The sequence below is a fragment of the Candida dubliniensis genome, chromosome 7, assembly GCF_000026945.1.
Source record: "Candida dubliniensis CD36 chromosome 7, complete sequence".
In the NCBI taxonomy this organism is placed as follows: domain Eukaryota; kingdom Fungi; phylum Ascomycota; class Pichiomycetes; order Serinales; family Debaryomycetaceae; genus Candida; species Candida dubliniensis.
Window position 1 is genome coordinate 589645 of NC_012866.1, and position 432791 is coordinate 1022435.

The window sequence follows — 432791 nt, forward strand, 5'->3', positions numbered from 1 at the left end:
CAATATAGATGCTAGACTTGTGGAAGTCGGGTCACATTAAAGGCGCATTTTGTAAGCAACTGCCAAATCCAGTACTGTTGAAGTAGCTCTAATATTGGTGGAGATATTGCCCAAAAACCAATATTTCGGAGTTGCATCATTTCCGCAATAGTTAAGGATGGAAATTGAAGTGTGGGCGGTAGAGGAGTGCTACAAGAGCCAATCAGGTGCCGATTTGTAGGCTACAGTTGTGGTTGTTGAAACCGAGAGTATGTTTAGTAGCGGCATTTAGTTGGGAGCTGTATGAGCAAAAAGGCCGTTTTGCCCATAGTTAAGAGCATGCTCGTAAACTCCGTTTGTAATGGTACAACCAGTTGGAGCAGTAAAACTGCCCAATGGGTGCCGATTTGTAGCCAAACATGAACATTGTTAAAGCCGTCATAACCGATCCAAAGATCAGTTGTGGCATGTTCTCTGGGACAAAAAAGGCCGTTTTTGCCATAGTTAAGAGCACCCCCTTTCTGTAGGTCAACGAATTGAAGTCGGAACTTGGGGGCTCTGGTGCCGATTTGTAGAGGAAGGTTATGGAGTTTGGAACCGAGAGTATTGATTTGATCAATGGTGTTTTCATTGTTGGAGGGCAAAAAGTGCGAGATGGCCAGAAAAGTCGTGCGCAGGGCATTTTGGAAAAACAGCGATTACTGGTGAACAAGGACGTCTTCAAAGACCAGACTAGGGCCGATTTGAACCGACATCAATCTAGATTATTGGGTATAACTTTGGTTTAAATCGGCTAAAAATTGGAGGAGTTATTAAAGAAAATATTTTGGTGGTCAATCTCCGTGTTTTGGTTGGAGAAGAATGGATCAACGAGTATTGATGCTACAAAGGTGAAACTAGTGCCGATTTGTAGCCACAGGATGTAACTACCTATCACTGAAAGAACCGTTAAAAAAGGTGTTGAAACAGGACCTGTAGAGCAAAAAAGGCCGTTTTCGCCATAGTTAAGAAAAAACTATTTTGATCCGCGAGCCACCAAATTACCAGTTTCTGCGCTACAAAGATCAAACTGGTGCCGATTTGTAGCCACAGGATGTAACTACTAACACCGAGAGAGCCATTGGAAAAGGTCTTTAAACAGGACCTGTAGAACAAAAAAGGCCGTTTTTGCCATAGTTAAGGAAATCGCAGTTATGTCCAGTCAAAACAATGCGACGAATAGAAGCGCTACAAAAGTCAAACTAGTGCCGATTTGTAGCCACGTGTTATGACTACGAACCCCATGAGAACTGTTAGAAACGGTATCCAACTGCATACTGGGGGACAAAAAAGGCCGTTTTGGCCATAGTTAAGGGTCAAAATAGTGGTTTATTGTTGACAGAAGATCGAGTATAGACGAGTAAATGGTAAGGCTAGTGCCGATTTGGAACCACAAAATGTGAGTACCAAAGCCGTTAGATACTGTTTGAAAACCTATTTAGATGAAAGCTGTGGGACAAAAAAGGCCGTTTTGGCCATAGTTAAGAAACACACCGATTTTAGTTTTGGTTACTGCTCCACCAATAGATGCGCTACAACGACCAAACCAACACCATTTTGAAGCCAAGACAAATCTCTATTATGCACACAAACAGTGACTGAGGTAGGCGAATTATTAGAGATGCTACAATAAAAAAGGCCGTTTTTTTATGCCTTTTTTCTTAACAAATTTCTGGTAAAAAATAGCAGGGAGCCCTGCCAGTTAATTCCGTTGGACATGGAAACATCAATTTTAATGCTACCATACTCTTTCAAAGACCTATTTGTAGCTAACAATTTGGATAAACTACCGTTAGAGTTTTGTAGGAATACATGTTATATTCGAAGCTCCATTACCAATAATGTGGTCTTTTACATAGTGAAAATTGGGGGTAGTCTGTACAGCTATTTTTTGTTAGGCCAACCCTGGCTTTTTTGGTATCAATCTGTAGCCAGCATTTTTTGGGTATAAACCCGACGATTTGGTAAACGTAGCTAATGTATTGAATGCACACGCTGTGTTTTTAGTTTTGGTCAATCGTTTTTAAAAAAACGCTACCAGATGGGCCAAAAACGCTAATTAAACTCTAAAATCGTCAATAACTCCACCAATATAGATGCTAGACTTGTGGAAGTCGGGTCACATTAAAGGCGCATTTTGTAAGCAACTGCCAAATCCAGTACTGTTGAAGTAGCTCTAATATTGGTGGAGATATTGCCCAAAAACCAATATTTCGGAGTTGCATCATTTCCGCAATAGTTAAGGATGGAAATTGAAGTGTGGGCGGTAGAGGAGTGCTACAAGAGCCAATCAGGTGCCGATTTGTAGGCTACAGTTGTGGTTGTTGAAACCGAGAGTATGTTTAGTAGCGGCATTTAGTTGGGAGCTGTATGAGCAAAAAGGCCGTTTTGCCCATAGTTAAGAGCATGCTCGTAAACTCCGTTTGTAATGGTACAACCAGTTGGAGCAGTAAAACTGCCCAATGGGTGCCGATTTGTAGCCAAACATGAACATTGTTAAAGCCGTCATAACCGATCCAAAGATCAGTTGTGGCATGTTCTCTGGGACAAAAAAGGCCGTTTTTGCCATAGTTAAGAGCACCCCCTTTCTGTAGGTCAACGAATTGAAGTCGGAACTTGGGGGCTCTGGTGCCGATTTGTAGAGGAAGGTTATGGAGTTTGGAACCGAGAGTATTGATTTGATCAATGGTGTTTTCATTGTTGGAGGGCAAAAAGTGCGAGATGGCCAGAAAAGTCGTGCGCAGGGCATTTTGGAAAAACAGCGATTACTGGTGAACAAGGACGTCTTCAAAGACCAGACTAGGGCCGATTTGAACCGACATCAATCTAGATTATTGGGTATAACTTTGGTTTAAATCGGCTAAAAATTGGAGGAGTTATTAAAGAAAATATTTTGGTGGTCAATCTCCGTGTTTTGGTTGGAGAAGAATGGATCAACGAGTATTGATGCTACAAAGGTGAAACTAGTGCCGATTTGTAGCCACAGGATGTAACTACCTATCACTGAAAGAACCGTTAAAAAAGGTGTTGAAACAGGACCTGTAGAGCAAAAAAGGCCGTTTTCGCCATAGTTAAGAAAAAACTATTTTGATCCGCGAGCCACCAAATTACCAGTTTCTGCGCTACAAAGATCAAACTGGTGCCGATTTGTAGCCACAGGATGTAACTACTAACACCGAGAGAGCCATTGGAAAAGGTCTTTAAACAGGACCTGTAGAACAAAAAAGGCCGTTTTTGCCATAGTTAAGGAAATCGCAGTTATGTCCAGTCAAAACAATGCGACGAATAGAAGCGCTACAAAAGTCAAACTAGTGCCGATTTGTAGCCACGTGTTATGACTACGAACCCCATGAGAACTGTTAGAAACGGTATCCAACTGCATACTGGGGGACAAAAAAGGCCGTTTTGGCCATAGTTAAGGGTCAAAATAGTGGTTTATTGTTGACAGAAGATCGAGTATAGACGAGTAAATGGTAAGGCTAGTGCCGATTTGGAACCACAAAATGTGAGTACCAAAGCCGTTAGATACTGTTTGAAAACCTATTTAGATGAAAGCTGTGGGACAAAAAAGGCCGTTTTGGCCATAGTTAAGAAACACACCGATTTTAGTTTTGGTTACTGCTCCACCAATAGATGCGCTACAACGACCAAACCAACACCATTTTGAAGCCAAGACAAATCTCTATTATGCACACAAACAGTGACTGAGGTAGGCGAATTATTAGAGATGCTACAATAAAAAAGGCCGTTTTTTTATGCCTTTTTTCTTAACAAATTTCTGGTAAAAAATAGCAGGGAGCCCTGCCAGTTAATTCCGTTGGACATGGAAACATCAATTTTAATGCTACCATACTCTTTCAAAGACCTATTTGTAGCTAACAATTTGGATAAACTACCGTTAGAGTTTTGTAGGAATACATGTTATATTCGAAGCTCCATTACCAATAATGTGGTCTTTTACATAGTGAAAATTGGGGGTAGTCTGTACAGCTATTTTTTGTTAGGCCAACCCTGGCTTTTTTGGTATCAATCTGTAGCCAGCATTTTTTGGGTATAAACCCGACGATTTGGTAAACGTAGCTAATGTATTGAATGCACACGCTGTGTTTTTAGTTTTGGTCAATCGTTTTTAAAAAAACGCTACCAGATGGGCCAAAAACGCTAATTAAACTCTAAAATCGTCAATAACTCCACCAATATAGATGCTAGACTTGTGGAAGTCGGGTCACATTAAAGGCGCATTTTGTAAGCAACTGCCAAATCCAGTACTGTTGAAGTAGCTCTAATATTGGTGGAGATATTGCCCAAAAACCAATATTTCGGAGTTGCATCATTTCCGCAATAGTTAAGGATGGAAATTGAAGTGTGGGCGGTAGAGGAGTGCTACAAGAGCCAATCAGGTGCCGATTTGTAGGCTACAGTTGTGGTTGTTGAAACCGAGAGTATGTTTAGTAGCGGCATTTAGTTGGGAGCTGTATGAGCAAAAAGGCCGTTTTGCCCATAGTTAAGAGCATGCTCGTAAACTCCGTTTGTAATGGTACAACCAGTTGGAGCAGTAAAACTGCCCAATGGGTGCCGATTTGTAGCCAAACATGAACATTGTTAAAGCCGTCATAACCGATCCAAAGATCAGTTGTGGCATGTTCTCTGGGACAAAAAAGGCCGTTTTTGCCATAGTTAAGAGCACCCCCTTTCTGTAGGTCAACGAATTGAAGTCGGAACTTGGGGGCTCTGGTGCCGATTTGTAGAGGAAGGTTATGGAGTTTGGAACCGAGAGTATTGATTTGATCAATGGTGTTTTCATTGTTGGAGGGCAAAAAGTGCGAGATGGCCAGAAAAGTCGTGCGCAGGGCATTTTGGAAAAACAGCGATTACTGGTGAACAAGGACGTCTTCAAAGACCAGACTAGGGCCGATTTGAACCGACATCAATCTAGATTATTGGGTATAACTTTGGTTTAAATCGGCTAAAAATTGGAGGAGTTATTAAAGAAAATATTTTGGTGGTCAATCTCCGTGTTTTGGTTGGAGAAGAATGGATCAACGAGTATTGATGCTACAAAGGTGAAACTAGTGCCGATTTGTAGCCACAGGATGTAACTACCTATCACTGAAAGAACCGTTAAAAAAGGTGTTGAAACAGGACCTGTAGAGCAAAAAAGGCCGTTTTCGCCATAGTTAAGAAAAAACTATTTTGATCCGCGAGCCACCAAATTACCAGTTTCTGCGCTACAAAGATCAAACTGGTGCCGATTTGTAGCCACAGGATGTAACTACTAACACCGAGAGAGCCATTGGAAAAGGTCTTTAAACAGGACCTGTAGAACAAAAAAGGCCGTTTTTGCCATAGTTAAGGAAATCGCAGTTATGTCCAGTCAAAACAATGCGACGAATAGAAGCGCTACAAAAGTCAAACTAGTGCCGATTTGTAGCCACGTGTTATGACTACGAACCCCATGAGAACTGTTAGAAACGGTATCCAACTGCATACTGGGGGACAAAAAAGGCCGTTTTGGCCATAGTTAAGGGTCAAAATAGTGGTTTATTGTTGACAGAAGATCGAGTATAGACGAGTAAATGGTAAGGCTAGTGCCGATTTGGAACCACAAAATGTGAGTACCAAAGCCGTTAGATACTGTTTGAAAACCTATTTAGATGAAAGCTGTGGGACAAAAAAGGCCGTTTTGGCCATAGTTAAGAAACACACCGATTTTAGTTTTGGTTACTGCTCCACCAATAGATGCGCTACAACGACCAAACCAACACCATTTTGAAGCCAAGACAAATCTCTATTATGCACACAAACAGTGACTGAGGTAGGCGAATTATTAGAGATGCTACAATAAAAAAGGCCGTTTTTTTATGCCTTTTTTCTTAACAAATTTCTGGTAAAAAATAGCAGGGAGCCCTGCCAGTTAATTCCGTTGGACATGGAAACATCAATTTTAATGCTACCATACTCTTTCAAAGACCTATTTGTAGCTAACAATTTGGATAAACTACCGTTAGAGTTTTGTAGGAATACATGTTATATTCGAAGCTCCATTACCAATAATGTGGTCTTTTACATAGTGAAAATTGGGGGTAGTCTGTACAGCTATTTTTTGTTAGGCCAACCCTGGCTTTTTTGGTATCAATCTGTAGCCAGCATTTTTTGGGTATAAACCCGACGATTTGGTAAACGTAGCTAATGTATTGAATGCACACGCTGTGTTTTTAGTTTTGGTCAATCGTTTTTAAAAAAACGCTACCAGATGGGCCAAAAACGCTAATTAAACTCTAAAATCGTCAATAACTCCACCAATATAGATGCTAGACTTGTGGAAGTCGGGTCACATTAAAGGCGCATTTTGTAAGCAACTGCCAAATCCAGTACTGTTGAAGTAGCTCTAATATTGGTGGAGATATTGCCCAAAAACCAATATTTCGGAGTTGCATCATTTCCGCAATAGTTAAGGATGGAAATTGAAGTGTGGGCGGTAGAGGAGTGCTACAAGAGCCAATCAGGTGCCGATTTGTAGGCTACAGTTGTGGTTGTTGAAACCGAGAGTATGTTTAGTAGCGGCATTTAGTTGGGAGCTGTATGAGCAAAAAGGCCGTTTTGCCCATAGTTAAGAGCATGCTCGTAAACTCCGTTTGTAATGGTACAACCAGTTGGAGCAGTAAAACTGCCCAATGGGTGCCGATTTGTAGCCAAACATGAACATTGTTAAAGCCGTCATAACCGATCCAAAGATCAGTTGTGGCATGTTCTCTGGGACAAAAAAGGCCGTTTTTGCCATAGTTAAGAGCACCCCCTTTCTGTAGGTCAACGAATTGAAGTCGGAACTTGGGGGCTCTGGTGCCGATTTGTAGAGGAAGGTTATGGAGTTTGGAACCGAGAGTATTGATTTGATCAATGGTGTTTTCATTGTTGGAGGGCAAAAAGTGCGAGATGGCCAGAAAAGTCGTGCGCAGGGCATTTTGGAAAAACAGCGATTACTGGTGAACAAGGACGTCTTCAAAGACCAGACTAGGGCCGATTTGAACCGACATCAATCTAGATTATTGGGTATAACTTTGGTTTAAATCGGCTAAAAATTGGAGGAGTTATTAAAGAAAATATTTTGGTGGTCAATCTCCGTGTTTTGGTTGGAGAAGAATGGATCAACGAGTATTGATGCTACAAAGGTGAAACTAGTGCCGATTTGTAGCCACAGGATGTAACTACCTATCACTGAAAGAACCGTTAAAAAAGGTGTTGAAACAGGACCTGTAGAGCAAAAAAGGCCGTTTTCGCCATAGTTAAGAAAAAACTATTTTGATCCGCGAGCCACCAAATTACCAGTTTCTGCGCTACAAAGATCAAACTGGTGCCGATTTGTAGCCACAGGATGTAACTACTAACACCGAGAGAGCCATTGGAAAAGGTCTTTAAACAGGACCTGTAGAACAAAAAAGGCCGTTTTTGCCATAGTTAAGGAAATCGCAGTTATGTCCAGTCAAAACAATGCGACGAATAGAAGCGCTACAAAAGTCAAACTAGTGCCGATTTGTAGCCACGTGTTATGACTACGAACCCCATGAGAACTGTTAGAAACGGTATCCAACTGCATACTGGGGGACAAAAAAGGCCGTTTTGGCCATAGTTAAGGGTCAAAATAGTGGTTTATTGTTGACAGAAGATCGAGTATAGACGAGTAAATGGTAAGGCTAGTGCCGATTTGGAACCACAAAATGTGAGTACCAAAGCCGTTAGATACTGTTTGAAAACCTATTTAGATGAAAGCTGTGGGACAAAAAAGGCCGTTTTGGCCATAGTTAAGAAACACACCGATTTTAGTTTTGGTTACTGCTCCACCAATAGATGCGCTACAACGACCAAACCAACACCATTTTGAAGCCAAGACAAATCTCTATTATGCACACAAACAGTGACTGAGGTAGGCGAATTATTAGAGATGCTACAATAAAAAAGGCCGTTTTTTTATGCCTTTTTTCTTAACAAATTTCTGGTAAAAAATAGCAGGGAGCCCTGCCAGTTAATTCCGTTGGACATGGAAACATCAATTTTAATGCTACCATACTCTTTCAAAGACCTATTTGTAGCTAACAATTTGGATAAACTACCGTTAGAGTTTTGTAGGAATACATGTTATATTCGAAGCTCCATTACCAATAATGTGGTCTTTTACATAGTGAAAATTGGGGGTAGTCTGTACAGCTATTTTTTGTTAGGCCAACCCTGGCTTTTTTGGTATCAATCTGTAGCCAGCATTTTTTGGGTATAAACCCGACGATTTGGTAAACGTAGCTAATGTATTGAATGCACACGCTGTGTTTTTAGTTTTGGTCAATCGTTTTTAAAAAAACGCTACCAGATGGGCCAAAAACGCTAATTAAACTCTAAAATCGTCAATAACTCCACCAATATAGATGCTAGACTTGTGGAAGTCGGGTCACATTAAAGGCGCATTTTGTAAGCAACTGCCAAATCCAGTACTGTTGAAGTAGCTCTAATATTGGTGGAGATATTGCCCAAAAACCAATATTTCGGAGTTGCATCATTTCCGCAATAGTTAAGGATGGAAATTGAAGTGTGGGCGGTAGAGGAGTGCTACAAGAGCCAATCAGGTGCCGATTTGTAGGCTACAGTTGTGGTTGTTGAAACCGAGAGTATGTTTAGTAGCGGCATTTAGTTGGGAGCTGTATGAGCAAAAAGGCCGTTTTGCCCATAGTTAAGAGCATGCTCGTAAACTCCGTTTGTAATGGTACAACCAGTTGGAGCAGTAAAACTGCCCAATGGGTGCCGATTTGTAGCCAAACATGAACATTGTTAAAGCCGTCATAACCGATCCAAAGATCAGTTGTGGCATGTTCTCTGGGACAAAAAAGGCCGTTTTTGCCATAGTTAAGAGCACCCCCTTTCTGTAGGTCAACGAATTGAAGTCGGAACTTGGGGGCTCTGGTGCCGATTTGTAGAGGAAGGTTATGGAGTTTGGAACCGAGAGTATTGATTTGATCAATGGTGTTTTCATTGTTGGAGGGCAAAAAGTGCGAGATGGCCAGAAAAGTCGTGCGCAGGGCATTTTGGAAAAACAGCGATTACTGGTGAACAAGGACGTCTTCAAAGACCAGACTAGGGCCGATTTGAACCGACATCAATCTAGATTATTGGGTATAACTTTGGTTTAAATCGGCTAAAAATTGGAGGAGTTATTAAAGAAAATATTTTGGTGGTCAATCTCCGTGTTTTGGTTGGAGAAGAATGGATCAACGAGTATTGATGCTACAAAGGTGAAACTAGTGCCGATTTGTAGCCACAGGATGTAACTACCTATCACTGAAAGAACCGTTAAAAAAGGTGTTGAAACAGGACCTGTAGAGCAAAAAAGGCCGTTTTCGCCATAGTTAAGAAAAAACTATTTTGATCCGCGAGCCACCAAATTACCAGTTTCTGCGCTACAAAGATCAAACTGGTGCCGATTTGTAGCCACAGGATGTAACTACTAACACCGAGAGAGCCATTGGAAAAGGTCTTTAAACAGGACCTGTAGAACAAAAAAGGCCGTTTTTGCCATAGTTAAGGAAATCGCAGTTATGTCCAGTCAAAACAATGCGACGAATAGAAGCGCTACAAAAGTCAAACTAGTGCCGATTTGTAGCCACGTGTTATGACTACGAACCCCATGAGAACTGTTAGAAACGGTATCCAACTGCATACTGGGGGACAAAAAAGGCCGTTTTGGCCATAGTTAAGGGTCAAAATAGTGGTTTATTGTTGACAGAAGATCGAGTATAGACGAGTAAATGGTAAGGCTAGTGCCGATTTGGAACCACAAAATGTGAGTACCAAAGCCGTTAGATACTGTTTGAAAACCTATTTAGATGAAAGCTGTGGGACAAAAAAGGCCGTTTTGGCCATAGTTAAGAAACACACCGATTTTAGTTTTGGTTACTGCTCCACCAATAGATGCGCTACAACGACCAAACCAACACCATTTTGAAGCCAAGACAAATCTCTATTATGCACACAAACAGTGACTGAGGTAGGCGAATTATTAGAGATGCTACAATAAAAAAGGCCGTTTTTTTATGCCTTTTTTCTTAACAAATTTCTGGTAAAAAATAGCAGGGAGCCCTGCCAGTTAATTCCGTTGGACATGGAAACATCAATTTTAATGCTACCATACTCTTTCAAAGACCTATTTGTAGCTAACAATTTGGATAAACTACCGTTAGAGTTTTGTAGGAATACATGTTATATTCGAAGCTCCATTACCAATAATGTGGTCTTTTACATAGTGAAAATTGGGGGTAGTCTGTACAGCTATTTTTTGTTAGGCCAACCCTGGCTTTTTTGGTATCAATCTGTAGCCAGCATTTTTTGGGTATAAACCCGACGATTTGGTAAACGTAGCTAATGTATTGAATGCACACGCTGTGTTTTTAGTTTTGGTCAATCGTTTTTAAAAAAACGCTACCAGATGGGCCAAAAACGCTAATTAAACTCTAAAATCGTCAATAACTCCACCAATATAGATGCTAGACTTGTGGAAGTCGGGTCACATTAAAGGCGCATTTTGTAAGCAACTGCCAAATCCAGTACTGTTGAAGTAGCTCTAATATTGGTGGAGATATTGCCCAAAAACCAATATTTCGGAGTTGCATCATTTCCGCAATAGTTAAGGATGGAAATTGAAGTGTGGGCGGTAGAGGAGTGCTACAAGAGCCAATCAGGTGCCGATTTGTAGGCTACAGTTGTGGTTGTTGAAACCGAGAGTATGTTTAGTAGCGGCATTTAGTTGGGAGCTGTATGAGCAAAAAGGCCGTTTTGCCCATAGTTAAGAGCATGCTCGTAAACTCCGTTTGTAATGGTACAACCAGTTGGAGCAGTAAAACTGCCCAATGGGTGCCGATTTGTAGCCAAACATGAACATTGTTAAAGCCGTCATAACCGATCCAAAGATCAGTTGTGGCATGTTCTCTGGGACAAAAAAGGCCGTTTTTGCCATAGTTAAGAGCACCCCCTTTCTGTAGGTCAACGAATTGAAGTCGGAACTTGGGGGCTCTGGTGCCGATTTGTAGAGGAAGGTTATGGAGTTTGGAACCGAGAGTATTGATTTGATCAATGGTGTTTTCATTGTTGGAGGGCAAAAAGTGCGAGATGGCCAGAAAAGTCGTGCGCAGGGCATTTTGGAAAAACAGCGATTACTGGTGAACAAGGACGTCTTCAAAGACCAGACTAGGGCCGATTTGAACCGACATCAATCTAGATTATTGGGTATAACTTTGGTTTAAATCGGCTAAAAATTGGAGGAGTTATTAAAGAAAATATTTTGGTGGTCAATCTCCGTGTTTTGGTTGGAGAAGAATGGATCAACGAGTATTGATGCTACAAAGGTGAAACTAGTGCCGATTTGTAGCCACAGGATGTAACTACCTATCACTGAAAGAACCGTTAAAAAAGGTGTTGAAACAGGACCTGTAGAGCAAAAAAGGCCGTTTTCGCCATAGTTAAGAAAAAACTATTTTGATCCGCGAGCCACCAAATTACCAGTTTCTGCGCTACAAAGATCAAACTGGTGCCGATTTGTAGCCACAGGATGTAACTACTAACACCGAGAGAGCCATTGGAAAAGGTCTTTAAACAGGACCTGTAGAACAAAAAAGGCCGTTTTTGCCATAGTTAAGGAAATCGCAGTTATGTCCAGTCAAAACAATGCGACGAATAGAAGCGCTACAAAAGTCAAACTAGTGCCGATTTGTAGCCACGTGTTATGACTACGAACCCCATGAGAACTGTTAGAAACGGTATCCAACTGCATACTGGGGGACAAAAAAGGCCGTTTTGGCCATAGTTAAGGGTCAAAATAGTGGTTTATTGTTGACAGAAGATCGAGTATAGACGAGTAAATGGTAAGGCTAGTGCCGATTTGGAACCACAAAATGTGAGTACCAAAGCCGTTAGATACTGTTTGAAAACCTATTTAGATGAAAGCTGTGGGACAAAAAAGGCCGTTTTGGCCATAGTTAAGAAACACACCGATTTTAGTTTTGGTTACTGCTCCACCAATAGATGCGCTACAACGACCAAACCAACACCATTTTGAAGCCAAGACAAATCTCTATTATGCACACAAACAGTGACTGAGGTAGGCGAATTATTAGAGATGCTACAATAAAAAAGGCCGTTTTTTTATGCCTTTTTTCTTAACAAATTTCTGGTAAAAAATAGCAGGGAGCCCTGCCAGTTAATTCCGTTGGACATGGAAACATCAATTTTAATGCTACCATACTCTTTCAAAGACCTATTTGTAGCTAACAATTTGGATAAACTACCGTTAGAGTTTTGTAGGAATACATGTTATATTCGAAGCTCCATTACCAATAATGTGGTCTTTTACATAGTGAAAATTGGGGGTAGTCTGTACAGCTATTTTTTGTTAGGCCAACCCTGGCTTTTTTGGTATCAATCTGTAGCCAGCATTTTTTGGGTATAAACCCGACGATTTGGTAAACGTAGCTAATGTATTGAATGCACACGCTGTGTTTTTAGTTTTGGTCAATCGTTTTTAAAAAAACGCTACCAGATGGGCCAAAAACGCTAATTAAACTCTAAAATCGTCAATAACTCCACCAATATAGATGCTAGACTTGTGGAAGTCGGGTCACATTAAAGGCGCATTTTGTAAGCAACTGCCAAATCCAGTACTGTTGAAGTAGCTCTAATATTGGTGGAGATATTGCCCAAAAACCAATATTTCGGAGTTGCATCATTTCCGCAATAGTTAAGGATGGAAATTGAAGTGTGGGCGGTAGAGGAGTGCTACAAGAGCCAATCAGGTGCCGATTTGTAGGCTACAGTTGTGGTTGTTGAAACCGAGAGTATGTTTAGTAGCGGCATTTAGTTGGGAGCTGTATGAGCAAAAAGGCCGTTTTGCCCATAGTTAAGAGCATGCTCGTAAACTCCGTTTGTAATGGTACAACCAGTTGGAGCAGTAAAACTGCCCAATGGGTGCCGATTTGTAGCCAAACATGAACATTGTTAAAGCCGTCATAACCGATCCAAAGATCAGTTGTGGCATGTTCTCTGGGACAAAAAAGGCCGTTTTTGCCATAGTTAAGAGCACCCCCTTTCTGTAGGTCAACGAATTGAAGTCGGAACTTGGGGGCTCTGGTGCCGATTTGTAGAGGAAGGTTATGGAGTTTGGAACCGAGAGTATTGATTTGATCAATGGTGTTTTCATTGTTGGAGGGCAAAAAGTGCGAGATGGCCAGAAAAGTCGTGCGCAGGGCATTTTGGAAAAACAGCGATTACTGGTGAACAAGGACGTCTTCAAAGACCAGACTAGGGCCGATTTGAACCGACATCAATCTAGATTATTGGGTATAACTTTGGTTTAAATCGGCTAAAAATTGGAGGAGTTATTAAAGAAAATATTTTGGTGGTCAATCTCCGTGTTTTGGTTGGAGAAGAATGGATCAACGAGTATTGATGCTACAAAGGTGAAACTAGTGCCGATTTGTAGCCACAGGATGTAACTACCTATCACTGAAAGAACCGTTAAAAAAGGTGTTGAAACAGGACCTGTAGAGCAAAAAAGGCCGTTTTCGCCATAGTTAAGAAAAAACTATTTTGATCCGCGAGCCACCAAATTACCAGTTTCTGCGCTACAAAGATCAAACTGGTGCCGATTTGTAGCCACAGGATGTAACTACTAACACCGAGAGAGCCATTGGAAAAGGTCTTTAAACAGGACCTGTAGAACAAAAAAGGCCGTTTTTGCCATAGTTAAGGAAATCGCAGTTATGTCCAGTCAAAACAATGCGACGAATAGAAGCGCTACAAAAGTCAAACTAGTGCCGATTTGTAGCCACGTGTTATGACTACGAACCCCATGAGAACTGTTAGAAACGGTATCCAACTGCATACTGGGGGACAAAAAAGGCCGTTTTGGCCATAGTTAAGGGTCAAAATAGTGGTTTATTGTTGACAGAAGATCGAGTATAGACGAGTAAATGGTAAGGCTAGTGCCGATTTGGAACCACAAAATGTGAGTACCAAAGCCGTTAGATACTGTTTGAAAACCTATTTAGATGAAAGCTGTGGGACAAAAAAGGCCGTTTTGGCCATAGTTAAGAAACACACCGATTTTAGTTTTGGTTACTGCTCCACCAATAGATGCGCTACAACGACCAAACCAACACCATTTTGAAGCCAAGACAAATCTCTATTATGCACACAAACAGTGACTGAGGTAGGCGAATTATTAGAGATGCTACAATAAAAAAGGCCGTTTTTTTATGCCTTTTTTCTTAACAAATTTCTGGTAAAAAATAGCAGGGAGCCCTGCCAGTTAATTCCGTTGGACATGGAAACATCAATTTTAATGCTACCATACTCTTTCAAAGACCTATTTGTAGCTAACAATTTGGATAAACTACCGTTAGAGTTTTGTAGGAATACATGTTATATTCGAAGCTCCATTACCAATAATGTGGTCTTTTACATAGTGAAAATTGGGGGTAGTCTGTACAGCTATTTTTTGTTAGGCCAACCCTGGCTTTTTTGGTATCAATCTGTAGCCAGCATTTTTTGGGTATAAACCCGACGATTTGGTAAACGTAGCTAATGTATTGAATGCACACGCTGTGTTTTTAGTTTTGGTCAATCGTTTTTAAAAAAACGCTACCAGATGGGCCAAAAACGCTAATTAAACTCTAAAATCGTCAATAACTCCACCAATATAGATGCTAGACTTGTGGAAGTCGGGTCACATTAAAGGCGCATTTTGTAAGCAACTGCCAAATCCAGTACTGTTGAAGTAGCTCTAATATTGGTGGAGATATTGCCCAAAAACCAATATTTCGGAGTTGCATCATTTCCGCAATAGTTAAGGATGGAAATTGAAGTGTGGGCGGTAGAGGAGTGCTACAAGAGCCAATCAGGTGCCGATTTGTAGGCTACAGTTGTGGTTGTTGAAACCGAGAGTATGTTTAGTAGCGGCATTTAGTTGGGAGCTGTATGAGCAAAAAGGCCGTTTTGCCCATAGTTAAGAGCATGCTCGTAAACTCCGTTTGTAATGGTACAACCAGTTGGAGCAGTAAAACTGCCCAATGGGTGCCGATTTGTAGCCAAACATGAACATTGTTAAAGCCGTCATAACCGATCCAAAGATCAGTTGTGGCATGTTCTCTGGGACAAAAAAGGCCGTTTTTGCCATAGTTAAGAGCACCCCCTTTCTGTAGGTCAACGAATTGAAGTCGGAACTTGGGGGCTCTGGTGCCGATTTGTAGAGGAAGGTTATGGAGTTTGGAACCGAGAGTATTGATTTGATCAATGGTGTTTTCATTGTTGGAGGGCAAAAAGTGCGAGATGGCCAGAAAAGTCGTGCGCAGGGCATTTTGGAAAAACAGCGATTACTGGTGAACAAGGACGTCTTCAAAGACCAGACTAGGGCCGATTTGAACCGACATCAATCTAGATTATTGGGTATAACTTTGGTTTAAATCGGCTAAAAATTGGAGGAGTTATTAAAGAAAATATTTTGGTGGTCAATCTCCGTGTTTTGGTTGGAGAAGAATGGATCAACGAGTATTGATGCTACAAAGGTGAAACTAGTGCCGATTTGTAGCCACAGGATGTAACTACCTATCACTGAAAGAACCGTTAAAAAAGGTGTTGAAACAGGACCTGTAGAGCAAAAAAGGCCGTTTTCGCCATAGTTAAGAAAAAACTATTTTGATCCGCGAGCCACCAAATTACCAGTTTCTGCGCTACAAAGATCAAACTGGTGCCGATTTGTAGCCACAGGATGTAACTACTAACACCGAGAGAGCCATTGGAAAAGGTCTTTAAACAGGACCTGTAGAACAAAAAAGGCCGTTTTTGCCATAGTTAAGGAAATCGCAGTTATGTCCAGTCAAAACAATGCGACGAATAGAAGCGCTACAAAAGTCAAACTAGTGCCGATTTGTAGCCACGTGTTATGACTACGAACCCCATGAGAACTGTTAGAAACGGTATCCAACTGCATACTGGGGGACAAAAAAGGCCGTTTTGGCCATAGTTAAGGGTCAAAATAGTGGTTTATTGTTGACAGAAGATCGAGTATAGACGAGTAAATGGTAAGGCTAGTGCCGATTTGGAACCACAAAATGTGAGTACCAAAGCCGTTAGATACTGTTTGAAAACCTATTTAGATGAAAGCTGTGGGACAAAAAAGGCCGTTTTGGCCATAGTTAAGAAACACACCGATTTTAGTTTTGGTTACTGCTCCACCAATAGATGCGCTACAACGACCAAACCAACACCATTTTGAAGCCAAGACAAATCTCTATTATGCACACAAACAGTGACTGAGGTAGGCGAATTATTAGAGATGCTACAATAAAAAAGGCCGTTTTTTTATGCCTTTTTTCTTAACAAATTTCTGGTAAAAAATAGCAGGGAGCCCTGCCAGTTAATTCCGTTGGACATGGAAACATCAATTTTAATGCTACCATACTCTTTCAAAGACCTATTTGTAGCTAACAATTTGGATAAACTACCGTTAGAGTTTTGTAGGAATACATGTTATATTCGAAGCTCCATTACCAATAATGTGGTCTTTTACATAGTGAAAATTGGGGGTAGTCTGTACAGCTATTTTTTGTTAGGCCAACCCTGGCTTTTTTGGTATCAATCTGTAGCCAGCATTTTTTGGGTATAAACCCGACGATTTGGTAAACGTAGCTAATGTATTGAATGCACACGCTGTGTTTTTAGTTTTGGTCAATCGTTTTTAAAAAAACGCTACCAGATGGGCCAAAAACGCTAATTAAACTCTAAAATCGTCAATAACTCCACCAATATAGATGCTAGACTTGTGGAAGTCGGGTCACATTAAAGGCGCATTTTGTAAGCAACTGCCAAATCCAGTACTGTTGAAGTAGCTCTAATATTGGTGGAGATATTGCCCAAAAACCAATATTTCGGAGTTGCATCATTTCCGCAATAGTTAAGGATGGAAATTGAAGTGTGGGCGGTAGAGGAGTGCTACAAGAGCCAATCAGGTGCCGATTTGTAGGCTACAGTTGTGGTTGTTGAAACCGAGAGTATGTTTAGTAGCGGCATTTAGTTGGGAGCTGTATGAGCAAAAAGGCCGTTTTGCCCATAGTTAAGAGCATGCTCGTAAACTCCGTTTGTAATGGTACAACCAGTTGGAGCAGTAAAACTGCCCAATGGGTGCCGATTTGTAGCCAAACATGAACATTGTTAAAGCCGTCATAACCGATCCAAAGATCAGTTGTGGCATGTTCTCTGGGACAAAAAAGGCCGTTTTTGCCATAGTTAAGAGCACCCCCTTTCTGTAGGTCAACGAATTGAAGTCGGAACTTGGGGGCTCTGGTGCCGATTTGTAGAGGAAGGTTATGGAGTTTGGAACCGAGAGTATTGATTTGATCAATGGTGTTTTCATTGTTGGAGGGCAAAAAGTGCGAGATGGCCAGAAAAGTCGTGCGCAGGGCATTTTGGAAAAACAGCGATTACTGGTGAACAAGGACGTCTTCAAAGACCAGACTAGGGCCGATTTGAACCGACATCAATCTAGATTATTGGGTATAACTTTGGTTTAAATCGGCTAAAAATTGGAGGAGTTATTAAAGAAAATATTTTGGTGGTCAATCTCCGTGTTTTGGTTGGAGAAGAATGGATCAACGAGTATTGATGCTACAAAGGTGAAACTAGTGCCGATTTGTAGCCACAGGATGTAACTACCTATCACTGAAAGAACCGTTAAAAAAGGTGTTGAAACAGGACCTGTAGAGCAAAAAAGGCCGTTTTCGCCATAGTTAAGAAAAAACTATTTTGATCCGCGAGCCACCAAATTACCAGTTTCTGCGCTACAAAGATCAAACTGGTGCCGATTTGTAGCCACAGGATGTAACTACTAACACCGAGAGAGCCATTGGAAAAGGTCTTTAAACAGGACCTGTAGAACAAAAAAGGCCGTTTTTGCCATAGTTAAGGAAATCGCAGTTATGTCCAGTCAAAACAATGCGACGAATAGAAGCGCTACAAAAGTCAAACTAGTGCCGATTTGTAGCCACGTGTTATGACTACGAACCCCATGAGAACTGTTAGAAACGGTATCCAACTGCATACTGGGGGACAAAAAAGGCCGTTTTGGCCATAGTTAAGGGTCAAAATAGTGGTTTATTGTTGACAGAAGATCGAGTATAGACGAGTAAATGGTAAGGCTAGTGCCGATTTGGAACCACAAAATGTGAGTACCAAAGCCGTTAGATACTGTTTGAAAACCTATTTAGATGAAAGCTGTGGGACAAAAAAGGCCGTTTTGGCCATAGTTAAGAAACACACCGATTTTAGTTTTGGTTACTGCTCCACCAATAGATGCGCTACAACGACCAAACCAACACCATTTTGAAGCCAAGACAAATCTCTATTATGCACACAAACAGTGACTGAGGTAGGCGAATTATTAGAGATGCTACAATAAAAAAGGCCGTTTTTTTATGCCTTTTTTCTTAACAAATTTCTGGTAAAAAATAGCAGGGAGCCCTGCCAGTTAATTCCGTTGGACATGGAAACATCAATTTTAATGCTACCATACTCTTTCAAAGACCTATTTGTAGCTAACAATTTGGATAAACTACCGTTAGAGTTTTGTAGGAATACATGTTATATTCGAAGCTCCATTACCAATAATGTGGTCTTTTACATAGTGAAAATTGGGGGTAGTCTGTACAGCTATTTTTTGTTAGGCCAACCCTGGCTTTTTTGGTATCAATCTGTAGCCAGCATTTTTTGGGTATAAACCCGACGATTTGGTAAACGTAGCTAATGTATTGAATGCACACGCTGTGTTTTTAGTTTTGGTCAATCGTTTTTAAAAAAACGCTACCAGATGGGCCAAAAACGCTAATTAAACTCTAAAATCGTCAATAACTCCACCAATATAGATGCTAGACTTGTGGAAGTCGGGTCACATTAAAGGCGCATTTTGTAAGCAACTGCCAAATCCAGTACTGTTGAAGTAGCTCTAATATTGGTGGAGATATTGCCCAAAAACCAATATTTCGGAGTTGCATCATTTCCGCAATAGTTAAGGATGGAAATTGAAGTGTGGGCGGTAGAGGAGTGCTACAAGAGCCAATCAGGTGCCGATTTGTAGGCTACAGTTGTGGTTGTTGAAACCGAGAGTATGTTTAGTAGCGGCATTTAGTTGGGAGCTGTATGAGCAAAAAGGCCGTTTTGCCCATAGTTAAGAGCATGCTCGTAAACTCCGTTTGTAATGGTACAACCAGTTGGAGCAGTAAAACTGCCCAATGGGTGCCGATTTGTAGCCAAACATGAACATTGTTAAAGCCGTCATAACCGATCCAAAGATCAGTTGTGGCATGTTCTCTGGGACAAAAAAGGCCGTTTTTGCCATAGTTAAGAGCACCCCCTTTCTGTAGGTCAACGAATTGAAGTCGGAACTTGGGGGCTCTGGTGCCGATTTGTAGAGGAAGGTTATGGAGTTTGGAACCGAGAGTATTGATTTGATCAATGGTGTTTTCATTGTTGGAGGGCAAAAAGTGCGAGATGGCCAGAAAAGTCGTGCGCAGGGCATTTTGGAAAAACAGCGATTACTGGTGAACAAGGACGTCTTCAAAGACCAGACTAGGGCCGATTTGAACCGACATCAATCTAGATTATTGGGTATAACTTTGGTTTAAATCGGCTAAAAATTGGAGGAGTTATTAAAGAAAATATTTTGGTGGTCAATCTCCGTGTTTTGGTTGGAGAAGAATGGATCAACGAGTATTGATGCTACAAAGGTGAAACTAGTGCCGATTTGTAGCCACAGGATGTAACTACCTATCACTGAAAGAACCGTTAAAAAAGGTGTTGAAACAGGACCTGTAGAGCAAAAAAGGCCGTTTTCGCCATAGTTAAGAAAAAACTATTTTGATCCGCGAGCCACCAAATTACCAGTTTCTGCGCTACAAAGATCAAACTGGTGCCGATTTGTAGCCACAGGATGTAACTACTAACACCGAGAGAGCCATTGGAAAAGGTCTTTAAACAGGACCTGTAGAACAAAAAAGGCCGTTTTTGCCATAGTTAAGGAAATCGCAGTTATGTCCAGTCAAAACAATGCGACGAATAGAAGCGCTACAAAAGTCAAACTAGTGCCGATTTGTAGCCACGTGTTATGACTACGAACCCCATGAGAACTGTTAGAAACGGTATCCAACTGCATACTGGGGGACAAAAAAGGCCGTTTTGGCCATAGTTAAGGGTCAAAATAGTGGTTTATTGTTGACAGAAGATCGAGTATAGACGAGTAAATGGTAAGGCTAGTGCCGATTTGGAACCACAAAATGTGAGTACCAAAGCCGTTAGATACTGTTTGAAAACCTATTTAGATGAAAGCTGTGGGACAAAAAAGGCCGTTTTGGCCATAGTTAAGAAACACACCGATTTTAGTTTTGGTTACTGCTCCACCAATAGATGCGCTACAACGACCAAACCAACACCATTTTGAAGCCAAGACAAATCTCTATTATGCACACAAACAGTGACTGAGGTAGGCGAATTATTAGAGATGCTACAATAAAAAAGGCCGTTTTTTTATGCCTTTTTTCTTAACAAATTTCTGGTAAAAAATAGCAGGGAGCCCTGCCAGTTAATTCCGTTGGACATGGAAACATCAATTTTAATGCTACCATACTCTTTCAAAGACCTATTTGTAGCTAACAATTTGGATAAACTACCGTTAGAGTTTTGTAGGAATACATGTTATATTCGAAGCTCCATTACCAATAATGTGGTCTTTTACATAGTGAAAATTGGGGGTAGTCTGTACAGCTATTTTTTGTTAGGCCAACCCTGGCTTTTTTGGTATCAATCTGTAGCCAGCATTTTTTGGGTATAAACCCGACGATTTGGTAAACGTAGCTAATGTATTGAATGCACACGCTGTGTTTTTAGTTTTGGTCAATCGTTTTTAAAAAAACGCTACCAGATGGGCCAAAAACGCTAATTAAACTCTAAAATCGTCAATAACTCCACCAATATAGATGCTAGACTTGTGGAAGTCGGGTCACATTAAAGGCGCATTTTGTAAGCAACTGCCAAATCCAGTACTGTTGAAGTAGCTCTAATATTGGTGGAGATATTGCCCAAAAACCAATATTTCGGAGTTGCATCATTTCCGCAATAGTTAAGGATGGAAATTGAAGTGTGGGCGGTAGAGGAGTGCTACAAGAGCCAATCAGGTGCCGATTTGTAGGCTACAGTTGTGGTTGTTGAAACCGAGAGTATGTTTAGTAGCGGCATTTAGTTGGGAGCTGTATGAGCAAAAAGGCCGTTTTGCCCATAGTTAAGAGCATGCTCGTAAACTCCGTTTGTAATGGTACAACCAGTTGGAGCAGTAAAACTGCCCAATGGGTGCCGATTTGTAGCCAAACATGAACATTGTTAAAGCCGTCATAACCGATCCAAAGATCAGTTGTGGCATGTTCTCTGGGACAAAAAAGGCCGTTTTTGCCATAGTTAAGAGCACCCCCTTTCTGTAGGTCAACGAATTGAAGTCGGAACTTGGGGGCTCTGGTGCCGATTTGTAGAGGAAGGTTATGGAGTTTGGAACCGAGAGTATTGATTTGATCAATGGTGTTTTCATTGTTGGAGGGCAAAAAGTGCGAGATGGCCAGAAAAGTCGTGCGCAGGGCATTTTGGAAAAACAGCGATTACTGGTGAACAAGGACGTCTTCAAAGACCAGACTAGGGCCGATTTGAACCGACATCAATCTAGATTATTGGGTATAACTTTGGTTTAAATCGGCTAAAAATTGGAGGAGTTATTAAAGAAAATATTTTGGTGGTCAATCTCCGTGTTTTGGTTGGAGAAGAATGGATCAACGAGTATTGATGCTACAAAGGTGAAACTAGTGCCGATTTGTAGCCACAGGATGTAACTACCTATCACTGAAAGAACCGTTAAAAAAGGTGTTGAAACAGGACCTGTAGAGCAAAAAAGGCCGTTTTCGCCATAGTTAAGAAAAAACTATTTTGATCCGCGAGCCACCAAATTACCAGTTTCTGCGCTACAAAGATCAAACTGGTGCCGATTTGTAGCCACAGGATGTAACTACTAACACCGAGAGAGCCATTGGAAAAGGTCTTTAAACAGGACCTGTAGAACAAAAAAGGCCGTTTTTGCCATAGTTAAGGAAATCGCAGTTATGTCCAGTCAAAACAATGCGACGAATAGAAGCGCTACAAAAGTCAAACTAGTGCCGATTTGTAGCCACGTGTTATGACTACGAACCCCATGAGAACTGTTAGAAACGGTATCCAACTGCATACTGGGGGACAAAAAAGGCCGTTTTGGCCATAGTTAAGGGTCAAAATAGTGGTTTATTGTTGACAGAAGATCGAGTATAGACGAGTAAATGGTAAGGCTAGTGCCGATTTGGAACCACAAAATGTGAGTACCAAAGCCGTTAGATACTGTTTGAAAACCTATTTAGATGAAAGCTGTGGGACAAAAAAGGCCGTTTTGGCCATAGTTAAGAAACACACCGATTTTAGTTTTGGTTACTGCTCCACCAATAGATGCGCTACAACGACCAAACCAACACCATTTTGAAGCCAAGACAAATCTCTATTATGCACACAAACAGTGACTGAGGTAGGCGAATTATTAGAGATGCTACAATAAAAAAGGCCGTTTTTTTATGCCTTTTTTCTTAACAAATTTCTGGTAAAAAATAGCAGGGAGCCCTGCCAGTTAATTCCGTTGGACATGGAAACATCAATTTTAATGCTACCATACTCTTTCAAAGACCTATTTGTAGCTAACAATTTGGATAAACTACCGTTAGAGTTTTGTAGGAATACATGTTATATTCGAAGCTCCATTACCAATAATGTGGTCTTTTACATAGTGAAAATTGGGGGTAGTCTGTACAGCTATTTTTTGTTAGGCCAACCCTGGCTTTTTTGGTATCAATCTGTAGCCAGCATTTTTTGGGTATAAACCCGACGATTTGGTAAACGTAGCTAATGTATTGAATGCACACGCTGTGTTTTTAGTTTTGGTCAATCGTTTTTAAAAAAACGCTACCAGATGGGCCAAAAACGCTAATTAAACTCTAAAATCGTCAATAACTCCACCAATATAGATGCTAGACTTGTGGAAGTCGGGTCACATTAAAGGCGCATTTTGTAAGCAACTGCCAAATCCAGTACTGTTGAAGTAGCTCTAATATTGGTGGAGATATTGCCCAAAAACCAATATTTCGGAGTTGCATCATTTCCGCAATAGTTAAGGATGGAAATTGAAGTGTGGGCGGTAGAGGAGTGCTACAAGAGCCAATCAGGTGCCGATTTGTAGGCTACAGTTGTGGTTGTTGAAACCGAGAGTATGTTTAGTAGCGGCATTTAGTTGGGAGCTGTATGAGCAAAAAGGCCGTTTTGCCCATAGTTAAGAGCATGCTCGTAAACTCCGTTTGTAATGGTACAACCAGTTGGAGCAGTAAAACTGCCCAATGGGTGCCGATTTGTAGCCAAACATGAACATTGTTAAAGCCGTCATAACCGATCCAAAGATCAGTTGTGGCATGTTCTCTGGGACAAAAAAGGCCGTTTTTGCCATAGTTAAGAGCACCCCCTTTCTGTAGGTCAACGAATTGAAGTCGGAACTTGGGGGCTCTGGTGCCGATTTGTAGAGGAAGGTTATGGAGTTTGGAACCGAGAGTATTGATTTGATCAATGGTGTTTTCATTGTTGGAGGGCAAAAAGTGCGAGATGGCCAGAAAAGTCGTGCGCAGGGCATTTTGGAAAAACAGCGATTACTGGTGAACAAGGACGTCTTCAAAGACCAGACTAGGGCCGATTTGAACCGACATCAATCTAGATTATTGGGTATAACTTTGGTTTAAATCGGCTAAAAATTGGAGGAGTTATTAAAGAAAATATTTTGGTGGTCAATCTCCGTGTTTTGGTTGGAGAAGAATGGATCAACGAGTATTGATGCTACAAAGGTGAAACTAGTGCCGATTTGTAGCCACAGGATGTAACTACCTATCACTGAAAGAACCGTTAAAAAAGGTGTTGAAACAGGACCTGTAGAGCAAAAAAGGCCGTTTTCGCCATAGTTAAGAAAAAACTATTTTGATCCGCGAGCCACCAAATTACCAGTTTCTGCGCTACAAAGATCAAACTGGTGCCGATTTGTAGCCACAGGATGTAACTACTAACACCGAGAGAGCCATTGGAAAAGGTCTTTAAACAGGACCTGTAGAACAAAAAAGGCCGTTTTTGCCATAGTTAAGGAAATCGCAGTTATGTCCAGTCAAAACAATGCGACGAATAGAAGCGCTACAAAAGTCAAACTAGTGCCGATTTGTAGCCACGTGTTATGACTACGAACCCCATGAGAACTGTTAGAAACGGTATCCAACTGCATACTGGGGGACAAAAAAGGCCGTTTTGGCCATAGTTAAGGGTCAAAATAGTGGTTTATTGTTGACAGAAGATCGAGTATAGACGAGTAAATGGTAAGGCTAGTGCCGATTTGGAACCACAAAATGTGAGTACCAAAGCCGTTAGATACTGTTTGAAAACCTATTTAGATGAAAGCTGTGGGACAAAAAAGGCCGTTTTGGCCATAGTTAAGAAACACACCGATTTTAGTTTTGGTTACTGCTCCACCAATAGATGCGCTACAACGACCAAACCAACACCATTTTGAAGCCAAGACAAATCTCTATTATGCACACAAACAGTGACTGAGGTAGGCGAATTATTAGAGATGCTACAATAAAAAAGGCCGTTTTTTTATGCCTTTTTTCTTAACAAATTTCTGGTAAAAAATAGCAGGGAGCCCTGCCAGTTAATTCCGTTGGACATGGAAACATCAATTTTAATGCTACCATACTCTTTCAAAGACCTATTTGTAGCTAACAATTTGGATAAACTACCGTTAGAGTTTTGTAGGAATACATGTTATATTCGAAGCTCCATTACCAATAATGTGGTCTTTTACATAGTGAAAATTGGGGGTAGTCTGTACAGCTATTTTTTGTTAGGCCAACCCTGGCTTTTTTGGTATCAATCTGTAGCCAGCATTTTTTGGGTATAAACCCGACGATTTGGTAAACGTAGCTAATGTATTGAATGCACACGCTGTGTTTTTAGTTTTGGTCAATCGTTTTTAAAAAAACGCTACCAGATGGGCCAAAAACGCTAATTAAACTCTAAAATCGTCAATAACTCCACCAATATAGATGCTAGACTTGTGGAAGTCGGGTCACATTAAAGGCGCATTTTGTAAGCAACTGCCAAATCCAGTACTGTTGAAGTAGCTCTAATATTGGTGGAGATATTGCCCAAAAACCAATATTTCGGAGTTGCATCATTTCCGCAATAGTTAAGGATGGAAATTGAAGTGTGGGCGGTAGAGGAGTGCTACAAGAGCCAATCAGGTGCCGATTTGTAGGCTACAGTTGTGGTTGTTGAAACCGAGAGTATGTTTAGTAGCGGCATTTAGTTGGGAGCTGTATGAGCAAAAAGGCCGTTTTGCCCATAGTTAAGAGCATGCTCGTAAACTCCGTTTGTAATGGTACAACCAGTTGGAGCAGTAAAACTGCCCAATGGGTGCCGATTTGTAGCCAAACATGAACATTGTTAAAGCCGTCATAACCGATCCAAAGATCAGTTGTGGCATGTTCTCTGGGACAAAAAAGGCCGTTTTTGCCATAGTTAAGAGCACCCCCTTTCTGTAGGTCAACGAATTGAAGTCGGAACTTGGGGGCTCTGGTGCCGATTTGTAGAGGAAGGTTATGGAGTTTGGAACCGAGAGTATTGATTTGATCAATGGTGTTTTCATTGTTGGAGGGCAAAAAGTGCGAGATGGCCAGAAAAGTCGTGCGCAGGGCATTTTGGAAAAACAGCGATTACTGGTGAACAAGGACGTCTTCAAAGACCAGACTAGGGCCGATTTGAACCGACATCAATCTAGATTATTGGGTATAACTTTGGTTTAAATCGGCTAAAAATTGGAGGAGTTATTAAAGAAAATATTTTGGTGGTCAATCTCCGTGTTTTGGTTGGAGAAGAATGGATCAACGAGTATTGATGCTACAAAGGTGAAACTAGTGCCGATTTGTAGCCACAGGATGTAACTACCTATCACTGAAAGAACCGTTAAAAAAGGTGTTGAAACAGGACCTGTAGAGCAAAAAAGGCCGTTTTCGCCATAGTTAAGAAAAAACTATTTTGATCCGCGAGCCACCAAATTACCAGTTTCTGCGCTACAAAGATCAAACTGGTGCCGATTTGTAGCCACAGGATGTAACTACTAACACCGAGAGAGCCATTGGAAAAGGTCTTTAAACAGGACCTGTAGAACAAAAAAGGCCGTTTTTGCCATAGTTAAGGAAATCGCAGTTATGTCCAGTCAAAACAATGCGACGAATAGAAGCGCTACAAAAGTCAAACTAGTGCCGATTTGTAGCCACGTGTTATGACTACGAACCCCATGAGAACTGTTAGAAACGGTATCCAACTGCATACTGGGGGACAAAAAAGGCCGTTTTGGCCATAGTTAAGGGTCAAAATAGTGGTTTATTGTTGACAGAAGATCGAGTATAGACGAGTAAATGGTAAGGCTAGTGCCGATTTGGAACCACAAAATGTGAGTACCAAAGCCGTTAGATACTGTTTGAAAACCTATTTAGATGAAAGCTGTGGGACAAAAAAGGCCGTTTTGGCCATAGTTAAGAAACACACCGATTTTAGTTTTGGTTACTGCTCCACCAATAGATGCGCTACAACGACCAAACCAACACCATTTTGAAGCCAAGACAAATCTCTATTATGCACACAAACAGTGACTGAGGTAGGCGAATTATTAGAGATGCTACAATAAAAAAGGCCGTTTTTTTATGCCTTTTTTCTTAACAAATTTCTGGTAAAAAATAGCAGGGAGCCCTGCCAGTTAATTCCGTTGGACATGGAAACATCAATTTTAATGCTACCATACTCTTTCAAAGACCTATTTGTAGCTAACAATTTGGATAAACTACCGTTAGAGTTTTGTAGGAATACATGTTATATTCGAAGCTCCATTACCAATAATGTGGTCTTTTACATAGTGAAAATTGGGGGTAGTCTGTACAGCTATTTTTTGTTAGGCCAACCCTGGCTTTTTTGGTATCAATCTGTAGCCAGCATTTTTTGGGTATAAACCCGACGATTTGGTAAACGTAGCTAATGTATTGAATGCACACGCTGTGTTTTTAGTTTTGGTCAATCGTTTTTAAAAAAACGCTACCAGATGGGCCAAAAACGCTAATTAAACTCTAAAATCGTCAATAACTCCACCAATATAGATGCTAGACTTGTGGAAGTCGGGTCACATTAAAGGCGCATTTTGTAAGCAACTGCCAAATCCAGTACTGTTGAAGTAGCTCTAATATTGGTGGAGATATTGCCCAAAAACCAATATTTCGGAGTTGCATCATTTCCGCAATAGTTAAGGATGGAAATTGAAGTGTGGGCGGTAGAGGAGTGCTACAAGAGCCAATCAGGTGCCGATTTGTAGGCTACAGTTGTGGTTGTTGAAACCGAGAGTATGTTTAGTAGCGGCATTTAGTTGGGAGCTGTATGAGCAAAAAGGCCGTTTTGCCCATAGTTAAGAGCATGCTCGTAAACTCCGTTTGTAATGGTACAACCAGTTGGAGCAGTAAAACTGCCCAATGGGTGCCGATTTGTAGCCAAACATGAACATTGTTAAAGCCGTCATAACCGATCCAAAGATCAGTTGTGGCATGTTCTCTGGGACAAAAAAGGCCGTTTTTGCCATAGTTAAGAGCACCCCCTTTCTGTAGGTCAACGAATTGAAGTCGGAACTTGGGGGCTCTGGTGCCGATTTGTAGAGGAAGGTTATGGAGTTTGGAACCGAGAGTATTGATTTGATCAATGGTGTTTTCATTGTTGGAGGGCAAAAAGTGCGAGATGGCCAGAAAAGTCGTGCGCAGGGCATTTTGGAAAAACAGCGATTACTGGTGAACAAGGACGTCTTCAAAGACCAGACTAGGGCCGATTTGAACCGACATCAATCTAGATTATTGGGTATAACTTTGGTTTAAATCGGCTAAAAATTGGAGGAGTTATTAAAGAAAATATTTTGGTGGTCAATCTCCGTGTTTTGGTTGGAGAAGAATGGATCAACGAGTATTGATGCTACAAAGGTGAAACTAGTGCCGATTTGTAGCCACAGGATGTAACTACCTATCACTGAAAGAACCGTTAAAAAAGGTGTTGAAACAGGACCTGTAGAGCAAAAAAGGCCGTTTTCGCCATAGTTAAGAAAAAACTATTTTGATCCGCGAGCCACCAAATTACCAGTTTCTGCGCTACAAAGATCAAACTGGTGCCGATTTGTAGCCACAGGATGTAACTACTAACACCGAGAGAGCCATTGGAAAAGGTCTTTAAACAGGACCTGTAGAACAAAAAAGGCCGTTTTTGCCATAGTTAAGGAAATCGCAGTTATGTCCAGTCAAAACAATGCGACGAATAGAAGCGCTACAAAAGTCAAACTAGTGCCGATTTGTAGCCACGTGTTATGACTACGAACCCCATGAGAACTGTTAGAAACGGTATCCAACTGCATACTGGGGGACAAAAAAGGCCGTTTTGGCCATAGTTAAGGGTCAAAATAGTGGTTTATTGTTGACAGAAGATCGAGTATAGACGAGTAAATGGTAAGGCTAGTGCCGATTTGGAACCACAAAATGTGAGTACCAAAGCCGTTAGATACTGTTTGAAAACCTATTTAGATGAAAGCTGTGGGACAAAAAAGGCCGTTTTGGCCATAGTTAAGAAACACACCGATTTTAGTTTTGGTTACTGCTCCACCAATAGATGCGCTACAACGACCAAACCAACACCATTTTGAAGCCAAGACAAATCTCTATTATGCACACAAACAGTGACTGAGGTAGGCGAATTATTAGAGATGCTACAATAAAAAAGGCCGTTTTTTTATGCCTTTTTTCTTAACAAATTTCTGGTAAAAAATAGCAGGGAGCCCTGCCAGTTAATTCCGTTGGACATGGAAACATCAATTTTAATGCTACCATACTCTTTCAAAGACCTATTTGTAGCTAACAATTTGGATAAACTACCGTTAGAGTTTTGTAGGAATACATGTTATATTCGAAGCTCCATTACCAATAATGTGGTCTTTTACATAGTGAAAATTGGGGGTAGTCTGTACAGCTATTTTTTGTTAGGCCAACCCTGGCTTTTTTGGTATCAATCTGTAGCCAGCATTTTTTGGGTATAAACCCGACGATTTGGTAAACGTAGCTAATGTATTGAATGCACACGCTGTGTTTTTAGTTTTGGTCAATCGTTTTTAAAAAAACGCTACCAGATGGGCCAAAAACGCTAATTAAACTCTAAAATCGTCAATAACTCCACCAATATAGATGCTAGACTTGTGGAAGTCGGGTCACATTAAAGGCGCATTTTGTAAGCAACTGCCAAATCCAGTACTGTTGAAGTAGCTCTAATATTGGTGGAGATATTGCCCAAAAACCAATATTTCGGAGTTGCATCATTTCCGCAATAGTTAAGGATGGAAATTGAAGTGTGGGCGGTAGAGGAGTGCTACAAGAGCCAATCAGGTGCCGATTTGTAGGCTACAGTTGTGGTTGTTGAAACCGAGAGTATGTTTAGTAGCGGCATTTAGTTGGGAGCTGTATGAGCAAAAAGGCCGTTTTGCCCATAGTTAAGAGCATGCTCGTAAACTCCGTTTGTAATGGTACAACCAGTTGGAGCAGTAAAACTGCCCAATGGGTGCCGATTTGTAGCCAAACATGAACATTGTTAAAGCCGTCATAACCGATCCAAAGATCAGTTGTGGCATGTTCTCTGGGACAAAAAAGGCCGTTTTTGCCATAGTTAAGAGCACCCCCTTTCTGTAGGTCAACGAATTGAAGTCGGAACTTGGGGGCTCTGGTGCCGATTTGTAGAGGAAGGTTATGGAGTTTGGAACCGAGAGTATTGATTTGATCAATGGTGTTTTCATTGTTGGAGGGCAAAAAGTGCGAGATGGCCAGAAAAGTCGTGCGCAGGGCATTTTGGAAAAACAGCGATTACTGGTGAACAAGGACGTCTTCAAAGACCAGACTAGGGCCGATTTGAACCGACATCAATCTAGATTATTGGGTATAACTTTGGTTTAAATCGGCTAAAAATTGGAGGAGTTATTAAAGAAAATATTTTGGTGGTCAATCTCCGTGTTTTGGTTGGAGAAGAATGGATCAACGAGTATTGATGCTACAAAGGTGAAACTAGTGCCGATTTGTAGCCACAGGATGTAACTACCTATCACTGAAAGAACCGTTAAAAAAGGTGTTGAAACAGGACCTGTAGAGCAAAAAAGGCCGTTTTCGCCATAGTTAAGAAAAAACTATTTTGATCCGCGAGCCACCAAATTACCAGTTTCTGCGCTACAAAGATCAAACTGGTGCCGATTTGTAGCCACAGGATGTAACTACTAACACCGAGAGAGCCATTGGAAAAGGTCTTTAAACAGGACCTGTAGAACAAAAAAGGCCGTTTTTGCCATAGTTAAGGAAATCGCAGTTATGTCCAGTCAAAACAATGCGACGAATAGAAGCGCTACAAAAGTCAAACTAGTGCCGATTTGTAGCCACGTGTTATGACTACGAACCCCATGAGAACTGTTAGAAACGGTATCCAACTGCATACTGGGGGACAAAAAAGGCCGTTTTGGCCATAGTTAAGGGTCAAAATAGTGGTTTATTGTTGACAGAAGATCGAGTATAGACGAGTAAATGGTAAGGCTAGTGCCGATTTGGAACCACAAAATGTGAGTACCAAAGCCGTTAGATACTGTTTGAAAACCTATTTAGATGAAAGCTGTGGGACAAAAAAGGCCGTTTTGGCCATAGTTAAGAAACACACCGATTTTAGTTTTGGTTACTGCTCCACCAATAGATGCGCTACAACGACCAAACCAACACCATTTTGAAGCCAAGACAAATCTCTATTATGCACACAAACAGTGACTGAGGTAGGCGAATTATTAGAGATGCTACAATAAAAAAGGCCGTTTTTTTATGCCTTTTTTCTTAACAAATTTCTGGTAAAAAATAGCAGGGAGCCCTGCCAGTTAATTCCGTTGGACATGGAAACATCAATTTTAATGCTACCATACTCTTTCAAAGACCTATTTGTAGCTAACAATTTGGATAAACTACCGTTAGAGTTTTGTAGGAATACATGTTATATTCGAAGCTCCATTACCAATAATGTGGTCTTTTACATAGTGAAAATTGGGGGTAGTCTGTACAGCTATTTTTTGTTAGGCCAACCCTGGCTTTTTTGGTATCAATCTGTAGCCAGCATTTTTTGGGTATAAACCCGACGATTTGGTAAACGTAGCTAATGTATTGAATGCACACGCTGTGTTTTTAGTTTTGGTCAATCGTTTTTAAAAAAACGCTACCAGATGGGCCAAAAACGCTAATTAAACTCTAAAATCGTCAATAACTCCACCAATATAGATGCTAGACTTGTGGAAGTCGGGTCACATTAAAGGCGCATTTTGTAAGCAACTGCCAAATCCAGTACTGTTGAAGTAGCTCTAATATTGGTGGAGATATTGCCCAAAAACCAATATTTCGGAGTTGCATCATTTCCGCAATAGTTAAGGATGGAAATTGAAGTGTGGGCGGTAGAGGAGTGCTACAAGAGCCAATCAGGTGCCGATTTGTAGGCTACAGTTGTGGTTGTTGAAACCGAGAGTATGTTTAGTAGCGGCATTTAGTTGGGAGCTGTATGAGCAAAAAGGCCGTTTTGCCCATAGTTAAGAGCATGCTCGTAAACTCCGTTTGTAATGGTACAACCAGTTGGAGCAGTAAAACTGCCCAATGGGTGCCGATTTGTAGCCAAACATGAACATTGTTAAAGCCGTCATAACCGATCCAAAGATCAGTTGTGGCATGTTCTCTGGGACAAAAAAGGCCGTTTTTGCCATAGTTAAGAGCACCCCCTTTCTGTAGGTCAACGAATTGAAGTCGGAACTTGGGGGCTCTGGTGCCGATTTGTAGAGGAAGGTTATGGAGTTTGGAACCGAGAGTATTGATTTGATCAATGGTGTTTTCATTGTTGGAGGGCAAAAAGTGCGAGATGGCCAGAAAAGTCGTGCGCAGGGCATTTTGGAAAAACAGCGATTACTGGTGAACAAGGACGTCTTCAAAGACCAGACTAGGGCCGATTTGAACCGACATCAATCTAGATTATTGGGTATAACTTTGGTTTAAATCGGCTAAAAATTGGAGGAGTTATTAAAGAAAATATTTTGGTGGTCAATCTCCGTGTTTTGGTTGGAGAAGAATGGATCAACGAGTATTGATGCTACAAAGGTGAAACTAGTGCCGATTTGTAGCCACAGGATGTAACTACCTATCACTGAAAGAACCGTTAAAAAAGGTGTTGAAACAGGACCTGTAGAGCAAAAAAGGCCGTTTTCGCCATAGTTAAGAAAAAACTATTTTGATCCGCGAGCCACCAAATTACCAGTTTCTGCGCTACAAAGATCAAACTGGTGCCGATTTGTAGCCACAGGATGTAACTACTAACACCGAGAGAGCCATTGGAAAAGGTCTTTAAACAGGACCTGTAGAACAAAAAAGGCCGTTTTTGCCATAGTTAAGGAAATCGCAGTTATGTCCAGTCAAAACAATGCGACGAATAGAAGCGCTACAAAAGTCAAACTAGTGCCGATTTGTAGCCACGTGTTATGACTACGAACCCCATGAGAACTGTTAGAAACGGTATCCAACTGCATACTGGGGGACAAAAAAGGCCGTTTTGGCCATAGTTAAGGGTCAAAATAGTGGTTTATTGTTGACAGAAGATCGAGTATAGACGAGTAAATGGTAAGGCTAGTGCCGATTTGGAACCACAAAATGTGAGTACCAAAGCCGTTAGATACTGTTTGAAAACCTATTTAGATGAAAGCTGTGGGACAAAAAAGGCCGTTTTGGCCATAGTTAAGAAACACACCGATTTTAGTTTTGGTTACTGCTCCACCAATAGATGCGCTACAACGACCAAACCAACACCATTTTGAAGCCAAGACAAATCTCTATTATGCACACAAACAGTGACTGAGGTAGGCGAATTATTAGAGATGCTACAATAAAAAAGGCCGTTTTTATAAGGGAATTAACAGGTGTGCTTACATAATTTACATGTTGTGAAATTGGTTCAATTTAACGACTAAGTTGTCTATTTATGATTCTGTGATATCCAGCATGAGTTTTAAATTTAACTGTAATTAGTTTGAATAGAAGTATGTATAAAAAATGCCGTCCTGTAGCCATAATGACATCTAATTAAACCAAAATATATGCCCCGTCTCCAAACCATTGGACCCATTGAAATACCTTGAAGAGTTTTAACTAGAAATAAAGTACTAGCAATTGGTTCCTGAAAGTAGTGAGTAGTTTCTTGTGTGTGAATTAACTTGAAATTGTCATTAATAGGAAAGCATCGTAAATGTTTCAGGAGTTTTTAGTGTGTGTATCTAGGTGGAAATAAACCAAGTTGATTTCTTTCTATATGTGGATCATCTCAAAGGTGTTGTCTCTCAATGGGAGTGCTATGTGTGTCAGTGGTTTTCATTACGCTAATTTATATGAATGTCCAATAAATAGGAACCTCCTTGGATACAAGGTATGTGGTAATAGTTTCTAATCCAGAAATGACCAAAATATTTCGGTAGAATAAACTATTCTAATTCATTTGGAAAGAACTTGCTGGTACTTTATATCTGAAAACAGTTAGTACTTCTGAGTATGTGAGTCACTTGGTAATTATATACACACTGATTGCCTGAAACTGGTTAGCAGGGTTAGCTATTATAAATTATAAGAAAGTGAAATACTACCATTTTGTTGGTTTCAGTAGTTTGGACTATTTGGAAGAGAAATGTGATGGGTCAAAAGGGATGAATGTTTGTCGTGATGATATATTTCTGCGCGTTTCATAAGAGGAAGAGGAAATGTAAACAAACACGTAATTAGGAAATGAAAAGTACACGTATTCATCGTGTGATGGCCACAGGTAGTGCATAACATTAGTAGTGTTTTAACCATTTAGGCATGGATGACTCTTAATCATCTCGTGACAATGACTCAAATTGTATGACTATCTCACGTGTACAAGTATTTGATGGCCATATTTGAATATCAAAATGAACCTTTGTGGACTCAAAATATTGATGGTAATGTTATTTAATAGCCAAACAGTTGAATGGTTCTTTTTAGGAGGTGTTATAGAGGAAATAGACACAACGAGTTAGAAATTCAACTATTGTAGAAAGTTTGAAGTAAAGTTTGGCTCAATATTTTTGCAAAATATAAAAAAATGTAGAATTAAAAATATGTGACACAAAATTGGTAGTTGCAAATAATTAATCCAAACTAGTCACCAAGATAGCCAGACTCTACACTTATCTTACACAGCTGAGTATCTCCAATAGCTTCCAATATCATTGGAACCACACCAGATAACTTTGATTAAGACTTATAGCTCAAATTGTCTAACTTCTGGTGTATTCTTCATTGATCGTGCAAGATACAATTTTATAAAACACCATTGGTGATTATCAAGAAAAACGCGCCATACAAATTATTTTTGTGTAATCTACGTTACGAATATCTCACCTGAGTAAACACGAAAACTCTTAGCATAACTACTACTATTGAGAAAGATACACGCCAACCAGGGAATGTTGTACAGAAATAAGCTTACTCTGAATAAAATAGGAGTGGTGGTTTCTCACTTTGACGAGGGAATTTGAGAAATATACACAACTCAAAAATTCTTGGAATTGCCTTAAATTCAATAATGCTTGGAACTGTATTATTTTGTACATTTACACTCAACACTTAAGTTGATCATCAAGACTGATCGTAGCTATGACACGAATGGGTATTCCTACACATAACCCAACATTCTTTCTCCTCAACTAAATGTATAAGGGAGGTTGCAAGTAGAAAAAGCATGAGCAATCAAATAACTGTAACTTTAGACGGTTAACATGGACGGGAATACACAATAAAGACATATAAATCTTATTACTCCAAAATGCATTAATACACTCATTGTAAAGCTTCATTCTTGCACAGTTTTGAATGGATATGCACTTCAAATAAGAACCATGTAGAAAGTACTGACAATGGTATTGTGTCATCCACGACAACTGGTTTCGCGTATAACAGCCAAATAGAAAAGAGACTCGTCAAAACTTGAGTTCAACTTTGAAGATGAGCTTTTTGTTGGCAACATTTCATAATAGGCATGTACCACTACTAATTCAGCTATCCCTTGCGTGAATCTTTGTTAGAATTCCATAATTTGAATCATTTATAAGGAGAAAACAAGGCTTGGCAGTCACCACACTACTTTATTCAAACACTCTTAAAATCGTGAAACTTGTGTAGTATTACACAATGTCTGAAGTTCCTAATCAAGAATCTCCGAGTTCATCGATATTTAAACAATCGAATGCCTCATCATCAACAAAAATTCATGGTCCTCCATCTAGTTCACAAATTGCTAATGTCGATTTCAACACCTTGAGAAAACTAAATACGAACACCTCGTTTTCATCAAACTTAACTAACTCAACCACTAAAACTAGCAATGCTTTATCCAGGCTATTCACTAGAAATAAGTCGTCATCTAACATTTCAATTTATCATTCTCCAAGCGATGATGATAGCTCCCCAAAGACACTTCGAGAATCTGCGTCTCCATCTGAATCAAGCAAGAGTGGCAATAGGTTGAAGATTGCCCAGAAGTTAAAGTTTTCCAAGAATCAAAGCAGTCGTAAACCAGAATTGTTTTTGGATACCAGTAGCTCAATAAGTGAAGATAACTCTTCGTTTCGGAAAATAGTAACTGGTAATCTGCTGAATGAGGTGAATAAGTCAAGAAAGAACTCAATGAGCTCGCCAATGAGTACCACATTTCATAGTTTGTTTCATCGATCTCATCACAATGGCAGCAGTTTTCAGCAAGATACCAATCTGGTTGCGACTGGCACGACACCTTTGTCCAGCAAGTTCGATGACTTGTCAAAAGTATCCAAGACAACTTTATGTCTTTCCTCAAACAGCTCAAATTCAATAATCAGCAATCCTGAACTAGCTCAGATTTATAATTTCACCAACCCAAATATTTCAATTGAAGATGGAGAGACTAATATGGACCATACAAACAGTTCTTTTTTGGATATTCATAAGAAAATGCTTGTGCCAGCAGATCTGTTTATCCAGAATAAGTTAAACAAGTATCACCAAACAGAAGTTGGATTGGGCATATACGAGAGTGAATTAGATCACGAAAAAGATAGTAAGATATATTCGAACCTTCATCATTACTTGAAACCACTATTCACCCCATCTTTTTCCGTATCCGACTCTGGTCGAAAGGTAAGCATGCGTCCAATATTGAATGCAAATGTGGAAGAAATTGCAACTTTTGTAAAAGAGAGCTTTTGTTTACACCAGCCCAATGAAAGAGCATCATTAGATCACGATAAAAGTTTTAGACTGAAAACAAGATCAAGTGTATCAAGTTTGGGCCGTGGTAAGGTGGACGACTTTGATTACAGACAGTTATCAGATTTGTTCGAAAAATTGATGACAGTATTGAGTCACAACTTGCAAACTGCCGAGCCATCGGAAGTATCTTTACAAACTTTGATATTGAACGCATGGAGATATTATAATAATTATATCAGGTTTTACGTGCTAAGTGTATTTCAACCATTGCAAACGCACTTGAATGAACTATATATAAAAAATCAGAGTGGAACCAAAATTACTAGAATAGATGACCTTTTACTAGTGTCTTTTCGCAAGGTTTTTATTACTGAACAGGGAATTGGAAGTGGGAATAGAGAGCCATCTCAATTTTTGGGGAATGCTGAGAGTGATGAGTTAACTAGTAATGAATTGTTTACTTCAACTTTGGCTGTGTTGTCGAGTATATCATAGAAGTGACTGTTTTATAATGAAGAGATTAATGACTAATATTATTGCATTATTTACTTCACTAAACAAACATGATTGACTACTCCAGTTGTCAAATAACGGGCATGAGACAAACTAATGAATGCTTTATTATCATCACCAGTATTTGGAAATATGCACTTACAAGAATAAGAATGGACATCTTTTGTGGTGAATTATTGTATAGCAAGAGGTAGTTGTTTGCTGTTTTGTCAGTACAGTATCTTTCACATCTATGGACCGATGCTTGTTTGTTTCAAATGGTTGCAGATACCCTTGACCTTCCTTGGATTCTTCAATTGTGGCTGATATTGCGATACACCATACATTAAAAGACATGCATATTTTTGTATGTCTTATTTGTGGGTGATATGAAATTCATTGACGCTTTGGCGGTAATTTATACACTAAAGAGAATAAGTGTTGTTCATATAACCATGTTAGTTCAACAGCCGGTCTGAAATGTTCAAGGGCTCATTGTTTCTATTCAGACGACATGACTCTAGTGTTATAGAATCACTAGATACCTGTCATATTTCTGAATACTACTACTGCTGACTTTCACTTTTCTAAATCTTGTATGATCAATTCATTTCGTTTTATTGTGCTTTCTAAACAAGAAAAGCATTGTAATCTGCTTCAAATACTGTTCTAATGAATACAAATAGGCTTATTAATTGTATTCTACCTTACTTGAAATTTGCCGCTGTTAGTTATTTTCAACTTTACACAGAAAGGTTTTGCAACAAACTTTGATTTGCCACACTAAATAATTCTTTATATTTGCGACAAAATTTACAAAACTATATAAATTCCCTTCGGCGCCAGTTTTTTTTTGCAACTTTCCACCACTTTTTTTTTTCTTCTTTTCATTTACAATCAACTTTCAAAATCCATTTCATTCATTATGGAACCAGGAATCTCATCTCTTATATGGAAGCTTGTTGGAGCATCATTATGCGATTAAAAATACAAATCAAAAATATAAAAATATAAATAATACATTAAAAAAATACAAAAAAAGAACGCATAATAGGGTTATTGTTATATAAAATAAGACTCCTCAAGCGGTTAACAAAATCGACATCATCAGGTAACAATATGGATAACCATGGCGCTATTCACTGCTGCTGTTTGGATTGTTATTGGAGAATCATTATGTGGAAAAGAAACAAATCAATAATATAAAAATATAAATTAAAATGAAAAGAATACTAAAAAAAAACACATAATAGAAGTATTGTCATATTAAACGAGTTTCCTGGAACCGCTATTGAAACTACATCCATTCATGGCAGATCCAAAGCATGCAGGGAGAAACTATCGTTTGGATATTTATTGGAGCATCATTATGAGGAAAAGAAACCAAATAAATAATAAAAAAATGAAACAAAAACAAAAAAAAAAAAAGCATAAAAAACCTCATAATAAAGTTGTTGTTATGAATTAAAAGACTCCTAAAGCGTGTTACCAAATCCATGTCTATTCAGAAAGTAGCTGAATAACCAAGGCTCTTTCCACTGTTACTTGAATTTTTATTGGAGCACAATATGCGGTTAAAAACACAAATACAAATATAAAATGCAAATCAAAATCAAAAAAATACAAATTAAAAAGACGCATAGTATAACTAATGGTATATCGGATAAGTCTCCTCATGTTGATTTTAAAGCCAATTCCATAAACTGATTCTTTTAACTTGCCTGGAACCTATTGTTTGAATACTTGTGGGAGCACATTATGCAAAAAAATACAAAATCAAAACTAAAAAAAGTATAATCAAATATAAAAAATCAAAAACAAAATGCATAATAGATTTGTTATATTATTAGACTCCTGAAGTAGATTTGGAAATTGATATATTACTTTTCCCTAGTCATAAATTCACGTCAAGAAGAAATTAAAACTGACTGTCCAATCACGTATAAAACTGTCCAATTAATATTAAATACAAACCTCCCTAGAAATTGAAGTTCCCTGCTGAAGCTGCTATTATAATTAAAACCTATCCTTACATTCACTATTGAATCAATATATTACCAAGGTATTGCTTAATAATTTATAAAAGATGCTATATTGTCAAACTGTCAAATGAAAATGAACAAAAAAAGATGCAAAAACGCAAAACAAAATAAAAAATATGCAAAAATGCAAAACAAATATAAAAAAGACATAAAAGTATAAAACAAATTATAAAAAGGTATAATATAAGACATAAAAAATAGAAAAGAGATCAAAAACGATCAGAAAAAAAGATAAAAGAACATAAAAAAGACTTAAAAAAGATAAAAACAAATAATAAGTTGCTGCTGTATTATATTGGTCTTCAAAAGCTGATTATAAAACCTTGTGTGCTAGCTTAAAAGGTCTTGATATATATTACTTGTATATTATGTATAGGATACGATATTCTGGGGGATAGGAGATACGATGTTATGAATGGTGCTATTTGGGAGGAAGAAGTAGGTCCGAGGAAGACGTAGTTGGTGATCCACGGATTCGAAACTCTTCCCATAGTGCAGCGCATCTCTCATAAGCAGGGCGTTAGGTACAAAGTGGGGGTACGAGAGCCACCGCTGGGACGGTTTGATCCTATCCTGGGGTACGGTTGTGCCGGTTACCAACACTTGTACCATCTCTAGCGCCAACACACATAATGGGACGGGTCTACCCTTGGCCAGAAAGGCTGGGCTGGTGGGGACAACAAGTTCAAAGTCAGTGCCACCAAGGGCTGGGGTTGGGGTTAGGGTTGGGGTTAGGGCCAGAGCCAGAGCCAGAGCTAGAGCCAGGGCCAGAGCCAGAGCCAGAGCCAGAGCCAGAGCCAGAGCCAGAGCCAGAGCCAGAGCCAGAGCCAGAGCCAGGGTCAAAGGCCGGTGTCCCTAAGCTCAAGGGAAATGGCCAATCCCAGAGCATGGGTCTAAAGCCAGAGCCCATAATATGGCTAACCTGGTAACAATACTGGGAGCCAGGGCTAGTACTCTGGCCCGCCTTACAAGCCAAGGTTGATGGGTACCAGTCAGTTGTAATGACTGCGTCCAGATTCACCACTGGCAACATAGTTGGCCCTACTGCCTAGTCCAGTTCCGAGGTTATCGTCTGGAAAACAAACCAGAGTATGTTACAGGCCAGTTTACAAGTTGGTACTAAGACTGGTTGAATTGTTGCTGCCAGTGCTCTGCCTCAGCCAAAGGTACGATCAAGGAGAAGGTGTAAAATTGACATTGTTTCCAAGTCCAGTTCAACTGTTTTGTTGTATTGAGGTGTGGGATTTGTCTATATACAACTAGAGGCGACTGGGCAGACAGGTTTCAGTCGCTATGAATGCCGCAACATCTGGCTCAAAGTAGACACGAGTACAAGACTCCAACTAGTTGGATGGCATACTATCCAGTGCACTTGTTGTATGGTTGGGAACACAACAAGCAAGGGCAATGGAAACTTGTTCAAAAATGTAATGCACGGAAAGCAAAAGGATAAAACAAAACACACATTGTATTCCCATCTAAAATATATAAACAAAACTTATACCATTATAGATAAATTTTGAAACATCTGTACAAACTTCAAAAAGATGTACCATAATAACACTTTTGGGTTCTGTTCGGACAGAAAGGAGGATTAGTTCAAATGTTGTAGTTCTAACCAATGACTAACAAGGTCTTAAGATATAATCATGCCCATTTGCAAGTGCTTGCAAAATCTGTTTTAAATTGTCAAACAAGGTCTATTTTCAGTTTATAGTATCGGAAGAGCATCACTCTGTTGATTGTCTTATTTTACGATCTGCAACTCAGGACTTGTCATGAACCTATGTCAAACCTCATATCCAAGTATCTTCTAGTAATTATTGTAACACTCAAAAGTTTCCTTAATTAAGTATTTGGAAGATCTCCTATGGTTGTGACTATGTCTATTAACCAAATTGAGAAGTACGTATTTGAAAATGGATGTGGGGGACTTTATTTATACAACTCCAAGGATCAGTAACCTATTTTTTTTTTTTGCTTTGTTTCAAAAACTTGCACCACTAAATGAATCGTAAAGTGCAGCCAGATCAAGTCATTTTGTAATTTGATGAGTTGTCTAATGGGTTTGAACAGCTGAAGATTTCCCAAAGTTGAACCAAGAAGATGTTTTACGTTTTTAACGATAATTTGGCATTTCCTCTACTTACATTGGTAGCACTAAAACACAAAATACATCCGTTTTCCTAATTGGGACCAATTCAAAATAAAAACAACTTTGATGAGAAGAACTTCAAGACAATCACTACTTTAGCTATTTTATCAAACTGGAATGAGCTCAACGAGTTTTTCTTGATGAAATTAACTTAAAGCCTTTTCTTCGTCTTCTTCCGTCTTCTTTCTTTCTTTTTCACTTTTTCTTTAATTCTTTGTCATTATTTATTTAAAGCTCCTGAATACCTTTAAATTACATAATATCATGAAAAATCCATTTGACAGTGGCAGTGACGATGAAGATCCATTTCTTAGTAATCCCCAATCTGCACCATCAATGCCCTACGCAGCTTATACAAGTGACAGAACATCTCCCCGTAAAACATACCAACCATTGAATTTTGACAGTGACGACGATGATGCTAAGGAGAGCGAATTCATGGCGTTCCCACTGTCCACTAGTGGATCTCCGTTTCACCAACAGCAATCACCAAGACAATCACCAAATATTTTTTCCAGAAGTACTGCAAGAGCAGCAACTTCGAAGCTGAATATGAGCATATACGATAATACCCCAAACTTACAATTCAACAAAAGTAGTGCAGCCACGCCAAGAGCACAATTTACATCAAAAGAATCTCCGAAAAGACAAAAAACTACTGAAGTAACCATCGACTTTGACAATGATGATAATGACAATAATCACACTTTAGAATTTGAAAATGGGTCACCTCGTCGTTCATTTCGTAGTAGTGCCATTAGCAGTGAAAGGATTTTGCCTCCTCCGCAGCCAATTTTCTCTCCAGAAACATTCGCCGAAGCCAATGCTCGTGATGAAGAAAAATCGGCCGATCAGGAGACATTAGATGAAAAATACGATTATGATTCTTACCAAAAGGAGTACGATGAAATAGAAACTTTGCATTCGGAAAGCACAGCTTATAGTGGTTCGTCTTATTTGTCGGATGGTGCCAGCCCTGAAACTGCTGATTACTTTGGAGCTTCAATTGATGGTAATATTATGCACAACATTAATAATGGATACGTACCAAATAGAGAAAAAACTATTACCAAAAGAAAAGTTAGATTAGTTGGTGGTAAAGCAGGTAACTTGGTCTTGGAGAATCCAGTGCCAACGGAGTTGAGAAAAGTGTTAACTAGAACCGAGTCTCCATTTGGTGAGTTTACCAACATGACATACACAGCGTGCACTTCGCAGCCAGATAATTTCTCCGCTGAGGGGTTCACCTTAAGAGCTGCCAAATATGGCAGAGAAACCGAGATTGTTGTCTGTATAACCATGTATAACGAGGACGAAGTTGCCTTTGCAAGAACTATGCATGGTGTGATGAAAAATATTGCTCATTTGTGTTCACGCCATAAATCCAAAATATGGGGGAAAGATAGCTGGAAAAAAGTTCAAGTGATAATAGTTGCAGATGGTAGAAATAAAGTTCAGCAATCCGTTCTTGAATTGCTCACGGCGACAGGCTGCTATCAAGAAAATTTAGCCAGACCTTATGTCAACAATAACAAAGTAAATGCCCATTTATTTGAATATACCACTCAAATATCTATCGATGAGAATTTGAAGTTCAAAGGAGATGAAAAAAACCTTGCTCCAGTTCAAGTCTTGTTCTGTTTAAAAGAGCTGAACCAAAAGAAAATCAATTCTCACAGATGGCTCTTCAATGCCTTTTGTCCTGTCTTGGATCCCAATGTTATTGTTCTTTTAGATGTGGGTACCAAACCCGATAACCATGCCATTTATAACCTATGGAAAGCATTTGATAGAGATTCCAACGTAGCTGGTGCTGCCGGTGAAATCAAAGCTATGAAAGGTAAGGGTTGGATTAATCTTACAAATCCATTAGTGGCATCACAGAACTTTGAGTATAAATTGTCCAATATTCTTGATAAACCGTTGGAATCACTTTTCGGATATATTTCAGTGTTACCAGGTGCATTGTCTGCATATAGATACATTGCTTTGAAAAATCACGATGATGGCACAGGGCCATTGGCATCTTATTTCAAAGGTGAAGACTTACTCTGTTCACACGACAAAGACAAAGAGAATACCAAAGCTAATTTTTTTGAGGCAAATATGTATTTGGCTGAAGACAGAATTCTTTGCTGGGAATTGGTGTCCAAAAGAAATGACAATTGGGTACTTAAATTTGTTAAGCTGGCAACCGGTGAAACTGATGTCCCAGAAACAATTGCAGAATTTCTTTCACAGAGACGAAGATGGATTAATGGTGCATTTTTTGCTGCTTTGTATTCCTTGTATCACTTCAGAAAAGTATGGACGACCGATCACTCGTACGTGAGAAAATTTTGGTTACATGTTGAATTTATTTATCAATTGGCATCATTATTGTTTTCATTTTTTTCTTTGAGTAATTTCTATTTAACGTTTTATTTTTTGACAGGTTCATTGGTATCTTACAAAAGTCTCGGAAAAAAGGGTGGATTTTGGATTTTTACTTTATTCAATTATCTTTGCATTGGTGTTTTGACATCTTTGTTCATTGTTTCCATTGGAAATAGACCACATGCATCAAAGAATATCTTCAAAACATTAATCATATTGTTAACCATATGTGCATTATACGCATTGGTGGTTGGGTTTGTGTTTGTTGTAAATACCATTGCTACTTTTGGAACCGGTGGAACATCTACTTATGTTCTTGTTAGTATCGTGGTTTCATTGTTGTCCACCTATGGTCTTTATACATTGATGTCCATTTTGTACTTGGATCCATGGCACATGTTGACTTGTTCTGTACAATACTTCTTGATGATTCCATCGTACACTTGTACATTACAAATATTTGCATTTTGTAATACTCACGATGTTTCGTGGGGTACAAAAGGTGACAACAACCCCAAAGAAGATTTGACTAATCAATACATCATTGAGAAAAATGCTAGTGGAGAGTTTGAGGCTGTTATTGTTGATACAAATATAGATGAGGATTACCTTGAGACATTATATAATATTAGGTCAAAGAGATCAAACAAAAAAGTGGCTTTGGGCCATGCTGAAAAGGCACCTCTTGATGGGGATGATTATGCAAAAGACGTCCGGACCAGAGTTGTGTTGTTTTGGATGATTGCAAATTTGGTATTTATAATGACCATGGTACAAGTTTACGAACCAGGTGATACCGGAAGAAACATTTACTTGGCCTTTATTTTGTGGGCAGTAGCAGTGTTGGCTCTTGTCAGAGCCATAGGTTCTCTTGGATACTTGATACAAACATATGCACGGTTCTTTGTGGAATCAAAAAGCAAATGGATGAAACGTGGCTATACTGCACCAAGTCATAATCCATTGAATTAACCCAATCGAAAGACTTCTGTTTAGTGTTTATAGGCAAAGTAAATTGTCTCGTATTAATAATTATCTAAAAAGTGGAAGGAAAGTAGTGTAATTTGTACAAAACATTTTGTCAAAATCCGATGTTGTTGCTTTTGGTAGATGCTCTCTTTTTTTTTTTCAACTCTTGTTTTTTGTTTTTTTTTTTTTTTTTTTTTTCCTTTTTTTCAAGAAACAGCAACAACCACAACAGAAATATCACATCAAACTCTGACAATGGTGGCATTGAAAAGAGAGGCAGAGCCTCGTGAGAATGGAAAATCCAAGAAACTGAAAACATCGTTGGCAACGTCTTCGTTTGTTTTACATTCATACTCCAAATTACCCAACATTAATGAATACCCAAAGGCTAAATCAACTCCGTTAGACATTTTTGTTTGGGGTACTGGGTCCATGTGTGAATTAGGGCTAGGGCCGTCTGCAAAGAATAAAGAGGTTAAAAGACCAAGGTTAAATCCTTATTTAACGGAAGATAAATTAGGAGGTACAAAAATAGTCGATTTTGCCGTTGGTGGTATGCACACTTTAGCGTTGGATGGGAAGAATAGAATTTGGTCTTGGGGAGGAAACGACAGTGGAGTTTTAGGTAGAGATACATCACAAGCTAAAGAAGTGTTGAAAGACATTGATGGGAAAAATGGTGATGACGACGATGACGATGATGAAGATGGTGATCTAAACGAAGCTGAATCGACACCTGCATTAGTAGAGAATCTTCCTGAAGGTGAAATTGTACAATTGGCAGCCACTGACAATTTGAGTGCGGCATTATTTGCAAATGGTGATGTATATGCATGGGGGTGTTTCCGTTGTAATGAAGGGTTATTGGGATTTTTAAGAGACGAAATAAAACTCCAAAAAACCCCACTAAAGATTAATGAATTGAAAAATATTGTCCAATTAGCAGCTGGAAAAGATCATTTACTTGCTCTCGACTCAAAGGGAATTGTGTATGCCTGGGGTAATGGACAGCAATATCAACTTGGTCGTAGAATTTTAGAAAGACATCGTTATCGAAGTTTAGAACCACAACAATTTGGGTTATACAATATCAAATACATTGCTAGTGGAGACTTTCATTGTTTTGCAATCGATCATTCAGACAATGTTTATGCTTGGGGATTGAACCAATATGGTCAATGTGCATTAACAGGTGATAACGGTGAGTTGGAGGATGGATCAGTTTTGATGAAACCCACTTTGATTCCTGAATTATCCCGCAAGGGTATCAAAGAAATTGCTGCTGGCGAGCATCATACATTGGCACTTACAGAGGATGGACAAGTTTATGCGTGGGGTCGGTATGACATGAAAGAAATTGGGATTCCAAAGGACAAGTTACCGAAATCAACTTTTAAAGATCAACACGGGAAACCACGATCCGTGCCTGTTCCTACAAAACTCGACTTTGCTGTGAAAATCAAAACAATTGGAGTTGGATCCCATCATTCTTTTGCTGTAACAGTAGACGGTGTTGTTTATGCATGGGGATTTTCCGAAACTTACGGTCCTGGTTTAGGTCCGTCTATCGATGATGTTGAAAAACCAACAAGAATTGTAAATACAGCCACAAAGAACGAAGATATACTTCTTATTGGTGCCGGTGGACAATTTTCAGTAAGTGGTGGTGTCAAAATCGAAGACGAAGAGAAAGCAGAAGATAGGCTTGATAAATACGAAGATTTAGATTGAGAAAAAAAAAAAAAAAATGTGTATATTTAGTGTTTCCCGTGATTTTTCTTTCTTTTTATCAAAAATAACTAGCAAATTTGTCTTGCACTTTCCTCTTTAACTTACCAAATAGTATTATCCCACTTGACCAATTCCAATGCTTGTTGATGAACGTCTTTTTGTGCCTTTGTACGCATGTAAAAAATAGGACAGTCCTTATTTGAACACAAAACTTCTTGATGCAAAGACCCTTGACAGCGTTGGCACTCTGTCCAAAGTCTTGAAAATTTATTTTCCAAATAATTCATTTGTGAAAGTGCATTTCCATAAAGATCTGGACCTTTCCCATCCTTAATACAATTTGGGCATAAGGCTCCAAGATTGTCTTTTTTCAATGGTGTTCTACAGCTAACACATACCTCGGACTTTTTGGCAAACTTCAAAAGCCCACCTGTTTTTGGTGCAGCAACCTTTATAGTTCTAGTGTGAGATCCAGTCAATAATTCTTTGGTCTTTGTTTCACCTAATATTGGAATGAAAATTCTTTCCAATGGTTTTGTCAATTGTTGGTCCAAGTAATACTTTACATCAATTGGTAAAGAATTTTCCAACACATACAAAGGGTCTTCCGATTTTTCGTAATTTTTATCACCACCTGTTTTGATAATTACATATGCCACTCTATCTCCCAATGTTGGTGCCGACCCGGGGTCTCTTTTTCTCATTCGCTCGGCTAACTCGACATGCGCTTGTTTAGCCGAGTAATCGTGTTTGGAGTACGCCTTTGTGATAACCAACTGTGACAAATCAATTCTATTCTGCAACAAATCAGCTATAGTTTGCTTTACAAATCTTTGCGCCTTGGGGACATCTCGTTCTTCAAGAATAAACTCCAATACTTTTGTGATCACATTTTGTACCAATCGGCAATTATCTCTTCTCACAGTTTCAATACCTTTAGTGTCCATTTTGTCAAATTTCTCGGGTCTTGTCCAGTATAAACCAGCATATCTTTTCTTATTAATCAACAAATATGGAAAATACACTTTTTCAAACTCCAACTTGATTGGATTTTTAAATTTGGTGGAAACATAGTTGGCAGCCTCTTCTCCTAATTTCATACAAGTTTCCAAATCTTGGTACCCAAATTTAACCATAACAGAATCAGTATCACCATAAATCACTTTGGCGTCATATGGGTGTCCATTTTTCCGAGAATAATATTCTTGAACTTCATTTTTTGTCTTTTCAATCATTTCACGTCCAAATGCCGTAACGGACGAAGAGATCGCCAAACAAGGCAATTTCCCGACAGTGGCACCAGTGAACCCATACACCGAGTTTGCCGAAATCTTCAATGCCAATTGTCTACCATTAAGAACATCTTTTTTGAAAGGATCAGTTTCCTTTTTTAAATCGGCTTTAGCCTTCTTTCTGGCAGTTAACAACTCGTCTAAAATTGTTGGCAAGATGCCTTTTCTCAATTTAGAATTTACAAAATAGTCGCCGTTGGGTGTTTTTGTGTAGTCATCTTCGGTTAAGCCAAATGCCTTGATGGAATTTTTGTTGAGCAATGTAGTATAACACAAGTTATGTGCCATCATGATTGACGGGTATAACGAGCTAAAATCCAAAGTTGCAATTGGCACATCGTAATAACCACGTTCTGGTTCAATGACTGTTGCACCTTCATACTCTTCGTTTGTCCCCTCACTTTTCAAATTGGGGATAACAATATTCTCTTGCAAACATTTTCTAAACAATTGAGAAATGACCTTTATTTGTTGACCCCTAGATAACAAATATGAAAACGGCACCCCGGTGACTCTTGCCATCTCAGTGTAGTTGACCAAACACATAAGTTTGTCTAGTAATCTTAACGGTAAAAAGGCATCTTTCAAACAATAGACGGCCAACCTTCTTCTTGTTTCTTTTGTTCCATTTTGCAAATCAGTGATAATGGAGTGTTGGACATCTTCCTTTTGTTCACCCAAAAAGTGTGCAGAAACAGAATTCAATGTGTAAGATCTCAACTTATATTCTCTTTGGATAAACTGGAGCAAATCCAATTGCATTCTTCCGTCAATATTCACAACTTTGTTTTCCCTGGTACCATATGCTCTTGAACTGAAAACAGCATCTTTAATTTCTTGCTTGACCCGTTTCAATCTCCCAAAAAATGGGAAATCGTTCAATCCTAAAGCTTTGGCCCTGTTTAAAACATATGGTATGTCGAAGTTTGCTGTATTATAACCAATTATGACATCGGGATCCACTTTGATTATGAATTCCTTCCAATGCATTAACATATCCTCCTCTCGTTTGTGTTCAAAAATCTGAGAACCAATGATCGAGGAACACGTATTGACAGTGAAAACATTTCTCACAAAAGGCTTTGATTCACCGGATTTCTGCACCACATTGGCAATTTGAATAACAGGGTCGTGTTCAGCTTCTGGGAACACACCTTTTCTTCCAGCACATTCAATATCAAATGATAAAATACGAAGTGGGGCCATTTTCAACCATTCCCCTTCTGGCGGGTGTGATATTAAATCTCGATAATCTATCGAACATTCAATTTGGCATGTGGAAATTTTATTACTCACTATTTTATATTTATCCTGTGGCAATGTGATCCAGGACATACCTGTGATTTTGCAATCAATCATCAATCTCAATAAATAGTTGATGTTGTCATAAGTGACACAGGGATCAATATTTTTCACCTCTCCATTCTGAAAAGCAGATCTTATTTTGGCTATGTTGTTGTTGACATATATCTTGAAAAAGGGAGTTTTGATATTATTACTAAACCCCCAAATTGATTCTTTGGATGTTATCTCAACCTTTTCAATACCATCAAAAGTAACTCTCAAATAGTTTGTGAATTCTGTCAAGTTTTCTTGGAACCCTTTGGGGACAGGACAGTAAAAGTAATGAATAAACCCCGTTACATTACACAAGACAGAGTGCCCTTCCTGCGTGATACCAAAAAACCTTGCGTAGGTATTTTCCCGATCACGGTATTCTTCTGCATCCAACTGTTGAAAAGATATGTCGTCTTGCAAGTCTGATGGCAATGGTGGCCTTTCCCATGCTTGATCTGTAGTAGATTCGTGGGCAGCTTGCGTCATATCGAGCAACTCCCTTTCGAACTCAGATGGTTCTTCCGATCCATTTGGGAGCTTCAACTTTTTAAGTGCTGGAGGTGGCAGGGACGTGACTGGTAAGGAATGTGACATGATTGATGTGTTTGTAAAATTGGAGATGGGGAAGGAAAGAAAAAAAGTGTCTTGTGGGAATGTTTTATTAGTAGAAGGGAAAGCTTTTATGGTTGTACACGCGTTTTTTCACTTTTTTTTTTTTTTTTTGTTTTGGAAAGTCGCGCACTGTCCACAATTACTAATTAAATTATGTTCGCCTGCGTAGGTATGCGAAACAGTGTTGGGAAGTCGCAGGATCCGCAATAGCAATATATCTAACAATAGATGTAGGTATTAATGCACGTAGTACAAAGATACAATACAAAATATTATAAATATAAAAAGAAAGTTTATTAAACAGAATAAAACTACTCAGTAATTAAATATAGACACTGATAATATGTTCTAATCCTATCAGCTGCAATCTTTAACGTAGAATGTTCCAAACTGACCTCTTAAACCTCCAATTTCTAAAAAGAAAAAGTATCAAAGAAAAGTTTTCTGGTGAAAATTTTTCACTGCTCGTCGTTGACAACGTCAGAAGATTTCTGCTAGAATTGTCGTGTAAAATGCTCACTATTTTACTCCACAGCGAACACTCCCCTGATTTAGCAAACAATTAAAATTCCATGTGGTGGTTAGTTTCATTATTTTGCTTAATCTCTTTTATCTTCCTGACATCGACAATCAGCGTTGTCTCACCATCATAATCTTCCCTTTTAATGATCCTTCTCGTGTGTTCATTTAGTTTCCTCATCCCTAATGGTTTTGTGAATGAATCTGCCAAATTGTCTTTAGATTCCACATATGAAATTGAGAAGTAACCATCGTTTAACTTTTGCCTAAGAAATTTATAACAAATATCGATTGGTCGGTGGGGGTGGAAATTATCATTCTGCAAGATTGTGATAACAGCTTTATTATCTTCATGGATATGGATGTTCTTCACTTTCAATCCGATATCCCGAATAGTGTTTCTTAAATCAAATGCCTTTAATACTGAATAATTTAATGCAAGCATTTCACATGCTGCTGAACTATGTGTTATAATTTTTTGACGTTTCGTTGCCCAGTTTACCAAATTTCCATTAACATAGATAGCCATACCTGTGATAGACCGTCTATCTAACTCTGGTGCAAACGAAGCATCTGAAAATACCTCAATGATAAAATCATTTTCCAGTTTCAGTAATCTGCCCTTTTTGTATTCCAATTTGAAATCTAGATGATTCTTTACATATCTCAAACAATATATTAATTTTTTCCAATCATTCGTATCTGGATTTGAACATTTCGATCCCAATACATTAGCAGTGAACGACAAGTCAGGTCTGGTGTTCATGGTTGCCCAAAGCAACAGACCGACTGCAGATTGATATAATTTTATCCCTTTGGCGTCCAATAATTCTGCTTCTGGTGAACTTTCAAAATCCGGAATCCTTTTTTCATCATCATCAGGTTCAATGTATGTTGTTTTTGTGATGGCATTAATTAAGTGGTGTGGTCTTTCAATTTTTATAAAATCATTAATTTCGTCAGATTTCCTTAATTTTCTAACCACGTTAATATCATTCGGAATGACAGGAATATTCTTTCCATAACTGTCTAATATATTGAAATTGTCAACTAGTTTCTCCAAGAAAGGTTTTTGATCCAATGTGAATGTATCTCCATTTCGGTTAAAGTTAATTCCTAGATATTCAGTTGTCTCTCCAAAATAGGTGAGTTCAAAATGGTTTTCCAACATTGTAACAAAATCTTCAATTACCTTAGCAGTGTTACCAATAATAAATACATCATCGACATAGATTGTTAAATATAATACATCACCATTTTCGAATTGTTTAGCAAAAATACCATCATTATGTAATGTTTGGGTCATTCCATTGTTTATTAAAATTCTGCGGAAGTGGTTGTACCAATTGTATCCGCTTTGACGCATCCCATAAAGAGATTTGTTAAGCTTCCAACAATGGTTTTTACCAACTTCATAGCATTTTGGTGGGTATATAAATATTTCCCTGTTGTCTTCTAAGTCCGCGTTCAAATAAGCAGAACTTATATCCAACAGGTGCATACTTAAACCCTTTTCAACAGCAATTATAGTTAGCAACCTTATAGACACCAAATCAACCACTGGACTACTAATTTTATATGGATTATAATGAGTATCCTCAACCATTTTTTGTCCGTGCACAACGCAACGCGACTTGAATGATTTATTTTTTAAATCTTTTTCTTTATACGTATGGACCCACCGGGTAGTGATGGGTTTTACTCCTGGTGGAATCTTGACTACCTCAAATACATTTTTCAGCTTGAATTTTTCAATTTCTTCATCCATACTACGTCTCCAATTTGGATCATTATAATCAATTTTATTAATGATTGCATTTAAATATCTAGCTGGTGCTTGAACTTTTCTACCGGACCTTGTCACATAAGGTGGTTTGAAACCTTTTTTACTACGTTTACTCTTAAATGGAGCATTACTGTATTTATCTTTGGGTGGTTTTAATTCATCTAAAATCTGGGCTTGAGATTTATTCTGACTCACTATTATTCCTGGGGTTTTATCATTATTCTTAATATATTTATTTGCTGGAAGCAGATGGTTATCCCGTTTTCTTTTGTTTACCAAATCTTCAACATAATCAATCTTATTATTACTTATGACTAATTCTTTATGCAAAGATTCTATGCCATCATCCAAATTCTGGTCATCCATTATTGATTTGTCAAACTCATCAAGATTTTCTTCATTAATATGATTCATTGATTCATTGATGTCTTCTAATGTTTGATTAAAATCGGGTGACAATTCTTTATTAATTTTGGGTTCAATGCTCTCACTTCTATTGTGATAGTTCTCAAAAGTTTTATTTGATTCCACTGATTCAACAGCAATTTGTGATGGACCATTTGTGTTAAATTCATCTGGTGGTAGATTTTCTTCATGTTCAGATTCAGATTCAGTATCAGTATCAGTTATATAGTTATTTTCAATTGCTGTTTGATATTCGTCATCGTCTGGTATAGATGATTCATTTTCAACAACTATATGTGAATTCATTTGTTGTGCTTCTACCAAAGCATCATTTACTTCTTCTTCATTTATTTCTTTCTCCCCTGAAGAAGTGATTTGTGGTTGTGGTGGGTTTGAAAGATTTGTATGGAGGTCAAGAATGCTACCTACAAAGGTGATGGTTTTGAATATTTGAACATGATTTCAAGTAAGCCTGATGATTTCGAGGAAATTGTTTACAAATTTATTGACAGTTGTTAACGATATCACACTATTATCGGAAGTTAAGGACTCAAATATTGAAGTGACAACCGCAGAAGGTGAAACTTCATATGCACAAGCTGAAGGAACTTTATTGATTACAGTTAATGGCTTAGATATAAAGTTAAAGGAAGTGTTATATATCCCCGAAATCAAATTAAATTTGATATCCATTAAACAGTTCGAGGATTTGGGTTTCTCAATATTGATTTCCGATTATCACATGTTCGTATTACACAATGCCCATGCACCAATAGTTGTTGCAAAGTACTGCAAAAAAGATGACTTATACTCTGGACCAGTTTCCGGAAAATACTTGATGAATAAAGATTCAAAGCAAAGCAAGATTTTGACAGAAGCAATGGCAAAACTTGATATATCAAATACAACACCAGCCTAACCATCAATGGAGAAAAAACTAGTCGGAGAAGACTTAGTTACCTCATTGAAGGGGAGAGAAAGTAAATTGAAATTAAATTATATTGGTATCCACAATATTCCCCAGGAAGTTGCTGACAAATACATGGTTCAAGATTTATATTATTACCACCTTCTTATTAATCACCTTTCATTAGAAAAATTGGAATTATTAAAGAAAACGGGAAAAATTAACCCAGTTGGTTCAAAGACAGCTGAATCTGCCATTTTAAATTGTCCATTATGTGCTGCTGCCCACGGAAAATTGGCCAGTCGTAACAAACACCCACAAACCAGTGTCGTGCCTAGTCTCCAAAGGCTACATATCGACACAGTGGGACCGTTTTGTACGACTGTGCTAAAAAAATATATAAGTACTGTTATAGATCAGTTCAGTAGCTATACTGAAATAATCGTCTCAGATGTCAAAGGAATCAAAACAAGAATTATGGAGAAATTGAAAATTTGGAACAACAGATTTAATCACCGCATAACTAGTGTTAGAAGTGACAATGCAGCTGAGCTACCAAATAAAGATGATCTTGAACCAATGGGTATTGAACATCATGTTATTCCCAATGGGACCCCAGCCCTCAATGGTGTTGCCGAAAGTACAAATAGGCCAATCATTTCAAACATTTATAAAACGGTATTGAATTTTGATGCTAATATATTGTTTTTATTTGATTATATAGCTGAATATCTGGTTCACATTAGAAATCACACGGTTGCTAAGAATCAGACTCAAACTCCATTTGAACGTTATTACAATTTATCTAGTTATAAGATTACTTATGTGCAATTTGGTGTCGATGTTGCTATCAAGCTAACCTCATACCAAGAGGCAGCTACATTGAAATTGCCGTTTGCAAAAGAAAAATCTTTTCCCATGGTAGTATATGGTGCATTTATTGGTTATACTCAAGATTCAACCACTTTCAAAGTTTTAGTGTCAACCAAGGGTTATCCAGTAATCATTACAGGCAATATTAAAATACTCGCCTCCATGAGTGTTATCAATGATTATATACAATACATGAAACAAAATTCCAAAATTAAATTTACCGACACCTACCTTAGTCCATTGATCAACTTTCCACTTGATCAGCCCCGCCAAGAAAATACAGATTTAGATGAAATTAATGATATGACATCAACAACATCATTTGATAACATTAATGACGCTTTTCTTGATGAACCTCCTCACGATAGTCGACCAGTAGAATTAATCGTACCTGACAACACGGATCTAGGACATTCAAATTTAGGGATTAATAAAATTGATCAGCCACCTAGTAGTGAAGTGGTAAAAAGCACTACCAGAACCCTACACCAACCTTTAATTTCTGGAGAGGGTAATCCTCCAGAGTCCCTATTAAGCAATGATGTTCGTGGAAAAACACTTAGCGATGACTATGATTCCGTACCACAAACAACGATTTTAGGTGTAGCTGACGACCAACGTGATATGGTTACAACCAACGCGATTACTGATTCTATAGTCGGCGTTGACCTCCATACAAATCTTCCAAACTGACCTCTTAAACCTCCAATTTCTAAAAAGAAAAAGTATCAAAGAAAAGTTTTCTGGTGAAAATTTTTCACTGCTCGTCGTTGACAACGTCAGAAGATTTCTGCTAGAATTGTCGTGTAAAATGCTCACTATTTTACTCCACAGCGAACAAATTATTATGTCGATTACTGGTTGGGTAACAATTTTTTGGGCATATTAAAGCCTACATTTGTAACAGTTCTTATGTTCTTCTTTTGTCATTGCCCGGTATTATTATTAACATAAATGTCATCTCAATTTGAGGCAATATTTTGATCCACAGAAGACCATGTGTGTTTTGACTTTTTTCTTCTACAGAGTGTACGTCTATTGGACTAATTAAGAACAATCATTCTATATAACACAAGGTTCAAATAAATCTTTCTTGTATTGGATTGGTGAGCACACATATTAGAAAAAAGATGGAGACATACTGTAATTCCCATACTAAACGGAAGCTTCATGTAGTGACTGGCAAAGCATTTTTATTTAATCTATCCCAGATGTTGTCTCTTGAGGGTTAGTGTTTTGCAATTTTTAGCTTATTGATGGCCATATATACAATATCTAGAGGATACTACTAAAACACGGTAAATGACAGCGGCCGTTCACCCATTCTCGAGTGTAGAGGTAACACTTTAAGACTAGTGGGGAAGCATGGAAATAGCCATAATATATGACTAGGATAAAGCCGATCTTTCAAGAATCACAACAAGATCCCAAACACGGCAATACTAATGAGGCAACCATTGGGTTTCGCCCTTCTTTTTTTTTGGTAAACTTCCAGAGTGACATGAACAAGACATTGGTTTCCTTCTTCTTTTTCAGCTGGTCGTGTGTGTGTCCACAAAATGACAAAGCCACCCCTTACATCAACAAACAACCCACAACAGGAAAAAAAAAAAAAAAAAAAATAAAAATTTTTTTTCCCTTCAAAATCTTTATCTCGAGCTAATCTTTCTCTCTCTAATGAACCCCACTAAAAAACCACGCTTATCACCAATGCAGCCGCTGCTCCTTGAAATACTAAACGACCCTGAGCTTTATAGTCAACACTGCCACAGTCTCCGTGAATCACTTGTTGATCATTTCAACCACCAAGCCACCCTCATCGACACCTACGAACATGAACTAGAAAAATCCAAAAATGCTAACAAAGCTTTCCAACAAGCACTTAGTGAAATAGGTACGGTTGTTATATCTGTTGCGATGGGAGATTTGTCGAAGAAAGTTGAGATTCACACAGTAGAGAATGATCCTGAGATTTTAAAAGTTAAGATCACTATCAACACAATGATGGATCAATTACAAACATTTGCTAATGAGGTCACAAAAGTCGCCACCGAAGTCGCAAATGGAGAATTAGGTGGACAGGCGAAAAATGATGGATCCGTTGGTATTTGGAGATCGCTTACAGACAACGTTAACATTATGGCTCTTAATTTAACCAACCAAGTGCGAGAAATCGCCGATGTTACACGTGCTGTTGCCAAGGGTGACTTGTCACGTAAAATCAATGTACATGCACAGGGGGAAATCCTTCAACTTCAACGTACAATAAATACTATGGTGGATCAGTTGCGGACGTTTGCATTTGAGGTATCTAAAGTTGCCAGAGATGTTGGTGTGCTTGGTATCTTGGGTGGACAGGCGTTGATTGAAAATGTCGAAGGTATTTGGGAAGAGTTGACTGATAATGTCAATGCCATGGCTCTTAATTTGACCACACAGGTGAGAAATATTGCCAATGTCACCACTGCAGTTGCCAAGGGAGATTTGTCGAAAAAAGTCACTGCTGACTGTAAGGGGGAAATTCTTGACTTGAAACTTACTATTAATCAAATGGTGGATCGATTACAAAACTTTGCTCTTGCTGTGACTACCCTATCAAGAGAGGTGGGTACTTTGGGTATATTGGGTGGACAAGCAAATGTTCAAGATGTCGAAGGAGCTTGGAAACAAGTCACAGAGAATGTTAACCTAATGGCCACCAATTTAACCAACCAAGTGAGATCTATTGCTACTGTTACTACAGCAGTTGCTCATGGAGACTTGTCGCAAAAGATTGATGTCCATGCCCAGGGGGAAATATTACAATTGAAAAATACAATCAATAAGATGGTGGACTCTTTACAGTTGTTTGCCTCAGAAGTATCAAAAGTGGCTCAAGATGTTGGTATCAATGGTAAATTGGGTATTCAAGCACAAGTTAGTGATGTTGATGGATTGTGGAAGGAGATTACGTCTAATGTAAACACAATGGCTTCAAATTTGACTTCACAAGTGAGAGCTTTTGCACAAATCACAGCTGCGGCAACTGATGGGGATTTCACTAGGTTTATCACTGTTGAAGCGCTGGGAGAAATGGATGCTTTAAAGACAAAGATTAATCAAATGGTGTTCAATTTGCGTGAATCGCTTCAAAGAAATACGGCAGCCAGAGAGGCGGCCGAGTTAGCCAACAGTGCCAAGTCTGAATTTTTGGCAAACATGTCGCATGAGATTAGAACACCTTTGAATGGTATTATTGGTATGACACAGTTGTCACTCGACACAGAGCTTACGCAATACCAGCGAGAAATGTTATCGATTGTACACAATTTAGCCAACTCATTGTTAACAATTATAGATGATATTTTGGATATTTCCAAAATCGAGGCAAACCGAATGACTGTAGAACAAATTGATTTCTCATTGAGAGGAACAGTTTTTGGGGCATTAAAGACGCTTGCAGTAAAGGCAATTGAAAAAAACTTGGACTTGACGTATCAGTGTGACTCTTCATTTCCGGATAATCTTATTGGCGACTCCTTCAGACTTCGACAAGTTATATTGAATTTAGCAGGCAATGCCATTAAATTTACCAAAGAGGGTAAAGTTAGTGTTAGTGTAAAGAAATCCGACAAGTTGGTGTTGGATAGCAACTCTGATAAATTGCTACTTGAAGTATGTGTTAGTGATACTGGTATTGGAATTGAAAAGGACAAGTTGGGATTAATTTTTGATACGTTTTGTCAAGCAGATGGTTCTACTACAAGAAAATTTGGTGGTACCGGTTTGGGGTTATCGATTTCCAAGCAGTTGATTCATTTGATGGGAGGAGAGATTTGGGTGACCTCAGAATATGGATCAGGGTCGAACTTTTATTTTACCGTTTGTGTTTCTCCGTCAAATATTAGGTATACTAGACAGACAGAACAATTGTTGCCATTTAGCTCACATTATGTACTTTTCGTTTCAACGGAACATACGCAAGAAGAACTTGATGTCTTGAGAGATGGAATCATAGAACTTGGATTGAATCCAATTATAGTGAGGAACATTGAGGATGCAAACTTGACTGAACCTGTCAAATACGACATAATTATGATTGACTCGATAGAAACTGCGAAAAAATTACGGTTGCTTTCGGAAGTGAAATATATCCCATTAGTGCTCGTCCACCATTCGATACCACAGTTGAATATGCGAGTTTGTATTGATTTGGGTATTTCGTCTTATGCAAACACTCCATGTTCTATAACAGATTTGGCCAGTGCCATTATCCCTGCCTTGGAATCAAGATCGATCTCACAAAACTCTGATGAGTCGGTGAGGTACAAAATATTACTAGCAGAGGACAACCTCGTCAATCAGAAACTTGCAGTTAGGATATTGGAAAAACAAGGCCACCAGGTTGAAGTTGTGGAAAATGGGTTGGAAGCGTTTGAGGCAATAAAGAAGAACAAGTACGATGTGGTGTTGATGGATGTACAGATGCCCGTTATGGGAGGGTTTGAGGCTACTGAAAAGATTAGACAATGGGAAAAGAAATCAAACCCGATTGACTCGTTGACGTTTAGGACTCCAATTATTGCTCTTACTGCGCATGCAATGTTAGGTGATAGAGAAAAGTCGTTGGCAAAAGGTATGGACGATTATGTGAGCAAACCATTGAAACCGAAATTGTTGATGCAGACCATAAACAAGTGTATTCATAATATTAACCAGTTGAAAGAGTTGTCAAAGCAGAATAATAACAACAGGACGACATCTGATTTTGCGAAGAACTTGAAAAAAGGTGTGAGTAGGAACGCGGAGATGTCGAGTCCTACAAGGCAAGATGGTGGTCGGCCTAGTCAGAGACGGTCAGCCACTGAAAGTTCAATAACTACGATTAACGAGCACTCGGGCGTAAGCTAACGACTTAAGCGTCAACTTGAGTCAAAGCTACAAATATTTAGCCAATTGTATACTTAGATAAATAAAATACAAGTAAACCATTGTTGTGTTTAGATCAATAATTGAAAAATAAACAAGATTACTAAAAATATCAAGCCAAATTGTTGTGTAGGAGCTGGGTTTTTTTTTTTTTGGGGTAAACTTTTTTACCAAAAAATGGATAAAAAAGGGGATGTGGTTCAAGTAGTAGGTTACTTGAGCTATCCAAGTAGAATGTCAGCCCCCCCCCGCAGTAAGTTTGGTCTTATTGTTTACGGAAAAATAAGAACCCTAGCCCTGAACTAGCCCCTACCTAGTTTTGATGTGAAAATTTTTTTTTTTTTTTTTGTTGACGTTCTCCCCCCTAGACCAATCGAAAGCCGTGGTATTATTCCGGGCTTTGAAGAAAAGTCTTTCTTTTGTATGGGCGCCACAGTTTATGTAACATCACGTGACCTGCATCCAACAATATATAATATATAGTGGTCCCGCGATGTGTTCCCACAAAACAAAAACAAAAAAAAAAATCTTTTTTTGGTAACTACACGACCATGTCGCAACAACCTCATTTACGTCTCGGATCAACTGCCCCAGATTTCAAAGCTGATACAACTAATGGACCTATCCTGTTTCACGAATACATCGGTGATAGCTGGGCTATCTTGTTCTCACATTCAGGCAGTTTTACAAGTGTGTGTAGCAGCGAGCTTTCTGCGTTCGCTAAATTAGAGCCAGAGTTCACGAAACGTGGAGTGAAATTGCTTGCAATTTCACCTGACCCTGTTGAAGAAAATTCTGGCTGGATCGATGATATGGAAGATTTTAGTGGCTCCAGAGTCAAATTTCCAATCATTGCTGATCCAGATAGAAGAATCTCCGTATTATATGACATGATCGATTATCAAGACGCTACAAATGTTGATGACAAGGGTCTCAACATGACTATTAGAGCTGTTTTCATTATTGATCCGAAAAAAACAATCAGATTAATTATGACATATCCAGCTTCTACAGGAAGAAATACTGCTGAAGTATTAAGAGTTGTTGACTCATTACAGCTTGTTGATAGACAAAAGGTTATCACTCCGATTAATTGGGTTCCAGGTGATGATGTTTTTGTCCATATGAGTGTCCCAGATGATGAGGCAAGAGTTTTGTTTCCTAAATATAGAGCTATAAAGCCATATATTAGATTGACTCCGTTGGAGAAGGAAGACAAGTAGTGATTAAGGGTGTGTACTTTTTTTTTTTTCCAGCTACACCCTTTTTATGTTTTAGTCCTATTATTTTACATCAATATATTTAAAAGCCAAAAAAAAAAATTAGAAATAACCACAAAACTAAAAAAATAAAAAAAAAAACACAAAACCAAAAAAAAAACCTATATAGTTGCAAAATATACATTTGTTTCTGTATAGAAAAAAAAAAGTTTATTTACGCAGTCAAAAACTAAAAATGTCCCAAATCTCACAACCAGTTACATTTGCGATCGGCAGAGATTTAGATGAAAAATTTTTTCAGATTATAAATAATGTAGAGTATTTCCCACCTTTATAGTTTTTCGAAATGTATAACCAAAGATGTACTTGCCAACTTTCATTTACTCTGCTCACGGAGAGTTTTGGGAAAAGTTCAAAGTTACGTCCCGAAATATCAACCGTTTGACTGATTTTAAAAAATTAGCAGATCTTTTTAAAGGAAGTGATGTTATTTGTTTGCAAGAGTTAACAGATTCGGGTGCCATGCGTATTAATCGGTTTTCAGATTTCAAATTGTATTCAATTCCCAAAGGAGAAGCTGGAATTGTTGTCAAGAAAAAATGGGAACCCTTTGTTAGTCATCCAATGGTTTTAGCTAACATTTTGGGAACCAGAAACATTGCAGATTTGGTATTGAGCATTGATGGTGTTAAAATTAGGTTCATTTGTTTTTATGGACCTTCTGACCAACAGGAGAATATTCTCAAATTGTTGAAGAATCTTAATGGTGTCTTAGGTCGATCAGAAACAAATCATGATGAAATAATTATGCTTGGTGATTTCAACCATGTAATGGATGTCAAGTATGACACTTTGCGTATTCCAATAGTGGAGCATGAAAAATATCTCCAAGAGGAAATGAAAACATTTGAGAATGCATTTAATTTGGTAGATGTAATGAGGAGCATAGATCCAGTTATCTATGCTCCAACCAACCGGTATTACACAAATCTCAGGAGGATTGACCGTGTTTATGTTACATCAAATTTGAGATCTAAGGTAATTGGATATGGACAGACTAATAAAACTAAAATTGGCACACATGCCCAATTGCATTTGGAAATTCTGTTGAATATTGATAGTCAACCAGAATTGATCCCACATGATATCAATTCCGAACAATTTGGTGAATTTGAAAATTTGAAAATGGAAATAGAAAATGCTTATCAAAAAATGTTGAAACAAAAAATTGGCTTCAAAGTTGAATATGTTAACAAAGAAAGACAAAAAATCATGAATATATTGACCAACCAACAACCAATTGAAACAACTCCAGTTAAAACAAAGCAATCACAAACATTGATTACTGAATTCTTCAAGTCGAATAAACCCAATGCTATTACTATGGCAACTATTGATGATATTGAAAATGTTAAAATTGAGTCATCAAATGATGATTCATATAGTCAAAATGAAGAATATACTATACTTGACGATGATAAAATGTTGTTAATAAATAAGTTGCTGACTGCAACCTATGATGCAGAAAACTTTTCTTATAACTCAAGCTCCTGGAGTTGGGAGGAAGAAACTATGGTGATCCAATTATACGAAATATTAGGTCCAAAATGGTCATTAATGTCATGTTTAATGATGACACGGTCCTTGAATCAGATACGCATGAAATATACGGAGGACCTTGATCACAAGATCATAACAGGTCCATTTTGATCTGAAGAATTAGAAACTATCAAAGTTTTATGTGGTGCGATATCGCTGAAAAATTCAACAAAATTTATTATCCCAGTGGCGAGAAAAAAAAAACAGGGGTGCGTGGTTAAGTTTTAAGTTTGATTTATTCAAAGTCTGTCAGCTTAGATTGCGCCTTTATGAACCCCAGATAATTTTGAAAACGCACTATTTGGACAACAACGCTATCACTTGGATCTATTGTTTAGGATCTGTCACTCCAATCATTGAAAAAATTCTCATGCTCTACTTCCATTCTCAATTGATTATTATGCTGAGATATGGTAGTGTTCAGTTGGTAAAAACACATAGAAATGGGAGCTACTAACAGATTATAAATATCGGATTAACTTTCTAGAAGTTGGTATTAGTCAAGGGATTCAGATTTGCATCATTTTTTACAGAAAAATGACCCCAAAAAAAAAAAAAGTTTGTCTACCCCCAATAAAAGCTGAGCCATTGTGTGATCCTCTAAGAAGTACAACTACAGGGGCATCCATAAACCTAAAATACCATCGTCAATCCAAAGGAGCATTCAAACCAAATCAGTATTCAAGAAAATAGCAAATGAGAATTCCACGGTAATAAAGGTTGTTTCGGTAACAATTATACGACAAGCGTCTGCTCAGGTCGGGCCGAATCTTATTAAACGGGACTAATTATACCAGAATAAAATCTGTACAAGAACAAAAAGAATAGAACTTCTTTCGTCCAAGTGGGGCAACACCTAACCCGCACGCCGACGAACCTTGTCTTCCGTACCTCTTCGCAACAACACTTGCCCTTTTTTTTTTTTTTTATTGTTTAAAATTAGTAATTCACGTGATTTATACGCACCCACACTTTCTTTCTACAGATCACGTGCCCGGTTTTATTGAAGTGTTTTTTTTTTTTTTATGTTTGAAAATTTTTCCGGTCGTTCCCCCACCACCCTTCCTGTTTCTCCCAATAAACGATCGTACAAATCCAACCAACAAAGAAGAAAAAGAAAAACGACTCAATACATCGACTGATAAAAAAAAAAAAAAACTAATAATGTTTGCGCAGAACGAAAAAAAAAAAAAAAACAAAAAAACAATAACATTCACTTTATATATTGATTAGGAAAATTTTTTTTTTTTATCTTTCCTTCCTTCTTTTTCTCTTTCTTTCTTCTTACAAAACCACAAAACATTCACTTAAATGAATTCAACAGAGGTCGATAACTTACCTTTACACGAACAACTCACTTCGTTTGTTGAATTGGCCATAGCCAAAGCAACTGGCTCGCCAATCACCACCTTATTTACTATCATCTTTCTTATTCTTCTGTACGATCAACTTTCCTATCAAATTAATAAAGGTTCAATTGCTGGTCCTCGTTTCAAATTCTATCCTATCATTGGACCATTCTTAGAATCCTTAGACCCCAAATTTGAGGAATATAAGGCAAAATGGGATTCTGGTGAATTAAGTTGTGTATCTATTTTCCACAAATTTGTTGTTATTGCTTCATCTCGTGATTTGGCCAGAAAAATATTATCCTCCCCAAAATATGTGAAACCATGTGTTGTTGATGTTGCTGTTAAAATCCTTAGACCAAGCAACTGGGTTTTCCTCGATGGTAAACAACACACTGATTATCGTCGTTCTTTAAACGGGTTGTTCTCCTCGAAAGCTTTGGAAATTTACATTCCAGTACAAGAAAAATACATGGACATTTATTTAGAGAAGTTTTGCAACTACGATGGTCCTCGTGAATTTTTCCCGGAATTCAGAGAATTATTGTGCGCATTGTCATTAAGAACCTTCTGTGGTGACTATATTACCGATGATCAAATTGCAGTTGTTGCTGATAATTACTATAGAGTTACCGCTGCCTTGGAGTTGGTCAATTTCCCAATCATTATTCCATATACTAAAACTTGGTACGGTAAGAAAATTGCGGATGATAGCATGAAAGTGTTTGAGAATTGTGCTGCTATGGCTAAAAAACATATCAACGAAAACAATGGCACACCCACATGTGTTATGGATGAATGGATTCATTTGATGAAGGAAGCCAGAGAAAAGCATTCTGAAGATCCAGACTCTAAATTATTGGTTAGAGAATTCTCCAATCGTGAAATTTCTGAAGTTATTTTCACATTCTTGTTTGCTTCCCAAGATGCCTCCTCGTCTTTAGCTTGCTGGTTGTTCCAAATTGTTGCTGACAGACCTGATGTTGTTGCGAAAATTAGAGAAGAGCAATTGCGTGTGAGAAACAACAACCCAGATCTTAGATTATCTTTGGACTTGATTAATCAAATGACATATACCAACAATGTTGTTAAAGAAACTTTGAGATACCGTCCACCAGTCTTGATGGTTCCATACGTTGTCAAGAAATCCTTCCCAGTTACTGAATCGTACACTGCCCCCAAAGGTGCCATGATTATTCCAACATTGTATCCTGCATTGCATGACCCTGAAGTTTATGATGAACCAGACTCTTTTATTCCTGAAAGATGGGAGAATGCTAGTGGTGATATGTATAAACGTAACTGGTTGGTTTTTGGAACTGGCCCTCATGTATGCTTGGGTAAGAATTATGTCTTGATGTTGTTCACCGGTATGTTGGGCAAATTTGTTATGAACTCGGACATGATTCACCACAAGACAGATTTGTCAGAAGAAATCAAAGTTTTTGCTACTATTTTCCCTAAAGATGATTTGATTTTAGAATGGAAGAAAAGAGACCCATTAAAGAGTTTATAGAGAGGGGTGGGGGCAAATGTAAATAGGGACTTTGAATATGTAACAGAAAGAATGTCAATTGCGGTAACTATTTGTATAAATAGTATAAAAGAAGACTGGCCTGGTAGCGATTGATCAGTCTAAGTCAAGTAGTTCTCAAATAAGTTGATATAGTTAAATGATAACTGTACTTAACTATTCAATAATTGATAGTCAATTAGTTCGTTGTTGGTAAAAGTTGTTTCTAGAGTTAATATTTTTTCTCTTAGTAAAATTTTTCTTAGACTTCTCTCAGCAACTACCAAACACAACCCACCTCCCTTACATCCTGTTATGGAGTGGAACTATCTCCGTGCATTGGCAGTAGTACACAACTAACAATAATGTAAGTTTCTCTTATACAGTCTCTCAGTCCACTTGAGTGTCCTGACCGACTTATACCAGCATTGCCTAATTGGGACATGTATAGCTTTGTGGAACTCGAGACTTTCTTGTCAATATATTAAAGCAAACAGTACAAACAATAAACCAAACCAACAATGAAACTATTCTTGGACTTTGTGTATTTGTTGTAGAGTACTAGGATCCAGCAAGTAATATGATCGCTATCATATATACATTCAACCCACTTTGCAGGCTTACGTGAATTCTCGACAAAAGTGAATGAATGCTGTCCTATTATTATTTTTTCAGTTGAGTAAACAAGGTCCAAATGACCTTATTGATCCTGTGATTTTGATATTACAATGAGAAAGCGCAAATGGCATCCTCTTTGTTGGTACTATATTATTTTTTTCAGATGTTGTTGAGTAAGCTGTTATTATAATTGAATTGGCTTCGGGACTTGTTAGGATGCATGCAAAATAGGCTATTTCTCAGGTCAAAATCTATTTCAAAACTCATGTCAAAATCCATCTTAATTTGAGTAGGTTCTGTGCACAAGAGCTTTTTGTAGAAATGATAATTTGTAATAACTCAATAATGATTCACGAAATTTAAAGAGTACGGTAAAAGTATTCTAGTTTCTTTAAAAAACGTTTTACCCACTTACTACTTCAGTTCGTGTGGGTGTGGGGTCGTCAGCGGATTAAAAAGATTGACGGATTAACATCAGGCGTGTAAAAAAAAAAAAAAAAAACAACAACTATTTGATTAAAAGAAATTCAAACAGAGAGAATGTGAAATAAAAAATTTCCCAATTGATAATGAAATTACTAAATTTCAACAACGTTTTCGTAACTGGTGAAAAATAGAATAAAACAGATTTTTTTTTTTTTTTTTTTCGTGTTTGGATCCTGTAAGTTCTTGAAAAGTTATGTACGGTTTACAAGTTTGTGCATTATTCTCCGAAGTTACGACGCTAAGAATTTATGCCAAGAAAGATTTCTTTTAGTTGGGTTTAATTTCTTTCTTTTTTTTACGTTCTCATTTAGTTGTGGACACAATTATAAGCATGTAGGTTTAAGACAAGGTTTTAAGACTGGTTAGAAATTTATGTCAAAATGTCCCTTTTCCACTTCCCCCTTATTTCAATTAAGGGGAAAATAAGTTCACAGAGGGGTACAAGAAAAAAAAAAAACAAATATATATATATAGAACATTTTTCAAAACCAAATTAAAACACCAAAACTTCCTTTTGTGTATGCTCTATATCGTCCCGTCTCTGGAAAGAAATCATTCAATTCAGGTCATCACATTTTTTTTTTTTACAAGACCAACAAAACAATAATTTCAGTTAGACCGGTCTAAATTATTTCAATCCATACCAATTAACAATGCAATGAAATTTGTTGTTGGATCAGTTTCGTGTAATTTGGCTTTGTTTTTGTTTTTAGTGCAAAAGACACTAATGTGTTTGAAACCTACAATTAGTTTGTTTTGTTGTTTATTATGAAAATCCTCTCATTGTTCTTCATACCTATTGTTGCCAGTTTATCAATGGTTTAACCAGATGACAAGTATTTTGTGAACCTGAAATAATGAAAACTATCACAAGCAGTTCGACTAAAGTATTCTCTTTTTTTAACCAATTATAGACCTCAAGTCTGAACATCAATGAAGAATTGGGTGATTTCGTTTTTTTGCACCAAGGAGATGTCTTGATTGTAGAACTTTTTTTTCACCATTTTTTGAAAATTTATAAATACATGCTAGATTTCCTTGATAATTTGCAACATGTATATTCATTTCTATCTATATCGACAAGAAAATGTTGTTTTTGCTATTCTTATTAGCTGCCCCCATCTACGCCGGTCTCATCTTTCCAACCAAACCATCAAAAGATCCCTTTTACAATGCCCCAGAAGGTTTTGAAAAAGCTGCTGTTGGTGATATTTTACAATCCAGAGTGACCCCCAAATCCATCACTGGTGGGTTTATTCCCCTCAAGATTCAAAATTCATGGCAACTTTTAGTTAGATCTGAAGATTCATTCGGTAACCCAAATGTCATCGTCACCACTGTTATGGAACCATTCAATGCTGACCCTTCCAAGGTTGCTTCTTATCAAGTTTTTGAAGACGCTGCTAAAGCTGACTGTGCCCCCTCTTATGCTCTTCAATTTGGTTCCGACTGGAGTACTTTGGCTACACAAGCAGAGATGTATTTGATGGCACCATTGTTAGACCAAGGATATTATGTTGTGTCTCCAGATTATGAAGGTCCCAAGCTGACATTCACTATTGGTAAACAATCTGGTCAAGCTGTTTTAAACTCTATTCGTGCAACTTTAAAATCTGGTAAAATCACCAATGTTAAAGAAGATGCTAAAGTTGTTATGTGGGGATACTCTGGTGGATCATTAGCCTCTGGTTGGGCAGCTGCTTTACAACCAGACTATGCACCCGAATTGAGCGGGAACTTGTTGGGTGCTGCATTAGGTGGATTTGTTACCAACATCACCGCTACAGCAGAAGCAACCGATGACGGTATTTTTGCAGGAATTGTGGCTAATGCTTTAGGTGGTGTTGCAAATGAATATTCTGAATTCAAAGAAATCTTGCAAAACGACACCGACAAACAGTCCGTGTTCGATCAATTTGACAGTCATTGTTTGGCCGATGGTGTGATCAACTATATTGGTACTTCGTTTTTATCTGGTGATCACAAGATCTTCAAATCAGGTTGGGATATTTTAAAAAACCCAACAATTTCCAAAGTCGTCGAAGATAATGGGTTGGTATATCAAAAACAATTAGTTCCAAAAATCCCCATCTTGATTTATCACGGTTCAATTGATCAAATTGTCCCTATTGTCAATACTAAGAAAACTTATCAAAATTGGTGTGATGCTGGTATTGCTTCATTGGAATTTTCAGAAGATGCTACCAATGGACATCTTACTGAAGCTATCATTGGTGCTCCTGCTGCTTTGACTTGGATTATTGATAGATTTGCTGGTAAGCAAACTGTTTCTGGTTGTCAACATGTTCAAAGATTAAGCAACCTTGAGTACCCAAATATCCCTTCTTCAATGGTTGACTATTTCAAAGCAGCATTGGATGTCGTTCTCCATCTTGGTCTTGGCCCAGATATCCAAAAGGATCAAGTCAGCGCTGAAGGAATTAAAAAACTTGGAACAATTGCTATTTAAGTTCTTAAGATACTGGAAAACTAGATCCCAGATTATACTGTTTACCTCTTTCTATTATAAACATTTTTATAGTTATATTTATCTAAAATTATCATCCATAGATTGATTATTTTAATAGGAAGCACTCATAATCATTTTCAAAAGATATAAACGTTTTTTTTTTTTTTTTTGACCAATGATAAAGAAATGGATTGTGTTGAACAACAGAATCAACCGACAATAAAAGTACCGAGGCAAAGCTCGCATCTTGTGTTCATTTCCAGTTAAGAAAACCGTTGTACGGCATGGTTATTAATAGAATGTATCGAGAACTATCCAACCACAAATGGGTCAGTGAAGAAACAATCTTGTTATCACCACATAATAGACAAAAACAGTTACTAATGAGAAAGATGCTTGGGTTTATTTAGGCTCTAATTGAATGAATAAATCCCAAAACCAAACCAGAATTTAAGATTCAAGATTGTAAGATATGCACGTTCCATATGCGGTTATATTTAGGCAAGATTTGATATTCCAAATACTTGGCTGCGGACATTTGGCGCGTATCGTCGTGTGCATACCAGAAAAACAAAAAGAAGAGGTTGGAAGTTTTCTTTTTTTTTTTTTTTCGCAGCCAGAGATGAAGAGAGACAAGATATTGTATAACATGTACACGCTCTAAACAAACTGAATGTAACACCTAAATAATCTAGTAAACCAAGCTTAATTTATATAATTTACAGCAGATTTGTCGAGATAAACAATTTAAGAATACATTGTTTTGTAAAAATATAATAGAAGGTGAAAAGATAGTATACCTATAGAAATAAGGGGAAAAAACCGAATGTGTCAAATTAATATTGTGATATGATTAACGTTTAAATAGATTACGAATCACTAACGCGTTTATTAATACTCGGTACTTGACGCTAAAGACTGGCATTAATTAATATGTGAAGAGTGTATTAAAAAGAGATACAGAAGAAGTTGCTGAACTTAGGCAACTGATTAACCAATATTGTACACACTACTATTAATTACTACTTATTGAACCATATCTACAACTGATTCTACTGAGAGGAATAACGGGGCTACACAAATAATCAATACACAGTGAAAGTTGCAATCTTAATAGATGAGTACTTTTTGTAGTTTCTGAATACCTATTTACTTTTCATTAGATGATTTAATTGCATTTATATTGTTGTAATTTATTTGTCGTGTCGTCAGGTGACTCATTGCAGTTATATGTATAGTAACAACAGTAGACACAGGTGAAGCAAAGCAATTTCCTTTGATAGGTTAATAATTGTTACTCCTCAAGGGATGGTGTATTTGTCAATGTTATATGAATAGTTGCAAAAGACAAAGAATCTAGTTAGTTAGACTAACGCGTAAATTTCATAAAACAACAACAACACGTAAAAACTAGAAAAAAAAAAGATAAAGACATAGTGGAAACTTTTCCAACACACGACCCTTTTCTGTTTCTCTTTTTTTCTTTCTATAAAAAAAAGAATTGATCGGTTGATAATTCTTAGACAGAAAGAAAGAGAGAGAGAAAAACCAGAACAAGAAAAAATAAAAAAGGACAACTCATTCTCATTCTCATTCCTATTCTATTGTTGGTTTGTTCTAATTGTATTATATTATTTCTATTTTATAATTTTTCGATTTTTTCGAATTTTTTTTTTTTTTTTTTTTTTCATTCAAGATTCTTTTTCTAGATTTTTTCATCTAACAACAACGACATCAACAACTATAAACAATTGATATAATATATCTTATTGTGTACGAATAAAGTTCAATTTATAGTACCTCCCGTCTTTCTTATACCCAAACTAAAACAAATTTTTGCATATTGATTTTTAGTTTCCTCCCCATTCAATATGGCAAAGAAACCGGTCTCACCCGCTTCTAAAGTTGCAGCAAAACAGGCTGCTGTCAGAAACAGACAACAAGAAGATGTATTTACACTTGATCCATTGATAGACCCAATATTTCAAAAGGGAGAATTGCGTTCGTATTTGGTGACTGAACCTTCCCCTAGTGTTCTTAAAAAAAGACAGATTCACACCAAGGAATACTGGATGCTTTCTAGTTTATTGATAATTGCTTTTTACGTTAGAATGTATAACTTGTCCAATCCAAATTCCGTTGTTTTCGATGAAGTCCATTTCGGTGGTTTTGCTAGAAAATATATTTTGGGTACTTTTTTCATGGATGTACATCCTCCATTGGCTAAAATGCTTTTTGGAGCTATTGGTGCCATTGGTGGATTCAAAGGTGATTTTGAATTCAAATCAATTGGTGACAAGTTCCCTGATTCCACACCTTATATATTTATGAGACAATTCCCGGCATTATTGGGTGTGGGAACGGTTATTTTGTGCTACTTGACTTTGAGACAATCAGGTGTTAGACCAATTATTGCTTATATAACTACCTTTTTATTGATCATTGAAAACTCAAATGTTACTATTTCAAGATATATTTTGTTAGATTCTCCTTTGATCTTCTTTATTGCTGCTGCTATTTATGCTTGGAAGAAATTTGAAATTCAAATTCCATTTACCTTTGGCTGGTATAGAAGTTTGTTGGCAACAGGGATTGCTCTTGGTTTAGCTTTGAGTTCCAAATGGGTCGGTTTGTTCACTGTGGCCTGGGTTGGTCTCTTGTGTGTCTACCAATTGTGGTTCCTCATTGGTGATTTATCAGTTAGTACCAAGAAAATCTGGGGTCATTTCTTTGCAAGAGGAATCATCTTGTTGGGTGTGCCAATTGCCTTATATCTTGGATTTTTTGCTATTCATTTCCATTTGTTAAGCAAAGAAGGTGATGGTGGTGCCTTTATGAGCAGTGCCTTTAGAGCCGGATTGCAAGGTAATAAAATTCCAAGAGATATTACCGAACAGGTTGGGTTAGGGTCTATTGTCACTATTCGTCATGTTGATACTCAAGGTGGATACTTGCATTCACATGAACATTTCTATCAGACAGGTTCAAAGCAACAACAAATTACTTTGTATCCTCATTTGGACTCTAACAACAAGTGGTTGATTGAACCTTACAATGGCACCATTCATAATGAAACTTTTGTTCCTTTAATCAACGGTATGAAAATTAGATTGAAGCATATTAACACTGGTAGAAGATTGCATTCACATGATGAAAAACCTCCAGTTAGTGAACGTGACTGGCAGAAGGAATGTTCATGTTATGGGTACGATGGATTTGCCGGTGATGCAAATGATGATTGGGTGGTTGAAATTGTCAATTATAGATCACAAAAGGGTGAAGCTCAAACATTTGTCAAGGCCATCAACACTATTTTCAGATTAAGACATGCCATGACTGGACACTATTTATTTTCTAGTGAAGTGAAATTGCCAGAATGGGGATTTGGTCAACAAGAAGTCACCAGTGCTTCACAAGGTAAACGTTCTTTGACACATTGGTATATTGAAACCAATGAAAATAATATATTGCCTCCATCAGAAGCCAAGATTATTAATTATCCTAAATTATCACTTTGGCAAAAAGTTGTTGAATCACACAAGAGAATGTGGAAGATTAATCAAGGATTAACTTCACATCATCATTGGCAATCTAGTCCTTCTGAATGGCCATTATTGTTGAGAGGTATCAATTATTGGAACAAAGAACACAAACAAGTATATTTGTTGGGTAATGCTGTTACCTGGTGGGCTGCCACTTTGTCAATTATCACTTTTGGAACCTATGTCTTGATTGCTGTTTTTAGATGGCATCTTGGTACACCTTTGTCATCAAATAAACATGTTTTCAATTTCAATGTTCAAACTTTCTCATATGTTTTAGGATGGGCATTACATTACCTTCCATTTTTCATTATGGGTAGACAATTGTTTTTACATCATTATTTGCCAGCATTATATTTTGGTATTTTGGCTTTGGGACACTTTTTCGAAATTTTCACTGGTTATTTGACTTCCCGTTCCAAATATTTCCAACAAGTGGCATTTGTATTGGTGGGATTGTTTTCCATTTTGAGTTTAGTGTTTTACGTCAATTATTCATCATTAATCTACGGTACTCCTTGGACCAAAGGAAGCTGTGAATTGACCAAACCATTTAGTGGTTGGGATTATAACTGTGGCACTTTTTTCGAAACTTTAGGTGAATATGACATTCAAGATAAATCATTGGCTTCAGAATCTGAAATACCAACAGAAACAGTAGTTGTTGAAGCTAAACAAACTCCTAAAGCTGAACCAAGATTGGCTAAACAAGATGATCATATTGAATCTCCTCCTGCTGCTGCTGCAGAACCTGTTGAAGTCAAAGAAGTCAAAGAAGAAATTGAACAATTGGCACCACCATTAGCTGTTGATTTTGAAGAAGAAACTCCGAAAGTGGAAGATCCGCAGGTGGTTGACGTAGATGCTTCTAGTAACGATGAAAAATCTGTTGAAGAAAAGCAACAAGAACAACCACAAGAAGATGAAGATGAATCAGTGCAACAGCGCCAACAATAGTTGAAGATGGAAAGTTGGTAGGAGAAATAATCTGTTGCGGAAACAGAGATATGAATGATTTTAAAAATACATCACACATCACATTTTACATCTTGTATAACACTAGTTAGTTAAATACATTCTTTATACTAAATAAATACAGAAAAAAAAAAAAAAAAGATTTGACTTGATTTAATAATAACAAAAAAATAAACATTGAAAAACTATAGACTTTCTATATATATATATTAGTATTGATTTGATCATTCATCATCTTCAACATTTTCAATAGCTCTACCCTTAACATATTTTTCTTGTTTTACTTGGTCATTGATATTTGTATATAATTTTGCACCTTCCGTAATCAATTTAACCAAAGCAAAGCATGTAAATAAAACGGGCCAAATATAGAAACTAATGGAAATGTTTGTCTTATCCAATAATTTAAGACTATAAAGAACAATGAATGCTGGAATATGAACCATACTGAAATTAAGTAAACATGGAGTTATTCCACATCTTTTCAAAGTTTGCCAAGCAGTATGACCTTCCACGGGGATTCTTCGAGTTATATAAATTAATGCTGGTAAAATAGTCCAAAAGGAAACGAAAAAATGAATCAATAAAGTTTTAAAATTCAATAAAAATTCAATTTGCAAATTCCCTGTCATATACCGTATTGGTTGATCGACACATAATTTATGAATAGTAAGTATCCATATAATCCATAACATCAGACTAGGTAAAGTATATAGTACTGGAGCAGGTAATCTATTGAAAGCTTGATTTAATAAGTTACCTTGCAATAACATGCCTTGTACGGGATTTGCTGCTTGTTGGATTTCATTTCCACCTTCATGGTTTGGTGCATCGGCTGCTAAATTCTTGTCATAATAAATCAATGCTTGTAATTCAATAGCCAATCCTATTACAATTGAACCTATGTCTGTTAATCTCCAATCCATGTTAGTCAACTCATCAATATTGATATGTGGTAATTGATCAATAATAATCAGATTAGCTCTTAATACTGGACGTCCAAGAACAACCGCAAATAAAAGCACGGGTAAAATTATAATTATGGAAAATACCCAAAGCATGAGAATTAATGCAAAACATCTTAATTTGAAATTAGGTGGTCTATAAACAATTGTGTAAGCATCATCAGTGGTTGTAGTCGTGGTATCTTCATCTTCATCCGAAGTAGGTGTTTCATAACCACTGCGTTTGGGCGCTTCTTTGACTTCCTGTAATAATCTATCATCTTTGGATACTGCAACAAATAATTTTTTCACAAACTTTCTGGAAATCGTATCATTGGCAGGAGCCCTAACATAATTCCCATCAGGGACAAAAAATGCAACAGCATTAGGGTCCTGTTTAAATTTTGCCAAAGCTTCCTTGCGGGTTACTGGTTGAGTATAATCAGGTTGCACATTCAGACCAAATAACTGTAACCAAATGTTTCTATAAATAACATATCCTCTTTCACTTGAAATGGGTTTCCCCACTATAAAATGAGACAATCTCAATTTATGTGCCGAAATTTCAAATGCTCGTTCCCAATATTGTCTAACATATTTGGTGACTGTTGCTTGAGAATCAACTAATGTTGGAACAATTATTGCCAATAATAGATATGTAAAGTATGATGGAGTTTGGATAGGTAAAAACACATTATAATCCTTGTCTTTGGGAGTTACAAGGTACCGTAATCCCCATGTTACCCCACCAATTCCGAAAATTATAAACGCACTATAGACCTTGGCTGTTAAATAAATGCGTGAAAGTTGCAATGACAATGGTTTCACCAAGGCATCGTGTATTAATCTAGTGTTTGGATCATCTGGACATCTTATGAAAAACAAAACCCCTGGACGCAATATTGTGCTCCTAACCATACCGATATACAATGCGAAAAATAACATATAAAGCGTCCCGCTTGCCCAATATAACAAAACTCTCAAGTAAGGTAGTTGCATCATTTCAAAGTATGAACTAACTAAAAATGTGAAAACTTTATCTCCGTTGTCAGCAATTTGGATAAACTGAGGAACAAACAAAGGTGCAGCACAAAAGTCCAATAACCAGCCACAATATACCGGGAAAAAGAATATCTCAATGGCAAATATCAAAAACACTTTAGCAGTTGAACTGATTTCAAACAATACTTTAAATGCCTTTCTCGGAGTGCCAGATATTGGTTTCGGCCCTGATACTAAAAACTTCATCAACCTGTAAATAGTTGTACAGATTAAACCATAACCAAGACCTAATATAAATATTCTTTCAATCAAGGTAACACCTTTATTTGCGTTGAATGTGCCCAAGGAAGAAACATACAGGGAAGTAAACTCATAAATATAATTGGGGAGTGGGATGCGTTTAGAAATATATGACACTAAGGTTATATTGATGAGTTTAAACAAAAAGGTAGTTATGGAAACAATAGTGTTTCCCAACATGTGAGGAATCAAGTAAATAAGAAACAAGTAAACAGCAACAACGCAATTACAAAGAAACATGAGATAAATTGGTGTACTCAAGGTTAGAGTAACCCCAAAAGCTTCCAAAAATTCACCCACAACACCACCATCGGCACCTGCTGCTGCTACTGCTGCTGCTGCCGCTGCCACGTCTGCAGCTTCCTCGTCTTCATCTTCATCTTCTTGTTCTTGTTCTTGTTCTTGTTCTTGTTCTCGTTCCTCTTCGTCCTCACTACCAATGTCATTTCTTCCATTGAAAACATTATGCATTATATTATCTGGTGCATCGAAATTGTGCGTTGGAAAAGCGTCTTGCTCATCAGTCCCATTATCAAATTGGTTTAAAAGCGGTTGTTGTTGTTGTTGTTGTTGTTGTTCCTCATTGCCAAAAAGTTGATTTTGATCAATAGCTCTTCGTAAAGCCGCTTCTCCACGAGCAGCAACATTCATATCCCGATCTTCATTTTGCAAATCATTTATAGCTGTCGCCAACGTTTCTAACCGCTGTAAATTTGCTGCTGCTTCTTCTTCACCGTTGTTCCCATCTGTTCTTAAATCTTGTAATGCATTCTGTAGCATATCCACAAGCTTGGCTCTATGCTCTTTACCTATTTTTTTGTGCAACATCTTCAAATATCCTTCGTCTCTAACCACCCATTCACGTTCAATAAATAAAGCTATATTAGCCACTATCGCAACAAATAAATATCTCACTCCACTGAAATAGGTGTATCCAAAAAACTTCTTCAACTTCATTAAGGAAAATTGTATTGGTGTTTGCAGTTTGTCGGCTAGATACGTGTTAATATCAAATTCACCAAATAACAAGGCATCGACAAACTTCTGGTTCACCAATGGTAATGTTCCATCTATGGCCCATGTATACACTCTTCCGGAGAATTTCCAAAAGAGTGGCACTTGAATAACAATGCATAGTATGTATAATGATATTGAAATCGATTTGAATACAGTTGAAGATGTGATTTGTAGGAATTTTTTCCAAATCAAATCAAGTGGGATATACTGTGGCATTGCTGGGTCATAAATAATCTTAAACTTATAAGGGGAGTTACAAATGTCACATTTCTCAGTGGATTTGTTTGAATGTTTCAACCATTCCATCAAACAATCTTGATGAATATATTTGATTGACCCTCGACATTTGCATGGATGATATAGAGGTTGTGATGAAGTTGCTTCACCACGACATATACGACATGTGTGATCTGTTGATGACATGAAGAAACCTAATCAAAAAGAACAAGTTAGTCAAAATGGAATTATCGAATGGCAAAAAAAAATTTTTTTTTTTTCTTTTTTTTTCTTTTTTTTGGAGTTTGAATTAAAAGTGTGTTTTAAAGAATTGATTATATTTGAGTGTGAGATTACGTAAATGTATATTTTGGGAGAAAAACAAGAAACACAACGATTGTGTGATTACAGAATAGAAAAACCTCAACTAATTAATATATTAAACGAGTATTACACATAATCATCGTAACATGTCCTGATTTAAGTATGGCTTTTCTTCTTTTTCTTTTTCAGTTGTTTTGAATCATTCCTAGTATTTGAATTATCTTTCAGGTTCTGCCCATTTTCACGTTCTTCGTGCTCTTCATCAACCTCTTCCTCGTCCTCGTCCTCGTCATCTTCATCATCATTGTTTTTATTATCATATTTATCATCATCAAACATCTTTTTCGCTTTCTCTATTTTATAACTTTGCTCTAGAATGTATCGGAAACGAGCTAATTTCATAGGATCATTTCTTAAAGTAAATGCCAAATCATTCAACTTGACTCGTGTTCGATTTTGACTCTTTGCAAAGTTTACCATCGAATACGATATTTGTGAAATGTATTCGACCAACACATCCTCTAATGCATTGACAGTGGCCTCGGTACTCACGGGTCGATCACCCATCGCATATAGCAAATTCTCTATATCTTTTGCAAATAACCGTTGACGCTTTCTCTTCTTTTTCTGATTAGTGACTGATGGCAATTGCGGATGTTTGGTGAAAGACATGTTGTGCAGATATGTATATACATGTACTGTTATGATTATTTGTTGTTAAAGTAGGTGTTGTCAGAAGTTGTGTGTGTGTTTTTTTTTGGCTCTTTTTTTTTTTTTTTAGAGAGAGAGAATTGTTTATCCCGCAGACACAATGAATCCAATCTTTTGCAATTAAGATATCATCCTAAACACATTATACTAGAATTAAAGTAAGAAAGAAAACATAATTATTCTTTAAACATATATTTTGAACAAATTTGAGCTATATATATATATAAAAAGGAGAAGAAGCTGACCAGCAAATTATAAATTACTCTTAATTTCAACTTGGTCCTTTTGAACATCAGGACCAAGCCCTTGTTGTGCAACAACATCCATTGCTGCTTTGAAATAGTCAAGCATTGAAGTAGAAATATTTGGGTATTCATAGTTGGTTGTTCTTTCAACATGTTGACAACCAGCAACAGGTGGCTTGTTAGAGAATCTATCAATAATCCAAGTCAAAGCGGCTGGGGCACCAACAATGGATTCAGTAATGTGACCGTTTGTCAAATCTTCAGCAAATTCCAATGAAGCAATACCAGCATCACACCAATTTTGATAAGTTTTCTTAGTATTGACAATAGGAACAATTTGATCAATAGCACCATGGTAAATCAAGATGGGGATTTTTGGAACTAATTTTTTTTGATAAACCAAACCGTTATCTCTAACAATCTTACAAACTGCTCGGTTTTTGAAGATACCCCAACCTGATTTGAACACCTTATTGCCACCGGTTAAAAATCTAGTTCCCACATACTTTATCAAGCTATCTGTCAAACAATGGTTGTCAATTTTATTGAAGATTGATTGTTTATTAGTATCATTTTGTAATATTTCTTTAAACTCTGGATATTCATTTGCAACACCACCTAAAACATTGGCTGCAATTCCTGCAAAAACAGTATTATCGGTGGCTTCTACTGTAGCGGTTATGTTGGTAACAAATCCACCTAATGCAGCACCCAACAAGTTCCCGCTCAATTCAGGTGCATATTCTGGTTGTAAAGCAGCTGCCCAACCAGAGGCTAATGATCCACCAGAGTATCCCCACATAACAACTTTGGCATCTTCTTTAATATTGGTAGTATTACCGGACTTTAAGGCTGCACGAATGGAGTTTAACACAGCTTGACCAGATTGTTTACCAACAGTGAATGCCAGTTTGGGACCTTCATAATCTGGAGATACGACATAATATCCTTGTTCCAACAATGGTGCCAATAAAAATGTTTCAGCTTGGGTAGCCAAAGTACTCATATCAGAGCCAAATTGAAGAGCATAAGAGGGGGCACAGTCAGCTTTAGCAGCGTTTTCAAAAACTTGATAAGAAGCAACCTTGGAAGGGTCAGCATTGAATGGTTCCATAACAGTGGTGACGATGACATTTGGGTTACCGAAGGAATCTTCAGATCTAACTAAAAGTTGCCAGGAGTTTTGGATCTTGAGGGGAACAAACTCACCAGTGATGGATTTTGGGATTTTTCTAAAGTGTAAGATATCACCAACAGCAGCTTTTTCAAAACCTTCAGGAGCATTGTAAAAGGGATCAATTGATGGTTTTGTTGGAAGTAAAATACCAGCATAGATTGGAGCAATAAGGAAAAGTATTAAGTATAACATTTTCTTGTTTGGATAAGTAAAAACTTAAAAAAAACGAATTGTTAAAAAAGAAGGATGCCATTTATGTTGAATTTATACTTTTCCAAGACTGAGTAATGCTAAGGCACTCTCTGCTTTTATTTTTGAATTGATTTCATCAACAGTACGCTTAAATTACTGTTGATTGTTTTACAATTGCATCATCTGATTGTTACACTATTGTTAAGTTAAAGTTGTGACACTTCATGATTCATGATTATATTTGAAAAACATACACTTCTATACGAAGTATTGGGTAACTGATGTGTAAATATTAGGATTGTTATTGACCAGAAGTGGACCATCTCTTTGTTAATACAAACAAAAACAAAAACAAAAACAAGAATTCAAGCAATGATGTCAAATTGCAGTTGTTTTTGTACTCTTGGAAATTGACAGGTCTCTCCATTTTTAAACAGTTTTTGATTTGGGTGCAATATTCTTGCAGTATTCTTGCAATTCTTTTGCATTAAGAGAAATATTCTTGCAATTGTTGTTTTGGTTACTGCATTATCTCAGTATTGTTCACCACTCATGTTTGGCTTTGTGTGATTGTTTTGATTTCCCGTAAAACAATAGTGTTTATTACGAGAGCACAGTTCCAGAATAAACAATAAATGTACCTCGCATTGTTTAGCTATAACTTTAGAAATGCCGTGCAATATCTTCGTTTCCAAAAGCAATTGCGCTAGATTGTTTGTTTATGATCTTGGTGTATCATATCAAGTCACAACAAATCGAATACGGAATGGGTTGTGGCAACAACAATACAGATTCCCACTAACCAATCGATTATTGTAGCCTATTGCCAATTTGTCATTTACCATTCTCTGATTCCTCTGTTTAAACCTCGTTAAGTTAACTCTACTCTTCTTCCATCGCTTGTGTCTATATACGAAGTATACAATATAAAATATAATTTTCTTCTTCCCACTGTTTATATTGTCAACCTATCTAGAAATGTGGAAGTAGATTAGATGTGTAAACATAATTCTAGGTTTACTAAATTCCTTTTGCCCAATTCATTTGTCCAATTCAATATTGTAGCTGGTTATCCCTCTCAGTAAAACCAATTGCGGATATAGTTCAATAAGCAGTAATAGAGTACAACATTAGATTGTAATCAGTATTAGTGAATTAGTTGCTTAACTATTTATTATAAATTTTCATCAAAATCTGGTGAAAATTCTAAGAAAAAAAAACTCAAACTCTTTACCTTTCTAATAACCATAAATAATTCGTAAATACATATAACATAACTCCAAGAAGAGCTTTAAAGGTATAAAGTATAAAATTGAGAAAGCAGTTATATTGGGTTTTCATTGCAACATCTTACTAACAAGTTAGATAGTTTAACCAAAGTCTTAGGATAATTGACTTGGCAAAATCCGACCAAACCGTGGTAGAACAAAAGCCAAGATTAAATCATCAAACTTTATCTTTACTGGTTTATCACCGTATACCATCACTATATCTGTTATTGACTATGACCAGACAAGGCTTATACCAAGAAGTAAGTGGAATAAGCACTCAAAAGAAAGTAGATGATTCGGGAATACATAATATGCAGCAATAAATTCAGATGACCATGACTTGGAACAATAGCAAAATGTAACATTGTGTATAGCCTTGTAATTGAGCTTTGTACTACATTCCAACTTTGTCACAACTGGACCATTTTCACTTACCATCTAGCTCCAGTTAAACTCCTCGATGGGTAGTGGTGGATGATGATTAATGTCTATATCCATGTATATGATTTTTCTGGGCAAATCCCAATGACTAAGGAAATACAAATTCTTGGCTTAATTAACCGTTTTGCCAATTGGGTTTGTCTAATTACACACGTGGGAGAAGAGAAAGGAAACGCAGTTGATGAATTCTTTCTAAACAGCCAATATTTGTATTTAATATATATACATATATTTCATAAACAATCCAATCAAAAGTCAAATCTGAATAGTCGTGTGTGTTTATATGTTGTGTGGATGGATAAATTATCATCTGCTTCCTTCCAACAACAACAGTAGAAACAATGATTAGATTTTAGTGCAATTTAAAGTTTTGTTAGTAAGGGAAAAAAAGAAAACCAATTTTGTGTAATCTCAATCCTTAATTAATTAATTAAAAACCGGCAATAATTGCCTAATGGCTAAGCAAAATTAGCTTTTTTTTTTTTTAAAATCTTAAATCAGTATATATTACTATTCATCCATAAGTAACATCGCTAATATCATAACCATAATCATATTAAGATACTTTGACTGTTAAAATTTCTGCCTTCCAAAGTATAAATTGATGACTATTTTCCTCCCTCCCTCCTTTCCCTTTTCAATCATTAGTATTCTTTTTCACTTTTGGAGAGAAAAAAAAAAAAAAAAGTTTGCAACAAAACCCATCAATTGCTTGAGAGATTAACATTTCCAATCAATCTACCACACACACACAAACTTTTTTATTTGAGTTCTATAACACTAGTCTACTTCCTTGTGTTTATTATTGTTTTTGTTTTAGAATTTGAAAATAAACGGCGCTACTAAAATTAACGAGAAAAATGGCTCTTCTGTTAGTGAGAGCTATGAAAATGAAAGCAGTAAGAAATCGATATATGACAATGTTCAAAGTATAGAAGCTTATAGATTAACAGTGGAAAATGTTGCTCAAGAATTTGCTACCAATATAATCAAGGGGTTATCAACTCAAGATGCAGCAAAACGCTTGCAATCTTATGGACCTAACAATTTAGGTAAAGAAGAATCAATTTCATATGTTAAAATTCTTGCTCATCAAGTTTTCAATGCCATGATTTTGGTATTGATTATTAGTATGATCATTGCTCTTGCCATTAAAGATTGGATTTCCGGTGGAGTCATTGCTGGGGTGATTTTAATTAATGTTATTATTGGGTTTGTCCAAGAGTTAAAGGCTGAAAAAACTATGGGATCATTAAGAAATTTATCTTCCCCCACGGCAAGAGCAACTAGAAATGGTGATGATCTTACTATCCCAGCCGAAGATGTTGTTCCTGGTGATATTGTTCATGTCAAAGTTGGCGACACTGTTCCGGCCGATATTCGATTGTTTGATTGTATGAACTTAGAAACTGATGAAGCCTTGTTGACTGGTGAATCATTGCCAGTAGCAAAAAATTATCAAATAGTTTATGATGATTATTCTGTGCCAATCCCAGTTGGTGATCGTTTGAATTTGATATATTCTTCATCAATAGTCTCAAAGGGAAGAGGTTCCGGTATAGCTATTGGAACAGGATTGAATACGGAAATTGGTTCCATTGCAAAATCATTGCAAAGTGACAATGGGTTGATTAGAAAAGTCGATAAATCAAATGGACGTCAACCACAAAAAAGAGAATATTTCCATGCCGGGTTGGGAAGTATTTATGATATTGTTGGTAACATTTTAGGTGTCACTACTGGAACTCCTTTACAAAAAAGATTATCCTGGTTGGCAATTTTGTTGTTTTGGGTGGCAGTGGTATTTGCTATTGTTGTTATGGCATCTCAGAAGTTCCATGTCAATAAAGAAGTGGCCATCTATGCCATTTGTGTTGCATTATCAATGATTCCTTCTTCACTCATTGTTGTTTTAACAATAACTATGGCGGTTGGCGCCCAAGTAATGGTTACTAAAAATGTTATTGTTAGAAAATTAGATGCATTAGAAGCATTGGGAGGAATTGATAATATTTGTTCAGATAAAACCGGTACTTTAACTCAAGGTAAAATGATTGCCAAAAAAGTTTGGTTACCAAATGTTGGTACATTGGACGTACAAAATTCCAATGAACCATACAATCCAACTATTGGAGACATCAAATACTCTCCATTTTCACCAAAGTTTATTAAAGATACCGACGAAGAAATTGATTTCAATAAACCATATCCTGATCCAATGCCTGAATCTATGCACAACTGGTTGGTGACTGCCACTTTGGCCAATATTGCTACAGTGAATCAAATAAAAGATGAAGAAACAGGAGAATTATTTTGGAAAGCTCATGGAGATGCTACAGAAATTGCCATTCAAGTCTTTACTACAAGATTAAATTTTGGTCGTGAATCAGTTGCCCAAGGCTATGAACATTTAGCTGAATTCCCATTTGATTCTTCGATCAAAAGAATGTCTGCCATCTATAAAAAAGGTAATGACGCTAGAGTTTATACCAAAGGTGCTGTTGAGAGAGTTTTAGGGTTGTGTGATTACTGGTATGGTGAAAGGACTGAAGACAATTACGATTCTCAAACTTTGATCAAATTAACTGAAGATGACATCAACTTAATTGAAGAAAATATGGTTGCTTTATCATCACAAGGTTTACGTGTATTGGCATTTGCAACTAGAGAACTTGGTGACGCTGATATAAATGATCGTGAACAAGTTGAATCACATTTGATTTTCCAAGGTTTAATTGGTATTTATGACCCACCAAGAGAGGAAACTGCCCCATCTGTGAAATTATGTCACAGAGCCGGTATCAATGTTCATATGCTTACTGGTGATCATCCAGGTACAGCCAAGGCTATTGCTCAAGAGGTTGGTATTTTGCCACGTAATTTATATCATTATAGTGAAGATGTGGTTAAGGCAATGACAATGACTGCTAATGAATTTGATGCTTTAAGCGATGAGGAAATTGACAAATTACCTGTTTTACCTTTAGTCATTGCTCGATGTGCACCAAAGACTAAAGTTCGTATGATTGATGCCTTACATAGAAGAAAGAAGTTTGCTGCTATGACTGGTGATGGTGTCAATGATTCTCCATCTTTGAAGAAAGCCGACGTTGGTATTGCCATGGGATTGAATGGGTCAGATGTTGCTAAAGATGCTTCTGACATTGTATTAACTGACGATAATTTTGCTTCAATTTTGAATGCCATTGAAGAAGGTAGAAGAATGTCATCAAATATTCAAAAATTTGTATTACAATTGTTGGCGGAAAATGTGGCACAGGCTTTATATTTGATGATCGGTTTAGCATTTATTGATGCTTCCGGGTATTCAGTTTTCCCATTGAGTCCGGTCGAAGTTTTATTTGTTATTGTTATCACAAGCACATTTCCTGCTATTGGGTTAGGATTCTGTGGTGCCGATGATGATATTCTTGAAAAGCCACCAAGTAGTACCATTTTCACATGGGAAGTCATTATAGATATGTTTGGATATGGGTTTATAATGGCAGTTTCTTGTTTATTATGCTTTGTGATTATTGTTTATGGAGCCGGTGATGGTGATTTAGGAGTCAATTGTAATTCTATTGATGCAAACACCAATACTTGCTCTTTAGTTTTTAAGGGGAGATCTGCTGCTTTTAGTGTAATGACATGGTGTGCCTTGGTGTTATCTTTAGAATGTCTTCACCCAAGATCATCGGTTTTCCATTTCCCAACTCGAGATCTTTGGGCCAATCAATTTTTACTTTGGTCGATTCTTGGTGGGATTGTTTCTGTTTTCCCCGTTATTTATATCCCTGTTATCAACACTAAAGTATTTTTACATAAATCTATTACTTGGGAATGGGGTGTTGCAATTGGTTGTACCTTATTGTTTTTATTAGGAGCTGAGGTTTGGAAATGGGGTAAACGTATAATTTCAAGAACAGCAAAGGCTAGCAATCCTGAATATGAATTGGAGAGAAATGATCCATTTCAAAAGTACGCATCATTTAGTAAATCCAATACGATGGTGGTAGTATAGAAGTTCATAGTGATCTTTTTCCATTATAAAGAGTTGAAGTTGTAGTTTAGTTTAGTTTATTTTATTTTATTTTATTTGATTAAACCACTGGTATAGTTAATATGTGCTCTTTTTCTTTGGCTTTTAATAAATAAACTGATTTCTTTCATCTAAATTAGGAAGTGGCCATTGCGCTGCGCTTTAATTAAGAAATAATTGTGGTGTCGATGAATAATTAGTGTATTTTTCCACTTGCCCCACCACCACCATCACTACCTAAATTTTATTACCGATATGGAAGAGTGGGGGTAGGCACTAAAATTGACAAAAGGAGCTCAACAAATATCGGACAGAAAATCAATTACTGTGGGTCCCAAACTTTTTAAATTCCGCGTCCCTGCCTAATCAATCAATCTTATCAGTAAATAGCACCTCTCTAAACGCGCTTGGTTTCCCAAAATGGAGCATTGGCGATAGTTTTCATATCAGGAAATATGTTGGTTAAATAAATCAAACTCCACCTACAAACCTTACTCGACATAAATCTAATTTTTGTATAATATATAAATAGAGTTTAGATAGCTCTCTAGATACTTTTCTAATACATATTATTTATTCCCTTCTTTATAGATTCCAATTATACTCTCTTTTTTTTTTTTTTTTTTATTTCAAAGCATTATTCCCAATATAACTTCACCAATTACAAAATACAAATCCAATGTCAGAATCAGTATCTTATGAAACTTTTTTAATTACGGATCCACTTGATAAGTATGAGGATTCGGAAGTTTATACCAAGGAATGGTTACCAAAAGTTGAAAAATATAGACAAGACTTGGAGGATGCTATTCCCAAAAACTATACTACTGAATTACCAAAACCAATTGATGATTTAATAAAAGATCAATTCAATGCTATTGATTACTTGTACTCTCAAAAGTTATTGACACCGGAAGAATTTGCTATTACCGATTTATCAGCCACTGAATTAGCCAAAAAAATCGCTGCTGGTGAATTGAGTTCCGTCGAAGTATTTAAAGCGTTTGCCCATCGTGCAACATTGGCACACCAATTCACTAATTGTGCCATGGAACTTTTCATTGATGAAGGGTTAAAGCAAGCAGAAGAAAGAGACAAATATTTTAAAGAACATGGGAAACCCATTGGTCCTTTACACGGAATTCCAATTTCTTTGAAAGAACAAATGAATTACAAAGACAAGATTACTCATGGTGGATATGTTTCTAAAATTATCAACATTCCTAATTCTCATGGTGTAACAATATCAACCTTAGAAAAATTAGGTGCAGTTTTCTATGTTAGAACTTCTCAACCACAGACTTTAATGCATCTTGATTCAGCTAATAATTTCACTGGGCTTACCAAGAACCCATTCAATTTGTTGTTATCGAGTGGTGGTTCTTCTTCTGGAGAAGGTGCTATTGTAGGATATGGCGGTTCTGCAATTGGGGTTGGGAGTGACATTGGTGGTTCAATTAGAGCCCCGGCTGCTTATTCTGGTTGTCATGGGTTGCGTCCAACAACTAAACGTATCTCAGTTAAAGGCGGTGTTAGTAGCGGAGCTGGCCAAGAATCAGTACCAGCAGTTGCTGGACCAATGGCAAGAAGTATAGATGATTTGGAATTGTGGATGAAAGCTTACATCAATGAAGGTAAGCCATGGGAATCTGATTCGACATCTTTACCAATGCCTTGGCGTGACGTATCAACCCCGAAAATTAGCGATTTAACCATTGCAGTCATTAGAGACGATGGTTTAGTAAGGGTCTCACCTCCAATTAGACGTGCCTTGAATACTGTAGTTGAAAAATTACAGGGTGCAGGTGCTAAAATAATTGAATTTGATCCACCAAACACCAAGTTAGCATATGAAACTGTTCACAAAATGTACAATTGTGATGGGAACTATATGCAGCATAAACTTTTGTCAGATTCCGGTGAACCTTTGACAAAATTAACCAAATGGAATTTGAACTATGGAGAAGGTGCTAAACATTACGATGTTGCTTCAAACCGTGAGTTGAATGTTACAAGAGATCAATTGAGAGATGAATACAACGATTTTATGGTTCAAAACAAGGTTGACTTTATCTTGAGTCCAACATACAATAATGTTGCTCCCCACAGTGAAGAAGTTTACAACTGGTCCTACACTTCTTTGTGGAACATTTTGGATTTCCCAACCTTGTCCTTCCAAACCGGCATTTTCCAAGATCCGACAAAAGATAAATGGACAGAAGAAGACTTAAAATACAAATATCGATCTAAATTGGAACAATTGGAAAACGAAAATTACGACCCTGCTAAATTTCTAGGAGCCCCAGTGGGTTTGCAATTGTCTGGGAAAAGATACTTTGATGAAGAAGTTTTGGCTGCTGGTAAGGCCATTGTTGATCTTTTAGGTGTTGATTTGTATAAACACTAAACTAGAAAAACAATCAGAGCTACAAATTAAATATATGTCTAATATATAGTAAGTTATTTTGTTCCTGATAGATGCAAAAACAAAATGGAAAGCACTTTATAGTAATTTTACACACTTTCTTCCCATTGAACTCCACACCATTCTTCTATATATCCAACTTGATTGGCATCGAAATTTTCCTCTGGTATGAAATCTTCTTCATCAGTGCATACTATAATGGTTCCCCAAGACATTCCGTTGAGTATATCATTAATTTCCACATTTTTATTGTTCCCAAGATCTTCCAAATCCATTATTGCCTTGGGCATCAATTGTAATTCAAATCTCCGTTTACTAGACGGATTGAAACTTGGTCTGGGAATATTCGCTGGTTGTGCCAAAAATTTCTTTGCAACATCATCTTTACCACTATATAATAATGGCTTACCTCCAAGATCGTATCGTAAGACTTGTCCAGGATTGTGTTTGACTGTATTGGAAAACATCTCAAAATACTTGTCGTTTAACATATTTGAAATCTGATTAGCTTGAGGGTTATCTAATCCTGAAGCTGATGCAGATGAACTCAGTTTCTCTAGAATATCCAGCTCATCGTACTCTTCTTTCTCTATCAAGTGTTTATATTTTTCCAATTCAGGGTCACCCAGTATTTTTTTAAATTTTTCATTATCAACGTATACAAATGACCCACGATATTCCGGGAGGTCGTCTTGTAACTTTTTCACAGGTCTAGGTTTGGGAGCGTTTTGAGAGGCAACATCTGCATACGATTTGGATTTTCCGGCTTCTTTTTGCTCTTCCTTTTCTTCTTCAGGTTTCTTAGAAAATGGATTCTGACCAAATGGATTTGAAAAGGGATTACTGTTCCCACAAAATGGATTTGATGCTTGTGTCGTATCTTTTTTTTTGAACAAGTCTTTTGTCAATTCGTCATTAAACTTCTTTTGTTTCTCCAACTTCAACTTAGCATCCATATCCCTTTGCAATGCTTCCTGATTTTCCATTTTGATTCTATTAACAGTTTCAGAATCTTTAATAATTCCTCTAATCACTTTAATGCTCCCCTTTTTACCTGAGCAACTCTTTGTATTTTTACATCCAAATAAATAAATCACCCTATCATATAATTTGCCATCTATTGGTGCAAATGCCTGTAAGTACAAAGCCAATTTTCCATTACACACATCACACGTTAACGATTTTTCTGCAGGTTTGGAATCTGGATGCAACCACACTGGTTGTCCACCTATGAAGGTATCTTCAATGGTTGGAAGATCGTTATCTTCAGGGTTGCTGGCATCACTTATTATAGGAGCATCAACAAAACCCAAAAGTACCTTGGATTTTGTAGATTCATCAAAAGATTCTTCATCAGAAGAATATTCATCATTGGCAGACATATTTGTTAGAGTATTCCTTGTTGAACCAGAGATGAGATTTAACAAGAGAAATTTTTTTTTTTTTTTTTTTTTTTTTTTTTTTTTTTTTTTTGGTTTTATTTTTACCAATAGTATTTCCAAAATCTTGCTGCACTGCTTGATTCCCTATATTGACCAACTATTATGTACAAAAATAAATCCTCTATCTATTTACAAGTATCTTTTATGTAGGATTTCTTCATAAACCTGTATCTTATCCCCTGCTTCAAAATCTTGCCATTTCTCAAATGCTATACCACAATCTTTGCCCTTTGTAGCTTCAGTGATGTCATCCTTAACATGTTTCAAAGACGATAATTTGCCGCAGTAAACCTCTACACCATTACGTAATACCTTCACTTGCGATGAACTTTCTATGGATCCTGTTGCAACTTTGCAACCAGCAATCTTGACTTTCTGCTTTTTAACAGTTACCACAAACACATCTTTTATATCCACTTCACCCAAGGTTTTGATTTCTACCCTTGGTTTCAAATGAGAACTTAATTCATCCGTAACGTCTTCAATCAACCTATAAATAATATTATGCTCTTTAACTTTAACTTTTTCTTTGTCAGCACGAACAGCAATAGGCTTTGGTACTTTCATATTAAAACAGAAAATAGTAGCACCAAAAGTTTTAGCAAGTTCAATATCACTGTCTGTTGGAGGGCCGGCTTCATGAGATATAACAACAGACTCAACTTCTTCGTTGCCCAATCCATCAATGCTCTCTTTAATTGCCTCTGCTGATCCAAACACGTCAGACCTCACAATATAATTACATTTTATAGACTTTTTGTCCTGTTCAGCTTTTTCCAATGTACTGGTATCCAAACCGGCTTTCTTCAATTCGGCAATTTTCTCCAATCGCTCAGCCTCTTTTATTTCCTCTAATCGTTTCACATTAATATCTTCAATGTCTCTGGTTGCCTGGATCTCTTGTGATCTGGTAATACGATGATCAATTACTTTCTTTGCGATCTGTTCGGAATTTGCCTGTAAAATCTGATCCCCACTGTCAGGTAAATCTTTCCAGCCCCAAATCCTCACCGGTGTTGATGGTCCTGCTAATTTAACCATTTTTCCATTTTCGTCTTTCATTCCTCTTATTTTACAAAATGTTTTACCAGCCACAATAATATCACCATTTTTCAAAGAGCCTCTTCGAACTAATACTGTTGCAACATTACCCATTCCCTTGACCACCTCTGATTCGATAATCCACCCTTCTGCATGGATTCCCTTCGGTTCAGCTTTAAAATCATACATTTCACTCAAAGTTATGACTGCTTCTTCCAATTTATCCATATTTAAGCCAGTTTTTCCCGAAACTTGTACTGTTTGTGTTTCACCGCCATAGTCTTCTATATCCACATTGTGCAGTGAAAGGTCACTCAAAACTTTCTCAATTTTGACTCCTGGTTTATCACATTTGTTTATTGCTACAATCATTGGCACACCAGACTTTTTAGCGTGTTTGATGGCTTCAATGGTTTGAGGCATAACAGAATCATCTGCTGCAACCACCAAGATAACAATATCAGTAATTATGGCACCTCTTTCTCTCATTTTCAAAAACGCAGCATGTCCAGGTGTATCCAAAAAAGTGATTCTCTTTTTCGACTTTGGAGTTGTCACAGAGAAAGCACCTATATGCTGAGTAATACCACCAAACTCTTGTGATACTATAGACGATTTTCTCAAGTAGTCAAGGATAGTAGTCTTCCCATGATCAACATGTCCCATGATGGTGACAACTGGTGGCCTTTCCTCTAGTAAATCTGGTTTAACTGGCGCGGGAAATAAATCGTCACCACTCTCATCCTTGACATCAACCTCAATACCATATTCATCTGCCACCATTGCAGCATTCTCCCTATCCAAAATATAGTTATGTCTGATATCTTCAAACCCCAAACCCTCCAATTTTCTAAAAACATCGTTAAGGGGTACATGCATAATTGTAGCTAGGTTGGAAGCAGTGATAAAAGGGGGAAGCTGTATCTTAACCAATTTCTTAACTGTTTTTCTGAGTTTCTTTGGCTGTATCCGCTTACGAGGTACAGATGGCAGCACAGAAGTCCGTGCTTGTGAAGTAGCACGCGAACCCAAATTGGCTGAGCTAGGTTTTGAAACCTTTTCCTGTCCAGAATGTACTTGCTGAGAACGATTTTGCTTTAATTTCTCTAAATCCTGTTTTACCGAAGTTTGTTTATTGTAGTTTCTGCTGTTTTTACTAGAGGCTTCATTGAATGCATTTGGATTTCTTTGAGTCTGACGATTCGTTTCTTTTTGTAACTGATTTCGAGTTTGACCTTGCTTGGCGTATTGTTTGGCAAACCTGTTGATTTTGGGCTCCACTTCTGGTGTAGATTCAGAAGATCTCACGTTATTTGAAGAATTTGCATATAATCTTCTCCATACCGGACGAGCACAAGCTACCTTTGATACAGTTCTTGATAGCATGGACACTTGAGCTAGATATAATAGGGTGATGCCTGATTCAATATGGTGTAGCATAGTACAAAGAATATTTAGCAGAGTTTTTTTTTTTTTTTTTTTTTTTTTTCCGGTATACTTTTTTTTGGTCTGTCTTCTCCCATCACTTGCATTTAATTACGTATTACATGCGCATTGGTCACTAAACTTATATTAGACAACAGGAACCATTCTATACATAATCTCCGTTTGAGATGATATTTCCCAAACCTTTTCTTTCCCTCAAACTAGCAATTAACTCATCTATATCTTGAAAATTGCTGTCATCACAAGCAAAATTGCGATGCCTGTTAGTCATAATATGTTCATCAAAATTAGTATACTTAACACGACAGTTCTCACAATAACCCGAAGCATGCTCCTTTTCTTTCTTTTCAGTTGTGTTTGTCGTTTTCTTTTTCATCAAAATCCTCCTCTTCAAGTTATTCAACTGTTTGGAAGGAACCTGTGATAATGCTGGACCTAACCCGTTCCCACCGGCCATTGCAGCGGCACTGTTCAAGTTGGAATCCATTGAGGGCTGAACTGCATTAGAAGCCCCATTATACCCAGAAGCCATTGCCTCAAATGCTTTCGACTGAATGCAAGAAGAGTTTCTGTTTAGTGGTTGACGAAATCTGGGGTCTTCACTAGGTTCCTTGACAGTGGAATCGTCTTCTTCATCAACTTTGTCTGTGCTGGTGCTCGTGGCAGTGAAGCCATGCACACTCATTGAAATACCATTGATCATTTTATATGTGGCCAATCTCAAGGCCTGACGATGTGCTTGATTAGCTTCAAATTTTCTTAACCGTTTGAGCCGTTTTCTCTCCAGATTCTGGTCTGTGGGATCTTCTATAAATGGACACTTGCCGTCCAATGATAACCGCATAATCGGATACTGATCACTCCATTCACGAATCGCAATAGGCCGCACTGTCTGGGTCAAGTCATAGACATACAAATAGTTCTTGCCCAAATAATGTAAATCATCACGTTTTGCATTTGGATCCCTATCTGTTGAACCATATATTTTTTCTTCTTTCAACAAATTGTACAAATCGGGTTTCTCATTATTGTTGGTCAATGACGGAGGAAGAAGTGTATGTGTATTAACCGCAAGCTCATCGACCCCAGTCTGGATATTGATGCCAAGATGTTTTAAAAAACGAAACACTTTTTCATAGTTCCAAACCTTTATACTGGCTTTGCTTACGTTGCTGAAGATGTCATGGGGAGAATACTCGGCCTTGCTATCGTATGGACGTTTGGAAATAATTATAGTTACATTGTTGTCATAAAAAGGAGTCACTTTGCACCCAACTAGTCTCAATAGTTTATGTGCTTTTCTATACTCTAGCAGTTGCTGGTCTCCTTCAAAGTAAACAATTGAACTCTTCATGATTCTTCTCCAGGACTGTTGCCATTCATGCATTTCATCTCCAACAAGCTTATCATTATTTTTCAGCTGATGAGATGATTTTTTTGGTTTATGAACAACCTTTTCTTGTTGTGGTTGTGGTTGTGGTTGTTGCGTAGGTTGTTGTTTACCTGGGGACTCTATTTTAGCACGCTTATGAGGTGATGGGATGTTAGAATTCGTCTCTTTCAATGGCTGCCTAGGTTTTGCCAAGGAAGGGAATTTCCTCTTTAGGTTATTCACACTCTCATGTTCTTCCACTCTCGACATTCCTATTTGATGGTGATTCGTCAATCAACTTTATTGTACCTGGGTTCTATTTCAAGAACTAGATGGAGGAAAAAAAAAAAATATAGTTGAAGAATAACGCCAATAAAATATAGTGGACAGGAATGTGAGAGAGAGAAAGAGAAAAAAAAGTTCATTACGCGAATGGCACAAAAAAAAAAGCAACTTGGTACATATAAAGGTAAACACTGAAACAGACTTCCGTATCTGGTAGTAAATGATAAAGAACAATAGGAAGAGGTTCAAGAATGCTAATTTATCTTTCACAGCTGGATCATATTGAGAAAGCAGTGTCCATTTTATGTAAAACTGGTAGCAAAACATTTCCTAAAGTTGTTGCAAGATAATAGTTGTGAAACAGGTAGATTAGTCTAGCATAGAGCCATAAAGAAAACTTTATACAAAACTGTGACAAATCCAAATATATATATAGCTGACAAACAAACCGTACCATTCCCACTATAATAATACAAGTAGCCTAACCTATCTAATTTTCTAGTTAATTAGATTCATAAAAATCTATTTAGCTCGTCTAGTAAATCCAGACGATTCAAATTTTTACCAATAAAGACCAATTTATTCTCCTTGACTTCTTCCAACAACTTACCATTTTCTATAATTTCATATGTGTCTCGTACGCCCTGTACCACTCTTACATCATCCCCATGAACTAAAAGACCTTTCAAACGATGAACTTCTACAGTTTTGCCATTGACCAGATTGTCCCAAAGAACATGCTGCAAGAAGTTTTCGATTTTGGAAAACCCTTGTTCAGTTTCCAAAAATGGAAAAGCTATGGTAACTGTACTGATTCTATCATCGTGAAATGATGATTCAGAAATGGTCAATTTTGAGTCAACGTCAAATGCATGAAGATCCAAAATTTTAGAAATTTCAATATCTCCAAAGCTAGTTGTATGTATGGGAGAAGTTTGGTTGATCTGCCTAATTCTTTCAGTGATAGGTTCGGTGTCTGATACTTTATCAATTTTGTTCAATAATATAACATCTGCCAAGGCAAGTTGCAAGTGCGCTGTAGTAATCCCATCTTCAAACTTAACGTCCTCCCCCAAACTCTCCTTATGCCAGTGTCCTCCACTATCATCCAAGCATTTGATTATATGTTCAGCATCAACCACAGTAACAACTCCATCTATGTATATGTTTGATGCCAACCCATCATCCAACCAAAACATTTTGGCAATCGGGGCAGGATCTGCTACACCCGTGGTCTCCAATAAAATATAATCTATTTTATCCTTTGAATTTTCAATCAAATTTTCAATCGCAGTAACCCCGTTATCTTTAACAGTGCAACAAAGGCATCCATTGCCAATATCCAACCACTCCTGAACACTGCTACCTTGATCCTGAATTGTCACCGATTTTTCTATAACTGACGAGTCTCCAAACTCATTGAGAATAATTGCTAGTCGCTTGTTTGCAGTTTTTCCAATCTTTTGCAACAATGTCGACTTTCCTGAACCCAAATAACCAGTGACAATAGTAATTGGTATTTTTTTGGCCATTGCAGTAGGTGTCAGAGATGAAGGAACAAAAGGGACAACAGGGACCTGTTCAGTTTTAATAACGCCATTTTCGGGGAGTTCTGTGACTAACTCAGGAATCTCATCCATTATAAGATTATCAAGAGAATAGTAATTTTAAAAAAAATACCAAACGAACTATTCGCCTATAAGTTATTGGTTGAAAATATTCAAATTTTTTTTTTTTTTTTTTTTTTTTTTTGGCCTTTTTACCTCTCGTTGCAAACTCGAGCCGTATTAAATTCCAATTTTTTTTCAAAATATATTTCCAACTTCTATCTACTCTTTTGCTTGTCATTGCATTAAAGAGCTCATAATGTATCGCTTTAACAAAGTTCTAGATGCATCACTCATTGCATTAGTCTCCTTTCATTTATTTATATCCCCATTCACCAAAGTGGAAGAGTCATTCAATATCCAAGCAATTCATGATATCTTAAGATTTGGCGTTTTCCCGCTTGAGACAATCGACAATTATGACCACAAACAATTTCCCGGAGTCGTTCCAAGAACATTTCTTGGGAGCCTTGTCGTGGCGGGACTCACTAAACCAATATTGTTGTTAAGTTCTGCATTGGGATTTGAAATTGAGGGTTATGAGTTACAAAAATTGGTACGTGCTGTTTTAGGACTTATCAATGTACTCATGTTGATTCAATTAAGAGATAGCATAAATAAAATAACATTAAGAGACAAGAAGAGTAAGAGAAAGGGAGTGATTGGGTTTTGGTATATGATTCTTTTATTATCCCAATTCCATTTGCTTTATTATTCATCGCGTACTTTGCCCAACTTTATTGCGTTACCCTTGGTCAATTTTTCCCTTAGTAAAATCATTCAAGGAGATTTGTCGGGTCTTACCTGGCTAGCATTTACAGGTATTGTGTTTCGATTGGAAGTAGGGTTATTTGGGTTAATAATTGCAATTGTGTCATCGTTGGTATTTGGCCAATCTAACATTTTTGGTAATATAATTTACTTGGCCATGGGCACTTTACTAGGTGGATTCACCAGTTTTTGTATCGACTCCTATTTTTGGGGTAGACCTTTGATCCCTGAAGTGGATTCTTTTATTTTTAATATTATTCAAGGAAAGTCCAGTGAATGGGGAACAGAGCCATGGGATACATACTTTAAAAAGTATTTATTTCAATTATTTAGACCACCGGTTATATTGATGTTGGCGATTCCTGGATTGGTGAATGATCCAGCCAATGATGGCACCAAATTTGGAGATAAAAAGTCGGTTCCTCACCCTGCAAGGTATTCGTTGCGTATTTTGTTTGTTTCCTGTATTTTGCTTATCGTTGCAATGTCATTCCAACCACATAAAGAATGGAGATTCATTGTTTATACTATTCCAATTTTCACGTTGCAGGCAGCTAATGGGGTAACAAACATTTGTCAAAAATGGGGGTTGAGCGTACTCAACAAGGTGTTGGTTTTTATTATTGCCGCAAATGTTATTATTAGCTGCATATTGTCGTTGCAGATGGGCTACATTTCTAGTTTCAATTACCCAGGTGGTGACGCTTTGCAATTCACAAACAACTATATTTTGGAAAATTACAAAAATGAAACCGTGTCTGTGCACATGGACGTCCCGGCTTGTATGACTGGAATTACTAGGTTTGGAGAGTTGGATAGTAAACTTGCTATTTATGATAAGAGTGAACAAGATTTTGATATCACTAATTACGATATTATAATTACCCATAACGAGGTCCCAAACTGGGAGTTATTACATTCATCAAGAGCGTTTGACGGAATTTCTCTCAGAATGTTTGTGCAAATACTTATGGCTCAAAGAAAAGACAAGATGACTATCTTCAATATTACAAAATTAATATTAAGCGAATTCGTGCAAGGAGAGTTTGGAACAGTTCATGACATGTTGAGGTCAACAATCACGACCGTTGAATATTTGAACGTTTACAAAAATCTGAATAGAAACCCGCATGTCATACTGGGTGTTCCCGAAACAGAAATAGTCGACCAAGAGATTGATCCCGAGGAAATTCGACAAGATGTAAACGAACAGATAGATAAGTTTGAAAGTGCTGTATTATAAATACTACGTAGCATTTCTAGATTGTAATTTTGTTTTATCCATAGGTGAAAAAGTTGGTTGATCGTCTATTGGGAATACCATTGGTCTAATACGACCCAAACTCTTGGCAGTAGCAATATCTGAATCATTAAACTTTGGTGGCAGCGGCGGCCTAAGATTCGAAGTAATATTAGTGTATGATAGCCGTACAGGAGATAGTTTCTTAGGTGTAGATGACGCTCGCGCTCTTCCAAAATGCTCCCTCAAAGCACTAATATTCTGATTTCGCATTCGCTGGGTAGTTTCTTGAAGTTTAGTTGGACTCGGATCTTTGGAAGTGGTGGGAGTAAATACTCTAATAGGAGAATTTTTCTTTTGGGGAGTCCAACCCATCTCTCGTTGATACTGAAATCTCTTGGAAAGTGGCGATGGATTGCTTATGATGGTGGTATTAGCTTCGATCTCTTTGGTTTTGTAAAACCACAAATCAAAAATAGATCTGACCTTAGCAGTTTCTTTTCTTGTTATAAAATCCTCACACAATTGCTGATGTCGCTTGATGTTCTTATTGTAGAGCATGGACCACTTATGAATAATATTACGTAGTAGATTGAAATTGGTTTGTGCCAATAAGTCTTCTGCCTGATCTTCCAACTGGCTGATTTCTTGAAGACGCTGAAACCAAATGAGAAGAAAACGAGATAAATTTATCTCCTCAAACTGTAAGGCGCTTTCCAATAACTCTTGCTTTTGCTGACTCTTGGCGTGCCAGTTTTCAAAATGTATGGCAACACTAGGTGCTACAGATGTAGAAACACGTTCTTCAATTTGCTTAACAGCCTGCAACTTGGTACGCCAAATATCAAAATATCGTGAATAACGTACAACGTTTGCTGCACTAATATCCATTGTTTCAAGCATTTTATTTAATTTCTCCTCATATTTTTCAAAATATTTCTGCTTCCATACTCTGTAAGCTAATTTTGTGGCAATTGTATCTCCTAAGTGATAAACAGTAATATCCTCATATTTTGTCAATTTTGATTGCCATTTGTGAAAGAAGAATCTTCGAATGAAAAACCGATCTGCTCGTTTCTCTAATAGTTCAATATTACTGTTTTCAACATTCCATTTTTGCACTACCAAACGTTTCATATTTGACTCATAAAATGCCTGAGACTTCACATCAAGCTTTGCTAGTTCAAGTTGTTTACTCCTCCATTTTTGAAAACAATTGGTCATTAAACGAGTATCTTGTTCTTGCTGAAGCTCTCGAAGCTTTATTTCCATTGACCAAGTGTGAAAGCAACGTTGTACCAAAACATGATCAAACAAACTTCTGTTACTTATCAAAATCCGCTTCAATTTCCAATCATGAAATACATTCTCTAGGAGATGTTTCTCGTGGAATTCTTTTGCCTTGACTTCAAGTTGGACAGCCTCCTTCCATCTATCAAAGGTTTTCCTTTTCAAATCAGCACCAAGCTCATATTCAATTTTGAATGCTTTTTTGTATAACAAGAACTTTTTTAGCCATGTATTGAGAAAAGTTTTCCCCAACAACTGGGAATCTTTGACAGAAACAAAATTATTAGACTTTTTAATGAGTTTATGTTTATAATACCATGTTTCAAAATAATTTCCTAAAACAAACTTATCCTTCACTTGGTAGAACTTTTCTAACTTAATAGTCAAATCCTGTACTCTATCAGATATTCGCAGATGCCAATTTTGAAAGTACTTTAACTTGATACGACTATCGTGATTTTCCTCAAATGATTGATATAAAGACGTCGCGAGTATACCACTGTTCTTGGACAAGTTGTAATACCCTTTTAATATCCTAAAACTCTTATCCAATAAATGGAAACGATCAAATTCAACAGCTATAGTAAGATTAGCCTTCATATCTTTTTCTTTCTTCCGCCATTTAATATAGTACTGATTTAGGAGACGTTTATCAGCAATATGTATTTTGAGATTATACATATTTTGATATGTTTTCCAACAATGCCAAGTTTTCCGACAAAGTTCTCTGTCATAGAATTTATCTACTCGATGGCATAGTTCATTCAACTTCATACTCTTGGAGTACCACAATTTCAAATACTTTGACAGTGTCTTGTTCCTCAGTAAATTGTTGCTTTTCAAATTCAGTACTCTCTTTGAATTTTCATTCCATCCATCAAAAGTTATTTTAATAATCTGTAGATTTTTATAGTAATCATGGGTACTTGCACGCATCAATAATGTAGACGGTGAAAGGTAGTTATCTTTAAGTAGCAAACTTTGTAAGGAAACGAATTCAGAGACCACCTGATTGATATCACAAGATTTTTCATCGTCTTTAAACTCCAATACTTGGGCAATCAAACTATTAATCCTCGCAACAAAATCGCGGTCCGCATCCTCAACAACAGTGGGAAAAACTTCGTTCATACATTCTATATAATGTCTGAACAAAGCCGGAAAATCCAAATCAACTCCTTCAATTCCAACAGCAATAAAGTCATCAACAATTCCATCAAGATGATCTAGCACGTCCGATGGCGGGTCATCTACCTCTTTGTAGAATTCGCGGAAAACTTTATTGGTCACACTTTGGAACAGTTGTGGCAATATATTTCTGAAAAACCTTTCCAAAATCTCATCTGAATCCAAATTTTCAAAATGATCTATCTTCTGGTGTCGTTTGTACACACCAACAACAGCAGAAGCAACCTCCTTGATATCAAATCTCTTGGTGCCGATAACCCCCAAAAAAATTCTATATATCTTTTCGAGGGATTCATTATTAATATTTAACTCTAGAGGATAGTCTATATCCTTGTAACTGAACATGGAGTCCTCTTCAGATAGTCGTGTCCCCAAAAAACTAGCCAATTTTTCAGTATCATCCGTAGTTAAAACATTATCAACAATTCCCTGGTAAAATTGGGTCTCATACGTCAAGCATTGCAATATATATTCCTCTAAACTGGTCTCTGCCTCATATCTTTCCTTTAGTAGTTTTTCAAATAAATGAGAAACGTCTTTGAAAATGGCAGAATAAGATTCTTTGATTCTATATGAACGCGCATTAATAATTTCAACCACTGCCTGTAATATCGATACATGTTTCGATTCAAGATACTGCAACATGTTATGACCGTTGATTGACTTGTTTAATGCATTTCCATAAAATTTTAATTTTAAATCACCTATACTTTCATTGTTGGTGGTGAGATGGAGATAATTTGCATGATTGTTTATGCCCAAAACTTCAATCAAAGTAGTCAATACTGATCGTAGTAAAGTCTCATACAAAACACTACTATCCCAAGGTTTAAATTCTTTGAGTGAATGAAACTCTTTTATTATTTTATGTAGTAGATCTTGGTAATCCATCTAGGTGCATACAGTGTTATTGGGCATTAGTTTAGTTTTGTTGTTTTTCAATTGTTTTCAACTTCTTCAACAAACTAGAGCTCTTTGTATTTGTTTCTATTTTTGTTTACATGAATATTTTTTTTTATTTTTTTTGTTGGTTCACTATTGTTTCTAATCAGATTCTATTGCTATCCAAAGACGAACCGTTTATCTGGAATCTTTCACATCCTCTCCATTTTTCCAGTATTGATCAAAGAAAACGTAAAGTCAAATTGCTGCATCCATATAATCATTTTAACCCTTCGAAAGAAGGTATTGACAATGTCAATAACAGGAGGTCTGTTAGCTATGATACCCAGCGAATCAAACTACCATTTCAAGCGATGAAGCTGCAAAGTACAGACACATTACAGCCACGAATATCGTCAGACAGTTTAGTTTATTCTTCATCCTCAACCTTATATCTGCAGCCAAAATTACCCTTTGCAAGATCATATTCAAGTATACCTGAACAAGTTCATGATCCGGGTTCTAGACAGTCCCTGAAAAACAGCAATACAAACTTTAGTTTCTCTGAACATGATGACTCCATTCAAGAATTCCTAATATCGCCAATCCAATCTGATATTTTCCCTTATTCGAAGAAACCGGTCATAAGTCCAGTTTTGGAGTCACCAGAAGCTGGTGGAGATTCTACTATAGTGGAAACTTCTTCGCCATCACCCACAAAGTCTGGAACAGTCAGTCTAAATTCAAATGCCATTGGGTCAATTATTGGAAGCTATGACTATAGCAAAAGCTCCTTGGAACTTGAAAAGCCAAAGCCCGTGGAAGAGCCTGTTTTCAATAAGGATCATGTTAGACAGGGATCAGATGCATCCACCATATCGAATGGGTCAGAACAGGTAAGCAAGGATAAGAGGTTTGTGAGATACGCCATGAATACTCAATCACCCTTGGTCAATGCTTCTAATAAATGGCAGATGTCGAATGTAATCAAGTGGTTGGATAAGAATCAATTTAACAACTCTTGGAAAGAAACTTTTAGAAAGAATGAAATATCTGGCAATCGGTTTTTAGAATTGGAGAATTTTGACAAAGAGTCTATGATTTGGAAACAGTTTTCAAAGTTTTTACTACTTGATGATGATTTGAACTCAGTCGACAGATTTATTGAGTTATTACGCAAAGAATCGTCACATGAGTTCCAGCCACGGAAGTCGCTAGGCAGCGGCGGCGGCGGTGGCGGCGAAATGTCACCTATAAATTTAAAGCACGAGAATAGAAAGTCCACCCCTATATATACCAAGCATATGTCCACATCTTCAGTCTCATCGTCAAACTCATCGTCATCAATCCCAAGACCTTTATCATATGTTGATTCCAAACCAAAAGAACAGTTGTCATCACCTTCACATCATCTGTTTTTCCGTATGCATAGCCGCAGCACATCAAATGAAAGCAAAGATGCCAAAAAGAGATACAGCTCTTTTGATGATAATCGTCTTAAAAGCGTCCCTAAAAATGATAAAAAAAGCAACGGTATTCTAAGCACATTAAGAAAATATGGTGGTGATAAAATCGCAAAAAATACAAAGCAAAGGAGCTCATCGTATTTCCCGTCTTTGGATTTACCTCCACCATTGGAATCAGACCCTCCCGCATTTAATGAAAGGAAAATTTCTGTCGACAGTGAGCGGTCACCAAAATCTATTAAATCGTTTTCAGACGATTTAAGTATCGATCCAAAATATTTCCCCACTCAACGTCAGGGATTAGAGCTGCGAAAATTTCAAGACAATGAATCGATAACGATTTTAGCCAGTAAAGATAACATTCTGTTTGTCCCCATTGTCATAACAGAATTTACAAACGCTAAATCTCATATCGTTAAAGCTCTTGGATTGATTGATATAGGATCAATTACACTACACTTGACCGATTTTTTCCATAAAGAAGGTGAACCTATTCCTGATTATTTAATACCAAAGGTTTTGAAACTTGATGGCTTGCACAAGTTTTACGTTCGACAAGAGTTAAAATCTCCTGAAGGAACAACCACTACTTTCTCAACAACATCATCAGACTCAAAGTCATATATTGCTGACGGGAATAAAACCTACCCTGAAACGCCACAGTACTTACTACAGGAAGAGCGAGATAATCTAGTGGACTATTGGAACTTTAAAGATTTAACAAGCATATCAGAAGATCCGTCAAAATCTCTAACTGCGACTAAACAAAAAGCTGAATCAAAACGTACTGACACAAAGCAAAAACCAAAGGAATTTCCATTAAAGTTTCCATTTGCAAACGCACCCAAGAAGGGAAATAAAGTTCCACAGCTTCAGATTGATACTTCTGGGGTCAACAATATTTCAACATCACCAACACTGACAGGTCAGTCATTTAGAGTTCTCCGTAAGGAAGGTAATGAGATTGATTTTGATAAAAGGCGGAAATCTCCGTATGAAAGTAAAGCTCCAAAAATTATTGCCAACATCTATTCTTCTTCAGTGGCAAATACGAAGAAATCACCCATATCTACATCAACGGTCATGGCATTAAAAGATGACGTGGTGGTCCAGAGACCGGAGACAATTAGTAGAAGCAATTCAATTATAGCTAAAAGAGCTGCTCCACCGCCACCAGGTGATCGGAGAGTGCAAATTCAGAGACAAAACTCTATTCTTAAAACCAGATCTGGATCGACATCTACCAAGAGCGTTACTTCCGGTAGTAGTATTGGAAGCCGGAAGGATAATTCAGATTTTATTGATGACAATGATAGTGAGGATGCATTTTTTGTAAAGCCATTGAAGAAAAAACAAAGAGAACTCAGTAATAATAATAGTAATAATAATGATGATGCTGATTCTGAAGATGATTTTTTTGTCAAGCCCATAAAAAAAGAAGCTGCAGATGTTTCTGCCGGAAAAGTAGAATTGGATGATCCTGAAGAGGATTTCTTTGTCAAACCAATTCACAAAAAGCCTTCCCATATGAATGTAAGACCGCCTGTTGAGGAAGTTTATAATAATTTGGAAAAGTACTTCCCGTACACAAATTTGGACAAACCCATTATTGATGACTCACCGGTATCACCATCGCCTCAACGAAGACCCACCATTTCCAGGACTTTTTCAAGTGCTAATAAGTCGCCAGTAGCTCCCACATTAGCAGATTCGAGAAATGCCAAAGACGAGCAACCATCACTCAGGGTGCGTCGTATGAAAACAATTAGAGGTGTTGCCAATGAGGCTCGTCGCAAAGTTCTCCAAATGAAACAAGCTTCGCCGCCTAATACTTTTGCTAATATTACCCGGGAAAACAGTGCCAAGTTAACTAGATCTAATACCAAAATGTGGGGTCAAAAAGTTGTGGAAGTGACATCACAAGAGATAGAGCAGGGGTTTGTGAGTAAGCTTCGTAATAAAAACGGATTATACCAAGAGTATGCGTGGATCAAAGGTGAGTTGATTGGAAGAGGCTCATTTGGAGATGTTTATCTAGGATTAAATGTTACCACTGGTGAAATGCTTGCTGTAAAGCAGGTTGTGTGCGGACGCAATAATAAGGAGGGTATCGAGGCGTTGCATAAAGAGGTTGAAACTATGAAGGATTTGAATCATATGAATATTGTTCAGTACTTGGGCTACGATCAACAGAAAAACATATACAGTTTGTTTCTCGAGTACGTGGCAGGTGGGTCCATTGCTCTATGTTTAAAGTCATATGGGAAATTTGAGGAGACTTTAATACGATTTATCACGAAACAGATTCTTCTTGGTTTAGAGTATCTACACTCAAATAATATTATTCATCGGGATTTGAAAGCAGACAACCTTTTGTTAGAAGTGGATGGGACTTGTAAAATATCCGATTTTGGCATATCTAAGAGATCAAACGATATATACGCTAACAATGCGAACATGTCCATGCAGGGTACAATTTTCTGGATGGCACCTGAAGTTATTGATAGCATGGTTGAGGGTTATAGTGCCAAGATTGATATTTGGTCGTTAGGTTGTGTGGTACTTGAAATGTTTGCTGGGAAACGTCCTTGGTCTAATGAAGCTGCCATTAGTGTTATTTATAAAACTGGTAAGGAGAAGCTTGCTCCACCGATCCCAGACGATATTGCACACTTGGTGTCTCCAGTAGCTGAATCTTTCATCAATCGATGCTTCACTATTGACCCGAAAGATCGTCCCACAGCCGGAGAGTTGCTCAATGATCCATTTGTTAATACCTTGGATCATGACTTCAATTTTGCAAACACTAAACTTGCTGAAATGATAAGATATAATAGTAAAAGATTATTTACATGAATTATAATATATATATACATATAGGTATATGTGGGAAAAGAAAAAACTAGATGACTGAATTTATTTTAATTTCAATTCATTGATCATTAAAACAGTCTGAAAAGGCTCCACTTGGCTAGTTTTTGTCGTTCTGCATCTTTGTTTCTTTCTGACAACCTGATATCTTGGTTCCTTGGTGATTTCAACAACACTAGCTTTCAAATCAAATAACTCTGATGATATGCCTTCTTTCATGTTCAATGTGTACTGTGGAGATCCTAAAGTGACCACATCGTTTAAATTTAACACGTCACCAACAGATGCATTTTTTAGTTTGTATGGTAAATAGACTTTATCACCTTTAGTTACTAAATATGGCAAATTGTGTAATCTGAAAATAGCATACAAGTCTCTAGAACCATTTGATGACAACTTTAATGTTGACAATGCTGAGGCAGTGGTAGTGGCGGTATTGCTATTCGCTATTGAATATAACCTGGTAGCATTAAACCAGTTAACAGGTTTGATAGTCCTTGACACGGATCTGAACATAGTTAGTTGAAGGAATATTATTGGGCTATTGATTGTAACCTCTGACACCCATAGTTTAGTTTTCTTTACACTTTTTTTTTTCCCAACCAACAATCATCAAGTGTGTGTGAAGAAAAAAAATTTGAGTAACAATATTTATATACAGGCAAACAAAGATTTTTTTTTTCTCTCTTTCTCTTTTCATTCAATCTCAACAACAACAACAACAATTTTTTTTTTTTTTTCTTCTCATTCTGTCTCCATTTTGGTTGGTTTGCAAAAGTAACAAACAACCTCAACCCAAAAAGTTTTTTACAATCAACTTGTGAGGATACCAGATTTAACTTATTTCTTCTTTGCTTTAATAGTTCCCTATCCCCCATCACTACAGCTATCAATAGCTATTATTATTATTATTAACATTGTAACTAAAAGTTTATAGCAGTTGGTCTTCTTTTTTTATTATCACTCATCCTACTGTTATTACACTTTTAATTATTTAATTGCTATTAATATTTAGTTGGACATATTTGAAATTGGAGGAAAGGAAGATATAAATTACACACTTCACACATCCATTGTATTTATACATACATATACAGCAGATATTGTGGAACCTCCCTATTCCAACTATTACACACAATTCAAACATAGCCAGGTTTCTTTTTTTGGAACTATTTGTTTGATTGAAGTTGGACTCGAGAGATATATCCAAGATACACTGATATACCCAACTTTTGCATTGAGTTTGACATAGGTATTTCTACATACTTAATATCTGGTTCAAAAAAAAAACTCTCTCCCTAAATATTTGGCTCCACCTTTTCAGCCTATTTATTTATTCCTGTTTTCCCCTTTTTTTTATTTTATTTTTTGGTTTTGAAGCATTATTATCATCATAGTGTATTTTGTTTTATTGTGTATTAATAGCATTGATTATTTATAATGTCAGGGTCATTTTGGAAATTCAGTAATGGGTTTACGTCACTTTCAAACATTTCCACTTTATTGGAAAATTATAATAGAGACCTGGAATCTGGTAAAATTGAAGAAGAAGGACAACTTGAAGTTTTAAAGAAATTATTGGATGAAAATGATTTGCTACAAGAGTTATTATCAAACAATCCAATGCTAATGAGTTTTTTGCGAGAGGATAAGATATTAGGAATGCTTGTGAATTTAGTGATTCTCGAAGGTGCCGTGGATGATGAAAATCCCTCTGTAAATGAGTCTAAAAGTAAAGTGGACGCAAAAGAGTCTACTAGTGATGGCAAAACTGTGGAAAAAACGAGTTCAAAACTGGATTCCAAAGATTCTAAAGAGGACAACAAAATGGACAAAACAGTAGATAAGAATAAAGAAAATGGCGACGATGACGCTGACGACGACGAAGAAGAAGAAGAAGAAGATGATGAAAAGAATGACGAAACTGATGAACAAGATCTTGAGGAGTCAGAAGAACAAAAGGCCACTAGAAGAGCTACTATTGCTGCTGAAATATTAAGCGCTGATGTGTGGTCTTTAACAGATGCAGTGATGGCATCAACAGAAAATTTAAACAGACTATGGGAAATTCTCGATGATAAGGAACCACTCAGTATTAGCTTGTCGACTTATTTTATGAAAATTATGGAGCATTTGTTGGATATGAAATGTGAAGATATGATAACATACCTTATTGAGAATCAACCCAATTTAGTTGAAAAGTTTGTGAATCATCTATCCAACCCACCGTTGATGGATTTTTTATTAAAGTTAATTTCTACTGATAAACCAGACAATTCTACTGGGATAATAGACTTTTTACAGAACCAGGATTTGATCACACATTTGGTTGAAGCATTGGACATTTCAGGTGGTAAGGAAGAAGATTACGAAATGCTTTTAGTGAGACAAAGCTCCACAGCAGATTTTTTAAAGGCATTGATAACCATTTCAGCCAATTCGACTACAGATAATTCTACAATTGGTCCTAATGAATTGACTAGAGAATTGGTTTCCCATGAGCAAATGAAACGTTTATGTAATATTATGTTGAAAGGAGGATATGCGTTAGCTAATGGTGTTGGCATAATAATAGAAATCATTAGAAAGAATAATTCAGATTATGACGTTATACCAATTTTACACATCCGATTAGAGAATCATCCACCAACAGGTAGAGATCCAATCTATTTGGGACATTTATTGCGAGTGTTTGCGGAAAAGATAGAGGAATTCAATAAATTGTTAATTAAGGAAGATCCTGATTGCAAGTTAAGGACACCCTTTGGTGATATTGAGCCTTTAGGGTTTGAAAGATTCAAAATATGCGAATTGATTGCGGAATTATTGCATTGTTCAAATATGGCTTTGCTAAATGAGAATCGAGGATTTGATATTGTTAAAGAAAGAGATGAATTGAGAATAAAAATGAAAGACTTTGATCCCATTAGTTTCAAATACAATGAAACCATTGTTCTCCCAGATGATAACAACAATGCTGGAAGTAATGCCAATGACACTATTGACGACTTTAATGCTGATGACAGTATTGATGAAGAAGAAACTCATGCAAATGCAAATTTGACAGAAGAACAACTTAGGAGTAGTCCTGTAGTTGGTGATTTTTTGAAAATTGCTTTGTTTGATACTCAAATTATATCCAACATCTTGTCCATGTTTTTCCGTTTCCCATGGAACAATTTTTTGCATAATGTGGTGTTTGATATTGTGCAGCAAGTTTTGAATGGGTCAATGGAAATTGGTTTCAACAAGTTTTTGGCCATTGATTTATTTGCTCTGGGTGATATAACGAACAAAATCATTGAAGGTCAAAAGTTGTGTGCCGATTATGAATCAACTCACAATGGATTGAGATTGGGGTTTATGGGTCATTTGACCTTGATTGCTGAAGAAGTGGTGAAATTTGTTCAATTATATCCATCAAATACTTTGAGTGAGTTAATTGATATTAAAGTGGAAAGCAATGTGTGGGAAGAATATGTTAACAATGTATTGTATGATACTAGAGAAAAATATAATGCCATTTTAGGGGGTGGTGATGAAGATGATGAAGAAGATGATGATGATGATGAAAATACCACTTTTGAAGAAGGTCTTGGGGAAATAATAGAAGAGGTGAAAACAGGATTAGTATTTGAAGAACCACAGAAGAAGAAAGACTTTTTAGATGGAGATGAATCAGGATCGGACGACGATGACCATTTTTCCAATTATATGTCACAACAATTGACCAACCCATCGACGACTCCAAACCATGAACACGAAGATGAGCTTGAAACATCGAGTGAGGATGATGAAGATGAAGAAGATTATATAGATCCTAATGATGATGGAAGATCATACAAAAAATCAAACTCCCTATATGATGCAAAAGGTTCGTTGAAGAAACTTGAAAATGAGGACGATAAAAGTGACGAATCAGACAGCTCTGACGAAGAGGAGAAACAAGACACGAAACTTACAAGATCAGCAAGTAAAGGTTAGACATTGATATACTTCTTTTATTAATTATGTATAGTATCTCTTGATATATATATATACTTCTGTGTGTGTGTGTGTGTGTATACCTATTACCGGTGGTTTCCTAACCTATTTGTTGGTTGGTGGATAATTCTCTTCTACTCACGAATCATGAAATAAATATATAAACACTAATTATACATTGACAGCAACTCTACCCTCTCTATCCAATGGAGGCACTTCAGCAAGTGTTGAATCAACTTCAACATCTTTCATAGGAACGCCACCAATAAGGCCCTTGCTCATGGCTAATCCAGAAGATCTTTGAACTTCTCCATCATAGAACTCGTCTTCTATAGGGTGCATCAACACGGTGTTTCTATTAGTTATTGTCAAAATTGTGTTAGTGGGCACACATAACCAATCACCTCGTTCAAATGTTAATGGTTCACTAGAAACAAATATGACATCTTGAGATCGGTTTAATCTTTCCATTTTAAACAATCCTGGCTGATATTCGAAAAACTTTGATCCAGTGCTAAAATGTAAAGAAGCAGCTTCATCAGTTTTGGAAGTAATATATCTACTTACCACAATAGATTCCCCATCAGTTGCGGCAAAATTCAACAAGGATGGCTCATTGGTGACTTGACATTGCCATGTTTTAATCAAATCGATAGTAGTTAATAATGCCTTGCGGAGAATTGAATGGGAAAATTTAACTGACAAATCTTCTGGATCATAACCCATTTTATATAACGTATCAACAAACAATGCAAAACAGCATTCTGAATCTGTTGATCCTTGAATATGTAGGAAAAATTTATCTTCCAAATGATTGATCAATTTCTTTTTAATCAAATTAAATGCCGATACACCCCCATTATGCATAAACATTATTTTCCCATATGAAAAAGGGTGACAATTAGTTTCTGCCAAAACCCCTTGAGTAGATGCTCTAACATGAGCAAATACAAGACTAGACTCAGTACACTCTGCTAAATTGTTCAAATTGACATTATTCCATGCTGGTGTTATTGCCTTAAATATACAAGGATGACGGTTTTCTGAATAATAACCAACGCCAAATCCATCACCATTGACGGGGTTTCGCATATCTAATCGTAATCTTGAATCAAATGACTGGTTGATTATGGAATGAGCTGGTTTTGTGAGTAAGTCAGAAAGTACCATTTCTTCTCTACCTTTATATATCATAAATCGACACATTGTTGATGAGGTAATGAAAAGGAAAGGAAATTAGTCGAAAGAAAGAAAGTGATAAGAAACTGTGGATTTGTGACTACTATCATTAGAAAAAAAAAATAAATGACTGAATAAACAGATCACGTGAGATAGAACAGAACGAAAAATACAGGTAATAAAGTCGCAACAATTAAGATAAAGTCGCGGAGGTGATGGCAAATGACACAATACAGAATGCTCTGCGACATAATATGTAGATTGAGTTAATTGTTTATTATGGAAGGTGGTGGAGAGCAGGAGGAGGGAGGAAGATCAATAGAAGGAGAAAGAAGGTTTATATTGAATTAGTAACAGAATTAGTATTTGGTGGGGGTTTATCGCTTTATATTAATATTTTTTTTTTTGTTGTTTGATTGCTGAATTATTTAAACTTCCCTTTCAAATGATATAAAGACATTGATTATTCCAATTGTTTAATATTTTCAATTATCCTCCTTTTTTTTTCTATCTATTTTATTTTTTGAATTCATTTTAATACACATTCCTATCCTGTTTTGCTATCTTATTACAAAGCAATTGCATAATGTCCCTTTTCAGAAGTTTACAAAACTCCCCATCAACTATTTCAATCTTTCACAATTCAACCATCCCTCTTTCTAATAAATTATATGACATTTTAGAAAAAGCATACGATACTCAACCTGAAAAACCAAAACATGAGTTTCAAATCGATTTGATGAAGAATAAGATGCCAACTTATGATCAATATAAGTTGATTGTTAGTAAGTACTTGAAGGACAGCACTTCTAAAACTATTTTGCACAATTGCTTCCCATTTTTACACGATAGCAAAACTGAACTTTACAACAGTAAAGGTAATGTTGTCACTGTCAAAGGTGTAGAATGGGCTAACAAGACTTTTTCACCAGCTGAATATCAAATGATTTATGATACTTTTAACAAATTACAAGAATCAACTGATCAATCGATAAATACCATTGCATCCAATGTTTTCCAAGCTCCATTGGTGGTTGATTGGGATAATGATGTAATTGCCGGAGATGAAGAAACATTGAAAGCCGTTTTGGCAAAATACAATTAAAATTAGGTAGATTTATAAATAGTCTAATTATTCTAAGAAAAAAAAAAATGCTGCTACTATTACATCAATTTCACATGGATTTTGTAGAATGTTTGAATGTAAATTTGCTAATTCTTACCAACAACAGTTTATCATTTTCCTAAATCATATATTTAACAACATATTATTTCTTCTTTTTCTTTTACCTCTATTTGTTGTTTACTCGTTTCAAATAATGAAGGGGTACCTTATCTTGTATAATAGTGTATCAGCAGTTCTCTGGGGGTATATTTTATTTCAGTGTTTCCACAACTGGAGTATTGGTCATTATGAAGTTGAAGAAATCCCACATCAATTCATGGTCTACACCCAAATATTCAATTCTTCAATTGAGATTTTCCATTCTATAATTGGCTTAGTGCCTACACCGATCCCAACTTTATTGCTACAATCGTTCGCTAGATTGATTATCATGGTTGGTATATGTGTCGTCATACCCGAAAGCTTGGCCAATTACGATATAACCGTATTTTCAGGATTGACATTAGCATGGTCGATAACAGAGATTATTCGATATGGATTTTACGTTATCAAAATTTGCGGCATAAAGACACCGTATTGGTTGGTATGGTTAAGATACAGTGCATTCTTGGTATTATATCCACTTGGCTTAGTATGTGAAAGCACAACCGTGTTTAATTCTTACGATTATGTAAAAAGTAGATTACCTGCTTACTATTACTTTTTGAAATATGCAATTGTATTGTATATCCCCGGATTCTTGTACCTTTACACTTATATGATTGGTCAACGAACAAAAGTGTTGAAAAAAATCAAAGCCCAGTGAAAGAGAGAGATTCGGTTTGTGTTTTTTTTTTTCTGATGAGAAATAGTGATTAGTTTAGTTAAGAAGAAAAAGTGTATGGAAAATTAATTCTATTATATATGTACATTCGTTGTCCCGGTCCTCCCACGAAATACTTTTCATTACAGAATGTCACAGCCAAATAAGTGGTTAATTGCCTATAATTCAATTTCTGCATCATTATGGTCCATTGTTTTATTTAACACTGTTTTCTTGTCGCTTACACTCGGTCAACCATATGTGTTTGAAAAAACAAACAAAACCACTACTGTTATACAAACTTTGGCTGTGGTTGAGATTGTCAATTCATTATTAGGATTGGTCAAGTCTCCATTGTTTACTACTGTCACCCAAGTGTTTTCTCGTTTGTTAATTGTTTGGGGGATTCACCAGTATTTGCCAGATTCTCCTGCAAACTACCATTGGTGCTACATCACTTTATGTTTAAGCTGGTCCATCACTGAAATTATAAGGTATTCGTACTATGCCAGCAACTTAACTGGTCAAGTCCCATTCTGGTTAACGTGGTTAAGATACACAACATTTTACGTTTTATACCCAACCGGGGTTTTCTCAGAAGTATGTCTGGTTATCTTGTCCTTAGATGACGCGGGATTTTATTACGGTTGGATTTTGAAAATAATTTTGGTTGTCTATATACCTGGTTTTTACATGCTTTACACCTATATGATTAAACAAAGAAAGAAGGTCTTGAACAAAAAAACCCAGTAAAATCAGTATATACTATCGATCCAGTTGACAAGATAATCCATATAGTCATATATAGTGTCACCTTCGACGAATTCATAGGGTCCCTCTTTCTTCTTTTTCCCAAATAAGGATTTAGTAGTTTTCTGCTTCTTGTTCTGTTCAAATATGATTCTGATGGTGGTCATAATGTAAACCAGATCATATTTCGCAATCAATTTCTGTAAAATACTCATTACAAGATAATCAGGAACATATTGATACCATCGCACATTCCAACTAACCAACTTCATTATTGCAAGAAGTACAAAATCAAGTTTGAAATATTCTTTTTCCAATGATTTTACCAAGCTGTCACACATTTGTTTACTAGAAACCCTTAAGATCAATTTATTGCTTAAAAACTTGCCATTATAACTGTCCATATATCCAGGGCTGTCAAGAATAAACTCGTCATATATTTCCAATAGTTGCACGGTACCAAAGTAATCAAACTCACCTTGAACATTCTTGCCAATAACACTGGTAACCAACAGGCTGATGGAATCTCGTAAATTGTGTTTCACCAGCCACCCTAACAAACCTATCATTTCCCATTCTAAGGCACTTCGTTCTTGATTTGTGTTGTTGGCAATAGTAATCATTAGTGTCCGGAGATCTTCATAAATCGTAATAAACAACTGTTCTAACCAAGCTTCACATGTCACTAACCGTTCCTTGGCCCCATGATTTACAACGTAATTGTTGTTTCCAGCAGTGGTAGATTCGACATTCAGCTTAAACAATCTTTCTTTAATCGAAATCACGTGTTCCCATCCGACAAGTGCTACCATAAATGACAAGAGATCATATGTTCGTCCCCAAGTTGATTTTCGAGCATAATTCAAAATCGAAGATGCACTTGAACCAGCTGATTGAGATGCAAATGCATTTTTAGTGGAGCTTGGTGCACATGTTTTGACAAGAATGGTATCCACAGACGCGATTTCAATAGCAGAGCTGTTGACCAATGGCGATTGGGAAAAGTGTTGTCCCACAATAGGATGCCTAGACAAAGGATTAAATAAGAATAAATCATTCCACATTTTCCGAATAGAAGCAATATGCTCACCATTGGTATTTTTAGGATTAGGGAAGTATTCGTAAAACAGTTTTTCGGAAATGACTTCTTCCAACTCGAGTCGTTCAATAAACGTCGACACAAACAAATCCGGTGGATCATGTGCACCTTTGTTTTTATTTATAATAATAGGCAACGAATTGATAACAAGTAAGGCATTTTCAATGTCTTTAACTAAAATATATGACAATGCCAAATAAAACCAACAATCATAATCTAATGGCAATATCAATATCGTTTTTTTCGCAATCTCCAAAGCTAACTTATATTGCTCTTTTGATATGAGAAATTTCACTTGCTCAACTAATATCAATGCCAGATGTGTAGAATACAAGTTATCCTTTATAGAATCATTAATCAATTGTATATATTCAAGTTCATCTTTGATTAATTTAAGAATCACATAATTGAACTCGTCTCCATAAGACAGTTTGATCAGTTGACTAATGTTATAATCCCCCAACTTTTCCAATCTTATTATGGCATCAACCAATCGATTACGATAGTAGTTTGTCTTTTTGTCATTACCACATGAAGTTGGAGCTCCATACGCAGATGATGTTCCTGTCATAAATCCTTTACGAAGATGTTTTGCCAATATATCAAGTGATGTAGCTATCGCCTCTTTATCTTTAACAAAGTCAGGGAAGTTAACTAATCCAACAAATTGGTCGTCTAGGTTATCCAAATAATATATGAATCGTACTATTTGTGAGGCATCAAGTTCCTGTAAATAATTTACTGGGATATCTGTCACTGTTCGACCTGCAATTTGGTATGTCCGATCAACCAGTAAATCTTTATGATGTATTATATATTTTACTCGAAAATCAGATTTGCTGAATATGTTATATGTGCAATAAGTAACTATAACGTCTCGTTTATAAGGAGCTCCATATTTCACAATATCCATAATATAATTTTCGCTACTTTGTGGCCTCAATCCATTAACAAAATGATAATATCCAACATAACCATCATCATCTTTTTTCTGCTTATCTTTAACAAAATCGTTTTGGTTATATAATGCCGATTTTGATCCAGCATAAATGGAACGATGGATCAAATCAGGAGGACCAATATCTTGATGTTGAAGGTTGGCCCTGATCCCTAAAGTTTCCCCAAAATTATCTTCTCTTATCGTTGGTGTTGCTTCAGCCGAAGGTGAAAATGAGAAGGAAGTTGTCATTGAAGTCTAAAAAACCGAGGACAAGAAAATGTACTTTTCAATTGTGTTATATTGTTTTGTTTGGTTTATATGTTTGTAAATTTTCAGTCGAGTATTTTTTTTTTTTTTTTTTTTTTTTTTTTTCAACCTGTAGTTGTTGTTGTTGTGGTGGTGGTTTAAGAATATTTACATGGACCGACCAACCTCGTAAATTTGTCCATAGAGGAGGAAAAAAAAAAAACACCACTATCAACCAAATAAAACAAACTGAAAGATCAAATGCAACTTGTTCTTTGTTAATATACATTATTTATTTTTTTTGTTATTTTTTTGTGAACTAGAAAAGAAACCACAACTATATATGTATCTATTTAAGTTCATTAACTGTTTTCATGATGTCTGCTATTTCATCCATGATAACATCCAAAGATGGAGAGTTGGTAGTCTCTATCAACCCCATATCTCCCTTGACTTGACTTAATTGTTGACGCAAAAACAATGTTGAGGTACAACTTTCAATTCTAGTTGTAACATGATTGAGCAAAGAGATCAAATCCAGATCTTTAAACGATGAATTCATCTTTTGTGAGATAACCCCTGATGATGATTCAAATCCTTCACTACAATAATTACCACCATTATTGATCGAGGAACAAATATTCTCCAACCGTAGCGACACTGTTCTTAATCCGTATATAATCTCAACCGGTAAAGTCCCGGCCACTCGGGTACTGTGATTAGCATCAAGTCTCTTTTGAAATATGTCATATCTCAATTTCAATCTATTTGTAAACACCAAAGTAATCGGTTCTGGCGTTTCCAACCCCTTCAATTTACGCTCACCGATTTTATAATAGTTACATCCAAGGTCTTCCAATGCATTCAATTCTCTTTCAATTGTCATTCCTGCATTTTCATTGCCCTGATAAGCATCAATCAAAGATTCAACGTTATTTTTAATATTATTATGTTTCACAGTTAAACTGTTCAACACATCCAAGAAATCTGAACTGACAGCAATTTGTCCCCCATCAGCAATAGCACTGATACGTGAGGCTCGATTGACCATTGGCCCAAAATAATCCATTCTACCAGTTATAACATCTGGTTCACATACAGGAGAGCCCCAATGTATACCCATACGAACCGATAACCCTCTGAAAATGGTATTATTTTCTGAATCCGATACTACACAGCACTGATCAGTTTCAAGTATTTCCGATGGCCAATCTGCTGTCACCAAATTCTGTTGTACTTGGAAACACCACAACAACGCCGCAGTTGGTGATGGGAATGCCACCATAAATGCATCACCTTCTGTCTTCACTTCGTACCCACCAGTAATCCGCAACTGACGACGCATTATCGTGTTATGAATTTTGATTGCTGATCTCATGGGAGCCGGGTACGAATCCCATAATAAAGTGGAATTTTTGATATCAGTGAAAACTAATGCCAATGGTCCTATTGGTGGCTCAATCTCTTGTTCCAATTTACGGAGATTAGAGTCTCCTCCAACAACTTGTTGTTTATCTCGACGTCTTCTATCAACACCATAATTGGAATACATGTTGGCAGCTTGTTTCTGCCTATTACCAAAAGTTAAAACAATAACGCAGATTTTATCGGTTGCACCATAACATATAGCAAAATCTCGCAACTTTTGTGCCGCCACCATAGGATCATTTTTATCTTTACGAATTATGTCAACGGCCGATTCATAAGATATAAAATCCCACAACTGTTTGCTTCCCAAAACAATCATATCATCATCATTAGTGATTTTAAACCGACGAACAGTAGGTCCACAATGTGTATGTGGTAAAAAGTTGAAAAATCCTACCCCTCTGGACACCGATAGATGACCATCTAGTTCCCCACCACCTGATACGTATCCACCGGAGGCTCTAATTCTTTCAAACTCTTCTCGATTGGTAGGATCATGTTTTTCGGTAAGTAAAAACTGATCACCATTGTTCCTGCAAAGTAACGCCTCAATATCACCAATGTTTGCCGAATAAAGTTTCTTATCTTTAATATAAATCACAGTTACAGTACAACCGGCGTTACCATCGTCGACCAAATTCAATTCAAGAGCTTCTTTTGACATGTTAGGCATGGGGGTAAATGACTTGTTCTTTTTAGCAGTCAAGATACCATTGATTTCTTTGTTGAAATTCAAAAAAGCTTTTCTTAAAGCGTTTTCTATTTCATCATCGCTCTTTATCTCATGCAATTCTTTTGTTAAATTTCTCACAAACATGTTTTTCGCAACCAAGGAGATCCTGTGACCTTGGTTGGTTGCCCCATGTTTACCATCAAATGCACAAAGCAACATTTCGTTTTCTTTGCCTCTAAATTTCTGAACAAATAAATCACGAGCGGAAACATGGTCCCTCATACCTAATGAATCACTTACTCCATACCCATAATTGTCAAATTCAGAAGCAGTGGTTCTCAATCTCAAATCAACAGCTTGTTCCGGAACATTTGTTGTCGTTAATGTAACATCAATCAATCCCAACACTTTCAATTGTTTCAACACTAGTAAACTATCGAAATCTTCTCCTGTTTCAGGGTTTTTAATATGACTTTGTTTTATTTCAAACCGTTTATTACCAGAAAAATTCAAGTATTTTAAATTTTTATTCCAGTGCCAACTCCAATCGTAAGGCCAATTAGAAATATTGTATTTCAATTGATTCGAGCTCACATCTAAATGTTGCAAATTGGCAATTCGGCTCAACTCTGCCGGGAGTGAGACAAGTTTGTTATTATTCATATATAACAATTTTAATGACTTTAGCACTTCCAAGTCATCTGCTGGTAAAGTTGTCAATTCATTACCCGATAAATACAACTCATTGAGTCTAGTTAAACGACTCAATGCCCCCTGGGGGATCTCAATTAAATCATTATATGATACATTTAATGACTTCAAGGCTACCAAAAATGATATCTCATCAAAGCAATCGTCACTTAATCGATTATCAGATAATATCAAAATCAACAAACTATCAGCTAAAGATAAAGTTTGCGAAGACTCGAGACGTACGTCAACAAGAGACGAAGACAACCTTTTCACCACAGAATAAGGTGCCTTGGGAAATGAAGTCAAGTTATTGGATGCAACATTCAACAGTGTCAAATGACAAAGATCCCAAATTTGATCTGGTAATGATTTCAAATTGTTACTGTGCAAATCTAAATACTTCAAAAACCTTAAATCTCCAATGTTTGTTGGTAAAGACTGCAAATTGTTCGCATGGACAGATAATGATACTAATTTTGACAATTGACAAAGTTCATTGGGAAGAGACACTAAATGATTTTTATCAAGTACCAACTTTTCAATATTTGGGATCTTTTCAATAAATTCTCCTGGGAATGCTGTAATCTTGGCCCTGGACAAATCCAAAACCGACAACATTTGCATCTGACTATTAAACTTGAGTTCTGTTATTGGGTTCCTATCAAAATGCAATAGTCTCAAAGTCTTTATTTGATCACTAAATGTCGAGATGGCATTTTTGGTTGCATATGCAACCTCCAAATTTGGTATTATGCCCAACACGTCGACATTGGAAATATTATTATATCGGATATCCAAACGCTTTAAAGATTTAAGTTGGGATAAATAACCAGGTAATGTTCCTGATAATTTATTGGTACATAAATTCAATTTTTGCAAGTTAATCAAGTTTGCAATAGATTCAGGAATTAACGACAAATCATTATACGAAAAATTTAATTCGACCAAATTGATCAATTTGTTGACTGTTTCAGGGTAGGTATCAAAGTAATTGGACGACAAATCAAGTAGTTTCAAATTAGTTAATGTACCAAAGGAATGCGGAAGTGAGTAAAGCTGATTCGAACTCAATTTCAAGTTTGTTAAATTTGATAAACAGCTAATTCTTTGGGGTATTTCATCCAAAAAGTTCATTTCCAAGTTCAAATGAGTCAATTGGGTTGCTTCTAATAAGTTGTTAGGAAATTTAGAGCACCCATTGTGGGAAAAGTCCACATAGGCCAAAGTCGTACACCCTTGAATAAAATCTAATGGCAAATATATAGAGGGGTTGTTGGCCACATTTAATTTCTCAATTTCATAAGTGTGCTGGTGGAATATAATAGGGATATTTTTCAAATTTAGAGACGAGATATTGACATCAACGTAATTCCGAGACAATAACACTTCTTCATCATGAGTCAAACTTCGCAAAAATATGTTTTCAACAACAAATTTGCATACAAATGACAAGTCTTCTCTCCCTAGCATTCTCAACTTGTCCTCCTCGGTATAACCACTAAGTAAGAGTAACCCCATTTGAATCTTGAGAGGTTTTTCAAAATCTTCTAATACCTTAACACAGTTCCCAATACACACTGATAGTTGGAAATTGGTTGTTGACTCAAGAAAGAATTTCTTTTGCACAATAGCCAAAAGCTCACTGGTTGTTGTTTCCAATGGACACAAGATTGTCGTGAATGTGTTATCTTCTTTGAATACTCGAATAATGTGACTTGACTTTATGTCCTTCGAATTTGTGACATGCGGCACTTGATGAGTACCATATAATACTGGTAATCGTTTCTTTTCCAACACATTATCTATTGCTTCATCGTCTTGGGCAATTTCTTCGATCTTGGGTGGATGAGGTTCTTCCTTTTTAGTGGGGGCCTTTACGTCCCAACTTTCAGGAGCTTGCCAATTTTTGATGGCTGTAGGTGAAGCCTTTTTCTCTACTTTCTGAGTTGGCATACCAGCTATCGGGGTAGGGGTTTCTGGAGACTTGACAATGTCGTGCATCTCATCAAGATTAAGATCAATCGATATTGTTGGCATATTTGATATGGGTGCGGTAACGGTTGATGAATCAGACACAGTATCAGAAATCAGTGCCTTTTTATCCTTAGGAGGAGAAGTGGACGATGAAGACAAATTACTATCAAATGAAGAAAATCTAAATTTCTGTCTTGAGCTACCGGACGATGCCAGGCTTGCACTTTTCCGTTTTTCGTCCGATACAATGGAGCTTGCTCGAGATTCTTTCCCGGTTATGGCTGTTTCATCGTCTTCTTTCTTTGTAGAATATATTAGTTTGTTCAATAATGAATTGCTCTTCTTTTTAAATCGTGGTTTAATGGGTTGGGCTAACGGCGGGACATTGGCAATACCTTTTGGTCGTTTGTTGGCATGGAACCCGCGATAATTCTCTTTTAAATGGTGAGTAGCAGAGTTATGGATGAGTTGCGGTAATGATACAACAGAGGATCTGGGGGAGTCTGGATCATGATAATGTTCTCCATGGTTGCCTTCAACTGGAGGTGGAGGGTTGGGTGAAAAATGAGTAGTGGGGGAAACTGGTTCCTCTAATCCAGCAGTAGAACCATCTCTAAAGTTGGCTTTAGATTTATCTCTCCTTAAAAAACTCATTTAGAATGAGAATGGGAATGGATTGAATTGAATTGATAAACAATAACAATAATGCAAAAAATAAAAGTATATTCAAGAATGAATAATTGAATTGAAAATTGTTTAGAAAAGGGGGATGGTAAAAATAGATTGAGGGTTGAACGTGAGTGAGATTTTTTTTTTTTTCTCTGTCTGTATAATAAGTCGGCACTAGATTAAAAAAAAAAAATGTTGATCATAATAATAAATAATATTAATAATTAATTATTTAAGGTTGTTGTCGGTGAAAATTGACTTTTTTACACGTACCGCCGAAAGGCAAAGAACAAGAGCAAAAGCAAAGCAAAGAAGGTTTTCGCTCTCTCAACGTTTGTTATACAATTTTTTTTTTTACTTTTAAAGTTCCTCTTTTTACCCTTCCTCCACTCCCCTTTCACTAATCTTCGGTTCTATCTAATTCATTGATTCTTCTATAGTTTGTTTAATTTAAACAATATATAAAGTTTAAAATAACGATTCTATTTGTTATTTTGACTGTAGTGAGAATACTAATTTTTAATACTGAAGTTGGTCCGCCACACCCCTTAAAAAAACAAATGCCATTTAAATAAAGATACAACTGTAGAAATCTTGGAATACTGGTTCAAACTCTCCCTTATTTAGATAGAGTATTCATGAACAGTCGATAAGCCATTCTTGTAACTCGATTTTGGAAAAAGAATGAATATCAGTTGATGCCATTCCATTTATTAATAGACTTGATAAATGCTAAATTCCCCCCAGTAAAATATGGTGTTTTCAATCAAATATGTCGAAGCGATGATGCAGGTTTTAGTGTTGCACATTTTTTAAGACATTTGACATCAACCACCCCCACTTTAAACTTGAAATTTATTTTTTTTTACATTTCCTTGACTATTTAGTTTACTCTTGAAGCAAATACATACTGAAATAATTTGTGTTCCCAGTATTGCTGACTCCTAACCTAAGCTTGCACCAAATGTATTGCTATACTCAATATTAATAAAGCAACAAGTAAAAGAGAAATGAGGAAAACTAACCAATCAAATTAGACAAATACAATTAGTCTAGTCTTTGAAAAAATATCTATTGTTATCAATTAATCGTACAATTAATGAAATGGTTAAATGACTAGAATACAATAAATATTTCACCCAGAACATTACACAAATCCAAACTGAGAGAACAAAAAACCCTTTAACTGAAATGCGAAGAATAATAGTAGGTTGAGCTAGTGGTGGCAGTCTTTGGAATTCTCCCTCATTCAATTTAGTATTATTAGTATATTATAGCTAGTTTGGTCTCTATTGATATACATAAATACCATGTTGTTCCAAGACATTTGAATTTTCAAGATGGGAGATTTTAATGCACAATTTTGATAGGTAGTCTTTTGCTTATTGTTAACAATGGACAAAGCAAATGAAATTCTGCAATCATCTTTTTCTTATATCAAATTAAACAATATGTATTAAAGAATCTAGTATTTAAACCGCCTCAAAAATTTGCATAAATACAGGTTGACCAACTAAAGAAAAAGAAGAAGAAGAAGAATGTTAAATGTAAGGCATATAAAAAAATAAAACGAGAAATTTTTAGCGACACAACTTTTGCGTGCGAAAAAAAAAAAAAAAAAAAAAAAACAATTAAAGAAAAAGGATTCAAGAATCAATTACTTTTATCATCAACCACACTATTTCGTGTTCTTTTCCTTTACACTCTTTCTTTTTTTTTTTTTTTTTTGACGTTTTTGACGTTTTTTGACAACCAAAAAAGCTATTTATCTTACTAGCATACCTTTATCATGTCAGAATCATCAAGAAGTATCAACCATAAGTTGAATGAGCTTTTGAGCAAAAGTATGTGTCACATTAAAAACCTCCATTCTTTGCTTAGGTGTTGTTTTTTTTTTTTTTTTGCAAATAACTAACATTTAATTTCTCGTTTTAGATAATATCAGTAAAGCAAAACTAGATGAAGCTACAGCATTATCCTATGCAACGATTCTAAAGACCAATATATTGGGTAAAGATAAACAAGAGAAAGTGAATTCAATAGTGGTATTGGCAAAATTATTAGACTGTATTATTGGCAGTGATGCGATATCCGACGAATTTGTTCATATTTTGGATCACACCTTATTTCAAACATTGTTTTCCATAGTCAGTGCCAATATGTCGTCAGAAACTTATAAGGCTATTTTAAAAATCCTGGTAATTGATATTTCTGGGACGATTTTCCGCGATAAAGACGATTCTATTGAGAAATACTTGCCTTTGTATGAATCTTTGATTGAATATCTCGATGTCATTGATATAATAACCAGCAAATTGTTTTTGCAGGATAATAAAATAACTTTCAACTCGATTAAATTGGTCACTGATTTGATCACCAAAAGTTTGAAATTTGAATACAGTGGCATCATTACTTTAACTGGGAGATTGAAACACGTAACTTTCTTCAGTACGGTAGGAAATTTATTAGAAACGGACGACAAAGCCACTATAGAAGCCATTGAGAATCTAAAAGTTGCATACCATAAGTTGAATCAACATTTAGGGGCCACTAGATTTGATATGTCAATCAAACCTCATCAAACTATGTTAAATAATTTGTTTATATTTTTAGAAACCTCATTGAATGAGTATGGTACCCCAGCCACTACCGAAGAATACGTCAAGGCGGGCTTTACCGATAATCCTCGTCAATTTGTTGTTGAGAATTTTTCAATCTTGTTGGCTATGAACTTGAAGGTTTTCTTAAAAGATCCAAATTTCACATTTAAGAAAAGATTCCATGAAGAATTAATGATGAGTGATCATGCAAGAACTTTCCCATTGTATCAATTTATTTCTAAATGTACTGAATTATGGACGGATATTTTTGAGAAAGAGAATGAATTCCCCAAAATTAACTCGGCGATCTTGAGTTGGGATTTAATGATTTATTACACCATGAATCATGGATTGGTTTTGTGGCAAGAAACTAGGGCTCAATTGGATAACAAAGTTGATATTGCCAAGATTTTCCAACTTTTGTATTCTAACATTGAGGAAATTGAAAAGAGTGGACAAAGTATTGATGAGGCATTGGCATCGGAAGGAGGTGCCATTGGTGATGTAAGACATTTTCAAATTAATAAAATTGAACAGTCATTAAAAGAAAAATGGGCTGGTAAATTATTTGATTTCTACAAGGAATTAGACAGAGAAGTTCATGAATTTGTTAGAGAACAACGTATTTTGAAGTTAATGGAAGGAAATATGATTACTCTTAACAGCAACACAGGCAGCAACCAAATTTTACTTCGCTTGACACCGAACCGTCAATATCTTGAATCGGAAGATAATTCAATTAAAGTTCCAGTGGTTGAAATTGTTGACATTAAAATCGTCAATGTTGGTGGTGCTACTGGAGTTGACAAAAAAAGTTTGGTTTCCATCAAGTCAAACCTTTACAGAATAACCCTTATGGGTAAGGAAAATAAGCATTTATTATCATTTTTCTCTGATACACAATCAGCATTTGATGGGTTGACCATGATGCTTGGGAAAGGGTCGGTTTCAGAAGAAACAACAAAACAAATTGATACATTAATTGAAATTAGATCAAAGACCCAGTTATTAGATTTGAATGAGATTGATAATAGTGATGACGAAGAGGATGAAGCAGATGAAGATGCTGATGAGGTTCTTGATGATTTGTTAGAAGTGATAAGTGAAGATTTCTACTACAAGTAGTGTAGAGAACTTTTACTTTTTTTTTTTTTTTTGTTTTTATCATCTATATATGGATATTATACAATGTATATATATATGCGTTTTATGCAAATGTGTGTAATTATTATTTTTCTTTTTCTTTTTTTATTATTATTTTGGAGATCGATCAAGGATTGTCTAACCAATATTGTCTTCTTCGTAAGTGTCCTCTATAAAATGCTTCTTCCCAAGTAGGATTCCATGGTGGTAATGCGCCGGAAGAGGCCTCTCTTAATGTTTCATAATATTGTTCAAAATCGGGGTGAATCGTTGGATCATTTCTGATTGTTGACGGGACATTACCTTTGCCTGCGAAAACTCGAGCAACAAGTATTGCTTGCCATTGGAAAAGTTTAAATGTCAACCCTGGGGTATTATGACCAACAAATGCAAGTGAAGGGTCATTTGCGTCAAATATTAATTCTTTGAGTTGGGGAAATTTTGGTAAAAATGGATAATGATACAAAAACCCTGTACCTAAAATAATAGCATCAGCAAATGTTGATGTTCCATCGTGGAAATAAATTGTATGATCTTCAATTTTAACTATTTGTCCTCGTTTTTCAATACCATCATGATCAAATGCTTCAGTACCAAAATAAACATGAGGTTCAGTTGTTGGTTTTTGTGACGTGATAGCCCGTTTGGCCACGGGGAGAATGTCTCGGATCGAATCCATGGCGGAAACCGATGCTCCAACAACGACAACTTGTTTATCTTTGAAATCATCTCGAGATCTAAATTGTTTGGAATGAATCACAATGGTATCGTCAAGTTCAGAGAATTGTTGTAATCCAGGAATTTCTGGGATAAATGGAACATCGAAATGGCCACTGGCAACAACAACATTATCGAAAAATTCTTCATAAATATAATCTTGGTTTTGTCCAAATTTTCGAAGTACTAATCGCCATTGTTCATTTTTTTTCTCAATCAATTCTACTGAAGTGTCAAATGTGACATAATTCAAATCTGCAAGATCATGCAAGTACTGACTTATTTCTGTGAAATGTCTAAATGGCGAATTTTTACCATGCTTGGAAATAGTCTCTTTAGGGAAAGGTTTATCAAACTCCATGGCTATATCTTCAACGTTAGTTTCTAAATAGGGATATGTAGCCGTGTCCATGAATCTTTGCACAGTACTATGAGGCACAGTTGTTGGGATTGTTTCAGGTATAGGATCAATATTCCATTGTTTTTTCGATAATTGTTCGAAATTAATCAGTTCTGGTGGGGTTAAATTCCAACAACCACCTAATTTATTCTTTCGTTCAAATAATGTGATTGAAGTGAATCCTTCATCTAAGAGAGAACGTAATGTTATTATCCCAGATGGCCCACCTCCAACTATGGCAATTCTTTTCTCCACCATTATTGGTTTGTCTTTTCAGTATAAAACTGTTTATTTGAAGGTAGTAACAACAAGTTACTATAACTAAACAGTCAAGAAATGAAGAAAACAACCAAAAAAAAAAAAAAAGAAAAAGAAAAAGAAGGCATTGGTTGAATGGAATATAAATTTTCAGTTGTAGTCGGGATCATTAGTCGAGTTGACGGTATTCTAGAAAAAATAAAAGGCTACTGTGGCTTCATTACACAAATTGCTGTCCGCACTGATCCTATTGGTGATATAAGAGGTTATAGTAAATCAACCCAATACATTCATGTACACAACGTTCGATGGAAGTCCATTCAAGAATGTCATAGATAGATAAGATGCATTCACCAATGGTAAGTTGGTTGCTCGGAAAAGTGGAATTTCCAACTTAAAAGTTTATCTCACTCTTAGGATTTATTTAATATGCCTTTGTTTCGTTGTCACATGCCAATTGTCAATTTGCTAAATAAATCGATGCAATCCAACATAAAGCTTGCTTTGAAAAGACTCACTGCCTATGAACTAGGAATGTGTTCTGGATATGAATTGTCCGGTTCCTATAACACGTTGGGTTTCGAATAATGAAATTGATACAAAAAAAACATGCGACATAAGACATTCTTATGTATCTATCTCTTCGTCCTAGTTTCATCAAACTCTTTGGTAGCGTACCCTATACCATAAGGACTAATTTTAGGTAACCTCGAAGTTAACAACTTCTCCAACCTGACCCCCACCAAAGAAGATTATTTATTACATTAGTCATTGGTAGCGCTGTTGTTTATTTTTGGTAACAACTTTAATTTTGTTTACGAAGTTAAACAATTATCTATAATACCGAAATCTTATTACCAAGTCCTATAAAATCTAAAAAACTAACATCTTCTTGAATTTGGAATTAGTGTAATTAATTCAATTATACATTATACTAAAATAGAATAAACTTTGAGGTGAAATTTTTGATTTAACTTTTTTGGTCTTATTTAATTGTTTAAGTAAAAAAAAATATAGAAAAACAATTTTCAATTTGAAAATGGAGAAATGGTAGACCTCGATTCAGATGAAATTATCGTAAATGAAAAAGTAATTGTTATTGTTGTACCGATGCCATATAAACAATATATCGTCTTATTGACAACACAGAATACCTTGCTTCAATAGTATAATTGTTAAGTAGATAGTAAGTTAATCTTACAATCAGATTTCAGTATGGGAGTATCTTCATGATCATGCACGTTTTTTATAAGTTTGAGGGGGGTCCTTCTCGGATTGCACTTACAAACTTTCTACATGAGATTATCTTATAATTTAAAATTAAATAATATCTTACACACACGCGTAAATGGGGGAGAGGGTTAGTAGTAGTAAGCACCGCCTTGCATGTGTAATTCAGTTGTGACATTGTACGTGTTTCTTGATTAGACTTTTTGAGAATTCTTGGCCCCCTAACAGAAAAGAACCAGAAACATCTACATTCGTAAACCAAATGAAATATTGTCTCCAAAAATCAGAACATCCTATAGTGGTGAAGTTAATTACAATTAAACATACCGCCTTGATCTTTTTTTTTTAGATTTTTTATTTTCTTTGAATGAGGGGACTAATATGAACAATCAATCAACCAATCTTGTAATAATTTCTCCAATTCCAAATACTATAACACTAAAATATTCAAGGTTTAATAGCATCACTATACCTAGTCATGCATATGTGTTAGGTATTACTACATTGGTAAATAAAAAACAAAAACTAAAACTAAAACAAAAAAAAACACACGGGCATGGTCAAATACTGAGATTTGGTTGCAACTAGCAATATTTTCCAGAACCAAGAACAAATACTCCAAAAAAGAACGAAACCCTTATAACAATCAATGATGATTTGAATAATATAAAATCCAATTCATTTCTTTAATTTTTACTCTTTTTTCTTTTTTCTTTTTTTCAATAAAATATTGCCAAATTCTTTAGATTTGTTCAGAACACTATTTTTTTCATTCCAATTTCCCACAATGAAACTTTTTGCTTATTTTGCAGTTATTACTTTATCGTCGGCCAGTTTAATTGACCTACTCAAAAGAGCCACTACCAATGAATGTTCTATAGACTCTTGCTACAAGGCTTCTCAAACATTATGGAATAAGTGTGGTGATGGTATCTCCAACTTTAAATGTCTTTGTGACTTGCCACAATCCTATTTTCAAGATTTGTATGATTGTTCCAATACGTGTGGTACTTTACAAGAATCTGATATCCATAGCCCATCAGATATAAAACAGCTTTATTGCGATGCTGCCTCAAATAATTTATACACTTTCTCCATTCCTTCCATCTCCTTGGATATGATTAACTATACTGATTTTGAAACAGATACTGAATCTACAACTGAAATTGACACAAGATCCAAAACAGAAACAGGAACTACAACTTCAGGTAGTGTTGATGTTGCTAAAACTCAGCAAACTGGTGGTGCAAGTAGCACTGCTAACTCCGAAACAAAGTCCGGAAGCGGTACTACCAGCAAAGCAAGCAGTACTTCTGTGAGCGAAGCTAAAACGGCGAGTGGGTCTTCTAGTAGTGGAAAATCAAGTTCAGCCACTAGTGCATCTTCAACTCAACAGACTACTAGTCTTGCTGGTGCAGCATCAGGTACCTTTGTTTCTTTATTGGGTTTATTTGCTGCTTTATTGATTTAAAAGCATCTAGTTGTAGTGTGACTAGTGTGCGGTACGCAATAGGAAGTTAGTCTCAATGGTTTTAGTTCTTCTTGTATACGGTGTAGTGATGTTATTGAAACGCGTCTTCAGTAATGTTACGTTTAAGACTCTACTAAAGGAATAAAAATTTTCAATGTGATTACTATATTGCAACTGTTTACATTATCAGAGTAATAAGTTATACACTCAGCATACAATGAATAGAGCTCTAAAATGAGTGGCCATTTTAACATTTAGATTGTACATCTATTCATTATATGATAGCTGCGTGAAAGTAGTTTAGTGGTAAATACCGTTCACTCATCAATGAAACCAGGAAAATAGCCACCCCAACACTCCTCCCTATGTATAGTTAAGACTGCTGTTGCTATTGGATTTGTTGGGTCCTCCTAACATAAAACAAAAACAACCAACACAAGAAGATGGTATAAACACTCTTTACTGGTACTGAATTATACACAGATCTAAAAATTTATAGCTCAAGGCAATATGATCTACTAAACACTATGTTCACCATTCTTTTGCAGCCTTAATACCATGTTGAAAAAAAAAAATGGAGATTCCACACTACTATAACCCTCATCAATACAACTTTTTTTTTCCTGGTTCTTGTTGAAGAAATCAAATTTTTTTTTTTTTTTTTTTCAACTGATATCCCCAGAATAAAGCACATACAAATACCGCAACGACTATGCCAGATGCAAATGAGGTCAAGCCTAAAAAGGGCTGGTCTAATCCTGCTTTGCGAATGATGGGAATACCAAGAATATCTTTACCTTCGAGAAACTGGATGATTTTTTGGACAGTATTGACAACTATTGGTGGAGGAATACTCTATGATAGGTATGAACAAAAACAAATGAGGAAGAAATGGATGGATGCTGTTAAACATTTTGGTGAAGTGAGTTATGCTGCTGATGAGATACCTCGTAAACTAACCATTTTCATTGCCCCTCCACCAAATGATTTTTTGGATGAATCATTAAAATTGTTCAGAAAGTTCATTAAACCGGTATTGAACGCAGGTGTTGTTGATTTTGAGATTTTCAGTGAATCCAGACAGGGTGATATTAGATCATCTGTTGCAGAAAGGATCAGAGACTTGAGGCGTAAACAGTTGGTTGACGAGACCCCCCAAAAAAACGAATCAAGTGAAAAGCAAGTTAACGACGAGGAAGAATTGAAGAGCCGATCGGATTTATACAAAGCAAAAGACGTACTTGGGTTATATAAAGTGTTTCCTGCAGATATCAACATCAAATCAGAAGACTCAATTGATGCTTCCTCTGCTGGTGGTATTATATGTGTTGGTAGAGGTGCCTACAAGGAGTACTTATCTGGTGTTCATGAAGGATTATTAGGTCCACTTGAAAAGCCACAAAGTGTGATTGATGAAGAAATCAAATTAGCTGAGGAAAAGAAAAAGGAAAAGGAGGAAAATCCAGATAATGATGGTGATGATGATAATGAGCAAAGCAATTTGAAGCCAGTGCCATTGAGATTTATCAAACCTGAAGAATATGCTAATGCACAACTAGCCCCAGAACTCGATTTGTCAACTGTTGTAAAGGATGATAAAGGGGTGCCTGTGTTCTTTGAACAACCAGTGTACACATTCCCATTACCGAACCTCGTTGGGTTCAGTAATATTCCACGTAAAATCTATCGATACTTTACCAAAAGATTTCTTGTTCACGACTTTGGAGAGAGGACAGCTACTATTGTGAATAATAAATCAAGACCATTTGTATATAAGGACGTTTTAATGGCTAAAGAAGAGGAAATGGATTGGCCTAAAAAGTGGGTAGAAAAGGGTAAAGAACGTAATTCTGAATGGGTGCAGGAGTTGGAACACGATGAAAGAGTAACATCACGAATGAAGGTGTTTGAATAAGTTATTCAATGACCCGCTTTCCTTTTTTTTTTTTTTGTTTTGTGTATTTTGAACTTTCACTGTGTATTTTATTAGAGATAGATTATTTTCTTGTCCATAGCGTATAATTATAGGTGAAATCACCTTCCGTGATATTGTCTTCTAATAAAGTATCTCCGACAAATTTTTGCAACTCCGATTTTGGTTGCTTGGTCCAACTTTCTAATGGGAATTTCAAAAATGTATCCATTTCGATAGACTCTGGATCTGGGTGTTCAATTTCTGTGATTAATAGATGAGTCACTAAAGAATTATTTATCAATTCATTGTAAATTTCTGCCCCTCCAATTATGAAAACTCTTTCAACATCAGATACGAGATTAAGTGACGATTCGATTGAGCTAGCATGAACGATGTTGTCATCAATAATTTCATTTTTATATGATCTGGATAATATTATATTTAATCTATCTGGAAGAGGTCTAAACTTTTGTGGTATAGACTCCCAAGTTTTTCTACCCATAATAACAGCATTACGAGTACCTGGCCTCGTTGTTTTCGTAGTGACGTCCTTGAAATATCTTATTTCCTTACGAAGTCTCCAAGGCATTTTACCTTGGTATCCAATTCCCAAAGCAGGCTTTAGTGCCGCAACAATAATTGCAACGTTTGGTTTCAGCATCGTTGTCTATTCGTGTAGTTCTATGTTCATGGTGGCAGTTTTTTTTTCAATCAAAAAAAAAAAAAAAAAAAAATGTCTTGTTTGTTGTTGATCGTTTTTGTATTAGAATTGAGTAGACAACGATAACGATTCTTTGTTTCATAATCCAGTATTATAATTCCAAACATGCAACACTGCATAACCCGCCAAAAAACCACCTGTTGAATTAAGTCCTAAGTTCATACTCATCAATAGTGACAGTCTATGAAATACAGTGGTAAATGGACACACGTCCTCTGAGGAAAAGTATATAAGAAGCTGGATATTCCCCACGATTTCGACTAACCATATATGCAACATAATTCCACATTAATATTAGTACTGAAAGTATACAGTTAGTTCATGAATTTTAAAAACTTGATAACGCATCTTATTTATCCTCAATTATGACGAGCTTCTACAACCACTTTTCGTATTATGTCATCTACAGATATCGAAATAACTCTTTTTGTTAGGTTAGTAGACAATCAATCGGACATTGTTCCAATAATTGTCAAATAATTACCAAAATGTATGCTTCCAGAATTGTTATCTATATCTCCTATCAGAAAAGCAAGCAGCTACTACTATCTTATCCAACGTAAATATCACTGATTCAGTTTCTAGACACCAAATCAATTATGAAGGTAATAATGATTACGCCAAATGCAAGTGCGTCCAATTTGATATTGAAATGGCTAACCTAAAACAGGGTGTGGATCAATAGGGCATTTACCCTACAAAAATACACTTTGATGGTATGGAACAATTTCAAGCTGTCCTGAAAGATTTTCCAGAGGTTTTGCAAAATGTCAAGAGCCTCACCGGCTCATTTTATAGTTTACATGGTGAAGAATCAAGAAGGATCTTACGTGAGGTGGTGTCTTCCGGAGTTAAATTTGAACTTCTAAAACTATTTGAATTTGGGGATATGGGTTCTGTGCCCCTTTTTTTGAAGGATCTTGATCTTGTCAATACCAATTTAGAGACAAACAGTATTTCTGGATTGCAGCGGTTGAATTCTGATACTAGAAATATGAATACAACACCCTTGGATTATTCCTTTATTTCACGTTTGCTTTGACGAGAGTTTTAGAATTTTTAAAGTGGCAACAGAGTTTATAATCATGGTTGATTTCCTAAGTTTTGAAAATTCTGATTTTATGTACCATTTACCAAGTGGCCTTAAAAGCTTACATTCAAATGGTTCCAACGAAAGTACAATGAAGCCTCTCGATCCAAAAATCAAGTGGCCCTCTACATTGAAAGTATTTGTTATGAGATTCTTTGATATTGATGGTAAAGCATTGGAAATGCTGAACTTCTAAGAGTCAGAACTTCAGGAACTATACATGTACAGAAGCGATATCAAAAAATTGGATGCCGACGCTCTCTTTGTTAGTATTGAGGCTTTAACTTTAAATGAAATGGGTATTGAAGAGTTATCAGACTCTTTTGAGATATTCAAGAAGTTGAAACATTTGGCTTTGGATAAAAGTCCTTTTTAAGAAATTGTCACCAGTCAGATTACCAATACTTTCATTGCAGAAATTAAAACTTACTAAACGCAATATTAAATTGGTGTCATTGTTAGATGAAAAGTATACTCATTTGAGATTTCAAGTTATAGCTATTGGAAATTGGGATTTAGGCGCTCTTGATGTGAAAAAGATGTTGGCAGCGACAGAAGGGTTAACTATTATTGTTAGTACTTCCCGTGATGGTCGGTTTTATGTATCAGAATTGACATCTTGTCCCCATTTTAAAGAGACGGGTATTGCTAGTAAATGGGGTGATTGGGACTTTATGGGACCGCATGAGGTTTGTCCATGTGAGGAACTTTATAACGAAAGTGAGTTCTCATTGGACGATGATGATTACGGTGATTCCATGGATGATTATTATTAGGAGAATAACCAAAAAGGGAATAAGAAATTAAGCTGAAGTATAAAACAAAATGCAGGCAAATAAAGGATTTTGGTCTGAGGAACTGGAGGATGTATTAGGTACAGAGTAAGTTTCATTAGTAATATTCTTGGTTGCTTCAGTTTCTGGCATATGTAGGGATCAATATATGTAATTCAAAAAAATATCTTGTTTAGAAGGGTTACAGTTAGGCTTATGTATCGAGAATAGCTTTTTCAAAAGAAATAGCCGATTAATACTAATGAACAAGTTTTAGTCAAGAACCCTTCGTTGTTATGACTATAGTTTGTTTATGACCCATATTTATGTAGTAAACGCTTCAGATCTTGATTATGCTATATCGTTCTAATTAGTGGACCCTATAAGTTCTTTGTTTGCTAGTTTAATAATTTTTGAGGATGTAAATTTCAAATCTAGAAACAAAGTTCTGGAAAACTTGCACAATGATTGGTATAGTTTGTTTCCTTGTCGTGTATTCACAATGTTTAACGAATTATAGTCGACCACCCTTTCGTGTGATGAAAAAAGAATAATTAGAGGCTTACGCGTTAAATTAAAACGTTTATAAATAAAAATCCAGCAGAACTAAAATTATCGTTCAATTCTTCTCCTCTTCTTCCCTTCTTTTTTTTTTTTTTCAGATATAATTCAGAATTTCGTCTTTCCTTGCTTTTGGAAGCACATTTATTTTCTTCAGAAATTAACCTTGTTACCGTCATTTCAAATATGTCATCAAAAAGAATTGATGTTGAATTATTCACTAGACTAGCAAAGTTGCCAGAAGATGTCATCTACATAATCATTGACTATGTTCCTCGGTCCGTACAAAGACAGTTGTTGCAATTCGTAGAAATCAGAAAGGTGGTAGTCTCATGTTATATATCAAATGTGGAGATTTCTGGTCATGATTATAGGCTGTTTGATTTCGATGAGTACCCCTTTGTGCCTAATCCATTTGAAGAGTTTGCTTTTGAAAATAGTCCACTTCAAGAGCGTCCTGTGAAGATGAAACTCGAGAACCTTAAAAAGGCTATAAAGCAATGGAAAATTTATCCCAAAAAGGTTCATTTTACTTCTTTGCAGGATTTAGTTGCTGTTCATAATAGTTTTCCCGAACTTTTATTGAAGGCTCATGATATTAATGGTGTATTCGATAAACATGTTAATGATACTAAAACAGATAACGCATCTGCTCTCACACGTAGAAATTTAAGTTATGGTAGCTTGGAATTGAGGAATTTTGGCACTGATTTTCTCACTGGTAAAAAGAAGTTGCCCGAAAAAATTTCGTCACTTACTTTACTGGAAACTCATGTTAATGAGTTCAATTTTGAAGGCTTGAAACTATTACGAGCTGAAATCCATTCTGAATTTAATAATAGAAGAGAAGTTGTTTTCCCACCAGATTTGAAAGTGTTGGAGGTTAAGTTGTTTGGCGAGAAACGACTAAATATTCCCTCAAACTTAGTATGTTTGAATATCACTGGTGATAATAGTAAATTGGATTTGGTTGGTGGTCTCATGAACAAGTTGATCTTTTTGTTTATTTCGTCGCACACGATCCGATCCTTTAGTGAAACTGGGATAAATGCGCCAAATTTGACTTCGTTAACATTGCTCGAATGTTATCGTCTCACTAATTTTGGAATTGTGAAAACATTTAAACATTTAAAGTATTTGTCGATGGTGGGTGCGAGATTTCCAGTTGAATTGTTTGATGGAATTAGCTTGCCTAATCTTCTGAATTTTCTTTGCAATGGGAATGGTGCCCAGAATCACGTAAGTGAATGGGATGATTTCAATGAGATTACTCGCAAAATCAATAATCTGACTATAAAATTTCCTCCAAAATTGGAAGATTTGGCATTGGCAGATTTGGTAGTTCCGAGAAACGTTGTGTACACTTTTGACCTACCTTCATCGTTGAAAAAGTTGCATTTTGAAAAAGTTCCGATTAACTACTCTCGCTTCCAGTTTACTAAAAATTTGGAAGAGATAAGTTTGGAGCTTCCAGAAGTTAAATTTGATAAAAATTGGGTGATCCCGCCTACTGCTAGATATGTTGGTATTGTTGCAGAACGTGTTGAGTTTAAAAGTTTGGATATGCTTTATCGTTTGCCTGAAGGCCTTGAGGAACTTCAAATCAAAGCTATTTCTCAAGGCAAAATTTTGCCCTTGCAAAAGAAAATTAAATGGCCATCATCCATGAAAGGTTTCACTTTGATACGTTTTGATGTTGATTATAAAACATTTGAAATGTTCAACTTTAAAGAATCCAAGCTTGAGCATATCAGTCTTTATAGAGGAAAACTTGGAAAACTAAACGTTGATGCGCTTCCAGTTACACTCAAGTTTTTGAGCTTGGTTAGAATGGGTATTACAAAGTTGCCGGATTCTATGGTGAAATTGAAGAACCTTCACAGTATGTGTTTGAGAAGAAATCATTTGAGAGGGATGACACCAGTCAAATTGCCTATAGGATCGTTACACTTTTTGGATGTGTGTCGTTGTGATCTTACTTCCATATCACCATTTTTAAGTTCGATGCTAGAGAAAGGAAAGGAGAATAGTCCCCTTAATGTTTCTGCTGTCAATAATTGGTATTTAAATGTTCGTGATGTAAGGAGAATGTTAAATAAATTAAAGAATTTTACCATTACTGTTAGCACATTTGATGAAGACTTGATAGAAACATGTCGATATTCGGCTCGTTTATCGTGTGAGGAAACCCACTACAACGAAAACCCAGAGGAAACAGACTATAGTGACGACGATGGGAATAGTGAAGACGAACTTTATTATGGAAGCCAGGATCTGGATGACGGATTTGATTTGCATAACGGTCTTGATGAGAATGACAATTTTTTTGGAGGTTATGGATATGAGAATCCGGATAACGTTTTTCATGAGATGTTTAGAGCCATGATGAGGAATGGAGATATTGATTAGTAAAATTCAAAGAATTAGGTAGAATAAGTGTTTGATTTATCATAATATCTACACATATATGTGGGAAAAAAAAAAAAAAAAAAAAAAATAAGAGACATGAAGAGTTTAGTTCAAACAAAGTGTGTAGATTCATTTACTAAAACCAAGTTGAATGTGTTTATCAGTTGCTATATCTGTGAACCTGTAGATGAGGTAGTGAATTGTTCTAGAATGAAGGTTCTGTTAATTGCAAGTTTGTTAAACACGACCACCGCGTTGAAAACCAGAAAATAAAAAAATAAGAATTTGCCATGCAGTTTAAGGATTAACAGTTTCTTAATAGTACGACTTTCACTGACTCTCTATGTTTATTGGAAATGGTGTGTAGTATCAACCCACACTCACTATGACTCTCATTTGTCTTCACTTTTTTCAGTGTACTAAGTATTGGTTCTATACATCTGAGAACAAATTTGTAAAGTCCTCAAGAATGAATTAAAACAAGGTTGTGATGAAACACATGTGTTGTTGGCAACCAATTCTTTGTTTCTTTTTCTGTCCAGGGGATACCCCTACACAAAAACGTCAGGGCATGGTATACGCGTCACCTGTAATACTATAATTTTAACCGTTAGCTGAACCCGAGAATCCTCTTCTTCTTCTTCAATACATTTTTATTCCTTACGTGTTAATATCTATCAACTTCAAATATTAGTATTGTTTAGGTCATTGTAATTATGGCATCAGAAGACACTGATATCACGCTTTTCACTAGGCTAGCATAACTACCAGAAAATGTTTATTACCTTGATCATTAGTTATGTCCCCAAATGCCAATTACAACCATTATTAGGTTTCCGTTCAACTAAAAGGGCGGTAGTTATATCCTATTTTTCCAACGTAAAAATCACTGAGTGTCAAGATCTTATTTTTTCAGGAACCTGTAATCAGTTTGAACATCGTGATTGTCATGACAAGTCTGTTGCTGTATCTTTGAAAAACCTTCGCTTACTTGTGAAGCAATGGAATTTTTATCCTCAAAACTTTGATTTTCCAGTTTCAAAGAATTTGGAACTATTCTTGACGTTTTTCTAGAGGCTTTAATTAATTAATGCTCAAGGTATTAACGTGGTATTTGAAAAGGGTGTCGCTGGAAATCAAGTACAAAATATTAAGTAACTCACACGGTATTACCTTAAGTATGATCGTGTGGAATTGAAAGATTTTGGGGATGCATTCTTTGATACTAAGAACAAATTACCTTGTAATATCAAGAAGCTTATTATAACTAATACCCGACTTGAGGTTTTTCCTGTAACTGGGTTGAAGAAATTGAAAGCGGAAATTTCGGCTGCTTCCAGGTCCACTAAAGACGTTACTTTCCCATCAGGGTTGGAACTGTTAATCTTGACCATGTTAGGGGAGCGCCACTTGAACATACCTTCAAATTTGGTTTGTTTGCAACTTAACGTGGGTAAGACAAAATTAAGTTTGTCAAGTGGTACCATGAACAACTTGAAGGATCTTCTGATTTCATGGAATAAATCACGATCTTTTGTTGAAACTGGGATAATTGCACCCAATTTGAAATCATTGAGTATAGTTGATTGTTACTACTTGACTGATTACAAAGCATTAGAAGCTTCACAGAAATTACAATCTTTGACAATATCAAACACTCCATATCCAATTGGCTTGTTTGATGAGAATAGTTTCCCTTATCTTGTGGATTTTTCTTATACAGAAGAAAAAGTTGAATAGTTTTATAATGCATGGAGTGTTTCATTTAACACAATTTATCAACATTGTTATCTGAAATTATATTTTCCTCCAAACTTGAAAAATTTGACTTTATATGGTGGAGAGTTTACTAGATCTGTTGGATTTGTGTTTATGTTGCCTCCTTTGTTGGAAAAGTTACATATTTGTGATTTTCGATTAGGGCTGCCACTTGCTGAATTTCCTCAACATTTGCAAGAAATTACTTTGAAAGTTTCATTAGTTTATATTTTCGGTCAATTGAGAATTCCTCCACCAGCCAAAACTGTAGTTATTGAATCCAAGAAAATAGTTTTCAGAGGTATGGATTTCCTTTATCATTTGCCAGAAGGTCTTGAGAAACATACTTTACATGCTATCGTTCAAGGTAAAATGTTGCCCTTCCAAAGAAGAATCAAATGGCCGTCCTCATTGAAATCATTGACATTGAAACGTTTTAATATTGATTACAAAAGGTTTAAAAAGTTGAATTTACAAGAATCTAGCCTTGGGTTTATTAATATTTATAAAGGCAGAATTTGTGAATTAAAAGCAGATTCACTCCCTGTTAGTGTTGTCGATTTGAAATTGATTAGAATGGGGATTGAAAAATTGCCTGAGTCATTAGAAAGACTTGAGAATTTGAAATGGTTAAATTTAACAAGAAATTCTTTTAAGGGGTTAAAATCAGTTAGATTGCCCTTACCATCATTCAAACAGCTAATTGTTAGTCGATGTGATCTTCGTTTGATATCGCCATTCCTAACTTCAATGTTAGAGAAAGACAATCGAAAAGCCGAATTTAATATCATTGCCACAAATAATTGGTATTTGAATACTTATGATGTATTGAAAATGATGAAAAAATTGAAAACTTTCACTATTTCCCTTAGTACATTTAATGAAGAATTTGCGGAGCTGTACAAGTATTCTAGACGTATTGTTTTTGAAGATCAACATAGGGCTGAAGATTCAGAAAAGACGGAGTTTTCTGGTTCTGGAGAGTATGCTGATGAAGAGCTTTATTGGGGGGATGTTGGGGATGATTACAGTAGTGGTGATGATGATAAGGGGGCTACGGTAATGAAGGAATTGAATGACTTTTGGAAGGGCAACAACATGGACGATGAAATAACTCATCTGGACGATACTGACAACTGGTTCGGTATGGAGGATAAGAAAGATGATGACAATGATGAAGACGAAGATATGGAGTACGTGAATGGTTGGTAGGTGAGTTTACAAATAAAAAAATGTGTTTGTAAATTCAGTGGATGTAAATCATTATTCATTAGCTATGAAGTTGATCTAAATATAAAGATTGTTGACTCATGTAAATAAAACATATCCTTCGTGCTTGTTTTTTTCATAGGTTTAGTGTATTGAATTTAGAAAACGGATCTTGCTCTCAACAGACAAATCACTTTGATTCGCGGGGGTGATTTGAATAATAAGAAAAAAAAGGAGAATGCTTCTTGGGGGGTGAAATTACACTAAACGCACTATTTCCAAAACTTCTTATCTTGTTTTTTTCTCTTGGTGAGAACAACAAAATTGAACTAGTTACCACAACAACAACAACAGCTCTTTTTTTTTTTCTAATTAATTCAATTAAATTCCATATAGGGGACTATTTTTGTATAAATTGAATTAGTCAAGTGATTAATTCCGTTGATTTAGCTCAAGCTTAGTACAATATGTCAGTATATCAAGAATGGTTATCTAACAATTTAAATGACTGCAAAAAGTTGCTTCTTTTTTTTTGTTCGTTGTTGTTGATTTGTGTGGAGGAGGAAGATGGGGCAAGGTAAAAAGAAAAATGTTAGTGTCGTAAATACAACATATAATAAAGCACTTTCAAAAAAAAAAAATAATAATGGAACAACAACAACAATATAAAAAATGGAGTGACTATTCTTTCCTTGTTGTTGGAAAGTCATGTTGGTAAGTTGTAGTATTTGTAATGGTGGGAGAGTTTTAAACTAATTTGATTTGTTCAATATTTTATTTCCTTAGACAATGTTTGCTTCCAAATTCCAGTAAAATCTCAACAAAAATATAGATTACAAACGTTTTTCAAACACAATATTCTTTCTATTATAATTTAGATATATATAAGTAAGTACATATTGAAAACAAAACAACTAGTTCTTAGTAACATACAAGAGTTAATAAACACATGGATAAAAAAATAAAAAGTAAAAAATTAAATTTAACCGTCAATAAAAACAAGTAGTAATATACAAATCGATAAAAAAAAAACAAAGAACAACATAAAAACAAAGTCTCCATAGTAATGGGATAGTATTCAGACAACTGACATTGGAAAGAATTAAAACCAAAAAAAAAAGGAATAAAAAGATAATCAAAATAGAACAAATAAAAATACAAAACCATCCATCAAATGTAAGAATTTAATCAGTTTCTAATAATTATTTAGTTGATTTCTTGGTTACTTTTTTAGGAGCAGCGGCCTTTTTCTTTGGAGCAGCAGCAGCCTTCTTTTTGGGGGCAGCCTTGGTTTCTTTGGTAGAAGCTTCAGCTTTAGCTTTAGTGGCTTTCTTTGCTGGTTTAGTGACTTTCTTTGGAGCGGCAGCAGCCTTTTTGGTAGCAGCTTTCTTTGGAGCAGCAGCTTTTTTAGTTGTAGTTTTCTTAGTGACTTTTGCAGAAGTAGCAGATGAAGCTGGTTTTTCCTTCTTGGCCAATTTAACTGGACCAGATGGACCTTTTGGTTGTAAGAAATCACCAGTTTCAACACCTTTTCTCAAAGCAGTGTTAAACAAAGAATCAAAGTTGGCAGCTTTAATATCATTGTTTGATTGAACGTATTTTTTAAGAGCTTGACGACTAGAAAGAAGAAAACAATAATTTTTAGTTAGTAATTGAATCAACCAATTAAAATTGATTGCTTTTAGATTTGGCCCCACCAAACATTGATAAAAGTTGTTGGACAACAACAAAAAAAAAACAACAACAACAAGAAACAAATTTGGTATGGTTTAACCCAAAACAAAACAAGACAAAACATACGAAGAACCATTTCTTTCCTTTAAGGTAAGGATAGCAGATTTGATCATATCTATATCATAAACCATTAGTTAGTATTTTTAACTTCATTGAACAAATTCTGGGAAAGGAAACACCAATTGAATCTCTTCTATTCTGCCCCTTCCTTTCGCCCCCTATTTTTTCTTTTTTAGAAAAAGCAAAATCAAACGATTATAACACACCTTTGTAAGTAACTTTAGAAGCTGTTGAAGCAGAAGCAGCTTTAGTTGATTTAGCAGTTGCAGCAGTAGCCATTGTAGATAGTAAGTTTAGTATGTGTGAATAATTGAATAGTAATCTTAAGAAAAGAAAGAAAAAGATATAATAAAATGTAAATAAAAAAAATTGATGATGTTTTTTTTTTTTTGGATTGGAGGGAGGAGGAGGAGGAGGAGGGAAATAAAATTGCAAACTTTTTACAGAACAAGAAGCCATTCTAAGAAATTGTGTAATATTTGTTTATTTGTTTGTTTGTTTGGTTAAATTCTCGCGTTCTCCATTTTGCTCTTATTCTTCTCTCTTTTTTTAATCTCAATCTCTTCTCTCCTCCTTTCTCTTCCTCTCCCTCTTTTTTTTTTCTTCTTAAATTTGTTCTTCTCTCTTTCTCTCTTTCTATTCGTTGTCCTCCTGTCTCCCCATATAACTAACAATCTCCCCCCCCCCCCCCCTCGAAAAATAACCACCACTATCAATAACTACTACTACTACTACTAGACCAATCCCTGTCGAGTCCCCACAAAGTGCAACGGCTAAACTCTTATCTTTTTCAGCTACTCTTTACAAACATTCGTCTAACTAACTCCCTTTACATAGTTCTTAATACAGCCTAACTTTTGTTCATTTTCTTTATGGTGTTTACTTCTGTTTTTAAACCAAAGTGATTATGAATACTCTGGATGTTTACAGTGACGGAGTGACAAACTAATTGGGTTTCTTAGATGCAGCAGTCTTTATTGAAAGACCTCCACCAGTCGTTATGAGATCATAACAAGGACTCTCCAGGTAAAATTATAAGTGGTAACAAATTGTTCCACTCAGATTTACAAACTAAGAATCACGTGACAAAGATCATGTAGCAATCGACACGACCTAACGAAAAAGAAAGAAAACTTAGTTGGTCTCGGAGTCTCGGAATATTGCGAGACGGAAAACCCATACATTTTTAATTACTAGATTATTTTAACTTAACATTACCATTAAACTCATGACAAATAAATTGATAATTCAATCTATTCTATACCTATACATGATTAAAGATGCCCATGCACACACCTACCAAAGTAACAAAACATCCCCCCAAGAAAAACACGAAATCATTACTCTTCCTAAATTTGTTTTTTTTTTGTTTCATTTAAAGCTTATACTTTTAGGGACAAACTTCTTGTTCAAACCATTGATGATTTTCATCTAATTGGTAAATATACCTCTTATCTTTTTCTAAATCGTAATAATCAACATAATCAATAAATAACCCCACCAAAGCAAAATTTTTCAATCCATAATCGATATTTTTCCCATCAACTCCACGATGAATTGAGCTTATTAATTTTGCATTTTCATCACTCATTATCAGTTTTGGAGTTGGTTTCTTAAAAGATTTCTTGAGTGACTTCGATAGATTTGACCATTGCCGATTCAATTCTTGAGTGATATCAGTAGATATCTGATGCTCTGTTTCCTCTTCTTGATTAAGAACATTAATCAAATCAAGAGGAGGATTTTGTTCATCAATTATCCTTGCTCTACCACGAAGTCGAAATTGCTTTTTTATCCGACTGAAATAAAACACAGCTTCACATTTGTCATTATGTAATAATTCTTTATATTTACTCATTCGCTTATCTGTAGTGAACGTTATAACACTTGATTCCTTATTGTCAAATAACCATCCACGATACACCATAGTTCGGTTTTGGGGATATCCCGTCTCGGAGTCGATAGTGGCGAGCTGGAAACTGGTGAATGGGGGATCATTTTTGGTAACAGATAGTTCTGCTTTAACACTTTCATCAAATGGAGCTACCCACGGCGGTTGGAAATGTTGGTGAATCATCTTGAAGTTGATATGGTGGTAGTGATGGCCGTAGTGGTAACACAAGGGTCTGGAGTGTATTAAATTTACGCGAAATGACAAGGTGTGAGCAGTGAGTTGGGAAAAAAAAAGAATGAAAAAAAGAAAGAAAATTTTTCAAACTGTTCAATGGTGTTAAGTTGAATTTAAATTATTGAAACAGTTGATAATAACTAACAAATCAAATAGTTGGATAGATGTTGTTATAAAGAGTTGGGAAAGTAAGGGTAAAAAAAAAATTGAGAAAAAAATAGTGTGGAAAAATACGGACAGCTTGTTGGATTTAAGTATTTTAATGTTATATTAGTTTGTGAATCACTTGATTCAAAATTTTACTCATGGCGGCCATCATCATCATCACCAACCGGAAAAAAAGAGAATTTTTTTTTTTCTTTCATGTTTCCATGCAGAAGACTAATTTCCAAATTTGGTTGCGCCCAACACCACCACAGGGATTAACAACAACAACAAACAATAAACAACAATTACCGATACTCTACACCAAAGGGATATATACCAAGACAAGATAGACGAGAAAAAAAAACGAGAACATATTTGAGTTCCGTAACTGAATGGGCAACCTACTAATTAATAAGTTGGTATATTTTTTTTAATGCCGTACTTCGACTTGAATTGCCCACGTGTGCGTATCGTGATATGGTCTTCGCTTTGTATTTGTGTTAATCTTGCACTTTAATTAAACTAGTTAAATAACTATGAAAAAGGAGATGGATACAGCGCGAGGTCAGAATTCAACTTCTAAGTAGTTACTTTTACTTGCACCACACGATAAATTAACATTTTTGGAATTTTGACTTTGCAACTGTGCCCAGAATCAGATCACCATGTCGTAATCATGGTTGTTGCCTCTCCAGCTCATTCGTCTGCCCCACTTTTCTCTCTAGTTACTACTTCCCTCCTCTCCCCTTTCCTCTCTTATTCTTATCTGAATTTACAACCACCGATTGCAATTCCTTTGATCATTCGTATTTCATTACTCGCTAAAGGAATGCAATTTAGATTACACTCTTAACTTTGTCTTGCACCCAACAACAATGGCAGCAACAGATACTCTACTTTATCTATCTCTTCTCCACACACCTTAAACTGAACTGTGTTCGTTACATAATGATCTAGACCAAGACTGTCGTAACAATGTACTATGCTCGCGACATCCCCAATCACGGCACAATCAGCTTATGTCTGCTTTTTTTTTTCTAAATCAAACAATAATCGTCAACTCAACTATTCTCCCCTTGCGTTCATGAATTTACAATATAAAAATAGTCACTACAACGGATTCTTAGTAATGGAATTGTTGAAATTCGCCGGGAAATTTGTACACAGCGGAAAGAAAAAATGGAACCCCAAAACCAACACATTCTACCATCACGGATGAAAACATTTTTAGGGATGCTTTTTAAGTCTTAAATAAATCGAATGGTCTAGTTTATTGGTGAAGATTCTTTTTTGGGTGCACTTCTTTCAATTATCAACCTTGTCAACTCTGTTTTGCTGATCACTTGCTAGCCAATTGGGCTATCTCGTTAGAAGATCCAAACTGCGTCAACAAAATATCTACAAGGCCAGCCAATAAACAGATTAAAATCATGGCTAAATTGTCCAAAGCTACTGAGGATTTAGAAGACTGATGAGAACGAGGATAAACCAAAACCAAAACCTCACACTCAACAAACCCACAAAAATAATCAACAACGTTCAAATGAACAACTCTGTCAACGAGAACCCCAACAACCAATCTTCTCAAATCAAAATCAATATGCTTTTATTTAACTCCCTATATTCTTCTATTTCTTTTGGGGTTAAATGCACCCAACACGTTTTCTTATAACACACGGCTATTCTGCACCTTTCTCCTTTCTTTGTCAATTTTCCACACTGCTTCTCCAAGGGAGTAAAAGGTGGTTTTCTTTTGGGTTTATTTAGCACACTTTCTATCCTTTCGATAGTGTCTTTCTCTATATCTAATTCCTTAATTTTATCAATTAAATTGTCGTATATACACTTTTGAAGTAACTTGAGTTTTTTGTTTATAGTTGATTTAGTCTTTTTTTTTTTTTCTATACAAATACTTCCTTAAAGAAAGTGTTCATATTTCTCTTTAGTTGAATTAAAGTAGTAAGTTTTATAGTTGAATTCTGATTTATGGTAAAACTTCTTTCCAAATATCCATTTACTTTTCATTAGAGATTTTTAGTTGTATTTATAAGATGGGTTGCTGTTATTTTGTCTATTTTGAGTATCGTAACGACATTAAGCTTTCTGACAACCGCTTCACGTTTTCCCTAGGCCAATTTTCATCAGAGACACTGGTAATGATGCGCGAGAATCATTCAGCTATTTGGCAGCTGTTGATATTTTCTTCTTAGATCCTCTATTCCAAAAAAAAGAAAGGGTTAAATAGAGTTCTATTTTCAGGGGGGGATTATTTTCTATAACACCTTGTCAGCTAGCTCATACATAGCCACCTGAAACAATAGGTCGTGCATGTCCTGCCAACTCCCCAGTAGAATAATCCTTTATCATAACATTTGCTCGGAAGGAAGCAAAGACTATTTGTAGCGTTGCGTTGTACACATAGATTGTGCTTACAATCCTTAATTAAACGAGTGCGGCAAAACTCACTTAATGTACTACTAATATTTTTGTTAATTGGTTTACACGTTACAGTATTTCCAGAAAAAAAAAAAAGGAGCAGTCTTTTGTGATCACCCAATTCTTTTTTTTTTTTTATCAACAGCCATGTCAGCTAACTTACAAACAAGACTAGAGAACTCACTCAACGATATATTAAAGGCCTCAGGGTACATCTTCGAAATAATCAACCATAACAAAAAGCAAAGCAATTTGATAACTGGCCCCAACAATGAACTAATCCAACAATCGATCATACAACAACTAAGCGACCACATTCAAGGGTTTAATGATATCTTAGACCAAACAGTTTCCAAATTTAATGATGCAAAGTGGTGTGTCGCCGTTATGATTGAGAACAAACAAAAGCTCGAAGAGGAAACGGAAAGGCAAAAACGGGAGGCAGAAGCTAGGCGGTTGAAAGAAGAAATGGAAGCGAAAAAGAAGGCCGAAGAAGAAGCAGCAGCAAAAGCAGCAGCAGAGGCACGAGCTAAAGAAGAAGAAGCAAGAGCAGCTGCGCGTGCCAAAGAAGAGGAAGCAAGAGCAGCTGCAATGGCAAAAATGGAAGAAGTAGCAGCAAAAGCAAAAGCGGCAATGGAACAAGAAAAGAAAGAGAAGGAAGCATTGAGAAAGAAGCAAGAAGAAGAAGAAGAAGCACAGAGGAAAAAGCTAGAACAACAAAAAAGAGAGAACCAGGCCCCAAAGTTTGACAATTTTGATGAATTCATTGGATTCGACATAAACGATATGCCCAATGGTGACGAGACCATCGATGAAGATATGTTGTCAAATATCAACTACGAGGATCTCGGCTTGGATGACCCCATGCAGGGATCTTCTAGCACCTTGCAAGCACAATCCATGAGCGACACCCCAATCGGAAAGACAAGCGATAAGGTCGCCAATATGGACTTAGACATGAACAATTTATTGGAGAACGATGAACTGATATTGGACGGCTTGAATATGACCTTGCTTGATGGAGGCTTGGATGGGGACAATAGCAACAACGACAATCAAGTCAATGAAGAGTTTGATGTAGATAGCTTCTTGAACCAATTTGGTAATTGATGTGTAGGGTAGTGGGTAAAAGCGTTTCTTTACCATCAACCATTTGTATTTCAAGTATAAGCAACATTATATTCAATTTAGTACAACTCCATGTAACATGTACATTTACCTTGTTTGTTATTCCGATCGTATTTGAGACTACTACAGAGAATATATCCCACCAGATTTTTTAGAGTCTAGTATTGTCTGAGGAAGAGATACGGACAACATCATTTGTTAGACTTACTCTTGGTTGTGGTCATCTGTGGGCTTTTATGAGGGTGAACAATCAGTTCAATTTTCTGTCCAAATTAATCTTTTACAAATCTCACTCCAAGTCTTGGTCGGGTCCCTCTTTTGACATCTTTGCAAAACTTGTTACCGGAGTCAACGCCAGCTACTCCATCATCCAGCACAAGAAGAACTAAAGATTGGTGCAGACTCACCTGTTTTCAAGAATTCGTAGACTTAGAAGCTCACCTCCCCTTCGATCTACTATTCCTATCCATCAATTGTCGGTCCAAAATATATAGAATGGCCATAAGTCATCACCAATGAAAACAGCGACACAAAAAGCGATGTATAGATTATATAGAGAATAAAAAAAAAATCACCACCAAAGAATAATGACCTAGCCGAAAATCGAACTCCAGACCTTTTCCGTGTGAAGAAAACGTGATACATATGTGAAGAAAAAAAAAAGAGAATTAAGCTGAGCTTGCGATACACGCAATTTGAGATGCCCAGTGCATTATTAGTCCAACAGTTATTGTTGTTTTTCAATTAACCTTGATTATGGGGAAAAGTACAAACAAACCAGTAGTAACAAAGCTACTGTTAGATAGATCCCTATCTATAATCAACAAGAAGATTAGCACGGTTCCATTTTATGATGCAGTTCATATCATTAAACCAGTATCTCAGAATAACAACAAGAACAGTGGTGATGAAGATAGGATACCTTTTGATTGTTTAAATACTAGTACAACCTTGATTTCCAATTGCACTAACTTATACCAAATCATTTTAAACGAATACACCCAAAAGTTCAAGCATAATAACGAAGAGAGCAAAAATAACAGTTACAGAAGTCATATCGTGGCCATACCGATGGAAAATATCCCCAATGGAGAATATCATGGGAATAAATTGATATTCAATGGCAATAGTAGAATAATTGAATTATGGATTAATAATGATTCTTTTATGAAAATCCCCAATTTGAAAAATAAATATGATAATAATAAGAAGAAGACAAAATGTGGAAAAGAAGGACAATTTATTAAATTATCGAAAATTACATCAAATTTGAGACATGACGAGTTTATGATGAAATATAAAATCAATTTGACCGTAAATCCTTCGATCCAATTGATTGAATCAGAATTGAAATACATTATTGAGTTGTTATTTAATGATGTTCAATGTCTCATATATAATGATCAACAACCACCACAACTGCCAGAAGATGAAAATAAGATGGATATAGATAATCATGTTAATGGGAATTCCACCAGTGAAAACATTTTCAAGATTATTAAATATCCTGAACTACTACCAATGATAAATCTTGAACATTATGACCACTACCTACAAACACAACAAGGATTTGGTTTAGATGAATTTGAAGAATATGAATTATTAACATTATTCACTAATTTTAACTATAATCAGAATATTCTCAAAGATCAATATTATAATGATTTACCAAATTTCAACAATAATCATAATAATCATCAGGAAGACGTCAATGAACTTTACGTTTGTTCAAAACATAGTTTATTTAATGTTTTGTCACAGGTTTTATCATTAGAAACCTTTATTGATTGGCAAATAATTAGTTTCCATTATCGTGATAAATATCATTTGTTAATTTATAAAAGCTTATCGAACAATAATGATATCCATATCTATGAAGTTGATAAAAGAAACCAATAAATAATGGTTCATTATTTAAAAATACTGGCACCTGTCAAATAGATACATTTATTATTATATACACATGATAGGGATATTTTGACATACATATTTTTAATATATACAAGATTAAACAAATAAATAACAATAAAACACACCATCGTCATCATAAACTTCGTAGGAACATAAATACAAAAAAAAAAAAGAAAAAACAACCGGACATAATCAAATTGAGCACAGCACAATTCAAACTCAACAAACAAACCAGTTACGAGAAATCTTTAAATAATTCATCGAGTGGAACATTCTCAAATAAATTATTCACATCAATCAACGTATTTGGAAGATTGGGTATAGGATTGAATAAACCATTTGTACCAGCTCCACTGGCATTATTAGTGTAATTAACATTACCCATGTCATTACCTCCACTAGTTAACTCAGATCCTTGTCCAAGTGACGCATTTGCAACATTCACACCAGGAGTATTTGATACTTGAGAAGCCGCCATATTTGATTGATCAAATTGGAAACTTGTTGTCCAATTACCACTACCACCAAACTGGGTATTTCCTGGTGTCCCAATAGCATCTTGATTCTTTAAATTCATCATTTGCAACCAAATACTATCAATCTCATCATTGGTTTTGTAATCATTGATGTCAACATCAGAACTGGTATTTGATGCCATTGAAGTTTGGTCATTTGAAAGGTTTGTATCGCCAAACAGACTTTGATCGTTGTATGAATACTGAGTGTTAGCTCCAGTGTCATTCCATGAATGACTTTGGAATTGAGCTTGAGCTTGAATTTGAATTTGAGTTTGAGTTTGTTGCTGCTGCTGCTGCTGCTGCTGTTGTTGTTGTTGTTGTTGTTGTTGTTGTTGTTGCGATGTATGCTGGTACAGCAGATGACTATACAGCTTTTGGAGCACTTTCTTATTATGAGACTTATTTTCCATCAGTTTTTGATGCAATTTCCTTAATCTTTTCAGTTCTCTCACTCTTTTCAATGAACTTTCTAATATATATATCAATTCAGTAACCATTTCTGTTGAATATCCATTGTGCACAGATTTCGGCTTATAACTCTCAAAAAACTTCTCTGTTATCATTGAACCAATAAAGTTTTGCGCTTTCGTCACTCTCCAGGCATAATAATAACGATTGGACAATTTCGCTAAGCCACATCTAAATATTTCACGGCATTCAATCAACAAATCACTACATTTGACTAGCTTATTAAAATATAACTTATACTCCTCATCTTCGTTCGCATCAGAGTTCATCCGAGTGTTATGATCATATCGAATTTTCAACATTCTAATACGGTACATGAGACGAAGATAAACGGCTGCAATAACAATTAATGACTTATGAGCCACTGACTCGTATCCTGGAATGGCAATAATATCAGAACCTGAGTTGAACACATCATTTGTATTGGTCACATACTCGGTAAAGTATGGCATGGTTTGAAAAATGGTAGTGACAAACATCTTTTTCAAATAAAAAAACGACAATTCAACATTTTGCTTGGTTTCATAATAATTGAAAATATGCATATATATGGACACCATAAAGAGGTTAGCGGAAAAAAATATCTTTTTCTTTAATGTTGCAGGCATTGAGTTTTTAGAATCTTCTGATTGGGACTTCAAGTTTCTATATCTATCCTTAAAATGATTTTCCATCAATTCCATTTTCTTACTCAAATCAATCATCTTAACCTCGCCTTTAACTCGAAGAATCATATTCAAAAGTTCACATAAAGGGTTATATGTGCTTTCAAGATTCGGGAAACAACTACTAGCCACTTTCTCAACTTCAACATCAATCACGTTTTCGTTACCAGGAACATAGAAAGGTATTTTAGTATCAAAGGAATCAACATTAACACAAAGCATGCTGCCACTACCCATCGCATTGCCAAAATCTTGAACAAGAACCATGTACCAAATTTTCCTTCCCAAATTGTTCAATTTTTGATCTTTAGAGGAATCAGGAACAATATCTGGGTCTCTGTGCAATCCTAAAGAATAAGCCATTTGCACCAACATACCAGTGAAAATTTGGGAATCACCCCCATCAATACCGTCACCATCTTCTGGAGAAACCTGGTGATAAATTCTTGTAAGTAATGCTAATTGCATCAATGTCATGTTGCAGTTCCTCATAATGTTAAATTGGTTGAAGCATTCTTGGGCAATATTAACGACATCAAGATTAATTGGGTTATTCAATAAAAATTTGACTTGTTGGGCTTTAGGCGATGGATCTTCAGTAGTGAAATAATTCTCATTAATAGACAAATCATACGAGAATAACGAAATATAACTTAAGCGAAGAACAAGTAGTAAAATCCCCAAATAAGCAAAATCCAACTTTTTCTCAATTTTAACACTCACTTGAGATGCAGAATAATCTTCAGGACCAATCAACTTTTGCAATTCTTCTTTCAACACAACTTCATCAAGAATAGGCATCGCAGGGTACAAATGGGTAAAAAATCTCTTAAATAATAACCAAATGATTTCCTGCTTTGGTAATACCAATCTGATTTTTTCAACAAGCTCCAATTCCTGATCTAATCCTCCTCGATAAAACAGTAAGCCGAGGCACAACGCCTTTTGATTCAATGACTTCTGTGATTGTGAATTGGTCTTCAAATGGGTTATACTGGCAGGGGTTGGAGGCTTTTTGGGATCCTTTTCCACAGTATCTCTAAATGGTCGCAAATTGTCTTGCCCTTCGTCATATATAGCCTTTTCAATAAAGTCTTTATCCACTTGAGGGGCATTATCGGAAATAGCTAACATCCTTGTGCGGATCTGTTCTTTTACAATATGAATATGAGCCCAAAGAGTACTCATGGCATTATCTGCTTTTGTTAAAGCTACCCAACTCAATGGTCCATGATTTCGTTTCTGAAGAGGCTCTTTATCCGTCGTTCCATTATAACCTCGATAAAAATTGATTGTTTCGGTATCAGAAGCCACAGGATTTATACCCAATAATGAAGTCAGCTCAATAGGAGTGTTTGTAAGCGAAGGAATATAATACGGTTTCTGACTATGTACTGAATCGTTTGGGCTACAACTTGAACTGCTGACAACATTATTGTTAGTCTGTGCCGTATCTTTTTTCAGTAGTAGTGTATCCTCCAATGACTTGAGTTTCTCCTTTAAGAATGATAATTCGTTATGCACAATAGCAGAACCTCCACCAACAGTTGTGGAAGTCTGGAATAACGTGGGACAAATTTCATTATTATTTACGTTGACACCAGTGCTGTCGTTATTTTTGGAAATGTTTGGTTCAAATACGTAAGGGTTTGCATATGTCATGCTACTGGGGATTGATGTTGCGGCTGATGCAAAACTAATTGAACTGCCATTACTACCCACACTACCGTTTGTATCATTCGTATTAGTAACCTCCGATTTAATTGAACTTAGCTTTTTCTTTTTGGGTTTGGGTACCTCTGTATTATGTTCCGAATAAACACAGGGGAACTTTTTATATTTAACACACATAGAACATGGATTACCAAGATCACATTTGACTTTTCTACGCTTGCAAAAATCACAAACTTTTGAGGATCTGCGTCTTTTTTGACCCATGGTGGAAAACTAATTCAGGATTCACGTCTTATTCGAGCTGCTAATAAATTCTGTGATTAGTAATAAGGGAATGACAAGCGTTGCTAACCTTTTTGAGGCCTATTAAGGGATGCTTCTGGTGTACGCTTCTTTTATTATTTTCCTTAACTTTATTATCTTCCCTATGGTTATTATTATAAGTTTAATTTCACTCTAGTTATTTCTTGGATTGGTTACTTGTTGTTTATTTTTTTTTTTTAAGAAAAATATATGACCCTTGGAAGCCGTAACTAACGACAAATTGAGAACGTGACTCTGTTTGAGGGATGAAATAAAATAAGCAACTGAAGTTTTCAACGGAAGTGAGCAGAGGTATAAGCTTCAATATGATGCAATTGATGCTGTATTAGCAAAAATATCGGACAACAATTGATGAATGAAACAAAAAGAAAAATTATAATAACAAGTATAAAAAAGAAATTGATAAACTCTTGGTGAAGTGGCGATACTCTAAAAGAACAAAGCTTAAAAATGCAAGAAGCAAAAGGAAGAGACAGAAGGAAAGAAAAAAGAAAAATAAAATCTTCTGTAACTCTTAATGGAAAATTGAGAGTTCGGAGGTGGTGAAACTTCCAAGTATTTATATGTATGCAATAGATAAAATCTTACGTCAGCAACAACTTGTAGTACCATGATTTTATCTGTAAGTTTAGCTTAAACGTTAAAAAAAAGAAAGATCGATTATTATGATAATGGTGACACTAAACAAAGCCTCCTTGTAGACTATTATTTAGTTAGTATAAAAAACAATAACTACAAAAGTTGAAGTTTCAATACACACACCACGACGAACAACTGTATACGAACTATTATTGTCCTTTGCTTTTAAACTTTTCAAACAGTTTCTCCGATTTCAAACTCTCAATTCTGGAGAATAGACGAAACCATCTAAAAGCGGCTGAGTCATTCACAAATTAATAGTGGGAGTAATAAAATACCTCCGCCCTCCACCCCCCTGGTCCTCAAGTTGTTCGAGGCTAGACCTTTCCACAAGTGTAAATTGTGTTTAATAGACTATTTTAATTGAATAAGAGAATTACTAATCAATCATTATTAATCGTTGTTATATTTAGCTTAAACTACCTAGAAGAAAAACAATACTAAAATTAAACTTCCTTCCAAGTCATCAATACTAGAAATTAAGTCCATATACATGTATTTTCCCACAATTCATTGACTCACAGTGGTGGTAAATTGTGAATATGAATAGCTCCGATTTATCCCTTTCCTTTGCTTTATATTAAGCAGTGGAACTTAAACAACTGTTTATTTTTTTTACTTATAGCTCGATTAGTAATCGCTTGGAAATCGGTTTAATTTAGTGTTATCAGTGACGTGCATAAATCAATAAGAGTTTTGCTATCTAAATTTTTAGTTTTTCATAGCTGAAATGTTCACTGGCCTCGATATTTCAATAGGCTTTTAATAGAACTGAAACAGAGGGGTTTCTAAACTAATGCAAATGATATAGGAAGAGTGTTACAACATTACCGACAGAAACATCAACTATCGACTTAGTAGTAGTAGTGCCTAAATCTTCAAACAAGAAAATATGAACGCAACTATAATCACAAAACACCGAACATTGGCAGTAATAACCGAACCTTAGTGTTTGTTCTCTAGCCCAAACAGGAAGCATGGAATTAGTCATTGAAGATTTAAATTCTTTTCTTTTTGGTTTGTATGTCATTGCCGTTTAACTGTAGTGCGGCCAATACTATAAACAAGTGCTAGTTAATCAAGAGTCATTCATTTGCTCTATTTTTCGTCGCCGTGTGCAAATTCCACTTAGGCTTGTTTTGTTAGCTTAACAAAATTCCGATTTATCACAAATCTTAAGAATAAACGTGAAAAAAAAAAAGAAAAATGCAAGATGCATTCTCTATTTGACTTTGACGATGCTAGTGAATATTATGTGACATAGCGGTAGCAGGTGGCTGATTTGTTAATTACTAATAAAAAAGACCGTTGATGCAGCCAAGAATTGAAAAACATGGAGAACCATGCACGAAATGAATTCTGCCAACTCTCCTCAAAATATCGGTTGATTCCGCCCACCCTAGTTTACGTCAACATTTTTCTTGAGAAACAACAACAAATTTCAATTTCAGTTTTAAATGGACAGTGAGCCTCTTTTTCTCTTCCTTTTTAATTCAATTTATTTAACAATCACTGTATTAGCATTGTTATAAATAGACAATGTATAGTACATTTCGGACATACATGTCCCAAAGAGTCATGTAATGATAAATGTATTCCGTTTTTCTAAACTCCGTTTCTCTTTTTCGGCGAAATTACTAATTCTGGAAAACTCGCTTCTAGTTTTGAGAACAGAAAATGTTGCAATAAACAAAGTCCACTATCACCAATTCAACAAGTACACTCATGCTACACTCTTCTCTTGCCTCCAGCATTGTAAAGAATGAGTGGCTACCATAAATTATTATTGAAGAGACACGGACACACTTCAAAAATGCCAGGTAGTGTGTGGAATCAATGTATATACAGAAGTTCAGAAGCTGCCAAAAACATGGAAAGCGCCACCAGGTTGACTGTTATTTTGTTTTATGGAAATATAAAAGATTAATAATTGTATAGACTTGCCCATATATTGGCATTTGAAATAAAACATAGAGTTACAACGTAAAAATTCGTCTTATAATTCTTCATTCTATTATGTCAACCATACCTTCATTTTCACTCACTCCCTTTATCCAACAATACACTACCTTTATCGCACCACTGAGACAAAGCGCCAACTAAAGAGAACGAGAAAAATGGAGAATAAGCTGATAAAGAGAAATAGTAATAATTGATTGGTTATCAATTGGTTTTCCCTGATACATTATTGTTTTAGCTTGTATTTACACTCCTAATCGCCATCTATAGTTACAAGGAAATAATTATTGGCCATGACACTTGATGAATTGAAGTTACAATTAATTGTTAAATCTCTACATGAATTAGGTTGTGACCAACTAGCAACTGAATTAATATCTCAACTCAAAAAGAATAATTCATTGAATGAACAACCTGGAGATGAATTGCACAATTGGATTTTAGAACAACTACGAATAAGAAATTATACTGAATTGGATAATTACTTTCGTAGTTTAATAAATGATAAGAATGGGTTAAATCAAGTCGCCAAAACTATCAACTATCAAGGAGATAATATGGGTTCAATTTTATCAATATTGTTATATTTAATTAGAAGAGCAAATTATCTTGATGTAATTAAACTGCTGGATGGTTTAACTGAAAATGAGAAATTGAATTATGTCACCAAGGAATTGTTACCATTATTAGATTGTGTTGGCATCGACGATAGCAAGATGGAAGATATTGGTAGTGTTATAGATGTACGAATCTTGCAACTATTATCTAAAGAAAAGGAATCGAAATTGTTATTAGACAATACTTGTACGATTGACGAGTATTTTTTCGAATTACCAATGGATACTATTTATTCATTGAATCAATTTATATTTCATAAATTGTTTAATGGTACCATTTTCAATCTTCTAACTACAGATTCATTAGCCAACACCCCTGACCTAGCAACCATAATTCAACAGGCGGCCAAATATCAACAATCTCAATCACCATTTTATTTGCCACCAAGAACGAAACAAGAACGGAAAAAAGCTTCCTTACCACTTCCTCTGAAACGATTTCATGATAATTTTAATGGTAATACTACCACTTTATTGCATACTCTTACTTATCATAAAGATGAAGTTTGGTTTGTTAAGTTCTCCCCTTCAGGAAAATTTTTGGTAACTGGTTCATTAGATGGAAGATTGGTGTTGTATGATGTATTGAATAATTTCCAGTTGATTAAAATTTTGGAACCAACTATGGCGGCAGACAATTCTGCGTTTAGTCCAATATCAACTAGACCAACTCTGAGCAAGAATAATAAGGCAGTTATCTATTGCTGTTGGGATCCTAAGGAACAGTATATTGTCAGCTGTTGTTTAGATACGGTGATTCGTGTTTGGTCAGTTGGGGATATTCATAAAAGAAGAATCACTAGAAGTGAAACCAATACTATAACTGATTACAAATTAATCACTTGCTTTACTTTGGCCCCTGATATTAAAACTTGGACTTGTGAATTTTTGCCAGAAAATAGAAAATTATCCAGCGATTTAAGTAGACAGTCAGATTCTCCTCAATTTATTGTGGGATCGCCTGACAAAGTTTTAAAAATATTTGATTGTAATGGTATTGAATTATTTGATTTTTATGGCAATATAGAAGATGAAGATGAACGTGAAAATGAACAAAGTTCCCAGAACCAAGCTGCTGACACTTCATTGAAGCCGAGCTTGCAACAACAACTGCTGCTGCTTGCATCCTCAACAACTTCACAAACACATGATGAGAGTACCACTGCTACTGAAGAAGCAAATAAACGTGATGACATTTCAATGAAAGATACAGATGAATCGTCATCGCCCAAAGTCCGAACATATAAAACCAGTCTCGAAAGCAATTTCAATCGAATCAATGATTTAGTAATCACCAATAATGGAAAGATTTTAATAACTTTGAATGATCATCAATTACATTTTTATACCATTCCTGATACTTTAGGTGAAGAAGCGACTACCCGTCGTATCTGTAATATTCATTTCAAAGGACGTCTTACATCTTGTTCAATATCTCATAATGGGAAATATTTATTAATAAGTTCAGCTCCAGAAGAATTGCAAGTATGGGACTTATCACCATTACTAGCTAATGAAAGTAATCGACCAATCTTGTATCGTAAATATCTTGGCCATACTCAAAGTTCTTATATTGTTCGATCAACATTAGGATATTTGAATGAAGACAATGATCAAGAAGAATTGGTGTTAACAGGAAGTGATCATGGATATATTTATTTTTGGAAGTTTACTACTGGCCAATTGATTACGAGAATTAAAGGCCATGTGGGGTTATGCAATGGAGTGGATTGGAATAGAAATGGAATGGTTATTAAAGGAAAAGATTATGGGAAAATTTGGGCTAGTGTTGGCGATGATAAATTAGTGAAAATTTGGGGTTCCAAATAATCAAAGAGTATTACTGTTACCTAATAAGATGAATATAAGTATTTTTATATGCATAATTTTTTTTTTTTCCCTTTTAACTATATATAGAAAAGAAGAAACCTAGTATAATAATATTTGTTTTGTTTTTTATTTAAAGCTGTTTTCTCTTTAGTAAACTACAATTCATCGTGTTCAACATTTTCCTTTTCTTCAGCTGGAGCAGAGGAAGCAGCAGATACGTCTTCCTCTTCTTCCACTTCTTCTTCTTCCTTGGTAGCTTTTTCTTCATCCAATTTAGCCTTCAATTCAACGCCATCAACATTCAATGCACCTTTTTCTTTGATGAATTCAATCAAAGTATCCAATTCTCTTTGTCCTTCAAAAACAATTGGTTCTCTGATTCCGGTTTTTTTATCGATCTTACCATTGGCTGGGAACATCAATAAAGTTGGGTAACCTTCAATGTTATATGGAACATCAACATCATTATTAGTATGGTCAATATCAGCAACAATAACTTTAGCATCATCTTTATTAGAACCAAAGATTTCTGCCAATTCTTCCCAAGTTGGTGCCAATTTCTTACAGTGACCACACCAAGGAGCATAGTATTTGACGAAAACATCTTTATCAGTTTGATCCAAAATATCTTTATAGTTATGGGCTACTAACTTAACCACTGGGTTGGCTGATTTTTCTTCCTCTGTAGGTAATGGTTCTGATTTAATAATTGGGGTCAATTTATCAGCGAAATAATCAGCAACAAATTTTTCAATAACTTTAAATGATGGACCTTCAGGATATTCGGTTTGATTAACTCCAAATTTCTTATTATCAGAAATATGGTGAATGGCAAACAATGGGACAACTTCTGGATCCATGTTAATAACTTCAGCATGTCTACCAAACAAGCTTGCATCTAAACCAACAATATTGAGCTTACCTCTGTATTTCTTACCCAATTTGGTAAGATCATCAGCAATAGCCTCTCTTTGTTCAGCGTTGTTATAAAAGTAGTAAGCAATTGGTAATGGAGAAGTCATGTAAGTCATATAAGTATCTTGATTAATTTCACCAAAATATGGAACTGCTTCAACACCAATGAATTCAGTCAAGGATTCAACATCAATTTTCTTACCATCAAATTTGGCAACTTCATCAAATTGTTTTGGTTGAACTACCAAATAGCTTGGTTTCTTACCTGTGATATCAACATTCTTAAATTTCTTATTCAAATCTTTGATGACTTGTTTATCTTCAACATTAATAAAGACATAATCTTTTCTCTTTTGATTAGCAACCTTATTGAAAGTTGAGTTACCATCTTCAGTAGGATTGATTTGTAAAACAAATGGTTTAGTTTGAGCATCAATCAAAGTGTCTAATTCTTCAAAAGTTTCAGGGAATTGAACAGCTGGTAAAGATTGTTTGATCATGTAATCGGCAATACCTGCAGCTTCTCTTGGACCTTGATAATCTTCAGCAGATTTGCTGTCACCATCTCTAATGATCTTCAAAGTTGGGTAACCTCTAATTCCGTGTTCCAAACACAAGGCTTCATCTTCAGTACAGTCGATTTGGGCCAATTTGATTTTTGGGTGGGATTCATTTAAGGAATCAGCAGCTTTGGAATACTCTGGTCCTAACATTTTACAATAACCACACCATGGGGCAAAGAACTCGGCCAAAATCAATAGATTTTCTTCGATGAAGGAGGCAAAGTTTTCTGAAGTTAATTTAACGACAGCACTGTTTGGATCAGCAACGGCGTCACCATCGGTTGGACCACTGGCTTGAGTAAGAGAAACAACAGCTAATAAAGTAGCTAACACTTTAGTTGAATAAGTCCAAAATTTCATATTTGAATGTGATGAATCAATGGGATTGATTGGAAATGATATATTTGATTCGGAATTAAAATTGGGAATCAATTAAGAAAAAAGATCAGTACAGAAAAAAAAAAAAAATAAAAATATATCCACGTATATATATATATATAACAAATGGTGTTGAAAAATTCTTCGTAGGTAGGTAAAGGATATTGTAGACACACACGCGCACTTTTACAACAAACAAGACATATAATATATTGCCACCACCACCATTACTGGCGGCGGCGTCGCGCACCAGAAAAAAGAAAAGAAGAATAATTAGTAACACTGTAATTAACAGCGTGTTCGCAATTTAATTTAATTGAATGGCCAAAAAAAAAAAAAAAATGGCAACGCACACGCACCCACACACAGGACACACACATATATATATTGGGCCGAATATGGATAACTTAACCTTAATAATCTTACTAATACAGATCGGGAAAACTACCACCTAAACAATTTATCATAACCACTCAAGCACTAAACAAACAAACGAAAACAAAATTAAACAATGGCTTAATGAGTATTGTTTGTTGTTGTTGGTGTCTTTATAATCGTTAAACTGCCACGGCAATAACGAAGACGACAACTACACAGATAAAAACGATCCAAAACTAATCTCATTTGTTATTGTCATTATACTTTATGTTTATTCAATTGATGATCTAGAATTGCAAAAAAACAAAAGAAGAAGAAAAAAAAAAAAAAAACTAATTGAAACCACCTAGCGGTTGATTATTTAGTGTTATACTTAAACGTGGATAAAGATTATGATACTTGTTGCAATAAATTAATTAAATAATTAATCAGTTTAGCAACCAGCAGACAAACCCAAAAAAACAAAGACAAAGAAATACAAACCTCCTTCAACCTAATCCAACTCAAGTTGAACTTAGTGGGAAAGGTTTGTTTTTTGTGTATCTCTCATAGCATAGAGAGATAAACACCTCTGTCCCCACATATACAACGCATATAGAAACGTCTATTGTTTCTCCAGCACCAAAGAATAGATTCCACTGTGAAGCCCATTTCTTCTTCTTCTTCTTCTTCTATTTATACTAACAATGTGTTTTTGTCATCTCTAAATCCCCAAGAATTCTCGCCAATTGGACCAAGTATCCATTTCAACATCATAAATGTAAGCCATACTGTGACGTAAAGAGCTTTGCAAGTACTGTGGTTGATAATCATATATAAACATCACTAACCCCCATGTCAATACGGCAAAATATTTCCACAGTTTATTATAAACAATATTTTTCAATTTTTTTTGTTGCTGGTTGTTTAAATCTTTATAATGGATCAATTCACCTTGATAATTTCTGAATCCAGGTTGGAAACAATTTAAATATTTATCTAAAAGGATTTTACTCAATGCTAAAACCACTCTACTAAAACAATACAATGTGATTTGATGAGTTATACCACCATGGAAAAAATTGAAATGTTGAGAATAAACAATCCATGATCCAAAACTCCCCGCAATAAATTTAATTAATCCAAGGTTCTTATCACCCAAGAATGCATCCTGTTTCAATATCATCACACATGCTTTGTATATAATGGCAAATGCAGCTAACACTTGTGCATGATCTTTGGTGGCTTCCAATACTGACTTTAAACGAGGCACTATAGGACCGGATCGATATAATAAGTTTATCACTAATGCATGCAGAAATCTTAATTTACCCCCATAAACAATACCATTCCTGGCAGATTTAAGAACTTCAAAAAGTGGACGATATAATGGATTGGTGATAATTGACATTGTTAGACAGATTTATATAGATATATGTAATGAAAAAGTTTGGTAACAATAACCAAACACTCATAGAAATGTATTTTTTTTCCTTACTCTCCAAATTTTTATATATGTAAAATGGAAAGTGTGTGGTTCAACAACAAACAAAACAACAATATTATTTGTTTCCTGTATGGGGTAAATGGATATCGCGATGTACTGACCTATGTGCAATTTGGATAAAACTCGACTCACTACAATTTATACAGATTTATCCGCAATTCCAGTAAAATGATTAATTCGTACCTATTAGCAATGAGTTACTACTTGTACAAAATGTACTTAGACTGACTATTCTCAGGCCAAGATGAATAGTTTCTAAAGATGTGTAGTAAGATTGTTACTAGAGGAGATGTATTGCTTTGTCAATTGCGTACAACACACAATGTATCATCTCATAGTAATGACGATTCAAGCGATTATACAGAATATTTCAGAGATCTCTTCAAGATATATGACCATTTCTGTAGCAATAGCCTGGGCAAACTTCATTACGGGGCAAATCGAAAACTTTTCAACCAATCTGTAGCATCTACCTTATGGAAACAAAATGGAATAGTACTGTCCGTACATCCAAACTAAAATATCATATAATCATACAATACTACCATAGAAGAAGATAAAGTCAAAAATGCGAAATTCTAATTGGTTGATATTGAAAAACATGTTGGTCAGAAATATTGGGTTGTCAAAGTCACGTGACAGAAAACAGCCTTAGTAAAGAAAGTACTTTCTAAACTCTTGAGCAGTTCGATTTATAAATGTGCTCTTTTAATCAACAATAGTAATAACAATTCACCCAATTATGAAATGAGACTAAATTTTTTGAATAAGTAGTCGTTTAAGAGAAAGGAAGACTGTTGGGTTAGTATATGAACTGAAAAAATATTGAGAGAAGAAAATGAAAGTAAAAATAAAAAAAAAAATACTCTCAAGCACATGCTTATATACAGTATCTAGTATGTAAAATTTAATTTCACGAGGATTAAAACAATCAAGTGAGAGAATTAATTAAGAAGGAAGAACATGAAGAAGATGCAGAACTAATTAATAAATAAAGAGTGAGAGAAGTTATTAAAAAAAAAAGGGAACAGAACTAAGGCCAAAGAAAAAAAAAATACTCACTTACACACGCACACGCACACACAGACAACATTGGAAACCAAAAAAAAAAAAATTTTTTCTTAGTGAAAAATTTTCTCTTACAAAAAATTTTTTTTTCCCTTTTCTATTCCAACTTTTACAACAATCAACAACAAAAACTTATAACCAAGACTTAATTATTCTCCCATTTTATTTTGGTTAATCTTTTTGTTTTATTTTGTTTTGTTCCTGTTACTGATCCTAGTCTTTTTCTTTTTTTTGTTATTTATCTAAAGTACTTGTTTATTATTCAATTGAATTTGATATCATTCGGACCTTCTTTCCCTCGTTTCCCTCCCTTTCCTCACAATTGCATTATACATAACATCAATTAAATTATCAAGATTTTCAAATGACTTCTCCAGTTTCATATGCTAATGTAGCTGCCAATGGAACTTCACCAACTCCTTCTGTTCCTTCAACTACTTCCGAATCAAAACCAAAATCAAAATCAAAATCTACACCTGTATCTGGTGAAGCTGTTGAAAATGAAACTCCCAAGGAACCAACAAGTGAAGAGGATTCAACTAAGGAATCAAGCAAAGTTTCTTCGTCGACTGCATCCTCACCTTCGCCATCTAAACCAATAAAGAAAACTTTAGCTCCAGCCCCTGTACCTTCAAAGTCAGTTTGGGGTGATGTGACTGCTGGTGTCAAAGAATTATCTGTTGATGATAAAAAATGGCCTACGCCTGACAAGGCTCCATTGTTAGGGGAACAACCAAATAGTAAACCACAATCACAAAAATTCATTAAGCCAATCACTAATAAATGGGTTCCAATTAATGCTAAAGTGACATTACCAAGTTCAAGAAATAGTAGTGGTAGTGGTGGCAACCATAATCAAAAACACAACAGAAATAGAAAAAAGAATACCAATAATAATCAACATCATCACCAAAAATCCGGGTCAAAGAAAAGAGATGATAAAGTAGAGGAAAATGCTAATAAAGAATCGATCAAATCTTCTGAGGCAAACGCAACTTCTGTCAACGGTTCTGCTACGACGGATAAGAAAGATAGTCATTCCAAAGACCAAACCCAACCATCAGCTACATCTTCTGATACCGCTTCCGTTGCGTCTGCTGAACAGCAGCAACAGGAAGAAGAATCCTTTGAACAATCAACTCCTCAACAATCCCAACCACAAACCCAACCACCACAACAACAGACACCACAGCATCAACAACAACAACAACAACAACGTTTTAGCTCCAACGGGCAACCAAAGAAACGTTTCAACTCCAACCAACAGAATGGTAACTATAACGGACAATATCAAAAAAGATACAATAACAACAATCAACCACAACCACAACATCAACATCAACAAGCATTTAATCCGCAAAATGTTGGATTTTTCCAACCTCAACCATACCCACCTAATTTCCAATATAACGTGAATAACAATAATAATAATGGTAATGGCGGTAACCGTCCGTATAGAAACAATAATGGTGGACAATACAGAAATAACCGAAATAATAACAACCACAATAGTAATGGCAATTATCGTAATGGTGGATATCGTCACAACAACAATAATAACAACAACAACAGTAGCAACCCAATGATGGCCCCAATTCCGTTTATGCCATTCCCACCTCACACACTTTCTGGAGTTCCAGGAATACCAGCACAACCATTTCCAATACCTCATCAACACCTTCTTCATCAGCAATATCCACAGCAACAAATCCCTCCACCAATTTCACCTAAACAAGATCCTCAACAAGCATTAATTCAACAAATTGATTATTATTTTTCATTAGAAAATTTGATTAAAGATTTGTATCTTAGAAAAAATATGGATGATGAAGGTTGGGTCAATTTGAAATTAATTTTAGATTTTAAACGAGTCAAGATAATAGTTAATGGATTATTGAATGGATTAGAAAAGAAGAAACAAGAAGGTGAAGAAGAAAATATTGATATTAAAGATAGTACTACAACCAACTATAATAATATTATTTTGGAAAGTATTAAATCATGTCAGAATTTAGAAATTAATTATGGTAAAGAAAAAGACGATGCTGTTGAGATTAAATTAGATGATGTTAAATTGAGAGTTAAAGATAATTATCAACAATGGTTAATACCTGAGAATTAAGTGTTACAAGTTTTACGAATTGAATAATTATTAGCATCGTCGTCTTTTGTTGTTGTAGTTGTTGTTGTTGTTTAACTCAAAATAATTTTTATTTTAAAAAGAGCATTATAATGAATAATAAGAAACCAATATTATAAATAAAGAAAACCCATAAAAAAAAAGTACTCATGTATATTTAATTGGAAAGATAAATGAACCTTATATATATATATTAAAAATCGAAAAAAAAAGTCCCCCTCCCCCCTCCCCAAAAAAAAAAAGGCTGATAGAAAAGCAAAAAAAAAAAAAAAAAAAAGAATTCAATAACTCAAAAACTCAACTTTTCAAATCCAACTTTCAAATAAAATAAACAAACTGAGAATAGTAGCAAATGTATTGTTTATTGAAGTTGTGATATTAACTATTATTACTTATCTTTTTGTTAGTAGTAGTGATATATGTATGTATAGTTCGTGTGTTATTTTATGTATATAATTTTTTTTTTTTATAAAAAAAAAAAAAAAAAACAGATTTCTCTTCGCTGAGGCCCACCAATCTACCTTTGACTCTCCAATAAGTATTACCTAGTAAATTAAATGATAATTGTCGGTCTTATTGAAACGGCAAGAGGTAAGACATGGTTGAAATGGTATAAATATTTTCTTAGGTTACGAATTCTGGTGCATGAAGATTTTGATTAGAAATGAAATATTTGCAACCACAACATAACACACCACACAATTTTATTTGTTCGATTAAATTGCTTGCAAAAATTTATAGAGTATTACCATACATTTCCAATATGAAAACATTCATTATATACTTTGCATTAAAATTAAAAAATCATTACTTACTTACTTACTTACTTGGTTATTTTTTTGAGTTTTTTTTTTTTACTTTGGTGATCCTTCCCACTTAGACAAAATCACAACTGCCGATACTTCTTCTGGCTATAGTATTAACATCCCATACCAACATTCCTGAATCTTGGCAACCAATCAAAATTTTGGAATCATCAGTAAATTCAATCCCCAGTAATTCCAATTCACCATGAAGATGACGACTTGATTGTTGATACAGATCTTCACAACGTGAAGTTGGTGAATAACTAATATTAACCATTGCTGATGTAGTTGAAGAAAAACTAGACGATGATGATGTCGACAACATTAATGATGATGAATGTTGTGATGTGTTGAAAAGTTTGTTGTTTTTGGCATATAAATAATCATAAACTAATGGTTTATTAAATTCCAGTTGTTCTCTTTGTTTATCAGCTTCAGTTTCATCATTATCAATATATTCATTTAATGCTGCTGGTAAAACAATAACTTGATGATCATCAACATTATTCAATTTTCTTAAATCAATGATATGAACTCTACCGACATGTTCAGAAATTATCAATAAATCATTCAAGTCATTAGAAAATTTCGCAGCTCTAAATGCTCCTGATTGATGACCTGGTCTGGTTGAATGGATTTGTACAACATCTTTCATCATTCGAAGATCATAAATTAATGAAACCCCATTTTGATGTACTGTATTAAATATCATCCCTGAAGAATGATAAGCACAAGTAAATCCTGAATCTTGTTTCGAATCAATCGTCTTAACCACTTTCCCCATTGTGGGATCAATTAAAAAAATCAGACTGGAATCACCAGTAGCAGTTAAAATCTTTTCTGATTGAGGGTTTTTAACCACATTATTTAAACTGGTGTTTGGTTCACAATTAATCTTATTTAAACATTTGAAACCTGATTGATTTATATCAAGACAATATAGATAAGTATCATTATTACAAATGTACGATTGGAAATGATTGTTTGATGATTTATAAAGTGTCACATCATTATTGATCATTTCACCAACTTTAACCGTATTCAATTGTTTTAATTCAGGATTATAAAATGAAAACAACCCTTTAGAAATTCTTCTGATAGAAGATGATGACAAACTATTAATATTATTATTATTGTAGTAATTAGTACTGCTATTAATAGTATTAGGAATATCATAAGTTAAATTTTGTAAATTTAAGGAAAACATTTTCGATGAAGTTGTTAATAATCCTCCTGTGACAATATAATCATCAACATGATCAAAACAACGAGAATAATAATTGAATTTAATATATTCATTAACATTAAAACTGTCGAGATCACAGCTATAAATGGCATCGTCTTTAGTATAATACACTTGATTGTTTAATTGGTTGAACTTGAGTAAATCACGTAATTGCCAATGATTAACTGATGGTTTAACATTAGTGACATATTGACAATTTGGTTTTAAATATTGATAGCAATGATAATAATTTTGGAAACATTTATTATATTGATGATAAACAGTGTTGAAGTGTTCAGCAGAAGCTTTACTTTTCCTTCTTTTGTTGTAATAAGATGTATGATTATTGTTATTGCCGTTGCTATTATTACTACTGTTGGAAATAGTTGAAGTTAAAGCACAACCTTCTTGATTTAGGGTTGATTCATCAATGGAATCCAGTCTACCATGTTTAATTGTATCTTCACCTGAGGATGACGATGATAAAGCAGTGGATCCACGACCACCACCAACTGATTTTGTAGTAGTTATATCTATAGTCATGATTTGATTTGATTAAAGGATGTTTAAGATATCAGAGATTAAAAAGAAGGTTATAAAGTAATTTGCTGTTAAAAAACAAAAAAAAAAGAAAAAGTGGAGAGAGTGTGATTAAGGGAGGGAGAGAAAGAGATAAAGAAAATTAGAGAAAAAGAATCAGTGCCAAAAATAATCAAGGCGGGGTGGAGAGAGAGAGAGAGAAAGAAAGCCAGGGAAATCAGTTTTCCTCGACAATCTACAACAACAACCCATCTAACGTATCAACTAAAAAAAAAAAAAAAAGAAAATAAAGTTACATTAAACTTCTTATACCCTTGATATTCCCATTATTGACTTTATCTAGGTTGAATTTTCTAACGATAATGAGAATAGTAAGAACTACCCAACTTGTTTATTCAAGAGGAGGAGTTTCCAAATGGGCCTCCTCCACCCAACTACCATATATATCAACCCTCGACCACAACAACTTCTAATACAAAATTCTTAGTTAAACAAACATAACAATCAAACGTATGTAAGAAAAAGAAAAAAGCAATGATCTTAAAAAGCATCTTATATACAGGAATGAAATCACCTAGAGGAGTTTTATAATGAATATAATACTAAACTTGTTATCATCATAAATCACATATACCAGTCAGATACTATCTAAAAATTATAACAATAGTTCAAATGAGTGGATTGTTAGTTAAGCAAAACTATTGTTGGTTGTTAACACAGTATTTGTTGTTGTTGTTGCTATCGATATTGGCTGTGCTTTTTTATATGCAGAAATGATCAGAAGATTATTAATGTTCCGTATTCGGTAAATGAGACACTAATTTTTTTTTCTTATTTTTCTGGGGTAATAAGTAGTAGTAGAGAAGAAGGAGGAGAGTTTAGTTGCTACCAACTGACACACAACCCAAGAAAAAAAAAAAACAAGAATTCTCCTTCAAACTTGATTGAATTTATTTAGGCTGATTTCGCATTAATTTTGATCTAAACATTCATTCACTCTTCTTTCTTTATTGTTGACTTGAATACACCTTATTTGAAATAAACTCAAAAAACGTACTACTACTTAAATAATTTAAAACAATTTATATTAACACATACTATTTAATAACAATAAAAACAGAAAAATTTATAATTCTTCACCGAAAACATAGAAAAAACAAAAGTACTAACACTAGTTCGAAAAAAAAAATAAACGTCAAGAAAGGATAAAAACATAAACCCCCCCCAAAAAATAATACAATTTGTTAAACAAAAAAGGGTATAGGTATATGTATGAATGAGAGCGATAACAACTAGAATTGTCTCTTGGTCTCTTCTAATAATAATAAAAATTTGGGAAAAATGTAAACCATAAGGTAATCAAAATAATCAAGTATTACCCCAAAAATGCCCACCGACAATAATAAAACAACAATCAAATGTTGCTTTGATACCATTTACTTTAAAATTAAATAAATCCAATGAAAATTGTTAAAATTGCAGCAATTAACACAGATGTACCCACTGAAAATTTAGATCCACTATTTTCTGTAGTAATAGGAATCGTTACTCCTGTAGAACTGGACCTAGCTCCGGTTTGACTTGAGACTAATGAAACCGAAAGACTGTTGCTAACATATGAAGGAGAACCACTAGCACCAGTCACTTTACTTGGATTACTATTGCCTCCATTTATAGTTGGTGTTTGATTAGAACCAACATTGTTTGCACCCAGAGGCAGTACATTCTTTCCAGAAGTAGTAGAAGAATTTGACCCTGATGGTCTGGTAGAAGTAGCCGCAATAGTAGCACCAGAAATACCAGTAGATACAACAGTACTAGTAACACCAGTCACATCTGCAACACCTCGACTACTGGAAACACCAGAAGAAACCTTGGGATTAATAACACCAACAATATTAGGACCCGAGCCTGAACCAGAACCAGAACCAGAACTGGAACCAGAACCCGAACCGGAACTTGTAGCAATAGAACTTACAACATTTGGATAATGAGTGGAGCTTCGAACAGCAACAGGACTAGTTACTGTACCAGTAGCAGTTGTGACAATGGTAGCAATTGTGATTGTATTACCAGCACCAGTAGAACCAGTAGAACCTAAACCATTAATACTATTAGAAACAGAAGCAGCCCTGGTAGTGGCGTCTATACTAGCAACGGGTACTGCATGGCCATTATCTTTAGATGTAAATGCTGCTGAACCTTGAATCAGACGAGGAACTGAACTTATTAAAGTTGTGGTACTCTCAAAACACTTATTCTTGATGCAAAGAGTAACTATAGAAGTCACTGTTTCCTCAGTATACACAGTGGATGGAATGGCTGAAGTAACAGTTTGCTCAATACCTTTAGAATCAGTACCAACAACAACTACACCCGTGGCAGTGGACAATTCTCCATTAGGGCAAGTGGTAACATATTCTGTGGTGAATAAAGTGGTCACAGGATATACTGTACCAGATATTTCTGGGGAAGTTGCCAATGTAGTCAACAATGTACCTGATAGACTGATAATACCAAACTTAGTGGACTCTGATCCATCTGAGTTAGTGGCCACCCATGTTGAAGTATACTTAGTTTCAGCTCCACCAGATGAAATAGTTGGGGTAAATGTTGTTATTGTGGTCATAGATGTACCAGACTGGCTAACAACACCAGACTCCGTGGAAACCGATCCACCAGAATTCGTAACTCCCCATGTTGAAGTATACTCAGTTTCAATAGAATCAGAAGAAGTTGGAGCAAATGTTGTTAACGTGGTGAATGATGTCCCCAATTTACTAACGATACCAGACTCAGTAGCAACTGAACCATCTGAGTTTGAGGCAACCCATGTTGACGTAAACCCAGCTTGAGTAACAGCAGAAGAAAAGCTTGGGGAAAACGTTGTTACCGTTGTCAAAGATGTACCCGATTGACTAATAATACCAGATTCAGTGGAAACGGAACCATCTGATTTTGAGGCAACCCATGTAGTCGTAAACTCAGTTTGAGTGGCGGTGGTGACACTTGTTGCCATTATTGACGAGATGTCCCAATTCTCTGATGATGTTGGGCGTGCGCACATAATGTCGTCTCTCTTACAAACAATAGGAGGTTCAAAAGTAGTAATAGTAGTGAACGAAGTTCCAGATTCGCTGACAATACCAGATTCAGTGGACACTGATCCATCACTGTTGGTGACTTCCCAGGTGGTAGTGAATTCAGTAGTGATATCAGATGAGGTAGATGGAGGCGGGAACGTAGTAATAGTGGTGAATGAAGTTCCGGATTCGCTGACAATACCAGATTCAGTGGAAACTGATCCATCACTGTTGATGACTTCCCAGGTGGTAGTGAATTCAGTAGTGATATCAGATGAGGTAGATGGAGGCGGGAACGTAGTAATAGTGGTGAATGAAGTTCCAGATTCACTGACAATACCAGATTCAGTGGACACTGATCCATCACTGTTGGTGACTTCCCAGGTGGTAGTGAATTCAGTAGTGATATCAGATGAGGTAGATGGAGGCGGGAACGTAGTAATAGTAGTGAATGAAGTTCCGGATTCGCTGACAATACCAGATTCAGTGGAAACTGATCCATCACTGTTGATGACTTCCCAGGTGGTAGTGAATTCAGTAGTGATATCAGATGAGGTAGATGGAGGCGGGAACGTAGTAATAGTGGTGAATGAAGTTCCAGATTCACTGACAATACCAGATTCAGTGGAAACTGATCCATCACTGTTGGTGACTTCCCAGGTGGTAGTGAATTCAGTAGTGATATCAGATGAGGTAGAAGGAGGCGGGAACGTAGTAAGAGTGGTGAATGAAGTTCCAGATTCGCTGACAATACCAGATTCAGTGGAAACTGATCCATCACTGTTGGTGACTTCCCAGGTGGTAGTGAATTCACTAGTAGCATCTGCAGCAACACTAGATGAGGTTGGAGGCGGGAACGTAGTAAGAGTGGTGAATGAAGTTCCAGATTCGCTGACAATACCAGATTCAGTGGAAACTGATCCATCACTGTTGGTGACTTCCCAGGTGGTAGTGAATTCACTAGTAGCATCTGCAGCAACACTAGATGAGGTTGGAGGTGGGAACGTAGTAATAGTGGTGAACGAAGTTCCAGATTCGCTGACAATACCAGATTCAGTGGAAACTGATCCATCACTGTTGGTGACTTCCCAGGTGGTAGTGAATTCAGTAGTGATATCAGATGAGGTAGATGGAGGCGGGAACGTAGTAATAGTGGTGAATGAAGTTCCAGATTCGCTGACAATACCAGATTCAGTGGAAACTGATCCATCACTGTTGGTGACTTCCCAGGTGGTAGTGAATTCACTAGTAGCATCTGCAGCAACACTAGATGAGGTTGGAGGTGGGAACGTAGTAATAGTGGTGAACGAAGTTCCAGATTCGCTGACAATACCAGATTCAGTGGAAACTGATCCATCACTGTTGGTGACTTCCCAGGTGGTAGTGAATTCAGTAGTGATATCAGATGAGGTAGAAGGAGGCGGGAACGTAGTAAGAGTGGTGAATGAAGTTCCAGATTCGCTGACAATACCAGATTCAGTGGAAACTGATCCATCACTGTTGGTGACTTCCCAGGTGGTAGTGAATTCAGTAGTGATATCAGATGAGGTAGATGGAGGCGGGAACGTAGTAATAGTAGTGAATGAAGTTCCGGATTCGCTGACAATACCAGATTCAGTGGAAACTGATCCATCACTGTTGATGACTTCCCAGGTGGTAGTGAATTCAGTAGTGATATCAGATGAGGTAGATGGAGGTGGGAACGTAGTAATAGTGGTGAATGAAGTTCCAGATTCGCTGACAATACCAGATTCAGTGGAAACTGATCCATCACTGTTGGTGACTTCCCAGGTGGTAGTGAATTCAGTAGTGATATCAGATGAGGTAGAAGGAGGCGGGAACGTAGTAATAGTGGTGAATGAAGTTCCAGATTCGCTGACAATACCAGATTCAGTGGAAACTGATCCATCACTGTTGGTGACTTCCCAGGTGGTAGTGAATTCACTAGTAGCATCTGCAGCAACACTAGATGAGGTTGGAGGTGGGAACGTAGTAATAGTGGTGAACGAAGTTCCAGATTCGCTGACAATACCAGATTCAGTGGAAACTGATCCATCACTGTTGGTGACTTCCCAGGTGGTAGTGAATTCAGTAGTGATATCAGATGAGGTAGATGGAGGCGGGAACGTAGTAATAGTGGTGAATGAAGTTCCAGATTCGCTGACAATACCAGATTCAGTGGAAACTGATCCATCACTGTTGGTGACTTCCCAGGTGGTAGTGAATGCAGTAGTAGCATCTGCAGCAGCACTGGATGAGGTTGGAGGTGGGAAAGTAGTAATAGTGGTGAATGAAGTTCCAGATTCGCTGACAATACCAGATTCAGTGGAAACTGATCCATCACTGTTGGTGACTTCCCAGGTGGTAGTGAATTCACTAGTGATATCAGATGTGGTACTAGAAATTGTTGAATCGGTTGTTGTTGATGATGATTCAATAGTAGATACAGAATTGTCAGTAGACGATGTAATACTAATGGAGGGAACATATGAGGAAGTGTCTGAACTACTGAGCGATAATGATGCAGTTGAAACAGTTAAGGAATCATCATTACTTGTTGGTGGTACAAATGAAGAATCTTGACTACTGGATGATAAATCAGCCAAAGATGTCAGACTGCTAGTTGGATTCTGAGAGACCGAAGACTCTTGACTACTTGTTAACTGATAAGTTGAGGACTGTTGTTCACTTGAGCTCGTAGCAAATGATGATGCCGAGCTACTTGAGCTAGTAGCCGCAGAAGTAGTAGATGATGATTGACTACTTGGAGGTGAATTTGATGAGGAGAAATCGCTACTGGAACTTTCAACACTGGACAATGAGTCATTAATTGAAGTCGGAACACTTGTAAAAGATTGGCCGCTAGAACTTGCAAATGTAGATGAAGTCTGTGCACCTGAACTTGGAATAGTTGATGATGATTGATTATTGGTGCTTGGAACAGTAGATGAAGACTGGCTATCTGAAGGTGGAAAACTTGACGAAGACTGAGTATTTGAATTTGTAATAGTTGAAGAAAATTGACTACTAGAACTAGGGACAGTAGACGAAGACTGGCTACTTGAAGATGGAACCGTAGATGAAGTTTGGTTACTAGAACTTGGAGTAGTGGACGAAAATTGGGCGCTTGCCGACTGGGAAGACGAAGACCGAGTACTGGAAGATGGACCAATCGAAGATGATGGAGCTGCAGATGAAGACTGCTTACTTGAGCTAGACGAAGTCTGATTACTAGAACTTGGACTAGTAGATGAAGACTGACTACTAGTTGATTGGGAAGACGAAGATCCAGTACTGGAAGATGGGACAGTTAAAGAAGACTGATTACTGTTACTTGGTACAGTTGAGGAAAGTTGACTGCTTGAGCTTCGAGTAGTGGAAGAAGATTGGCCATTGGAACTTGGAATAGTTGATGATGATCTACTACTTGAAGATGGTGGTGGAGTGGAGGATGGTTGGCTGCTTGATGAAGGTTTGGTACTTGAGGATGATGGAGTGGTTGATGATACAGTACTGCTGCTTTTGGTACTGCTACTACTACTTGACGATGAAGTTGGAAAAATAGTAGTGCTTGAAAACCATGATCCGTTACTATCAGTCAGAATATCAACCACACCAGTTTCTGTTAACAGTTTACCAGCGGAATTTGTTGTTGTTATGGTGGTCGTGTACTCGGTTGGTTTTGTTCCTGGCGCCGTAGGCACAGGTTTACAAGCAATCTTACAAGATGCGGGTAAAGCTCGTGCTGGAACAGGACCACTATAAGAAACCGAACCGAACAATGTTGAAGGAAGACCAGCACCATCATCAGTAACAATCAGAAATAAGTTGGGATTGTAGCCGGGACCAATATTGAAATCTTGATATACCAAGATGTTTCTTAATCTTAAGATACCTGTGAATGGATTATAACTATACGCTGGATTCAATATATTTCCGAGTAATGGAAGGGTAACCCCAACTTTGTTATTATTACCAAACCCATAAACATTAAATACTTGGGGAGTTGAAATGGCTTGGACAATGATGGAAGATTGGCTGTCTGCCAAATAAAAATTTTGCGACGTGGAAACTGGCAACAATACGTTGGCGATATATATTGTCGAATCGACATTGGCAGTGAAACAACCAGACCCATCGATACTTGTTGTTTGTTGGTAAACTTCGTTATTCAAACAGATTTGACCGTTATTGGTGATGGATCCTAAAGGTGTCCCAAGACTGACAATCCCAGTGCTTCTTTGATTTTGATAAAATGCCATCAATCCACTGTTTGACCAAGATGCAGCAGTAAGATCCATAACACTAGGTAAAATACCAGAAGCAGAAAAATACATCTCACCAGTATTGACAAGGGACAAACCAACTAAATTATATGTCGATGAAGTTAAGGAAGGCAGGGAATCAAATACAATAATACCATTGTTTTGAATTGTGCTAAGCAAAGAAGTTAACGCAACTTGAAGTGATAAAAGGGGTGAAGTCAGGGTAATGTAGAGACCAGCATTGGGTTGAACAGTTAAACTTCCAATAAAGGTTGAGATAGCGTTGTTGATAATTGACCAAGAAGCTCCAGAATTGATGGTGATATCTCCAACGCTAAGGTCAATTGTACCCCGATCAACTCTGTTTTGAGTGATAACAAGAGCTAAGACAGAATTAAGCAAAAGCCAAAAGGAGAAGAAAGATTTCCGAAAAATTATCATTTTCGTTTTTGGATACAGCTGTTGTTATTGATGTTGATATTACAATTGGGAATTTTTACTGAATGTTTTGAAAGAGCATTACTAGGCTATATTTATATATTCAAAATAAGCTTTAGTGATATTTGTTGTTTTGTAATAGCCCCAAACATATTCTGCTTTAGTTCCATGCGTTTCATCTAAAAGGGAAATTGCTGATTGCAAAAATGGCAAGTGAAAATTAAGTTCCTTTTTTCTTTTTTTGAATTTTAGAAGGAAATTTGGACATTACGAAGAGGCAACATTGAAAGAATATTTGAAATTTCCATAATGTTGTTGAAAAATAAAATTTAAGATATTTGGGATTGTGGTTTTAGTTTAAAGTTGAGGAATGTTCTGTTGAATATTTTACTCAATATACCTAAATTTAGCCCAAATATTTAGAGTTGGCTTCTATAACCCTTGATACCGATGAATATATTTTATTTTTTATTTTTAATTTCTTTTCGGAATTATGGCATCCAGTATCTTAAACTTAAAACCCAAGTATCTGTTGTAATATCTAAGTTTGTGTATTGGATTTATACATAAACGAAATTTTGAAAATAATAATCAATACAAACTTACAATGCATCTGAAAGAAGTCTATCAATCCATTAAGGGGCTATTTGATAAAGCAATCGAAATATCGAAGAGAAATAACTACATTCGTTAAAATGATGGCTTTATGTTTTACATATTATTGGTTTATTGCTTTTGTTGTTCAAATGGAGAATATATGAGATACATTATTTTCATTAAATTAGAAAAATAAAATAAAAAAAAAAATGCCGTGGAGTCTATTATGTTTTGGAGTTCTAGGGAAAGAGACCTGACAAATGAATGGGTTTTAGAATGATTTCTACTATAAATAAGTGAATTCCATTTACCGGAAAAGTTTTCTTGTTGATCCTAACTTTTTCACTTCTAGAGGAAAGAAACTACCGTAGTCAGTAACAATAAGATACATTAGTTTGTGTAAACAATGATGAACAGGGAGGTGAATAGATGGGTTATGAAACTGAATAATTGACCAAACATATTTGATAGTATTTTATTTTTTTTTTTTTTTTCAAACATTTAGCATTGGAAACATATTTTACAGGGAATAGAAGGGAAATTACACAAAACCAAAATAAAAAATAAACTAGTACTACTAAATTATCATCATTATCAACAATTTGGGTGTACATGAAATTTTTATACTTCTACAACATGCTTTTCTTTTTGGATTAGCTTTTTCTATTTTTTGTTTGTTTGTTTGTTGTTGCAATTTGTGAAATAAGAGTTACGTGTTTTTAATGATTGAAGGTGGTAGTAGTTGTGGACTCAGATTTGAATTAACATTTGATCCGTTTCCGTTGAAACTTGGGTGCAATGACAAAAGTTTATTCTGAAACCTTAGTTTGTATATTTACGTGAATAATAATTGTTAAACAAATAGAAAGGCACTTTGAAAGAAGTATCTTTTAGGCGACAAGCTGCAGAAGGAAAGCGTCAACAGTATGGAAAGCTAACTTGAATTACTTTAATACTTTTTTGATAGTCTATATTTTCCTTTGAAAAAGTACTTTTAGTTTGTGACATTTTTCCTTGCCTACAATATACAGCCCAAATGGTTCTTTTTCTTTTTTAGTCCAACTTTCGTTAGTGTGTGGATAGAATTGTCACCACCATTATCATACACATTACTTCCACTTGTCTTAAACCCACAACACTTTTAGTTCTTTGCATCATACTGTATGCTTTCTTTTATTCTTTATTTTGTGTCAGTACAAAATGAAGTGAAAGATTTACTATTGATGATAAATGCAACAACGATGATCGCCCGGCAATTGCGTAAATAAGCCACAAACAAGGCGCATGAATACATTAAACAGAAAATGAGGCAACAATAATACATTTTATGATAAAATTTAGTATGATTTTGATGTGCGTGGAGGAGGGATCTTGCATTAAAAATCGCCATTTTGAAAAGCAAATCTTGAATGCTCATCCTAATTTCTATTCAGTTCTCGAAAGTTGTATGACTTTGTAATTGGTAAGAACACCATTACTAAACATTGCACTATTGTGGATTGCTAAACAGATTAAAATATTTGTTAATAGAAAATAATTTAGTTAGCTTGAATTTCAACAGGTCGTCGCTATAAAGGTAATAATGCAGATCATGTTAATCAGTCATGCTGCTGACGTTATAAAAAGTCATATTGAGACAGTTACTATTGCCAGTCTACTAATCAAAATTATTGAAGCATTAATTTGTGCCATACGTATTGCCAATAAACACTACCAAGTGCTAGGATTGGTGGTAGCTACTTTCAGCATAACTATTTCACCAACCAACATCAAACCCTTAGTCAGTATTTCAAGGTTTTTTCTATTTCGTTTTCCTTGTTTTAGTAATTTTCGTTATTTTTAGTTTCTCGGATTTGGTTTTGAGTGTAATTTGAAGGTTTGAAATTTCACTTCCCCCAATTATTTTGAGAATCAGTATATGTATGGTGGTCTAATTAATTAATGATTGTTGAAAAGTTGAAAAAAAAAAAAAAAAAATATCGTAAGTTTTCAAGAATAGTAAGGCCATTGAAAAAATTCCCGAATACAGTAATTAATGGTTTTTGGGAATCATTTATTTGGTTTATAATTAAGTATGGCTTTTGGTTTTTATATTGATTCGGTTATTGGACTGTGAAAAATGTAGATGCTAAGTTTATGTTTATTCAATTTTACCTTGAAAAAGGATACAACCCCAAATTTATGAGACATCTAAGAAGAGTATATAAAATCTCAAAAATGCCTTATTAGTAATTTATTGCTTTTAATATTTTAAACGTCGTTTTTGAATATTCCGCCGGAGCCACGGTGAGGTGATTGCGTTTATTTTTGTTGCATTTTTATTTTTTCGTTTTTAATGCGACATTGCTTAATGGGGGATTGTTTAGTATTTCAAGCGATGGTGATGATTCATAAATCAGCCCAAACGCAAAAGTTTTGGTTCATTTTTGTTGATGGTTGCATTTCTTTATGTGCTCAAAGTTTAATATACATCGTAATTATTGTAGCTATGATTGCTTTTTGTTAGTGGAAGAATTGTAGCCAATTTCATTAGGGAAGCGCATTCAGAATAATTAACAGATTGAAAAATGAAAAATATAAGTAAGTTTGTTAGTAGCCCTGGTAAATAATATTTGAGACAATTAATTGTTACTGGATTGGGCTAACCTTCTCCCTAAAACTCACGAGCAAAGATGTCTTTAGGCGAATATTTTAAGTGAAATTGCTGAATGAAATTTAATGAAATTTGCTACTACTATTTAGAACAAGAATCAAAGGTAGTAAACAATATTTATTGACATATTTCCATACATTATACATCGCCTTCCACCAATTCAATTTTTATCTTTCGTATAGGTAAACTGTTTAATTTATAAATGGTAATAGTTAGGCTTCTTTTTTTTTTATTTTTTGGTTTCGTAATCTTAATTAGTCGATTGATATAGCCAACATCTTTTGTGTCATCTTTACTTCTAACCCTCAACAAGTTAAGAATATTAATGAGTTCAACAGAATTGACAAGCCATTAATCTGTCTAAAATAGTTGGATAAATAGGGGTTTTTGTTTGATGGGGTATCTTTGTTTTAACTAATTGATTTAGGGTTGTCTGGTCTTTATAACTCTTGAGAGCATTTTACTATTTACAATAGTCTTTGTGTTTCTCTTGCAGCCTTTCGTAAATTCCAGAACAGTTGTTATATACGACAGAAAAATCTAATTTTGTGAACGTTTTTCCTTTGGTCACTTTAATTAACTAACCCTATAGAATTTCAAAAGCAATAGCAAATAAATCGATTGAAATAGTTATCATATAAATTTAAACAACAAATACCATCTTTTTTCCTATTTTGTACTCTTTGGTTGTGAATCTTTGTATAGTCCTGATAATATTATTTCCTTTTCTTTTTAGAATGTGCAATTGTTAATCTAGCAATCCGTTACAATAATGCTACAGGTAACAATATTCTTCTTGATGAATGAATTATACATCCAGGACAGAGCCATGTAATGCACGAAGAAAGGAACAGGTGAGAAAAATAGTAGTAACAAAATCAAAAAAAAAAAAAAAAAACAATTAATTATTAAGTTGATTAGTAATCGTGGAGAAATATGGTTAGATATCGGATTGTTCGTTTAAAATGGGGTCATGTATCCCTTGTTCAAAACCAGAGGTTTGTAGTTGTCCTATTTCTTATAAAAATTTCAATGTGAGGTATTGGTAGCATTGGTGATTATTTCCATATTGCGTAAAAGAATCAAATAACTGAAGGACTGAACTAAATTACAAAATATATGATGCCCTGCAAAACATTAATTGAGTATCAACAAAAACAGAACTATCTTAATAAATTAGTCTTAATGTTTAGGGTGTTAAAAGGAATATAGCAAAATGCAGTCTTTTTCAAAACTTCATTCGTTTAAATTATACCATGGCTGTGGTTCTAAACAAATAGAAACCAACTAAACCTATACAGATTTGATTTTGAACAACATTTTTATTTTAATGAAAGACACTCTTCAAAATTTGTAGTCACTTGCTTAACTAGAAGTGGCAGCAACAGTAGTTTAACAAATTCTAACCTTGATATTGTACTGTAGATTACTGGATTTCTATTCTTCCACAAATAATTTATTCTGTGACTAGTGTCGCATTAAAATTAGAAAGTTGTAATACTGCTTATTTGGAACTGTTATTTAGGTTTGTTTAGAGAAAATTGATAATTTTCATTACTTGTAATGGCTAGGTTGTATACTTTTTTGAAAAAATTGGAAGTGATTTTGAACAAAAAAAAAAAAAAAAGAAGGGGCACTCGTATAAACTCAATTTCAAATGTAATTGGAATTTGAACGAACAAGATTTCCACAAAATTAAATTGCAAAACCCGTTACTTGGGGTCGATACATATATTTTTCAGATAGTTAGAGAAGAATGGATTGCAAATATTAGTTCTAACTGTGTCTCGTGCAACAGTATCAAACTTGGAAGGATTAAAGATTTGGAAAAATTAACAGCTTAATTTCATGACAATGTTAATAAACGTAGAAGCAAAGATATCAATAATACGATATGGATATGTAAGATTACACATGTATTCTGATTCGGATTAAATTTACTTGTAGTGAAAGAACCATCGATAGATAACGGAAAAATTATTGCTCATCGGAAATATGCTATTCCATAGATAAGAAATTGAAGGACAACTGACAAGAAAGAAGCCAAAAATTTCCATCTCTCTTTTGACTCAATACTTTACAATTGAACATTATTTGTATTCAAAGTCCTTGTTCTCTTTTCCCCTCTTCATATTTTTCCGATAAATCCTCAACACAACAATTATACCCAACATTTTTCTTAACACCTAAATATAACGCCATATTCAAGTGTAACTTTTATTCTACCAAAAAATTTAAAACTACATTCAATGCAATAATCATAAAGCCATAAGTAGTTTATATAATTTGCAGAAATACTAACCATAAAAATGATGTATTTACTAGATAAAAACTTGGAATCATATTTCGAATGTTGCTGCGTATTAAAATCAAGGAACAAAAAAAAGAAAACACAAAGAAAAGCAACAACAATAGTAACAGTATCAACCGCTTAATTGCCTCCCAATAAAATCTTTTTAAGATCATCAACCATAATATTATCTTTTTGATCATCAGAACCAAGACCATGCAGCTTTATGATATCCAATGCTGCTTTGAAATAGTCAATCATTGAAGAAGAAATATTTGGGTATTCAAAGTTGTTTGATCTTTTGGTGTGTTGACAACCAGAAACAGTTTGTTTACCGTTAAATCTGTTAATAATCCAAGTCAAAGCAGCGGGGGCCCCAACAACAGTTTCAGTGACGTGGCCATTACTACCATCTTCAGCAAATTCCAAAGAAGAAATACCAGCATCACACCAATTTTGATAAGTTTTTTGAACATTGACGATAGGGACAATTTTATCAATTGTACCATGATAAATAAATATAGGGATTTTTGGTACTAATTGTTTTTGGTAAACCAACCCATTATTTTCGACGATTTTGGCCACTGTTGGGTTTTTTAAAATATCCCAACCAGATTTGAAGATTCTGTTAGAACCGGACAAAAAGTGAGTACCAACATAGGCAATCACACCATCAGCCAAGCAATGACTGTCAAATTGATCAAACACAGACTGTTTGTCAGTATCACTTTGTAAGATTTGTTTGAATTCTGGATATTCATTTGCAATACCACCCAAGGCATTTGCTACAATTCCTGCTTTTGCAGTACCATCAGTTGCTTCTGCTGTAGCGGTGATGTTGGTAACAAATCCACCCAATGCAGCACCCAACAAGTTTCCGCTCAATTCAGGTGCATAGTTTGGTTGCAAAGCAGCTGCCCAACCTGAAGCCAATGAACCACCAGAGTATCCCCACATAACAACTTTAGCATCTTCTTTAATATTGGTGATTTTACCAGATTTCAAAGTTGCACGAATAGAGTTTAAAACAGCTTGACCAGATTTTTTACCAACAGTGAATGCCAGTTTGGGACCTTCATAATCTGGAGACACAACATAGTAGCCTTGTTCCAACAATGGTGCCAACAAGAGTGTTTCAGCTTTGGTGGCTACAGTGCTCACGGCTGAGCCAGTTTGGAAAGCATAGGAAGGAGCACAATCAAGTTTAGCGGAATCTTCATATACCTGATACGAAGCAAGCTTCGAAGGGTCAGCATTGAATGGTTCCATAACAGTAGTGACAATGACATTTGGATTACCGAATGAATCTTCAGATCTAACTAAGAGTTGCCACGAATTTTGGATTTTGAGGTGAGCAAATTTGCTTGTAAATGATTTTGGCATTGTTCTAGATTGTAAAATATCACCGACAGCAGCTTTTTCAAAACCTGCTGGAGCATTATAGAAGGAATCTTTTGATGGTTTGGTTGGAAAAATAAGACCAGCATAGATCGGAGCAGCTAACAAGAATAACAAAAACAACATTTTCATATTGATGTGGGTAGAAATGAATACAGTAAAGTGATTTTGGAAGAAACTTACAGTGTATTTATAGTTTTTGAAGTTGGTAAAGATAAGTATTTGATAGAAAACTTCAAGAATTAGAGAATACAGTTTGAAGTGTTACAACAACAACATCCCATTATCCCCCATTTGAAATCAAAATCTTACGATAATTCTTCAATCCTATTATTACTATATAAATGTGTGATGGTATTAACCTGTTACAATTTACAAATGAAAATGAATACTAGCTAGTACGTGGAGGAAGGGGGATGATAAATAAAATATGTTCTTTTAAATTAAAAAAAGCCAATGTTCATATTGCAAAAAAAAAAAAAAAAAAAAATAGAATTGATGTAAATTCCATTGTTATTGTTGGTATTTCATACAATTATAATTGTTATTTCTAGAACAAAGAAATGGAGCAACACTTTGATCAGACTAAAATTAGATGGAATTCTTTTAAACGATCATTTAAAATTAGCTGATATAGATTTTGTTATTCTCCAGAAACTATTGTTTGAAGTTGAATCAAACTGAATGGATACCATTACTTTATATTAGCATTCAAGAAATAATCCGATGTACCTGATGAATATCTTTTGCGCTTATTCTCTATCAGTGGAAGAGGTTTTCCACTTCCTCCACTTGCAAAAGGCTGCTCCCAAAATCAATAACAATGGTGTATTTTTCCAAGTATCAAATTGCTATTGTTCCTGTTTTTCTTGGACATTATTTGGCGTTAACATTGGCTATATCGTTCCAACTGGCTTTTCCAAAACCCACACCCCAGTCAAATCAAAGTAAATGCTATTTTCATAGACCATTGTAGACGCCTTTGAACACTATCCATATTTCTTTGCCAGATACTTTAACACAATAGCTTGGATATTGACATGGACATACACTACAACGACATCCCAGTGATTGCACATGATGCATTTGAACTTCCCAATTTGTCTTATTATTGACAATTCAGGAGTTTAAATTTATCCCGAAAAATTGGAGAATATCAACTAAAACAATGAATAGGGATATATGATTTGTTTGAAAATAGAATAATCTGTTGACTGTTCTTGCAATTGTTTTCCTTTTTGCATCAATGCACAGTTCTCACGCCACTAAGTTCTCGGAACCAACAGTTGATTATAATTACAAAAATGCCTTGTCATGACCTGCTTGATCTGGTATTGATATTCTGAAACAAGAAAAAGGAGTTTGACAATGAGTATAGTGTTGTAAATTACTTTCTAATTGTCCATAATAAAAGTGTTACAAAAAAGCTGTAATGCCATAATGGTGCCCAAAAAGTTGTAGTAAAATAGTTTCAATCAATCTTAAATTACTGGAAAGCAATTATTTTGATAGTTCCAGCTAGAGCGAACAAGTGTAGACAAAGTAGGTGAGTTTAATCCATTGATACCAACACAGTACGGAAAGAATTCTAACAAACCATTGTAATTGAAAATTAACACTTTCATCTAAAGGACCAAAAAAACAAAAAAAAAAAAAAAAATTGGGCATTTCCTGCAGATGGCGTAATTGTTGTGGATGCAATATAAAAACAGTTCTCGAAGGCAAGAATGGAATAGGAGAAGGGGGAATGCGAGGATGTAGAGTAAAACAATAGCAACAATAGCAATTAGCAAAATGGAATGGAATGGTGTATAACTTGTTTACTTTGTTTATAACAATTAATAAGTGCAATAGTTGAAGAGAAAGTAATGTTAGCAATAATAATTTTTCAATTGCAACAACCAGAATTAACGAAAAGAACAACAAACCGGAACGATGGGTTAAAAATAGAGAGGACGTGAAAAATTACTAAATTTGTTCAAAGTTTTTTTTATTTTTTTTCTTTTGGTTGCAAAGTTTCAATCCATTCGATTTCCCCTCTCTTTACTTTTTGTTTGACGCATTCCTTTTTGCTTAGAAAATTGATGCTCTCTCCCTCCCTCCCCTTTTTTTTTATGTTTGTAGGACAGACTGACTGGAGGTAGTATTCTTTATCCTCATTCCTCCAGTTATCTCCTCCCCCCTTTTTTGACTTTAAGCCTACAAAGGGATAGAGTTTCATGATTGTTTCAATACTCTTCTATACGACAGTCATCCCAATTCAGCACAATATTTTCTTGCAGATTGTCTACAGTTTCCCCTTTTCCATTCATCCATCGTTCTGGCGATTTTTATTTTTGTTTTGACACATTGGCCATTTTTTTTGCCACACCATCTTAACACTAATCCTGTTATTAATTCAAGTGTAACCGTAGCCGTTTTAAAAGAGAGGTAAAAAAAAAAGGGGGGGGAGAGAAAGGAGGGGAGGCGTAGTAGAATGTTGGTTGCTCAACAGTTTCAATTTAAATGAGTGTACAGTTTAACAGTGTGGCTATGTTCAATGGGTGCAATAAAGAAGGAGTAGTCGCAATGCTTGGAGGGGGGGGAGGGACGACACTTCTCCCTCCAGCTCATCTCTAAATTCCCCTCTCTTTTCCGACTAATTGGCTCGAAGGAAGCAAAAAAATAACAAAACGAAGTCAAAAAAAATAGAGGCCAGTGAAAATATTTAAAAGGGAGGGGAGGGAAAGAAAAAAGGAGGAGGAGATTCTTAGTACTAAACAAAAGAAAAGAGGAGAAAATGAACCACAAGGGAGGGGAAGATTTTAGGATTCTTGAATAGATAAAGAAACCAAAAAAAAAAAATACACGCACATAATATAAAATCTAATTTTTCACATACATGCACGACGCATCTTAAATATATAAATAAACCTTATCAAGATTGCAAAAAGAGATTTTTTTTTTTATTTTTCGATTTCATTCCATTGATTTTAATCAATTCTTTCATAATTCATATAACTATTCCTTCTTTCTTTAATCCTTAATTTCTTTTCCAAGTTTTCAATTTTTAATTTCTTTAATACACCCCCCCCCAATCATTATGTTGAGATCTTTAATCAAATCATTCAAACCATCTACATCTTTTTCTTCAATTATTTCCCCTAATTCTACTACTTCTTTAAGTACCAGTGCATTGAAACCATTGACAGTATATCATAATTCAAACTTGTTAGTATCACACCATTTAGTGGCTAAATTGAATAATTTCAACTCAACCACTGATTCCCCAACTAATAATAAAATAACCTTCAATTTGAAAACTAATGAACAATTATCGGAATCAGATTATAAATTTATAATTGATGAATGTTTATATATTCATCCTGACAATAAATCAATCTTATTACAAATTTTCCATAATAAATATCATACAGATAAAAAAAAATTGATTAAAGATTTTGCCTTACATGATTCAATCTTTGAATATAACAATTTAATTAGTAATAATAAAAGTTATCCATTGATTATTGATTATAATCATTGTTTGATTGCTAATGACGATGCCTCATTTGATAGAATAATGATGAATTATTTAACTTGTGGCATACAAAATACTACCAGTAGTAGTTCTACAACTGCAAGTCATGGTTTTACAGCCAATGGTAATGGCAGTGGTAGTGGTGGTAGTAGTGGCGGTAATAACAGTACTGGTACTGTTAAATATAATGATTTGGTTCACCCTCATATGGCTGAATTTGCTGATTTGTTTTAAAATACATAATGTGGTGGCTTAATTGTTTTGCTTAGTTTGATTTTCACTTTAATAATTTGATAGAATTCCTATATACATAACTTTAATTAATAAATCTCGCTTTTAACTAATTCTTTACATATACTTAATCATCAATTCTCAAGAAGTGACATTATATATACATATATATGGTTACAAATTATTAGTTGGTTATACATTTACCCAGGGATTACCACACATACAAGTACGTTGAAATACCATAGTCCATAACCCTGTGACATCGCCCACAAGTGAAACTGCTCGGCATCGAGTACACACTCGTAACTTTTCTCCCTTTGGTAAACAACCACTTGCAGGACTGTCAGAAATTATCAATTTCCGTAATGCATCAACAGTGTATGGCGGCACGTCCTTTTTATTAATACCAATATTCAACCAATCAGTATCATAAAACATCAATTCAGATAATTTTGTTTCTCGAGAAATACTAATAGAATATCGATCAAGTATCATATTCGATAATTCTTCAATAATGGTATTACTGATTTTAGTAGTGCCATCATTATTGTCACTTTCATCTATTCCTTTTATCAATAATTTTTGTTCAAATTTCAATGCTGAGTAAGGTTTATTGGTTGTAGTGGTGGAATTACCATTGACATTCCCATTGATGGATTTATTTGCTGCTAATATCTTTTGTGGAACTTCTTTATTCAATAATGCATCACACTCACGTAAATAATTTTCAAATAAATTGACAGTTATTGGTGAATTATTTGATATGGAAAAATACCGATTTAATGATTCTTTCATTGGTGCAAATAATTTATTAGCATCAGTTAAATCTTTATGCAATTTTTTCAAAATTTCATGAGTTCTACCCATAGCAGAAATTGCATACATTAAAAAAAGTCTCGATACTTTATTTAAAATCAACGGTAACACAATTGAATTGGATAAAGTGAGTTTACTAGTAGTAGCATTACCATTATTCAAAAATTTATTTTTAACATAGATCAACTGTAATAATTCTTGATTCAAATACACCAATAAATCAATTAACCATTTGAAATTACCAATTATCGACATGATACATTCCCCTCGAGTAATTGAATCTTGTAATGTATCTTCACTAGGTTTTTTCTTCGATACTTGTCGATATATACTTGATAAAGTAAACATGATTCCCAAACTGGCACTTCGAAGATTCAATACTATCCAAGCAATATCTGAAACAATATAATTATTGGGCAAATGCGGCAGTTGTTGAAATTCACCAAGAATTAATTGTAATGATAATAATTTTTGTAATGATGCATTGTTGGATAGTAATTTATCAAGTGATTCTTTAGTAATGGTATCTAAATGGAAATTAATTGCCTTGTGACATTCAATAATCACCAAATCACATAATTGTTTACCAATTCTATGTTTAGTGGTGGTATCTCCGTCGACCACTTTTTTAATTCGACTGATTTCTGATTGGATCAATACTAATAAATCATCAGAACACGTACTTGTATACAACGCAAATGCATAACGATGGGCAATTTCCACCGAGGTATAATATAAATCTTGAGGATCAGTACCAAAATGATCAATTCTTTCCATTGGTTTCAATTGTAAATTGACAGTGTCACCATAAATTTCAGTGTAGACAACTGAAGACATCGTTGGAGAAATCGCCAACACTAATCGGTTTCTATGAGATATTGTCGGAAATTCAAATCCTTGATCGAAAATATTTGATATTAATTTTGGCGGATAATCATTGTTGTCTATCACCATCTCATCACCAGTTGCATTGTTGCTATTGTTCTTGTTGTTAACAATTTTCCAAGAAGTCGTATCTATGACATCAACAGTACCATCTTTATAAATAATTGAAAAGCTTAAATCTAAAAACCCACTAATGACCGATTCAATATGTCCCCTTCTTGTTAATTTGTCTTTATACACTAATCTGACCGACGATTCATCACCTTTCCAATCGATTTTCTTCTCTACACCTAAATTATAGAATGCTTGTGATATAGGATTTTTCGATGTTTCACCACCATTAGTAGCACTAGACAAATTGGATTTTTCTAATGCATATCGATAAATGACAGACGACCCATAGGTGATCAAAATGCTCAAATTTGATTTCGGATCAGGGTTACTTGATATAATGTCAATTGAAGAAAGCTCTTCAACTGTTAATTTCTGAGTCCCAGATACTACCAGTGGTGATTGTGATTCCTCGAATTCTTCCTTGAAACATTGATTTGGCTTCATTTGGTGTAATTTCTTTACAGTCAATCGAGGTGGTTTTTGTGCTTCCTTTGGAGTATGATAATGCTGATCTAATTTTTGTCTCTTGGCTGATTCAACAAGAAACCCCCAATTAATTTCAATAGAATAAACATTGATATCATTACTTAACGAATCCCATGCAGTAACTATAATTTGCTTAGAATTATTGAATCCAATACTTGCCTTTTCAATAATCGAAATATTATCAGTTAAATTACAAGATATTTTATGATATTCCACTTTATGTTCACCTTGGTAAAATAATATAAATTGACCATTCTTTCTTAGTGCCACACACGCTTGCTTTGTTGGAATTGGATGACATACTCCATATGGTTGATACTGATTGATTCCGTAGCCATAAATAGACGAAGAAGAAGAATTTGATGAAATGGTTGTAGGATTTTCAACAAGTCGAGTTGCCGCTTTATTAAGAATTTGAGGCTTTTCAATATTTAACCATTTAAAAGCTACTATTGATGCCCCTGGATTAACTATTGAATTAATATCTGGATTTATAATATCTCTATAAATCATCTCCATATGATTATAAGATGTCAATTCAAAGCTTGGTGTGTTGATCAGGGAATCTGCATGACCATTAGTCCCAGTTCCGTTGCCAATTTGTTTTGTATCTTTATTTTGTTCAGTAGTGCCATCAGTTTTAGTAATTGAAGTTGTGGCACTGGTGGTAGTTGAGGGAATATGATTAGGATCTAATAACCCTACCCCAGCCAATAATATATAAAAATTCCCATAAATATCAGAAACAGCTAAATCGGTGTTTAACGACCCCCAGGAAACCAAAGACAATTGAGGTAAAAAATTATTCTCAAGTTTGATATTTATAGGTTCTGGTGATGCCAATTGCCAATTTTTCCCATCGGAATTCTTAATATAAGTTAATAATAGATTACTATTGTTATTGTTTGTTGTGGATGTGGTTGTGGTAATAGTTGGAGGAATATATGCAATGAATCCGTTACGGGACCACGAGATCAAATTAGACGCTTTTGGAACTTGTTCAAGATATCTACCAATAGTTTGCTTGTCAATTTGGGCTGCCATGGTATGACTTGGTTGTGTTGATTGACTTGGTGGGTTGCATGAAAAAAAGAGAGAATTGAAACAGAGCATTTTTTTTTTTTTTTTTGTTCTCAACTCATTTACTTTTCCAACTGAGAACTTGGTGGTGCTGGTAGCCAAATTTATAAACCCACCTATTCCCATTCCCATCTACATTCACAAAACAAATCATAACAACTCATATTATACAGAGTTTCCAGTATTTAAGTTCTTGTTTTTTTTTTTTTTTTTCTATATTATTTAAATACTATTCTACTATGCTTATAATTCACCAGGGACAGGGTATTTACTGACCCAACTGACAACTTCTTTATCTAATTGTTTAACTTTATTACTTTCATCAGCCAATTGTTTAAATGACGCTAACAATTCCTTTGGTACTTTACCTTGTTCTTGAGCTTTTAATTCAATGGCAATGTTGACAGCTTGATCAATGAATTCAGCAACTTTATCAAATTCTTCTGGTCCAAATCCTCTAGTGGTCATAGCTGGGGTACCAACTCTTAAACCTGATGGGAAAAGAGCAGATACATCACCAGGAACAGTGTTTTTGTTGGCAGCAATGTTCGCTCTTTCCAAAACAGCTTCAACTCGAGCACCATCGATGTTTCTTGATCTTAAATCAACCAATATCAAATGGGTGTCAGTACCATCAGAAACCAATTTGAATCCCTTGGAGACCAATGCATCAGCAAAATGTTTAGCATTGGAAACAACTTCTTGTTGGTATTTAACGTATTCTGGTTCTGTACATTGTTTTAAAGCAACTGCCAAAGCAGAAATGGTGTGATTATGTGGACCACCTTGATGTCCTGGGAAAACTGAGAAATTGATTTTTCTTTCCAATTCGTATGGAATTTCTTTTCCCTTTTTGGTTACCTTTCTAATTCCTTTTCTAAAGAAAATCATGGCTCCTCTTGGTCCTCTTAATGATTTATGAGTGGTGGTGGTGACAATATCAGAATATGGGAATGGTGCATCAGTAACTCCAGCAGAAACCAATCCTGAGATATGAGCCATATCAGATAATAAGTAAGCTCCAACCTTATCGGCAATTTGTCTCATTCTTTTATAGTCAATGACACGAGAATAAGCTGACGCACCAGCAACAATTACTTTAGGTCTAAACAATTGAGCATTTTTTTCTAAAGTGTCGTAATCAATTATACCAGTTTCTTCATTCAATCTGTATGGCATGGTTTGGAAATATTTGGAAATATATGAAATCTTGGTAGTGTTGGTTTGATATCCATGAGATAAATGACCACCATGAGGTAAATCTAATCCCATGATTCTGTCACCGACTTCCAAAATGGCACTATAAGCATACAAATTAGCTGGAGCACCAGATAACGGTTGAACATTGACCCCCCATTGAGATGGATCCAACCCGAAGGCTTCTAAAGCTCTTTTTTGACATAATGCTTCAGCCTTATCGATTATTTCATTTCCCCCATAGTATCTTTCTCCAGGGTATCCTTCAGAATATTTGTTTTGCATTTCTGAACCCAACAAATCCATAACTGCTTTAGAGGTAAAATTCTCTGATGGGATCAAAGTAATTGAGTTCTTTTGTCTGATTCTTTCTTGATTCAAAATATCAGCCATCTCTGGGTCAACCTCCTGGACAGATTTTGAAATCAATGCTTGAGCAGAAGGAGAAATGGCATAAGATCTTCTTGCAAAGACTGGCAAGTTCTTGGATGGAGCTCTCACAGAACGACGCAATGTTGATGAAAGCATAATGTGTAGAATAGTTTGGTTCGGAATGGGGGGTTTGATGGAAAAATTTTCCAGAGAGTTTTGAAGTTTTTTTTTTTTTTTTTTTTTAGTGAGCCTAACAAGTTTTTATAACAATGCGCAAGGGCTCAACAACAACAACAACAACAGCAAGTAGAAAAAAAAAAAGTTCGATGAATCATCTCCGAAGGCACGTGACAATGGGGTAAACAAAGAAGTCAAAAGTTTAAAAGTGGAGTCCAAAAGGAATAGCTGTCACACACTCAGCCAATATTACCGCGAATACAGGCTGATAGGATCAAGTGCGACATCTAGATAATTACTCAACATCTTACAAATGATGGACAATGACTATAAGTAATTATCTACGACATTTTAGGGTAACAGAAATTTAGTGTAAGTGTAATACTAATTGGTGGACACACATCCGTTCTATATTGCACATAAACTACATTATTTAAGAAAAATATTTAGAAATAGTAAAAGAATTATTTTATATTATATAGGTTTAATTAGAGAAATGAAAGTACCATGTACTTGAGTACATTTTAGATGAATATCATCGCTGGTAAAAGGGGTTAAATGTGTAACCATTCATTGAAAATGGTTCAACCGTAGTTACAGGAATTGAACACTAATGGAAATCCCTATAAAAATTACTATGTTATAAATTAGTTTAAGTTAACTGCTGACCGTATGCGCTGAGAAGTGCTACGTCAGGACAATAGTCAGTGCACCCAGTTTCACCCCTTATCAGGGGCTAGGTTTTGACTCTGAAAGACCTTCCATGATCAATGCCACAAGTTATGTTTTCTATCCCACCATCACTACCACAATATTGTATAAGACTAAACCATTTGTCATTAAAGAAGTCATTAATTTTAATTCGCCTCAAGGGATCTTGCTCAAGGATTTGACTCGTTAACAACAATGACTCAACTGGGAAGTCAACAAAATGTGGTTCTTGCAGAAATTTTGTTTGATTAACAAACAACTGAAAATCCGAATTATTCCACATAGCCAGCTCCCATGGTTGCTTTTTGTTAATCAAATAACATAAAATTATACCCAAAGACCATACATCACTTGATTTCCCATCATACTGTATTGATGAATATGTTTCTGGGGCTGTGTAACTTGCTGATCCTACTAACCCACGAGACAATTCGTTATGGTTGAGTTTTTGAGCAGTTGCGAAATCAATCAACTTAATCAATTTAAAATTTACATCAAATACCACATTCTCTAATTTAAGATCTCGGTGACATATATCCAATTCATGCAAGTAATTGACGGCATTGGTAATTTGTTTCCAAATGCACAACATTTCACTTATGTTGAAAATGTTTGTTTGCTTGATTATCAATTGATTTAAATTGGCAGTACCCAACTCCAAGTACAATTTTATGGTTGATCCGGAAATCGATACATCATAGTCGTAAATTTTAATAATATTACAGTGTGATAGTTTTGAAAGTATCAAATATTCATACAACACCCGAGTTTTATAATCCTTTTTGGATTCCCAAGTATCTTTGGTATGGTATGTTTTCACTGCATATTGGAAATGTGGTAATGTTTTAGATTGATACAAGTCGACTGATCCGGTAATCCCTTTCCCTAGTTGGCTTGACTTTATATCTTTTCTAGAAAATTTATACTCCGAGTTTTTGCTCTCATTTTTGAATACTTTTGTTAAGCCCATTATATGAAATGGGTTTTTTCAAATTCTTTATTTACATCTGTGAAGTTTTTTAATATTTCTTTTGTTGCCGTTCCAAATTTTATGTCCGTGCGCAAGATATATTTTCTGCGATCTTTAATTTGATAGCCCAAATGTGCTACAACTCACCTTGAGTTTCTACAATATATATATATATATTACTGTCTAGACTCTCTATAAATCTTTAAATGCTTCATGGAAAAAGACACGATGAGGGTTGGCATTACCAATTTCGGTTATCTTGTCAAATTCCTCCTTGGTCAATTCAAAATCAAACACGTCTAATGACTCTTTGATTCTGCTTTCTTTGGCCGATGTGGTAATTGGTAAAATACCTCTTTGTAAAGTGTATCTCAATAATAATTGGCCAGGGGTCTTGTTATACTTTTTCACCAATTCCTCCAAGTAATCAGTCAATGGGTTGGCATCGAGTCTTGATGCTGGGGTCAATGGGGAAAATGCTTCCACCAAAATACCATTCTCTTGCGAGTACTTGGTGATGTTCTTCGATTGATCCTGCAAAAATGGATGACTTTCAATTTGATTGACCACTGGGTAATATTCCGGTTCAGAGACCTTTTTCAATGCCTCCAAGTGTTTAATAGCAAAATTTGAAACCCCAATTTCTCTTATTTTCCCTTGCTTTTTGGCTTCAATCAAAATTTTCCATGTATCAATTAAAGAATATCCATGAGTGTTTTCTTCAGTGAAAAAAGGTTGATGAATTAAGTATAAATCAATATAATCGGTTCCTAATTGTTTCAATGCCTTGTCAATTGATTCTTGTGGACTGGCACTACTTGCTTTGATATCGCCCCATCCTGGGTTGTATTTGGTGGTGATCCAAAGTTGTTCTCTTGGAATACCCGATTTTTTAATTGCCTCCCCAACTTCTGCTTGAGTATTGTAAACTTCAGCAGTATCAATGTGTCTGTACCCCAATTTTATGGCTAGCAAAATTTGATCAACCAATTCTTGATTGATTTCGTCCAATTTTGAATCTTTTTTCCATTTGGTACCAGTACCAGTTCCAATTGAAAGCTCGTCACCAGCTTTTGTCTTGAATGTTCTGCTTAATTTGACAGGGTGGGTATGTGAAGTCATACTTTATAGATCGGCAAATTACCAAATATTATTTTTAGAGTAATTGTGTTATAACAAAGAAAGATAAAACTGAAATAATGAAATTCCGATCCAAGGCAGTATTTATAGCATTTATATGTGGTGACGCGGAAATATGATCCACATTAATTTTAGTGTTACAATGAAGCCACATAATTGATGATGACTAATCATAAACTCAAAATTGTAAATCCAAACACTCACAAATATTACCTTAAACCTACTCTAGAGCTTTGATCAATACTTTTTCGAGACAAAGATAACTCCGCATCTGCAAATTATGACAAAAATCCTTGATCCTTGAAAGTACTTTATTAAAGAAGGTCCTGCTACACCATACAATAGCTATTCTCCAATAGACCCTACTGCGACTCAAAGTCATCCGTTGCGAACAACACTGTCACCTCTCTAATCATATTTCACGTTATCATGCACATTGTTTATTGGTGCTATCAATACAGTATGTCTTTTTTGGATATTACGGCACGACTTTAACGGCTCCGATAGTGATGATATCATTAGTCGTGTGTGCTGATCATATAGCTGGCTCAATTGAGCAAATAAATTGCCGAATTCCGACATGGTTAGACTCGGCACGACAATGTCTTTTCTGTTTTTTTTTTTTTTCTTATCAATATATAACCCCGACATAATTCTTAACTATTGCTGTTTGCGCTAAACTTCGCCCTCAATAACCTTTTAACTCTTCCCTATCTTTCCATTCTGATTAACCCACAAGAAAAACCAACCAAAAGTGTAACTAAAAAAAATAAAATTCCCACCCACTTTCTTTCTTTCTTTCTTTCTTTTCTCTTCAATTAGCTTCAGAGACAATTAAAAACATCATGAAGTTATCAAAATCTACTTTAATTGCCACTTTGGCATTGACTGCTACTTCCACCAATGCTTTGGTTGTTCAAAACCCTTTTAACAACATTCAACAAGCATTGAAATTGGACTTATCTTATGATAAATTAACATCGAAATTGACTGATGCTTTTGAACAAGGTAAAGCCAATATTATTAGCACCATTGCCAAAGTTATGAATGAACCATTGGATGGGTTAACCCCGGAAATTAAAAGCATTTGGCTGGAAATGTTGATGAAATTCCCTAATTCCGTCACCGAGTTAAATTTCAAAGCACCACCAAAGAAGGGCAAAATTACTACTCAACAATTTGATTTCCATGTTACTGATGCCCTGGTTCCAAACCACAAATTAAGAATTAAATCAACACCAAAGGATTTAGGTATTGACACTGTTAAACAGTATTCGGGTTATTTGGATGTTGTTGATGAAGATAAACACTTTTTTTACTATTTCTTTGAGAGTAGAAATGACCCAAAGAATGACCCAGTTATTTTGTGGTTGAATGGTGGTCCAGGTTGCTCTTCATTGACTGGCTTGTTTTTTGAATTGGGTCCAAGTTCAATTGATAAGAATTTGAAACCGGTGTATAATCCTCATTCATGGAACGCCAATGCCTCGGTTATCTTCTTGGATCAACCAATCAATGTTGGTTATTCATATTCCTCTCAATCTGTTTCTAACACCATTGCTGCTGGTAAGGATGTGTATGCCTTCTTACAATTATTCTTCAAGAACTTCCCAGAATATGCCAGTTTGGATTTCCATATTGCTGGTGAATCTTATGCTGGACATTATATACCAGCATTTGCCAGTGAAATTTTAACTCACCCAGAACGTAACTTCAACTTGACTTCAGTTTTGATTGGTAACGGATTAACTGATCCATTGGTCCAATACGAATATTATGAGCCAATGGCATGTGGGGAAGGTGGCGAACCAAGTGTTTTGGAACCAGAAGAATGTGACGGTATGCTTAATCTGTTACCAAGGTGTCTTTCTTTGATTGAATCTTGTTATGAAAGTGGCTCAGTTTGGTCATGTGTCCCAGCCACCATCTACTGTAACAATGGTCAAATGGGACCATACCAAAGAACCGGTAGAAACGTTTATGACATTAGAACCATGTGTGAAGGTTCCAGTTTGTGCTACAGCCAATTGGAATACATTGATCAATATTTGAATTTACCTGAAGTGAAAAAGGCATTAGGTGCTGAAGTTGATGAATACCAATCATGTAACTTTGATATCAACAGAAACTTTATGTTTGCTGGTGATTGGATGAAACCTTACCAAAAGAACGTTATTGATTTGTTAGAAAAGGAATTGCCAGTTTTGATTTATGCCGGTGACAAGGATTTCATTTGTAATTGGTTGGGTAATCAAGCTTGGACTAACAGATTGGAATGGAGTGGATCTAATGGATTCAGTAAGGCTCCTGTCAAGACTTGGAAAGTGGGTAAGAATGCTGCTGGTGAAGTTAAAAACTACAAACACTTTACATTTTTGAGAGTGTTTGGTGGTGGCCATATGGTTCCTTATGACCAACCTGAAAACGCTTTAGATATGGTCAATAGATGGATTAGTGGTGATTACAAATTTTAAATCATCCTAGATATATAATTTTTTCTGTGTTTATTTTATGATATTTAGAAACACAACAACAACAAAAAAAAATAAAACGATTAACTGATTGATATACGATTTGAGAAATGTATTACATGTAGAAATTAAACCAAGCTTATGGTTCAGCCTTGACTCATCTGTTACAAATACTATGTCATAATAAACAAAAACATTAAAACTATATGAATATATCCAAAAACAAACAAACAAATACTAAGTACCACACATAGAATTTTACAAAATTCAGACACCCATTCTGTTAATAATATATTGTTGGACCAGTATCCCAACACTCAAATCCAAACCATTATTGATCCAGGTTTTCACCCATTCTTTAGGATCAATAGATTCATCCAATGCCAATTTCTCTCCTTGGATCCATTTCCACCACTGTAATGGTAATGATTGGCTCTTGTTAGTGATAGTAATACCATTAGTAATGTCTTTCAAAGTTACTTCAAAATAGACAAGTTTGCTCTCTTCATCTTGTTTAGTATTACAAGTAATAACAATATTTGATTGTTCTTGGTGGTGCTCAACTTGATCCTCTTGATTCTTTTTGATTTGCTCTTCTTGACCTTGATTGAATTCATTTAGTCTAACATGGATTCTACCTTCTACTTGATTAACAACTTTTAAGAAATTATCCAAAACCAAGTTATTCACGTTAATTGTATCATAATTAATTTCATTGATAATAGATACATTCAAAATCTCATCGGCTTCTTCAATTAATCCTTGTTTCAATGTATTGGAGACATTCTGAAACAAATTATTCAACTGACCTGTGATTTGGTCGGTATCTAAGTTTCTGGCTCGAGTATTTAACTGGTTAGTTGCATCATTGGCTAATTGATAGGTTTGTTCTGATAATTTTTCAGCATTATCAGTGATTTTCCCCCAAAGTGAATTGACTTTATTAGAGCCTTCCAGATTCCACCAACTTGTAATTGAGGAAATTGGATTAGGTATGTCTTGAGTTTCACTTTCTTCCTCGGCTTTTTCTTGGGGCTGTTGTGGATCAATATCTTCATTGGTAGTATCTGACTTATCCGTAGTAGTTCCAGTAGTTGGTTCATCATCGGCATCACTACCAGTTGGTTTACTTGCTGTCTTAGGTGCCAATTTGGATGGTTTTTTGGTTTTTTTGGTCCTTTCGTGTTGTTCCAATTCATCCAAAAAATCTAATAAATCCTCCTTATTCTCCGTCGAATCCTTGCCTACTCCTCCTGGATTTGAACTTAAAGCTTTCGATGGTTTCGGAGTACCTGGTTTGGAATCAGGTAATGAATTGATAAAATCTAATACATCATCATTGTTATCTTTCGTGGGTTTTGTCATGATTGCGTTTATTGGTAATAGTAATCTTTTGTGTTGATTGGTTTTAATGTGGTTCTTGATTTTTTTTTCCCTTGTTTGTAGGCTTGATTTTTGCGGGTTTTTTGGGAATCCTCTAGTGTGTTGTTCTTCTACTAACTTACTACCGTAAAAACCAATCACAAACCATACTTTTACTAATCAAAGTGGATTAACAATATGCATGGAAGTTTGTGGAAAGCTCGTCAAAAAGAATGACTGAATATGTTGTCAACAAACTATCAAAGATATCCCTCTGATAAAGTCACGTGATGTCCACACCATTTTACATAAGCCTTGCATTTAACTAGATTTTATGGAGATTATTACCTCAATCTACTACTCTATCACAATATATCCATGTATTACTACAACCGAGTATGGCTTCATGTTAGATATTTGGTTCTACTCTTCTTGCGTTTTAATTGAATAGCTACTTATCAATACTTGCATAATAACAACTGGTTGGGATGGTAGTACGATTGATTTGACTGGTAAATTTGTAATAGACGTAGTCACTTATATAGTTTCACATCAAACCTCTAAACATAGGTCTGCAAAAAAAGTAGACTGATAATTTGCACTAAAGCGGAATTTAAGAGAAAAAAAAAAAAAAACATCACCAAAAAAAAATCGATTGGTATATTTTCAAATCCCATTTTGTTATTTCCACACGTCATTTATACGACAACTAATATACCCTATTATTAAACACAGGTGACAGGTACACATTTAAACATGCATCCACAGTTAGATAAAAATAGATTCAACACTTGTGATAAATTAATGGATGCCTTGGAAGAATGCCATCGACAAGAATTTCTTAAACAATGTTTAGGAATGTGTAATTTTGAAAAAGAACAGTTGATTCAATGTTTACATTATCAAAGAGTTGAAGATTCTAAATTGAGAATATTAGAAACTAGAGAAAAGAGGAAAAACTGGGAGTTGAAGAAGAAACAAGCCGAAGAGGAAGCATATGGTAAGAATGGATACTTGAAAAAAGTATTGGAAATGGAAGCTGCCTCGAAGAAATAAGTTGAAACATATCAGCTTGATGTTTATTAGATATTATGATTTTGCTTTGCTTTGTTTTATTGGAGATTAATGTTTTAGCATGAGAAATGTTTTAAGCTTTACCACTAAACCAGTATCGGAAACACTTGTATATAGATGAATATAATGATAACACGTTACCGATCGATGCATTTAATATACGAATCAATGTCTCCACGGTATTACAAACTACTTTCTAATACGATAACTCAGATGAATCGATCCGTGTATTACGGTTTACACATATAAATCAATCTTGTCTAGTCTTTAACACCCTTTTAATCACTTTATCTTTAGTCACTATGTATACAACAGCACCCCATCCACTCAAGGCATCTCTATCAACAGCATTCAACAAGGCTTGACTAATAGTTTCAAACAAATCTTCTGGTTCCAAGTTTGGTTCATATAAACTTTCACACATCCCATATAATTGATCACTAGCAGTACCACTAACAATAAAATCATGACTAAAATCAATACATCCAATAGAATCAAATCCACAAATAAATGGTTTATTATCTTTACTGCTTAATCCAGCAACAATGGGACTAACAAACCAAGGTCCAAATCTTCTTTCATATAATGATGAACTAACCAAATTTGCTAATGTTGATGGTTCAATATTACGTTCTTCTCGTAATTTATATAAATTGGTTTTAAATCTAAATAATTCTTTTAAAGTAATAACATCAGTGGCTAATCCAGTTAATCCCAAAAAAGTTTTATCACCAACACTGAAAATTTTTTCGAAATTATTACTCACACCAAGTGATTGTTGTCCTAATCTCAAATCACTGGCTATAGCTATACAGTCTTTACCAATCATGGCTACTGCTGCACCACCGTTAATTGAAAATGGATCCGACATGATGTGTTGGTTTCTTGAAATTATTTATAGTCTATGGAGTTATTCTATTTCAATTGAGTCACTGAATTGAATTATTTCTAGTGAGTGAAATATAAGTATATGTCAATTGTTGATGGCAAAACAAGTTAACTCTTACGCTGGAGGATTTTTTTTTTTTTTTTTCTTCCCTCTTTTCGCTTTTCTCGCCTTCCAAGATATTTTGCTACTTCTACTTACCAATCCAAATTCCACTTGGTCTGAAAAGTCGTGTGTTTACTATTACTAGTACATATATATTATGAATATTATTATTACATATACAATGAAGATACTTGTACAAAATCTCTATTTATCAATTCAATACATTTTTCAAATTTATCAACCAATTCTTGATTACCAATGATTTTTGATGCATCTACCAATTGTTTAATCAATTCGATTTCTCTTCTTAATGCACGAATTATACTACCTTCATAAATATCAGTCATCTTACAAATTGAACTGAATGAGGCACCATTAGACCAAACAAATACAACTTCAACTAAGGCAAGATTGAATTGTTCAATATAATCTTTTTCGACAATTTCCAATCCACTTTGTTTTGAAATTTTAGCAATCTTATTGGCGGTTTCATGAATTACTTTGGCTGGTTCAGCAAGTTCTGGTTTTAATTTAGGTAATTCTTTAGCTCTTTCTTGGAAAATAAATGCTGATAATAATCCACAAATCTGTTGTGGGGTTAGCTCATTGAAAAACCCAGAGAATAACAATTCCGTGATCATTAATTCATCACCAGTAGATAATTCAGCAGCTACTCTACCTTTCAATTCAACAACTTCCTCTGAACCTGTAAATTCCAATTTCTTCAAAACTCGTTTCATATTCGCCAATTGGTCTAATTGAATAATCGATTTAGCTTGGAATATCTGATCCTCCAATTTTTTAATTTGTTTGTTTAAATCAACTTTGGCAGTGTATTTGGCATATAGGTCATCCAATCTGGCACTGTTGTTCAATGGATTAGAAACTATTTTCGAATCTAAAATATCAATTTTTTGAAGAAGCTTTTTGAAATCATCATCAGTAATTTTCATACTTTGCACTGGATCAATTAATGGGATTCCATCAGGTAATCTTTTTGGCAAATCTTTTAAAGTTTTAACCAATGTTCTCTTGGCAGTCGAACTTTTATAATCATCAGGAACTCTTAATCTCACAGTACTAATCTTTTCAATTGAGCTTAATGTGATAGATATAAATTCTGCTCTAGTTTGTTCTCCTGCTTTAGCTGGTCTAATACCTTCTGGTAACAAAGGATTAAACTTCTTAATTAAATTAACTGGTGAATCAATAAACATGGTTGTTACAAATACTTCAACAACGTATGCTTCATGTGGAGTAAATTCCTCTTGGTGTCTACGGTTTCTTTTGGTAAAAGTTGTAACCATACCCCATCCATAATCATGATCACCAATCTTAACTTTGATAACTCTACCGTCTTGTAAAAATGCTAAAATATTACCTGGGTGAGTAATGACTTTCCTCACATCTTCATTATATTTCAACAATTGTTGTTTCAAATCATAATAATCCTTTATAATTGGTTCATCTTCAATAGTGATATCAGCAAATTCTTGTTTACATTGAGCTAATTTCCCTTCTAATACAGGAACACTCGATGCCTTTTGGAATTGGAAAAATGAATTCTCCAACATGAATTCGGGTGAAATACCTTCTACTCTCATTAAATTAAGAATCATATTGTATCCTAAATGGAATGCAGAATCTAATCTATCAGCTTGACCCTTTACCATACCTTTAGCTACTTGTGGTTCCATTTTCTCATCAATCATCATTATAACAATACCACGGTCATCTAATCCACGTCTACCGGCACGTCCAGACATTTGGATATATTCACCACCGGAAACCCATCTGAATCCAACCCCATCCCATTTACGTACTGATGTGAAAACAACTGTTTTAGCCGGCATATTTAATCCAATGGAGAAAGTTTCAGTGGCAAATAACACTTTTAAAAATCCTTCTTGGAATAAAATCTCAATAATTTCTTTCAAAATTGGTAATAACCCAGAATGATGGATACCAATTCCTCTTTTCAATAAAGGTAAAATGTTTTTAATTTGAGGTAATTCACGATCCGCTTCGGGTAGTAATTCAATGGCATTATAAAAGATTTGGGTTAATGAATTACGTTCTTCATCAGTATTGAAATCTAATTTTGACATTTTTAAAGCTAAGGATTCACAATCACGTTTAGAAAATGAAAATACAATGACTGGATTATACTTTTTCATATAAATCATTTTCACAATTTTATAAATATCACCTTTACCATCGTGATTACGACCTTTATTGGTTTTACCCTTTTTATTACCTCTACCACTATCATTAGCAGCAGGATCGTCACCACTATTGTCACTAATAGTTGCCATTGCCTTTTGGAAATTTTCTTCTCTAAAAGTTCCTTTTTCATCAACAACTAAATGGATACCATCGCCACCAGCAGGGAACAAATAATGTTGTAAAGGAGTTGGTCTAAAATCAGTATAAACAACATGACATGGTTGATTATGGATTTTCACAATCCATTCAGCAAATTCCATAGCATTGGGGATAGTAGCTGATAAAAACACATAATGAACCTTATCAGGTAACAAAATAATAGTTTCTTCCCAAACAACCCCACGAGATTTATCTCTCATATAATGGACTTCATCAAACACTACCCAAGCGACTTCACGCATCACTTCGGACCCTCTGTAAAGCATACTTCTTAAAATCTCTGTTGTCATGACTAAACACCCAGCATCAGGATTGATGGTGACATCACCAGTCATTAACCCAACATCCCCAAAAATTGCTTGTAACTCACGGAATTTTTGATTTGATAAAGCTTTAATGGGTGAAGTATAAATGACTCTTTGTTTATCTCTTAAAGATTGGGCAATGGCATATTCTGCCACCACGGTTTTACCAGCAGAAGTATGGGCTGAGACTAAAACACTTTCGTTTCTATCTATACATGAAATGGCAGTATCTTGGAACGGATCTAATGTGAATGGATAAGTTCTAGCTTCATGTTTACGTTTATGTTCACCAATAGGTACATAAGGATATGAGGGCGGGATAGCCACTTGATGTCTAATTTGATGTTTTAATTTTAATTTGTTATCTGGGTCCGTAGTGGCAGAATTACTCAATCCTTCACTTGGTTTGACTTCTCTTGAGGTTTCAATTTCAACTGAGTCAAAAACAACGGGTTTAATATCTTCAGCTTGTTTCTGTTTTTTCTTGTTACTACTGTTGCTGTTAGTTTTATTGTTTGAAGATTGAGCTGTGTTTTTGTTGTTGTTGTTGTTGTTCTCTAATTGACGTTTTTTCGTAGTACGAGTGTTATTATCTTTGGTATCTGATTTCACCTCATCCTTGATTTCTTCTATTTTAGGTGGAGCTGCTTGAGGAGCTTCATCAAAGACATCAAACAAATCATCCATCGTATATATATGGTGGGTTATAAACTTTAATGATTATAGACTGGAATTTTGCTGTGAATTTTTTTTTTTTCTCTAGTAGTGGCAGTAGTGTTTCATATACAGACCATCTCATCACTGAAGCTTCATGTATGTATAGGTTTTTCCAATATATATGTTCAGAAAAAAAAAAAGAGAAAAAAAATCACACACTAAAGAAAAAGTGACACAAAATCCAATGATACTATTTACAAGTGAATACAAGAATGTTTTATTTGGTATCAATTTATTATGACATCTAATATATGTAGTCTATTAACTAGAATGAATATCTATACAACTACTGTATGGGAATTTTCATTTCCCAATGTTTTCAATGTATCCCATTTTTCTTTATCATATTCACCAAATACTTGACTAGGTAAGCTACTTATTCTGGACTCTTGATTTGTCTTATGATGATCATCTTCGTCTTCATCTTCATCTTCATCTTCGTTGTTTATTTCTTTTGTTTTACCACCTTTTACTTTTGGTTGCGATGATGATGATGATACAATTGCTGGTGGCTGTGCTAGTGATACTGGTTGTATTTCATATACATCATTAATATCAAAATTTGTTGTTTGAATATCCCATAGATCAATAGGTTCAGTAATCACTTTCAGAGGATGACTTGAATGGAAACTATATTTATCAAAATACCATGAATGTTGTGGCTGATGTGGGTGTGAATGACTCCAAGAATGGTCATGGAATTGGAAATTAGGCACACTGGTGCTATGTTTATGTAATTTGAGTATTGATTTCAATTTTTTCGGTGACGTTGACCTAGAAGATGAAAATGAAGATTTTAAAGACATTGTGTTGGAAATCGTTGAGTTTGAATGTTTATGGAAACTTGGAACAACTACTGATCTAGATTTGAAAACTCGTTTAGGACTACTGTCGTGTAGGAATTTCCTTATAGGTGATGTTCTTGTTGATTGCTGTCTAGATCTAGATTGTTGTTGTTGTTGTTGTTGAGGTGGTGGTGTCTTTGGTTCAGGTGCAAGTTTGGTTTGAAGTTCCTCTTCAAGGTTTGTAGATACTGGAGTAATGTTAGCTTTAGGACTACTTAATTTCCTGAAAGTGTATAGTGAGGGTGCCCCATTTTCATATAGTGAAGGTTCACTGAAACTCCGATTCAGAATTGAAGGTCTCTTAGAAGTAATATCACTTAATTGGTCAATATTTTCAACAACTTCTTTTGGAGGCAACAAATATTCTGCTTGATAAACTTCATTGTTGCTGACGGTCTTCTTATCAAATAATCGTGATCCATCAACTAAATTGGAACTCCCATCAACAATATTGTAACCTGATATTTGTTGCAAATTGTTGAGTTCTTCCATATTGATTTCGGGTATATTTGTTGGTGTGCCGTCATTTTTTACTAGTGCGTTAGTTATATTCGTGCTAGAAGGTATATTTTCTAACCCAGTTAAAGTGTTGTTGTAATCATCAGGAATATTTTGTTTAAGAACACCAGGCAATAAATTTTGATTTAAATTGGCAATCATAATCTTCTCATCATGGATAGATTTCCATCGTTGTCGTCTCAAATGTTGATTGGCCTTGGTATCTTGATCCTCTAAATTGACCATAAGTATACTTCTTTCATTATCTAATTCTCCCTGTATTGAATTGGCATTACTTCCCAAATAATAACTGAAATCACAATTTATTGGTGTTGCATTTGGAGGTAAAGCAAGGGTTATTTTATCTTTGGAATTGATCCAATCATTTTCCATAGAATATTCTGAAGATGGTTTGATATTGTTGATAGCAGCAGGGTTAGTATTGTATAAAGTTGCTTCAGAAGTCTTTTTGGAAATCAAATCATTCAGATAAATTTCTGATTCTTCGAGTGAATTAGTTAACCCTGTTTTCAGTATTATCACCCACAGTAGTAACATTATAAATGAGGCTATAAGAAACACCAAATTGACAATAAATATAATTGTGATTGGAATATAATAAAGTTGCTTATGAGGAACATTGATTATGAATAATATACCAGATATTATATTGAAAATCGAAAATATTAGTTGTATGGATATAGTTATAACATTAGAATAAATGATGGGAATAATTGAATATAATGGAATAATGAATGAACTGATTGTTAATATTAAATGATAAACATTGCTTTGGTTAGATATTATCGTTAGTGTTCCAAGTGCAATGCTTAATGATATGGTCGCTACAGTAGTTCCCAATTGTAAATATTCAATCATGATGTATCAATGCAAGTAATAAATAAATGCTGGAATTAAAGTGAGATAAAAAAATTTCCAGGATATTTGGCTTTCCAATGTGTTTTTATATGAGAATAACCTATCAAAGTGTGCTTCTGGCTATGTTGTTGTTGTTGTTGTTGTTATTTGTTACAGAAACAATGATTGGATAGCTTTACTATAGGAAAACGTTAATGAATTTATGCCTTGTTTTGAAAAATATGCAAATTGTGAAAATTGAATCCACACAACCCTAACCAATAACAAAAGCTTAAATAAATCAGTAAATTGAAACAAAAAATAAAACTTGAAACTGAAAGCAAAGAAAATGGACGATAATTTAAATGCCAAATTTCTGGGGAAAGGTGTGTAAGTTAAAATTGTTAATTGTTGACAATTAATGGAAATATTGGGAAAACAATAATGATTTGAAATGAATCGTTAATAATAGAAGGGGAAAAAAAAAAAGGGAGAAGTGGAAAGTTTGAAAATTTTGCTTGTTGATAGTTGTTGTAGATGTGACTTTTCTATAAAATGGAATTAACTCTAAAGTTATATGACAATAAATATAATGAATAATAACAATGTTGGTAACTAATGAAAAGTGGAATGAAATTCTTTATGAAAAAAAGTATGAAATGAAATTAGGATTAACTCGTCGTTTCTCTATTGTGATTCTTCAAATGATGCGCTTCTTTCTTCTATTGCTGTTAAATTAATTAATTGACCGTGGTAGATATATATATATATATGTGAATGATGTTGTGGTTTGTCAATGGACTTGCATAATCAGTGGACAAGGCCAAATGGAATGAAATAAAGAAAATAAAACAAAGGGGCAATTTAGTTTTTATCTCATCACAAACAGAACAAAATAAACTGATCCAAAAAAATTGAGAAGTCAGCTATTCGTTAGGATCAAAGCAAATGGGAATTAGAGAGTAGTTTAGACTCAAGAGGGAAGCAAAACTTATAAGCTAAATTAAAAAAAAAAAAAAATTCATTATGAATGGAATCAATTCAAGAGAGTAAAGAAAGGCAAAATAAATTTTTTGTGATTGAATGTTATGTATTTGTCCCAATTAGGAAATTGGTTGCTAATTTGAAACTACATGCAGGATTCGGTTTTTTTTTTCTTTGGTTGTGGGTGTGCGTGTGTATGCGAATATCGTGATTACTCCCCCTTATAGAAAAAGAAATTTCGTCAGTCAAAAGTGTTCAAACCAAACCAACACCCCATATCTATCTTACTTGTCGGCTTTCTGATGCATAAAACTGAAACATTTCTTAAACAATAGATAAAAACAAGATTTAACCAAATAATTACAAGCTTTTTGACGTTTTTATTGTTCGTACTCTGTGATTTATTTTTTTTTTCCGACTTGATAAACTCTTTTCGTGAAAAGTTTGTTTGATTTTTCATACAAAAAAATTACTTTCTCCTTTTCTTCCACTGTCAATGCTAAACTTCATTGGTGTTTCGTTATCGTGAATCATCCCTTTCATGTGTATATCACCCAGTTTACTCGATAAATTTTAAAATATCTTGAGAGAATTTGCTTGTTGGAATGTTATTGTTGTTGAGTTGTGTCACGTTACTTGACAATCATCACATAATTGAGAATTTGCACCAAAAAAAAAAATATAGAAATTCCATCAAGTGATGAATACAATGATGTATGTATGGCGGGGATGATCGTGGTGGTTACATCGTGATAAGCTTAACATAATAGTGCTTGTAACCCTCTTGTCCCGCCTTGCCCTCCGCCTTAATTGTCATTTTCCATTTTTCCATATGGTTAAGTAGACCCGATTGTTTTACAATTTTTTGGAACACTCTTATTTGTATTCCCTTTCGTCGTCTCCTTTTTGCCACCTTTTGTAAGATTCCTGGTATACACAGGGAACAGGGGCAAGTTTAACAGTAACTTCCGCTAGTCCCGCCTTTTACCCAAGGATGGAGTAACTTAAAATATTTGCATTTACGATTTCCATACACCAGAATAAACTTAAAGTAGAGAATGTACTGTATATACTGATGGTGCTTATTGTGTATAAATTAAACTTGTATGTTACATTCTTTTCCAACAATAAAGGGTTCTTTTCTTCTTTGTGTCAGGATTGTTTGATGTTCTAGATGACGATGACGATAAACTGCTAATCAGTATTATTAAATATCGTCAATAATTAACCATCGGTGAAGACAATAATACTCAAACAATTAATGACAAAGTTCACAAGAGATCCGAAAGAAAGTAGACGTAAGACTATGATTAACTGTTGTTACGGTACAACCACCTCCTCCAACAAACTATTGCAGAATTTTAGAGTTTTGTTCTGGAACAAAAAACCACCAAATAGTCGATAACTTTATAAGAAATGTAACAACCACCCTTATTGTCCTGTGAAGTTTTCTTTTTGACGATAATACTACATACATACTGCTCTTCTATTACGATTATACTTACACTTTTCCCTTTTTCGTTTTGTTTCATTTCAATTAATCGTCAAATTATCTATAAACTTATACTATTTCTTTTCTGTTACTAGATTAGCTTTATTATCCTGTGATTCTTCCAACTTAGCTTGTTGTTCTGCTTCTTTGGCCTTCTTGTCTGCTAACCATTTCATCACAAATGGCAAAGCGGCATTACTCACAACCATCCAAGCAAACAAAACACCAATATTTCTTCCCATATGACCTTTCCAGGCATTAAAATAAGCCACTTGTAAAAGATCATAAAAATTTTTCAACGGCATAGCATAACCATAACGATAGAAATTAGGACATAAAGCAATAGGTGAAATTGTGGGTGCAAGATTGAAAACCACCGTGAATAACAAAACAAATCCAATCATGGGTGGTTTCAAAGCGAAAACAATCAATACAAAAAATTCAATAACACTCCCAATAGCTGACATTAACAAGTATGAAAAAACCCAAATTACTAAAAACCCCGAATGACCAAAAGTTTCATTGAATGGCAACCCAAATGCCGTGTTCAAAACAACAAATGCTAACGAAATAATAAAATAGGCAACCTGATTAGATATCATTCTAAATATCACATATTTAATGCCCTTGACTTTAGATGCAATATACATTTGTATTTGAATAGAAAATACAAATGCGAAAAAGGTGAGCACAATAAGATAGACACCAGCCAATTGCATAGTAGCAGAAAATACTGGATTAGGAACTGGATGTAAATCCTGGATGGCAAATGTAGGAATGGTAGAAATCAATTGAGGCGCATTATTGATGACGTTATTTGCTTGAGTTGAATTCAACGTTTTCAACATATTGGCAACTAATCCACTTTGAGGAGCAAACTTATAATATCCACGTAAGATTTGTCCAACAATGGTGACAATATAATTGTTGACAGCATTATAATCTCTTCCTGTTTCGTATACAACTTCCATCAACGAATTTGTAGGATTAAAAGTTCTTGAACCACTGGCTAATGCTTGATACCAATTTAATGTGGCATTTTCATAGACATAAAAAGCCGCCCAATATTTTTGGTGATGAATTTGTCGATACACTTCTTCAGTCAATGTGTTGTTATGAGATGTAGCTAAATTGGACAATCTATCATAATCCCATATATCAAAATTCCCTAATGCTTGAAGTGCTGGAACTTTGGTGAAATAACCTTCGATCGTTTGTCCCACAATGTTAGGCAATTGAGTGGAATTTCTATCACCAATCATGATTGCCATTTTCAAATTTTTAAATCGAGAATTTCTATTATAATAAGATCCGGTATAAATACATAACACAGCAGCAAACCCAAGCACTAAATATACATAATTCTCCAAAACTTGCAACCCAATCTTAATTCTTTCTGATTTGAACTCTTTATCCCAGAAACTATATTTCTTATTGGTGAAAACACTTGCAATTGAACTTTTCCTTCTTTGAACAGCTTGTTGTTGGGTAGGAGTTGGAGTGGTACTATCACCAGTCAAGTCTACTTTTGATTCGTGGGTCCCATTAGAACTTTCTTGTTGTCCTGTATAAAGCTGCGGGGTTTGTTCTTCTTCATCACTAGTTTTTGAGGTCATGGCATGGCTTAATTGTTTGGCTCCAAACATTTCTTCAACATAATTTGAATTTCCTATGTCTAATATATCGTCTTCTATTCCTTCTACCAAACTTTCTTCTGTTCTATTACTTGAATTGAAAAAACTTGATGCTGAGTTTGATAATCTTCGTATCATTGATGGTTTGCGTGAAGTTGGTGCATTGGCCTCTGTTGGTTGATATTGGACAGGATCGTGTTGAGATTGAGTTTCTGACTGTGAGGATGACGTTGCACTGGAAACAACGTCAGGGTCAGGTCGGGACATTGCTATTGGTTGGTTAGGTATTATTGTAAATTCAAACTTCTTGATGTGTAGAAAACAAGGGTGTATATGTAATTGAAGAAGAAAAGTAGAGAACCAGAGTGTAATAATTAAATAATAATGAATTGGAGGAGGAAGAACTCCCAGTATTTACATGAGATGGAACAAAATACTAAAAGAAAACACGGGACGGCAGGAAAATGAAACCAAAATAATACAAATTAGGGGGGGTGAGAAGAGCCTTTCACAAAAATAAAAAATTCTACACTATTGCACGAAAAAGGACAATTCTGGTAATTACCCACAACATACCTGCCAGCCGTTTCTATGTTTAAAATGTAAGAACAGTAAGAATCCGCCTGGTTCAACAACAACTTCGACACAAAACACGAATATTTGTATTTACATTATGGAATGATAAATAAAAAGAATTATCGTACGAGTTGCTCAGAAGCAGAAATGAGAAACTATAGACGAAAGTGCTAAGTAAAAGGAATACTTTGAATATTTTGTGAAAAAAAAAGGGTACAAACCAACGTATATATAGAGGCAAGGTTAATGACTGAGGACGCCTCTGTATTAGTTTGAACATTATAGTATCCTTCTTCTTCCTACTTTGTTTTTCTTTCTTCAACAATAGTAAAAGGTTTTCCCCCATTGTTATCATTTCTGTGACATTTTTGACAGTATTATTTTTCTATTCCAGCTCATTATTTTTTAGTATTGTGATTCATCGAACACCCTTTAACAACAACAACAACAGCCACAACAACCCTGTCTTGGTATTCTTTTACCTATTAATTTCACCATCTCACATCTGTCTTTCCATTGCTTTAAATATCGCTTGAAAGATTGGTTTGCTTTAAAAATTGAGACCCAATCCACTCTAATGACAGAAGCTACAGAGATTTCGGAAACAACACCAAGAACAACCCCAAGGGAAAGAAGTTCAGATTCTGACTCGATAGACCCATTGGACTCTGATAGTGTCCAATTTTACGATGCTCAAGATGGATTAGAAACTGATGGAGTGTATGCAACCGCTATTCAAAACGTTCAATCTCAAAGGTCAAAAACAGAACATCGACATGATAATATACCAAAAATAACAACTCCTGAAAGTGATGAAAATGGAGAAAAACACGAAGATCAACACGACACACAATCATTGACCGTTAAACAAAGATATCAGGAATATTTCAAAGTGATCCCCAAATTCTTTTTTGTCTATCTTCAAGTTTTCTGTATATTTTTAGGGTTTTTATCGATGTATTGGGGGTCAATATATCATCGTGACCAACGTTACCGGAATGTTGGTTATTTGGTGGTCAATGAAGATTCACAATTTACAGTGCCCAATGGGTCAGGTACATCGACATCATCGTCAACAATCCAACCGTATTTGGGTAATGCCATCATCAATATGTTGTCGCATAACAAAACCATTGAAAATCTTGGAGATTTTGATATTGTAAACTTGACCGATTTTACCCAATTAGCTGAGAAGCACAATAACACCCTATTAGAAGAAGCTGAACGACAAGTGCATCATCAAAAATACTGGGGTGCCATATATATTGCTCCAAATAGTACCCGAAACATTTATCAAGGGTTTCTGACAGGTAATGGGTCATATATGAGTAATGTGAATCAATCAATATCTGTTATTTATGAAACAGGACGTCATTTTTCAGCTTTAAGTCAATATCTTATTCGGAATTTGAATCTTGTTAGTGAAGCATGGATTCGTGATTATGCTTCATCTCAAGTGTATCAACCAATTTTAAGTCAATTGAATTCCACACAACGGCAATTTTTATTAACTAATAATCAAACAATTGCCATTTTCACAACATTACCAACATTTAATTTTATTGATCAAAGACCATCACCCAGCCCTGCAGTTTTAGGACCTTCTGAAATCCAATTGATCTATTGTTTAATCATATCCTTCTACAGTTACAATTTTTCCAAAGACATTTATGCCTATATGAGAAAGAAGATTAAGTATCGATCTTATTTATTCTATAAATTTTTGATATCTCAGTTGCATGCATTTGTATTAGCATTGGTTTATTCCTTAATGGCGATTGCTTTCCAAGTACCCACAAACGTAGCCTTTGGGAAATCAGGTTTTTTAGTGCTTTGGATGTTTGTTTTCTTATATATGAGTGCTACAGGAGTGATTAATGAAGTTGTAGTGCTGATCATATTAACATTTGGGAAACAACAATTAATTGCTCCTTGGATGGTGTTTAATATTGTCGCCAATGTTTCAACAACCTTTGCCCCATTCGTTTTAACACCAGGATTTTTCCGATTTGGATATGCCATGCCAATGTATAATGCTTATGAAGCAGTGAAAATTGTATTTTTTGATACTTGGAAAGGCCATTTAGGACGAAACCTTGGAGTTTTGATAATTTGGATAGTCGTTGGAAACGTGTCGCTATTATTTGTCAGTGATTGGTCCACCCAAAGGGCTAAAAAAATAGCTTTGGCAGAGAAGCAAAAGAAGAAGGAAGAAGAACAAGTAGACAACTAGATTTTTTTTTTTTTTTTAAAAAAAAAAACCAATAGTACTCATATATATATATATATATATATATATATATATATATATAACCCTAATACTGGTCATACTATATTCTATTTTACTTATTCTAAGCAGTTTCATCAATAACATCAACTCTTGGGGCGGCGTTGCGGAAAACTCTACCAAATGCCATCAATTCGTAATTTCTTGTCAATTCTTGATGCCAAAATTCAAATCCTGGTACCGAATCATCATTTAACAAGTTTTGTAAAATCTCCAATTTTAGATTCCATAATTCATTATTTCGAAGATCCTCAGTTTCTAATAAATTCGTAGCCATAATAGTAGGCAAGTTATTAAACAAATGTTCCTTACTATGATTATGGGTCGACATTTCCAACAATAATTTAAACAATTTATCCATTGGTAATTGTGACAATTTCTCATTGTTTAAATGTAATTTCAATTGGTAAAAAATTGTGGTGGATCCCATGAAATTTAACAAAATGGGGAAATATAAATTATTGGTGAATAAATTCAAATGAGCCAAAACATCAGGATAAATTGCGTTATTCAATTCATAAATGACTTGAGGATTAGCTTTACTGAGTAATCGAGTATCTGAATTCTCAGTTTTTTCAAATACTTCAAGTAGATTATGAGTTTTAAAAATTTGACTCTTAAAAAGGACATCGGTATACGATTGAGTAAATGTCATTTGTGCCACAAGTTCAACTACTTCATTCTTAACCAAGAAGTCAAATTTATCATATAAAGATAATATATCACTCAACGGAAGACTCAAATCAACTGGTGCTTCCAATTTAACCAATTTCACATAAAATTGAATCAATAAGATTAAAAATAATGGATCATCCAGATATTTTAAAAATTCTTGTTTGGTGAAACTGTACAACTGAGGTGAAAAGTCAGGCAAATACCGTAATAACAAACTCACCAAATCCAAATAACGTGACAATAATACAGTATTATCCAGTTCACGGATTTCCTTCAAGATAGGAATACACAGCTCAAGTAATTTGATTTCTTCAACGCCATTTACCACAGTAATTAAACGTTCAATTTTATTTAATACTGAAATCGGGGTTTCCTTTTTAAAGTATATCTCACGTAATAGTCTATAAATCATGTTGTTGTCACGCAAAAAGTGCAATGTTTCGGGTTCCGGGAGATTCAATAAAATGACTTCAAGACATAATACACTGACGTTTTCTATTTTGTCCTCAAATAAAAAGTGTAATATAAAGTCATTGGGATAATACATCAAAATTTGTTCAAAACTTAAATGACTTAAAATTTCTGGTAATAATCGAATTAACACATTATCAGGATCAATTCTATAAGCTTCTGAATCCATCAATATTCGATTGATGGCAGGAATAATTTGTTCAAAATACGAATGTTGGGTAACAGTTGATTGATCAATGGTTAAAGCATACCTGTCAATCAATTTTGACCCAACTGGTTGCTTTCTTTCGTAACTTGTTTCTAGATTAGTTAAAACCTTGTACGATAATTCGTCCAACATGATAACACAAATAACAAAATTACTTGTAGTATAAATCGAAACTGACAAGAAATGGATGAATAAGGTGGAGTTGGAGTTGGAAATTTCAGAAGGTTTTCGCCCCTAAGAACATTTCATCCCTTAAAAACAATGTTCCGCACTCGCCGTAACTTGAAACAAATCTCGCCAATTCTTAGAAAACTCACAACAACACTATAGTTTCCGAAGTAGGGTATAAAGAACTCAATATGATAAAACGTTATGTTAAGCAATTGTTACCATAGATATAATTACATGCACGTATTGTTTTCTGAAAGTTTCTTAAATGCAAATAACCGAATCAATCGATGTAAAGATCAACGAGTCAGGCATTTATCAGTGATATATAATCTCTAAAACAACTTGTTTTCTTTGTCAGGGCGCATCTGTTGAAATCACTCTTGGAGTCTGAGCATACTACCAGGGATAAACCATTTGTAATATACATGCTCCTAAATTGAAGCCGAGTTGGAAAAATTACCGCGTTGGGGTTTTGTCCATCTTTGCTATGAACTCCAAAACAAGTCTTCATTAGATTCACACAATTACTCTTTAACCCTACTCATTGATTTATCTAGTTGTAAGCAGGGTAAATTCTTGAACCATAATTATAGACGCCAAAACTAGTAAATACAGAAAAAAACTACCACAAATATGATGGCGGCTAGTAATTCTTTGTATAATTTGACGCTGACCACAATTATAGTTCTGTGATATATATGGGGTTATATTTTCTCTTCACTATATAAATAACTTAAAATCCTCTTTTGCATCCAAAATTTTTTTCTTTCTTTTATCACTTTTTTCTTTTTCTTTTATCTGTCAATCAATATATCTTTACTAATTATCCAAACCAGTCCTGTATTTATGTTCCTTAGGTGTTAGCTGGTATAATAAGCTCATAAGTCCAAGTCAAGCTGTTAAAAGAATGACGCGCTTTGACTGGTATTCAATAAATTCCTTGATGGTCAAACTGCTAATAAATACCCTGATTCATTAACATAATAACAGAATTCCATAACTTATTACACATCCCGCTTTTCTATTGTTTGTTTTAAATCAATTTAAATCAGATTTTTATTGTCCCTTTCCATGTTTGCCGTTTAGGTTAGTGAAATCATCTTGCCGCCAAAAGAATAACGTACTCAAATATGAGGCCAACAATTGGGTCTATAACTTTACAATACCTTATTGGTGATACGTTCCCACTCTGACTTGGTCACATTTGGTTAAGAATATGGGGAGCACATCACAACCTTTGTTGGAGCAAAAAAACATATTTGTATATAAGCTTTTGTTGCATGTATATGGTACATATGATTTATAGGATATGATACTTTGGGGATAGGAGATACGATGATTATGAGGGTGCTATTAGGAGAGAAATAGGTCCGAGGAAGATGTAGTTGGTGTCCACGGATTCGAAACTCTTGTGGTAGTGCAGCGCATCTCTTCTGAGCAGGGCGTTAGGCGCAAGTGGACGTACGAGAGCCACCGCTGGGGCAGTTGATTCTGTCTTAGGGTACGGTTGTGCCGGTTGCTGAAACTTGTACCATCTCTAGCGCTACCACTGGATCTTGGCCTGGCCAGCAGACCACTGCTGCCAGTGAAATTAACGTGCCAGCAGCGAAAGCCCAAGGTCAAAGTTAAACCGGTTAGCCGCAAACCAAATACGGGCCGGGTAAATTACCAAGATTTACCGTTTCAATTTATCTCATAAACCACAGGGTTTACAAGAAAACAACATAGCCAATACCAAGTAATTAAAAAAGATGTTTAAACTTGGTTCAAGAATGAAATTAACTTAATAAGTATCCAAATGCTCTAACCTAATAGCCACACCATTGACTCATTTTCTAATGATGACTTAGTACTTAATTCTTTGTCTAGTTAGTAGCACGTGTATTTCTCTAATCAACCGTATTTATTCTTCTAAAATTGGTTTTTTGAAAGGAATCCGAATCACAGTTTATAGAGGGCATAACAGAAAAAGGAGAGAAATTAAATATTGCAAGTGATGATGGTTGTGATTATGTTCTATCTGTTTACACTTTGAACTGCTATCATGTGTGTCCTGTATTGTTCAAAATCTAGTACAAATATTTGGTTCTGAACACCTTAACACTGTAAATGTACCAGTATTTATTAGAGAAGTATAAGGATTCTTGTACATACGGTATTTTCAACATTGGAGTTATTTATTCAGTTTGGATTATTGAATTAGTCTTATAATAAATACTTTGATTAACCAATAATTACCTTTGTAACATACGTAACAATCAATTCTTTACCGTCAATGACGAACTATAGATAGGCGTGGATAATTAAACTGATTAATGAAAAAGGTACAGATAACTAAGGCGATTGTAAACAAAAACACTTTATTTCTTTTACTTAAATTTGAAGTGTGGATATAGAAAGATCGTAGACTATTCCAACCAGAAATCAACTGTAAACAAAGTAAAACTAATATTATAAAAAAATAAAACAATTCTCATTTGCTATTAACAAACAAACAAGGACTACTTGTTTTAATCAGAATTGTATTTAGACCCTTCTTCATATTTAGTGCAATCAATCGGCTTATTTTCGTGATCCATTACATTCACCAATACGGCCACACGGGTTCCTTCTTTAATAGCTACTGTTTCTCTTTTCTTCTCACCATTAGGAATGTACTCACTGTAATCAGTTCCAACGCAATTACCTTCTATTATCATTCCAGGAAACACTCTATTGTTTTTTTCATTAACAAAAACCCCTTCTTTGATCTCTCTTGGGTGGTTTCTGACACATTGTTTCTTATTTTTAGATTTTTCGGAAGACTTGGTGCCATCGTAAAATCTTTTGAGTTGACAACCATCTAATTGATTATCATAAAAGGGAACACATGTAACACTAATGTTTTTAGCGTCTGTGACAATTTGATTCATTGAAGAAGGTGGAAATTCGTCTTTTTCCCAGCGCATGCCCACTGTGTTGTACTTTTCAGCCATTTTATCATTGTCAGTATTCCCACAACTATATTTTGCAATTACTTTGTTTCTTTTCAAATACGTTCCTTTGGACATTGTAAGAATGTTTAGCCTAATCTCAGTCTTCTCAGAACCTTCGATACTAGTTGTTCCATTGAAATACTTTGTGCTCTGGAAATTATTGGCAATAAATTTAAGTGCGTTACATGCAACACCAGGAGAACGTCCCTGTTGGTTCACAATATAAACTGGAAGTCTTTCCCCATTAGTATCTTTATAATATATGTCAGGTGTATATTCGTGAAAGTCATCCTTTTTGATATCGTTGAAGGTTCCAAATTCTGTTTTACCATAAACCTTATTGTTCTTTGTGTTCACCCAAACTGTGTGTGCACTCAATGTTTTCATACATGTTTCATAATCACTATCACTATCTTTGGTACCACACATTTGACTGATTTTTCTTCCGTCCTTAACAGTGTCATCCCTTTTAGTATTTTGTAAGTACTCATCATTCTCATCGTCATCTTGTTTACTGATACTTCCGTCACTGGCTAAATTTGGATATGCTTCGTCAGTCTCCAAAAAATAATCAGTACATGTTGATGATGACGAGGAGGAAGATGATGTTGTTGATGACAGGTGTTTAGTTGTAGCAGAGCTTTGGGTGTGTGTCTTTGGATTTGACTTGGAAACTTCTTCCACTAAATCATCAAAGCTTGTACTTGCCAACGAAGCCGCATTATTTGACACCAAGCCAAATACACTCCAAATGCTAGCACCTGCTAATGCACTGATTCCCAATATCTTTCCGGAATCCAATAAATCTTGAGTATCATTGTCAATTTTGTCAATGTTAATATCTGTTCTGGCTCCACCCCATCCCCATACAATCCGCTTATCGTTATTTGGTGGTTCACCATATAAATCTGAATAAGCTTTGTAAAGATTCAAAAAATATGATACATGATTTTCCAACGCAGTTGTATCTTCTAATAGATTGTCCATCCATTCTCTTTCATCGTCTTTGATACACGTGTAATCATAAATCGAGTCTTGGTTTTCTTTAAGATAGTTCAATGCATCCAGGTAAACATTACTAAACACATAATGAGGAATTGGCATTGCAACAATATACATGTATGCAATTGCCCTAGTGATTGGCTGAATATCCTGTCCATCACTAGGACTAGCACATGCCCAATTTTTATGACTTTTCCTGTGTTTGTCATACTTTTTGTGGTTATTTGCTTTCCAAAAAGTGGTCCAAGCATCTCTAAAAATATTATCGAACCTAATTAACTCAATCCGAACATGTTCAGAATCCCTATCAAAAGCGGCATGGTAAATGCTCATGTAAGTTGACAATCCACCAACAAATTTATTATCTGATAATAACTTCTTGATATCATCGCCTAAAGTCGATTTAAATTCATTCTGAACTTTTTTGGCTTCAGACTTTGAGTTTTCTGAATTCACATCTCCTGCTAGCTCAGGTTCCCCTTCTCTCTTTACCGTGTTGTTCCAACTTGTGTTGTTCCAACCTATGATAGAACCATTACCACAAACCTGTTTGGTGAAATCATAAAATGGGTATTCGTTATCCATGGAGCAGTTGACAAAATAGTTAACATAAAAATTGTCATCAGCATTCTCAAAGGAAACATTGTAAAGAACGTCACCTTCATCGTGTATATAAGTTGGAACAGACGAGTATGTGGGCCAATATCCAGTAGACAGAGCAATTGTGGTAGCACTATCCTGAATATCAATCGAAGAAGCAGCCGATTCCGAATCTGGTTCATAACTGTGTTGTTGCTGAGTAGGTGTAGGACAATAAGTTGTAAACATTGTATGAATACGAGTAGTGTAAACTATTTCCTGAGCAGAAGAGCCAATGATAGCGTAAAAGAATAGCAATAATAAATAACTAATCAACATGATTGCAAGAATTGAAAATTATTGTTAATGTCGAAACTTAATTGGTAATTTTAATCCAAAAATTAAAAAGCAGAGGGTTTTGGAGGAAAGACACCCCATTTTTATATTGATCAATTCATGTTTTGAAATTAGTCTTGGAGTAAGTAATGTAGTTGAAGTTTTTGATCATTTGCAGTCATTTCTGAAATGTAAAGAACAAAACAAAAAGTTCAGGCTTTTTTTTGCATCTAGATTCCAATTTCCAAAACGCGTTTCTTGTTGCATTTTGTATTTCTGAAACATTTGATTCAAAATATATCCAATTATTATTATTATTATTATTAACACTTGTACATTTCTCCATACTATAGTTTTAATTAGTTTGTTATCCCCAAACTCAAGTAGATTTTAATTAATTGCTTTAACAACCAAACATGTTTGGAAAGTTATTTTTAATAATAGCAGTTGTCACAACAAAGTGAGTTGGTTCTGCTTTGGTTTACTTAAGAACAACTGAATAAATATAAAGTCAAACCGTACTACATTTTTTGAGCAAATATGTAGGTGACTTCCCCTTGTATCTACAATCTTGCTTGATTTGTCAAATATAGTACTCGGGTCTAATCACCTCTACAGTATTGTTTACTCCAAAGGTATTTAGAATATCGGGAATTTTTATTTGGTTTCAATGTTTACCAAAGTTTTTAAGAATTACTGCCTTGTTGATTTTAATTGACAAGGCTAGATTCGCAAGCTATATAAAGAAGTATTCAAATTACAAACGCCAATCATCGTCAAGTTTGTCAAATACGAGACAACTGGTCTACCGATGTACATATCTCGCGGGAACAGCTAGTATATCAAATAATCAAAAGTATCTTGGTCTCAACACAAAAGAAATCTAGCCTAAAATCTATCAGTACAACTATTTTTGGGGTTGACAGAATGTGTCAAATGCGTATTCAAGCCTAGAATCATCCACAGGAATGTTTGGCGTCAAGTTTCTTGAATAGAAGCTCCCAATTTTTTTAAGCACTTCCTCTGTAAGGTACGTGAATTTAAATTAGAATTTATAGATTTATAATCAGGAGTAATAAACTAGAAGACTAAGTATTACAACCAATTCTCAATCCCTGGAAGAGGCGATCATTGGACAAACCCTTCACTAGTGTAGCCATTTCAAAAATAATTCTACCTCTTTGGTTTAATTTTCACATGAACTCTTGATAACGTCTATTTCCAAATGAAAAGAGTAACCCTGGATTTCATATCTTATAGAGCATTCATAGTGAGTAAAACTTCTTCTCAATTTGATCGAGTAAAAGAAAAATCAATGCCGAAATACGTCAATTGATTTTGCGAGGCGGGTATTAAATTGCTCCATAAATCAATAACTGAACTAGTTCAAAGAAAAAAAACGCTTCTTCGTGGATCCGTCTAAAAAGAGATACGTGACCAAAAAGGATAATTATTCTGTTGTCGAAATTGGTATTGTTTGACTTCTTGTAAATTGGAATGTCAAAATTCGCGATTGCTCATGTGGGGGATGATGATTATTATGGCATCTGTTGCTGTAAATTCTTTTTCTGTTTCACTTGATAATGTCAATTCTTCTCAATGCTGATATCTATGATAAAATGAAATCAGTATATTCACAAAATCTTGAAGATTTAATATTTCTCCACTGAATCGCCATTTTAAACCAATCTCAAAAGACACGTTGAAAGTACATCAAACGATACCAGAAGTTTTGAGAGCAATCCATATATTTCAGAATCGCCCAAGGTATTTAATTGCAAATTCAACGACACACAAACAACTACTCCACTGGCATCAACACCCAGAATCTCATATTAGTTTATCAAACCTCCTATATCCATTCCCATCATTGTCATGACAATAATTACTACTGACGTTAATCTTTTCCAGGAAGTAGCCAAACTTCCCTCCGAAATCACTACTATAATACTTGGTTATTTACCAAAATGTATATTACCCAAGTTATTGTTCTTCCCACCGATTCAAAGGGAAGTGGCATCTACAATTTTGTCAGATGTTAATATTACCGAGTACATTCATAGACACAAGGGCAGTGATCTGCCAGGTGTTGGCTACTCCGAATGTGACTGTGACCGGTTTAAAATCGAACTTGCTGATTTGAAGAAGGGAATTGCTCAATGGAATGTATACCCAAGAGCAGTCCATATACACGGAAAATTTGTAAGTAGGGATGTTTTGAATACTTTCCCCAGGCTTTTAAAGGAAGCTCTGAGTATTAATGGTACTCTTTCTCAGGGTGAAGGTATAAAAGCAGAAGAATTGTTAAATAAATTCTTGGATTCTTCTATTACGTTTGATTCTTTAAGATTGTCAAGTTTTTGGGATCCAGTTACGTTTCCACCAATTGCCAGATCCATTCGGGTATTTGACACCACATTGAATAGCTATGCGATTCCAGGTGCAAAACAGATGGATATACATTTTGATGATAATGAACCCCAAACATACACTTTTTCACCCGATTTAAAAGATTTGTGTATTCGCTTTAACTCCACGATTCAAGTGACTTTACCTTCAAATTTACAGAAACTATGTATGACAACATCTTTGGATTCAGCAAATTTCGTTTCTGAAGAATTGGTACATTTAGAGCATTTACAACTCGAGTTACCGAACATTAAATCATTTGCTGAAACTGGAATAATTGCTCCAAATCTAAAAATACTAAAATTAGAAAATTGTGGTAATTTAGTCAACCTTGATACCTTGAAACAGTTTGAACTGTTAAAGCATCTAGTTTTAAAGTACTGTGTCTATCCAGTTAACTTATTTGAGAGAAGTTCTTTTACTGAGCTAGAAAGTTTTGAGTACACTGGAAAAGGCTTGCCAGTTTCAGGTAACTCCGGTAGTGCAATTTTGACTTTTCCTTCCAATTTGACACTGTTACTGATCAATAATATTGGAGAAACAGATGTTAATTTGAGTACTCTAGTGTTTCCTGCCAAATTGATGCGTTTAGAACTTTTGAATTTAACATTTAATGATGGATACTTTCATTTAGGTGACAATTTGCAATATATTCACATTGAGACATCAAGACTTGCATTTGAGAGTAGTTTCAGAATTCCAAATTTTGCTGGGGAGTTGTTATTACAGGCTGATTATCTCACATTTGAAAGCCTGGATTTTATGTTTCATTTGCCGAATAATCTTGTACGATTGCACTTGATTGCAAACAAGCAGGGGAAAATGTCTCGTCTAATCCAAGAAATTAAATGGCCCTTAGTATTAGGTGATTTTGTTTTTAAAAATTTTAATATTGATTACCGGACATTAGAATTATTGAACTTGAAAGAATCCGGACTTGAAGTGATCAATATTCGTGGAGGTGACATCAAGACGTTTGATATTGATCTATTTCCAGTTAGCGTTAAAAATCTAACTTTGATGGAAATGGGAATACAAAAGCTACCTGCATCGTTTGAAAGATTGAAGAGCCTACGTAAATTGACACTAATGAGAAATCGTTTGAAAAGAGTAGACCTGGTTAAGTTACCAGTATCATCATTGGAGGTATTAGACATAAGTCAGTGTGACCTTCGTTTGATATCACCATTTGTGGTTTCAATGTACGAAGAAAAGAATAAGAATGCAAGGCTAAGGGTAGACGCTAGAGGTAATTTAAATGTGAGTGTTATTGATGTGAGGAAGGTAATGAAAGCAGTCAAAGGGCTCTCTTTAAATCTCAACGAATTTAGTGATACATTGAAAGAAATATCCCAGCACTCGTATCGTTTGTCTTGTGTGTACTTGGCCCGTGATCCCTATTTTGAAAAATCTGAACCCTCTGAAACAGAAGAGGTAGTTGCTGAATATAATTCAGATGATCTTTACAATGGAAGTGTGTTTACCCTGGATGAAGAATATACTGACGATGATGATTATGGTGGCCGTAACGTTATTGTGGAAGCATTGGGCTTAGATAGTGACGATGAATCAGATTCTTGAGGTATCAGTATATTATGTACTATTTGATTTATGTAGCAGACATTTTAACGGTAATTCTCGTTCAGGTAGTGATTTTCATTTAAATACTATTTAAACTGCTGGTAGATCAATTCTAACTATACAACCATGATTATACTCTAGTGCCGCCCTCGAAAGCATTTTATTGATATAATAAGTTTTGATCGAATTGAGTCAAACTGTGTAGTCTAAATAGTATGATCATCCTATACTTTTATGGAATTCTTTCAGCAGGACTAATAACTTCTTCACATTGGTCATGACAATTATCTAGAAATCTTTTTTTTTTTTTTTGAGGCCAATTTTAAGCGAAATTTGGTAGTATTAAACGATTTCAAGCTTCTGGTGATTTTATAGTTTTAAACGAGTATATCTCGGTACTTTCTCTAAAATAATCTTATATCTACTTCTAACAACATTTAATAAATAGTTTCAGGAAATGTTGAATAGCCGTCTTTTCTAATAAAAAGGATAATCTCAGAGTTATCTTAACAATTACGTTATAAACTAATCCATTCATTCTATCCTGATAAAGACACTCAAGTTGTTGTTTTACCGACCACAATATACAACCAATTTCTATCCAATAGTAAAAGTCAGTTCCGCCTTTTATAATATTTTAGTTTTATCGAGTTTAAGAATATTAGGTGAATGCCTCCCATACCATCTACAAACAATAATGTGAATCTTTTTATTAGGTTAGCAGAGCTTCCATTGGATACTGTTAATTACTTGGCAAATTGTGTTTTACCATAACTTTTATATTTCCCACCTATTAGGAGGATTGTCGCTTTTGCAATTTTGTCAGATGTGTGTATCACCACTAAGTGTATTGACAGACATCCTAGTAAGGATGAAAGTAGTACTGGACATTCCGATTGTGATTGTTCTCAGGTACAAATGACGCCAAAAAGTTTGAAACAAGGTATGGAGCAATGGAAGATATTCCCCAAGGTTATTCACCTTGACGACATTTTTTCTTTTTCATTTGCCCATGAAAATTTTCCAGAGGTTTTACATAATGCTGTGAAAGTTAACGGTACTTTTATTTTGGATATGACACTTGTGATTCAGAAACAGACTTAGACGATATTAGAGATTGCGGAGTTATATTTGATTCATTAACTTTAAATGCTTATAACCATGTAAGAGAATTATTCACTGTTGTCACGAATCTTCAATTAACTGGAACTACATTGGATAGCTACAAGATTGATAGGCTTAAAAAATTGTCATTGGAACTGAATGGTGAGGATAACACGACAACCGAATATTCTTTGCCCACATCTTTAGAAGATTTAACCATCATGGACTTCAAAATAACTAAATTGAATTTACCTCAACGTTTGTGCAGTTTCTAAATTGCTAAAATGGCGGAAAAGCTTGAATTGTTGCCAGACTATTTGGCTTTTGAGGATCGGGGGTTTTGGTACCACTTGCCAAGCAGACTTAAAACTTTTCGTTTAGGTGCCCATAAGGAAGGTAAGATAACGTCTTTAACTCAAAAAATAAAATGGCGATTATCACTAAAAAGTTTCATTTTGGATAGCTTTATTATTGACAGTGACACTTTAAAGATGTTGAACTTCAAGGATTCAAAACTTGAGAAAATTGAAATTCGTGGAGGCGACATGAAGAGATAGTATACTGATCAATTACCAGTTGCAGTTAAGAAACTTATTTTGGAGAATATGGGGATTCAAGAGCTAGTTGGCCCTTTCGATAACTTAGAGAATTTACAAGAGTTATCACTTGCATATAATCATCTTACAAAAGTGAATCCCATAAAGTTGTCGGTGTTTTCACTAAACACTTTAAATGTAAGTGGTTGTGACCTCTGCTTGATATCACCTTGTTTGGTATCTATGCTATATGATGAGAATAAAAACATCAAGCTAGGAGTAATTGCAAGTGGTAATTGGGATATGAGCGTCATTGATGTGAGAAAAATTTTGAAAGTAATAAAAGGGCTTACCATAAAAGTTAGTTAGTTGGATGAAACTTTAATGGATATATCTAAGCGTTACTCGCGTCTAGAATGTCGCTTTGGTACAAAATCCGACTCAGAAAAATCCGAATCCTCTGAAATGGAAGAGGTTATCCCCGATTATGATTCAGAAGATCTTTATAATAGAAGTGAATCTGATCTGGATGAGGACGATAATGGATCTAGCAATAAGATAATAAAGAAATGGTGATGCAATTTGTTTAGGATTTTAGTATATTATTTAAGGCTTGATTATATATACATTCACATTAAGTCTCTTATTATCAAAAGCCTAAAAGAATCCTGCCTCACTAAGCTTTTAATGAATTAGCGATAATTTGCTGTTTTTTTTTTTGCAGTCAAACCTTTTCTTCATAGTCAAAGGTGTCTGTTCAGGTGAGAATAAGATGTGGTTCCACAATTTGCTATTGCTGATGCAAACTTTCTTGACCTCCATCGGAAGTACACTTGATTTACTATATGATCTATGATGTCTATACATTTATCAATTTCTAGAAGTTCCTTTGAAAGCACTTGACTTGACCAGTATATATCATTCGCAAGATTCCATTTTTTTTTATAGTATTTCTCCTCCTCTTCTTCTATGCATAGAAAGAGATAGAACTGAGTATTTCTTTTTTTTTTTTTTTTTTTTGTTCGAAAACCACCAAATTCACAACTCGCACAAAAGTTAACGGTATAATAATAATGTAATTATACATGAAACTATCAGCAGTTGCCTGCCCAATATGTTGTAATATTACACAAGGCGAATAAAATTGTCCGTAACATTTTTGTCTAGAATTCTTATTATTCATCGCACAAAAAGGTTTCTTTAAAATTCAAGTAAGCGAGACCAGACAAAAGCTACCTGGTAACATAAATTGGTAACAACTTGATAATTCGGCTCCCAATTGCCATAATAATGTAGTTATTAATCCAAATCAATACTATAACGCCATCTCAACCATGACAATAGAAAAACAATAGGATAGAACCAGACAAAGATACTACTGACCTTTGAAAATTCAAATTCCTCTCAGCCATTATCAATAACAAAAAAAGATGATTTAGATAAAAAGATAATCAATTTGATAAAGGTAAATCAGAAAAATCCATCCGTCAAGCAGTCAATATATCTCAGAAATGGTGTGGAGATATTTCTATTTTTAAATAACTCAGAATCTGAACAGGGAGGAGTTGTCTGTACTTTCCGCCTTCTTATGCGACGCGTACTGGTATCAAAGATGGCGAACAACAACTCCAATTTGTTGCAAACTCCATTTCTTGATGCAAAAGAGTTTGCGGCATCTGGGGATAGTGGTCATGACAACAGTATCCATATAAACAGGTATCCTTACCTGACAGAGATGCAATTTCCAAGCTATTATAGGGCAATACAAACGGTTTGAAAACGACTACAATGAAGGAAACCAATGTAACTCACTATCAAATGGTGTGTATTTTTTGATTGACATTATATAAACGCCAATCTTATTATTTCATGTTTTGTGGTGATTGCGAGATTTATCATCATGTTGACGTTTTATCTAAATGCTAACATTATGTTTCAAATTGGAATTTGCTAACAAGAATCTGAAACAATTTGACGCGTGAGATTGATTGTATCGGCACCCTTGCCGCCATTGTAGTGAGAATAATGGTGGTAGCTGGATGATTCACCGAACTCGTCGATTCCCTTGTACCTTAATTATTGAACCCCTCCCTTTTTGGCTTCTTGTTGTTAGACGAGAAAGAGGTACCTCAAAGAAACCAGCGAGAATTTCTTGATATTACTAAAGCAAACTTAATACAATAATAAGTCTATTATTATCTGTTTTGTGCTTAATAGTTTAATTATGAATTCATTTGAGGTAACTCCAAACGTCGATTGCAACGCATCGACAGAACAACAACGAGGTATGTAGAATGACAGGATACTTTAGAAAGTCAGTTGTTGGAGTATGAATAATAATAATAATAATTTATTATTTTATTAGACGTGTTCTTAAGTTTATCTATAATTGGATGAACTCAGATAATTACTCGGCTAAATTATTCTAGACAACTAAATAAATATCATTTTTCCTGTTTTTGGATGTCAAATGGACTAATTATCTGCAAGAATGCCAAAGGGAATTTGATTATTATCTTTGTGGTTCAAATTAATTGATATTTAGTACGAGAATTACTAAATCACAGGTGGTAACTTAAAACCAAACAATAACCATCATCATACTACTACAATTACAATATTTAATGAAAGGGATAAATAAACACAACCTTAAAGGTTCTTTGATTTGTGATACAGTTTATTGTTATAAGGTAACAATAATGTTGTGGAAAAGAACATCCGTTCCATCACCTTTTTTTCAATCGTTAACAGTCATCAAATTTAACAACTGAAATGGACAACAGTGAATGTTAACTATGAATTGTATGGCTATTTTAACAAGTTCGGTTTTTCTTACTTTGCATTTGTTTGACCGTCAAAAATCTCTTAAAGTTCTCACAGCAAAAAAAAAAAAAAAAAAACTTATTATCCGTATATGTATATGCAGGGTGGTTGTAAAACATACTTTACATTTCTTTTTTTTTATTTGCCTTTATCGTACAAACCTCTACCCACATGTTAACTGACGACAACTTAGAAATGCACATTATCATCATTCCTTCTTCCAATATCACAACCACTGGTATCGTCAATTTATTGGTGAATGCTAACTAGCACCAGTTTAGATGAAAATGTATACCGCACAGAATACTTTTGACGCAACACATTCTGCCAAGATAGAACCATAGAATTGATCAAGGATAGTAAAGAGTTAACAAATTACGAGGTGAAAGTTTGCAGCAGCATATTCTGATAAAACTAATATTGCAATAGTTGCTTTTATATTTCACCATAGCTGATTCTTAAAATTAGAAGTGAAACAAGGACATTCTTGTTGTTTGATGTTAGTGTTGCAATAAATCGTTTGAACAATCTTGTGACCAGTAGACTAAAATAATAATTCTTAATGGTCTTCTAACTAGTAATACCAATAATGACAGGTGGACTTGCTTTTGTTTTTGGTAGCCTTTGTTTATGACTGTACTATTGTTGCTTGGAATTGCAAAACATCTAACCTAAGCCCGACAATGGTTATTTCTTAAAATACCACCGACATACACCTTCCTTGGGCAATAACCAAGAATGTGGTTGAGCCAAAATCAGTCTACTACACGCCTTCTTCAATGCAAGTTCAATCCTTGTCCTTTTTGTTGTGATATTTTCTTAGAACCCGTTTGGAAAAGGCGATATATGTTTTCACAACCTTATAATTAACTCATTCTACATAAAAGTTACACAAGAACAATTAATCATTAAGCATCAAGCCACCCTTTATTCCGAAAAGAAAATAATTTTCCAATTAATGTATGAATGAGGTCGTTGTTTGCATCTTAGAATATCATAAAAAAAAAAAGAAATTAGAAAAGTCACACAATTTTTACAATACTAATTTTTGTCTTAATAAAGGGAATTTGACAAACAAACGAGAATGTAAACTAAAAATTTTCCTTTTTTTTTTTCATTTTTGTGAGTTTTCAAAGCTCTGTGGATTGGAATAATAGCTTCCAACCTGTCTTTATTTTTTATTGGTTTATGGGTCTGAAATTTGGATTTAATATTGTGGTTATTTTGGCTATATCCTTGTTAATAAATTAGTTTAACAAAAAGAATTTTTTAAATTTATTAATCTAGTTTTAGCCCTGACAAAGAAAGTAATGCAGGAAATAATTATGTGAAGGACATTGAATGAAAAAAAAAAAAAAAAACAACAACAACAATTTATTGGTCTTGTGTTTTATTTGTTTTTGTTCTATTTTGTTGATATTGTTTTAATATCATATTTGAATTTTTTTTTTTTTTTAAATTCTTAATTTTCAAATTCACACGCAAGTTATTTAATCATATTTATTGAAATAGAGATATAAACATATTAGGTTTCCCTATTTCCACTGTTTTCCTTAAAAAAAAGACAGTTTCTTCTAATTTTTTTATATCTTTTTGAAAGAGGTTTTTCTTCAATTCAATTTGGATACCAATTTTAATACAATTATCTATATAATCAGTTCTTGATAACACGTATATCAGAGTTTTAGAACAAAATTCGAATCATTTATAATCAAAAATATCATAGTTCACCCTACAAATTTTGAAAGTCAAATAACCAATAGAACGAACTACGAAAGTTCCAACACGATCAAAAAAAAAAATTATTACATATAAATCAAAGTTGTTAAACTGGATCAAGAAAAAATAAAATATAATAAAACAGGGAAAATTTTTTTACTTGTTTGTTTATTTATTGAAAAAGTTTAATCCCAATTTTGACGATAGTCTTCAAGATATCATACCCTCCCCTCAAATTTATTTTCCCTAAAGTCAACTTTAAAAGAAAAAGCTAGACAACATTGTAACGTATTATTCAGAATAGTTTACGTGTTGAATAATTAATTAAAGGAAAAAAAAAAGAAAAGCGATAATAAATATCATTCAGTGGAAACATTTCTTGAAAACTTAAAAAGTGACAAAAAACATTTTCCTTTTTTTTATATCTTGTACTGTGTTGTCGATAATTTTCCAGCTCCTTATCATAACAGTTTCAAGTTAATAATTAATAAATAATCAGTCAAGTTGCTGTTCGCTTCAGAATTATTTTTCAATAGTACCGATTCGGTTGATTCAATGGTTTCTGCAGTAAGCAATATAACAGAATCATCTGTTACCAGCTCCACCACCCCCGATTCTTCAATAAATATGACTAAGCCTCCACCAATTAGCACTTCCAATAAAATAAAACACCACCCTCCTAAAGATGATAAACCTTTGCCAATAACACCAAACCGCGATGGACACAAGAGCGAAGACAAAGAGACTACCACTTCATCAAAGGATGAGCCATCATCTTCAACGAATTCAGATTCTCAAAAATCAGAGTCTACAGATAAAGAAGATAAGAGCAGCAGTGAAACATCAAACAAGGATGATGATACTGAATACAGATTAATTGCAAAGAGATTGTTTGATGAAGAATTTGTTTCTATCATGCCTCAAGAGTACACTCAATTTTTAGCAGCCGGTGATCGTGACTCGACCAAAATTAGAAACTACTATATGGATTTATTCAAATGGCCTCCAAACCTTTTAAAGTCAACCAGGATGCTTTGTTCAAAATTATACTTGAAAGGAGAGTCTCAAGAAATTGACCGTATATTATCATCATTCACCAAATCATATTTGAAACAACACCCTAAGAATGTGTTTTGCACCAAGAATTTTGAACAGATTTATATTATCATATATTCCTTAATATTGTTAAATACGGCATTGCACAATCTGGAATTAAACAAGAAATCTCGTATCAGTCAATCTGATTTCATCAGAAATACTTTTACGACATTTGTGCAACAAAATGAAAAGTTACTGAAGTCGTTGACTGTAAAGCAAAAGATTGCCATTGAGAATGAATTGTCAAGTTTTTATGAGGATTTATCTAAAAATGAATTGCACTTGAAAACTGCTGATGAAGCTGGCTCTTCATCAATTAGTAAATCCCAACATCACCATCACCACCACCACCAAAGCCACCACCATCATAGCGACCACGGCCATCAACACACCAACGTCCTCAGTAATAGATTATCCAAAGCTAGTCAAGACTCGACAACTACAGAAACCACCAATGCTAGCACAAATAGTCCAATCACACCAGCTAATGAGCCAACTAACGAAGATGGAGCAGTCTTGACTCGTCAACAGTCTGCTTCCTCAATATGGTCTACTGATACCACCAACCGTAGATCATCTTTGGCAATGAAAAGATACACCACCACCACATCTGAGATATCGAATTTCAATGCTACTGCCCAAAATCCGAACCGCCTGCCGGTGCAAAGAGTTGGTATGGCCAGGGCTTTGGTTGGACACCAACGTCAGCAACAATTTCAATCGGAAAAATCATCAATGTATAAAAATGGCAATCCTTCATTGTATTCTCAAGCTTCTGGTGTACCACAATTGAAGAATCGTCCTTCCTACGATCAAATGAAGAGTTTGAATAAACGTTCTTCGCGACAATCTGTTATATCAAAAGATTCTGGTAATAATGGTGATGACGTGATTTCGATTTTATCATTCGACACCATGAATTTGCCAATGCATGATGAATCAGATGCCCAACATTTCAATCAACAAATGGAAGATTTCAATGTTGATGATTATCAAGATAAATATGATTTGACATTAGAATTACAAGGATCACCATATTTGAAGGAAGGGTTATTGAAATTGAAAATTTTAAACAATGACTCAGTTGATGAAATAGAAGGTAACTCCAATTCATCATCATCATCATCATCATCTGCATCTGCTAATCACGGCAAGTTTTTATCATTTTTCAGTAGACCAGCAAATTCCAGTTCTTCAACTTCTAACATGAACAATCACAAATTTACTGAAAATTTTGTGGTTATAAGTAAAGGAGAGTTATCCTTGTATTCATTTGATCCAAAAGTCATCAAGAAATACAAAAAGAGAAATGGCCACCAACAGCAACAAACTGAACCAGATGATGATGACATTGTTGGTGATGGTAATTGGTTGAAAAATGCTGCCAAGATTGGTACCTACAATTTATGCTCCACCTATGCAGATTTAGAAAAGACAACTTCTCAAGGTAAAGTCATGTGGTCATTAACATTCCCCAAGACTTCGAAACGACAACCTAAAAAGTTTATATTTGAGGCTGGTACCAAAGAAGTTGCATTGGAGTTCATAAATACCTGTAATTTCTGGGCTGCCAAAATAACTGCGATTCCCACATTGGAAGAAAGTGTAAGTTCATTGGAATATGGATGGACCAATTTGGATTATATTATTGCTCATCGCGAGTCATTTAAAAAGTCCAGAAATATAATGAAATATGAACCCGTTGTCAAGGGAGTATATTTGTCCAACTATATTGTTAATAGTGAAGAAACCAATCATTTGGGCATGATGAGACAATTTGTTAAAACCTCAAATTATTATAACCAATTGAAGAAATTGTATAACGAATTCACTGAAATGAAGCAGAAGTTTTTGATCAATTTACCTAAATGTCATTTCAACTGTTCAAACCATAGTCGAATCTTGACTAATTATGACACCAAAATCAATGACTATAATTTAGAGATGAAAAAGTATAAGAATTATTTGATTATTCTTGGGTTTGGATTACAATTGAGATTCGATTTAGAAGATCAAGATAGGCAACAACAATATGATACATCATTAGAGAATGAAGATGTTGATGATGATGAAGAAGGAGAAGAGGATTATGAAACTATTGGTGAAACATTAGCAACCACTGATAGAGCAAGTAGTGCTGGTGCTAGAAGTAATACTACATCTTATCATGATGACGAGTTGACGAAATTGGTTAAATTTGAGATTAAGAAATTATTTTTCAATATGAAAGATATCTCAAAAGTGATTCCAACTTTCCGATCACTGAAATCAATTAAAAACTTGGCTGATTTGGCTCAAGATATCGATAACAAATTGGTCAAGTCACCAAAGACATTTACTTTAGCTAATTATAATGAAAATGAGAGTCCAATCAATCAATTACTTGCTACCACTAATGCCAATCCTACAGTGAAATCTAGTTCGATGATAATGGAACTGTCAATTGCTGAAGAACCAGAGGATACCGAAGACAGTGAAATTACCAGAAGAAGTAGTAAAGTTAATAATTCTAAAGATCATTCACCTGCTACAAGTATAAGTAGTAGTATTAAAAAACCAAATTTAAAAATTGCCAATTCAGAAGTATCAGCAGTGGTGATTTAGGAGATAATAAAGAGATGAATAGAAAAGTTTAGATGTAGTTTTAGATGTTTGTTGTGTTGGACATATTGGTTTTAAGGCTTTTTATTTCTTTCAGTACTTTATATTATATTGTTTGTTTTTGTTATTTAATTTTATTCTTATTATTTTAGATTATATGATTGTGAGTTTTAATATTGTTTATTTGTCTGCTTCTGCTTCTGATTGTGCTTCTGTTTTTTTTTTTTTCATTATTTGTTACCTTTTATAAATATATATGTAAATTCTATTTAGATGTGATTTCTATACTTACTGAAGTTTTAATGATAAATGTATATAAATGTTGGGATATTTGCCCATTGATTGACAAAGTTGCGTGTGAAGTTCACCAAATAAGTCTAATTTGTCAGTTGGTGGTTAGATACGAATCTATCCTTGATTACATAAGCAGGTCATGACCACAATTAATTCACCACAGCCCACAAAATATACGCTAATAAGTGGCAACTACACTTGATCTTTAGTGGGAGCAACAACCTTGTTTTGTATATCATAGATCTTAATTTTCATCTATACAAATATATTTTTGATTTCATTTCTTCTATTTTTGTTATTGAAATTTAACTTTTAAAGGAAAACAATCAATATTAGTAACGCAGATGCCTACCAAAAGAACTTTGCTTCTGAATGAAGTAGAATTGTTGTATGTCAAATCAAAAGTATACTTGCACCCATCACCATCTAAAAAAGATAATATTGCTGGGTTTTTGACACTTTCAAGACCACCAAGAGCAACCAATTTAGAAATACTATTATCGTATGTTCCAGAATCACAATTGTCAACTGAAGAATTAAAAATTTATCAACAAGTTGATGTTGAAGATTTAGACTTGAATTTAAATTCAGTAAATAACATCAATCATGATCATCATAAACAAAACAAGGTTTCGACGTCAAGAATTGTGTCTAAACCTAGTCAATCAGTGTTAATTGGATATGCATTTAATGTTCAATTGTCATTTATTTATTCAATTCAATTTAGAACTCCATCACATGGATATTGGTATGGATCAATCGTATTGAATCTTCATGATGGGGAAAAATTACCAATTTTGTTCTTCCATGATGATGAAAGTCCACTGAGTGTAAAATCACAAAAACTACAAAATCAACGGTTTGATCCATTTGGTAATGATGGAGAATTATATTGGGGTGGTTTAGATTTTTTGAAAGTTTTACAACAATTGATTAATGTGCAACGCTCAACTATTGAACCATCAGTTTATTTGATCAATCCCGAATCAAATGATTTAAGGAATTTTGCCCCCTTTAAGGAAAAACCAGCATTACCAGAACCATCGCAGGAACCATTTAAATTACCTGATGTGGCCAAGTTTTTCAATACTGCTAAATGGAAGGTTTTGTCAACAGTGGCCACATTATCTGCTAAAACCAAAAATCAAGTATTGGATATAATTGAAGATAATGCGCCTAAACCAATAAAAGATCTAGTGTTACAACAACCGGAAGTGATTAAGATTGGTGATGAGTTTGATTCTGCAAGAATATATTTGGCCAAATGGGCACAGCAAGTGAAGGAAGAAGCAGAACAGAGTCAAGGTGCATATATGTTGGATGATAAATTGTTTAATAAAATCAACCGAGAATTAAATTCAACAGAAATGTTGACCCAAGAAGAAATCAATAAAACCACCAGAAGAAATGAAATCACTTTACAAGAATGGCAAGGATTTTTTGATTATAGTGGGAGATTATTGATCACTGTTGACGAAGTGAAAAGCCGGATATTCCATGGTGGGTTGAATCAAGATGTACGTAAAGAAGCTTGGTTATTTTTATTGGGGGTTTTCCCATGGGATTCAAGTGAAGAAGAACGTAAAACTTTACGTGAATCATATGAAACTCGATATGAAGAACTCAAATTGAAATGGGTAAATGATGATGTGAAAAGAAATACTGATTTTTGGAAAGATCAGAAGTTCCGTATTGAAAAAGATATTAATCGAACTGATCGGAATTTAGAAATTTTCAAGAATCCTAAAAAGAGAAAGGAGAGCAGAGATAGTTCCACTGCTGAAAGTGAGACAAATAATGACAATAATACTCAAACAAGGGAATCCACACCAGAGACTCCAGATGAAGAAGACATTGATGACGAATTTGATATTTCCAATATTAGAAATCCACATTTATATGCTATGAGAGAAATTTTGTTAACATTTAATGAGTATAACGAGAACCTAGGATACGTACAAGGCATGACTGATTTGTTATCACCGTTATACGTAATTATTCAAGATGAAGTGTTGGTGTTTTGGGCATTTGCCAATTTCATGGAACGTATGGAACGTAATTTTATTCGAGATCAAACTGGTATGAAAAAGCAAATGAATACTTTAAACAAATTATTACAATTTATGTTACCTAAATTATATAAACATTTAGAAATGTGTCAATCAAATGATTTATTTTTCTTTTTCAGAATGTTATTAGTTTGGTTCAAACGAGAATTACATTGGGATCAGGTTTTAACTTTATGGGAAATCTTATGGACAGATTATTATTCTTCACAATTCCATTTATTTTTCGCCTTGAGTATATTAAGCGATAATGAAAGAATAATAATTCAAAATTTGACACAATTTGATGAAGTGTTGAAATATATGAATGATTTGAGTATGAAATTGCATTTGAACCCTCTCTTGATTAGAAGTGAATTATTGTTTTTGAAATTTAAACGAATGTTGGATATAATTGATCGTGATAATAGTTTAAATGTTTTACATCATGAGGATCCATATAATAATGGAAATGCTACTGGATGTGGTAGTGAAAACTCTAATGCGGGTGAAATTATTGGAGATGAATTGAGAGAGTTGTTACGGAAAGATTTAGTTATTCAAAAAGAAGTTGAAAGACCCGAAGGTGTTGGCGGAGGTTAAATAGGTTTGATATAAGTATTTGTTACATTTGTTAGTTAGTTCTAAAAAAAATTGTAAAACATGAAGAAAGTGTAATTGTTTACTTTTCTGAGATCTTATAAAGAAATGCAACCATCTTTAATACCAGCCATTTCTGGATATTTTCTTGGAACTGAAACCATAATATAGTATCGAGAGTTGAACCAGCCAATTAACTTCAACCTATTTAATTCCGTCTATAATATTGTTTACTTCTTTCATCATCTTCAGGTTATTGAGTCTTTTTTTTTTTTTTTTTTTAACTGCAAACATTCCACGTTGTTCAACAAGTTCCGTTTAAATATTTTTGTGTTTGTTGTGAAAAAAAAAAAAAAAAAAATAACAACACTTGCATCTTTTCAAGAATATATATAAAGAACGAAAACACGTTTTTGCTTCCTTCAACTAGTCAACACTAACACCGGCATTGATGAGGGAGACTACACCATTGAAGAAGAGCTACAGAAAGTATAAGAGCTCTACTAGGGAAGATAATAACGAGAGACCAGATTACGATGAAGAACAACAATATGAAGAATACGAAGATTCATTTTCAATGAGTAACACTACCAAATATACTTTATTTACTATAATTGGGTTGATAACTTTATTAGCCTTGTATTTTTTCACGGTTTTCCTACCGGGTTATTTTATTCCCGAAGCAGTTGCATTAAAACCTATTGAGAATATATCCGATATACCTGTTACATTAGTATCATCGTCGAATAAGGAAAACAACGAGGCCACTGATAAGAGAGAAGTGGATAGAATAATCTTAATTGGTGATATTCATGGTCATTATATCGAATTTAGAAAATTGTTAACAAAAATACATTATAACAAACATAAAGATCATTTGATTGTTTTAGGTGATTTTATAAGTAAAGGTCCAGATTCATTTAAAACATTAAATTATTTGATTAATAATAATATTGATTGTGTATTGGGTAATCATGAGTATTATATTTTACAGAATTATGCCACTTTCCATGGATTAGACCAGCCGAATTTTTCATCATCTAAAGGTCAATCAATTACCATAAAGGATTCATTCAATGATGATCCAGAATTTTTATTAGCTAAAAAACTCGAACCTCATCAGGTTAAATATATTAATAATTGTTCCATAATTAAAAAATTGGGATATGTCCCAAATCCTAAGGGAAAGAGCAAGAATTCAATTGGTGGTGATAATAAATATAGTCAAGGAATAGCTGTACATGCTGGTATTAGACCAGATTTACCATTAGATCAACAAGATCCAATTGATAATCTTGAAATGAGATCATTAGTTGGACCATTTTATAATGAGACTACATCTGATCCAACTATGCCTAATAGTAAAAGTTGGTCAAAAATTTATAATTCAAAAAATGGTGAATATCCTGCTGATTATATTGTTTATTATGGCCATGATGCTGGAAGAGGATTGAAAATTAAAAAATTCACTAAAGGGTTAGATTCTCGTTGTGATAGAAATGGGAAATTATCAGCCATGGTTATATCTAAACAGGAGGTGGGTGACGTAGAAACGAATGATGACAATAAGAAGAAATCTTTTGAGTTGGTTGAAGAAGTTTTTCAAGTTAATTGTTAGGTCTTGGGAGACAAATAATATTAGATTAGATTAATTAGAATTAGATTCTAGACTCGTTTTGTTTTGTATTGATAGTTGTTCTTTTTGTCCAAGTGTGTTTGTAAGTAACAGTACCGATTTATCCGTAGAGTAGGGAGTAATCCCTCGAGACAAGTAATTAGCTATAGAGTCATGAGAATGATATTCTGCATTGTTCCACTGGGTAATGAATCTATTTACGGGAGGTTCTTAACGGGGGAGTCACCGGAACAACACAAAAAAAAAGTAACAAAGATCAGAAAATATATAAAAACCTTCCACTCCTAACCATATAGCATTAGTTGCTAACAATTCCTTATATCAGCAAAGAATCAAATATGAAGAAAACAGCATTGATAATAGTTGATTTGCAAGAGGATTTCTTACCACCAAATGGATCATTAGCCATTAAAAATGGGCGATCAGTGATACCCAAAATCAACCAATTATTACCATCACCCGATAAACAAAATAGCATTGATTGGTCATTGATTGTTGCAACTAAAGATTGGCATCCACCCAATCATACTTCATTTGCCTCTCAACATGACAATGTTTCACCATTTACTGAAATTGAATTCATTCATCCAGAAAAGAAATTAGACCCCAAAACTAATCAACCTATTGTTATGAATCAAATTGTTTGGCCAGATCATTGTGTACAAGGTACCAAAGGAGCACAATTGGAACCTCTGTTTGCTAATCAATTCGAAAAACTTTCCGAACAAAATAGTAACGCTGTTCCACATAAAATTGTGGAGAAGGGATATCTACCTGATCGTGAATATTATTCCTGTTTCCAAGATTGTTGGGGGTTACATCATACTGAATTAATTGATCTTTTACATGAGTATGATATTGAAAATGTCGTTTTCGTGGGGTTAGCTTATGATTTCTGTGTTTTGAGATCAGCTATTGATAGTGTAAAAAATGGATTCAAAACATTTGTATTGAAAAATTATTGTGAATCAGTTTATCCAGAGAAAATTAATGACACAGATAAGCTATATACTGATAATGGTGTTATCATAGTTGGTAGTGATGAAAAAGTTGATCGTTTATTTAACTAAAAAAAAAAAGAAAAAAATGAAGACTCAATAGCAAGACTATGCTATTTAACGAAATTTGTTTAATAATTGTTCACGTCGTTTGTTTACTAACCATTTAGTCACAATTTCATTTGTAGGAATATCAATAAAACTCATTTGTATTTGTTGCAGTTTTTCAAGCTCTTCTTGTTGTATTTCAGTATCGTTCAATTCCTTGCATCTCTTCTCTTCATAGGATACTAATGGATTGACTAGTTGAACCGTATCTTCATCTGAATATTTTTCCTCTTCTTCATCATAAAACCCATAATAGTTCATCTCTATCAAATTGTCAGAACTCTTAGATTGACCTACTTTCCTTCGTCTTTTACCTCGATCCATGTCATCATTATCATTATGTTTATGGGTTTTCCGATTCTTCTTATTCTCTTCAATCAACGATTTCACTTCTGATAATTCTTTAGCTCGACCAAAATATCGATAATATTTCCCTTTATCCAGATTATTCACTCGAATACCAGTATTAATCAAATCATTACCTGTCTTACCAGTATGTCGAATATAATCATTCCCATGTAATTTATCTCGTATGTGGTATTCCCATCGTCTTTTTTCATTAAATAATTCATTCAATTGATCATTTATTTCCCGGATTTTATCATCTAGTATTTCAAAATCATTGATTTCTGTCAATTTATTAGAAATTTCTCCAATTATTGATCGTCGCCAACCTTCAGCTTGTGATAATTGGGTGACTGAATGGATGTTTTTCGGTCGTTGATGATAATGATAATTGATTGATACTGATGATGATTGTGATTGATAAAATCTATTTAAACTCGATTGAGCTTTTTCTTTATTTCGTGACATAATCACAGATGTGGTTGTTTATTATTAGATATGTATACTTCAAGGTGTTTAATGACAATTTGAGATGTGCATCCAAAAAATTGAGTTTACTATTGCCATTATTGGCGTGAAATACACGACCAACACCAAATCATTGATATGGTTAAATGAAAGATATCACTTTTAATTACTTCTTGAATGATATATGACTAAACATATTGTTTGCATCCAATAGTAACCTACAGTTACTGGTTCACTATTTTTAATGCAGCTACATGTGTCTATTATCTTACATACCTCTAAACTTATTCTTTGATGCCATTCTACGACCTTCGTATCTTTGTTTAGTTCTACCACCATCTTTACTCTTCCAACTATCCAGATTTTCATCATCACTATGACCGTTATTGTTGAATTTCTGTTTCGTGGATTTCGATTTGGATTTTTGTGGTACAAATGTTAATTCAGCTTCACCACGAGCATGACGACGTAATCTAGCATCTTTAGCATTACTAATACCATTGTTGTGTTTGTTTTGTTTAGAAATTTTGTTTAATTTATTTACTTGAGAACCAAATGATACTGATGCTTTATCAGTATTTGTCAAAGATGTTGATGACGATTGTTCAGATAAGATTTTCATTTCATTTTGGAATTTCTTTGAATCTTGCTGTTGTTGTTGTTTGGATTTACGTATTTTGTTCAATTCTTTACCAACTCTTTCTCTGGTTTCTGCTGCTTTAGTTTCATCTTCAGATTGGTCCTCTGAGTCAGAGTCTGATTCCTCATCTTCATCTTCTGAGTCTAATCCTATATGGTGTGAATGTTTCATGTTTAATCTTTCTTCGTCTGATTCTTCAGCTGCCGTTAATCCTCTTCCTCTTGAATTAGTAGTGCCGTTGTTGTTGCTGATGCTGGTAGTGGTGATATCTTTGGTTGATTTAACTGGATTCAATTGTTTATATTCATGAGATTCTTCGTCAATTTGGAAATCAGGGTTTTCAAACATTTCTCTAAAACGATCATCATTAACAATTGATTCGACGTAATCAGTGGCACCACCAGCATTACTGTCACCAGTACCATTTTCAGCAAATTTAGTTTGTAATTTATTGACCAATTCTTTATTGACCTTAATTTTCGTTGGTAAGTCATTACCATTTGAACTAGTAAGAATTCTTGATTTTCTTTCTTCATTGATTTTATTGGCAATTTCACGTTTACGTTGATCATAAATTGAATTTGGATTACTAATCAAATTGACTTTATCATATAATTCAGTATTAATGAAAAACCCATGCATATATGACCGTAACACTTTGGATCCAATCAAATGAGTCAAATTCAATTTCACCACTTCATCACGAGTAATAAATTTATAATTGGAATAGATTGAATCAGATGGTTTTTCTTCCAATTCTTCCGTAACATTATCCAAAAAGGAACACCAATTAGGAGCAGGACCCAAATTAGGGATATAGTAAGTATGCATGGGCATTCCTTCATTGGCCATGAAAAACATCCCTGATTGAGGTATATGACAAATATCATTAATATCAACTGTAGGTTCCATAGAAGCAAATGATTTACCATTAGTATGATCCCATATTTTCACAATTCTTTTATCACTAGTTAAAATCATTTCTGGTTTTAATGAATCTTGACACCAAATGATTTTTTTAATATCATAACCATATCCTTGATCTTTGACTTGATAAGGTTGTGATGCACGTAAATCATATAATAATGTTTGTCCAGTGCTTGTCCCACAAGCAAAATTTAATGCATCTTGAGGTCGGAATGCAAGTGATGTAATACCACAAGAACTTTGTTCAGTACCAATACTATTTATTAATTGATCACTAACAAACATTTTCCCAGCTCTTTGTTTTGATCTTGGATCCCAAAATTCAACAGTACCATCATCTAAACCAGCACTTATTAATCCATGTACAGAATTAATATCAACAGCATTACACCCATTATCAACACTATCATCAATCATATCCAATTTCAAAGGAGATAAAAATCGACCTTGATCTAAATTCAATCGATATAATTCATCACTTGAACTACCAACAATCAAATCACAATTAATTGGATTATATGTCAAACATCGACCAAATTTAGGTATTCTAGTACGATAATGTAATCCACCAGCAGTTTGAAATTCAATACTTCTATCACATTGTAAATGAACACTTTTAGTCCAATCATTACTTAAAATTAAAAAATCAATATTTTCAACATTAGTATGACGATCAAATTTTAATGATAAATTGGCAAATTCATAAACATGAATTTGTGGTTTATAAGTCCCTGTAGCCATACAATATTGTCCATCATTAGTCACTTTAATTTTATTTGATGCTTCACTAAATTCAAAATCTTGAATTAATTCTATTCTATTTTGATATTCTAAATCTTGTTTAAGGGCTCGTCTACGTTTCTTGTCTATCCAATCAGGTAATGATCGAGAAACATTGGTACCAGAAACTTGATATACTGATACGTTCCCTGCAGTTGTTGATTTTAATACCATATTCAATGGAAATGTGTCTAATTAAAAATAAATAACTTGGTATAATTGATATATAAAAAACTGTAGGTTGACAGGTATGAAATTGGTTAATAGAGTAGTTAAAGAATATGATGATGATTAAGTTGTAAATTTTTTTTTTTTTTTCCTTACTTACTTCAAGTCTAAAGAGATGAGCATTAGAAGTTTCGAATTTTATTTTACCAGAACCAGAACATTTCTTTTTTGTGTCAAAAGTAGAATATTGTACGCTCTTGTATTCAATGATTCAACAATATACATGTTCTGATTCTACGAATCAAAATTCCCAGTATCCATAACTATAAATATCAGTAACATTGTTTTGACTCACGTACATTTTTGTACCTTGTGTATGTTTGATTACTTTATTTCCTATTTACTTGCCTCGCATGGTGTTTGAACTAGTATTGGTGAAATTATTGTGAATAGGAAAAACATTCGACATGTTAAACTTATTATAATTATCTCCAGAATAAAGAAATTTATAATCATCAAGGTGTATCTGGAATAATGGTGTGTTTTCAACATCTACTTGCCCATGCTGTTGATATTGATTTGAATTACTATCTTGACGTTTTGAATTATTTTTATTACTATTATCATTCCATTGATGATTTGGTTTGAAAGTTTCAATGAAAAATTTTAAACCGCTATTGATTAAATCATCTTTTAAATAATCGGGTTTTTCTTTATCGCATTTATTTTGCTTATTGTTTTGCGTAATACTGTGATGAGATAATTGATATTCAAATAACTCAATAAACAATTCAATATAACGTAAATCCGTATAACAAATGTCATTGATTATATTAATTAAACAAATCCAAATTTTATTCTTGGGTAATGATTTATAATTTAAATTTAGAATTTTATTAAAGATCTGGAAAATCAAATCTGATTGGTATTGTTTTGCTAATTGAGTTTCACCATTGGCTGTTGAAGAAGTTTTCGTTTTTTTGTTGAAATTATTAATCAACAATAATGGGGCGATCAAACTAACCATAAATAATTCAAGATATGATAAAATTATTTTCTCCTGCAATAGATACGATAAGGATTTTTGATCAATATCTTCAGTCTTATCAGCGATAATAACGAGTTGTTGATTATTAATATATTCAATTGATTTGCATTCATCAAGCATTAATTTATCAATCAAAGTTAATATCTGGAATTGAATCATAATCAAACTTTGAGAACAATCATTCTGTTCAATCATTGTGAATATTCTATCTAATGAGGCTGATGACGGTGACTTATTACTGTCATTAAATTCACTCTTGATAACAAAATCATTTGATTTAGACAATGGTGGTAATTGAAACGATTTAAAATGTTGAACAACACAATCAGGCAACCTATCATTAAACTTATTTTGTAATATTTGTTGGGAAATTATAAAATTTAAATAATTTAAACTCATAATAAATGATACTTTGCAATTCAATAAGTTAAATTCAGTTATAATGTCAAATTTGCTAGAAGTTTGAATAACACCAATACATGATTGTAATTTGTTAATAAATTTATAATTAAATAACCAGGGCGTAACAACATTGTTAGGAGTCATTGGATAATGATCTAATATTTGCAAAATAAATTTGAGAAAATTGTCAAGATTCCATTCTTGTAAATCATTAGAGTTGGGTAAATTTTTCTGAAAATAATAGGAAATCAAAGTTGAATCTGTCAGTTTTAAGTATTCCATTATTTTGATAGTGTTGGTGGGTTGATTAAGTGTATTTTTCCAATTTTTAAACAATAAACTAACCCAAATTTTACCATCTGGGTAGTCATTCATTAACAGCAACACTTTGTTGACATTTTTCATATCATTACTATACCAATTTTCAATAATAGATTGAAATTGGAAGATGACCCTATTAATAAACACAACAAAACTTGTGTAAAATTTCAAGTATTCATTAGTTTTATTATTGATGTCGGTGTCAAAATTGAATATCATAAAATAATCAGTATAATTCAAAACAACTTCAGATTGATGAATATGATTCATTTGGCAAAACTGATTATATGGCAACGAAGCAAATACTGTCAATAAAACATCCAAATTTAACAACGAACGGTGATGGAGATAATACCATATCAATCGTGCTAGGATGTATATTAACTCAGTGGCGTCTTTCTGTCCGTAATTAGAATTTATATTTATAAACTTTAACAATGGAGTTATCAAATCGATTGGTGATTCATTATTATTGATCGCATTTTCATCCTCAGCAACTTTAATAGTACTACCATGGTTCGATAATGTTGTTAACATTTTGTAATACAATTTAACAAATTCATCATACGATGTTTTATCAAGAGTATCAATTGAAGATAAATGTTCAGATAATTGAAGTAATAACTTTTTTGGTGATAAATGTGTTGTCATTATAAGTTCATATATAGTCTGATCCCCAGTCTGATACTGTTAACCTATGTTGAATGTTGTTGAGAGGGACGAAACTAAAAACAGGGAATCAAAGAGAAGGATAGATGAAAATTTTGAGTTAATCTTGTTTGAATATTTATAAGGATAGTTTTATGTGTGTATATGTGTTGTCTGTGTGTATTTCTTCAACTCCTTTTGCAACCAACCACATCATCATCAATTTTTGATAATTATCGTGTATTAGTGTCGATAAAATGTCTCCCATTAATATTACGCTTTAACATATTGCAATACTCTAAAGAAACCGATAACGTCTGGTTTATATTTAACGAGGTTCATTTAAATGGTTCATTGTATAGGTTGAATGAATCCCAGTAATTACTTTCCTCTTGCAATGCAGCTAGTTAAGTATATGTAACTTGTTATTCTATCAAGCATAAAGTCTTACAATGCTGAGCCCAATTTATAGTATATCCTGAGCATTACCCCATAACAGGTAAATCCTCGGTCCCACCTTCTTCAATAATTAGTAGCGGTTCTTATTTCTATGATGATATCGATTGTATGTAATATTATGTACATATTGCAGGATTTGAACAAAACAAAGATGTTTCAAGACAATAAGAACAATGAGTTGTGTTATTGTTTCTAGCCCTGTGGTTATTATGAGATACATTGAAGAAACCTTTTACATTTGACACCAACGCAAATCAGCAATATTAGAGTGTGGTAAACAATAATAGCATTTCCTCGTTACAATAAAACAATACATGCAAACAATTACAAACTATTGAAGATAACAGATTACAAAAGAAATCATTGATCAGGACAGCAACAACAATCCTAAGCCGAATTTAATGTTTAAACCCACTGTTTGTTAATGGAGCAATATACGCCACAGTATATAAACTTTCTGTGTGTATGTGTATGTGTATTGGTCATGCTTTATCAAGAGTGGTAACGGTAACCATAATACATACATACACAATAGGAAACCCACATTTAATCTATAGTACAAAAAAAAACAGAGATGAAAAGTCGGGGTGAGAAAGTTGATTAAACTTCTCGTAAAGGATTCTTAAACAATTGATTTTTTTTTTTGATTTTAGTGTGTTTCATTAAACTTGTATTCATGTTAAGAGTGTTAAAGACTAAATCTATAACCCCACTACCACCACAACATTTGCCACCACCTTCACCACCCACAAATCACTAAAGTTCATAGATTAACAGTTTAAAACAAAGAATGCAGAAAATGATTATGCATAAACTAAACAATAATAGTGGAGGAGTAATTTGTTAAACAATAAGTTTTTAAAAATCTAATTAAAGTCAAAAACGCTTACATGATCATTTTCAGTATTTAGTACTAAGGTTATTTAAGCCGTAACCGTGTGATTGTATGTACTAATATGAGCCCATATTTACAGTTAGTCATGGTTTCTTGATGCAAGCACAGTCGTATGTTGCTGTTACAAAAACGTGTGGTGGGATACAAAAAGGTTGATAACGCCAAACAAGAACGATTAAACAAACGCAAATGTGTCTCGCAAAGAAGGGAAGAATGTTACCAAGAAGTTAAATACCTCATAATTAAACCAGTCGACATTACGAAACAAACCAAGGTTTCCGTAATATTGTGTTATATTTGTCCGTCCTTTCTTGTAAAATAATAATACCAATATAGTGGCAGTAATGAAATGAAGTGGGACCCCCATTAATTATTTATTGCCTTCAATGTAATTCCCAATTATTTAAGAAAATAATGGATCAACTGGATCTGAAAATGAAATAGGGGTTATAACATGAATAATATCTGATAGCAAGATATTATGTGGGACGATTATAATAATATTACTTACTAACCACTTCTAGAATATCGATCAATTAATTATTTAGTGTAGGTATTTTTTTTTTTTTACTCGGTTTTTACCCAACAAATAAAGGCACATTATACGCATCACGATGCATACATTATCATGCATCAATAAAGGTTAATATTATATTTAATTTTATAGTTTCTTCTTTTTTAGTCAAATTCCATCTTCTCAGTGTAACTTAAATATCAGGAAAATATTGTTTTCAAATTGAGTATTATTATTATTCACTATGATTTGATGTTCTTGATAATTTTTTATTATTGTGGCTGTGAATATAAGAACACTAACGGTCACAGTATTAGCAGAATCAAAAATTGTTTGAAGTTGTAAAATGTTTGAACCCAAAGGAGAAGCAGGAAGATTGGATAGGTATAAGGCAGTCATGTACTTGATATTTTGGAAACTTTAATTAAGAAATCTAGAAGTATATTAATTCCTCTTTCCTTTTTTCTTTTTTTTTTTTATTCCCTTTGGGCTACTACCAAATTGTTGCATATATGTATGTATGCGTTATTCAATACCAAATGTGTGTATCTTTATTGTTCTACTTAATAATACTCTCTTCCTCCTTTTTTCTTCTTTTCTTTTTCCTGTTAAACTGTTGTGGTCTTTTCTTTTTCATCCCGTATTTCTGTTGATGTGGTTGGTTTTTATTAGATTTGTCGTTGTTATTGTCTATTGAGAGCAAGTAATTTATGTGGAACCACAACACTTCTTTCATAAATACTTGCCCTCCCCCCCCCTATATATTATATAGAGTTTAATTTAACTGTTGATTACTAATATTGACGGTAATTGTACATCCATCCTACTTTGAACAATTCTGTTCTTTGTTGTTTTAAAGTTCAACTATTAGTTGTAAATTGACTATTGTGTCTGCATCTTTTGTTTGTTTTTTTTTGCATCTTTTGCGTCTTTAGCTTTTGTGTGATGTTATTTTCTTTTTTCTTCTTTCTAGATTTCCTTACTTAACAACAATAAGACTTTTTTTATTATATGAGGTTAGAATTCCGCTGCCGCCGTGCCGCACCATCCTCGCCCCCTCCTTCCCCTTGCCGCACTTCCTCTTACTTCATTTTACTTATTCTGTCATTCATTCATAGTAGGATTGACAAACTTAGTACATTTACTACATAATATAGAATGATCTTTTAAAGCTATATAATCTAATAGATTTGTCGATCAATTTTCTCATTAGTTTTTTTTTTCTTTTTGGGAGGCTTTTATTTATTTACTCTTTATTCTATTCTGGAAACTTATCTATCAACAACAACGACAACTATTCAATACTGATATTTATACTCAGTATCTTGTTTTTACAATCCTTTTTGATTAATCAACTTCCTAATATCATAAAGTCACTCCTTTAGTATTGCAATAATGAGTATCCTTATTAATAACGGTAACCATTACTCGTTAAACTCATCAGAAACTTGCAATTCCCTAAAATCTTCTAAATCTTCATCTTCATCCTTGTCATCGTTATCTTCATCTTCATCTTCATCTTCATGCCATAAACGATCAAAAGCAGTTGATCTTAATCGGAATAATAGTAATAGTCAAAACTCATCAATATCAACTGCACCAACCACGGCCACAGCAGGCACCACAACACCGAGAAAACCTTCAATCATCATACCTTCCAAACTTGCAAATCTGTCGATCCCATTGGTAAATGGTAACATCAATTATGCTCATTACTATGATACAAAACAACAAAATGGTAATCACAACCAACAACTCAAAGAAGGGGAGCCACCATTATCTGCTCCTACTGCAAATAATGCTACAAAAACAACTACAGCGACAAATAACAACAGTATACAAGAATCTTTTGAAACCATACCATGTTTCAATTCAACAACCAACACCACAATTACCACTTCTCGTTCCAATCCAACTAATTCAAGCCCAATTAGCAATGATAATACTTTTCCTAAACAAATGATACACTGGAATCAATTTTTACAAGAGGAAAAAGACCTTAACGATAACATGTCCACCATTGATGATGACGATAAAACATTTTACATGGAACAGTTGAATTTAAATGTTGGTCATACTCCTAATAATCATAGAGTTCCTGATACTGATAATGATTTATTACCAGGTACATCAAAATCACTAATAGCCAAATATCATTATCAATTAAATTATAATGATGAGGTTGAGAATATTGGTGGGAAAGAATATGATTATAGTGGAGAAAGTAGAAAAAGAAAAGGTAGTACTAGCAGTAATGATAGAAGACCAAGAAGAGGAGGAAGAACTAGTCAAGTGTTTCGAAACACATTGAATAAGTTTACTTTTAAACCAAAAATAAAGTAAAAATAAAGTAAAAAATTTACACTAAATTTCACTTTGTTGGCTTTTTTTGTTTTGTTTTGTTTTATTAAAGAGTTACATACTGGTATGTTTGTTGTATAGTATGCTGTTGTTGTTGTTGTTGTTGTTATAGTAGTAATAAAATATTTAATTCTTTAAATCGACGAAAATGAAAGATCAATAATATATGTAAACTAATTTGAGTGGATACGGGTTCTTGAAAAGTTTGATTTACACATGGTCGTAGAATTCCAAATCAAATTGAAGGATTGACTTCTTTTCTTTTCTTTTCTTTTTTTTTCTTTTCTTTTCTTTTCTTTTCTTTTCTTTCACTTTTCCTGTTTATAATTTTTCTAGAGTATTGAATAGTTTGTTCTAGACGTCTAGTTGATTAATTCTTAACGCCTCATATTTCTGGATTGGCGCTGCCTTATATTATATGTTTTATTTCCGCCTCATGTTCCTTACTTATTAAATAATCTAGATTTCAGTTTTGCCTAACTTGGCAGTTATATTAGTACGATTCCTCTTTTCTTTTTCTATGTTTATTCTGATTCGTTAGATTTGTCTTGATGGCTTTTGTTTTCAGAATTGAAAAATTTAAAACAATCAAAGAACATTTCTGTACCGCAAATGTATCGACTTTTTCGATGGTGTGTTATTGTTGTTTTGTTGCGAAATATAATAGCTTCTGCTTTATATCCTTTGTGTTGATCCTTCCCCTCCTTTCATACTTGTAAAATTACAATTGGTATTTTCAACCAATATTACCACACGTCATGCACTAACTCAAATGGGCAAAAAAAAGAGAGATAGGAATTACGTCATTTTATTATGTTTTTACGTGGACTAGAAGGTTAAGATAATTTCTGGTTATTTTGTTGATAATTGAGTTTTGTTCGACCTCCACCAATCTTTAAACTCTCGTTGAGTATTCATTTTAATGATTTTTTGAAATCAGAAGGGGTGTTTCTAACCCAGGATTGTTTTATTGAGAGGTTGAAACATCAATGTGTTAGTTTATTGATTTGGGTTGGTTTAATAGAAAAATATCAGTAGGTGTTCAATAATTGTAGTTTATTTTCTTGGCTAAAATTGTTGCGAAAAATTGACAAAATAATAACAAAAAGTATTTTAGATGCTAAAACATAATAGTAGGAATATCTACCTGAACCATTTACATTCAACAACTGGCAAGAACCTTCCTAATAATTTGCAAGAGTAATCACAATTAAACCAAAATCAAAGTTTACCGTGTATATAGTTGGACAGAAAGCTGTCACATTGGTTTAATACATAGTTGAATATGTATGCATGAAACAACAACAATACAATTACAGCTCATGATCCTTCAATTAATTTCAACATTCAAACAACATAACACCTTGTGTAAATGAGGTTATGAGTACATGTGAACAACAAATCTTATGACTAAACTCGGGTCGTGTACTTTTGACGATTGAGTCATTTTTACCAATTAGGCAATTAATTTTTGCTAAATTTTCATTAACCGCGCTGGCCATCCCAACAAACAATATAAAAGCTGACAACGAAAAAAAAAAAAAAAAAAAAAAAACTCCAATTCTGAAAAATTTTTCTTCTTCTTCATACTAAACAAAACAACTATAAAGATAATCAATTAATAATGTCACAACAACCTAGTGAAAATAAATTATGGGGTGGTCGATTCACTGGCGCCACTGATCCATTAATGGATTTATACAATGCTTCATTACCTTATGATAAAGTTATGTATGATGCAGATTTAACTGGTACTAAAGTATATACTCAAGGATTGAACAAATTAGGATTAATTACCACTGAAGAATTGAATCTGATTCATCAAGGTTTAGAACAAATTAGACAAGAATGGCATGATAATAAATTTATTATTAAAGCTGGTGATGAAGATATTCATACTGCTAATGAACGTAGATTAGGAGAAATCATTGGGAAAAACATTTCTGGTAAAGTTCATACTGGTAGATCCAGAAATGATCAAGTTGCTACTGATATGAGAATTTTTGTTCGTGAATCATTACTTAATTTAAGTAAGATTTTACATCAATTCATTACAGCAATTCTTGAACGAGCTCATAAAGAAATTGATGTATTAATGCCTGGTTATACTCATTTACAAAAAGCTCAACCTATTAGATGGGCTCATTGGTTAAGTTCATATGCAACTTATTTCACTGAAGATTATAAACGTTTACAAGAAATCATTACTCGTGTTAATCAATCTCCATTAGGATCTGGTGCTTTAGCTGGTCATCCCTACGGTATTGATCGTGAATTTTTAGCTAAAGGATTAGGATTTGATGGTGTTATTGGGAATTCTTTAACTGCAGTTTCTGATCGTGATTTTGTTGTTGAAAGTTTATTTTGGAGTACATTATTTATGAATCATATTTCTCGATTTTCAGAAGATTTAATTATTTATTCTAGTGGTGAATTTGGATTTATAAAGTTAGCTGATGCTTACTCTACTGGTTCATCATTAATGCCACAAAAGAAAAATCCTGATTCATTAGAATTATTACGTGGGAAAAGTGGCAGAGTGTTTGGTCAGTTATCTGGGTTTTTAATGTCAATTAAATCCATTCCATCAACCTATAATAAAGATATGCAAGAAGATAAAGAACCATTATTTGATGCATTGACTACCGTAGAACATTCAATTTTAATTGCTACTGGTGTGATTTCTACTTTACTGATTGATAAACAAAATATGGAAAAAGCTTTAACTATGGATATGTTAGCTACTGATTTAGCAGATTATTTAGTTAGAAAAGGTGTTCCATTTAGAGAAACTCATCATATTTCTGGTGAATGTGTTAGAAAAGCTGAAGAAGAAAAATTGTCGGGAATTGACCAATTATCATTTGAACAATTTCAACAAATTGATTCACGTTTTGAAAAAGATGTTATGGAAACTTTTGATTTTGAAGCTAGTGTGGAAAGAAGAGATGCTATTGGTGGTACTGCTAAGAGCGCTGTTTTAAAACAGTTAGAAAATTTGAAATCAATTTTAAATTAATTTATAAATAATCATATAGTATTCAATGTTTTGTTTTGTTTTTTTTTTTTTTTTTATGGAAATGTACAAACAGTATATAATCAATTAATAGAAAGATACCCTGTATTCCATTGTATCGCCTTTGGGATGTCTATAATACCAACTTTCAAGAATGAGAAATTAAACAACAATTTCTTTCACCAATCAACTCGTCTATATTCAATAAACTCATTCTGGTCTTTTCAAATATTTAATGTTATCCTGATCAAACTTACAAATCAAAAATGTATCAAAATCATTCATTAGTTCTTCTTCTTTTGTTATCTTTGTCACTATATTTCTCTCCATCCAGACCAAAAATACTTCCATTGTGAAGATCGTCTGAATCATAATCAGCAACTACCTCTTCCATTTCAGAGAATTCAGATTTTTCAAAATAGGTATCACGGGCCAAGTACACACAAGACAAACGATACGAGTGCTGGGATATTTCTTTCAATGTATCACTAAATTCGTTGAGATTTAAAGAGAGCCCTTTGACTGCTTTCATTACTTTCCTCACATCATGAGCATCCACATTCAAATTTCCTGTAGCCCTTTATTCTTAGTTTTCTTTTCTTATTCTTTTCTTCGTACATTGAAATCACAAATGGTGATATCAAACGAAGGTCACACTGACTTATGTCTAATACCTCCAATGATGATACTGGTAACTTAACCAGGTCTACTCTTTTCAAACGATTTCTCATTAGTGTCAATTTACGTAGGTTCTTCAACCTTTCAAACGATGCAAATAGCTTTTGTATTCCCATTTCCATTAATATTAGATATTCAACACTAACTGGGAAATAGATCAACATCTAACCTTTTTATGTCACCCCCACTGATTCTAATTTCTCGAAGTCTAGATTCTTGTAAATTCAATAGCTCCAATGTTTCCTGATCAATATTAAAACCCTTTAGTGCAAAACTACCCAACACCATGGGCCATGGAAAACTATTACAATCATTTTTTAAATAAAAATGTTGAATTACATATACCAGACACAGATGACTATGATTTCATGAAAGAAGGAATATATGGAGGTAGAGTAATAGCAAATAACGGAATTTATGAAGAAGATATATTATATGCAGATGTAGTATCTTTATATCCAAGTAGTATGAAACTATTAAAACATGGATATGGAAAGCCAAAAAAGGTAACTGAAATAAATTGAAATCTTCATGGTATATATAAAGTTAAACTTACACATAAATGTGATGAAGAACCAGAAGATTACATGAAATTTGTACCAAGAAGAATAGATGAAAGATCACATTGGGAGTGGTTTAAAGAACATGAAGGAACATACCATACTTATGATTTATTAATTGCAAAAAGTGAGGGATTCAATATCGAAATTATAACTGGAATTGAGTATGAATATATAGGATATATATTTTCAGATTTTATAGATGCATTATATTCGCTAAAAGAAAATCATAGTAATTGTAGTTGTGAACAACAACCATGCTCAATAAGACATATTGCAAAAATAGCGTTAAATGGTGGTGGATATGGAAAATTTGTTCAAAAACCAATTGAAATAGATATATACATAGTTAAAAGAGATATAGTAGCTGGTGAATTTGATAAATTAGAAACAGATGAAAATGGTTTCATAAATTTAAATGGATATAAAATAAAGAAACCTGAATTTTACAACTTAGATGGAGAAGAGTATGATAAAATGGTTATAGAAAAAATTCAAAAACCAATATATGCAACGCAAAATGGTATTTCTATATTAAGTGGTTCAAGATATAGACTTTATAATTTATGTAAATCATTTAATGGAATTGATGTATTATATAGTGATACTGATAGTATATTTATAAGAAAAGCAAGTATAGACTATGATAACTTTAAGAAAACATGTGGAACAGATATAGGAATGTTAGACGAAACAATTAAAAATAGTAAAGATAATACAATAGAAAAATTAGTAATATGTGGACCTAAAATGTATGGATATACATATGTTAATAGAAACAATGAAAAGAAAACAAATATATACTGAAAAGGTGTTCCAAAAGACATGATACGATTAGAGCATTTAGAAAAAATAGTAAAAGAAGAAAAAGAAGTACAGTACATATTTACAATTCTAAGAAAGAAACTAACAACTATAGACGAAAGAGAAATAGAAAAGAATGTTGGTGCAACAATGCTAGGAAAACGTATATTATAGCATAAATAAGTTTAACAAAATGAGTAAGTCAAACATTAATAAGAAATTGAAACTCTTAGAGAAATCAATTTATGATGATCTAATCAACAAAATAAAAGGATTAGATTTAGACAATGCAATTATTGAAAAAATTGAAGGTACAATATCAAAACCTAAAAGAAAAGCACCTGTCACTCCGATAGAAAAACAATGCGGAAAGTTGACAAAGAAAGGTGAAAAATGTAAAATTGCTATGTGTTATAAAAGAACATGTTGGGCCCACTTAACAAAAGAACAAAAAGAAGAATATAGAAAATTAAAAAAAATAAGGTGTGGGGTGGCACATATGAAATCGTTTTAGATCTGGGGTGAGCAATGAATAATAAACAATATCATAAATGGGAGTGGGGAGATGGAGGGGAAAGCAAATGCAAAGGAATATGCCAAAACGAAGGTGAAAACGAAGGGGGAAGTAAGTGTGAAAATGAAAGTGAAAACGAAGGGGGAAGTAAATGTAAAAACGAAGGTGAAAGCGAAGGGTGAAGTAAATGTAAAAACGAAGGTGAAGATGAGTGTGAGTGTGAAAACTGTAGGACTTTTGTTTATAGAGCGCCTAGAATGTATATATTCTTAGATAGTTCCTCAATTCCTCTTCTGCGACTCGACGTCGAGAGGGGGAATTGTCCAGCTATATATACCTATATAAGTCGTGTACGCATGCCCATGCACTTAACCGAGGTTCTCCTCATAACGCCAACAAAAACGAATGCGAAGATGAGTGTGAGTGTGAAAACGAACGTGGGCCAGGGGTAGGTCAAGGTTTTTGTTTAACACAGTGTGTCCTAAATGGAAAAAACGTGCCTCCATGTTTCGAAAACAACGGAAAAACGTATTCACTATGGAAGAAAATTTCTAGAAACTCATGAATTTCCCATTAAAATGGAAGATGTCTATAAACCCAGGCTCCAACCATTCCAATCCTCTAACCAAAACTTAGTGTCTTCATACTTTTCCTCTTGAACAAGTTGGACAAATGGTGATTTCGTATCAAGTTTACAGTACGTTAAATCTATGATATTCAATGATGATACTGGAAGTTCCACAGGGGGTTGATATTGGAGGTTATTATGTGTGAGAAGCAACTTTTTTAAGTTCTTTAAAAGTCTGAAATATCCACATAATTCTCGAATTCCCATTTTCTTTAAAATTAAAACTCTAACACTAGTTGGAAGTGCATCTGCATTTAATCTTTTAAAGTGACCACCACGAATGTCAATCTCTTGAAGATTAGATTCATTCAAGTTCATGAATTCCAACGAGCAAGGATTAAAACCAAAGTAGTGTAAACGAAGAATTCTTAATGATTTTGGCCATTTAATTTCTCTATCCAATTGTCCCATCTCTCCATGTTTACGAGCAACTAATTGAAAGTGTTCTAAACTATCTGGTAAATGGTACATAAAATCTGGTGTATCAAAAGCCAAATGGTTAGCTGTTACTTGGAGGTATTTAACCTTTTGAGGAATTCTGAAACTATCATCAAACTGTAATTCCCGACTACGCATACGTACATATTCTAAATTTTCAGAAAGGTGCAAGTATCCATAAGTGAAGTTTAACCCCCAAAGTTCTAAATGTTTTAATGTAGGAGGAAAAACAAGAGTGTTCAAATCAACCGTCATAAAATTAGCAAACTTTATTGATAAATATTTTAAATTTGGTGGAAAGTCCAATGTGACATCAAACAAATCACCAGGTATAAATTCTGGGATTGAAAAGTCATAATCTGTCCCCACGTATTCAAATTTTTCTAACTCGGGAAATAAATTACCTTTAAATACGCCAATTGGATAGGTGCAAAACTTTATGGATAATTCTTTTAAATGCTGAAACTTTCTTAAGCCATCATAGTTAGTTAGTCTGCCACAATATCTCAAATCAAGCTTTTTCAAGTTCGGAGCAACAAGTCCGATCTCATCAAAGAATACAACGCCTGGTAAGGCAAGGAGTAAATATTCCAACTTGGTCATTTCTCCACTGACCGATTCAATTGACGCTGGCTCTGTTGCAAGGCTCAATTTCCGTAAGTTTGGTGGCAAAATCACTTTAGGTGACCGCGGACCTTCGATTCCTAAAACCTCTAAAGATGAAGGAAAAGAATAACTAGTCACTCTTTCTTGAACAAACACTCGTCTCATGTTCAACCTCTTTAGTCCATCGATATTATAACTAGCTAGTGTCGTATCTCCTAGGGTAAGTTCTACTAGAACAGTAGGTAAGGTCGTTATGTGTCCAAAATTCATTAATACCAAATAATGGAATTTGATATTAGAACTCACAAGTATCTCCGAACTCTTTTGTTGATCGGCATCATTCGTTACAAAAAAAGCACCATAAAGATTTAAGGCATTATGCAAAACTTGAGGACAGATATCCAACACCTTCTTAAATACATCCAAATCCTGAATGACAACAAATTTGGGAAATATATTCCATTGATCAATGCCCCGCTTCAAACTTCTCGGCCTAATACCTAGAAGTTCACAATTACAATCACTATAATCAGTGTTTCTTTTTACAATGTTACTGATTGACATCTTTGACAAAATTGCACTAGCAACAACTTCTCTAATAGGTGGGAAGTATAATAGCTCTGGTAACATACATCTAGGCAAGTAATCGACAATTGTTGCAACAATATCTGAGGGAAGTTTTCCTAGACCAACAAAGACGTCTGTATCGGTATTAGAAATGGATGTCATGAGATTGATTGATTGTGGTGATTGGCAATGGTAAATTTAAAAATGCAGGTACTCAAAAAGGAAAAGAAAAGAAAGAAAGAAAGCAAAGAAATCAAACTAAAGACTCCTTGTGTTTTCAACCAATTATGGTGTGATATAAATAAGATATCACACCGAGAGGTATTTAGAATGCCAGTCAACACAGAATTCATTCAGCAGAATAATTTTTTTATTTTTTCAAGCATTCATATATAGTTCTGGGCGAGACTCAATTCTCCTGTGGTACGGGTCCGTTCTTTTCTGTGGAGTGTTTTAGTTGGTCGATAAAAGCAATTGATAGTTTCATTATAATCCACAATTAACGAACCAACAATGTCTCTTACCTTTTCTAGCTAACGGATTCACCAGCAAAAATCAACATTCTGGTACTTGGAACTATCCACCAAGATTGCTCAATTCCTGTTTCTTCCTCACTACACGATACTTTGAATTCTGTTTCTCCTCATTCTAGTATATATGAATATATGTACATAATATAAACACAAAGCCATATAAACTTAACTTATGGTTTACATCTTCCAGTAAAACGTGGGTATAATGAACAGTCACGCACAGTGTATCTGTTCAACATGTAGGCAAGTTGTCTTTCTAATCCAATACCGTAACCACCATGAGGAGCACTACCGTATTTACGCACATCAGTAAACCAGTAGTAGCTATCCAAGTTCAAGTTTTCTCTCTTAAGAGCAGCCATTAATTCATCGTAGTTATCAATTCTCATTGAACCACCAGTAATTTCACCAACGTTTGGCATCAACACATCCACGGATTCGGTGACTCTTGGATCATCTTTACATCTTTGCATATAGAAAGATTTGATTTCTGCTGGGAAACGAGTCAACAAAATTGGTTCGTTAATGGTATCGGTCATTTTTCTTTCAGCAGCTTCAGCAATATCATCACCGAATTTGAATTTTTCTCCATCTTCATTTGGAATACCATGTTCGTTTAACCAATCCAAGGCTTCAATATATTCCATTCTCTTGAATGGGGCCTTTGGTGCTTTGAAATCTGGGTTCAATTGTTTGACAATTGGTCCAGCAACTGGATCTTCTAAAACATATTGAATGGTCTTGGAAAGTAATTTTTCTAAATGAGTCAACAAGTCTTCAAATGTTATAAATACCAATTCAGCTTCAATATGAGTATATTCACTCAAATGTCTTCTAGTGTGAGATTTTTCAGCTCTGAATGATTCTTGGATACAATAAACGTCACCCAATGATGCCAAACAGGTTTCCAAGTACAATTGAGATGATTGGGTCAAGTAAGCCTCTTCACCATAGTAATCTAACTTGAATAAAGTGGACCCTCCTTCAACTTGGTTTTGTACCATACATGGTGGAGTGACTTCTGTTAAGCCTTCTTCAGCAAAGAATCTTCTAATAGCAGCCAGGTAAGCAGCTCTGACTTTCATGACAGCAGATAACGATTCACCTCTTAAAGCCAAATGACGTTGGTCCAATAATAAGTTTGGATCGGCGTTTTCTTGAACTTTGTTAGTGAAGGATTCGTCACCACTTGGGGCCAAAGCAATGATTTGATAATGGTCAGCTTTCAATTCAACCCCACCTGGAGCAGTTTTACCTTCTGGTAATTTAGAAATAACACCTTTGATGGAAACAGTGGATTCAATGGTTAATTCTTGGGTTTGTTTGGCTTTGGCCAAGTCACCAGTTAAAACACATTGGAGATAACCAGTACCATCTCTTAAAGTGATAAAAGCCAAACCTTTTTGAACTCTCAAACGATGAACCCAACCTTGCACAAGTACTCTTGTATCCAAATGATCTTTTAATTGTCTGATTTTGATTTTTTGAGCTGATGGTAATGATTTGTCTTCTTCAATTGATGATAAATCCAATTCAGCCAATTTGGCAGTGGCTTGTTGTTGCTTTTTTTGTTCTTCTAATTTAGCTTGCTTTTCAGCTTTCTTTTTCAATCCTTCAACTCCCTTTTTGGCTTTCTTTAATGCAGAAGCAGAGATCTCAACATATTCGAATTTTTCAGCATCTTCTTCAGATTGTTTGTAAACAAAGACTTTGGCATCAGGATGAGTATACAATGCAAAAGCTGGAGTGGCATAAGGTTGTTCTTGTGTTCCCTTAGCTTCAATGGTATCTACACCAGTTTTTTCGTTAACATATATGGATTGTGACATAGTGTTTGTTGCTTTTGTAAAGTCTTGGGGTAAAGAAAGATTAATAGGAAAAAGACTAATAACAATATATATAAATACAAAATGTCGATTGACTCACGAAAATTTTTTTTTGATGACTGCATATAGGGTACATTTGGTAGTGATATGGATGATTAGTTTAGGGCTTGGTAGCACTGTATTTTTGTTTCCGCTTTGCGTTTCTTCGCCTATTCATACATACACCAGATTTTTTGCTGAAAAGATAAGACGACATACGACATTCTGAAAAAATTGTGTGAGACATTTGTCAATGAAAAATTAGGACGAGAAAACTTTTTTTTTTTTTTTCAATGTGTTCTTTTCCTCAATTCCCAAAGGTTTTAGTGACAGATAATCAAATATCAATTCATACCACATAGTACGGAATGGCTTTAGAACAATCATTGGCCCAATTATCGTTGGCTACTGTTGCGTCACCAGAAAATGACAAGGCTTTACCCACCAAATCTTTGATTTTCAAACCAAAGACTGCCAAAACAGCTACCCCAATTCCCCTCTTTGTTTTTGCATTACAAGATACCACCACTCCATCAAATTTGATTGCCAAATCCGCAGGTGTAAAAGAACCAAGATTGGCCAAGGATGATTTAGTAGAAGAATTTTTCAAAACCACCACAAAAGAAGTTTCCATTGCCAATTTATCCAAAGAATTAGCCGGTAAAATTAAAATTATCATTGACGATAATGTTTTGAAAGCTGCCAAGAATGAAGAATTGTTGAAATTATCTACTCAAAGTTCCGCAGCTGTGTTACCTGCTAAAACTGTGGTTGAATTTTTACAATCTACTGGTATTGAGATTATTGAAGTTGATTTTTCAGCTGAACCAACTCAAACTCCAGTAACACCAGCATCTGCTGCTGCTGCTACCTCTAAAAAGGAAAAGAAAGATGATGCCAAATTAGAAGATGCTAAATTGATTGGTATCACTGTTGATAAAGAAAAAGATTTTTCTTCATGGTACACCCAAGTTGTCACCAAAGGTGAAATGCTTGATTATTACGATGTTTCTGGTTGTTACATCCTTAGACCAAATTCATATTTTGTTTGGGAAACCATTCAAGATTGGTTTAATGCCAGAATTAAGAAGATGGGTGTACAAAACACTTATTTCCCAATGTTTGTTTCTCAGAGAGTTTTGGAAAAGGAAAAGGACCATATTGAAGGGTTTGCTCCTGAAGTTGCTTGGGTCACTAGAGCTGGTAATTCGGAATTAGATGAACATATTGCTATTAGACCAACTTCTGAAACTGTCATGTACCCATACTATGCCAAATGGATTAGATCCCATCGTGATTTACCATTGAAATTGAACCAATGGAATTCAGTTGTTCGTTGGGAATTTAAACATCCACAACCATTTTTAAGAACCAGAGAGTTCTTGTGGCAAGAAGGTCATACTGCTCATTTGACCAAAGATGCCGCTGCTGAAGAAGTTTTGCAAATCTTAGACTACTATGCTGGTGTTTATGAAGAATTATTAGCTGTTCCAGTTGTTAAAGGTAAAAAAACCGAAAATGAAAAATTTGCTGGTGGTGATTACACCACCACTGTTGAAGGTTTTGTTGCTGCTACTGGTAGAGGTATTCAAGGTGGTACATCTCATCATTTGGGTACTAATTTCTCGAAAATGTTCAATATTTCTGTGGAAAACCCTGAAGGTTCAGAAAAACCTAGAATTTTTGCTTACCAAAACTCTTGGGGGTTGTCAACTAGAGTTATTGGTGTTATGATCATGACCCATTCTGATAACAAAGGTTTAGTCTTACCACCAAGAATCGCACAATACCAAGCTGTTGTTATCCCAGTTGGTCTCACATCCAAATCCACTGATGCTCAAAGAAAAGAAATCAACGAAGGTGCAGAAAAGATTGAACAATCTTTAAGAGCCAATGGCATAAGGGTTACTGGTGATTACAGAGAAATTTATAACCCAGGTTGGAAATTTGCTGATTGGGAATTGAAAGGGGTCCCATTACGTTTTGAATTTGGTCCTAAAGATTTGGCTGGTAATCAAGTTACCATTGTTAGAAGAAATGATGGGAAAAAATACACTGTTAAATTAGACGAATTAGACACACAAGTTCCAAAATTGTTGGATCAAATGCATGATGATTTATTGGCTAAAGCTAAACAAGAATTTGATGAGCATCGTGTTAAAGTTGATGAATGGAAAGATTTTGTTCCAACTTTGAACAAAAAGAATGTTATTTTGGCTCCATGGTGTGGTGATGCCGATTGTGAAGATGACATTAAGGATTCTTCCGCTAAGAAGGATGATGGTGAAGAAGAAGAAGTTGATGAAAAGGCTCCATCAATGGGTGCTAAATCATTGTGTATTCCATTTGAACAACCAGAATTGAAAGAAGGTCAAAAATGTGTTAAATGTGATAGAAAAGCCGTTACCTACTGTATGTTTGGTAGATCTTATTAGACGAGATATAGTCTTGTGTGAGTGCTTCTATACTATTGTATAACTAATAATAATTAAAGATTTTAATGACTTAAAATAGTTTATTGAATAAAGTAGATAAAATCGGATCTAACCTCTATCCAAACAAAAAACGGGTGTGTGAGGAGGAGAAGAAAAAAAAAATCAACCTAAAAAATCCAACGAATCAGATATCGTTGATTAGCAATCTATAATAGATGATTTGTCCTGGTAAAGTGATTCTGGTGCTGATCCAATTGATACTATTCATTGTTGCTGGTATCAATTGTTTTGAATTGGGGAAAGAGTTTATGGCAAACTATCCACAAGGTGATATTTATCAAATTGTGTTTCCCGGTTTAATATTTGTTACATTTTTGCTTAAACTAGTTGTTTTACCAATCAGGTCGATGTTGACTACTCCATAGAGAGAAGTGAAAAAGTTTTTAAATGTCTATAAAATATATACGTCTACGTTTCTATTTCCAGAATGAAGAGTTGTCGAGCTCTTTTACACTTTTAGATTTTATCACTATTTTCTCATGATCATCTAAATCCAAATGATAAATACTTTCTAGGCCCAATGACTTCACATAATCCCAAGCTTTGGAATAAAATATACCAATTTGTGATAATGAATGGGCATCATCAGATAAGCAAAACCTGGAATCACCATATTTAATAATTGCATTAGCAATATCTCGTTTCGGATAAGGAGTATTCCAACCTTTCCTTAAAGCAGAAGAATTAAGTTCAAACAACCCGCCATACAGTTTAACAAATTTTATATTTCGAATAATTAATTGCCAAATATCAGGCCAATCAGTTTCTAAATTCACATCTTTTGTTGGTTTACCAGTAGTTGGATCAACTTCATCCTCTGGTTGTAATAAGCGAATTAAATCGAAATGGCCGACAACAGTAGGTTTCAACTGAGTTATAACTTTATATTGCAATTCAAAATAATCATTATATAATTCTCGAGTTGTATTACTTTTAGTGGATTCTCTTGCCTTGAGCCATAATTCCTTATTGAAATCAATGGGGATTTCATTAACAAAATGAACTGATCCAACACTCATTTGTACTTTATTCAATAATTCCTTTGAATAATTTATATGATCAGTGTTTATTCCCTCAACTTCAAATCCAATAATTATTTTCATATTTCTACTATTATTATTGGCATATCTCAATTGTAAATCACGAGCATGATTTAAATATCTTGTAAAATCACCATTTAAGTTGTCGATAGTGTAGGATTTATCAATTTCTTCAGGATATAAAAATCTGTTGTCTAATCGAGGCATATGTTCAGTTAAACATACTATTTGGAACCCCTTTTTATAGTAGAGTTCTACCATATCATCTAAAGTGTCCACTGCATGAGACACATAATCTCCACTATGAGAATGATGTGTGTGCATTTATAACAGATTGCAAAAGACTTGAAAAAAATGGCGAAAGTATTTGATCCCAAATATTGTAATGTGTCAAATGGGATGAAGGTAACCTTCTAAAGGCTATTCGCAGATCAAAGAAAGCTGTGGTTTATATTGGATGGGGCACACTTTGTACATCTTCATTTGTTATCGACCGAATTGTGCGAACTGTGAAGTCGAAGAAAACAAAAATCTGCCGTAATACTACAAACGTAACCCATTTAACCACATCAATGCTTGTACAGTTAAAGTTCCCACTCAAAACACTACAGCAAATACTGCTGAAACGCTTTAACAGTAGCAGTCTAAACCCTACTATTAAAAACCAATTATCAAATCCTCCTCCAATAGGTTCAATAATAGAAGCTAGAGGGTTTGTGAAAAGTATTAGATCATCTAAAAAAGTTGGGTTTGTCGATATAACTGATGGTTCCATTAGTAATAACCTCAACATTGTCCTTCAAGGATCTGATCAACCAAAATTTAAAGTTGGACAAAGCATAGTAGTTAAAGGAGATTGGTGTGCTGGGAAGGGGAAACAACCATTTGAATTGAAATATAATCCTGAAAATCCGCAACATACTTTTACTATATTAGGTGATGTAACTGATGATTATCCATTACAGAAGAAAGCCACTTCAATGTCATTTTTAAGAAATTTCCCTGAGATCAAGCATAGAACTAGTACATTAGGATCATTTTTACGATTACGATCACATTTGGAATTTAAATTGATGGAATTTTTCCAATCACAAGATTTTATTAAAGTCACACCTCCATTGATTACCAGTTCTGATTGTGAAGGTGCCGGAGAAGTGTTTAAAATAGAGCCATTGAATGATAATGACCCTAAAGAGCCATTTTTCGGTAAAAATGCATATTTGACTGTGTCTACGCAATTACATCTTGAATGTTTGGCATTAGCGTTGAATCGTGCTTGGACATTAACTCCATGTTTCCGGGCAGAGAATTCCAAAACAACAAGACATTTGAGTGAATTCTGGATGTTGGAAGCAGAAATTTCTCATGTTGTTGATGTGGATCAAGTTACAACTTTTACTGAAAATATGATAAGATTTGTTACCAAATCGTTAGTTGAAAGCAGTAATGATACTGACCTTAATAATCTTGGTGCTGGTAATGGTAATGATTACTTGATTGGAACTTATATTGAAAAAGATGTTGTTCAATCGAGGTGGTCAAATATATTGAGTGCAGAAAGATGGCCACGCATGACATACACTGAAGCAATTGGCTATTTGAACAAAATATTGCCTCAAGACGAAAAACTTACATGGGGGGATTCATTGCAATTAAAACATGAAAGGCTTTTGGCAGAAAAAAGTCCAATATTTATAACTGATTATCCTGAAACTCAAAAACCATTTTATATGTTAAAATCAGCAAATTATAACCTTGAAAAACCAACAGTGGCCTGTTTTGATTTATTAGTTCCTGAATTTGGAGAATTAGCAGGAGGATCTATGAGAGAACATGATTATGAGGTATTGTTAGCAAACATGAAACAAGATAATATGAATATTGAAGATATCGAATGGTATTTAAACTTACGTAAGCAAGGAACGATCCCACATGGTGGTTTTGGATTAGGATTTGAGAGATTAATAACTTATTTGGCTGGTTATGATAATGTAAGAGATATTTCTGCTTTCCCAAGAGCACCTGAGTTGTGCAACTGTTAAACAAATAGACAATGTAATACCAAAATAGAGACTTGTAAATAGATTCCAGATAATATAGAAACAACTAGGTAAGGAGAAGTGAAATGAGATTGTTATATAGTTATGGTATGGAACACTGATTTGTTTGAACAGAGTGCACGACTAAATTGTTAGTAAAACGAAAATTTTTCAGAATTCTCTTTTGTTTGCCATTCGAGCGGTTGAATTTTTAAACCTTTCAACAAATAGCAACCCTTTTCACATACTCCCTTCTTTAATTAGAATAATATCATCACATAACTCAATATGGATCAATTAAACGTTAAAGAACAACAAGAATTTCAACAAATAGTTGAACAAAAACAAATGAAAGATTTCATGAATTTATATTCCAATTTGGTTTCAAGATGTTTTGATGATTGTGTTAATGATTTCACTTCTAATAGTTTAACTTCAAAAGAATCTTCATGTATTGCTAAATGTTCTGAAAAATTCTTGAAACATAGTGAACGTGTTGGTCAAAGATTCCAAGAACAAAAGTATGTTGATTTACTAATAGAAATAGCAGACTATATGTTGTCGTTGATGATGATGATAGTTAATATTTATTATCAGAATATACTAACTTATTATAGTGCTTTATTGATGCAACAAGGTCCAAAATAGAGTTTGGTGATGAATCCTTAAAGACAAAAAGAATGAATTGAAACTAAAACTATGAATAAGAATATGAGTAAGAATAGAAGCATTTTGGTTGAGATTAGTTAATTCAGAGATCACCTTTTTCATGACTTTTTATTCATTATGATTATTATTTATTTATTTATTTATTTTTGGTTATTCAAAATATCTGTACATAAACATATATTATTTATCATAGCGTTTTTATAAATGTAAACAAATTTATATTTAGAAGATTCACTTGTAGTGTAGTTGTTCTTTATTGATGTGAAGAGTCTTGCCCCATATTTCAATTGTCTTTGAAATTCTCTCCTCTGTTGAGGATTGGAAAAAAAAAAAAAAAAAAATAACAAAACAATCAACAGACACATAAAACATTCACAACCCATCAACAGTTTCATTTCCTTAATGTCGGAACAAGTAAAGATTAATCCGGATTTGCTGATTATATTAGTTGGCTCAGTGATAAACAAATGTATCAGTGAATACAAAGGTGATTATAAGGATTGTAAGGCATCATTCCCAGTGAACAAATTCATTCAAGATTTAAATAATGTCACTCAAGAATATACCACAAAATTTCCTAATATCGATATTCATTTCCCTCAAATCGATATTAAGTTACTTTCATTCATAATCACCAAGACCTTATATCATAAATTCGTCACTGTGACTCCGGATCATGTGATTATTGATGTGCTACCTCATGTTTATGAGAATTTTTTGAAAAATATTGTTGCTACTTCGACATTAAGGTATGCCAAATATTTATTGAAAAGTGCTAAAGATTTATATGAATTAGAACAAAAGAATTTAAATAAAGAGAAAGCTGGGGTGCCAGTAGAGGGAAATGCACCTAAAGAAACGATTCGAGCATCACAACAACAACAGACATTAGCCACATCAAATGAAAAAGGGCAGGTACAAGTACAAGTTGAAACACAACCAAAGAGAATTCTGGAGGCGAAAAGTGCAGATGATAAGCTTGATATGACAAAAGAAGCTCAAGTTACTTCAAAAGTACCTGAACCTACACAAGTCCAACCAAAAGCTCAAACTAATAATCGCAAAGATTCTACCGTATCTGAGAAACCTAACAAAGATGCATCAACTTCTCAAGTATCGACTAAGGAAAATGGAAACAAAGAAAAAGTTGTTGATGAAGATCAAACAATGGAAATTGCTAAACATCAAAAGAATGAGGAACCAGAACAAGAAGAATCTAAAGTGCAGTCTAATGCAGATCCTGACACGATGGACATTGATGAACCTCAGGAATCAGTACAAGACAAAATATTAGAGAAAACTGAAAGGGAAACTGATCGAGAAGAGCATGATCAAGAAATGTCAGACAAGAATGAGGAGGAAAATGCAGATGTGGAAGAGCCATCAAAAACAGTGGGATCTAAGATTGAACAGCTGGAAGCAAGCAAAGTTGAAGAAAATGGAAATGAAGTGGAAGTACAATCCGAAGAAAGTAAACAAGATGAAACTGTTTCAGAGGAAAAGCAAGATGAGAAAACTGAAAAGCTGGTAGAAAATATTGAAGAGAATGATGAGAAAGCTATAGCAACCACAGAAGACGTGGAAGAGGAAAGTCTGATCACCAAGGAACCAGAACCAGAAGGCAAAGATGAAGATAAGGAAATTGAAATATCTGAACAAGGTGAATCAGATAAAGAAGTAGAACGGCCTGAGAAGATAGAAGAAGATAATGAGAAAGAGGATGCTCAAAAACCACCATCTTCACCTGAAGAAGAATCACCTTCAATAGAAGAAATACCTTTGAAGAATGAACTGGAGGCTGAGGTTGAAGTTGTACTGGCAAGTAACAGTTCGAAAGAAACAACACCAGAAGTCAAACAACCATCAAAAAGTAATGATGACGAAAATCCACAAGAATCAACGAAGAAACCTCATCACGAGGAGGCATCACCACCACCATCTTCATCATCATCTCGTAAACGTGCTCGCTCTCGTTCTCCATTACCTGCATCAACTCAACAATACAAACGATTCCAAAACATTGCTATTAATTTGCTTAATTCTATTCAAGAGCATCGATTTTCCTCACCATTTCTTCAACCAGTGAATGTTAAAGATGCTCCAGATTATTATAATGTGGTTAGTGAACCTAGAGATTTGAAAAATATTATGAAAGCAGTCAAATCCAAAAATGAACCACCATTATATCAATCAGTGAAAGAATTAGAACGAGATATTATGTTGATGTTTGCTAATTGTATAATGTATAATCAATCTGGTGATGATTTAGTGGAATTGACCAAGACCATGAAACAAGATATTAGTGAATTATTTAAAATGTTTGAAGAAGCCGAAGAAGATATTAAGTAGAAAAGAATATTGTGATAGAAGATTATAGTTTTAAGCAATATAAGCATAAACAGTGAACAATAGAATAGAATAGGCTTTACAGTCTCTTTCTTTTTTTTTTTTTTTTTTTTGTCTCTATTTGGTTGAATAATTTAGACGAAGGAAATTAGAGTAGAGAATTTGACAATGATTTACGGTCTTGTACATTTCGTAAATAACATCAAAACGGTATTTAAATTTATTGAATATTTTCTTGTTTAGAATTAACTCTCGTCGTCATTGTTTATTAACTATTGTTCATCAACAACATCGTCTGTTGCTTGAGAATGTTCAATGAAGAATTCGTTCGTTAGTTAGTTAGGCCACAAAAGAATTTAAGCACAACTTTTTTTTTTTTTTTTTTTTCTTTGACTGGGAAAAATTTTACAACACAAATAAAGATAGAGAACCATTTCCCATATCTCAATCACTACTACTATCATCACCACCACTGTCCACCGCCCATAATTTCATTGTTCAATCGTTTAATAGGCAAAAATTTATTGAATGGAGTTACTCATATTACCATGACGAAATTTAATTCCCCATTTATTAAACAAACTTCATTTGAAGTTGATTATGCTCCCACTCATATTACCAAATGGAAATCTCAAAGAACTGGATTACAATTAACTTATATTAATCAACCTTCACCCATAGTTAATGGATATTTTGCTGTTGCTACAGAAATTTCTGATAATTCTGGTGCTCCACATACTTTAGAACATTTAATATTTATGGGATCGAAAAAATTCCCTTATAAAGGATTATTAGATAATTTAGGTAATAGATTGTATTCATCAACTAATGCATGGACATCAGTAGATCAAACTGTGTATACATTGAGAACTGCTGGTTGGGAAGGATTTAAAACATTATTACCTATATATCTTGATCATTTAATTAATCCTACATTAACTGATGAAGCATGTTTAACTGAAGTTTATCATATTGATGGTAAAGGAGAAGAAAAAGGGGTTGTATTTAGTGAAATGCAAGGAATTGAAAATCAATCATGGTTTATTGTTTTCCAAAAAATGCAAGAAACTTTATATGATAAGAATTCTGGGTATTCTTCAGAAACTGGAGGGTTAATGTCAGAATTACGTCATTTAACTAATGAAAAGATTCGTGAATTTCATAAATTAATGTATAGACCAGATAATTTATGTGTTATAATTACTGGATCAATTGATCAAGATGAATTATTAGAGATTATGACGGAATTTGATAATGAATTGCCCGCTGCATCAACTGGCCAAGGAATTTGTAAACGACCATTTGTTGATTCCAAACATGATGAACCACTTACCGAAGTGATTGTTCAAGAAGTTGAATTTCCTGAAAAAGATGAAACTATGGGTGAATTATTAATTTCATGGATTGGACCAATGGGGAATGATACTTTGACGAATGTTGCTCTTGATATGGTAGGGGCATATTTCACTGATAGTCCGATATCAATTTTTAATAAACATTTAATTGAGATTGAAAATCCATTAGCCACAGAAGTTTTATATAATACTGATGATTATTATCGTACAGCATTAAATTTCAATTTTAGTGGTGTCCCTACAGAAAATTTACCAGAATTAGATAATAAAATTAAACAATTACTTAAAGAACAAACCAACCCTGACAAAATTGAATTAGAATATATGAAACAAATAATTGAACAACAAAAATTGAAATTTATTGCTAGTGCAGAAAATTCTGCTTCAATTTTTTCCAATGTGGCTACATTAGAATTTATTTATGGTGATCCTGATGGATCAGATTTATATAAATGGACTAAAGATTTAAAAGAATTTGAAATTTTAATGGATTGGACCCGCCAGCAATGGAGTCAATTGATTGATACTTATTTTGTTCAGAATAAATCAGCAACTATTTTGGGTAAACCATCAGCAGAATTAAATGAATCAATGAAATTACAAAATAAGCAAATTTTAAAAGATATTAAAAATAAATATGGTGGTGATAAACAATTGGCAAATTTACAATTGAAATTAGAAGCGGCACAAAAATTCAATGATACACCAATTCCTGACGAATTAGTTACACAATTTCCTGCACCTGATCCACTGAAAATATCATTTATTCATACAAAATCGTATAAGGCGGGAAATACTAAAAATGGAATAGTTGATAATTCAACTAATCAATATATTGAAAATGATGATATTAGTAGATTATTAGCAAAAGATACCCCATCATCAAATGATTTCCCATTATTTATTCATTTTGAACATTTTAAGTCACAATTTGTTACTATTCAATTAGTTATGTCATCGAAAACCGTTGACCCCAACTTATTAAGTTATATGTCAATAATGGAAGAAATTTTTTCCATGTCAATAGAAATACCTAAAGAGGATGGTGGGGTTGAATATATTCCTTATGAAAAAGTTATTAGTGATATTAATCGAGATTTAATTGAACATGAATTAGATAATGGATTTGATGAACAATTTTTCGAATTAATTACTATTAAAATTAAATTTGAAATTAAAAATTATCAAAAAGCTATTCAATGGTTATATAATATAACCAATCATGTTAAATTTGAAATGAATCGTATTAAAATAATTATTGAAAAAATAATTAATTCATTACCAGAGAAAAAACGTAATGAAGAATTAATGATGTATTCATCACAATATCGTCATTTATTTAATGAAAATTCATTAAGAAAAGCTCAAGATTCAATATTTACTGAATCATTTTATAAAAATTTACTAGAAAAGTTAGATACCCAAGATAATGGATTTAAAGAAATTGAAGAAGATTTAAATAAATTTAAACAACAATTATTTCAATTAGATAATATTAAAGTGATTATTTTAGGTGATGTTACTAAATTACAAAATCCAGTGAGTAGTTGGAATCGATTTATAACCCCACCACAACTGTGTCACACTAATGGTGGAATTGTTGTCCCATTTCGAGATTTACCAAGATCATATCAATATCGATCATTATTAGGTGAAACATGTCATGGAGAAGCATTTATTGTTAATATTCCTAGTGCTGATTCCACACATTTAACCAGTATAACGAAAATTCCTCATGGGAATTATCTTGATGAAGATATTTTCCGAATTGCCCTTGCCACGGAATTTTTAACTGCTGTTGAAGGACCATTTTGGAGAGGTATTAGAGGTACTGGATTAGCTTATGGAGTTCATATTACTCGTAATATTGAAACTGGTTATTTAAATTTCAATATTTATCGAGGTTCAGATTGTATTCAAACTTGGATTAAAGCTAAAACCATAATTGAACAATTTATTAACCGAGAATTAATTATTGATGAAATCAGTATAGATAATGCTATTAATGGATTAATTAATGAATTAATTAATAATCATAATAATAATCATTATAATACTGCTATAAGTAAAATTGGAGATAATATTTTTAAAAATCGTGGACCTAATTATATTGAATTTTTCATTAAAAAATTAAATCAATTAAAACAAACAAGTAATTATCAAGATGAAATTATTTATATATTGAAAAAATATTTTATTAAATTATTTGATGCTTCAAATTCAACAATTTTTACAAGTTTACCATCAGATAAAATTGAATCTGTAGCAGGGTTTTTCAATAAACAAGGATATAATATAAATGTTGAAGATATTGGATCAGAAGATTATTCTGAAGAAGAAGAGTATAGTGGGTCTGAAGAAGATGATGAATGTGAATCAGATTAGATAGATTTTGTATAATATAATGTATGATAGATGATTAGAGGTTAAGTTAATTTCTAAGAGAATTGTAATGTTTTCTATAATATTTTATAATTGATGTTGTCATTGTTGTTGTTATTATTACTTCTATTTATAATCTATCAAAAACGTAACAATAACCAACTAAAGATTCCTCTATCTATACATATATATATATATATATATAAGCATCAATCATAAACTCTTTATTGTTTGAAAAAAAAAAAAAAAAAAAAAAAAAATCTACCTTTAGCCTCCCCGCCGCCCCCACTTATGATGCAGCACCTTCTTTCTTATTATCATTACCACTTTCTTGTTGTTGTGGCTTCTGTTGTTGATTTAAAATTGTTAACTTTGTTGCTTCATTATCAAAAGTATCTTTTTTCAAAAATTCAATATATTTACCAACTGATGCACAAACTTGTTGTTGAGATTTCCCAGCAATTTTATCCCAATATATTGAAGATTTACTAATAGCTTTACAAGCTACCCATTGAGATATTGTATGAAATCTTAATTCCCAATCTTTACCTTCAAATAATTTTTCCACTTTATCAGGTAAACCCATATTTCTTCTTGAATATGTTCCAAATTCATCATTAGCTTCTTTGGAATTCTTAAGAGGGTCAATTTTGGGATGATTACAATGTAAAAATAATATTTCTGGTAATTTATAATTAATCATTCGATGAACTGTTGCTTCATCTTCATATTGTTTATCTTGATAAATTTGTCGTTTATAATCATGAAATTGTTTCATTAAATCTGATGTATAACCTCCTGATTGAAATGGATTTAATCTTGTATCTAATTTCCTACTGATTAAAAATTTTTTCCAATCTTGATAAAATTGATAATTATCTCTTGGATCAGTTTGTCCTAATGTAGTTTCAGATGATTTCCCATTAAGAGCTTCATATCCTAAAATATGAACTTTTTGATTAGTTAAAGTGTATCGTTCATTCATTACATGTAATGCTGGAACAATAGTTTCTCTATCACCTTCACCATAAGCCCCTTGATAAAGTAAATCAATATAAAAATCTTTACCATTGATATTATAATATAATGCTAATAATAAACTTTTCAAATGTTCCCGTTTAGAGAAAACCATTTGTCCAGTTTCCACTGAAATTGTACTAGGTAAATTATCAAGATCATGATAATGAACTTCCAGTTGTTTATCTTTAGTGATATATTCAGCAAATGATCCATCATTAGGGATACCAAATCGATCAATAATTTCTCCGGGTTCAATTCTTGCAATTCTATAATATAATGGACTAGTTAATTTAACCCATAAATCCGGCCATAAAATCATTTTCGTCGAAAGATAAGGTTCAGTAAATAATAAATTATCAACATTTTTAATAGCAAGATTATCAGCATCCATAGCAATAATATGATCAAAACTACTAACTAATAATCCCATGATTTTCCTCGAGAATTTTTCATTAATAATATCAAATACTTCTTTTCCAACTTGTTCTTCAACAATAATACATTTCCCATTTAATTTTTGTGGTAATAATTCTTCACAAATTTGTTTATCATATTCTTGTTTAGTATCAAGGATTAATTCAACTGGTAATTGAGATCCTCGTTCTCTCATATTGGCAATGGCAGTCAAAGCTGATCCTATCATATTACCACCACCATTAACAACAATCCCATGACCAGAAATGAATTGTGATGGAGGGTCAGGTAATGATTTCAATTGTTTAACAACTTGATCATGAGCATCACGAAGAGCTCTAAATTTATCACCAGGTATAGTTAATTTACTTCCTAATAAATATTTTTCTGATATAATTCTGGCATCCCATTGATAAGTTGGATTTAATTTTTCACCTTTTTCTTCTTTAGTTAATGGTTGACATTTAGGTTTATTATTTAATAAAATATCCTTCAATAAATATTGGAAATATTTTTGACGATTGAAATATTTATCATTAGCTTTAGTTAAATATTTATCTAAATCAGGAATCAGTTTTGTATCTTCTTGCCCCAAAATTGCTAAACATGAAGCTGGTTCTAATGAACTTTCGTGTTGTAAAGCATATTCATCAACTTTTTTCGAATAAATATCAAATGAAAATGCATATTGTTTGAAAATTTCATTACTATATTGTTCAGTTATTTCTTGTTGTAAATGGTTTTTAATATCTTCTAAATATTTCATTCTTAATTCAGTTTTCAATTTTTGAATTACTCCCGGCTTTTCTTGAATTTCAAGTTTTTTACGAATTTCACCAATTAATTCTTCTTTTTTAGCATCTTCTAACTCAGAAGTTAATCTATTGACATATTCTTCACTATCATAATTACTTATATGTGATTGTATTTTCGTGTTGTCACTAGTATAATAAGTTTGACCTTTAGTTTTTTTAATATCTTCATGAGTAGAAGTCAAGACATAAAGATTGAAAATTATTACTCCCAATACAAGAGTACCCAATATAAGATGCAGTGGTGATAGTCTTCTTAAACTCATTATATACTGGAGATAAAGTACAAGATTGGAATGAAAATTACCTAGATGGAGATGTGAAATGAATGTTGCTGTTTCCTGAAATCTAAATCAAAAAAAGAACCTCCCAAAAATAAAATTATATATATAATAATAATATCTTATAAGATATATTTGGAATGATTCTTAAAAAGAAGAAGAAGAAGAAGAAGGATAATAAATTGGAATTATAATATTTAAGAAAGAGAAAGAAATGAAATAAAATGAAATAAAATGAAAGATTATTTTTATATAATCAATTCAAGTATTAATAAGGAGCAACAAATCAACAAATCAAATCAGCATACAAAATTAAAATCAAAACAAAACAGAAAGAAGAAGAAGAAAAAAATTTTTTTTTTTTTCTTTTTTTTTTTTTTTGCGTGCAAAAAGCTCAAGTTTTGTGTAGTACACGCATACATATACCTACTAATCTAATCTAATCTTCTTCTATAATAAGATCTTTAAACCATCACACATAAATTAATGGTTATTGCATGAAATTTTTAGTAAGAATAACAGCAGCAAGTAACTAATTCTAGTTTAGTATTGGTGATTGTGTATATTTCATACATTATTAGAATTGTTGTTTTTTACAAAGTTATTTTTAGGAAATAGTTCGTAGACACCACAACAACAACTAACTTAAATGTCAAAATTCAACACTAACTGCTATTTTGTAATGTTAAACAGTTGGTCTATAGGATAGATCTTGGATGCGGATATACCGGAGAGGGGGGGCTGACAGGAACGGGAGGAACTAATTTTGTGTTTAAAAGCAATTCAACACAAACAATCAAATTATTATTATCGATGAAAGGGAAGCATTAGTCTCATGATCCTTTGTTCGTTTGTTTGTCCGAATTTCATAGGGCTGAAAATCTCTGAAAATTTCCTTTGTTTCATCTCCCGCCATCATCATTATCTTCACCTTCACACCAAAGGATAAAGAAAATGAAAATATTGCACAAACACGACTCAAAATTGGTAGCTCCATTCAATTGATATCAGACCCTATTAATCATTGACTAACAAAAACCAAATCATTATGTTATTATATTGATTAAAATGATTTATGGCAAACATAGAAGAAAGTATGTAATACCTTGATGATGTAGATAAACTAGAGAGAGTGAGAAAATTCTTGGTGTTTATCTTATTAACAAAGGCAACAAGAAAAAAAATAGAATTGGGCAAATATTTCAAACCTAAAATTTTGCAATCTTTTTATACCAATAGGAAGGGGGAGTTCTAGTAACTTAGTCATATACACAGTTGTTACTGAAATTAAACTAATTCTGTATTGTTGGAAACTTTTACTTAGTAGTAATGTAATTTTTCAATTCCACAATCGATTATAATGTTCCTGCATATAAGCAAGAAGAGTACTTTATTTTTTTTTTTTTTTTGAATTTCTTTTTTTTTTTTCTTTTGTAACTGTTCTCCTCCTCTTCATCTTCGTCTTATTCATTTCTTAATAAAACACCACATCATCATCATCAGCCCTATTATATCATCAACAAACTTTTTACCTTTCTTTCTTTTCACTGGTTTCCCTCAATTAACACATTTACTTTTAATACTACCACCACCACCACCACCACCACCACCACTTCAATTAAACTATTAGACTAATTAAACTTTTCAACTTCTTTCTTCTTTCTTTTTCTAAACCCGTATAATTTTTCATTCATTGGATATATTTCACACATTTTTCATCTATCATCATGTCATCACATCCAGATAGAACTCATCAATTCACTCATTCTAATACTAAAAGAAGAGCATCAATTGTTTATGGTTCAGTAGGTAAAGGAGGATTATATTTACCTTCAGATTTCATCGCCAACAAGGATGATACTAATAACACTTTTGATATTGAAGAAGACGATAATAGTAATGAAACTCAACCTTTATTGCCTGAAAATTTTGGTAATTCTTCTTCGTCTTCAACATTATTATATAATAAGAAGAAATTTAGAAGGAAACTGAGTGTTATTAATCATGAATTGATTGAAGAAGAACGTGAATTATTAAAAGATAATCATATCCCTATTCCTGAACCTAATGGTCCTACTAATTCAATTCAAGATCAAGCAGTTATTGGAGATGATAATGATAACGCTGAAGAAGAAGAAGAAGATGACATCATCAGGGATACATTTGAAAATGCTATTATTAATAAAGAAATTCAATCAACTACATCAACCATTGAATTAAAAAATTTAATTAAATCATCAATTCCATTAGTTTTAACATTTCTTTTACAAAATTCTTTATCTACAGTATCAGTTTTCAGTGTTGGTCATTTAGGTGCTACTGAATTAGCAGCAGTTTCAATGGGAGCCATGACAGCTAATATTACTGGATATGCTACTATTCAAGGTATTGCTACTGCTTTAGATACTCTTTGTCCTCAAGCATTTGGAGCTAAAAAATATAAATTAGTGGGATCATATCTTCAAAAATGTACTGCATTAATATTTGTCATTATGATACCAATTTTCATTATTTGGATATTTTTCGGTTATGATTTAATTTGTTTAATTCTTCCTGATAAAGAAACAGCTAAATTATCAGCAGTTTATTTAAAATATCTTACATTTGGTATGCCAGCTTATATATTATTTGAATGTGGTAAAAGATTTTTACAAGCTCAAGGAATTTATCATATTTCTACTTATGTATTATTAATTGCTGCTCCATCAAATTTAATTATGAATTTATTATTTGTTAAACATATTGGTTATTTAGGAGCTCCCATTGCTGTGGCAATAAATTATTGGATTATGTTTTCTGGATTGATTATATTAACGGTATTTTTTATTAAACCTGAAGATACTCCTCAGGGTTTACATCCAATGGAATGTTGGGGTGGATTTAGTATTAAAGATGCTTTCCATGATTGGAAAAAATTGATTGTTTTAGCTATACCAGGTTTAATCATGTTGGAAGCAGAATTTTTGGCATTTGAAATTTTAACATTAATGGCATCTTATTTAGGTACTATTGCACTTGCTGCTCAATCTGTTGGTACAACAATGGCAGCTTTAACTTATCAAGTACCATTTGCTATTGGAATTGCTTCATCAACTAGAATTGCTAATTTCTTGGGTGCCGGTTTAGGTGATGCTGCTAAAATTACTACTAAAGTGGCCCTTTTATTTGGACTCTTCATTTCCATATTCAATTTCTTGGTATTATTTATATTTCAAACACAAATTGCTAAAGCATTCACTAATGATGAAAAAGTCATTAGTGCCGTGACTAATGTTATGTGGTTAATTGCTCTTATGCAAATATCTGATGCTATGAATGCTAATTCAGCTGGATGTTTAAGAGGTCAAGGTCAAACAAAAATTGGTGGTATTATCAATTTATTCTCTTATTATGTGGTTGGTTTACCATTATCAGTATATCTTTCATTTTATTCACCTTGGAAAGGTTCTTTACATGGCCTTTGGATCGGTAGTACCGTGGCATTAACAATTATTGGATCAGTACAAAGTTATTATGCATTAACCGTTGATTTTAATAAACTTTGTGATGATGCAAGAAAAAGAACTAGTGAAAGTCATCATAATCATGTATAAGTGAATAAAGCTCTTTCGTCCTTTTTTTTTTTTTGGCATACTTTTATTTATTCTTACAAAAGATTCAAAAAAGTATATATGTATATATATATGCATTAATAGACATTATTATTTATAACCAATACGCTTTTCCTGTTTGTAAAAGAAGTTTCTTATCTACAAAGTCCTAGTTGATCTATTTTCTGTTTTTATTTTTAAGAAGGGATACAACTTTAAGAAATGTATTATTAACGATTGATCAAAACTTGACAATGAAAACATTCTTATAATTTAAGTGATTACCAATAGGACTTAAATACTTTTATTGCTTTTTTTTTTTTTTTTTTGGACAACTACTACTTGATGGATTGGTTAAATTAGTTTTATCATTGTGATAGCAACTAGTGATTGTGTTGACAACATATCCAAGCTATATTAGTGAACCCGGACATCATTCACCCTGATTCAATCTCCCAAGAATACTCTTTGTGGTGGAAATCATATTTGTATGTAGTTTAGTTAATTTCTATATAAGATTCTATAGAGTAGAGAAGTGGGGACATTCTCAACACATGAAAATACATTAATTGGTCACAAAACCATAACATCGTACAATGTTATGGACACATAATGTTAGTATTAAAACACACCCTGTCGAAGGAAAGTTAAAGATAAGATCGTATATTGAACAAAAAAAAGTAAGCAAGATAATAAAATAGAGGAATAAAAGACAAATTTATAGTAAAAGAATTTAGTAAAAGAGTAGTAAGAGAACAAGATGAGTCATAATAGGATGAGTCATAGAATAGGATGAGTCATAGAGATCGGTTCATGACACACCCTCCCCAATATTCGTATCTAATTTTCTCTAAATAGTATAAATTTCCCATTGGTTTTCTCTTTCCTCTTCTTCATTATTTTAGTCTATTTACAGTATAGTATCTATGGATGTTTATTGGGTGTGATTTTTTTGAGAGATTATGCGACCAACCCAGGAAACTGATGAAGTGATTGCGAGTTTAGCTAACGGAATACATGTTTTGAGTGAGCTCAATGTTTCCGGTGTATAAGCATGTCGTCCATATATGCATTTGATGATTGGTACTTTTATCAAGAGCCTATTAACCGTTGTTAAATCAACAAAATCTCCTAGGATAAGTATATGAAAGGAAGATTTAATTCAACTTTTCGTATACCATACATTTATAATTATATTTTAATATACACATATATTTATTTATTTATTTATTTTTGTTATATCAACTTGTTAATGTGTCCGTGTAACGACCACGAGTAGTTATTACACAACTGTATTATCCCGGGGGTAATACTAGGCAGGGGTATAATATCTATCAGTGGTAGTTATTATATATAATGACCTTTAGTCCCCCCTTTTACTTTGTTTTTATATTTATATTTAGTCTAGATATGATTCTTCTATAGTAATTTATAATCTTATTTCCCTTAAATAAAATCAACAATTATCTAGTAGTCCTTAATTTTGGGACCACTTTTATGCGAAATTTGGTGGTATTAAACTATTTTTAATTTTTGTAGATTTTGTCGTTTCAAATGAATATGCCAATATATTATGTCTGGCTAATCTTACATCTACTTCGAACAATATTTTAATAAGTGGTTACAGAAAATGTTAAGTATTCATTTTTTTTTTTAATGAAAAGATAATCCCATAGTTATCTTAACAATTGTGTTACAAACTTGGTGTTCAAAACTATCCATTCATTCTATCATCATCGAGACATCAAAATACTGTTTCCACTGACAACAACATACCGCTAATTAGTAGATATTATCACAAAGAAATCACATTTTTAAGAGTTTCTTAACTTCTTAAATTGTTGATTATTAGCAGGATTGTTACCATGACAATAATTACTACTGACGTTAATCTTTTCCAGGAAGTAGCCAAACTTCCATCCGAAATCACTGCTATAATAATTGGTTATTTACCAAAATGTATATTACCCAAGTTATTGTACTTCCCGCTGATTAAGAAAGAAGTGGCATCTGCAATTTTGTCAGATGTTAATATTACAAGGAGCATTTATGTACACAAGGGCAGTGATCTACCAGGTGTTGGCTACTCCGAATGTGACTGTGACCGGTTTAAAATCGAACTTACTGATTTGAAGAAGGGAATTGCTCAATGGAATGTATACCCAAGAGCAATCCATATAGACGGAAATTTTGTATTTGAGAACATTTTAGATACTTTTCCTAGACTTTTGAAGGAAGCTCTGAGTATTAATACTACTTTGAGTGGGCATTACGGACTAGATTCAGAAACCTACTTGGGCCCCTTTTTCAATTCCAATATTAAGTTTGATTCTTTGAGATTGGTTGGTGTTTGGGATGCAGTCACATTACCGTGCATTTCTACAAACGTTCAGGTACGTAACTCCATATTGAACAGTTATCTGATATCTGGTGTTAAAAAGTTGGACATCGATATGGATTCTAATGATAGGGAAATCCAGACTTACGCATTCTCATCTGAGTTGGAAGATTTGCAAATTAAATCTAGGTTCGGGATTCAGGTGAGTCTACCACCAAATTTACGAAAACTATCAATCACGGCATATTTGGCTTCGGCAAGTTTTATATCCGAAGAATTGTCTCATTTAAAGTATTTACAGCTCAAGTTGCCAGAAAATCAGTCATTTGAAGAAACCGGTATAATGGCACCAAATTTAAAGACGTTAGCTTTGATTGATTGTATAAAGTTTTCTAATCTTGATAATTTAAAACAGTTTCAACATTTGAAGCACTTGGTGTTAAAAAATTGTGCTTACCCGATTGGTTTGTTGAATGAAAGTTCTTTTCCTGAGCTAGAAAGCTTTGAGTATGATGGATATGGTTTTGAAGATCCAGAAAATTTTACCGACCCGTTATTAATCTTTCCTACAAATTTAAAACAATTATCAATTGAAGGCCGTAATCTTGTTAGTATTGATTTCAATGCTTTAGTGCTTCCTCATACGTTAATACGATTACATCTTGTGGACTTATCTTTTAATGATGGATACTTTCATTTATGTGAGAATTTGCAATCTGTTCACATCAAGACATCAAGGCTTAGGTTTGAGAGTAGTTTCAAGATTCCTCCTATGGCCGAAGAATTGATATTAGAGGCTGATTATCTAGTTTTTGAAAGCCTGGATTTTATGTATCATTTGCCGAATAGTCTCACACGATTGAGCTTGATCGCTGAAAAACAAGGGAGGATGAGTCCTATTATACAAAAGATTAAATGGCCCTTGGCATTGGGTAGTTTTGAACTAGAGGGTTTTAATATTGATCAGGAAACATTGGAGCTATTGAATTTACAAGAATCTAGACTTCGAGAAATTAGAATCAGTGGGGGTGACATAAAAAGGTTAGATGTTGATCTATTTCCAGTTAGTGTTGAATATCTAACTTTAATAGAAATGGAAATCAAAGAGCTACCTGCATCATTTGAAAGGTTGAAGAACCTACGTAAATTGACACTAATGAGAAATCGGTTGAAAAGAGTAAACCTGGTTAATCTACCAGTATCATCATTGGAAGTTTTAGACATAAGTCAGTGTGACCTTCGTTTGATATCACCATTTGTGGTTTCAATGTTTGAAAAAAAGAATAAGAAAGGAAAACTAAGAATAAGGGCTACAGGAAATTTGAATGTCGATGCTAATGATGTGAGGAAAGTAATCAAAGCAATTAAAGGACTTTATTTAGAACTCAATGAATCTTATGAATGTTTGGGGAGAATTACCCGACCTTATTCCCGTTTGCGTTGTATATTTCGGACTTTTGATCCATATTTTGAAAAATCCGAATCCTCTGAAACGGAAGAGATTGTCTTCGGTCAAGATTCAAACAATCTTCTCCATGGGGATGAATCTGTCCTGGATAAAAAAGATAATGGAACTGGCAACAAAAGAAGAAAAAAACGGTAATTACGAAGATGAATATTGACAGTGCAACCTTATATGAAAGGTTATTCCACTGTTAAACATAGATTATAGCAAACGATGTTTCATTGAAAGAAATGTGGTTTCAAGTTTGTAAAAAGAATATTCCCAAATATGTTTCTGAGATTTTATGATACACCAATATATTATATTACACGATATATATATATATATATATATCAATAATTGATTAATATAAGAATTGCCTTTTTTTTTTTAACTTATAGGCAGAATTCTTTCTTGGTAGGTTAATCTTGTTAGAGAATTTCTTATTGGGAAATGGTTATGAATCTTAAGTTTTTGAAAACAGTGCAATGAGTACATAGATGTAAGAGAATTAACAAGCAGAAGGTAATGGAGCATGCTATTTTGCTTATGACTTTTTCAATAAATGTAAGCTCAATTACTACCAAAAAAGTTAAGAGTCAACTTAATGAGGTTTAAACAGACAGAATTAGAGAATCCATAAAGGTTTGCCGTGCGGCTGTACATGACTACAACAGGTTTGTACAAATGCAATAAACGTGACACCAAAACCGAGTTTATAGAGAATTGATCAAGTAAATTACATCACAGAATGCCCAAGGATCAGACATTTGTTAGTTTAAATGGACTAAAAGATTGGATAGATTGGAAAAAGAATAAGTTGTTTGAATTGGTGATAAGAACTTTTGTTGTAAGATTGAATCAAAAATCCCCTTAAAATGAATTGACGAAAGTGTTGGTTTATGCGACGTTTGTGTCAGGGAAATAGCACCTTGATATAGTCGTGCGTATTAGATCAACAATAGTGAAAAATTTTCACTCATCGAGAGCCAGGAATTAGTATAAAAGAAAGAGAAAAGAAAGATATTTAGGATATTTTCTATATAGAGAGGGAGCTTCAATAGAGACATTTAGTGGGCGTATAACTTCATTTACTCTGTTTCTTGTTTATTACAAATATAACCGATCGTGTACTAGGACTAATTCTCACGAATAATCCGTGTATACTAACAGAAAGTTAAAAATAAAATTATACAATAAATGAAAAAAAAAAAAAAAAAAAAAAAAAAAAAAAAAAAAAAAAAAAAAATTATTCAATTTTGTTATTCATTCTTTTCTTTTTATTTTTTTCATTTCTACAGGTTATTGATTTGGGGTGGTTGTATCATGATGTTGACAGGTATCACAATTTTTAATATATTGTTTTGAAAGTGACCTAAATTGAATCTATGAAACTGATCTATTAATTTAGGGGATGTTGTCTTGCCTTATTTATAATTTTTTCCAGAAATAGTTTCCATTGTTGTTGAGATATTTTTAATATTTTGACCATCCTGTCTGGTTTGACTAAAGGTTTCTTTCAACCAACCCTATATTCTTGTTTTTATCAGGTTTTATATCTGAATAGAAACCTACTAACAATATATATAGTTCTAGCACCAGAATATAATTAATATAATAGAATTGATATTTAATATTGTTATACCAGCTTCAACGTAGACTGTGTTTAAAACATGGTGGCTCCTATTTTTACTCTAAATCTTGACCAACCTTGATCGTATAGAAACAGATTATCGCAAACTAGATTAACTTCACAAGGGGTGGTGGAAAGTCAAATGAAGAAAGATTGCCAGACATCAAATGTATAAATACATTGTCTAGTAGTTTGTATTGTTACTGAATTGACAAGTAGGAATATATGTGTCTTGTATTAGAAAGTTCCCCACCCACCCCCCGCCTGTTTTATAAATGATTATGAATAGTAAGTATCGGTTCATCAAATGTAAAATTACAAAAAAAAAAAAATAGAACCCCATTTGAATTTGATTAGCTATTAATGTAGTTCGAAGTGTCCGTTATTTTGATAGGTTGTTACCCCCCCCCTTGGAAATATTATGGTTTATGGTTTATGGTTTACTTTGTACTGGAGTTTTAGTCTTGGGTAGAGGTTAAACTAATGGATAGTATTTATGTATACCAATAAAATGTATTGTTTAGTAAATTAATATTTCTACAGATTCACGTATCTATACATGCCTACTTCAAAGACTTCAATAGATTTATATCTGAATAAGTTCGATATGACCAATTGGAGAGCAAATTACAAGTTTGCAAACAAATTTAATTCAAAAAGTAGTTTGTCAATGCAACTGTAATTGTACTTTTGTCAATTTAGTTTGATTGCCAGTTAATCTTGAAATTCTCTAACTCTCTGTAACATTTTCAAAGTCTGATTTTCTACAGATGATATTTGATAAGAACACAATAAACTCTTTGATACAATCCTATATTATATGTCTATTTAACTTAGTAATTCTCTACGAATTTCTGGACCAATTAGAGGATGAAATCTTTGTCTTACTGTTTCCAATAAGAAATCTTTTTGATCATCGGTAAGATCATTTTTATAACGAGTAGCAAATGATAAAAATGCTTTATGCCATACGACTGGTAATTGAGGTCCATTATTAGTACTAGTACTAGTACTTGCATTAGCATTAGCATTAGCATTAGCATTAGCTTTTTGGTCTTGATCAATATCCATATTTTCATCTTGACTAATAGTAGCATTTCTAAATCTCATGAAATAAAATACTAATTCATCTAAAGTTTGATAAGGTAAAGCATATTTTTTTTCAATTAAAACTCTAATGAAAACTGTTGTAGCAGGATTAAAATCTCTAGTTAATAATTGAGTTAATGCAACTGATGAATGTAATACTGGAACAGAAACTTTCGTTAATACTGAAGCAGCAATAGTAGCTTCACGTACAGTACAATAACCATCGACTAAAGGTAATAAAAATCCTTTGAAAAAAGCTCCTGGTTTATATAATGATTTTTTTAAGGCTCGATAAATATGATAATTTAATGAATGATCATCAGAATTTTCAATAGAATCACGGAATCGAGGTAATAATATTGTTTCAATGAAAATTGTTGCTTCATTACTAGATAAATTCGAAACAAATAATTTTGTTGCTTCATAAGTGGCATGAGGAGTCCAATTATTTGGATTTGTAACGTATAATACATCTTGCCAATTTTTTAAACTTGGTAAAATTTTAAATAATTTAGGTAATTTACCATGAGTATAAGTTGATAATATTTGACCAATTTTTTCATAAGCTAAAATGACTTTTGGTGGTAATAACACTGCATCTTCATGATTGTTGTCTCCTGTGATGGTTTGTTGTTGTTGTTGTTGTTGAGATTCTTTTTCTTGAATTTTGGCTAAAATTTTATCAGCTAAATTTATTGTTGGTTGAAATTGATTATCATCATTATTTTCACCATTAGATTGGAAATATTTATTAAATAATTCTGCATCTTTTGCATCAACTTCAGCATCTTCTTCATCATATACTATTTCTTCAACTTCTTCTTCTTCTTCTTCTTCTTCAAGATCAGAATACTCTTCTTCGTCTTCGTCTTCATCTTCGCTGTCTATTTGTTGATTTTTAAATGATTGAACAAATGAAGGTTTATTTTGTGTTTCATCTTCTTGTTCAAGTTCATCTTGTTGTTCTTTTGCCAATTGTAAAATCTTTCTTGAACTAGAAGCATCTAAAAATCCTTCACCATCTTCTTCTTTTTCATCATCATCATCATTGTTACGTTTTTGTTTTTTTGATGATTTATTCTTCTTTTGTGATGATGATGATCTTGGGATTGTTCTTAAATTCCCACCTTGGGATGAAATATCTTTTAATAATGGGTTATGACGTTGTTTTGTTTTAGTTTCACTAGTTGTTATCTTCCCCATGATATTTGGTTATATATGTATATATGTATATATGTATATAAGTTGGTACTTAATCAATTAATGATTGATGGTTGATTGATGGTTGATTGATGAAATGAATACAAAAAAAAAAAAAAATTTTATTAAAGTTCCCGCATCGCATCGAATTTGAATTATTCTTTCTTTCTTTCTTTCTTTCTTTTTTTTTGGAGCTCCTTTACCCATAATCATCATCATCATCAATAACTATAATTTGAATACGGATATGCTCTTACAATCCAGATTCTATCTAATTATATATATTGTTTAACTAGCATATATATATATATATATATATATCATCTTACTCTTTCTAGCTTAATTCATTTAATAAATCTTCATCATATTCAATTTTTATAAAAATTGAAGAATAAACCAATTGTTCACCTAATAAATCATTTAAATAAATATATCTATACCCTTGTTTTAAATAATTTAATTTTGTTACTAATATACCTATAGGGAAAATTTCTCCTGAATCAGGATAATTTAATGAAGTTGATGCATAAACAATAAATTTTATAAATATTAAATCATTTAATGTTATAATTGATCCACTAAATTTACTATTAAAATTTGGATTAAATCCATTTTCACCAATTATTTTCGTTGTCCTAATAGTATCACTATTAGTAATACTTGTTGTTGTTGTTGTTGTTGTTGATGATGATATGGATTCATTGGTATTATTATTATCCCATTGAATATTTTGAGCACCAATAATTTCAAATGATATATATGGATTAATTGCTTGATCTTTATAATCATCTTTAGGAAATTTTGGTAATTGATGACCACTAATAATTTCAAAATTAAATCGAATTACTTTACAATTATTATTATTATTATTATTAATTATTGAAGATTTATTAAAATCATTAGTTGATTTTAAAATTGGTTTCCTTAATAATTTTGGTTTTAATACATATCCTTGGAAAATTTTATTTTCAAATAATGATTCATTTAATTGTTGACCTAAATCATAAGTTTGCCAATTTGTTGCCACCATTTGTACTCCATGAGACCAATAAGGTAATGGATTAAAATTTGATGATTTTAATCTTGTTCCTGAAGGATAAACTCTCATTAAATAACGACGATTATGTTTATTTAAAGAAATTTTTTTATCATCATCTTTAATCATTCGATTAATAGATTTTTCTCCTAATGAAAAACAATGATTAAAAGTTTTAGATTCTGGTAATGAAAAATTACGAAATTTTATTCCTTGAGTATATATACCAAGATCACTTAATTCATTTATTATTTTAGGTGATTTATTTCCTTTTCTTCGTCTCATAATAAATGATGATGATGATGATGATGATGTATTACTATTATTATTGGATTTATTAATTTCATTATCTTCACTTAATGAAGTTGCAGTGGTGGTGGTGGTGGTGGTGGTTGTGGTTGTGGTGGTGAAATTGCCATTTTCAGTTTCTACTAAATTTTGAAATGATGTTGTTTTTTTCACTTTAATAATAAATTTATGTTTCAATTGAGTTGGTGATGGTAATACCATTGAATCAATATCAATTGGAGCAATAATCATATTTTCACCAAGAATATCTTTTAAAATATTAACAACTTTAATTTGACATTCTGGTGAACAATGAATTTCTAAACTAAGTATTAATGGCCAAGGTGATACAATAAAAGCAAATTTTTTAATTGCTTTAATAACATTAATAAAACTTATTGGTTTAGTAAAAGTTCTTCCATGATTAACTATTGGTTCTGATTCATTCTTAACATCTGAACCAGTATCATTACTATCGCCATTCCAAATATCAATTTCAACACATCGACATCCACGTTGTAATGTTCTAATATATCCTTCTACTGATGAATCACCAGCAACTTGTCGACCAGTTAAATAAGTATTATGAGATGATGAAATGAAATATTCATTTAATGGATAATCATAATAATTGTTGTTACTATTATGAGTGATTTCACGATATGGAGTTGAATAACTTGATAATAAATATTCATTTAAACTTTCTTTATTCCATCCATTATCAATATTACAATATTTTTGGAAAATTAAATTAATGGTATTATCATCAAAATTATCTTTTTGAATATTAATAATAAAATTTTTAATATCATTAAAATTTAATACATTTTTATTTTTTGCTAATGAATCCCAAATTTCTTGTAAATCTTTCCGATCTTTAAGTATTGAAACAAATTGTTTAAATTGTTCAAAATTTAATCCTTTTTCAAATGAGGGACTATTGATAAGTTTATCTGTTGTTGATGATGTTGATAGTAATATTACTTGATCAAAAATTTGTTGTAAATGATTGGTATTGACATTAATATTTAATCTTTTGGCATATTTTAAAATATCATTAAAACTAAGAAATTCTCTAACATGTTTATGAGATTTCTGACCATCACCATAACCATCACCATTATCATCACCATCATCATCATTAGTTGGTAATTCTTTATTTAATAACATTTTAATATAATTTTCATCTAATTCATTTATATCAATTAAAAATTCTTTGGCCAATTGTGAACGTAATTGTTTTAAATTATAAATTGCCAGAATCAATTTTTTAAAATCATGATTATTATCAGTAATTAAATGTAATGATTTTAAATTATTTTTTTTTTGATTAAAATAAATTATTGTAATCCAATTATTTTCAAGTTTTTGAGATATATTTAATTCTTCACGATATCCACTACCTTCATTTTGAATATATATTGATTTAATATCATCAAGAAAAAATTCATGAGTAGTTCGATTAGATATTGATAATCGATGAAGAGTTGAAGTTGTTATTGTTGATGTAGTAATAATTGTTGAATTAGATAATAATGGAGTATTATTAATGATACTTTGAGGTAATAAACCTGAAGTTGTATTGGTAATTGAATTGGCCATTCTCCAAGAAAATTTAAAACATGAAGGATCAATCCAAAATAATATTCTTTTCTTTGATTTATGAGATATTTTTAATAATGGCATTCCATCATTAGTAAATATATTACCAATTTTAATATTACCAATTGATTTAGATATTTCTGGACGTAATTCAATTTGATTTTCTAAATATAAAGAATCAGAATCGGTGTGATGTAGAATTTGACTTCGTTGAATAGATTTCCCTCGTTTAGGAATGCTATTATTAGATGAACTTGATGTCATTGTGGTGGCGGTGGCGGTGGTGGTGGTGGTGGTATTCTCATTAATAGGAGACCCACCATTGGTCAGTACAATTGATCTTGAATCATTAATATTATCTGATGATTTATTAAATCGTAATAATTTTTTAAAAATATTCTTTGCTGTTGAAGATTTAGTATTTGATGATGATGATGATGAAGGTTGTGGTGGTTGTGGTGGTGGTGGTGGTGACTGTGGCAGTAGTGGATCAATATTATTATCATTAGATCGTAAATGACTATAAATATTAGGTAAATCAGATTTAATTGGAGAATATGATGAAGGTGAAGATGATTTTTGAAGTAATAATTGTGATTTAGGAGGCAGTCCTGTTGGAGAATAATATAATTCTGAAGGACTTAATTCATCATTACTTTGATTGTCATTATCGTTATCACCTTGATTACTATCAATTGAATTTCGAGAATTTGATAATTCAAACATTATTTTCTGTTCTTTTCCAATTTGTGAATAAATAATAAGATTAAACTAGATAGAATTAAACAGTTAAGAAAGAACTACTACTAGTAGTAGAAATGTGGTATGAGTAATGATTGAAAGTAGTCAATTCAAATTTACTTTCATTTGCTTTCTGTTCCTTTTTGACAAGTCGATTTAAAATTAACAAAAAAAAACAAAAAAACAATTATTACACAAAACTGATTAAAAAAAAAAAATTGGGAATCTTCTTTTTACTCCTCATTGATTATAATAATAATAATCAATATCCATTCAATATCAATCAAGAATTGATTCATTTATTTCTTCTCTTTTGAATATATACCTTCTATAAAACATTTCCTTTTGCAGGGTAGGGTTGGATAGGGTAGAGTAGAGTAGGGGGTAAACCCCCTACCCCCCTACCCCCCCCTTACACCTTTACAACTCTAAATCATCATCTAATCTAACATCCATTTTTGCTTCTTGTTGTAAATATTTCTTTACTTCATTAACGGTATATTCACCACGATGAAATATACCGGCACCTAAAGCAGCATCAATTCCACAATCCATTTCAAAAACTTGTTGAAAATGTTGAGGATTTCCTGCACCACTACTAGCAATAACTGGGATTGATACATGAGATTTAATTTGTTGTAATAATTGTAAATTAAATCCTTTATTTGAACCATCATTATCGATTGAATTTAATAAAATTTCTCCAGCACCTAATTTTTCACAAGCTAAACATAATTCTAATGCACCTAATTCATGTAATTTTCTTCCCCCTTGAGATGTTACTTGATAATAACAATATTGTTCACCATTTGGACCATATTGTAATGGATCAATGATTTTTATAGTTTCCATTGTAGTATCCAATTGAGGATTTTTAATATATTTACGTTTTGGATCAACTGATATAACTACAGCTTGATTACCAAATTTAGAAGAAATAGTTTCAATTGATGATGTTCCTAAAGGAATTTGATTATTGGCATAATAATTTTCAGCAATAATTACTGCATCTGATCCAATACTAATTTTATCAGCTCCTGATTGGAAATATAAATGAGCAATATCAACAGCAGGAATAATTTTTTTAGTTTCAGAATCATATAAATCTTTAATACCTCCACCAACAGTTAATGGAACAAATATTGTTTCAGCAGATTTACGTAAAACTTGTAACATGGGTAAATCTTTTAAAGGAGAATTACGAAATGAAGTAATATTTAAAAATGTAATTTCATCAGCTCCTTGATTATAATATTTTGTAGCTAATTCCACTGGTTTACCTAAATTACGAACTTGATTAGAATTTTCTGAAATTTTTGATGATGATGATTGTTGTTCTCGAACATTATATTGATCACCTTTAGTAACTACTAAATCACCATCATCATTAGTTCTAACATCAAGACAAGCAATAATTCTTCTTGTTAAACCTGTCAATGTTGTTTCAATATTCAAATCAGTATTACTTCTAGAGTTCTTATTGCCGTTGTTGTTGTTGTTGTTGTTGTTGTTGATTGGGGGATATTTTTCACCATTTAAGAAATGTTTAATAATTTTTAATCCAACAATACCAGATTTTTCAGGATGAAATTGAGTAGCAAATAAATTATTTTTCGATATAGCCGCAATAAATTTTTCTGATCCATATTGACTAATAGCAAAATCCCAACCATTTAAACTTAATTGTGGAATAATTTTATTTTCAATATCATTATTTTTAATAATTGCTCCATAAGAATGAACAAAATAATATTTATCAATTGTATTTAATCCATATAATGATAAATCTTCAAATTCATTATTACTATTACTATTATTATTGTTGTTGTTGTTGTTGTGGTGGATTATATTATGAATTTTATTCCAACCAATATGAGGAACAGATTTTTTAATCCCCTTTGATTTAAATATTGGATCATTATTATTAAATTTATATAATTTTAAATCATTATTATTATCTAATAAACCTAATCCATTAATTTCGGGATTTTCTTCAGATTCAATGAAAAATGATTGTAATCCAACACAAATCCCCATTAATGGACGATCTTGATTAATATAAGATTTAATATGATTAATTAAACCTCTTTTATAAAGTTGTTGAATAAAATAACCATAATTACCAACACCAGGGAAAATCAATTTTTCAATTTCAAATTGATAATTAATAAAATCTTGTTCATTATGAATGAATTTAATAATATAATTTGGATTAATACGTTTAATGGCATTAGAAAGTGATTGTAAATTACCACTTTCAACATCAATAATATGAATTATTTTTGTCATTAGTTTAAACTTGGGAAATAAATAAATAAATGAATGAATGGATGAATGAATAAATAAATAAAACTAGTTAGTTTAAGATGATTTGGTGGTGGGATGGGATGGAAGGGGTGGGTGGGTGTTGATCTTCTTTTATAATTGAATTAAATTGAATTGAATTGAATAAAAGAGTGTGTTGAAATTTTTTTTTTTTTTTTTCTATTCTTCTTCTTCTTCTTCTCCCATCAATTCTCAAATTATGACTCAGAGAAAAACAACAAGAAGAAGAAGAAGAAATCTTTGACTTAATATTCAACCTATTAATTCCATCAAATTATCAATCTTTCTTGTGTTTCTTTCAATAAATAAATAAATAAATAAGTATATAAATAAATAAATAAATAAATAATTAAGCATTTTCTTATTAACTATTTTCCAGTGAATTTTTCCCTCCTTGTCCTTCTCCTCCTCCTCCTCCTCCTCCTCCTTTGGTAGCTCTAATTTGTACACCAAAATGAATACTTTCATCATCAAGAGCTTTAATATTATCACCAGCATCCAGAAAATAATCACAATATAAATCAAATTTTCCTAATACTTCAAGTAATCTCATTGAAACAAATTTTGTAGCAAAACTATGTAAATCCAGTTTTGAACTTAATAAAGAAATACCAAATTTAACTGATCCACCATCATTATCATTGCCATTGTTTTTGAAAACTTTATTTAATTCTTTTAAAATAATTTCAAGAAAATTAGTAATACTATTAAAATGTTTACTAATACCATAATCTTCATTATTTAAAATTTCTGGGAATTGATTTTTGGAAAAATATTTTAAATTAAATTCATGAAAATTTTCACCACCAAAATTTATACAATCTAAATTTAATATACCTCCAGGTTTTAAAATTCTATAAAATTCCGAAATTAAAGTTTTATAATTATTTAAATTAATTTGAATAATTAAATCTGATGAATGAATCATATCAAAATTATTTGAATTAATTTTAATTATTGATTGATTAAAATATTCAAAATTCATTGGTTTTGTTGAAAAATTTTTAGAAGGATTAGGAATTTCATTTCGATTAATTTTTAAAAATTTATTTGATTGATTATCAATTATTCTAATTAATTTAATTAATTTTTCCATTGATAATAAATTATAATCATTAAATGATTTAAATAATAATTTTTTAATATGATTATCAAATAATTCTTTATCACTAAATTGAAAATTTATTTTTTGATTTAATTTATTGATGATTTTTTTTTCAAATTGATAATATTTTTCATAATTTTTAATAAGATTTAAATCTTCATTATAAATATTTGATTCAATAACTCTTACAAATGGAATTGTAATAGCAAAATACCAACCAAATTGAATCAGATTAGATATATTATAAAGAAATACTTTCACAGTTTCAGGATTTTTCAATTTCATATTATTATTATATTTATCAAATAATTCTTTTAATATATCTTTATCAATTAAATGATTATTATGAAATTTAGATATAATATCTAATCGATATTTTTCTAATAAAATATATTCATAACAAATTTTCGTAATGGTTTCTACTAATAATTTCATTTGACCTTGAGAATCTTGTTGTTCTTTATCATCTTTAGTTTCATTAATTGTTGTTGTTGTTGTTGTTGGTGTTGTTGGTAATTTATCTTTTTTCAAAATATATAATGCTTTAGCAGTATTTTGAAAAATTTCTTTAAATTCATAAATTTTTTTTTCAGTTTCATTAAGAATTATTTTTGAATCTTTAATTTCAGGTAATTGCATAATATATCTAATAAAATTAATAAAATTCATTTGTATTAATTCTTCATGATTATAAAATTGTTCATCATCATTATCATCATTATTATTATTATTATCATCATCATTATCATCATTATCATCACCACGACTAATGTTATTTTTTTCTTCTTGGAATTTTTGTTTTATTAAATATCGAAGTAAATATCTTAATGGTCCATATAATTGATAAGCAAAAACACTTTCTGTCATGGTTAAATGATAAGAATTTGTTGTATTAATATTATTACCATTAGCATTAGCATTTCTAATAAAATCTCGAGCATTTTTTTGTTTAATTATAAATTTTAAAAGTAAATGATATCTAATTGTTGATACATTAATAGCATCACCTTGATGATATTCACTTAATAAATCAAGAAAACTATTATAACGGAAAACTTGATAATTGGGTGCAAAAAAATTACTTTCAATTCCTTCAGGTGTATTATAAACTGATAAATCAGTAATTACTTTAAATGGAGGTAAAACTGATGATGGATTTTCTAAAAGTGTTGGTTTTGAATTTGATTTTGGATTTGTCTTTGGGTTTGGGTTTGTATTTGGGTTTGTATTTGGTGATGACAATGACGTTTTATCAGAATAATCTGGGAAATAAGATCCATCAACTTTAGATCCTGATACTGATGTTGATCTTGATCTTGTTCCTGATCTTGTTCCTGATGTAGAACCAGGTGATTCAATTCCTCCAGGCAGTGAACTTATACTTTCTTTTCTTTTAGATGTAATAATTGAATTATTACTAGTATTAAAAAATGATAATTTCCTAAATTTACTATTTAATGATGAATTATCTTTAGTTAAAGAATTTTGTGAATTTTGACTTAAACTTGATGTAATTGAAGTATTTCTATGAAATGCTTGATTTTGATTATATTGTGATTGTGATTGTAATGGTGATTGTGATTGTGATTGTGATTGTAATGGTGATGATGATAATGGAGTGGAAGAAGTAGATAATGTTGAATTTGATCGATGTCTCCTTAAACTTTTTGTTGTTGTTGGTGGTGGTGGTGGTGGTATAGCTAAACTAGTAATATTAGGGTTACTACTACTATTACTATTACTACTACTACCACCAGTTGTAGTTCCAGATTTATTAGAAGTCAGATTTGATCCTGATCTTAATGCTTCACCATATTTTGATGCAATCATTGTAGCTTCTTGATTAATATCTTCTTTATATGGTAATTTTTGTTGTTGTTGTAATGGTTCTTCTAATACAGATGGAGATGAATTAGTTTTTATTACTTTTGTTGTTGGTGAAATATCTTGTTGTTGTTGTTGTTGTTGTTGTTGTTGTGATGGTAGTTTTCGCCTTTGATTTGAATTATTATTTGATTTATGACCAATTCGTTTATTACTTTTATATCTTGAAGAAATTGAATTTGTTGTTAGAATAGATTTATTATCTTCTTCTTCTTCATAATCATCATCATCTTCTTCAGTATATTCTTCTTGTTCATTCATTTCTTCATCTATAGTTAATTCCAATTGACCAGATTTTGTTGTTGTTGTGGCACCACCACCACCACTACTACTACTACTACTACTTCCACTACTTTGACTCAGTTTCTTCTTTCGTTTAGATTGTTTTTGTTTATCTTTTTGTTTCAGTTTTTGTTTTTGTTTTTGTAGTTTTTGATTAGTTTGATATGAAACTGAAGGAACAATAAAATAACTCATAATGATTTTGTTTGGAGAAAGTAAGTACTGAAGGAATGAAGGAATGAAGTTATATTATTTGTTTCACAGAACAAGGCAGGAAGAACTAGTTATTGTTGTTGACAGTGTTGTTGTAATTTATTAAAAAAAAACAGTGAAAAAAAAAAAAAAAAAAAAAAAAAGTTGATTAGATTAGCATATGGTAAAATTAATGAATTAAATTAACATTAAATTAAATTAACATTGTATTTAATTTGTGTTACTAAGTGGGAGAAAGGAGAGAAAGAGAAAGGAGAAAAGTCGTGCGTGGCGTGGGTGTCGTGTAAATAGTACCAATTACATGGATTGATAAAGTTATTTTAATAATAATTATAATAATAACCAGTAGTACCAATAGTACCAGTAGTACCAATAGTAATTGTTGTTCTAATATTATATTCTGTCAATAAACTAATTATTAATCTATTGGCTATTATTATTATTATTATTATTATTAGTTAGTTAGTTAGTTATTTATTTTGATCTATCAAATCATTCTAATTTTTTATGTTTCCATTCTAATTTTGTTTATCCATTGATAAAACTAATAATTAATATTCATTAATAAGAGGAAACAAAAGAATTCTTTTGTTTATTAAAACAACTCCTAAAAGGGCCACCAATCTTTCTTTCTTTCTTTCTTTCTCCATAAAAAAAAAAGAAATATGCCTACTAAATTCTCTTATTCTTATTATACAAGTTAATATATATATATATTTTGACGATCCTGCATACTTCGTCATTATTCACACTTTCCCAAAATGTGTTAATACTTTGAATATTATAATTATATGTGTTAAGAATTGGTTGTGCTGTTATCAACTCAAGTCTTACTATATAAACCTTTACACTTTCTTCTACATTTTTTATATATTTTTTTTATATATATTGGCTTTTTCTTTTTAGAATCAATCAATACTTTTTGTTATCATTTAGATACATCTTTCATTCTATTAATAGATTATATTTCTATCAAATCAAATCAAGACACATTCAAGTGCCAAAAAAAGGTTATAGAAGGAACTTCAGAAAATTAATTTTCTGATCAATTATATTAGTCGAAGAAGTAAATTCAAAGTCATAAAAAAATCTCAATTGATTCAAGAGTTAATAAATTAAAGTGTTCATAAAAATCATAAAAATCATAGAAAAAAAATCCAACAAAAACCCATAAAAAAAAAAAAAAGAAATAATAATTTTATACACATTTTTTAAAATACACTTACACAAATTTAGCTGCAAAATAAAATAATACTACCACAAAAAAAAAAAAAATGTCATTCGAAAAAGCTGAAGACATTCCACTCCCACCAGAATCATCTGAGCCATCGGGATCCAGATCACTGGAAGACGTCATGCTGATGTTCAAGGTTTTAAAAGAATCAGTCGAAGTCATGAATCAATCCGTCAATGCCAAACTTGCGGATATGAATGACAGAATTACAATTCTTGACAATAATCAAAAAGCTTTCATGCCAAAAAACAAGAAAAAAGATATCGGAAATATTCTTCATAAACAAAAGAAAGAAGAAACTGATGTCAAGGATATTAAAACGGTGGTTGGTGAAGAAAAAGAAGAGATCCATCAGGTTGAAGACTTTGTGTTGAAAGAACAACAAGAGTTACGTGATGTCGAGAAGACTGTCTTGAAAGAAGAGGAAGACTTACAGAAAATTCAAGAATCCATTACAAAAGACGCAGAGGAGGTACCAAAAGTTGAAGAATCAACCACGAAACAAAAACAAGAGTTACATCAAGTGGGTGGAGAATTTTTATTTTACAAAGGGATCAAAAGGTAAAAAGAAACTTGAAGAAGAAATCAATCGTATCGGGGTGAAAAATTGAATGCCCAACGAGAAAGTAATCAATACCCCTCGGGATCCATATCAAACTACAACCACGGGTTCTGACCAGAGATTCAGATCCCAACAACCCAACATTGGAAATACATTGGCGCAGGATCTAGCATTAATCCCAAATTTAGATCCAGAAATTTCCCGATTGATCAAGGGGTATTTACCTTTTATTACCTTACATGAGGTAAACATTATTGGAGCCCCAGTTGGAAAACCATCAAACTTCCGACCAGATCTAGTCATCCACAACCCAAAGGATCCTGAAAAGATCCAAAAAAAACTTATGCGACTTCAATCGTATATGCAATTATCACTCGCTCCATATCATCTCTACCCGATGATATTGGAACCATATTTGCAGGGTAAGATACATTGGTTACATGGAGGACGCCAAGAAAAGTCCAGCCAATGGCCAAGAATATAGTTACATCGACATCTTGATCGCATTTGTCAAGGGGGGTCTCAATTGGAAGTAGGTAATGCAAATGCACAAGTTGAGTTGTTTAAAATTATCCCCATTCCAGGTCAGACAGTCGGGGATTTTATTGACGCCATACAAGGAAAGTTATAGGCAATTGAAACAATACAACAACGGTTTTGACTCCGTTCGAGCACACGTTTTCTCACATCTACATAAATATTTCCCCGAGAAGATATTCGAGGCAGACTGGTTGTCAAAACCAGAATCCAAATTTTGGACCGATCTCGACTTAATGGTTGGGCTGGCGATTTTCCAGCCACCAGCCACCAGCCTCTTCACTGAATATTGATGCTATTAATGTCATTCCATCATCTTATAACAACAACCAACAACAATCGTATGACAGGAACAACAACCAACAATCATCATCTAATCGAAATTTGAATTATAAATTGAAAACATTTTATCCGAAGCCATTCGACAAACCAAGATTTGATAAACCTCCATATAGAAATGATCAAATTTATTATCAAAACACTTCAAACTCCTCCATCAAATACAACCCTAGAGGATATAATCCTTTTAACAATAATCAACAAAAAGGCAAACCACCTTATTCCAACCATATAGAAGAAGAGGATATGTTTGGAATAAGGGTAAAAGATCACAGAAGATTTATGAATTATCAATTGACCCTGAAACACAGTTAGGACAAATTGTTAATGATGATGATACTGTTGAATCACAACTATACCAAGTAAATTTACTGGAAGAAGATGAAAATGATAACCATTTTGAACAACCCGTACCTGAAGAATCTTTAGATGAACAAGAAGATGACGAATTTGATTTTCAGATCAATGATCTTCAATTATATGAAATAAATGTCACTGACATTACATCCAACGGGAAAAACAAAGCACCTAGAATACTTTTGGATAGTGGTGCAGAAGCAAATTTCGTTGGTAAAGAAATCCTCCCATGGTTGGAAGAAAATGGTCTTTTTTTTTTAGTGTCACGAAGTTACGAAAAATTGTAATATAACAGCAAGAACGGCATCTAACTTTTCACACACAATTGAATTTGTTGTTATAGTCAAAATTTTTTTTGGCGTATTTTTAGAATTTTATATTATGGATGAATTAAACAAAATTATTATCGGTCGTCCCACTTTACAAAGTTGGAATTACCATTTAAATAACGAAGGGGGGAATTCATCCTGATCAACAACCAAAGATATCATATTCATTCACTTGAATTGCAAAGTGAAAAATCTTTGGAGCAAATTAGAAAAAAAAAAATTGAAAACCGAATTCGCAACAAAATACCCGAAATTATTCGAGACCAAGTTGCGTCCACCACCACCACCACCAAGAGACTTTCAATATAAAATTCAACTCACCGACCACACTCAAATTTATTCAAAACCATATAAATGCAATCAAGAAGAACAAGCTCTTATCAAAGATTTCATCCATGAGAAATTAGAAGCAGGCGTTTTGGTACCAGCTCCAATTGATGCTTGGTTACATCCAATATTTCCAATCAGAAAAACCAGTGCTAATCAATCCTCCACCAAAATAGCAGTTGATTTAAGACGTCTCAATAAGGTCACAGTACGAATGTATAATTATCCAACAGATACAAAAGATCTTTTATCAACGTTATCAGACTCCAGTTATTTCAGCGTCCTTGACTCGAAAAAAAATGCATTTTATCAGGTAGCTATACATAAGGATAGTATCAAATATTTCGGTATCTCAACATCCGAGGGAAATTATTGTTTCACAACGTTACCGTTTGGAGCAATCAATTCCTCAACAATATTTACTAACTTTGTCAGACAAAATCCTAGAAGGGATTCCACATATATTTATATATATATATATGGATGATATCCTTATTCATACTAAAAATTTGCATGAACATGTGTCATTACTTAGGACGATTATGGAGAAACTCAATGAGCACCAGCTCCAAATGAATTATAACAAAATGCAATTATTAACAACAAAAATTAATTTCTTAGGTTACACCATTCAGGCGAATAAAATATCACCACATATCTCAAAAAATTCAAGCAATACAAAATTGGGAATTGCCCACTACCACCACCACCACCACACAAATCAGAGCATTCGTGAATTTCAGCAACCATTTCAGAATATTTATCCCAGAAATAGCAAAATTCACGAACCCATTAAATGAGTTGTTAAAGAATAATAATGGGAAAAACATAAAGATTGAACACACCCAGGCATCCATTGATGGCTACAAGGTATTGAAACCCGCCATTATTGGATTGCCCACACTTCAACTATATAATCCCAATCTACCAACCATCATTTTTTACTGATGCTAGTCACATGGTGGTAGTAGGAGGCTATTTGTGTCAACCAACCTTTAGAAACGATAAAAAAAAAAGTCCTTGTCCCAATTGCATTTTCATCCCATAAATTAACAGAAACACAAAGTAGATATGCTGCTATGGAAAAGGAACTTTTTGGCAATTATTGTTATATTGGAAAAATTTAGATATCACTGCAGCAATATAGTAGAGATTTATACAGATCATCAAAGTTTAGTATCATACCTTAGATAAGAAAACTACTCCACCACCCAGAGTTGCTAGATTCTTAGACTTGATTGGTTCCTTTTTTTTTTTTTTCTCCAAAAGTCTATTACCTAAGAGGGAAGGAAAATTTCGTGGCCGATATCATTACAAGATATCAAACTCAAAATATTAAGGAATTAGTAGATGAAGACAAAATATTAGGGAAAACATTTTCAGTCAAAAGAAACTTAAAACAACCATTGGTATCAAGATTGGAAACTATTGAATTAGAAAATCTTAATGAGTCACAGGTTCACAAAATTCAAAATTCAAAAGTCACTAGAACAACAACAACAACAGCAACAACAACAACAACAACAAGAATTGGAAGACAACAATGAGGAGTTACCTTTTCAGCTGTTTAAATTAATAAATGATGAGTTACATATCATCATTAATAATCAACTTTTAAAAATACCTCCCAAGACTGGAATACAACGATATTTGTCAAACAAATTCATGACAAATACCACCCATCAACAACAGTAACCGACTACTTATGCACACTTGCATATTGGCACCCTGATCATCTATTAATTGCTACAAACATTACGAATAAGTGCCACTATTGCCAACTAAACACTTCAATTTGTGAGGCCATCAGGGCCATACCGACCACTTGAACCACTCAAGGCATTTAACAGATGGGGAATGGACTACTCTGGACCATACTTCAATACAGTCCAACACAGGTACATTAATAGTAGCCGTGGAATACGTCACTGGTTTAACTATTGTAGTGCCAACATTGCACAAAGACACCAACCAAGCCATGAATCTTGTGCAAACGATTATCCTGATTATGTCAGCACCTACTGAGATTGTCACTGACCAGGGTGCCGAATTTTCTTCAGATGCATTTAAAGCTTTATGTGAACACAATCACATCAAACATCACACTACTTCAGCACACCATCCCCAAGGAAATGGAAGAGTAGAAAAAGTAAATCACTTATTGAAAAAAAAGATTTTGAAGGCATTAACTAATGATACCATGCAAAGACTGGGATTTGAAATTATATAACGCTTTAAGAATTTATAATGCTACTCCCTACAATTTTCAACTACATTCCACTTTATCGATCAACACCATAACTTAAATCAATTACAAAAAGATTTAATTGAGAATTTGCAAAGAGAATTGCTCCCCCGCCCCCCACCCCCCCTTCCCCCAGAGGTCCAATCTACAGAAGAACATGAAGACAACTTAAATAATGAACAACAAGAAGAAGGCAGAGAACAACAAATTTCAAGGGAAGAACAAGAATATGGCAAAGATCTTGTACATTTAAGAATTTATGAATTGGAAGCAATAAAGAGAACTCGCAAGGTACACACAAATTTGAAAACACAAAGAAATGCAGTTCAAAATATATTAAAGGAACCATATGGAATTCCAGCACCTTTTTTCACAAAAGGACAATGGGTATATAGAATTATAGAACTACTAAAGCATGTAAATATGAATCAAATTTTGATGGGCCCATACCAGCCAAGTTCAAGTTCAAAGGAGTGTATTAGGCAAAAGGTGCATATAAATTGAGAGACATCATTGGAAGAGAAAAAGGGAATTTATAATCAAGATCAGTTGAAAGTTAGCATATTCATCAGACAACGATCCAATACAAGTTTTTAGTTCTTTTTTTTTTTTTTAATAAAGAATATGATCGGGTACAACAAAAATTGTTAGATAAAATGCAAGCGGAAAGAGATTATGAATTAAGCTGCTTGTCATTGCAACAATTGTTAGATAAAATGCAAGCGGAAAAGGATTATGAATTAAATTGTTTAACATTACAACAATTACACAGGCAAAGAAGATTACTTAATATATCCAACTGTCTCGACTCCAAATCTGAAAACAACTTGTTAATCATTGGAGGAAAGGGTAGATGACGATCCTGCATATTTTCGTCATATTTCACACCTTTCTTAAAATGTGTTTAATTATCCCAACATTATTCAATTATACGTGTTAAGAATTGGTTGTGCTGTTATCAACTCAATTTCACACTATATAAACCTTTACACTTTCTTCTACATTTTTTATATATTTTTTTATATATATATATTGGCTTTTTCTTTTTAGAATCAAATCAATACTGTTTTTTTTTTTTATCATTTAGATATATCTTTTCATTCTATTAATAGATTATCTTTCAATATATATCAAAACAAGACACATTCACGTGCCAAAAAAAAAAAAGGTTATAAGAAGGAACTTCATATTTGTTTAATTTGGTAGCGTTCAGTTTTTTTTGGGGGTCACCATTTTTTTTTTTTTTTTTTTTTTAGAAAAAATAGTCAACACTGTCAACATCTAATAATAATAATAATAATAATAATAATAATAATAATAATAATATACGAGACAAGGTGTATTTATTGTGATTGTTATGAGATACAATTTAATTGCCTTTAATTATTTTAATAAAGAAGAGAATTGATCAAATTTATTGATCCACAGTTATAGAGAATTGTTAATTATATCGTCCACGGCTATTCATTGATTAAATTGGTGGTTGGAAGGGGTTGGGGGTGGGGGACAGGGGAAGGAGGGAGAAGGCAGTATTCTTGTTACTCTTGATTGAATAAGAAGAAAGTAAAGTTAGCTAGATCTAAATATATAATAGAGAGGGATTATTTTTTTTTTTGCTTGATATGAGTTGAGTGAGTTGAGTGAGTGAGTAATTGATTGTTAAAAAGTGAAGTGAATTGAAGTGAAGTGTGGTTTTTGGTGGTGGTAGTAGTAAGTAGTAATAGTAGTAGTAGTAAGTAGTAAAGTTTATTACTAAATTGCTGCGAAAAAAAAAAAAAAAAAAAAAAGAAAGAACAGAAATGCTTGTTAAATGAATTGACTAAATACCATAATATCTAATTCAAGACAGTTTTAGAAAAAGAATATTTATTGATAATGTTAATAATTTTACAAATAAACTAAAATAAAATAAGATAAGATAGATTAAAATGATTAATCAAGAATCATCTTATGGTTATGGTTATGGGTTATGTAAGGCCTAGAGTAAAAATAAATTAAATTAAATTGGGTGGGAGAAAAGAGAAAAGAGAAAGACAGCAAAGAAATAATAGACGCGTGAGTATGTGAGTGTGTGTGTGTGAGTGTGAGTTGTGTGAGGGGAGAAGAAGAAGAAGAAGAAATAAAGTTTGTTAGTTAATTATTATTTATTATCAATAAACTTTACACCATCTTTCTTTCTTTCTTTCTTTCTTTCTTCTTACTCCACTTTTTTCATTTCTTCATTTCTTCAATTGTTTAATAATAACTTCAATCTTTGAATTATTTAATTTATTTTAATCTCCTTTCCTTCCTTTTCTTCCTTTTCTTCTTATATTAAATATCAATTCCATTATACTTTCAACTTCATTGATTCCTTCCCTTTTCTCTTACTTAAATAAATTATGATCACACGATATGAAACGAATCAATAGTCAATCTCAATTATTATATTATTACTACAACAACAACAATACTGTCAACAACAACAACAACAGTTCTGCTACTACTACTACTACTACTAATCCTACTACTAATACTACTAATCCTACTAATCCTACTACTACTACATTATATTTATCTTCTTCTATCACTTCATCCAATATAATTATGAAAAAATCTCGAACAAATGAATTTATTAATAAATTACCATCTAATTATATTCCTATTAATCATGCTTTAATTATACCTTCAAATATATTACAATTATTACAATCATTACAATCATTACAATCATTACAATCATTAACTTTTTTTAAAAATAATTACTATGATGGTGATAATAATAATAATAATAATTGTTATTTTCAATTTATATTTTTTTTAGGAGCTCAAGGTAAAGAATTCATTCCAACAATTAAAAATCAATTCCTATTCAATAACAACAACAATATATCAATTATATTCATCACCTCAAATTATACTACTAGTGATAGTGTTGATGTTGGTTGTACAAATGATCAATGTAAACAATTGATGGAATTTTTCAAAATTAAAGATCCAATGGGAGGTGGATTATATCCTTTAGATTATTTAATTATAATTCATGAAAATAAAGTTCATTGTAAATTACCCATCAAATTTAATACCATTAATAATACTATTAATAATCATTTCAATCATTTCAAAATTGGAAAGATGATATCAGGTTTATATTTTAAATTTGCTATTAATTTAAATGAATTACCTTTATTAATAGATGAATATATTAATTACACACCAAAAAAAGAAAAAGAAAAAGAAAAAGAAAAAGAAAAACACCAATACTAACATCAACTCCAATACCAATATCAATACCAACAAAATGTATATAGATATCCATAAGTACTTATTTATTCATTCATTGATTCATTCATTCATTCTAGTAGGGCCAATTTTTCTTGTTCAAGTAATTTATATTGATTTTTTTGATATTCAATTTCTTGATTAATTTTATTAATATATATCTCTAATCTATTTAATTCATTAATTTCATCAGGTCGAATAAATTCTTGATCTCTTTTATTAAAATTCAGTAATTTATAAGGAATTAAATTAATTGGTTTTAAAGTTAATAATTCAAATGTTTTCTCTGTTGGTTCATTAAATACTAATTCATCATATAATACCAGATGTACTACCATATCTTTTTCTTTTTCTTCTCCTACTCCATTACCAGTACTATTACCAGTACTATTACCATTATTCCCTCCCACATTATTTACTTCTTCTTCTTCTTGTTGTTGTTGTTGTATTTGTAACATTTGTTGTTGTTGTAACATTTGCTGAGGATTATAGGGATGTAATTTTAATGAATGAAATATTTGAAAATTTTTTTCATTTATACCTAATTCAATATTTGATTTAAAATGAATTTTTATAATAATTTCAAATTCCCCCCAACCAGTTTCTGTAATTTGATAAGGTGGTGATTCTAATGTTCTAATTGGATTATCATAAGTTTCATGTAATTTAAAAGTGATTTTTTTAATTATTGAAGTTAAATCAATATCTTCTAATAATGGTTTAAAAAAAACTGTCCATTCATGAGTATGTTCTGGTGGTATTGGTGTTGTTCTAGTTGTTGATGATTTTCTTTTTTCAGGAGTTAATTTAATAGCATGATTTCCATATAATATAGGTAATGATATTGATACAAATTTTATTCTTCTTGAATTAATTGACATTAATAATAAAAAAAAGGGGATTGGATTATTAGAGAAAGGAAGAAGAAGAAGAAGAAGAAGAAGAAGAAAAAAAAGAAGAAGAATTAGTTGTTGTTGTGGATGAATAGAATAGAATTTTTCTTTTGTCTTTTCTTTTGTCTTCTTCAATATATATTTAGTCCTTATATACAGGTATATAACTATGTCACACAGCCTAGTAATTAAGCTTAAGTGAACATCGCACTAACCAATGTAATTGAAATAACCTCAACTTGTTCGTCTTTTACCTTATGTCCCGAATACACTTTATTGCTCAGATATGAGCTATCTCAACCTTTGGTTGATTTACCACTTTTGTTTCCTTGATTTCTCTTCACAAATCTCTTTTTGTTAACTATACTTTTTCTTCTATTAATTAATCCTATATAACTAGTATATATAATATAAAATATAAATTACTTCTATCCACTATTTATATTGTCAATCTCTTAAGAAACAAGGAAATAGATCAGATGTGTAAACATTATTTCCGTCTTTACTTGTATTAATTTCCTTTTATCCATTTTATGTAATTAGTTCTTTATATCGTAAATAATATAACTTAAGGATAAGTTACTATATTATTTAACTGTCACATTCAGTGGACTGTCTGAGCGACATTCCTTGTATGTTGATCTGACTGTGTGACATAACTATAAACATATGAGGTGGTTACAATAATTTATTTAATTAAAATTCAAGATGGGAAAACCTTTTTAAGGCCATTTGCATGGAAAGAAAAACTCATAATGAGTGTTCTCTTAAAAACCATCGTGTATAATGTTTAGTGTTGACAGCGCTTGCAATCACTGTATAGGTAATTTTCGTATAAAATCTAGCTGTCTTGTTGTTATGGCTAAACAAGTATATTTGTTGCACCGTCCACATCTTGCCTCTCCCCCCATGATTGAAAATTGATGAACTTCCTTTCGTCGTTTCACCTCTTGAACCACTTCGTTAATGTACTCGTTTAAAGTAATTAATTCCTTCTTATTTAGATGTTGGTTTCCAATAATAAATTGTTTGAAGTTGTCAGATTATTTGGAATCATCATTGGTTGATGGATGATTTCCTAAACTAGACCACCCAGCTAACGGCAGCCCTTGAAAATCCCCACGAAGGATTCTCTTGAGACTGCCGAGGCGGATGATCACCTCTCTCAGCAAAATTAAAACCATTACTACCGTTCGTAGTCATAATAATATTTTTTTTTTTTTTAGTTTCATCATCAAGTTAGGTATATATATATATATAGATCTTCCCCTAGACCTTGAACGTGTTTTTGGAAAATCCCATCACCACCACCATTATCACCACTTCAGTGGATTGATTAATCAAAATTCAAATGTATATTATTATTCAATCAATCAATTAAAAGAGTTGTTTTTGTTGTTGCTGTTGTAGTAGTTTTATTTTTTTATTTGTTCGTCCCTTTCCAGTTCTCCAGTTGTCCAGTTTTCGTTCTGTTTTAACAAGGAGAGCAAACAGTGTTGTTATATTTTTTATATACATTTTATATTATACCAAAAAAATAAAAAATTTCATCATTTAAACTTAACTATCTACTTATAATCTCTAATCCTTTAATTAACATTTTCATAATTTCTTGAGTCAGTTTATTTTTTTGTTCAATTTGATAATAATTTTGTCCTGCCAAATAAAATCCAATATTATCTTTTTTAATTTTCGATTTTAATGATTTATAACCATAATAAGCATATCCATAAGATGGTAATTCTTCACTACTATAATTATTACTATTGTTGATTAAATTATTTATGAAATCTGTTTTTATTGCTCGAGCAAATTTCCCTGATACTGAATCAATCATAATTGTTGGTTTACGATAATGAAAATTTTTCATGATATTTTGATTGAAAAATTTATGATTAATTGATTCAGGTGTAGCTAAAAATATTGTCCCCATTTGAATTGAATCAGCTCCTAATGATAAATAATAATTTATAGTTTTAGTATCCATTATACCTCCAGTAGGTATAAGATATGGTCTTTGTTGTCGTGGTTGATTATTAGATATAATATTTCGGTCTAAATATTGTTTCAGTTGAATAAATAATGAATAAGTTGATAATTTTTCATCAAATTGATTATTCTTGATTAAAAAATTGCCTCGATGACCACCAGCTTCATAACCTTGTAAAATAATCCCATCAATATTAATATTATTGTCAGTTAAATAAATGGTTTCTTCTAATGATGTACTAGTTATAAATATCATAATTCCATGACTTTGAAGTTTTTCAATAGTTTTTTCATTTGGTATACCAAAATGGAAACTAATAATTTTAGGTTTTAATTGTTGTAAATATTTTATTAATTGATTATATTGATGTTTATAATTTTCATTATTTTCAATTTCTTTAAATGATATATTCCCATTAATAAATTGAATTTCATCTAATAATTTACCATTATAATTGTCATTAGAATCTTCATCATTATCATTATCTTCATCATTGCTATTATTATTACTATTAAAAATAGTTTGTTTATATAATTGTTTCCAATTATTAATTTGTGATTGAGTTGGTTCATTTTCAATTTCATGACAAAAAAAATTCAAATTAACCACCAAATTATCATCATCCCTATTATTTCTGTGGTTGACTAATTTTTGTTTATATTGATTAATTAAATTATCTAATTTTTCAATAGAATCAAATTTTCGGAAATCAATTGATGATAATGGAATAGATCCTAATCCACCATTATTAGTAACAGCAATTGCCATATCAATTGTTGATACACCAGCCATTGGAGATAAAAAAATTGGATAATCAATACCTAATTTAGTTACAAGTTTTAATCGAGATGTCATTGGAATAATATTAATTAGTATCAAAGAAAAGTAATAATAATAATAATAATAATAATAATAATAATAATAATAATAATAATAGTTGTTGTTGTTGTTGTTGTTGTTGTTGTTGAATATATAAATTTACATATAGAAAAGGAAGAGAAAGAGAAAGAGAAAGAGAAAGAAGTAGATTGAATATTTGATGAAGTAATTTGTCATGAGTAATATGCCCGTGGGGAGGAAGGAAACATTTAAGGGCACGGAGATAATTATTAAAGCCATCCCTTTTTTTTTCGCATTTTCCTATTTGAGAATTTTGATGTGTTTTTCTTTCTTTCTTTCGTTCTTTCTACAAAAACTTGGATGAAGGTGAAGTTCTTTCAGAATATAAGGTAAAGTAATATTGTTAAAACAATACTTAATGATTAACTATATATATTTGTACTTGTAATAATTATATTGATTTAAGAATAAAGATAAAAAGGGGAGGAAGGGAGATGGGAGATGGGAGATGATGATAATATAACTTTACAATTCCAACAACAACAGAAACAACAGAAACAACCAAAATATTAATATAATTGGTCAAGAGGGAGTATCTGTTAACACATTTTAAAGTGGTGGTGGTGCAATATATGTAGGTAGGTAAGATCATCTGAAGTTCCTTTTTATATCCTTTTTAGAACGTGAATGTGTCATGTTTTGATATTTACAAAGATAATCGATTAACTGATGAAAGATATATCTAAATGATAATATATAATATATATATATATATAAATGTAGAGGGAAAGGGGTAAGGGTAAGGGTAAGGCTTTATATATAGTGTAAGACTTTGAGTTGATAACTTTGTAACCAAATCTAAACACATAATATAATATAATTTGTAATATTGAAGATATATTAACACATTTTAAAGAAAAGGCTATTAATTATGACGAAATATGTAGGATCATCATATCGTCGTCTAATATATATATATATAAAGGTTGATGATGTATGTCAATAAAGTATGTTCTTGAATTATTGTAATATTATATATTTCCCAAGTATAAGTTATATTCAATGACTTGAATTGGTAGAGATTATTCAAGTTTTCCTTTACCTTACTTTTGATAATTCTAATTCTAATTCTTTTTTTTTTGTGCCGGGTAAAAAAAACGCTTAGTCTCATAATCTTCTTTCTTTCTTTTTTTTTGTTTGGAGTGGAAGGAATATTTGTGTAGATGTAGAAAATTTTTTTTCCTTTCGATCATTATTATTGAGAACAACCACTAGCACAACTATCTAGTTATTAACAATGTCATTTGTTAAAGGTTTATTTAGTCATACTAGGAAATCAATAGATTTGACATCTAATCCACTTAATTCAACTATTCAAATTCGTACTGCTAAAAAAAGAGTTTCTGGTTCAAGAACCAATAATAAAGATTCAGCCGGTAGAAGATTAGGACCCAAAAAAAATGAAGGACATTTTGTTAATCCTGGACAAATCATTATGAGACAAAGAGGTAGTAAAATTCATCCTGGTGATAATGTAAAAATTGGAATTGATCATACTATTTTCGCTATTGAACCAGGTTATGTAAGATATTATTTTGATCCTTTCCATCCATTAAGAAAATATGTTGGAGTTTCTTTGAAAAAAAATTTAAAATTACCTCGACCACATTTTGAACCTAGATTAAGAAGATTTGGATATATTGAAATTATTGATCCTATTGAAGCAAAAATTGAAGAATCAAATCAATCTAGAAAAGAAAAATTGGCTCAACCAGAATTAAATAAATTAAAAGAAGCAAAATTAATTTCAAAAAATGAATTTATTGAATCTACTAAAAAAAATTTAATTGAAGAATTTGATTTTAATCTGGATCCGGAATTATCATCATCAAAGAAATTGCAAGATGCAAGTGAAAGATTATATAATATTTATCAGTTACGTGGTAATGGTCAACTGTTATCAGAAGCAAGAATTCAAACTACTTTCAACACTATTTATGATTTGAAATTACAAATTAAAAGAAGTAAGATCAATAATGATGATAATGATGATAATGATGATTCTTTATCAAATTTGATTAATGAAACTAAAGAATTTATAACCAAAATAGATTCAATGGTTGGAGTTGAACCTAATGGAAAAATTTACAAGAATTTAACTAAACAAGAACAATCAAATTTACAACAAGAAATAATTTCAAAATTAATTACTCTTTATCAAGATAAAGCCCTTGAAAAAAATTATAGAATTGAAGTTGAGAAACTTATTAATACTCCAGGAGTATTTGAACCATTACAAAAACAAGAACTTGTTGATAAATATTTACCAGAAATATTACCAATGGATTATCCAGGATCAATTATTGAAATTGATACTATTGATTCTAAAAAATTACCTAAAAATATTATTACTCAACGTATATTTGATGAAACAACTAGAAAAGTTAAACTTATAGGAAGACCAAAAGAAGCTTTTGCTTCAACATAATGTGTAAGTATATATTATAAGACATTATTAAAATACTTGTAAATAGTATAAACAATATATATATATATATATTAAAAGTAAATCACTACTAGTTGTTGTTGTTGTTGTGGAAGAAGGACTCGCAAATACTCATCCTCTTCTTCTTCTTCTTCTTCTTGTTAGTAGTAATATTGAAAACAAATTTTGTGAACAACGAAAAAAAAAAAAAAAAAAAAAAAAAAACTTTTCAATTAAAGAAAAAGAAGAAAAAAAATTTGTTGTAGTTGTTTTGATTGTTGTTGTTTATCCCTCTTCCCCCTTTTTCTTCATCAAACCAATTTCCATTAAGACAATTCCTCCACCACCACCACAACCACAACCACAACCTATACTACCATGGCTATAGAATTACCATTTGAAATTCCTAAAGATAATCCAATATATCTTAATATTCAAAAATTTATTATTACTTATCAAAAATTAATTGATCAATCAGTTCCATTTACTTTACGTAGATGGATTGGATTTGGAATTTTATTAAGTTTATTTTTATTAAGAATTTTTTTAACTCAAGGTTGGTATATAATTTGTTATGCTTTAGGAATTTATTTATTAAATTTATTTTTAGCATTTTTAACTCCAAAATTTGATCCTTCATTAGAACAAGAATTGAAAAATGAATCAATTGAAGAAGGACTTGATCAAGAAGATCCAACAACACCAGTAGAAGATGATGATGATGATGAATTTAGACCATTTATAAGAAGATTACCTGAATTTAAATTTTGGTATAATGCAATTAGAGCTACTATAATTGCATTAATATTGACATTTTTCAATATTTTTGATATCCCAGTATTTTGGCCAATACTTTTAATGTATTTTATTATATTATTTACTTTAACAATGAGAAGACAAATACAGCATATGATTAAATATAAATATCTTCCATTTGATTTGGGTAAAACTAAATACAGAAGTACTTGATAGAACGATATAATTGATCCCTCCTTCCTTCCTTCCTTCCTTCCTCCCACCATAAGACCCCTTTGTTAAACAAATAATTAGATTAAGAGAAGTAGGAAAGAGTTCAATTGTTTAAAATGGAAATCTCAAGCTTTTTTTTGTGTATGTGTATGTGTCTATATTTATATGTATATATATATATATGGCTTTTATTTTTAAATAACTTGTTACATTATAATAAAACAATCCCTAATTTGTAAATTAAATACTTACATCTTTTTATCCATGGTTAAATCGGACCACATAAACAACGTATAATATAATATAATATAATTGAAATCAAATTAGGGGTCGTGGTAAATTACACAATTTACTTTCGTAATGAATGGAAAACTCTCAACTGAACAATTAATTTTCCAACTCAACCGAAACGGAGAGAAAATAAAATCCCCCCAACAACAACAACAATTTATAGCACCGCCCATATCTATCTATCTATCTACATATCTATCTATCTAATTAAATACACAACATCAACCACCTTGCCTAAATTTTTATTGAATATTTCCCCCCCTACCTTTTTTCCTCAATGAGTCGTGCTGAAGTTGATTTACAAACAAGTGTTAAAAAAGCTTGTAATGGTGATGAAGTACCACCGAAAAGAAAACATGTTAGAGCTTGTATTGTTTATACTTGGGATCATAAAAATTCTCGAGCCTTTTGGAATGCTGTTAAAATTCAACCATTACAAAGTAATGAAGTTCAATTATTTAAAGCACTTATTATGATTCATAAAGTTTTACAAGAAGGACATCCAAACACTTTAAAAGATGGATTTAGAAATCGGGATTTTATTGCTTCTTTAGCTACAGTTTTCCCTAGTCATGGAAGTGCTTATGGTAGATTAATTAATCAATATGATAAATATATTCTTCAAAAATTAGATTTCCATCGTAATAATCCTGGATTTAATGGAACATTTGAATATGAAGAATATATATCATTAAGAGCCGTTAATGATCCTAATGAAGGTTATGAAGCATTATTACAATTAATGGATCTTCAAGATCTGATTAATGATTTACAAAAACTTATTTTTGCCACAATTAATCAAAGTCATAGTAATTTATGTAAAGTTAGTGCTTTGGTACCATTAATTGCTGAATCTTATGGAATTTATAAATTTTGTATTTCTATGCTTAGAGCCATGTATCAACAATTAGGAGAAGATGATGCATTGAGTGGATTAGTTGAACGATTTGTTTCTCAACATTTTATGCTTAGAGATTTTTATACTGATTGTCATGCCATTAAATTTTTAACTAGTTTGATTACTATCCCTAGATTACCTAATAGTGCTCCAAATTTGAAAATCACTGATGATGGTCAACCAATTTCTATTTCTAGACCTCGTTCTGTTAGTACAACTGATACTAATAATACTCCACAATTGTTGTCTTCACAACCTACATCAACAATGGCTCCTCCTCCTCCTCCTCCTGCAGTTGATCAATTAGTAGGTCAACAAACTGGATATTTGTATCAACAACAACAAGAACAAGAAAGAATCCAACAACAATTGGAATTACAACGTCAACAACAAATTCAACAACAACAAGAACAACAAAGATTATTTGAACAACAACAACGAGATCAAGAAGCAAGATTTATACAAGAACAACAAGCTCTTCAAATGCAACAAACTCAACAACAACAACAACAACAACAACAACATGTTGGAAGAGTTTCTGAATTGGAACATGATTTATTAATGTTTAAAAATCAATATGATAATGATCAACAATTATTACAACAATATGATTCTCGAGTTAAAAGTTTAGAAAATGAAATGAATGCTCTTAATTCAACGGCAACTCAACAAATTGCTTCTAAAGATGAACAAATTAAAAATTTAGAAGATCAAATAAGTAATTGGACGAAAAAATATGAATCACTTGCTAAATTATATTCTCAATTACGTCAAGAACATTTAAATTTATTAGCTAAATTTAAAAAAATTCAACAAAAAATTAGTAGTGCTCAAGAACTGATTATGAAGAAAGAAAAATTAGAAAAAGATTTAAAAGCTAAAAATGTTGAATTAGCTGATTTAATTCGGGAAAGAGATAGAGCAAGATTAGATTTAGATCGATTAAAAATTAATAAAGATCAAGAAATTGAAAAACTTGAAATTGAAATTCGACAATTAACTTTAACTCAACAAGAATCAGGGAAATTACAAAATTTAAATCTTTCTAATATTATGAATCAACATGAAATTGAATTAAATAAATTGAAAAATCAATTAGCTGAAAGAGAATTAAAATTAACTAATTTAGGTGATTCAGAACAACTTCAAACAAAATTAAAAGATACAGAAATGGAATTACAAATTACTAATGAATCATTAGATAGTGCTCTTGCAGAATTACATCAAACTAAAAAAGATCAAGATGATATTATTAATGCTCAAATTGATCATATTTTACTTGCTAATGTGGAAAAATTTAAAAATCTTATTGATATTTTTTTAGAAAATAGTATTAAAAGAATATTAGATACTAAACATGAATTAATTTCTTCAGTTCAAGCAGGAAATTTAAATGCTACTCCAGAATATTTATTATCAATTATAGAACTTTGTTCAGATACTAGTACTGATTTTGCTACTATTTTCAATAGTTTTATTGCTGAAGATAGAAATGAAGATGAATCAAATTTTTCTGATATAATTTTAATTACTTCATCTTTAACATCAATTATTAATGATTTAACATTAAATGCTAAAGGATTGACAACGAAAAAATTTTTTGGTTTTAGTAATGATAATAAAATTGAAGAAAAAATTTTATCATTAATTTCAAAAATTTTGGATAAAACAATTGAATTTTTCCAAAATTTAAAATCAGAAAATTTGAATAAATTTAATGATATTGATGATAAAATAGATATAGTTATTGATGGGAATTATCATTTACAAACTTTACTTAAAGATTTAGGTCAATATATTGATACATTAACAATTAATAAAATTCATAAACAAGAAAATGATAATGATAATTTAGAAGAATTAGTTAATGATGAAATGGAACAAACTGTGGAAACAATTAATTTAGCTTCCAAATTTTTAAATGATTTAATGAAAAATCCTAATAATATATATGGTGATAATTTAGAAATTCATGAAATGTTATTAACATGTGCTAAATCAATTACTGATGCTGTAGCACAATTAATCAAATCATCAATACAATCTCAACAAGAAATTATTTTGAAAGGTGGTACAACCAAAAATGATTTTTATAAAAAAAATAGTCGTTGGACTGAAGGACTTATTAGTGCATCAAAAGCAGTTGCTGGAGCTACTAATGTTTTAATTCATATTGCTGATGGGGTACTTAAACAATCCAATTCTCATGAAGAATTAATTGTTGCATCTAATGAAGTTGCTGCTTCAACTGCTCAATTAGTGGCAGCATCAAGAGTGAAAGCTAATTTTGTTTCTCAAACTCAAGATAATTTAGAAATTGCTTCAAGTAATGTTAGTAAAGCTTGTAAATCACTTGTTTCTAAAGTTGAAGGATTAATTAACAAAAAAGGTCAAGAAGAAGAGGACCAAAATATTGATTTGACTAAACTTACTCCATATGAAGGTAAAACTCTTGAAATGGAACAACAAGTGAAAATTCTTAAATTAGAAAATTCAATTTTAGCTGCTCGTAAAAGACTTGCTGAAATTAGAAAACAAGAATATAAAACTCCAGAAACTGTTTTTGAATAAATAAATAAATAACTAACCTACCTACCTACCTACCTACCTATTATATAGTTTTTTTTTTTTTGTAAACAAAATAATATATATAAAAAAAAAAAGCAAGCAAGCAAACAAGTAAACAAGGAGACATTCTTTCTTTTACATCTTTTCTAATTTATCAATAAGAATTTGTATTCTTTGTTTCCATTCATCATAATAATTTGTTTCTTCCCATAATTCACAAGATTCACTAATTTTTGGATTAAGTACTTTTTGTAATGATAAATTTGCCAATTGTGGAATAGTCAATGATTTTGATTCTTCATTACCAATTTCAATACGTTTATTTTTATAATTTTCATCCCAATCTTTTTGATAACGAATTAAAAATTGATTAATTTCTTCTTGAATATATTTAGGTATATCTTTTTCATTAAACATTTCATTAATCCAATTATTAAATGAAAACATAATTATAAGTAATGAACAAACAATAATTGATTCAGTTTCATCATTTTCAATATAAGAATTATTTTCAGCAACAGTTTTTAAATTAGAAAGTAATTGATCAAGAGCATTTTCAGTTTTTTCATGTTTTAATTCAGCCCAACAATCACAAGCCATATCGTTATCAAAATAACTAGTTCCCCAAGCACCCATTGATAAAAAGAAAACAAGTCAAAGACAAGATTAGATAATATTAGAGGAAGATGAAGACGAAGACGAAGACGAAGACGAAGACGAAGAAGAATTCTATAAGATTAAACAAAAAAAAAAAAAAAGCACTATTAGTACTATTTAAATTCTACTTGACTAAAAATATATATATATATAATCCCCACGCCTCTCCCGTTTAAATACTCGTAACAATTCATTTCAAGACCGAATCAAAGCCCGAGCCAAGCATTTGGTTATTCTTGTTGTTCTTGTTGTTGGATAAGAAATTGTTTTACAACTTCAATGGCTAATAAATGATCTTCTTCTTGAGCTAATCCACTAATGGTTAAAGCACCAATAATACCATCAAAATTAACTAATTTTAAAGGAATACTACCACCATGACTAGCATAATCATTAGAAGATATAAAATTTGCTTCTTCAATTGATTTATTTTTAATTCTTAATTTTTGTCCTAACCAAAAACTTGATTTTTCAAATCTAATTACAGTATTAAATTTACGATTTATCCATTTATCATTATCTAATATTGTCCCATTATTAATTGCGGTTTGAAATAAATTATGTCCATTCAGTAAAGTAATATTAATAATTATACTATTGTTAGGATATTTTTCAATAGCAAAATTCCGAGCAAATGAACCTAATTGCCAAGCAATATTAGTATCGAATTTGGGGAATTTTAAATCTTGTTCTAATTTATCAAGATCGTCTAATGAATAAGAATAAATTTCATGAGTCATTGATAAGTGTAAACGTAAACGTAAGCGTAAGCGTAAAGTTAGTAATAATAATTGTAAATTTGGGGAAACAATATCAATAAAAGAAATAGTGGTGGAGGGGAGGGGGACTTGTTACTTCTGTTGGGCGGAATTATTAAAAAGAAAGAAGGAAGGAAAAATTAAACGGGCCCGTATAAACCCGGGTGTTCGGCAAGTGATTCAAATCTGGCCACCACCAACAATGTAACAATCTTTATATTTTGTTTTATTCTACACGACTATCTGTTGATTACAAAAGAATTAAAGATGGCAGTGTGTTTACCAATTACCTTTTTTTTTTTTCCGTTGAGCGCGCAATTTTTTATATTTGAGGTTAATTTTTCTCTCTGATTGATTTGATCGTGTGAGCGAGATCAAATTCATCACCAATTCTTTTTTTTTTTTTTCCAACACTTTAAATTTTAAACTCTCTCGTTCAAGAGATTACCTCACAACACCTTATTTCTTATTCTCCGCTTCGCTTTGTTTTGCTTTCCCTCATCTCGAGTTCATCATGTCTGACTTCCCACCCAACCTCTCCATCCGTCCGCTTACCATTCAAGACATCGACCAGTGCGTTGCCTTAGAAATCCAGGGGTTCCCCCCTTCTGAACGCTGCTCCCGCGAAAAGTTCTCCTACCGTTTGACAGTTGCTCCCGAATTATGTGCTGGTTTATTTGTAAGACAATACGACGTCAAATACAATGCTATTAATCTCCCAGAAGTCGCAGAAAAGCTTGAAAAACAACACCACCCTGAAGATGACTCCGACGAGTTACCTGCACATTCTTCCGTCATCAAAGAAACTTTGATCGGACATGTCATTGCTACAAAAATCGCATCTGATCGCATAACCGATGCTTCTATGGAATTACCGTCAGACGACACCCCGGGATCAGGCCATATCGAGAGCTCGAGAAATATAGGTATCCATTCCATAGTAATTGACCCAGAATGGAGAGGCAAAAACTTGGGCGCATTATTGTTACATGATTATATCCAAAAATTGTCAAACCAAGATATAGGCGACCAGATTGTCATCATCAACAAAGAATCTTTAATCCCATTCTATGAAAAAATCGGATTCAACAACCTCGGCGAGAGCGAATGCAAACACGGCGGAGCTACATGGTACGACATGGCTATCGACTTGGTCGCCACCGATGATCTCTAATGTATAATATATTGTCTAGAATGCACCAAGAAAAAAAAAAAAAAAAAAATAAAATAAAATAAAACAAAAATTAAAAAGAAAATCTCTTCTTAGCCAACAATGATCGTTCCATCCACTATCAAATCTCTATTCGATTCAGTACCATTACATACCTACAAAGAGGAAAGTTTACTGGCAGAAGTCCACCATTACCCATTCCTGCCTGACTTTACTGTTGCAGTGTTCAATGTCTTTCAGTGCAACGGGCATATGATCCCCACAGACCCCATTTCCCTCGCAACAGTTTTGGTGCTTGCCCACAAGAATGGACTCAAGTTGCCAACTGAAAGTGATCGGGGTAGAGGGGGCATTATCACCACCTCCTTTTGGGCCTCCCCCACCAATGTCCTTCCAATGCTCATCGAAGATCAAAAAATCATAACCTTGGACGAGATAAACAACACCATTTCCGCCAAGCTCGACGAACCAACCAAACTCATCTACGAAATGCTTTCCACCAAGCTATATGATATCTGGATTATGTGCATATTGTGTGAAGACATACCCATCTCCAATATCTTTGGCATTGACTCCTTATCCAAACTTGACTTGATGTCTGTGGTACCTACATGGAACAACTTTGCAGTCCGTCACCCTAACCTAAGTGGAAAGTCCTTAACCAATTTCTACAAAGCTCTGCTCACCGAATTGGAATCGGATTTAGACTTGCTAGCATCGTGCAACCACCCTATCATCCAGCACAGTCTCGCCGGATATGTCATTATCATTGACCAACTCCTCAAATCTACAAAATTGGGTCAGATTGTCTCCCAACACCAGTCACTCCTTGCTTCCTGTTATTCGTTACTTAATCTCCACACTAGTATATAGTTCTTATCTAAAAACAACAACTCCGAACTTTGCTCTTTCACCTGTAGATCCTCGATCAGCACCCACCCACCAGTTTGGGTTCTCAACGAAACTCCCCACCCACCACTCTTCTTATTCTTCTTCACACTGCAGAGCAACTCATACTTTTTCCCATTTAAATCCATTTCTTCTCCAAACTTTACTACGGCAGATCCCCCCTCAAGCACAACAACCATAAACTTCGGATACTCCACAATCTTATACGTCCTAATCTCCTGTTTCCCCTGGGTCGTACTCTCCCCATCATACTTTCTCATCAACTCCACTAAACTCACCTCCTCAACCTGCAGTGGAACATCAACAGAAAGAAACCAAAACTTCAGCTGCGTAGTCTTTGTATCCAAACTAACAAACTCAACCTTCTCACTACCCTCATGTGGCACCACCGGCGTGGTTGTGATCTCTATTTCCCCTCTTAAACACTCATATGGTCCATCAACCCCATTCAATAGCCAAACCAAAAACAATTTCGGATGTCCCTTCTCCAATGTAAACCTCTTCTTCGATGTATCAATGACACTATTCATAAACTCGTGTGGCGCAATATGGCTCTTGAACAAGTGTGGCGACCACATTTTCCGTATAAGAAGAGCAAGATGTCCGTTCAAAGAATCGGAATTGGTGTTATCTGCCATCAACAAATAGTGGTTCCGTATAGGTTCGATATGGGCTAGCACCTGCACCACAACATTGGCATAATCATTGTTCTTAATATTATTCAATCCAACATATCCAACAAGGTATTTTTTGGTGTGCAAATCAAACGAGATCCTTGGAAGTAGTTCAATATCTCTTTGTGTGTACCTCGGATTGAGGTAATCAATGACATCTTGTTGTGATGGTATCTCCTTACCTTCAGGAAGAAGATAAAACTTTTCTGTTTCAAAACTCAAATACTTTTGATGGTTGGTGCTTATGGCGTGGTTATATGCTGGTGATGACTCAGATCGCCCTTCAAAATACTTGCCACACACTAAACAACAATAAACATTAATTGACGAAAGTGTCTGCAGGCATACTTTGGCAAAATCAAAATCAAGCACTTCTCGATTGATCACATCGCCAGCTTCAATTCGTCTGCGTTTACTAAATGGATTGCTCATGTCAAACTTGTAGTGTGTATATTTTTTGGTTCGCTATAAACAGAGTTTTCCTAACCAATTTCCACGACAATTACCAATGAAGACGGAAAACGATCGTTGGATGTCCAATGGGTGGTGGTGGTTGTGGTGGTTGTGCGAGGTGAAAAAGTTCAAGTGGGCCACAAAGACTGCGGCTTATGGGATCTCAACTACCAGAAGTTTGGTTAAATTGTTTCAAAGCTCCAAATACAGAGAAAACTCTACCTATAACAATATAATAAATCATCAATTAAAGTAGTTCTAACATTATAAGCTTTATTGGAGTTACAAGTCCATAATTTCAACCTCTATACTTTGTTATATAAAAGTGAGCTTGGTGGTGTAATTAATACTTCAGTGGTCGTGTACATACGTCGAGGAAACCACCAACGAACAAAATCAAAAAGTGTGTGGGCGGGCGTGCAGGCGTAAATCCCAACATTAAATGTTGAAAGAGAAGACAAAAAAAACACACACACACACACACACATATTTCATAACAATATACCTACACATATTTACTATAGCCCAATTAAATGTTTAATACTCAAGGGAAACTTCCTACACGTGCAACCTCAATTAATCATCAACATCAAACTTCATATAAATCAAAGGAAACTATCATGGCTTCTGCTAGTGGGAATCCTGTACATTCATTAGCCCTGAATGATTCTTCTTCTACTTCCTCCAACAACAACAACAACAATAAAGCATTAAATGATGAACAAATTTATCAATGGATATCAGAATTAGTAACGGGTAACAACAGAGAAAGAGCATTATTAGAATTAGGTAAAAAAAGAGAACAATATGATGATTTAGCATTAGTTTTATGGAATTCATTTGGGGTTATTACAGTTTTATTAGAAGAAATAATATCAGTATATCCTTATTTAAATCCACCAAATTTAAGTGCATCTATTTCTAATCGAGTTTGTAATGCATTAGCATTATTACAATGTGTTGCATCAAATGTTCAAACCAGAACATTATTTTTAAATGCTAATCTTCCATTATATTTATATCCATTTTTATCAACAAATGCTCGTCAAAGATCATTTGAATATTTAAGATTGACTAGTTTAGGTGTGATTGGTGCATTAGTGAAAAATGATACCCCAGAAGTTATTAATTTTTTATTGACTACAGAAATTGTTCCCTTATGTTTAAATATAATGGAAATTTCATCAGAATTATCTAAAACAGTGGCAATTTTCATTCTACAGAAAATATTATTAGATGATCAAGGATTAGCTTATGTGTGTACTACTTTTGAAAGATTTCATACTGTGGCTTCTGTTTTATCTAAAATGATTGATCAACTTAGTATTGCTGTAAATACATCAAATGCTCAACAACAGCAACAACAGTCGGTATCTTCATCTTCTTCTTCAAATAGTTCTGGAAGATTATTGAAACATGTTGTTAGATGTTATATGAGATTATCTGACAATTTAGAAGCTAGAAAGGCTTTAGCTAATATTTTACCTGAACCTTTACGTGATGGAACTTTTTCTACAATTTTACAAGATGATTTAGCCACCAAAAGATGTTTATCTCAACTTTTATCTAATATCAATGAACCTCAATAATAGTGTTTAGGAAGGAAGAAAAATGGAGGGTCTGTATGTATTTATATGTAATATTGTATATTAATGATGGGAATATATAAAGTCATGATTAAGAGGTTTGATAGTAGTTTAATTCTTTTTGTTTTTTTTTTGGCGTATAGTCTCATCTCATCCAAGAGAGATTGAAAAAAAAAAAAATTGAAGAGATTAAATTTTCCGATACTTCAAACCCACTTATAAACCACTAACAACCATCATGGCTAAAAGAAAAAGTAAACATCAAGATTTAGAAAAGAAGAAGAAACTTAAACAAAGTCAAGATGAACAATTATCTACAGGATTGTTTAATAATGTGGGACAACATGATGATGAAGAAGAAGAAGAAATAGATTGGGATAATCAAGAGATGGATTATGAATTAGTGCCACGGAAAATCACTACAAAGAAAACAATTGAAGCATTACCAATTAAGAAGTCCGATGGGACAATAGAAAGAGTTATTAGAGAAGTTGAAGAAGAAGAAGAAGACGAAGTACAAGAAGAACTGGAATCAGAAACTGAATTACAAAACTCAAATGATGGACAATCAAAAGAAGACGCTGATGATGATGATGAAGAAGAAGAAGAAGAAGAAGACACATTAACACCACAAGAAAAATTGATTCAAACAAAAGAAGAAATTGCCGAATTGGCATCAAAATTGATTGAAGATCCTGAAGAAAATATTGCTTGTCTTACTAGATTACGGAAAATGTCTGAATCGAAAAATTTCATGACATCTCAATTATCTATATTAGCATTAATACCAATTTTTAAATCACTTGCACCATCATATAAAATAAGACCATTAACTGATTCTGAAAAAAGAGAGAAAGTTAGTCGAGAAGTGGCCAAATTAAGAAGTTTTGAACAAAGTTTAGTAATTAATTATAAGGCATATATTGAATTATTATCAAAATATCTGAAAGTATCATATTCTAATTCTATGAATAATATTAAAATAACTAGTGATATGTTAAAACGAGGGAATATTGCTTTAAAAGCTGCAACTGAACTTTGTTTAAGTTCTTTAAGACATTTCAATTTCCGAGAGGAATTATTTGCTATTGTAATTAAACGATTAAATAAAAAGCCTCAACATGAACAAGATTATCCAATATTTATTAAATCATTAAGAGTTTTAGAGACTTTATTGAAAGATGATGCTGAACATGGAGATATTACATTTGATTTAATAAAAATCATGACCAAATCAATTAGAGATAAAAAATTTCGAGTTGATGAATCAGTTATTAATGTTTTCTTATCAATTTCATTATTAGAAGATTATGATCCCAATAATAATGATAACAAAGAAAGCAAACCAAAATTGAAGAAGAAAGATCGAGTCCATTTATCTAAAAAAGAACGTAAAGCTCGTAAAGAACGGAAAGAAATTGAAGAAGAAATGCAAAAGGCAGAACAAGCCATCACAGTTGAACAACGAGAAAAATATCAAGCTCAAGTATTAAAAATGATATTAACATTATACCTTGAAATATTAAAAGCTGGTTCACAATTGACTAATGGTAAAAAAAATGATGCTAGTTTATTAATGGGGGCAGTATTAGAAGGATTATCAAGATTTGGTCAAATGTCTAATTTGGATTTATTAGGGGATTTCTTGGAAGTGTTACGAGAAATTATGACTGATATTGTTGAAGAGCATTCATTTGATGATGATGAAGATAATGAAGGAGGTGGGATGTATACTGGGAATCAATTGAGAACAATATTATTATGTATTGCCACTTCATTTTCATTAGTGTTGAATCATGGTTCTATGGGGAAATTACCTATGGCAATAGATTTAAGTAAATTTGTTTCAACATTATATATAATATTAACAGATTTGGCCTTAGACCCTGATTTGGAATTTAGTCATAAAACATTAAGATTAGCTGATCCTTTATCTAATGAAATGGAAAATGAAAAACCAGCAATTAATGTTTCTACTAAAGCTGAATTATTATTAAGATGTCTTGATTTTATTTTCTTCCGATCAAAAAATGGTACTATACCTCGGGCCACAGCATTTGTGAAACGATTATATATTCTAACATTACAAACTCCTGAGAAAACTACTTTGGCCAATTTAAAATTTATTGGTAAATTAATGAGTAGATATGGTGAAAGTATTAAAGGATTATGGAATACTGAAGAAAGAATCAGTGGTGAAGGAAATTATATTTTAGGAATTGAAAATGGAATGAAAAATAAACATGTTGATTTAGAACGAAGTAATAGTGGAGCAGCAACATTATGGGAAAATGTATTATTAGATAAACATTATTCAGTAATGATTAAAGATGGTTCAAGATCTTTATTAAAGAATAGTAAGGCAAATGTCAATTAAATACCAGTACAATATAATATAGAGATTTTAGAAAAAAAAAAAAGCCATATTATTCTTCTTCTTTAAACAAAGAATTACTCTTGATAAAATATGTCTAGCTTGTATTATATAATATATATATCACAAGAAAATAAAATCAAATATAATTTAACGTTCTCTTGTTTAAATTTAGATAAGGAATATTTTAGTCATGATAAGCTGGTTGATTGTTGTTGATTCTTGTTGTTGTTGCATTATCAGTTAGGTAGGAAATGGGTCGTGTAAATAACTTCAATTCCTTGTATCGGATATTGGCTGGTGGTGGTGGTTGATTCAACTCTTGGCAAAGTGACACTACGACCTGTATATAAATATGACTCCATAGTTTTGTCTTATCGCCACTGTCTTTACTTACTCGCGTGTATGGCTCATCCTCCTCACACTCCTCACTCTTTTCCCACTTCTTCTTCTTCTTCCTCCTCCTCCTATCTTATCATTTCAAAAAATATTTATATTTCCTCCCACCACATCTTTTTCTTTCTTTCCCTTCTTCTTTTACTTATCCACAACTCTTTCTTTCTTTCTTTCTTTCATATACTGTTGTTACTGATTCTAGATATATATTCAGAGACACAGAAGAAAGAAGATTAAAACCATATATATTATATTTTTTATTAGACTTTATCATTCCTATTTTAACTAACAAACCATCATGAGATTATCTAAAGCTGTTGCTATTTCTATTTTGACATCCCTTATTGGTGTTCAAGGTTTACTTATTCCATCCGTTGGTGATATTATTGATGTATTTGGTGATTCTGTCCAAAAACAAATTAATAACAAATTAGAACCTTTGAAAGAAGCTGCTCATAATGCTGCTGAACATTTAGGTATGACTTTACAAGAAAAATTGGCTCCAATTGTTAATTCCGAATCTACCAGAGATATTATTCCTCATAAATATATCATTGTTTTCAAAGAAGGGGTTGCCGCTAATGAAATATCATTCCATCAAGAATGGGTTGCTTTAACTCATACAAACTCTTTAGTTGGTTTAGATGAACAACATCCATTTTTCGCTTCTACTAAAGATATTAAACCTGAAGGTGGTATTACTGATAGTTTTGATATCGGTAGCTTGTTGAGTGGTTATACTGGTTACTTTTTGGATGAAACTATTGATTTAATCAGAAAAAACCCTCTCGTTGCTTTTGTTGAAAAAGATTCATTGGTTTATGCTAATGAATTTGATATCGAAAAAGGTGCTCCATGGGGGTTAGCAAGAGTTTCTCATAGACAACCATTGAGTTTATCTTCATTTGATCAATATTTATACGACAGTGAAGCTGGTGCTGGTGTTACTGCTTATGTTATTGATACTGGGGTTAATGTTAATCATGTTGAATTTTCTGGTAGAGCCAAATGGGGTAAAACTATCCCACAAGGTGATTCTGATATTGATGGTAATGGTCATGGTACTCATTGTGCCGGTACAATTGGGTCCGATGATTATGGTGTTGCCAAAAAAGCAGAAATTGTTGCTGTCAAAGTTTTAAGATCTAATGGTTCTGGTACCATGTCCGATGTTGTTAAAGGTGTAGAATATGCTGCCAAATCTCATCAAGAAGCTGTCAAAGCCGGTAAAAAGGGATTCAAAGGCTCTACTGCCAACATGTCTTTAGGTGGTGGTAAATCACCAGCTTTGGATTTGGCAGTTAATGCTGCTGTCAAAGCTGGTTTGCATTTTGCCGTTGCAGCTGGTAACGAAAACCAAGATGCTTGTAACACATCTCCAGCTAGTGCAGAATATGCCATTACTGTTGGTGCATCAACCATTTCTGATGCCAGAGCTTATTTCTCCAACTATGGTAAATGTGTTGACATTTTCGCTCCAGGTTTGAACATCTTGTCCACTTATATTGGTTCAGATACTGCTACTGCTTACTTGTCTGGTACTTCTATGGCCTCACCACATATTTGTGGTTTATTATCATACTTTGTTTCTTTACAACCAGGAGCTGATTCTGAATTCTTTGTCGCTGCTGATGGAATTTCTCCATCTCAATTGAAAAAGAATTTGATTGCTTATGGTACTTCAGATGTATTGAGTGATATTCCTGAAGATACTCCAAATATTTTGGCATTCAATGGTGCTGGTCACAATTTGACTAAGTTCTGGGGTAACAACTAGGTAGTCCTTTTCGTTTATTTTACATCAATAGAAGGGCATTTCGCATTTGAATAGAAATGATGATGTTTATTAAGTTGTTGTTTTTTTTTATAGTTATATGATCAATAAAATGTTTAAAATCAGAGACAAGGAATACTATGTAATTGTGGTAACTCTAAGTTAGTTAGTCGTGTGAATTGTAATGTCCCATTCTTACCTTTTGGTGGCAATTTCAAACGGTCCGAAAAAAAAACTATTGGGATCCTTTCTCACCACCATTACTGTTCTCAAAATCAAATATTGATTGAAAAAAAAAAAAAGAAAATACACTTCAAAAAGGTTCAATTTATCAAGATCTTCACCCAATCTCAAAGTTTAAAGCATGTCAACCCCAGCTAGAAGAAGACTTATGCGTGATTTTAAAGTATGTTAGCCTTAATTTGATGGTTATCAAAGCAAAAATTTTATAACCTAAATTAGACCAAGACTTAGTTTGAATTACTAACTTATACTTATCTAGCGTATGCAACAAGACCCACCAAGTGGTGTATCAGCATCTCCATTACCAGATAATGTCATGAAATGGTACGTATAAATAGCCCCCCTCCCCTTTAATATTTTTTTTTTTTTTTTCAGAATTATCAAGACTAACATGTTTGTGTTTTAGGAATGCAGTTATTATAGGACCTTCCGATACTCCATTTGAAGATGGGACATTTCGATTATTATTACTGTTTGATGAACAATATCCTAATAAACCACCTCAAGTTAAATTTGTTTCAGAAATGTTTCATCCTAATGTATATGCAAGTGGGGAATTATGTTTAGATATTTTACAAAATAGATGGTCACCTACATATGATGTTAGTTCGATATTAACATCGGTTCAATCATTATTAAATGATCCTAATATTTCATCTCCAGCAAATGTTGAAGCAGCAAATTTATATAAAGATCATCGATCTCAATATGTGAAAAGAGTTAGAGAAACAGTGGAAAATAGTTGGAATGATGATGATGATGAGGAGGAGGACGATGATGAGGACGATGATGAGGATGACGAGGATGAGGATAATATAGAGGAGGATTAATTTAGAACACTGCTTATTGTTTATTATTATGATTATGTGTTATTTGCATGTATGTATGTATGTACAAGATAAATGGGTATTTCATTTTATTTTCTTTTCACGTATCTAGTGTTTCTATTTCAACCATAAATAATACCATTTCTTATTCTTTTTAGCAAGTTCAAGTTCAAGTTGACGTTTTTGTTCCAATTCAACTCGAAGTTTTTCCTCTTCTTCCTCTTGTTGTTTCAACCGTGCTTGTCGTTGTTTTTCATATTTATCTTCTATGATTATCTGCTGTGGTTTCCCAATTTCTCCAATATTTTTATCACGAGAAATAGCCAATAATGATATAAATACCACCAAATAAATGAAAAATTTTGTCACTCCATCCATTTTTTTAATATCAAATTGTTCTTTTCTCACTTCAGTTTCATTTAAATTCACTGGTGGTAATTTTTTAATTACAGTGGTTGGAGTAGGATTTTTCAATTTAACTTGTGATGGTATTGAAAACGGAAGATCTAATGGAGGTTCATTAGTATTCCAATTTATAAATTTTTCACGTACACCCCAATCTCCATAAGCAATATAATAACCTAATTGTTTATCTTTTAAAGTTAATTTCTGCCATTTCTTATCAAATTTATCTTGTAATTCTTTTAATACTTGTCCTTGATGTAATAAACTTAATGTGGCAAATAACTGGGGGTTTTCAAATATAGGTTCGGTATCGATTGGTTGAGTATCTTCAGATGAATTGGAAAGTAATGAACCAAAATCCTTGAGTGATTGCATGGCTAATTGTGCCGCTTGTTTCTTTGCCTCCTCAGGAGAAAGCTTAGTAGCTAAAGTTCTTTTGAAAATTACAGTCTTTGATATTATACTCATTGGTTAATTATATCTGGAAAATAAATATAGAATATCAATTATTGATATTGCTTTAGAAATTAGATCAACAGAAAGATTTTTTTTACTTTTCTTCATTTTTTTTTTTGGTTTCATTTTTGTGCTGCGAAGGCATTTGATAATGTCCTGACGTAGCACTTCTCAGCGCATACGGTCAGTAGTTAACTTAAGATAATTGATAATATATTAATTTTCAAGGGATTTCCATTAGTGTTCAATTCCTGTAACTACGGTTGAACCATTTTTAATGAATGGTTACACATTTAACCCCTTTTACCAGCGATGGTATTCATCTAAAATGTACTCAAGTATATAGTACTTTTATTTCTCTAATTAAACCTATATAATGTAAAATAATTCTTTTTCTATTTCTAAATATTTTTCTTAAATAATGTAGTTTATGTGCAATATAGAACGGATGTGTGTCCACCAATTAGTATTACACTTACACTAAATTTCTGTTACCCTAAAATGTCGTAGATAATTACTTACGGTCATTGTCCATCATTTGTAAGATGTTGAGTAATTATCTAGATGTCGCACTTGATCCTATCAGCCTGTATTCACGGTAATATTGGCTGAGTGTGTGACAGATAAAAGTCAGATATACAACCACCACCACCCCTACGAACAATCATAATGTACAAGCAATTTTTGAATATATATATATATATATATATATAAATACAAATAACCTATTTCTTCTTACCCTTTTTCTTGCCTCCTTTTTTTCCGTTTTTCTTCTTTTTCTTTTTTTGATTAGGTTTATTGGAGGAAGAACCTGTGGTAAGTGGAGTGGAATCATTGCCAATATTATTATTCTCATCATTTCCAGTTGGTTCAGGACTTGCTGAAGGTTCAGTACTAGTTCCTTCATTACTACCATGTTCTTCAGATACTTCATCTTCTCCTTCTTCTGTTTGAGTACTTGCTGGTACTGATTCTGTTACTGTTTCTTGCTTTTGTTCTGGTACCGGTTCGGGCACTGAATCTTGCACTGATTCTGGCACGGGTTCTTCTTCTTGTGCAGGTTCTTGTACTGGTTCTGTTTGTTGTTCCTGTTGTGGTGCTGGTTCTTGTTCTGGCACTGAGACAGGTTGTGATGTTGGCTCTTGTTCTTCTTCTGGTATCAGTGATGATGGTTCCGATGGTTTCAAGTTTTCTGTATTAGTCACAGAAGATTCTGTGTTTTCGATTAAAGCTTCTTCTTGTGTGGTGACACTGTCATTAGCAGACACTTTTGTTGCTACAAGTGGTTCTTCTTCCACTATGTTTTCATTAGTTTCTTCATTCTCTTCAACTGGCTCTAATTGTTGACTCTCTGATTGCAGTTCCTCGTTTTTATTGTCTTCGAGTGGAGATTCAACTATTCCATCCAAAACACTAATCTCATTCTGTGCTATTAATGGTGTTGATTCATCAATTGACGAAGTCTCATTTTGAATATTTTGTTCGTAAATTCTTTCTCTAAGATCCATAATCTCTTCTGGTTCATCAGTTACTTGTGAAGAACTACCTTCAACTGGCTCTTTAACTTCATTGCCCACTTCAGCATCACCATCCTCATTCTTTTCACTCAATTTCATATGTTGAGAACTTGACCCTACTCTGACATTGTCATTAACAGTGCGTCCAAAAAAATCCAATTCTTCCTCGGGATATCTCGGTGGTAATTCTTCACCTTTATCCAAAACTTTATCGCCTTCAACAATGACTTTGTCGTATTGTGGTAATGAAGCTAAACCTCTATCCCCGGATATCTTTTTATAGTCGCTGGTTGATACAAATCCATATTTTCGTACATTGGCTTCAATCCACACGAAACCCAATTGTCCTAAATTCACTTGAAATTTGGCATTGGTTGAAAAACATCCAACTGCAGGGTACAAATCAACAAAACATCCTTTCATCACATCTAACACTTTTTTACCATTTCTAGTGATAAAAATCGTACCGGTTGATATAACGTAACCAAACCCAACAATATCGGATTGTTGCAATGGAGGTAATACCAATGCATTATACTCGCTATGTTCATCTTGATGTTGTTGTAAAGGAGTCGGGAAAGGTTTGTTTATTTTGAGATTACCTGTGCTTTCGTATCCTATGGAGAATTTATTATAGCCTGGTAATCTAAATGCTGATGGGTATGGTTTGGTGACTAATCCAATAGAGAAATGTGCATTAGGATTGTTTTCATTAGTGAATTCGAAAACTTTGGTTTCAAAATAAACAATATCGGAATATATTCTATTTCTCACTGGTAAAGGATAATTCAACACTGTAGTGGCAGTAGAATAAGGCATATCATTATTATTGAAATTCAATTCTGTCTTGTCGGCAACAATATAACGCAGATTTAACAATTCTTGATCTGGGTCAAATTGGAATGCATTTATACCACATTCTTTAATGAGTTTTTCATCTTCTATTGTGAATGTCTTGCCTCTTACTTTGGTGAAATCAGGAGGATTATTGGTGGTGAATTCTTGCCCTTTCAAATATGATCCTTGTTCTTCAGGAGATAAATTGGTGAAATCAAATGTTTCTGCCAAGTCTAATAAACTTTCTTCATCATTTAAAAATTCTCTTGGAACATTATTCAGATGTGATCCCAATATATCAGAGTCCAAACTAGAATACTCATTTCTGTCTGAGTTGCGACAGAATAATCTATAAGCACAGAATGATAAAGCAAAAAATAAAACTATTGATGCAAATACTAATAATAGTAAGATATTTGCTGGATCAGAATCCATTTTAATTTTGAAATTATCTAAAAAGAATTGAAAACTGTTATATAAGGCCTTGTCAAAAAAAAAGAAAAGGAAAGAGAAAGAGAAATTTTAAGGATAATAGGAAAAGGAAGGAATGGCAATAAATAAATAAAAAAAAAAACTTAGATTGTGTGATGATTTTTCTTTTCTCTCAATTCTCATTTCTCATTTCTCATAGTGTCAAAAATTAACAAAACCCACCCAAAGAGAAGAAAGAGAAGAAATAAATTTTTTTTTCTTGGTTGTCTATTCTATTTCTTTTGTGTGGTTACATTAAATTCAATTGGAAACTATTTTAATAGTCTCATGTAAATGGTTTTTGTTCCTCGTGGTAATAGAAAATACGTTACTACTACTCAAGTACCTGCATTAATAGTTTTGGGTAGAATGAACTGAACGGCAAACTGTTGCAGAATAAATTCTCTTTTATAGCATTCCATTCTAATCGTCTAATCCAAACAACACACACAATAACAATAACTAAATCACCTCTAAAATTTTGATTGGTCGCATACTCATTTGGAAAAAGGTATTGTGATTGAAGGATGTCAGAAAAAGATTAAATGGACAACCTGCAACAATTATATTCTCTTTTTTATTGAAAAGGTATGTCGGTCTTTATAAAGATTCAAACAATGGGTAACACCTGTTGTTCCTGGTTACTTTGGAGCGTAGTAAATCGCCCTTTCTTTGTAACTATTCCTAGTTTACACTGCTACCCTTTTGTAATGTGGTGCTGTGGAATTCCGCTGTATTTGGAACTCAAAAGGGAACTAACAAGACATAAAAGTTGGAGGTGGTTGGTTAGATCCAACACCTAATTTACTCCAGAACATATTTTTCTTCTTCTATTAGCCGCGTTTCATTCCCCAAATTGGATCAAATAGTTTCAAACGCGTCATCATCATCATCATCGAGTTTCATATTCTTCTTTCTCTTTTTTTTTTTTTAATCACCATATCAAAAAAGATAAACAGCATTCACTGCCCCACATATTCATAACATCATGACAGTTGACACTATTTGGAAATCATTGCCTATTACTGAAGTTGAAGTTAATTTGCAAAAAGTGTTGAGATGTGGACAAACATTTCGGTGGAAAAATATAAATAATGTATGGTCTTTTACTATAAAGGACCGGATTGTTTTATTAAAACAAGATTCAACTCACATCTATTATTCTCATGTTATGAAAAAAGATACTAATGGAAATCATAAACAGACATTAGATTTTGTTAATGACTACTTTGTTTTGGACACCAAATTAACGGATTTGTATGCACATTGGAAATTACAACATGAACCGTTCCGATCTAAAAAAGTGTCTCCCTTTGATTCCTTTGCCGGTATACGAATTCTTCGACAAGGTCCTTGGGAATGTCTTATTTCATTTATTTGTTCGTCAAACAATAATGTGAAGAGAATTTCCAAAATGTGTGAGAATTTGTGTATTAATTTTGGAGAATATATCAATGAATTTGAAGGTCATGAATATTATACTTTTCCTACCCCAGAGGCATTGTCCCAACCCGATGTGGAACCAAAACTACGTGATTTGGGATTTGGATATCGTGCCAAGTATATTTATCAAACAGCATGTAAATTCACTGACAATAACAAGTATCCTGATATTACTATTGAAAACTTGAATCTGTTAAGGGAAGCCAAGTATACAACGGCCCATGAGTTTTTACTACAGTTAACTGGTGTTGGACCTAAAGTTGCTGATTGCATTTGTCTTATGTCTTTGGATAAACATGATGTTGTCCCAATAGATACTCATGTGTATCAAATTGCTGTACGTGATTACAAGTTCAAGGGAAATAAATCTATGAAAACTTTAAGCAAAGAAACCTATGCTGCCATTAGATTATTCTTCAAAGATATTTTTGGCGATTATGCTGGTTGGGCTCAGTCTGTTTTGTTTGCTGCAGATTTGGCAGATTTGAATAATGGAACAAATATAACTAATAGCACAATTTCAGATCAAATAGAGCCATCCCGGAAAAGAATAAAGGTAGAAAGACAAATCAAAGTCGAGAGTTAGAGTTTGTGTCAGGGGGGGATGATAAATTCGTCATCATGTTGGTATTGTTAAAACCAGTAGTAATAAACTCTTTTTTACTTCTTGTTTATTATAAATTATACAGAATGAAGTAGGGAAATGTAAATGACTTGTTAGATTTATGAAAATGTATTAACAAACCAATAGGAGATGTGACAATGCATTATTCTTTGTTTGGCTAAACTCTTTAATCGAATAAACCGAAACCCATGTCGTCATCAGATTCTTCGGCAGCTTCTTCTTCAGCAGCTTCTTCAGCAGCAGCTTCACCACCAGCAGCAGCACCGGCAGTAGATCCGGCAGCAGCACCAGAAGCTGGAGCAGCAGCAGCAAAAGAGAATAATAATTCCTTCAAGTCTTTACCTTCAACGGCTTTAGCGAAAACATCAGCCCAAACTTGGTCAACATTGGCACCAGCAGCCTTGGTGATGGCTAATAATTTTTCAGAAGTGATTTCTTGTTCAGCATCTGCTAAGATCAAAGCAGCGTATGATACGGAGGCTTCAGTAGACATTGTTATTCTTAATATGGTAGTATATATTATATCCTCTCAACTAAATTTTTCACTTCCTCCCGCTATAGTTTTTTTTTTTCTCGTTTGTTTGGTCAAGTGAAAGCTTGATAGTTGGTTGGTTGGTGCACGCATATTAGGGCTGTGGGGCCCTATGTTTCTGCACGTGATTAAAAATCCACACATTGCACATTACTGTCGGTGCTGTTGGTGTTGCTAATGGACTTTATTTATTTACATTTAAACTATTTACTTATACGTAACCCACAATAAAACAAAGAGAGAGACATAGATATATATATATGTATATACAAGACTAGGGAAACGATGGCTTGATCATTTCGTAGTTAAAGCTTGACATAAGCTTTAGATGATTTTATTTAAAAAACTTGTTAACCGAACTCAACCAAGTTCTGTATTCGGTTTCCTCTTTGACATCACTGTAGCCTATGATAAAATCGGCCAATTGCTCATCAATACCTTTAGCAACTAAATAGTTTTCAAATTCAACTTGTAAAGATTCATCTAATAATCCGAATTTTGGTCCTTGGTAATTGAATTTATCAGCAAATTCACCTTCATTATCAATTTTAGAAATGAATTTTTTGACATCAGCTTGAGTGTTAACATAATCAACTAAAAATGCTGATTCAGAAGCTTGTAACATTAAACTGAAAAACAATCCTTCATTTTTAGTTGGATTTTCAATCAAGACTTTGACGTTACTGAAAATTTGATCTAATGATTCAGCTTCTTCTTCTAATTCTTGTCCTTCTAATTCCAATTCTTCAGCTGGAATATCAGTAACATCTTCAACATCAAAGTAAACATGAATAAGCTGACCTTGATCATCCTTTTTAACTAATTCAACATTAGCGTTACCTGGTTTAGAAACAACTTTGAATCCTGAAGATTCCAAAAAATCAACATGACTTTGGTCCAATTCATTTGGAATGGCTTCTACAACTTGAAGTTCCTTGTCAAGGATCTGTTTCAAATCAGATTCAGCAGTAGTAGTAGTTTGATTGAAAGCAATTGGAGTATTATGGAAAGAACGCAATGATGTGGTGGTGATGGCCTTTGGCAACGTGGCCAATAAGGTTTTAGGTGGTCTGGAAGCTGAAGCCACTAATCTTTTAGATAATTGAGAGCGCAAAGTAGTGGATAATAATCTAGACATGATTAAACTATATGTATTTTTGATGGATAGAGTTGATTATAAAAACAAAAATAAAAGTGTGGATTATAAGGAAGAAATAAAAAGGGGATGGGTGAATACGAAGAAAAAAAATGGGGGGGAGGAGAAATGAGGTAGTGCTCTGGTTTCAAGATTATTTCGAAAAGTTCCGACCCCCCGTGTAATTTCTCTATAAACAAAACACAATATTGCAAATATCAATAAATGTATAAAGACGATGGATAATTATTAATAATATACAAAAATAATATACAACAGCAGTCAAAAGAACTCTATTTAATTAATGGAAAACTATTAGTTGAACCAACTTCCATTTCACAAACATTGTGGAAATGTAAAAGTTGGAAAAAAAAAAAAAAAAAGCTTCAAGCAATCAGCATCAAGTTGGCAATTAGTGCTAAATTGAACAAAGTTTCAAGTACCATTTTTTCATTTGGGAAGCCCTGTCCTCATATCAACTCTGAGACATTATGTGTCGAAAATATTCTTGAACAAAAAGTGAACTTTTCCTATACCTTCTTTCCTTGTATTTTTCAAAAATGGCTTTATGATTTGATTCAGCGTGGCGACAGTTCTCTAACATAACGTCGGCCAATGGCTGTAATTGTTTTTCGGTATAGCCACTATAAAAAACATGCAATTCAGTCCAGTCACCTCTTCCCAATAGTATTCTTGATATGTAGTGTGCGCCAGCAGCCAACCAACTTGGTGGAGAAGCAACAAATTTTGAGTCCATTATAGTTATTTCAAGAAAATATTTGGCAAGGGTCCTGGTTTCATAATCGTAGTCGTCAGCTTTGGATATTCTTCGCAAAAATGACATTGGCCCTGGCCATCCTAAATCAAATTCCAACACATCAATCATGAACCTCTCGGCTTTTAAAAATTCCTCGATGGAATAGGCATTGTCTGCCATGTATGCAATTTCTTGGACAGTAGGACAATTGATTTCCTCATATTTGGCAGCAATAAATAATGCCACTGCCCCGACTAATTGAAATCTGGATAGGGATACCCTTCTCTTGGATAGGAATCTGTCAATATAATTTACTGTCAAGTACAATGTTTCTGAAAACAAGTTAAATCGGGCATGCACTTGAACAACCCAATCAATTAGTACTGCACGCATTTCCCACTTTAAATCGTCTTGGAAATCCATATAGTTTGGATCAGGTGTAAACTTGTTTTCAAGCTCATGCAAGTAATTGAAAATTTCAGGTGAATACTCTGCAACCATGCTCGTATCATAAGTATCTTCGTCATTTTCGTCCAACGTAGTACGAGAGTACTTTTGTATAACGTATTTGAGCTCATTTATTATCGCATTATTCCACATTGGCTGCATGGGTACATGAACCCCATATATCGATCTCATATCCTGTGTATGCGATTGTGTTTCTTCCTCAAATCTATCGCGTGCTTCTTGAGCTGTATCATTCTCACCTTCGCTTATTCCCCTATCATCAATTGTTTCAAATGCTTCACTTATTAGTTGATGTTTACTGTCATCTTCATTCAATTCTAGATCATGATATCTGTTTTCTTTATCTTCTTCATCGTCAAATTCGTCATCGGTTTCATCGTCATCATCATCATTTAGCAATACCTTCTCCAATCTTGGTTTTTTAAATTGATGGATATCGGCTTTCTTTTGTTCTATTTGTTGATATATTTGTATTTTGTTCGAACTGCTGGAGCTGCTTTTATGATGATGGGTGTTTGTTTGTGTGAGTTTCACTCTTGGGTGATTTTTATTCTCCTGTGAGGTCAAATCACTCAATGCTTCTCTATGTTGAGAGCTCGTCGATGCTTGCCCCACTGTTATGTGATTATTGCTCAAATTGGCAATGCTTTTGGCTCTTAGTCTTTGTTTTGTCAACTCATTTTCATCCGTTATGGATGATTTATAAGATCGCATGATGTTGTGAATCTCTTAAATGAATGAGCGTGTTATTCCCCCCAAAAAAAAGTACCAAAAATCAATTGAATGAATGTAGATTTTACTTCTATTAGTCAACCCCAAAGGTAAGGAACGTGTTGGTGTGAACTTTCAGTTGTTGATAGTTGTTAGATATGTTGAAACTGGAATATTTTTTTTTGTTTGTCTCCTTTGGTGGGTTTTTTTTTTTTCTTTCTCTCTTTTCTTCGTAGTTAGCGTTTGTTTGCTTTTTTCCTATTGAAAGCTTGGAGTAAGTCACAAAAACGAAAAAGAAATCTAATAGATGTAATTCAATATTGTTAAACTTATACTAGCTAGTCCTTATATACAACTTTTTTTTTGGATGGAATTGAATGTGATGCTGAAAATAAAATAGTATTGAAAAAACGAGTGGAATGCAAAACACAATTTAAACGAATGTAGTTATTTACTTTTAACAAAAAGGAAAAAAAAAAGTAAATAGTTGGAAATCCAATAGTCTAAAGGAGCAAGCTGTAAAGCACAGTAGGAGTTAGAAGATCTTGTAAGTAGTTGTGAAAACTTTAATGCTGTTGTGTGTCCAGGGTATTATAGACAGTGGCAGTCTTTAGTTTAAAATGAAAGCTCGTAGTTGGTAAAATAAACTATTCCTCCGTAAATCGATTGTGATATCCAAATCCAATACAAAAAGTTGATCAGACGTATCAAATAAAGAAGGAAAGAAGTAGAAAAATGGATTAGAAATCTGGATTAAGTTGAACTGTGTTGTTGTTTTTTTTAGAATAGAAATTTATAGAAAGTGAAACCAGTCACAACAACAACATCTCTGGTTTTTCATTGCGCTGCTCAAAATTACACTAAACTAAAAAAATGTAAACAAAACACGAAACTATAGCAAAAAAAAAAAAAAGAGAGAATGAGAATTAGAAACATCACGTAAACAAAACTAAAAAATGCCGGCCAACAAGTTAGACTATAACCCCAACCAACCAAAAAAAAAAAATGATGTATCATAGATAGAAACAAATCAGAACAAAGAGGTTTATAAACAAGATAAGAAAAAAAGACATTATTGACTACGATTGTTAGCTAATACCATTAGATCAAGCAAAAAAAAAATAGTGAAGGGTGCGAGATTCGAACTCGCGCGGTCAACTGACCAACAGATTACTCTGGTAAAGAAGGATTTGAACCTTCACCTTAAGTCTGTCACCTTAGACCAACTCGGTCAACCCTCCCAATTTGCAGAGTTTGAAATTTTCTACTTTTACAGATTAATTTGTTTAAAGAATTTTTGCTGACTTTTTTTACGTCTTAGTTTCTGTCAATAGATAGTTAACCAGTCTAATAAGGTGGTTCTGATTGTTTTTCTTGAACTATTGTTGAAAAGAAAATGCTTTGGGTGTGTTGTTGTGGCCATTTCTCCAATATTTTGTTAAAAATTTAGTATAAAAGATTTGCAATAAATATTTTTTCAGAGCGGTTTTGAAAATTCAATCATAACACTATAAAAACAAATATATTAACACAATTGCATAGAGCTTTTTCTACACCTCTATAAGCATAAATTAAAAAGGCAGTATTCAAACATCACATTAAACAAAGCAGGCTCAAAATCATTCAAGGCCGACACCTAACTACTACACTATACTTTTTGTAACAAAATTTATAATACAAACAATGATAACTATACGTGGTTTTATCTATTCATCTAATCTTTCATTTTTGAATCCTCTTCTCCTTCCTTGTCACCTTTGGCATCAGCATCTTTCATCTCTTCATCTTCCTGTACATCTGCAGATTCTTGTTCTGGCTCATCACTTGGTAAGGTCTTTGGTTTCCAAATTTCCAATAATTTATCATCACCAACACTACCGAAAATATTCTTGATTTTTGGATGAATATCAAAGTCGTTTGTTCGTCTAGTATGGCCACCGTGAACGTATTTCAAACATGGATCAGTCTTGACTGCTTGCTTTTTCTTTGAATTAGTATCTTTCCCATTAGACATTGCATCAGGGTAAGTGAAATCCTCATCGAGATTTTTCAAATCCCAAAATATAATTCTTTTGTCCAATCCACAAGATACAAGAATATCAGGGTTGTTCCAGTCCCATTGCAATTGTCTGACACTGTCATTATGACCATAAAACTTTCTGAAAGGGGTGCTATAGTTTCTCATGTCATACAACGAAACCACATTATCTTTACCACCAGTCGCATACAATGTTGGTATATCTGGATGAAACTGAATACATTTTTGAATATGGCTATTTTCAACTGTTATCACCGGATTGATATCCGCAGAGTTAACTCTTGAATCATGAAACTGAGTAGTTGAGTCATCACTAACAGATCCAAACAAGTGCTTTTCCTTAACGTAAGAGATATCATTGATAGCACCATGATGTCCTTTGAACAATTGCAATGGAGTCGATGGCTTGTCAACTTGCCACAATGCAATCTGTGAATCATTTGACCCAGATAAGAACCCATTATTATCCACCCAGTCTAATGCTATACCGCCTTGCTTGTGGTACTTATAATCAACGGAGTCAAAGTTGTCCAAGTTATAACTACGAAGAACACCATCTGCATTGAATCCCACTGCTAGACTACCATTAGGTGAAACTTTCAATTTATTAACTTCCTGGCTCTGTTTCCATTGAGTAATAACTTTAAAATTTGATGTATCTATATCATCGCTTGGAACAGGAATACTCTCGGTTGCACCCACCAAAGTCGAAGGCAAGTTTATTGAAGCTAGTTTCAAATAGTTGTCGGCTTTATTGATTGTGTTTGTCCCTATCAAAAATTTTAACTCCAAATCTGATTGAGAGACGTTGGTTGTTGGCAACCATTGAAACACCAACGAAGGGCTATCCAAAGCAAATGTGTGTATAAAATCGTAGAGCAAAGGCACTGTTTTTTTCCAGATCTTAAACTCTTCGTTTACAATTTTTTCTTGTAATTGTTGCTCCTCTACCAATTCCCTTTCGGCTTTGGCAAACTCGTTAGTTGATGATGGCATGATGTGTGCAGTTGTCAGTAGTAACGGAATAGAAGAAGATGTTGAAATATAGTTTTGCGAGAATTATTTGTGGTCCATTTTTTTTTTTCTTTTGTCATATTTTCATTTTTGCTCATTTCCTCTATTGGTCTTATCTTAAAACTGGAAATAAACCTTAGATCGTTATACGTAAGGTAGAACATCTCTTATTTACTAATTTAATGTGTAATGGTCTTACTCAACCAGCCTAGTACGAGATAGAAAGGAAGAAACAAAGTTACTACAACCAAGTCCCAAGATTATAATCTTATATATTCATTAACTCCTCAAATAACACCTCCTCCGAGGTCAGCCAAACCATCCTCGTCCTGTGGCTCATCAAAATAATGACTAAAAGTATATACGGTACCGTAAATTAATAAACCGCCTACTATTGTTAAAACCATAGCTGTTTTCGTCAATATCAAAGAGTGGTTTAATAGTATAGGTAAATAAACCCCACTCACCAATAGGAAAGCCGTCAAGAACTGCCCAATTTCAATCACAGCCCTGGAATTAGTGGTTGTAGAATCAAAATTGAAATCATAGTCGGAATTACTAGCAATGTTCTTAGTGATTGCCACTGGCAAATGTGCTACAGCAAATATAATGCCAACTATAATAGGGAACCAATTTCCGTATATCCCTGCCAATATAACCAAGAGAAACCCAACGGATAGAATTACTGAAAGACCAATAATTTTGTTCAAAGGGTTCTTTTGAAGATATGAAAATGTTTGAGTTGAATTCATCAATAAAACAGTCGTGAACCAGACAATTATGGGATCAAACAATAAATAGACTTTAGGTAGTGTTCAAGAAGATTCACAATCTTTGAGTTAGAACAATCGAGTAATGCTCTGTTAAACCTTTATTCAGTTTGGGAAGTCCAAGGAATCGAAGAAATGGAAGTGAAGGAGATTTGCGTGAACTCAACAAGATAAAAAAAAACTTATCCTTAACAAAGAATTGGAAGAAGAAGAAAAAAAAAAAGACTATGGACGACAACAAAAACGCTAAAAGGGCCAACCTTACTATTGAATCCAAAATATACCAAACCAAATATAATGAGCAACTATTCTGAAATACTCAAACCAAGAATAATCCCAATTTCATATTCCAAAACTGATGTTCCACCACCTCCTGGCTATTCAGAATCTGTGTTTTCCACGACAACAAAATCGCAGACACTGTCAGGTAAAAAGGCAAAGCATGACGACGCAGAATTGAATGCTTTAAAGTCTAAGAAAATCTGGGAATTAGCAATTGGCCCGGCAAAATCGATACCAATGAACTTATTTATGAGTTATATGACAGGAAATTCCTTACAAGTGATCTCAGTAACTATGACATTAATGTTGTTATGGAACCCTATAAAGGCAATCTTCAATGAAACCAATCCGACCTTTTCCAAATTGTCAACGAAAAACAATGGAAGTGAAATTATTTTAGCAAAACTTGTATTTATTATATGTCAAGTGTTTAATATGTGTATTGGCGTTTACAAATTATACAAAATGGGTCTTATACCTCACCAGGAAGCTGATTGGTTAGCCTGGAAAGAACCCAAGAGATTTATAGATAGGTTATATTACTAAATAAGTTTATATATTATACAGTATTGGTCAACACCCCCTCCCTTCAAAACCATTGGTGGTGATTGTTATCCTAATTTTTATCTTCATGATGTTTGTCAAATATTTGTTGCAAGTTGTACTTGCTATATTTCAAGAAATTGTTAGCTACTCCCATACCAATATTATTTTTATAGCATTCGACAATAATCAACTTGTCGTAATTTTTGAGATCCACTGAGTGTCCATGACTAGTACCCACACATTCAGCTATTGTTTTAATTATAACATCAGACTTTAAAACATTGAAATTACGTCTCGAAACTTGAACAGCAAACTTAATTGGTTTCTGATCTTTCTCTTGATGGAAATGTCTTGCCAACACCTTTCGAGCCAACTGCCGCACCTTCTCTAACGGATCATCACCCGTTGAACTGCATGAATCCATTATAGGGACTAGTTTTTGTGTGTACCTAGTCGTTTTCTGTCCTGACTCATAACATTCTTTACATAGTTTTTCCACCAACACCTCTGGATCAATAGGCTTTTTCGTTTTTATAAACACCAAACACTCCAAATCTACATCAATAGGTTGAAGTAGTTCTGTTTTCGAGTTTTTGGACTCCTCAAGTTCTTGTAATTCCTGTTTGATTTTCTCTTCAATTGATAGTTCCTTTTTGTTATTTTGGGTTTCCTCCTTGTCATCTTCCACATTTTCCAAATCGAAATATTCAGGAATTTTCTCAGACAATAGATTAAGCAATTCCTGGCGACAATTTGCTTCCTTCCTACGAGCACAACTTACGTAAATACCAGAAGTGTTAGGGTCCAACAATTTAGACACATTCTTGAACTTTTTTTTGGGAGGATTATTAGAATCAACAGCTTTTCTTTTACCCATAGCTAAAATAATCAACTTGATGGTTGTGATGAGATCAGTAAACCAGTGAAAAAAAAAAAAAAAATCCATGTTTCAAATCAAAGTCCTTTTTTTTTGTTTACGCCCCAATGCGACTAAACTTAGGCATTAGTGTGGGCGACAACAACAACAAACAAACAACTGATAGAAACGATTTAGCATGGACCACTACTTTCAACCAGCAAGATTCAGAAAACTACACTACACCCATAACATCTACATACCCGAATTGATATGCTGACCCTTCCTTTAGATTTGATTCTTTATATTTCAGATATTGGGAATTTGAGTATCAAAGATGTTTTCCACCTCAGTCAAGTCAACAAATTATTCAGAGAAAAGTTGCTGCACCCATACTTCTGGCATATGGTGTACAATCAAAAAATTGGCAGAATCTATGAACTATTCGGTATATCAGAGCCTATTCCTGAAAGCAACTATTATAAGCTCTGCAGAGAACATTACCGCATATTTAATGTAATTGAGCAAGAGTTGAATGACTTTAATGAATCCAAAAACTATAAAATACGAGACTACATTACCAAGTATTCATTGAATTCAGTTTTTCTTCCGACTTTACTCTTTTTTTTACGTCGTGAAGATTTCGAAATCAAGTTAAATATTAGAAATAAATCCAGTGCTGTTGAATTTTCAAAAGGTGTATTTCTAGCCAATTTGGTTGCTGGTCAAAGTTTTAATATTGGTATAAAAATGCTATCTAAGTTCTTTGAAGAGCCATTGAATTCCAGGTCCTACGAATCATTTTGGTTTGCCATCAGCTTATTACAGAAAAAGAGTTTTAAAATAATTAAAGCTCGAAATATATTTCTTGAGGGAGCAGCAGAGATACTCAGAAAACTCACCACCGAGTATTATCCTTTGCCACTTGTTGACGATCATTATACTTTTAAAACTGTCGATGAATATTCTGACAAGGTTTCTCACTATATCCAGCTACTCTACCAATGTTATTGTGACATTCGTTGTGAGGAAAGCAACTACTTGGAAGCCACCAATTTGTTGTCTATGTATAGTGGTCGTCACAAGGGTGACCAGCTTCTTGTGGCATCATCGTTGATAAAAGTTGTTGATGAGCAATTGGATGCTCTAGATATTAGAATTACCAGTGGTGAAGAAAAACCCAAGCTTTTGTTGACCTCTATGGGTACAGCATTAATTGGTGACTACTGTGTTCCATTTTTAACTGGACATCCAAGAGTTTTAAAGAAGGAAAAATTTCTTGACGTGTGCAGATCTATTTCGGAACCATTGGCAAATAGAGCTTTGTTACCGATAACAAAGGTTGAAATACAGTCTATGATTTGTTATTACGGAACTGCACTTAAATTTTTAGATGGGCGAGACGTATTATCTCCTCCATGTCATCCAAGTACGTATTGTGACGACACTTTTACCTTTTTTGCCCAGTTTATATTACCATGTTTATTCAGAAAGGAAGTGAGCAATTTCAATATGCAAATATTACTACAAAATGTCAGAGAATTTCTTGACGATTCCAATCATATATATTATCCCATTTTTAGTAGATTGCCAATTTTAAGCGGATACCCGTTGCTCATTGAAATTGCTCCTCAGTACTTACAGTGCAACTACCTGCCAAACAACTTACAAGGCAAGATCGTTATCACAAATAGGTCTGATGTTGCTGCTATTGTTCTTGGGACTTGCAGCGACAGCCTGTTGTATCAGGTCTTGAATGCATATGGTGAGCTAGAGCAACTCCGTGACACTTCATTTACAGTAGTGGACAATGTTTCCACCGAAGAGGTTGAAACATTTATTGAATTGGTTGGCTTGGCAAATTTGCTATACGTACGAATTAAAGGTGTAAGTTTGAAAGAAGGTGAGGAACCTAGATTTATAATAGAATAGAACAAATATAGTAGAGTGTATAGGATGTATGAACACTGTTTCCTGGCCATACGTTTGAAGTGTGTCGCATTGACTTAGTCATTCCACAACAACAACCGCTGCCAAAGCAACCGCAAGCGAAAGATTATAGAAAAAAAAAAAAAAAATTACAACGGACAAGAAAACCGAGTTGTGCCCGCAACTACTGTTGATCTTGCAACCTTACAACAATTGAAGAATGCTAAGACAAAATATCGCCCGTATAACATTCAGAAGGTACAAACACCATGTACTTGGAATTGATTTGGGAACAACCAATTCTGCTGTTGCAGTTATGGGATCAGACCAAGAGCCACATATAATTGAAAATGAAGAAGGCAAACGTACTACACCATCAGTTGTGGCATTCAGCAAAGAGGGTGAAACATTAGTTGGTCTTCCTGCAAAGAGACAAGCTGTAGTAAATCCCGAAAACACTTTTTTTGCAACAAAGAGATTAATTGGGAGAAAGTTTGAGGATGCAGAAGTACAAAGGGATTTAAATAATGTCCCTTATAAGATAATCCCTAACAAACAAGGGGATGCAATGTTGTGCTCGCATAGTGGACAAACCATATCGCCATCTGAAATTGGAGGACTTATTTTACAAAAGTTACAGAAGGTTGCAGAGAATCAGTTGAAAGAAAAGATCAACAATGCTGTTGTCACTGTTCCAGCATATTTCAATGACTCTCAAAGACAGGCTACAAAGAATTCGGGGAAACTAGTAGGCTTGGATGTATTGCGAGTGATCAATGAGCCGACGGCTGCAGCATTAGCCTATGGTTGTGACAAGTCGAGGGAGGATGGGATAATTGCAGTATTTGATCTCGGTGGTGGGACATTTGATATATCTATTTTAGAAATAGATGAAGGTGTGTTTGAAGTAAGGGCAACAAATGGTAATACCCATTTGGGAGGTGAAGATTTTGACATTGTTATAATGAACTATATCTTGGAAAATTTCAAAGCGGAAACAAGAATTGATTTATCTAGTGACAGGTTTGCTGTACAACGTATTAGAGAAGCTGCCGAAAAAGCAAAAATAGAGTTAGATCACTCGGAGGAAACACAAATCAATATACCATTTATATTTCAAGACAAGCACATCAAGCAGACTTTGACATCGGAAGAATTCACCAAGATGGTGATGCCCATTATAGAAAAGACCATTGATCCAGTCAAACGATGTGTGCGGGATGCTGAGCTAAAGTTCAAGGATATCGATGAAGTTTTGTTAGTTGGTGGTATGACAAGAATGCCCCAGATTAGGAAAATGGTTCAGGACTTGTTTGGCAAAAAACCAAGTACCGCAGTGAACCCTGACGAGGCAGTTGCGTTAGGTGCAGCAATTCAAGGTGCAGTATTATCTGGACAAGTTAAAAATGTGGTATTACTAGATGTTACACCGTTATCTTTAGGGATCGAGACTTACGGGGGAATTTTCACTCCGCTAATACCCCGTAACTCTGCTGTTCCAATTAAAAAAGAGCAGATGTTTTCCACCGCTGTAGATGGCCAAACTGGAGTAGAAATAGGTGTCTATCAAGGAGAACGAACATTAGTCAAAGATAATAAGCATATTGGTCAATTCAAACTATCAAATATCCCTCAAGGGCCAAAGGGGACCCCACAAATTGCCGTGTCTTTTGAAATTGATGCTGATGGCATTATAAATGTCACTGCAACAGACAAGACACCGTATCCAAAGGATCTGGAACACTACGGGAAACCAAATACCGTGGCAATACAAGTAACTGAAGTTGGATTGACCGATGCTGAGGTTGAAAAAATGATCCAAGAAAGTAATCGGAATAAAAGAGCTGACGAGGAAAAGAAACGGTTATATGAACACGCTTCTCGTGCAGAAATTTTATGTACAGACACCGATACTGCATTGATCCAATTTGGAGAATTGATGGAGGAGGATGAAAAAGTGACAATTAAAGAGTATGCCGATGCCATTAAACAAATGATCAATGAAATAAGATCGGGAGAAAAGTTGCATCATCCTAATAATCTTAATCAAAAAGTAAACGAGATGCAAAAGGCTTGCATGGAGGCAATACAGAAAGTTGCATTAAAGCAGCACCAACTAGCCAAAGAGAGTGAAAATTAGACATGTATATATAATCATCGAAAAACTACAATTTGTTTTGTATCTTCTTTTTTTTTTCTGTTTTTGGTTCTATATTTTTCTTGCCCTCCACCCCCAGAAGGCAACTATGTAAGCGTAACCCATGCCCTGCTCTGGTTCTCTCTATATTACTCATCAGTTTCCATTCTGTCTTCTGCTGGGGCTTCGGTACCTTCTCCTTCTTGGGCTTGGGTTGCATTGCCCTCTTCTTGTTCATCCCCATCATCGTCATCATCGTCACCATCTCTATTTCTAGCGTTTGAGACGGAATCTAATTTATCCAACCATTGTTGCACATTCTCATCATCATACGACACAAAACTTTGATCTTTACCAACAATTGAAACACTGGTGTTTTTAAATGTCAATTCAACATCTTGAGACAAAGTATCTCTCAAAGCATATAACCCATGAAGTACTAACTTCTCAACATCATCACATTTCTTTATTTCTTCCAAATTTCTTTCTAAATATGTACGAGCTGCTTGAGATCTTGCTCCTATGGCTGCCCCAAAATATTCCAAAACGCTTCCACTAGGTTGAAACTCAAAAAGGTGGGCTCCTGTTTCATCATATCCAGCAATCAACAATCCAACACCATATGGCCTTGATCCATAACTTTGTGTATTTTCTTGGGCTTTATCAGCAATTGACAAGACTGCCTTATAAGTTTGAATTGGACGATTGAAAACCATTTTACATTGCATTGCTTGTTTTCTTAAGAAGTTAGACAAAACTCTAGCATCCGGTGCCAAACCAGCCAATGCCACTCCCATATGATCATCAATTTTTATGATTTTCTTCTGGTAAGATCCTAATTCCTCGGCATTTCTTTTTAGAGCCACTAACACAACATAATCATTCGAAGTTAACCCAACAGCTGCACTTCCTTGTTTAATAGCTTCTAAAGCATATTCAACTTGAAATAATCTACCTGTAGGTGAATATGTAACAGAATCGTTGTCGTAATTATTTCTAAACATAGTTCAATTGATCTGATCTGGTGGGAGATATGAAATCGTATACAAGCAAGTTGGTGATATAAATTCACTTTTTCTTCTCTTTGCCACTGATTATCTGGCGCACACCAAAAACTCAAATAGAGAGAGAAAAAAAAAAAAATTGAGTAAACAACGACAGGTAGTGTACTTACTACGATTATGAAGGAGACTCCATCAAGAGGTTTCAACCTAAATGAAAACTCTTGTCAAATATGCTGTATTGTAATTTGTGTACACTGTATTTTTGTTACTTCTTCTATACTAACTTACATTATCTCTCTTAATTTTTCGACGGTGTAACTGTCATTCAATTGAATAAAATTGTTGAAATCGGCATCACCCAACTGTTGTCTCAAACCACTCATACATTCCTTTAAAAGCAGTAAAAGATTCACAGAATAAACCCGATCAAACTGATCTAATAATGCATGGTATCTCAATTTTTCACCGTTTGCTTTGATATCAGGGTCCAAATAAGAATAATCATCAATATCATCATAAATCAAGTTGGAATTGTATGAATCACATCGTCCACTTGCATCTTCATTTACTTCTTCCAAGAAGAACAAAGTGTTTTTAATTATCTTGGGAGACAACTCCCACAACACCTCTATTCTTTGCGGAACGGAATAAGACAAAACAGAAAGCAACCCCAACAAATTAATCTTTTTGTTTCTTGGGTTCCCATTGTGGTTGTAATACTCTAACCATCTCTCAAAAAACAATTTCAAGTCAACAGAAGTGACATCTAAAATTTTAAGAAAATACTCTCTCACGGCAATTCTTGAAAACAATAAATACATTCTAGCAATTAAAAAGTTGCTCATGTTATCATCCAACACATAGCGAACCATGGAGTTGAATAGACCACTTGAAACAATTCTATCTATCATCTCGTCTCTTGGATTGATCAACAATATATCCATCAACACAATAAAAATGGCATACGCATCATCTCTCATTTTACTTAGATAGTCCCCAATAACTTGGAATATTTCTGACGCCAAATCTTCAGAAAATACAGCTGGGGCATACAAGGCATAACTTCTGATAATTGACATGATTGTTGGAAGAATCTCAGTTGAGTTTCTTAATCCAACTGGGATCAATTGAAACAATTCCACCAACTCTGAATTCAAATTCTGTGTGACAGGACAAAATTGCAACAAGGCTAGCCATAAATCATATCCATCCTCAGAGACAAGCAAATAAATATCCAGATTTTCAGAACAACATGCCCTGATGAGAGGAATGGCAATCTGGTGTGTTTCTATAGAATTCTCATTTAACGATACAACCAAACTTCTCAATAACCTCAATAATGACGTCTTGATGATCTGCTCGTTTTCAGTAGTTTCCCAATTTGGAGGAATGATTTGCAAAATATCAAGCAACGTTTGATAATCAACCAATGGGTTACACTTTTCAATGACTTTAGACAATGTGTTTAGCATGTATAATTTGGATTCTGTAAACTTGAATTCATCAAGCAACCCAATAATCAACTTAACAAAATCATTTAAAAACGGTTGAAAATCAGTTTTGCTGAAATCCCAATCGTCTACAACAGCACACAATGCTTGAACAGCTGAAATCTTGACAATCTTATCATTGATCTTATTTGTTGGTTGTAAGAAATTTAACAATAACTTGTAGATGGATACTCTCAGTTCTCTTGAACATTGGATACTGACCCATTCTGAAATAATTAAGCAAACTCTTCGTTTTAAGATCTTGTTTTCAACTAAGTCATTCTTCAACCCTTCTGGTATAAAAACGGTTTCCAACAAATTATCAAAATTCACATGATCACTAATGGCGTGCCCCGAAAGTTGGAAAGTACACAATATAGAGTCTCTGATCAAGATCTTGTCAACAGACGCATTTTCCATCAATCCAGTGCTAATCTTATTCAAAACAAACTCAGCTAGGAAGTCTGGAAAATATTTAATCAAATCTTGATAAAAGTTTTCTGCACAAGGACGGATTTGATACTCCCAACTAGATGAAAACTCTTCATTACACCATTCTTCTGGGTCAAGCAACCAACTTTCCAAATCCGATGGCTTCAATCGAAGGTACCAATTTATTACAAGGTCGCAAAGGTTCTGAATTAAATCAGGAGTGAAAAAATGACCAGATAATTTGTTTCTAGCTGTCTGAACTTCCATTTTGTCGTTTTTTTGTTTTAAAGTGACCGCGCCGGCTCTATAAATATATGCCAAAACTTTCTTCAATATACTAAAACTCCGCAAAGCCAAAATTTCCCAAAAATCGTTTTCTTCAGATGAATTGTAGATCACTTCAGCTTTTTGCTCTAATATCGAAAGAAATGTTGTGAGTATTTTTTCACAACAAGGCAACAATATAAAGCTAGTGGGGTTTGTTTTGATCAATGATACGTATAGCTTGCTATAGCACTTGACATACCGTTCCAACAAATCTGTGTTAAATTTATCATGTTCCAGCACTATCATTTGCAAATGGTCAATTGTATTGTTTAAAAATTCAACAATGTCGTGGTCCTTGTGTGGTTGCTCAAAACCTTCAGGTATAATTCGCCTCAAATTTTTCAAGCACAAATAACAGATCTGCATTATAGTGAAATCCAAATTTGATGTCCACATAGTGAAGAACTTTGAATACAATTTGACCAAGACATTGACAACAATTGGTGCCTTTGCTTGCATAGCATGGCGTGCTCTTCCAATTTTAACTGTCGACAATGTTTTTATAATCCGATTCAAAATAATCAACATATTATTTGTGGCCACGAGATTATTCTCAACAAAAACGTATTTCTCCAAACTGCTAATTATATCATCAAACAAATTTGGCCAATCCAGGGGGAAGTCAAATCGGGCAATTTTTGAAATCGAATATGCATTTTGTAACATCAATTGGTTATTCTTTTCATTTATCAAATCCATACTTTTTGCAATTATTTGTTGTTTTTCCTGTTTTTGAATAGAGTTGTTTCGTGAACTCTTCCAATATTTATCAACACCATTTTTGAAACAAATTATCGCCAACCAACGGATTTGTAAAGGTAGCTCGGTGTTCAAATACACTTCTTGTAATAAATAATGGTATCCAGGAACAATTTCCCAATTCTTCAATTGAGCCTCTGCATTCTGTTGTTCTAAACTTCTTTCTGATTTACTTGCAAAAGTCAAAACAGACACCAAATTTTGATTGTTTAACTCCATCCTTAATAATGCCAAGTTACAAGATATTTTTCTTTTTTTTTTTTTTTTCAAAATTATATGTGTTTGTTTATTTAAATTGTACCTCAACGTTTCATAAGTATAACAATCTCGAACTAGTTTTGCCAGAAGTGCTTACTGTTCGGATAAAAAAAGTATACTCATCTAGTCATTCGGAAAAGAGAGAGAAAAAAAAAAAGAAGAATCATTCAACTGTTTGGTAGGGCTTACACACATTAAATTCGAATACTATACACGACCCCCTACTTAGTCCATCTATGGGTTTCGTCTCCTTCAGACCATGTCTGCTCTGTATATCCCAATTCTCGTTTGACTCTATCAACAGTGGCTTGATCACCCATATTCTTTCCAATATTGTCACTAATTTTAATGGCTGGCTTGCCATTTGCCTCCTTAATTTTAATGACAATGTTCATTGGCTGAGACTTTTCACCATTTGACAACTTATTGAAATCGTTTGTGAAAAACGTACCAATTCCAAAAGTGCTAATCAATCCCAATTTATCTGCTGTATTTTTGTATTTTAAACATTTTTCAACGTTCAAGGAGTCACTGAAACAAATGATCTTGCTATTTTTCGCTATACCCAATTTTTCGTAGTGGCCAGCTATTTTCTCAGCATACAATTCAGGATCCCCCGAATCTTGTCTAACACCAGCGTATTCATTCACATAAGGAGCAACAAACATTGTCAAGTAGTTGTCTGTTCCAAAAGTATCTGTCAAGGCCAACCCTGCATATTTAGCACCAAAGGTATCGATCCAATAATCCATGGCCAATTTATTTGCATGAACATAATCTTGTGTGATTGATGCGATTCCCATATACCATTCATGTGCAACAGTGCCAATGGGTGGTAAATCATATTTCATAGCAAAATAAACGTTCGATGTACCAGCGATGAACTTTGATTGTGTTTCTATTTGCACATCTTTGATTGCCTTGATAACAATTTCTTGTGACTCATATGATCTTCTTCTTCTAGTTCCAAATTCACTGAAATTACATTCATTGGTAATAAGTTCCTTGGTCTTTTCTTGTGCTAAAGCGTACTGCCCTTCGTAATTCCAGTCAGTGTCAACAAACTTAAAATACGCTTCGGACACTAATGCCAATAATGGAATCTCGTAAAGTATAGTATCATTCCACTTACCAATAATTTCCAACTCAAAGTCATCATTATTGTTATCCAAGTACTTGATCTGTGACGAAGGGTCCAACTTGAAGTCAACCAAATATTCTAAATACTCGGATGGTAATTGTGGCAACACTTTGTGCAAATACAGAATCTCTTCAGCAGAAAATCTTAAATTGCCCAAATAATCAATTTGCTTTTTCAACCACGATATAGCTTTGCCATTCAATTTCAATTGAGGAGTTCTATTTGTATATCTGTATTTCACAGGGACATCAGGAAACTGCTTATTGACTGCTGCATGCATAAACAATTTGTATAAATCCGTATCCAACAAGGATTTAATGACTGGCTTATCAGCATTTCCATTCATAGTCAACAACTGTTACTTATTTTGCTTCAATGATAGGAGGAAAAATATTTGCTGAAGTAACTAGATTTGGATAGTATAGATTGCTAGTTTTTTTTTTAAAAAAACGTTGAGCTTTTGATAAAGCTAGTTCGGCACGGGCACGGGCAGGAGAAAAAGAAAACGAATCCTGCCAGAATGCTAAAAAAGAGTTAAACTTTTTTGGGCCCAAATGGAAGGAAAAAAAAGGGCCAGAAGTTTGAACATCTACCTCTACCCAACAAATAATTAGCATATAGATGTTGAGCATTATGTGAATGATATAAATCATACTAGAGGCTCACTATCTTAAAAAGCATTTCAAATTTTCATATTTTGTAAGATCATGGGTTTCCATTGATAACACCTAATTTTCTTTTTTTGCCTCTCGTAACGTAAAAGTTGTGTTAAGATTGAGAACAGAAATTTTTTTTTTTTTTTTTCTCTGTTGTTCTCTGCACTTTTCCATTTGACATAACAAGTGTTCAATATATTTTATGATAAACATTACATTATGTCTTCATCCTATACAAAAGAGCAAGAATCAATAGTGTTAAAAGTATTGTCGTACAAGCCTCATCAGTTTTATGAAATATTGTCGGTGGAGAAATCCGCCAGTGATGGCGAAATAAAAAAATCGTACAGGAAACTAGCAATAAAGTGCCATCCTGATAAAAACCCTCATCCAAGATCATCGGAAGCTTTCAAGATATTGAACAAAGCATGGGAGGTGTTGAGTGATCCACAAAAGAAGAAGATATTTGACCAAACTGGTTCAGACCCAACCTCGAGAATCAATAACTCCAGCGCGGCGTCTGGTGGGTTTACAAGTAGTTCATTTTCTGGAAGATCTGGGTTTGCAAATAATCCGTTCGAAGATGAATTGTTCAATATGTTTTTTGGTGGTGGTGGCGGCGGTCCACGGGGCAGTCCTTTTGCATCAGGGCCAACATTCACATTTGGTGGAAATGGATTCACATTCCAATCATTTGGAAATGGGGGTGCTGATCCATTCATGAGGCACAGAAGAACAACAAGAAGACCCAGGGCCCAATCGCCCAATGGAATGGGACAAACTGGTCCTAATGGAGAAGAACAACCACCATCTTTGTTTGAAGCATTAAAGGGTCTATTACCTATTTTGATGCTTTTAATTGTGCCAATATTGTCAACCATATTTTCGAGCGACACGTCGCCAGAGTATTCTTTTGTTCCATCTCAGGAATACAATATACAAAGAAATACACCTAAGTATAATATACCATTTTATGTTACTGACAAATTCCAAGAAAAACATGGTTCGAAGTCCAAAAGACAATTAAGAAATTACGACTCCAAAGTAGAAAACTTGTTTATATCAGATAAGCGTGCCAAGTGTTCAAAGGAGCAAATACACAAAGACCAATTGATTGAAGATGCATATGGCTGGTTTAGCGTTGATAACGAGAAATTGCAGCGGGCAGAAAATTTCCCAACACCAAATTGTGACATATTGAAAGGCTTAAATTTACTTTAGAGAATGGTCTAGTTAATACAATATAAATTCATGTAACGTTGAAGAATAAACTAGGGACAGAGCGAATCTCTAAATCAATGAGGATTTCGGTCTTCTTTGTTGTATAGTGTTGATTCTGGGTTGCAAAAGTCAAGATAAAGGAAATGCAAAAATCAACACACCACTCTTTTTCTAAGACAACCACACGTTAGTCTTTTGTTTTTTTTTTTTTTTGTTTTTGTTTTTTTAACTTTATTTTTGATTCTTGGTTGATGTACATGGATGAGTATAGATGCAAAGTCCAAGTGAATTTACAGAAGCATTTCTGCTCTTTATTGGTCGCGTGAGTGGTGTGGGCGACAAATCACCAAAACTATACAATAACGAAATGTCAACTTTGAACACGTTGCTAATTAATATTGAGGATGAACCATTGACAGGGGTTGGTAAATGCAAACCCTTGTTAATCGATTGTATTGACAAGTTCTTGCAAATAATCATTCAACAAGAACATGTCGATGACAGATTGAGTTGGTTCGCAATAAATTTATATCTCAGTAAGTTCATTAGGTTGGTTATATATCCTGAAATCCAGATGATTTGGCCAATATTGCTCAGAATCACAGTTTTTACCCATGATTTTAGAGTTTTGCACAAGGTTATTGAATGCTCATTATGCGAGAATCCCGTTGTGTCTTGGATCAGTTCAAAAATCTTACTGAACATGATTCAAGTGGATTCCTTGTTCTGGTTGGTAAAGGAATCATTAAACACAAAGGAAAATATAAAAAAATTTAGAAATTTGCTTTGGTTAAATAGTGGAATAACTACCCTCATGAACTTAATTTCATTGTTTGTCCATTTGGAGCTAGAACTCGAATTTATTCCAAACTTGGTCACACCTTACATTCGGTATATCCATTCAGTCAACCCCAAATTTTCCGATTTTATCCCGTGTTCAGTTATTTTGAAAAATCAAATTATCAATAAACAGGCGAGGTTTTATTTGCAACCGATAAACCGTTCGCTTTTAATTTTATGGCATCAGCTAAAAGAGGATCAAACAGAAACATACTATATCAATTTGGTCACATTGAGTAGCTTCAGAGCGTTACCTAATTGCGTTCTAAAGTTAAACTTCCAATGCAGCAACGAACGCCAATTGCGATCTGAGGCAATGCTGATATACAAATACATGAAAAAATTCTCCATTAAAATTGGAGACCTTGACATTCTGGATACTTGCTTAGAAATAACTTTAAAACACAATACTCATTATAATTGGTTGGTGAAGTTTTTTAAGGTTATCTCCCCAAGAAGAAAAATATCTGTAAACTCCAAAATTCAAGTTCCCCTGAGCCAAAAAGAAAGTTTAGACCCCAACTGTTCCCAGAATGATTCAAATAATATGATGGTAGTCGCTGCAAAAAGACGCAAAGTATCGAGATCAGAACCATGGGATTTCTTTGACATATCTGAAATGTCGCGAGCAAGAAAGAATCGTAAATATGAAGTTAGCAGAGATATGCATAAACAGAGTAATGTCACTAAGATTTGTTTGGATTCTGAACAGATTGGTGATGGTAGAAATTCCAAAAATTTGCTATTTGTACAAGAAGAATCGGATGACATTGAAGAATCTAGTTTTTCATCGCAGAATAATGCCAATCCTAAAGAGTACAACAATGGCAATTGTGATCAATTTGATTTGGATACCGCAACGGGAGAGACAACAAAGGACGAAAACCAAAATGTAACTTGTTCCGTGGTAAAACCTTTGAACAGAGAGTTAGATATAACGCCTATATGTCAAGATAATGCCACACCAACGAGCGATTACAACTATATAAACGAGAGCTTAATTCTATTCTCTTCCAATATTGTGAATAAGTTGAAAACCATCGAGTACAATGTGCTTCAAAAACGGAATGAATTACAAAACGAATTGGATCTGGAATTTGCTAGAATCTTTGCCAAGCACAAACAGAAATTGCATGAAATACAGCAACACATAACCGGAGAGTTAAATAAACTAAAGTAGGATATGTTAATATAAACATATAATTTATCATATATGAATATTATAAAGAATTGTAGCAGCAATACAAGTGGGTATCATTTATGTATTTTGGTGAAACTATTTTTGATATACATAGAACAGAATATATGGTATTCTAAAACAAAAGCTGTAATTTAAAGCCTTTTTAATGTCCCCCCAATAAACCTTTAATGAATTTGACTTTTTCTCCGATAATATTACCGATTATACCACCACCGCCGTAACCCCCTGAACCACCATTACCTCCTGAGCCACCTTCAGTTTCGCATGGAGTAGGTTGAGCAGGTGGAGTGTCGCATGGAGTAGTTGGAGCAGGAGGAGTATCGCAAGGAGTAGTTGGAGCAGGAGGAGTATCACAAGGAGTAGTTGGAGCAGGAGGAGTATCACAAGGGGTAGTTTGAGCTGGAGGAGCTGGAGGAGCTGGAGGAGCTGGAGGAGCCGGTGGTGGTGGAGCTGGAGGAGCCGGGGTATCACATGGGGCTTCATTATTACCACCTTTCAAACTCCCGCCAAGTTTTAAAAGTGGAAGAAAGGTAGCTTCAACGGAACAAGCAATAAAAGCTGCAGCGGCAATTGTAGAGAATTTCATTCTGATTGGATGCTAGTGTTGTAATGGTATTGATTAGTGATCTTAGAATTCATGAATAAAATTGGGGAGGAAATTCATGTCAATTTATAGTTGAAAGAATGTGAGTGGACCATTGTTGTTTGATCTCCATGTCAATAGTATATCTTGCTCTTTTACACATACTTTGCAATGAGCGGGCCCCTTCTTTTCTTCCCTTTCAGCTATAATTACCTATTAGAATTACTAATTGGGATTAATTGACTACAGATATGGAAAATCGCAAACGATTTATGTTTATGCTTTTTTTTTCTTTTAGTTTAGTTTCATATATTACTGTCTACGATCATCGGTTTTAGTAATTGATAAATGGTTTTTAAATTTACAGAAAGGATGGAAGTATAACTGTTTCAGCAATGTTTTCTTCTAGAAATACTATTTAGGGGTATTTTAGGTTGCTGCAAAATAGACTTAAATGGCTATGTTTTGCATTGCAAATACTTTTTCAAAAAATTTGAATAGTAGCGAGTTTTATCAAAATATTAGGATCACTATTGATTGCCTCTCTTTTGCACGGGTCCAAATAACCGTGATCAATGAAACCTGTTGAACTTTATTCTTGCTAAATTCGCCCTAACAATACTGTGAAGATCAGCGCGAGGTTTTTTTTTTTTTTTTTTTTTTTTTTTTTGCATTCGTCGCTGAAACCTAACAACATTAGTTTGATGATAAACTGAATTTGCTGTGACTAACAATGAAATAGATTTGCAGTAACAGTAAACATCCATTCACAAACACTTCTTTCTAATTTTGTTCCATAATATTCCTTTTTGGAACAAATTTCCTTTTTTCTATACAAACGTTTATGTTTTGATCAGTATTGATTAATCACATCACCCACAACTGTACTATAATAAACATTCAATAAATTCACATTTAGTGTCTACCCCAATGATAGGCCAATTTCTATGTAAACCTGACCCCTCTCAAAGCAAATATCGTCATCAGTTAGTAAACTAAAACTGATTATTATTTTCTCTATACTTGAGAGTTCTATATAGCAACCTATCTACCCTAGCTATACTTGCCGCAAAACCATACAGCCGTAAAGATAATTGCTCACGATGGACATATTTGTTAGATTAATCTAAGAAATCATATTTCTACGCAACTACTATTACTATCCAAATTAGAGTCTGTACAACGTAGCTTTGATTTGATTTTGTCAGTTTGGAGATCTGTTTTGGTCTGTTCAAAGTTAGCATCAAATACTAAAGTCAGTAAACTGGAATAGAAAACACATAATATACAAACTCTTTGCAATAAAAAAATACAAGGCCATAATAATTGTATATTGACAGCATATAAGCAACTTATCTTAAAAATAATATGGGTGATCCTGAAACAAAAAATAATCAGAAGAACTAAACTAATGAACAAGAGGATTTATCCAAAAAGATTGAAGAATGCTTAACAATCGTCATCGGAGTTGTCACCAGCATCGTTGTCGGAATCACTGTCAGAATCATTGTCAGTGCCGTTTCCATTATCATCATCACAATCGCTGTCGTCATCTGAATGATCGCCAGCATCGTTGTCGGAATCATTATCTGAATCGTTGTCGGTTCCATTTCCATCATCATCACAATCGCTGTCGTCATCTGAATTATCACCAGCATCGTTGTCAGAATCATTATCAGAGTCATTATCGGTTCCGTTTCCATCGTCATCATCACAATCATCCCCGGAACCACATTTCTTATCACCTTTCTTACCTCCTTTGTCACCGCCATTATTACCAGAAGGAGCAGGAGCAGGAGTATTAGTTTTACAAGTTTCACAAGTAGTAGTGGCTGGTGTTGGTGCTTGAGTATTTGGTGTGTCACAAGAAGTAGTAACTTGTGTTGGAGCTGGAGCTGGAGTGTCACAAGTAGTGGTAGTTGGAGCAGGAGCTGGAGTGTCACAAGAAGTAGTGGTTGGAACTGGAGCTGGTGTATCACATGGAGTGGTGGTTGGAACTGGAACTGGAGCTGGAGCCTTTGGTGTATCGCAAGGTTCTTCACCACCTTTCCATCTTCCTCCTCCTCTCTTGTCTAAGTTTGGAACAGCAGCAGATTCAACAGAAGAAGCAATACAAGCAGCAGTGATGACTTTAGTAAATTTCATTTTTGTTGTAGATTAAACTATAGTGTTGGTTAGTTGTTATAAGACTTCTATTGATCAAAAAGTGGAAAAGGTTGTCCCCCATTTATACCTTTGAGAAGGTTGAAAGAATCAGGAGATTCAGAGTTCATGAATCAGTTGAATATGTTGGGTATTTGCTATCGTTGACTCGTTTTTATCCTTGAATCTGCTTGTAATCGCCAGTATTTTTGTTTGAAATTGACCAATTTTTAAGACTTTTTTTACCCAAAAGGTTGCAAAGAGGAGGGTTGCCGCTTTCTTATTTACAAACTCCCTAAGAGAATTGTAATTCCTTCTACGAGTTGCGCAATATTTGACATTTGCAATCATGACAAAGGTCTCCCGTTTTGGCGTGTTCGATTTCTTGGCAAAATTTCCCTCTGATTCACTCCTTCGGAAGAACTAACCGAGACGTTATACAAGCTAATTACGTCCATAATTGCATTTCTACATATGTAATTACCTGTCATATGTGCTTTGGCATAAACCTCAATAATTGGGAAAAATATAGGATACACTTCATTTTATTTAATTAGCAACCATTATGTTTTCAAAAAGTGTACTCAATACTTGTTGTCAAAGCCCGAAAATGGGCTTAAACAAAAGCAAGGCTAATGAGCAACATATTCGCAACTATCAACTTTTTTTTTTTTTGCATTCAAAGCTGAAACTTTGTAAGAGAAAAATGATGATGATGATCAGAAGCTCCAGTGAAACAACCACACACACAACATTACTAAAATTAGTCTTTTTTTGTACGAACTAAATGTGAACGTGTTAGAGACAATGTATTGAATATGCAACCATACGCCTTGCTAATAATCACCTTATTCTCATGATTGTATGTAATTGGAATTTTCTGTATCAAAAATGAGGTAAATTGAAGTAGCGAGTGAATAATCTCGTATAAACCAATAAAGCAAGAGCTTTATTATAGCAACGAGACGTCTGGAACTGCTATATTTTGCAATACATTCCAACAATGCTTAGGTGAAAATAAAAATCACTGCAACTTGTATGATGATAGAACATGGATACTCATATGTAGTTGCAAAGTTCTGATACTAAGTTCGCGTGAGAATGTAATTATTCAAACAATCACTAAAAAATGTTCATGTCAAAAATTAACACAAATATGGTTTCAACAACTTCTTTCCATTCCGCCAAACTCAACAAATGTACGAGCCAATGTTCGGAACTCAGTCAAACAACAACAACAACAAATGTTACAAACTTAAACTTTTACAGACAGAAAAAAAAAAAAATATCTCAAAGCAGCATTTCACAGTAGTAATATTATTGCCACACATACAATAAACATGTCATTAATTAAATCTATCTATCTATACATGCTCTATGTTTTACCTTTCTTAAACTTTAAAAATTGAAAAACAACTTTAGCGAATTCTGGTGGATTGTCAAGGTAAAGATGGTGACCAGCATTGGATATGATATGAAAACTGGCAAGTTTTTCGGAATTCTTCCTGATTGATAAATCGTTTATTTCATTTGTCATCTCTAATCCAGCCTCGTCATTCATCCAGTCTTTATCACCATATAACCACAACGTTGGTAGTTTCATTTTGACAAACTTTTCCGGACATCTATCTATTAAGGGCAATTTCGCCACTGCACCAACATCTAATACCCTAGTGATTGCATATTCACCCGACCCTTTACCATTAAAGATCCTGTATATGTAATCATGGATATTTTTAAAGTGTTGCTCATCCTGGTAGTAAACGTGTGAAAATCTATGTGTTGTCCACCTTGATATGAGTTTAGACTTGAAAGGACCAGCATTTCTAATGATTGCAAATGACGAGTAATTATGTACCCACATGTACTCCAACAATCGTCTTGTTCTAGTTCGTGGATCTTGTTCGATTTCATTGCCGTGCACTATATCTTCTTGATCAACCAATAATTCCTGTTCGGGAGACACTTGTGGAGTAAGGTTTGTTTCTTTTTCCAACAACGAATACTGACTTCGCTCAACACCAACAGGACTTATAAGTATCAACTTTTCAATCAAATTCAGCGATATCCCACGGTCAATAATCTTTTTATTATATTTCAAGGCATATGCGCAACTCAAATATCCACCAAAGGAATGTCCCATCAAAATGAATTTCCCGATATTACGTTTTTTTCTCCACGATTCCAAAGAATCAATAAACCAATCCTCCACTTTATAAATATCTTGTTTTGTTTTTGATGGGAATTGCGGGAATTTCGGTCTTGAACTCAAGCCAAATCCAAGCAAATCTATCGCATGAATTTTAATCCCTGGTATCCTCGATAATGAATCAAAGTTGTCTATAAATAACCCCAAGGAAGCAGCGTACCCATGAACCAAAACAATCTCCTTTGTTGTTGCGGCATCCTTTGTTGTATCCTTTTCTAAATTCTCAATAAACAATTCATGAATATAGTTCCCATTTCCAATATCCGTGTTGATTATACTTGCACGGCGCCGACCATCTGACTCAGGGAAAAACGGCAAATATGAAAGCAATCTTTTTTCAACCTGCTCATCAGCATATGAAGGTTTCAAGCTTTGTTTAAACCAGTCGGTGGCACTTTGGAGCCAGGGATAGGATGGCGTCTTTCTACCATCGTTGAATTCACTTACTTTCTGGCGTTTGCTTGTTGAGGGACTAGCAGTGGTGGTGGTCGTGGTGGCTACTGTTTCAGTCGACATGTGTTGTTTCTTGATGACATAGAGATCAAAAGAAAAAATAGAAAACAGCAAGATTTCAATCTTGTATTTATATGATGACTAAGTACTGCAAAAAAAAAATATAAGCCCCCAATTGATAAAGGAAAAACAGAAGCGGAAAGAACGTGTACAACAAGGAAGAAAAAAAAAAAAGAAATTTTCGGCCATCAGGTTATATCCGTTGGGTGGAAATCGGCAAAAGGAGTAAACCCAAAAAATTTATTGTCGCTTGGCAACCGTCCTCCGTTACCCGTTTTTGGTAAATACCCGAAACCAACAAAAGAAATATAAAGAGCCATATTTAAACAACTTTCATATAATGGTCTCCAGTAGATGTTCTAAGAAAAATCGAGAGCTCTTGTTTGTTAGATGCTGTTGCCAAAGTGTGATATTGACAATTTAGTACCGAAATTAGCCTAAGTTGATGCCATTTTAAAAAGTAAAATCCGTAAACGCTGAAAAAGAACTCAACATGCTTCGTAGAAAACAATGAAAAACGTGTTTGACAAGCAGGCTGTTTTGACGTTAAATCGTTCAAACAACTGCATCTTTAAACTTTATATTGTTCTGCTTGTTTCTCTTTGATAATAACAAATGATTTGATATTTGAGTTTTAATTGAGCTGGTGGTGGTTATTTAGGTTGAAATTGCAACCAAATAATTACGAAATATAAAGGAATTGATAACACGAGTGGAGCTATCCTTTTTAAAGTTATACAACGGCCATAGAGACATTCATTAGATTATTTCCAACATTAAGCTGCAAAAAAAAAAAAGAATTATTTAAAAAACTCTATTACTGTTGTTATGAGATACCTGCGGCAACAAATAAAACTAAACTACAAAAGCAATAGAACGGTGATACTTTCACAGACTCAAATACAATTTCAACAGAGGCATTTCTTCCAAGTTGTACAATGTACCATAACAATTTTGAGTTGTTCCACTCCACTCTAGAACGTGGATACATTTTAACAAATGTTAACAAAAGCCTCCATGATACTACATTTCCATAGAAACCATACACGCTAGATTCATTTTGATATCGTTTCAAATGATCGATATAGTTTCCAATTTGCTCATATATTCTCATTTAAACTAACATTATTTTTGAAATTTTGTAGAAAAGTTTCCTTCTTCACATTGTTCTGTTTCAAACTCTCAATTTTACCCAAAGTACAAGTTAACGTTTCATTAATACCTTCAACCTCCTGCATTAGATTTTTCAAATTACTCAACTTCAACCGTAGACTACCCAAGTACTTATCAAAATCTTTTGGAGTCACCAGGCTGTTTTCTTCATTATTCAAATCATATAACAAATTAAACAAATCCGGTAAGATTTCTAATGATCTCATTTTCTCAATAGGATCAATTTCTGGTTCAGTTTCTTGGGTAAACTGTTCTGGTTGTTCAGACTTGACCTCAATTTGATCTGGATCCAATTCATTACTAGTTGGTATTATTTCACTTTTAATCTCATCATCCACTTCCATATTATCATTTGTTGACAAATCTTGCTGTTGACTTTGTTGTATTACCGAATTATCAATTGTTATGTCAATTGGGGCACCTATATTAATATCACCCAACATCGACGTATCGTTAGACAACATTGGGGATGGGATTTTTGAATTAGAATCATTAGCTTGAGGACTACTCATTATCAAATAATATGAAAACACAATCAAGTTGGAATAACGCCAGATTTTTCTGTTTGATTTTTTGATTTTTTTTTCTCTATCCTTTCATTTTTTTCTTGCACCTCAGACAAGCAATTGACTACGAATACAGAAACACAAAATTAATTAATCCTTTTTCACTTTCAATCAATCAATTCACGACCATCACTACGATACCTATCAAGCTATGGATTTATTACTATCCATTTTTGGAACCTGCTTACCTTGCTTCCCAACGTTATCCTCGCCATCAATTGTAATAAATAACAACAAATACCGCATCATCAGACTATTGGGCGAAGGTGGGTTTTCATATGTCTACTTGGTATCTTCTCAAAGTCAATCATCATCTCAATATGCTTTAAAGAAAATTCGCTGTCCTTATGGAGTCCAGGATGACAGTTTTAAAAACGCCATCAGGGAAATTAGGAACTATCATCGATTCAAATCACCTTACATTATTTCAACTATCGACGAATTAATACAACTGGAAACTGACGGGTCAAAAAGTATTTATATTCTATTGCCATTTTTCCAAAAATCTTTGCAAGATATCATCAATGAGTTGGTTTTAAACAATTCAAGAATGGACGAATCAGAAATCCTAAGGGTTTTCATTGGGACTTGCCGTGGATTGAAAGTCATGCACAACTACAAAAAAACAGCAACTTCAACGACACGATTGGATGATGATGAACAAGACGTATTATTACCAACCAGTGAAGATGACGAATATGAGGATTTTACCAACAGCAATGATAATAGCAACACTGTCCAGATGCAAGAGTTGGTTCCATTTGCTCATCATGACTTAAAGCCAGCGAATGTAATGTTATCTGCTGAAGGTTTACCAGTACTCTGTGACTTGGGATCGTGTTCAAGAGCTAGAATATCTGTTCGCAATCGTCAACAAGCATTGACTGTGCAGGAGTTTGCCCAAGAACACTGCACTTTACCATATAGAGCTCCAGAGTTGGTTGATGTTGCCACTAATTGTGAAATTACTGAAAAGACAGATATTTGGTCATTAGGATGCTTGTTGTATTGCTGTTGCTTTGGCTATTCTCCATTTGAGAAACTAGAGATTGAACAAGGAGCAAATTTGAACTTGGCAATCCTACAAGGGAACTACGAAATACCGAAAGGCAATAATGGCTACAATCTAAAATTAATGGAATTGATAAAAAAGTGTTTACAATTAAATCCTGACAGTAGACCTGATATAGACGAATTGCTAAATGACGCCTTGGAATTAACAAGACAATTGGGAGTATAAATAGCACAATGGCGAAAGCAATACCACACATATAGGTAGGATTTTTGTTTTGTATTTTTGGTTGTAGAATGGATTCCCATACATAATTGTTTGTGCGGTGTTTGCAGTAAACAAAAATACAACACGTAATTCATTGTTTTTTTTTTTTTTTTTTTGAGCAATAACATTTTCCAACATTTCTTTAACTCACTGATTACCATGACTTTAACTAAATACCAAAGAGGCGACCATATAGATGGTTGGAACGATTGCCCTGTACCTTTAGCTCATAAAGAACCAGCACAACATGGAAGCCTCCAACAAGAAATAGACACACACAAGACGATCGATATAATACACAAACTATTCAAATGTAATATCGACTTGCCAGAACGTGAATTAAGACATTATGAAACAAAATTAGTCAGCAGTGTCGAGAAAATGTCCAACACCAACATCAATTTCATATATCATATTTGTGAAAGAATTCTACAGTATCAGAGCATGGGTGGCTACTCGGATGTGAGGAATGAATTGAAAAACGAAGTTGTTGAATACATGATGGTGCATAAAGGAGTTAGCACTTGGTGTTCACCATTAAAGAAAATAATTACCAGCATAAATTAGTAGCCTTATATATGCATATACATTCAAGATATAATCACTTTGCTACTATACATAGATGATAATACACAATGCAAAAAAAAAAAAAAAAAAAAGAAAGTTGAAACAGAAACCCAAAGCTATTGTAATAGTAAATAAATGAAAAGTTTGATTAGAACTTCTTTCTCTTCCCGATTTGGGCTTGGAACCCAGTCTTGATTGAAGACACTGATCTGGTAGAACCACATGCCTTACAACTCAAGAAATGTAAACGGTTGGCACTTTCCCTCTTCAACTCGGTATTCATACTCTTACAAGTTTTACAAGTGACGTATTCAATGATGTATCTTCTCAAAACAGATTCCATTTGTTTTGGTTGGAATTTACCTTTTAATATCAATCTCTTTTCCCCATCAATGGAACCGGTGGTACCCAATTCTGCAAACAAATATTGAATTAAATGTTCTGGGCTTCTTTGCAAAACGGTGGCAATTTCTTGAACATTGGCAAACAACGTCTTTTTCGAACCTTCTCTTTGAACTATAGGTGGAGGAATACGGAATTTTGGACCAGATCTATCACCAGCCAATTCAGGATTGTTCTTCTTCAAAATGTCAAAGAAACGTGATAACAAGTCTGGATAAGATAATCCAATGGCTGATTGATCGTTTTTGACACTATTGGTAGTTTCTGTATTGTCTTCCACACCTGCCTCTTCCAATTGTTGCTCGAACTCATTGAGATCCAAGCTTTTAGTGGACTTTTTCTTTTTCTTCTTTAAAGTTAAGTCACCCAATGACGACGATAAGTCTTCATCTACTGACGGCGACCCTGATTCTTCTGCTGACTTCTTAGACGACGACTTTTTCTTTTTCTTCAATCCAGAAAACAAATCATCAACCGATGCGTCACCTGGTTGTGGTGTTGATTCCTTGGAATCTGTGTCATCTGCTGCACCCACCGCAGACACAACCTTCTTGGACTTTTTCTTCTTTTTCAAAGTTGGATCAAAACCTAAATCAGACATGTTTTATTAGTTTCTGTTTGCTTTTAAAGGCGTAGTAAGTTTGGTCAGTTGAAAAATTTATTGCCCAAAAAAAAAAAAAAAAAAACAAGAAAATATAAAAAATTTTCTTTTAGTCATTCTTGCACGTACCTAGGAAAAATGATTGAGGGTCGTGCGAAGACACCAACCATATCAGAGAATTAGAGTATGTGAGCCACTCCAAATCTTACTGGTTTTATTTATCATCAATAAGTTATGACTGCGCTCTACATTGTAAACATTGAAGCCGTATTAGTGTCAAGAATTAGATATATTATTGTATTCCCACTCTATTTCTCATCTATGTTCAAGGCTTGTGTTTTTTGTTCTAAAGTATCACCTTCACTGTCTTTGCTGTCCAATCTGGACTTAAACACAGCATCCCTGGCCTGATCATCTGCCAATTTACTTTCCTTTCCTGGTTGATAAGTAATTTTCGTTGTTCCTTCTGCTTCGTTTTCTTGCACATCAAAAGCATCTTCAGGAGTAAATTTCTTCAAGTACCAATTCTCAACTTCAGTTTGCCCACTCAGCTCGGCTTCATAAATACAATCGTGTCCAGATTTGTTTTTAATAAATGGGTCTGCATTTACTTCCTCTACCAAGTATTTAACCACTTCCAAATGCCCATTATAAGATGCCCAATGTAATGCGGTGTTTCCGTTCTCATTCTTTGCCTCGAGGAGCTGTTTGACATCATCTTTATCTAATAGCAGTATTAAATATTTGACCACTGGTAAATGTCCGTTAGCTGCAGCCATATGTAATGGTGTACTTAAAGTGATATCGTCTTTGATTACGGTTAATGTTTTCGGGGTAATCAATTTTTCCAGGTCAAAGATTTCTTGTAATGTTTCTAGGTCCCCCACTCTGGAATCGTATATCACCACATCCATTTCCTCTTGAGTCAATTTAGTTATTTCTTTGGTGTCCAGCATTATTGTCGATGTGTGTTTGGCCCTAGAAAGAGAAGAGGAGATGAGATTGAAATAAATTTACCAGGAAAAAAAAAAAATAAAAATCTACAATTTATGATTACGTAACCACAAATTCTTTATGTTTCTATTTCCTTTCTTTTTATTTATACACTATTGAATTTGACTATGACACCTCCCAAGATTGAAGAACTTCCAGACGAAGAACCAAACGTAGTAGGGCCACCTAAGAAGAACCCGTTTGCATTGCGCCCTAAAAAGACAACTATTCAAAGATCTGTTGATGAGGTGTACCCATTACGAAAAGGTCTCAATAAACCTGAGATCAAGAGCACCAAACCAATCGATTTGTTATTTGAAAAATTGGAGAATATGTTAGACTTGGACTATGATCAATTGACTATAGATGTTTTGTACGAACGTTTGTTTAAAGATAAACCAGAGCCTGATAGTTTAACAAAACGGTATGAAGTTACTGAGCAATTGTTGGATTATTTGCTTGAGATACAGCAATTGTCTATGAATTCCATTAAACACGACGATAAAAATCTTATGGCTATTTCGTTGCACGACCTCAAGACATTTAGCAAGTTACTCAACGTCATCATCATACATGGCGTGTACCCCCCTTTGAATATACTCCGCATAGGCATACAATTTGAGAAAAGGCAACTAAAGAATTTTTCAAACAACAAGAATTTGATCAAGATTGACAAGTTGCCTCTGGCTGATTTTACGTATTTGGAGAAGCTTTTGACTTTAATTTATACAAAACTTTTACAGGTTCTACTGATAAAATCTGATGTAGCCAGCTTATTATTGAAGGGGACAGGTTACACTGATTTTTTGGTTGTCGCAATAACATTAATTGTAATTCCTCAGTTTGACTCTAGTGGTATTGACTTTGCCAAAATTGAAAACATAGCATCGACGTTTGAGTTATACCAGACATATTCGTTGTTGTTAACTACACCATCTCAAGCTATTTTCAAAAAGTTTATAATGTCGCATTTAGGATCACTTCACTATTCAAGACCAGATGGTATGCTAACACTAATTGAGTTTGTTCTTGGTTTGCGAGATCAAGAGGAAATAAACATTGAAAAGTTTGAAAATGTCGCAAATGTTGTATTGCAAAAACCAGCCAACATCGACACCAAGAGTTATTTCACGTCAATTGGGAATCAAATGTATGATTTGTTGATTAATATTAACCGACCAACTGTTACTTCGTGTGTGGCTTATGTTTTGGAAAAATTATGGCTGAGAAACAAATTGGTGGTTAGGGACTTTGTTTTGAAAAGAATATGGGATAATTTCAATCCTCCTCCAAGAGGTGAAGGCATATTAGTGACTGAAGCTCAGTTGAATAACAATATTAATGTGATATTATCATTAACCAAAAAGGGGTTGGAACCTGATTTATACCAAGCTGTCATTCAACCTATATTACTACCACTTTGGGCGTACTATCTATTTTTGAAACAAAATGGTAAAGATGTTGGGATTGTATTGAATTTTATGACCAGCTACTTTACACTAATGAAGGATTTTGGGGATCTGGGATTGCTAGATATAGCCAAGAATCTACTTTATAAGCATGGAGAAAACTGGAAATATGAGATTGGAGATAACGACTTGACCCAAATAGTAGTAAGAAAGCCCGAGTTTTTATCCCAGAGCAAAGAGTCCCAGATCAATAAATTCTTGAATGATTTGGATTTTGCATGTGAATCGTTTGTTAAGGTATTGGAGGAGTTGGATGATAGTTTAATTCAACAACTTTTTGTAAAAATCTTGAACAATTGGTTAAACAACGACACCCAGGTTTTGGGAGATGATGAGAGAGATCCATTTTTAATGCTTCTTGATTTACGTTTATTGGAAAAGATAGGTGAGAAGTTTAAAGAGAATTTGGCAACTAACCCAACTGATATGTTGGAATTGGTACAGAGTTTTCTCAGCTCTTATAAGCCAAATAGCCCGGGAAACAAAGAAGCTGATGATGATTCCGACGACGAAATAGATGAAGAGGGGCTGGAGTTCAATCTGGATCAAACTATAACTATTCTTCTCCAGTTATTGTCAGCCATTATTTCTGAAAACGATATTATCATTGATGACAAAAGTTCTGAATTATTGTCAAACATCAAAAAAATACTATCCAACTTGAATTCCAAGTTTCAATCTGGCTCACTTAAAAGTTCAGCAAATGCATTATGCACAAGAATTGAGAATTTGCTATCCAACAATAGTGATACACTTCCTGTGAACGAATCAGAAGCCCAGAAACAAATCTTGCAGCGGGCAATAACCAATTTAAATGACCCATTAGTGCCTATTAGAGCCCATGGATTATACTTGTTGAGACAATTAATTGAAATGAAAAGCTCAGTAATTACATTGGATTTTGCGATAAATTTGCATCTCGTCCAATTAAAAGACCCCGAACCATTTATATATCTCAATGTGATCAAGGGACTTGAAACTTTAATTGAATGGAACGAACCACTAGTTTTGCACAATTTGTGCAGATTGTATTTACAGGATGATGTTGAGTTGGACGAAAAATTAAGAATTGGAGAAGTGATTCTTCGCTATATCCAAAGGGCAGGACAAAAATTCACCGGAGATTCTGCTAGATTGATTGTAGAGATGACATTAGCAGTGATTAGAAGAGCGGGCAATAATAGAAAAGACGACAGATTGAGAATGTCGAGTATGTCACTTTTGGGGACATGTTGCAAAGTCAACCCGTTGGGAATGATTGATAGTTTGGGCTACGCGTTGGATGCAAGTATAGGTATTTTAGAGCTAGAAACCGACAAGGATCAAGCTATAATAAGACGTGCAGCCATTATGTTGATATATGACTTGATACTAGGAACATCAGAGACTGACAAAGTTGAGTTCCCTCAGCATTACAAGAGCAAAGTTATAACAGTATTGAAGTATATCGCTGAAACAGATAACGATTTATTAGTCAGAGAACAGGCACAAAAAGTGTTGGCAACAGTTGAAGAGTTGATTGAATTAGCCATGGAATTATATAAAGAGGAAAATCAGATATAGTCAAGAGTAGGAATAACATTATACTGAAATAAGAAGAAATATCCTCAAGGATATGTACAAATGATAGCTCTAGCCAGGAAGCTGTGTCTTCTATAATTGTTGTCAACTAAAGTTCCCCCCACCATAAGTATTGCATCATCGCACTAAAAGAACCACCACAATTTCGCACAATCCATATTTATCAGGTATTCTCTCTACCCAGCAAAACCAAGGCAGACTAGCTTTGTTTCTTTCCTTTAATCTACTGTTTTGTTTATTCTTTTATAAGATATAAAAGCTAGGTTATTTTTCCTTTTTATTTACTGTATGTGCTAGTTGTTGCAATTATTTACAATTTGATGCCACACCATGACTGCTACCAAATTATCGCGCTCTCTGTCGAGTTCCTCCACCACACCCTTGCTTAAAAAAGATGATTACACAATCACTATAGTACCATCAAACTCGTCTTCTGAAAGAAACGAAATCAGAGATAACCCATTTTTGGATCCGAAAGTAGAAGAATATTATCGAGAAGTATACAAAACATCAAAATATGAATGCTATTGTGTCTTTGATCCTCAGTTTGAATGGGCAAAAGAGGAAGAGGATAATGTCATTAGCAAACTTAATTATAGAGTGGCTTTAGCAGCATGTCTTCTTTTCGTTGGCTTGCAAATCGACAGAGGAAATCTTCAACAAGCAATCAGCGATAATATGCTCAATGATCTAGCACTAACAACTAATGAATACAACACGGGCAACACTTTATTCTACAGCTGTTTCTTATTGGCAGAGGTACCTTCACAGCTAATTTCAAAAAGTTTGGGACCAGATATTTTTATCCCGATCCAAATGTGTGCTTGGTCAGTTGTTGCAATCAGCCAGGCGGCATTATCAGGGAAGACATCTTTCTATTTGACAAGAGCATTGATCGGGATGTTGGAAGGTGGTTTCATTGCTGACTTGGTACTATGGCTAAGCTATTTTTTCACCAGTAAAGAATTGCCAATTAGATTATCCTGGTTCTGGACGACTTTAGCGATAGTTCAAATTTGTTCTTCATTGTTAGCATGTGGTATTTTGAGAATGAGAGGCATTGGTGGGCTAGAAGGGTGGAGATGGTTATTCTTAATTGAAGGTGTAATCACTTTTTTCATTGGAGTTTCAGCATTTTATTTAATGGTACCTTCAGCAGTTGAGACAAAGAACTGGATGCACCCAAAGGGTTGGTTTAGTGACCGTGAAGAGAAAATTGTTGTTAACCGAATCTTGCGTGATGATCCGACAAAGGGATCAATGAATAACAGACAAGCACTTAGTGTCAAGGAATTAGGGGCTAGTTTGATGGACTATAATCTTTGGCCAATTTTTGCTCTTGGACTTATCGCGTATATTGGGAAATCAACTATGGGGACATACTTTACGTTAATCAACAAGGAGTTGGGGTTTTCAACATTCGAAACAAATTTATTAGCCATACCGCCATCTATTTTGCATATTTCGTTTTTATTGGGAATTACTTGGTTATCTGAGAAAACAAACGAGAGATCTTTGGTGTGTTTGATAGCCCCATTATACGCAATTCCACTAATAGCAGTCATTAGATGGTGGCGTGGATCAGGTAAGCAGGTGTGGGCAACATGGATGTTATCGACTTTATTTTTAGGACAACCATATATCCATGCAATATGTGTTGCATGGGTTTCACGTAATTCAAACTCTGTGGGGTCAAGATCAATATGTTCTGCACTATACAATATGTTTGTTCAAATGGGGGCGATAATTGGTCTGAACATTTATCAAGAAGACGATTTCCCATTGTATAAAAAGGGGAATACCATAATATTCTTGATTGAAATGCTGCTAATCCCGTTGTTATTGCTTACAAAAGCATTTTATATTTGGAAGAATATGCAAAAAAGTAAAATCTGGAATAAGATGACTGAGGAGGAAAGGGAGTATTACCGCAAACACAGCACTGACAGTGGCAACAAAAGGTTAGATTTTGTATTTGAACATTAATGATAATGTTGGATATGCAATATTTGATTTGTAGGTCTTTATCTTCTGTTTGTAGAAGTAGTGAACAAACTTTTTGTTGGGCGAAAAGTTGTAACAAAGTAACGCGCGGATTTCTTTTCATCTCTTGTCATATAACCAATAATTGAAACACTAACGATGAACAACCTCAATGGTATGTGCCAACCTCTTTATTACCTCCTCCCCTCCCCCCCAACTATACAACTAACAAGTGATAGACCTTTTTGCGCAGATTGTATCATGTAATGATAAATTGGAATTGCACAAGATCCAAACTGAGCTTGAGGATGTGACCAAGAAAACAACAGAACCAGATCAACCTGCCTATATTCAGAAACTAGCTACAGATAAACTTAAAATATTGAATAATCTTCTACAATCAAAACAAAACCAGCTAAGCAAAAAAAGATTTGAATTCAAGGGAGAGCCGGTACCACCTATATCAAACTCATTGGTGGTTAATGACCAGACAGTTCCTGACACATCCAAATCAATTCAAAAAGTTGATAATCAGATTTTTGAAATATCACTGAATGAGCATATGGTAGTTGATTGTTTTAGCAATTCTTACTTACAAACTACAAATGAGATACCATCCATCCATCTTAAAAGTGGTAATAGATCCATATGCAAGTTAACAGTCCAAGGTCCAGTGTTTATTCATGATGTTGAAAATAGTATACTAATTTTATCATGTCACCAAGCAAGACTACACAATATTCACAACTCATTAGTGGTTATGGAATCTGTGCAGAATAATCGAATTATTATTGAAAACTGCAATCAAATAAAAGTCAATTCTGGATTTGAAATTGACGATTTCAATTTTCCGACGAAGGAAATAAAAAATCCCCATTTTGAAGTTTTAATGAGAGAGAAATCAAATGAAGTGTTGGCTGCAGTGGGAAGAATTGCACAAACAGGCGATATTGAAACCGTTATCAATAAGTACATTGAAAACTGATGAGCAGCTGCCATAGTTTGTTACGATATCAACAAATTGCTTTCTACGAAATCCGCTAGTTTTGTTTTTGGGGTTATGAAGAAGTTTTCGTTGCTATAAGAATTAGCGCCGAATTCCCCGTTTTGATTAAGGCAAGATCCGGTACAAAAAAAGAAAAAAAAGATTTCGGGTACTTTTTGGTTCCCCACTGGATACTAAATCCCTACAATAAATACATCTTTTTTTTTTTTGTTGTTGTGGCGGTAAACTTTTTCAAATTGTTGAGATTGCGGGGCGGCGGGGACCTCTGCTCACTTAAATCTTGGGGTGGGGAAATCTGTTTTGAAAATTTACCGAGGGGACGGTCAAGAGTTGGGGGTGCCAGTATTTGATGATATAAATAATGTTCAATATCTTTCTCTTGCTAAGATGTTCTTTGGCTTGAATAAGAACCTCGCGCATATACCAAATAAACAACCATGACAAAGTTACCATCGATTTCAGAAACTGATACCGTCTATGCAGACGACAATAAACCATATATTTTTGAAAACCCAAATGATTACCCAATAGAAACTTTGGTTAATCATATTTTGCCCTTCCCACAAGAAGTTGCAGGTGAATCTGTCAAAATCCCCGGTACTGCTGAAAAAGGATTTTCAGAAATATACCGTAACGCAGCCACTCCCAATGGAATCAAATCTGGTTTAATTCAAGGGTTAGATACCTATCATGCTATATTTGAGAATTCAGCTCAAGTTTACCCCGATGAACCATGTCTTGCTTTCCATGAGTATGATTACGAGAATTCTCAGCATTTAGAACGATACGCTTCAATCAGCTACAAAGAAGTCTACGAAAGGAAAAACAATTTGGCAGCAGGGTTATTCTTTTTATTATCTGCTAACCCTTTTAAGAATAATTCATTGGAGTCACATCGCAAGATTGATAACCATAGCAGAGATTATAAAACTTATGATAGTGAGAATTTGTCTTTTATTGTGACATTCTACTCGGGTAATAGAGTCGAATGGATCTTGTCAGATTTGGCATGCTCCTCAAACTCAATCACATCGACTGCCTTGTATGACACTTTGGGACACGATGCATCCAAATATATTTTAGAGTCTACTGAATCTCCAGTTATTATTTCCTCAAAAGAACACATTCGTGGGTTAATTAATTTGAAAAAAGAAGATCCTCAGGCATTAGCTTCAATTATTTTGATTGTGTCTATGGAACCGTTAACGCAAAAGGATCAACACTTGGTTGACTATGCTGAGTCAAACAACATAAAATTATATGACTTTTCTCAAGTTGAAAGAACTGGGGCAATCTTCCCTCACAAAGAATGCCCTCCAAATAGCGAAACTGTTTTCACAATTACCTTCACTTCTGGGACTACTGGAGCAAATCCTAAGGGGGTTCTTTTACCACAAAGATGCTGTGCTTCAGCAATAATTGGCTACAGTGCATTAGTGCCACATCATAAGGGAACCAAAGAGTTTGCCTTTTTACCATTGGCTCATATTTTCGAAAGACACATACTGTCAGCAATGTTTTTATTTGGAGGTTCAGTAGCATTTCCGAGATTGGGCGGAACTCCATTGACTCTTTTTGAAGATTTGAAATTATGGAAACCGACATTTATGGCGAATGTACCCCGAATCTTTACCAAGATTGAAGCTGGAATTAAAGCAACCACAGTTGACTCTACTTCATCAGTTACACGTTCTCTTTATAACAGAGCCATTGAGACTAAACGTAGCAGACAAGTAAAAGACGGTGAAAGTGGTGGTCATTTCGTTTATGACCAATTATTGATTAAGAAATTGAGAAAAGAGATTGGTTTCGACAATATGGAATTTTGCTTTACTGGAGGTGCTCCAATTTCACCAGATACTATTAAGTTTTTAAAGGCAAGCTTAGGTATTGGTTTTGCTCAAGGTTACGGTAGCAGTGAATCTTTTGCTGGGATGTTGATGTCATTGCCATTCAAGCACTCGTCGGTAGGAACATGTGGAGTTATTTCTCCAACAATGGAAGCCAGAATCAGAGAGTTGCCATCGATGGGGTACAATTTGAACGATGTGGGTGGGCCTCGTGGTGAGTTACAGCTTCGTGGAGCACAATTGTTTACCAAGTACTACAAAAACGAGGAGGAAACAACCAAGGCAATTGATAAAGATGGTTGGTTTTCCACTGGTGATGTTGCACAAATCACCGACGATGGGTTGTTTAAGATTATTGACAGAGTAAAGAACTTTTTCAAGTTGGCACAAGGTGAATATGTGACTCCAGAAAAGATTGAAGGGGTTTATTTGTCATCGAATTCCTTATTAACCCAACTATTTGTTCATGGAGACTTTTTGCAGACCTATCTTGTGGGAATTGTTGGTATAGACTCTGTTGGCATCCGCAGTTACATAAAAAGTACGTTCCAAAAAGAAATCAGCACCGATGAAGAGATTATTGCTTTTTTTGAATCCCCCAAAAATAGAAGAATCTTGTTACAAGATATTAATGGAAACGTTGCAGGTAAACTTCAAGGGTTTGAAAAGCTACATAACATAGAAGTTGCATTTGAACCGCTAACACTTGATAGAGGAGTTGTTACACCAACAATGAAAATAAGAAGACCAATATGTACCAAGTTCTTCAAGAAGGATATTGAAAAGTTGTACAACGAAGGATCTTTAGTTAGAAATAGCAACTTGTAGTTCAATAAAAATGTACAATATTTATTATTTGTTTTCTCTATATCCATATTAATAATGGTTCAAACGCCACAAGGTTACTTTACCAGATTGGTTTCCAATGGCCAACATTTCGTTATTTGGCGAGAATGCAATGCTTGTAACTTTACCTAATGGAGTACCACTGGTTGGCCAGTTGCTGTAGACAGAACCACTTGGTAAGTGCACCAACCTTAAAGCATCACGTTTGGCTCTTGATGCAATACATAACAATTGTCCGTCAGGGTTGAACACCAACGACGATATTGATGTGATTAAGTTTTCCACTGTTTTGATTGGCTTGGGATGAGCCGTTTCGGGAATGAATCCCAATCGATCATAAATGTTGACTATCCCATTATTATTACCAATAGCAACCCAACGATTGTTTTTACCACCAATTTGTAACTTGGTAATTCCTACACCACCATCATCATACCATTTCCGAATGATCTTATTAGGGGTTTTGGAAGTGATTTTCCCTTCAAGAGCAAACTCCCACACTTCACCAGCGGAATTTATAATCATAATAAAGGATTCATCGTTGGCAAATGCAAAATCAACTATTGTCCCTTCAATTTTAAATCCATGAATCCAATGTCCGGTTTGGGCATTTAATAGATTGCACCACCCATTGTTACCAGTTAATCCAATGTATGTACCTCGGGGACTTATTTTAAAGTACTCAAACGATTTCTGTGTTTGCTCATGCCCATATAATCGGCTGATTTTCTCTATTTCTCCAGTTGATAAATTAATTTTATTCATGTATCTTCTTCGGCCACTGGCATATATTAAGTTACTGTTTTTGGCATCATCGCCAGATTTACTTGACAACTGTGGATAGAAGCTAGCTTGCATTATTGGACAGTTTTTCAAAAAATATGAAGTAATAAAGTTGTTTGATTTCCCGTCAATTTGATAGATTCGAATGGTTTTATCAAACCCACCTGTTAGCAAAATTGGGTAGTTTGGATGGAAATCAATTGTTTGGATACCCGATTTCCCAATTCTTTTATAGTTTGCATCTTTCAATCTTGTTATAGATATTTTATTGGCAGAAATTAGCTTCAATTGTTTTGTATTTATAAATTTTTCTGTGCTTGACAAAATATTTAATAATGCAGTTGTTGACCCTAATCGTCCTTCCTCATCTTCATTGTCAATGTCAACATCCGACAATTCCTTCTCCTCATCACTGTTGTCTTCTATATCCTCTATCCATTGAGGTCTTGGGTATATCTTTTCAAATTGGGATCTCAATCTAACAATATATGACTTGCCAGATATAACTGAATCCTGTGGTGTTTTCCTCAATTTTTTTAATTTATCTGAGGTTAATAGAGAGATGTTGATTTTTTCATCATCGCTATCCTCCCATGCATTATCTGAATCCTGATCAAGATCCTCTTCCTCGTCTTGCTCCTCATCTATTTCCATATCATCAACATCATGATGTTCTTCATTATTTCCATCATCAATAAAAAATAAATCTTCATCTTGCAAATCTTCGATATCTGATGCGTTCTCCAGACCGCCTTCCTGGTCATTCAAATTCTCATCTACCTCTTCGTCCTCATCTGATGAATAATCATACAAATTGTCTAACTTTTTCAAATTGTTCTCAAATCCTGCTGCATCTCCAAACACCAATTTCTCCAATAATATTTCTTCTTCATCTTTAGGAGGTATTATGACTTCTTCCCCTTGTATGTTTGTAGGCATGGCTGATGGGCTATAGTATTGGAAGGTGTACGTAATTCTCTTTTTTTGCCAAAAAAAAAAAAAAAAAAAAAAAATTTCAGTTTTGTTAGTGCGAGATGAGATTTATGATGATGAGGTCGTGTAATGGCGTACCATCAATGATTGCAAATATATACGGGATTTAAACTATTAACAATTTTTTATAAAATATGAAAGCTGAAAAAAAAAAAAGGTATATATGCTATAAAATAATGTACGTACATTTTGTGTTGGCTTTATTTCCCATTTTTCATTTTGTTGATAAAATTAATAAAATACTTTTTGAAATCTTTCAAATCCAAATTATGCAAGTTCAAGCAAAAGTCATTACATAAATCTTGAGATAATCCCATATTCAACAAATAATTACTCAAGACAACTATAAATTCATCATGTTTTTTCAATTCAAAACTCTTCAACAATACGGCAATTTCTTGTGCAATTAATCGATATTGTGCATCGTTCAAATTAAATTCTTGTTTTTGAAATGGCAATTCAAACGAAAGATTGATTACTTTGTTGATCAAGAATTCATCTATACCTTCAATTGGTGGTAAATTTTCGCTGTATTTGTCCTCTTTATCGTCCAATTTACCTCCACTTCCACCAAAAACATTAACAAAATTGGTCAATTGGACAATGGCTAATTTTGACGTGGCCGTATCGCCCAAATCGTAAGAATATTCAAACACTTTACCAATGATTTCTGGCAATTCTTGTTTATTTGACTCAGTGATCAACAAACTTGAAAGATGATTCATAACGATTGAACTGATAAAGTTTAAAATTGCTCGTTTAAGGGAATTCTTATCTCTAATGATATCTGGTCGCAAATTCTCGTCTTCAATTACTGGGCTTTGCAAAACCAGAAATATTTTTTGAAATAATGGTGTTATAAAGTTATTTAACAACTGGTATATGTTGTCGTCTGTTTTAAAGTTATGAGCTATTTGTCCAAGAAAACTTAAGAAATCACTATATTCACTAATTTTCAAATTTGATGATGACCAAATAACAGTTATCAATTTCGACAAGTGTTGGCTAATTATTAAATTGTTCTTGCCATTATTATCATTGTCGCTTTTGAAAATTGGAATAAATCTGGCAAAGGCAAATCTAGTAGCGTCCCTAATCATTTCGTGGCTCGAAAAGTTTTCCAATGTGATTAAAACAACTTGAGCGGCATTGTCTATTTTGGCAACGACATCAGGCAAAAACTTTAACCCCGACTCATAATCATATCCTCGTACTAAGGTACCAATTGCTTGTAAAGAGTGGTGTGCCTGTAAAATAACAATTGGTTCTCGTTGCGATTCAGGGATAGAAATACACTTTTCTAGGTCGCTGAAAATTGGCTGGAAAATCAAATCAATCAACTTCAGTTTTAATTGAGACAATTCATTAGGGATCAAAGATATCAACAACCCCATTGTTTCAAATAGATATTGTTGATTGTTGAAATTACCATTCTCAACAATATCATCGTCTTCATCTTTTGTTGGCAACTCTGCCTTAATCACCAATAATGGTTGCATCTTCACCACTATCGATTCAATCAATGTTTCATTATCCAATTTAGGCTTGGTTAATTTGATGAACCGGAAAAACAAATACCAGCTTCGAATACGAACTTTTTCATTGTCATTAAACAATCCCAATGGACTTGTGAAAATTTGTAGAATCTTGATAATCAATTGAAAATTTGATTCTCGACTAACCAAGAAATTATAATGCTTGACAATTAATTCAAAAAAGTTTGATTGAATCATAGGATGGTTTATTTTCAAGATTAAATCGGAATTAATCAATTTGATTAAGAATTCCTGGAAAATCAAGTATGGTTTGCTTTGGTTAATTTCATTTCTCGATATTTGGAAAACGTTGTTTCTAATGCTATCGGAGAACCCATTCAATTGATACAATCCCAATTCTATTTTTCTCCAGTTGACGTTATTAATGTTGTCAATATTGGTTTCAAAAATAGACTCATTAATTATTATTGGAATTGATTCAAGGTACAACTGTGGTTCTAAGAGGGCAATAGTATCCTGAAAGCTTTTTAACTTTGCTCTGAAATCCAAAAATTGAGCTTGGGAATCCTCATCCAGAACCCCATCATCATCGTCATCAAATCTCATTTTCAATATCAATTTATTTAAGAGAGTAGACATCAAATCCACGGTATATAATTGCCGGGTTTTTTTACTCAAGGTTAAAAACTGTTGTAAAAACGGGAACACATTTTGAGAAACGTCATCATAATTATGGTTTAAACATCCCAAAATTGCTGGCCATAACTTGAACAATTGAGCATTGACTTGTTCCAATAAACCCGATTGATTTTCTAAAACTATTAACAATTCTTGTCCAATTTGATTTAATAATTTGGCAACAAATTCCATAAATTCAACATCTTCATCGTCGTTGTCCTCACTGCTCTTGTCACCAGTATTGTTTTTATCAATTAAATTCAATGTACTGATAAAATCTGTCAAGTTCAACAATGAAAGCAATTCTAGTTTATTTTCTGGAGCCATTTTTTTAGAAATTATATCTATCAAAGTTTCACAAGTTGTATTTCTCAATTGCAGATTCTGTAAAAAGCTGAAAACAGTGTTGATAAATTCGGGGGAAATAAATAATGAAATCTCCATCCAACTGACATACTGCCCAACAATCTTAAGGGTATTGTTCAAAATTTCCTCTGAGTGTGCAAACGATGGATTGGCTAAAATTTGGATCCAACTGGTCACCATTTGTTGCATATCTTGAGTACGAATGGCATCCTTCAAAAGATTATTTCTATCATGTATTTCTTGGGACCTTGTGATATACTTGTCACCAATTTCCGAGTGAATCCCAATTAAAATCCTTGTATAATAATCAATAGCCAAGAGGTTGTTGGAATTAGTGGTAGCTGGCTCAGACACATTGATCAAGTCAAGCAAGTCCTTAATGAAATTAGGATAAATATTGATATACACTTGACAAAACTGTTTTGCGAGGATTTGGGCAAATTTATTTCTCAAATGAGCAGGATCCTGTAAATTATTATTGATATAGCATGATAAACATTTGAAAAGTTCCTGATTCAATGCAAAGACTTGTTCCTGATTCAATTTATCGATATTCTCATCAATCACTTGGTAAACGAAAAACTTTAACCCATCGTTGATGCTTTCATTGCTTGATTTGATCAAAATATCTACACATGCTTTATACCCTTCCTCTGTTGATTTAATGTGATTAATAAATTCAAATGCCTGGTTTTTCAATGTTGGATCAGCTGTCCCACTTAGCGCTATTTCAACTGCTTGATGTATTTGTTGTTCCATATATATATGTGAATCAATTAATGAAAATCTATGCTGGGATGTCTATAAAATAAGGAAAGAAAAAAAAAAAAAAAAAAAAGAAAGACACTTTAATCAAATGACAACAACAGACGGTTTGGAGAGTAATATCTATTTCTCTCTCTGAGCTTGCACACCAAAATCCAACAGTATCTATAAATGAAAATATTGACACACTTTATTTGTGATTGGTAAGGAGTAATGTTCTTCTAAAACGATGAAGCTATAGGTGTTCTTATTGTTACCGTAAAAGAAAAGTGTTTTGTAATGCTGCTCAAAAAAAAAAAAAAAAAAAAATTTTTGATTTCACACAGTATTTGGTAGAGCTGAAAAAATTTTACTTGTCTATTTATACACGACTCACTTTAAAAGTGCAACCTAATCTAATACAGCATACTTTTGCAAATGTGGTGGAATGGCTTCGTATAATCCCTTTTCAGTTAACCATTTTTTGGAAAAGATTCTGTCGGCATACTTATGGGCCAGATCAGCTAATACGGTAACAACATTGCTTCCTTCAGGCAACAGCTTGGCTACTTCAACTGCTGCAGCTACGTTTAATGCACCAGTGCCACCAAGATACAACCCTTCTTCATCTAATAAACGATAAACCATAGCAATTGAATCCTCGTCAGGAATCTTGACTGCATCGTCAATCAAATCTATATCTGATTGCAAGTTGTCGGTAACTCTACCTTGACCAATTCCTTCTGTAAATGATGATCCACTCCTAATCATTTCTTTGCCCCCAGATTTAATGTGCGAGTATAACACCGAGCCTGGTGGATCGGCCAATACTGCTTTCACTTTGCCATTGGATATGTCCTTCAAGTATCTGGTTATACCAGCGAATGTGCCACCAGTGCCAGTTGAACAAGTGAAAGCATCAACTTTACCATCCAATTGTGCCCATATTTCTGGGCCCGTAGTTTCTATATGAGCTTGTCGATTGGCCACATTATCAAACTGGTTAGTCCATACAGCATTATCCAATCTTTCTGCGTGTCTTTTGGCTTGGTGGTTGTAATTTTCTGGATCGGTGAAGGCTACAGCTGGTACTGGGTACACTTCAGCACCTAACAATCTCAATGTCTCAATTTTATTTTGTGATTGTGTGTTGGGCATATAGATGACACATTTGTATCCACGAGCTCGACATACATGAGCCAATCCAATACCTGTATTCCCTGCCGTCCCCTCAACAATGGTCCCTCCAGGCTTGATTAATCCTTTCTGCTCAGCATCCTTAATCATATACAAGGCTGCACGGTCCTTGATGGATCCGCCTGGATTCATGAACTCCGCCTTTCCATAGATATTTCGGTCTATGCATTCAGAAATTCTTGGTAATTTCAACAAAGGGGTGTTTCCAATCGCTCCAGGGAACCCAGTTTCACTGACAAGTGGGATAAATGGGAGTTTAAGTGGGGTATTGGTAGTAATGGAAATTGACCGTTTGGCTATTCTGCCCAACATGATAAAGTGTAGTTTGGAAAGTGATAAGTCTGGGGTTCGACGTTCGTTTTTTTTTGGAGTATTTTTCTACGTTGATAATAAAATTAAGATACTATTTCACGTGACTTCTCCACCCAAATGACAATATAATTTCAGATCTTCCTACAGACCCTTAACTAACAAGCTCAAAGTGCTAGAGAAAAAGACTGATGTGCACAACTGTTTGTTGAAATGGTGGAATTGCTGAAAAAAATCAAAGGGGGGGGAATTGCCATTTGACCTATTATTTTGTACAATGATGTAGCTTTAAACTCCCCAACAGCATGAAAGAAGGGATAGAACTTGAAATGAACTAACTGCGTGCAATTAGACAGCAAAATCCCAGTGTATGGAAAAATGCTTTGCTTTGTTCTGTTTGTGTGTTTGAATTTCACCTTTCTCCGGTAAAACATGCCGCAATTATCAAAGCATGAACTATTTACACAGAAATTAGTCCTACATCTGATTATTGTTCATAAAGATTTACAAGGGTTGTCTAGTGAAATCGATATATCCACAAAACACAACCAAAAGGGACAGAAAAAAAAAAGGGAATCAAGGGAATGTTTTGGCGATCCCTTAAAAATCCCTTTTAGAATGGTGTTGGGAAATGCAGATCAAACAATACAAGAAAAATAAATGTAGAGGCTTGCATAGCTGTACTTGTCTTATGCATATATAATAATTGCATGCAAAATCTTGAGAGACGGACGAGGTGTAAAATAATATCCTGCTAAGAAAGATTTTACATGCAAGTTTGGCCCAAACACTAGAAAATGTTGAGATTTCTCGGAACAGGCAAGAATAAACAGATACAGAGATTTATGTAAATCTAATTAGCTATTGCTATGAACGGGTGTTGGAGGGGAAGCAGGAAAGAAAGGGATTATGCAAGATAATAAGAATAAAGCTATTGTGAATCTAAACAATGAGTTTCATCGAAGATTGATATAGGAGTTTTGTATTTTTTACAAGTATAAGTTCTGTTAAAACTCACAAAACTCTAGCTTTTGTAAATTGACTATACCTCTAGATTCATCTTGAAAAATTGCTAGTCTACCTAGTGGCTTTGATGGCTAACACAGAAAAATCCCTGCTCTAGATTCCAAACACCTAACGTGATACCATAAATGCGCGGCAATAATGCCGCTAAAATGGCCAAGATGGCAGTGATGCATACCATAGCACGGTGACCCAAAAAAATATTAGCAAGTTTGGCATGCTTAGCACCAGCTATATGGTTGTTGGTAAAAATGTTATCATTAGATCTACATTTGACACATATGTATCTGCAGTTTTATATGGTTGTTTCTTGGTATTACTGCTACACAAGAATATTTTTCAAAAAGTGGCATGAGATATTAAACAGCTAATATTTTAATATAATTGTTTTTTTTTTGTATTCGGATTTGAAATATACGTTGAAAAATAATATTTCAAAATATTATAAGATTTATGATCAGAACGAGTACGATAAAAATAGGCGAATTTTTTTTTTTTTTTTGGCGATGACTATTCTCTTTTTTTTTTTTTTTTTTTTTTTTGCAATGCTTTGTTGGATAAGTTTGTAGGCGTCTATTCTATATTCCATGGCTTGTTTATACGTATTAGCAGTGTACAAGTATTTAGGTAATCAATGCTAATTGAAAGTAAGGTGTAGCAGGGCTTAATAGTCAATGTTCTGTCCTTGTCAAACTTGTGTGACTGTTTTTGTGACGAAATGCTTGCCAGTGCCGATCGCGACGGAAATCATGAAAACACAAAGATTTCTGATATCGTTCAACGCTTATGTAATCGTTTACCTTGGCATATTGCTCTTTTCCTTTCTTTCCGGTCAAAGAACTAATGATTATATTGCATGATCAACATGTCATATTAATCTCGATCGTTATGTAAAATAATATTAAATAACGCTCTTGGAGAAAGTATGATATTTTTTTCACCGTTGCTTGACGGAAAACCCCACTTTCCTTTTATGGCTATCTTCGTTATACCAGGAATATGTATGAACTACAAACAGCACCGGGTTATTCTCTGATAGAGCGTATTATAGTCACCTCATGTGAGTCGAAACTTACACTCTTGGTGTACTAAATTCCATCTCAAGATGAAATTGTAAACCAGACACTACCACAAGTATCAAAATGAGGGGTAAAGTAGAACGTCTTGTTTCATTTTGCCAGGGTGCTTGAGTGCGACCATTTTCTGACTATTGACGTTTTATTCTTCGTCAGTCGTTGTTGTCGTCATGAGAGTTTGGAAACAAATATACATATCATTTGAGATACGCTTGTTTGGGATCTGAATCTACAACGGTTATGTATGACTATGCCTTACAATACATGTCATCTTGGAATAAGAATATCTTTTTCTCGTCAACGTATTGGATGTATTTTCCATTATTAGACTAACTTGTAGGTAACCAAATTTCATTTCATCTTTCCAAAAGCAAGTGCTCTTATTGATGAAAATTTCAAACAAAACGAAAAGTAGATCTCATGTGAAAATTTGCTTTCTGAACATACACAACTGAGTGATATAATTAGGCAATAAAGTCATAATTTGTGGCATTATGTTTAGGAGACATTTCTTTGAACTACAAACGAAGAAGGTGATATGAATCAGGTGATTTGATATAGAACAGAATATGGTATGAGCCAAAAAAAAAAATCTGCACATGTTTCGATGGCTTTTAGGTTCCACAATTTCTCAAAATACGTTTACAGTTGTAATGACGGTCGAGAACTTACTATTCCATCTGTCACGCATTTAAAATTTTGCTTTCTCCGATGGGCAACGGGCACAGAAGATTGGCAGTCGTGTTTTTGGTCCATAGAGATATGAGGTGATAACTTGCGTTGGTGACGAGAATAGATTCGGAAGCGCAAATAACTACATTTGCGGTATTTTATTTTTGTGGGTTTTTCGGAACCACACCAGTGAAGAAGAACAAAAAGAGTGTTCCGAGTGTGTTCTTTGCCTCTTTTAATCTCAACGTCTGATAATTGGAATCTCTCCTAAACACAGCAGAGAAGAATCATGCATGATTTTGTTCTATTTCCATAAATTGAATGGTTATGGAACTATTTCTTTCTTCAGTTATCTCAACCATACCGAGAAAAAAAAAAAAAAAAAGGAATAAACTATCGCGGAAATTCGGATGAGTGACTTTCTATATCTTGATGGCTTTGAAAGTAAAAGACGTTTTATTTCTGGAGACATGAAAATTTATCAAAGTGGCTAAACCTAAATTGTACCAAGAGAATTTAATAACATCAACTTATAGCTTATTCTGTTGAATTTCAATTTAACTATTGTGAGATGAAATTTTCAAAATCAAAAACAACTCAACAGAAATGAACCTATAGCTGTACCAGCAACTAAAAAAAAAAATATGATGCACACAGCTTAATACAAAAAAAAAAAAAAAAAAAAACGGGAAGAAATGATTTAGTGAGAAACTAAAAGAGGCACAGGGTTTGTAAACCCTGGCTGACATCTTTCTTCCACCAATGGTCTGTGATGCATATATGGCTATTTTGTTACACAAAAAATGTCAACATCCCATTTTCATAGCTACTTGCTCTGAACTAAACGACTCCTATAAAGACTGGAATACCAGTTAGCATCTCTACGTACTTAACACAAACCAAAGACATTAAATTAACAACAACCTAAAATTATGTTTCATTGACCCTCTTTAATCTGAATGAAGAGAAAAAAAAAAAAAGAAATTTAAAATGATATCCAAAGGGGGAAATTTGAAAACATATAATATTTTTTTAAGATGTATTATGCTATCCGGATTATGTGAGAGAAGTAGAAGAAAAATAATTCAAGCTTACCTAAGTCTCTTACAGGGTTGGTTGAGAGCTCAGTTACATGTAAATTGTAAAGACAACAAACAAAGTCTTGCCTCCTTCAGAACAATAGAAGAAGGAATGTACTGTAGAAATTTGTTCATTGTTGTACCCTTCGATTTAGAAAAGATTATTCGTAAATCCGCCAAACAAACCGAGCAAAACTAAGGTAAACGAGTAATGTTTAATCTCTCTCACTCCCGGGCCCTATTGTGTGTTTTTTAACCTAAAGTTTTTCCAGACTAAGCCCTTTCTTAAACTTTTGGTGTTGAGTATTAGGTTAAATTTATTACCGGAGCAAAAGCTTGTTTCGTGAAGGTGGTTCTAAATGAAATACAAAACACCAAAAGTTTATGTATAACTTGAAATGGAATAATTGAAAGTATTGTCAATGCTGCCAAATAAAGGAAACTGTGCCCGCCTTATTCGATAGTATCATAACCCCTTACAAGTACTTATCACAAAGCCAAGTCTAACAAAAAGTTTAAGAAATGGGGTTCTTCTAGTTTTCTATAGCAATGCTTGCTAAGGGGGTTTGATTAATCACTTCAAGAGACATCACAAACCTTTAACACAACTGGACCTAATTGTTATCCAATGTGAGGTGGGCAAGCACTGACTTTGACAAGTCTATCCGTTTAAACTACAATCTCCAATTAAAGGTTCATCTTATTCTTCTTCAACAATAAAGAATAGCTTCGTTTAACTGAATTAACCTTTTTATAATTTACTTGCAGAATCTTATTTTCAATGCTTTTGTAGACGTGTACTAGAATTGAGTTTAGTTAACCACAAAAACAAAGGAGTTTTCAATCTGGACTATTTCAAGAGGTGGCGGTCACATACTTGTTGTAGTTCCTAAGCTCTATTGAACGTGCTTGCTTGCCCTTTGATTTTGCCAAGTTTAACAATTTAAAGTTGATGTCACCAGTATTTTTTGCTTTCAATACTTCAAAAATGGTTATGATTCTCTCAATTATAATGTGTGATTATTGTGGATCGTTATGAGTTTAGTTTAAACGCGGATATTTCTTCCACTACAGGCATCATAACCAATGTCTCTCAAAGCTTTCAATACTTGGCCCAAAAAGGGTAAAAAAAATATTGAACAACATGAAACTCCTTGTTTTGAGGACATACAGTACAATCCTAAGCTATAAGAATGGATATATATTGCAATGTTAAATATAGGGCTATGGGGACAAGAAATGTGAGCTTCGGGTATTAAAAAAAAAAAACCCAGTGATGGTGTCCATATTGATCACAAGGATGTAACATTTCATCTAAACTGGAAAGAACATAAACAACTATATAATCCAAAGGATGCTAACTTTAATCAAAAACAGCTGATGGATCCTCCACTTTGGTTTTTCCGGAAAAGCTTATTTTTTTACTAGTGGTATTGGTTAGTTGCTGAACGTGGTACTTCGGGAAATCATTCTCGAGTGGGGGACAGCTTTTGAGTTTCAACTTGACTTTTTGTAAATGCATAATTACCTTTGTTTATTTTGGAAATCCTCCAATAGTTTAGTAGCCCACCAACAAAAAGAAATTTAAACCTAAATTATTGCTTCTCAAATCTTTGCCTTTTCTTTCCACGTCAATTTAATTTCTAAGGAATATTGTAGGTGGTTATGAGATTTGTTTACAAACTATAACCAATGTATAATATTTCCAACACTATTAATTTCAGAACAATTTTACTATTTATGAATGGCAGGACCTCTAATAAAATAGATCCCTAGAACCTTTATGATAATTATTTCACCAAGAAAAAATCCATTAGCTTTGGTGAAGGTTATGAGCGAGCTCCAGGTGGAATTAACTAAAGAGTGTAAAATTATATGTTTCCTTGTGCATATTGTAGAAAACAACTAGGAATAAATAAATCTCTTGACCATCACATGGGATCACAAAAATTCATAAGAAGAGGTTAATTTTACCTTACTTCCGCATAGCATTTACGGAGCTCAGGACGATATGGAAATCAAAAAAAAAGAAATGGCATTCTGTTTGTGTCCAAATATCGAAGTAAGACTGCCCTGTGGAAATCGTTCCATTTTTTTTTTTTTATTGGTGACGGTTCCATAACACCAAATAACCTTTTCTGAAATTTCTACGCAAAGTCACATACAATGTTGCAATGATTATTAATCTTTGCGGTCAGCCAGACTTGTTGATGTGCACAATTTTTTGATTGCGATCTCCGAACCCCTTTTGTGTTTTTTTTGAAACAATTAAATTATACCAGAAGTTAGACCCTTCAAAAAATCAATTACTATTAGGATCTCATTTGGTTTTTTTGATAAAATTTAGTACAACTTTTATGAAGTAGAGATTTCATTTTTTCTACCGCCTTCAATGATTCAAATTAGAAATCCTTGTTTTTTTTTGGTGGTTTTTTACATCAATCTCGTACCAAAAAAAAAAAATTTATCGTAAGTTTTGATAAATAGCCCCATTCAAAACAATCGCAATTGTCCGGAAAAGCATTCAATACTAGGGCTGATTACTTAGAGAATACTTCAATGTTTCGACAATGAATAATTTTTAAATTAAAATACATCAGTTTCTTCTTGTATCAGTCCTTTGCATGCGACATCTACTTTCGTACAACATCACCTATGATTTTTATGAGTCCAAACATTAGTTATATCTATAACTCTGTAAACACAGCAACATAATGACAAATGGCTCAATAGAGTGACTACAACAAATAACCCCATTGTTTGGTGATTGCATCCCGTCAATAGCAGATTGGTTTAGCCTGGTCCTGTCGTACCACAGTTTATCCGGATTGTACGATTATTCCTTTTCTCTTGTCTAGATTTACATGTTTTAGTTTTGTGACATTTTCAATCTGACAAGAGAATTCCGTAAAATAATTATACGATCTTTTAGATGAATGGACGATCACTAACCTGCATCTCAATTATCCAGCAACATCAGCTTTGATTCAAATCAATCAAACTTGGTCTACAGTGATACCCAAAAAGAAAAGGCGTGTTTGGCCACTCAAGTTCTTTTTTGTCAATGACTTTTCTTTGCTATTGTTTCTTTCTTCGTGAGACGATTGACCTTCCTTCCCTAATTTTAGGACTTTTTTTTTTTTTTCTTTGTTTCCAATCAAGTGAAGTTTCCACTCCGAATTTTTTGGGCTTTAAACAATAACATGGTTATTTTATTGTAAGACATTGAATTTGTAGTTAAACAGTGAATACCAAACTATCACAAAGTGCACAGTCTTGATTGTTCAACAAGAGAGAATATACGCGAATTGTTATCTGGTGCATCGTGCATATCCATGGCAAAAGCATGAATCCCTTATTTACAAGTCACTATGGACATTGCTACCTCCCTAAATAACACTTTAGCTGGGTATAAGAAGTTGTGATAAATATGAATTATACTCTCGGTTCAACAAAGAATAAAGGAAAATGTCAAACCCAAAATAGAATCCTGGTTTTGCGTGTTTTTGGCCTTCCCTTCTATGTCAACATATCTTGACATTAAGCAATCTAATCGTATGATGATTAACACTGCAATCGAGAAATGATAAGTTAATATCTTGAACAATTACATGTCTGTTGACAAGCAGTCAGTATTTGCACCACGAAACGATTTATTTTAGTTTGAAGTCAATAAGCATTAATCTCTGTCGTCAGCAAATTACATTTATAAAGCTAAGAGCATATACCTGCAGCACATGTTCTGCCAACCCAAATTCTTCTCACAGGTTTGAACCTTGGTTTTTGCTAAGGAAAGTTTTACGCTTCTTTTTGATTTTTGGTAGATCCATTGCAAAGACTTGGTAGATAATATTCAATCGAATTTTTCTTTAGTGGACGAATACTTCCGCCATACATCTAGAAGAATTGCTTCCTTTGTTCTAATCTTACCTGTCAAGTTCAAGAATGGGCAGGAATGTGTATTAGTAGTGTGAATGTAAACAATAGAAGAATTTATATCCATGGAAGCACAAAGTATACCACTGTGGCTATTATCTCCGTTTTCCGTATCTCTTGATTTTTTCCAAAAAAAAGAAACGCCTATCTGAGTTTCTATCTTAGTACTTTGATTTGGAGAAAAAAAACGCAAAAACTTGTTTCTGAGTGGCAAAAATGACAATTGTAAAATTAAAGATGTTGTAGAGTTGCATTGTTAATGTCTCACCTGTATCCACTAAAACTAAAATTAATTTGCCATGGCTAAGTATACTAGAAGTATCAAACGTTTTAAGAATTTAAACTCATACGACCAGTAGCTTCTATAAAGGCAAAAACAAGGCGGGTCCATGACTCCGAAAAAGAAGAAGAAGAAAAAAAAAAAAAAAACGTAACATCTGCTAAGCAACCAGGAGACCAGATGTCATTAACTCAACGCCTCCAAAAAAAAAAATAGAGATCTGGTTTTAGTTTTGCTTGTTGAGTAGAGATTTAGTTAATTAATTTGGAGTTTAGGTCGCATTTTTAGTTACACAGGAACTAAAAAATTGATTTTGGTGCAATCTACATAAGCAACAACTGTTGTTCCAAAATCCGAGCAACCCAATATCTGTTGATCTCGTAAAGAATAAACAAATTAGATAGAGACCCCAATTGCTTGGCTTTTTTCTTTAAAAAAAGCACGCCATCGTTCGTATTTAGTTAAATACTTACTTCTTGAGTATTTTTTCTGCCAAACTACTGGTGAAACACATTCATTAACATTTTCAAATTGCTGCTACTATTGTTGCTGTTAACAATGTTTGATAGCTCCCCCCACGTCTGTCTTGTTTATTATTTCTAATGAATGAAAAGTACAGGAATTCCTTGACAACACAAACTTCTGTCCTCTTTCACTGAAACTGAATATAAGGCAAGTAATAGTGTACATTTTACAGCAAGCTAGGGCGTTTATTCACAAACTCTTAATAACAATAGATATGCCACAATCTTTGGCAATCTTTATAATCTAGAAAAAGTATCATGTCATAAGAGGTGCACACAAAGAAAAGTCGTGTCAAGGTTACTACGCAATAATAATGGCTTGTATTATATACAGGTTTCTTTTTAGGGGATGTGATGGTTGTTAAAGGAGATGTTGTTGAGGTTAACATCTGACGCACGGTATTGTTGATATTAGGGGGCTAGCAACTGAGAGTTTATGCTTCAAACAAAGAATTAGTACGTTTGTTTATTTTCTTTTTATCAAAAAAAAAAAAAAAAAAAGCTGATAGTATCAGATAATATTGTAAATATAGGGAACGAGGGATCCAATGAAAGGGAGGTAGAGATGGTCCGGAGGGATTCTTTTTTTTTTCTTTTACTAAGAAAATGAAACTTGAAAGGGAACAGGGAAGAGGGTGCAATGGGAACAACCTCTTCCTGTGCTAGGTTTTTTTTTTTTTTTTTTGTTCGATGATGTTCAGTTTGCTTCGAGGGAAGATTTCTTCAGCTGCACCATACGAATATTCATCTCCTACTTCAATTGTAATTCGCTGAAAGACAATTGCACAACACAAACGTGTCTGGCAGTGAATATTAACTTTGTTGAGTTATTTTCAATATTCCCACTCACTTTGGTAACACAAATCCAGTTAAGACAGGTTAATCTTATGAGGGCAGCAAATTGCATCTTGAGATATTCTGGTAGCTTTGTCGTACACAAAAACTCGCATGCCTGTATATAACCCCAATGGAAATGCTGTACATAGTATGATCAACAAAATCAAACGTTTTCTTTTCCAGGTGCTACTTCTGTTTCTTTATAAGTATATTTAGATCAAAGTTAGCGGAAAGAAATGTATAATACGTTTACAAGTTAGAACAATTGATAGGTGGTATCTATTAATGTTATTTGTGCATAAAAAGAAAAATTTGTGTTCACATAACCCACGACCACTTCTTTGTAGTCATTACTGTTCGTATCAATAACCTTGCTTCCCCTTCTATTTAGAACAACCAGAATTATAACTTAAACAATTGTAATTACCATAGTAGTATTTTATAATGAGAGCATTGATACAAACCAGATAATGCATGCAAAAAAAAAAAAAAAAAAAAAAAAAGATCTTACAATTGAAAACCAAGAAATAGAAAAAACAATACAAGATTGTCTCCCAAAAAAGTTGTCACATTGTATTCATGAAATGTAGTGTTGTTTTAGTTAGTTATGCGTACACTTTATTTCAACAAAAATGGAAGAGCGGGATAATATCTCTAGGGAAGACCTAGCGATATCATATTCCATTATTGTTAAGGAAATTCAAGAATTGCACCACTAATGGTACAAGCTTATCGGGACATCTTGCAACTAGATTACTCTTGAATAACAGCCTAGAGAAACGAGCTTATTCGATTATAGACAAGAGAGGACAATCTGCCTTGTTTCTCTCAAAAGCCACCGTTATTACAGCTACCAAACACAACCCTCCAACTACAACATATTTAACTTCTATTAGGTATTTGGTTCTAAAAAAAAAAAAAAACCTTGTGAATGTAACTAACAACATGCGAAAAATAATCTGCAAGAGCTACAAAAATTAAGCTCGCACTTTCATTTGGCACATAACCATGCATTAGTCCACCTACATATATATATGTATGATAAATTAATTGCTTTTTTTGTTACACTTTTGTATAATTCTGAGTTTTGCATTGATTATTGTTTGTTGCATTTTCTTGTTAGTATTTAGTTTATTTGAATCACAAAAAGCACAAGTTGTTAATCCCATCAAATAATAAAATTGCCTTCTTGGTTTTTCTGGTTTGTTTGGATTTGTGTGACTTTTATTTGATCAAACAATAGAAACTTAAAGAATGAAAGAAAATCGTGATTTCTTTTTATCCTGTCGATATTTGTGTAATTTAACTGAATTTCAAGTAAGTTTCCACTATACTTGGGTTTTCCCTTTATTACACATATTCTATATAAATCTCCATGTACATCTATCTAACTAGTGGTGGATCCAAAGGTATAAAGATATGAAGATTTCCCTCTGTTTTTTTTTCAGCCAAATTTTAAACTACTTGATTTTTCCTTTTTCCTTTTTTCTAATATCTATATTATATCATCCACTTCAAACTTACAACAATTAGGGATTGTTAATATTATTATTATCGTATTCAACCCCGTCTTCACTTTCTTCTTAATTTTACAGACGTTACACATTAAGAACTGTTATAATAATTAGTAATAACTTGTTTCAATTTTCAGGTTACTATTTGTTGATATTATATTTTTGGTTTTAGCTGCTAAATAATTTAATTTGAAGAGAAATTTTTTTTTTTTTCTTTTGATTATAATAAATTCAATTGCAAAAAAAAAAAAAAAAAAACTTAGAGAAAAAAATTATCACCTATCTTATTATTTACAACTAAGAATTAAAAATAACAAAAATAATCCTACTATCTACTAAGACTTTTATTACAGAAATTGCTTACAAAGAACCTTGTTGTTTAAAGTATCTTCCAGAATCTGAACCAGGTATTATATAAATAACAACTAGAATCATCATCCAAGTTTTCTTTTGCTAGTTTCATTAGATTCTCATACTCATCACAAATATGCTTTATCAACAATCATATCCAATAACAAATAAATTGTTAAATGCTGACACTGCTGGTAGTACCTCCACATCTTCTATCATGGACGGTGGGTGTACTTTGTCCAAACCTGGTAATGCTAAAACAAAATCAGCAACTTCATTACCTTCATTCAATGAACTACTTACCTCCATCCCATTACCAAATGAGTTTAAGCCAGCAACCAACAATACTAAACAAGGAACGTCACCAACTACAGTGACATCTCCTTATAGTTATTACATGGGTCCACCAGTTCAACATCGTTTACCAACACCACCACCATATCCAACAAGCTCCCCAACAATAGCAACGGCTGCCACTCCGTTACCACAACACTCGCCCTACTTACAGCCGCAACAAACACTACAACAACCTCAACCCTACCATCAACAGTACTACAACTATCAATATGCTGCTACTTCTGCTTCTGCTGTTGCTGCTCCACCTCCTTATCCTCACTCCACCCAAGTGAGCTCTATTCCACCACCACCATTACCAACAACATATCACCAACGCAACCAACAACCTGTTTACCAACAGAATGGCGGAGTACCGATTATGATCAGACCATCACCAGGATTAATCACTCCTACATCTACTACTTTTGACCATGCCAAGATACGGTCAAATTCTACTGGAAATATATCTAATACCACTAGTAGTCAAAGTAAAGACCCAAGAAGAAAACATGTTTGCAAAGTGTGTTCGAGGTCGTTTACCACTTCAGGACATTTGGCAAGACATAATCGTATTCATACTGGAGAAAGAAAACATCAATGTCCTTGGCCAACTTGTGAAGCCCGTTTTGCTCGTCAAGATAATTGTAACCAGCATTACAAAACTCATACCAATGGAAAAAATAAACGAAACAGACAACAACACAGGAATGTGGGATCTTCACACGTTGCAACAAAATACAACACCAAGAGCTTAGTATAGATATGATCGAATTGTACTTTTATGAAATGTTGTATTATAAAACAGGTTAAATGGATGGTTAATTGCTTACATGGGTATATTGTTTGGGTTCAAAAAAATTTTTTTTTTTTTTTTTTTTTTTTGTTATTGCTACTGATATAGGTTTTCGTTTTTATAATCTCTTTACTAATATGATTTTATCTTCAATTATAAATATAAACTTTGCCTATAGTCCAATTACATTTACTGTTGAGAGATTGTAAAAATTGAAGGTAATAACAACCTCTAGTCGTCCCTTGTGGTTCCATTTTATCCCTTTGTTCATGACTTTGATTATTATATACTATGAAAACTGGCCGGTTTTATTTTCTGCAAATTAAACTCCGACATTTATTATCTTTCCTTTGTGTTTGTAGTAGTATTTTTTAACGCATACTGTTAATGATTATTACTCTCAAGATTCGTGCTATTGGTGTTCCTTCCTGGGCAAGTATAATCTTCCAAATACGAGAAAGTAACACCGAGGCAATTCTCAAAAAAAGTTCTGCTATTGTTTAGATCCTCTCGTCTTAAACTTGACACAAATAAAGATAAACCATATATGACAAATTGGATTTATTAAAAAGTTCTTTATATACAAACACATTTCAAAGAGTTTATATCTTATGACAACATATGATGGAGCTTTTGTGTTGCTGAAGTCAATAATAAAAGCTATCCAATTTTAGGTTTCATTTACACTTTCTTTTTTAGGGTTTTACATTCACTTGCATCATGATAGATCTTCTCCTCCCCTTATAACCCTATAGAGATAATATTTGACAAGGATTCTATTAATTCCACCCACGTGGTTTGACTGTTCTATATTTTTTTTTTATTTATTTATTTTATTGTGATAATTATTTCTTCATCTTGAAGAGTTGTGTAAAAAATATAATGTTGTTTTCCCCAAAAATGTCAACCATTCCCAAGAATAATGTCATAATAAATCAGATGTTTTATGGAGTTTATTCTGCCCTTGTATATAATATTAGTCTGTCGTTCTAAGTCAAGTTCAAGAAAACTAGTATTCCAGTATCAATGTAACCATATCCAAATGTAACAGAATTGGTCACTAGAAAAACCCCAAACCGTGTCCATGTGATATATTGGTAGGACCACATAGTAACAATTACAACAAAAAAAAAAAAAAAAAGGTTTCAAAAGACGTTCCATTTATAGTCTGGAAACGGGGTTGTAACATGAAGTTATAATAATATTATATTTTTTTTTAGCGCTAATTATACCATCCTTTAAATACCGGATCTGGCATAACTAGAAAGCCACCAGAAAAAAAAAAACAAAACCTTTAGAATGTCGAAGATGCCAATCATCGGTTGGAGAAGCTCCGCTATGATGTGAATTGGAAAACGAATTTACCAACAGACCAAAATAATGATTCCTCGTTCACTGAGTATCCTTGAAATAAATTATTTAGCCAATTATATACTTGAAACAGGTGACTTTTATTATTATTTGAATTAAAATGCTGCTCATTTATTATTCTTGACATGTAAACCCCCCCTCCTCTAATTGTACACTACCAACTAGCGAATTATTGCAAACTTTAGATTTCTTTAGCCCATGGTGACTACCAGAAGATTAATTTATAATAATATTATTATTGCTATACGCTAATTTCGTTTGTGATGGATTGTGTTTTTTTTTTTTTTTCTTAGGGGTTGCAATATTTCTACTTCAACAAGTTACATAATTTCGCAGCCTAGTAAAAAAGAAATCATCTACTCCAAGACATTATTAGTAGGAGATGGAATAATTATGGCTTTAAACAGACAAAGCCCCTTAGTGAGATACCTTTAATATTACATTTTGCTTAATAAAACACTAAATGCTTGTAAAAGTGCTAGTCTCCAATTTGCTATTTAGAGTATTAGCGTATAATTATACAAACCTTATTTGTTAAACAAAATTATGAAATAAAGGGTTTTCTTTTTTTTTTTTCTAAAATTAAAAAGAAACACAAATTATGAATGGCTACAATAACCTATAGGGGTAGAAATATCCTGAAAAAAAATAATATCAATAGAAAATACAGTAATATTATATAAAAGAATTATTACAACCTGGGCAGAAATATTTTCCCCTAAATGTAGTTGTTTTACTACCCCAACAATTTATTATGGTTGCTTCTTTTTGAAAACACTAAATAATAACGTTTATATTGGTGATCAGTATGGAAAATATTTTAATTTTTAGCTTCAGTCCTTTAAGATTTACAGTTTCAATATTGGCTTTTTTTTTTTTTTTATTCTCTGGTAGCACTTTGTTTTTGACACAAGGGTACAACAACGTTTACATTATATACTTTAATTGGGGGAAACAGAACCCAAAATTTTTTCTTATTATTTTATAAAAATGCATGTGCTATTTGGTCACAAAAGCTTCTTTGGTTTATAATGACTCTTTACACGACGAGACAACAACAGTGAAGGGTAATATCGTTCTCATGTAAGGAACAATAAGATTAAGTTTGTAACAAGTGACAAAAGTTGATTTCGTCACAGGGTAGTACTTTATAATGACCTCACTTTTAGGAGAAAAAACCCAACCTCTGTTAGATAATTTCAGGTACAACAGCAGTTTCCCTATGATCCATTAAATGCAACAGTTAGAAAATGATGTTGCATTTATGTCAAAACTTCCCATGATGGTGTTTTAAACTTCCCTATTGTGCAACATTGGGTGGAGATAACCCAAAAAAAAAAAAAGGCAAAACTTGAGATGAATTTTTCCTATTTTCGTCAAGTACGGCCGTGTATCATTCACAGTGGATACAATCCCAAGCCAAAGCTACTATTTCCTTGTAGTCAGGAAATGATCAGAAAGCAACCACAATTGTGAGTACTTAAAATAGCTCTTGAAACAATAAGTTGTAATCATGCTAAGCTAAAACTTTCTATAAAGGGACGATGATCGATTGGAATATGACATAGAAACAATAGATAAATATATCTGAGAAGAACAATACATTTTTTTTTTTTCTAAACAAAATGTTTAGTACTTACTATACTCATGTTACAATAACATTTCGAACAAAAGCAAGGGCTACAATGAAGGGGACTAGCTCCCCTCATTATAGATCTATAAAGGAAAGACAACACTCACAACCATTATTTCTGGTTTACTTTTATTGTCGTCCAGTAAACTAAAAGAACTTTGACTTTTGTAGTTTTGAAAATTTCAGGTTATTATTTTTGGGGGTTACTATTTTCTTAATTTCATTTTTGAAAACCCCAGAGCCCAATTTTGACCAGTCGAGATCTACATGGAACTAACAGTTGTCCCTGTTAAATAGCCAATCTCAGGAAACGACGTAATTGGTAGACACAATTCATATCGATCGTCTTTTTCTTTGATAACTGTAGTTTTGTCCTTATTGTTAGACTTATTCTCATCAAAGTATGACTAACAATAACATAGGATTCACAAGTCTAATTATTGATCTAAAAGAAAACTAAATAAACTTACCCAAATAAAATTTTGATAGTTAAGATAAAATACAACCATTTACTAAATTTCAAAAATAAAAAAGGGATGTTTTAGTCGTCAATTCTGCAGAGTTTAGTTGATAATAAATAGGTTTGTGTTGTTAGTAAAGGAATCAGAGAAGGGGAAAAAATCACAGACAAGCTCGTTCAAACCAAGACAAAAGAGAGAGAGAGAAGAAACAATACACGAAGTTTGATACGTACAAACTTGTTGGGCAAATTGGCATGATGTCAAACCAAGAAAAATATTAGGGTTTTCCGAAGAGAGCAGTCTGGGACGGGCATAACTCGTTTGAACCCTAGATAATATATAGCCAGTTTTAAACATGTGCACACTATCTTAGGTGATTGTTGATCGCTATGTTTAGAGAATCGCGATAACTTGAAATTTACTAATACTAATGGGTTTAATATGCTTTTGTGGTAGTGAAAGTCTAAAATCATTAGAAAAAGGGGTGAGGGGAAAAGATTTGGCAACTACTACACGAAAAGCATTAACAAAAGAGATTTAACCCAAGAGTTTTCCATATTTTGTTCTCCGTGTAGGTTTGATATTGTTTATTGTTTCTATGCAAAAAACTTGGGTAGAACCCAACTAGGTAAATGTAATTCAACTCTAAAATTCCAAAGATAACCAATTTGTCCTCATGGTACATGTAGAAAAATAGAATTCGGCTAGTGTTTGTTGGTAGCGAAATAATTAGAAAAGGTCACCATAGGGTATGCCTTGTTTCAGGGGTGAATTTGTAGTGTTTGATTGGTTGGTTGCATATACCGAGTTGGCCAATGTTAAGGGCGGGATCTTGCTGGGTTGATCTTGCTTTCCATTTTCAAGGGGTTACAAAAACAGATTGGGAGCAATATATCTTTAGTGAATAGTCTTAAAACTAAAAATAGACTTCAAGATACTAGTCCTGAAATTATTGCTACTATTTTTTCCCATCTCACCCTCACTATTTATACAGATTATGAGCCCCCGCGGTGATGGGTCTTTTAAGGGTCATACCGCTAGCGGAAATGAGTAGTGCAACCCCGAATAAACTAAACTAAACTAAATTCACCCAAAGGGTTAAAACTTCTAGACTTGTCCTTAAATCGGGGTCACACTCATTGGAACAACAAAAAATCACCTTTACCTTGCACAGAGACAAACTTCATCAATGATAGTGTAATAGAAATCATGGAATCTCGTAGCTGCAAGAGCTCTACTAACCAATCCACACTCACCACGTGTTTTATAAAATATTCCCAATCATGATGTAAGAGTTGAATAGTTTGTATGTGGTTGTTAGAATTGAACTCTTTTCAATTTCTTTTTTTGGGGGAGGGGGGGGGGGGATTATTTGCAATGTGGGACACACAACTTTAGTTTCTTTGTTGAACATTATCCTAAGAAACCTTCTATCATTAGTATGTGTTTGGATATAGACTGCACTATTATCTCGCTATATTCGGTGAATCTAAATTTGTCTCTTTTTGTCTACCATTACGTGTCTTCCTTGAAATTATGTTGGGCGATTTGAGAATGTTGGCTTTGAATTGAAAAATGGGACCATTACCAACACTTGAGTTAGCAACCAAGTTGAAGAGTGAAACAAAATAACCGTCGATAGTATTGTTCTCGATTACGTAAACTTTCTTTGTTTCCCTCTTACTAGAACGCACTTGTTCTGACCCATTACTTGTATTGTTTTTTCAATCTGGGCTGTTCTATAATATATTGTACTATATTTTCTATTGTTGCTTTTTGGTTTTCAATTCGAACATTCCAGATTGATGCGGGAATTTGTTTTGGTTCTTTAATTGTTTTAGGGTCGATAGATTATGCATAATTGATGATATTGATTAAGTTGTAGCAAGGATGAAATGATAAAAAAGAAATTTGTTTAGTAAACTAAACTAAAACTTATTACGCAAATTGGTTTGATGTTCCGCTTACGTTAGTCAGTATCTGGACAGTTTTTATTTGATGATACAAAACCACTAACAAAGAAAGAAGCAAGCGGACTATCACTCCTATAATCCGCAACCTAGTGAACAAAAACAAAACAATCACCCGCCACTTTTTTGCAATACTTGTTTGAAAACTGGTTGTCAAGTCAATTAAATTAAATTATTACCTGATTACTTTAATCGTATTCAGATTGCATACTATGCTTGTTCTTCAAGATTCAAAAATCTCAACAGTCCTCGTAAATAGATCTCCGTACCACAGAGGTAAAAGAAAAAAAAAAAAAATACACGCTTTAGAGTAGTTAAACATCAACCACAGTATCCGCCTCAAGAGAAAAAAAAAAAAAAAAAAAAAAACACATGTTTGTAAGATCTATCTTGGAACTAAAACAATATTTTGTGGCATAAGAATAGGTAAAGTATAGAGCTATGCTCTATTTGCAAACGTTTTAGCAATTTTTAGAGTTCTGAATTTAAATAGAGGTCAGATTAGTCCAAAACTTGTTGAATTATACATGTACATCCTAGATCCTAAAAGCATGAAGGAATAACACAAACAGACAATAGCTATTGTTATTTTAAACAAAAAGAAAGCAGTACTTTGTTTCTATATTTTTCCTAATCCGTACAAATTTATAACTAGAATACCTTCTCATTTTCTTTTTAAAACAATACAGCACTAGTAACAAAATTCTCAGAGCCTATTCATTAGTTTATCTATTCTATTGTATTAAAATCTAATTCTTGTAAGCCAATTCTTGGGACTCCCTCTAATCAGGATATATAAGTTTTGTGCTATTAATAACTGCTCAATTGAGCATCATATACGTTTGACCCAAATCCAAACAAATTGGTTAGGCAAATATGTTTCTTTTCTGGTCCTTATTAGTCATATACATTTTGATAGAAATGGGTCCCGTTGGTTTCTCTATCTATAATATAATTGAATCCATTAATGATCAACTTTTTCATATTTAGTTTGAACCCTAAATCGCCTCCATCTTTTAATACATTACTGATATCCACGCTCTCTGCATTACCACGATTCAAGTTGACAATCTTCTCAATTGTTTGATTTACATAATGCCCCACGCTTTTAGGAATTCCTTGATATCTAACCTTGTTGAATCGACAGGTTTTTGGTGAATTTGGTTCGGGTTCATAATCCACCTCATCATACTCTCCTTGATCGATGGTTTGTATGTCATAGCATTTGAACACTTTGTTGTTGGTGTTTGTATGAAAATCCCAAAGAACATTAACTAGTGGGAACGACAAATGGTTCAATTGTGTCAATAGCTCATCTTGTACCATTCTATAATTCAACTGTTGACCGATTTCACTCAACAAATGCAGAGCATTCATGTCTTTGTATCGTTTCGCATTCGCAGATGCATCATAGTACTTATGATACATCATAAACTCATCCAAATCGCCAAGGTAAATCTGGCAATGTTTGCATTTGCACCCATTAAACAAGACTGTGTTCATATATTGTTCATAACCAGCAAACGATTGGAACAAGTTGGGGAGAATGAGCACTATATTATGAGAATTTATAATTTTCGGTAAAGTCTGCATAAACATTTCCGAACGACGATAGTAATTACCTTCGCTCCCATCTTCCAAATTGCCAATGTTGGGGATATTATGTTTAATAGACAAGTATTTTAAATCGCATATAGCTAATAGATTTGTAAGGAAATTGAAAACGTTCAAATCAAACAATTCGTTCTCTCGGTGGGTCGAATATGTATCCCCCTGAACTATAGAAAGCTTCTTAAGGTTGGGTGTTGCAGGAAGCATATTAAAACAATCAATCACATAATCATCATCATCATTGCCAGGAGTATATGCAAGTATCAATTCCAATTGAGTGATTTTCCTCCAGTTTATCAATCGCATCAATTTGGAATTCAAAGCCATATCTAAACTAAAGACAAGTTTGAATTTCGTTAATTGCAAGACTTGGTTGTTGAGAGGGAAAACATTTTCAATTATCCATGCCCAGTACTTTTCCGTATTATTGGGCAAGATCAATGATGTTAGGTTAGGGACAAATTGGTGGAAATTGTTCAAGTGGGTGTTTTCTCCAATGAGTAGCTCCTCGATATTATTACTAAATGTAACTGGGAGCTTGTCAACAACGATGGATCTGAGTTTCAACTGTGTCAAATCAACATGTTGTCTGATATTGTAATCACCAATATAAAAAACATCCAAGTCGTCAAGCAAGTCGACTAAATTTTGCAATTCTTCAATAATCAGTTCATTGAAATCAGACATCTCCCCTAATATATGTATCTGTTTTATATACCCGATTAATTCTTGATTGATGGTCAAAGATTGTCGTAATACAACCAACCTAGCATATATCATTTTCAAATTCAATTCTTTGCTCACCACCTTACCATCTGGATTGCTGAACCCATATATGACTGTTCTTGTAGAGTCCTGGAAATCCTTTTCCCGATCTTTTTCATTAGGTCTTAATGGTGGGTTGCACTGGATCGTGATATTCTTATACAATTGCTGTAAACATGGTTGATAGAATTCAAAGTTTGTCAAAGATAAGTTTATAAGTGCTTGTTGCGGTAGATATTTGATTATTGAGTTCTTAATGGATATGGGTAACTCAATTAAACTCAAACCCATGGTTGTTGGTGGGTTACTTCAAGTGTTTTCCAATATGTAGTTTTTTTTTTTTTTTTTCAAACTGCAGATCGCACCACATTGCTTGCCCAACAAAATAGCTTCTGGCACGTGCACTGTACGACATGCCACCAACAAAAGTGGGTGCAAAAAGAAACAGCCTAAAATGAAGTAGAAAAGTATTTTGTTGCTTTGCAGAAAAGGAATATTTGCATGTCCCCACCAAAAGTGTAAATGGAAATTTATAATAAGTTTTGTGTTCGGTTATGCTTCAAGTCAAGATAATGTATTGCCACAATTGTTGCTACACAATCAAAACCCAATCTATAACTGGTCCACAGCAGCAAAACAGTGTTTTCTTGAACATTTGCAAGTTCGGATAAGAAGGATTCATTGACATCAAAAGTTTTGTACTTAAAATTCTTTATAGTGTGGCGGTGCATATTGGATAAAACCAAATCTAATCCTTTAGCATTGTGAGTAGGACTTCTTGTTTTATCGGTATAATAGCAGATAAAGGTATGCGCCCAAAACCAATTTTAGTACTTTAGTTGTAGTGATTTACCAAACATCTACGAATATGTTCATTTTTAGGATCATTTATCAGCAAAGAAACATTTCTTGCTGAATTTACTGAACCAACCAAGAATACAATCCTTTGCTTATCACAAACAATAGAAGAATAAAGATAAAGGTACGCAGGAGTACTAATACTTGAGTATGGCTTACTTCTATGTTTGTCTGTTTCTCTGAATCTATCATCATATCCGCGCTATCGGTAATAAATCCGAGATGCACAATCTAAAATATATTTGTTTGTGTAACATGTCATTCAAGGTCAAATCTGAATAAAACATGAAAATGAGATTCACTCAACGAAAGCGCAAATACTACAAAACTATTCCAATAAAGCAATCAAAGTCTTCTTACGTCATAGATATAAGAAAAAGACATTACTAGAAAGTTGAACAATAAGCCTAACTCTGAAATGTTGATTAGACACGGCTATTTTTCAACAACCTTTTCACAAGCGCTGAGTACGTTTTGGGATTTGAGGCTTGAGCTGTGGCAACAATCATCACTAACTGAAGTTTAATTTCTGTCACTTATTGTTAACTTTTGTTTTTATTGCTTTGGTCAACACTGCCATGTCATTTATGAAATTACTTTTTCCTAAACCTTTGCTCTGAAATTTAGCAAAATTACGTAGGATTACATATACGATTGTTAAATCCGTTACAGCCACAAGGCTGACATCAAACACAAAGACAATTAGGAAAATTCATAACGAAACAAAATTGGAAAAATTATTTGAGCTCGGTTTAAGTATTCCTAGGAAAAGGGGGGTGTTACAAATACACAACTAACATAATACTTTTTCTGTTGACGTATGCTTGACGTACTAATCTCAAGACAAAAACGATGAGCTGCATTTAGTACTTCTAAACTGTGGAGCGATCAGGAAGAACCGTCCTTATTGTTATTGGTAGCCAATTTCATATGTAATTGGGCTTTTAAGAATAACCCAGATAACAAAGATTCGACATGTGAAAGCTTGTGATATGAGACTTTAGTTGTCAGCCTAATGAGCTATAAAGTATCGCTAGGAGAGTAGAAAACTGGTAAAAACTCATTTCAGTATTGATATCTATAAATGCTTTTGTGCAACTTGTGGCACATAAATATCTGCAAAATTACATTTTTTTATGTTGATAAGTATATCATTGCTAATATTAACGATAAAAACGTACCTGCCATTCTTGTTTTATTTTACGTTATCGATTTAGTTATCATTTTGTCTATTCGTGTTTGTGGATATTTTAGTACAGTAAATCACGTCATAAATGGAATAATGACACGCTTGGTAAAAGATCCCACATTAATTTCTTGGACTGGTCTATTGTACCTTCCTTGTTTACCCCTGGTTGTTGTGTCTCCGTTATTTAGTCCTTCTCTTGTCAAAGATTGACAGAATTACCGGTATTCGAAATGTAGAGTAGATTCAACATCAAAAATAACCTTATATATGTTGTGGTGGTTTGGGTCTTTCTTCGGTGGCTGTTTCAATTATTTGGATGAGTTATTTGTTCAGACCGATAACAATTATTCCAGAATTGATTGAAAAGGTTTGATATTTGCTGTTCCCAATCGAGTAATCAATATTATTTAACTTGGAACTAAAAGAAAAACAATAAAAGATTAAAACATTCTTTAGTTTTAGTCCAATCGTAAGACAGTAACAATAGAGCATCTTTGCCAAAAAAAAAAAAAGTTCGTGTACTAGTGACAAACATGTGTTGCTTTAAACTCGAAGAGAAATCAAAAAAAAAAAAAAAAAAAAATCTCGAAAACACCAACTGTTGCTTACAGGTATCGGTGGATCTGACCAAGGTAGAATGCTATTTTCACGGCTAGTTTGTGGGAAATAGATCTCATGGCAACAAGAATATTTACAAGAGATACCGTCTATTCACAAAACTATTTCATCAAGTGCACATTCGTAAGTTTGATACCCGACATTGCTGTGTATTTCAGTTGATCAATCCATGTGAAATTGTATTGCGTCAATACGAAAGTTGCTTTCAGACCTCAAAATGGATTACTCGGAACGTATTGTTACCATTATACTGACATTGGATGCGAGATTTAAAAAGTTGCTGTTAACTTATTTTTGAAATTGTCGTTGTTTGATACTTTATTGGAACTGTGGATGATAGACAAGATTGCATTTCAGGTTTACAATAGCGATTTATTGTACGAACCAGTGCAATAATACAGATACGGTCAGATTCACAATTCGAAGTTATTAAATTATCAGCTGTTTCTGCTTCTTTTTTTTTTTTTTTGGGAAGTAAGCTTTCTCGACTAAATTTTAGACGTGTTAACTCCGCGCCTTATTGTTGATATTGCGCAGTTAATTATACTTTGGTTCCAGTCCTTTGTGGTTTTTGTGATCATCTTTATCTGAATTTTTTGCAGTATCAATAAGAAAACTTATTCAAGAACGTGGATATCACAATTGCAGTAACTTTTGGTGTCAAATTGGATAACAAATGCTTGATAAGAGGAAATGTACACCACAGTGCTCTCATTGTTTCTTTGAAATTTGACAGTATTTTAATAAGAGACCAGTTTACAAATCTCAAGTATAAATATAACAGAATATCCTCCATGGTAATTGGTTTTATCATCTATAATCAATCAACAAGAGAAGAACAATTCTACTTTAACCTTCAATTTTTAATATCAACAATGAAATTTACTCAAGTCTTTACTGCAGGATTATTTGCTTTATCCACTCAAGCTGCTGCTATTCCAAAAGAGTCAAACACTGAAGTCAACAAAAGACTTGACGCTGGGTTTGATGCTGAAGGTGCTGCCGATCTTTTCCATCTTATCCAACTTGGCGGTGGTGTTGGCGCAAATGTCTCTGTTAAGAGAGATGAATCTGCTGATACCGTCGAAGAATCTAAGAGATTTGACGCTAACATTGATGCTGAAGGTGCTGCAGACTTTTTCCATCTTGTTGATGTTGCTGGCAGTAACGAAGCAAATATTTCTGTTTAAGTTGATGCTGTTGCACGTACAATCAATACCGACGATACTGCAAGTGTTTTAAAAAACAGTCTGCTCAACTATTTCTTTATTTGCGTGAATTTTTCTAACCTCTTTACATCTATCTTGATGATAAAATGATTTTAATTTTGAAATTTTATCTCCTAATTTGTTTTTTTTTTTTTTATGTGGGAGAATGACATTGATTTGTAAAGCAACATGCTTTTATGGAAATCAGTCTATTTTTTTAGTTATACCTTCGTGAACATTCACATTTATATTTTCGGTTCTATGCTTCTATATCCAATAGTGTTTTTTTAGTGAATATATTTTCTATAATAATTACTTTGTATGATAATGCTGGCTTTTGTTTTGTTGAAACGTGAATACAGACTTTGGTTAGACGTAAACTTTTGATAGTTGCTAATGTTACATACACATCACGTTTTTCTTACTAGTGTTGTCAAATACTTGCATCTGCTTTAGTAAATGCTCGTTAGGTGATTATTGGGAGTAATGTATAATTGTTTTTAATGAGGTTTCGCATTATTTGTAACAGAAAAAGTTTTTGTTTGTTGCAAATCACGGCTCTTTCAACTAACAAAGAAAATGGAATATTGAAAACACAGTGGAGAGGTATTCTTATTTGCCAGTTTTGGCATGTGAACGCCACAAAGATGGAGCTTTCACACTAGCCCTTATTTTTAACCCTAAGAATCTAATGTAAAGATAAAGAGGGAGAATATTCCTACAAAAGTAGTGCAAAATAGAACACTTAACTCCTCACATGTAAGCTACTAAAAATTGGTCCATGCTGATTAGTAATCTAATAGCAACACAGTCGGCACAAAATTATATAGCCGACACGGCTACATTTACTTTTCACATTCAAATCACAGCCCCAGATACGATTTCACACTGTCTACCAAGATCTTTCTTTCGCCACATGTCACACCTCACAAAGGTGGCAACTCTCGTATCGTAGGCGCTATAGGATGCTAATAAAAGTCCCACGGCTGTCTCCCCCCCCCCCCACACGTCACTTTCTTGTGGCCGCGCGGCTGTTTCAGTTTATTACCGAAAATTTCAAAAATAGAAAAATATTTGTAACCAGCGGAGATACGAAATATATATCCGCCACTATAAATGCCACAGCTGTCGCCATAATTTAAAATTTGGCTATGAATTCTTCTGTCTGTTTTTTTCTTCAAGCAATGTCTACCAAAGCCCCATCTATATCTAGCGAGGAACAATCAGTAGCTGTGAAACCGTACGAAGGGATTTCCGGTGAACAGTTCATCCAAGACACTAGTGAAAATGAAATTTTACAAATTGAATCTAATGTCGAAGCATCAAGAGCATTGTCGAGAATAATATCAGATAGTGACGCTGTTTTAGAACGTTCGCTATCTTCAAACGAGCCACTTCCTCCGATGGGTGGTGGTAGAACTTATCCCCCATTATTAGGATCCCGTGACCCATATGTCGTTACATTCGATGGTCCCGATGATCCTGGGTTCCCACAGAACTTTCCATTTTGGAAGAAAATTGTCTACAGTCTAGGACCTCTCTTTACATCTTTGTCAGTTTCGCTTGGGTCAGCAATGTTTTCACAGGCCAGTCCCGAGATAATGGAGATTTATCACATTGGAGTAACGCCAGTGGCGTTGACTACAGCGTTGTTTGTGTTTGGATTTGCTACTGGCCCGGTCATTTATGGTCCTTTATCGGAATTGTTTGGAAGAAAAATCATTATGGTGATATCCAGCTTTTTGTATGTGTGCTTTTCGTTTGCTGTTGCTACCGCCAAAGATATTCAAACAATTATGATTTGCCGGTTTTTCTCTGGGTTTGTTGGGTCTGCAGCGTTTGTTGTATCTCCTGCCATTTTCTCAGATTTGTTTCTGACCAAACAAAGAGGTACTGCTATTTCGACATTTGCAGGGGTGCTTTTTGGGGGTCCCATGCTTGCGCCGATATTTGGTGGTTTCACGGTCAAGAATTCTAGCTTGGGCTGGCGATGGACAGTTTACTTTTGTGGCATAGTTGCTGCTTTGGGGTTGGTGTTGAATGTGTTTTTACTCGAGGAGACACACCATCCAATAATTCTTGCCAAACGTGCTGAAGAGTTGAGAAGGAGAACCGGCAATTGGGGTATATATGCGTTACACGAGGAAGTGACATTAAGTCTAAGAGAAATCTTCCAGAACAACATAGCTCGTCCTCTCACAATGCTATTCACCGAATCGATTTTGTTCTTGGTGAGTATTTACAATGGATTCATTTACGCGATGTTGTACTGTTTATTGACAGCCATGCCTTTGATTTTCCAAGAAGGGTATGGGTTTAGAAGAGGGGTGGCTGAGTTGCCCTATTTGGCCATGCTCTTGGGTGTTTTTATTGGAATAGCAGCACTCATCTTATTCGAACAGAGATATCTCAAAGCAATGCAAAGAAACAACGGCAAGCCCATTCCAGAAGAAAGATTACCTCCGGTTTTCGTTGGCGGGATATTTTTTATTATTGGTATTGTGATACTAACAGTTGCTGGTGACTTTCCTGAAAAAGTTCATTTTATGGTACCCACCGTTGGTGCAGGGTTTGTTGGGTTTGCCCTAATGTTGATTTTTTTGCCGACCATGAACTATGTGATTGATTGTTACTTGTTTGTTGCTGCTTCGGCATTGGCCGCCAATACATTCTTAAGGTCGGCCATGGCTGCAGTGTTCCCGTTGTTTTCACATCAAATGTTTGTTAATTTGACTAATAAGTATGCTGGCACAATTTTGGCTGGTCTTGGAGTGTTGCTTTTGCCTGTACCAATTGCATTCCGTGTATATGGTAAACGAATTCGTGAAAATTCAAAGTATGCATATAAGTAGGTCAAAAAATCGAAAACCAAAAAAAAAAAAAAAAAAAAAAAATTGTAAGTCTTTCTTTTTCGGTAATAGCAACAACTCCACAGCAATGGATTTTGATGATGACGAATTAGACTACAGTTCTCATGAAGAGGAAGATTTTGATGAGAATAAGCTAAACAATGAAGAGTATGATTTGTTGCATGAAATGCTTCCTGGACTAAAAGAGAAATTGAGATCCTACAACGATGAAATACCAGAATACGATTTGAAAGAAGCATTGTATTATAACTATTTTGAAATAGGGCCAGCTATTGATGAATTGAAATCAAAGTTCAAAAAGAGTATGTATAGCAAGTGTTGGGAGTGAACGAAAAAATTTTTTTTTTTTTTTTACTTTATCTTTTCTTTAGCGTAGGTCATGTCCAAATTAGCACAACTAGCCAAGGCTAGGTCTCAGCGGAAAGAGGTTGATGATGGTGTGGCACCAGTATCGAAGTTATCAGCATTGGCAAGAGCAAGGTCGCAGGGATCGTCGGAGTCTTCAGTGCCTCGATCAGTTGCGATTCTTGATAAGTTGACAAATACAACAACAACAACAACAACGGTTACTCCTACCAGACAACCAATGTTGAGAAAGAGGAAACCTTCACCAGAAGTTAATGAAACAAAACCACAACCACAACCCAAACCCATTATCACATTTGGTATTTCTGTTGATGATTCTATACTATTGGATGAACCTAAGGATGATATATCGGTGTTTTGGTGCCGAGACGTTACCCCCAGGACCACTGACAATGCAAAGAAAAGAAGACGACTCTACGACTCTATCTACCAGCCAGTTACTAATCTATCTATAGAGAAAATCACCAAAGCAAAAGAGAATTTCACACAGCCTTCGCCAGACGATGTTGTACTAGATGCCCAAAAGCAAGCATTTGAAGGGGTGGCAAACTTGAAAATTGCCGAAGCACCACAATCAAAAAAGCCAAAAGAGACTAAACCATTTAAGAAAGTTGATATTGCAAAAGCACTTTTATCTCCTGATTATGCCAAACCACGCAAGTCTTTTGTTGTTATTGGTCATGTCGATGCTGGGAAATCAACCTTAATGGGGAGACTTTTGTATGATTTTGGTATTATTGATGCAAAGACAGTTAGCAAATTGGTTAAGGAGGCAGAAAAGGCAGGAAAAGGGTCGTTTGCACTTGCTTGGGTAATGGACCAAACTGAGGAAGAAAGATCGCATGGTGTTACTGTTGATATATGTGCGACTGATTTTGAAACTGCCACCACGAAATTTACTGCTATTGATGCTCCTGGGCATAGGGATTTTGTTCCACAAATGATTAGTGGGGTATCGCAAGCTGATTTTGCGTTGTTAGTTGTTGATTCGATTTCGGGGGAGTTTGAGGCAGGGTTTGCGTTAGATGGGCAAACTAAGGAGCACACAATTTTAGCCAAGAATTTTGGGCTAGAGAGGATATGTGTGGCTGTCAACAAGATGGATAAAGAGAATTGGGACGAACATCGTTTCGATGCTATAAGAACGCAAATGACCGAATTTTTAACTGGTCCCGAAGTCAATTTCGACAAGAGCCAAATTGACTTTATTCCCATTTCTGGGTTAACGGGGAACAATGTTGTCAAGAGAGATTTGTCGGTCGAATCGTTCAAGTGGTATCAAGGACCAACGTTGGCAGAGTACATCGAAGGCGTTGAGCTTGGTGGTGGGTCTAAAGAAAGTATTGGTTCAGAACCGTTTTTCTTATCGGTGCATGACGTTTTCAAGGACAAAGGGGAGTTGAAAGTTAGTGGTAAAGTTAGCAGTGGGCTGGTATACTCGGGGGAGACGATTGTGGCCTTACCAAGTGGAGAATCACTACAAGTGCAGTCCCTAAAAGTTTCCAAGAAACCTGTTGACTTTGCTATTTCTGGCGAATTAACACAGATGGCATTTAAGACGAGCCAAATTTCCAATGAAAGCGTTGACCAAATTAGAATTGGTGATCTAATTACCAAGGCAGGGTCACCAGTAAAGACGGCCCACAAACTTACGGTGGTGCTTCATTTATTCAACATGGACAAGCCGTTGTTGGTGGGTACGCCATTTGTTTTGTTTAGAAATAATACCCAAGTGCCCGCGAGAATATCCAAAATTGTCGAGATTGTCAATGGCAAGAAAAAGAAAAAGGTTTTGCACTTGGTGTCACAACAAACGGCTATAGTTGAGATTGAGCTTGCTGGAGCAAACTTGCCAGTTACCAAGTTTGACGACAATAAGGTTTTAGGCAGAATAGTTATAAGAAGAGAAGGTACTACAATAGGTGCTGGCACGGTTATTGATTTTTCAGAATGATACATAGTCTACCAACACTAATAATACACCCAACACTATACATAGCATGACCAACATATTAGCGCCTCTCTTATTTTTCTTCTTTGCTTGACTCAAAGTTCGATTCCCCATTTGGACTTCGGTTTCCACATCGGCATGGGAATCGAGTAAAGACTCGATTTGCGTACCTTGGTCTTGTAGTTTAAATGCCAATTCGTTCTGAATGTTGACGATATCGAGTATGGACTGTTGGACTTTTTCGACCTGTTTCAATTGGCTAGTTTTCATGTTGAGGAACTCTTGATTTTCCGTTTCGAGTTGTTGTAGTTGTTGTTGTGAAAGCTGAAGTTCTGGTACCTGTTGGATTTGATCTAATGTGGGAAGGGTATCGTCATTCAAATCCTCGCCGTCATCAAAGTTTTGGAAGTTTAACAAGTTTAGTTGTCGTTCACGAGCCAATCTCTTTTGTTGTATACTTTCGAACCTTTTATTCACATGGTTAAGTGTTTCCATTAGGAACCGCAATACCTGCATGCGATGATTTGACAAGGTCTCAAAGTATAGATCCTGATCATTAGGTTCGTCCAAAAAGCTAAACCACCCACTGGATTTTGGTTGCGGTAATAACGACTGTCTTTTAGTTTCGTATGTTTCCAAAAGATTTAATCGTTTGTACATTTGCTGCACCTTATAGTTGAACTCTTCATCAATTTTATTCTTGTCGTCAATCAGTAAGGACCCAGCGACTTTTGTATCGTCGTTGATGGCTAGATAATTTGATTTGGTTTCGTTGATGAATTGGTTTAAATTGGTCAAGACATGGAAAAAGTCCTTGCATTCTTTGATGAATGTATCGTCAAGAAGGTAAGCAGGGCCCACGCTAGTGGTTGACCCTGCTTGATACTCCGATTGAACGATGTCAACGCACTGGCGGAATAATGGTGTAAGATCGGTCATGGTTAGCTAGGAAGTAGTTTTGCTGTTTATTATTATTTTTTTTTTTTTTTTTTTTTTTTTTCATGGTGGTGTTTATTTTCTGTACACACTATTTATCCAGAGAAATAATCCACACATTTAGTCACTTCAATCGCATCTTTATGATTATTCTTGGGGTTGACGACCTCGATTGTTTTTGTCGAATACAAGATATTCCATCTGCCTATAAACTCCTTACCCTCGGGGTTTGCGGTGGTTTCGTTGTATAGCTTTTTCTCATCTGGGGAAAAGTTTACGTATGCCACGTATTGTGGAGCACCTGGCGTAATAATATTGTCGGCCACAAGCAATGTTCCTGGGGCAATGAGATTGAGCGACTCCAACACCCGTAAATCTGGAACGTACATATCCTTCCAGTGATCAATAAAGATAAAGTCCAACGCAGTGTAGTGTTTCTTTTCCGAAAACAATCTTTTTCTAAATGCTGGCAAATTGTATGACGCCTTGCCGACAATGATTTCGACTTTATCCAGCAACCCTGCCAAGCCGATTACATAGTTGGCAATTTTAGCAAACTCTGGGTTAAGCTCAAAACTGTAATATTTAGCCTCTGGATCGTCGGCTATTTCGCTGGCAAATAATACCGCAGAATAGCCCAAGTACCCGCCCAACTCAATCATGGTTTTGGGGGCCTTCTCCTTGATTTTGGCAACAATGTGTTTCCCCTTGTATGGGCCAATGTTCATAAAACTCTGAGGGTACTCATCAATGAGCTTTAAGACTTCTAATGGCTTACCCTTGACCTGAGTGAGAGTCTCCTCTGGGAGACTAGTGATATAGTTGTAGAATTCTGTTTCTTTAGACATGGTTGTGGGAAAAAAAATAGGGGGGGGGATGAAGAAAGTGTGGGAAAAACTAATGGTATTTAAGAATCGCGCAATCTAAAGGATAAATGTTGTTCCTAGCAACAGCTTTTTTTTTTCCCTACGAAATGTCAACCACCACTAAATCTGCTATACTAGAAAGACTAGAGAGGTTAAAGGAGGAAAGGAGGGAGGCACAGAAGGCAAACAAGCAAGAGGCGTTACGAGATGCAAAGAAAGGACTAGCTGGGAAGAACGAAAGCGATGAGCCAACATCCCATTTAGACTACACTATAGAGGAGACTGAAAAGTGGGATCTTAAACAGAGCCAGCGAAAAGGTCGTCGAGATGGGACGGCGAATATGGATGATCTAGCAGAGCTGACGTATTATAAGGATATCCAAGGATTGAAAATCGATAAAGAAGGTTATGAAAAGCAAAAGGGTGGTACACCAGATGCCAAGACCGAGCTTGTCAACATCCTTGCCGCTAACAACGAACGAAAAACAAAGAGAAAACGTAAAGATGCAGATGTCGATAGTTTTATTAATGAAAAGAATAGGCAGTTTAATATGAAATTAAATAGACAGAGCAAATGATATTGTGCGTAATACACGACTTGTGTGGTGAAAAAAACCAACGAAAAAAAAAAAAAAAAAAAAAAAAAAAATCAACAACAACAAAAACCCACTTTTACTCTACACAACCAACCACTAGTCATGAGTGAGGTAACTGAAGAACGTAATCGATATGAGGATGAGAATGACGAAGGAGAGGGTGATGATCTTAGAGAGCCAGTGACTGATTCATCGGAAGAAGAAGATGACGATGATGATGAAGAGGAGATTCAAAAAGTTCGTGAAGGGTTTATTGTTGATGACGATGAAGATGAAGTGCAAACGAAAAAGAGAAAGTCCCACAAGAAGAGAAGGAGAGAGAAGGAGAGAACACACCATGATGATGCGTTGGATGAGGATGATTTAGAATTGTTGTTGGAAAATAGTGGTCTCAAACGTCCTAGTCTGGCAGGCAAGTTCAAGCGATTAAAGAGAAAGCAGGTTGAGGATGATGAGGATGAGAACGAGAGTCAAGACCACCCACGGGGTGAGCAGCAATTGAGAGATATATTTTCAGACGATGAAGAGGTTGAAGAGGAAGCTGCTCCTCGCGATAGACATATAATTGATGAGTTTGATGGGTTTATTGAGGAAGATGACTTTTCCGATGAGGATGAGCAAACCCGTCTTGAAAGACGGGAGCAGAGAAAAAAATTGAAGAGTCAAGGTCCACGAATTGATACGTCCAAGTTGTCGAATGTTGATCGACAAAGTTTGCTGGAGTTGTTTGAAGTTTTTGGTGATGGCAACGAATATGACTGGGCATTGGAAGCACAGGAGTTGGAGGATGCTGGTGCTCTTGACAAGGAAGAGCCAGCGTCGTTGGATGAAGTGTTTGAACATTCAGAGTTGAAGGAACGTATGTTGACTGAAGAAGATAATCTTATCCGTATAATTGATGTACCAGAACGGTACCAGATGTACCGTAGTGCCTTGACGTACATTGATTTGGATAATGAAGAGTTGGAGATGGAAAAGATGTGGGTGGCCAATACTTTGCTCAAAGAGAAGAAGGCGTTTTTAAGAGAAGACTGGGTGGAGCCATTTAAGGAATGCGTGGGACAGGTTGTCCAGTTTGTGTCGAAAGAGAATCTTGAAGTTCCGTTTATTTGGAACCATCGTCGTGATTATTTGGAGTATGTTGAGCCTGTTGATCCGGCGGTGGCGGTTCCTGGGAGTGTTAGAGAGTTGATGCTTTCTGAGGACGATTTGTGGAGAATAGTTACGTTGGACATTGAGTATCACTCGCTTTATGAGAAGAGGTTGAATACAGAAAAGATAGTTGAGTCTTTGGAAATTGATGATGATTTGGTTAAGGATATTAAGACTTTGGATTCGATGGTGGCAGTTCAAGATATGCATGATTATATTCAGTTTACCTATTCCAAGGAGATTAGACAGCGTGGGAATGAACAGGAAGACGGCCAGAGCCTGAACAGAAAGCATTCCAAGTTTGCTCTTTTTGAGAGGATTAGGGAGAATGTTTTGTATGATGCAGTCAAAGCATATGGGATCAGTGCCAAGGAGTTTGGTGAGAATGTGCAAGACCAAAGTTCGAAAGGGTTTGAGGTTCCGTATAGGATCCATGCTACAGATGACGCGTGGGAGTCGCCTGACGATATGATTGAACGGTTGATCCAGGATGATGAGGTTATTTTCAGAGACGAAAAGACGGCACGAGATGCTGTGAGAAGGACGTTTGCTGATGAGATTTTCCACAACCCAAAGATTAGACACGAGGTGAGATCTACATACAAGTCGTATGCGTCGATCAGTGTTGCTGTTACTGAAAAGGGGCGTGCTACTATTGACACGCACAGTCCGTTTGCTGATATAAAGTATGCCATTAATAGATCGCCTGGAGATTTGATAGCCAAGCCAGATGTGTTGCTTAGAATGTTAGAAGCTGAAAGGTTGGGGCTTGCTGTGATCAAGGTTGAGACGAAAGATTTTAGTAGTTGGTTTCAATGTATTTTCAACTGTTTAAAGTCTGATGGGTTTTCAGAGATTTCGGAAAAGTGGAACAAAGAAAGAGAAATTGTTTTGAACTTGGCATTTAAAAGGTTGTGCTCGATGGTGGCATTAAACACCAAGGAAGATCTTCGTCGTGAGTGTGAGAGGTTGATTGCTAATAAGGTTAGACGAGGACTTTTGGCAAAGATAGAACAGGCGCCATATACGCCATATGGGTTTGATATTGGGTCCAAGTCTAATGTTTTGGCATTGACGTTTGGCAAAGGTGATTATGATAGTGCCGTTGTTGGGGTGTATATCAAGCATGATGGGAAGGTGTCTCGATTTTTCAAGTCTGATGACAATCCGTCGAGGAATAGGGAAACTGAAGATGCGTTCAAGGGACAGCTTAAACAGTTTTTTGATGAAGATCTTCGTGATGAGACGCCGGATGTGATTGTTGTTTCTGGGTACAATGCCAACACCAAGAGGCTCTATGATGTGGTGTACAGTTTTGTTAGTGAGTTTGGGATTTCTGTGAAGAGTGATTTCGAAGATGGGACTAGTCAGTTGATTAAAGTTGTTTGGGGTCAAGACGAAACTGCCAGATTGTACCAAAATTCTGACCGTGCTAAAAAAGAGTTTCCTGATAAGCCGACGTTGGTCAAGTATGCGGTATCATTGGGTCGGTATTTGCAGAACCCGTTATTGGAGTATATTGCGTTGGGCGACGATATTTTGAGTTTGACATTCCATGAACACCAGAAATTGATATCTAATGACTTGGTAAAAGAGGTTGTTGAGAGTGCGTTTGTTGATATTGTTAATGCAGTTGGTGTTGATATAAATGAGGCGGTACGTGATTTGCGGTTGGCGCAGACCTTGCAGTATGTGGGTGGGCTTGGTCCACGTAAGGCTTCGGGGTTGTTACGAAATATTGGTCTGAATTTGGGGTCAGTTTTGGTGAATCGTAGTGCGTTGGTTGAAGAGGAGTTGACTACGGCTAATATATTTATCAACTGTGCGTCGGCATTGAATGTTGTTGTTGGCAAGTCGGTCAATTCTAAGGATTTTGAAGTTGAGATATTGGACTCGACGAGAATCCACCCTGAGGATTATGAGTTGGCGCGGAAGATGGCTGCTGATGCGCTTGAAGTGGATGAAGAGGATATGGAGCATTTGGGGAGGGGTGGAGTGATCAACCAGTTGATGAAAGACGATCCGCGTAAGCTTAATGCGTTGAATTTACTTGCGTTTGCCAAGGAGTTGGAGGAGAGGATTGGTAAGAAGAAGTTTCGTACATTGCAGGCCATTAAGGAAGAGTTGATTAACAATTATGAAGAAGTTAGAGCTCCATTCAGGATTTTAAACAACGAGGATGCGTTTTTTATATTGACGGGTGAACGGCCACAGCAGTTGAAGAACACCATAATCCCTGTTACCATTACTAAGGTCAACAAGAACTTTAATGATCCGTATGCTAAGATTAGAGGGCTTAAGGTGGTTACCCCGTCATTGATTCAAGGTACGATTGATGAGAATGTTATTCCTCGAGATGCAGAGTACGTGCAAGGCCAGGTGGTGCAAGCAGTAGTGCTTGAGTTGTACACTGACAACTTCACTGCAGTGTTGAGTTTGCGAAAGGAAGATATTGCGCGTGCCATGAAAGGAGTCGTTGTACGTGAGTATGGGAAATGGGACCATAAAGCAGAAGATGCGGACATTAAGAGAGAAAAGGCCAAGGAGAATGCCAAACTTGCCAAAACAAGAAATATCCAGCACCCGTTCTACCGTAATTTCAACTACAAACAGGCTGAAGAGTACTTGGCGCCACAGAATGTGGGAGACTATGTTATTCGTCCGTCGTCGAAAGGACCTTCGTATTTGACAATCACATGGAAAGTAGGCAACAATTTGTTCCAGCACTTGCTTGTTGAGGAGAGGATACGTGGGAGGTTTAAAGAGTATATTGTTGATGGCAAGACGTATGAGGATTTAGACCAGTTGGCATTCCAACACATCCAGGTTATTGCCAAGAATGTTACAGATATGGTTCGTCATCCTAAGTTTAGAGAAGGGACGTTGAGTGTTGTTCATGAATGGTTAGAGTCGTATACGCGGGCCAACCCCAAGAGCTCGGCGTATGTATTTTGTTATGACCATAAGCTGCCCGGTAACTTTTTGTTATTGTTCAAGGTGAATGTAAATGCCAAGGTAGTTACGTGGCATGTCAAGACGGATGTGGGAGGGTACATGCTAAGGTCGAGCATATACCCCAACATGTTGAGTTTGTGCAATGGGTTTAAACAGGCGGTCAAGACGCAGCTGCAGCCAAAAACATATAACACGGGGTATTATTAAGATTGTACATATTGTCTATAGCCTATACGTAATTTTGATCTAAAGCTATCGCCGTCGACGTAGGTTCCCATCAACCACCTATCGCCGTTGTTCAGGTCGGAGAATGCGTTTCTCGAGTGCAAGGCCCTTCTGTTTTCAAAGATGACACACGTACCTTCTGGCATTTTGATTTCAAAGTGGTTGGCGGGGTCGTTGATAAATGATTCAAAGAGCCGCATGCCGCGGACGAAATCGTCAAACATAGAGTACTGGGCCGGGTCAATTTCAAATGGGCCCTGGAATGGCGGCGCGTAGTTGATGGCAGAAATAGGAACAAATGCTGGTGGTGCTTCCTTATCTTCAATAATTAAGGGCCGCTTGTAGTAGTAGTACTCGTTGTTGTTGTCGTAGTGGAAGGTGATGGGGATTTGGGTGAGGGCAGTGTATGCCTTGGGGTCGGATTTGCGGATATGTTCAGCAGCAAGGAAGGAGTCACAGAAGATGTTTTCGCCGCCTAAGGTTGAGTTTTGTATGGCGTGGAGTAATTGCAATCCCGGGGGAGATTCGTAGTAGAGCAAGTCCATGTGTAATGGCAAGAAGGTGTTGGTGTAGGCGATGTTGGTAGCTTTTTCTTTCTTGTTCTTTACGTCAAATAATGTCCCATAGAAGGTTTTCTTGATGTACCCGAATTTGTCGGCGATTTTGTAGACTGGCCATTGTGGGGCGTTTTCTTCTGTCATGGTGGATAGGTCCGGGAATGGGATGTTGTTGACGAATGTTAAGCCGTACCTGTTAAGGTTGTACAATGCCTGGAAAAATGAACGGTCATCACCAAGAATAGCGTCATAGTCAATGTTTAGGTCTGACAAGTTCTTTTCAAGTTCTTGCTTATCCCATAACTTTCTGTCGTTGTCGAAAAACTTTCCAGTTCTTCTCCCCCGGGCCGTAGCATAGTTCTCTAAAAAGGAAACGGGGTACAGTGAGTCGATAATTTTGCCGTTGCTGCTCCATTGGATGAGTAGGGATGAGTTGTTGATGACTGGGGGTGCATTTATTGCCAAGTCCGTTGCTGCATCAGCTGTAGTGAATAGTTTTTGGCTAGAAATGGGGTCAACTGAGTTTGGCGACTTGCATGCATCTCGCAAGAATACGTTGTTGAATGTATGGTTTATGCCGTTGATGGCAACAGTCACCTCCTTTTTGTTGTATCCCGCAAGAGCCAATTTCGAATGGAATCGTAAATGTTGTCTCAACATGGTTTATGGGAAAGAAAAGAATGAAATGGTTCTGGGGTGATTTTTTTTTTTTTTTTTTTTCCGGGGAAAGAATTGCGAATTTTTAATTGGTGAATCCAGACCCATGCATGGATATGCAGCAACTTAATGGGTTGCAAAAGAGGTATAAAAGGGGGATGGCGGGAGGTTATTCTGAGTTTTTATTTGGCCAGTAATGAGGTTTGCAGTTTTTGTTATATTGGTTTTGGGAGTTGTGTGTTCGCAAAAGTGTCCTGAATGCGTTGAGCCAGCGAGGATTTTACATGATGAGTGTGGTGGTGTCCCGACAGCACGGTCTGCTGTTGGAGGGTACTTTGATTGTGTTTGTGGGTTGAACAGCACGTTCTTTGATTTGTATGAGGTATGTGTTAAGAATTGCAAGGCGCTCGACTTTCTTACGTTTAATACGAACAACAGTACTTTGCAAGAGTTTTATTGTCAAGTGGCAGACAAGTATGCTACGGCTACGGCAGATGTTACAGATACGTTTCCTGATGCTGAATTGCAACTGTATGCTACGGGGCATAGCAAAAATGGTGCATCTCCTATGAAGCCTAACTTTGTATTGACTATATTAATGTGTATGTTCTAATGCATAACAAAAAAATATGAATGATATATAAAGGGGGAGAAAGTTGTTGGTTCTTGCCAGTAAACTTTGCTATCCACCATGAAGTGTTTGTACTTGTTGACCCTTGCTTCAGTTAGTATTGCTGAATTGAGCTATGATTGTGGCACTGCTCCGTGCTTGGACGCGGCAAAGATGTTTAAAGACCTGTGTGGGGACGCTGGGCCGTTGCACCAGAAATGTGCCTGTGGGATGAGTGATGGTTATTTTAATTTGTTGTATGAGTGTTCGAAAGAGTGTAAGGGATTGCAGATTGAAGGGTACACGGGACCTAACGATTATAAGAAGGCGTATTGTTCTCAGGCGTCAGTGACTGTTGCCAAAAGACAAGCCAGCTTTGGGAATGCCACTGTGGGGGAGGTGATGGTTGGTGGCGGTAGCACAGCTTCTGTGTCTTTGTTTAGTGTGATTGCTTTCTTGTTAATATACGGCTAGGTTATATTTTGCATTTCGATATCGTTTTGCGGCGACATCTCGACCATGCCGTCAAAAAACGTTGTTCTCAATTCGTTCCATCGTGTGGAATACGTGGAGAGGGTTACCAATAGGACAGCACTCAACACTTGTAGACACCACCATAGGATGGAGGAAGGGAACTTTCCGGTGTATGTCCACACCACAATTAGGTTGATTATGTATACGGTGACGGCAAAGTCCCATGCCAATTTCGATCGGCCAACAATGATGGTCACAAACAACACACATAGCAAGGCGTCAAATAGCCACATTGCAAACAAAGTCAACCCCATAGCGTTGTCGGGTTCGACCAATTCCCACAGGAACACCCAATCGATTTTAAAGTCGTATCCATTGAGTGAGGCCACTAGGTAGAATATGACAAGTGCCGAGAGGTAGTAAAAACACTGCAAGATAATGATCTGTAGTAGTAGTTTTGATGGATTGGTGGTGTCACCTGAATGGTTGAGCAAGGTGTATCTCATGGTTGATTAGAGTAACTACAAGCAATATATATATATATTTTTTTTTTTGTGCGCTGGCAAAATTTTTTATTTTTTTTTTTTTTCTACTGACTATTTACTTTTCTTCTTGTTTGAGATTTTCATTCTATCGGTTTTGGTTTTCTTGTACGATCTGCCTTCTTCGTTAGCCTTTCTCTTTTTTGCATTTACTTTTTTGCCGTGCTTGGTGAGGTGTTCCATGACCTCGCCTTTGAACCAAGTTCTTTTTGGACGGGAGTGGATTTCCTGTTCGTGCTTGATAAGGTTGGAGGCCTTGGTGAGTTCCATCTCGGCACGAAGTAATTCTTTTGCCTCTTTTTCTTCCTGCAAAACTTCGTCAATGACCGATTCCTTGGAGGATATGATTTTGCTGGTTTGTTCGGCTTGGTTCCAGTCGACGGTTTTGGCGACCCCTTTGCCGTTGACTATGGCTGCCTTGACGATAGCTCTTTCTTGGCTTGATTCACCTACAAATGTAATGGAGGTCCCGTCTCTTCCAGCTCTGGCGGTTCTACCCACTCTGTGCAAATAGATTTCAAACGTTTTTGGCATGTCGTAGTTGATGACCAATTCGATTTTGGGGATATCCAACCCTCTTGCGGCCAAATCGGTACATATCAAGACGGGGACGTCCAATGACTTGAAGTTTTTAACATTTTGTAGTCTTTGTTCTTGGGATAATGCACCATGCAATTCAGAAACTTTTAGACCCAAAAGGCCAAGCACAATACGTAATTTGTGTGCGGTCTCTTTCCTAGCCACAAAAACGACAACTCTGGTTGATACTCCTTTTAATAGCTGGTATAGCAACGCTGGTTTTAAGTGGTCTCTTTTTCTGATACGAACAAACTGCTGCAATAATTTCGAGGCTACTTGCTTTGGTGGGTCGATCATGATACGCACGGGTTTTTGTAATGACAACTGGATCAAGTCCTGGATTCTGGTATTCATGGTAGCGGAAAACAATAGGGTCTGGCGTTTGTGTTTGGGGATGAGGGATAAGATTTCGGTAAGTTCTTCCTGGAACCCTTCTTCCAACATTCTATCGGCCTCGTCAATGACCAACACCTGGATATCTTGTACGCTGAAGGAAGGGCTGTTGCGGATATGGTCGATAAGTCTCCCTGGAGTTGCAATGACAATGTCAGGACGGGTTTTCAATTGTTCTTCTTGTTGACGTAAGTTTAACCCCCCGACTGCAAGACCAATGTTAAGGTTGTTGACGTGGTGCGACAATTTTTTGCCAAACTCGTAGACTTGTAGTGCCAACTCTCTGGTAGGTGTTAAGATGATGACTTTGGTGGAGGTTGATGGTTTGTAGAGTAATCTTTCGATGATGGGGATCATGTATGCGCCGGTTTTACCTGACCCGGTTTGGGCACCGGCAACAATGTCTTTTCCAAGCAATGCGATGGGGATACTGGCAGATTGGATAGGGGTTGGTTTAGTGAACTTGAGTTCGGCAATGCCTTTAAGGACCGGACGGGATAATTGGAGGGTCTGGAAGGAGGTGTGGGATTGGTGGGTAGACTGTTCGTAGAAGTTGGCAATCTCTTCGGGTGTGTCCTCTGGTTGTACCGCCTCTTTTGTTTCTGGGATATCAACTTCTTGATCGCTTTCGTCAGATTCATCTACTGCTTGCTCGTCTTCTGGTAGTTGTATTCCCTTTTTCTGGATGATTGCATCAAGATCGACTTCTGCGAGTTTTTTGTCTTGGAAATCAAATTCTTCCACTGTGTTAGTTGTGCCAGAGTCTATTTGGAAATGGAAGTCTGGGTTGGTTTCTTCTGTGTCGGAGGCAGACAATGCAACTTCCTCATCGGAGTCTATAGTATATATGAGGTCGGACATGGTGAACACTTTAAAGATAATGTGATGAGTTATGCGATGAGATAAAAAATGGGAAAAAAAAAAAAAAAAGTGCTGGAAAATATTTGCGCATGGATTAGTCGTAGCACACGATCGGTGAATACGCCCAACAAATGTTTATTGGAGCTTGAACATAGTCATTTCATACACCAACAGTAGTTCTACATGGGACAGATAGATAAGTGATTTACTCATTACAGGTATCAGACTTATTTGTAGAATAGTGCTACTGATAGTTTTTGCTCATATTTGGAGGAGAAACTACACCAAAAACACACAAGCAAACTACTCTACCGGTAGATCAAAAACCAACCCCTTGGCTGAACTCAAATACATACGTAAATGACATTGCATCGGTACAAGCAATCATTTGTAGAACATCTAGCATCTGTACAAACTATCATCCGCAATTAGGGGGTGACAAGCACCCCCAGGAAGAATAAAACCAGAAGTTAAACATCCGTACGGTTTAGAAATGGTGAGCGACCTAACCCAAAAAAATATCTCGACAGCCAAAACAATTTATCGCAAACGAATGGAATACAAAGCACACATGTTGGAATGGCAAAGTCACTAGAGCTGGATCATGTTGAGGAGTCGTTTGGTGTGTCTACTACCCAGAGTGGACACTTGTGGGATATCACCCAGAGTATCAGTAAGCAGGTGGGATTACGATATCCTCGAGTTATACGTTTAATGTGAATAGAGTTGGCGTTGGGAGTTTGATTGGCCAGCACGTTTACATTGGCAGTCCTATTAAGTTTGAGGATAGTTTTACGTGTTTGTGGAGATGGGAGATGTGATGCAACACTTGTACCTGATCGATATGGAGAGTGTCGAGGCCGATACCCTCAACGGGGCACATCAAAACTTATATTCCTAAGGCCGTTCTTGAGAAGATGGAAATAAAGGGCAGGTATGTGATCACCCAGTTTAGTTTTGAGGTTGAGTTTAAAATACAAGCTTGTGAAGGATGGCAATGGAAAGAAAGGTACAGTATGATTGAGGTTAGTCACCATGAAGTGATGATAGGGGCGACCTTAGACTAGGACAAGCCAGTGCTGGCAGAGGTGCCATTATATTTATAGAGAAGTGCAGCGGTTAAGTTATGAGCAAAGGATAAGGGGTTTAGTCATCAAATGGGGATACTGTTCATTTTGGGGATATTTTGTGAGAAACAGGATTGAAAATACACAGATAAATTGTTCAAAAATAAGTTTTGATCTTACGAAATCTGGAGCAGATCATTTGATTAGAAGTTAAATGAAATCTACTGTAATCGATTAAAAACAAACAGGTCTATTTGCAAGAAAACAACAAACAATCAACTGTATTTGATTTATATATCAATCTTAAAAATGAACAATTCTAGTTGATTATTCTCTAACTCAAAACAAACAGATCTACTTGGCCTGCCTATAAACGTACAGAATAAACAACTATATCTGAATTTTCTGACTTAAAACAAACAGCAGTAATTGCTATTCCTGTCAACCAAAAATGAACAACTCTTTTCAGCTTGTCAGTGACTCAAAACACACCCGAAATGGCCTATCTGTGAATCAGGAAAACCAACAAACTAGCATATTTAGTTTGAATGTGAAACTGTAACAAATTTACTTAAACTAACAACTCTAAAGGTTCTCTACACCCGTATTGCATCCGTACAAGTTCTCTCTACACCTGGATTGCATCCGTACAAGTTATACATCCGTAACTGTGCTGCATCCGTACCAGTTTTCATCCGTAGAACATCCTACATCCTTACCTTTAAGGGGGTGACAAGCACCCCCAATTTTCAATAAGCTGGGGCATCCGTACGGTTTGGTTAATTGGTGTGTACACATACCAGCCTATACAAAAAGAAAAAACGAACAACCAAAAAAAAAAAAGACCAATAACAACAACAACTCTTCACCAGAAGGGGGCCCAGTCATGGGCAAACACCTGTCAAAGAGAAACTACCAAGACAACTTATTATTGTTATCCCAAATTTATCATTTTCAACAATGGAGGATGTTATTACAAATATTGGCAATATACCATCGAAAGCAAGTGGGTCCTTTGCGTTCAGTTCTTACATACCAGTACACCTTGAAGGCTCGTTTATAAAACACTAGCGTCTTCATATTATTGCATTCAGAGAGTTTAAGTTTCGTTTTTAATTATGACAACCAAGCCGCCGACCATGGCAGAATTGTTGGCGCATCTTGCAGAAAAGCTGCCACCGCCACCACCGAAGAAGGGGAGTACCAAGACGGGCACGTACGGCCACCAATTGGCCAAAGCGTTCATGGAACGCAAAAAAGAAATAGAAATGGAGCCCCATGCAGATACCGACCGTGAGTTGGAGGAGTTGGAGAATATGGAAACATGTTAAAAACATCGGAGCAAGCCAATGGCCTGCTATGTTGAATAGATTAGACGGCACCAGTAAGGCGTTTATTAGAGAATGTGTCTCCGACATGGTGACCGACAAATGTAGTGGTGACCACACCAATCTGGTCGATGAAAGAGACTCGGATGGAGGTTACTTTGAACAACAAGAGGTCATCAAGGTCCACTTAAAGAAAACCATACCAGATATGATTAGAGAACAAGGAGCCAACTCCGACATGGAGAAGGCATTACTTTACGCAGCAGAAAATGACTTATTCAGAGTAAGATTTATGCCAGACGGTACATACAGAATTATCTACTCACAAACCGGAGGCAAATTTTCCAATATGTTTCCAAATTTAGACACAAATGCCCCCCCCCCCCCTAGTAAAGAAAATAGAGATATCGTACCACCGGAACAAAGGAGGTAACGACTGAAGTAGAAGGAGAAAAGAAATAGAAATAGAAAAAATAACCAACAGCACCTGGAAAAGGATAGGAAAGTTACTTCAAAGTAACTGGAAGACCATGTGCGGAAACATAAGTTTTAACCAAATCCGGGGCGGTTCTCAGCAACGCTGATGCAATATACTCAACAATTTCGCCGTCAGGATGAGTTGTTGTGGGAGCATGGCGAGCAGCTAATCGAAATCCACGACCGACCTTGCGATGAGCCACGATAGCAACAACATCGACAAGAATAGACCCATCTTTGTAACGTTTCCAAGCAACTGGTTCGGAGGGGGCCACAAGATAATTAGAGGGGACCGTTTTCTTTAACCTGAGTTGTGAAATGTGAAAAGTCCAAGATTTATTAGGATCTATATGAAATATTTCCTTTCCATCTGAGTCAAAAATAGTATCAACGAAATCCAGAGGGGCGCTATCGTTATGTTCCTTTGATTGACCATTACCCGAAACTTTCTGGGAGGTTTCGACCGATGGTTTAGTTAAAATCTTAACTGGTCCATTCATCGGAACGGCCTCTGGGCTACGCCTTTTCCGGCTTTCACAGTTCATAGCACGGTGACCAAGTTTCCCACATATATTACACTCTCCTGCCTCAGGACATTGTAAACGAGTGTGAGATTTGGAGTGACAATAAACACAATGGGAAAGATTCGTGAGAATTCTCACCGAATAATTTCGTTGTAAAATCACTTTTCGCTTCGGAGGAACTTTATCAAGTATAAAAAAGGCGTTAACATTGGCAGGATTCGTACTCATAACTTCATGAGAGAAAACCGGAATCCTTGCATGAACAATTTCATCTTTTGGATCGAGAAATTCTCGGAAGTATTGTTCACAACTCCGCAATGAGATGGATGGGAGTCTAAACGAGGCGACATACATGTGCTCGACCTTATCGTCGACTTGAATTTGAAAACTGTTATCCCCAATGACAAAGTTTAATCGTTCTATTTCGCCAATAAGTAGCTGTTTCAAGTGTTCAAATTCCGCTTTCTTAATGTATGTAAGATCAAAAGCTTCAAGATAAAGCCTATGATCATTATCTACTTCGAAGTAGGTACAAGCATGAAGCATCTCGGACATAGCCCGAGACTCGTAAAAGTTATCAAGGGTATAGTCATCTGACCATTTTGGGATCAGTTCGTGATCCTGGAGATAAAGCTGAGGATCTTTTTCATAGTTAGCGATTTCATCCATAAAGGAGTCAGGTAAATCCGTTAACTTGTCTTGGTAAATATCTCTGGCCTGATTTAATGTGAAATAAATTGTGTTAAGGACTTGCTCTGAAGTAGCACATTCATACATGTGGCTAATATCTGCTGTAAGTTGTGTCTGAGGAACATTAATATTATTGTTTCTATTGGCAAGGTCATAAAGATCTATAGGACATTGGACGGATTCTAAACGTTTAAGTTCCCTATATTTGGGATGTTTAGCATTTTCAGCATGAATTAGTTTAGGAAAAGCAGCATAATCAACAACTTTGGCATGGTTAGGCTCGGGCTGTGTTGATTGCTGAGAGGGAGTTGAGGCTGGGTCGTGTACTGGGCTAATTGTTTGTTGAGAACTTTTATTTTGGGAATTCAAATTTGACGAAACAAAATTTGGGGACGAAGGGACAACTGGGTACCCCATTTGGGAGTTAGACGAAGTATCTAATCTCCCTGGCTGAGATTGAGAATGGAAGTTATGTGAAGGGTTGTTGTTCATCAGAAAAAGGTTAAAAATTCAAGGGCAGGAGAAAAAATGATTTTCTTGCGCGCACGACCCGAAAAATCAGAATTTTTTGAAAAACAGCGATTTTTGGTCAGTTTTGGAAGAGCACAGGAAGGGCAGTACAAGAGGTGGTAAGCTGATAGTTGGTAGACAGTTAGATAGGTCAATGAATTTGTGGTTGGAAAAGGAAGGGTGGTTATACCTTTTTTGTGTGGTGAGTTATTAATGATTTTCTTTGACCACACGTTTTTAGGTAGCGCCGAGTTTTGACCACATTTTTTTTCTCTGGTTGACCACATTTTGGGTAGCGCCAAAGAACGCAGATTTTAAGGGCACTGATTGTTTGACCGCAGATTTGACCGCACATATTTTTTGAGCACTGATTTTTTGAGCACTGATTTTCTTTGACCACAGATTTTTCTTTGACCGCAGATTTTTTCTATGAGCACTGATTTTTTCTTTGACCACAGGTTTTTTGACCACAGGTTTTTTCCTTGACCACACATTTTCTATGAGCACTGATTTTCTTTGAGCACTGATTTTTTTTGACCACAGATTTTTTCTTTGACCGCAGGTTTTTTTTTGAGCACACATTTTTTCTTTGACCACAGATTTTCTTTCAGCACATCTTTGGTAGCACTTTCTTTGACCACATATTTTTCTTTGAGCACACATTTTTTAACACCACATATTTAGAGAGCACATATTCTTAAAAGCTACATCTTTTGTTGTATTGTTGATAGTGGCACATGAATAGGTGCATACTATACAGTTGGTGGCAGCAATTTTAAGTTCATTTTTGACAAGAAAGTTGGCCCAAAAAAGTTTCTTAGAGATTGTTGGGAGTACTGTTTGGTAATATTCTTTATATTTGTTCTAATTACTTTTACATAGTTTTATATTAGTTTAGAAGAACGAAAAAACTCATTATATCCAATGTAATACCGTTGTATTTGCTGGTTATCAGTATTAACACTGGTTTTTCTACTGTTAAGTACCGAAACATCAGGGGTTTTTTTTTGCTGCATAAAGACCCTTAAGGGTTTTTTTTCTAGACACAAAACCAATATATATTCAATCTATAACAATTTTTCCGGATTAGGAAACGACCAATACCAGCAGTCGCCGGTTTTCTTTACAACTAATTCAATAGGGGCGATTTTGTTGATTAACTCGTTCAATTTGGTTTGCCAGGTTTCGCCACGATGTTTTTCAAGCATCTTTTCAACGTCTTGTGGATTCAAAGTAACCGAGCCATGGTTGTAGTCGTCTGACAAATAAACAGTCACATGTCGGTACCCGACAATGGTGTTTTTTTCTCTGATGAGAATTTGAGAAATCTCTTTTGGAACAATCTTTGTGATTTTATAGATACCCAGCAAGGTTGTTGATTCTGGTGTGATGTTGAACCCATGGGTGGGTTTCAATTTTTTTGCTGGAGGTTGACTTGGGACAGACGAAGGCAATGTTGAGGGAACTTGTTCGTCGTCGTCGTCACTAAATTCAATATCGTAAATGTCGGTTTCATCAGGCTGTGATGACGAAGCCACGGGTTGATCTTGTAACTTTGCAGGGTGAAGTTCTAACTGTGTAGCTCCAACATAAACAGGATTTGATGTTTTACCAAACACTTTTCCCACTACTTCTACGTCGACGGTTCCGTCGAATGCACCATTATTATAAGATGGTGGCTAAGATAAATCACGAGGAGGTCAAGTACGTGGTTAAAATGCGGTACCTTAGACAAGGTATTTCGTACATGGTGCGTAATTATATTCAAATGTCACTGGTAACTGAAGTTATCGAAAAGGCCCAAGGGCATCACTGGATGAGTGCTGACAACTCGTATGGTAACACTGGTGGTTGGGATACCTATCATAGTACAACGATTCTGATGATAATGAGACAATTTTTTGCGTTGTACCAAAAATATATCGGTATTGATGTTGATCAAAATACATCAAAGCTGTTAATTCTGAAACCAGTTAAACCTCCTTTGCGTGTTTGCAGTGGCTTGCAGCTTGAGGACATTGAACAAGCAAAAATTGATTGTGGCTACCAGCAGAAGGATTTTGATCAGGAAAAGTTGATATTGGAGATATGTTGGTCTGGTGCAAACAGCAGAGCTATTGTTAGCACCTACTGGATTTGGGAAGACGTATCTCTTTTTGGTTCCTATACTTGCTAATAAAATAATGAAACGAAGGGAAGGTGGCAAAAGAAGAGTGAGTTTTTTGGTGTTGCCGTATAATGTTGTTGCAGTTGAGTTTGAAAAACGAATGGCAGAGTATGCTAATGTTATTGGTGTTAGAAATCTTAACTCGTTTGATGGCAGTATTGATTTGGTTGTGGGGACAGTTGAGAGTTTAACAAAGCTGAATGTCAGTGATTTTTTTTTGAATTTTTCTCAGAATTATGGTCAACAGTGTCAGCTCTACCGATGAGGCGCAGGTGTTGATTGAAGAAAAAGAATTTCGCCGGTTGAACCGAGTGCACTACCGGATTTTGCATTCATTTGAGAAGATTGTAAGTTTGGGTGCGACGTTGCCTCGGAATTTTGCAACAGAGATGGAGAAAAATTTGTTGGCACCGAAGGTGTACAATACTGTGAAAACTGAACCTAATCAAAATGTTTATGTTGAAAGGGAATTTATTGGAGAGGACAAGAAGAGAGTTGGTTATTTGATTGGTGTTGTCAAACAATTTTTGGTGAGCAATAGCGATGGTATTATATTTGTGTACTTTTGCAATCTTGAGAAGCTTAAAGAGATTAGTCAAGAGTTTGATGATGCTGTTGTTATTCTGTCAGAAACGAAAGATATCAAGAAAGCACACCAGGATATATCAAAGACACGTTTGATTCTTGCTACAAAAGCTGCTTCAGTTGGTTTGGATATTTCTGGTATCAAGCTGATAATTTTTTATGAAACATTAGCGACTGTTCCGGAAGCAATTCAGGTCATTGGCCGGTTGCGTGGGAAACCGCTGTATGTTTTATTTCTCTCGGCTGATGATGAAGTAACTAACGGAAAACTTGTAGTGAGTGAATGTTTCAAGAAACAAATGTGCGAATTTTATGGTTTGGAGTGGGGTGATCATCGCAATTGTTGTGGGCAACCGGCAGATTGTACTAAAACTATTGTTGAGCAGATGAGAAATGTGACAGTGGAAGTGCGTGAGAAGAGGTGCAGGTGGAGGAGAGTATGATGGACAGGGCCAAGTTCAAGTTGGGTGAAATTAATGAAAGATATAAATTTATTAAAATCGACACACTTTATAAATGGTTTGGATTCTATTTAACTACTTTGGATAATAGCCCAGTGGTTCGTGTTGAAGGTGTGTGCAAGTGGTGCTTTATGTGCAATGAAGGTTGTTCTCCGACATGGTGCGAAAGACGACAGATTGTTAGCTTGGCGTGTCGAGTTATTTTTGGTCAAATGAGTGGTGATGATGTTTGTGAGATTGTTCAACAAGGGCTTGGTGGGTTGCAATTGGAATGGGTGGTCAAGAATGATTTAGATACAATGATCAATGAATATGATAGTAAACTCTTGCATTGTAACAAGTCAGTATCGTTTGTCTATTCAGGTGCAAGTGTTGGATAAGTTGTATTGCAAAGTGTTGAAAAAAATTGGGAAATATGAACCTGAAGATTGGTTTATGAAATCGCTTGGAGCAAATGGAAGTATGGCACCTGATGGGCGGAATTGGAAAGAACACGCTGCTGAAACATATTTCATGGCACCTCGTGGGAGAGATATGTTATGTAAAAAATGTGGATGTATTAACAAAGATCATGATAATTGTATAGGGGAAAAAACTATTTTATGATATTTGATCGTTGGTACAGTAAAGGTCAAGTTAAAGTGTTTAATCATTGGATGCGGGCACTAATGCGAGCAGAGGCTGTCAATCTACATCAACATGTTATGGTGGCAGTGTATCAAGAGGTGGATAAAGAATTATTTTTTTTTTTTTTTTGTCGTTGTATATTAATATATGTGACATTATAAAAGGAGACGTAGTGCGGCAGGTGATGCTATGTGAACAGCATTTGGCAATCTAATGGCAGTTTGAAATGCGAATGCCCGTTGTGTAAGTTAATTGTCAGTTCTATTGTATAAGGTATAGTGAATGCCCAGTTTGTATCTCGTTGTGAAAGCTGGTTGAACAACATGTAGTATCAGTGGTTTATGGCAGTGTGAAATATTCTAATGCAAGCTGGTATGTATGAAAGTTGGCAAATCTGTTGGATTTGGTGGTTCAACAACACGTAGTAACTCAATGGCAGTGGGAAATTCAACATAAATTGTATAAGCTGCTGTGTGTGTGCCGTTGTCAATGCTGTTGTTTGTCAGGCAGTTGTAGAAATCATGGTCGTGATGGACAGATTGAATGGGCATTGCAACATGAATTGTGTAAGCTATTGCAAATGCCCAGACATGTATTTCGTTGTGTTTTCTAGTTGTCGAATTAACATAACAACAGAGTGTAGTTTCAGTAGTCAATGGCAGTTCTGGAAATCATTGCAAATTCATTTTTGAATGGCCGTGTGTAAGCTGTTGTCATTTCAGTTGTAAATTCTGGCTGAGTCAATAGTCAATGGCAAAATGAACTGTCAGTTGGTGAAGTGAACAAATGAATAGCTGACCTAGACAGTTGGTGCAACAGCAAATGAATAGTGGTGAATCTCAATTCAATGGCAGTACAATTGTGGAATGAGTTGGAAAAACTGGGAAATCTTGCAAATCTGGCAAAACAGAATACATTGCAAAATTGAACAACTAACAATAAACACCCTGAAAGAACTGTGGCAGGTTCAGCTGGAGTTCAATTCTGGAAATTCAAAAATCTAAGCACTTGGAAGATCTGGGAAATCTGGCAAACTGAACATCTGGGAAATCTGAACTTCTGATAGTCAGAACTAGAACAGCATAATTGATTGAAGATCTTGTTGTTGTTGGTGGAAAGAAAAGTGGTGAAAATTTTTTCTTTTTTTTCTCAACGTGGCAAAAAAAAAAAGTAGTGCAAAAAATTAATGTGGGGAAAGACACGAGGTGCTCAGTGTAGACTTAGATGGGGTCTGTAGATTGGCAGGGTCTTGATGTAAATCACGTATGTCTAACAGCCTAGGCTGAATTATGGCAGTGGCAGGAGTGGGTTTTTTAGAGAAGATTTGAAAAAAAAACTGAGCAAAAAAAGAACCAGGCCCTGACATCAAGGGACAGTGGAACAACAGTAGTAAGTGGTAGACGTAAACTAAGCCTTGATAGGGATAGTAGGGGCCCTGTAAATTAAGTTTGCATTGTTTTGGGAAGTTTAAGATTTAAAATTTTAGGTTGAATTGACTGAAAAGTTGAGGAAAAAAAAGACGAGAACGGGAGTTCTGGCAACACTTTGTGCACACAAAAAACTTAAAAAACAATATATAAGCTTAAATATGGACTGTAGGAGGTAGCTAAAGTGAGTCTGCATTGTTTTTTAAAGTTTTGGGAGTAGAGTCTTAATTTTTTGAGGTAATTTTACAAGAAAACTAGCTCAAAAAATAACATCAACTTGCGGTGAGGTAGAGTTTCAAAGGTTTAACAGAGAGCTTATCAATTCAGAGTCATTGTCAGAGTAGTGAGCTTATTGTTTGGAAGTTTAATTAAAGGTGTTAGAGTGTGTTGACTGTGATAGCTATGAAATCTGGGGTGTGGGAGACACGCGTCACAAAAAAAAATTAGTTGGTCAAAAAAATAGTTGGCAAAGAACATCACTTTTCTTCTTGAACAACAAATTGACAACAACAAAATATTCAATCAATCAGTTATTCAATCAGATGAAATGAAGTACGAAGATACGACTACTACTTGAACCGGAAGCTGTGCACCCAGGGGATAAATTACGAATTCATGAAAAAGTCATTTCAGCTGGAAAAGACAATTTGAAAGGGATATCAAATCAGTGGGTGCAAGCAACACCAGGAATGGAGAGAGGAGCAAATTCAAGCAAGTTGTCTAACTGAAACTTGCCAAGTAGGGAAACAAACTCAAGAAAATTGGAAATGTCAATCAACAGTCAGGACATGGGAGTCAGACAGTGGAAAATCACGGATGGACAAGCGCAGGGCAAAAAAATGATTGGGTGGAAGATGGGTGCAGATCAAATTCAAAAAAATAAGGGATTGAGAAGTACTGTGAGTGAATGGACAGACAAGCTATTACAGGTGGAAGTAGGAAAGGATCAGAAATGTACATACGTATGGATAGACAAGTTATTGAAGTGGATCAGTGAAAGCAAGTCATGGAGATGAAATTCATGGAATCTATTTCAAGACAAAAATCAAGAGAGTGAGAAGGGTTAGAAAATCAGAGGAATAACATGGGCGGGGCAGACGACAGGCAGGCAAATTGGACGAAAACCACGGATGGCTAGCAGGGCAAGTCAGGGAATGGGTGGACGATGAATGAAGAAGACAAGTTGATGGCAGTGAGATGGAAAGAGAGAATGAGTGATATACGCTGAATGATCGATCTGTGAGGTCAAGAAATGCAACTAGTCAGTCGAACTTGGAGACTCACGGATGGCTAGCCGGGGAAGTGAACCGAGGTCAAGTGATTTAGGTGGTCATAGGATTTAATAGAGCGTCAAGCGAACAAGGATAGGTGAAATTGCAGTGAACAGAGAGGCTAGCAAGTGTAGTAGTAATGACATAGAATAGGAATATATTTACTGCAAATCTATAGAGGAGGAGAGTGTACAAGGGGTAGACTTTGTAGTGTATTTTACGGAAGTCAAGCCGGGCCAGGTTATAGTTGATTTGTAAAGTGGTGTATTTTACGGAAGTCAAACTGCTCGGGGACCCAGTAGAAATTGTTGTAGTAAAATGGGAAATTGAACTTGAACTGTACATGGAAAAGTGATTTCAAGATTACATACGTATGGAAACGTGATTTGGGAACTACAAAATTTTTTTTTGGTGCGAATTTTGTTAGTGCGCGATTTGGGAATTACAAATGGGAATTACAAAGATTTACCAGAACAAAAACTACCAGTTCTTAGGAGGTGTCGAGGTGTGTGTAGGTGGTTTTGGTGTGTAGAAATTCAATGCACCTGGTTTGAAAGCAAAAGAAGCAGTGGTTGTAGAGATATGAACGAAAATAGTGATTTTTGGAATTGAGGAGGTGTTTATAACAAGGGTGTAATGGGGAGCGCGGTTTTTAAAAAGGTTGAAATTGCTGAATATAGAGCATTGAAAGAGCTATACTCTGGTTTTAAGAGAAAGATGATCAGTGTTATATTGACCGAGTTATAGCCTGTTAAAGTCAAAAAATGGTGGTTTTTGGTCAATTTTTTTTGTAATCTTGAACTCGAAAAACGAGTTTTTTTTGTAATCTTGAGCTCAAAAACGATATTTTTTGTAATCTTCAAAAATGTATGGGGATTTTTTGTAATCTTCAGAGAAAAATGCGACTTTTTTTGTAATCTTCGGAGGTAAACCGGAAAAAATAATGAGGAATAAATCCGGGGCGAGAAAAAAGATTTGGCGTCAACTTGACAAAAAATCTGAGAGAAAAGTTACTTGAAGTTGAGGGTTGGGTTAAAATCTGTTAACAAAATTAAACAAAGTATCACTGAACAAGGAACAATGAAGATTAGAAGTGATATCAGAGAAGAAGAAAAACAAAACAATTAACAAGAAGAGTCAATGGAAGGTTGGTTTCTAAAAGTTTTATGATTTGTGCAAGTAAAAACGGGGAAAAGAGGAGAAGTTTATAAAAATAAAGTTATTTGCTATGACCTGGGTTCCGGATTTTTGTAGATCTGTAAACAACAAACAACTATGAGTGATACCGAATTTGAGTATAACTTTGAAGGAGTGCAGAGGCTGAGCCAGGAGAGATGGGAAGATTAAAGTTGGGAGATAGCTAGCTAGGTCAATTATGATGGGATTTTTAGAATATTGTGTTTGAATCGCTCTTTTTCACCGAGTTATTAAGGTGTCAGAAAACAAGGTGGCAGGATAAACAACAAAGGGTTATAGAGCAAGGATCAACGACTAGTGTCTTGATTGTGAACTATATAAACTGTGCTACTCAAGTAGTCTAACGAGAAGATTTGTATGATAAAACGTGAAATCACTGACAATGACTATGGTACATGTTTTCATAGTAAGTTATTGGTGAGAGCACGTCTACTAGCTAACATATAGAGCTAGTTAGAGCAGATCAGACATGAGTTTAGCAAAGTATTTCATTGATGTTGTAAGAATTTAGGTTTATTTTTACAAGAAAGTTGACCTAAAAAAGATCGACGGGTATTTTTTCTTCTGTGTGAAGACTCTTGAGGGTTTATTTAGACAGAAAACAATTTTTATTTAAGCTATAACAATTTTTCCGGATTAGGAAACGACTCCCCGGTTTTTTAATTCGCGAGTCGACGAAAATTTACAGCTGGCAAAAAAAAAAAAAATAAAATGACAACAATCAAACAACTAATGTTCTTATGATCTTCATTGGCACTTCACTATCACAGGCAAGATAAAGCTACTACTGATATAAGCATGGGGAAATAGAATACATGAAACTTGGAAATGAAACAGAACCGATGTTAGCTAGCAGTGATGACTTCTAAAATGATTTAGCAAGGATGGAACTGTTATTGGCAATGGTCAACATCTAACACGATTGGATTAATCAAAGCACATGTGGAAGGATATACAGTCAGGTTTGTTACTACAAGTAGTGTTACTAGCAGAACATGATC

The 432791-nt window shown here is 34.5% G+C and overlaps 152 protein-coding genes, 1 non-coding gene and 9 pseudogenes across 153 annotated transcripts, besides 26 other annotated features; 81 read left to right on the top strand and 81 right to left on the bottom strand. All coding sequences in view use genetic code 12, as the record gives it.

Annotated features, from left to right (window-relative positions):
• Window positions 1–33260: part of a tandem repeat (RPS (RePeat Sequence) domain; last RPS unit is partial) that runs on past the window's edge.
• Window positions 1–38792: part of a repeat region (core RPS block consists of eighteen complete RPS units of 2106bp each, plus one partial RPS unit of 1535bp; orientation = sense) that runs on past the window's edge.
• Window positions 33259–38792: a repeat region (RB2 region).
• On the top strand, window positions 35556–37106 carry CD36_72390 (conserved hypothetical protein; the record flags this gene model as incomplete). The annotated part of the gene is made up of 1 exon (XM_002421412.1): window positions 35556–37106. One exon carries the CDS (start codon window positions 35556–35558, stop codon window positions 37104–37106), a length of 1551 nt encoding a protein of 516 aa, XP_002421457.1.
• A 2772-nt stretch (window positions 38793–41564) lies between the features above and the next one.
• On the top strand, window positions 41565–44648 carry CD36_72420 (chitin synthase, putative; the record flags this gene model as incomplete). The annotated part of the gene is made up of 1 exon (XM_002421413.1): window positions 41565–44648. The coding sequence occupies one exon, from the start codon at window positions 41565–41567 to the stop codon at window positions 44646–44648; it is 3084 nt and encodes a 1027-aa protein (XP_002421458.1).
• A 252-nt stretch (window positions 44649–44900) lies between these two features.
• Window positions 44901–46376, top strand: CD36_72430 (nucleocytoplasmic trafficking regulator of macromolecules, putative; the record flags this gene model as incomplete). The annotated part of the gene is made up of 1 exon (XM_002421414.1): window positions 44901–46376. One exon carries the CDS (start codon window positions 44901–44903, stop codon window positions 46374–46376), a length of 1476 nt encoding a protein of 491 aa, XP_002421459.1.
• A 101-nt stretch (window positions 46377–46477) lies between these two features.
• On the bottom strand, window positions 46478–49600 carry POL3 (DNA polymerase III, putative; the record flags this gene model as incomplete). The annotated part of the gene is made up of 1 exon (XM_002421415.1): window positions 46478–49600. The coding sequence occupies one exon, from the start codon at window positions 49598–49600 to the stop codon at window positions 46478–46480; it is 3123 nt and encodes a 1040-aa protein (XP_002421460.1).
• A 172-nt stretch (window positions 49601–49772) lies between these two features.
• Window positions 49773–54948: a mobile genetic element (internal regions rearranged).
• Window positions 50181–52634, bottom strand: CD36_72450 (Tca4-like retrotransposon reverse transcriptase, putative; the record flags this gene model as incomplete). The annotated part of the gene is made up of 1 exon (XM_002421416.1): window positions 50181–52634. One exon carries the CDS (start codon window positions 52632–52634, stop codon window positions 50181–50183), a length of 2454 nt encoding a protein of 817 aa, XP_002421461.1.
• CD36_72460 lies at window positions 52804–54801 on the top strand (annotated as a pseudogene).
• Window positions 52804–54801: a sequence feature (transposable element).
• An 837-nt stretch (window positions 54949–55785) lies between the features above and the next one.
• Window positions 55786–58998, top strand: CD36_72480 (histidine kinase, putative; the record flags this gene model as incomplete). Its single annotated transcript, XM_002421417.1, has 1 exon — window positions 55786–58998. The coding sequence occupies one exon, from the start codon at window positions 55786–55788 to the stop codon at window positions 58996–58998; it is 3213 nt and encodes a 1070-aa protein (XP_002421462.1).
• Window positions 58999–59567: 569 nt separating this feature from the next.
• Window positions 59568–60239, top strand: CD36_72490 (mitochondrial peroxiredoxin, putative; the record flags this gene model as incomplete). The annotated part of the gene is made up of 1 exon (XM_002421418.1): window positions 59568–60239. One exon carries the CDS (start codon window positions 59568–59570, stop codon window positions 60237–60239), a length of 672 nt encoding a protein of 223 aa, XP_002421463.1.
• A 357-nt stretch (window positions 60240–60596) lies between these two features.
• CD36_72500 (non-LTR, zorro-like retrotransposon family polyprotein fragment, putative) lies at window positions 60597–61946 on the top strand (the record flags this gene model as incomplete). The annotated part of the gene is made up of 1 exon (XM_002421419.1): window positions 60597–61946. The coding sequence occupies one exon, from the start codon at window positions 60597–60599 to the stop codon at window positions 61944–61946; it is 1350 nt and encodes a 449-aa protein (XP_002421464.1).
• Window positions 60597–61946: a mobile genetic element (ORF containing Zorro-like EN. Probably a host gene).
• A 1200-nt stretch (window positions 61947–63146) lies between these two features.
• CD36_72510 (C-22 sterol desaturase, putative) lies at window positions 63147–64700 on the top strand (the record flags this gene model as incomplete). Its single annotated transcript, XM_002421420.1, has 1 exon — window positions 63147–64700. One exon carries the CDS (start codon window positions 63147–63149, stop codon window positions 64698–64700), a length of 1554 nt encoding a protein of 517 aa, XP_002421465.1.
• Window positions 64701–66888: 2188 nt separating this feature from the next.
• Window positions 66889–68271, top strand: CD36_72520 (secretory lipase precursor, putative; the record flags this gene model as incomplete). The annotated part of the gene is made up of 1 exon (XM_002421421.1): window positions 66889–68271. One exon carries the CDS (start codon window positions 66889–66891, stop codon window positions 68269–68271), a length of 1383 nt encoding a protein of 460 aa, XP_002421466.1.
• A 1871-nt stretch (window positions 68272–70142) lies between these two features.
• On the top strand, window positions 70143–72770 carry CD36_72530 (dolichyl-phosphate-D-mannose:protein O-D-mannosyltransferase, putative; the record flags this gene model as incomplete). Its single annotated transcript, XM_002421422.1, has 1 exon — window positions 70143–72770. The coding sequence occupies one exon, from the start codon at window positions 70143–70145 to the stop codon at window positions 72768–72770; it is 2628 nt and encodes an 875-aa protein (XP_002421467.1).
• A 242-nt stretch (window positions 72771–73012) lies between these two features.
• CD36_72540 (ER/nuclear-envelope ubiquitin-protein ligase, putative) lies at window positions 73013–76474 on the bottom strand (the record flags this gene model as incomplete). Its single annotated transcript, XM_002421423.1, has 1 exon — window positions 73013–76474. The coding sequence occupies one exon, from the start codon at window positions 76472–76474 to the stop codon at window positions 73013–73015; it is 3462 nt and encodes a 1153-aa protein (XP_002421468.1).
• Window positions 76475–76747: 273 nt separating this feature from the next.
• CD36_72550 (TATA binding protein-Associated Factor, putative) lies at window positions 76748–77263 on the bottom strand (the record flags this gene model as incomplete). Its single annotated transcript, XM_002421424.1, has 1 exon — window positions 76748–77263. One exon carries the CDS (start codon window positions 77261–77263, stop codon window positions 76748–76750), a length of 516 nt encoding a protein of 171 aa, XP_002421469.1.
• Window positions 77264–77554: 291 nt separating this feature from the next.
• Window positions 77555–78916, bottom strand: CD36_72560 (secretory lipase precursor, putative; the record flags this gene model as incomplete). Its single annotated transcript, XM_002421425.1, has 1 exon — window positions 77555–78916. The coding sequence occupies one exon, from the start codon at window positions 78914–78916 to the stop codon at window positions 77555–77557; it is 1362 nt and encodes a 453-aa protein (XP_002421470.1).
• Window positions 78917–79696: 780 nt separating this feature from the next.
• Window positions 79697–79976: a mobile genetic element.
• A 1760-nt stretch (window positions 79977–81736) lies between these two features.
• On the top strand, window positions 81737–84652 carry CD36_72570 (ATPase involved in Na+ efflux, putative; the record flags this gene model as incomplete). The annotated part of the gene is made up of 1 exon (XM_002421426.1): window positions 81737–84652. The coding sequence occupies one exon, from the start codon at window positions 81737–81739 to the stop codon at window positions 84650–84652; it is 2916 nt and encodes a 971-aa protein (XP_002421471.1).
• A 697-nt stretch (window positions 84653–85349) lies between these two features.
• On the top strand, window positions 85350–87077 carry CD36_72580 (amidase, putative; the record flags this gene model as incomplete). The annotated part of the gene is made up of 1 exon (XM_002421427.1): window positions 85350–87077. The coding sequence occupies one exon, from the start codon at window positions 85350–85352 to the stop codon at window positions 87075–87077; it is 1728 nt and encodes a 575-aa protein (XP_002421472.1).
• Window positions 87078–87184: 107 nt separating this feature from the next.
• On the bottom strand, window positions 87185–88477 carry CD36_72590 (conserved hypothetical protein; the record flags this gene model as incomplete). Its single annotated transcript, XM_002421428.1, has 1 exon — window positions 87185–88477. One exon carries the CDS (start codon window positions 88475–88477, stop codon window positions 87185–87187), a length of 1293 nt encoding a protein of 430 aa, XP_002421473.1.
• A 189-nt stretch (window positions 88478–88666) lies between these two features.
• Window positions 88667–90964, bottom strand: CD36_72600 (translation initiation factor IF-2, mitochondrial precursor, putative; the record flags this gene model as incomplete). Its single annotated transcript, XM_002421429.1, has 1 exon — window positions 88667–90964. One exon carries the CDS (start codon window positions 90962–90964, stop codon window positions 88667–88669), a length of 2298 nt encoding a protein of 765 aa, XP_002421474.1.
• A 205-nt stretch (window positions 90965–91169) lies between these two features.
• On the bottom strand, window positions 91170–92666 carry CD36_72610 (HSK1 kinase regulatory subunit, putative; the record flags this gene model as incomplete). The annotated part of the gene is made up of 1 exon (XM_002421430.1): window positions 91170–92666. One exon carries the CDS (start codon window positions 92664–92666, stop codon window positions 91170–91172), a length of 1497 nt encoding a protein of 498 aa, XP_002421475.1.
• Window positions 92667–93193: 527 nt separating this feature from the next.
• Window positions 93194–94321, bottom strand: CD36_72620 (conserved hypothetical protein; the record flags this gene model as incomplete). Its single annotated transcript, XM_002421431.1, has 1 exon — window positions 93194–94321. The coding sequence occupies one exon, from the start codon at window positions 94319–94321 to the stop codon at window positions 93194–93196; it is 1128 nt and encodes a 375-aa protein (XP_002421476.1).
• A 226-nt stretch (window positions 94322–94547) lies between these two features.
• CD36_72630 (dolichyl phosphate-D-mannose:protein O-D-mannosyltransferase, putative) lies at window positions 94548–96302 on the top strand (the record flags this gene model as incomplete). Its single annotated transcript, XM_002421432.1, has 1 exon — window positions 94548–96302. One exon carries the CDS (start codon window positions 94548–94550, stop codon window positions 96300–96302), a length of 1755 nt encoding a protein of 584 aa, XP_002421477.1.
• Window positions 96303–96305: 3 nt separating this feature from the next.
• On the bottom strand, window positions 96306–99668 carry CD36_72640 (spindle pole body protein, putative; the record flags this gene model as incomplete). Its single annotated transcript, XM_002421433.1, has 1 exon — window positions 96306–99668. One exon carries the CDS (start codon window positions 99666–99668, stop codon window positions 96306–96308), a length of 3363 nt encoding a protein of 1120 aa, XP_002421478.1.
• Window positions 99669–99778: 110 nt separating this feature from the next.
• Window positions 99779–103981, top strand: CD36_72650 (MAPKKK serine/threonine-protein kinase, putative; the record flags this gene model as incomplete). The annotated part of the gene is made up of 1 exon (XM_002421434.1): window positions 99779–103981. The coding sequence occupies one exon, from the start codon at window positions 99779–99781 to the stop codon at window positions 103979–103981; it is 4203 nt and encodes a 1400-aa protein (XP_002421479.1).
• Window positions 103982–104041: 60 nt separating this feature from the next.
• Window positions 104042–104512, bottom strand: CD36_72660 (mitochondrial 54S ribosomal protein YmL49; the record flags this gene model as incomplete). Its single annotated transcript, XM_002421435.1, has 1 exon — window positions 104042–104512. One exon carries the CDS (start codon window positions 104510–104512, stop codon window positions 104042–104044), a length of 471 nt encoding a protein of 156 aa, XP_002421480.1.
• Window positions 104513–105436: 924 nt separating this feature from the next.
• On the top strand, window positions 105437–107980 carry CD36_72670 (SIT4 phosphatase complex subunit, putative; the record flags this gene model as incomplete). Its single annotated transcript, XM_002421436.1, has 1 exon — window positions 105437–107980. One exon carries the CDS (start codon window positions 105437–105439, stop codon window positions 107978–107980), a length of 2544 nt encoding a protein of 847 aa, XP_002421481.1.
• Window positions 107981–108151: 171 nt separating this feature from the next.
• CD36_72680 (glutamine amidotransferase, putative) lies at window positions 108152–109186 on the bottom strand (the record flags this gene model as incomplete). The annotated part of the gene is made up of 1 exon (XM_002421437.1): window positions 108152–109186. One exon carries the CDS (start codon window positions 109184–109186, stop codon window positions 108152–108154), a length of 1035 nt encoding a protein of 344 aa, XP_002421482.1.
• A 559-nt stretch (window positions 109187–109745) lies between these two features.
• On the top strand, window positions 109746–110264 carry CD36_72690 (conserved hypothetical protein; the record flags this gene model as incomplete). Its single annotated transcript, XM_002421438.1, has 1 exon — window positions 109746–110264. The coding sequence occupies one exon, from the start codon at window positions 109746–109748 to the stop codon at window positions 110262–110264; it is 519 nt and encodes a 172-aa protein (XP_002421483.1).
• An 88-nt stretch (window positions 110265–110352) lies between these two features.
• Window positions 110353–111090, top strand: CD36_72700 (phosphoprotein phosphatase, putative; the record flags this gene model as incomplete). Its single annotated transcript, XM_002421439.1, has 1 exon — window positions 110353–111090. One exon carries the CDS (start codon window positions 110353–110355, stop codon window positions 111088–111090), a length of 738 nt encoding a protein of 245 aa, XP_002421484.1.
• A 147-nt stretch (window positions 111091–111237) lies between these two features.
• On the top strand, window positions 111238–111840 carry CD36_72710 (phosphoprotein phosphatase, putative; the record flags this gene model as incomplete). The annotated part of the gene is made up of 1 exon (XM_002421440.1): window positions 111238–111840. One exon carries the CDS (start codon window positions 111238–111240, stop codon window positions 111838–111840), a length of 603 nt encoding a protein of 200 aa, XP_002421485.1.
• A 2-nt stretch (window positions 111841–111842) lies between these two features.
• Window positions 111843–114125, bottom strand: CD36_72720 (chitin biosynthesis effector, putative; the record flags this gene model as incomplete). Its single annotated transcript, XM_002421441.1, has 1 exon — window positions 111843–114125. The coding sequence occupies one exon, from the start codon at window positions 114123–114125 to the stop codon at window positions 111843–111845; it is 2283 nt and encodes a 760-aa protein (XP_002421486.1).
• A 346-nt stretch (window positions 114126–114471) lies between these two features.
• On the bottom strand, window positions 114472–119544 carry CYR1; CDC35 (adenylate cyclase, putative; the record flags this gene model as incomplete). The annotated part of the gene is made up of 1 exon (XM_002421442.1): window positions 114472–119544. One exon carries the CDS (start codon window positions 119542–119544, stop codon window positions 114472–114474), a length of 5073 nt encoding a protein of 1690 aa, XP_002421487.1.
• A 1804-nt stretch (window positions 119545–121348) lies between these two features.
• Window positions 121349–123284, top strand: CD36_72740 (conserved hypothetical protein; the record flags this gene model as incomplete). Its single annotated transcript, XM_002421443.1, has 2 exons — window positions 121349–121403; window positions 121495–123284. 2 exons carry the CDS (start codon window positions 121349–121351, stop codon window positions 123282–123284), a joined length of 1845 nt encoding a protein of 614 aa, XP_002421488.1.
• A 145-nt stretch (window positions 123285–123429) lies between these two features.
• CD36_72750 (flavin-containing monooxygenase, putative) lies at window positions 123430–124677 on the bottom strand (the record flags this gene model as incomplete). The annotated part of the gene is made up of 1 exon (XM_002421444.1): window positions 123430–124677. One exon carries the CDS (start codon window positions 124675–124677, stop codon window positions 123430–123432), a length of 1248 nt encoding a protein of 415 aa, XP_002421489.1.
• Window positions 124678–126694: 2017 nt separating this feature from the next.
• Window positions 126695–127378, top strand: CD36_72760 (conserved hypothetical protein; the record flags this gene model as incomplete). The annotated part of the gene is made up of 1 exon (XM_002421445.1): window positions 126695–127378. One exon carries the CDS (start codon window positions 126695–126697, stop codon window positions 127376–127378), a length of 684 nt encoding a protein of 227 aa, XP_002421490.1.
• A 712-nt stretch (window positions 127379–128090) lies between these two features.
• On the top strand, window positions 128091–129293 carry CD36_72770 (mitochondrial import inner membrane translocase subunit, putative; the record flags this gene model as incomplete). The annotated part of the gene is made up of 1 exon (XM_002421446.1): window positions 128091–129293. One exon carries the CDS (start codon window positions 128091–128093, stop codon window positions 129291–129293), a length of 1203 nt encoding a protein of 400 aa, XP_002421491.1.
• Window positions 129294–129375: 82 nt separating this feature from the next.
• DFR1 (dihydrofolate reductase, putative) lies at window positions 129376–129954 on the bottom strand (the record flags this gene model as incomplete). The annotated part of the gene is made up of 1 exon (XM_002421447.1): window positions 129376–129954. One exon carries the CDS (start codon window positions 129952–129954, stop codon window positions 129376–129378), a length of 579 nt encoding a protein of 192 aa, XP_002421492.1.
• A 456-nt stretch (window positions 129955–130410) lies between these two features.
• CD36_72790 lies at window positions 130411–131880 on the top strand (annotated as a pseudogene).
• Window positions 130411–131880: a sequence feature (putative LPF gene family member; frameshifted, degenerate and fragmented pseudogene).
• A 744-nt stretch (window positions 131881–132624) lies between these two features.
• Window positions 132625–134847, top strand: CD36_72800 (conserved hypothetical protein; the record flags this gene model as incomplete). The annotated part of the gene is made up of 1 exon (XM_002421448.1): window positions 132625–134847. One exon carries the CDS (start codon window positions 132625–132627, stop codon window positions 134845–134847), a length of 2223 nt encoding a protein of 740 aa, XP_002421493.1.
• A 716-nt stretch (window positions 134848–135563) lies between these two features.
• CD36_72810 lies at window positions 135564–137817 on the top strand (annotated as a pseudogene).
• Window positions 135564–137817: a sequence feature (putative LPF gene family member; frameshifted and degenerate pseudogene;~possibly Candida-specific).
• A 1199-nt stretch (window positions 137818–139016) lies between these two features.
• On the bottom strand, window positions 139017–139887 carry CD36_72820 (histone H1, putative; the record flags this gene model as incomplete). The annotated part of the gene is made up of 3 exons (XM_002421449.1): window positions 139017–139431; window positions 139615–139663; window positions 139815–139887. The coding sequence occupies 3 exons, from the start codon at window positions 139885–139887 to the stop codon at window positions 139017–139019; spliced, it is 537 nt and encodes a 178-aa protein (XP_002421494.1).
• A 1111-nt stretch (window positions 139888–140998) lies between these two features.
• Window positions 140999–141685, bottom strand: CD36_72830 (FMN flavoprotein, putative; the record flags this gene model as incomplete). Its single annotated transcript, XM_002421450.1, has 1 exon — window positions 140999–141685. One exon carries the CDS (start codon window positions 141683–141685, stop codon window positions 140999–141001), a length of 687 nt encoding a protein of 228 aa, XP_002421495.1.
• Window positions 141686–143467: 1782 nt separating this feature from the next.
• Window positions 143468–143770, bottom strand: CD36_72840 (DNA-binding protein TRF1 homologue, putative; the record flags this gene model as incomplete). The annotated part of the gene is made up of 1 exon (XM_002421451.1): window positions 143468–143770. A coding segment is annotated over one exon (303 nt), but the record flags the coding sequence as incomplete, so codon positions are not given.
• A 696-nt stretch (window positions 143771–144466) lies between these two features.
• Window positions 144467–145429, top strand: CD36_72860 (CTA2 subfamily 1 protein 5 orthologue, putative; the record flags this gene model as incomplete). Its single annotated transcript, XM_002421452.1, has 1 exon — window positions 144467–145429. The coding sequence occupies one exon, from the start codon at window positions 144467–144469 to the stop codon at window positions 145427–145429; it is 963 nt and encodes a 320-aa protein (XP_002421497.1).
• Window positions 145430–146203: 774 nt separating this feature from the next.
• Window positions 146204–147346, top strand: CD36_72870 (conserved hypothetical protein; the record flags this gene model as incomplete). The annotated part of the gene is made up of 1 exon (XM_002421453.1): window positions 146204–147346. The coding sequence occupies one exon, from the start codon at window positions 146204–146206 to the stop codon at window positions 147344–147346; it is 1143 nt and encodes a 380-aa protein (XP_002421498.1).
• Window positions 147347–147593: 247 nt separating this feature from the next.
• Window positions 147594–150947, bottom strand: CD36_72880 (fungal zinc cluster transcription factor, putative; the record flags this gene model as incomplete). Its single annotated transcript, XM_002421454.1, has 1 exon — window positions 147594–150947. The coding sequence occupies one exon, from the start codon at window positions 150945–150947 to the stop codon at window positions 147594–147596; it is 3354 nt and encodes a 1117-aa protein (XP_002421499.1).
• Window positions 150948–153898: 2951 nt separating this feature from the next.
• CD36_72890 (glucose-induced degradation protein, putative) lies at window positions 153899–156052 on the top strand (the record flags this gene model as incomplete). The annotated part of the gene is made up of 1 exon (XM_002421455.1): window positions 153899–156052. The coding sequence occupies one exon, from the start codon at window positions 153899–153901 to the stop codon at window positions 156050–156052; it is 2154 nt and encodes a 717-aa protein (XP_002421500.1).
• Window positions 156053–156207: 155 nt separating this feature from the next.
• Window positions 156208–157890, bottom strand: CD36_72900 (protein disulfide-isomerase precursor, putative; the record flags this gene model as incomplete). Its single annotated transcript, XM_002421456.1, has 1 exon — window positions 156208–157890. One exon carries the CDS (start codon window positions 157888–157890, stop codon window positions 156208–156210), a length of 1683 nt encoding a protein of 560 aa, XP_002421501.1.
• A 1099-nt stretch (window positions 157891–158989) lies between these two features.
• CD36_72910 (peroxisomal intrinsic membrane protein,putative) lies at window positions 158990–159676 on the bottom strand (the record flags this gene model as incomplete). The annotated part of the gene is made up of 1 exon (XM_002421457.1): window positions 158990–159676. One exon carries the CDS (start codon window positions 159674–159676, stop codon window positions 158990–158992), a length of 687 nt encoding a protein of 228 aa, XP_002421502.1.
• A 1528-nt stretch (window positions 159677–161204) lies between these two features.
• CD36_72920 (polysome-associated RNA binding protein, putative) lies at window positions 161205–162962 on the top strand (the record flags this gene model as incomplete). The annotated part of the gene is made up of 1 exon (XM_002421458.1): window positions 161205–162962. The coding sequence occupies one exon, from the start codon at window positions 161205–161207 to the stop codon at window positions 162960–162962; it is 1758 nt and encodes a 585-aa protein (XP_002421503.1).
• An 894-nt stretch (window positions 162963–163856) lies between these two features.
• Window positions 163857–165554, bottom strand: CD36_72930 (conserved hypothetical protein; the record flags this gene model as incomplete). The annotated part of the gene is made up of 1 exon (XM_002421459.1): window positions 163857–165554. One exon carries the CDS (start codon window positions 165552–165554, stop codon window positions 163857–163859), a length of 1698 nt encoding a protein of 565 aa, XP_002421504.1.
• A 1444-nt stretch (window positions 165555–166998) lies between these two features.
• On the bottom strand, window positions 166999–173340 carry CD36_72940 (cell wall protein, putative; the record flags this gene model as incomplete). Its single annotated transcript, XM_002421460.1, has 1 exon — window positions 166999–173340. The coding sequence occupies one exon, from the start codon at window positions 173338–173340 to the stop codon at window positions 166999–167001; it is 6342 nt and encodes a 2113-aa protein (XP_002421505.1).
• Window positions 173341–179018: 5678 nt separating this feature from the next.
• LIP4 (lipase precursor, putative) lies at window positions 179019–180401 on the bottom strand (the record flags this gene model as incomplete). Its single annotated transcript, XM_002421461.1, has 1 exon — window positions 179019–180401. The coding sequence occupies one exon, from the start codon at window positions 180399–180401 to the stop codon at window positions 179019–179021; it is 1383 nt and encodes a 460-aa protein (XP_002421506.1).
• A 2956-nt stretch (window positions 180402–183357) lies between these two features.
• Window positions 183358–184029, top strand: CD36_72960 (conserved hypothetical protein; the record flags this gene model as incomplete). The annotated part of the gene is made up of 1 exon (XM_002421462.1): window positions 183358–184029. The coding sequence occupies one exon, from the start codon at window positions 183358–183360 to the stop codon at window positions 184027–184029; it is 672 nt and encodes a 223-aa protein (XP_002421507.1).
• A 189-nt stretch (window positions 184030–184218) lies between these two features.
• On the bottom strand, window positions 184219–187371 carry CD36_72970 (RNA polymerase II mediator complex subunit, putative; the record flags this gene model as incomplete). Its single annotated transcript, XM_002421463.1, has 1 exon — window positions 184219–187371. The coding sequence occupies one exon, from the start codon at window positions 187369–187371 to the stop codon at window positions 184219–184221; it is 3153 nt and encodes a 1050-aa protein (XP_002421508.1).
• Window positions 187372–187650: 279 nt separating this feature from the next.
• On the bottom strand, window positions 187651–189132 carry CD36_72980 (glycine hydroxymethyltransferase, putative; the record flags this gene model as incomplete). The annotated part of the gene is made up of 1 exon (XM_002421464.1): window positions 187651–189132. One exon carries the CDS (start codon window positions 189130–189132, stop codon window positions 187651–187653), a length of 1482 nt encoding a protein of 493 aa, XP_002421509.1.
• A 250-nt stretch (window positions 189133–189382) lies between these two features.
• Window positions 189383–189853: a mobile genetic element.
• Window positions 189854–189889: 36 nt separating this feature from the next.
• CD36_72990 (serine/threonine protein kinase, putative) lies at window positions 189890–190834 on the bottom strand (the record flags this gene model as incomplete). Its single annotated transcript, XM_002421465.1, has 1 exon — window positions 189890–190834. The coding sequence occupies one exon, from the start codon at window positions 190832–190834 to the stop codon at window positions 189890–189892; it is 945 nt and encodes a 314-aa protein (XP_002421510.1).
• A 192-nt stretch (window positions 190835–191026) lies between these two features.
• CPR-C2 (NADPH-dependent alpha-keto amide reductase, putative) lies at window positions 191027–191956 on the bottom strand (the record flags this gene model as incomplete). Its single annotated transcript, XM_002421466.1, has 1 exon — window positions 191027–191956. One exon carries the CDS (start codon window positions 191954–191956, stop codon window positions 191027–191029), a length of 930 nt encoding a protein of 309 aa, XP_002421511.1.
• Window positions 191957–192819: 863 nt separating this feature from the next.
• On the top strand, window positions 192820–194448 carry CD36_73010 (carboxypeptidase yscY, putative; the record flags this gene model as incomplete). Its single annotated transcript, XM_002421467.1, has 1 exon — window positions 192820–194448. One exon carries the CDS (start codon window positions 192820–192822, stop codon window positions 194446–194448), a length of 1629 nt encoding a protein of 542 aa, XP_002421512.1.
• Window positions 194449–194712: 264 nt separating this feature from the next.
• Window positions 194713–195810, bottom strand: CD36_73020 (conserved hypothetical protein; the record flags this gene model as incomplete). Its single annotated transcript, XM_002421468.1, has 1 exon — window positions 194713–195810. One exon carries the CDS (start codon window positions 195808–195810, stop codon window positions 194713–194715), a length of 1098 nt encoding a protein of 365 aa, XP_002421513.1.
• A 753-nt stretch (window positions 195811–196563) lies between these two features.
• Window positions 196564–196863, top strand: CD36_73030 (conserved hypothetical protein; the record flags this gene model as incomplete). The annotated part of the gene is made up of 1 exon (XM_002421469.1): window positions 196564–196863. One exon carries the CDS (start codon window positions 196564–196566, stop codon window positions 196861–196863), a length of 300 nt encoding a protein of 99 aa, XP_002421514.1.
• A 268-nt stretch (window positions 196864–197131) lies between these two features.
• On the bottom strand, window positions 197132–197752 carry CD36_73040 (macropain subunit, putative; the record flags this gene model as incomplete). The annotated part of the gene is made up of 1 exon (XM_002421470.1): window positions 197132–197752. The coding sequence occupies one exon, from the start codon at window positions 197750–197752 to the stop codon at window positions 197132–197134; it is 621 nt and encodes a 206-aa protein (XP_002421515.1).
• A 290-nt stretch (window positions 197753–198042) lies between these two features.
• On the bottom strand, window positions 198043–201249 carry CD36_73050 (DEAD-box ATP-dependent RNA helicase, putative; the record flags this gene model as incomplete). The annotated part of the gene is made up of 1 exon (XM_002421471.1): window positions 198043–201249. The coding sequence occupies one exon, from the start codon at window positions 201247–201249 to the stop codon at window positions 198043–198045; it is 3207 nt and encodes a 1068-aa protein (XP_002421516.1).
• Window positions 201250–201557: 308 nt separating this feature from the next.
• On the bottom strand, window positions 201558–203501 carry CD36_73060 (conserved hypothetical protein; the record flags this gene model as incomplete). The annotated part of the gene is made up of 1 exon (XM_002421472.1): window positions 201558–203501. One exon carries the CDS (start codon window positions 203499–203501, stop codon window positions 201558–201560), a length of 1944 nt encoding a protein of 647 aa, XP_002421517.1.
• Window positions 203502–206030: 2529 nt separating this feature from the next.
• CD36_73070 (membrane transporter, putative) lies at window positions 206031–207728 on the bottom strand (the record flags this gene model as incomplete). Its single annotated transcript, XM_002421473.1, has 1 exon — window positions 206031–207728. One exon carries the CDS (start codon window positions 207726–207728, stop codon window positions 206031–206033), a length of 1698 nt encoding a protein of 565 aa, XP_002421518.1.
• A 1015-nt stretch (window positions 207729–208743) lies between these two features.
• CD36_73080 (membrane transporter, putative) lies at window positions 208744–210399 on the top strand (the record flags this gene model as incomplete). Its single annotated transcript, XM_002421474.1, has 1 exon — window positions 208744–210399. The coding sequence occupies one exon, from the start codon at window positions 208744–208746 to the stop codon at window positions 210397–210399; it is 1656 nt and encodes a 551-aa protein (XP_002421519.1).
• Window positions 210400–210517: 118 nt separating this feature from the next.
• On the bottom strand, window positions 210518–211939 carry CD36_73090 (conserved hypothetical protein; the record flags this gene model as incomplete). Its single annotated transcript, XM_002421475.1, has 1 exon — window positions 210518–211939. The coding sequence occupies one exon, from the start codon at window positions 211937–211939 to the stop codon at window positions 210518–210520; it is 1422 nt and encodes a 473-aa protein (XP_002421520.1).
• A 2549-nt stretch (window positions 211940–214488) lies between these two features.
• Window positions 214489–216873, bottom strand: CD36_73100 (conserved hypothetical protein; the record flags this gene model as incomplete). Its single annotated transcript, XM_002421476.1, has 1 exon — window positions 214489–216873. One exon carries the CDS (start codon window positions 216871–216873, stop codon window positions 214489–214491), a length of 2385 nt encoding a protein of 794 aa, XP_002421521.1.
• Window positions 216874–218745: 1872 nt separating this feature from the next.
• CD36_73110 (conserved hypothetical protein) lies at window positions 218746–220860 on the top strand (the record flags this gene model as incomplete). Its single annotated transcript, XM_002421477.1, has 1 exon — window positions 218746–220860. The coding sequence occupies one exon, from the start codon at window positions 218746–218748 to the stop codon at window positions 220858–220860; it is 2115 nt and encodes a 704-aa protein (XP_002421522.1).
• A 669-nt stretch (window positions 220861–221529) lies between these two features.
• On the top strand, window positions 221530–223076 carry CD36_73120 (annotated as a pseudogene).
• Window positions 221530–223076: a sequence feature (hypothetical protein, Candida conserved, degenerate frameshifted pseudogene, putative;~putative LPF gene family member; frameshifted and degenerate pseudogene, putative).
• Window positions 223077–227597: 4521 nt separating this feature from the next.
• On the top strand, window positions 227598–230744 carry CD36_73140 (guanyl nucleotide exchange factor, putative; the record flags this gene model as incomplete). The annotated part of the gene is made up of 1 exon (XM_002421478.1): window positions 227598–230744. The coding sequence occupies one exon, from the start codon at window positions 227598–227600 to the stop codon at window positions 230742–230744; it is 3147 nt and encodes a 1048-aa protein (XP_002421523.1).
• A 635-nt stretch (window positions 230745–231379) lies between these two features.
• CD36_73150 (vesicular trafficking Rab GTPase-activating protein, putative) lies at window positions 231380–233683 on the top strand (the record flags this gene model as incomplete). The annotated part of the gene is made up of 1 exon (XM_002421479.1): window positions 231380–233683. One exon carries the CDS (start codon window positions 231380–231382, stop codon window positions 233681–233683), a length of 2304 nt encoding a protein of 767 aa, XP_002421524.1.
• A 448-nt stretch (window positions 233684–234131) lies between these two features.
• Window positions 234132–235298, top strand: CD36_73160 (calcineurin-like phosphoesterase, putative; the record flags this gene model as incomplete). Its single annotated transcript, XM_002421480.1, has 1 exon — window positions 234132–235298. One exon carries the CDS (start codon window positions 234132–234134, stop codon window positions 235296–235298), a length of 1167 nt encoding a protein of 388 aa, XP_002421525.1.
• A 356-nt stretch (window positions 235299–235654) lies between these two features.
• CD36_73170 (nicotinamidase, putative) lies at window positions 235655–236386 on the top strand (the record flags this gene model as incomplete). Its single annotated transcript, XM_002421481.1, has 1 exon — window positions 235655–236386. One exon carries the CDS (start codon window positions 235655–235657, stop codon window positions 236384–236386), a length of 732 nt encoding a protein of 243 aa, XP_002421526.1.
• A 45-nt stretch (window positions 236387–236431) lies between these two features.
• Window positions 236432–237235, bottom strand: CD36_73180 (pre-mRNA-splicing factor, putative; the record flags this gene model as incomplete). Its single annotated transcript, XM_002421482.1, has 1 exon — window positions 236432–237235. The coding sequence occupies one exon, from the start codon at window positions 237233–237235 to the stop codon at window positions 236432–236434; it is 804 nt and encodes a 267-aa protein (XP_002421527.1).
• Window positions 237236–237503: 268 nt separating this feature from the next.
• CD36_73190 (nucleolar protein, putative) lies at window positions 237504–239756 on the bottom strand (the record flags this gene model as incomplete). Its single annotated transcript, XM_002421483.1, has 1 exon — window positions 237504–239756. One exon carries the CDS (start codon window positions 239754–239756, stop codon window positions 237504–237506), a length of 2253 nt encoding a protein of 750 aa, XP_002421528.1.
• Window positions 239757–240150: 394 nt separating this feature from the next.
• Window positions 240151–242172, bottom strand: CD36_73200 (conserved hypothetical protein; the record flags this gene model as incomplete). Its single annotated transcript, XM_002421484.1, has 1 exon — window positions 240151–242172. One exon carries the CDS (start codon window positions 242170–242172, stop codon window positions 240151–240153), a length of 2022 nt encoding a protein of 673 aa, XP_002421529.1.
• A 3260-nt stretch (window positions 242173–245432) lies between these two features.
• On the top strand, window positions 245433–246380 carry CD36_73210 (conserved hypothetical protein; the record flags this gene model as incomplete). Its single annotated transcript, XM_002421485.1, has 1 exon — window positions 245433–246380. The coding sequence occupies one exon, from the start codon at window positions 245433–245435 to the stop codon at window positions 246378–246380; it is 948 nt and encodes a 315-aa protein (XP_002421530.1).
• A 1642-nt stretch (window positions 246381–248022) lies between these two features.
• Window positions 248023–249417, top strand: CD36_73220 (argininosuccinate lyase, putative; the record flags this gene model as incomplete). Its single annotated transcript, XM_002421486.1, has 1 exon — window positions 248023–249417. One exon carries the CDS (start codon window positions 248023–248025, stop codon window positions 249415–249417), a length of 1395 nt encoding a protein of 464 aa, XP_002421531.1.
• A 274-nt stretch (window positions 249418–249691) lies between these two features.
• CD36_73230 lies at window positions 249692–250380 on the bottom strand (annotated as a pseudogene).
• Window positions 249692–250380: a sequence feature (putative LPF gene family member; fragmented pseudogene).
• Window positions 250381–250409: 29 nt separating this feature from the next.
• On the top strand, window positions 250410–251630 carry CD36_73240 (annotated as a pseudogene).
• Window positions 250410–251630: a sequence feature (in-frame stop codons; truncated).
• A 19-nt stretch (window positions 251631–251649) lies between these two features.
• Window positions 251650–251970, top strand: CD36_73250 (DNA-binding protein, putative; the record flags this gene model as incomplete). The annotated part of the gene is made up of 1 exon (XM_002421487.1): window positions 251650–251970. The coding sequence occupies one exon, from the start codon at window positions 251650–251652 to the stop codon at window positions 251968–251970; it is 321 nt and encodes a 106-aa protein (XP_002421532.1).
• Window positions 251971–252197: 227 nt separating this feature from the next.
• Window positions 252198–252368: a mobile genetic element.
• Window positions 252369–252559: 191 nt separating this feature from the next.
• CD36_73260 (conserved hypothetical protein) lies at window positions 252560–254371 on the bottom strand (the record flags this gene model as incomplete). The annotated part of the gene is made up of 1 exon (XM_002421488.1): window positions 252560–254371. The coding sequence occupies one exon, from the start codon at window positions 254369–254371 to the stop codon at window positions 252560–252562; it is 1812 nt and encodes a 603-aa protein (XP_002421533.1).
• A 541-nt stretch (window positions 254372–254912) lies between these two features.
• On the bottom strand, window positions 254913–256571 carry CD36_73270 (asparagine--tRNA ligase, putative; the record flags this gene model as incomplete). The annotated part of the gene is made up of 1 exon (XM_002421489.1): window positions 254913–256571. The coding sequence occupies one exon, from the start codon at window positions 256569–256571 to the stop codon at window positions 254913–254915; it is 1659 nt and encodes a 552-aa protein (XP_002421534.1).
• A 404-nt stretch (window positions 256572–256975) lies between these two features.
• CD36_73280 (proline--trna ligase, putative) lies at window positions 256976–259042 on the top strand (the record flags this gene model as incomplete). The annotated part of the gene is made up of 1 exon (XM_002421490.1): window positions 256976–259042. The coding sequence occupies one exon, from the start codon at window positions 256976–256978 to the stop codon at window positions 259040–259042; it is 2067 nt and encodes a 688-aa protein (XP_002421535.1).
• Window positions 259043–259518: 476 nt separating this feature from the next.
• Window positions 259519–260466, bottom strand: CD36_73290 (histidinol-phosphatase, putative; the record flags this gene model as incomplete). The annotated part of the gene is made up of 1 exon (XM_002421491.1): window positions 259519–260466. The coding sequence occupies one exon, from the start codon at window positions 260464–260466 to the stop codon at window positions 259519–259521; it is 948 nt and encodes a 315-aa protein (XP_002421536.1).
• Window positions 260467–260714: 248 nt separating this feature from the next.
• CD36_73300 (asparagine--tRNA ligase, putative) lies at window positions 260715–262184 on the top strand (the record flags this gene model as incomplete). The annotated part of the gene is made up of 1 exon (XM_002421492.1): window positions 260715–262184. One exon carries the CDS (start codon window positions 260715–260717, stop codon window positions 262182–262184), a length of 1470 nt encoding a protein of 489 aa, XP_002421537.1.
• A 285-nt stretch (window positions 262185–262469) lies between these two features.
• On the top strand, window positions 262470–262829 carry CD36_73310 (mitochondrial import inner membrane translocase subunit, putative; the record flags this gene model as incomplete). Its single annotated transcript, XM_002421493.1, has 2 exons — window positions 262470–262702; window positions 262799–262829. 2 exons carry the CDS (start codon window positions 262470–262472, stop codon window positions 262827–262829), a joined length of 264 nt encoding a protein of 87 aa, XP_002421538.1.
• A 423-nt stretch (window positions 262830–263252) lies between these two features.
• On the top strand, window positions 263253–265199 carry CD36_73320 (histone acetyltransferase; the record flags this gene model as incomplete). The annotated part of the gene is made up of 1 exon (XM_002421494.1): window positions 263253–265199. One exon carries the CDS (start codon window positions 263253–263255, stop codon window positions 265197–265199), a length of 1947 nt encoding a protein of 648 aa, XP_002421539.1.
• A 545-nt stretch (window positions 265200–265744) lies between these two features.
• Window positions 265745–268936, top strand: CD36_73330 (metallopeptidase, putative; the record flags this gene model as incomplete). The annotated part of the gene is made up of 1 exon (XM_002421495.1): window positions 265745–268936. The coding sequence occupies one exon, from the start codon at window positions 265745–265747 to the stop codon at window positions 268934–268936; it is 3192 nt and encodes a 1063-aa protein (XP_002421540.1).
• A 286-nt stretch (window positions 268937–269222) lies between these two features.
• Window positions 269223–271133, bottom strand: CD36_73340 (early Golgi alpha-1,2-mannosyltransferase, putative; the record flags this gene model as incomplete). Its single annotated transcript, XM_002421496.1, has 1 exon — window positions 269223–271133. The coding sequence occupies one exon, from the start codon at window positions 271131–271133 to the stop codon at window positions 269223–269225; it is 1911 nt and encodes a 636-aa protein (XP_002421541.1).
• Window positions 271134–273187: 2054 nt separating this feature from the next.
• On the top strand, window positions 273188–275053 carry MTE1 (MATE family drug/sodium antiporter, putative; the record flags this gene model as incomplete). Its single annotated transcript, XM_002421497.1, has 1 exon — window positions 273188–275053. One exon carries the CDS (start codon window positions 273188–273190, stop codon window positions 275051–275053), a length of 1866 nt encoding a protein of 621 aa, XP_002421542.1.
• Window positions 275054–276915: 1862 nt separating this feature from the next.
• Window positions 276916–278991, top strand: CD36_73360 (conserved hypothetical protein; the record flags this gene model as incomplete). Its single annotated transcript, XM_002421498.1, has 1 exon — window positions 276916–278991. One exon carries the CDS (start codon window positions 276916–276918, stop codon window positions 278989–278991), a length of 2076 nt encoding a protein of 691 aa, XP_002421543.1.
• Window positions 278992–279725: 734 nt separating this feature from the next.
• Window positions 279726–280004: a mobile genetic element.
• Window positions 280005–281293: 1289 nt separating this feature from the next.
• CD36_73370 (nucleolar (U3 and U14) snoRNA-binding protein, putative) lies at window positions 281294–282757 on the bottom strand (the record flags this gene model as incomplete). Its single annotated transcript, XM_002421499.1, has 1 exon — window positions 281294–282757. One exon carries the CDS (start codon window positions 282755–282757, stop codon window positions 281294–281296), a length of 1464 nt encoding a protein of 487 aa, XP_002421544.1.
• A 331-nt stretch (window positions 282758–283088) lies between these two features.
• PLC1 (1--phosphatidylinositol-4,5-bisphosphate phosphodiesterase 1, putative) lies at window positions 283089–286406 on the bottom strand (the record flags this gene model as incomplete). Its single annotated transcript, XM_002421500.1, has 1 exon — window positions 283089–286406. The coding sequence occupies one exon, from the start codon at window positions 286404–286406 to the stop codon at window positions 283089–283091; it is 3318 nt and encodes a 1105-aa protein (XP_002421545.1).
• Window positions 286407–286841: 435 nt separating this feature from the next.
• HIS7 (imidazole glycerol phosphate synthase [includes: glutamine amidotransferase; cyclase], putative) lies at window positions 286842–288710 on the bottom strand (the record flags this gene model as incomplete). Its single annotated transcript, XM_002421501.1, has 1 exon — window positions 286842–288710. One exon carries the CDS (start codon window positions 288708–288710, stop codon window positions 286842–286844), a length of 1869 nt encoding a protein of 622 aa, XP_002421546.1.
• Window positions 288711–289110: 400 nt separating this feature from the next.
• On the bottom strand, window positions 289111–292212 carry CD36_73400 (conserved hypothetical protein; the record flags this gene model as incomplete). The annotated part of the gene is made up of 1 exon (XM_002421502.1): window positions 289111–292212. One exon carries the CDS (start codon window positions 292210–292212, stop codon window positions 289111–289113), a length of 3102 nt encoding a protein of 1033 aa, XP_002421547.1.
• A 737-nt stretch (window positions 292213–292949) lies between these two features.
• Window positions 292950–299347: a mobile genetic element.
• Window positions 293505–294510, top strand: CD36_73410 (Tca-like retrotransposon GAG protein, putative; the record flags this gene model as incomplete). The annotated part of the gene is made up of 2 exons (XM_002421503.1): window positions 293505–294026; window positions 294088–294510. The coding sequence occupies 2 exons, from the start codon at window positions 293505–293507 to the stop codon at window positions 294508–294510; spliced, it is 945 nt and encodes a 314-aa protein (XP_002421548.1).
• A 1207-nt stretch (window positions 299348–300554) lies between the features above and the next one.
• CD36_73420 (conserved hypothetical protein) lies at window positions 300555–301406 on the top strand (the record flags this gene model as incomplete). Its single annotated transcript, XM_002421504.1, has 1 exon — window positions 300555–301406. One exon carries the CDS (start codon window positions 300555–300557, stop codon window positions 301404–301406), a length of 852 nt encoding a protein of 283 aa, XP_002421549.1.
• An 86-nt stretch (window positions 301407–301492) lies between these two features.
• Window positions 301493–302302, bottom strand: CD36_73430 (anti-telomeric silencing protein, putative; the record flags this gene model as incomplete). The annotated part of the gene is made up of 1 exon (XM_002421505.1): window positions 301493–302302. The coding sequence occupies one exon, from the start codon at window positions 302300–302302 to the stop codon at window positions 301493–301495; it is 810 nt and encodes a 269-aa protein (XP_002421550.1).
• Window positions 302303–302424: 122 nt separating this feature from the next.
• Window positions 302425–303532: a mobile genetic element (has front and back ends but most of internal region deleted. Epsilon inserted in 3' UTR).
• Window positions 302485–302970: a mobile genetic element.
• A 346-nt stretch (window positions 303533–303878) lies between the features above and the next one.
• On the bottom strand, window positions 303879–305159 carry NPD1 (2-nitropropane dioxygenase, putative; the record flags this gene model as incomplete). Its single annotated transcript, XM_002421506.1, has 1 exon — window positions 303879–305159. The coding sequence occupies one exon, from the start codon at window positions 305157–305159 to the stop codon at window positions 303879–303881; it is 1281 nt and encodes a 426-aa protein (XP_002421551.1).
• Window positions 305160–305797: 638 nt separating this feature from the next.
• Window positions 305798–306099: a mobile genetic element.
• A 342-nt stretch (window positions 306100–306441) lies between these two features.
• Window positions 306442–307632, top strand: CD36_73450 (mitochondrial 54S ribosomal protein YmL2; the record flags this gene model as incomplete). The annotated part of the gene is made up of 1 exon (XM_002421507.1): window positions 306442–307632. One exon carries the CDS (start codon window positions 306442–306444, stop codon window positions 307630–307632), a length of 1191 nt encoding a protein of 396 aa, XP_002421552.1.
• A 375-nt stretch (window positions 307633–308007) lies between these two features.
• On the top strand, window positions 308008–308598 carry CD36_73460 (protein involved in retention of membrane proteins in the ER, putative; the record flags this gene model as incomplete). Its single annotated transcript, XM_002421508.1, has 1 exon — window positions 308008–308598. The coding sequence occupies one exon, from the start codon at window positions 308008–308010 to the stop codon at window positions 308596–308598; it is 591 nt and encodes a 196-aa protein (XP_002421553.1).
• Window positions 308599–309166: 568 nt separating this feature from the next.
• On the top strand, window positions 309167–312358 carry CD36_73470 (adaptor protein that links actin to clathrin and endocytosis, putative; the record flags this gene model as incomplete). The annotated part of the gene is made up of 1 exon (XM_002421509.1): window positions 309167–312358. The coding sequence occupies one exon, from the start codon at window positions 309167–309169 to the stop codon at window positions 312356–312358; it is 3192 nt and encodes a 1063-aa protein (XP_002421554.1).
• Window positions 312359–312490: 132 nt separating this feature from the next.
• CD36_73480 (conserved hypothetical protein) lies at window positions 312491–312991 on the bottom strand (the record flags this gene model as incomplete). The annotated part of the gene is made up of 1 exon (XM_002421510.1): window positions 312491–312991. The coding sequence occupies one exon, from the start codon at window positions 312989–312991 to the stop codon at window positions 312491–312493; it is 501 nt and encodes a 166-aa protein (XP_002421555.1).
• Window positions 312992–313242: 251 nt separating this feature from the next.
• On the bottom strand, window positions 313243–313752 carry CD36_73490 (conserved hypothetical protein; the record flags this gene model as incomplete). The annotated part of the gene is made up of 1 exon (XM_002421511.1): window positions 313243–313752. One exon carries the CDS (start codon window positions 313750–313752, stop codon window positions 313243–313245), a length of 510 nt encoding a protein of 169 aa, XP_002421556.1.
• Window positions 313753–314284: 532 nt separating this feature from the next.
• Window positions 314285–314944, top strand: CD36_73500 (polyamine acetyltransferase, putative; the record flags this gene model as incomplete). The annotated part of the gene is made up of 1 exon (XM_002421512.1): window positions 314285–314944. One exon carries the CDS (start codon window positions 314285–314287, stop codon window positions 314942–314944), a length of 660 nt encoding a protein of 219 aa, XP_002421557.1.
• Window positions 314945–315043: 99 nt separating this feature from the next.
• Window positions 315044–315814, top strand: CD36_73510 (sorting assembly machinery (SAM) complex subunit of the mitochondrial outer membrane, putative; the record flags this gene model as incomplete). Its single annotated transcript, XM_002421513.1, has 1 exon — window positions 315044–315814. One exon carries the CDS (start codon window positions 315044–315046, stop codon window positions 315812–315814), a length of 771 nt encoding a protein of 256 aa, XP_002421558.1.
• On the bottom strand, window positions 315781–316956 carry CD36_73520 (ubiquitin carboxyl hydrolase, putative; the record flags this gene model as incomplete). Its single annotated transcript, XM_002421514.1, has 1 exon — window positions 315781–316956. The coding sequence occupies one exon, from the start codon at window positions 316954–316956 to the stop codon at window positions 315781–315783; it is 1176 nt and encodes a 391-aa protein (XP_002421559.1).
• A 554-nt stretch (window positions 316957–317510) lies between these two features.
• Window positions 317511–318566, top strand: CD36_73530 (CCR4/NOT1 complex homologue conserved subunit, putative; the record flags this gene model as incomplete). The annotated part of the gene is made up of 1 exon (XM_002421515.1): window positions 317511–318566. The coding sequence occupies one exon, from the start codon at window positions 317511–317513 to the stop codon at window positions 318564–318566; it is 1056 nt and encodes a 351-aa protein (XP_002421560.1).
• A 235-nt stretch (window positions 318567–318801) lies between these two features.
• CD36_73540 (intranuclear transport/DNA replication mediator, putative) lies at window positions 318802–320940 on the top strand (the record flags this gene model as incomplete). Its single annotated transcript, XM_002421516.1, has 1 exon — window positions 318802–320940. The coding sequence occupies one exon, from the start codon at window positions 318802–318804 to the stop codon at window positions 320938–320940; it is 2139 nt and encodes a 712-aa protein (XP_002421561.1).
• A 691-nt stretch (window positions 320941–321631) lies between these two features.
• On the top strand, window positions 321632–323110 carry CD36_73550 (cerevisin precursor, putative; the record flags this gene model as incomplete). Its single annotated transcript, XM_002421517.1, has 1 exon — window positions 321632–323110. One exon carries the CDS (start codon window positions 321632–321634, stop codon window positions 323108–323110), a length of 1479 nt encoding a protein of 492 aa, XP_002421562.1.
• Window positions 323111–323471: 361 nt separating this feature from the next.
• Window positions 323472–324180, top strand: CD36_73560 (radiation sensitivity protein, putative; the record flags this gene model as incomplete). The annotated part of the gene is made up of 3 exons (XM_002421518.1): window positions 323472–323513; window positions 323610–323674; window positions 323757–324180. 3 exons carry the CDS (start codon window positions 323472–323474, stop codon window positions 324178–324180), a joined length of 531 nt encoding a protein of 176 aa, XP_002421563.1.
• A 114-nt stretch (window positions 324181–324294) lies between these two features.
• CD36_73570 (conserved hypothetical protein) lies at window positions 324295–325050 on the bottom strand (the record flags this gene model as incomplete). Its single annotated transcript, XM_002421519.1, has 1 exon — window positions 324295–325050. The coding sequence occupies one exon, from the start codon at window positions 325048–325050 to the stop codon at window positions 324295–324297; it is 756 nt and encodes a 251-aa protein (XP_002421564.1).
• Window positions 325051–325190: 140 nt separating this feature from the next.
• Window positions 325191–325660: a mobile genetic element.
• Window positions 325661–325763: 103 nt separating this feature from the next.
• Window positions 325764–327827, bottom strand: CD36_73580 (uncharacterized vacuolar protein, putative; the record flags this gene model as incomplete). The annotated part of the gene is made up of 1 exon (XM_002421520.1): window positions 325764–327827. The coding sequence occupies one exon, from the start codon at window positions 327825–327827 to the stop codon at window positions 325764–325766; it is 2064 nt and encodes a 687-aa protein (XP_002421565.1).
• Window positions 327828–328426: 599 nt separating this feature from the next.
• Window positions 328427–328687, top strand: CD36_73585 (annotated as a pseudogene).
• Window positions 328427–328687: a sequence feature.
• A 164-nt stretch (window positions 328688–328851) lies between these two features.
• On the top strand, window positions 328852–329892 carry CD36_73590 (mitochondrial N-glycosylase/DNA lyase [includes: 8-oxoguanine DNA glycosylase; DNA-(apurinic or apyrimidinic site) lyase], putative; the record flags this gene model as incomplete). The annotated part of the gene is made up of 1 exon (XM_002421521.1): window positions 328852–329892. The coding sequence occupies one exon, from the start codon at window positions 328852–328854 to the stop codon at window positions 329890–329892; it is 1041 nt and encodes a 346-aa protein (XP_002421566.1).
• A 205-nt stretch (window positions 329893–330097) lies between these two features.
• On the bottom strand, window positions 330098–330424 carry CD36_73600 (60S acidic ribosomal protein P1; the record flags this gene model as incomplete). Its single annotated transcript, XM_002421522.1, has 1 exon — window positions 330098–330424. The coding sequence occupies one exon, from the start codon at window positions 330422–330424 to the stop codon at window positions 330098–330100; it is 327 nt and encodes a 108-aa protein (XP_002421567.1).
• Window positions 330425–330797: 373 nt separating this feature from the next.
• On the bottom strand, window positions 330798–331601 carry CD36_73610 (mitochondrial matrix acidic protein, putative; the record flags this gene model as incomplete). Its single annotated transcript, XM_002421523.1, has 1 exon — window positions 330798–331601. One exon carries the CDS (start codon window positions 331599–331601, stop codon window positions 330798–330800), a length of 804 nt encoding a protein of 267 aa, XP_002421568.1.
• Window positions 331602–332073: 472 nt separating this feature from the next.
• On the bottom strand, window positions 332074–333537 carry CD36_73620 (G2/mitotic-specific (B-type) cyclin, putative; the record flags this gene model as incomplete). The annotated part of the gene is made up of 1 exon (XM_002421524.1): window positions 332074–333537. The coding sequence occupies one exon, from the start codon at window positions 333535–333537 to the stop codon at window positions 332074–332076; it is 1464 nt and encodes a 487-aa protein (XP_002421569.1).
• Window positions 333538–334656: 1119 nt separating this feature from the next.
• On the bottom strand, window positions 334657–334775 carry CD36_tRNA_0088. The gene has a single exon. It is a non-coding gene (tRNA).
• Window positions 334776–335248: 473 nt separating this feature from the next.
• Window positions 335249–336568, bottom strand: CD36_73630 (histone acetyltransferase subunit, putative; the record flags this gene model as incomplete). Its single annotated transcript, XM_002421525.1, has 1 exon — window positions 335249–336568. One exon carries the CDS (start codon window positions 336566–336568, stop codon window positions 335249–335251), a length of 1320 nt encoding a protein of 439 aa, XP_002421570.1.
• A 305-nt stretch (window positions 336569–336873) lies between these two features.
• CD36_73640 (vacuolar protein sorting protein, late endosomal, putative) lies at window positions 336874–337338 on the bottom strand (the record flags this gene model as incomplete). Its single annotated transcript, XM_002421526.1, has 1 exon — window positions 336874–337338. The coding sequence occupies one exon, from the start codon at window positions 337336–337338 to the stop codon at window positions 336874–336876; it is 465 nt and encodes a 154-aa protein (XP_002421571.1).
• Window positions 337339–337653: 315 nt separating this feature from the next.
• CD36_73650 (conserved hypothetical protein) lies at window positions 337654–338184 on the top strand (the record flags this gene model as incomplete). The annotated part of the gene is made up of 1 exon (XM_002421527.1): window positions 337654–338184. The coding sequence occupies one exon, from the start codon at window positions 337654–337656 to the stop codon at window positions 338182–338184; it is 531 nt and encodes a 176-aa protein (XP_002421572.1).
• Window positions 338185–338254: 70 nt separating this feature from the next.
• CD36_73660 (tRNA acetyltransferase, putative) lies at window positions 338255–339061 on the bottom strand (the record flags this gene model as incomplete). Its single annotated transcript, XM_002421528.1, has 1 exon — window positions 338255–339061. One exon carries the CDS (start codon window positions 339059–339061, stop codon window positions 338255–338257), a length of 807 nt encoding a protein of 268 aa, XP_002421573.1.
• Window positions 339062–339313: 252 nt separating this feature from the next.
• CD36_73670 (conserved hypothetical protein) lies at window positions 339314–340972 on the top strand (the record flags this gene model as incomplete). The annotated part of the gene is made up of 1 exon (XM_002421529.1): window positions 339314–340972. One exon carries the CDS (start codon window positions 339314–339316, stop codon window positions 340970–340972), a length of 1659 nt encoding a protein of 552 aa, XP_002421574.1.
• Window positions 340973–341189: 217 nt separating this feature from the next.
• On the top strand, window positions 341190–343109 carry CD36_73680 (endonuclease SceI kda subunit, putative; the record flags this gene model as incomplete). Its single annotated transcript, XM_002421530.1, has 1 exon — window positions 341190–343109. The coding sequence occupies one exon, from the start codon at window positions 341190–341192 to the stop codon at window positions 343107–343109; it is 1920 nt and encodes a 639-aa protein (XP_002421575.1).
• Window positions 343110–343255: 146 nt separating this feature from the next.
• Window positions 343256–344110, bottom strand: CD36_73690 (macropain subunit, putative; the record flags this gene model as incomplete). The annotated part of the gene is made up of 1 exon (XM_002421531.1): window positions 343256–344110. One exon carries the CDS (start codon window positions 344108–344110, stop codon window positions 343256–343258), a length of 855 nt encoding a protein of 284 aa, XP_002421576.1.
• Window positions 344111–344394: 284 nt separating this feature from the next.
• CD36_73700 (importin, putative) lies at window positions 344395–347337 on the bottom strand (the record flags this gene model as incomplete). Its single annotated transcript, XM_002421532.1, has 1 exon — window positions 344395–347337. One exon carries the CDS (start codon window positions 347335–347337, stop codon window positions 344395–344397), a length of 2943 nt encoding a protein of 980 aa, XP_002421577.1.
• Window positions 347338–347597: 260 nt separating this feature from the next.
• CD36_73710 (nicotinate phosphoribosyltransferase, putative) lies at window positions 347598–348863 on the bottom strand (the record flags this gene model as incomplete). Its single annotated transcript, XM_002421533.1, has 1 exon — window positions 347598–348863. One exon carries the CDS (start codon window positions 348861–348863, stop codon window positions 347598–347600), a length of 1266 nt encoding a protein of 421 aa, XP_002421578.1.
• Window positions 348864–349392: 529 nt separating this feature from the next.
• Window positions 349393–350394, top strand: CD36_73720 (DnaJ-like protein, putative; the record flags this gene model as incomplete). Its single annotated transcript, XM_002421534.1, has 1 exon — window positions 349393–350394. The coding sequence occupies one exon, from the start codon at window positions 349393–349395 to the stop codon at window positions 350392–350394; it is 1002 nt and encodes a 333-aa protein (XP_002421579.1).
• Window positions 350395–350665: 271 nt separating this feature from the next.
• On the top strand, window positions 350666–352414 carry CD36_73730 (conserved hypothetical protein; the record flags this gene model as incomplete). The annotated part of the gene is made up of 1 exon (XM_002421535.1): window positions 350666–352414. The coding sequence occupies one exon, from the start codon at window positions 350666–350668 to the stop codon at window positions 352412–352414; it is 1749 nt and encodes a 582-aa protein (XP_002421580.1).
• A 163-nt stretch (window positions 352415–352577) lies between these two features.
• Window positions 352578–353021, bottom strand: CD36_73740 (conserved hypothetical protein; the record flags this gene model as incomplete). Its single annotated transcript, XM_002421536.1, has 1 exon — window positions 352578–353021. One exon carries the CDS (start codon window positions 353019–353021, stop codon window positions 352578–352580), a length of 444 nt encoding a protein of 147 aa, XP_002421581.1.
• A 1446-nt stretch (window positions 353022–354467) lies between these two features.
• Window positions 354468–355163, bottom strand: CD36_73750 (hypothetical aspartic acid-rich protein, Candida conserved; the record flags this gene model as incomplete). Its single annotated transcript, XM_002421537.1, has 1 exon — window positions 354468–355163. One exon carries the CDS (start codon window positions 355161–355163, stop codon window positions 354468–354470), a length of 696 nt encoding a protein of 231 aa, XP_002421582.1.
• A 1372-nt stretch (window positions 355164–356535) lies between these two features.
• CD36_73760 (uncharacterized protein YGR110W homologue, putative) lies at window positions 356536–357885 on the bottom strand (the record flags this gene model as incomplete). The annotated part of the gene is made up of 1 exon (XM_002421538.1): window positions 356536–357885. One exon carries the CDS (start codon window positions 357883–357885, stop codon window positions 356536–356538), a length of 1350 nt encoding a protein of 449 aa, XP_002421583.1.
• Window positions 357886–358982: 1097 nt separating this feature from the next.
• On the bottom strand, window positions 358983–359567 carry CD36_73770 (conserved hypothetical protein; the record flags this gene model as incomplete). The annotated part of the gene is made up of 1 exon (XM_002421539.1): window positions 358983–359567. One exon carries the CDS (start codon window positions 359565–359567, stop codon window positions 358983–358985), a length of 585 nt encoding a protein of 194 aa, XP_002421584.1.
• A 205-nt stretch (window positions 359568–359772) lies between these two features.
• On the top strand, window positions 359773–360861 carry CD36_73780 (protein kinase, putative; the record flags this gene model as incomplete). The annotated part of the gene is made up of 1 exon (XM_002421540.1): window positions 359773–360861. One exon carries the CDS (start codon window positions 359773–359775, stop codon window positions 360859–360861), a length of 1089 nt encoding a protein of 362 aa, XP_002421585.1.
• Window positions 360862–361059: 198 nt separating this feature from the next.
• On the top strand, window positions 361060–361467 carry CD36_73790 (conserved hypothetical protein; the record flags this gene model as incomplete). The annotated part of the gene is made up of 1 exon (XM_002421541.1): window positions 361060–361467. The coding sequence occupies one exon, from the start codon at window positions 361060–361062 to the stop codon at window positions 361465–361467; it is 408 nt and encodes a 135-aa protein (XP_002421586.1).
• Window positions 361468–361615: 148 nt separating this feature from the next.
• CD36_73800 (eukaryotic translation initiation factor 2 (eIF2), beta subunit, putative) lies at window positions 361616–362470 on the bottom strand (the record flags this gene model as incomplete). The annotated part of the gene is made up of 1 exon (XM_002421542.1): window positions 361616–362470. One exon carries the CDS (start codon window positions 362468–362470, stop codon window positions 361616–361618), a length of 855 nt encoding a protein of 284 aa, XP_002421587.1.
• Window positions 362471–362778: 308 nt separating this feature from the next.
• Window positions 362779–363426, bottom strand: CD36_73810 (cytoplasmic ankyrin-repeat protein, putative; the record flags this gene model as incomplete). Its single annotated transcript, XM_002421543.1, has 1 exon — window positions 362779–363426. The coding sequence occupies one exon, from the start codon at window positions 363424–363426 to the stop codon at window positions 362779–362781; it is 648 nt and encodes a 215-aa protein (XP_002421588.1).
• A 165-nt stretch (window positions 363427–363591) lies between these two features.
• CD36_73820 (uncharacterized protein YMR185W homologue, putative) lies at window positions 363592–366495 on the top strand (the record flags this gene model as incomplete). Its single annotated transcript, XM_002421544.1, has 1 exon — window positions 363592–366495. One exon carries the CDS (start codon window positions 363592–363594, stop codon window positions 366493–366495), a length of 2904 nt encoding a protein of 967 aa, XP_002421589.1.
• A 348-nt stretch (window positions 366496–366843) lies between these two features.
• Window positions 366844–368499, top strand: CD36_73830 (allantoate permease, putative; the record flags this gene model as incomplete). The annotated part of the gene is made up of 1 exon (XM_002421545.1): window positions 366844–368499. The coding sequence occupies one exon, from the start codon at window positions 366844–366846 to the stop codon at window positions 368497–368499; it is 1656 nt and encodes a 551-aa protein (XP_002421590.1).
• Window positions 368500–368655: 156 nt separating this feature from the next.
• Window positions 368656–369481, top strand: CD36_73840 (conserved hypothetical protein; the record flags this gene model as incomplete). The annotated part of the gene is made up of 2 exons (XM_002421546.1): window positions 368656–368671; window positions 368736–369481. The coding sequence occupies 2 exons, from the start codon at window positions 368656–368658 to the stop codon at window positions 369479–369481; spliced, it is 762 nt and encodes a 253-aa protein (XP_002421591.1).
• Window positions 369482–369939: 458 nt separating this feature from the next.
• CD36_73850 (fatty acid activator 2, putative) lies at window positions 369940–372180 on the top strand (the record flags this gene model as incomplete). The annotated part of the gene is made up of 1 exon (XM_002421547.1): window positions 369940–372180. The coding sequence occupies one exon, from the start codon at window positions 369940–369942 to the stop codon at window positions 372178–372180; it is 2241 nt and encodes a 746-aa protein (XP_002421592.1).
• Window positions 372181–372228: 48 nt separating this feature from the next.
• Window positions 372229–373920, bottom strand: CD36_73860 (U3 small nucleolar RNA-associated protein, putative; the record flags this gene model as incomplete). The annotated part of the gene is made up of 1 exon (XM_002421548.1): window positions 372229–373920. One exon carries the CDS (start codon window positions 373918–373920, stop codon window positions 372229–372231), a length of 1692 nt encoding a protein of 563 aa, XP_002421593.1.
• Window positions 373921–374174: 254 nt separating this feature from the next.
• On the bottom strand, window positions 374175–377273 carry CD36_73870 (karyopherin, putative; the record flags this gene model as incomplete). The annotated part of the gene is made up of 1 exon (XM_002421549.1): window positions 374175–377273. The coding sequence occupies one exon, from the start codon at window positions 377271–377273 to the stop codon at window positions 374175–374177; it is 3099 nt and encodes a 1032-aa protein (XP_002421594.1).
• A 396-nt stretch (window positions 377274–377669) lies between these two features.
• CD36_73880 (cystathionine beta-synthase, putative) lies at window positions 377670–378767 on the bottom strand (the record flags this gene model as incomplete). The annotated part of the gene is made up of 1 exon (XM_002421550.1): window positions 377670–378767. The coding sequence occupies one exon, from the start codon at window positions 378765–378767 to the stop codon at window positions 377670–377672; it is 1098 nt and encodes a 365-aa protein (XP_002421595.1).
• Window positions 378768–386486: 7719 nt separating this feature from the next.
• On the top strand, window positions 386487–386716 carry CD36_73885 (annotated as a pseudogene).
• Window positions 386487–386716: a sequence feature.
• Window positions 386717–390192: 3476 nt separating this feature from the next.
• Window positions 390193–391152, top strand: NRG1 (transcriptional regulator, putative; the record flags this gene model as incomplete). The annotated part of the gene is made up of 1 exon (XM_002421551.1): window positions 390193–391152. One exon carries the CDS (start codon window positions 390193–390195, stop codon window positions 391150–391152), a length of 960 nt encoding a protein of 319 aa, XP_002421596.1.
• A 6365-nt stretch (window positions 391153–397517) lies between these two features.
• CD36_73900 (uncharacterized protein YMR258C homologue, putative) lies at window positions 397518–399287 on the bottom strand (the record flags this gene model as incomplete). The annotated part of the gene is made up of 1 exon (XM_002421552.1): window positions 397518–399287. The coding sequence occupies one exon, from the start codon at window positions 399285–399287 to the stop codon at window positions 397518–397520; it is 1770 nt and encodes a 589-aa protein (XP_002421597.1).
• A 4733-nt stretch (window positions 399288–404020) lies between these two features.
• On the top strand, window positions 404021–405721 carry CD36_73910 (polyamine transporter, putative; the record flags this gene model as incomplete). The annotated part of the gene is made up of 1 exon (XM_002421553.1): window positions 404021–405721. One exon carries the CDS (start codon window positions 404021–404023, stop codon window positions 405719–405721), a length of 1701 nt encoding a protein of 566 aa, XP_002421598.1.
• Window positions 405722–405806: 85 nt separating this feature from the next.
• Window positions 405807–408059, top strand: CD36_73920 (GTP binding protein, putative; the record flags this gene model as incomplete). The annotated part of the gene is made up of 2 exons (XM_002421554.1): window positions 405807–406041; window positions 406564–408059. The coding sequence occupies 2 exons, from the start codon at window positions 405807–405809 to the stop codon at window positions 408057–408059; spliced, it is 1731 nt and encodes a 576-aa protein (XP_002421599.1).
• Window positions 408051–408995, bottom strand: CD36_73930 (ER membrane fusion/vesicular trafficking t-SNARE integral membrane protein, putative; the record flags this gene model as incomplete). Its single annotated transcript, XM_002421555.1, has 1 exon — window positions 408051–408995. The coding sequence occupies one exon, from the start codon at window positions 408993–408995 to the stop codon at window positions 408051–408053; it is 945 nt and encodes a 314-aa protein (XP_002421600.1).
• A 92-nt stretch (window positions 408996–409087) lies between these two features.
• On the bottom strand, window positions 409088–409840 carry CMT1 (S-adenosylmethionine-dependent methyltransferase, putative; the record flags this gene model as incomplete). Its single annotated transcript, XM_002421556.1, has 1 exon — window positions 409088–409840. One exon carries the CDS (start codon window positions 409838–409840, stop codon window positions 409088–409090), a length of 753 nt encoding a protein of 250 aa, XP_002421601.1.
• Window positions 409841–409926: 86 nt separating this feature from the next.
• CD36_73950 (conserved hypothetical protein) lies at window positions 409927–410436 on the top strand (the record flags this gene model as incomplete). The annotated part of the gene is made up of 1 exon (XM_002421557.1): window positions 409927–410436. One exon carries the CDS (start codon window positions 409927–409929, stop codon window positions 410434–410436), a length of 510 nt encoding a protein of 169 aa, XP_002421602.1.
• A 120-nt stretch (window positions 410437–410556) lies between these two features.
• On the top strand, window positions 410557–414768 carry CD36_73960 (transcription elongation, nucleosome (dis)assembly factor, putative; the record flags this gene model as incomplete). The annotated part of the gene is made up of 1 exon (XM_002421558.1): window positions 410557–414768. The coding sequence occupies one exon, from the start codon at window positions 410557–410559 to the stop codon at window positions 414766–414768; it is 4212 nt and encodes a 1403-aa protein (XP_002421603.1).
• CD36_73970 (gamma-butyrobetaine hydroxylase, putative) lies at window positions 414765–416003 on the bottom strand (the record flags this gene model as incomplete). The annotated part of the gene is made up of 1 exon (XM_002421559.1): window positions 414765–416003. One exon carries the CDS (start codon window positions 416001–416003, stop codon window positions 414765–414767), a length of 1239 nt encoding a protein of 412 aa, XP_002421604.1.
• Window positions 416004–416196: 193 nt separating this feature from the next.
• CD36_73980 (conserved hypothetical protein) lies at window positions 416197–416613 on the top strand (the record flags this gene model as incomplete). The annotated part of the gene is made up of 1 exon (XM_002421560.1): window positions 416197–416613. The coding sequence occupies one exon, from the start codon at window positions 416197–416199 to the stop codon at window positions 416611–416613; it is 417 nt and encodes a 138-aa protein (XP_002421605.1).
• A 467-nt stretch (window positions 416614–417080) lies between these two features.
• Window positions 417081–417590, bottom strand: CD36_73990 (Golgi integral membrane protein, putative; the record flags this gene model as incomplete). Its single annotated transcript, XM_002421561.1, has 1 exon — window positions 417081–417590. One exon carries the CDS (start codon window positions 417588–417590, stop codon window positions 417081–417083), a length of 510 nt encoding a protein of 169 aa, XP_002421606.1.
• Window positions 417591–417680: 90 nt separating this feature from the next.
• CD36_74000 (ATP-dependent DEAD-box RNA helicase, ribosome assembly, putative) lies at window positions 417681–419459 on the bottom strand (the record flags this gene model as incomplete). Its single annotated transcript, XM_002421562.1, has 1 exon — window positions 417681–419459. One exon carries the CDS (start codon window positions 419457–419459, stop codon window positions 417681–417683), a length of 1779 nt encoding a protein of 592 aa, XP_002421607.1.
• A 2390-nt stretch (window positions 419460–421849) lies between these two features.
• Window positions 421850–422228: a mobile genetic element (partial ORF1 (subtelomeric)).
• A 1-nt stretch (window position 422229) lies between these two features.
• Window positions 422230–422660: a mobile genetic element.
• On the bottom strand, window positions 422361–424037 carry CD36_74020 (non-LTR retrotransposon Zorro-like polyprotein fragment, putative; the record flags this gene model as incomplete). The annotated part of the gene is made up of 1 exon (XM_002421563.1): window positions 422361–424037. One exon carries the CDS (start codon window positions 424035–424037, stop codon window positions 422361–422363), a length of 1677 nt encoding a protein of 558 aa, XP_002421608.1.
• Window positions 422661–424025: a mobile genetic element (partial ORF1 (subtelomeric)).
• A 1678-nt stretch (window positions 424038–425715) lies between the features above and the next one.
• Window positions 425716–427157, top strand: CD36_74030 (annotated as a pseudogene).
• Window positions 425716–427157: a sequence feature (Similar to C. albicans YRF1, (HPR5);~incomplete sequence, apparent frame-shifts; probable pseudogene).
• Window positions 427158–432791: the final 5634 nt, after the last annotated feature.